Below are 554,181 nucleotides of genomic sequence, written 5' to 3'. Positions count from 1 at the left end.
AAAAAAAATTTTTTTTTTTAGTTGAAGACTCTTTTAAACTTCAGTTTACCAACTCAGATATTCATGCATTAAGAGTCTCTGTGCATTTTGACAATGCAATTTCTAAATGTGGTCTATTCTTTACTGAAATGCATGGTTCGCACATGCCTCTTTAAATTTTTTTCTAGGATCCATTATTTTTTTCTGTGTATTTTAGGAGACTTCCCTTATCTGATGTCTCACTGACATGAGAATTAAATTATCCTGACATGTGCGGTAGTCTACACACACAGCACGTGTAACACACGAGGACTAAAATATCCTTACACGTACGCGTGGTCTACACACACAGCCTATGTGTAACTCATGCTACACAAACACATCCACAGGGGATGTGAAGTAGTCTTCATATATTTAGCCATTCAGGTAAACTGAGGAGAACTACAAGAATGCTAAATGCTATAGATTAATGACAATTCCATTTTCATAAGTAATGTTTCGCTTGCTTGAAATGCCATCTCTTTCAAAATATGCTGAGGTTCCTGCCTGGTGTCTGAAGGCTGATAGGATAGAAGCTTCTGCCTTGGCTGCTCACTCTCCTCAGGAAGGACTTTATCTGGGCTTTCCCCTGCCCTGTCTGGGCATTCGCACGTCCAGCCATGGTGTGGAGGCCCTCACCCAGCAGGCTGATGTGGATGGCCTAGGCCTGGGCATTGGCAGCCTTGGCCAGCAGAGTTCGCGGCAATGAGCTCATTAGATGCTGAGGTCTTGAGTCCTAGCAGATCTCTGATAGAGGGAATCTAGGGGTGTGGCTGGCCTTGGAGACCCCTGATGCATCAGACAAACCTTAAAAATGACAAACCCGAAGAGATCCATACCTGGACAGATCACAACCAGTCTGCTGCACAGGGGAGACAAAACATCTTGAAAGTTGCCAGAGGAAAGCAATGCATGATCTACAAAGGAACAAAGATGCACATGGCAGGATTTCTCATCTGGAATCATGGAGACCAATGGAAGCAACGTATTTTTCTTTTCTTTTCTTTTCAGGATAGCACAGGCAGGGGGAGTGGGAGAAAGAGAAGCAGGCCCCCCACTGAGCAGGGAGCCCGATGAGAGAATCGATCCCAGGACTCTGGGATCATGACCTGAGTCAAAGGTAGACGCTTAACTGGCCAAGCCCCTCAGATGCCCCAAAGCAGTATATTTTTCAAGTACTAAAAGAATGGAACTTCAACCCAAGAATTCTATCACTCTAAATAGAATGACAAAGGGGCGCCTGGGTGGCTCAGTTGGTTAAGCCTCTGCCTTCAGCTCAGGTCATGATCTCAGGGTCCTGGGATTGAGCCCCACGTTGAGTTATCTGCTCAGCAGGGAGCCTGCTTCCTCTCTCTCTGCCTGCCCCTCTGCCTACTGTGATCTCTCTGTCAAATAAATAAATAAATAAAATCTTTTAAAATATATATATAGGGACGCCTGGGTGGCTCAGTTGGTTAAGCAGCTGCCTTCGGCTCAGGTCATGATCCCAGCGTCCTGGGATCGAGTCTCACATTGGGCTCCTTGCTCAGCAGGGAGTCTGCTTCTCCCTCTGTCTCTGCCTGCCATTCTGTCTGCCTGTGTTCGCTCTCACTCCCTCTCTCTCTCTCTGACAAATAAATAAAAAAAATCTTTAAAAAAAAAATAAAATATATATATAAATATAAATTAAAAAATAAATAAATAGAATGACAAAGTTAGGTATGCATATTACAATCCCTATGGCAACTACTAAAAAAACCTATACAAACAGGTGAGTTCAAAACAGATAAATTAAAACGTAATACTAAAGCAGTTTCAATTGCCCAAAAGAAAGTAGGAAAGAGAAACAGAGGAATGAAAATCATGTATAATAAATAAAAAGCAAATAATAGGGGCGCCTGGGTGGCTCAGTGGGTTGAGTCTCTGCCTTTGGCTCAGGTCATGATCTCAGGGTCCTGGGATCAAGCCCGCATCGGGCTCTCTGCTCAGCGGGGAGCCTGCTTCCTCCTCTCCCTCTGCCTGCCTCTCTGCCTACTTGTGATCTGTCAAATAAATAAATAAAATCTTTATTAAAAAAAAAGCAAATAATATAAGAGATGCCCACATAAAAACTTACCAATAAGTACATAAAATGTAAGTGGTATAAATGTACTAAATGAAGGGCAGAGATTGTCATAAAGGATTTTTTTTAATGACCCCACTGTACATTGTCTATAAGAAGTTCACTTTAAATATATGATGGAGGAAAAAAGAAAAGTAAAATTATGAAAAAAAATATATCGTGTTAACAGAAATAGAGTGGCTATAGTGATACAGATAAAATAGACTTCAGGGGCACCTGGGTGGCTCAGTGGGTTAAAGCCTCTGCCTTCGGCTCAGGTCATGATCTCAGAGTCCTGGGATCGAGCCCCACATTGGGCTCTCTGCTCAGCAGGGAGCCTGCTTGTCCTCTCTCTCTGCCTGCCTCTTTGCCTGCTTGTGATCTCTCTCTGTCAAATAAATAAATAAAATCTTTTAAAAAATTAAAAAATAGACTTCAGAGCAAACAGAACTACCAGGATAAAGACAGAAGGTTAAAAAAAAAAATCCACTTCAATATGTAGCAATCCTAAATGCACATAGACTTAACACGAGGGTTTCAAAATATAGAACCAAAATATGATGGAACTGAAAGGAGAACTAGACAAATCCAGGATTATAGTTGGAGAATTCAGCATTCTTCACTCAGTAATAGATACAACTAGGATCAGAAGATCAGCAAAGATATGGAGGAAACAACCAATACCATCAACCAACTGGAACCAGTCAACATCTATGGGACAGTCCTCCCCAGAACAGATACACACATCTTTTCAAGTGCACACGGAACATTCACAAAGATAAACCTTACCCTCAGTCACAAAACAAGCCTTTAGACCTTTTTTTAAGATTTGAAATAACACAAAAGATGATCTCAGACCACAATGAAAATAAACTAGAAATCAGTAACAGAAAGATAAATGGAAAGTCTCCAACACTTTCAAACAAAACAACCCAACCTCTAAATAATCCATGGGTCAAAGAAAAAAATCTCAAGGGAAATGAGAAAACATCTTGAAATGAAAGAAAATGAAAATGCACCTCAAAATGTTGGATGCTGGTAAAGCAGCGTTCGTGTGTGAATTTATAACATTGATTGCTTATGTCTGAAACGAAGAAATGTTGGAATCAGTGATCTAAACTTCCACCTCGAGAAACTAGATAACAAAGAACAAACCCGCATAAACTCTTTGTCACTAAGTTGCTTCGTCATTTCTCAATAAATAGGCTTTGACTCATGTACGATATTATTCTGATTGAACACCAGAGTTTGCTGAACAGATACTTATCAAAACTAGAGGCATTTGTACATGGAGTTTGCAAAATTAATCAAGTAGATGATTTGCTTCAAATTCTGTTTTAATTTTTTAAAGGCGTACTCTGAAAAAACTCTCCTTGGTCTTTTCACTTCTAATTTTCTCATAACTTACTGACAAATAAGTTTGTCGACTAGCAGATTTATTTTTCAACCTCCATTTACAAATAACTTGAGTCTTCATATCTCCCTATTCACCAGGCTTCCATCCCCTCCATCAGGAAACACCAGCTATTACTTTATTTTTCCAGAGATTATCTTAGCCTATACACAAATTGATATGATTTTTCATTTCCCCTTTACCTTTTTCACACAGATAATCAGCAGGTATCCTGGGGAACTTTCAGTGTCAGTAACCATGGAGCTTCTTCACTCTTTTTTTGTTGCAGACAAACCCATTTATGGATGTGTCATAATTAATTAATCCAGTCACTTCTTGGTGGACATTGAAGTTTTCGATCTACTGCTTGTAGAAAGAAACAAAAAATGCTGCATGAATTCTCATAATGTGTTCTCACAGGTGCGTTCGTCAGCTACGGCTGCGGTATCGCTGATTAACAGGCCTCCCCAGGTCCTGGGTCTTCCTTGCTCGCGTATAGGTTTGAAGATCACCTGTGGTTTAGTGGACATCGTCTGTGCTAAGCAGACAGATGCAAATCAGCTATGATTGACACGAGGCTGCGGAATGGTGTCAAGTTGGCCTCAAAACTCTCTCTCACCCTCCTTGGACGACGGGTTGCATGAAGCATGGCAAATGCAAGCAAAGCAAACCACTCAGGCACTGAAAACATCCATGTCCTTTGCCCAGTTTTCTGTTGGGTATTAGTCTTCATTGATTTATAGGAACTCTTTATATATTGAAGATATAGCCCCTTAATTATAAAATAAGTTGCACATTTTCCAAGTTTGTCATTTGTCTTTTGAGTTTGTTTATGGGATGTTTACCAAAGTAGTTTTCCACTTTAATGGAGCCACTTTAATGGTAGTGAGCATTTCTGTTCAGAGATTCTGGGCTTTATATCATCGTTTGAAAAGTTGTATCCACTCCAAGTCATAGCCCAGTAAGGTTTATGATTTTTTTTTTCATTGAAATGTTAGATTCATTTATAATGTAGCCTCTATGTGTGATATATGGATTCACTCTTTTTTTCCTAAAAATGGATCATTTTCCCAGCAGCATATGGATTTGAAATGCAACCGTCATCACATTGTAAATTCTGTATGTATCTGAGACTATTTTCTGACTTTTTATTCTGTGCCATGTGGCTGTCTATTCATAGATCATTTCCACACTGTTTTCAGTACTAAGCGTTACACTGCGTTTTAATACCTGAGGTCCCCATTTGCTGGGTGTTTTTTTTTTTTTTTTTTTCCAAAATATCCTGGCTACTCTCTCTTCCCCTCTCCAGCCCCCAATTTAGATTTTTTTTTAAAAGATTTTGTTTATTTATTTGACAGGCAGAGATTACAAGTAGGCAGAGAAGCAGGCAGAGAGAGAGAGGGAAGCAGGCTCCCCGCTGAGCAGAGAGCCCGATGCGGGGCTCGATCCCAGGACTCTGGGACCATGACCCGAGCCGAAGGCAGAGGCTTTAACCCACTGAGCCACCCAGGCGCCCCCCCAATTTAGATTTTACGATCATCTTTGCTGGTTTAAAATGATAATAACAACAACAATGATTCCTAACGGCACGTTTACTAGAGCGGAGTTACCCTAGGAAATAACTAAGAGGAGCTTGGAATTTTTATTCTTTTGAGTCTTCCTGTCCAAGAACTTGGTAGTTTCCCATTTGTTCATGTGTTGTTCTGTCATGTCCCCGTGACCACATTCAAGTTCAAGGATTCAGGAGGAAACACTGTTATGCACCTGGGTAGTGTGTATTACAGCAAGAGGCTACTGATTAGCATCAGCAAAGGGACACAAAGTAAGTCTTAGTAATTTTTTTTGTTTTTTTTAAGTCTTAGTAATTTTTTTTTTAAAGATTTTATTTATTTATTTGACAGAGAGAAATCACAAGTAGATGGAGAGGCAGGCAGAGAGAGAGAGAGGGAAGCAGGCTCTCCGCTGAGCAGAGAGCCCGATGCGGGACTCGATCCCAGGACTCTGAGATCATGACCTGAGCCGAAGGCAGCGGCTTAACCCACTGAGCCACCCAGGCGCCCCAAGTCTTAGTAATTTTTAAAAAAGATTTTATGTATTGAGGCGCCTGGGTAGGTCAGTGGGTTAAAGCCTCTGCCTTCAGCTCAGATCATGATCTCAGGGTCCTGGGATCGAACCCTGCATCGGGCTCTCTGCTCAGCGGGGAGCCTGCTTCCCCTTCTCTCTCTGCCTGCCTCTCTGCCTACTTGTGATCTCTGCCTATCAAATAAATAAAAACAAAATCTTTTGAAAAAATTTAAAAATTTTGAAAAAAAGATTTTATGTATTTATCGACACCCACCATGCTGACCACCATCCCTGGCAGGATGGTTATGTCCCACAGGTATGTCTTAACCACCTCAGGCTTCTCCTTGAGGGGAGTCACCTTCTCAGCCTTGGACAGGTGCTTTAGCGTGAGTGCTGGTTCCTCTGTAAGCCCCAGCTCAGCCCCTGCCACCACTGGGGGTGCACGACAGTTGGATCCCCTGCGTGGGTTCACGTCCAGCAGCTGGCCGAGGTCCAGGCCGTGGTAGGTGAACTTGTAAAAGATGCAGGTTCTTCTTCGGCTCCACTTTTGCCATCTTGTCAGGCCTTCAGAAAGGACCGCCCACTCTCCATGCCGACAACCACCGAAGAGTTTGTGTATTTAGCTTATTTCTTGGTGTTCTGGATTCCCTTACATATCGAGGGAGGCAGCTTCTCAGGAGCTGGGACTATCAGGTGGTAACGTTTACGTCTAGTAGTTGATCACAGCACAGCTACTGTTTCACAGCTTGGGTGATTCGGTAGCTACCCGAATACCAGAGAGGAAACTCGCACTTCCATTTCCCACTTCCTTTTCTTCCCATTTCCGTAAGTCAGGATCAATGCAGCAAACCCCACTTAGGACACCAACTGTGTCACAGGGCCCCAAGAGCACCCTTGGTTCTGATGATTTGCTAAAAGGACTTACAGGACCCAGCGAAACTGTTATATCACAGTTACAAATTATTACAGCCAATGAGTACAGATTAAAATCAGCGAAGAAAAAAAAATACACAGGGGGAGTCCAGGAAAAAACAGATGGCAGTTTCCAGTTGTTCTGTTTCAGAGAAGTCCCAGAGACAGCACTTAATCCTCCCTGTAATGACAAGTGACAGCGCAGGCAAAACTCACTCGAGCCTTGTGCCCAGGAAATTGATTGCAGGTCTGTCGTCTGCCAAAAGCCAGTCAAGGGCCATTGTTTTCTTTGAAATGGGCTGGGTTTGAACACCCCACGCCTACTGATCTTCGTCCTTTACTACTACACAGTCTTGTACATTTTTGCTAAGTTTCCTATTAGATACTATATTTTTAGTCACTCTTGTAAATGGAATGTTTCACGTATTAAATGTTATTTATATTATGAAAGCTACAGTGCCTGCATGTTAATGTTGTACATGATGACCTTCCTGGATTCCCCAGATTATTAAGCGTGGTTCTCACGGGTTTTCCAGATATACCTTCCCAGCACCTATAGATCATAGGTCCAGTTTTCAGATTGCTGCTGTAACAGTCTAACTAAACCATCCAGCAGGTACAGTTCCTGATTTTTACCAGAATATTATTTTATAATCATTACTATTATATCAGTTTTTAGAATACCAGGTAGTACTTGTTAGAGTTTCATTCTAAAACACATCTGATTGGGGCGCCTGGGTGGCTCAGTGGGTTAAAGCCTCTGCCTTCGGCTCAGGTCATGATCCCAGGGTCCTGGGATCGAGCCCCACATCGGGCTCTCTGCTCAGCGGGGAGCCTGCTTCCTCCTCTCTCTCTGCCTGCCTCTCTGCCTACTTGTGATCTCTGTCTGTCAAATAAATAAATAAAATTTTAAAAAAAATTAAAAAAAAATAAAACACATCTGATTGTACTTCAAGGGTTTGAATTTCCTACATGAAGTTTAAATCTTAGCACAGTGTCGAACACTTACAACCTGACACTGGTTTTGTTCTCACTTCATTCTACTCTGTACCTATTCTCACCCTACAGACCTACTCACTGTTCCCCAAACATTTCCTTCATGTTGCTATGGACTGGATCGTGCCCTTGAATTCATATAGTGATGCCCTAACTCCCAGCGTGATGGTATTTGGAGAGGAGGCATTTGGGAGATTACTGGGCTTAGATGAGGTCTTGAGTATGACTCATGATGGAATGAGCTTCTGTGAGAAGATACACCAGAGACCTCTGTCTGTCTCTCTCTTCCCGCCACGTGAGGATACAGTGAAACACGGTCACCTACAAGGGAAGAGGGTTCTCACCAGATACCAGCCATGCTGGCACCTGGATCTTGGAACTCCTAGCCGTCAGAACTCTGAGGAAATAAACTTCTGTTGCTGAAGCCACCTGGTCTATGGGATTTTGTTAAATGTTTGGTTACGGCAGCTAATAATCTTGTACCAATTCCAAAGCCGCGTTGTGGGGGAAGTTTTCCAACTGCACCAATGGGCTATCCTACAATTAAATTCAATTCTGACACCGTCTACCCAGAGACACCCCCAGGCTCCACAGGTCAAGGGCTCAGTCCCCTAAAACTGGCCCCTCTTCAGTGTCCATCACATGTCCAGGCTCTCGCCTGCACTCCAGACCAAAGGGCTATAAATCAGAGCTTCCCACACCCCCCTCCTTGGGGTGGATTATTTTGCTAAAGCAGCTCACAGAAACTTGGCAAACCCATTTACTCACTAGATTACTAGTTTGTTACAAAGGATCTTACAGGATAGAAAGCAGCAGCCAGATGAAGACACAGGCAGTAAGAAGTAAGGAGCTTCTGTCCTCGTGGAGTCTGTGGCTGGGCACAGGGACACACAGATGCGTTGTGGCTCACCAACACAGAAGCTCTCCAAGTCCCCTCCTCTGGGGGCTTTTATGGAGGCTTCCTCACCTAAGCATAATTGATCAGTGCATTGGCTATTGGTGACTGATTCAACCTCCAGCCCCATCCTCCTCCCCAGAAATTAAGGGCGGGACAGAAACTTCCAACCCTCTAATCACATGGTCCGTTCCCGGGGCATCAGCCCATCCTTATGTGCCTCCCGAAAGTCATCTCGTCAACAGAACCCATTCGGGGTGGAAAGGGGCTCATTAGACAACAATTTCATCTTTATGAATTTATGAACAATTTCAGAACTTTATGGCTTTGAAGTGACCCTAGGAACTGAGGACAGGGGACCAAACATTATAACAAAGACACTCCCAATGCTCTTATCGGCCAGGAGACCCCAAGATTTGGGAGCTGTGGGCCAGGAACTGTGGATGAAGACAAAGCACACGTTTCTTACGAATTCCAGGATCGCGCAGTGGGCAGGCAAAGACACGTGTCTATACGCCCAGGTAGGAGCTTTGCTTTTCCTTCTGCTCTTTTCAGATGGCCTGCTCTGCCTGGAGACTCCTATACATTTCAAGACCCAGGTCAAGTGTTGCCTCCAGCAGCCGCTTTCCAGACTTCAATCCTCCTGCCCCAGGGACGGGGCTTCCTACGTCGTCGTGGTCCCACTGTCAGCAAGCAGCAACGAAAATGTGGAGGCGCTGACAGGATTTTCCTTCTTCCCTGCTCCCCTTTGTGTTCATTTGCTCTTTAATGTCACTGTAAGCAGAGAAGATTTAAAATTACAGTAGGAGTGGGGCGCCTGGGTGGCTCAGTGGGTTAAGCCGCTGCCTTCGGCTCAGGTCATGATCTCAGGGTCCTGGGATCGAGTCCCGCGTCGGGCTCTCTGCTCAGCAGGGAGCCTGCTTCCTCCTCTCTCTCTGCCTGCCTCTCTGCCTATTTGTGTTCTCTCTCTGTCAAATAAATAAATAAAATCTTTTAAAAAAAATAAAATTACAGTAGGAGTGCTACCGTTCATCTTTAACCATGTGGTGCCAGTTTGAAATGCAAAAACAAGAACACTGGGTGTGTACGTGCCATTCCTGAGCTCGCAGAGCCTGCCAGTCCTCGCGGGTCTGCCGGGTGCTGTGCCCCTTCCCCAGGACTGCTGTGCCGCCCGGCCGGGGCTTTCCCTTCACACATCAGGCCTTGCACTGGGTGCGAGCAGGCAGCCGTCAGCAGGACAACCCTGGCCACCTTGTACTCCCCAGGGGCTCGCTGGAGTCGCTGGCAGACAGAAGAAAACAGATAAACCAGAAAGCAGGCCTGTGTGATGCCGTTTCTCTGCAGAGCGTGCAGGGGGAGGGAGGCATTTGGGGGAGGGAGGCATGCAGGGGGAGGGTTCCCTGCCCCTGGGACAGGAGGGCGCCCCCTGAGCAAGGGGCAAGGGAGGTGGGTCTCTGCAGACCCGGAGCCCCTTCTCCGACGGGGGGACGGGGGGGGGGGCCTCTGAGGGCTGTGAGGCACAGCAGGGAGGAGTCCAGAGAAGGTGGGGAGGGAAGCCTGATCCCACACACTTGGCTCCATAAATACTCTGAAAGCTGGCAATAAGGTCGCAGCTGTTGATTATTTCTCTCTGGGGACACCTTCTTTCACAGGCGGACAGTTCGTATACAGGTGTCCCTGCTTTTATGAAAGTTTGCAGTAGGGGGCGCCCAGAGGCTCAGTCAGGAAGCGGTCTGCTAAGCGTCGGCCTTTGGCTCAGGTCCTGATCCTGATGGGGTTTTGGAATACAGTTGAGGTTCAGTGGGATGAGATCCAGAGCCAACGACCAAGAAGAAATTCTCGAGATGGCTTTGGTGCAAAATGGTGATTTTACTAAAACACAGGGATGGACCTGTGGGCAGAAAGAGGGGCTGTGAGCCGTAGCTGATTATATTCTTGGGAGTTGGGAGAGGAAAAGGGAGGTTTCGAAAGGATTTTTGTTTGTTAAAGAAGACTCGGGATACTGGAGGCCTTGCCATTGTCCGGTTCAGGTTGTTTTCCCTCTAGCAAGGCATTAACAGTGAAATAGTTGGGAGCTTCTTGCATGAATCACACAGATCCCACCCAGGAGTGGGGTGGGGGGCAGCTGACAGGGTGTCAGCTTGTGTTTTGTTTTTTTTTTTTAAGATTTTATTTATTTACTTGACAGACAGAAATCACAAGCAGGAAGAGAGGCAGGCAGAGAGAGGGGAGGAAGCAGACTCCCCGCTGAGCAGAGAGCCCGATGCAGGGCTCGATCCCAGGACCCTGAGATCACGACCCGAGCGGAAGGCAGAGGCTGTAACCCGCTGAGCCACCCAGGCGCCCCTCAGCTTGTGTTTTGTCCTCAGCCAGCCTTCTGCTCCCTCATCATGTCCCCCTTAAACAGTTTTGGCCCTTAAATCTTTAAGGCTGTGAAGGTGGAAGGTCTTATCTTCTGTAACCTCTCCCTGCTGACTAGGGGTATAGAGATGCCCCTACCTATGGGTCAGCACTGCTCAGCAGGGGAATGCACCGGGGCGTTAGGAAAGGGGGAGAGAGCTGAAGCCAAGGTTCTCTGCGGGCGGTTAAGTGTCATGTGTCATGAAGTCACTGTAGGGATAGGGTCTCGCACCCAGTGGAGAGATATCAAAGAAGACAATACGTTAAGATTAATACGGCCATAAGAATGAGAAGTCCAAGAAAGACACACTTAATAGTTGACCATAATCATCCTCCAAGTCCGGAGGCGCCCCTAATAGGGGCATCTTTTAGATCTAGTTGACTAAAACAAGCAGGATCAACACCTCCGAAGAGTGATGCTCTGCAGAAGTTACGATGATCAGGTCCGGGCATAAGGCAGCTGGGTTTAAAGTTTGACAGGTTTCAAGTACTGATTCAGGCGTATCTATAGTGTAGACTGGCATTTAATAAGTCAGCCTCCCTGGGTGCCTGGGTGGCTCTCAGCTTGGGTCATGATCCCAGGGTGCTGGGATCGAGCCCCACGTTGGGCTCTCTGCTCCACAGAGAGCCTGCTTCCTCCTCTCTCTCCCTGCCTGCCTCTCTGACTACTTGTGATCTCTGTCAAATAAATAAATAAAATCTTAAAAAAAAAAAAAGTCAGCCTCCTATCATCCATTGGTGGTCTCCTTTTACTAGGAGGGTTGTGGTATGGTTGGCTAAAACCTTCATTTGCAATTGCACATCAATAGAGATGGCTTCAGGGAGCACCTGGTTGGCTCAGTGGGTCAAGCCTCTGCCTTAGGGTCAGGTCACGATCTTAGGGTCCTTGGATCGAGCCCCACATCGGGCTCTCTCCTTCTCTCTCTGCCGGCTTCCCTACCTACTTGTGATCTCTCTTTCTCTGTCAAATAAATAAATAAAATCTTAAAAAAAAATAGAGGTGGCTTCTAGGATAAATATGAGAGATAAAGGGGCGCCTGGGTGGCTCAGTGGGTTAAAGCCTCTGCCTTCTGCTCAGGTCATGATCTCAGGGTCCTGGGACTGAGCCCCACATCGGGCTCTCTGCTCAGCAGGGAGCCTGCTTCCCTCTCTCTCTGCCTGCCTCTCCGTCTACTTGTGATCTCTCTCTGTCAAATAAATAAATAAAATCTTTAAAATATATATATATATATATATATATATATATATATATATATATATATGAGAAAAAACCATCAAGCAGCCCTCTTTGTTTGAGGTCTAGCCTTGACAATATCCTAATTACAAGGAATCACAGGCAAGTGGGAGAAGACTTGTTTCAAGAGATAAGGGCACCCCCAAGTGTACCATCTAATCCAGTCACAAAGAAAGTGGGGTCATCCATTATCTCAAGTCCATAGTTAACCCCATAGAGTGGGGTATGCTCTGGCTTTTAAGGAAAATTTTTGTCATCCCAACCACACAGAATGGGTCAAGGTACTAGTTGAAGTATACAATTGTTGGGAAATCAAATCCACTTTTTTAATCTGTTTAAATAATCCTATGCCCAGTAGGGTCCTGTTATTATCCCCACAGAATAACAAGTAAGAAGGTTGTCCATACATGAGCTATTGTGGTAATTTCTCTGAAGTTTACCTCAAGTTGTCTAGCTTTTACATTTAAGGACAATCAGAAATAGGATATAACATCCACAAAAGTGGGTTACTGAAACATGATTTTTCTCTTTAAAATAACCCTCATTTCCAGAGATAGCCAAATAAAGACAAATTAGTTTTACTAAACAAGTCCACCTTTAGGGGCACCTGGGTGGCTCAGCTGCTGGGTGTCTGCCTTCGGCTCAGGTCATGATCCCAGGGCTCTGGGATCGAGCCCCACATCGGGCTCTCTGCTCAGCAGGGAGACTGTTTCTCTCTCTCTGCCTGCCGCTCTGCCTACAAATGATCTCTGTCTGTCAAATAAATAAATAAATAAATCTCTAAAAAAAAAAAAGACCAAACCCACAAAACTATAATCATTTTTCCCAATTCACATAGTCCCATGTTACTATTTCTTGTTTAGTTTGAATGCAGCTTTGGTTCATTCTGGAAGCTCTTACCCATTTCAGTTTTAGAATCTTAACTATTTTAAGAAAATGCATTTGTCAAAAGTCCTTTTTAAGAATTTCCTTGGGGCACCTGGGTTGCTCCATCCTTAGGCGTCTGCCTTCAGCTTGGATCATGATCTCAGGGTCCTGGGATGGAGCCTCATGTCGGGCTCCCTGCTCAGTGGGGAGCCTGCTTCTCCCTCTCCCACTCCCTCTGCTTGTCTTCCGTCTCTTTCTCTCTCTGTGTGTCAAGTAAATAAATAAAATCTTTTAAAAAATTTCCTTGAAGATGGAACAATAACTGTGAATGGCAAAAGACTCAAAAATGGACATGGTTTAGGATCTGATGAGGTAACAACATGACTGACAAAGAAATCCGGGCATTTCTGTGACACATAGCCCTTTAATAATCAGAATATTAATGGTCTTATACCGAACATATTAAAACTTTAGGAACTGCCTATCATCTCTAGAACAGGGCACAAATGTAACTTAAGGCTTATCATCTGTTAAACAATCCTTCCAGATTAATCGAACATTACAAATACAGAGGCCTAATGAGTTCAAAGACTTCATTTATAATTTAAATCTTGGAAAGTTAGTTAAAACCTTGGAAAGTTATAGCACATGCCTACATAGGATTACAGATCCTAACAAAACTCAAAATTTATTTTTTATTCAACCAAGGTGGCAAGAAGAGATTCCAAGGACAAATACATAGGGTTATAGTTGTTAACACTGAGACGTTTTAACTGAGTAATTGAAGACCTGATAAAGACAAAACATAGAAACTGGTTTTCCCAGCAGATGAAAGAGGAAAAAAACCCTTTGTTTACATTTTATCAAGAGCAGCCCAACAGATTCTAGAAAATTCCCACGTCTTTTGAACTGAGAGAGAATTTTAATCTTATGCTTCCGTAATTTTAAAATCCCTTTATTCTAATCTTAGTCGGTTCTGCCACACCTAAAATTCCTTTCCAAAGATTGCCCTGCACAAACCTTCTACAACTCCCTTTTGCATTCAGATTTTGTCCCAAGCCGTTTCTCTCCAAACAACCGTCTTATTTAGGAAACAATTATTTCCTTTTACCTTCAACACAAATGCATTCCCATTCCTTATTTCTTACATATTTCCTTTTCTACAGACTTGTTTCCCTTATTTCCATCGGTCTTAATAACACTTAGCAGAATTTTGCAGTCTTAGAAGCCTGTCTCCAATGAAAACTAAGTAGTAACGAATTGTCAATGGTCACACCAGGATTCTTAGAAGTCAACTTGGTGAGTCAGTTAAGCACAAAGCATGTTTATCAACAGACTCAAACATCCTGAGGTTTGTTTTTTTTTTTTATCCTGAGTTTATTGCAATAAGCTGTCAAGAGCACAAACGTACGTCCAGTACTCAAAGCTTTAACACTTTATCCTATTTGGAGAAGACCTAAATGTCCCACAAATTCAATCACTCGTATTATCCTGGCAAAACTTGAACGTTTCAGGTTACCAAAGACTTTGAAAGCTATCTCAACAATCACCCCTGAAAACTTTGAGTCAGACAAGATTAGGCATCACTCCAAGTCCTCTTTTCACTGACAAACTGCAGTGAATAAAACAGGAGCCGGTTCGACCCACTAGTAAATGCCAACAGAATGAACGCTTCACCTTTGATGCTGGTAACTTTGAAGACAGGTCTATCTTAAACCAACAAACTTAAATTAATTTAAATGCTGAAACAGCTCCCTCTGGGCCCACCTAAAAGCCAATCAATTAGTTCCCCATTGGTGTTGTTTTGTTTTGTTTTGTTTCACCTGAGACTCTGGCGGGGAAATGTGAGGAGCGGGTGACCTTCTGTCTCAGGCGGTCCTTCTAGTTCCCTGACGGTGAGGGGAGGAGGATGAGTCAATGGTGCAGGGGGCAAGCAGGACTGTCTAGAAGCCAGTTATGCAGGCCACACCCAAGGTGGGGCAGAATCAGGAGATGGGGGAGGGGGAGGCAGAAGAGGCAAAGTTCTGGGTTTTAGAGCTCATCTGCTCCAACAGAGGAGTGGACGCCATGTTTTCCCACCAGTTGAGTGGGGAACAGGCATCACGTCCGCCGGAGAAGACAGGAAATTTCCCCCAACACAAAGGGAGATTCCACAGCTGCTTGGGAATATTCCTTGAAGTCCCTGTCCAAGGAAGACTAACCACAGTTGGCTCCAGTTGTGGCCTTTAACCTGGGAAATTAATGAGGGAGAAGTCCCCCCATCTGTTGGGAGGAACAGCGAGAGAGTCAGAGTCCCCGTTGCTAGGAATGGCCTGTGTTTCCTCCAGCAACTGGGGTTCACTCGGAAGAGGCCTGTTTAGATAACTATCACCCAACACCTCAGGAGAGTTGACTCGCCCACACCTTGACTGACACCTTCAGGCAAGCACATTGTGCAAGAGGCCCTTAAGTGGGGTTCCTGGTATAGAGTGATGTAGGCAAAGGGTTAGGGTTTGAAGTGGATGGCCAAGAAAAATTCTCAAGGCATCTTTGGTGCAAGAAGATGGTTTTATTAAAAACACAGGGACAGGACCTGTAGGCAGAAAGGGCTGCACGGGGTCATACACTTTCAAGTTGGGAGGGGATTAGGTAGAGCGTAAGTCTCTAAGGAATTTTGGAAGTGAGGTTTCCAGGACCTTGAGGGGGTTCGCTATTGCTGGGAAAAGGTCATTTATTACCGTCTAATGAAACCTCAGTCATGAGACCCTTCAGATGTATATCCATAGGCCATATGCCTGGGGGGTGATTGCCAAATTGTATCTTGGAGAATTTAGAGATAAAGGACATTTCTAAGGCAATTTTTATGTTAAAGTAAACTTACAAGATCCTGGGGGTGGGAGGCAGTCTCGGCCTAGGATTGTCTCTTGCTTTTAGCAGAGTATTAGGAGTTGAGTCCCTAGAGTAGGGTCACTCTGCCTCTTTCAAGGACTTGTCAATGGGCTGTAGGTGGTAAAGAAATTCAATAATTTTTCTTCTCCCTTTCTTTCCCACATCTTAGAGTAATGAAGGCCTAGGTATGAGCAATGAAGTAACCCTGGGCCCATTTATCCTCTTTCCCACAGGAGTGCTAACTACAGATCCCACTGAGGCCATGCAGTGTTACAGGGGATCATTCCTTTCCTAAATTTTTCAATCTGAATTGTTCACAGTGGGTTAAAAGGCATCTTAAGGGAGATTCCTTGGGCACCGAAGGCTAAAGGAAGTCCATTACCTAGAAAATACCCCCTGACTCCCAGGTGGCGTCCCATACACAGGATATATCAGAGGTTCCTGGTATCAAAGTGATCCAAGGCGTCCCCCTGAACAAAATCGCTATGATCACTGCAGCCATTAAAGGCCCCTGTAGGACGGAGGCCTGCTCTACCCCCACTTACCCATCGCATCCTAGATGATGATGGGTTCTGCCATATGGACGGAACTACCAGGCCTTGAAGGTCATGCCGTGAAGGTCACGCCTTATTTTACCTTGCCTTAAAGAACCTGCTATTTTTAATGGAGAATACTAGAAAAGTTTTACAAGGGGAAATTACCCAATTTTGTAATTGAAGTAGTTGGCAGAGGACACTGATGAAAACCAGTGAAGATAAAAATCCATTATGGTCTAAGCAACATTCCAACACACGTAGTCCTTGTAGCCAACTTCCCTAGGGAACAGCCCCTGGCTGGGTTTTAGTTCCATCAGCTACTGGTTTCAGCGGCTGTCCGTGGAGGTCCCGCGGCCAGAAGCAGCTAGACCAGGAATGTGGAGGGCATCAGATTAGATCAATCAGGAGGAAACCTCACACGAGAGTCTTAAGATGGGCAGCCGTCCTGATGACTTTGGTGGCTGTCCCGTGCCCAAGACAGACAATTTTGTATACTGACAGGAGTAAAGAGAGGGCATCAAGTTTCTGGGTCTTATTACCATCCTGGCCAGGGTACTGACTTCCAGCCAAATGGCAAGGCTTTCTTCTTCCCGTAGAGTAGCCAAGGACTAGAGGATTACGGTCTGAGCAATCGACACGAAAGCGTAGCAGTAGGACTGTCCTCCTTGAAGGGCCCCCGGAATGAGAGCAGAGGAAGAGGAGAGAAAGTTCTCGCCAAGTCCCCACCGAGGCTCAGAGTCTAGATGCGAAGACTGATAGCCGGATGTTCGGGACCAAAGGGTGGGGTTTTCGAATATATGTGAGGTTTGGTGGGGTGAGGTCTGGAGCCGACGACCAAGAAGAAGTTCTGAGGCGTCTTTGGTGGGAAAAGATGGTTTTATCAAGGATCCAGGACAGACCAGCGGGCGGGAAGAGCTGATGGGCCGGGGTTGTAAACTGTGGCTGATTCTATACTTGGGAATCGGGAGGTGAAGAAAAGGGAGGTTTCAAAAGGATTTATGTATGTTAAAGAAGACTGCAGTATACTGGAGGCCGTGCCATTGTCAAGTTCAGGTTCTTTTCCCTCTAGCAAGACATTGATAGCAAGGCATTCCAGGAGGAATATCACACTGATGCCACCCAGGAGTGTGGGAGGGGGATGGGTGGGGACAGGGTGTCAGCTTGTGATTTGTCCTCAGCCCGCCTTCTGCTCCCTCAACAATCCCAGGGTCCTGGGATCGAGCCCCTGCGTTGGGCTCCCTGCTCAGCGGAGAGCCAGCCACTTGCCTTGCCTGTGCTCTCTCTGTCAAGTAAATAAACATATCTTCAAAATAAATAAATAAATAAAAGTTGTCAATAGGCCACTTTGCTTTTACCAAAGACCTGCCTTAGTACCCATTTTAATTAACCAAAAGAAATCTGAAGAGAATTGTCACTTTTATGGAAAAAGGCAAAAAGCCAAACTAGCGTTGGACGTTTGCTTTGCCTCGCTGTGGCGGTGGCAGTCCCTGCGAGGGGCCCCACCGGCTCCTTCTGGGGGAACCACACTCGGCCCCTCAGCGTCCAGCCACCAGAGGCCGGAACTGTGTCTCCATTTATTTTGTGCATCTGTTAGCAAGATGGGTCTTAAAGCATCAGAAGAAGACTAAGACGGGTAATTTTGGGGGTCTGGGACATTTTAAGAAGTTTCATGGGCACCTTCTAGTCTAGTGGCTGGACGCCCGCACTCCTGTCCTGTGCCCTCACTCCACTGCGCCTTCCTCCAGCCCTGGGGCTGACAAAGCACACCCCCGCTGGAGCCCTCCTGCCCCCATCCGGACGTGCTGAAGTCGTTCTCACGTTGAGAGATGGTTGAAAAGACCAAAAGAAGAAGAATATTCTAGGCACATGGAATTTCTATGCAATCCAGACTTCAGTATCTGTAGACACTCTTGTTGGAACACGGCCACAGGTATCCGTGAGCCATCTACAGTGCTCTGCACACGAGGACAGCCTGAGTCGTTGCGACCGAGGCCGTGGTGTCATTGAAGCCTGGTATCTGCTACTTGGTCTTTTCGTGGAGGGTTTGACGCTGCTCCAGTACCCAGAAGGCAGAGCTTTCCTTCTCACCCAGTGGCCGCCACAGGCAAACACGAGGTAAGGACAGACTGGTGCAGAGGACAGTGTGAGCGAAGGTCCTGTCACAGGAAAACCGCAGGCCCCAGGGGGCATCCCTTGGGCTGCCCTCGTCACCAAGCCAGGGCTTCATCTCCACCCTAACTGCAGGGCCAACCTTCCCAGGGATGCAGTCAGTCTGGAACCCCCGGTCAGCCCGGTGGTTGACCTACCTAATAAGACCCTTTCGTCCCGCAGAGGGCAGTGACCTTGCCTGAAACGATCTCATTTACTCCCTTGCTTATGACGTCCCCTCCTGCCTTCGAAAACCTTTCCTTTTCTGTAGCCCCCGGGAGCTTCCCAGTTCGCAGCTTGTCGAATGAAGCAATAAGGGTTCCTCAGTTGAATTTTGTGTTTGTAACAGGATGAAGACAGGAGTCAGGTCGGGCTTACTCTGGGCGAGAGGCCCCCGTAGGCAAGTGGCTGGTGTCCACGTCTGGGGCCATCTGCAGGGGGGTGGGGTCCGGGGCTTTGGAGGCTTCCAAGGTGGCCGTGTCCCGCCAGCGAGATGTGAGGTCCTGAAGGGACAGAGGAGAGCTGTGTCCCAAAGTGGAAGCCGTCAGCGCTGGCAGCCGACCAGACTGTTTCCCACGGGCTTCCGCTCGGGACGAGGATGGCAGAAGGACGCCGGACACACGGTGGCGAGATGGCAGCGGGGCGCACGGCCACAACCCATGAGAGGGAGATGCAAGGAAGAGTCAGGACTGGAGCCCACCGAGGACGGCAGGCGCGTCCGCTCAGAACGGATCGCACCGCCCGGAGGGCAGGAGCGCAGGGCATGGAGCACGGTTCTGTCAGGAGGTTGGAGAGAAGAAGCCGCCGAAGGTAGGAGGAGTGGGGCCCAGAGGACACGGATAGTGTCACACCACAGAGAAAGAGAGAAGAGGGGCACACACGGGAACACATGGGGCGGGACCCCATGGCGCAGGCCCAGTCACCAGCATGAGAGCACAGAAGGTCTATTTACTAACATGAGATTAGAGACAAACAAAGCAGATGCTAGGGTTTTGGGGTTTTGTTACTAAAAAAAATAATAATAATAAAAATAAAAATAAAAAAGCAAAGTCACACTATAACAAATTTCAGACTTTCATAAGAAAATATTGGACAGGGGCGCCTGGGTGTCTCAACGGGTTAAAGCCTCTGCCTTCGGCTCAGGTCATGATCCCAGAGTCCTGGGATCGAGCCCCACATCGGGCTCTCTGCTCAGCAGGGAGCCTGCTTCCTCCTCTCTCTCTGCCTACTTGTGATCTCTGTCTGTTAAATAAATAAATAAATAATCTTTAAAAAAAAAAAAAAAGAAAATATTGGACAGATACGAAGCTCGGATTGAATATTACGTAATTAAAAATCCAATTTCGCTAGAACCTGAAATGACTAAACAAGACAGATGCCAAATGTACTACCTCTTCCTTCTAAGTTTTCAAACCGAACAGGGTAATCTTGTATCATAGTCCACGCTGAGCTGAAGAATTTAGGCTCAAAAGTTGGAGAAGAAAGCAGGTGATGGGGATCAGACCAGGGTCAAAGGGCGAGCTCGAATGCCGGAGTGAAGAGAAGGGTCTCCTCGCGGGACAGGGAGGCTTTGCTTGGAGCCTGTGTGGCTGGCGATGGACGTCTCTGCATCTGGACTGCATGTGACGTAGGAAGTGAATGAGCTTCCGTCACTGGGTTTACTGTCTAACCCGCGGTATTTATAATACAGGGATCTGTTTTCTCAGTGGCTGAGAAAGAACTTAATATGCAGGTTTAATTTATAAACCTACCTTTTGATGATTCCATAAGACCAAATTTCACCAGTTGGAGCTAAGGGGAAAAATAAACCAGGTCCAGTATAAAACTTGAATTGCCAGTGACTCTGTTAGCAGAGTACGAGAAAAACCCTACTTCGTTGCTAGTTAGGGGCAACCCGAACTCTCCAGGTTCTCGCGTCTGGATCTGGGGAGATGGCAGCCCTGCTGGGGAGGGTCCTCCACGGCTCACCTACAACACCCCACTGTTCAGATGGTGCCAGCAGGACTAGTCTAACCAACATAGAGATGGTTTTTCCAGTAAGTTCTGTCAACAGTTCTTCTTCTTCTTCTTCTTTTTTTTTTAAGATTTTTATTTATTTATTTGACAGACAGAGATCACAAGTAGGCAGAGAGGCAGGCAGAGAGAGAGGGGGAAGCAGGCTTCCCACTGAGCATAGAGCCCGATGCAGGGCTCCATCCTAGGACTCTGAGATCACGACCTAAGCCGAAGGCAGAGGCTTTAACCCACTGAGCCACCCAAGCGCCCCTGTCAACAGTTCTTCTTGAACAAAATATCCAGCATCTGAACAGAATTTTGTTTGGGCCCCTGGGATTTGTTATGATTGCTATTGACATTCTTGAGAGTTCCTTCCAAATTAAAAGTTTCCTACTTCTCTCTGCTTCCCAAAATCTAGACAGAAGATAACTGGGAAAATGTACAAAGTAGATAATCAGGGGACAGAGAGAGCGAGCTTGCGCACCACCCGCCCCTCTAAGACGGCCTGGCAGGGACTGATTTATTTTTGCTTCCTGATGATGTCTGTGGTCTTCAGAAATGACTCATGTCCCAGCTGCACTTATTAAAACCCTCACAAAAAAATACTTTTTATTTTGGCTTAAAAGGAAATGTGTAGTTTGGAGTTTTAAAATAATACAGAATATTTCACTTAAAACCAATTAAAATAATACAGAACTGGGGCGCCTGGGTGGCTCAGTGGGTTAAGCCGCTGCCTTCAGCTCAGGTCATGATCTCAGGGTCCTGGGATCAAGCCCCGCATCGGGCTCTCTGCTCAGCAGGGAGCCTGCTTCCTCCTCTCTCTCTGCCTGCCTCTCTGCCTACTTGTGATCTCTCTCTGTCAAATAAATAAATAAAATATTTAAAAAATAAAATAAAATAAAATAAAATAATACAGAACAGAGCCTTGCTTCGTGCTGCTCTTCAGGCCGGGCGCAGCTCTCCTGCACCGGCTTGAGGCCAGTCGTTAGCGCGTAATGTGGAACCAGTTTGGTTACAGGCACATCAGGAAGGCAGGCAGCCGGCAGTGTACATCTCAGAGAGAAGACGAGCAATACTGCAGAATTCATCTAGAATTCTCCTGTGGAGGCTGGACATTGAAAATGGGATATAGTAATCTGGAGAAAGATGATTGTTCAACCTACAAATACTCACAAATTATTTCCTATACTGCGGTCTACCAAAACCTAACTGGACACTCTCCTCGCTGATTTTAGGCATTTAAGCAAAAATACAAACGCTTTCAGATTTTAAAAGCCATGCCTAATTTTAAAAGTGTGCTTAGAAGCTACATCTCTCTATGTAAATATATTTTTTTTAAAGATTTTATTTATTTATTTGAGAAGGAGAGTGAGTGAGAAAGAGAGAAAGCACAAGCAGGGAGAGGGGCAGAGGGAGAAGCTAAGCAGGGAGCCCGACTCGGGGCTTGATCCTAGGACCCCGGGATCATGACCTGCACTGAAGGCAGACACATAACCAACTGAGCCACCCAGGTCAGCGTTGAAGTCCACTTTTCCATTTCCGGTTTTGGTAATTTGTGTCTTATCTTTTATTTTCTCAATTACTATAGCTAAGGGTTCGATAATTTTGTTGGTCTTTTCCTAAAATCAACTTTAGGTTTCATTGATTATATTGATGTTTTATTGATTTCTGCTTTTAATCTTTATTATTTCTTTCCTTCTATTATCTCCATTATTTATTTCCTCTTATTTGCTTTACAGTTAATTTGTTCTTCTTTTTCTAGTTTCTTATGTTGGATGCTTGAGTTGTTTGGTTCAGATCCCTTTTTGCTTTTTTGACAGGCACTTAAGACAATGAATTCTCTGTACAATGCTTTTCCTTAATCCCTTATATTTTAATTTGTTGTGTTTTGTTTTAATTGACTAAAATCTTTTTAAAATATTTTATTTATTTATTTGAGAGCGTGAGAGAGAGAGCATGAGAGAGAGAAGATCAGAAGGAGAAGCAGACCTCCCGTAGAGCCGGGAGCCCAATGCGGGACTCGATTCCGGGACTCTGGGATCCTGACCTGAGCCGAAGGCAGTCACTTAACCAACTGAGCCACCCAACAGCCCCAAATAAAATATTTTAAATTTTAATCTTCTTATATCTTCTTTGGCTCATGGATTATTTAGAAGTTTGTAGCTTAATTTCTCAATACTTGAGGTTCTTCCAGACTTCAGTTATTGGCTTCTATTTTAATTCCATTGTAATCAGAGAACACACTTTGCATAATTTCTATCTCTTTAAACTTTGACTTGTTTTGTGTCTAACATTTGACCTATGCTGGAGAATGTTCCAAGAGTTCTTGAAAATAATGTGTAATCTGTAGTCACTAGTGTACGTTCTGTAAATGTTACTTAGGTCAAGTTGGTTGATAGCATTGTTCAAATGTTTTTCCTTTCTGCTTTGCTGCTTGCTTGTTCTCTCAATTACTGAGAGTAGTATACTAACACTTCCCACTGTCAGTTTTGAATTGTGAATTTCTCCTTTCAATTCTATTAGGTTTTGCTTCATATAATTTGGGGTTCTGTTGTTAGGTGTGTATTTTCTTTGTGTATTGATTTTTTTTAAAGGATTTTTATTTACTTATTTGACAGAGCACAAGCAAGCAGAATACCAGGCAGAGAGAGTGGGGGAGGGGAAAGGAGGATCCTCTCTGAACAGGGAGCCCAATGTGGGGCTCGATCCCACGACCCTGGGATCACGACCTGCACTGAAGGCAGACACTTAATGACTGAACCACCAGACACCCCATGTATTTGGGTACTTTCCAAATTTCCTCTTGTGACTGAGTTCAAGTTTCAAAGCATTGTGGTCTGACCATATGCAGGGAATGATCCTGATCTTCTAGTATCAGTTGAGACCTGATTTGTGACTCAATATGTGATCTACTTGGAGAATGTTCCATGTGCACTCGAGAAGAACGTGTATTCTGTTGCTTTGGGATGGAACATTCAGAATGTATCTGTGATGTCCATCTGGTCCGGGGTGTCATTCAAAGCCCTTGTTTCCTGGCTGATCTTCTGCTTAGGTGATGCACTTCAGTGAGTGGGATGTTAATGTTCCCTACTGTTATTGTATTATTATCAATGTGCTTCTCTAATTTTGTTATTAGTTGACTTATGTAATTAATTGGCTGCTCTCATGTTCAGGGCATAAATATTTACAATTGTCAGATCTTCTTGTTGGATAGAGCCTTTAATTATGATATAGTGTCTTTCCTCATCTCTTATTACAGTCTTTGGTTTAAAATCTAGTTTCTCTGATATAAGGATTGCCACCCCAGCTCTCTTTTGATGTCCATTAGCATGGTAAATTGTTTTCCACCCCCTCACTTTCAAACTGGAGATATCTTTGCATCTAAAACGAGTATTTTGCAAACAAAATATCAGTGGGTCTTGCTTTTTTTTTTTTTTTTAGAGATTTTTTTTTTATTTATTTGACAGGCAGAGATTACAAGTAGGCAGAGAGGCAGGCAGAGAGAGAGAGGAGGAAGCAGGCTCTCCACTGAGCAGAGAGCCCGATGCGGGGCTCGATCCCAGGAACCTGGGATCATGACCTGAGCCGAAGGCAGAGGCTTTAACCCACTGAGCCACCCAGGCGCCCCCAGTGGGTCTTGCTTTTATATCCTTTCTGATACCCTGTGTCTTTTGACTGGGGGCATTTAGCCCATTTACATTCAGAGCAACTATTGAAAGATATGAATTAATGCCATTATATTACCTGTAAAGTGACCGTTACTGTAGATTTTCTCTGTTCCTTTCTTGTCTGAGTTACTTTTGGGCTCTCTCTTTGCTTAAAGGATCCCTTTTATTTTATTTATTTATTTTTTAAAGATTTTATTTATTTGACAGACAGAGATCACAAGTAGGCAGAGAGACAGGCAGAGAGAGGAGGAAGCAGGTTCTCCACTGAGCAGAGAGCCCAATGCAGGGCTCGATCCCTGGACCCAGGGATCATGACCTGAGCCAAAGGCAGAGGTTTTAACCCACTGAGCCACCCAGGTGCCCTCAAAGGATTCCTTTTAATATTTCTTGTAGGGCTATTTGGTGATCACAAATTCTTTTAATTTCTGTTTGTCCTGAAAGCTTTTTATCTCTCCTACTACTCTGAATGATCTCTCCTAGCTAGTTATAGTATTCTTGGCTGCATGTTTTTCTTGTTTAGTTCTCTGAATATATCATGGCAGTTTTTTCTGGCGTGCCAGGTCATTGTGGATAGGTCTTCTGCCAGTCTAATGTTTCTGCCTGTGTAGATTACAGACCTCCTGTCTGAGGTGTTTTCAGAATTTTTTCTTTGTCTCTGAGATTTGCAAATTTCACTATTATATGTTGGATGTTGGCCTATTTCTATCGATTTTGAAGGGGTTTCTTTGTGCCTTCTGCACTTGGATGCCTGTTTCTTTCCCCGGATTAGGGAAGGTACCTGCTGTAATTTGCTCCAAATTCCTGCTGCCTCCCTCTTTCCTCTTCTTCTGGGATGCCAATTATTCTAATATTGTTTCATCTTATGGTGTCACATGTCTCAAATTCTTCCATTGTCATCCGGTAGTTGCTCATCTCTCTTTACTCAACTTCTCTATTCTCCATCATTTTGTTCTCTATTTCACTAATTCTCTTTTCTGCCTCATTTATTCTACCAGTTAGAACCTCCATTTTTTTAATTGCATCTCATTAATAGCCTTTTTTATTTTGACTTGATTAGATGTTACTTCTTTTATTTCTTCAGAAGGGGATTCTCTAGTGTCTTCTGTGCCTTTTCCAAGCCCAGCTAATATCTTTATATCATTATTTTGAACTCTAGTTCTGATGTCTTACTTATATCCCTACTGATTAGGTCCCTGGCAGTCAGTACTGCCTCTAGTTCTTCTTCTTCTTTTTTTTTTTTTTTTTAAAGATTTTATTTATTTGACAGAGATCACAAGTAGGCAGAGAGGCAGGCAGAGAGAGAGGAAGGAAGCAGGCTCCCTGCTGAGCAGAAAGCCGGATGCGGGGCTCCATCCCACGATCCTGGGATCATGACCCGAGCCGAAGGCGGAGCTTAACCCACTGAGCGACCCAGGCACCCCTCTAGTTCTCTTTCTTGAGGTGAGTTTTTCCATCTTGTCATTCAGTCCAGAGAAGAGATGAACAAGAGGGAAAAAATATACTCAAATGGCAACAAAAACCTCAGAGAAATATATACTAAAGAAATCAGATGATATCTGACACTGAAAAAAATTTTTTTTAATTAAAAAAAAAGAGAGAGAGAGAGAATATGATCAGACAGGTGAATAGAACAGAGCAATGCAGTGCATCCTGGGTAATTTGGCCTGTTTGTTAGAAAACTAGATCCCAAAACTGTAAAGAAAGAAAAAATTATATGTGTACAAAAATAAAATTAAATACAATGAAAAGATAGAATGTAACTATAAAAATGAAAGTTAAAAAAGACTTTAAAATAGTTGATAAAATAAGAAATTCATTGAAAAAGGAAAGTGAAAAGAAATTAAAATTGAAAGACTAAGGTGTCATGAGGGAGCAAGAACATGAATTCTATATACTATTTTCCCCTAGTGCTAGAGTTTTGGAGTTTTGTGTGATCGGTGAACTTGGTCTTGGCTGGATGTTCCTGATAATCTTTGGGGGAGGGGCCTATTGTGCTGATTCTCAGGTGTCTTTGCCCGAGGCAGAATTGCACTGCCCTTGCCAGGGGCCAGGCAAAGTAAGTAGCTCCAGATTGCTTGAGGTGGCTTTTGTTCCCTGAAGGCTTTCCACCCGCTTTAGTGCATGAGAATGACATTGGTGGCCCCCCAATCTCCAGTCCCAGAGCTGAAAGACTGCCCCCTCCATGTGTCCTTAGGAAAAAGCAGCCAACCACTCCTGTCTCCCTGGTCTCTGTCCGCACTCTGTGCTCAACCCAGCCTGTGACCAAACATTCCTATCTCAGGCTCGGGTGACCCCATTTCAAGTCCCCAAACCCTGCAGACTCCTGTGGCACATACCCATGCTGCTCCTCCTGGGGGGGAGGGAGGGACTATCACTCCAGTTCTGCCACTTGCTGGGCCCCTGTTTGCAAAGCAGTCACCAGACTGTGTGGGGTTCAAGGTTTATGGCAACCCCGAGCTGAAGGCGCACACTTGGGCTCACTGATTGCAGCCAGCTGCCCCACTCCGGTACCGGGAATTTCACTGGACTCAGGCCCTTTCATTCTTTCTGAGACCCTGGATCCTGAGACCACACTGTCCCAGCTAGGGTTCCACCCCCTACTTCGCCACCTGAGTACCTTTCAGGCAGGGACGTCCCTTACCAGAGCAGACTTCTAAAAGTTCCGATTTTGTGGTCTGCTGCTCTGTCACTTTCCGGTATCTGGCTGATGGAGGCTCCTTCCTCGTGCTTTATCCTACCATATATCTCCTCGGATCTACGTCTCCTCACCTCCTACCTTGCAGAAAGTGGTCACTTTTCCGTGTGCTGAGTTGCAGGCTTTCTTTTCTTAGATCTCCTGTTGAGTTCACAGGCGTTCAGAATGATCTGACAGCTAGCTGGCCGAATTCCTGGGACCAGACCGAACTAAGGTCTCCTACTTCTCCGCCATCTTGCACTCCTATTATTCTTGTTGCCAAGAACTGAATTGTTTCCCCCCGCCAATGCACATGTCCGAACCCAAACCCTTGGTGCGCCGGTAGAGAAGAGCCTAGAGGAGTTGATAAAGGTTAAATGAGGTTAGTAGGGTGGGGCTCCAGTCCAAAGGGTTAGTGCCTTTAGAAGAAGAAAGAGGAGGAGGAGGAGGAGAGGGAGGGAGAGGGGAGGTGCCAGAGCTCACTCTCTGCCACAGGAGCACACAGGGAGAAGATTGCCATCTACAAGCCAGGAAGAGGCCTCACCAGAACCCAACCGTGCTGCCACCCTGATATGGAACAACCTCTTGGACTGTGAGAAATAAATGTCTGTTTTGTAAGCTGTCCAGTCTGTGGTGTGTTGCTTTGGTAGCCCAAGCTGGCATGGACATTGCCGGTGTTGGTGGCACCCTTATTAAAGTGCAGTGTTCTTGCAGGAAGATTTCCCCTTCCCCTGCTGCTCTCCCTCCTGACCCCTCCTCCCACCCTCCTCCTGCCCCCTGAAAATCCTTCCCCTTAGGCCTGCCCCTGGCAGGGTCTGCAGGCGCAGAGCTAAATGCGGCCAGCAGAGGGCGCCAGCTGCCAGAGTTCCTAGGGTTGACTTCCAAGTCCACCTACCCTCAGGAGTTCCAGATGTCAGATCTTGTCGTTTGAAAGACTTTCTCCCTTCTGTTCTTAATTTTGTCCTCTGGAGCACAGATTTTAAATTTGAGGTGGGGTTCCAACTTCATTCTTTTGTCTGTGGATCTCCTGTTGTCCCCAAAGGATCTGCTGAAAATCAATGCACCATGAAAGTGAGGGTTAATTTCTGTACTCTTGATTTTATTCCATTGATCAATTTCTGCAAAAAAAAAAAAAAAAAAAAGAAAAAGGAAAGAAAAGAAAAGAAAGAAAGAAAGAAAAAAGAAAAAAAAGCCAGCTGGCATTTTGATAAGGATTGTTTGAAATCTGTAAATCAATTTGAGAAGTTTATCAGAACTTCAAAAGGCAAAAGGGGCCCTATGGAGGAGTGGAGGTCCTTGGAAACAATCCTCATTGTTGGGTGATAATTCCAATTGGATGCCGCCCATCAGAGCTGTCCTGACTCAAGCAAGAGGACCCCCACCACTGGTCACTGGAAAGCAGAGGTGAGGTCCTGGCAAGAAAGCCCAAGAGACAGAGGTGTCCCCTCATTAGTCAGAGGCCAGCCTGGGAAAGGTGCCCAAAGCAGCTCCCATCCCAGCAGCTGTATCAACTAAACCACTAAGGCGACCGTAACTCAGCAACTTTTACCAACTGTACTGTCTTCCTCCTATGAGCCCTAAAGGTGAGGATATTTATTGCTACAATGATGTATCTGTAAAAGATCAGAAACAACCTAAGTGTCCATCAGTGGAGTGGAAGTATGTCTTACCTGCACCACAGAGAAGTATGCAGCCATAAAAGGGATTGCTGAGAGGAACCAATGAGTATCATACACTCTTGCTTTGTTTAAAGGAGAAGTAATCTGTCTGTGTATCTCCTTGAAGGGGGCTTACTTTTCTCTGTGTATTTCTTTCACGTACAAATATATGTGATTTTGATATCATTAGTTTCTTTTGTCTCTGATGGAAATAAACACTTAAAGATTCCATTTATTTATTTGAGAGAGAGTGAGAGAGATCACAGAAGGGGAGGGAGAAGTGTGGGGCTGGATCCCAGGACCCTGGGATCTTGACCTGAGCTGAAGTCAGATGCTTAACGGACTGACACTCAGGTGCCCCCAGAAATGAGCACTTTGGATTAAGACCCTGTTCATCAGATTAAAGCCACATTGTATTTTCTTTTCTTTTTTTTTTTTTAAAGATTTTATTTATTTGACAGAGAGAAATCACAAGTAGACGGAGAGGCAGGCAGAGAGAGAGAGGGAAGCAGGCTCCCTGCTGAGCATAGAGCCCGATGCGGGACTCGATCCCAGGACCCTGAGATCATGACCTGAGCGGAAGGCAGCGGCTTAACCCACTGAGCCACCCAGGCGCCCCCACATTGTATTTTCTGTTTATATTTCTCAGTTATGTGTTTTGTAACTCTAGTACAATATCACAAAGAGGAGGCTGGCATGGCTACTAGCCACCCATTTAAGTCAGATCTTCCTGGGTTTACATATAGTCACTAAGTGTGTTCTGTGCAATTTTATCAAGTGTGTATTTTCATGTCACACATCAGAGCAAGACACAGAACATGTCTGTGACCACAAGAGTCCCTTACTTTGCTCTTTTATGTGCTCACATACCCTCCCCAACTCCAGCCCCTGGCAATCACTCATGTGTTCTCCATTTCCTTAATTTTGTCATTTCAAGAGTGTCATATAGATGGAATCCTACATTGCATAACCTTTTGGGATTGGCTTTTTTTACTTGGTGTAATTCTCTGGATATTCACCCAGATTGTTGTGGATTCCATAGCTCATTCCTTTTATTGCAGAGTAGTATCTCATGGTACAAGTGTACCCTGGTGGTTTTTTTTTTTTTTTTTAAACTATTAACCTGATGAAAGATATTTTGGGTTGTTTCTGGTTTGGGATTTTTACAAATAAGTCTGCTGTGAACATCTGTGTACACATTTTTAAAAAAATATTTATTTATTTATTTGACAGACAGAGATCACAAGTAGGCAGAAAGGCAGGCAGAGAGAGAGAGGGACGTGGGCTCCCCACCGAGCAGAGAGCCTGATGCGAGACTCGATCCTAGGACCCTGAGATCATGACCTGAGCCAAAGGCAGCGGTCCAACCCACTGAGCCACCCAGGCGCCCTGTGTACACATTTTTATGTGAAAACAAGTTCTCATTTCTTTACGATAAATGTCCAGGAGTGAAATTATTGAGTCTAGTGGCAAGAGCACGTTCTGTTTTATAGGAAAAAGACAAAGGCAGTGTATGAATGATTGTTTCTCTGCATCTTTGCCAGCATTTCTTGCTGCCATCATTTTTTTTCTATTTTAGCCATTATGATAGGTGTGTAGTTCATGTTCTTTTATTTTTTGTATATTTTTTGGATTAAAAAAAAATTAAGAAATCTCTACACCCAACATGGAACTCAAACACAACCCCTAGATCAAGAGTCATATACTCTACCAACTGAGCCAGGCACTACTGTAGTTGTATATTCTTTTAAATTGAAATTCTAAACATGTGGATATTACCTAAAAACCATACAGAGTTTTCAAAAGTAAATTCATGCAGGCAGACACATGAGAGCAACCGGTAAGTGGGATACCAATAGATCAACTCAAAATAAGATGTAGGTCGCAGACCTGTACCCCTGGGGTTAATAATACATTATATGTTTATTTAAAAAATTTAAAAATTAAAACAAAATAAGATGTAGGTCAAAGTATGAGGTCAGAATTCACGTCCACTGGTCATGTATCTATTCCCAGTACGGACAGCCACCCGGAAGTTAAGCGACACTCTAATGGCAGCCTGACACATCAGAGAAGAGACAGGGAAATGATTTGTTTTATGAAGATAATGTCATTCCAACAAGGAAACATGAAAATTTTCACTAAAAGAATTTCAAAATAGATGTAGAAGCCTAGAGCATATCGAGCAGTGTGTGCACCACTCCACTCCAACTGCCACCAACTGCTTCTTCCATTAACCTCATTGCCCCTTCTTCTGGAATAAAATAAACTCAATGCATCCTGTGTTCCACCTGTAAATACTTTGGGATGTATTCATATCCCAAAGGGCATTTTCTTATGTATTAAGCACACCTAATGCTCAAGGAAAAGTAATTGCCCACACTGCTGTCACCATTCAAATCGCAGTGATTCCACTTCTCTTCCAGTTCTGTGGGCAATGCGCAAGGCCCTTGCAAGGCCCGGTTCCAGAGCTAAGTGCACAGGAACCCTCTCTTCTGTTTCCTTCCCTACTTAACACACCGTATGTCATTCAGTTCCACTTAGCCCTATCTTTTTTTTTTTTTTTTAGATGTTATTTATTTATTTGACAGAGGTAGGCAGAGAGGCAGGAAGAGGCGGTGGGGGGGATGTGGGGTGGTGGGGGAGGAGATGGGGAAGCAGGCTCCCTGCTGAGCGTAAAGCCCTATGCGGGGCTTGATCCCACGATCCTGAGATCATGACCTGAGCTGAAGGCAGAGGCCTAACCCACTGAGACACCCAGGTGCCCCTTAGCCCTATCTTCTTAACCAGGAGTGTTTGAAAACTTTCATATGCCTTTAGGAATAACTTCTTTAAAAACCATTTCTTTCTTTCTTTCTTTCTTTTCTTTTTTTTTTTTTTTTAAAGATTTTACTTATTTGACACAGAGAGAGAAATCACAAGTAGGCAGAGAAGCAGGCAGAGAGAGATAGGGGAGGAAGCAGGCTCCCTGCGGAGCAGAGAGCCCGATCTCAGGACCCTGGGATCACGACCTGATCCGAAGGCAGAGGCTTTAACCCGATGAGCCACCCAGGCACCTAAAACCCATTTATTTCTTTTGAACATTAATGCAAAAATCCTCAACAAAATCCTCACCAACCAAATTCTGTCACATGTTAAAAGGATTATAAACCACGGTCAAAAGGGATTTATTCCCACAATGCAAGGATGGTTCAACATAGGAAAACCAACCAATATAAGGCATGCCTGGGTGGCTAGGTCAGTTAAGCGGCTGCCTTTGGCTCAGGTCATGATTCTAGGGTCCTGAGATTGAGTGTGGCATTGGGCTCCCTTTTCCCTCTCCCTCTGCCCTTCTCCTTGCTCAGGCTCTCTCTCTCCTTTTCAAATAAATAAATAAAACCTAAAAAAAGAAAGAAAGAAAGAAGGAAAATCAGCTACCATAAGACACTACATTGAAGAATAAAGGGGGAAAACCCCACATAATCATCTCAATTGATGCAGAAAACCATATAATAAAGTCCAATACCCCTTTATGATAAAAACACTCAACAGACTAGGAATAGAAAGGAACTTCCTTGAAATGATAAAGACTATATATGAAAAACCCGGTGAACATCATACTCAAGGGTGAGAGACTGAAAGCTTTCTTCCTAAGATCAGGAAGACAACAAGGATGCCCGCTGTACTCACTTCTGTTCCACAGAGCCCTGGAAGTCCTAGCCACAGCAATCAGACAAGAAAAAGGAACGAAAGGTATCCAGATTGGACCCGGATAAGTAAAACTGCAGATGACACTATATTCCATGGAGAAAGCCCTGGGTTCCACACCAAAACCCAGAGAAGCTATTAGAGCTAATAAACAGGTTCAGTGACATTACAGGACAACAGACCGACACACAGAAACTCCAGAGCACTTCTACACACTAACAATAAACAAGCTAATAAGGAAATCAAGAAAACAATGCCACTTACAAGAGCATAAAAAACCACGTAAGGGTTAAACCAAGGAGGTAAAGAGTGTAGTCTGAAAATGAAAAATCACGGCTGAAAGAAATGGAGGAAGACACCAAAGCGGGAGACCTTTTGTGTCCGCCTCCGCGGGGCAGTGGGATGCCAACCTCGTTGGGCATGACCGCCAGGCAGCAGGCACCCGTGGGGGCGAGGGCGGGACTACAGCCCCCACAATACCTCCGGGGGCTGCCGGTGGCCTAGGCCAGAGCCAATCACGGCTCGGCGGCGGCGCTGGGCACGACGGGTCTTGTAGTGGGACCGGGAGGCGGGACGAAGGCCCCCACAATACTCGCGGAGGCGGTGACGGAAGCAATGGCGTTAGAAGGGATCCGGCTCAGTGCGGCCGCAGGCCAATCACGGCCGAGCCCGGCCGCGCGGGGCACGACGGGCCTTGTAGTCGGTGCGGGAGGGACTACGGCCCCCACAGTGCCTCGCGCGGCACGGAGCTCACCGCGGCTGCGCGGCGGCGGCCGGGGCGCCGTCGGGCTGGGCGGCGGCGGCGGCGCTGGCGGTGGCGGCGACGACGGCGGCGGCGGACGGGAACCTGGCCTGAACCTCGCTGAGAGCAGCGGTAGCCGGCCGCGGGCCACCATGTCGGCGCCGTCGGAGGAGGAGGAGTACGCGCGGCTGGTGATGGAGGCGCAGCCCGAGTGGCTGCGCGCCGAGGTGAAGCGGCTGTCGCACGAGCTGGCCGAGACCACGCGCGAGAAGATCCAGGCGGCCGAGTACGGGCTGGCGGTGCTGGAGGAGAAGCACCAGCTCAAGCTGCAGTTCGAGGAGCTGGAGGTGGACTACGAGGCCATCCGCGGCGAGATGGAGCAGCTCAAGGAGGTGAGGAGCGGGGGCGGCGCCGCGCCCCGGCCGACCCCGGACCCCGGGCTGGCAGAGCCCTGGGCAGCTCTGCGGCCCGGCCGGGCCAGCACTGCGGCGCCCGGGGTCAGGGTGTCCGGTCCGCTAGGCAGTGCTGCCGTGGCCCGCACGTGTGGACGGCGCGCATGCGAGAGTTCGGGCCGCTGCGGGTGGGGCCGTGTAGCCAGCCTGTTTGCTTCTGGCTGCAGGCCTCGGCGCGGGTGGGACGGTGTCCTCTGCGGCGTTTGGCTTCCTGGGTTGGGGGATGGGGGCGTGGGACGGATGCAGGTAGCTGGCTGGGAGAGGCCAGGCCTGGGTCCCCGTCACCTCCAGGCAGACGGGTTCTCCTCTCCTCCGTGAGCGCCCTGAGGCCGGAAAAGGGCCGCAACAAGGGCTTGCCTTGAATGTGGTCATTTTAGGATACCTGGCATCCCCCTTGTCCTAGGCTCAGCTCCGCAACTGCCCCCCTCATCACTTCTCTGGGATGCAGTACTTCTCCCGCCTACTTCCTGTCTTGGCTGCCTTGGCCGCTGTCCCAGGGTCTGGTGACAGGTCTGTGGGTGTTTGTCCCCGAAAGAGCCTTGTGTCTCCTGTGATTCTTGCCCCCGGATGAGGTGGGACCCCCCAGGGTGCCTTCTGGCCCTCCGGAGAGCTGGGCAGGCCTTCCTTGAGGCAGTTCTGGGTGACTTAAACAGCGTTTCTCTTCCAGGGCTCGGTGACTGTTCGGTCCTGTTGTGGGGGTGGGCAGGAAGAAGTTGCTTTCTGGGGGGAACATCCAGGTTTGGATGCAGGCCCAGCTCTTTGCTGGAGTTGGGATTGTGGGATGGAGCCCTAGCTTTTCCTTCTGCAGCATTGCAGGAGGAATGCCACTCCACCCAGGAAAGAGTGGTCTGAGAGTTGTATATTTGAAAAGGCCGTGCATGGTCAGATGTGTGGCCTCTTGTTTTTTTCTAACAGTGTGCTGTTCCCCACCGGACACGTCCCCTTACTCAGTTGGGCTATTAGCCCTTGGTCTTGGGATCCACCATGCTTTCTGCCTTCCTGACTGCCTACCTCCCCGCATGTCTGCTCCCAGTGGCCTCAGGGAGGTGCCTGTAATGTTCAGAGCCTCCCTGCCTCACTGGGGACACTAGTAGGGTCCTCTTCTGATAGTGAGGAGGAGAAAATGTATTAGTCCTCACAGGCACTTAGATCTGTGCTAGGCAAAGCAGGTGTTTGGTTGGTATCGGTAAACTGACCCAACGGCGGTGGCCGGGGGGGCAGGTGGCAGCACATCAGACCCGTGGTCCTGTCATCTGCCAGCAGGTTGTGGCGCCTCCATGGAGCCAAGATTGGCTGGCATGTGGCCCCTCCCACAAAGGCCGCATGTTCATATGTGGGTTGAGGGGATGCACCAGTGGAGGGAGGCGGGGGGCGGTGAGAATACAGAGCGGGAGCGCCTTTGGCCCCCTTCTGGTCTCTGGTCCTCCCCCCTCCCCTTGCTTGCTGAGCACCTGCCCACCCCTCACCCCAGCAGCAGGCACAGTCCCTTTCTGTGTTGACAAGCTCACATTCATGTCCAGTTTAGGAACAGACCAGAACGGACTGTAGCAGAAAGAACCAGTCCCCACTTAGAGGCCATTCAGTTGTCAGCTCTTCACTGTCACAGACACAGATGTTTTGACCAGTGCAAGAATTTTGGCTCCGTTTTGTGGGGTGTGTCTGGAGGGTGGATCCCGAGGGAAATCAGGAGGACGGTGTGTCAGTCCCCACACGTGTTCTTTAAGTGCCTGCTTACTTAGTTTGATGTCACCTCCCAGCTCCTGCAGGAACCTGCCCCTTAGCCTTGGACACCGGGCTCTACGGTCGGGAACCCTGGCTCCTCCCACTGTAGGTGTGGCGAGAACAGTTGAGCTGAAGCCGGAGGAAGGAGCTTCAGAGCCTCAGACCCGCTGTGGGAAGTGGGAAGCGCTCTCCTCAGCCTCGTTCACTGTAGTCGGGGTCTTACTTGGATATGTTAACTCTAATATTTTAATAATCAAGATTTAAGGTGACCAGTTTTGTTGGGTCTTTTTTTTCTTCAGTAGAGACGTGAGCCATTTTTGTTCTTTTAAGACTTAGTTTCTCAAACTAGAGTTGGTTCGGTTGCTGACAAACTGTATTTCAGACAGGGTGTTCGTGCTGCTGTGCCCAGCCTTTGTAGACGGTCCTGTTTGTGAGGGAGGGAGGCCGGCTGGCCACAGGTGAGTGGCTGTGTGCCCAGGCCCAGGGCGAGTGGGCCGCTGTTCTTACGGGCCCGGTCCATCCCAAGTCCCAGTGTCCCCTCCCTGCTCTGGGCGGAAGAGAATCGCTGGCCTCTGGTCAGGCGTGTGGTGCTTCCTGTCCTGAGCGGCCAGGTGCTCATCTCTCTCTCTACCGTCTGCTGCGTCTTCAGGTTGGGGGGGGGGGTAGATGTGTTGGGTGGGAGCTCCTGCCTGCTGGGGTCCCGTAGGTGCCCTGAGTGGGTGGTCCTTGGCCTCGGGGAGTGGGGCCTGGAGGGCGTGTAGGGTCAGTGTAGTGTCAGTGCCCTTGCTGCCTTGGGCGCAGCCTCGAGCTCTTGTTGGCGCAGCATACCTAGGTCCTGGGAAGCAGCAGGCGGAATTGGCAGGCTGGGCACAGTGCCCGGCACCCAGTAAGTGCTTACTTCGTGTTTGCTAGCTAGTGTCGTCAGCTCCTTCCCTCAGGCCTGGCTCCCCTCCCCGCTGTCCCCACAGTCCCCACAGTGCCCTGGATTGGGTGGCAGAGCCTGCGGTCCGGGGCCCCGGCTGGGCCTGGCTCACCCTGCACTACCGCGCTGTGTCTGCTCTTGCCCCCCCGCCTCTCCCGTCTCCTGGAACGCCCACGGGCCTGCCCGGCTGCCCGCCTGCCCGCCTGCCCTTCCGGGCCTGGGTACCTCTCACCGCTGCGTCCCCTCTGGACTTACCTGAGTCCGTCTCAGCGCTGGTGTGTCCGGTCCTGCCGGGCCTCAAGGGCCTGGGCAGAGCTAGTGGGGCGCTGCTCTGTCTCCTGCACTCAGGCCTCCCTCCCTCTCCTAGCCTCCTCTCCCAGTGGATGGGGAAACTGAGGTATGGATGAGTGGGGGTGACCACTCTGAACAGACTCCTCAGGCACTGGGTCCCCTCAGGGTCTTTGCGTAGAAGTTAGAGCTCTGAGTCAGTTTAGTCCCACAGAGCAGGGTGCTGTGAAGGCCTCCCCGTGCCCCACTGACTCCTACAGGTCCCACACCCATCCTTGGGGTCATTTGTCCTTCTACGGCTGGAGAAGCTGAGGCACAGAGAAGCTGAGTTTTGCTCAAGGCACTGAGCCTGTGTGGCCTGCCCCTGTTCCTGCTGGGGGGGTGGGGTTGGAGGCCGCCTCAAGTGTTTGCTTGGGGTGGGAAGAGCCCTGACTTGGCTGAAGCCTGTGGGGATTCTCCTAGAAGATGGAGCAGAGTCTTTGGGGCTGAAGCCCCCCTGCACGTTCTGGGCTGCTGTGTGGTGGCCGTTCTGCCGTGGGTGGGAAGGGGCCTGACTTGGGGCAGAAGGTGGGGTGTGGTTTGCCCTGGGGGCATAGAGGTGGCCATGCACACAAGGTCCAGACAGTCGAGGGAGGCAGCTGCGGGGGAGCAGGGACGGTGACCAGCTGGCTCCTGTGGCTGCGCTTGCTGGCTGCCCCACACCCCGCCGCCTGGGGACTGTGTGTCAGGCGGGGCTCGCAAAGCCATCATGAGGGCTTTTCGTTAGAAATGCCAGACAGAGTCTCTGGTGTTGCCCCCCTGGCCCCTCCTCTCCTGTCCATGGTAACTGGCTGTGACTGAGCTGCTTCCTGGGATGGGTACAGCCCCGGCAGGGAAGGGGGCGCTGCACATGCCTTCCAGGGCCACGGTCTCCACGCTGGCCCTGAGGGAGAGGGTGGGCCCCGCCTGGCCCTGGACGAGCTGCTCTGGCTGTCGGGGTCGGGGCGGAGGACTGCGGCTCGGGGCTTGGGGGCGGCCAGAGCCTCTGGAGCACACGGACAGGCGGTGGTTCGAGTGAGCAGTGGCCAGGGCCACACGGACTCCTGCTGGACTTCCCTGTCGCCTCAGGGACCCTGGCCCGTCCTGGGGGGGAGGAGATGAGTTTCCCTGTCAGTGAGGGGCAGCCGCCCGCAGTCACAGTTGTCGCAGCGGCATGCTGGGTGACATGCCGCTGCACACGGGGGATATAGAGAGATTGGCTGCGTCCGAGCCAGTGAGGAGAGGCTGGCGGGTGGGCAGGGGCTGGACAGGGCCCTGCAGGCTGTGACGGGCAAGGCATTCCCGGGCCCGGAGCCCGCCCCCACAGCAGGAAGACCGAGAGCTGGGGTTGCAGGGTCACAGGGTCGCAGGGCCATCGGGCTCAGGCAGGAGGTCTGGGGCCTGGTTTCCTTTTTAGAGGTTAGTATTTTTTTTTTTTTTAAGATTTTATTTATTTATTTGACAGAGAGAAATCACAAGTAGATGGAGAGGCAGGCAGAGAGAGAGAGAGGGAAGCAGGCTCCCTGCTGAGCAGAGAGCCCGATGCGGGACTCGATCCCAGGACCCTGAGATCATGACCTGAGCCGAAGGCAGCGGCTTAACCCACTGAGCCACCCAGGCGCCCTAGAGGTTAGTATGTTTTAAAAACCGTATGTCGGGGCGCCTGGGTGGCTCAGTGGGTTAAAGCCTCTGCCTTTGGCTCAGGTCATGATCCCAGGGTTTTGGGATCGAGCCCCACGTCGGGCTCTCTACTCTGCGGGGAGCCTGCTTCCTCCCCTCTCTCTCTCTGCCTGCCTCTCTGCCTACTTGTGATTTCTCTCTCTGTCAAATAAATAAAATCTTTTAAAAAAAAATAAATAAAAATCGTATGTCTGTTTGAGAAGCGTCAGCAGGTAGCCGTAAGCAGTGTGTGTGCGGGGATTCAGGAGGTGATTGATGGCGAGCATGGGGAAAGGCGTGCTATTTCTATTTGCCAGATGTTTTCTTCCCATGGACATGGGGCAGCTGTACAAGCTACTCCGAAAAGCAGGAAGCGGCAGCTGTAACAGCTTCCAAAGACACACAGTTCAGTCTCACGGTCTGGGTTGCAGAAGAGCAGGTTTAATTCATGTGAACACAGATTGGGTTTCCGTGGGTTCAGAAGACGCCGTGTGCTTCTGGTCACTCGCTGCGCTGTGTGAAACTGTTGGGTTTTACGGGTTTGTCTGCATGGCACCCCTGCTAAGGGTTTCTACCTTTAGGGGAAGTTTCAAGCAGAACCCAAGCAGAGGGAATTGTGCGGTGGGCATGTGTGTTCTGCCTGGGTCTGTGGCTCCGGCTCTCTCCTTCCTGGGCTGGCTTCTCTGTAAGCGCGGCTGAGTCGGGCTGAGAAAAATAAGGGCTGTAAGGTAAACGTTTTGTAGCATTCACGGGTGAATTTGCGTATCTGACGAAGTTAACGATTCCTTGACATTGTCGTGATCTCTGGTCAGCATTGGGATTTCCCTGTTGGACTCAGAAATGTTGCTTTAGGGGTCCTTTGTTTGCATCTATAGCCGAGCAGGGTCGGCTGGGTGCCCCTGGCTGAGGGGCACCTTACCAACCACTGTCACTTTACCAACCAGCCTGCTGGCACCTGTCCTGAGGCTGCCCATCTTGCCTCCCACCACACCTGGGGCTGTTCTCTCCCACAGGCCCCACTCTTATGTTTGTGTTCCTTTTTCTTTTTTTCTTTAAAGATTTTATTTATTTGACAGAGATCACAAGTAGGCAGAGAGGCAGGTAGGCAGGGGAGCAGGTCCCCTGCTCAGCAGACATCCTGATGTGGGACTTGATCCCAGGACCCTGAGATCATGACTTGAACCAAAGGCTAGAGGCTTAACCCACTGAGCCACCCAGGCGCCCCTGTGTTCCTTTTTCTTAAAAAGTTGGTGGGATTGCTGCCTTCTGCTGGTTGGTGGCCTGGCTCCTGGGTCACCTGTCCAGCACGCCTTCTTGCACCTTCTCTGCCCACCAGGGCTCATGCTGACCGATCGGTGTGTCCTGGCCAATGCAGAGCAGTGCCAGCTCTCTGTGACCATGTTCCACATGTGGGGACCTGGCTCAGAGCAAGGGCTCATGGCCCATGCTGTATGCCAGCAAGGCTTGATGTGACCCCAGTGGCCCCCCTCCCTGGGCCTCAGTGTCCCGGCATCCCGGAAGCCCTGGCAGTGATGGTGTGAGGGTGGCCCCATGCTGTCCCGTGGGCCTCGGCCATTGGCTGCCTGCGGTCCCCTGGGCATGCTCCTCTGTCCTTCTCCACACCCCATCCTGTGTGCACTGCAGGGGTCCAGGCTTGTCCGCCAACCTGAGGGGCTCCCTGGATGCCCTAGAGCTCTAACCTGGGGTGCTCAGAGGGCATGTTGGCCCCAGGATGGGGCAGGGCCGGGCTCTCCGCTGTCACCCTGTCGTCACCTGGTGCAAAGGCAGAGACTGCAGGTGCTCAACCGGCTAGGGAGGGCAGATCCCATAGCGGCCTAGGAGCAAGCTGTGGCCAGCACTGATGTCCCCCGACTTTGTCATTGTGGCCAGCCTGGTGAAGCAGTCCCTTCTGCTACAGTATCTGTTCCGGAAATGGGTGAGGTTTGAGGAACAGAGGGAGCTGGTGGGAGCTCAGCCTTTGCTCATGTGGTCTTGTCCCCAGCACCCCATGTGGGATCCCACAAGACAGACCCACGTGTCCTCAGGCTCTTCCTGGTTGTGGCAGGTTCTCAGACTTTCTTTGTTTGTGGTGACCTTGACAGTCTTGAGGAGCACTGTCCCTCAGTTGGGATTTGTCTCCTGTGTTTCTCGGGCTTGGGGTGGGGTGATGATGTGTTTTTGGGAGGAGGGTCTCAGCCGTGAAGAGCTCTTCTCACCACATCGCTTCCTGGGTTTGCCGGGTCTCCTCCGCCAGGGCACCGCTTCCCCCTTTCAAACAGACGCCTCCTGGATGGGAGCGTCTGTGTACGTGGTTTGGGATTTTTCTGCATGGGAGACCTGGCTCTTCCCTGTTTATTGAGTTACTCATCCACGGGCTTATATTGGTCGTGGCTCACAGACACTTCGTGTACGTTTGTGTGAGGTTCCAGGACTCCTGATTTGGTCGCTCACTTGTTCCCGCTTGGGCCCTGGCGGCTCTCGCATTTGCTCCTGTGCCCCTGACACTCCTTGTCACCATTGTCCATCCTTCCGTGCCTTCCCTCCCCTCCTCCCCCTCCATTCCCCGCTTCCCTCCCTCCTTCGTCACTCCCTCCCTCCTTCCTTCCTTCCTTAGCAACCTTTTGGTGCCCCCGAGTACTCCAGGCTCATCCGTGCCCCAGTCCTGGAACCGGTCATTTCTTCCAGGAGCCTGGTTTCTTCTGTTGGAGAGGGTGTTAGAAGCCAAGATCTGAGGGCACCTGCGTGGCTGAGTCTGTTAAGCGTCTGCCCTCTGCTCGCGTCACGATCCCAGGGTCCTGGGACGGGGCTCCACACTGGGCTCCCAGCTCAGCGGGGAATCAGGTTCTCCCTCTCCCTATGCCCCTCCCCTGCTTGTGTGCTCGCTCTTTCTCTCTCTCTCAAAAAATAAAATAAAATCTTAAAAAAAGAAAAAAACAAGAAGCAGCAGCAGCAAGATCTGGGTGCTGGGTGTTTGCTGCGGCTGCAGAGTCACTGCCTCCACGCCCTCGCGGCCGACAGAGCCGGGCGACAGGTGTGGGTACAGCAGCCAGTGCACACGCGCATCTACAGACATTTCTAGATGGAGCCGCCTGGGTACTATTAAGCTGAACGTGGATTCATACCGATGTCTCCAGCTCTAGCCCCGCCGCGTGTGTCGTTCCGGCTGCCTCGCCTTGCTCGACCACAGCCTCCCTCCAGCAGCGAGACCCCGGGCTCCACCACCCGCCACGCAGACACGTAACCGCTCTGTCCCAGTGCAGGTGCGCAGGAGGGTCACAGCTGCTGACTTGTGCCCGTGTCACCTAGAGCCGAGGGCTTCTGTGCCTTTGATCTTCTGTACTCAACTTAGTTCCAAACAAGGTACTTGAGCAAGCTCCATGTTCCCCGACCCCTCCCGTGAGGTGGCTTCATCCACTCGAAATAGCTAGACTGGTCGGCGCTCGTGTTCCCTCCTAGGGTCCCCCAGCTTCTTCAGGGATTTTCCTGTGGCTTTACCACAGTCGTCCATTCACACCGGGCATCTTGGATGCTTCCAGCTTTGCACGATTATGAATAAATCTGTCACAAACATCTGCGTGCAAATTTTGCGTGGGGTAGGTTTTCAGCCCTTTTGGGGTCAGTACCCAGACGTGTGATTGCTGGATTGAGTACGTTTAGTTTTGCGGGAAACCCCCGGACGCTCCCACAGTGGCTGCGCAGTCTGCGTCTCTGCAACCCGACCCCACGTGCCCGCTGCTCCGCGTCCTCACCAGCGTTTGGTGTGGCCAGTGCTCTGGATGTTGGACACTCCGGAAGGTGGAGTGGCGTCTTGTTGGTGTCCCCAGATGGCACTCGATGCACAGCAGCTTGTCGCGTGCTTGTTTGCTGTCTGTGTCCTTGGTGAGGTATCGGCACTCATTTTTGGCTCATTTGAAAATTGAGTTGTTTCTTACTGTTTTAGGCGGTCTTTATCTATTTTGGACACAAGTCCTAGTTTTCGAGTAATTTCTCCCAGTCTGTGGCTGGTCTTTTCACTCTTGTAGCAGGGTCTTTCACAGAACGGTTTCAGTTTTGTGCCATCTTGCTTTTGTGGGTTGTGCTTTTTTTTTTTTTTTTTTTTAAAGATTTTTATTTATTTATTTAATAGACACAGAGAGAGAGGGAACACAAGCAGGGGGAGTGGGTGAGGGAGAAGCAGGCTACCCGCTGAGCAGGGAGCCTGACTCGGGCCTTGATTCCAGGACCCTGGGATCATGACCTGACCCGCAGACAGACGCCAATAACAGAGTCCCTCAGGCGCCCCCGGGTTGTGCTTTTGGTGCCGAGATCTGCATCACCAAACCCAGGATTATCCCAATTCTGTGTTTCTGTCTGGGAGTTCTTTTGGTTTGCATTTTGTTTTTTGGTGAGGGGTTTGGTTTTCAGTTAGTTTTTGTGAAGCGCATAAGATGTGTCCAGATGCACTTCTTCACGTGGGGGTGTCGGGTGTGGCAGCACCATCTGTTGCAGGGACAAGACTGTCTTCTGCTCTGGTGTGTCACCCCGCCCCCGCCCATGGTCATTTCGGTGTATACGGGAACTGCCCGCACTCTGTTTGTCCCATTGTTCTGTGCAGTTACTCTTTTGATCATATCCCACTCTCCTGACGGTGTGCTAGTGGGTTCACTGGGCTTCCGTCGCTTCATGTGTCCCCTCAGCCCTGCGGTTTTGTGGTATGACTCTGCGCACCTGACTGGGGCCTGTTCCCCAGGCCTCAGCCCTGTGCTGATGGAGTTGGTTATGGTCCCTGACAACTGTGACTGTGATTTTTTAAAAATCTTGACAAAAAATAACAATGCACGTGGTTAAAAAGGAAAGTCACTAGCACAGTCGGTAAGGTTCTTGATAAAAGACCAGTGTGCTAGTCTGTGTCCCCGTGAAGGCCGGCCGCAGGACAGTGTCTTCATGTAATTTTTCATTCCCTTGGGATTCAGCTCAGCGAGGGTTGACTTTCTTCCTGATAAACCAACCCAGTGATCTGCTTAACAGTCTGTGCATTTGATCCAGGCAGTAGTGGGGGGTGCGCATGTGGGGTCAGTCAGTGGGGTTGGACCCGAGACCCAGTACCCCTGGGTGTTCCACTGGCTGCCTGCACCAGGGGCTGCTCCGTCACTCCAGAAGTGTTTGGGTTTGGGTAACCCCACTGTCACCTCAGGTGCCCGGCACCCTCCAGGAGTCTCTTTCCAGCCTGCTGGGCCCCGGGTCCAGCCTCCCCCTGTGGCTGCTCCTTGTCGCCAGCTTTGGGACAGGTCTGCAGGCACCCACTGGACTTAACGGTCGGCCCAGGTGGGGCTCCCACGTGCTCTTGCTGCCAAGTACACCTCTCTCTGCGCTCTCTCAGTGCCCCCCTTCCACCGGGGGATGCCCTGGGCTCGCACCGGCTGAGGCCTGGAATGCCTCCGACCACTATGCGGCTGCGAAGCTTGGAGAGAGAGTGCGTCTAGGCTCGCGCTTCCGGGCGGCAGTCAGCTGCGGTTTACGGGGTCGCTGCTGCACATGACGCGGTGCTGGTGCTGTGGTCGTGGCCATGAGATGGCCCCGGGCAGTCTGCATGGAGGGCGTCGTGGAGCGTGGTGTGGATCATGTGCATGCATGTGTGTATGTCAGCACAGCACACGACGGCCCGAAAACTGCACCCCTACGGATAGCCGCGAGGCGGGGAGACCAGACAGCTGGCATCAGTACAGGGCCCTGGCTGTCACCCAGGGGGTTCTTCCCTCTCTTCCCGGGTGGAGCAGTGTCCTCTCTCCTCGGGGGGTGGGAGCCCCTCGCGGCAGGTGATCCCGCACCTGTTCCTTGGGGGCACCTGGGGCTAACCCTGCCAGGGTGAGCGTGACAGAATGCCAGATGTGGGGGACACTCCCCCCTCAGACTCACTGTCTCGCCTTGGCCACAGCCACGTCTGTCCCCAAAAGTTGCAGGCTCTGGGTCCTGAGGTAGAGTCTGGCCACTGGCTGACCATGTGGCTTGCTGGGTGTCCCTTCACCACAGGGCGAATAACGGAGAAGATGTGCTGAGATTGGAGACAGAGCAAGCCGGCCCAGCGCAGGCTGCTCTCCTGGTGTTTCCGGCCCAGGCCATCCTGGGGACACAGGGCAGATGGGAGCTGGACAGCTGCCCCTCCTGCCATGACTGCAGGCTGCTGAATGAGGTTTGTGGTGGGCGGCCAGCTGCGGTGGGAACATGGGGCCTTGTCCTCTGGCCCAGGACTGGCCTCCAGGTCCCTGGGTGGTAGAGCCCGGGTCCCTAGGGACCGCCGCCAGCTCTGGGGCTCAGCTGGCCAGAAGCCTGCCTGCTGACACTGAGGCAATTAGGGTGTAATCTTCTCTAAATGCACCCGATTCTGGCTAAATCCCTACCGCCCAGGAGTGGATTCCCAGTTTTCTAAAAGCAGCTTAATGTTTGGATGCTGCCCAGGACAGCTGGGGTGTGTGGTTGGCAGTGGGACAAGTGTGTGTGGATGGGGGGGGTGCGGGGGGGGTGGTGACAGCCATCCACAGGCAGCTGGATTCTGTTCCCATGTGGGCATCAGTCCTCGGGTCCGGTTCATCTGATCCCCACAGTCAGTGTACAGGTGCTTCCGGGGAAACTGAGGCCAAAAGCCACATAGTGGGGAGGGTGGGTTAATGGAGGACAGATGTCCCACAGGGATCCCCTGGGCCTGGGACAGGGATGGACCCTTGACATGCCGGTTTGATGGATAAGGGTTATCAGCCGGGGAGAGTTTGTGTGAGTATGCCCACAGCCTCCATCTGCCCCCCGTTCCCGGGAGGAGGCCCCCAGTCCCAAGAGGAAGTCCTTGTTCCTGGGAGGGGACTCCCAAGTCCACGAGGGGACTGCCCCCACTTCCAAGGGGAGGTTTCCAATCCAAAGAGGTCTGCTCTCTGGCTCCCGCAGAACCCTCCCCCTCCTAACCTTTAGCATCTCCAGCCCTCCCAGCAGACTGTTGTCCCCACCCACTTCTGATACGACCCCTTTACCCCCCACCCCCATCCCCACAGTGTCCCCATGTCCCCCTGGCCATCCATAGGCATTTACGGAGCATCTGTCACTTGCCAGGCATGGGCTCGCTTGATCCCACCAAGGAGGGGCACGCTTGGTGCAAGGCACGGGTGCCCTGGGCCCACTGGTGTTTGGATTCACTGTGAGGTGGGGCTGGACCCTTCTTCACACGGTGGGCCGCATCAGTCCAGGTGGGATGCATCTCAGGGGTTGGAAGACGATTCCGGAGCAACTCTGGCTACTGCCCTGATTACTTACTGTCTTGTAAGCAGCCCCCATGTTTTACATGGATGCGTAACTCACCTATGAGGAGACAGAGTTGCCTGTGCTCGCTGGCTGTCCCCCAGCAGTGTCCCCAGCAGCATCCCCAGCAGGTGCCTTCCACCCCACATGGCCCCAGGAGCCTTGCTGGCCTCTGTGGTAATTAGATTCTCTTGCAGGCCTTTGTGTTAATGGTTGGCTTCCTAGCTGGGCCGGGGGCCAAGTCGGTGCCTGAGTCAGCAACACCTCCCCCTTGGGGATGTTGGGGTCACCAGTGTGCAGGGCTCTGTGTGCACCTACACTCTCACCTTTCCTGGTGATTCCCATGAGTGCAACCCATCTGCCCTTGTCCAGGACAGACACGCACGGACAGCCACCCTGGTCCCCTGGCAAGAAGGCTGAGCCCTCCTCGGGCTCTGCTGCTTGAGTTACCCAGCGCCGGGGGTGCAGGGCCATGTGCCAGGAGGGAGATAATCTCCGTAAGTCGTGTGAAGTGGGACTAAGGACCAGCGTGACCAGCCTTAGCCAGATCTGGGGATTAACAGGCACTGCCCCAGTAAACCACAGCATTCCAGATTCCAGGCCTGACACCCCAAGACTGGGAAGCACTGCCTAGCAGGTGCACCTGCACCTGTGAACAGATGTTTCTGGCTCCCTGGGTGATTTTGAGGCAAGGCAGCTAAACAGAGCAGGTGCTGGATCTGCCTGCCAACCCCTGCCTCTTTCCTGCCTTCTCTGGCGGTCGCACCTGGGAGATGATACGGAGTCCCTTGCTCTCAGAGTCGGGTTTCTCTCGCCTGTGCAAGGAGATCCCCCATGAGAGAGAAGCTAGTGGGCTCCCGTTGGCGCACACTGTAAAGTGTTCCGGGCTCGGGTTTTGCCTGCCCTCTCCCCCGGGACTCTCCTATCTGTGGCATCTCCTCCCCGGACCCTGTCAGAGTCAGAAGGGTGCAGAGGCCCAGTGGGGGGCTGGGGGCTTGGGGACTGAGCCACCCTGCTGAGCATGGCTGTGGGCTGGGCCATGGAGCTGTTCTGGGTGCTGTGTGGGGACCACTTGTGCCTCAGGGCCGTCCTCAGGGACATCTGCCCTGGACGCATCCCTTGGCTGCTGGCTCCAGCCCTTCTCATGTGCCCCTGCCGCGCGTCTTTTGTTGACTAGCCGGTTGGAGACACTCCTTTGTGGAGAGCCTGTTTGGGACCATCACCAGTGTTTCTGGAAGGTGTCGGCCTATTTCTTACTGATGCGGGGGGCTCTTCGTAGTTTGGACGTGGAACCTTCTGTCATGGGGCAGTGATCTGTTCTGACGCTGGTGTGGGGGAGGAGTGGCGGAGGTGGGTGGCCCAGGGGCCCCGTGGTCCTCGGCCGGGGACAGCTGAGGCCTCCACCTCTTCCTTACCTTCGTCCTCCCAAAAACCTGAAGGCGAATCCTCCTGAGAACTTGGAGACTGGCGTTAAGGGAGACGATACAGTGAAGACACTGCTGGGAATGGTGGCGAGTCTTGTTACTCTTCTGGGTCTTTCAGCGGGACGGGACCTCCACCCACTGGGACGCTAATCAGGGACAGCAGCTGATGACGATGTGGAGAAATCAGAACCCACATTTGGCTGGTGGGAGGTAAGATGGGGCAGCTGCCTTGGCAAATGGTGTGGGGGTCCTCGCAGCGTTAAACACAGAGTTACCACATGACCTAGCGGTCTGCTCCTGCGGGACTGCCCCAGACAGCGGCCCCAGCGGGCACACAGCACCAGCATCCTGAGCAGCCCCGAAGCGCCGGTACGTGCCGCATGTGGGTGAACCTTAGGTGAATCTTGGACCGTGATGCTTGGCGAGAGGCCAGTCACGGCAGTCATGTCCTGGGAGGTGCCCCTTCTGGAAAGTGTCCCTGCCGACAGACCAGCAGACATGGATATACCCTGGTGGTTTTCAGTGTCTGGGGCAGGGGAGCTGGGGAGCGACGCTGGTAGGGGTGAGGTCTTCTTTTCTGGGTGATGAGAACATGGCAGTCATGATGATGGTCACGCCACCCTTTGAATATACTAAAGTCTGCTGAGTTGTATCCACGGAAAGGGTGCTCCCCCTCCTGCCGGACTTGTCCTTTCCTCTAAGTCTTGGGGTTCTAGTTAAGGTAGTGTCTAAGGGTTAATGTTCTTGATGGTGAGATGATAAATTGTTCCTTATTACGGACCCCTATCCTAACAGCTTGCTTTGACAGGATTGGAGAGCTCTCGAGCTTTCCGGAGGTGTTCCTCGGTGCGTTTCCTAGGTGAGATTGTCACCTCGCATCCTTCTGTGTCTTCTAACCTTTGTCCCCTGTGGGCGCAGGTTCTCTTCCCTTGTCCTTTCCAGGGGTGGGACCCCAGGGCTTGATTGATATTTATTCACGCACTCGCTCTTGGCTAGCGTCAGTGCTCATCTTTCTGGGTGCGTTTGTTTGCTGATGCCCAAATGTTCTCGTAAGGATGTCAGGAAGAAAGCTGGCCGGTCCATTTTTGTAGAGCTTTGGTGGGAAGGCGAGGCCAGTCATCGCCAGCGCATCTCGGTGTGGGTGGTGTTCTTGCTTCCTTCCACGCGTTACTCCGTCTGCGGCAGGAATGTGTGTAGTCCAGACTCTGACACCGCTGTATGACCCGCTCAGTATACCGGCTTGCTTACGCTGAGCCCTGGCGCCTGGTCAGTCTTTTTATAAAACTGAATTGTGATTAGTGCTGCTGGCTTGGTGCTCCCGGGGAAGCGTAGCTGCTGCTTGGGGCCTCCCAAGTCTCTCTGCGCACATTCCGTGTGGGTATCCTTGGGCCTCCTGTGCAGGGAGGATTGGGGGAGCTCCTGGATGAGCGTGTCCACTGAGTCCAGGGTCACCGCCCCTCTGCCCTGTCCTGTGTGGGGAGGGGACGTGGCAGTGAGCAGCAAGGCGCTGGGGTCCAGCCCGGCCCGGCCCTGCCCCAGCAAGCACATCACCTTGGGATGCGGGAGCACTGGCCTCTGGGTGCCTGACAGAGAGGCAGATACCCCACGCAGACCACCACCCTGGGTAAAACCATCGCCGGCTTCGTCGCTTTTGTTTTTTTATTTTGCTTTCGGGCTTTTGTTGTGACACTTCCTTTTTCTGAGACTTTTGTCTGTTTACTTTGTTGAGTCTCTGTGTTTCTTTTTATCACTAACGTGTATTTTTAGCACACCTCCCTCCCCCAGCACAATACTGTTTTGGCAGTGATCCCCCGAGTGCTGATAGGAGATGTTTCTGGGTTTTGTTCACTCGGTTTCCTGGTGTGTGTTCTGGATGGCCTCCTCTTTGCAGGGATTAGCGAAGGGATCGATTTTCCTGTGTTTGGGTGTGTGCTAATACATTTTTAAATAGCTTTTATTTTTTGAGAGCAGTTTTAGATTTTTGGAAAACTTGAGGCATCTATTTTGGTCTTGCTCTAGCGTGGCCCACAACATGCACATTGACTTCTGTTGATACTATGGTGAGGTCAGCCCATCCCGTTGCCCTGCCGTTTCCTTAGGGAAATGCTCTCATTGGAAAGAACCTTGTGCCTCCCGTGTGGGATCACTGTTGTGTCTTCTCTATGTTGAGGCTGTTTCTGATTGACTTGCGTGGTGCTGAACACCCCCAGACCTTGGATCTTTGTGAGTCGATACGTTCTGCAGTGTTCAGTATTTTGTGCCCGACTGTTCACGCCAGTGACTGCCGTGTGGCTAGGATTGACCCATCTGTGATGGAGAATTTACTCTCTTAGTGCTGTAAAATCTTTATCCCAAACCACCACTCCTGGGCTTGTATCTGTATCCAGTTCCCGGGCCTCAGCCCGGCCTGGTGTTGGATGAGGCTCCTGTGGGGCTGGGGGGCTCCTGCAGAAAGAGCTTGGCCATGCGGAAATGCATGAGTCACAGTGTTGCCCTGGAGTCACCCGATCCCCCTGTGACGGAGTGAGTGCGGCAGCCCGGGGGCCCCTGTACCAGTTTTGACTGGGAATCTGTCAGTTGATCAATATCTGTTGAGCACCGGCTGCAGGTGGCTGGCATTGGACTGGAGTTGCTGTTTCTTCTTCATTGTGGGTCCCTTGGCTGCTTGCCCTCCCGCAAGGCAGAAGCAGGTGAAGAAGGTGTGAGCCCTCCACTCCAGGTGGTGCTGGGCCTGTGTGACCCAGTGGAGGGCTCTTGATACACGTTTGCTCTGAGATTCGGGTACAGACACCATCTTGAACCAGAAGAGGCGAGGGACACCTTAGGGGCTCCTCACTCTTCTTGAGACCATTGGTGAATCGAGAGAGTGATTCTGACCATTTGAAGGTTCCCAGGGTGCCAGGCTTTGGGTCCCCAGCTGGGGCAGAGTTGACTCTGGGAGCCCAGCAGTGTCTGTTGTCTTCCCAGACACGCAGTAAGCACATCAGAGCTGTGTAGGGCTGGGGGGGGTGGGGACAGGCAGCTGATGGGACTTGGGGGTTCCTGGGACACCCCCATCTTGGTGCAGCCTAGTGGCCCTTCAGGGAAAGGGGGGCACCCTGTGGGTGGGTGAGTGTGGGTCAGCCCAGGACTTCCAATACCAGAGGAGCCGAGAGTCCTGGATCCCAGCCTCCCTGTGGAAAGGGCTTCCTGGACTATGCCTTCCCTCCTCTGGGTTTCTTTGGAGTGGCGTGCCTTGTGCTTGCTGGCTCTGACAGCCAGACTGACTGGTCTGGGAAGGGAACTTCTCCAGCACAGCCCCGCCTGGAGGACGGCTTCCAGCCGCCTCTGCCCTGTTGATGCAGGCCCTTCTCCGGGAAGCCAGGCCCCGCCTGGAGTCAGGAGCAGGCTCCTTCTGCCTCGCCGTGCCAACCTGTTTCTGGGTCCCATGGACGGGGGTCAGAAACGAAGGGTCGGCCTCTGTGACCAGGGCGGATGACCCCACTGATGATCAGTGTCTTTGGGGGGCAGATGGGGAGGCCACTGCAGAGGAGAGGAACTGCCTTCTGGGGGCCACAGGGACTGGCCAAGCACAGGGGTGGGTGCAGTCCCTTGTGGGGTTGCTCTTCCAGCTCGACGAGTCCTGTTTCTCCTGGGCTTGGTCCCTCCAGCTGCCTCAGCACGGGGCCAGGCATGGCACGCACAGCCCAGTGTGCAGTGGGCCCTGCCACGCCCCTCCCCATGCTGCTGCCGGCCGGGTGCCCGGCTCTTCCACCGCTGAGGAGGAAGAGCTTTCTGTCCAGGGCTCCTCCTGGCCCGCCCGGTCCTGCCTCTGGGCTTTTGCCGGAGGCGTCCCTGCACCTGGCGCACCCTCATCTCCCCGGGCCTGACCTGCCGTGGGCATGGGCCCTTCGACATACACTTGGAGTTCTTGTGTGACAAGCCGCAGGGAGTGGGCGCCAGGTGACGAGGAGGGGCTGGCTCAGACCAGGGGGCTGCAGACGGCTGCTCGAGGGCCACGCCTGGCCGTGGGCCCGGTCTCCTAAACAGAGTTTTACTCCTTTGTGTGGTCCTGGCTGCTTGCACCCTGCGGGATGGAGGTGGGAGCCGTGGCCGCAGACTCGATGCTGGTGTGCTGGTCGCTCCTCGGGTCAGTTTCTGGGCTGAAGGACACCGCGTTGTTGGGAACCATGACCTTTGGGTGTGTCTGTGAAGGGATTAGCATTTGATTCCGTGTGGGCGGGCCTCAGGCAGGCCCTCTGGCCCAGCAGAGCAGAAATGGGACGGTTGAATTCTCTGTCCCGAACCTGGGACAGTGTCTTCTGTCCTCAAGCCTTCACACCCCACCTCCCGCTCTCCTGGGTCTCCTGCGTGCAGACAGCGGACTGTGGGACTTCGCTTCTGTAACTGCCTGAGCCAGTGCCTGTAGTAAATCTCTTAGGTCTGCGTCGATGTGTGTTCTCTGGGGAACCCTGAATAGTGGAGATTTGGTCTTGAGTGTGCAGCTGCTTGGGGTCTCTTCCTGTTTGCCCCCCCCATCTTTGTCCCTGCGCTGGATGACCCACCTAGTGGGACTGCCTGGCTTCTCCCTCCAGGATGGGGCAGGGTCTGAGGCTGGGGCCCCTGTAGGGACCTTACCTCCTTCAGGGGCCTGTGCCCGGAGCTGGGCCCGTGAGGGACAGGCTGATGGAGTTTCTTGCCTGGAAGGTTCGCAGACTCCCTGCAGAGAGCAGGCTCCCTGTCCCCAGTGGCTTGCTGACTTGTGTGTGGGCCTGGGTCCCAGGGACCCTTGCTGAGCCCTGGCTCTTGTGTCCATGGCCTCAGGGCAGTGGCCTGGGCATCCTGCCTGCTGCCTCAACTTCCCCATTCGGGTGTGTTTTGGTACAGATTCAGCAGCAGAACCAGGCCTGGGCTGCTGTGGCTGGCCGGGCTGCGGTCTGCTGACCTCAGGCCAGTGGTGCTTCTCGGGGTCAGCGCAGCTCTTGTCTCTCATTCTCTCTGCTTCTCTGCTCTGCTTTTGTCTCTGGCTCTCAGCCTCCTTGGGGCAGTGGGGGCCTGGTGGGGGTTGGGTATCGGCCTCCGTGTGCCAGTGGGGACTGTTGGGGTCTCGGCCAGAAATGCTGGGTGTGCGTGTGTCAGACTGTGCTCAGAACTGCACATGCCACGTCGGCCTCACACCTGGCTTGGGAAGAGGAGGTGCTGCAGCCGCCTGGGACTGGTGTGATTGCACACAGCCAAGTGAGGAGGGTCTGACCAGGGACCTGCCCTGCTCTGTTCGCCCACCGGTCCCTGCCCCCGTCCCTGCCCTGGGCCAGATTTCCACCGCTGCAGCCCTCTGCTCCCAGCTGGGCCTTCCTGCCCAGACCTTTCCGTGGCTCCTAAGGCTTTGAGAAGAGCTTGGTTCCTCCCGCCCAGCCCTTGCTCACGCTGCTCCCTCTGCCTCTGCAGGTGCCCTCTGCCTGCCTCCCCAGCCCCAGGGAGCCCTCCGCACTGGGCAAACCCAGCCTCCCCCACCAAGTCTGCCCTGACTGCAGGTGTTTGAGGTGTCCACAAGGGCGGGGATGAACTTGAAGTAGGGCTGATTCTGACCTCATGCCTGGGCTTGCGGGACCGTGTTGGGGCTTGCCAGGTGGGGTGCGCACCGCGAAGCCGTGTCCGGAACACTGTCGCCCCACCCCTGGCCAGGCCAGCCCTTACGGGAACCTCATACCAGCATGGCTGCCGGTCCCTCCAGGGCCACTAGCTCAGAGCCCAGGTGTGCATCTTGGGGCCCATCCAGAAGGGCACCGCCTTTCTTCCTCAGCACCAGGGGCCTTGGGGACCCTCCGGAGGACACTGGCCTGGGAGGTGCGCGGCAAGGCAGGGGATGCTTTGAGGGGGTGGGTCCCCACAGCTGGACACTGCCGTCCGATGGACACTGCTGCTGTGCGCTTTCCTGGGGTGGGGAGGCCGGTCTCAAGGTGGTGCACGGACTGGGTGAGGGTCCTTTGGTCAGCAGAAATTCAGTTGGGCTGAGTGACTTCGCCTCTGAGACCCCCAACCTCCCAGCCTGTGAGCTGGGGCTCGAGCGCGGGAACAGGGTCCCCCAGCTGGGGCGGTGAGCACAGGGGATGGGGATCCCCCGCTGGGGTGGTGAGCGCAGGAGATGGGAGGGACGAGGTCCCCCAGCTGAGGCAGCAAGCGGGGATGCCTTGTGATAAACAGCTCCCTAGAGCTGTCATTGAGTGAGCCTTGGGGGAACGAAGCAAGGTGGGGAGACGGAGCTCCCCCTGCCGGCCTCCTGCTGCCATTTCAGCGTGGTTTCGCAGCTGTTAGAGATACCCTGCAGGACTGTCTGGACACAGGTTCTGTTGAGCACCTGGGAGTGGATGGCTGTGCCTTTTGTCAGGTGTCTGCTCGCACAGCGGCGTTGGCCAGGGCAGATGTTCTCGTCTACGCCCCTCCTACGGGTGTGGTGGCATCTCCCTAGTCCCTGATTCTTTCCTGGATGTGTGTCTTGGGGGAATTGTCTGTTCAGTTCTTCTGCTCATGTTTTAGGGGGCTGTTGCTCTTACTGAGTTTTGAGAGCTCTTGTATCTCAGATGGAAGTCCTTTATCGGATGCGTGATTTGCATAGACTTTTGTTCAGTCTGTGCCTTGTCCCTGCGTTGTTCTTTTTTTTTTGTTAATGAAAAGAGTTCTAGAGATGGATTGCACAACAGTGTGAATGTCATCAACGCTCCTAAACTGTCCCCTTAAAAATGGTGAAGATGGTTGGGGGAAATTGGAGGAGGAGACGAACCATGAGAGACTGTGGACTCTGAAAGACAATCTGAGGGTTTTGGAGGGGCGGGGACGGGGGTGGGAGGTTGGGTGAGCCTGGTCGTGGGTGTTATGGAGGGCACGTATTGCATGGAGCACTGGGTGTGATGCATAAACAAGGAATTCTGGAACACTGAAAAGAAATTTAAAAAATAAATAAAAATTAAATAAAAATAAAAATAAAGTAAAATACAAAAAAATGATGAAGATGGTGAATTTTATGTTCAACTAAAAATAGTTTCCTGATTTTAAACAAAAGGTGCTGGTGAATTACTTGCTGTATCATTATTTGACTCTCTTTCTGGCAGTGCCTTTTGTCTAGGAGTCTTACTTTGCCCTTAAAGTAACCATACCAGCTTTCTTAGTATTGCTTGGTGTGTCTTTTTGTTTGTTTACTGTCAGCTTTCTTTGTCCTTATTTTTGTTCTGTATGTGTATTGTTAGTAGCATATAGTTGGAATTTGTTTGGGTGTAGATTCTCGTATCCAGTTTGAGAATCTTTTTAAGATCTGTGTAGTTAGCAGAGGTGGAGAATCTCCACGCTGAGTGTGGAGCCTAACATGGGGCTAGAACTCACAACCCTGAGATCATGACCTGAGCTGAAACCAAGAGTCTTATGCTTACTCTGCTGTTCCACCCAGGTGCCCTGTTTGGTTTTTTAAACTGTAACATGGGTTCCCAGGGTCTTCAAAAGTAATGTGTATTTATGTTTCTCATTAAAGTATGTGAAAATAAAGAATTTAGATCGCCAAAACTACTATCTTAATCTTATAAACAAAGACCTTGAAAACTCAATAGAATTACCTTTTTAAAATTACCTTTCTTTTTAACCATTTCCAGCTCTTTGCCTCACCACTAATAACCACTGATCCGTTCTCTGTGTCTGTGACTGTGGCTTTTGGTTTTTCTTAGAGTCCACATATAAGAGAGATTGTGCGGTATTTCTGTCTGATTTTACTGCATTTTGCCTAATGCCCTCGAGAGTCTACCCTTCTCTTACCTTTCAAACAACAGAAGGTCTTATTTTTTTTTTTTTTAAGATTTTATTTATTTATTTATTTGACAGAGAGAGAGATCACAAATAGGCAGAGAGACAGACAGAGAGAGAGATGAGGAGAAGCAGCCTCCCTGCTGAGCAGAGAGCCCCATGCGGGACTCGATCTCAGGCCCCCGGGATCATGACCCAAGCCGAAGGTAGAGGCTTAACCCACTGAGCCACCCAGGTGCCCCTTATGACCCATTTTAAATTAATTTTCAAAATGCTGTAAGATAGGGATTGAAGTTGATTTTTTGCATATTGATATTCATTCATTCCAGCACTGTTTGTTACAAGGTTATCTGTTTGCCACCAAATGGCCTAACTATTGAAATCAGGTCCTTCTACTATGTTTTTCTTTTGAAGTCATTTTGGTTATTCTAGGTCATTTTAATATCCATGTGAATTTTAGAATCAGCTGATCAATTTCTACCAAAAATGCTGGGATTTTGATTGTCATTGTGATGAATTGAAAGATAAATTTGTGGAGAATGGACAATATTAAGAATATTGGTATATTCTTGGGAAGCCTGGGGAGCTCAGTCCATTAAGCATCTGCATTTGGCTCAGGTCGTGATCCCAGGGTCCTGGGATGGAGTCCCACATAGGGCTCCTTGCTCAGCAGGGAGCCTGCCTCTCCCTCTGCCTGCTCTTCCGGTTCTGCCTGCAGCTCTCTGTGCTTCTGCTCTCTGACAAATAAATAAAATCTTGAAAGAAAAAAAAAGAGAATGTTGTTATATTCTTTTGTTCTTGTTGTTGTTATATTCTTAACACTGGGTGGCTCAGTTGAATGTCCAGCTCTCGACTTTGGCTCAGGTCATGATCTCAGGGTTCTGAGATCGAGCCCCGCATGGGCTCTGCACCAGGTGTGGAGCCTGCTTGGGATTTTCTCCTCTCTGTCCCTGCTCCCAGAGCATGTGTGTGCTCTAAAAAAAATTTCTTTTTGAAGATTTTATTTATTTTTTTGACAGAGAGAGACACAGTGAGAAAGGGAACATAAGCAGAGGGAGTGGGAGAGGGAGAAGCAAGCTTCCCTCAGAGCAGGTAGGCCAATGTGGGACTCGATCTCAGGACCCTAGGATCATGACCCAAGCCGAAGGCAGGCATTTAACCAGTTGAGCCACCCAAGGTTCCCAGCATTGAATATTTTTGATGCTATTATATGTAGCTTTTTAAAAATTTTCACTTTCTGATTGTTCATTCCTCGTCATTCCTTGTATGTAGAAGTGTTTGATTTTTGCTACATTGATCTTGTATCTTGCAACCTGGCTAAACTCATTCTCACTAAAGAACTCTTCATGGGGGCGTGTGGGTGGCCCAGTCAGTTGAGCATCAGCCTTTAGCTCAGGTCATGGTCCCCAGGACCATGGTCTTGGCCTCAAGCTCCACGTTAGGCTCCCTGCTTGGTGGGGAGTCTGCTTCTCCTGCTCCCTCTGCCTGCCGCACCCCCTGCATGTGCTCTCCTGTCTCTCTGTCAGCTAAAAAAGTGTTCTTTTAAAAAGATATTTATGTGGGAGAAAGAGAGTGTGTGCAGGAGCAGGGGCAGAGGGGGAGAGAGAATCCTCAAGCAGACTGCACTGAGCACGGAGCCTGACCTTAGGGCTCAGTCCCACGACCCTGGGATCATGACCTGAGGCGAAGGTGGACACTTCACTGACTGAGCCACCCAGGTGCCCCCAGATAAATAAATCTTAGAAAAAAAATATTTTCTCCTATTGCATAGCTTGTCTTTTCACTTGATAGTGTCCTTTGATACACAAATGTTTTAATTTTGATGAAGTTCAGTTTATTTTTGTTGGTTTTGCTCATGCTTATGGTATCAATATTAGGAATGCCAGTGAGGTCACAAAGATTGATCCCTATTTTTTTTTCCTGAGTTTTAGTTGTAGTTCTTGTGTTGAGGTCTCTGATCCATTTTGAGTTAATTTGTGTATATGATGTGAGGTAGGGATTCGACTTTATTCTTTGCACAGGGCTATCCATTTGTTCCAGCACCATTTGTTGAAAACCTGTTCTTTCATCACTGAACTATCTTTACCCTTGTCAGAAATCAGTTGACCAGGGGCGCCTGGGTGGCTCAGTGGGTTAAGCCTCTGCCTTCTGCTCAGGTCATGATCTCAGGGTCCTGGGATTGAGCCTTACATCAGGCTCTCTGCTCAGCCAGGGAAACTGCTTCCCCTGCCCTCTCTGCCTGCCTCTCTGCCTACTTGTGATCTCTCTCTCTCTCTGTCAAGTAAATAAATGAAAAAAAAAATCAGTTGACCACATATGTAGGGGTTTATTTCTGGACTCTTCTGTTCCATTGGGCTATACTGTCTTAATGCCAGTATCACAATGTCATGGTCACTGTAGCATTAAGTTTTGAAATAGAGAATTTGAGTCTTCCTGTTCCGTTTTTAATATTGTTTTAGCTATTTTGGGCCCCTTGCAATCCTGTATGAATTTCCATTTCTGCAAAAAAGACCATTGGAATTTTGGTAGGGATTGCATCGAGTCTCTAATTCATTATCTTAAAGGGCCTTTAACAATAAAGCAAGTCTTATATTTATTCTGTGATTATCATTTCTGGTGCTTTTCGCTCCTCCTTCTAAATCTAGATTTCCGTCTGGTACTGTTTATCTTCTGCCTGAGCGATTTTATTTAATGTCTGGTGTGCAGGTGGTAAATTCTTTCAGCTCTTATCTGTCTGAACTCCCTTTCTGGGGTTTTCACTGGGTGTAGCCCCCTCGTTAATAGGTTTGCTTTGTTTTGCTTTCTTGAGGTGGTTTCTCCAGGTGGTTCCGCTGTCTTCTGGCCCATCAGAGAAATCTGCTGTCATCTTGTACTTGCTGCTTTTCTCTGGGTGAATTTAGCGTGTCCTTTCCCTCGCTGGTTTTAGGCAGTTTTGTGGTACCCTTGGTGTAGTTTCTCTCATCTTGTGCTCCGGGGTGGATGAGCTGCTACCGTCTGTAGGTCTGTAGTTTCCATCAAATTTGGAAATTCTTGAGCCATTATGATTTTTCAAGGACTTATTTATCCTCACCCTTTCTCTTCCCTGGGACTCTGGTTTCTCTGACCCACAGCTCACTCTGAGCTCTCTGGTTTTTCAGTCTTTTTTTCCGTGTGTTTTATTTTGGGTAGTCTTGGTGTTGCTGCTTCAAGCTTACTAGTCTTCCACATTGTGTAACTGGCTGCTAAGCCCACCTGTTGCCCCACTCACGTCAGTTTCTGTACTTCCATCTTGCAAGTCTTCTGGGTCGCTGTTGATGTGATCGGGGTCTGGTCTGTATCCTGAACCCGTGGAAATCAGTCTCCTGGCTCTCATCTTGGCAATGGTGAGCTCCTCTCCCAGTGACGGTGAGCTCTCCCTATTGTGGTGGACTGGTTTCCCTTTTACGGCATTGGGAACTGGTGCTGTTAATTCCTGTGTGGGTTCCCAGGCTTTGTTCTGGGACATACTTTGATGCCTTCAGGTTGTGCCCATCAGCTTTGTTGGTCAGGACCAGAGAGCACTTAACGGGCTCTGTGTCTTTGCCTCCAACCCCCACCTCCTCCTGTTGGCTGCCAGTGTGGCTCTCTCACGGGTTTGCACCAGTTGTGCCTTTTGCCTGCCATCTGCCACTTCTGCTGCTTTGTCCGCCACCTTGCAGCACCGCCCCTCCCCAAAGGTCTGCGGCATGCCCACCATTGTCTGTCTGTTGGTGCCTCACCCAGAGGTCCTTTTGTGGGGGGACGAGGGCTGTCACGGAGCTCACCTGAACCCTGCCCCTCACTCTCTGTGCTTAGTCACAGAAAGTTCCCTGTTAATGGTAACTTTTGCTCACGGGAGCCAGATCAGTGCCTGTGACTGTTTTATTAGCTCAGCAGGATGTTTAAATCTCCAGCTCTGTTGTCTCAGTGCTTGAGGGCTGGGCTGGGGCCTGGGCGGAGGTGCAGATTTGAGCTGAGCCTGGCAGGCCTGGACGTGAGTGTGCACACACCTGTGTGCGTCACAACATTTAGCTGTCTCACCTTAGGACAGCCTCTGGTGGTTGACCCACTGCCTGGTGAGACGTCTACACTCCAGCTTGGGGTTCAGGAGTGTGTTGTACTCTGGTCGCCCAGTCAGGCTGGCCTGGAGGCTTGGAGATACAGCTCTCATTCAGGGCACCTGCCTCACGGGTTGGGTCCTTCCTGTGCCTCCAGAAGCCTGGCGGGGTCTGGCACAGCCCAGGCTGGTGTGCAGCTGGCAGTCCGTACCGCCACCGGTTGGGCCGGGCCCTGTGTGGGCATGAATCTGGGCTCTGGTCTTTCATTTGGGCCGGGGACGGAGGAGGACACAGCATCGGGAATCAGAGCTGAGCCGACGTGGTTTGAAAGGAAACGGGTTTTCACAGAGTGGGCCATGCTGGCAGCTGGGGGCAGAAGAGCAGGAGCCGTCCTTGGGAAGGGGAAGACCCCACGTCATCTACCAGTCCACCACAGCTTTCTACGTTTTGATTTTTTTTTTTTCAATATTTTTTTATCTGGTTTTTTTTTTTTTTTAATTTTTTATTTTTTTAAGATTTTTTTTTTATTTATTTGACAGGCAGAGATCACAAGCAGGCAGAGAGGCAGGCAGAGAGAGAGGGAGAAGCAGGCTCCCTTGCGGAGCAGAGAGCCCGATGCGGGGCTCTATCCCAGGACCCTGAGATCATGACCCAGGCCGAAGGCAGAGGCTTAATCCACTGAGCCACCCAGGCGCCCCTGTTTATCTGTTTTTAAATCAGAGAGAGTGAGCACAAGCAGGGGGAGTGAGAGAAGGAGAAGCAGGCTCTCTGCTGAGCAAGGATTCCCCATGTGGGGCTCAATTGTGGGCCCCAGGATCACAACTCCAGCGGGAAGGCAGCCGCTCAGCTCACTAAGCCGCCCAGGCGTCCCTTGATTTTTTATATCAGAAAGGATCCTGCTCGGTAACACCCTTATCTTTATGCATATTTTCCCAATTGTTTTCTTAGAGTTCCTGGACTTCTTATCAAATAGCAAATACGTAAAAATGCCCTTGTTTCTCTGCAAGAAATAAACACATCAACTCCTTCTTTGGTAGCTCTCCCTGGATTTTGTTTTTCTTCTGTGAGCCGGGAGCCCTATAGAGAATCTGCATAGCGTGGCCACTGGGAAGGGGGCCGCTGCGGGGGACATACACAGGCCCCTGGGAGTTGTGTCCTGGGGACTGCGGCTGTGCGGAGTGGCTGGACGGAGGCACTGGGTGGGGGCCACAACCAGCTCAGGACCGAGGCTGTGGACTGGGTTGGCTATACCATGCCAGGTTGTGCTCCCCTTTGAGGGCTCCTCCCTGAGCCTGGGGGCAGGGCCCCCTTGCCTATTGCAGCCCAGAGCCCTCCCTGGATCTGACAGTTGGGGTGGCAGTGCCCTCTCCCCTCTGTCTGGTACTTTCTGCTCTTTGCCCAGGTCCTAGTCTGTTGACTGGTTCTGAGTATCCCGGTTCATGGTCCTGTGCCATCACTAGGCCCTGGCCTGGTCTCATACCCTCCCAAGCCTCCCTGGTCTCCGTGTCCTCTCAGGATGGGTGAATAGAGTGCTCAAGATCAGGCAGTGGAAGGGTGCCTCCCTGAGCCTCAGTTTCTCCATCTGGAGTGGGGCAGGAGGTGCTTTTGGCGTCTCAGACCTGCCCTGGTTCTAGGGTAGGAGTCCCCTGCCTGGGCCCTGGGTCAGCAGCCTGACTCCCAAAGGGGGCTGTTCTGCTGCGCACCCCATTTCCACCTCGTCTCTCTCGGCCCCCAGCCACTCCCTGTGCTGGGTCCGGGTCCTGCCCTGCCTGGCCCACCTCGGCCATCAGCCCCTCCCAGCTCCTCTTCGCCGTCACCCCCACCTGCAGCCTGTGTGGCCCTTAGGTGTCCAGTACCCCCCCAGTGGCCAGTGGCCCCCATCTAGCTCCCCCCATGTCCCATCACGTCCTCCCCCGATGTCCAGCTTGTGTGCACTTGAGTGAGCAGAGTGTCCTGCCACAGGGCCGGCCAGCGTCGGCCTCTCTCTTACGAGCGTGTGGTCTCTGCACAGGCGTTTGGACAGGCGCACACGAACCACAAGAAGGTGGCGGCGGACGGCGAGAGCCGGGAGGAGAGTCTGATCCAGGAGTCGGCCTCCAAGGAGCAGTACTACGTGCGCAAGGTGCTGGAGCTGCAGACCGAGCTGAAGCAGCTGCGGAACGTGCTCACCAACACGCAGTCGGAGAACGAGCGCCTGGCGTCCGTGGCACAGGAGCTGAAGGAGGTGACGGGCGCGCCTGGTGGGGTGGGGGCGAGTGGTGCCACCGCCCTCAAGATGGGGTGGGCGAGCGACAGGGCCGGCACATGTGGCCACGAGCCCGTGTGAGCGAGTCCTGGCCATGGCCTCGGGACCCCCGGGTTCTCATCCAGAAGGGCAGGGGGCCTTGTTCTGGGCCGCAGGGAGACCCACTGTCTGCCCTCTGTTTCCTTCAGGGGTGACACAGGTGACCAGAGGGAGGGATGGTTGTCCGTTTCACGCTTCGGACGGGAGGGTATGGAGCAGTCAGGGTCCCACGGATCCAGGAGGGGACTCCAGCGAGCTCTGGGACAGAGCCCAGGATCTGGCAGCAGGGGGAGCAGTCACTGCCCCTGGTTGGGGTCAGAGGTCACCAAGGCTTGTGGGCCTGGGAGGAGCTTGGCTTGGATCCTGTTGTGGAGCCAGAGTGCATGATCTCACTTCCTCCCACGGGATCACCCGCCTTGGGATGGGAGGAGGGTTTGACCTTACTGAGGCGGTCTCAGCCCCTCCACTGGCCAGGCTCATTCCACTCTCCTCCTCTTCCAGAAGGGCTTGTCTGGCTGTCTGGAACACCCTGGGGACCTGCTGACTCCTGGCTGTGTGCGTCAGGAAATTAGCTCAGCTGGTCCCTCGTGAGACCAGGTTTGGTGGGGCTGGGATTCCTGCTCTTCCTGTTGGTGCTTCAGGAGGAGGCCTGCCCACCCCACCCCATGCACCCTCAGCCGCCTCTTCCTCTCAAGGCCCTGCTTCTTGCCCCGTCAGCCCCACTACTCCCTGCTCAGACCAGGATCCGCTCCCTCGCCAGCCCTGTCTGTTTCCTGTTCTGAACTCTTCTGCTGATCCTGGGGGCATGTGGCGTCTCCTCCCTTCCCGGAGGCTGGCCCGGGAGGCTCAGGCCCACTTCAGAAGCCTGAACCGCAGGAACACAACACCAAGCGCTGTCCCCAAGAAGTGCGGCCCCGTACCTGCTTTTGTGGGATATGCACTGCAGGTCGTGCGGGGTCACCCCAGGGGACACCCCTTCCGTGACGATAGCTGTCCCTCCTGGTGCCTGGGCTTGCTGCCATCCGTGTGGCCTCTGACCAGACCACCCGTGACAGTCAGCTTGTGTCTAGCCCCCAATGTTAACTTTCCAGGGGCATCCAGTGGCCTCTGTCATGTGACTCGTATAACAGATGTGCTTAGCTCATGGGACAGCCTCAGCTGCCCCAGAACAACTCCTTTTGGCGAGCCCGTGGGCATCCACGTACTTCGCTCATCTCATGGATGGCGAAACCAAGGAGCAGCTCTGGGGTCCTGACCTCTGACTTCTGTGCTGTTGTGTGGGTGGGCCCAGCTAGCATCTGTCCTGGGACGTGGCCTTGAGCCTCATTTTTGCATATGAAGAAGCAGAGTCCCCGGGAGTTGGGCATGGCCACAGCTGGCTAGAGGCAGAGTCCAGTCTCAGGCACACACCGAGGCCTTCCAGAGAGGTGGGGGCTACTCTTGAGAGGTGGGACTGGGTTGGTGAGGGGTCAGCCTCATCTGCGCTGTGGCGCCCTGCCAGGTCATCTCTTTGTCGTGGCAGGCCCTGTCCTTGCTGCCCTGGTGGACCCCCTGTGTCTAGGGCCCCAGAATAAAGGACAGAGTTGTCGCAGCAGACATCTGTGCTCCCTGTCACCCAGGGCAGAAGCCAGGAAAGGCTTGATTGCCGCTGTGGTGGTGTTGGGCCACCCAGAGCCCGCTGGAAGGAAGCGAGGCGTCTGGTCACAAGGTGAGGCGTCCAGCACAGACGGGTGCTAGGGGCAGGAGCAGCCTTGTCAGGCGCCAGGTGGGTCTTCAGCGTGGGGTGGCCCCCAGCCCAGGGTCTGGGAGATGGGGGGACTGTCACATGGGCAGATAGCCTAGAAGCAAGAGGAGGGGACGTGGGTATGTTGAAGAGGCCACAGGGGTGGAGCCCCACACAGGAGGAGGACCGGGAGGCCTGTGTGGGTCTGGAGGGAATGGGTCCCATGAGGAAGTGCTCGTCCTCCTGGGGAGCAGGGTACGATGTGCAGCAGCCCACCAGGAGATGAGGTCAGTTGGGCAAGGCTTGTCTGTGGAGAGGCAGGTGTCTCCTGACAGCCTGCACAGGGCAAGCTCACCCGAGCCTTGGCCTCTGCCGTTACACGCGGAGAACACTTAACCTGCCCAGGCACTTCAGGAGGCCCTGCGCAGCCGGGAGAAGGTGGCTCCTGGTCGCAGGCAGGCCCACCTGCCACCCCAGCCTACCCCCTTTTAGAGCTGGCCCTTCTGGTGACGGCGGCTGTTGGCATGGGGCTTCCTAGGAACTCCAGTAAGGTGTCAGTCTCACAGGCGCCTCGGCTGCTGTGCGTATGACACAGCTGTGGACACTTGCTGTCGCAGCAGCAGCCGCAGGGCTGGGCCCATCACAGGACTCTGTTTGCCCGGAGACAGCAGGTCCAGCCTGGGTCATCGCTTACCACCTTCCTAGAACCCACTGGGAGAAAGGGAGAGGGAAGTACAGCTGAGCGCCTGCAGGAGAGAGTCACCACCTGTGAGACCCCTTTGTGTCCGTCTGATCGGCTTGTGTGGTTGTCACAGGCCAAGTGAGGCTTCTTCCTCGGTTCCCTCTCCTGATGCTCCTTCCTGCCTCTCGCTCCTGGCTCCTCCTCCCACCACCCGGAGCTCCTGCGGCTGTGGCCCAGGCTGCAGGACCCAGGACCTAGGGCGTTACCACTGCTCTGGAACCTTCCAGGCAGGGCATCTCCCAGCCATGACTCCCCTCCTCTCCCTCCAGCCTTCGCTCCCCCAGCATGCACACACACACCTGGGGTGCCTCCCTTCTTGGGGTAGACAGGGAGGGTGGGCACAGCCCTGGCTGGAAGGACAAAGGCCTGACCTACCAGTGCCTCCTGCCCTGAAGGTGCTGCTCTGGCTGTGTGAGGACAGCCGTTTGGTCCAGGGCAAGTTCCGCCTGCCATTCCCCATGGGCCTCCTCAGGGTTTCCTCAATGGAGGGGAGTATCTGCTCCCAAGTTCTCCTCAGAGTCCCTGGGGGCTGAGGTGGGAGCATGCTGACGGGCTGGGGGCACTGAGGGGCATGGAGAGGGTTTGCTGATGAGGAACCTGAGGAACCCACGCGTCCACCTTCTCCAGCCGGCCTGCATCGTCGGGGCAGAGGGTCACGTGTTTACTGCCTGTGCCCATCATAAGGCCGCCATCGACAGGCTGTCTGGGAAAAGATGCTTACTTTGGGGAAAACCAAAGCACGTGGTGGCCAGTTGGAGCTTGTCGGAGCCCTCAGAGTTGGGTGTGTGCTGGGCAGAGGTGCTGTGTCTGCTGCAGGCATCTGGATCCTGTAGCGTTCCCAGACGGCGCCCTCACCTGCCGCATGCGTCCTGGGCCAATCTGTTGAGCTTGGCGCCCCTGACCTCTCCGCCCATGGGGCCCCCTGCCCTTTGTCAGCCCAGGTGCTTGTGATGGGAGGCTGTGTTGTCATTTTTAGCAACAGAGCAAGATGGGATGCGGCTCCCTGTGGGCCCATCACCCTGAGTTGGGAAGGTTGTCCCGGCCGTGGGGGGAGCTACCCCTCGTGTCTCTTTCTGCAGTCTAGAGGGTAGGCAGCTGCGGGGTTCCGGCTCTGGCTTCCATCCCGAGTGGTGGCGGTGTCAGGTCGTATCACGTGTGTTTGGGCACCTCTTGCACCCCAGGTGAGAGAGGGCGGGGTAGGCAGGGCATTTCTGGAGACGCAGAGCAGGCATGTGCCTGGTGTTCATGGGAAGTGAGGAATTCTGGGCAGGGGTGACCGTGCTGCCTGGAGCAGACGGAACCAGCGGTGCGTGCACGTTCCACGGAGTTCTGTGTCAGTCAAGGACACGGGCTGTGTGTGCCTTTAGTGCACCAGGGCCCCCACGTGCAGTCTGGAGTTCAGGTTTTGGGGCTCGGAGGGTCTGGGAGCCCAGGCTGGCCTGTGCACCCCCTCCTCCCTGCCACCATCTACTGTTTCTGTCCACCTCAGGGCCCTTGGGTTTTGAAGGTGGTTATTGAGCTTTACGTAAAGCCTGTGTGGAAGAAGAGGAGCGGATCTTGCTCGGGACTGTGCTCCCCGTGCCACCTCCTGTGTCCTCCCCCACGGAGCAGACAGGTGGTCTGAGCAGGTGCGGCAGGCCGGGGTGGGCTGAGCCACTAGTGGGGAGCACCCGGCATGCTGTAGCCATGTGGACGTGGCAGGCCCACGGTCACGGTTCTTACGAGTCCGTGATTGTGGCGGTAGGGAGGCGCTCCAGCGCCGCACAGCAGGGGAGAGGGTTGGCTTCGTGTAAGGATTTAGCTCAGGTGAGTGAGGGTGGTGGGCCAGTGGCGGGACACCCAGGGAAGGGCTGAGATTACAACTGGAGTCTGAGGGGTCTGGAGGCAAAATTCCTCTTTCCAGAGCATTCTAATCTTTTCTTTGGGGCTTGGAACCGATGGGAGGAGGCCCGTCGTGGAGGGTGCTCTGCTTCTCTCAGAGTGTGCTGATCAGACGTCGCTCTGACCTGTATCTAGCGTGGTGGCGTCGCGTTTGCCCAAGTGCGTGGATGTGGGGGCCTCGCCATGTTGCCACAGACGTTAACCCTGACAGTTAACAAGGGCAGCAACCAAGGGCTGTGCGAGCGCTGAGCTTGTGTGGGGCTTTGTCAGGGATTTCCAGCTGCCTCTCCAGTGAGTGACAGTGTTTTCTCACGTTGCCACTTGGACCGTATCATTTTGCATATTTTTGCCTGTTCAACAGGAGTTTTGCTTTCTGGGTGAGTCTTGCTTTTCTTCAGCCTGTCCCGTGCTGTGTGTTCGTTCTGGTGTCGCTCTTGGCCACCGCCTCGGGTCACTTTGCCAGAGACTCCTGTAGTGAGTTGTCAGGTGCTTGACACTGGATTACCCCCCGTCTGTTGCTTTCCTTCTTGCCCTCTGGTCCTGTTTCATCTAACCCATCCAGCGTTGCTGGCACGCGTGTGCCTGCGTGGAGTCTTGGGGTCTTGTCTACAGAGCCCAGCACAGTGGAGAGGCCGGTTCGCGAGGAGCAAAGGCAAAGGGGAGGCCCGGGGGTGGCGCCGGCCTGAGGAACAAGATGCCACCTGGGGTGTGGACACGGGACAGGTGGGAGATAGTTTGTCTAGGGATCATTTCCGCCCCCAGGGATGTCAGCGACGTCTGGAGACCATTCTGTTTGTCACAGTGTGGGAGGGAACTACGAAATGTCCTGTCACATACAGGACAGCCCAGAATGTCACAGGGACGGAGGTCAAGGGACCCAGCCAGGTCCTGGCACAGCTTCGTGGCTGCCAGCGCCAGCGGGACCAGCCGTGGCCAGCTGCCCACACTCAGCTTCCTCTTGGCAGATCAACCAGAACGTGGAGACGCAGCGTGGCCGCCTGCGCGATGACATCAAGGAGTATAAGTTCCGAGAGGCCCGCCTGCTGCAGGACTACTCGGAGCTGGAGGAGGAGAACATCAGCCTGCAGAAGCAGGTGTCTGTGCTCAGGCAGAACCAGGCAAGTGTCGGGTTGCAGCCTCGGCCCCTCGCTTCGCGGCTCTGGTCTGCAGGCGGTGCCCTGCCTTCTTGCCCATCGCCAAGCCCAGGGCCACACAGCACATTGCTGTGGACTAAGGGGTGTGGGGTCAGGACCTGGCTTCTCCTGGACCATGAGAATGAGGTCTCTGCCTGTAGTATTGGCTGACTGCTGGCCTGGCCAAGGCGTCCCAGTCAGCAAAAGTGGGAAAAAAATACAGAAGGTGATGGAGAGCAGACACCCGAACCCCAGGAGGCGGGGTGTCCAGGCCCCTCTCTCCCACAGCAGTTTCCTGCTCCTCTGTCTGTGTGTGGTCCCGGGCCCTTGTAGCCCCCTGGGTAGAATGATGGGCACTGAGGAGCAGTAGGGAGAGGTCCGAACTCTTATCTCTGCACTCAGATAACCCCAACAACAGGTAGGGTCACCTCAGGCTGTGATGGGGTCAGGAGGGTCACCTCCACTGGTAACAGAACACCCACGTGAGATCCCTGAAGGCCTACACCTGCCGCCAACCTCTCCAGGCACTACAGCTCTGCAGGGTGGGGCTGGGGGACCTTTTCTCAGCAACCCCAAAGCTCAGCGCCCTGGATGTTTGAATCTTGCGTGGGAAGGCCTGGGTTCACGTGTGTATGTCAACAGCAGGCCTGCTGTGACACTGCACATCAGTGGTCATGCACAAGTGTCCTGAGACAAGGAAACTGAGGCAGATGGTGGAGTCCAGTTCCCTCCCCAGCCTCCCTGCCCCTGGGTTGTGTTCTTCATTTCTTGCACCAATATAACAGAATGGTAAATACTTGCAGAAATTCCCTGTAGCCTCTGGGGCGCCTGGGTGGCTCAGTGGGTTAAAGCCTCTGCCTTGGGCTCAGGTCACGATCCCAGGGTCCTGGGATCGAGCCCCACATCGCCTCTCTGCTCGGCAGGGAGCCTGCTTCCTCCTCTTTCTCTGCCTGCCTCTCTGCCTACTTGTGATCTCTATCTGTCTAATGAATAAATAAAACCTTAAAAAAAAAAATTCCCTGTAGCCTCCTCTGCAGGAACCTCCCTTGTCCGCCCGCAGACACGGCTTCAGTCCGTGTGACTCCGGATTGTCTGCTGCTCCCACTGGGGTGCCTCCAGGTCTGGGTGCCAGGCGTGCTGCGGCATGTCCCTCCTCTGTGGCAGTACTCGTGCTTTTGCTTGCAGAGAGGATTAGAAGTGATGGTCCTTGCATGGGCGTTGATAGTGTGTTTTAGGTTTCTTAGAATATTTAACCAACTATTCGTGTTCGTGAAGTAGCTCTGGAATTTCCAGCCAGTGTGTGTGTGCTGCTGTTTCAAGTGACCCAACCCGCGTGCAGCAGGGATGCATGTGTTCCGGGTCCGGTCGTGTCTCCGGCTCTGCCAGCAGCAGGTGCATGGGACCCAGAGCCCCCGAGCGTCCAGCAGCCCTTGCTGCGGTGGCCACACGCCGGTACGTCCCCCTCGTGGGCACAGGACAGCGTCCCTGTCTTTCCAGGTGGAGTTTGAAGGCCTCAAGCATGAGATCAAGCGTCTGGAGGAGGAGACCGAGTACCTCAACAGCCAGCTGGAGGATGCCATCAGGCTCAAGGAGATCTCGGAGCGGCAGCTGGAGGAGGCGCTGGAGACCCTGAAGACAGAGCGAGAGCAGAAGCTCAGCCTGCGCAAGGAGCTGTCCCACTACATGAGCATCAACGACTCCCTCTACACCAGCCACCTGCACGTCTCCCTGGACGGCCTCAAGCTCAGCGACGACACCGAGGCCCTGGCCAACGGCTTCGAGCATGGCGGCCTGGCCAAGCTGCCCCCAGACAACAGGACCTCCACGCCCTCCAAGGACGGGCTCGCCCCACCCTCCCCCAGCCTGGTGTCCGACCTCCTCAGCGAGCTCAACATCTCCGAGATCCAGAAGCTGAAGCAGCAGCTGATGCAGGTGCGGGCGGCCGGGGTCATCACAGCGCCGGGGCCTTGGGGGTGCGCGCGTCCCCTCTTACTGGTGTTTACTATAAAGGCCCCATCATTGCTGTAGTGACAGTGCAGAGTTGCAGGAGAGGTGCCCTGAGGAGGAGGGTCCTGGCGATGAGGTGGCAGTTTGGGCCCGGTCCAGGGTTCCCTGGGTTTCCTCATGCCCTTTCACTGGCCCACGTGCAGCCTCCCACGCTGCATCATGTCAGGTCTCCTGGCGTCTGCACCATGGCCCGCCCCTGGCTGGCACACATCTCCAAGGAGGGCCGTCACAGCTCCGCATGCTTCCAGGCTGGGAGGGCCCCTCAGGGCTCCACACATGGCAGCCGCATTGCCCACGTCACAGAGACCTGCAGGGTGATTGCTGTGGTACAGGCGGGGTCATCACTGGGTCTGTCCTGGGGGTCCTGCGGGCTGCTGACGGGCCTCCTGTGCTCTTGCAGATGGAGCGGGAGAAGGTGGGCCTGCTGACCGCACTGCAGGACACGCAGAAGCAGCTGGAGCAGGCGCGGGGAGCCCTGTCAGAGCGGCATGAGGAGGTGAGCCGCCTCACAGAGAACCTCACCGCCCTGCGGCGCCTGCAGGCCGGCAAGGAGCGGCGGACGGCCCTGGACAGCGAGAAGGAGCGTGACAGCCACGAGGACGGTGACTACTACGAGGTGGACATCAACGGGCCTGAGATCCTGGCTTGCAAGTACCGTGTGGCCCTGGCGGAGGCAGGTGAGCTCCGCGAGCAGCTGAAAGCCCTGCGCAGTGAGCATGAGGCCGGTGAGGCCCGGCACGCAGAGGAGAAGGGCCAGCACGAGGCCGAGAGCCAGGCGCTCACAGAGAAGGTCTCCCTGCTGGAGAAGGCCAGCCGCCAGGACCGCGAGCTGCTGGCCCGGCTGCAGGCGGAGCTGAAGAAGGTGAGTGATGTTGCGGGTGAGACGCAGGGCAGCCTGAGCGTGGCCCAGGACGAGCTGGTGACCTTCAGTGAGGAGCTGGCCAACCTCTACCACCACGTGTGCATGTGTAACAACGAGACGCCCACCCGCGTCGTGCTGGACTACTACCGAGAGGGCCCGGCCGGCGCCGGCCGCTGCAGCCCCGAGGCCCGCGGGCGCCGCTCACCCGTCCTGCCCAAAGGGCCTCCTGCCACAGAGGGTGGCGCGGGGGACAGCAGCCCCTCGCCCAGCCCCTCTCTGCCCTCGCCCCTGAGTGACCCGCGACGGGAGCCCATGAACATCTACAACCTGATCGCCATCATCCGCGACCAGATCAGGCACCTGCAAGCGGCCGTGGACCGCACCACAGAGCTGTCGCGGCAGCGCCTGGCCTCCCAGGAGCTGGGCCCCGCTGCAGATAAGGACCGGGAGGCGCTCATGGAGGAGATTCTCAAGTTGAAGTCCCTGCTGAGCACCAAGCGGGAGCAGATCACCACGCTGCGCACCGTGCTCAAGGCCAACAAGCAGGTGTGCGGCTGGGCGGGCGGGGCTCCTCCCTCCCTGGGCCTCCGGCAGGGACCCGTGTTTCTCAAGGCCCTACCCTTCGTGTTTCTGACCCCCAGACGGCTGAGGTGGCCCTGGCCAATCTGAAGAGCAAGTATGAGAACGAGAAGGCCATGGTGACCGAGACCATGATGAAGCTGCGCAACGAGCTGAAGGCCCTCAAGGAGGATGCGGCCACCTTCTCCTCCTTGCGCGCCATGTTCGCCACCAGGTACTTCCCACGGCTCCTGCCTGGGGGCCCGGGGTCAGGCCTGCGGGGGGCTCCACCCCTGCAGCTCCTGAAGGCCCACAGGGCTGTCACCTGCAGTGCCGTCTGCACTCCCCTCGCAAGAGGACGGGGCTGGCGGCAGAGGCTGAGAGACCAGGGCCCAGAGGCCGGGCTGGAGGCACAAGGTCAAAAGGGGGTGCGGGCTGAGGCTGATACCGAGTATAGTTAGCTCCCCAGAACTCCGCAGGAAGTTTGTAGATTCACAAGGAAGTGTCCCTGCCTGGCAGTGACGTCCTGGGGTGCCCCATCTGACCTGCTGGCCAGGGATTAAGCTGGGGAGGGCAGCCAGCTGTGGACATAGGCACCCATCCACCTCCCCCGGAAGTCAGAGCAGGAGGCTGCTCAGGGCCCTGCTTTTGGGTGTTTGCACCACCCACAGGGGCTGGTCTTAGGCAGGCACTGGGGATGGGACGGGCCCATGATGGTCCAGGCAGGTCCTCCTTAAGCTGGGGAGGCTAAGCTATGGTTAGAGGGGGTTGGAACCCAAATCAAGGCCTGGTGCCCTTCGTGCTATAGGAGGGTGCAGAGATGAGGAAAGAAAGTTCCAGGCTTCCCTGAAGGCTCCCTGTCCTCCTGGTCAAAGACCTTGGAAAGGACCCCACAGTCAGTCTCTCACCGTGTGGGTGACATGGTGACTCTCGGTTTTGTAATCAGTTTCATTTAACAACTTGGCATCTCAAATGCAGCTGAGATCACAGAATTTCAAGAGGGAGGGCCATGGCAGGGGGCGTGAGGGATGGGCCTGCCCACCACTGCCTCCCTCAGGGACAGACCTGGAGTGGGTGTTTCTCTCCCAGCTCCACGGAGAGAGGGGACATAGGTCCCAGGTAAGGAGATGGCAAGAAGGGTCACATTTATATGTGCGTTTCCCAGACTCTGGTGGGTCATCTGGTGACTTAACTCAGCACCTACTGTGCACAGTAATCGGAAACAAGGCAGGTCCTGCCTCTGGGTTTACCTATGAGGCTGGGTGCCCCTTAGCCTTCTGGAAGTTCACAGAGCAGCTGCCATCTCCCGTTACTGAAAACCAGCTGGGGAGCCCTTCCTAGAGGAAGCCGAACCTCTGAGAGGCAGGCGCGTCCTTGCAGCCCGCCGCTGAGTCCCCTTGCCCTCTGTGCGCTCTGGGTGGGTCCTCCACTGCGTGTGCCGTGCGGGGTGCTCTGCCAGCCGCTGCAGCCACGCCCTCTCCTCTGGCGCCCCCACAGGTGTGACGAGTACATCACACAGCTGGACGAGATGCAGCGGCAGCTGGCGGCCGCGGAGGACGAGAAGAAGACTCTCAACTCCCTGCTGCGCATGGCCATCCAGCAGAAGCTGGCGCTCACCCAGCGGCTGGAGCTGCTCGAGCTGGACCACGAGCAGACCCGGCGGGGCCGCGCCAAGGCCGCCTCCAAGGCCAAGCCGGGCACCCCGAGCGTAAGTCACACCTGTGCCTGTGCCAGCGACAGGGCCGAGGGCACCGGGCTCACCACCCAGGTGGTCTGTGGCGAGAAGTATAACATTTACTGCGATTAGGGCCACGGGGCCGCCGCTGCAGCTACCCTGCCGCACGTCACCTGTCCGCTTCACCTCCACTAACCCAGCAGCAGTGGGACCGCGGTGCTAGGCTGGTCTTAACCGTGACTAATGCACAGAGGGAAGGATGTGGCCGAGGCGGCGTGCTGTTCCACCTGGACCCTGTGAGCTTTGTGTCTGTTCTCACCCTTCACAGCAGCTGCTCTCCTGGTGGGGGAGGGGGTGCGGGGGGGTCCGAGTGATGTGTCCTAGCACACATGTGGCTTCCCAGGGTCTGTGTGCCGTTGGCCCCTGCCAGGGGTGGGGAGGGGGAGCAGAACCCGAATTGAAACTTGCATGTTCTCCGCACGTGTCTAATGCAGCGGCGTTAGCGGGTCCGGCCCGGTGCCAGGCGCAGCGTCAGGGGCCGCGCCAAGCTTGGCACAGTTCACAGAATTCCTTCGTGGTTTATGCGGCATCTCACTGCACAGCACATTCAGGACACAGTTCCCTCCCCAAGCCCAGAGAAACAGTAGCCCCGACTCCTACGTCCTCCGGTCTGGGCACGTGGCACGCACAGGGCACAGCTCATGCTCGCGAGGTCCAGAGCTCAGCCTCTCTTCTGAGATCTGCACACCCGTCTGGTGGCCTGTGAGGTGACATATTGGTAGGCCCAAGGCCTGGGGTTTTTCCTTGAGAAAAACTTTGTAAGTGCCTGGCCAAACCCTGTTCTCACAGGAAGCCCATCGTTTTGTACTTAGGGTGTGCCAGCCTTCGTGGCAGGTTTCTGCAGCCTCTGCTCATCATCACACACCCCCAGAGCAGGGCTCTAGAAACCTCCAGTGGATGGGCTGGGACAAGGGACTCCCACTCTGTAGCCAGAGCCCAGCCCAGTGTGGAGAAGGAGCCCCGCATGCCCGGGGCCTGTTCCGCACGCAGGTGGTGCGTCCCCCTCATCAGTGCAGTTGCAGATGTGGGGACAGGCAGCATAGGCAGCTGTAGGACTCTCCGTTCCCAGCGCTGGCGTCCACGGCCACCTGAGGTCCCACGTTCCTTTGCAGTATTTCTCTTCCTGTTTCCCTGGGGGCTGCAGGACCCGAGGCTTCTGTCTTTCCCTGAAGGGCTCCTTGCCTGATCTCTCCATGCCCAGGGGGGTTTGTGTTGCCCCGATACAGCTCTCGCCTCCTTTCCCAGGCGTGTCTCGGTCCCCAGCAGACTCCAGGCACTGCACAGACCGCGGTGGGCTTGGCAGACAACCAGAGTAGGGGTATGGCGGGCCCGGCCGTGCCAGTCCCGAGTACCAGGCTGCTTTGCTGATGAGCTGTTGGGTCTCGGATCCCTCTCCCAGCCGAAGAGGGGCCGGGCTGCTCCCTCTGCAGGCAGGTCTCCCAGGGCCCTGGCCGCCCGCCGGCCCGCCCGCCGCTGCCCGCCGCTGCTCTCCTGCTTGCAGGCGCTCCCTGAGGCAGTGGGGCTGGCGGCGCCTCCTAACACACGCAGGTCTTCTCTGCCGCCGACTAACGCACCACGTCCTGCCCCAGCCCGGGCGGCGGTCATCTGAGCGGTGCTGGTTCTAACGCTGTCTTGTTTTCTCCCGTTTCCAGCTGTAGAGTAGCTGCCGGGAGGACTCGGCCGCGGCCCTGTCACACTGCAGCCCCTCCCCCTCCCGCGGGCCCACGCCGAGGAAGGAAGGGCAGCCTAAAAGTCCACTTAGAAACGTGTTTGGATATGCCACTGCAGTTCTTTCCAAGTTAGCATTCCCTGAGTGTTTAATGGCAGAGAGAAAAAAGCTTTAATGTTGAGAATGCCGCCAGCTGCTGCCTGGAAGGCCTCTGTGCAGCGCTGAAGAACCCGCTCGGACAGCGGCCACCAGGCTTGCTTAGAAACCCGCTAGAAACACTCAACACCGGGGCTCCCTGCTACAGACTCCCTTTTTTTATCCGATCAACCTGTGCACTTTTGATATTTTGATATTATATTTGCTTCCTTAATCCCTCCCATAGAGACGGTCTCAGATGCCGTGGTCTGTCTCGTGGTCCTGTAGTGCTCCGTCTTAGCTCCCGCCGTGTTGATCTGACATCAGCACGTGGCATGGATGTGTTTTCCTAGCATGTAGCTGTAGACTGTTTAGATGGAGGCCTCGACCCGGCAAGGAGCTCAGCGATACGTGTCCGCGCTGTGGTTCAGCAGCCTTTTATGTTAACACGGCATTATGGTTCATGTTTGAAATTACAGATTTTAAATGCCATGTTCATTAAGAAATCCAGGGTATTCCAATTCTGGGGTTTTTCATATTGTATTATTATTATTCTTAGGAATAGTTCAATGTAACAAGAAGAAAACTTGACCTTTGCTCTGGTTAAACAGTAATAGGCACTTGAAAACAAAAAGATAAATTATTGAGTGAGTAGTATTACCTACAAATTCCAGAATCTTCTGGGTTTTGGGACATTGTGAAGCATGACTGATTAACAGAATTTTATACAACTGTTCCAGTGAAATTCCAAATTGGAATTGTTTTGTTACTCTGGTTGTTGTGCCAAATTGTGGTACACTTAGAAAATCCTACAGTCGTCGATTTTTAGGGTGTTCTATTTCAACACCTTTTTGTTAGTAATCATTGCCAGTAGTGCCTTCATCAGTAAAGGGAGGTGTCCCAGCGTAGTTTCGGCTCTGACATGGATAGCAAAGAGCTAGTTGGGAGTGTTGCAGGCCAGGGTGGACCAAGAGGTGTGAACGGGCGCACACCTTCGTGCCTGAGCCTGGGCATCTTCATCGAGGGAAAGAAAACAGCAATTGTGCGAAATTCTGTTAGTCAGTGATTCTTCACCGTGCAGATCCTTGCAAATTCAGGGGCTGAGAGAAGGAACGTGAACACACACGCATTGAGTGTGCTTTGGGAACCAAATGGACCTGGGGGACAAGCTAAGCAGGCGGTGCCAACAGCATGCCACGTTTGCGAAGAGCAGGAGGCAGGGGCGCCGGCGCCGTCGGCCCCGTGCGCTGGGGCGAGGGCTAGCCGTAGTACTCTCCGCAGCTGTGAGGAAGAGACGTTCTATGTTCTCTGGCTTGGTGTAACTAATCACTGTTCATTTCAGGAAACAGAACTCGGTATAGCTCCTCAGCAACCCAGGGCTGTGTCCTGTCGGGTTTGCTGAGTGAGGCTGCGCTTACGGTGAAATTGGTACTCACAGAGGAAGAAGGTGTCTTCCCTTCTCCAAAATAAAGGACAAATTATAATAATATTTAAGTAGCAAGAATAAAAGAATTCTGTTTCCTGGAATAAGCATTTCTTATTCCTAGTTATAGGGACCCCTATTTTTACCTTCTATTACAGTGTTGGTTCATAAGAAACAATGTTACATTTACGATGACTTCATCTGTATGGGGTATTTATTTGCAATGATGTCTGAGTACTGTATTTTTTTTCTGTGCATTACCTTAGTGTCAGAAATGTTGTCTTTATTTTAAGATCATATGCATGTTTTCCTGCCAAGGAACCTTTACACAGACCCTAACAAACAAACAAAAAATGCCTTCAGATTCTGAGGAAATAAGGCAGAGCCTGGAAAAGGACTAGGACGGAGCAGTCGCTCTCAACTCGGGACGCGGGTGAACGGCACGAGTGTCTGCAAAGCCAGTGCACATAGGAACAGTGGGCCTGGTAAGGGTCACGTTGGTAGGACCAATAAATAAAGAATAATACAAAAGCACAAGACTTGTTCTCTGTGGCTGCTCGGACCCTCGGCTCCAGGTGACTGTGGGGCCAGCAATGCATCGTAACTCCAGTGCCTAAAACAACAAAACCAGCCTATCTGTGACTGCTGGTGGTAGGAAGTGGGACACAGCCTGGGGCCCGTTTCCGGAGGTTCGGGCAGGAGGGGAGGTGTGGGTTGTCTCTGGCAATGGCCCTCAGGTGTCCCGAGCCCCAGCGGTGTGGCAGCGAGAGCACATCGCCTTCACACTGTCCTCTCTCAGGAAGCCGAGATTTGGATAATGTGGGGTCCTTTGCTGTCCAGACTCTTGGTCTGTGAACTCAGGGATGCGTAGCCATGTTCACCTGTAGGAATGCCTATGAGGAACGCTGAGCTTGTCCTGCTGTGAGCTTAGGGGCAGATTCTGGCTGAGGGGACAGGGCGTCCTGGGGACACTCCGGCAGCATTCGTCTGACAGCCTCAGTCAGGCCCAAGGGACTGCCCAGACCTCAGGTCGCTGTCTGAGGCCAGGGTCTCACTGCCCTGGCCTCGTCCCAGGACACCTCCCTCTACCCACAGTCTCCTCTTGGCCTTGTGGTCTGCAGGGCCCCTTCCTCTCATGGTTCCCATCTGGCTTGGTGTAGCAGCTGCTGGAACCCGTGTTCAGCTTGAAACCTCTTTTGAAAGAGACTCATTTTTCTAATTCAGCAGCTAAAAGGACTCTTCCTCCCCTGCTGGCCCATGCTGCCCCACCAGGACCCTTGAGGAGGGGATGCTGTCAGTGGGCCGGGCAGGGCAGGTGCCATCCAGCCCTTGGCTGCCACTTGTGTGGGGGGCATCGTGGCTCTGGCCCAGTCCTGTCATTTGGGGTGTTCGACTCCCAAGCACAGATGCTGAGGCCTTCTCTGCCTCACAGCATGCTCTGGGTTTGTGCACACATGGTTCTTCGTTTCAGGGATGGAGTGGCAGTCTCTTGATAGGGGGGCGTGGGGGGTCAGCTGGCCATGGAAGGCCGCGTGCTTGGCTTTCCTTACTAAGAGGGTGTATCTCTGTGCGTCTCCATTCCCACCACCTCCTCCATCTCCCTGCAGTGTTGTGTGTGTTTTTAAATTAATATACAGTGTATTGTTTTCAGGGGTACAGGTCTGTGGTTCATCATCAGTCTTACACAGTGCACAGCACTCACCACCACACACAGCCTCCCCAGTGTCCACCACCCAGCCGCCCTCTCTATCACCCCCTTCCACTCTAGCGACCCGCAGCTTGTTTCCTGAGATTGAGTCTCTGTGGTTTGTCTCCCTCTCTGGTTTCGTCTTGTTTCATTTTTCCTTGTTCCCCTATGATCCTCTGTCTTGTTTCTCAGATTCCTCCTGTCAGATCCTATGATAATTGTCTTTTTCTGATTGACTTATTTCACTTAGCATAATGCCCTCTACTTCCATCTACCTGCAGTGGTTTTCACCCCAGCTCCTGATAGGTTCCCAAAGTTGGAAACAACAGCGCCAGCTTGAAGATAGACCTTTGGTTGAATTGCCCTCTTTTCCATGGGGAAAAATGGAGAAAAATCAACAAAACCTGAAGTTGTTTCTTTGGAAAGATCAGCAAAATGACAGACCTTTACACTATGAAAAAAGACACTACTAAAAATCAGAAATGAAGATGGAGAATTACTTCTGACTTGACAGAAATACAGAGGATAACAATAAAGTCCTATGAACATTTATACACCAAGAAATGAGAGAATCCAAACCTGAACGCAGCAGACAGAAGGAAATAGTAAAGAGAACTGAGCCGAGTGAAATAGGACAATCAACAGAAAAAGATCAATGAAAACAAAAGTTAATTCCTAGAAAAGATCGACAGATTGACAAACCTGACATGAATAAAAAGGGTTGTAAGATACAACACTGCTAAAACACTAGGTAACCTTAATGAATTGGCAGTCCCACCAAGTACAAAAACTTCAGGGGAAATAATCCTAGAGACATAATGAGAAATGGTATCAGTCCTCAAAAGTCTTCCAGCAGAACCTCTAGTTTTCTGGTCCAGCTTGTAAGGAGTTTGGAAGTCATCGCTTTGTCCTAACAAGTTAGAAGCTGAACAAACTGGAAAACCAACCTACCTTCTTGGATCCGGCAGAGAAGTGAGGTCACAGGGAACGAGACACATACAGAGAATTAGAACTTACCAGAGCAGTTATAAGCTGGGCAGGAAAACCTGAACTGTCACTGGCAGATTGCTGAAAGCCCAGGGCAGTGGAAAATCCGGGAGGGCCCAGTTGTATGGGGACCCTCACACTTAGGTGAGTTTGCCTCCAGCAGCTCTACGGGAGTCTCGCTGTAGATAACGGCGAAAAGTCCCCTCAGGCTCCTGTCCAGTGCAGAAGGGGGAAAGGAGCCATTTTTAAATATTCCAGAGTATTCTGATTTTAACCAGCCCTCCTCTCAGGACGAACTATTTTGCCAAGGCCTAAGAGACCCGGGGGAAGGGAAATACCCAACTCCAGTCCCCTCTGGCCATACTTCACTACCTGCAGGGGCGAGAAGAAAACTGCGAAGCCCTTGAGTTCCGAGCCTAGAGGCACAGGTGCTCTAGTCCCAGACCTAGTTGTAGGTCTGTAGTACAGACCTAGTTGTAGATCTGTAGTATGCTTCCTAGCTCTGCACCTTACCAATATATTACTAATTCCCATTTACTGTGGTTCCCTTTCTCCAGTACATGATGGTCTGGCTTTCAACAAAAACTTAGAGCATAATAAAATCAAAGGGGAAAAAAACCCAAAAACCAAACACTGAAAAGACACGTAAGTATCAGATACAGCAGAAATGTTGGAAGTATCAGACCAGAAACTTAAAATAACTTTGACTACTCTTGAGGGCAGTAATGGAAAAAGTAGACACCATGTAGAGACAGATGGGTAATACAAGCAGAGAGGTGAAATGATTCTTAAAATTCCAGAAATAAACCATTGTGACAGTAATGAAGAAAGCCTTTGATGAGCTCCTTAATAGATGGGACACACCTGAAGAATTGCTGAGCCTCAGGTAATGTCAGTAGGAATGTCCGAACTGAACAGCAAAGAGGGAAAAAAGAATGGAAAAAAAAAAAAAAAAAAGATAACACTGCGACAACAACAAAAGGTGTAGCATAAGCCCAGGGGGACACCGGCAGGAAAAAAGAGAGGAAAAGAAGCCATACTTGAAATGACCGTGACAGAGTTTTCCCAAATTGTTGACCGTGGAATTGCAGATCCAAGCTCAGAGAACAGGAAGGAGGACAAATTCCAAAATAAAATTGCACCGCGGCGTGTGACACTCAAACTGCAGAGTCGTATGTAAAGAACCTTTAGGGGCGCCTGGGTGGCTCAGTGGGTTAAAGCCTCTGCCTTCGGCTCAGGTCATGATCCCAGGGTCCTGGAATCGAGTCTCGAATCAGGCTCCTTGCTCAGCAGGGAGCCTGCCCCCCCCCCCCCGCCTGCCTCTCTGCCTACTTGTGATCTCTGTCTGTCAAATAAAATCTTTAAAAAACCCAGAGAGTTTGGGGGTTGGGGGAGGGTTTTACATCTAGTGAGTGAAAGATAAGAATTACATCTGACTTAGAAAACACGCAGGGACAGAGTGGTAGGAAATATTTAAGCTGGTTAGAGAGGGAAAAAGACCAAGCTATAATTGTGTATCCTGTGAATTATCATCGGAAAATAAAGACTTGCTGAGAAAAATTGAGGGAGTTCGTTGCCGGTTTGCCTGCCTTGCAATAGATGCACACGTTTTCCAGAGAGAGGGAGAATCACACAGGTCGGAAACTCGGTTCTGCATAAAGAAAGGAAGATTGTTAGAGAGGGGAGAGAGTTAATCTAGTCAGTTTGCTCCAAATAAGAGTAATGTTTCTGAAGATGACAGCATATGTGTGAGGTGAAAGACAGCCATGATACAAGGGACAGGAGACAAGAATTAGGAATATTTTGTTACTATGAGGTCCTTGAACTAACTGAGAAGTGCCATGGTGTTATTTGAAAGTGGACTTGCATAAGGACGCCTGGGTGGCTCACTTGGTTAACCATGCAGCTCTGGATTCCGGCTCCGGTCACTATCTCAGGGTTGTGAGATAAGCCTGGCGTCAGGCTTCATGCTGGGTGTGGAACCTGTTGAAGATTCATTCTCCCGCTCCCCGCTCCCCGCTCCCCTCCTCAATAAATAAAAATGAAGTGCACTTGCAGTAATTGTAAATATATTTTGCAAACTGTTCGGCAGTGACCAAAAGTTTTAAAAAAGCATAACTGGGGCACCTGCGTGGCTCAGTGGGTTAAGCCTCTGCCTTCGGCTCAGGTCATGATCCCAGCGTCCTGGGATCGAGCCCCGCATCGTCTCTGCTCAGCGGAGAGCCTGCTTCCCCCGCTCTGCCTGCCTCTCTGCCTACCTGTGATCGCTCTTTCTGTCAAATAAATCTTTAAAAAAATAGATAAATAAAAATTAAAAAATAAAAAAGCATAACTGATAGGGTAAGAAAGAAGACAAAAATCAGAACAAGGAACAAGGGCAGTGATTACTTTAAAAGTGACCTAAATACACCAATTAAAAGATAGGCTGTTGGAGTGGGTCAATAAAGAACTCACTGTTGTCTGCAAGAAACCCATGTTATTTTATTTTACTTTATTAAGATTTTATTTATTAGTGAGTTGGGTAAGGAGCAGAGGGAGAAGCAGACTTCCTGCAGAGCAGGGAACCTGTTGTGGGGCTCGATCCCAGGACTTGGGGATCATGACCTGAGCAGAAGGTAGACACTGAGCCACCCAGGCACTTCAAGAAGCCCATTTTAATTATACAGACGCACATAAATCAACAGCAAAAGAATGGAGAAAGACAGCCATCCTAACACTAATCCAAAGAAAGTGGGCGTAGCTGTATTAATCTTTGGACAAACGTCAGAGCACAGAAAGTTAACAAGGATAAAGACAGATCTTACATAAGGACAAAGGGATCAGTTCTCCCAAGACTAGAACCATCCTCAACGTGTAGTCCCCTAACGATGGTGTCCGACCATGTGAGACAAAAGCTGGTGATTTGCAGGGAGAACTTGAGGAATCCACTGTCATAGTTGGAGATTTGAACACCCCGTTCCCAGAAATGGACAGATCCTACAGGCAGAAAATCAGTAAGGATGCAGTTGGACTCTACAGCTCTGTCAGTCAACTGCGTATAGTTGGCAATAGTAGACAGCTTCATCCTTCAATATCCAACCAACATCCTTCTGCAGCTTGCATGGAGCATCTAACAAGATCAACCACGCTGTGCTCCCCAGAACATATTAACACATTTAAAAGAATAGAAATCATGCAATGTGTGCGCTCAGAACACAACACAATTTAACTAGATTCAATAATAAAAGATAGCTGGAAAATCCCCAAATACATGAGGATTTTCAGTGTACTGAATGTGTATGTCCTCCAGAATTCATACGCTGAAACTTAATCCTGAACGTGACGTTATTGGAAGGTAGGGCCTTTGAGAGGTGAGAATGTCATGAGGGTAGAGTACTGATGGATCAGATTGGTGCTGTATAAAAGAGGGCCCACAGAGCTCCCTTTTTGCTGAGGACACAGCAAAAAGTGGGCTCTCAACAGACCCTGAATCTGCTATCCCTTCCCAACCTTGGACTTCACAGTCTTCAGAACTACCAGGTATAAGTTTCTATTGTTGTTCTTCCTTTTTTTTTTTTTTTTTAAATAAACTCTGTGAGTGCCCAGTTTAGCACTTAAAAAATATATATATTTATTTATTTATTTGACAGAGATCACAAATAGGCATAGAGGCAGGCAGAGAGAGGGGGGGAAGCAGGCTCTCCGCTGAGCAGAGAGCCTGATGCGGGGCTGGATCCCAGGACCCTGAGACTGACCCAAGCAGAAGGCAGAGGCTTAACCCACTGAGCCACCCAGGCGCCCCAGGAATAAGTTTCTATTGTTGTGAAGCACCCAGGTCTATGGTTTGTTTTTTTTTTTTTAAATAAGGAAATCTCTTTAAGGGTACTATACTCAAAAAATGTTTTTACTTGACCAGGTGAAATCCCCTCATTAAAACTTAATTTTAGTATAGCAGCATAAATGGACTAAAGCAAGATTTTAGAAAAAACTTCTAAACAATATGTAAACCAAGGAAGAAATCTCAAATTTTTAAATGTTTTGAATGAAATGCAAATGAAAATAAAACATCAAAATTTGTGAGATGCAGTGAAATCTGCTTAGCTGGACATTACTAGCATTGGATACATATAACTAGAAAAAATCTAAAGTCAAAAATCTTAAATTTAAAACCTAAAGCTATAAAATTTGTAGAAGAAAACATAAGGGGAAAGCTTCTTGACATTGGTCTTGGAAACACATTTTTGGACAGGACATCAAAAGCACAAAAAATTAAAAAAAAATGAAAAAGCAGTACTACATCAAACTAAAAGCTTCTGCACAGCAAAAGAAACAGCAAAATGAAAAGGCGACCTATGAAACGGGAAGAAATATTTATAAACCATGTATCTGATACGGGTTTAATATTCAAAATATGTAAGGAATTCTTACAGTGCATTAAAATAAAAACCCAGTAATAATCCAATTTAAATGATAGTTTAAAAACTTGAATAGACATTTTTTTTTCCCCGAAGAAGATACTAAAATGGCCACCAGGTTACATGAAAAAAATTCTCAACATCATTAATCATTAGAGAAATGCAAATTAAGACCACAGTGAAATTTCAACTACACATGTTGGAATGGCTATTGTCAAAAAAACCAAAAGAGAACAAGTGTTGGTGAGGATGTGGAGAAAAAGGAATCTCTGTCACTGTGTAGGAATGTAGACTTGCGGGGCGCCTGGGTGGCTCAGTGGGTTAAAGCCTCTGCCTTCGGCTCAGGCCCTGATCCCAGGGTCCTGGGATCGAGCCCCACATCAGCTCTCTGCTCTGCAGGGAGCCTGCTTCCTCCTCTCTGCCTACTTGTGATCTCTGTCTGTTAAATAAATAAAATCTTAAAAAAAAAAAAAAAGGAATGTAGACTTGTGCAGCCACTGTGGAAAACAGTGTGAAAGTTCCTTTAAAAATTAATCTAAAAATTTTTTTTAAAAAAGGGTGGCTCAGTCAGTTAAGCATCTGCCTTTGGCTCAGGTCATGATCCCAGAGTCCTGGGATCGAGTCCTGCGTTGGGCTTCTTGCTCAGCAGGGGGAAATGGGGGGCTGCCTCTCCCTCTCCCTCTGCCTGCTGCTCACACTGTTTGTGCTCTGTCTCTGTCAGATAAATAAAATATTTTAAAAGACAACTACAATATGATCCAGCAATTTCACTTCTCGGTGTATATCCAAAGATCATGAAATCAGTGTTTCAAAAAGAAACCTATATTCCCATGTTAGTTGAAACATCATTTGCAATAGCCACATGAAAACAGCCTGAGTGCCCATAGATTGATGAGTGGATAACAAAATCTGGTATATATACAATGGAATGTTTGTTCAGCCATAGGAAGAATGAAATCTTGGCCATTTGCAACAACACGGATAGATCTAGAAGGTGTAATGCTAAGTGAAGTAAGGTCAGGGAAAGACAAATACCATATGATTTCACTCATGTGGACTTTGAGAAACAAATGAACAAAGAAAAACAAAAAAATAGACTCTTAAATACAGAGAACAAGCGTGGTTGCAAGAGGGAAGGTGGGTGGGAGGAATGAGTGAAGTAGGCGGAGGAGAGTAAGAGCACAGTTAGAATGAGCACTGAGTAATACATGAAACTGTTGAACCACTATATTGTACACTTGAAATTAATGTGTGTTAATTATGGTGGAATTAAAATTTTTGAATATTTAAAATATGTAAATGCATACATATAATGGAATATTATTCCTCAATTAAAAAAAGGAAATCTGCCATTTGTGACCATATGGATGGACCCTGAGGGTGTTATGCCAAGTGAAATAAAGCAGGGCAAGACAAACACTGTATGATCTCACGCATTTGTGGAATCTTAAAAATCCAGACTCGTAAAGAGATTAGATGGTTGGCAAGGATGAGGGAGCAGGGGAAAATGGGTAAAAGTGATCAGCAAGTACAAACCTGTGGTTGTAAGATAAATACATCCTGGGGACATAATGTACAGCGTGATAACTATAGTTAACATATTATATACTTGAAATTTGCTAAGGGAGTAGACTTTAGAAATTCTCAAGAGTAAGTCCAAAGTAAGCAGAAGAAAAATAAAAACTAGAGCAGCAATCAAGGAAATTGGAAATAGGAATTGACAGAAAAATTAATGAAATCAAAATCTGGTAATTTGAAAAAATACTAAAATACATAAGTCTCTAATGAGACTAAGAAAAGAGAGAAAACACAACTTGAAATACTAGAAATTAGAAATGAAATGAAAGAAATTATTAGAAATTATTATTAGAAATGAAAGGGCATCACTACAGGTGGGTAAAAGGACAATAAAGGAATACTACAAACAACTTTATTTGATAAAGTAAGTGAGGTGGTTACGTCTATTTTTTTTTGACCCGTTGTCTATTTGATACTCTAGATTAAGAAGACCAATTCCTTGAAAGATGCAATCTGCCCAAACTCACACAAGAAGAAACTAACAATTTGAATTGGCTTGTATTTATTAAAGATACTGAGCCAATAATTAACAACTTTCCAAAACAGTCAAGACCAGGATGGTTTCACTGGTAAATTCTACCAAAAATTTAAGAAGAACTTGTATCAGTTCACTACAGTCTTTTCCAGAAAATAAAATAAGAGGGAATACCTGATTTCTGCACTTCCTAATAAAGCAACAGTAATTGAAATAGTGTGGTACTGGCAAACAGACAGATTAGATCAATGAAGCTACATAGCCCCAAAATAGACGCACATAAATATAATGAGCTGATCTTTGACAAAAGAAAAAAGGTAATTCAATGGAGAAAATACAGTCTTCTCAACATGCGGTGTTGGAAAACAGGACAACCACCTGAAAAAAAATGAATGTAGAGGCAGATGTTACACCATTTACAAAAATTAACTCAAAATGGGTCGTAGGCTTAAATGTAAAGCATGAAACCATAAAGCTCCTGCAAAGTAACATAAAAGGAGATCTATGACTCTGGATATGTCAATGACTTTTTAGATACAATATCAAAGGCATAGTCCATGTAAGAAATAATTGATAAGCTGAACTTCATTAAAATTAAAAACTTCTGCTTTGCTAAAGACATGGTTAAGAGAATTAGAAGATAAGCTCCAGCCTTGGAGAAAATACTGGTAAAGGGCTGTTATCCAAAGCATACAAGCAATTAAAACTCAACAACAGGAAAACATGATACTTAACAATCAGTGGGTCAATGAGGAAGTCAAAGAGGAAACAAAACATAACATGCAAACAAATGAAATTAGAACACAATGGTCCTGAATCATTGGGATACAGGTAAAGCAATTCTAAGAGTGAAATTTTTAGTTACACAGGTCCACCTCAAGAAAAAAGAAAAATCTCAAATGAACAATCTAATCTTACACTTAAAAGAACTAGAATAACAAAGCCCAAAGTCAGCAGAAAAGATGAAATAGAGACCAAAAAAATCCCAAACCAAAAAACAATAGAAAAAAATCAATGAAACCAAGAGCTGGTTCTTTGAAAAGGGAAACAATCTTGATAAACCTTTAGCAAGACCCATCAAGGAAAAAAGAGGACTCAAATAAACTGAAGTGAAGTGAAGTAACAACCTATATCACAGAAACACAATGGATTATATAAGACTACTGTGGAAAATTATGTGCCAACAAATTGGACAACCTAAAAGAAATGGATAAATTCTGGGAAACATAATCTTCGAAAACTGACTTAGGAAGAAATACAAAATATGAACAGACCAGTTGCTGCTAATGAAATTGAATCAGTTATCAAAAACTCCCAACAGGGATGCCTGGGTGACTCAGTGGGTTGGACCTCTGCCTTTGGCTCAGGTCATGATCCCAGGGTCCTGGGATCGAGTCTCGAATCAGGCTCCTTGCTCAGCAGGGAGCCTGCTTCCCCCACTGCCTCTGCCTGCCACTCTGCCTACTTGTGTGTACTCTCTCTCTGACAAATAAATAAAATCTTAAAAAAACAAACAAACAAACAAACTCCAAACAAAAGTGCAGGACAAGCTGGATTCATATGTGAATTCTACCAAATATTTAAAGCAGAGTTCTCAAACTATTCCAAAAAATGGAAGAGGAAGGAATGCCTCCAAATACATTCTACAAGACCAGCATTACCCTGATACCAAAACCAGTCAAAAACACTGCAAAAAAGAAAACTACAGGCTAATATCACATACATAGATGCAAAAATCCTCCACAAAGTGTTCACAAACTGCGTTCAACTCTACATTAAAAGTGGGATTTATTCTGGGGATGTAAGTGTGGTTTAATACTTGCAAATCAGTGCAATACATGGAGTTAAAAAATAAAAATCATGGCCATCTCAATAGTTGCAAAAAAATCATTTGACAAAATTCAACATCTGTTCATGATAAAAACTCAATAAAGTGGGTTTAGAACATACCTCAAGGTAATAGGTCATATATGAAAAACCCACTGCTGACATCATACTCAGTGGTGAAAAGATGAAAGCTTTTCTTCTAAGATTAAGAACAAGGCAAAGATACCCACTCTCACCACTTTTATTCAACATTGGTACTCTTAGTCCTAGCCACAACAATCAGACAAGAAAAAGAAAGAAATGGCATTAAGGAGGGCATGTACTGCATGGAGCAGTGGGTGTGGCACCAAATAATGAGTCTTGGAACACTGAAACTAAAAAAAATTTTAAAAAGCATCCAAATGGTAAGAAAAAAGTAAGACTCTTCCTATTTACATGATAGTATTATATGATAGTATATATAGAAAACTCTGGGGTCCCTGGCTGGCTCGGTAGGTAGAGCATGATCCCAGGGTGATGAGTTCAAGTCCCACGTTGGACATGCAGCATACTTAAAGGAAAAACAAAAAAACCCTAAAGATTCTACTAAAAAACTATTAGAAGTAATAGGTGAATCCATAAGGTTGCAGGGTACAAAATTACTGCACAGAAGTTGATTGCATTTTTATACACTAATGACAAAGTAGCAGAGAAATTGTGACAACAATTTTGTTTACAATTGCACCAACAAAACAAAACAAAACAAAAAAAACCTGGGAATAAACTTAACCAAGGAGATGAAAGACTTTTACTCTGAAAACTATAAAACACTGATGAGGAAAGAATTGAATGGGGGACCTGGGTAGCTCATTTGGTTAAGGCTCTGCTTTTGGCTCAGGTCATGATCTCTGGGTCCTGGGATTGAGCCCTGTGTCAGGCTCCCTGCTCAGTGGATTCTGCTTCTCCCTCTGCCCTTCCCCACTCCCCACCCCTGCTTATGCAGGAGCACACACACGCTCTCTCTCTTCTAAATAAATGAATAAAATATTTTTTAGAAAATTGAAGATGACACAAACAAATGGAGAGATGGTCCATGCCCGTGGATTGAAAGAATATTGTTAATGTGCCCATACTACCTAATAGTACCTACAGATTCTGTACAATCCCTATCAAAATACCAACAGCATTTTTCAGAGAACTAGAACAAATAATCCTAAATTTTGTATGGATCCACTGAAGACCCTGAATAGCCAAAGCAATCTTGAGAAAAAGAACAATGCTGGAGGTAGCACAATCCCAGACTTGAGATATACTGCAAAGCTATAGTAATCAAAGCAGTATCATACTGGCACAAAAATGACTGATGGATCAATGGAGCAGGATAGAGACTCATCAGGCTGCACAGTCACAGGTGAGGTCTTGCCTTGGAGCCATCCAAAGGCATGTGTGTGGATTGGCCTCATCACACTAAGATCTGGGTTGGAGGCAAGGGTTTACTTTATGCTGGATAGTCCCCCCAAACCAGCATGTGTTTGCACCACTGCCTGCTGAGTGAACTAAAGTCCCTTCTGCTTTCATAAAAGAGGGCCTGGCTCCCCACCGCAGTGCTCCTCCCTGATCAGGTGACACTGGGCTGCACAGAGTCAGAGATCATGTACTTCAGCATGGAATATCACCCCCCAAGTGCCACATGATAGCAAGGAAACTGTGCCTGGGTGTCTCCTCTCCAGGCCGGCCGAAGAATTCCAAATGCCTTCCCAGGCTTGGGGCCTTGACCTCTCTGTCCCAGGTGGGCCCACATGAAGCTCTGCATTCAGGGACTCCTCCCTCCACCCTGTGCTCGCCACCGAAGTAACAGGACTTTCGTCTCTGCACATGAACCCATCCTTTCTTCACCTTCATTGGAAGGTAACTTCCCATGACCTCACTGCCTCTATGGTGCCCCCCCCATGCCCAGCACCCAGTAGGTGCCTGTCCAATGAATGTATCAATGAGTGAATGAATGAAACCAAAATCTGGGTTTGGCCGTGAGCATGCATGTATACACCCATGCCTTGCCACCCCAAGTGTGCATGGTGTCTCACAGGGGTGATCCCAACACAGGCTGTCAGTTATGGGCAAGAATAATGAACATAGCCAACTCTCATACAATAAAGGAATAAGCAGGCAGGGTCTGTGCTGGGGACTCTGAGAGGCAGAGACAAAGGCTATGCTCAGGAGGACGGTAACCTGCAGGCTGGGGTGGGGGAGTTGGTGCATTTACCTGTCTCGGTGGGGGCAGAGGAGGAAAGGGCTGTGTGCATCCAGCTGGGCACCTGGCCTTTGTGTTCTACCAGTGCATGCAGCAGGTGGGTAACTCAGCAGCCCAAAGAAGGGTCAGGAAACATTGCAGCCTGCTGGGGTTCAAGTGCAGCGCAATTGGAACTGTCCTTCATCTGGGCCACAGGGACCCAAGCCAGAAAGATATTCCAAGCAAGTAGTAACCAAAAGAAAGGAAGGACTATAATAATCCCAGACAAAATAGACTTTAAGTGCAAAAAGCTTACAAGAGAAAAGGAAGGACATAATATATTAATAAAAGGTTCAGTATAGCAAGAAGTTATGACCATTATAAGCATTTATGCACTCAATGATAGATAATCAAAACATATAAAGCAGAAACAGACTTTTAAATACAAAGAACAAGCTGGTGGTTGCCAGAGGGGAGGTGGATGGGGGGTTGGGTAAAATAGATAAAGGGGATTAAGAATACACTTATCACGATGAGCACTGAAGGATGTATAGAATTTTTGAACTATTATATTGTATACCTGAAACTAATATGACACTGTGTTAATTATACGTCAATAAAAAATAAATCATCAAAAACAGAGAAGGTAAAAATGAGAGTCAGGATGTAAAATGGTACAGCCACTGTAAAAACATAATGATGATTTTTCAAAAAATTAAAAATAGAATTACAGTATGACCCAGCAATTCCACTTCTAGGTATCTACCCCAAAGACATGAAAGCAGGCTCTCAATATTCATATGCCCCTGTCCATAGCAGCATTATGCAAAATAGCTATAGCATAGGAAAATCCAGATGTCCACTATGGAATACCTTCTGGCCTCCAAAGCTTTTGATGAGAAATCTCTAGCATGTCACACACTGTATTTTGCTGGATATAGGATTCTTGGTTGATGGTTTTTTTTTTGTTGTTGTTGTTGTTTTAACACTTGGAATATATCAGCCCACTGCTTTCTGGCCTCCAAAAGTTCTGATGGGAAATCTGCTCATGGTCTCATTGAGGACCCCTTGTGATGAGTCACTTCTCTCTTGCTGCTTTCAAAATTCTCCCTTTGTCTTCCCACAGTTTGATTGTAATGTTTTGGTGTGGATCTCTAAGTTCATCATACTTGGAGTTTATATTCATGTTTTTAATTTGGGAAGTTTTTGATCACTATTTCTTCAAATATTTTCTCTGCCCCTTTCTCTCTTTCGTCCTTCTAGGACCCCCAACCCCAGCGGTCTCCTTAATGGTATGCCCCAGGCCCCTTGGGCTCTATTCAGTTTTCTTCAATCTTTTTTTCTGTTCCTCAGTTTCAGTCATTTCAGTTGTCCTGTTTTCAAGTTCACCAATACTTGCTTCTGCCTGCTCACAGTTGACTTTGAATCCCTCTGCCAAATTTCCCACTTCAGTTGTACTCTGCTCCAGAATTTCTTTTGGGTTTCTTCTTAGTTTTATTTTTATTTTTATTTTTTTTTTAAAGATTTTATTTATTTATTTGACAGACAGAGATCCCAAGGAGGCAGAGAGGTAGGCAGAGAGAGGAGGAAGCAGGCTTCCCGCTGAGCAGAGAGCCCGATGCGGGGCTCGATCCCAGGACCCTGGGACCATGACCCGAGCCGAAGGCAGAGGCTTTAACCCACTGAGCCACCCAGGCGCCCCTTAGTTTTATTTTTAGATGCCTGAAATTTGCATCTTTCTCACATCCAGAATACATTCACTCTCATCCTAACGTCTCCAAAGTCTTAACTCACTCCTGTATCAGTTCTGAGTCCCAAACCTCATCTAAATATCATCTAAATCTAGTGCGGATGAAACTCAAGGTATGATTCCACCTCAGGCAATATTCACCTCCCACTATGAACTTATGAAACCAGAAACTATGAGACCAAACTGCTTCCAAAATACAATGTGGGACAGGCATAGGTATGCATTCTCCCAAAAGGAGAGATCAGAAAGAGGAAAGGGGTTATGGGTCCCAAGTAAGTCCAATAAGTCCCAAGTAAGGAGAAAAAAAATCCCCTTAGTCCTTCAGGCCCACTCTGGTGGCAGCTTTGCATTCTGGGTCCACTGGGGTAGCATTTTGACCCCATGGTCTGTTGAAATCAACTAGGTGGCCTTGCTCTCCTAAACCAAGTTGCTGAGGTGTAACAGTTCTTCATATATTTTGGGTATTAAATTTTCCCAGATACGTTGTTTTCAGATATATCCTATTTTGTAGGCTGTCTGTTTGCATTAGTGACAGTGTCCTTTTGGGCACAAAGGCTATTTATTTGATAAAGTCCAGTTTATTTTATTATTTTTTCTTTTATTGCTTGTCTTCTGATGTCATACCTAAGAAACCATTGCCTTACCTGAGGTCATGAAGATTTAAATATTTCTAAGAGTTTTATGCTTTAGCTTTTATACTTAGGTGTTTCATCCATTTTTGATTTTTGTCTGTGGTGTGAGGTAGGGATTGAATCTCGTTCTTGCATGTGGATGTCCAGTTACTCCAGCACCATTGTGGAAGATGCTGTTCTTTGCCCATTGAATGGTCTTGGTACTCTAGTTGATGATCAGTTGACTGAATAGGTTTATTTGTGGATTCTCAATTATATTTTTTTCATTCAAATATTCATCTTTATGCCAGCATAAGAGCCTTGATTAGGTGTAGCTTTGTAGTAAATTTTGAAAATTAGAAGTGTGAGTTCTCCAACATTGTTCTTTTTCAAGGTGGTTTTGGCTTCCAATCCATGGACAGGTGATGCCTTTCCATTTCTTTAGGTGTTTGCTAATTTCTTCCAACAATGTTTTATAGTTTTTAGTTTACAAGTTTTGTACTTCCTTGGCTAAGTTTATTCCAAAGTAATTTTTTATAACATAAAATTTACCATTTAAGTCATTTCTAAGTGAGAAGTTCACTAGCATTCATTTAACATTTTTAATAGTTGTGCAACAACCATGATCATTTATCTCCAACTTGTTCAACATCCCAAACAAAAGACTCTCTGCCCATCAAATAGTAACTTCCCATTCTTTTTCCCTAGTTCCTGACAACCACTTTATTTTTTCTGTCTGTCAAGAAGTTGACTTTTATATGTATTTCACATAAATGGGATCATAAAATAAGTAGCCTCTTTTGCCTAGGTTCTTTCATTTAGCATAATGTAGTCAAGCTTTGGGGGCACCTGGGTGGCTCAGTGGGTTAAAGCCTCTGCCTTCATCTCGGGTCATGATCCCAGGGTCCTGGGATCGAGCCCCACATCGGGCTCTCTGCTCAGCAGGGAGCCTGCTTCCTCCTCTCTCTGCCTGCCTCTCTGCCTGCTTGTGATCTCTGTCTGTCAAATAAATAAATAAATAAATAATCTTAAAAAAAAAATGTAGTCAAGCTTTATCCATGTTGTAGCATATGTCATAATTTCATTCCTTTGAAAGACTATATAATATTTCATTGTATGTGTATACCACATTTTGTTCATCCATTCATCTGTTGGTAGACAACCGATAGTATCCATCATTTTGTTACTATGAATGGTGCTATTAATTAATATGCAAACGTCTGCTCTTGTCCCTGCTTTAGTTCTCTTAGGTACATAATCCAAAGTGGTATTGCTGATCATATGGTAATTTTTAATTCTTTTGAGGAAGGAACCACTATACTATTTTCAAAAGCAGCCGCACCATTTTGCATTTGTACTATCCTATGAGCAATGCACAGGTATTCCAATTTTTCCACATACTTCCCAACACTTGTTTTATGATTTTTAAAAAAAATTGGGGCACCTGGGTGGCTCAGTGCGTTAAAGCCTCTGCCTTCAGCCCAGGTAATGATCCCAGAGTCCTAGGATTGAGCCCCATATCGGGCTCTCTGCTCTGTGGGGAGTCTGCTTCCTCCTCTCTCTCTCTCTCTCTGCCTGCCTCTCTGCCTACTTGTGATCTCTGTCTGTCAAACTCTGAAATCCTCTGTGGTTTGCCTATGCATCATTCCCTCCCTGCTAACCCTGGAAAACCACTGATTTTTTTTTTTTTACTGTTTCCATAGTTTTGTTTTTGCAGAACGTAATATAATTGGAATTGTACAGTATTGAGCCTTTTCATATTGGCTTCTTTCACTTAGAAAAATGCATTTCAGTTTCCTGTGGATATTTAATGGTTTGATAGCTCATTTCTGCACTTGATCTTAGCCAAAAGGCCGAGAAGTGATGATATCTCATTTCTGTTTTAAGGCTGAATAATATTCAACTGTTTGGACATAACACAGTTTATTGACTCATCTACTGAAGGACATCCAGGTTACTTCCATGTAATTTTGAACAAAGCTGGAAGTTTTTGTGTGTATGTATAGATACAGATTTTCAACTCGCTTTGATAAATAACAGGGAGCACAATTGCTGGATTATATAGTAAGGTTTAGTTTTCCTTGAAACTGCTAAACTGTTTTCTGAAGTGGACGCACCATTTTGCATTCCCCTGCCATGATTGAACATTTTGTTGCTCACTCCACATCTTCACCAGCATTTGTTGTCAGTGTTTTCAATTTTTGCCCTTTTAACAGGTCTGGAACAGTCTCTTGTTGTAATTTTCATTTCTCTGATGACATATGTGGAGCATCTTTTCTTATGTTTGCCATCTGTATATCACCTCTGGTGAGGTGACTGCTCAGATCTTTTGCTAATTCTTTAAATAGGTTTTAGCTTTCTTATTGAGTTTTAAGAATTCTTTATATATTTGGGATAAGTCTTTTTACCAGACATATTTTTTTCAAATATTTTCTCCCAGTTTTGCTGTCTTCTCATTCTCTCGGCATTGTGTTTTGTAGAGTAGAAGTTTTTAATTGTGACGAAATCTAGCTTATCAGTTATTTCTCTTATGGACCATGCCTTTGGTGTTGTGTCTTAAAAGTCATTGCAAACTCAGGGTTGTCTAGGGTTTCTACATTATCTTCTAAGAGTTTTATAGTTTTGAGTCTTAAAAATAGGCCTGTAATCCATTTTGAGTTAATTTTTGTGAAGGGTGTAAGGTCAGTATCTAGATTCATTTTTTTTTTCATGTGGATGAGTTGTTCCAGCACTACTATTTACTACAATAAATCCTAAGGTCTGTATTTCCTCTGCTTCTATCTTCTGGAAGGGACTGTAGAGATTTGGTGTAATTTCTTCCTTAAATGTTTGGCAGGATTCAGCAAACCCATCAATTAACCCACAGGGACCCAGTGCTTTCTATTTTGGAAGACCACCGATTACTGATTCTAACTCTTTATTAGACATCATCCTATTCAGATGGTCTGTCTCTTCTTATGTGAATTTTGATAGATCATGTCTTTCAAGAAGTTGGTCTCTTTGACCTAAGTCATCAAATTTGTGAGCATATAAGTGTTCACAGTATTATTCTTTCATCATTTGATGTCCACAGTAGTGATACCCCTTCTTCCATTTCCTATATTTGTAGCTTCTTTTTTCCTAGTCTGATTAGAGGCTTATCAATTTTATTGATCTTTTCAAAGAACTAACTTTTGGTTTTGTTGATTTTCTCTATTGATTTGTTTCCAATTTCATTGGTTCTGCTTTATTTTGTATTACTTCCTTTTTTCTTATTTTGGATTTAATTTGCTCTTTTAAAAAAAAAAAGTTTTCGTAGAGTGGAATCTTGGGTTATTGGTTTCAGGCTTTCTTTCTTTTTTTTTTTTTCCTCCAATACACAGTCAGTGGTGTAAATTTCCCTCTAAGCACTGCTTTAGTGCATCCCACTAAGTTTGGTAATTTGTATTTTAGTTTTCATTTAGTTCAAATTTTTAAAATTTCTTTTGAAATTTCTTCTTTGACCCTTGTGCTATTTAGAAGCATGTTGTTTAATCTGTAAGTATTTTGGGATTTTCTGCCTTTTATTTTTTTTTAAGATTTTATTTATTTATTTGACAGACAGAGATCACAAGTGGGCAGAGAGGCAGGCAGAGAGAGAAAGGAGGAAGCAGGCTCCCTGCTGAGCAGAGAGACCGATGTGGGGCTTGATCCCAGGACTCTGGGATCATGACCTGAGCCGAAGGCAGAGGCTTTAACCCACTGAGCCACCCAGGCACCCCGATTTTCTGACTTTTATTCTGTTATTGACTGCTAGCTTAATTTCATTATGTTCTGAGAGCATACATTGAATGAGTCCTGTTCTTTTAAATGTGTTAATATGTTCTGGGGACCAGAATGTGGTTGATCTTGGTAAATGCTCCATGCGAGCTTCAGAAGGATGTTGGTGGATGAAGCTGTCTACTGTTGCCAACTATACGCAGTTGATTGATAGAGTTGTTGAGTCCAGCTGTGTCCTTACTGATTTTCTGCCTGTTGGATCTCTCCATTTCTGAGAGACAGGTGTTCAAGTCTCCACCTATGATAGTAGATTTCTTAATTTCTCCTTGCAGTTCTACCAGCTTTTGCCTCACATGGTCAGACACCCTGCTGTTAGGGTACGACACATTAAGGATTGTCATATTCTTGGAGAACTGATCCCTTTTTCCTTATATAAGACCCTTCTTTATCCTTATAAGTTTCTGTGCTCTGACGTTTGCCCTGAGATTAACACAGCTACTCCCACTTTCTTTGGATTAGTGTTAGGATGGCATATCTTTCTCCATTCCTTTGCTTTTAATTTATATGTGTCTGTATTTTTTAAATGGGCTTCTTGCATACAACATACAGTAAGGTCTTTCTTATTGATCCACTCAAACAGTCAAGTCTCTTAATTGGTATATTTAGACCACTGACTAAGTGATCATTGATGTAGTTGGATTAATATTTACCATGTTTGGTACAGTTTTCTATTTGTTGCTTTTTTTTTCTTTGTTTTTCATTTTATCTTCCGCATGTTTTCTGTGTCGTGTGGTTTTAATTGAACATGTTTTATTATCCCATTTTCTCTCCTTTCTCAACATACTAGTTATACTTTTTAAAAACCCTTTTTAGTTATCGCCCTAGTGTTTGCAAGGTATATTTACAACTAATGTAAGTCCACTTTCAAATAACACCATATTACTTCTAAGGGAGTGTGTGTACCTTATAACAAAAATTCCCAACTCTTACTTCCTGTTCTCATTGCAACTTCCATGTAGCATTGCTGTCTTTCATCTCACATGTGAGCTGTAATTGTTGAACACTGCTGCTGTTACCATTATGGAAGAAATGCCTGTTAGATCAGTTAAGAGTAAGAACAATAGAAGTTTTATTTTACCTCCTCTTATTCCATTTGTAATGCTTTTTTTTCTTTGTATAGATCTGTAGTTCCCTTTATAGAGATAGCTCTCATCTATCATTCCCTTCTCTTCAAAGAACTTCTATGAACATTTCAAGCAGAGTGAGTCTACCGGCAACAATTTCCTTCAATTTTTGTTCGTGTGAGAAAGTCTTCATTTCTCCTTCCCTTTGTTTTCACATTTTTATTGTGGCAAAGTATATAGTATATAAAAATTTACTATTTGAGCCATTGTTAAGTGTCTGGATCAGTGGGCTGAAATGCATACATGTTGTTCTCCGGCCCCTACAGACCTGGTCTCTGTCCCCACTGAGCAGGAACCTGCCCCTGCCTGCCCACCCTGGACAGTCTCTTTCTATTTTCTGTCTTTATTGTTTTGTCTACACCAACTGTCTCATATAAGTGACTTGTATCTTTCATTTTTTTGTTGTTTTAAAAATGAAAAGTTTTAGGGATGCCTGGGTGGCTCAGTCAGTTGATTTCAGTTCAGGTCATAATCTCAGGGTCATGGGATTGAGCCCCACATCAGGCTATATGCTTGGCATGAAGTCTGCTTGAAAGTCTCTCTCCCTCTCCCTCTGTTCTTCCCCCCTCTAAAGCATGCTCTTCCTATCTCTAAAACAAACAAATAAAATCCTTTCTAAAAAGTGAAGTTTTAATTCCCCCCTTTATTTTTTAAAAAGATTTTATTTATTTGACAGAGTGAGACATAGCAAGAGAGGGAACACAAGCAGGGGGAGTGGGAGAAGGAGAAGGAGATTTCCCGCTGAGCAGGGGGCCTGATGCGAGTCTCGATCCCAGGGCCCTGGGATCATGACCTGAGTTGAAGGCAGATGCTTAACGATGAGCCACCCAAGCACCCCTTCCCCCTCCTTTTATTTATTTATTTATTTATTTATTTATTTATTTATTGGTAAGGATTTTATTTATTTATTTGACAGAGAGAGAGCAATCACAAGTAGGCAGAGAGGCAGGCAGAGAGAGAGGAGGAAGCAGGCTCCCAGCTGAGCAGAGAGCCCGATGCGGGACTCGATCCCAGGACCCTGGGATCATGACCTGAGCAGAGGCTTTAACCCACTGAGCCACCCAGGCGCCCTCCCCGCCTTTTTTAAATGTACATTCTATTACTATTTTCTTTGCAGTTACTATGGGGATTATGTTTAACATCCTAAAATTATAACACTGGAATTTGATTTTATAATTACACAACTTCAAGTATACGAAAACTCTCCTCATTTACAGATGCAGCCCCACCTCTTTCGGTTGTTGATGTTATAAAATTACATCTTCATACATTGTGTGTAGAAAAAAAAACTAAGAATTATTTTAATGCATTATTTTCTTAAATCATAGAAAACAAAGTACAGTTATAAACAGTTGTTACATTGATACTAGAGTTTATAATTGTCCACATATTTACCTTTATTGAGAACTTTATTTCTCATTTGGCTTCATGTTCTCTTTCAAACTACCTTCAGTATTCCTTGGGGCAGGTTGTGTGGTCCCAAACTCCCTTTCTGTTTATCTGGAAATGTCTTGATAATTCCCTCACTTTTGGGAGGGGGAACAAGGGGCAGAGGGAGTGGGGGAGAGAGGGTCTCACGTAGACTCCCGGCTGAGCATGCAAGCCTACTCCGGGATTGATCTCACAACCCTGAGATCGCGACCTGAGCCTAAATCAAGACTCAGACACTTAAGTGACTGAGCCCCCTGGCACCCCACCCTCACTTTTGAAGGACAGTTTTGACAAGTACAGGATTCTGGTTGACAGTTTTTTCCTTTCATCACTTTAATGTATTGGCTTACTGTCTTCTAGCATCCCGAGTTTCTGAGGGAAATCTCTGAAGTCTTAGTGAGGACTTGATGTGACAAGTTTTCTCTTTGGCTGCCTTCCAGATTTGCTCCCTGTTTCTCTCTTGACATTTTGATTATGTTCTGATGTGAGTCTTGGAGTGTGTCATGTGTGCAGTGTGTTGAACATCTCGCATGCTTATATCCATGTCTTTCGCCATTTTTAGAACACTTTTAGCCATTATTTCTTCAAATAATATCTCCTTCCCTTCCTCTCCTGTCCTGGGATGCCCTCAGTGTGTGCACTGTCCTTGTTCATGGTGTCCCACAGGTCCCTTCAGCTCTGTTCACTTCTGTCCGTCCTCCTTATGTTCCTAAAATTTCCAATTTCAGCACTTCTGTTCTCAAGCACCAATTCTTCTGCCCCATCAGATCTGCTCTCAAATACCTCCAGTGACTTTTTCATTCAAATTACTGTAATTTTAATTTATTTTTTAATTTTTAAACAGATTTTATTTATTTATTTGAGAGAGAGAGAGAGAAAGCACAAGCGGGGATGGGCAGAGGGACAAGCTGACTCCCTGCTGGGCAGAGTCAGGATGTGGGGCCTGATCTCAGGATCCTGAGATCATGACCTGAGCCAAAGTCAGATACTTAATCAAGTGAGCCACACAGACACCCCTCAAATTTTTAGTTCTGGAATTTCTTTTACTTTGTTTTTAGTGTTTTTTAATCTCTTAATTGTTCTTCCCATTTTGTTCATATACCACATTCTTGACCTTAATCAATATCCTCCTTTAGTTCTTTGAGCATCTTTAACAATGCTGTTTTATTTAAGTCTTTGTCTAGTAAGTCTGACATCTGTTCTTTGTCCAGGACAGTTTCTGTTGGCTTTTTTGTTTTTTGGTTTTTTTTTTTTGCTTTTTTGTTTTTTTGTTTGCTTGTTTTTTTTTTTTTTTTACCTTTGAAAAGGGCATACTTCCTGTTTCTTTACATGTCTTCTGAATTTTTGATGAATGCTGGACATTGGATACTAATAATGTGGCAACTCAGGAAATCAGATTCTCCTCTCTACCTCTGGGTTTGCTTTGTAATTGTTGTTTTCTAGGCTGTCTTTTGCTGAGGGTCAGCCTGAGGTGTAAATTTAAGGTCTTCTCAGGTTTTGCCTTCCCTGGGTTAACCGATGACTTTCTCATTTTCCCCACATACGCAACTGCTTCTGCATGTCCTAGTTTTTTATGTCTGGTTCCTGGAAGGGGGAAAAGAGAAAAATGAGAGGGGGCACATATCAGCTTTTAACTCCCTAGTGGTTCCTTCAGCAGAAGAGGGAGGTGTGGCAACAGTGGCCATCCCCCTCTTCATCTGCATCTCTGTGATCAGAGGCAATGATAAGTGATCAGACCACAGATCCCCAATATTTGAAGGACAGACTCCTTTCTGCCAATGAGGTTCTTATAAGCTGTGTGCAAGCTGCACCTGGAACAAATGCATGACTGCCTGCTGTGAGTCAGGGCTGCGGATGGATAACTGCTACTGTGCTAAGAGCTGAAATTGCCAAGATTCCCAGCAATTCCCCATGTGACTCTCCAGTAGGCTTTGGAGTTCTGAAGCAGGTATGTCAGACAGATTCTTCTAATGTGGTTGTGCAGGGGTGATACAGACTCCTAGTGCTTCCTGTGTTCATCTTCATGGAATGCTCCTCCCTTTCCCCCACCTGGGAAGAACAGTTTTGCATGGTACAGAATTCTAGGTTGCTGGGGGCTTCTCCCAACACATTAAATGTTATGCATCACTCTCTTGTTTCTTGCATGGTTTCATTTGGTTTGCAAATGAAAAATGGTTTGCATTTTTTTTTTTAAAATCCCCACTCTGATTCTCCCAACATTCCTGCCAGATGTGAGTCTGACTCTGATACTTGCTCTGTCACTTCAGACTGTGTTTTGTCTTTGTGTTATCCCTCGTGGGTTTTATTGAAACCTGGGCATGATGGATTGGGTGAAAGGAACTCCAGTAAATAGCCCTTCAGTGATGTGGTGGTACGTGTGGGAGCAGGGCAAGTGTTCTACCCTGTAAGATTAGGTTTCGGTCTTTTTTTCCTTTTTTTTTTTTTTTTGGCTGTTCTTATGGTTCAGGTGTATTTATTTTATTTATTTTTTTACTGTGTTATGTTAGTCACCATATAGTACATCATTAGTTTTTGATGTTTGTTCCATAATTCATTGTTTGCATAGAACACCCTGTGTTTCATGCAATCTGGGCCCTCCTTAATACCCATCACCAGTTTCACCCATCCCCCACCCCCCTCCCTTCTAAAATTTTTGTGAGCCTGTTGCTCTAGGATCTGACCTTCACAAGTGCCTCTGGGGGTTTTCCCTGCTGCATGTGGGCCAGTATAGCCAGAGGACACTGGAACTGGGAGTTTCCCTCCGCACTCAGGAGGGAAAAGCGGATGGAAGTTGGGTATGCGCCTTCCCCCTGGTTGGTTGGACTCTGGTAAAAGCCCTGTAGGTCTGGTAAAATAGTTCCTTCCAAAGGCGGGTCTCTTTAGGAAAACAGGGTGCTCTGCATATCTCAAATGGTTATTTTCTCCCTCTCCCTGTCAGGAGCACAAGGGAATTCTTCTCTTCAGTGTCCACCGTGCGTCCCTGCTGGGCCTCTCAGAGGTACACTCACAAAAGCATGGGGCCCCCGATGACTGGGTCCCCAAGAGTTTTTGTCCTTCCGAGTTGTCCATACAGAGCGTCCAGCAGCCAGGCAGTTACAGTCGGTTTTCTTGTCTGGCCTTGGCTCCCACAGTGTCTGAGGGGTTCTGTACCCATAAGTTGTGGATCTCTGTGTCTGCTGGTCTAATTTTTACGACAGCAGCTTGCCCTGTGACCTCACTTCTCCAATAGAATTAGGGTAATATGCTTGGCATGAAGTCTGCTTGAAAGTCTCTCTCCCTCTCCCTCTGTTCTTCCCCCCTCTAAAGCATGCTCTTTCTTTCTCTAAAACAAACAAATAAAATACTTAATAAAAATAAAAATAAAATAAAAAAAAACAAAATAAAAAACAAATAAAATACTTGGCTTATTGGTTTTCAGTTTAGCTGTTTTGTTATTGTTGTTGTTGGAGGGACAAAGCAACAATTTCCCAGCATTCTACATGCAAGTTTGGAAGCCAGAATTCCTCTTTCTATTTTTGAAAAAGATTTTATTTATTTATTTATTTACTTATTTATTATCTCCGCCGAGCAGGGAGCTCTATGTGGGACTTGATTCCACGACCCTGGAAGCATGACCTGAGTGAGACAAAGGCAGACACTTAACCAACTGAGCCACCCAGGCGCCCCCTCCATATTTTTAATAGATAATGCGTGCGCACACACACACACACACACACACACACACAAACACACAATATCTGGGAAGAAGAAAAAGAATATGCAGAGTAGAGCCAAGATTTTATTTTCACCACCGCATTCTACTTATAATATGTAACTACTACCAGCTTCTTACGGATTATATTAGAGATAGTGTATACTCTATGGGACCATTTGGCTGATTATGTATGTGTTTATGCATAGATATATGTATGTTTAATAGACTCTGTTCCCAAAATGGGGCTCAAACTCACGATGCCAAGATCAAGAGTTGTGTGCTCTCCAACAAGCCAGCCGGGTGACCTTGCTGCATATTTTTTGTACCAATAGTGTCATAGCATACCCAGTATCTTTTTTTTTTTTTTTAAGATTTTATTTACTTATTTGTCAGAGAGAGAACGAGAGCGTGCGCGCACAAGCAGGGGGAGCAGCAGGCAGAGGGAGAAGCAGGCTGTCTGCTGAGTGGGGAGCCAGATGCGGGACTCAATCCTGGGACCCTGGGATCATGACCTGAGCTGAAGGCAGACGCTCAACTGACTGGGCCACCCAGTATCTTATAACTTACTATTTGTCACTCAACAATGTATCTTGGAGATTCTTCTTTCTAATTGCTGCATAGTATGTCTTTGATGGATAATTTAGATGTTTCCAATTCTATTTTTTGGTCAGTTACGTGCACTGCAGTTTTGTGAACTGTTGTGCAGAGATTTTATTTATTTTATTTTTTTTTTTTAATTTTTTTTTAAAGACTTTATTTATTTATTTGACAGAGAGAAATCACAAGTAGGCAGAGAGGCAGGCAGAGAGAGAGAGAGAGGGAAGCAGGCTCCCTGCCAAGCAGAGAGCCCGATGCGGGACTCGATCCCAGGACCCTGAGATCATGACCTGAGCCGAAGGCAGCGGCTTAACCCACTGAGCCACCCAGGCGCCCGAGATTTTAATTTCTTTTTATGGTGGTAAAATACCTGTAACCTAAAATTTACCATTTTAATAATTTTTAAATTCAGTGGCATTACGTACATTCACATTGTGCAACCATCACACCAGCCCCCTTCAGACCACTTGCATCTTTCCAAACTGAACCGTGTCCCCATTAAACACGAGCCGCCCGTCCTCCCTCGGCCCTGGCACCCACCATCTACTTTGTCTGTGAATTTGACTGCTGCTGGGTATCTCCAGGTTTTAATTTTTTTAAAGATTTTATTTGTTTACTTGAGAGAGAGAGAGAGAGATACCATGGGAGGGGAGAGGGTCAGAGGGAGAAGCAGATTCCTTGTGCCGGGAGCCTGAGGTGGGACTCGATCCTGGGACTCTGGGATCATGACCTGAGCTGAAGGCAGTTGCCTAACACCCTCAGCCACCCAGGTGCCTCTAGGTTTTAATTTTTTTATGTAGATAAAGTCACTGATCCTGTTCTTGTTGGCTGGTCCTTTACTGTGTTGTCTAGGTCAGAGATGGTAATAATGGCCTCATTCAGGAGGGTCATCCCTTTGCTTGGATTATCCTGGAGCACGAGAGCTGGAGAGGGAGGCGAGCAGAAGGCAGGTGGGGAGCAGCTGCGCTGGACACAGGCCCTGGGGACGTGAGCAGCGCAGGTGACAGCATGCTCAGCCTCACCCTCTCTTTGAATGGGAAGGGGCTGTGTGCCCTCAAAGGCCCCCCAACTCATTATGCAGTTAGGGCGTGTTGGAGTCGGTGGGATCGGCTCGGGAGAGCAGCACCTTGCCCCTGGTGGGTTCAGGGGACCCACGTAGCTAGGAGTTCGTTCCCAGTTGCCCAGTTTCTGTACCTGAGCACCCCAAGGCCACCCCAAGGCCACCTCATGCAGGACTCCCCCCCACCACTCCAATTACAAAGGTAACTCATGCCTTTCGTGCCAAATTCAAATGTTATAGAAAAATGCAGGACACCTCACCGTGGTCTGATCCCCAAAGAAAACCGCAGTGCACAATAAGGCACATATTTTTTTTATGTTCTTTCCTATTCGAACACATTTATTCCTGTATTTAACAGCATACACGGGCATCTTTCACTTGCATACACAGTGATCGTTCTACCTCGGTTAAAAAAATAAGTACTGAGAATGTATTCGTTAAAATTTTTATTGTAAATAATAAAAAAATAAAATCTTAAAAAGAAAAAAAGCAACAGGCACCTGGGTGGCTCAGTCAGTTAAGCGTGTCTTTGGCTCAGGTCCGGATTCCGGGGTCCTGGGATGGAGCCCCACGTCGGGCTCCCAGCTCCACGGGGAGTCTGCTTCTCTTTCTTTTCCTCTGCTTGTGCAAGCTCTCTCTGTCAAATAAATAATGAGAAAACAAAACCTTAAATTTTTATTGTAGAAGTGTTTCATGAATACATTCAATCAACAATATATGAAGAAAGTGACATTATTTCTCTTGTTTCTCCCTCTCTCCTCCTTCCAGACGGGATTACTTGGATCCCCTCTAGTTTGCATTTACACCCACACCCACACCCACACATTTGCTTCACAACCGCAGACTTTGAACAGTGCTCACGTCAGTACAAGTGTGACTCGTTTTCTGACCGACTGTGTGCTTTTTGAGTATGCCGTAATTCAGTGCCCGAGAGTCGCCCAGGAAACTTGTTAGAACACGGTTGCAGAGCGTCGCTCCCAGTGTCGTGCTGGGGCCGGTCAGTGCAGCCTGAGGCTGTCTCAAGGTGCCCATGTTGGGAACCAAGCCCTGTCCAACACCGCTGCTTGTACAAATACCCTGTGTGTATTGGGGGTTTTGTAGGGTAATTTGTGGGCATGGAAATGATGGGTCAAAGAGGACTAGCAGCAACTACTTCTACTGATGCGGCTCTATTTGGACCTCCAACAGTGCAGATCCTTCTCCCCCAGCAGTGTGTCCTGTCTGTCCCTCCCCGCCATCCACGCAAACGTTGTAAAGATTACTTTTATTTTGCCAGTTTGATATGACATATATTTTAAAATACATACTTAATGATGTATTTATGAAAGAAGCTGAAAAATGAATTCTTTTTTTGTAAGTAAACTCCTTATTTTGGGTTTATGCAAACATGTGACATAGTGCCATATGCCTTTCCCCCAGCTTCCCACCGTGTTAACATATGTGGTTTGTTTCCCAGGACGAAGAAATTAACATCGGTCCATGGTTACCAACTAAACTCCAGATTTTTGGGGGAGTTTACCACTTTCTCCACCAACATCCTTTTCAGATCCCACATTGCATTTAGGGGGCTTGTCTCCTTAAGCGACTCTGGTCTGTCCATCTCTCCCGTGTCCCAGACAGTCTGAGGAATCCTGGTCGAATGTCCCTCACTTTTTCTCATGATTGATGGGGGTTATAGGTTTTGGAGGGAAATGCCAGGGGTGAAGTGCCTTCATACCAGGTGATCACAGTAGGTGACACACATCGCTGCGCACGTCCTTCAGATGTAAGCTGTGCAGTGAGGAGCCCAGACACACATCGGAAGAGCAACGGGAAGTACTCATTGCTGGCCCTTACTTCCCAGTATCCGGCCACCTTGTTTCTGGATGGCTGCTCAGTGTGGCTGGAAGGTGAGTGTCCCACCTCACCTTTCTTCCTTCCGCTCTTCTCCGTTCGTCTTTTTTAAACACAAAAGGAGAAGGCCGTGATTAGTCGTGGTGGCAGTGTGGCTGGCACCCAGATGGCAGCTCCAAAAGCACCCAGGGACCCGGGCCGTGTGCAGGAGGCCCTGCTAACCTTCGCCTTTTGGTCTTGGCTTCACTTCCTCACTACCTGAGGTGACTGGTCCACCCCAGTGTACCTTGTTATCACATCGGACTCTTCAGGTTGTGAGTGAAAGGAACTCAGCTCAAATTATTTTAGCAAAAGATGGAATCTGCTGCATCAGAAACCTGAGAGCAGCTGAGTAAGACTTGATCCTTGGGCTCAGCAGGTGTTCCCGTCCTCACCACTTGCCAGCTGTTTGCTGCCGTCAGAGATGTCTGGACCCCTGCTGGCAGCACACCCTGATCTCCCGGCTTCTTAGTCACCCAGCTGAGGGTGACTCTCCCCATGATCACTTCAAGCAAGCCGGAGGAGCGAGCTTCACTGGATGAACCTGGATCATGTCTGCAGCCTGGCTTGATGTAATTCCTTGAGAATATAGTTCTCAGTTGCACCCAGGCTGAGATCACAAGCCAGCCTGGAGACTAGGCATGATGTTAATTTAAGTCAGACCACATGGGCTGAATAGAGGAAGAGGTACTTCTCCTAATGCTCGTGTCTTTTCTAGCCTTTCCTTTTTCCCTTCTGGCCTCCAGATGGTTCCATTCTCCTCCATGTTGTTAACATGATGCTTTCAAAGCACCTGGCTCTGCCTGCAGTCAGCGGTGTACCAAGCTGGGGATGGGGTGGGGGTGGGGTAGGGTGGGCACCATCCACCAGGTACATCTGTGGAGAATTTATTTTTTTATTCTTTTAAAGATTTACTTATATATTTGACAGAGAGAGAGAGAGAGAGAGATCACAAGTAGGCAGAGAGGAAGGGAAGCAGGCTCCCTGCTGAGCAGAGAGCCCGATGTGGGACTCAATCCCGGACCCTGAGATCATGACCTGAGCCGAAGTCAGCGCCTTAACCCACTGAGCCACCCAGGTGCCCCCATCTGTGGAGAATTTAAAAGCAACCACGAAACCAAGATGTAATCTTTTTATCATCACCATTTGCTAGTACTTCTGAACAGTGTGATAAAATGCTCCTTGAATAAAGAAACCCAGACAGAGAACATTTTTAGCACTGGAGGGTTCCTTAGGGAAATGTCTTTTTTTTTTTTTTTAAAGATTTTATTTATTTATTTGAGAGAGAGACAGTGAGAGAGAACATGAGCGAGGAGAAGGTCAGAGAGAGAAGCAGACTCCCCATGGAGCTGGGAGCCCGATGCGGGACTCGATCCTGGGACTCCGGGATCATGACCTGAGCCGAAGGCAGTCGTCCAACCAACTGAGCCACCCAGGCGTCCCAAGGGAAATGTCTTAATATGATACTAATTCTCTGTTCAGAGATGCTGAGAAACTCAATCTCAGACATGTTTAGGGTTCTCAGGCCTTGTGAGAGTGTGCGGAGGCTTTCTCCTGTGAGTGTGTGTCTCCCTCCCCCACTTCGGGACTATTTACCTCCTATGAGTGGGCTGTTCCTCGCCTGCTTTTCAACCATCCCTGGGGAGCGCTACCCACCCCAGGCCCCAGCTGCCTTCTATCTGGGCCAGTCCTCAACACTATGGGCTTGTTTTGCCGACTGACTGGCATTTCATTACTGTTCCCGAGGCCTTGCCAGGTGCCCAGTGGTGCTCTAAGCAGTTTTCAAAGTTCGGTCTGTAGCTCTTTCTATGTTGAACCATAGATCTGAAGCTGGGTTTTCCTGGTATACTTCAAAGCTATATATTCCAACAGATTGAACGCAGAAGGTGATGTGAGACTCCTACTACCTTCTATGAATCCAAACTTTAGGGAGATTTGCAAAAATGTATAACAGTTACCATTCTTCTCTATATTTTTGGGAAATATTTTTCCCAAACGTGTAATATTTATATATTTGTACAGACCTATCCATTTAGAGAGAGTGAGAGTTCGTGCGCCTGCGCGCAGGAGCCGGGGGTGAGGGAGAGAAGCAGGCTCCCTGCTGAGTGCAGAGCCCAGGGCGGAGCTCAATCCCATACGGACACCGTGAACTGAGCCGAAATCAAGAGCTAAGATGTTCAACCGACTGAGCCACCCTGGCACCCCAAAAGCATAATGTTGATTTTTAAATGTTAAAGTACTCTTAAATTTCACACTTACAATACCGTAAACAACGCTAGCAAAAGCTTTCTGAGGTCCTGGGACGGAGAGTTTGGGGGCCGCTCATCTAACTGAACTTGGCTGCAGCTCTAGAGGACGGCATCGCGGGTGCCGGGAGGAGGGGCTGGCCACTGACCCCCAGCCTCCCGCTAAAGGCTCCAGGAAACCCACTAGTCCGGGGCCACGCTTCCACACCTGTGAAGTGCGGAGGACAATGCTTCCACCTCGGACTGCTGGGGAGGTTCTGCGCCACGGAGCAAGCACGAGGTGATACTAAGAACCCCGTGCGAGATGAGGCACATCCTACTTCATACAGAAAAGGAAGCGGGGGCTCAGAGACGCCAATGCCTTGCGGGGCTTCCACGACTGAGGGGGCCGAGGCTCGCAGACCACCGTAACCCCCGGCCTGCCTGGCCACCCCTTCCCCGACTTGGGCGGCCGCCCGGCTACCCCCTTTCCTTCTCCCCGCCCGCCGGATCTCTATCTCCGCCAGGCCAGCACTGGGCGCCGACCAGCCGCCGGCTGCTCCCGCTTGCCTCACTTCCGGCGCCAGGACCGGAAACCTCGTTTCCGGTTCTCAAATCCGCGCTCCGGAAGTGAGTCACCGTGCCAGCACCCAAGATGGCCTCCTGACCATCCGCCGCAGTGATCAATGGAGGAGAAGCGGGCACAAACCCGGAAGTTGCCCGACTCAGCCATGGCAGCTACCGGGGGCGTGGCTTCCGGCGGCCGGATCCTGGCAGTCGGGGCGGCAGGGTCGAGCTGAGGCCGTGGCTGACAGGCGCTCCTCCCCCGACGGCTGCGGCTGGTGCCCAGGCGGACGGGCGGCCCTCACCTCGCGGCCGCGAGAGGCGCCAGGGCCGCACCGGGGGATGGACGAGGGAAAGATGGACGAGAATGAATGGAGGTATCACGGTGAGGGCAACAAGAGCCTGGTGGTGGCCCACGCGCAGGTGAGCGGCGGAAGGTCGGCGCAGTGCTGGGCCCTCACCCTGCCCCCGGGGAGTTCCGCGATCCCCCAGGAACACTCCCTCCAGGGTCTGTTCCACGACCCCCTGGTGCCCCCTGCCCTGTCCCGGCTGGTTCCGAGTACCCCCAGCAATACTCCCCCGCCCCAAGGGTCTGTTCCACGACCCGCTGGCACCCCTCTCCCGGCGGATCGGTTCTCCCGCACCCCCTCCCCCGCCCCGGGTAGTTCCGCATCCCGCGTATCCGCGTTCCCTCGGGTAAGTTCCTCGTCCCCCCAGTGTCACCTCTCCCCCCCCAGGTCGGTGCCACCCCTCGCCCAGTGTAACCCACGTCAGGGCTGCGTCCCCCCAGCACCCCCACCGCCACCGCGCCGCACGCGGTGCCATGTCCGATTGACCAGCCGCGATGGGGCGGAGGCTGAGCCGAGAGGCCGCCCTGGGGATACCCGGGGTCCGCATGGGGGTCCGGGGAGCTGGAGGAAGCAGCGAAGTGCGGGAGGTGCTGGTATCTCCCTGCGCCAAGGGAGTGTATCGTCCAAGACCGACGGAATTGCTGTGCTCCTGCAGCTGTTGCTAATAATGATTTGTCCAGGTGTTCTTGTTCAGAGTCTTTAAGAATTTAAAGGGTTTCTTTTTCTTAATTCAGTGAGGGGCTGGAGTTTCAGAAAGTGCAATAAGGACTCGCAGGGGAGCGAATCCAGGAAGAGAAGCATGTGGATTCCTGTAAAGCCCCAAACCTCTGATGTTTTGCTGATACAACTAGGCTGGAATGTGGTGGGCAGAGGAGGAGCCCTGGGTGTCACCAAGGGGTTAAGAGCTGGGGAGTTGGAGTCATACAGCTGGGTGCCATCCCAGTTCTACCACTGCGTGGCCCAGGCGCACTTTCTGGATTCATAAAGTGGAACTAGGAACAAAATGCCCATTGTGGACTTGCTAGAAGGTTAGGTGAGCAGGTGCTGGGCAAGTGAACACTCTCATTCCCTTTGACTTCAGTGCCGCAGCTCCTACCGGGTGGCCCCCTGCTCTGTGGTTTCTGCGCAGGCTGTGTGGGGTCAGTGGCAGGGGAAGCTGCAGTCACCCAGGTGGCCCCTGTGATGTGCCTTTGCACTTTGTTTCCCATTAGCGCAGTCAGGCAGCTGAAGAACTGCGCGCAGGCTTCAGTCAGGATCTCCAGATGAATAATGGGCAGCGTTAACCTAGAGCCCTTCTTTGCACCGTCTGCTGGGCGCTGTGGTGTTTGAGGGTGCGGCGGGGCACGGGATATTCCAGCACGGGTCCCTTGGGGTGTTGGGTTACTGTTGTGACCCCTGAACCCTTTCATAGAAGAAATGCTCGTGCTCAGTTCCGCAGTAGGCTGGGTAGCGGATCTTCATGTCACGTAAGGCTAAGGCTTCCTTTCGAGTGGGGGCTAATTGCCGAGTTGCAAGGGTGTCAGATGGAGGAGCAAGGCACAGACTCGAAGTAAGAGAACATGAGGCTGGAAGCTGGGAGGCCTCTGGGGTGGCCATGATCTCCGTCCCTCCCCCCCACTCCTCCCCCACAGCCCAGCCCCTCCCCCACAGCTCAGCCCTTTCTCTTAGGGCTTGTGTTTCCTTTCCCTTTTCCACTCAGTCATCAGGCTACCCAGGACCTGTGCTCTTCATGCTTATTTTAAGTCGAAATCTGTTCAGCTGTGCTCATTCCAGCCTGGTTGGTGTTAGCTCCTTGTCGCAAGTGGTCTTGTGAGGAAACGTCCCTACCCAGTGAAGTTTCTGACTTGCCTCTTGAACGTGGAGAGGCCTTCATGCTTTGCGTGGGCCTTTAGGTGTGGAAAGGAGGGTAGAGCCCCGGAGGCAGCGTGTCCGGGCCCTGCTGTGCTGGAGGAGAGGGTGCGTGTGCCTGGGGGAGAGAACAAGTGCTCCTGCCCCCCAGACCCACCTCATTCACTCCAAGGGGGAGGGCGGCTTCGCCAGTGTTCTTGCGGGTCAGGACACTGTCCCTTTTCAGCTCAACTTTCAGAACTGAGCGTCCTTAAAAAGTGCCACAGCCATCTTTCCTCCTCTCCAGCATCAGGACGTGGGGTGCCTTCAGGCAGCCGGTCCCGAGGCCCAGGGTCTGCACCGAAGGAACACGGCCTAGCAGGTTGGGAGGCTTTGAGAACTTGTGGACTGTGGAGCCTGTGTGGGCAATGTAAGACCCAAGGGTTGGTCAGTTCCTGACAGGCTGCCGTCTGCTGTCCGGTGGCTCCTCCATGCCACGGCGGAGGCCCTGCCTTTGCTGCCCTGGGCCTGGCACAGACCCTCTGTGCTGCTCCGAGGCTGTGGCCTGCCTGGCACAGTATGCAGGGGGACTCCAGGAACCCGCCCCATGGAGGGGTCCTGGGCAAAGGCATCCCCCCCGTGGGAGTGCACTGTCCTCCACTGCTGCGGCCCAAGGACCCTGTGGCTCTTCTTGTGGCCTGTCCCACTTGGGCTCACGCTGAGCTGTGGTCAAGCCCGCAGTAGCCCTCCTGTGTGCTGCCACGTGGGCTTTCTCTCTGCTTCTCCATCTGCACTCGCCCTCCTCACCTTCTCGTCAGGTGGCTTTGGCCCTGCCCTGTCCTGGGAAGGTCACGAGTCTGGCTTGTCACTCCATCTCTGAAGTGTCCCCAGTGGTGGGAGCAAGTGCCCCTCCCCCGGGGCTTGTCACACCAGCTCCAGGGATGCGTTCCTCCCTGTCGACAGGTGAACGCGAAATACCTGCCAACAAGAATCTTCTGCAAAAGCTCAGGAGAAGCAGCTCGTTTCTGCCTTTCAGGTTTACAGCCTTTCTAAGCTTCTGAGGGTGTGTGGGACCCTTTACCTCTGCGACTGTTCTGACGCCCTGGGTGTTTGTCTGGGTCCTGAAGATGCGAAGTTCAAGCAGTCAGGGTCTGTCGGACTCCTCTTGCCATCCTGGTTTCGGGATTCCTGGTTTGTGGATCATGTATGACGGAGATGCTGCAGACAGAGGAGGGTGGTTCTGTTCTGGGCTTTTTTTTTGTTGTTTTTTTTTGTTTTTGAATATGGCATATTCCCAAGTGGGCCACTCCCTTCTTTAATTTTCTGCTGAATCTAGCTCAGAGAGTCTTAACTTTTTGTTGTTTCTAGTGTTTTTGTTTTTTTTTAAACAAATAGTTCATTCTCTGTTTGGAATTTTTCGTGGTGCTCGTCTAGGTGGACACAGCTGATGTGACTTATTCTCGGGAGGCCTCACAAGAGAGTTCTGCACGTGACCCTGCCTGTAATCGTTCCCGGGATCACCTGTAGTCACATGCTAGGATTTGTGATTTCCAGCCCTAACCTTGGGGAGCTGAGCTCTGCCTTCCCGCTGTTTGAGCTCTGCCTGTCTGGGCCTGGTCTCCCGAGGTGGCTCGGTGGCATCCCTGCCCACTGTGCGCTTCCTCCTCAGTCCCGACGGCACTTGCCCTGTCGACCAGGAAGGTCCACAAGGCTTGTGTGTGTCCTGGGGAAGGACCAGACGGCACCATGGGCTCCCCTGCCTCGCTGTGTGTGTGTGTGTATGTCTGGGTGGGTCTGCGGGCCCGGAAGGCTCCCTGCAGACCTGTTCCTGCTTCTCTAGGACACCTGCGCTGTGCACTCCATGCGGTTGGGGTCTGTCTTACAGCTCCTTCTCTTCTGGCTGTCGGATTTTCCATCCTTTCAGGGACCACCCAAGTGCCCCTTCTGCCCCACCCCCCAGGTGTCTGGCCCCCAGATGTTGGCCGGGGTTACTCCTCCACTGCTGCCCCCACCCCCGCAACCCCCGGCCCCTGCTTGAATCCATGACCGCATTGGTCCTGTGGCCACTGTGGGTGCAGACCAGGCAGCCGGAGCTTGGGAAGGAGAGTGTCCTGCCCAGGAGAGTGGCCTGTAGGTCCCAGGCTGTCCCAGTGCGCCCCTCCTATCTGGCCTCCCTGCGGTGTCCTGCCTGCCCTCTGTGACATGGCTCGCCACCAGCTTCTCTATGGGACTGTCAACCCAGCGCCTGTCCCGGCCCTCGTCCCCTCTCCACACTGCCGGCGTGGGTTCCGTCACTGGCATTCTGATGGACTAGGCTGTGGCTTGGCCTCACGAGCAGCCAGCCCGGGCACCGGGACAGCACCCTGAGGGGTGAGCCTTTCTCTTGTGTTTCTCTCCCTTTCTCATGGAAGTTGCCTGGTCCCCAGTGCCCTGTGGTCTTCCTGGTGTGTCCTGGGCCTGAGATGGTGCACCTGCTGGTGCCCGTGGGCGCGGGGTGGCCTCCCCCTCCACCCCCTGTGTGTGCTGGAGGCCCTGGTGCCTTGATTCCACCTGCGGGTTCCCTCCTTCGGGCTTCTTGTGGGCAGCTGGCCCTCTTAGTGTGGTGTTCTCTGTGGCCTTTCATTCTCCTGTGATGCTAATTACTGCTTGCTGTCTCCATCCAGAAAATACAGAATATTGGAGGGAAGGTAGTGAAAAGCACCCAGTATTTTCCCACTGAGAAAATAATTTTTGTCACTGCTTTGGTGTACTTGCTTCCATTTTATGCTATTTTTTTAAAAAAGATTTTATTTATTTATTTGATAGAGAGCACAAGTAGGCAGAGAGGCAGGCAGAGAGAGAGGAGGAAGCAGGCTCTCCACTGAGCAGAGAGCCCGATGGGGGGCTCGATCCCAGGACCCTGGGATCATGACCTGAGCTGAAGGCAGAGGCTTAACCAACTGAGCCACCCAGGTGCCCCTCATTTTATGCCTTTATTGGGTGCTCAGGAATCCCGTTTTTGTTTTCCGATTTTTCACTCAACCTCAAAGCATCAGCGTGTAGAAAATCCTTTGCCTCCGTGTTCAAGGCTGCAGAGCCCTTGGGCGGCCAGAGTCCCCACTCCGCACGGTCAGACACTCACGTGGCTGCGCAGTTAGGGCCGTGGCTTCTCAGGGCTTCACAGGTGTGGCTGCCAGGCTGTTGGCACGCGATGCCCCCCTCCCCAGCCTGGGACTTCTGTTCCTTTCGTAAGTGACAAGTTGTGACCTTCACTGTGGGCTTTGAGGTAGTTTAATGTGTGTGTGTGTGTGTCATACTTCCACTCACTGACTTTTTCTGCCTGTGAAAATCCCCGCTTCTCTGTGTCCTCAAGGGCGTGAGCGCCTGCGGCGCTCTCCTGCGTCAGGCTGCAGGGCCTCCCCGAGCCTGTCCCCTTCTCTCCACTTCCCTGGCGTTCTGTGCTGGACAGATGTTAAGAAGTTGTCCCAGTTGTTGCTCCCTAGAGATGCTGTCACCGGTGTTGGATCCTTTCAGACTTTTCCATATAAACTGAGTATACACATACTTTAAAACTTTTTATTTTATGAACTTTTAAAAATGAAGTGTAGCAAACCTACAGAAGCGTGCCTGGATCGTAAGTGTATATGTAGCTCGATTATCACTGAGTGCAGGGACCGGTGATCCTGTGATGCGCAGTGCTGTGACCAACCCCTTCTAGAACATTCCTCCGGGACAGTCCCACCCACCTGTGGGATGGTCCCCGGGTCTTGCTCTTACCGGCTTTTGAACTTGACACGAATGGAGCTGTACCCATATGCACGTGTCCAGGTGTGTTTAAAGCCCCGTTTGTGCACTTCCTCACTCACCAGTGCGTGACGACTGCAGCTCAGTGTCTGTGAACGTCCATCTGTGTCCTGCGCTCCGAGGTGTGGCAGCATCCTGCTGTGTCCAGCCACCACACTGTTGGCCCCGGGGGTTGTTTCCATTTTACTGGGAATTACGAACCACACTCCGTCTGCGGTAGCTGCGGGCTCCTGGGTACCGTAGTTATTTCTGTGAGTTTGATTCCTGGGGACGAGCTGGCTGGGCCAGAGGCGTCTGGTTTTCCTGGTTGCCCTGGGACCCAGGCCTGCTCCCGCTCCCCACAGCCACTCCATGGTCCCCAGGCTTGGGGCGGGCACTGACTGGACTTTGCTTTACTTCCCAATAGCGTTGTGTGGTGTTGCGTTTCCTGAAGTTCCCTCCAAGCAGGAAGAAGGTAAGATTGGTGGGTTTGCCACCCTGTCATTAATTATATAAGAAAACTTTGTTTTTTTTTTCCATTACAGAAGTATTAGTGCTAATTATAGAAATTTAAATGTGACACAGCAGTGGGCACAGAAAGTGGGGTGTCCATAACCCTGTAGGGCCAGCGTTTTGATCTTCCTGGTCACTTTAGGTCCCTTGGGAGGGTCTGCGGTTCTGAGCGAGGAGCAGGCAGGGAGCCCCGCTTGTGGCCAGGACATCCAGGGCCAGGGCTCAGCTTTGCCACCCCGCTGGCTCGGTTTCCCCATCTGTGGGATCATAGCTGTGACAGTGAGTCGGTGCTACTGGCGGGTGGTGGCACAAGTCCCAGCGGGCGGTGCTGGTGGGGCCCGGGGTTTCTGTTCACTGAGGCACCGGGCAGAGAGCACCGTGGACGTGCTCAGCGAGCTGCCTCCCGCTGGAGTCTGCCTCCCTCCGGGTGGGAAGTGGCTGTGGTGTGTGTTTGGGGGTGATTAAAAAGAGAGGCAGGGGCTCTGGGTGCTGCCCCACAGTAGCTGGGGAGTGAGGGGTGGGTGGCAGTTGGGTCCCCAACGGGGTGCGGGAGAGATGAGTCCGCTGGGTTGGGGGGCCTCGCCTGGGGGGCAGGCGGGGTGAATGGCTTTGGAAATGAAGGGCCTCGCAGAAGGAGACTAGGGGACCGAGGGAGAAAGCCTAGGGACGGTGTGGGATGGAGGAAGGTGGCCCCAGGCTGGAGAGGACGTTTCCTGCCTTAGCGGCCTCTGGAGGCCTGTGGGTGTTGTGTTCCTGTGGGATCCGGTGGATCCGAGTGGAGGCTAGAACCTTCTCCAGGCAGCTCACACTGCCCCTTCCCCCGAGCAGTCTGCAGCGCCTGGAAAGGCCACGCTCTCTGGATGCCTCTGTCAGCGTTTCTGCTCAGATTTACTGAGGTGGCGTCTTCTGAGGCAATAGTTTGTCTGTATTTTACGAGTGGTACCATGTGCCACCGGCCGCGTGAGCGGTGGGGGGTCGCGTGGGGTCGTTCTGTCGACGGAAGAGCTTTCTGTTGGGAGCTCTGTGGCCAGGCCGTGGGCGCCCCGGGAGCGCCGCGGGTTTGCTGCGGGGCCTTGTTCCCACGCAGGCTGCGGTCTGTGCGCGCTTCAGGGCGTGGGTGGCAGCTCCATGCGCGACGTTCCGCGAGCCCACGGCCTGCTGTCCCCGCGGGTCCTGCCGTCCACCCTCAGCCTGCCGCCCTGGGCCAGAGGGAGGCACTCAGGGCTGATTTCCTTTCTCCCCAGATCTCATAGCCTGTGGGTTAAGAGCCTCCGACTGGGAAGCAAATATTCTACATTTGGTTGCTGGGGCTGCAAGTCAGAATGCCTGGTGATTTGGGGCCGGGAGAGATTTTCAGAGGGGCATTGGTTAGGGGCCGTGTCCTGATGGGAGGAGGGCGGGGGCCGCGGGACGGACATTCCCTCTGGCGGGCCTGGCGGTCTCCGTGGTGAGGCTCCCCTGCCCCCGAGGCCCGGGCATTGGTGCGTATGCGGCGGCGACATGCGGCCCCACACGGTGCCAGCTGCCCCCTGGTCACTGAGGCCTCCCTATGCTTCTCTTTTACAGACCTCAGAAGAAGTATTTCAGCACCTACAGAACATAGTGGACTTCAGCAAAAATGTCATGAAGGAGTTTTTGGGGGAGAACTCTGTCCACTGTGGGGTGAGTGACTGTGATTTACGGAGTCTGAATTCACAGGCATCTTCCGTGTCAGTCATGCCAGGTCTCGGTGATCATTTGGACCTTAGTGCTTCCTGACGACGCTTGTGTTCAAGTGCTGCTCTCCGGGGCCACACGGTGGCGCCGGGCGTGTAGTCTGACACCCGTCTTCCAGCCGAGAAACGTGAGGCTCAGAGACCACCTGAGCCCCGCAGCTGCTAGGACCCCTGGCCCCCGCCACCCTGCTGTCCTGAGGGGGGGCTCCTGCTTGGTGAGGTCTGGGGGTGGATCTGGATGGCGTCCCTGAGCCCTCTGCCACTGGGGGTCCATTGGGGCTGCGGACCCTCTTCCAGGGTGGGTCTGCCGTGGGGCTGGCAGGGCGGTGCCGGCTGCTGGCCGGGGACCTCAGCTGCTCCTGATGTGGGCTCACGAGGGGCTGCGAGTGTCCGTACGACCTGGCCCTGGCTGCCCCAGCTCATGGTCTGAGAGATGACCTGTCCTGGAGTTGTGTCTGTCCTTTCCGCAGCATCCTGCTGGTCTTGTGGGGCAGCCTGGGTGGTGTGGGGCTGCACAGGGGTGGGAGTGCCCAGGGCTGTCCTGGTGAGGTCCCCAGCTGTCCCGCTGGGAGCCCCACGTCTCCGACCAGCCTGAATGGTGCCTGAGCGAATGCAGCTATGCTGACTGCCAGCTTTCTCCTTGAGAGGGCATTTCTCTGCTTCACAGTATGTGGTGGATGCTCTAGACCTTTCTCCCAGGAGGGATCCAAAGGGCGGTGGGGAGCTCAGGTTCCCAGCCGGCGGGGGCCTGGCAGGAACAGCATCAGGATGTAGCCCCAGGGCCCATGGTGTGCTCTGACCCCAGGTGGGGTTCTGTTTGTCCGCAGTGGATGGGGCTCTGGCGAATGAGGAGAGCTCACAAGGTCACATCCTGGGAATATCCACCTCTTTGACACGTGTCCCCTGCAGGAAGACACTGCCCAAGTGAAACCCAACCTGCTTTTTCTTTCTTGTACGTGGGCTCTGGCACGGTTGAAGTGCAGGAGATCACATCTCTGGTCTGCATGAGGCCACGTTCCGGCAGAACCAGCCTGAGTGAACAGTGACTGCCGACGCCAGTCGGGGGCGGGGTGGGGTGGGGTGGAGTCCCGGCGAGAGACTTTCCCTATGCCCTGTCCCAGCACAAGACACAGACAGGCCCGTGCAGGAGTGTGAGGCTGGCCCGGGCCATAGGCACACCCACCGAGCCGGGTTTGGGACTGGCCTGGGCCTGTCCCTGGGGGTGCTGGAGGTTCAGAAACAAGGAAGAGGCTGTTTCCCTGGGGCCTTCAGGTCTTGCATCTTCAGTACCATGAGCGGTTGAGGCACTGATGGAATGTTAACGGTGTTGCCTTGCTTTTGTGGACCCAGTTCTCCCAAGGTGAACGCCACTGGGGCAGCCTCGACTTCACGTTTGACCTTGATGTGATGGTGAGGGGATGCTTTTCTCCTGGGGGAGCTTCTGGAAGACTGGACGTGCTAATCCCTTGCCAGACCCCTCCCCCCCACCCAAGCTGGCCCCTCTTTGTCCTTCTCTGCAGTTGCCCTGTCCCTTCGGGGGCAGCTGCCCCTCAGCAGAGACGCTGGTGTGGCTACACTGTCCGCGTTACACTGCCGGGGAGGACCTCTGTGGTCCTAACTAGTTCTTCCCGACCCGATACTCTGTGCAGGTGCTGGCTGCCTGCCCTGCTGGGAACCGCTGTCCATCCGTCTGTCAGGCAGGATGGCGTGGGTCACGCTGGTTCCGGAGTCGGAATCAAGGGTTGGTAAATGTAGCCGAGTGTTAAGGATGCCTAAAATAGAGCTCATCATAAAATTGGGAATTTTAGGTGGTTTAAAGAAATGGAGTTCTGCTTTTCCCCTGACCTGGGCCTGGCGGTCACTGCGCTGAGGGCAGCTGAGTCCCGGGTGGCTCTGCATGGCCCCGTCTGCTGCTCCGCGTGCTTCCGTCGTGGCGGGATTTCTTCCCGAGCCGGCCCTGTGGGTGTCAGATTGGGTGGGAGCCGGGGAGACCGACCCGGAGGCGCCCCTTTCCCAGCAGAGGCCTGCGCTCTGAGAGGGCCTGTTGCTCCACACACAGACACCTTTGCGTCTGTCTGATCTGGTCGCATCCTCAGGACAGCAGAGCAGCTTCTATTTGTAAATCCACATGCTGGGTAATTTAACGTGGTGAAATACGCAGACTGTGAAGCCTGCTGTTTCCCCTGAGTGTCGGTGCGGCGCTAAGCCGCCTCCCGCGGCGCTAAGCCGGCTCCCGCGGCGCGCTGAGTGTTCCGTCCTTGTTCTGACAGGAAGTGGTTCAGCTGCCTTTGGAGTTCGTGAAGCAGCTTTGTCTAAAGATACAGTCTGAAAGACCAGGTAAGAGCTCCAGCTTGCAGATTCTGTGGGTGATTTAAATATTCCATTTGGTAAATGTTTGATGCGTTACTCCGGTTAGGCTGATGGAGTTTTCAGCAGTTCTGCTGCCAGAAACCTTACTCTCAGCCAGAAGTGCTCGGAACGCATAAATACGATTCTGGGCGTCAGATGGCCACGTCCGAGCACAGAGCATCTGAGCCGTGAAACGCTTCTGGGACCGAAGGGGAGCATGGCCTTAGGGCGGGCAAGGTGGCTGCAGGAGTCCCGAGGGGTGGGGTGGGGGCGGCCCAGGCGCCCTGAGTACCGTCTCCCAGGGGTGGGACCCACCTGCCTGCTCGTCCTCCTGCAGGCAGTGGACAGACAGGAATGGCAGTGGGTGACAGCTTCTCCCCATCACCTCCGTGCTTTTCTGCACAGGCTTGGGGCAGCGTTGACACCGAGCACGTGAGAGCTTTTCGTTTTGGTCAGAGATCGGATGTGACGTCCGTGGCGTGGAGGGTGGCCATGTCGCCTCTCGAAGCCTGGCCAGGCAGCTGGGGGAGGCAGGTGGCCGGTATCCAGTCCTTCTGTGATTAGGAAATAGAAAGCAAGCAGGACAGCTGTGCCCCGGAGCCTTGGTTTGGGGCGTTGTGCAAAGCCAGGCTCTGGTGCCGGAAGGAGGCCACCGACGTGTCCCAGCCAGGACTGGGTCGCGGCTATTCCTTTCTGGACCAGGGGAGACTGATGCTTCCTCTAGCAACTCTGCCTCATCATTTTGTTTTACGGTTACCAGTTAAATGTATCCAATGTGACAGTCATAAGAGCTGTCCCTCGTTGTAATAATGCCTTGTAACTGGCCTCATTACGTGACTGGAGGAAGGCTGAATCCCCCTGTGGCCCGGAGACTGCATCCTGGGCGCTGTTGTGAGCCCAGTGACTGGCGGGTCGTTCCGAGAAGCCGCGGTGTTGGGGGGCTCTGGAGGAACCGGTTGTGGGGGGGCGGTGAGGCTGCTCCTTCCTCTCAGCTCCTGCACTAAGGGAGTCGCAGAGGCGGGGGTGGTCCCCAAGACCACCCCCCCTTCTGGCAACGCTTACACAGTTGGGGGCACCCACAGTGACCTCGGGTCTGATGATTTGCTAGAAGGACCTGAACTCCCCGTTATCCTCATGACTAAGGCTTCTCACACTGAGGGACGCGGATGACACCCAGACCAGGGGAGAGGCTCTGCGGCGTGTCTTCGAGACCCTGCACGCGCTCCCGGGTGGCTTCTCCACTGGGCTTGTGCACGCACTGCTTGCTTCTCCAAGCAGCAAGGTGTGAGCGCGCGGAGGCGGGGGTGCCAGCCGGGGTCGGGGCTGGGGCGCACGCACACAGCGGGCCGGCCCTCTGAAGGGGGAGCCGGTTCTGCCGGGCCCGGACCCCTGCTGTGAATCACAGTGTCACACTCGCCTGACTGGGAGCCCCCAGATAAACACGGAGGCTCCTTAGGTGGGGCCCCCAGGAGCCCGAGGCCATGGCCTCTCTTGGGCAGGGCTGAAGCTTCCCCCACAGGAGTCTGCCATGTCGCCGTTGGTCATGTCGTCTGTCCTCTGCTCGCCTCAGGTCTCTTCTTGGCTCTGTCTTTCAGAATCTCGCTGTGACAAGGACCTGGACACTCTCAGTGGCTATGCCCTGTGCCTTCCAAACTTAGCCAGACTTCAGACCTACTGTTTTGCAGAGCACCGGCCAATTCTGTGTGTGGAGATCAAGGTGAGCCTGTGTCAAGGGGAAGGTGGTGCGGGGCAAGGAACAAGGGGCCGGACCGTAAGGCCGCGAGTCTTCTGCCTGGAGTGAACTTTACAGCACGAGTTATTGGGATTCCCCACATTGGGCCTCACGGCCCCTTCCCAGCCCCCAGCTCCCACAGACTGGGCTTGCTTCCAGCTCCTTCTGTCACCTGCACCTTGGTGCTCTGCTTCCTCCCACTGGCCAGACCGTCAGATTTAGGCCCGTTCCTGGTGCTCTGATGTGGAGCTGGCCGGTGGCCACCGGCACAAGCAAGTGTGTCGGGTTGTGCCTCCCCCGTTTTCCCGGGAGGGTGCTGCTCCCCGGGCCTCCTCACCTCCGTCCAAGCTGTGCCCCTTGGCTGCTGGGTGACCCTACACCGCACTCCAGGAGCTCCGTTCCGCTGGGGCTTGTCTGATTGGTGGCTCTCCGCTCCTTTGCTTCTTACTCAGGAGAGTCCTCCCCAGAGGCCCAGAAGCTGGTGTCACTCTTGGTCTTCAGCTCTGCTGCCCACTGTGCCCATGTCCCCCTCGGGAAGCCTCCCAGAGGCCCCAGGCCATTGTTTGTCCCCTCCTCCAAACTTCTGTGGCAGTGATTCCTGGGTCATTCCTGTGGCCCTGAGCACTCACACCCTGGGGGCTCCATGTGGACTGATGTCCTGCTTGCCCGACCAGAGGGTGAGTGTCCCTTGTCTCAGATGACAGGCAGCATCGTCTTCAGAGCCCCAACACCGTGGTCTTAAAAGGCAGCAGATGGGGGCGCCTGGGTGGCTGAGTCGGTTAAGTGTCCAACTCTTGATTTCAGCTCAGGTCATGATTTTGGGGTCATGGGGTTGAGCCCTTTGTCGGGCACTGTGCTGGCTGTGGAGCCTGCTTAAGATTCTCCCTCTGCCCCTGTCCCTGTCCCCTGGCCACGTGTGCACAGGTGCACGCGCTCTCAAAAAAAAAAAAAATAATAAAAATAAATCAAAGACAGTAACAGAGCTGGGGGCCAGGGCAGACCCGCCGTGGAAGCTTTCCCTTTGCAGTCTGTCACAGAAAAAACACGAAGCTGCTCTGTGTTGTGCTTTGTCTAGTCCGTGATGGAGGCCAGGCAGGGCAGGGCAAGGACTGGGAGTGATGATGAGGGTGGGGTCCCTGCGACTCCCCACCCCGCCACCCCGCCTCCCTGCCACCCCCACCCCCCCACCCCCGGGCCTGCGGTTACAGCAACTCTGATTGTCCCGCGTCTCCTGTATCCGCTCCATCATCCCGTCTCCTGGAAGGTGTGGGATCGGTCCCTAAGTGTTCTTTCTGTCCTCGTGTCTTGCAGCCCAAATGTGGGTTTATTCCTCTCTGCGGCGCCGTGACGCACGAGCTGAAGCACCGCGTGTGCCGCTACTGCATGCACCAGCACCTCAAGGTAAGGCGCCTCGGTGCGCGCAGCCTGGGGGGCCCCGTGACCCCCAGAGCTGCGGCATCGGAGAGCAAGGAGGGGACACTTCTTACTGGTCTTCTCTTTTATGAGTCGTTCATGTCCACCTTTTTTTTTGTTTCAAATTGAGATAAGTTCACGTATCTTCAGTTCACCCCTTTAAAGTGTGTAATTCAGTGGATTTTAGTAAATTCGCATGATGGTGCTTCCGTCATCACTTAAATTCCAGAATCACTTCATCACCTCCCAGAGAACGCTGACTGCATCGCAGTCACTCCGCAGTCCCCGCTCTGGCTTGCCCCTGTGGCTCGGCCTCTTCTGGATGTTTCCTGGAAACGGAATCGTCCATCCCATGGCCCCTTTGTGACCGGCGTCTCCCCCGAGCAGCATGGTTTTGGGCTTTTAGCCCCATTGCAGCGGGCTTGAACACTCTTGCCTGAATGGGACCATCTTGTCGATGGCACGTGGGTCATCTCCTGTCCTGGCACGTGGGTCATTTCTGCCTTTGGGCTGCTGTGACCGTGCGTGCACATGCTTGCTTGAGTCGCAGCTTTCCGTTCTCGCGGGCTGAGTCCTAGGAGTGGAGTTGCTGGGTCTGAGAGAAATTGTGTTTAATTTTTTGAGCAAGTGTCGAGCTATTTCCCCAGCTCTCACACCATTTTGTGTTCCCACCAGCGGCATCTGATGGTCTGATCGCTCCACACCCTTGCCAGCCTTGCTGTTGTCCCTGTGTGTGATCGCCGGGGACCCTCGGCGTCACTGTGGTTTCCATCTGCGTTTCCCTAACGGTTCGTGATGCTGCAGATCTTCATGGGCTCATGGGCCATTTGTATGTTTTCTTTTGAGATATATTGTCTCAAGTCCTTTGCCCATTTTTGAATTGGGTTATTTTGTTGTTGTTGAGTTTTAAGGGTTCTGTGTATATTTTAGATATAATCCTTGATCAGTTCTGTCATGAGCAAGTATCTTCTCCCATCCTGTCAGTTATCTTTCACTCTGTTGATAGGGTCCTCTGATGCACAAATGTTTCCAGTTTTACTGAAGTTACATAGTTCGTTTCTTCTTCGGTTGCCTATGCTTTTGGTACCATAGCTAAGAAATCATTGCCTCATCCAAGGTCGTGAAGATTTTCTCCTCCGGTTTTGATCCATTTTTGTTAATTTTGAAGGGAGGTAGGGGTCCAGTTTCTTTTGTGTCTGATTCTAGTTTCCCAGCACCATTTGTTGAAAGGACCGTCCTCTCTCCGTTGAATGGTCTTCTTACCAGAGATCTTTTGGCTATAAGTGTGGTTCCATCCTGGGCTCCCTGTTCTGGTCCACTGGCCTGTGTGTCTGTCCTTATGCCGGCGCGGCCCTTTACTTGATTCTGTAGCTTTGCAGTCAGTCTTGAAATCAGGAAGTTTGAGTCCTCTAGCTTTGTTCTTCTTTTTTAAGATTGCTTTGGCTTTTTGGGACTCCTTATAGTTACATATGAATTTGAGGATTGGGTTTTTCATTTCTGCAAAAAGAAATTATTGGGATTTTGACAGAAATTGCAGGAACGTGTGGATCACTTCGGGTAGTACTGCCGTCCTAACAGTATTTGGACTTATAACCCATAAATACAGGCTGTCTGCCCACTTACTTAGGACTTTTATTTTATTTTTTAATTTTTTAAAAAGATTTTATTTGACAGAGATCCCAAGTAGGCAGACAGGCAGGCAGAGAGAGAGAGGGGAAAGCAGGCTCCCTGCTGAGCAGAGAGCCCGATGTGGGGCTCGATCCCAGGACCCCAAGATCATGACCTGAGATGAAGGCAGAGGCTTAACCCACTGAGCTACCCAGGCGCCTCACTTACTTAGGACTTTTAAATGTCTTCTGGCAGCATTTTATAGCTTTGAGGGCACAAGTTTTTCACCACTTCAGTAATTGTAGATAAACTTTTAGGATATTGTAAATATGATTATAAACAGAATTACTTCTTTAATTTTCTTCTTAGACTGTTTATTGCTGGTGTATATAAACACAACTAGGTTTTTTTTGAAGATTTTATGCATTTATTTGAGAGAGAGAACGAGAGATAGCGCACAAGCAAGGGGAGGGGCAGAGGGAGAAACTGACTCCCCGTTGAGCAGGGAGCCTAACCCCAGGCTTGATCCCAGGACCCCGGGACCATGACCTGAGCCGAAGGCAGATGATTCACTGACTGACCCAGCCAGAAACCCTGAAACATAATTTTTGTGGGCTGATCTTGTACCCTGCAGCTTTGCTGAGTGGCTTTTCTTATAGATTCTTCGGAATTTTCTACGTATACATCATGCCATCTCTGAACAGGCTTTTATTTCTCTTCCAGGTCAGATGTCTTTAGCCTCTCAGTTTCATCAGAGAAACCAGCTGGGGGTTTGGGGATCCCCTGAATTGCAGATCCCTTTGGGAGGCATCAGCACCTTGCCTGTATCCGTGTTCTGTGCACACAGGATGTTTTTCCATGTACTTAGGATTTTAATTTCATTCAGTGGTATTTTATAGTTTCCAGTGTGTTGGTCTTATACGTCTTTTGTTAAGTTTATCCTTAGGTGTTTTATTATTTTGGAGGCTGTTGTGAGTGGTATTTTTTTTTTTCATTTCATTTTTCAGGTTATTGCAGAGAAATATAATTGATTTTGAAAATACATAGTGTTAATTGTGGTGAAAGACACGTAACATAAAACTTACAACCATTAAGCCACATGGGCGTGCAGCCCTCGCCACCGTCCATCTCCAGGGCTTCTCATCATCCCACACTGTGACTCTGGCCCCGTTAAACAGCCCACGCTTCCTTTCCTCAGCCCCAGACTAGCCCCACGCCAGTTTCTGCCCCCGGGGATTTCTCTACTGTCGCTGCTTCCCGTAAATGGAATTATCCAGGATTCGTCCTTTTGTGACTGACTCGCTTTACTTGTTCTCAGGGTTCATCCACGTTGTGAAACATGTCGGAATTCCCTTCCTTTTTAAGACTGAGTAATAAATAGTCTGTTGGACATATACACATATACCACATTTTTAATCCATTTATCCAGTGGTAGACGCCGTATTGTTTCTATCTTTTGGCTTTTGTGAATAATGCTCCTGTGAACACGGGTGTGCAAACGCCTCTGAGTCTGCTTTCAGTTCTCGTGACTGTTTACCCAGAAGTAGGATTGCTGGTCACACGGGGACCTTGTTTTCTGCTGTTTTCCACAGCACCTGTGCCACTCACATTCCCTCCAGGGCATCTCAAAGTCCCACTGTCCCCACACTCTTACCAGCACTTGCTGGTTTGTTTCCCGATAGTAGCCGCTCTAATGGGGGTGAGGTGACAAATGTAGTTGTTGTACAGTGATACCCAGTCACCCCCATGAACCTGTTTATTTGCTCTTTTTTTTTTTTTTTGGTGGTGGTAGTTTTTTGGGATTTTCTGTATACATGATCAGATCACTTGCAAATAGCGATAATTTTACTTTGTTCTTTCCAATCTGGGTGTCCTTTGTTTTTCTTCCCTAATTCATCTGGGTAGCGTGCAGTACGGTGTCGGGGACAGGAAGCAAGAGCGGCCGTCCTTATCATGTTCCTGATCTCAGGCAGAAGCTCTCAGGTTTTCTTCACTGGGTGTAGTGTGACCATGAGCTGGTCATAGATGCTGCTTTTGAGTTTTTGTTTTTTCATTGTTTTTTCTTTTTAAATCCTGAAAGAATGTTAGATTTTGTTCTCCATCTATGGGATGATCAGGAGGTGCTTTCCTCTCCGTCAGTGTGGTCTGTTACATTGATTTTTGTATGTTGAACCACCCTTGTATTTCTGGGGTAAATCCCACTTTATTATAGCTGTATAATCCCTTAAATGTGCTGCTAAATGTGATTTGTTAGTTTTTACTGTTTTTATTGAAGGTTTTTTCTTAAGAGACATTGGCCTGCTGTATTTTCTAGTGATGTTTTATCTGGTTTTGGTACCAGGGTGATAACTGGCTTCATAGAATGACTTAGGGAGTGTTCCCTTCTACTCTAAGTTTTTGGAAGAGTTTGACTATCAGTGTTGATTCTTCTTCAATCATTTGGTAGAATTAATTAGTGAAGTCATCTTGTCCTGGGGTTTCCTTTGTTGGAAGACTTTTGGTTATTGATTCAGTCTTTTATTATTCTGTTCAGATTCTTTTATTTCTTCCTGACTCAGTTGTGGTAGTTGTGTGTTTCTTTTTTTTTTTTTTTTTTTTTTTTTTGTCAGAGAGAGAGAGAGCGTGAACACAGGCAGACAGAATGGCAGGCAGAGGCAGAGGGAGAAGCAGACTCCCTGCCGAGCAAGGAGCCCGATGTGGGACTCGATCCCAGGACGCTGGGATCATGACCTGAGCCGAAGGCAGCTGCTTAACCAACTGAGCCACCCAGGCGTCCCTAGTTGTGTGTTTCTAAGATTTTGTGCATTTCATCTAATTTGCTTGTTCATAATATTCCTCTAAAATTCTTTTTTATTTCTGCAAGGTTGGTAGTAACATCCTTTCTTTCTTTTTTTTTTTTTTAAAGATTTTATTTATTTATTTGACAGAGAGAGATCACAAGTAGGCAGAGAGGCAGGCAGAGAGAGAGAGGGAGGAGGAAGCAGGCTCCCCGCTGAGCAGAGAGCCCGATGCGGGGCTCAATCCCAGGACCCTGAGATCATGACCTGAGCCAAAGGCAGAGGCTTTAACCCACTGGGGCACCCAAGTGCCCCTCATTTCTTTTTTTAATCATTTTTCTTGATCTAGCCAAAGGATTATAATTGTTGATCTTTTCAAAGAAACACCTTATGGTTTTGTTCTTTTTCTTCATTTTTTCTCCCTGTTCAGCATTTCATCTGTCCCTGCACTACTCTTTTTTTTTTTTTTTTTTTTTTAAAGATTTTATTTATTCATTTGACACAGAGAGATCACAAGTAGGCAGAGAGGCAGGCAGAGAGAGAGAGAGGAGGAAGCAGGCTCCCTGCGGAGCAGAGAACCCGATGCGGGACTCGATCCCAGGACCCTGAGATCATGACCTGAGCCGAAGGCAGCGGCTTAACCCACTGAGCCACCCAGGCGCCCAATCCCTGCACTAATCTTTACAATTTCCTTCCCTCTCTCTGCATTGGGTTTAGGTTGGCCTAACTTTTCTAGTTTGTTAGTGTAGCAACGTGGATTATTGATTTGAGATTTTTTTCTTTTTTATATACATGTTTATAATTACAAATTTCCATGTAATTCCTGCTCTCTCTGCAGGAGAGAGCTTTGGTGTGTTGCATTTTCATTCTGTCTCAATTTTCTGATTTCCCTGTGGATTTCTTCTTTGACTCATTGATCATTAGGAATGTGTTTAGATTTCTCACATTTGTGAGTTTTTGTTTCTCTCTCTCTCTTTTTTGCTATTGATTTCTAATTTAGTTGCACTGAGTTTGGAGAATATTTGCATGTTTGTGTTCGCTTGATCAGAAGGGGTGCTCTGCTGTTGCTGGGTAGAGTGTCCTGTGGATGTTAGGTCTGGTTGGTTTAGAATGTGGTTCAAGTCATCTCTTGTTGTTGATTTTCTTTCTACTCAATCAGTAATTTAACATCTGAAGCTAAACTTAGTCTAGCTCAGTTAATACCAACTTAATTTCACTGTTGTACAAAAATTCTGCTTCTTGTAGCTTTGTTGCCTTCTCCCTCACAAATTAATCTTTATATGCAGTTATGCTTGTCAGTATGGATTCCTGGCGATTGCCGTGTGCCATACGAGAGATACTCTGTCTTTGAAGGGAATAGGATCAAAAACTTAGAAACAGAATATATTTATATTGTCTTTTATGTTTATCTAGCTGTGCAGTTCCTTTACTGCTGTGCTGTTTCTTCACACGGACTCAGGTTACTGTCTAGTGCCCTTTCGTTTCATCCTCAAGGTTTCCTGTACTATTTCCCGAAGGGCAGGTTAGCTAACAACAAATTTTTTTTAGTTGTTTATCTGACAGTGTCTTAATCACTCCTTCATCGTATTTGATTTTATTTATTTATTTTCAAAAGATTTTATTTATTTGACAGAGAGAGTGAGAGAGCACAAACAGGCAGCGCAGCAGAGGGAGAGAGAGAAGCAGACTCCCCACTGAGCAGGGAGCCTGATGCGGGGCTCGATCCCAGGACCCTGGGATTATGACCTGAGCCGAAGGCAGAGGCTTTAACCCACTGAGCCACTCAGGCGCCCCCACTCCTTCATTTTAAAGGATAATTTTATAGTTGAAGAACTCTTGGTTGACAGTTTTCAGCACTGAGATTTTCCTGAATTTCTGCGACTAGTAAGTCTTTGCTGAGGGGCTCTGTGTGCATACGGGGCCCACCATCAACACTCGGCATGGCGGGTGCAACTCTACTTAGCCTTCACTTCCTCAGAACCTCAGATCAGCAGAAGGTGAGGGTGTTTTAAGGTCTTTCCAGAGCCTGTGCATGGCCTTGTAGATGGCCAGGTTGTGCTGGAGGTTTCCAAAGCCTCTGTATATCTCATTCCTCAGCTTTTTCTTTTTTCAGCTTTAGGTTAGTCTAATTGTTTGCCGTAACTTTTTATTTTATCCCATTGTTATCCACTGTCTTAGGTAGCCAAGAAGTTAAACAATTGCCTCTGACTCTTTTCACAAATGCCTCTTGGGAAAATGCCCCTTTTGCACTTGGTAAACTGAATCAGTTAACAAAGATGGGAAATCAAGAGATAGTTGACATAATGACCATTCTTTGGGAATGCTGGTTTGGAGAAACTCGTGCCTGGTTCAGCCCCCTCTGGTGGCTGGCAGGCTTCTGTTTTCAGGGAGTGGGGTTGTTGATTTTTAAGGTTTCCTTGGAGCTAGAGAGAAGGGTGGAAAGAGAGCATTAAAAATGCCACACAGCTCCCTGTTCCTGGACTTGGCCCTTTGTCTTGAGTAAATGCTCCCAGATTGTTGCAAGCCTTTGGTTAATTTTCAGAATTCTGAAATTTTGATTCTGACAGTTTTTGCCAGTTTTCTCATTGCCCTCATGGAGGAAAGAATTTCCATAATTTTTCCTAACCCGCTCCTTCTTTGTGGTGATTTTTGTTTGTTTTTTGTTTTTTTAAAGCTTCTATTTATTTGACAGAGAGAGATCACAAGTAGGCAGAGAGGCAGGCAGAGAGAGAGAGAGGAAGCAGGCTCCCTGCTGAGCAGAGAGCCCAATGCGGGGCTCAATCCCAGGACCCTGAGATAATGACCTGAGCTGAACGCAGAGGCTTAACCCACTGAGCCACCCAGGCGCCCCCATCTTTGTGGTGTTAAATTTTCCAGGCTCTTCGGGAAAAGATGGTATGTCAGCCATTCCCTTTAGGAGATGGTCTTCATTGTCACCATTCAGTTGATGGCTATTTTAGGAGCTGGTTTTTACTGTGAAGCAATACGTGCGCATTTAACTGATAAAATACGGGATTTCCCAGGGGTAACCCGTCTTGTCAGTTGGTACATCTTCCAGACTTCTCTTGGTGCCAACACAAATAATACATGTCATCCAGGTGGAAATGAGATGATGCCTTTCCCACATGTGTTCTGGCGTGTGCTTACCTGTACACGTACACATGTACTTCTATAAAGCAAATATGGGACCTCGCCATATATAGTCTTTCTGTTAATTGCTCTTTTCACTTAACTAACCCTTGAGGATTGATTATTGTGTATCCTTCAAGGCTTTTTCAATGTGTATTTGTATATATGCACCTATGGAGGCCCACTTTTTTTTTTTTTAAGCAAAGTAACATCATTTCCATTTATGCAGATTGCCTTTTTCCTTGAATAAATGTTGGTGATTTTTCACTTTTGCCTCTTTTTGTAAGTAGCTGGATATCGTTCATTCATTCCATCATTAGCATGCAGACTTCTGCGTCCTGGCGCATGAGAGCAGATGCCTGCGAAGTTGTTTCCAGGCCTCACTAGCACAGTCGGACTGCAGTGAACATCCTTGATCTCATGACTCCTCGTAGGTTTGCCAAGTCAGAGGATGCCCACATTGAAATGTGACGGAGGGGTGCCTGGGTGGCTCAGTCGTTCAGCGTCTGCCTTTGGTTCAGGTCATGATCCTAGGGTCCTGGGGTCGAGCCCCACATCGGGCTCTCTGCTCGGCAGGGAGCCTGCTTCTCTCTCTCTTACTCCCCCTGTTTGTGTTCCCTCTTTCACTGTGTCTCCCTCTGTCATATAAAGAAATAAAAAGTCTTAAAGAAAAAGAAAAAGAAATTTTGATGGAAACTAGCAAGTTGAATTTTGGAAGGTTGTGCCGATTTATCTTCTCCCCCCAAACATGAAATTATGAGCCGCACCCTTCTCTTCCTGAATATTTCAGTTATAAAGATTTGTTCATCTGATGACCAGAATGCGGCTGTGTCGTTTTGTGAGACCATGTGCTGCCACTGCCACTGCCCCTGCTCATGGGGAGAGCTGGGCCAGCAGCCACCTGAGGCTCCGTGGGGGGACCGAGGGTCCCTGGGGCAGCAGTCAAGCCCCGGCCGCAGCTAGTGACGATGTGGCCCTGGAGGTGCCGCCTCCACGGGGACCTTCTGCGCCCTTGTCCTCTCAATGACGCGTGGGCCCCGTGCTGCCCCAGCCGGGCATTTATGGCGCTTGTGCTTTCTTAACAGGTGGCAACCGGGAAGTGGAAGCAGATAAGCAAATACTGTCCCCTCGACCTCTACTCAGGGTAAGAGAGCACTTCTCCTTTGTCCTCAGGGCCGCCTTTCGTGGGGGTGGAGGAGCGGAGGGGGGGGGGCACTAGCCGGCCGGCAGCCAGGGTCCTGGGCAGAGCGCAGTGTTCTTGCCTGGGGTCGGCTCAGCTGTGGGAGGCAGCAGCTGGGGAGCAGAGGGGCGTTGGGGCAGTGATGGGGGGGCCTCCCTGAGAAAGGCTGGGGGCATGTGGCTCCTTAGCCCCCAGAGCCTGAATGAAGCCTCCAAGCAACCCATATAGGCGTGTCCCCTGCGTCTGGTCCCCTGAGCCACAGGCAGGTGAAAGCAAAGGCTTCTTGTAATTCTATCCATAGTGTCTTTCTTTTTAGAAATAAGCAGAGAATGCACTTTGCCTTGAAGAGCCTGTTACAGGAAGCTCAGAACAACTTAAAGATATTTAAGGTGAGCGTGGCCTCTCTTCCGTGGCGTTTCAGCAGAAGGCAGTGGGTGTCCACACTGGGGTGGGCCAGCCGGTGGTGCTTTAGTCCTGGTAGATGCGGGCACCTGGGCTGGGGCTGCCTTGGTGCAAAGTGCTTTGGTCTTCTCCAAGCCTCGTCCTACAGGCGTGGCATCCTGTGACCCCTGGAGTGTGGGACGTTAGCTCCTGGACCACCAGGCGGCTTTGGCTCCCTGGATGCACACAGCCCAGCTCTGGTCCTGGGACAGGATGGCCCCGAGTCCATCAGGCTGTGTCCCAGGGGTCCCTCTGTGCGCCTCTGAGAGGGCAGCCACACCTAGGCCTTGGTTTGCGGGTGATTTAGGGAACGTGTAATTCCCTGATCTTGTCAGTGAGTGAAATCTCAGCGGCTCTGGCTCCTGGCCGCGTGCGGACAGGCTTTTACACAAGGAGTGGTTACCCTCCGGCTCCTTCTCTGCCATCTGTGGGCTCCCTGACCCGACTCCCTGCGACCCTGTGGTCGGCTGCAGGCAGGGGCAGGGTCTCCATGGAAGGGGGCAGGGGGCAGGGCAGGCGCAGAGCTGGAGGAGGGCTTGGTGCGGCCTGTGTCGGAAACGTGTCCGCTCAGGGCCTCCGGCCATTTCCTTTCTCCTCTGCGTGGACGCTGCCCCTTGCCCCGGCTGCGTCCCCAGTAAGCGGTTTGTGTGGCTCTGTGGCCCGGTCTGGGCTCACGAGCGCTGTGTCTGCGTGGAGAAGGGGGGCTTTTCTGTCCGGACGGCCTTGTGCCCTCTGTGTCCTGCTCCGGGTGGACGGCGCTGCTCTGCCCACGGAGGCCCCGCAGACCAAGCCGGGGACTGTGGGCAGGGAGGCTCTTCTTGACTTGGTTTCCCCAGTCTGGCTCAGAAGTTTGGTCAGAGTGAATGGGCTTGAGCCCGTCTGCCTCCTGCTTCCCAGAGCTAGAGGAAGGGCCTTTTTCACGGCAGTTCTTATTTTTAATCGTTCCAAAGACAGAAGAGATCTTCCACTTCCATCCCGAAGACGATTCTCTCTCCTCTGGGGATTGATGTGGAAACTTTAGTAGGGTGGGTGGTTTTCCCGGCGGATCCTTTGCTGACCGGGCGTGCCCTGGGGCCGGGATTGAGAGAAGTGACATGGGATGGCTTTTCAGAACACTCGCCGGAGTGACGCTGCGCGTTCTGGACGTGCTGTCGTCGCTCTGGAGCCAGGCTTTGGTTTTCAGGGTCAGGTGTGAGCTGTTTCCTGGCCTCGGCCGGTACCACCACTGCCCGCTCTGGGAGCTCCTTCCCTGTGTGCCTGAGGGCTCTGCACGGACCCCAAAGCTGTGGCCCTGTCAATCCAACCTGGACACTTGTGAGACGTGGGGGACATGGCGCCTTGTCATGGAGCCGGGGATGCTGGCACTCCACTGATGTCACAGTCATCTGTCCTTGCGTGGAATTTGGACCCTGGGGAGAAGAGGATTCTGCTCACTCAGCAGCTCCCAGGCCTGGAGGGGGAGCCTTCATGGGCCATGGCAGCTCCTGCACCGGACCACGGTCCCAGCCCCGGCCCCTCTCTTGGTGGCAGCCCCCAGTGCCCAGTTTCGCTCAGCACTTCGCCTTGGTTTCCTTCCCTACCAGGAGCTCCCGCGGGCCCTTTGCCTGGCATACCTTCCTGCTGTTAGACCCATCTCGGGGTCACTTTTCTCGGGATGGCTTCCCTGGCTCCCGTGGTCAGCAGTGACCTCAGTTGTGTGCCTCCTGCTCCGACATGTGACAGGAGACCCCCCAGGAGGCATCATGCGCACTCCTGCATCCCAGGGCCCGGATGAGGGATGAATGCCCAGTCCACACGTCATGGACTGAATTGATGCCCAGGTGCCACCTGGGGACGGCAGTGACTGTCCTCCTCTGTGCGCCGCCGGCCCTCACGGTTTCTGTGGTCTGGAATTGAGAAGCTTAGTTGGCGCTGGCTCTGGGTGCCCCTGAGGCTGTGTCCTCTCTGACAGTTTGGCTAGGGCGTGAGTCTCGGCTCCCGGATGGTGTCCTTAATGGTGTGGGCAGGACACCTTGGTTCCTGGCTTGGGCAGGAGGTAGCGGTGGGTGCCCCGGGGGCTGCTCAGCGAGGCATTGTGGCTTGAGAAGAGCGGCTTGAGAGGGAGGTTGTAGCATCTTTTATAACATGGTCTTGCCAGGACTGGGCTGTTGGTTCCCACTCCGCCATGGGGAGAGGCTACACGGTGTGAGTGTGGGGACCACTGGGGACTGGCTGGAGGCTGCTAACCACACCATTTCTCAGATGAGGGAGTCAGGGGACAAGGAGTTGGTCACTTTGCCATGGTTGGCTGCTGCTCAGGCGTGTGGGGAGCGGGGTCCCTCAGGGGTCACAGGGTCAGCGCACTGGGCAGCCCTGCTTGCAGCTCTGGGAATGCTGGTGGCATGGAAGTGTCTTTGCCAGACTTGGGGTTTCGAAAGGCAGGATGGCCTTGGGGACGATATGGTCCGTGCTGGTGATGTGGGCAGCCTCGCCTGCCCTGGCAGGAAGTATGGCCCGGCCCATTGGGGAGGACAGAAGTCCTCGAGGTGCGGGTGTCCAACGGACATCCACACTGACCAAGAAGTTTGTCTGCTTGGGGTCAGACTGACACTGTGTCCTCAGGAGCACAGGTGTCCCATGGCTTCTCCGGTTACAGGCTGGGAGGGTCTTTGGGGCTCTGGGCTGTGTTTGCCTGAGGCTCAGTGTGGTGCGTGTTCTCCTGAGGCTTCGTATTTTAGGCCGGGACCAGTCTTTGGTTTCTGAGAACATTCGTTCTGTTCCACGTTTTAGTGGGATTTGCGTCTTGGCCAGCGACACAGTGCGTGACGGGTTCCCCCGGAGGGGCCATGGTGTGCAGGGCCCAGACGGCACGAATGTAGGCTGTCGGGTCCCTTTGCGTGCCCTGCGGGCAGAGACGAAGGTGTCCTGCCCACCGCCCCCGTGGAGTTGACGTCTCCCCGTGTGTCCCCCGCCCGCAGAACGGGGAGCTGATCTACGGCTGCGCGGACGCCCGCAGCCCCGCGGCGGACTGGACCGAGCTCGCGCACCACCTGAAGCCCTTCTTCTTCCCTTCCAACGGCCTGGCCGGCGGGCCCCACTGCACCAGGGCCGTGATCCGGGAGCTGGTGCGGGTCATCACGCGGGTGCTGCTGAGCGGCTCGGACAAGGGCCGGGCGGGTGCCCTGAGGCGGGGGCCTGCGCCACGGGGCCCTCGTGTCTGCGAAGCCAGCCCCTTCGGCAGGAGCCTGCGCCGCCAAGGTAGGCCGCGCCGGGCGCGGGGGCGGGCGGAGCGGGGCGGGAGTGCCCGGGGCCTGCCTGGCCTCACGGAGCTCTTGCGGGAGCAGCCTGGGGCTCGCCCTGCCTCCCAGCCCTGCCGGCGAGACTCCCGGCCTCATCCTTCAGCCGGGCCTAAGGTTTTCCCTAAACCGCCGGCTCTGTGCGTCCTCTGTAGCTGCCTGGAGTTTCCCTGCGACCGCGGCTCGTCGGCACGGCCGCCCTGTGCGGCAGGCTTTCCCCGGCGGGTGGAGAGCCGGGGCTCGGAGGGCCGGAGTCCCACAGCTCTGGGCCCTCTGCGGCCCTGCACCTCCCACTTGCCAGTGGGCTGCTGTGACTCCGTGGGCGTCCCGGCCTCGAGGCAGCCCAGCGGCGGTGGCTTTGGGTTTTGCCCTGCACGTTCCCAGCCTCCTCGTTTGTCCCTTGGCCATCTGCTGGCGGGCTCCACGCCACGCACAGGCCTGTGCCGTGTGGCGCTGTCGCCGGGAGCTTCCTTCAGGGGCTGACAAGGAAGACTCAGATCGTTTGCGCTTCAGGCTGAAGGCCTTGTGGTCCCTCGTGGCTGCTGCAGGGGTGGTGCCGGGGACCCCGGCCCTGCGGCTTCTCACGCTGCCGTGTGTGCCGGGCAGCTCCCCGGGCACGGCCCGTCCCGTGGACTGCCCCTCGTGCCAGATTTTTCTTAACACAAATGAATTTTGTGGCTTGCTTTTTCTTCTTCTTCTTTTTTTTTTTTTTTTAAGATTTTATTTATTTATTTGACACAGACAGGGATCACAAGTAGGCAGAGAGGCAGGCAGAGAGAGGGGGAAGCATGCTCCCTGCTGAGCTGAGAGCCCGATGCAGGGCTTGATCCCAGGACCCCGAGTCCATGACCTGAGCCGAAGGCAGAGGCTTAACTCACTGAGCCACCCAGATGCCCCAAGATTTTATTTATTTATTTGAGAGAAAGAGTGTGCACATGAGCAGGGGGAGGAGCAGAGGCGGAAGGAGAGGGAGAAGCAGGCTCCCCGAGCAGAGAGCCCGATGTGGGACTCAATCCCAGAACCCGGGGATCATGACCTGAGCCGAAGGCAGACGCTTAACTGAATGAGCCACCCAGGTGCCCCTGTGACTTTCTTAAAAAAGCGACACTCGATCATTTAATTGTGGTCGAATTATGCCCGTTATTGGGGCTCCAAAGTAGATGGCAGGCTGGGTCTGGGAGGGCACCGATCGATGCTGAGGCGCCCCTGGCTCCTGGGACTTTTCTTCAGGGCTTCCCTGGACACAGAGGCTGACACAGGCATGACCCACGGGACGTGCAGTCTAGAATGACAAATCGCGCTCTAGACGCTACTTTGTAATCTTGTATTTTGGCCTAATGACCAATTGTGTGTCTGCGGTTGTATTTTTTGAATTTTTATTGACCAGGAGGTAGGTATCGCACTGTCTGTGTGGCCTGTAATTTCAGCAAATGGCCCCAGCTGGTTTCTGTGTTTTCACCGTGTGTCCTGTGGCTGAGCGTGTCCAGCTTGCAGTGGGGGGTCAGAGGTCAGAGTGTCTGTACCGTACACGGCTGCCCCCTTCACGGGGGAGACATGGGCCGGGACCCTGTCTCCCCAGCCCACGTGGCACCTGGTGCACATCCGGGACCTGTGTGTGACGCTTGCAGCTGAAACGGACTTGGTGCCATGCTGACCCTGTGGTGACGGCTCCGTGCTGTGGGTTTATCAGCGGCGGCTGTGACTGCCGTCCTGTGTGGCCACCCACCCGTCAGCATGGGCTGTGACTCTGGGCTCTGCAGACCCGGTCTCACAGATCTGGGGACGTCAGTGTGGGCATTTTCAGTTTTGTGTCTGGCTAATCCAGACCAAGAGCCGTGTCTGCACTGAAGCCCGGGCTGCTGTGACGAGCTGAAAGCCTTCAAGAGGGAGCAGCACAGAGCGACACACAGGTCCCCTGCCTGTCTCTCTGGTGCCTGGCCCTGTGCCCCAGCAGCTCCGTGAGGCAGGGTGTGGCCCGTGCCCAGGCTCTCTTCAGTCCTTGACAGTAAACCTCTTGTTTTCCCGATGTTCTTGGTAGGAAAAAACAGCCCGGAGTGCTCGGGGTTACCGAAGGGCTGTCTTCTGTACAAAACCCTCCAGGTGCAGATGTTGGACCTGCTGGACATCGAAGGCCTCTACCCTTTGTACCGGCGGGTCGAACGGTACCTGGAGGAGTTTCCTGAGGAGAGGTGAGGCCCAGGCCCTCGGCTCCCCTGCTCTTGCTAGGCTGAGTGGGCCCTGAGCGTTCCTGAGGGCAAGACGGGGATGGGGAAGGGGCCGCCCCACCAGGAGGACTACCCGTCCAGCCGCCGCGGGCCTGCGGTCCCCTGTCCTGTGTCAGCTGAGCCTGCAGGGGGCAGTGCTGCTCCACCGCCGGCCAGACTTGTGACCAGGTTGACTGGGATCCGTCCCCCAACCCCCCAACCCCCCACCCCCACCCCCACCCCCGGTCTAAAATTGCTGCTTCAGAAAGAAGCTTGGTATTAGGAAGAGGTGGACCTTTGAGATGTTTAAGGCAGATGTGTGAGTGTTAAATTGTTACTCGAGAAACTGTTTCCAGGCAGCTTTGCCATCCATTTTTGTGCTTTTTCTTTCAGAAAAACATTGCAAATAGACGGGCCTTATGATGAAGCGTTTTATCAGAAGCTGCTTGATCTTTCCACTGAGGACGATGGGACGGTGGCCTTTGCACTGACGAAGGTGGGCAGACCTTTCTGGAAACACTTTGCGCTCTCTAGGCTCTTAACAGTAACTTGGGGCTTTCCTAAGGCATGTTGTTTCTCATTACCTGCCCCGGGGGCTTAAAGCAGAAAAACTGAGGAGTAAAAAAAAAAAAACATGGCTGTTTCCTCAGGTGACCCACACAGGGAGTGACCCAGAGCCTTAGATCTCCCTTCCTCCCGAGGCTGCGGCTCATCCGGACCCAGCCCTCTCCCACCCTTGTGTGGGCGCGGGGACCCAGGGCCGCCGCTCTGCACTTCCCTCTCCGCAGCCTTCCCTCGCGGGAGGGGCCCGAAGCCACCCGTGGCCATGCGTGGGAGGCTCCCCCAGGCCTGGTCCTGCTCTGTGGGGAGTCAGGGACTCACTGGACGTGGATAGCAAGAAAACAGCATCTTTATTTTCAGTAATCTCTGAAATGCAGCATTTCCTCCATTTGTGAATGTGGCGACAACCACCGTTGGGTCAGCAGGACCCCAGCTTGGCCGCTGAGGGAAGCAGACTATTCATTTCTCACAGTAGCGGCTACGCACATCTTGCACTACCTTTAGTCATCACTCCTGGGGTTTTGTGGTGTGGGACTGTGTCCCGTATTGTTTAAAGAAAACATTCTGGTATTTGATAGAGTCATTTTGCTGTTTATCTTCTGCATTTAAAAATCTCATTCTGAGAGACATTCAGAGGCTTCACTGGGCTGTCAGTTTTGCTGAACACCAGTGCGGTGAGGGAGCCTCTAGCGGGAGTGAGGGGCAGAGGGATGCCCAGCCGAGTGGCCATCTCTCCGTGCAGGCGGGCAGCGGCCACCCGTGCTGGTCCCCACCTTGTGTCTGGTCCCCACTTGGCTTGGGCCGCTCCCTCTCGTACAGCTGTCACAGCGTCGAGGAAGAGGACGGGGGAGGTCATGGGGAATGCTCTGAGGTGCTCGGGGTGGGGAGAGATCCAGACGTGGAGTCTTTGCACCAGAGTCTCCCGTGTTGCCTACGACTTGAGTGCGCTGATTTAGGACTAGGGACAGGCACTCCTGCTTTTTCAAGAGAAGCAGAATTTTTTTCATACGTTTCTCTTATTTTTCATAATTGCCACCAGATAAACATGGATTACTTCTCAACTTCAGTTTTTAACCTCATACATAAACATAATCTTGTGGTAAGAGACTTGGGCCATCACTATCCCTACCGGAATGGCTGTGCTGCGCACCACACTGGCCCAGGGCCGGGGTGCTGCTGGGACGGGGCCGGGTGCCAGTGTGGAGAAAGGGGTCCCACACCTGTGCTGGGGGAAGGCTGGAAACCAGGAAACCACTGGGGAAGCAGTGGCAGCTTCTCACAGAACTAAGCCTGCACGTCTCCTACACGCCGGCCTCTCACCCCCGGGCAGGTGTCACAGAGAAGGGATTGCTCGAGCTCACACGCCCTGAGCGCTGGACACAACCCAGTGTCCACCAGCAGGTGGCCTGGTGGCTTGCACACGGGGGCAGGGCTGGGCCACAGATGACCTGGCTGAGTCTCCAGGGCGCTGCGTGGAGTGACATAGGCAGCCCAGGTCACACACTAGGACTGTTTGTGTGATGTTGGAGTGAGCGTGCTGACGGCGGCCGCGGTTTGGGGAGGCGGTGGAAGGAAGGTGGCTGTGGCCGCAAAAGGGCAACACAAGGCATCCTTGTGGTCGTGGGCGTGCTCTGTCCCTCACTGTAGGCGATGTGCGGACTGACACGTGTGACCACACTCGTGCACGTGCACACACACACAGATTGGAATCCGATTGTGGCGTGGTCTGGGTCACTGTGTAGTTTTTTTGCAAAATGTCACCGAGGGAGGCCCGGTCAAGGGTCCTCAGGATCTCTGCAGTATCTCTGACACCTGCACGTGAACCTGCCGTTACCTCAGCCAGCCCCAAGGAAGATGTGACAGCGAGCCCGTCGCGCTCCTGCCCGAGCAGCCACACCCGCACCCAGCCGTGCGTCTTTCCAGACCTTCCGTCTCCGTCACCGCGTGGGGGGCCGGCGCCCGTGTGGCGGAGCGCGGCGGGGCTCCGGGCGGAGCGTGGGCTCTGCCTCCCCGCGTCAGGGTCTCGGGCTCCGGCGGCTGGAATTTGGGGAGCGCGGCCGCGAAGGGGGAGGTGGGGCGCGGGAGAACGTTCTGAGGCTGCGGACAGTCCTTGCGAGAACTTGTAGAGACCCTCGCTCTCTGTTGTGCAGAATTCGCAGCCGGAGCCCGTGCTCGTTTGGGAAAGGGCCTGACGGTAGCCGCCGGGGGCTTCGCAGGCCAGCGGGCCTGTTAACCTGCTCCGCGCCCTGGGGGCATCGCGCAGCCACGGACAAACCAAAGGAGTGCAGCCGCGCGGTGGTGACACGGCGTTTACAAAACCAGGTGCCGCCTGGACTTGGCCTGTAGTTTCCTACTTTGGCTTGTCAGCGTTTTTTTTAAGCTTTGCTTGCGAGAGCGCGAGCCGAGGTGGGTCGGAGGAGCGATGCAGCAGAACAGGGGACGAGCCGCCTCCGCTGAGCGGGGCCTGCCGCGGGGCTCGGTCAGGAGCCGGGATCGCCGGGGCCAAGGGCAGACGCTCAGCCCAGAGCCTCCCGGCGCCCCGGCGCGTCCGCTCTGTTGGTTTGGAAGTCGCGCGTTCTCGGGCCCTGTACTGGTTCCTCGTCCACATTCGAGTCTCTGCTAATCGGGGACTCCGCCGCCGCACGGACGCTCGCGGAGGGAACCGGCTCTGCCGCGGTCCTCCCGCCGCCGCACCCCGCTCCCGCCGCGGGCGCCTGGCCCTGCCTCGCCTGTTCTCTCGGAGCCGCTGCGCGTCGCTCCCCTGTAGCCTGGCCCGGGGTTCTGGCCTCTCCGGTCCTTCCGGTTTCCTTACTGCGGTAGCGGGTTTCTGGGGCTGTAACTTACAGACCATACAAATGCCCTGTGCAGAGTGTATAACTCGGGGTCTTTTCACCAATTTCAGAACATTTTCATCCCCTCAGAGAAACCCCACCCCTCGCTGTCCTCCCCCTTCTCCGCACCCTCCGGCCCGAAGCAGCCCCAGCTCCTGGTGGCTCGGGATGCGGCTCCTGCGGACGCTGCGTGCAGCCGGCCTCATCCTGCCCCTGGTCCGATGCGACTGGCTTCCTGCGCGTAGCACGTTCTCAGGGTCCATCCGCATCGTAGCAGTGTGAACACCTCGTTCCTTTTAGAGCTGAAGACTACCCCATTCTATAGATACGTGACATTTTGTCCATTTATTAAAGGTGGGCATTTTGGCTATTACGAATAATGCTGCTGTAAATATTTGTGTACTAATTGACTGCACATGTTTTTACTTTTCTTGAGCGTATACCTAGGAGGGGAGCTGCTGGGTCAAATGGTAACTTATGTTTAATTTTATCAGAATCTGCCAGACGGTTCCAGAGCGGCTGTTCCATTTTCCATTCCCACCAGCAGTGTGTGAGGGTTCCAACTTCTCTGTTTTTTTTTTTGTTTTTTTTTTTTTAAGATTTTACTCATTTATTTGACAGAGATCACAGGTAGGCAGAGAGGCAGGCAGAGAGAGAGGGGGAAGCAGGCTCCCCACCGAGCAGAGAGCCTGATGTGGGGCTCGATCCCAGGACCCTGAGACCATGACCTGAGCTGAAAGCAGAGGCTTTAACCCACTGAGCCACCCAGGCACCCCCTTCTCTGTATTTTCACTGATACTCACTATCATTTTGATTTTAGTCATCCTGGTGGGTATAAAGTGGTATCTTGTTGTGACAAACACAGCACTTTTTCGTGTGCTTGTTGCCCATTTGTATACCATTGGAGAAATGTCTGCTCAGACCCTTTGCCCACTTTAAATGATATAATTTGTCTTGCTGAGTTGTAAGAATTCTGTATATTATGGGAAGTGGGGACTTACCAGATATGGTATGCAAGTAGTTTTCTTCAATTCTGTTGTCTTTTTACTTTCTGGAAATGCCCTTTGATGTAGAAATGTTATTGATTTTTTTTTTAAAGATTTAATTAATTTATTTGACAGAGTGAGATAGCACAGGTAGGCAGAGCGGCAGGCGAGTGGCAGGCAGAAGGAGAGGGAGAAGCGGGCTCTCCGTGGAGCAGGGAGCCTGACGCAGGGCTTGATCGCAGGACCCTGGGATCATGACCTGAGCTGAAGGCAGACGCTTAACCGACTGAGCCACCCAGGTGCCCCTGAAAATGTTCTTTTATTTTGCTGAGGTTAATTTATCCATTTTTTTCTAGTATATGTGCTTTTGGTGTCATATCTAAGAACCCATTGCTAAATCCAAACTCATGAATATTTTCTTGTTTTCTTCTAAGAGTTTTAGGGCTCTTACACTTAGTTCTTTGATCCACTCTGAGTTAATTTTTGTATATGATTTGAGGGTAGGGTTGCAGCTTCATTCTTTGCTGTGGACGTCAGTTGTCCCAGCACTATTTGTTGAAAAGACTGCTTTTTAAACTCCACTGAATGGTCTTGGCACCGCTGTTCAGATCAGGTGACAGTAGACGTATGGGTTTATTTCTGAATGCTCAGTGGTGTTTCTTTGGTGTATATGTTTATACTTACACCAGTACCCTGTCTTGATTACTGTTGGTTTTTAGTAAGTTTTGAAATTGGGAAGTGTAATTTTCTAACTTTGCTATTCTTTTTAAAGATTGTTTTTGCTATTTGGAGCCCCTTGTGATTCCATATAAATCTTAGAATCAGTTTGCCAGTTTCTACAAAGAACCAGCTGGGCTTGAGATAGGGATTGTGGTGAATCTGTAGATTACTTTAGTTAGAACAGCCATCTTTACAATAGTAAGTCTTTTCAATTTATTAACATGGGATGCGTTCCAATTTATTTATTTATTTATAAAAATTTATTATTTATTTGACAGAGATCACAAGTAGGCAGAGAGGCAGGCAGAGAGAGATGAAGGGAAGCTGGCTTGCTGCGGAGCAGAGAGCCCGATGCGGGGCTCGATCCCAGGACCCTGGGATCATGACCTGAGCTGAAGGCAGAGGTTTCATGAGGCTTCACTGAGCCACCCAGGCGCCCCTCCAATCTATTTAGATCTTCAGTTTTCTTTCAACAGTCATTCGTAGTTTTCAATGTGTGCATTTTGTACCTCTTAAGTTTATTCCTGAATGTTTTATTGTTTTTGATGGTCTTTTTTTTTTTAATTGAAAAAAGTTTTTAGTATGTTGTGAATCATCTTACTATGGTAGTCTTTAAGGGAAGTGGTATGATTTTTTTTTTCATTTTTAAAAATTTCTTCTCAGTGTTCCAGAATTCATTGTTTATGCACCACACCCAGTGCTCCATACAATGCGTGCCTCCATAAGGCTCACCCAATTTCCCACTTCCCGCCCCTTCAAAACCCTCAAATTGTTTTTCAGAGTCCACAGTCTCTCATGGTTCGTCTCCCCCCTCCAATTTTCCCCACCTCCCTTCTCCTCTCCATCTCCCCATGTCCTCTGTGTGTTATTTCTTATGCTCCACAAATAAGCGAAACCATATGATAATTGACTCTCTCTCCTTGACTTATTTCACTCAGCATAATCTCCTCCAGTCCTGTCCATGTTGCTACAAAAGTTGGGTATTCATCCTTTCGGATGGAGGCATCATACTCCATAGTGTATAAGGACCACATCTTCCTTATCCATTCGTCCGTTGAAGGGCATCTTGGTTCTTTCCACAGTTTGGTGACCATGGCCATTGCTGCTATGAACCTTGGGGTAGAGATGGCCCTTCTTTAAACTACATCTGTATCTTTGGGGTAAATAGCCAGTAGTGCAATTGCAGGGTCATAAGGAAGCTCTATTTTTAATTTCTTGAGGAAGCTCCACACTGTTTTCCAAAGTGGCTGCACCAACTTGGATTCCCACCAACATTGTAATAGGGTTCCTCTTTCTCCACATCCTCTCCAACACATGTTGTTTATTGTCTCGTTAATTTTGGCTATTCTAACTGGTATAAGGTGGTATCTTAATGTGGTTTTGATTTGAATCTCCCTGATGACTAGTGATGGTGAACATTTTTTCATGTGTCTGTTAGCCATTTGTATGTCTTCTTTGCAGAAGTGTCTGTTCAGGTCTTCTGCCCATTTTTTGACATGATTATCTGTTCTGTGTGTGTTGAGTTTGAGAAGTTCTTTATAGTTTTTGATGTTCTAAATGTATTTTTAATTCTGTTTTCCAATTGATTGTCACAAGTATATAGAAATTTGTTTTTGTATATTGGTGTTGTAACTTGCACCCTTGCTTAATTCCTTTATTCTAACAGATTTTTAGTAGATTTCTTAGAATTCTCCCTATGCAAGATCATCTGTGATTAGAGATAGCTTTCTTCCTTTCCAATTCGGTTGCCTTTTCTTTTTCTTGAATAGCTGCCCTCACTAGAATTTTCAGTATAGTGTGGAATAGATGTTGCAAGAACAGAGAATCCTGATTTGTTCCTGGTCTTGTTGGGACAGTGTTCAGTCTTTCATCATTATGTATGATGTTAGCTCTGGGTTTTTCATAGATACCCTTTACCAGGTTGAAGAAGGTTGCTTCTTTCCCTAATTTGTTGAGTGTTTTTATCAAGAAGGGATGTTGGAGTTTATCAGATGTTTTCTGCTGCAATTGAGATGCTCATGTTTGGGGTTTTTAAAATTTTATTTTGTAGATATGGAATATCACATTCATTTGTTTTTGGATGTTAAAACCAGCCTCAGATTCCAGGTATAAATTGTACTTGGTCATGGCATATGATCCTTTGTACATGTTGCTAGATTCAGTTTGCTGTGATATTGTTGAGGATTATTGTGTTCATATTCAAAAGAGATACTGGGGGCGCCTGGGTGGCTCAGTGGGTTAAGCCGCTGCCTTCGGCTCAGGTCATGATCTCAGGGTCCTGGGATCGAGTCCCGCATCAGGCTCTCTGCTCAGCAGGGAGCCTGCTTCCTCCTCTCTCTCTCTGCCTGCCTGTAATCTCTCTCTGTCAAATAAATAAATAAAATCTTAAAAAAAAAAGAGAGAGATACTGGTTTCTAGTTTTGCATTTTTTATGATGTCTTTTCTGATTTTGGTATCAGATAATACTGGCATTATCAAGTGGCTGGGAATGGTCCAGCCTTGTATTTCTTGGAGGGTTTTGAGAAGGATTGATACTATTTTTTAAATATTTGATACATTTCAGTAGTGAAGGTATCTTAGCCTTTTCTTTGTAGGTGGTTAGTGTTTTGATGCTCAGTTCAGTTTCTTTATTTGTTACAGGTCCCATGATCCTGTTTCTTCTTGAGTCAGTTTGATAGTTTGTGTCTTTTTAAGAGTTTGTCTATTTCATCTAAGTTGTCTAATTTATGGGCCTGCAGTTGTTTATAGTTTTCCTCTTCTTCAAGTAAACTCACATATTTTCTTTCCATTATCCTGTTCTCTTCTTCTGAGACTCTAATTAGATATAGATCAAACCTCTTTTTATCTTCCTTATGTCATAACTGTACTTCCCTATTTTTTATCTCTTTATACTACATTCTGGGTGTTTCTTCACTTCTCCTTTCAATTCATAGATTCTTTCTTTACCTGTGTCTAATCTGCTAATTTATTTGTTCATTGAGTTTTCTGTTTCAGTAGTCATATATTTTTTTTATTTATCAAAGTTCTGTTTGGTTCATTTCCACATCTGCTTGGTACTTTTTTTTTTTTTTTTTAAGATTTTATTTATTTATTTGACAGAGAGAGATCACAAGTAGACAGAGAGGCAGGTAGAGAGATGTAGAGGGAAGCAGGCTCCCCGCTGAGCAAAGAACCTGATGCGGGACTCGATCCCAGGACCCTGAGATCATGACCTGAGCCGAAGGCAGCGGCTTAACCCACTGAGCCACCCAGGCGCCCACTGCTTGGTACTTTTGATAGTTCCTTGTTGTTGGCCCAATTTTAAATGTCATCTTTTATTCTTTAAGCAATTAGTGAAGTTATTTTATATTCTTTATCTGATATCAGATACATAGCACCTTAGAGGTAAAAAAATTCCTTGTTAATTTGGGTGATTCATCAGTGCTGTATTGTCTGCTTACGTTTTTAACAGTTGATTTTGAGCTCGTATTGTTTGCTCTTTAGTTTGTGGGACCCCTGGGGACCTAAATGGGGGATGCCTTCCTCCAGAGAAGATTCTTGGCTTAAGGGAGAAATCTCAGTTTGGACCCGTGTACTCTGTGGCTTTTTTCTGGAAACAGTGCTTCCACTGATAGCTGCCTGTAGAACAGCTCAGCCTTCTCATTTGCTTCTTGCTGGAAACCCTAGTTTGGCTCTTTCAGGGCGACTGCTAAGAAGAAGGGATTGAGTGAGTGTTTCTCTTACCTCCTACAAGCCCCACAGTGCACTGAAAGATATGTTAACAGGGATTTAGTTGTTTTATAGTAGGGCCCTTGGAAGTCCTCCATACCCCCTGAAAGTGTCATTCTCTTTAGTATGGGCATATCATGGTCATGTCTTTGGGTGTTGTTTTTAATTTGTTACTGTTAAAAATAATGTTGACAATTTTGTACTCCCAATTCTAGTGCACCTAGGCATATCTGAAGGTAGATTACTGGAAATGAAATTGATGAATTGACTGATAGATTCTGTCAGTTTTACCCTTTCAAAAAGATTTTGCCAATTTTATGTTCCTTCTTGCAAAGTTGAGGGCCCTTTTCCCCCATGCCCCCCAAAACACTATATTAATCAGTATTTGGAATTTTATTTTAATTTTCTAAGATTCTAATTTCAACCACTTTTTTTTTGTTTTTGTTTTTGTTTTTTATTTATTTGAAAGAGACACAGTGAGAGAGGGAACACAAGCAGGGAGAGTGGGAGAGGGAGAAGCAGGCTTCCCGCTGAGCAGAGACCCCGATGCGGGGCTCAATCCAGGACCCTGGGATCATGACCTGAGCCGAAGGCAGACACTTAATGACTGAGCCACCCAGGCACCCCTATTCTCAACCATTTGTATTGTGAGATATAGCACATACAGAAAAGTGCACAGAAAAAAATGTACAGCCCAATTTGTCACAAAGCAGACTTTTGATGGAATTACCAGTTAGGTCTGGATGTGGAACCCTGGCAGCCAGACACAATCCCTGTTGTTTCCCTGTCACTTACTCCTCTTTCTTTCTCCCCCCACATTAACTATTTTGTTGGTTTATATTCTTTTTTTTTAAAGATTTTATTTATTGATTGACAGAGAAAGAGAGATCCCAAATAGGCAGAGCAGCAGGCAGAGATGGAGAGGGAAGCAGGCTCCCTGCCGAGCAGACAGCCCGACGTAGGGCTTGATCCCAGGACCCTGAGATCATGACCTGAGCCAAAGGCAGAGGCTTAATCCACTGACCCACCCAGGCGCCCCTGTTGGTTTATATTCTTATAGTTTGGTTTGTTTTGGTTTTGAACTATATATATGGAATCCATTTTTTTTTTTTAAGGTTTTATTATTTGGCATACAGAGATCACAAGTAGGCAGAGAGGCAGGCAGAGAGAGAGAGGGAAGCAGGCTCTCCGCTGAGCAGAGAGCCGGATGCGGGGCTCCATTCCTGGACCCTGAGATCATGACCTGAGCTGAAGGCAGAGGCTTAACCCACTGAGCCACCCAAGTGCCCCAGAATCTGTTCTTTTTTTTTTTTTTTTAAAGATTTTATTTATTTATTTGACAGAGAGAGATCACAAGTAGGCAGAGAGGCAGGCAGAGAGAGGAGGAAGCAGGCTCCCTGCTGAGCAGAGAGCCCGATGTGGGACTCGATCCCAGGACCCTGAGATCATGACCTGAGCCGAAGGCAGCGGCTTAACCCACTGAGCCACCCAGGCGCCCTGTTGTTTTTTTTAAGAAGAAAAAACTCTATACTGTTTATGAGATTGTCACGTTATTGCATGCATTTCCATACATGCATTGCTTTACAGCAGTCCATTGAACGGATGTACCACAATTTATCCATTCACTGTTGATGGACATTTGGGTTGTTCCCTGTTTCGGGCTGTTACGAATAAAGCTGCTGTAAACATTCTTACGCAGATACCTTGCTGAACATGTCACACATTTCTCTTGGAAATATTCCCAGGAGTGGAATTTTTGGGCCAGAGATATTGACTTGAGGAGACATTGCGAAACAGTTGCCTACTTCTATTCCCTGCGACTGGCTAGAGTTGCTCCCATTGCTCCTCATCCTCTCTACCACTTGCTTGTGGGTCTTGTAAATTTTAAGTCATTCTGGTGACTATAGTGTTGGCTTTATTTTATTTATTTGTCAGAGACGGACTGTGAGAGCACAAGCAGGGAAGGGGCAGACAGGGAGAAGCAGGCGCCTTGCTGAGCAAGGAGACCAATGTGGGACTCAGTCCCAGAACCCCGGGATCATGACCTGAGCCGAAGACAGACACTTAACTGCCTGAGCCACCCACGTGTCCCTGCAATTGATTTTTTATCTGACTTTATATGTGTCAACCTGCTAAACTCAGTGATTTTGTTTTCTTAAAAGATTTTTATTTATTTGAGAGAGAAAGCATTGGCGGGGCACAGCGGGAGAGGAAGTGTACTCGCCATTGAGTGGGGAGCCCGATGCAGGACCTGAGCCAAAGTCCGCCTCTTAACCGACAGAGCCACGCAGGTGCCCTAAACTCACTGATTCTGACTAGTCACTTACAGCTTTTGGATTTTCATCGTATGGAATCATACTGTCTACAAATTTGGTTTTTTGCTTTCTGATCCTTAGGCCTTTTACTTATTTTGTTGTGCTTAACTGCATCTAGTTTGTTTGTGACGGTGGGAATTCCCCCACTGTACCACTAAGTACATTGTGTGTACTAAGTACATTGTGTGTTCTAGGTTTTTTGGGGGGGGGTATTTATTTTTTAAATAAATAAGTTAAAAACTAAGGATGTTCCATTCTATTCCTAATTCGTTAAAAGTTTTTCTCAGCAGCAGATTGTTGAATTTTATCAATGCTTTTTCTATTTTTATTAGATGATTATAGGACTTGTCTATTTTCTGTTAATGTGGTTAATGGTACAATTTTTACAGTAATTTATTACTTTTATATATTTGGTTTGCTAGTATTTTGTTTAGGGTTTCTTCTGCATATATGTTTATGAGTGATGTGAGTTTTTTGTAATGTCTTTGTTAGGCCTTGGTATCAAGGGTATGCCTGCCTCATAAAACATTTGAAGAATATTTGCTCATTTTCTGGTTCTCTGTTAGAGGTGAAGTAAGAATTACATTATTTTTTCCTTACATGTTTTGTAGAACCACAGGTAAAACCATCTGGGCCGATCATTGTCTTTGAAGAAAAATTTTAAATTGGGATCTCAGTTTCAGATTTTCTTCTTCTTTTGTCAATTTTAGTAGCATTTCTTTCTAGAAATTTGTCTCATCTAAAATTTTCAAAATTTTTGCATATAGTTTTTTGATTATATTCTTTTAATGTTCTATAAGATCTGAAAATGCTCTTTTATTCCTGATGTCTTCTGTTTTCTTTTTTTAATCCATACTACAAAGAGTTTATCATTTTTGTTCTATAAAGATTAACATAGGATCCTTTACTATACTGAGTGATTCTTTCCTATTTTGGTAATTTCTGCATTGTTTTCCTTTCTTCTTTGGATTATTTGTTCTTATAACTTCTGATGTGCTTATCTAATTAAGTTTTAGACTTTTTTCTAAAATGTGTATTTAACACTATTTTTTTTTTGTAAACCTTTTTTTAGCTTCATTCCACAAGCTCTGTTTTCAACACCATTCATGTAAAATATATGCTCTGATTACTATTAAGATTTCTCCTTTGACCACGTAAGTATTTAGAAGGAATTAATTACCAAACACATGGAGATTCTCATTATCTTTTTTGTATGGATTACTAGCAACATTGCATTATGGTGAGAGAACACACAGTCCATATGGTCCTTTGGAAATTCGTTAAGATTGGCTTTTGATCCTTTGAAATGTATTATGATTTGGTTTTATAGATCAATTTATTTGAAAAATGCTTCTGTGCATACTTTAAAAAAAGAAGGTGTCTTCTTAAATTGTTGGGTGTAGTGTTTTATAACTTCCCATGAGGTCAGGTTAATTGTGTTCAGATCTTCTATCACCGTATTTTACTGTCTGCTTCGTTCAAAAGAAGGATGTTTTGAAGTTTTTTTACATAATAATTGTGGAATTTTTGTTATTTGTTTTGAGGCTATATTGTAAGGTGCCTTAAAATTGTTACACTTTTCCTGGTAAATCAAAATTTTCATTTTCAAGTGTCATTTATAATTTTTACTGTGTTTATGTCTGGTATTACCTTAAGTTTCCTTTGTGTGATACTAGTGTAACGTCTGTAGGTTCTTTTGGTTAGCAGTTGCCCTGCGTATCTTTTCTATTCTTTTGTTTTTAGTCTTTGTCTTTGCATTTATGGTTTGGTTTTCTATCCTTTCTGCTGTTTTGTGAACGTATACTTGGGTGTAATCCTTTACCACCTGTTGTGGTAGGTTTCTCGTCCTCTCCTCTTTTAGAATCTTTTGGGTAATTTTTTTAATCATTCCATTTCCTCACTCTGTTGGAATCTACAGTCTTTTGCTTTTTTCTTAGTAGTTATCCTAACCTTTGCAGCAAGTAGTAGACTTACAAAAGTCTAATGTCTAGTACCTTCACTCTCTTTTTGGATGGTGCAAAATTCTCAGAGTATGTTTTACTCTCATCTTGACTTAAATCCTGTTGCTGTGTATTCTGTTGTTTTAAACTCAAGGAGATGTTATTACATAGGGTCAGTGTTCTTTGACCCACAGTTGCTTCTCTTGGGTTGCTTTTCATCCTGCCCTGCGTCCTGGAGCTTGTATCTGGAATGATCTTGTTGTCTGAAGGTAACCTTTAACGTTTCCTTTGTGCTGTTCTGCTGGTGACTCATTCTTAAGTGTTTGGTGATGTGTATAACTGATTGTGTTTCTTTGGAGTCATTCTTCAGTCTGTGGCTTGATGTCTTTCCTCAGTTTTGGAATATATTTGGCCTTCACATCTTCAGATGTGATTTCTGCCCATTTCCTTGGTATTTTCCAGCTGTCTTACTTTCCATGCCTCATTCTGGATATTTTTTACTTGGACCTGTCTTCCGTTGTAGCAAGTCTCTTGAGTTTTGTCTAATCTGTTAAAACTATCTCTTGCATTCTTAATAATTGGTTTTTGTATTTTTTCAGCTCTAAAATTTACATATGGTTCATTTTTATATCTTCTAGCTTTCCTCTCAAGTTCTTTTTTTTTTAAAGATTTTATTTATTTTATTTGACAGACAGAGATTACAAGTAAACATAGAGGCAGGCAGAGAGAGAGAGATAGGAGGAAGCAGGTTCCCTGCTGAGCAGAGAGCCCGATGCGGGGCTCGATCCCAGGACCCTGGGACCATGACCCGAGCCGAAGGCAGAGGCTTTAACCCACTGAGCCACCCAGGCACCCCTGCTTTCCTCTCAAGTTCTTGATTTTGTCTTTCATCCTTTGGACAGAGCAGCAGGTCTGTCTGGCACCTCTAGTGGCTGCATCCGTGTATGCCTCTGCTGGCCTGGGCCTGGGGTTTCCTGGAGGTGTTCACCTGGATAATTTAACTTGTTTGTCAATCACTACATTTTATAATTATTTTAGAAATAATGCAAGGCTTAGGATAATGTCTTCTTTCAGAGAGGTTCTTGGGTTTGTTTCCGCTGGGGGCCAGGGAAACCCTGGCAAGTTAGGGTCCTCTGACCCCAGGTTTCGTGAGCGATCTCTTTGAAGCAGGGCTGCAGGTCCCAGAAGGCTGCCATCCTGTGGCTCCCACCTCCGAATGGATCTAGCCCTTGACGCCTTGGTGCCGGTCGTCTGTGATTGCTGCCGGTCCCGAGCTTCCACGCTGGTATTAGGACAGTGTTCCGCAGGCACTTCCTCTTTGGGAATTCGGATCTGTTCGTCTTTTCTGGCTTGCCTTATTTTCTACTTTTTAAAAACGCTTATCTCTTTAATTCGTTTGGACTGAATTTTTTGTATGTTTTGTGAAATAACCTGATTTCGTAGCCAAATGAACCAAGTATAGAAGAGGTTTTGTAGGCCCCAAAAAAGCCATCATCCGGCCTGCGGTGCCCCGCATGGTTGTGCGCAGGGAACTGGATGTTTTCGCGCGGTGGGACTCAGACAGAAGGCGAGACTGATCATTCAGCACATGACGTTGAGGCCAGTGACAGCCTGTAAGGCCCATTTCCTTTTTTATGATTATTTTTGTGAAAGTGAGAGCTATTCAGTCTAAAAAACTCAGATAATAATGTGAGACATCAAAGGGTGGCGGGGTAAATGCCCCAGACTATGCGGAGGTGATGCTTTCCGGAACCTACGTGTCTGCCATGTAGGTGGGCACACACGGCCTCACGAGTTGGGTCCCCAAAGCACGCTGTGTGTGGTTTGCGCCAGCGGCCCTGGCAGACATGGTTGTAGGCTGGTGCGAGTTTGTGGTCCAGCCCAGTGTTGAGAGCCACAGTGCCTGGGTTTGAACCCAGCCTTGCTGTCACAGGTCTTGCTGAGCGGGCCAGTTGTGGGTCACTCTGGGGGTGAAGGGCGTTCACGCCGAGCCTGGCAGCCCTCCGCCCGCAGCATCGTTCATGCTGGTGGTGTGACCTTTGCAGGCCGCGCTGTGCGTGTGTGGAACAGACCTGGCTCAGCACCGTCAGGCTGTCTAGCACCCCAGCGGCCCAGGTAGCAGACTTCCAAGCTGGCAAACCGGCTGCCTTGCTGAAGACAAGCCTGCGTCCTGGTGTTCGGAGTCGGGCTCCGCATGCTACCTGCAGTGAGGGCGGGGCGGGCTGGCCTGGGGCTTCCTCACTTAACCCCAGACCTGCAGCCGATTTCTGGACCGTGCCAGGGTCTGGGTGCTGGGTGCGTGTGGTGGGGGTACGGGCCCGGTGCTGACCTCCCCATCCCGCCGCAGGTTCAGCAGTACCGGGTGGCCATGACCGCGAAGGACTGCTCCATCATGATCGCGCTCTCCCCCTGCCTGCAGGACACAAGGTGAGCTGCCTGCTGCGTCCCGCGCTCGTGTCCCTGCGGTTACAGCACCCTGGCAGGCCACTTGTGCTGCCAGGCTGATGTCTGTGGGCTCTGTGACACCTCGTAACCCACCATGGCTTGCTAACTCCTGCTGCTCTCTTGAAGCTTGTGATTTGGTTGGAAAGACATTTCCCGAGAATATCTTAAGATTGTCCTGTTAGAGATTACTATCGTTTTCTAAGAAAATACCAAAGACTTAGAAGCAGCTTGGATCCTGTGGCACAAATTACTTTTTCTCAAGGTGCCGTGTGCTGATTGATGCTTGGAGGCCTGAGAAGCTGCATATCCCCCACGAGGTCCTGATACACCGGCCTTCGCGGCCCTTCCAGGCCTGTGGGACCGCACGTTCCCTGTCGAGCTTCCTGTTGGCAGCAGTGCTCCCGGGACGTTGTTCTCTTTGTCCAGTCCCCTCCTCTGCCTTTTTTTAGGAAGTCAGGATGAGCATGATAATCTTCTCTTGCTAATTAGACAGCATCTTCAGCACTGATGCGCAGAGTGCCAAACCCAGTGTTTGTGGAATGTTCCACATTCTTCTGACTTGTGTTCCCGGGTCAAGATGACCTTATCGTTGGCTGCCGGCCACCCATTTCTCAGATGCTTTTGAACTAAACATTCCCAGGACTGCTACTCCCTGGCGGGCATGGAGCGGACAGGAAACGAGGAGGGATGTTCCTAGGGTGTAGCTGAAATCCGAAAAGGTGGTTCTGTTTAGACGAGGACCCCTGGGATCCCGGGAGGATGTGGCTGCAGTGCGCGTTCACTGGACTGAGCCACCTTGTCTGATGACAGAAGCATGCGGCTGTCACCCGCTGCCCTTCCTCAAATAGGCACGCACTCAGGAATGTGCGGGAATGTGCAGGGCGGGCTGGCTGGTTGGCAGACGCGGGCGGGCGGGGACGCCGGTCCCAGGAGTCCCGGGGCGCAGCGCAGGAGCGTTTTGGCACTGGAGCTGCGCCCTGGGCTCCCCGGAACTTGTGCTGGACACACAGACAGAGGCAGCCCTTGTACCAGGCGATGCCTGTCTGTGTGCGTGTCACCTTGTCAGGTGCCGGCTTGGTCGTGGGAAACCTGCTGGGGGCCCGAGAGGTGCTGTCCGGGCCCCGCTGCCTGGAGCTCAGGCCTTGGAAGCGGGACCTTCTGCCGTTTGGGAGGGAGTAGCTTCGGCCCAGCAGCTGAGCCACGGCTCCCTTTTCCCGACAGAGGGTATTTCGGGACAGGAGTTAAGCGAGAGTCTCGGCCTTGCTGAGCTGTCAGAGCGGGAGTGTGCTCATTGGTCTTCCCTCCCAGGCAGGAGCTTTGAAATTCGTGTTGTTTTGGGATGTTTTCTAAAGCTTCGAGAGTAGTAAGTGTGGGAAACTAGAATTTCTCTTGGGCTAAACTGAGCTCTTATATATTTAGCCATTGCTGGATGCAGAATATTACCGAGCACTCGGAGAGCTGAGTGGGGTGGATGGCACCACGATTTGAGTACAAAATTCAGAATTAGCCTCAGAGTGGTTGGTTTTAATATAAATAATTGTTCATTTTCTGTTATAAGCACGACTACTTCTGATGTTTAGAAAAACCCACAAAACTAAGCCTTAGAAACAAAACATGAGCCCTGCAGATGAGATTTGAGACTAGAGCATGAAATCAGAGCGCGCTCTCCTAACATGAAGCGCCCCAGGGAACATGGGCTTCGCAGCAGATGTGGGAAGAGGCGGGGGAGGGAAGTCTGCTCCATTGGCTTGAGGAAAGGCCGGGCTGACCACCTCCTTTCTCTCGGGGTAGTGACTGCTGAGTCCCGGTCAGGGGCCCCTGGGACCGGGGGTTCACCTGCTAGCCCTCCTGTCTGTGCGGTGGGGGGGGGGGGGGGGTCACGGCGGGCATTGGCGGGGTGCGTTTCCCGAAAGGGGTGAGGATTTGGGGTTCATGTGTCCTGAAGCTGCTCTTCCGCTTCCAGCTCCGAGCAGAGGCCTGTTGTCCCTTCGTCGAGATCCAGGTTTGCTTTCTCCGTGTCCGTGCTGGACCTCGACCTCAAGCCCTACGAGAGCATTCCTCACCAGTACAAACTGGACGGCAAGATAGTCAACTTCTACTCCAAGACTGTACTCGCCAAAGACGCAGCCGTGACGCCGGCCAGGTACAAGGAGAGGGAGGACTGCACGCTGGTCCTCCGGAAGGTCTAGGCGCTTCCTGCGGGGTCTTCAAAACTTGAACACAGAATGTGCAGGCCGAGGGAGAGAGCTGTTTTCTGTTGTGTTGGGTGACCTTAGGCTGTGAGTGTTTTTGCTTTTTAACCACCTGGCCAGGTAGGGCTGTGTCTGGGTGACCCCGCATGGAAGGGCCGCAGAAACACCTTCAAGGACGAGTGTCAGACCTGAGCGCTGCTGCGTGTGGTGTCCCCACACCTTCTGCTCTGGGCCACTCCTCCTCCCCACCCAGGGCTGATGTCTAATCGCTGATGTAAAAGCCTTAAGACCCTAGGTTTGGATCTCCTGCCACCAGACTCTAACATAGAAAACTTGAATTGTCGCGTACATCTTACAGTTGGTCTTGAAAGAAAACATGGATACTACTGGAACTTTCCCAGCTGAGTTATGTAGTAGCTTTGTCTGTGCGAGCCCCCAGTCAGCACAGGCCTCGTGGGCTCTGCCGCACAGAGGGATGCGGGGCTGGTGCGGACGAGGGTCCTGAGCTGCGTGGACTTGACGTCTCTTTGGAGGTGCCACGGCCACTGCTCTGCACAGGGTCTTCAGGGAGCATGGGACTCAGGTCAGGGGTGGACACCACTCACGAGCGCTTTCTCTGACGTGAGGGGAGCCGAGGCGTTCCGTGCCGTGTGGCTGCCGCTGCGGCGCGGGAGCTGGGGGGCTGCGCGCCTCGCATCCGGTGCTTGGGGGGAGCCGCCAGCTCTGCTCCTGCAGCGATGAGCGACTCCTGGCTGGCACCAAGAGGGTTCTTGTTGGGGTCACCGTAGTGTGCCCGGCTGCTAAGAAAACTGGGGGGAATCTTGGCTTTGGTTTTTTACTCTATGGTGGGTTGTACAGATTATTTATATCATCGTTTTGAGGGACTAATGAAGGTTTATTGTAACATAAGATTATAATAGCAAAACCACGGTATTGTATGAAAATGCTACGTGAAAAATAAGAATATTTTGCTGATTGTAAATTTCTGTGGGGAATTTTGTGATAACTTGAGAATTATACTTGTTTGAATCAAGCCAGCTCTCCTAGAATTTATTCAGCTTTGTCAACGTTTACTTCTTCCCTCAGAGGTTCAGAAAGATACTCAAATGACACCTGTCTCACCTGTGGGCGTTGGGGGGCTGTGGAGACACCCCTTGCAGGGACATGTGTGGACGGAAGCATCTCTGTGGTTTGGGCCTGAGGTAGCTCCTTGTTGCTGGCCTGAGTGAGGACGGGTGTGCACAGCACCCCGGCCTTGCAAGGAGGTGGGTTGGGCCCCCCCTGAGGCCCGTCCTGGCTGAAACCACCAGCATCCACATGGCGACCGACGAGGTCCTGCCCTGTGTGGTCTCCGCCTCACACTCCAGTGCGGCCCCTACCGATTCTAACCTTTTAAATGGGACGGCTGAGGCCAGTGCTTCCTGGGGGACGGGGTGTGGGGGTTGTCAAGTCTATGACACTGCGTTTTTAAAGCTGACTGCTGCACTTTGATGTCAAGACCAAGAAGAGTGAGTTCTACTCTGTAGGGCAGGGTGGCAAGGTGGGTGCGTCACCCTGGGCATCAGGAATGTCAAGGAATGGGGGCCCTTGGGTGGCAAGGGGGGGCTGATCTCCAGGGTGCTTCCATCCTCAGACTTGGTGAGAGGTAGGACCAGCTGCTCCCCTAAATCCAAGGATGGACATTCCTATTATTATTTTTAAAATAATAATAGGGAAATATAGGAAAAATAATAATAAGCTTAACTTTTGAGAAAGTTTATTATTATTATTATTCTTTAGTATTCTGTACCCCCAGTGTGGAGCTTGAACTCACAACCCTGAGGTCAAGAGTTGCATGCTCCCCCAGCCGAGCCCGCCAGGTGCCCCAGGCACTGTACGTGCTGCTGGTCTGGCGTTTTGTACTGCAGTAGCTGTTGTCTATTTCCCCACATTCTGACGGATGATCTAGAATGTGCTAAAACTGCACAGACAACGTGTCCTAAAGGTGTCGTTTCTCTGTGGAAGACGGTCACGCACCTGCGTGTTTGCCAGGAACTAGCTGGAGTCCGCCGTGCAGAGTGACTTGATCAGGCTCTCGAGAGCGGCTTCGATGCCCAGCACACCCAGCAGGGCTCGGAAGCTGCGAGGCGCGGTTTCCAGGACTCGGTTCCTGTCCAGCTCCAGGGCTGCAGGGAGAGCAGACTGGCTGAGCCGCCGCGCTGAGACCCTCCCTCCCCAGCCGACGACTGCTGTGACCATGGGGATGGACCCACACACCAGACGTGGGGAGGGAACAGTCTCTCCTCGCCTCTGCTTTCTGGTCACTGATAAACCAATATAAACAATACACTGAGATGCTCGCCTTTTGATTCTTGCCCTGAAGACCAGAAGACAGCAGCAGGCGCCTGTTGGACACCGTAAGTCCTTACACACACCCCCTTGCCAGGCCCCTACCTTGCTGTGGTGCTTTGGGGAGAAGGTCCAGCTTTGGCAAAACCTTCCCTTCTTCATCTATCTGCACCCTCCAAACGATGACCAGCTCGAACCTGAAAGATGTAAGATGCCTTCCTAAGTGCTGAATGAAGCCAGGTGGGAAGTGTGACCTGTGTGGCACCTGTCACCCTCCCTGAGGATGTGCTCCCGAAGACGTCTGGCATGGATGGATACGCACCACGTCTGCTCAGCGAAGCATGTGTGACATGAATGAGGAGGGAAATGGACCCCAAGACCCAGCAAGATGCTGTTCTGGACCCACAACGTGGCGGTGTGGCCATACGGGTGACGTACAGGTTGCGGAAAACCAACTGGTGTGGAGCCTGAACGGACAGCGTAGACCGAAAAGCATCGGCAGTGATGGGAGCCAGGAATTTCACTTCCAGCCACAGAACCCTGGGTCCTCGAGTGTCCAGTGACATGGACAGGAGTGTGAGAAATAGTGGAAAACGATGGATGACCCAAGTGCCCAGGACCCAAAGAAAGCAGAAATAGAGCTGACAGAGTTGAACCACTGAGAATGAATGAGCCGTACGGCTCCACACACTGCCAGAAGCTCATTTTGGAAATAATGTGGAGTAACAAAGGCAAGGCTGAGAAGTCCACATAGTTACGGCTCCATGTGGAGGTGTGAAAACAAAGCCCCTCAGGCACTCTGACCTAGACCGTGAAGGCGCCTCAAGTGGGGTGTGGGGGACTCCCACGTGTGTGCATGGGGCCCCAGAGAGGTCCTCCCTTCACCCAGAACTTCCTGCCCGCCGGCCTCTCCCCAGGTCAGCCCGTCAAGACAGAGCCCCAGCTCCTCCCGGCCTCCCCCACTGGCTCGCTCCATCCCTGCAGTGAGCCCAGCACCACTGGCCGGTGCCCCGTGTCCCCTCCCTCCCTGCTCTTTTCCCCAGGGCTGCACAGACACATCAAGGTGTCTGGAAGGGAGTTGACATTTTCTAGCACTTGTAATGCTCGTTTGCAAGAGCAAGCAGCCGCCTGGTGTGGGGGAGGCTGGGCCTGCTGGAGGCAGGGCATCCGCACTCACCCAGGCTGGCGCGTGCTGCGGACCACCATGCAGCTGGAGGCGGCCCCCTCTGGGAGGTGCACGGCTTCTGGGTACTTCTCCTGTGGGAGAGGAAGTGAGTATAGAAAAATCAGGGACGGGACAGGAGCCGTCGTGAAGTCGTCAGGTTGCAGTGCACTGGTGGTTCGGCATCATGGTCCCCCGAGACAGGGAAGCTGAAGGCCTGCCCCCCAACTGGCTCTTGGCTCTTTTTCCTGCTAGGACCTGCACCCCCATTTCACACAGGCCGCAATGTAGATGGTGTCCGCCCTCCTTGTAAGGGGCCAGGACTCCGACCACATCTAAGGCAGGACCAGGTGAGAAGGCCTGGAAGCCATCAGACGCCTATTCCAGACGTCCAGTGCTAGACACTTCGACGCCAAGGCCCCTTGGCTCCCAGGAATAGCACCTGGGTCCTCGTCTTTGTTCTCACGGTTCCTGGAGGCCCGAGGGGTCATGTGCACCAGACCACCATCCTCAGTAGAAAGCCCCAAGACCCTGAACAAAGACAAGACTCCCTCCTTTCCTTTCCACGTCTCCCAGATGCTCTGTCTGTATCTTTCTGTAAGTTCAGTAAACGCTGTTCTCACCTCCCGCTGGCTCAGCGTTTGATTTCCATCCTGCGTGCAGCCAGGACCCCTCTCAGCTGGTCCTGCAGGAGCCCCTCTGTGGTCTAAGACCCAGTATGCGGCATCCTGGCCACCCCACTCCTGCCGCTTGTGCTCAGTGGTGCTGCCTGTTCTAGATCTTTCCACTGTGCCACAGCCCCCGTGTGCCCACACCCTCTACCTCCCAGTGAAGAGCTTCATCCCGGTTGCACCTGTTTGTCCCCCAGGGCTCCCTCGCCTTTGGCCACACTGCCTCCCTAGACCCTTCTCTGCCCTGGGGTGGCCCTTTCCGTCTGCCCTGTTCTCGAGGCATACGTGGCCTGAGACCAGTTGCACATGCTCTGCAGAGTTCCTTGCAGCTCACCAGGGTGATGCTCGACCAGTAAGACAGTAAGTGCTGTCTTACTGCTGTTGTCTGCAGCTTTAGTATTTGGCCTTAAAAGCCCTTTAAACGGCAGCCCCAGCAGGCCCTGGCCGCAGCAGACGCTCCCACCCTGTCCATCCTCACACTTGCCCAATGGCCCCCGCCCATCTGCACTTCGGGAACAGAGCCACTGGGGGCCCCTGGTGACCTCTGCATCGGTCTCCCCCCGAAGTGTGCCTGGCTGCCTGGGCTAACGGGGTCTCGGGGAGCATGCTCCACCAAGCCAGCTTCACGAGATCACATGCCACTCGAGAGTCGAAGGTCCTCTTTCTAAGAGGGAAATGAAATGGAATTTCACAGATTTCTAGGCTTGTAACTCTAAGGTAGGGCTGGTTTTCCCCTCCACCTAATATTCTAGAAAAATCTGATCTTATTCCTCGCAGCAGAACTGACACATGAACATACACCTGGCTTCGAGGTCTGCTCTCTGGGGAGCGGACTGCAGGGCTGGGGGGAGGGCAGCCGAGGCTGCGGTGGGCTCCGGGGCCAGTGTCAGAGACACGTCTTCTCGCCCTCCTCCCACTGCGCGTGGTAAAGAAACGGATATCCGGGCTGACGCGGAGGGCAGATGCGAGCCCTGCCGTGTCCCACACGGAGCCTCACGGGACAGCTGTGGGAATCAGAACCCAGGGCTTCGGAGGACAGGACCTTCCTGAGGACACAAGTGCTCGGTGGACACAGCCCAATCAGCCCCAAGAAGGAGGTCTTGTAGGGACAGCTTCTAAAGGGCCGGCCCGAAGATCGGCCTCTGCTGCCAGGGTGTGAGGCCAGGGCTCCAGACCCACGTGTGAAAGATGCCGACGGGGCACGATCACGTCCAAACACCAAGCTGTTCTGACCAAAGGCTGGGCTCGGCCTGGTTTAAGCTTACAGCCAGTTTCTAATTTCAGCAAAACAGTGTGTATGAGAAAATGTATACTTAAGTGTTCTAAATGGAAAGCGCTGCTTGCTTTTTAAACCTCAAGCTCCTCTAAATTAATAACAGCTGTAGCAGGGCCCCACAGAGGGACACGTGAGCGCGGCGGGGCAGCTCCCAGGCTGGGGGGCGGCGGCACCAGGCGGGTGCTGGCTCCGGCGTGGAGCCCGTGGGACAGACACGCCGCGGGCTCAGCCCCCGGGGCGGACCTCACAGCCTGGCCGGGCCTCCTCACTAGCAAAAGGAGGGCTTAGATAAGTGTTCACAAAAAGATACACTCCCTCTAGTTGAAAAACAAACAGAAACAAGTACAAACGCGGACACCAGGAAGAGGCCGGGCACCCAGAATGTTTCTGGAGAGCCCCTGGGGGTGCTGAGTTGCCTCTTACACAAGGCAGCACGGCGGCCCGCGCCCCGGCCTCCCGCACCCGCGCACACGCAGCAGAGCGCAGAGCGGAGCCGCGGGCAGCGGCGGCATCAAGACCCACAGAGCGCGGGGAGACCGCGGTGCGCAGGGGGCGCTGCGGAGAACAGAGACGTGACATGGGACGCAGCTCCTAAGGCAGATGAGCACACGTCAGCGGTGGTCAGAAGTTTCACGTAGGACTGTGTGTGACGGGAGGCGGCGTTGGGAAGCTGGGAACAAGCTGTGCGAGGGGGGAACTCTGCACACGCGGGGCGTCAGCCTCCCCCCCCTGGAAGCCTGGCCTCAGTGTGATTCAGCATGGGGTTTACTCAGCGCTTGCCACTCGCCTGGCAGTGTGCCTTCAAGAGCTCCCCTGGTGTCTGGCAGCAGTGGTGGCCATGGGGACGCTGGCTCCGGGTCACACCCTTTCACACCGGAGACTTGCTTTGCCGTTGACGGCTGCTGGTCCAAAGGGAACAGACTTCTAGGAGCACTGGAGAAAACCAGCCTTGCGTTTACGTGCCAGGGCTACCAGCCCAGTGCCCGGGGGGAAGGGCCCGGGGCGCCCTGCCTGCCTCCTGCTCGCACGAACGGGCAACCTTGTATCCTGAGCTCAAATGCACCTGAGTGTCCACTGATAGATTAATTCATCTTGACTTTATGTCTGCCTAATTCAACGATTTCTTTTTAAAAATTGAGATATAATTCACATACCATTCACTCCTTCAAAGCGTACAAAATTCAGGAGATTTTAGTGTATTGAAAGGCCGTACAACATCTCCGCACCCCAACTGTAGAAGCCCTGCTGCTTTCTCTCCTGACCCTTCACCTCTCTGTGCCCCCCAGGCAGCAGGCAGCGAGCGTGGACCGACTGTCCACAGATGCCACCGTTCTGGGCATTTCAGACAAATGGAATCATTCAAGATGTGTCCTCTGGGGCTGGCCTCTCTGACGTGCACGTTCTCAGAGTGTGACCACACGGCAGCCAGCGTCCGTGGTCACTCCTTTACACACTGAGGAACACCCTCTGTTCATCCCCTCATCAGCTGGCGGGCACATGGGGGTTCTTTGCTTTTTGGCTACTGGAAACAAAGCTGCGGCGCATGCAGGTGGGCACCTGCGTTCTCCTTTCTCTTGGTGATGTGCCTGGGAGCGGCACGGCTGAGTCCTGGGGGACTCCGTGTAGCCACAGAGGAACTGCCCAACTGCTGCCCGCGGCGGCCGCCCACTTTCACGATTCCATCAGCAGCGTCTGACGGTCCTGCTTTCTCCGTCTCCTTGCTGACGGTGTTTGTCATCGCCCCCTCTCTTAGAAACCCTTCCTGTCCTCCTGGTGGGTGGGAGGTGGGCGGTCACTGTGGATTGCGTTTCCTTGCTTTTCCTGATGGCCACGGACGCGGAGCCTCTTCCCAGGCGTCCAGTCATCTGCTCGCCTCTGGAGCAGTGTGTGTTCAGATCCTTTGCCTAATTCTTAAACTGGGCTATTTTTCATTAGTGAATTATAATAGCTCTTTGTATTGTTTGGATACAAATCATTTGTCAGATAAAAGGATTTATCCCATTCTGTGGATTGTCTTTTTCCTTCCTTACTGGTGTCACCTGCATGAAGTTTTACTTTTGATGAAATCCAATTTCTCTGTTTTTGTTCTTCTTTTTTTGCTTCCGCTTTTGGTGTCAGAACTAAGAAACCAGTGCTGAACCGATGGTCACAGAGATTCACACCTGTGTTTTTTTTCCTAAGAGTTTTATATTTTTAGATTTTAAAATTAGGTCTTTGATCCATTTTGGGTTAACTTATGTAGATGACGTAAGGCAGGAGTCCACCTGCATTCTTTGGTCACTGATATTCCGCCGTCTCTGTGTCAGTCACTGGAATGACTGTTCTTCCCCATTTAACTGGATCTGGTCATATACTAACAACATCTTGTATTTGAAGACAGCCTGGTCCAGAGTACGTGTGAGGTTCCACTGGGGCACAAAACGCATCCCAGGCTTCCCAACAGATGTATATATGTAGGAAAGTGAGCCTCCCTGTGTATCCCATGCACAGAAATGGATCTAAATGTAGGAGCTAAAATTATGACTTAATTTTTCATAAGAAAAAATCTTCCTAGTTCTAGGTTAGCTGAAGATTTCTCAGATACAGAATAAAAACTAGGAGCCACAGAAGAAAACTAAATGGGGTAACCTCATCAGAATTAGAAATGACCGCTCTTAAAGGAGCCCACCTCAGACTACATGTAAAGAACACTTATAACTCATTAAAAGAAGACGACAAACAACCTAATTTATGTAACGGTCAAAGGATTTAAAGATACCTAACGGAAGAAGAGATTTGGAAAGGAAAAGGTACTATCACTAGTCATGAGGGAAAAGCAGTGAGATACCACCCTGTACCTACTAGAACAACTAATACAAACAGGACTAAAAATACTGAGTTTTGGTGGAGACGTGGATCTGTTCCTGTAGAAACTGGGAGTCTGGTGGCTTCTTAAGGAGTTAGATACGCAAGCAATCCTATTCCTAAGTATTTACCTGAGAGAAACAAAAACATGTCCAGAGAACTGCGTGAAACTGCCCCCATCAGAGCCGTGTGCGGAACCAGTGAGCGATCCGAGGCCCATGTCCCCGACAGCAGGTGTGCGAACAGCGTGACAGCTGCACGACAGAGGGGTGTTCCGCCCCAGCGTCACCCGCCTAAGAGCATGGACAAACCTCGGAAGACAGACAAGAAGGGCCACACGGATGAGAATCCAGAGGAGACAACAGGGCAGAAGTCACAGGGTGAGGTGGGGCAATGGGGCGGACCACAAGGGTGTCCGTCCAAACTCAGCAAATTACGGCTAAAACAGGTGCGTGTTATTAGACAAAAATGAGACCTTGTTTCTACAAGAAACATCCCTCCACTCCTGGGGCCGGGGCAGCTCTGCTCCCCTCAGGTGAAGGGTGTCCTCTGAGGAGCCCTACTTGGCGCCGCACCCTGTTCCGGACTCCGGGATCCAGGGACGAGCCCGCGAGATGCACGTCGGGATGAGTGACTGGATGTTGGTCCGGGGCCTCCTGGCACAGGTGCCACTTGGGTTCAGACCTGAATGATGGCAAGATGGGGCTCCCCCAGAGCCAGCCTGTGTGGGACTGAGCGTGCTCACTGCGGGAAAGTAGAGGAAGGTCCCGACATAGCAGGGAGGCGGGCAGGGCCAGGACACAGACGCTCAGCTCCAGAGCCCGGTGCGTGGTCTAGCTGCCGTCCTGACACGGTCGTGCTGGCGGCCGGGGTGTGGGGAGCAGGCATGGCTGGGGCGGTGGTGGGCCCCGTGCCAGGCTCTGGTGGGTGACGAAGAGCCCAAGGCCCGGAAGTGAGACAAAGGCGCACGCAGGTCCACAAGAGGCCGTGGTGCCAAGAGAAGCAGGGAATGGCTGGGAGTGGCAGTGAGGGGGTGCGGTGAGCCAGCCAGCCCTCCGGTCGTCCCTGCTTGGGGACAGGCCTGGATGGATGGTGGCAGGCACCTCTGATCAAGCTACCTGTCATCTCGAGACTCACAAATCTAAACCTCCACAAGCCCACACGCATGGAACACCTGACCCGTGGGAACACCAGCCTCCAGCTGCGCTCCTGGGAGCTCACCCGACCCCAGAGAACAGCACCTGACCCCCATGCGGTCTGAACAGCCTCAGGGTCAGAGCTCCCTGCGCGTGAGGCCCCGGACCTCCCCAGTGCACGGGCGGCGCCCTTCAGCAGGCCCACTTCTGGCCACCGGACACGGCGCACACTCCAAGGACTGGGATGAGAGCCCCCCACTGCGGCTGTGGGGGGGGGGGGCAGGGGCAGGGGTCCCTGTGACGGCTGCTAATGATTTTCTGGGTCCGGGGAGGGGCTTGTACAGCTCAGAGGGTCGGTGGCTGGTCAGAGCCGTGGGGGCATCTGTGCTACAGCTCACACCCAAACACTCGGAGACAAATGTTCTCATCATGCCCAGCAACAGAAGGCCCAGACGTGCACGCGGGGAAGAAGGACGACCGGCTCTCACGGGGAAAGACTAACAGCTCTTACGTGGCCTCTCAGTGCCAGGCAGGGGAGCAGGATCCTTACAGGTATTTTATGTCTGTGATCACAGATGTCACATCATAATCATGCTGCTCTTATGGGCTCAACAAGGGCTTGGTTCCAGGGGCTCTGGGACCCTCTGTCACCTCTGCAGGCTCAGCTGCACAACCTGACACCCCCCATCGCTCCTCTGTCTCTCCAGCGAGCAGCAGACACGATGCTCCTACACTCGGCATTTCCCCACGTGTGAGGCCATCCTGCTTTAGCAAACAGACCACCCCAACTAGCAAGTGCCCCTCTCAGTGTCTTGATCCCGCCTGTGCCCCAGGCTGCTCCCCTTCGTCCGGGCAGTTTAGAGGGCACAGGCCTCCTGGGCTTTGGACAGACTTTGACCAGGTCTGACATGTCCTCCGGATGCCATGTTGGGAGCAGTGTGGACACACTGCAGGGCTGGTGGCCAGAGGTCACCCTTTTCCCCTGTAACTGCTGTCTTCCTGGGGACAGCCAGAGACCAGGCCACTTCATGTGGGATGTCCATTCACCAGCCTGGGCCCTGATGCCTAGGGGCTGAGTTAGCCACACGGGGACCACCAAAGAGTGACTGTCTCCATCTCCTTCCCCATCCATTAGTGGCTTTCCACCAGAGGAACAAGGTTTTCCTCTTCCCTTATTTCTGCACCAGTACTGACTCTCAGTGTGAGTCCACGTTTCTCCAAGCCCCGCCAACAAGGCCCTTTTCTGGAGAAAGAGCCCAAGAGGACAGGCCGGAGGAATGCGCACACGGTACGGCCCCTCCAAACGCCCCTGCGCACACATACCAGACGCGAGCAGAAGATCCCCTCGGGCTTCCTTCCAGGGGCCTCCCCACTTCCCTCCTGGGTTCACTCTGCCCTCTTCACCCTCAGTGGGTTCCCTGCATCTACAGTCTCCCCCTCCTGATGGCACAAGGTACCTCTTTGGGAGGAGAAGGTACAGCCAAGAAAGCACATTCTCTTTCCATTACCTAACGGTGCTGAGCATTTTCTGGGCCACGTGCGGCTAAGGGCTCTGTCCTCTTGATCAGAGGAGGATCTCAGACCGTGACGGCTCGCTCGGAGGAGAGAGGTTATCGTACGGCAACCCTGGAGGAGAAATCCATCAGAGCATCGCCGTCTGCAGTAACAGAACGAGCCCCTGAGGCACTGTGAGCACGTGGAGGATTCTCGCTGCAATAGTGCACACTCGTGACACACGCTGGGCTGACAGCTGACGAAGTCCTGAGCTACAAAGCCGAAGAGCAGGGGTCCTACGTTCACAGTGTACTCTAAGGTTGACAGGGCCCCTGACCTCCTTCATTACGGACGGGATGGAGAGACCAGCTCTTTTAGATTCTGCACGTCATGGAAGTAAACACCCATGACGTGAGACCAAGCGCTGCTGAATCACCTCTTAGAAACCAAGCTGCTCCAGCTTTCCTAGGTGTGGTCCTGCAAATGGGCCACAGACGCAGCTCCCTGCATGTCCACACCCAGGGCTCCGGGGGTGAGAGGTGGGGAGCAGACCCCAGACCCCATGGGTGGGTTGACATGGGGCCCCTGACCTCCTTCAAGATGCAGGCTTCCGGGGGCTCCACAAAAAGGAACCGCGGGAGAAAATAACTGGGAAATGCTGAGGAGCTCGGTCTGGAGAGTGGTAAAAAACATGTCCTAATGTTGCTCAGTCAAACAACCATCAAACTTGCTCTCAGCCCACAGAGGCTTGTAAGCCAGAAAAAGCCAGACCATCATGGTATTAGGGACTGCGGCCGCAGGCAAGCCTCAGGGCCTGGTGTGCCTCTAGGTGTCTGGGCTCCAGCCCGGGGCCCCTGGGGCCTGTCCGGATGCTCCCCACTCCTCGTTTCCCTCCCGCCCTTCCCCCTTCTGTCTGGTTCTGTGAGCCTTGGGCAGAATCAGGGCAGCTCAGGGACGCACCTTGTTAGAAATGAAGACTTGGGTCTTTCCCAACAGAAAGTGCCACACGAAGGGTGGCTGTCAGGAAGTGGGGGGCACCCGGAGCGGGGGTGGCAAACAGCAGCAGCTGCCGAGTCCACACCCCCGTGTCTGCACAGCAGCTGATTAAAATGGTTTTTACATTTGTAAATGGTCAGAAAAAAAACCAAAAGAATTTATGCCATGTGAAAATTATATGAAGTTCAAACTCGAGTACTCATGCTGAGATCTCGCGGAACGTGTGCATTCCTGCCCACCTGGCAGTCTGGCCGATGTGTCTGTCCCCCTGAGGGGCCCCTGACACAAGCAGAAACCTGAGGGGAGGCCAGGGCAGGGCCCGGGGGACAGCACGTGCCAGAGAAGTCAGGAGGGGACCACACCACATTTTTCATGGTGTCTCTTCTTGGGAAGTGACCCCAGGAGACAGGAGAGCAGACTGGCCCACGACTGTTTGGCCTGGGGGCCCGGGACGCATTGTGTCCTGCGTGGCCCTCGGAACAGAAGCAGGACAAGCAGCGGGGCCTCTCCGCTCCGTACGACGTGCCCCTCACCCATTCTCATTCCACCGGGGACACGTCCTCCCGGGCCCCAGGACTGAACGTGCCCTGTCTGCTTCCTTTTACCCTGTCTTCCTCCTCATCCCAAGGCCTCCTGGCCGAAGAACGTGTCATTTCCGTGCTGCTGCGCAAGTCACAGGATGGTTCTGAAGCCTGTATGGGAAAACCATCCAGCTGAAATTCCCGAATCCCCATAACCATGTTTCTTGCTACTTCCTTATAGTTTCTGCTACATTTTTCGTCTTCCATTTTAATTGTATTAAGCTACAAAAACTTCACAAAAAAAACCTCAGTTCATATTTTATAATTCCATATTTCAGTTTTATCTATCCTCTGTCTGAGCTCAGGTACTCACAGTGATTCTGTCCCAAGAGACACCGTGTACTCTGAGGTGGCCCATCCCACGGGCACCCTTCCTGCGCTGTCTTTTGACTTCTCCCAATAGAACCTGTTCACTTGGTGAAGGGGTGAGAGCGACCATGCTGTTCCCCTGGAAACAGCCCACCTTCCTGACAGAAAATGCAGATGCCCTGTGTCCCCCTCCACTTTCTTGTCCGGGTTTCCTCCGCACAACCACCTGCGCCGATGGCCCACAGGGCGCTGCTGGGTGGGGACAAACCAGCCACCCCACCCACCCCTTCTCATCCAGGGACTCAGGGGGCAGGTGGAGCTGCACTGTCTTGGCCTGTCCAGACCGCACAGGGCCCCCCAAACTGCCCTCACCCCCTCTCCACAGCAAGCAGCATTTTCAGGAAACCAAGCACATGATGACACACGGGGTGATGGTGTGAAATGTGGCGACAAACGCCGTAGCTAGGAAATGGAATTGAAAGAAGCAGAAGGATATGGGACTCAGGAGAGAGAACTTGTTCACAAACACAATCTCCTACGCTCCCCACCCCACCCCACCCCGTTTGAGAATGGAAACAGGGAAACCGGGCCAACAAAATCAGTCATGAACGCAGCCGTGACACACACCGGCAGTCCGCGTGAGGGCAACCCCGTTAGGGTGAGGAGACCGCGGTGTCACTGCTAGCGGGAGCGGGCTGAGCAGCTGGCCTGTCTGTGTCCTGAGCTGAAACAGCTCTGGCCCCATCTCAACTAATAATTTCAAAGGTGAGCCAAGTTGGTTTCTCTGAAAGCCATCAGAAGTGGTCCTTAAGAAGATGAATACACATGTATAAATGGAAAATGCTAGAAACTCTTTAGAGGTAATTTCTCAACTTCCTCTTCATGTACATATGAATAAGTAATCATGTGCACAAAATAACAAAAAGCAAGCAGATAAAGAAAGTAACGTTCCTTATAGTCACTGGCAATTTTATCATTACTATGATTTAAACTCTTTATTTCATAAGTGTTGAAGTAGTGTTGTCCAAAACACTGAAACTAGCTTTGAAGTTATTGCAGTCTCGTTTAATTTTTTTTTCATACTTTGAGTTTTTAGGGTCTTTTTAAAAAATATTTTATTTATTTTTTTGACAGAGAGAGATCACAAGCAGGCAGAGAGGCAGGCAGAGAGAGAGGAGGAAGCAGGCTCCCTGCTGAGCAGAGAGCCCGATGTGGGCCTCCATCCCAGAACCCTGAGGTCATGACCTGAGCCGAAGGCAGAGGCCTCAACCCACTGAGCCACCCAGGCGCCCCTGAGTTTTTAGGGTCTTGAGTTTAGGGACACCTGGGTGGCTCAGTTGGTTAAGCAGCTGCCTTCGGCTCAGGTCATGATCCCAGTGTCCAGGATCGAGTCCTGCATCGGGTTCCCAGCTCCATGAGGAGTCTGCTTCTCCCTCTGACCTTCTCGCCTCTCATGCTCTCTCTCAAATAAATAAAATCTTTTTAAAAAAAGATTATATATAGGGTCTTGAGTGTGTCTTCCAAAAAACAAATCTCGTGCACGCACACACAAACACACACAATTTACCCGTAACCTCCACAGGCCCTAGGCGCTCGAGACGTATGCGCTCGCATTGCCCTCGCCAGCTGCACGGTGTCACCGGCAGAATGCCCATTTAACCGAAACTGAAACGGGCATCTATCAGGAAATCATGATAGCAGCCACTCAAGATGACACAAGGGTAAACGGATTCAAACTTCAGGCGGTGAGATTCCGGGACCTTGAGCTTGTGAACCTTTCCACCATAGAACTGTTTATGAATTCAAATGTAGCTGTAATACACAGGACAATGCTATTACGGTCAGCCTGTAACACGATTCATTCTGGCAACATGACTTCAATGGTGGCAACAAGAACATCTGCTGGGAAACACACGTGTCCCTAAAGTCTGTTCATATATTCCACATCACATGCCAGACGTGAATGAGGCCGGAGTTCCCAACCATAAGGGCTCCCGATCGAATACAGGAAACTTGCTGTGCCTATTTCTTACTGGAAGTGCTTAGTTTTCTCTCCAGAGTGCAGGCCATTCCTGGTGGTTCCTGTCTTCCTCAGACAGGCCCCTACCAGCGTGGGGACAGCCCTCCCAGCCGCAGAGGTTCCTCAGGACAAAGGCTCAGCCACATTTGCCTTGGTGGCTCGGGCCTCTGCTTCCTCTGTCCTCCTTGGACACCACGATCCCGCCTGCTTCCCAGCGCTTGTGCTGCCTGCCCTGTACACTCCTCGCCCCTGTGCGTCCTCTCTGCCATTCCCAAGGGGCCGCGCTCGTGTCCAGGAAAGGCTGTGTTTCAACTGTCCATGTTTGAGGCCTTTCATGTTTAATGGTATTTTATTCTCTCCTTAAACTTGATGAATAGTTTGGATATAGAATTTTAAGGGTGACTTACTTATTAAGATTTTATTTATTTTAGAGAGAAAGTGTGTGCATGCGCGGGGGGCAGGGCAGAGGAAGAAGGATAAACAGACTCAATCTCAGGAGTCTGAGATCATGACCTGAGCCGAAATCAAGACCTGGGTGCCCAACTGACTGAGCCGCCCAGATGAGCCGGGGGTGCTATATTTAATTTATATTTTACATATAGAGTAATGAATACTGCGCAAGACAACCCACGATGGTGAAACAGTCCACCCTGTTTGCAGGACGGACCGAGTTTCGTCTCATCTTTACAGTTGAAGCGCTGAAGGCACTAACGAGGCAGGGTTTAAAATGATGCCCCTTTGAAGAATAAGAAAAACAAGTCTCAGAGACATGCAAGTCTGCTCTAATGACTGAGAACCCCAAGTAAAGCAGCCAAGCCGACCCTCCTGACCGTCATGCCCTTTTCTAGGCTGACTGCAGGTGACCCGGAGTGCAGCTCGGTGCACCACGGGACGGGAGGAGGGCCGCGCAGACGCCCGCTGAAACCAGGACAGTTACGCTGCGGGAACCCTGCATACATGGGCTCCTCCGAGGCCCTCTAGCAAATTAAAAAAAAATAGACCTTATTTTTCAGAACAGTTTTAGACAGAAAAACTGGCGAGATGGTACAGAGTTCCCACGTTAATATCTAACACTGATGTGGTATGTTTGTCCCAATTAATGAACGAGTATCAGTGTATCCCTTTTATCACCAATGTCTATATTTTTTCCTTAGTTGTTCCTTATGGTCCTTTTCCAGGCTCAGGATTCCCACCTTTGGAAATTCTCCCTGGGCTGCCTTTATGCCCTGCTACAGGTTTAAGTATTACGCTATTTTAATTAGGGGCTCCCACTTTTCACTTAAGGAATCTGAGGAAAAATGTGTAGTTGTTCTTTGGGTCCTAGAGCAACACAGGCCTTCTGGTCTGGCCACAGACCACATGGCCGACCCACTGGCGCCGCCCCCCGCCGCCCCGCCCGTTGGCCTGGGCAGGAGGAAGGCCCATCTGTCCCTGAGCAGGACCTGAGACTCAGGACAAGCAGGTAAAAATACCAAAAACACTCTTAGACATGTTCACTTCTCAGACCGTCTGTGAACTCGTCATGATTCATACGTTCATCGGGGAGTATCTCTTGAATCAGGAAATGAGGGCAGAGGATTCCCCTGCTGTCCTGAACTGCGTTCTGCTCCCAAGGAGCTCCCAGTAAACGTATTTTGGGTTCACGCTCTCTCACCTGATGAACCCGGTCTGACCCACTCGGGGCGCGGCTGTGGCCGTCACGCCTGCCGACCTGCCCGTTCGCGAGAGTCGCTCAGGTCATCATCACAGACCACCTGCTTCTCACAAATGGCCAAAGGCCCGCGCTGGGCCAACCCACAGGTGGACAGAGCCTTTGCGTGCAGGGGACACTTGGCAGGGAAGAGCCCTCGGGGTTGCAGGCAACCTCCTCCCGAGGCTTATGGGGGGGAGTCCTCCCTCCCGGTGCAGTCCCAAGCGCAGGGAACCCTTCTCAGACTTGGAGCCACTCCAGCCCTCTAACAACACGGGAGCCGCTCGCTTTCCTTTTCTGCAAAGCCAGTGTGAGCTGGTTTCTGTCCCATCCTCTGTCACCCGTGTTAAGAGAGCTCTAATAAAAACCCTGGCTACTCTGTTAAACGCTGGGTATATCCTGACGAGCAGAGTAAGACCGCGCATCAGCGAAATGCACACAGAAACCGCGACGGACCGTGACAGCATCCACACCTGCGCGGCTGCAGACAAGTGACGAACCGGGCTTGAACGCCCGGTGTGACCACAGCCCTCCTACGCTGTGGCTGCGTGGGAGTGGGTAGAGTTGCTTTGGAAAACGCACCGGCAAGGCCCCTGAAGCCGAACATACGTCTGCCCCACAACCCCGCAGTCCTGCCCAAGATAAATACGTACTCGGGTCACCAACAGACAAGCGTGAAGCAGCGCTATTTCCAAACGCCGGAACCTGGAGAGGCCCAACAACAGAGTCCTGGGGGAGTACCTTTTGGCTCATCCACATAACAGAAGGCCACAGGCCACATGCAGGGATGTCCGGACACAACTGTCACACACTGTGGCCCTGTGGGAAGCAGCTACACACAGCTCGAGGGGTTGGGGGCTGCGTGTTCTGCTTCTGCATCCGCCCAGTGGGCGAGTTCATTCTGTGAAAAATGATCCCACTGTATATTTGCAGCATGTGCCCTTGTCTGCATGCATACATTTCAACCAAAATAAAAACATGGAAGAGAGCATCCCTGAGCCCACGAGGCATACGACCTCACGGCGAAGACAGACAGACAGACCAGTCTCTTCTCTGCGGCTGCCAACCAGGGCAGAGAATGCTTTGTTCCTTTTTCACCTGGAAGCCCTGTAGCCACTCTGACTACCCAGTCATTGCCCTGGGTCTTCTCCAGCTGTCACATCGGTCCTGAAGAGCAGTGCCCACAAAGGCCTGGGATACCTGCGCAGATGCTCTAGGACTTGGTACCAAGAACTTAAAATCTACTTTGTCCCTTATTATCTTCCTGGAGTAAGAGTAGCACCTGGGGGCCTATCTTGATGCAGAGGTCCCTGAGTCACTGTTTTGGGGAGCTATCAAAAAGCCTTTCCTTGGCTCATGATCGATAGACAAGGGCACGTCTTCCAAGCGGGGTTTTTTGGTTTTTTTCCCCTGAAAGTTTTATGCACAGTAGTTTTCATTGCTTTTTGGTGTGGTCTGAATAGTTTTTAATACATTTCCTCCCTCCTGGTATTTCAATGTGTGAAAATCTTAACGTCTGAAAACATGGAGATTTTACTGTTGACTCCCCCTGGGCCCATTTACACAAAAGCACAATTGCGTCACACTCTTGATTCTGAAAATACTATGCACATGACTTTGTTCAAGTAGAATTAGTTGGATTACATTTGAGATGTAAGGGCCAAAAGCTGCAGCTTAGAAATCTTTGCTACATGAAAATTCAATTGTAAAGACATTTTGTTTGCGTGTATGTAAGCTTTCTGCTTCTTTTCTGTTTTTTAAAGATTTTTAAAATTTATTTATTTGACAGACAAAGATCACAAATAGGCAGAGAGGCAGGCAGAGAAAGGGGGGATCGGAAGCAGGCTCCCCGCTGAGCAGAGAGCCCAATGCGGGACTGAATCCCAGGACCCTGAGATCATGACCTGAGCCAAAGGCAGAAGCTTAACCTACTGAGCCAACCGGGCGCCCCTCTGCTTCTTTCTTAAGAATTCAGCTAATCTGTAAGTTTAAATAATATTTGAAGAAGCACACTAATTTCCAGAGGCTGAGGCTGAACTGGGAAGAACCTGCACAATTGCTAGCTTTGTCTGGGAACAGAGAGATGCCGTGCAGAAGGGCTGGAGGGGAACTCGGGCCCCAGGGCCCCAGAGGCCTGCACAACCATCCAACGTGGCCAGTGAAGCCCAGCAAGAGGAGGACGTGGAACCAGAGGCTGGCTCGCAGAGTCAGGCTCTCCAGTTTTTGTTTTTTTTTTCTTTTAAGACAAAACAGCCAAAGGACAGATTAGTTTCCTAAAAGTGATACTTCAGCCTTGGACAAATAAAAATTCCATGCTGATTTTTAAAATCAAGTAGCTGTAAGCACAGCATTTACACATTTGGAGCAAAGGGGGGGTTCTTCCCACACACACTGAATGCCCGACAGATGGGTTCTACTGCCCTTATAAAGCAAGAAAATGCACAGAGAAGATACCAAAGTTTGGTTTTGAAAAGCAACTTAGAACAAGTGGTGAACAATGTGTATTATTAGCAGAGCCAGAGGAGCGGAGAGCCATGTGCTGGCGTGTGCCCCCACGGACACACAGCAGGACACACAGGACACACACACAGGCTCAACCAGGGCCTCCATCCTTCTGAGAACACCTGCACATGTCCGGGCCCTTTCTGACCACACCTCTCTCCGTGGAGGTGGTGAGGCTATTCTCGTAAGGCGCTGGTGAGTGTCTGGCCTGAAAACCCTGTCCTCTGCGAACATGGTTAGGGACGAAGGAAATCCTCTAACTAATCACAGGAGGTAGAGGATTACCTCAAATGTGCTTCTACTGAATAACTAAACTTTCAGTTCTTGGGGAAAAATATGATCAGCTTTTTTGAGGGTGGGGGTGGACAGTGATGATGCCAAGGGTGGCAGTTAGTATTTGTCAGACAAATACACTATTAGAAACACATTAAAAACGTCATAATCAAAGACTGAATCAAAGCTGGTGGCATCAGGATATATGACCATATGGTTATTCTCCGTTTCAGTCACAACTAGACTTTTTAAGACAAGGTAGTTTAGAAAGATATTCAACAACAATTTTAAATATCATAAATAGCTCGAGACAAGATAGTTCCACAAAAACACTAGATCTACAGGGTGCTTAGGATGAAATCTGCCTTGAGGCGTACAGAATCACTTCACCCCACTAGGACGCTATAATAAAGAAGAGATGGGGCGCCTGGCTGGCTCGTTCGGAAAAGTGTGCGGCTCTTGAATTTGGGGTTGTGAGTGAGAGCCCCACGTCGGGCGGAGAGATTACATAAATAAATAAGGAGAGACAGCTGTTAGCGCCCGTATGGCAGGGCAGGGCCCTCGCACGGTGCTGGGGGAGGTAACATGGAGCAGCACCGGGTGAAAACAGCTCTCGGACTCCTCTAACATCCTGAAACGATGCATCCGTGCCGGCAAGTGGCGCTAGCTGTTCCTAGTCATGGGGGGGTTGTGTCTGGTCACCAGCCAGGAAGGACACAGACACTCCCAGGGCTGCGCATGTGAACCCCCGGAGGGAGGGAGCCTGACAGGGAATGCCCCCTCCCTGCCAGGACCTCGGAGCAGGTTCTGCTGATCTGCCTCGCTTCACGCTTCTTAACCCAACTCACATTTTCCATCCAACTATCCTTCTGTTCTTTCGGATGATGTCTTTAGATAAACCTAATTTTCTCTGTAGCAACATTTAACCTGTTCTTTGATTTATCCACTGGCTTTAAAACTGTTTAAATCCTAATGACATTTTTAAAAAGCATACATGTCAAATTTGTTTCTTTTCTGAATAGGTTTTTGTAAAGAGCTATCCTCTATTCTGAATTAGGTTTCTATTTGTTATTATGTTGATGACCTTAAGCTTTTACCTTGCAATTTTCATCTAGAGTTTTCTAGAATTCTCACTTAATGCAGGCTTATCTTTTTTCCAATTAATGTACAGTTTTTAATGAGCACTAGCTTCAGCGGGGTCATTTTCTTCTGTGTCAGTTCTGTAAGAAAGGCTCTGAAAATATCTCCTGGCCACGGTTACCTCCCCTGAGGCCCGGGCCCTGTGCAGGCTGGGTGTCTATGCCAGGAGTGTGGTGATACAGGTTCACCTCCTACATCATTCCCTGTGGCACCCCCCAGGGGGGGCATTGAGGGGAGAAGTCTCAGAAGCTCTGAGGGACCTGCTCCTAGCCACTATCTTCCCCTTTGTGGGTGAGAACAAGCCAACCCCAGCCCCAGGACTCCCCTGGCTTTAATTTCTCTCCTCATTTCCTGCTCTCGGGACATCTCTACTTCTTTCGAGCTTGACAATGCACTTAAAACATGTTAAACTTAATCCAGAATTTTTGTACATTTCAAATGGTGGGGGAAGACAGGTGTATTATCTCACCCTGCATATTTCTAGAAGCTTCCCAGTCTTTTTGGTAAGAAATACTCCATTTCCCTTTCTCTTACATCATACTGGTAATTACCCACCGCATTCTCACTCCAGCAGTTAAGCGGTTAAACATACAGACCCCCACCTCCCTGTGATGTATCAATTCCGGGCACCACCCTGCTCCCTGGGCCAGTGTCTGGCGGATCCTCCTCCCACCTGCAGACTTGCCTGGACCCACAGCGAGTAGGTGGAATCGTGGAGCCCATGTACGCTGCGGGGACGCACAAGGGCGCAGTTTCTTGTAAAGGCAAACACACCACGTGCGGCCAGCAGACTTAGAACTATTCATACAAGTACAGTAAAGCTTATGTTCAGAAGGGGTCAAAAGGTACAAACTTCCAGTTATAAAAGAAGTCCCGGGGATAGAATGCACAGCACAGTGACTGTACTTAACATACTCTATTACGTATTTGAAAGTTGCTAGGATGGGGTGCCTGGGTGGCTCAGTGGGTTAAAGCCTCTGCCTTCGGCTCAGGTCATGATCCCAGGGTCCTGGGATCAAGCCCCACATTGGGCTCTCTGCTCAGCAGGGAACCTGCTTCCTCTTCTCTCTCTGCCTGCTTCTCTGCCTACTTGTGATCTCTGTCTGTCAAATAAATAAATAAAATCTTAAAAAAAAAAAAAAAAAGAAAGTTGCTAGGAACCTTAAAAGTTCTCATCACAAGAAAAAACAATCTGTAATTCCATGTTAGTGGATATTAATCAGACTCACCACGGTGATGATTCTGCAGTGTAGACAAATATCAAATCATTGTGTTGTAACCTGGAACTAATATATAATGTTATAGGTTGATTACACCTCAGTGAAGAAACACAATGTTCACACAAAACTACTGAAATGTTTACAGCAGCTTTACTATGAACCCCCCAAATGTCCTTCAACTGGTGAGCTCCATCCACAGCCGTGGCCCAGCCACTGACAGACATGCACTGTGGGGACTCAAAGGTGTTCTGCCCAGGGAAGGACCCGGAGGGCAGAGGCTGCATACCATACGACAGTCTGGAAATGAAAAAATTACAGGCTCAGAAAAGAGATGCGTGATTGACAGGGACCATGGGCAAGGGCAGAGGTTGACCAGGGAATTTGTTAGGATGGTGGGAGCTCTTGTGTTGGTTGTGGGTGGTTACCTGACAGTGTGCATTTGTCAAGCTACTGAAAATTCACAGGGGTATGAAAATTATCCCTCAGCTAAAGATACCTTGATATAAAAAATTTTAACCAATGAAATCCTACTATACCCATACCGTTTTCTCTTGTTGCTCTTCGTTCTACGACGCGTACCGCAGTACCGCAGAGCTCTTCCTGCGAAGACAGAGCTGCGGTGCTCACAGCTGCAGACTGGCCCGCCGTGAGCACTGGTCAAGGGTGTGTCCACCCGCAAGGGAGAAGCTCCTCAGAGGAGGGCAGTCTGGGGCACGGAACAACAGGCGTCCACCCACGGCCCCCACGTGTCACTGGGTGCTTCCCTGCAGGGGTAAGGCCACTCCACAGAGCACAAGAACGCCCACATAAAACTCAGCCTGAATGTCAAGACTGGCGGTGCCACACATCACAGGAGGGTGTGACCGAGCTGTTACTCATACCCTGACGATCCCGGGGAGGGAAGGTTGCTCTCAAGAGGCTCGACAGCGTGGGGGTGACCGGCTCTGGCTTTCACTGTGGTTGGGGTGAACGCGCTGGCACCGAGTCGGGAGCACCCAGGCTTTCTTATCAGATCACCTAGATGCGGAGGGGAAGGTTGGGGAGCTGTAAGCAGCCCAGCACCAAAAATGAGGTCTAGCTCTTTGTTACACAATATCACTAATTTCTTGATTCTTCAAAATGATCCTCCTCAGACATGAATGTTTTTGTGTCACTACAGAATGTAAAGTGGTTTTGTAGAGCGGAGAACAGAGACCGAATCTCTAAAATCCATATTCATGGGGCGCCGGGGTAGCGCAGTCTGTTGAGTGTCTGACTCTTCACTCTGGCTCGGGTCATGATCTCAGGGTTGTGAGATCGAGCCCCGACTTCTGTTCGGTTCTCCCTCTGCCCCTTCCCCACGCTCTCTCTCTCAAATAACTTTTAAAAATCTTTTTAAAAATGTGTATTCAAGGCCCTCTGTGAAATCTCCCCAGCCGGCTTTCTAGTTTTTGCTAATGCTTTGCCCAATTCATGAATGTACACAACCTGCAAATGAAAAAGCTAAAGGACATAAAAGGGATTAAGCGAACCTGGGAAGTCTGGAGAATGATGGAGAATCAAAGTTACAGACAAGAAAGGAAAAACAGGGACGTTTTTACATAGACGCTTTAACATAAAACCTCTGGGATGCCAGGAAAAGATATTTGGCGCAAGAGAATAGCAAGTACTACACTTCCTGGCACACACTTTTTAGAGAAAAAAGTCGCTGGAATCAGCAGACTCACAGCAGGAAACGCTGCCCGTCGTGGACACAGCCAGCAGTGGGCTGGGGCGGGGCCAGAGGGACCTCGAGAACAGTCCCAGAGAAAACACGGGCAGGTGGCAGGCAGAGTGGTTTCATTTGCCTTCGGTTCCTACTTGACACAGAGCACAAGGCTTGCAGAGGGCGCCGGGTGGTTCCAGACGCGGAGCCAAGGAGAGCCTGTGACCTGTGCCCAGAGCTGCACGGCGGCCTCTCCTCCCCTCCACTGACACAGAGAAGACATTTTCACCACGAAAATGGTCACAATGTACTTTGGCTGCTCTGAATTACAGACACCAAATGGTAGACTCTCATAAACAGATGATGGCATGGCTACTGCCACTAACGTGCTGGTGACTTCAGAATGAAAATATTGTTTGTTTCACCAAAGCCTGCTTGAAATTAGTCCTTTTAAAAGCAAAACAACCCTCACCCATTGAGTAGTTTGGTCTTTATATGTTATAACTAATGGTTTTTAACCACCCTCCAAAAGAGGGGAAAAAAAACCCTCTCAGTAATTTAAATCTATATCCAGAAAAATGTCAGGAAATGAAATAAAGCATCTATAGTCTTCGAGTCCTGAATATAATGCAAGGACAGTTCTCCGGAGAATGAGGCGTAAGTATACAAGATTTCAGTAATCACTTCTAGTGTTGTAAATGAACCAGACTAAAACGAGGTGATCAGATCAATAAATACTGACAGCTCAACAGTTGCAAAGTTTGTGGTAGGCTACACAGCAGAGCACCGACAATATATAGATGTTCCTATATTCACCAAGTGAAGATAAACACATATTGATTGAAAGAGTAACATTAAGTCAGACGACACAGCAACTTTTCTTTTTGTTATAAAAGCTTTACCTGGGACAGTCTATGTAAAAGTTCTCTTGTGGAATGAACACACACACACACACACAACCTCATAGCACCACCACCTAGTCTGAGCTTGTCAGACTGCACTCAACCTTGACACCAGAGACCGTAGTTGACAGGACCAGGGTGAACGTGGGACCCAATCAGGTTCTCTGGAGAAGGGCGACATTCAGAGCCACACCATCCATCTGGGAAGGGTATATGGGCTAGGGCTCTCTGAGGTGGGCTGCTGGCCACATGCCTGTCCACACAGTGGGAGCTGGTCTGCAGAAGACAAGACCGACAGAGAAAGCAAGGTAAGTGTCCTAAGACCTGCCTGGAGCACGAGGGTGCCCCATGTCTAGTCTCAGGCCTCCGACATAAGGGTATCGTTCTGGGACATGGCCTTGATAATTGGGCTTACGTGAAGAGGGTTTCCAGGATTTGCAACCAAAGTGTCTTCACCAATACGGTTGTCCTTTTAGTTCCTTTAGTGACAATGGGGGGGGGAGGGGGCTGGGATGAATACAGGAGATGACCAAATCAAGCTCCAAATCATTCATTTGCTACCTCTGGTCAATCTCCAGAGCCCTGAAACATTTTTTTTTTTAAACTAATTTTTCAGCTTTATACTTATTTTCTTGTGAAGACTCGTGACCTCTTTGTTCTGCTGTAGTTGAAATTCTCACCACAATAGACTTTTATAAGTTTTTTCCTCTTTGCCTTCTTTTTGATTAGTTTTTCAAACATTTACCCCGCCCCCCAATAGCTGGGAAGTTACACACTGTATTTCCACTTGTCCAACAGCTTGGACACTTGGTCATGCACTATTCATTGGAGGCTACATCAGTGTCTGTCCTTCCCATGAACAAACGACTGCACAACTCTTTACTCTCACTCACTCCTGTACTGCCGTGGAGTTTTAAATTCTAGCTTTAAAAAGGAGACCTCAGGGTGCCTGGATGGCTCAGTGGGTTGAGTCTCTGCCTTCAGCTCGGATCATGATCTCGGGGTCCTGGGATCGGACCTCGCATCGGGCTCTCTGCTCAGCAGGGAGCCTGCTTCCTCCTCTCTCTCTCTGCCTGCCTCTCTGCCTACTTGTGATCTCTGTCAAATAAATAAATAAAATCTTTAAAAAAAAAAAAAAGGAGACCTCACTTGACATTCTTAGGATTTTATTACATAGTCATTGTTTGATGTATTTACTGTATTCTTTGCTCTTTATTGCTTCTTGCCTCTCAAACCCTCCTTCTGGGACTATTTTCCTTCTGCCTGAGGAATATCCTTTCATTCTGACACAAGTGTCTACATGGTCTTGAACTTTTCCCAGTTTCATGAAGATGGAATTGAATTACAACATGGTAGTAGTTCCAGGCATGCAAGCAGTGCTCTGAGTCTGCATGTATTGTGAATGATGACAGTAAGTCTAGTTAACATCCTGTGATGAGAATTTTACGGTTATCTTAGCAAGTATCAAGTAACAACAGTGCCAACCACAGTCGCCTTGCTGTGCAGCACTGTACTCCGGGATGGCCCTACCTCACTATCCACACCTTCCCGACCCCTCCATCCACCCCCCCCCCCTTTCTGGCAACACCAATCCGCTCTCTGTATTGATGAGTTTGATTTTTTGTCTATTTAGATTTCCCATGAGATTATACGGTATTTGTCTTTCTGACTTATTTCACGTAGCATAATGCCCTCAAGGTCCATCCATGTTGTCAAAAATGGCAGGATTTCATTCCCTTTAGGGCTCAGTGATACCCCATTGTGTGTGTGAATGTGTGTGTACTACATTTTCTTTATCCATTCATCTGTCAAAAGACACCTTTGGTGGTTTCCGTCTTGACTATTGTGGATAAAGTTACAATGGACATGAGGGTGTAGATAGGACTTCACTCTTATTTATTTATTTATTTTTTATTTTCTTTGGGTTTCCTTGTTTTAAAAATTTTAAATTCAATTAATTAACATGTATCACTTTTATTTTTGAAGGAGTTTCTTTGCTGAGTGTAGCAAGTTTGACCACATTTTCTCAGCACATTGAAGTTATCAGCTGACTGGTTTCTGGTTTTCACTGCTGCTGTTGAAAAGTCACGTCACTGCTTTGAAGGTTCTCCAATTCATTTACCCTCTGGCTGCTCTAAAGATTTTCTTCTTGTCTTAGGTATCTGCAGTTTCACTATAATGTATTCAGGTGTGAATTCCGTTTTTTTTTTTTAAAGATTTTCTTTATTTATTTGACACAGAGAGATCACAAGTAGGCAGAGAGGCAGGCAGAGAGAGAGAGAGAGAGAGAGAGAGAGAGAGAGAAGCAGGCTTCCTGCTGAGCAGAGAGCCCGATGCGGGACTCGATCCCAGGACCCTGAGATCATGACCTGAGCCGAAGGCAGTGGCTTAAACCACTGAGCCACCCAGGCGCCCAATTTCGTTATTTTTTTGTTGTTGTTCCTGTTTGGATGTGATCGAGTTTCTTGAGACCAAATCTTAAAAAGAGCATGGAACATGTATTAAGAATGTACGAGAATATATGAGAGTAATGCACATGTAGCAGAGTCTAGCTGGCACCCCAGGAGCCGCTGGCACACGTCAGCCCAATCACACACCCTCGCCTTGCTCTGAAGGCAATGACTACATTGACTTTTATCCAAATAAAAGTACTTCCTTGTACTTCTTTACAGTTTTCCACTTAGGTGTGCAACCCTAAACTCTACTTTAGCTTTGCCCAGTTTTAAACCTCGTGTAGACAGATTCATAAGACCTATTGCTTCTAGTGTGACTTCTCTCACCCAAGATTTTATTTGTGAGATTCCTCCATCATATTGTATACAAGTCCACATTGTTTGTCCTTTTCAATTCTTAATGGTACTTATGACATGAATATATCAATTTATCATTTTTTCCATTCTACTGTTAAAGAACATTTGGGGTATTATGAATAATGCTGCTGTTATTCTAGCGCATGTTTCTTTCTTTTTAAAAAATATTTACTTATTAGAAAGAGACAGAGAGAGAGCACATGCACGCATGCACACTAGAGTGGCAGAGGGAGAAGCAGGTTCCCTGTTGAGTGCAGAGCTCGACCACAAGGGGCTCAATCCCAGGACCCCGAGATCATGGCCCAAGCCAAACGCAGATGCTTCACCAACTGAGCCACCCAGGTGCCCAAGTGCGTTTCTTGATATACATATGTACACATTTCTTTTGGATATTTACCTAGGGGTGACTGAGTCTTCAACTTTTATGGACAATGTCAAAATGTCTGTACCAATTGATGGTCAAAGAGCACTGCATGAGGAACCTGCTGCCCCATATCCTACAGTGGACACTGTCAGTATTTTTACTATTTATCATTCTGGTAGGTACGCAGTGATATCTCATGGTGATTTAAAATACATTTTTCCCAGGGCACCTAGGTGGCTCAGTTGATCAAGTGTCCGACTTTTGGTTCCCCCAGGACATGATATCGCCATCAGAAATTGAGCTGTGTGGGGGCTTCGCACTCAGTGGGGAGTCTGCTCCCCTCTCCCTGACCATCTCCCCTTGCCCTTCCTTCAACTCACAGTTGCACTCTCTGAAATACATAAATCTTAAAAAAAAAAAAAAAAAAAAAAAACCTCCCCTAACTTTACCATCAAAGCTGAACACGTAGATGTGTTTAATTGGCCATTTAAAATTTTGATTTCTGTGAACAGTCTGTTCAGATTGCTTGCCTATTACCTATTATTTTACTGAGTGTCTTTCCCTATTGATTTCTGAAGTTCTTTACATATATTTCCTGGGATATACCAAATGCTCAATAAAACGTATCTGCCATACACACTGTATATGATTGCTTTTAGCATTCAAGTATTCATACCAACAAATACAAATCCACTTTGTTATTTTAAGGCAGAAGGTAGCCATTGCAAAGATGTATAATAAGTTGTAACGTAACCATCTTCTACTGATAATCTTTTGGGTTATGTGTAGTTTTTCACTATTTTACACACTACAATGAATATTCTTCTAAGATATTTTTGTACATTTGTGCAAAATTTTTTGTTAGATTGGGGCACCTGGGTGGCTCAGTGGGTTAAGCCTCTGCTTTTGGCTCAGGTCATGATCTCAGGGTCCTGGGATCAAGCCCCGCATCAGGCTCTCTGCTCAGCGGGGAGCCTGCTTCTCCCTCTCTCTCTGTCTGCCTGTCTACTTGTGATCTCTCTCTGTCAAATAAATAAAATCTTAAAAAAAATTTATTTTGTTAGATAGAATCTTAACAGAATGGCTTAAGGTTTAGGAAAGATGGATGAAATGACCTATAGAAAGAATTTATTTATTTTTTAAAAAGATTTTATTTATTTATTTGAGAGACAGAGATCACAAGTAGGCAGAGAGGCAGGCAGAGAGAGAGAGGAAGAATCAGGCTCCCTGCAAAGCAGAGAGCCCGATGTGGGGCTCAATCCCAGGACCCTGGGATCATGACCGGAGCCAAAGGCAGAGGCTTTAACCCACTGAGCCACCCAGGTGCCCCTAGAAAGAATTTATTAATTTAAATTTCTATCAACAATGTGTGAAGTGATTATTTTGGAGAGTTTTAAAATTCTCTTCTTCTGGGGGCTTCTGGCTGATTCAGTCAGAAAACATGCAACTCTAGGGGGCGCCTGGGTGGCTCAGTAGGTCAAAGCCTCTGCCTTCAGCTCAGGTCATGGGATCAAGCCCCACCTCGGGCTCTCTGCTCAGCAGGGAGCCTGCTTCCTCCTCTCTCTCTGCCTGCCTCTCTGCCTGCTTGTGATCTCTGTCAAATAAATAAATAAAGTCTTAAAAAAAAAAAAAGAAAAAGAAAACATGCAACTCTTAATCTCGGGGCTGCAGGTTTGAACTCCATGTTGGGTGTAGAGATTACATAAAAAATAAAATCTTACAAAAAAAATTATCTTCTGGTTCCTGTACCTTGCCCAAAGGAAGGCTTGGTTGTCTATCATGGCCTATGACCTCCTTCAGTCTTGTGGCTTCAGTGCCATCCATTCACAAACAAAAGTCACCTTGGATATCGAGCCTGTCTCTCTTCTCTGTCAAACGGATCATATCATCTTTCTCCGCAACCTGCGTTTATTGCAGGAAATGGCCATCCCATCATGCAGCTGTTCACATCAGAAACCTGGGCTCTGGGGTGCCTGGGTGGCTCAGTGGGTTCAGCCTCTGCCTTCAGCTCAGGTCATGATCTCAGGGTCCTGGGATCGAGCCCCGCATTGGGAAAAAATCTCTGCTCAGCAGGGAGCCTGCTTCCCCCTCCCCCTCTGCCTGCCTCTCTGCCTACCTGTGATCTCTCTGTGTCAAATAAATAAATAAAATCTTAAAAAACAAAAAGAAGAAGAAACCTGGGCTTCATATATTTGATTCCTCCCCCTTCCCTTTCCCTACACCCAGGTAAATCTCCAGTCTTGTTGATTTTACCCAATCAGCTAATTATCTCTTGAGCTCCCACTCCTCTCTCTTGAATCACTGCAGTGGTCTTTTCAACAGTACTCTGCCTCTAGATGTGGCCCTTACTTTCCTTCAGAAGGCATACTATGCAGTTCCCTTTCTGAAATGCAGCGCTGGCTATACTTCTGCACTGTAGCCTTTAGGGAAAGCCCCAAACCTTCAACGTCAGGTCCGAAGTCTTTGGCGCTCTAGCTGCTTCTCTCCCGTACTCAAGCCCGCAGATCTTTCGATCGCCTTCATTTCCCACAACCTGCGGGTTTCGCTGTAGGCCCTTCTCCCTCATCTGTACTGCTCTGTATCCAAACACTTGAGTAACCTTTGAGTTTCAGTTTCCAGGTGACCGCAGTTGTACTTCATAGATACTTGCTTCTATTAGGCTTGGGATGACCCCAGACACTCAAACAGACACGTCAAGAAAGCAGCTGGCACATGAGTGATCACACTCTCCTGGAGGGAAATTAGAGCTAAAGATGAGGTTCCAGACCTGAATTCAGGTGCAGGAGGAGGGCTGGAAAGACCAAGAGGACTGAGAGTTGGAAGGAGGGAAAGCCATGTGTTGCCTGCTGCTGACCCGGCCCTTACAGCTCCACACAGTTATGTCCTGCCTATTTCCAAGACACACCACACTCCTGCCAACACAGAGGGTCCCACCCCTTAGCAGAGAGGACTCTCATCAGCTCTAAGAAAGAACTATGTCATAGGCCTTTATTGTTGGGAGATTTCAACAACAAGCTCCAGACACACTCAGTAAAAACTTGAATGACTTTAATCGCCCATATACATATGTGTAAGTCTTCAAGGAATTCACATACCACTTGGGGAAGATGGATGGAAACTACTCTTTATAATATGAGGCAGGGTAACCAGGTGCCAGGGGGACAAGTGTACCCCTGGGGAGAGCTGCTTGGAAAAGGGGGTGTCTCCAGGAGGGCACAGGGAAGGTAGAGGCTCAAGCTCATGAAACAGGGCTCCTTGCTTGCTTTTAGTGTTATTGACCCCACTGTGGCAGGACAGAGGTGACACCTGGACTATTTACCATACCATGTGGGGACGATGGTGACACCCTTCACTGGTAGAAAGACACAAGACAAAGATGAGCACTGTGTTTAAGATACTGTTATGTATGCATTACTTGCCTCAATAATTGGTATGCTTACAGATGATTTTAGACTTTATATTTTCTAGCAATATCTAAATTTTCTATTCTGCTATAATTTGGTATGGTTAGTCTTGTTCTTTTTAAAAACAGAATTTCATTGGGCAAAATGAGAAAAGAACTTAATTCAAAAGCAATATCCTTGCACATATACAAAGTCAGTAATTTCCAGAACACTAGTCTTCTAAAAATCCCATAAATCTTAACAAAAGTTTGAAGGCTGTATTCATGTATCTGGCAGAATTAAAACTAAGCTTTCTTCTTAAGAATGGAAATACAGCATAATAAATGAGGTGAACATGAATTTTTTCCTACTCCTGGACACTAAAAGATTCAAATGGAAATGAAAACATGACATCACCTACCAGTAATGAGGAAAAAATGAGGCCGTGGACAAACACACTATGTTCTGATTTATTAAACCTCAAGCGAGCTTCACTTTATCCCCTATGAGTGATGGGCTACACTGGTTGCCAAAGCCTTCGTTTTTACTAAATATCTTTGTAAATACTGTGGTTGCTCTGGTCTGCAGCCACCTCCCTCAGACAGTGTATCAGTGGAAAAGAATCTCCGTTCCCGGGAAATGTTAAAATTGCCATATGTGTAATCTTCTCACAAACCTCACGCTAAGCATGGGTTTCAGGGTCTGTAGGAGAAAATTATAGGAAAAGGCCAGTTCTGGAGGCTGTGGCTGCAGCGGCTCTTCCCAAAGCAGGAATGCCACGTCCAGAACACCAGAGGGAAGCATGTGAGAAGTGGACGAGAACCTGCCCCTGCGGAGGGTGTGACCCACCGACCCTCGCCGGGGGCAGCTCCCCACACTGACCCTGAACGCTGGCAGCGACTGTCCCTCCCTCTGCTCTCCAGGCATGGGCACTCTGGTTTGCACTGCCAGGCAGCTGCCTCCTGTGGCCCGATGGGGCTGGGGAGTCCTAACAGGGACGAGGGCTGTTCCTGCCCAGGTGGGGCACAGTGTGGTGCTGGCCCAGGTCTGCAGGGCGGGAGCACACGGGGTCCAGGGGGCCAGGGCACCAGGGTGGAAAAAGAGACCAGACCAGCTCAGAGCCACAGGTCCCACATTTCTCAGCGAGTCAGGCAAACTATTTCTCTCCATGAAGCTTTGGTTTCCTCAGTTGGCCTCAGCCTTCCTCCTTCATGGAATGGAGGGCAGCACATGTGTCACTGGGTACGTGGGTCCACTGAGACGGCACATGCAGTGAGCCCAGAGAGAGCCTGGCACAGCACAGAGCCCTCAGTGCCCATTCCTGCGTGGCAGGACCCCGTTCTGCCAGGGGACAGACTGGACATGTCTGACCTAGGTTACTTTAAAACCAACAAAACGATTGAAATGCCAAATGAGATGCATTACATCTTTAGCACTGAAAATACACTTTTACGGCAAAAATGACTGTAGTTTTTAAGAATGGAAATTAAACTATATATGCCAGATATATATATATATATACACACACATGTATGTACATGTATATATATATCTCTGTTGGTTTTTTAAACAAATTTCTTCTGAGACCATTGTCTTGAACTCCTGTCAGAATATCACAAGTGTTAAAGCAGGCTGGTTTGGACAAGCAAAACAATATCCTGGCTTTAGGGACATGATATAAACGCACATCTCCAACCAAGCCTAAGCTTAAATAATTGCTATAAAAAGCAGAAATTGAACTAAATTTTAAAACCCCTCCACCAGTAGAACCAGTCATTAGGTCAGTCTTGCATCTCTGCGTTTCTGTGACTTCTCTACAGTAAAGAATATGGGACGAATAACAAGTTTGGAGTCCTTCTGAACATGCTTATGCACGTGAGCCATCCGGGCCAAGCTGGCCTGAGCGCCCGAGCAAAGTACAATTAGAAACATACGGCGTCACAGAGGAGGTCATTTTGGGGAAGTGGCTGCATCACAAGGAAACCACCACACCAGGTCCTTACATGTTCCTGCAGGTTTCTCTACCCAGAATGCCTTCATCCTTGAACTATGCTTTTTGATCTTAGTCCCACCCTAAGAGGGGGGAGTCTCTGAAGCAAGGGCTCTCCTTCTCGAGATCACGCGTGGGGCACGGACACCCAGAGCTCCTGCCCAACTGGCTTAGTTTCCAGGGTCCACGCAAGCCCTTTCCCTGGCTCGGTTCCCCAAGGACACATTGCAATGTTGTGTGAGTGACCCTGGTCCAAAGGGTCTGCTATATGGGCTGGGTGTTCACACGAGGGGGCCACAGCTTGGGCAGCACACAACACAGGGCAAAAGGGAAGTGTGGTGGACCAGTCCCCGCTGCTTCCTGCCGCCACGCTATCATTTTCTCGTGGACACAGATTCCAAGTTCAGGATTCTGTGATCCCAACTTTCTGGGTCATCACAGAGGACGCCTGAGAGGGGAGGAGAATGAAACCCAGCGTAATTTATTTTACTGCTTGCAAGCCTGATGTGTAACACGCCAGCCTTCGTCTGAAGCCATCTCAATCCCTTCATGATCCTTTCATCCTTTCCAGTCTCCAGACCGAATGTTCCTGTGGCAAAATAGGGAATTTCACTCCTGATACTTCACTCAGTTCTCAAAACAAGGAACTGGACTTCTTCGTCAGATTAAGGGAATTTCACTCCTGATACTTCACTCAGTTCTCAAAACAAGGAACTGGACTTCTTCGTCAGATTACTTCCTCCCACCAAGAGGTCAGCACCTGGCAGCCTCGGGGGAACCATTCACTGGGTGTCTGCACACCCAGATGTCACGCAGAAGAACACATCTCTGCCTTCTCACCCGACACGGTCAGCACAGAGATTCAGGGTCTGGGCCCAGAGATCCCAACCTAGAACCTCTCTGGCAGTCCACATGTGCCATTCTACTAAGCCCACCCCTGATCACTCGCTCAGGGAGTGAGGGGAGTCCCCAAGAAGGTCGGACCTCCAAGGTCCCATGGCCTGACACACCACCTCCTAGAGACAGAATCACGGGAACGAAATGGTCAAGTTCGTGTCGCAGACGCCCCTCTTCAGCATTCCCAACAGAACGTCTTTCCAATCCTGTGGAGTTGTAACCTCATGAGGCAGCTCAGGCAAAGGTGTGGTTATGAGAAAAGGTTTTTGTTTGTTCGTTTACTCCATGAAGCCCAAATTAGCCTGTCTGTACCTTTGTCTACGGGTCCTGGCTCTGGTCTCTAGCATGCAGTCTCTCGGCCTCCATTTCCCAGTCCCTGCAAACAACCAGCTGAAGGAAGGTGACCCCATGCCCGGCAGGACCACTTCTCTCTATGACAAGGAGCTGAATGTGATGAGCTACACTGAGAGTCATGAGCAAACCGTCCGATCTACTGCGGCTCCTGATCGTTAAGAGCTGAAATGCAAGATGAAGTCCTCTGCCTAGTTCTGCATCAAGAATGGCTTGACTTGGGGCACCTGGGTGTCTCAGTGAGTTAAGGCCTCTGCCTTTGGCTTGGGTCATGATCCCAGGGTCCTGAGATGGAGCCCCGCATAGGGCTCTCTGCTTGGCGGGGAGCCTGCTTCCTCTCCTCTCTCTCTGCCTGCCTCTCTGCCTAAATGTGATCTCTGTCTGTCAAATAAATAATCTTTTTTTTTTGCATGCCTGGGTGGTTCAGTCGTTAAGCATCTGCCTTCAGCTCAGGTCATGATCCCAGCGTCCTGGGAATGAGCCCTGCATTGGGTTCCCCGCTCAGCAGGAAGCCTACTTCCCCCTCTCCAGCTCCCCTGTGCTTGTGTTCCCTCTCTCGCTCTCTGTCATGGATGAATGAAATCTTAAAAAAAAAAAAAAAAAAAAAAAAATTGGCTTGGCTATTCTTCTGTCCTTGTATTTCCATATACATTTTATAATTTGTCAAGTTCCATCCAAAAAAAGGGGAGGGGCACGGGTGGCTCAGTTGTTGGGCGTCTGCCTTTGGCTCAGGTCATGATCCCAGGATCATAGGACCGAGCCCTGCATTGGGTTTCCTGCTCAGTGGGAAGCCAGGTTCTCCCTCTCCCACTCCCCCTGCTGTGTTCCCTTCTCTCCCGGTGTCTCCGACAAATAAGTAAAATATTTTTTTTAAAAAGGGAGGGGGGATAAACTATGAGGATTCTGGTTGAAACTGTATCAACTCTGATCAGTTTAAGTAGAAATGGGATCTTGCAATCCGGAATGTTCCATTCCCCAAGGCTGGAACCGGCCCTCTCTGTACTGCTGTTTTAATTTCCTTCAACATTTTCTCTGAAGAGAGCTTGCTCATCATTGCATAGATTCATTCCAAAATCCTTGTTATATTTTTAATATATTTGATATTTAAAGCACATCTTACCTTCCATTCTTTAACTGTAGAAGAAACAACTGATTTTTATATATTGTGTATCTGGAAAACACATTATATGATTTAATGGTTTTTCTAAGTTATTTTTGATTTTTGACATATATACCATATCATCTGGGACTAATAAGAATTTTTTCCTTCCATTACTTAGTTTGCTGTATTTTTTCCCCTTCTTTTCTTGCTTTCTTCCACTGGCTGGGACCATCAAGAGCTCCTTGTCTTGTTCCAGAAAGGGGAAAATTTCAGTATTTCACCACTGAGTATTTTTTAAATAACAACTTTACTGAGATATAATTTACATACCATAAAAGTCACCCTTTTAAAATACATAATTCAGTGGTTTTCAGTACATTCATAGTGGGGAGCCATCCCCATGGCCTATTTCTCACACATGTGGTCACCCCATAAAGAATCTCTCTCCCCTGGGCGCCTGGGTGGCTCAGTGGGTTAAGCCTCTGCCTTCGGCTCAGATCATGATGCCAGGGTCTTGGGATTGAGCCTCGCATTAGGATCTCTGCTCAGTGGGAAGCCTGCTTCCCTCTCTCTCTCTGCCTGCTTCTCTGCCTACTTGTGATCTCTCTCTCTGTGTTAAATAAGTAAAATCAAAATTATAAAAAAAATAGTATTTTCTAGGAATTATCTTATCATCTAACTTTGCTGGCATAAAGTTGTTGATAATATACTCTTACTGTTCTTTTACCTGCTCTCAGAATCTACAGGGTCGCTGTTTTTAAGTCCTCACACTGGTGACCTGCACTCTCCTTCTTTGTTCCTTCATCAACCTTGCTGCTGATTTTATTAGGTCTGTTTTTAAAAAAAACCCAAAGCGGCGCTTGGGTGGCTCAGTTGGTTGAGCAACTGTCTTTGGCTTGGGTCGTGATCCTGGAGCCCCAGGACAGGGTCCTGCATTGGACTCCCTGCTGAGCGGGGAGTCTACTTCTCCCTCTGACCTCTCCCCTCTCATGGTCTCTCTCACTCTCTTACTCAACTGATTAAATAAAATCTTAAATAAATACATAGCCAACCAACCCACCCCTAGGATGCCTAGGTGGCTCAGTCCATAAAGCATCTGCCTTCAGCTCAGGTCATGATCCCACAGTCCTGGGATCAAGTCCTCCATCAGGCTGCCTGTTTAGTGGAGAGCCTGCTTCTCCCCCTGCTTGTGCTCTCTCTCACTCTCTCTCTGACAAATATATAAAATCTTTTTTAAAAATTTAACCTCCCCCAAACACAGCTGTGGCACTGTGGATGTTGTCTGCTATGTAACTGTTTTCTATTTCGTTGACAGTTTTGCTCCTTGACATTTCTGGCAGACTCCCCCAGGGCAGGAAGCTATCCAGGGGCTCCAAATTTTTTTTTTTTTTTAAGATTTTATTTTATTTATTTGACAGAAAGAGACAGTGAGAGAGGGAACATAAGCAGCAGGAGAGGGAGGGGGAGAAGCAGACTCCGGCAGAGCAGGGAGCCTGATGTGGGGCTTGATCCCAGGACCCTGGGATCATGACCGGGGAGCCAAAGGCAGACGCTTAGCTGAGCCACCCAGGCACCCTACAAAATTTTTTTTTTTAAACCACACTGGTGACTTAAAATTTTTATAATTATCAGGCTTTTTCAGTCTTTGGTGGTAAGGTTGGTAGAACCCAAACTGCCAGTATTTAATACAGAAAACTGATTCTTAAGTATGTACTTTTAAAGTTTATGCTATTTGTATGCATTTGCATTACTGATTCCAGAATATAAAAATAATTTAAACAATAAAGTGGCAGTGAACTGGGCATCCTGTCGATTTATGGCAGTAGTACATATCATAGAATCATTTTAGAGACACGCACAACTCACAAGTGGGGCGACAGTCTGTATTACGGCACATTCACACACTAGCACTCCACTCACATGTGAATATTCCTTAGAGAGGGTATGTCAGGAACAGCAAATGAAGCCTATCACACTTTGGTATGAATTAGTTGGAGACATTTGTGGCACAAAAAGGCAAACAAGAGACCCCAGGATGTAAAACCCATTTCTGAAAGGGACCTCTATAAAATTTCCAAAATTTAGCTTTATTGAGATGCTAGCTACCAAGTTGTCATATGGAAAACAACCACACCCTTCCAAGAAAAACTAACTCACTGGTACTCTACAGCACAGGAGCAAAAATACTGAAAAGGAGTCGTCACTTTGACATGTGTTCTGGAGGCTGAATCCGTGCTGGCTGCCCCTGTGCCTGGGCGCACAGGGACCCGCTCACATCCTGCGCTGGACCCACACCACACTGCAAAGCCACTGTCAGAGCCAAGTCTCAGGACACAGTTATGGCTGCAATAACAAAGGGGTGGAGACTCCAACACCAGCATTTTCCATGTACTATGTGGTTAAAATAGTTTCTGCAGAAGGATTCATGTAACAGTCCATTAAGCCACAAAATGTTAGAGCAGGAACCTCAGAAGCCAGAGTCCTGGTCTCTGTAGCACAGTTAGTTTCGGTGTCACGGGAAAGCTGCTTCTCTCTATAATGCTGTTTTAAGTCACCTCTTTTTCTGATTGCTTACATCCTTTTAGAAAGTTATTCTTTTCTGACCTGGTTATAAGCTCAAAATGTTATCAAAACACAGATTAAACAGTAAAGTCCCTGCATAATTCCATCACTCAGAAATAAACATTATTAAGAATCTGATATTTATTCCTTATTAATTCCTTCCTGTTTGTCCTCAAGAAGGTGCTACGCCTTACACATTAGAAGAAAGTAAGTTAACATAGCACATGTACTGTTCTGACTTCCTCTTGGGATATTGGGGACAATTTGCAAGCCCGAATAATAACTACAACTGTCTTTCTACAGAGTTTTATGGCAGCCCTGTTCCTGCTCTTTGATGTTACAGTGCTGCCGAGTGCCTTCCTCTAGGCACAGATGTGCACAGATGTCTACCCTGGATCCCTGGAAGTCAAATGCTGGCGCAGCAAACAGCTATTGTTAAGCTGTGCTCAAAGAATTAAAGGGTTTTGTTTGTCCCAAACACACTGTGTCCAACACTACACTCATCAATATTTTTTCCTTCCCCAAACAGTGTATGTATTTCAAACGAGGCCACTTTTTAAAAGAGAAATTCCAGATTCACAGCAAAATAGAGAGGGAAGCACAGAGGTTTTCCGTATATTCCCCAGCCACCCTTACATGCATAAGCTCTTCTTTTACCAACATCTGGCATTGGAGTGGTGTGTTTGTTACTATGGATAAACTATACTGACACATAATAATCACCCAAACCCTTCGGTTACATTAGAGTTTATACTTGGTAGTATATATCCTATGGTTTAGGACAAATGTGCACTGACACGGATCCACTATTAGGGTATCACGCAGGGTAGTTGCCCTGCCTTAACCATCCTCTGTGCTCTGCCGATTCACCCCTCCTCTGCTCTGATCTCTGGCAACCACTGATCTTTCACTCTTCTCCACAGCTGTGCCTTCACCAGAATGTAATATAGCCAGAATCATAAAGCGTGCACCTTTTCAAAGTGACTTCTTTCACTAGTAATATGCGTTTAAGTTTCCTTTCCTCTATGTCTTTTCATGGCTTGATAGCGTATTTCCTTGAAGGATTGAGTAGTACTCCCTTCTGTGGGTGGGCTGCAGTTTATTTACCCATCACCTGCTTGAAGAGCATCTCAGTTGCTTCCAAGTTTTGGCAGGTGTGAATAAAGCTGCTGTAAATATTCGTGTGCAGGAATTCGTGTGGACTTAAGTTTTCAACTTATTTGGGCAAATATCAAGGAGCACGGCCCGCTGGATCACATGGTAAGAGTATGCTTAGTTTTTGAAGAAACCATCACCCTGTCTTCCAAAGTGGCTGCACCATTTTACATTCCCACCAGCAAAGAATGAGAGGTCCTGTTGCTCCACACCCTTGCTTGCATGTGGTGGTGATGTCCGTGTTTTGGATTGTTGCCATTCTACTAAGTGTGTAGTGGTAATACACTGTTGTTTAATCTCCAAAGCCCTTTTCTTTCCTTACAGTCTAAGTATTTTTGGAGGGGGAGGTAAGGGTCCTATCTCTAATGTCAGAGTTGTCCCAAATGTTTGGTAATCCTGAGCTATCTGCTTAGTACTATAGAGTATAGGATTAAAATACTGACCAAAGGCTTTGAATATGTGGTGGGGATGGTCAACCTTATTCTTATACCTGGTTGTATTAGTAGTGAGTTTGGATTCTGAACATGTGGGGAAGTTCCTTGTTCCACCAGCCACCCAGACCAACTGGATGAGAATCCAAGTTCAATTCAGGGGCAGATGCCTGTACTTAGAACAAATGCTGGAGACCCCAGGAAGGCTGGGGTCATCTGACCTGCTAGTCTTTTTCTTTTTTCTTAAGATTTTATTTATTTGAGAGAGAGAGAACGAATGGGTGAGGGGCAGAGAGAGGAAGAAGCACACACCCCTTGAGTATGGAGTCCAAGGTGGGACTCGATCCCAGGACCCTACAATCATGACCCGAGAGGAAGGCAGATGCTTAATCAACTGAGCCACCCAGGCACCCCCCTGACCTGCTACTCCTAAGTGCAGTCTCTAACAAACCTCACTGTTACCAGCATTTATAATTTCTAAACCTGGAACACCCACAAGCTAACCTCTCCCACATGTTTTTGGACTGCGGTGTTGTCTGTCAGAGTCTACATGCCTTTAATCATTAAAGAATTTCTCAAAATTTCTTTCTTCTAATAGTACTAATTATTTTTCAGTAAAGTGTTACCAAAAAACCAAAACAATAGCCCCCAACAAATATAGTTTCTGTCATTTTAGGACTTTGGGTGGCCCATGTGCTTAGTCGATCATCTTGATTTGGTCTACCAGGTCATGTTAAGATTCTGGAACAACAAAAATGTGTCTCCTGTCAGAAAATTTGGACACCTGAAGTAGAATAATAAGAATTTTTAAAATAGTCATTATATAATTACCTACTCTATGACAGGCATTTTACATACGTTATTCATTTGCACAAAAATTTGAAAGGAAAGTATTGTCATCCAAGTTGTACAGAAGAATAAACTTTAATCAGAAACAACAGTAACTCATGCAAGGTCCCCATAAGCAGAGGTAACTCTGCTCTCTGACTTGCTCATTTGTAGAACAAAACAAAACAAAAAAAATAACAAAAAACTGAGGCCAAAGTAGACAAAAAATTCGCCAGAGTAATCATCATCAGGAGGCTCTAAGTTCCTACACACATTTTCTTGTTATTGCTTCAAGGTTCGAAGTTACATAATTTCAGTGACATTAACATGTAACAGCTCTTTGCTTTGTTAACACTGCCGCAGACTGCGGGGAGCAGGGGGGGGAATAAGCCAGTTAACCCCACGAAAGGCATCCCAGGAATGCACAGTCCTCAACATGGCAACAAGGGCGTCTCTGTAATCTGGTAGAGCTCAAGGGTGACCATGTCGAGTGGTGTGAACTTTAAGATCTTTTTTAATGCAAACAGTCTATGGAAACGACACATTTCTTAATCAGCCTCTTCTTCTGAGCTTCCAGCTCCCGCCTTCCTAATGCCTTCGCCTGCCTTTGCTTTCTGCTTCTCCTGTGATTTAGAAAAAATATTTCCCTTGGTAACCATCTTCCCTGGTTACTCTCTTGGCTGTTCTGCACAAAGATCTGAAAGGCATTTATCCCCAAGGGAAGCAGTTATTTCAGATTTTACTAAGAAGTCAGTTAACATTTCTCAACAATCCTCTTTGTTTTAAAGAAAGCTCTGGTTTTGTTTCATTTTCAGCTGGAGACTTAAATGACACCAAGCAAAACCTACTTAGTTTAGAATTTCAGGTAAAAAAGTTTTAAATTTTAAGTTTCTACTAAAGCATGTGGAATGGTTTTAATATTTGGGTGTTTTATGTTGCAAATGTGTTTAACACTTGAGGAAATTACCTCTTACTAATAGATTTTAAAAGTGTAAATTGTGCATTATGCTGTTTACTTGTTTTTTTCAGGATGAATACTTCCCAAGTATTTTGAACTTTTACGGAATTAGGATTAAATATATTCTTAATATGTTTAAATAGAATTACATGCTCAATAGAAGTATAAGTTGGTTTGAAAATTACATTCTCTATTTTTAAAACCTAAAAGAACATGAAGTATTAATTAAAATTGTTTTTCATTTTTAAGCCTGTTAAGTTAAAAAAGACAATAGACGTTTCGTGGCTTTGTGCAGAATTTTAAAATTCTCAATTTAATGTTTTAAAAACTTACTTAAGACAGTTGATGAAAAACTTTAAAGGGAGAAAAACAGTAAGTTAACCAAGACTTACAGATGGTATTTAATGTTGGGACAAAACAGGAAGTGCTAGAAAGAAAAATTTACTTGATCAAAATAATATCTACTGGGATTAGAGTACCATAAATTTTACCTCTAGAAACACATTTACTCAATTGCAGAGTTGCTTATTAAAGTAAATATTAAATGTAATGCAAAGTTCTATATATCACTGAAAATAGCAAAGGCCTAGGCATCAAATTATAAAGTTAGTATTGAGAGGCCATTTCGTTAAAAATTATTTAGACATTTAGATTCTGACTTTGTTAAAATTAAGATAGCTCTGTAATTTTATTTTTGACATGTATATTTAGGTTTCTGCTTAAGTAAAGGCGAACCAATTTTGGCGGGGGTGGGGTGGGGTGCGGGGGTATAGGGAAAGCCTAAGGGACTTAGGCTGACACCCTCCAGGGTGTCACTGGGGGAGGGCGAGCCCAGACAAGGCCCTGGGACCATGGCCGTCTGAGACCTCATCCAGGGCCAGGCCCCCATCCAGGGCTGGGCTCCTCATAACTCTCACCCATTTCAGGATGGGGAGTCTGCAAAGATGGCCGTCAACGCAAGACAATTTCCGTGAACTCGCTGCACGCCAAGTGCAGCTGCGACGCTCTCCATCAGAGCCCACGTCCCCGCCACTTGGCACATGCTGCTCCCCTCCGGCTGGCAGCCCAGCTTCTCACACTGCTTCCCCTGCTGCCATTGCGGCTCCTTGCCAACCCATCTGCTGGCTCTCTGAATCGACTTTTATAATGTCAACTGCCTGTCGGCTGAGGGATTTGCTCCTCTCACACCCTTTGCCTGTTAGTTCTACTAAAACTGAAGTAGATGACGTAAATTTATAGTTTCATCTCAATGACCCCCAGCAGGGGTTTTGAAGAGACAGTAATTAATGGGCATCTATACTGAACAAAAGCTTGCCCTAAGGGGTTCGCAGGCACGGACAATGCCTCAGAGGCTGCGGTCCCTGGAGCTGAAGTGAGCAGGTGCTGCGTCAGAGCTTGGTCCAAGTGTAACCACCCAGGGAGGGGGACGCTGGCGGCAAAGTTAAGAAGATCTAGTGACATTCAAGAGAACACACCAAGCTGAAGGCCCGCCCTCTCCTCTCACCACACCCTGGAAGGAACCGAAGATCTCTTAAAACAAGGGGAATGCACAGCTGCACTAGGAGATAAGGAGGGGAGGGGTTCCTGGCCATCTACACCCCGGGACCAGCACCTCCGAGACCAGGAGGCGACTGAAAAAGACATTAAGTGAGGGAGCACTCGTGTGGAAAATCAAGTCCTCGTTAGGTTAAAAGACCCCAAGGATAAATTTTAAAAAAATGAAAACCAAACAAAATGAAAACAAGCCTGTGCTTTATAGTAAAACTTCTGACTATTAGAGAGGAGTTGAAAATACGAAAACAACTTCCACACAAAAAGGGAAAAAAGACTTCTTACAAAGAGATGAGAATCACATTTAAGACTTCTCATCAGTAACACCAGTAAATGGACAACAGCTAAGGTTTTGGAGGAAAACAATTTTGAGATCATTATTCTATCTCCAACTAAACAAAATTCTAAACAATTTTGAAATCATTATTCTATTTCCAAAAGTTATATTTTCTGATGTAAGATTTCAAAAATTTTAAAACCCAAAACATTCCTTTGGAGAGAGAGGATATATTTCAGCAGGAAATAAAAGTAATCCGAGGGAACTCCTGGTTCTTATAATGCAAACAAAGCACTCCAGAGCAGCAGATGCTGAGAATAGATTAGAGGAAAAGAGCAAGACTAATATTTGGGATAGAACTGAAACCAAATAGGTTTGAACAGCTTTTTTCTGAAGGCATCTGGAAGGAGTGTCCAGAAGAGGCAGCGGAGAATTTCTTTGTAGTTTTAAAACAGCCTCAGGAGGCAAGAGAGAAATAAAACTCTAGGCACTGGGATGTCTGGATAGCTCAGTGGGTTGAGCATCCAACTCTTGATTTCAGCTTAGGTCCTGATCTCAGGGCTGTGGATCGAGCCCCACGTCAGGCTCTGCGCTCAGCTGGGAGTCTGTCTGAGATTCTCTCCTTCTACTCTTCTCCACCCCCCTCCCCTGCAGGCTCTCTCTCTGTCAAATAAATAAATGAAATCTTTTTAAAACAAACAAAACGAAACAAAACAAAACAAAAAACCATCTAGGAACAGGGCCATGCCAGCAGCAGCATGAAGGGAAGGTGATGTGGCAAAGTCCTCAGGATCTGGTTTGGGGCTCAGTGTAATTAGTAATTAGGGACAGTGAGGCTCAGCTTCAGATCACTGTCTATAACTGGTAGCGCCTAACCTCATGACTGAAGCAGATGTAAATCCTTCTGGGATAAAGAATATATCACCCAAGGCTTCAAAGTATTTTCCTAATTTTCATTATACAACATCTGGTGCTCAACCAAAAGCCATGAAGCATTTGAAGAAACAGAACAACATGGCTACCACCCCAGGGAAATAACAGAAAATAGAAATAGGGTCCAGAAAATGGCAGTCTTCAGATATAGAGTTAAAGAGAAATGGGATTAAGTGTTCAAAAAGTACAAGACTGAAACTTTCAGTAGAGAATTAGAAACAATGAGAGGAACTCACTGAAAACTCAAAAACTAAAACCCACAATAACACAATCAAGAAAGTCAATGGACAGATTTGTTGTTGAAGAGATAATGAACTGGGATAGAGGCTGAAAAAATGACCAGCATAATTCATGGAGTGACAGGAGTGAAGATGACGAGAGAGTGCAGACACAGTAAAAAGGCCATCACCCCTGCAGGTGTGGCTTTGGACAGAAACAGGACAGAAGTGGGAAAGTATTAGGTGGAAATATGGGCCCAGCATGCTTCCGCTGCACAACTCTGCTTAGGTGGAAATATAAGAGCTGACAAATCTCCAAATTTAATGAGGCCATAGATTGAAGAAATGCTTAAGTCCCAAAGAGGATAGAAACAAGAAAATCCTACCTCTGTATAATAGAGCAAAACATCTGGAAACCAAAGACAAAGAAAATATCTCCAAAGCAGCCAGAAAAAAAGTTACTTTTAAAGGAGAAATAATCAGGTTGGCAGGTGCCTATTCAATCAAAACTAAGGAAACAAGAAGATATTGGAATGAAATCTTCAAAATGGTGAAACAAAAAACTTGTCAACCTACAATTCCATGTCTAGCAAATACATTCTTTCAGAAAGACACAATACATAAATCTTTTCAGATGCATACGAAAAAAGAACTGGCCACCAGTAGTCCTGCATTAAAGCAAATACTAAAAAGTATTCTTCAATCAGAAAGAACATAACCCTGACAGGAGACTGACACTGCGGCAGAATGAGCAGACATGAAAGGATAAATGGTTAGGTGATTTGAAAGCACTGGTTCTCAGCTGGGGCAGGATGATTCTCTTCATCCCCCATCTGGTAATGTGTGAAGGCATTTTTGCTTGTCATTATCAAAGGGAAGGTGCTGATTCCGTCTAAGGAGTAGAGGCCAGGGATCCTACTAAATAGACGAAGACCAGCCCTCCACAAAAAAAGAACTATTTAACGCAAATGTTAATAGTGCTAAGGTTGAGAGAGCCTGACCTAAATGAAAATCAACATCATTGTCTTCTGAAGACTTAACATATACAAAGAATTAATATGATGGACAAAGCACTTGTGCTGGGATCAGGCGACTGGAGGTGAAGCTGTCCCTTGCATTGTCCAGGAAGAGGGGAAGGTACTAATTTATATTAAGACTTGATAAGTTGAGATGTAATAAGTAATAAATAGTGTAAATTATAATAGTAAAAAGTGTAAATTAGTAACAGAACAATGAAAACTCACTAATCAATTTTAAAAAACAAGTAAGAATTTAAAATAAAGGAAAAACAAACCACAGAACAGGCAGGACAAATAGAAAGCAAATTGTCAGAAAATAGATTTAAACCTAAACATGCCAAGTATTACATTAAATATAAATAGACTAAATGTTTCGGTTAAAAGATAAAGATTGTCAGATTGCATTAAAAAACCTCCATATGCTAATGTAAAGTATATTAAAATAGAAGATTATAGTAAGATGACAGTAAAATGATGCAAAAATTATATCAAGCAGATGTATACCAAAAGAAAGCATCCCTATTACCAAAGTAGATCTTATGACAAAAGCACGACTAGAGATATAAAAGTACTTAATGATAACAGCACTAGAAAGAGATTACAATTCTAGATTTGAATATACCTATAAGGTAGCCTTGAAATATATTAATAAACATTACCAAATGACTTATAAATATTAAACAACATCCCAAAATAAACCCAAGGGATAATATAGTTCAAAAACAAAGGAGACTCTATTATTATATTATTTTTAAACTGAAAATTAAGGGACACCTGGATGGCTCAGTGGGTTAAGGCCTCTGCCTTCAGCTCAGGTCCATGACCTCAAGGTCCTGGAATGGAGCCCCGCATCAGGCTCTCTGCTCAGTGGGGAGCCTGCTTCCCCTCTCTCTCTCTCTGCCTACTTGTGATCTCTATCAAAAAACAAAACAACAAAAAACAAAACAAAACAAAACAAAAACCCTGAAAATTAAAATGAAGACCACAAAAATATATGCATAAGAGTACTTAGAGAAGAACTAGCAAAGAATTTAAATATTCATTACCAAATTGTTAAATAACTTATGGAATGAAAACAGAGTGGACAAATGGGATGGATTAATTTATATTGACATATATGTCCACAATTTGTTAATGAGTGAAAGGAAAATAGGTAGTAGTATAAGATATAGTGAACAATTCTATTTGTTTCAATATATATGTTCACATATGTATAGAGGGGTCACGAAATTTAACTAGAGGGTGGAAAACTAGGGCCTGTAGGCCATATTCTGTTTTTTCAAACAAAGTACCACTGGAACATAGTTATGTGCATCTGTTTACTTACTACCACTGGGAGCTACTTTGGGATGTAACAGCAAAGTGAGTAGTTTCAACAGAGACTATTAGACCTCAAAGCCTAAAATATTTACCTTTTGAACCTTGAAGAAAAAGTGTGCCTATCCGTGCACCAAACTATGAGTTATGGTTAAGGCAACTTACCTTTTCTGCCTTATAAACCTATGCATCATTTTGAGTTTTTAAAACATATATACTACTTTTACAAATTTAAACACCTTAAGAACCACTGATAAAAAAGATTAGAAAACTCTGGAGAGAGAAGGCATGTATGAACATGGCTTCTACCTTTATTTTTAATTTATTTTTTTTTTTAAGTTTATTTATTTAAGTAATCTCTGCCCCAACATGGAGTTTGAACTCATGACCCTGAGATCAAGAGTCGTATATTTTTCTGAATGAACTTAGCCAGGTGCTCCCACTACCTGTAACTTTAAATCTCTTCTGGGCTTTCTTCTGGACAATGAACTAGAGCCCACCCTAAGGAAGACCTTGCTGATGGACCTTCCTGAGCATCAAAGATAAAGTCTACCAGTATCGGGAAGGAGGAGACTTGAAGGGCTCACTCCAAGTCTGAGCGGTTCACAGTGAAGCACCATTATAAATGACCAAGGTTGCTAAGAAACAAAGCTTCATTTGAGCACAACAGAATACAATCTGGAAGCAGGATCATCCATCAAGGAACACTCAGTTCTGGCCACAGGAGCATATGAGACTTGGAAACAGAGCAAAAGAAAACAGCATCTAAGAGTTAAGAGAAAACCTTGGGAAAGAGACCAGTGTATAGAAATGGTTTGTTCAAAAGTTATCACTAAAAGACCCCACCTAGCTATAATTCATTAGATTTTGCCATAAGCAGTATGTGACTTTGTTATTAAAAACCTCTGTACCTGTTCCTCTAAACCAGGGATTCTCTTGGAGTGCCTGGGTGGCTCAGTCAGTTGAGCAGCCGATCCTTGATTTCAGCTCAGGTCATGATCTCAGGGTTGTGAGATCGAGGCCCACATAGGCTCTGCACTCAGTGTGGAAATTGCTTCTCCTTCTCCCGCTGCTCCTCCCCACAGCTCTCTGTCTTGGTCTGTATTCGCTCTCTCGCTCTCAATTAAAATCTTTTTTTAAAATTAATTAATTAATTTATTTGACAGGCAGAGATCACAAGGAGGCAGAGAGGCAGGCAGAGAGAAAGAGGGAAGCAGGCTCCCTGCTGAGCAGAGAACCCGATGTGGGACTCGATCCCAGGACCCCGAGATCATGACCCAAGCCAAAGGCAGCAGCTTAACCCACTGAGCCACCCAGGCGCCCTCAAATAAAATCTTTAAAAATAAATAAATAAATAAACCAGGGCTTTTCTATCTAGACAGTTCTGACACGGTGGGCCTGCCAGTCCCTTGTCTCGGTGGGCGGTCCTGCGCTCTTTAAGATATCCAGCAGCACCCAGGACCCCACACACATGGGGAGTCGGGAGCACCCCTCCCAATGGTGACTGGTGAGAAGTCCAGAAACCACTAAGTCCCTGGGGGGAAAAACTGTCCCTGGCTGAGAAGCATGGCTTTCAGTGGTGGGCTGGCAAACTTGGCCTGCAAAGTATTTAGCTTTTGCAGGCTGTATGTTAACATCTGTTGAAACCACCCAACCACGCCTTTTAGGGGAAAAGTCACCAAAAGTAGTACACAGACAAATGAGAGTGGCTGCTCCACGAAAACGTTATGTATGAGTACTGAAGTTTTAAGTTCATATGATCTGTCATGAATTCTTCTTTTAAATCTTAAAACCATTTAAAAGCATAAAAGCCCTTTAGCTTATAGGCTGTATTTCAAAATAAGCAGCAAGTGACTCCATTTGGCCTCCAGCCTCCAATTTCCTGACCACTGATCTAAGCTGTCAACCCCAGAGCCTGCTCCCTGAGGTCCCCCATGAGAGGACTCTACCTCTGAGGAAGGTGTGAGACCATACAACACTGCTCAGAGTTTCACACCAGTGAGGTTCTGTTCATGATGTGACTTAGATGTGTGGTTCTAAACAGCCACCGTCTTACCCTGACCCAACCCAAATATAGTGGTGAGGACAGTTGAAAATTAACGAGTTCTTATTTAGTGTACCTGTAAAACCATAACCATAACTCAGAAAAATGAATACACCCATCATCCCCCAAAGCTCCCCCATGACCCTTGATAATCTACACATGCCAGACTTCCCAAACCCCGTCCCTGCCTTGAGGCAACCACGGATACTTCTGACAAAAGACATACAAGATTGTGTCCCTGAAAACTATGAAGTATTGCTGAGGAATGAAAAAAGAACTACGTAGGAGATATGTGGGTATAGGTCAGATGACTCAGGTTTAAATTCTCAGCTCTGTGAAGTTAATCTATAGATTTGTCACGAAGCTGGTCAAAATTCCAGCAGGCTTTTTTTAAAAATGGTGATTCTAAAATTTCTATGGAAATGTAAAGAGCCTGGAATAGCCAAAGCAACTTTGGAAGAGAGAGGAACAAGTCTGGAGGACAAGCACTACCGATGTCAACACTTACTAAAAAGGTGAGGGAGTAAGGACAGTGTGGTGCTGGTGTTGAGACGGACGAGTTATCAGTGGGACAGAATAGAGGCTTCAGAAGGAGACCAAACCCGCATGGGCAGCTGGTTTTCAGCAGTGGTACCAGAGCGATCTAATGTAGGAAGGGTGATCTTTTTAGCACACGGAACTGGAGTAAGTGTGTAGTCATGTACAACACAGAAAATCGATCGTAGATAACTATAAGAGCAGAAAATGTAAAACTTGTAGAAGAAAACAAAGGGAAAAAATTCTGGTGACCTTGGAATGAACAAAGACTACTTAAGTATAGCAATAGAAATAATTTTTCTTTCAACTGGACTTCATCAAAATTGAAAGCTTTTTCTCTTCAGAAGACACTGTTAACAAGAGAAAAATGCCACGTACTGGGAAAAATGTCTGCGAAGTAATATAGTCAAGAAAGGACTTGTATCAAGAATAAAGAGGTCTTAAATTCAATCATGAAAAGAAAACACAGTTTTTAGCAGCCCAAAGTTTTGAACACACATCACCTAAGATGATACAGAAATGGCAAATAAGCAGTGAGATGAGTTCAAAATCATGAGTCATTAGGGAAATGCAGATGAAAACCTCCGTGAGCTAGCAGTACACATCAACTGGTGTGGCTGAAATTAGAAAGATGGGCCATGGCAAGTGCTGACAAGTGTGGGAGTGACTAGAGTTCTCGGACAATGTTGTTGGTAGTGCAAAACCACACAAACACTTCTGGAAAGTGGTCTGGCAGTTTCTGCAGAAGCTCAGTGTCCACCTACCATTTACCCAGCCATTCTGTTGCTGGTCGCCCAAGAGAAATGAAAACGCATGTCCGCACACAGACACGTGTGTGTGTTCACGGCAGCTTGCTTTGTGCTAGACAAAAAACGGGAGCCGTCCAAATGTCTAGCAGCATGTTAGTGGATAAACCGATTGTGATATATCCAGACAGTGGAACACCACATAGCAATAGCAGTGGGTAAATCTCAAAATAATTATGTTGAATAAAGAAGTCTTATGTGAAAGGATATAGACATGATTCCATTTGTAGAAAATGCAAACTCCTGCTGGAATTTTGACCAGCTTTGTGACAAATCTATAGGTTAACTTTACAAAACTGAGAATTTAAACCTGAGTCATCTGACCTATACCCACTGTACATATCCCCTCTGTAGTTCTTTTTCCATTCACCTCAGCAATACTTCATAGTTTTCAGGGACATAATCTTGTGCCTCTTTAGTCAGAAGTATCTTTAAATATTCCACTATTTTTATGCCTTTATAAGCAGTGTCGCATTTTTAACTCAACTTTCTTATTGCTGTTAGTATATAGAAATCTTGATTTTTGTATATGGATTTTATATACATCAATTTCTATTCCAGTCTGGATGCATTTTGTTTCTTGGTCTTACATTACCATACTGACTAGAACATCCAATAAAATGTTGACTAGAAGTGGTGAGACCAGACATCCTTTCATTGTTCCCAAACTTAAGGGGAAAACATTGTATTTCAAAATTAAGCACAGTGTTAGTGGTAAGTTATACATGACAATTATCAGGTTTAGGTTCACAGCAAGTTACAACTGACAAAACTACATTGACACGTCACTATAACCAAGTCCGTAATTCACACTACGGTTCACTCTTGCTGGTATATACTCTATGGATTTGGGCATGTGAAATGATAGGGATCCATCCTTACAGGATTAAGCACAGAATTGTCACTGCCCTAAAAATCCCCTGAGCCCTATCTACTCACTACACCCACCCCACCCCCACCACCCAGGACCAATCCCTGGCAGCAACTGATCTTTTTACTGTCTCCACAGTGTTGCCTTTTCCAGAATGTGACAGAGTTGGAATATTAGAGTATTAGCCTTTTCAGGCTGGCTTCTTTCATTTAGTGATGAGCATTTATTTCTTCCATGTCTTTTCATGGCCTAGTAGCCCATTTCTTTTTAGTGCTGAGTAGTATTCCTTTCCGTGGACAGACCACTGCTTATCCATCCACCTACTGAACATCTTGGTTGCTTCCAAGTTTGCTGTAAACATCAGTGTGCAGGACTTTGTGTGTTTTCAACTCCCTTGGGTAAATATTAAGGAGCATGATCACTGGGTTACATGGTAACAGTGTGTTTGGTTTCTAAGAAACTGCCATGCTATCTTCCAAAGCGGCTGTGGGCCAGTCTGCATTCCCTCCAGCCATGAATGTGAGCTCCTGCCGCTCCACATCCTTCTTGGCATTTGGTGTTTGTTGTCAGTGTTTTTGATTTTGGCCATTCTAAGAGATGTGTAGTGGTATCTCATTATTCCTGTTTTTGGCTTTTTTAGAGAGAGACAGAGAGAGTGCAAGCAGGAGGGACAGGCAGATGGAGAGAGAGAGAGAATCTCAAGCAGACTCTATCTCAGCATGGAGCATGACATGGGGCTTGATCTCACAACCCTGAGATCATGACCTCAGTTGAAATCACAAGTCGGCTGCCCAACCGACTGAGCCACTCAGGCATCCCATCTCAGTGTTTTAAGCTACAATCTATTTCTAAAATCAGTACCTGAGACGGGAGAGCAGAAATTGGAGATGATGACTGTAGGTTTATTCTTGCAGTTCCATTTGTTCCTTTATGCTGTTTGGAAGCTGTATTAGTCAGTGTGTAAAGGTTTGAGATTATTTTGTCTTCGTGAAGAGCAGACCCCTGCACCATTACACAGCGGCTCTCTTCATGCTTGGCGATACGCTTCTCTATATTATCTATTTCATCTTATGTTAATATAGACACTCTGCTTTTCTTTCGTTTAGTGTTACCATGATACAAAATTTCCCATCCTTTTAATTTTAACCCATTTGCATCTTTATATTTACCATGAGTTTCTCACAGGCAGCAAATAGTTGGGTTGTGCTTTTTAAAATATCTAATCTGGGGGTGCCTGGGTGGCTCAGTTGGCTAAGCACCTGCCTTCAGCTCAGGTCATGATCCCTGCTCGCTGGGAAGCCTGCTTCTCCCTCATCCTGTGTGCCACTCCCCCTGCTTGTGCTCTCTGTCAAATAAGTAAATAAATTTAAAAAATCTAACCTGGCAATCTCTGCTTTTTCACTGTGGCATTTAACCAATTTACACTTAATGAGATTTATATACATATGTTTTGGGTTATTTTTATTATTCCATTTGATCTCTTTTATTGCCTTATTTGCTGTTAACTTTTTTTTGCTTAGTGGTTATCTGAGGGCTTCAGGCATGCATCTTCAACTGACTACATCTGGTCTTCGAGTGACGCTATTCCACTTCATAGCAAAGAACCTTACAACAGTATGCGCACACATTTTCTCCTTCCTCCCTTATGCTTCTCTTCTCATACATTTTGATTCTACACCCCAAAGTACACTGTTAGTATATGAACACAATCTTTATGGACTCCTTCTGCACTTCTGTGTGCCTGCTATGTTTTCACCAGACTCCCAACCGCCTGCTGGGTGCTCTGGAACATGGTCACACGATGGCACACGGTTTGCTCCTTCAGAGATGCTTGCTGTTCAGTTTTGTTAAAAAGGACCAGAGCAGCCATTAGTCTGGGGAAGGGAGGGCTGTTTCCCTTGCTGTGCCAGGGCCCTTTTGAACACTCTGCCTGATGCCCTGCGAAGTGCAGGTTTCCCCATCTGATTGGCAGGCACCCGGACTCTGGCCAGCCTTTTATAGGCTCAGGGACTTTCCCTTTTGTCCTTTACAGTAGTTCTTCCAGTAGTTCTTTCTGCAGTGTCAAGAAGTTCACTCACACAGACATGCTAATAATCAGGACTCAGCCGAAGACCTGAGGTTTCTGGAAGGCTTCTCCAGGGCAGCTCTCCTTCTCTATGCTCTGCAAACTCTCACCTCCCTGGAATCCCAAGGGATTTTCAACTCAGGGAACCAGGGCTCTGGCAGGATCCCCTCCCTGAGTTGCAGCATGGAAAAGAACTGCCTCAGGCTGTGTGTGAGACCAGTCTTAGGGCTCACCTTGGACCCACGCCCAAACCCCTGCTCAGGGAATCAATGTCCTGTGCTACTTCACACCTAAGGTTTGAAAAATGCAGCTTCATGTTTTTGTCCTAATTTTAAGTTAGATCAGGTGGGGTCTCCTGTTACTCCATTTTGGCTAGGAGCAGAAGTCAGATTTGAGTTTTGTCACAAAACTGCTATGATGGCTGACAGGTTCTCTATGAAGTGACCATAAACTAACTTCCAGCTTCTCCAGGTGGCGCTGCTTCTCGGAGCCACGCTGGTCACTAACTGTGTAACTGGAAGGAATGTCAGGCACACAGGGACGGCAACCCCACAAAGAGTGCTCACCTCTGGTGATGCACATACGGAAGAATGTAAAACACAGGTCTGTGACATCTATACTTAGGCAAAGACCTATGGTGGCAACCCTGTGCTTGCTACAGCCATGGTATGTTTGTGCTGACAGAAGTCACAGTATTTGGCTAGACTGGCACCGATCACCTCCAGTGCCTACACACTGAGGCGGTAGGCACTGTGGCACCAGGAGGGCCTCGTCTCAGATGCCCTTTGGGGCTCCTACCAGCCCACAGATTTTGAAGCAGACTTGTAATATATCAGCGTCTGAGGTCAGTAGAGTACTTTATTTGATGCAGAAAGAAAGGCTGAACCCAAAGCTTACAGGGTCTCTTGTCTATTTCCCAAGATCCCAGCAAGATTGCCAGGTTCAGGGTCTATGGCCATGTTTTTGGCCCTTTGACCTTTCAAAATCCCTCCTTTTGTAGCTTGGAATTTTAATCTCTGTACATAGCATCACCTTAAACCTTTACCATTCCTGCTAGGGTGATGCTTTCTAAAATGTATCAGTTTTGTTCTGACTGACAGAGGTGACCAAGGCAGGTAGGAGGAGTGGGGTAAATCTCCTCACCAAGCAAGCTGCCACTTTTGCCCATGATCCTGGGTCCTTGGCCTCCCTGAGGTTTCAGATTCTCCTCCACACACCCTGGCTCCATCTTGGGTACTGACAGCAAGGGAACCTGGGTGAAGAACAGAGGAGAGATGCCCAGCAGGGGCGAAGGGGGAGACACAGGTTCTCAGCTTAGGGGGCAATGAATGCCACACAGACCTTCCTCACAGAACTAACCACTGGCCAAAGTGTGTGGCTAGGTAAATCCTTCAGCCAAGTCCTACAATCAATCACCCGGTGGAGGGTTTTTCTTTACTTTCTGTGCTACCTGACTTTGTAGCGCCTGGACCAACATGTCTGACCACAATGCCACAACCACATGTAGTCTATCACCAGGAATATGAGTATTCATTCCTACAATACCTTTTTCACTTTTACAACATGCAGGGTCCTGCACTCTTAGGGTGAGCTAGTTAAGAGTTACTTTTGGGCGCCTGGGTGGCTCAGTGGGTTAAGCCGCTGCCTTCGGCTCAGGTCATGATCTCAGGGTCCTGGGATCGAGTCCCGCATCGGGCTCTCTGCTCAGCAGGGAGCCTGCTTCCTCCTCTCTCTCTGCCTGCCTCTCTGCCTACTTGTGTTCTCTGTCAAATAAATAAATAAAATCTTTAAAAAAAAAAAAAAAGTTACTCTTACGTCTTTGCAACCGATGTGAGTTTGCTATTATTTTTATCAGTGCAGCTTTGCCCCCTCCTCCCAACAAGGACAGTTATAAAGCCAGAGGATAGAAGAACCAAATAACAGAGCAGAGGACAGGGCTGTGGGCGGCCCAAGTCAGAGGATGACCTGGCACAAAGGTAGAGCGACCCCGGGTAACCTGAGGACACAGCACAGCGGTCTAAAGAGGGCTCAGCAAACGACGGCTCGGAGGCCGAGTCCAGCGAACTGTCTCGGCACACCCGTTTGTGCACATGGTCTACCTCATGCTATAGGGGTCAAGTGGAGTAGCCATGACAGTGTGTGAGCTGTAAAGCCTAGAACAGAATATTTAGTGTCCATTTTTTCATAGAAAAAGTTAGCTCGTGCCTGTTCCAGAGGTAAAGATATTCAAAGTTCTTTGATCCTGATAGAAGAATTCTACATTCTGACTTGATAGGAACACAACAGCATGTGGCCCACAGATTATGTGCGTCATTTCCCCACGATGCTGCTGAGGCATAGCAGCAACAACACGCTGATTTTCACAAAGGTAAAAATTAGGCACCACTAAATCCAAAATCCTGTTTCCCTCTCATTCTAGAAACTGGATGGTGAAAAAGCAAGTATGAAATTTGCAGGTTTGCTTTGTTTCCTTCTGCTTATCATTTTTCAAACTGATTGTGGACGAAATGAAGAAACCCCCAGGAAGCAGCGGAGGAAGGCGTATTACAGGAGACTGAGGAAAAGCTCCTCGCCCGCCCACAGGTCTGGTGGGCAGCTGGGGATCCAGCAGGCCATGGTCACACCAGCAGCAACAGTGCCTGTGCTGACCTTGGATTACAGCACAGAGGAGAAGTCTGACTCTGACTCCTTTCCAAGTTTTCTTGGAGTAGAATCAAGTTATAATGTGTTGCCAGGTAAGAAACCAGTGAGAGAGGGGGAGAGAAAAAGAACCTCCAGGAAGAGAATTTTCCAAAAACATTTTTTCAAGTTATCATATATATTAATATATCATATTTAAAGTTATATTTTCAAGTTTATATATATTAAGTATATTTTTTCAAGTTACTATAATATCCAATATTCTATTATATCTCTTGGTTTAGTCCACAAGTTTTGAAATAATTTAAAATTTCCTTTACAGAATGTAATTATAATACAAAACTACTGGAAAACAAAAAAATAATTAGCTATCCCACAACTATATTTAAAAAAACATAGTTGTTATTTTGGTTTATTAATTTCTAGTCTGTTTCCTATGCCATGTATTTCAAATAACTGGATTCATAATATAGAAAATTTACATATAAGGTTATAATCTTTTTTATTTATAATGACGGATCATCTGGGATATAGAAAAATTATTCAGATGATTCCTTGAACACATGGCTATTAACTATTTTCAACCAAATTCTTTTCAACCAAAAGTGGCAGTAAGCCACTGAATTTAGTTTACGTAGAGAAACTACTGGGTAGGGCTGGGTGGTGAGGGGAGGGAGGTACGGGAGGGAGCGAATGTGAGAGCCCATCTCAGGGTGGAACGTGGGGGCAGTGGCTCATCAAACAAAGGACAGGCATCACAAATGACACTAGGTCAGATGGAGAGCTTGTCCTCTGACATTCCAATCCAAGTAGGCTGTGTGATGGCCGCCGTGGTGGACACACTGACCCATATGTCTGTGACCCTGCACGTAGAGAAATGGAAATACTTCAGAAACACTTCACAAGTATGGCACTGATGACGTGTGAGCTAGTGTTCAGTAACACAGGAACTCTAAAGAAAGGGTCAGCTGCAATGTCTGGCACTTCCCCATCTGCACACAGGTAAGGGTGAGACATGGGCTCATCACTGCTGCCCTTCCTGCTCTCTGTCCTCTGGCATCCGATGGACCCACACTGCTGTGTCTCTTCTGAATTTAGATATGGCCTATCATCTGCTTTGCTCAATGTAATGAGACACTTCTAGGGCTTGTGGGGGATTAGCAACCTCTGTCCCTCTGGTTTGGTCTTCAGGGTAGCCTGCCTGGAGATGCAGAAGCCCGCTGATTGTCTCTGAGACTGTCAGGAGCACAGCCCCTGTGTGCCCATGTTGGACATGTGGCACAGAGAAGCCATCACTGAGACTTGGGGTTCATTGTTATACAACGACAGATAGAGTACTGGAGGTGCAGCTCAGAGTCAAGTTACCAGGAGGTCAGTCTCAGAGGCTGAGCGCAGAGCATGTGGAAGCTGCTCTGGGGTCACATCTCTAGGGTCTATCTACCCCGCGTGTGAATGCACACAGAATGCCACTCTAGTGTGACTCTGTCAGTTCGGCTTCACGCTGTGCTCACCATCCTTCACAGGTGCTGGTGACCACACAAGGAATTGACGGTGCTCCTGCTTCTCTTCTAGGAAAGCAGGGTCACTGTCTGGTCAATGGGATGACCATGTACAACCGAGCTGTGTGGTCTCCTGAGCCGTGCACTACCTGCCTCTGCTTGAATGGAAGAGTGCTTTGTGACGAAACTATGTGCCGCCCTCCGACGTGCCCCCAAACAGTTACCCCCGAAGGAGAGTGCTGCCCAGTCTGCTCTGACGCTGGTATAAGTATCTCGCCAAAACGCAGTATATCACATGTGACTTAGTCTTCAACTTCCACTGCTTATTTTGTTACTAACTTAAGTTTTAAATTATGGTAAACTAGTTATCAAGGTACTTAAAATACTTGCACAGTGATGATAAACATAGAAGTTATTCGGGAAAATGGATGGTAGGAGGCAGAAAAAAAAGATCTTGGCTTCATAGAAGCAGCTCTACCAGAATGAGTAAACTTGGACCAGACTACATTGTGCACTGACGCTCGCTTTAGAGAACGAGTGGCAGGATCTGCAGAGCCAACAGTCCCCAAGTGTCATGCGAGGGAAGAGCTCTGCTTAGCTCCTTAGGCGGAGTAGCTCCCTTAAGGCAACTTAGTGTGGGCACAGTTAAGACCAGGAAGACAGACAAGGAACTTCTGATGAACAAAGGCAGAGGGAGTCTGCATCCAGAGAAGAAAGCCCAATGCCCCAGCCTACCTGCACTCATTACCACTCTGGGAATCTGGGGGAATGCAGGCGTGTGGCCCTGGAGCAGTGCCTGTGTCTTGGGAGCACTGCTTCCTGCGGGAAGGTCATGCCACGGGGCCTGCTGAATGGTCACCGTCCCAGCTCTCACGGGGCTCATACCTGAGGGACAGCTGACTCTCGAGAGGGAGGCCTAGCCAGTGCCTTCTGAAAGGATGCACATGTGGCAAATAATGTGATGGGAAGGAACAGAGACACTTTCTCTTGTCTACAATCAAGGAAGACTGTTTTCCACGCACACAGGATAGTTTCAGGGTGGGTGTCCGGAACAGCCTCCTACCAGGAAGAACTTTAGAATATTTAGGAATGTAAGCATTTTGGCTTAAACTACCCATTATTTTACTAAGGTACTATGTCTTTAAAAAATGTTAGCAAATACACAGGCAAGATTCAGAAATTATCAGACATTTTTCAAAGGACTTGGAATAAAATGTTGTGGTTTTTTTGGAAAAATAAACTTGGATATACAGGAAGGACTAAATGTTTCAATATGATAGCTTTAGCTTCCCTTCCCTAATTTTTTCCTATTTTCCTTTTGCATGTTCTGCCAGGGATGTGAAAAAATAACTCACTGACTTTATAATATATACTGGATTGAGATCTCAAGTAATTCCTTCAAATAGTACATTTTCTGAGTTCCTTTTCTGGGTGATTTAGGTATAGTATTAAATAAAAGCAGGGCAACGATTCAGGAAATCTGCCATCACTAGAGCTCACTTCTTCCAGAACTCTGGTCACTGTCGGGCCCTCCCTTCTTTCTGCTAAATACCCACACGGGTGAAGGCCCGCTGCTGGCCGTTCTGCTCCTATCCCCATGGGATGACGGGAAGCACTGCCATGCACGCCTCTGATTTAAAACCGCATCATTGGAATCCAGGAAGCCCCCCGTAAGTGTCAAGTAGTAAAAATTTAAGTAGAGAGTCTAGGAGGGAGAAAGGAGAACTTTCTATAATCCTGAATTTCAGAAGATGTTTTCGGGCCTATGGGGCTGACAGAAAATCAGACAAAAATAATTATAAATCTGCAAACAAAAGCCAGTTTCACTACCACAAGCAAAATACGTTTCACTTTTTGATGTTTGATGGTGCAGATTCTTACATTATCAATAGCCCCAAGTAACTGAACAGTATCTATTATAAAGGTCACACCTCATCATACTGCAACCTCACATAGGACTGCTTACCATCCTGCGTCATGTGGCAATATTATTCCCTCTTTATTACCGGGTAGCAAGATATTTTAGTAAAAACAAATATTAAGGCCACGGGAAAAAACAAAAATTGCTTAAAATAAATCTTATAAGATAGAAATAAAAACTACTTTAAAAACTACTCGAGCAAAAATTCCAAAATGCATTCCACATTCAAATTGCACTCAAATACCTGGAGGGAATAATATTTACTAAGCTCACCTCTACTGTGATTTTTCCTTTTACTAACGTGACACCTCGCCCCTGCTGTGTCCTCCCTGCACGGCCAGCAACCTCCCGTGGTACAGCATTAAGTGATAGAAGTGAATTTTCTGGTGATTCTTCAGAACAAAGAGAACCTACCAACTTACCTCACAAGCAACTGCCACCTCGTCGGGTGGAAATGGACCAAGTGTTGCGAAAAGAGGACCTTCAGTTTGAGGAGGATGAAGAAGGAAGTAAAGAAGATGAAGATGGGGAGCAAAAGAAACAGATCCCTGGACCTGGAGAGCAGGGGAGACCTCTCAGTGAGGGGCGGAGCGGAGGAGAGGCAGAGGCGAGACCCCGAGCAGAGGGGAGGCGGGCCCATGCACAAAGACATCCAGCGAGGGAGGAGGAGGAGGAGGAAGAGGAGGACGAGGAAGATGAGGAGGGGGGCGAGGGGGACGAGGAGGAGGCAGAGGAGGAGGAGGGAGAGGAGGAGGAGCTTGACGGCACCCTTAGAGGAGACGTGTTCAGGGGGCCCTCCAGACCCCTGGTCCCCCCTCCTCCCAGAGGCAGGCCGCCTCTGCCCAGCGGGTGCTCCCTGTCCTACAGGACCATCAGCTGCATCAGCGCCGGCCTCACACAGATACCACCGCTCACAGCGCCAGAGATAACAAGCCTGGAGCTCTTTGGTAAGAGAAGTGGACGTCTGTTCTGTTTTGTGAAAGTAACTCTCCTTGCCCTGTGAAGGTCATACTTTAATTTCATAATATAAGTTGATCCCAAACAGACTAACTTCACAAGCTACAATCGTATACATAAACTTTGTAGAAGAAATAGCATGGTTCGGCATAAAGCAAATTTCTCCAAACCAAGTCATGATTTCCCACTAACTTTTTCCCTAAAGTCAGCTTTACTGAGGTATAACTGACATGCAGTAAAACTTATTTTTAGTGTGTTCTCTGAGCTCTGACAGATGCGCACAGTTGCATAAGCAGCCCACAGTCAGGATACAGAACCCTTCCGTCCCCTCGCCATGTTCCCTCGTGCCCCTCCTACCAGCCCTGGTCTCTGCTGAGGTGATGGGCCTTCAGGGTTTGGCTGTTCACGGTACGTTACCGAAGTGGGGTCCCACAGCATAGTCTTTTAGTTGGGCTTCTTTTGCTTACCACGATGCTGTGGAGGGCCATCCAGGGTGCTGTGGTCATCAGGAGCTGGCCCTCTCCTCACCACCGAGTGGGGTGTGCTCACGTGGATGGACCACAGGTGTCTGGTGAGCCCATCTGGGTCACTTCCACTTTGGGGTCACTATACATACAGTTCTAAAAATATCCATACACAGAGGTTTGTGTGGACCTAGTTTTCTGTTTTTTAAGGTGCACAGCCAGGAGTGGAAATGCTGAATGTCAGAGTAAACATGCGTTTAGCTCCATTGGAAAGTACCCCCCAGTTCCCAAAGGTGGCTGCGGCTTTTCTGCTGGACATGGTTCTGCATCCTGTTACTTGTCTTTCCCTCATTTTAGCCATTCTGGGGGTATGGAATGGTCCAGTCCTCCTCCTTGTGTTTTTATGGGGCTGCTGAAGGGGTTCTGAGTGGAGGAATGGCAGGACCAGGTGTGTGTGTGAGGCTGGCTCGTGGGGACCCTGGGTGTACATCCATCTGGAAGACAAGACCCACACCCCGGGACGCCCAGAAGACACAGGGATGGGAGAATCTGAATGGGGTTTCAGATGGGTCTCAGGGGCAATCACAGAAGTAAACTACCAGAGAAATAATAAATGAAAGACCTTATAAATACACACTTGATAGACCAAGTCTGATGTCTTGGTTAAGGATGGCCAGTCTGTGCTAGGACACCACACTCAGATAACCCCCTAGGGAAATCGCTCATGCCCAGCAGCTCACAACCCAGCAATGTCCCCTCCGCCATAGCTGGTATGTCAGCGGTGCTCTGCCGTAAGAAAACCCATGAACAACGAATGACCCGTGCTCAGTCACACCATCGTGGTGCACTCAGTCACACCACATGGTTTCTCTAGTACTCACTGCTTCTGGTGAGCTTACGTTCTGGGTTTAAAATCATCAGCTACTACACTTAACCCAATGTGAAAACAAAATCCCATAAATTGAAAGCATATAAGAACTTGTACAGATTGAAGCATACAATCATAACACCAGATCTGGAGGCCACCTGTGCTCCTGGTTTAGAGAAGGAAATTTCAGAAAGGTAAGGGATAGGACAGGATTTCTGGCTCAGGATCTAGGACATGTCCATGGGAACATCAGTTTCTATTTAAGGTTCCAGACATAAAGCTCTGTTATAAAATGCATAATGCTAACAGAATTGTCCAGAGAACCCCACTCAAGCTGTTTTCACAGCAGATTCACCTAAAACAGGATGGCCACGAGCACAGCGAGCCCTTTGAGTGGAGGTTCTGGCCCCAGGCTGAGGTTCTCTGCACTTGCAGCTGCTTATCCAGATGCTGTCAGCGTACGAGCACTGCTTTCTCCTCCGGCGAGAGCTCCCTTGCTATCTATGTCCGTTCATGAACACATGTATGTGCCCACGTATGCATGGGGGTCTAAACCGCAGCTGCTGTGTTTTCTAGGCAATGCCATCACCAGCGTTCCCGACGGAGCCTTCAACGGACTGCCGAATTTGGAAAGGCTCGATCTGAGCAAAAACAACATCACCTCCCCAGGCATCGGCGCAAAAGCATTCAAGGTAAATACACAGTGTGGGTGAGGAGGCTTTGGACCAGTCTGTGCTGGCGGCAGGGCAGGGAGCGAAAGGAACACGGCTTCACTGTAGTAGCTTCCTCCTAAGTCAAGAAAGTTTCCTTTCTGACATTCCTAAACTCTTCAGGTCCTACCTTGATTCCAGTCTGTTGTTTATGTGATTCTAGCTGGTTTTTCAAGGCTTTACCCTTAGAGCACCTACAACAGCGAAATGACGAAACCAATGTTTTGGACTTATGGAGCAGTTTCTCCCCAAGCAGCTGAAAACATGTTGAAATGTGGTCTCTTAGTACATGAGGTATTTCCAGGAATAAAGGAGAGCTTATCTGGAAACTCTATTAACATTTTCAGGCCAGAAAGTGCTTCGTTATTTTGTGCCAAGGGCAAGACCTGATGAACATGTGAGCAGGAGGGGTTCTGGAAACACAAGCAGACGCAGATGAAAATTAGCACAGGGAATGGTGGGGGAAAGGTGAGGGCGAGAGAGGCGACAAACAGCATGGACTAAGCCTCTGCAAGACTTGGGTGTGACTAAAATATTTTCTAAAAAGCAGAAAAGAAGAGAGGATCAAGGAGTTTCAGAGAAGCCAACATACAAGCAAAAAAGGAGGGTGTCTACAGACACTCGTGTGCCCTTTTAAGAAGCCTGGTGAAACCTACTACATCCCACTAGGCCAAACGTCATCCCCTTTATGAGTCTTCCTACAAATCCCTGCGCTCGTGTCCCGTTCAAGTCGCAGACATGTTCTTGTCATACAACAGCTGGGAATCACACATTTCCTGTATTTGATCAGAAAGACACACAGGAGAGTGTCTCTTTTTCTTGTTTTGAGATCCTCTGTCCCATTCCCAAACTGCTCAAGTCTGACGGAGTGCCCTGAGGCGAGTCACCCGTGCGGCCCCCCACTGCGGGGACTAGGGCGGACGAGCACACAGCTGCAAACACGGGCGCGCACCCTCCGACAGGCTGTGTGGCTGCCGCAAAGGGACAGCTGCTGGTCTTTGCAGCACGCCATTCTGAAGCACTTACCCCATGATCAGTGCCCTTTTATGGCTGTTCCTACTAGTCTAACTACACACTGAGCTGTACAAGTCCATGGTGGCTGATTTCATTGCCAGTATCCCCCAACAGATTCCACTTACTGCACAATCTAACGTTGTGTCTACTGCTGAGAAGGTGGAAACCCAAGATCTAGCAAAATCAGAGCGGTCCAGCAGTGACAGGGGTTTTCTCTTGCTCACGAAAGCCGTGGGTCAGAAACGGGGGAGTGGCAGCTTCCATGGGCCCGAGGCAGAGCAGGCAGGTTCGAAAGGCGAGTTGAGACTGCACTCTGCCCTCTGAAGGACTGTGTCTGTGACCGTGTGAAAAGGTAATCCTGACATTTGCTTTTCAAGCTTCTGAAGAAGTTAATGCGCCTGAATATGGATGGAAACAATCTGGCAGAGATTCCTTCAGAATTACCATCTGCATTAGAAGAACTTAAAATCAATGAGAACAACCTGCAGGCTATCGATGAAGAAAGCTTATCAGGTACTTAACTTCCAGCTCCTGGGTGTCCTATTCTAGCCTGTCCTCTGCGGCCGTGCGGGGACTTTATGGGCACTACGGCCGTAGGGAAAGATGGTGAGTTTCTTAGGCCACCTTACCATTTAAGTTCATGACATTTATTTTCTCCTTTTGTGGTTGACTCTGGACCAAAATGAACAACTGAAGTTGTCATACTGTGAACTCGGCACAAAACACACAGCACATTAGCTTTTTCCAAACGCTAGCCAGGGTCTGTGGTGGGATCACGTGCAAAGACAGCTAGTGTTGCCTTCCACCTTCCCAGCAGTCTAGCAGCGCCTGAGGTACGGGTTCCAACACCTTCGACTTACTGGAAAGATTTTAACGTTAACGTTGATAACCCAAGCCTAAGAAGGAATAAAACCATTTCACTATTTCTTTTCACTCCCAAAAAAACTTCATAAAACAAAACACTTCTGGTGATGGGAAAAAACACAATAATACCAAGAATTGCCAAGTCTGAAAATTACAGTTACGGAAATACTCTATTTCCAGATGGACTGCAGGGTACACATGAAAAACATCAGTAAACACAAATGGTGATGGGCTTTGTCATATGGAAAAGACATTAGAAAGTACAATTTTTAACTGCCAGGTGAAGCAGGGCCGAAGGAACATGTAGATCGGCGCCCTGATGGGCTGAGTGTGAACCACACGTGAGGTCACCTCTGGCCGCATTCTCAAGAGGACATGTTACAAAACAGAAGCCCCTCCTTGGAAGGTGTGCACACACGATCCTGGCAGCTGCTTCTCCACACACTCCCTCCCCTCCTGTCCCCAAAGTCCAAGCACCATGGAGGCCTCAGCCCCAAGGAGGGGCTCAAGTCACTGTGCCCAGAGAGCCTCCACCCTCTGTGCTAAGCCCACCGCCTGGACTGGCGAGCGGCTGGCAGCAGGCAGGGTGTGCCCGTGCACAGCTGCCACCACTGCTGGGAATCTGCCCTTTCAGGACTGGAACCCCCGGCTTGACCGTCAGGGGCCTGCTGCTCTCCCATGTGCTGCTGTGGCAGGTCTCGCACGGCCCTTCACGTTACAGACAGTTCCGGGTACGAGGGGAGAAGGGACGCTCCAGGGAGAGAAACAGCATGGGCAAAGGTGTGCGGAAACAGGAGCATCCAGATGCCACGGGTGTGCTTGTAGCAGGCCCCCACTCTGGACACTTTGGGACCGTGCCCCCCCATGTCCGCGACCTGCCATGTTGCTCCCATGTTCCCCACCATGGGAACGATTTCCTACCAGCTTCCTGCGTATAAACTCGTCCTACTGCATCTAACCCCCTGCAATCTTCTCTAGCTCCGCCCTGTCCCCCGTCACAGGAGCACACATCCTGTGTTTCCTACACAGATGATGTATACAGAAACCAGAGAGTACCTGTGTGCGCCATGTCTCTCTCTCATGGGGTCAACGCGGGCCTTTAGTCTACCTTTATTATCAGTTTCTGACGAGAAAACTTCCATTACATTCTAAAACCTCAACTATATACAGATAAATATGCTGGATTCTTAGTATCTTTGGTTTTGGAAATCAAAGAAGATATGAGAAAATGTGACCACTTCTCTGCTTATTGCCTGGGCTCCCTACTTCCTTTCAGCCCTTCAACTAACGCTAAAACAGCTGCCAGGTTCGTGTTTTGTCATGCTGTCCCTGCCCAGGGTGCCTCGTCACCTGGAGAGGAATGCCAGACCTTACTATCTGGTATATGAAGGGCTCGCACCGCTCCAGCAGATGGTCCACCCAAGGCAGGCCTTGCTCCTACCACTGAGCACAACCATATGGGTTTTTACCTGTTCGTGTTCACCTGGCTGCCTCGCCCTCCCATTTCTACCCATGTCTTCCTGTCCTTGGGAGCCCAGCCCCACCCACACGTCCACACCACCCCTGTGGTCCTCTGCACCTGTGATCTGCATCCCTCATGGTCCTGTCTCTTGCTCATGCTTGGACTATGTCTTATTTCTCTAATGTGCCGTACAGAGCATTCAGAGCAATGCCCGTGACTTGAGTTGAAGATGAAAACATTCCTATTCTAGAAAATTGGCCACGGAACAAACTCCAAAGTTACACCCTGCCTGTCTGACTCAGATGCCTCTGGGTATCGTCACTGCTGCGCTGTCCATGCTCCTGTAGGATTCCAAATGATCTGGGTCATACCACTCCTGAGGCCAGCAGAAACGATGCAGGAAAGCTTGTTTGCATAAAGGCCTTTCTTGGTAGCTCAGTCTCAGTGTGTGGAGAATTCTTGATCATTCTCCTTTCCAAACATCCATTTGGCTGCACTATCTGCCAGGAAGTAAACAAGTGTGATGGGAATTCATTGCTGTAACTCCCTTGTTCAGAGGCTGACATTTGCCAGGCACAGTGCTCTCACACTCCCCCAGCACCCCCAATTACGCTGCCATGCCATAAGCACATCCACATCTTCACAAAGGCTTTAAGTGACCTCCACAATCCTCTACTTCTACTGTGTCCTGAGTCCCTGCTTGGCCGCCACTACCCCTGTGGGGGGCCCCACTCAGCTTCTGTTCCTTAGACCCCCTACAGCTCGGTGACTTCTCTGCAGGCACACCTTCCCCCGGACCATGCGCCCAGCTTCCAGTCCTGGTTGAGCTTAGCATCTAGGGGGTGCAGAGCACTTACAGGAAGGCTCTGCATGGGGAATACCAAGAAAGCAGCAACATTCACCCTTCAAACAAACTGAACATTTCACAAGATGTTTTGAAAGATAAAGAAACTCCATGGTTCTTTGGTTTTCCTAATATTCTGAAAATTGTATTTTATTTTTTATAGACCTAAATCAACTGGTCACCTTAGAGCTGGAAGGAAACAATCTCAGTGAAACCAGTGTGAGTCCCCTGGCTTTCAAATCTTTGAAGAGCCTATCCTACCTGCGTCTTGGAAGAAATAAATTCAGAATTATACCACAGGGCCTTCCTGCTTCTATCGAGGTACCTGTATCTTTCTAACAATGTTTTACATTTTTAATAAGACAAACACTTCAATAAGACAAACAGTATTATTCGAAAAGATTGTTGTGATGTAGAGTCCATTTTGGTGCCATACACTCTGCTATAATTTGAGCACAGCTGTTTCTTCAAACAATACAAAATTATGAGTCAAAATTGTAATTACTAGTGGAGACCTTTAATAAAGTGGCAGTTGGTTTTACTGACAGCTCTTGGGGAGAGAATGGGGAAGATGAGCTGAGAATTTAAACAGAAACTACAACCTGCAAGATAGCTTCCCAGTTCTGCCCAGACCCCACCGAGGCCAAGCACTGCCCTTCCTGCCCAGGACCCAGGAGTGTGGCCTTTCTCGCTGCAGCAAGGAACATACGTCACACAATCTGGGGCCCTCACTGCCCAGCGCATGCCTGACTTCCAGCCCTGAGAGCAGAGGTCTGGCAGACCCAGCTGGGCCCGGGCTGACTGCTCCGAACTGTTCCCCCGCACGCAGGATTACTCAGCAGGAAGGCAGGAAGGAGCTTCCCACAGCTGTGGACCCGCTGTGCCAGCAGAGCTGGCGGCCTGGGTCTGACTCAGAGCCACAGCACCTCTTCTCCTCATCCTCCTATCTGCTGATTAACGTATCAGTTTAGAATTTACCAAATTGTAAAAAATACTGGGCTTTATGTCCAAATCTCTTGGATTCTAAAGAATTATGGATTCCATACCCTACCCCAGACATCCTCAACTAGGTTCTTTGGAGGGTGGGGTCAGTAATTTGTAATTTTTAAAATTTTAAAAATACCTAATGTACGCACATAGTAAAACACACACAAGCTGAACAGTATGGAAGAGCAGCATGTCTCCATCTGGGTTTTCTCTGTAGACGGCCCCTCTCACTGCTATGGGGGGCAGTGTCCATGCAGATGCATGTGCTCTGACCCCTTCCAGGGCCCTGCTTCCCAGACGCAGAGTCTACGGTATAGATGACTGTGTTTTAACTGTAGTAACTTTAAAAAGCTCACAAGTGATTTTAATATGCAACCACGTTTGGGAACCACTGATTTGGTTCACCTCTAAATATGTATGAAGTTAAAAGCAAAAAGCTAAAAATTGCTTTACTCCTATCTAATAAACACCAAAATTAAGTGAAAAGAAGGGAAAATTACTAGGAATAGAAAGTTACATTGAAGACACATACCAATGTCTACTTCCGAGCTTCTTAAGTGAAAAACTTCTACTAATGTCAAATGAATTAACTTAAAGGCAGCTCACTGTTGAAAACAATAGCTCTAGCAAACTTTACCCCGATGTTAAATGAGGTTTCTTAATTAACTATAATACAAGCAAGTCTAAAACCCTGACAGGCAGCACAGAGTGGTGAGAAGTAGCATGCCCTAGAGCTGGGAGGAGGGTCGGGGAGAGACACGTGTCTCCTAGGCAACCTCTCTCCAGGCCCGAGTGTCTCCACTACTGAACAGGGATGATAATTTCTACCAATTTTCTAGGGTTTTGAAACCCAAATGAGGTGATTTACATGAATAAGTTTTGTAAATTAGAGAACTTTATGCAGTTATTATCATATGCTGTATTATGCAACATTTTACAATTAAAAATTTGACTGAATTCCATGACCATGAAAGAAGGTATATTTTATTTCACTAATTAGACAGGACCACTTACAACAATGAATTCACTTGGAAGAGCAGCAGAAGACTCTCCAGATAATACTAATGAGAATAGTCCACAGTACCATTTCCATCTCTGTGAAGCTGAATATATGTACCAACCAACAAAGAAAAATAGCTTTTTCTCTTACTTATAGGAATTATACCTAGAAAATAACCAAATTGAAGAAATAACTGAGATCTGTTTCAACCACACCAGAAAGATCAATGTCATTGTGCTAAGTTATAATAAAATTGAGGAAAGCAGGATTGCTCCTCTAGCCTGGATAAATCAAGAGTGAGTAGACACTGCTCTTTGCCTTTCTGAGACAGTTTCTTCCTTCGGCCACTACTGCCCAAGGTCCGAATGTGGGGAAATGAGCTTAGTGATGGCACTGCTCCTTCACGAGCCGGCCCCGCCCCAGAACCCGGCTATTTGCTTGGAGCTCGTATCGTGGATGGTGTTGGGATGACCAAGGTCACTGCTGCTGTGCACACCCTGCCGTGAACCCAAGCGGTGAGGGACCTGAGGTCTGTCCACCTCACAGGTGGCTGTGCAGTAGAAGGAAGGTCATCCCTGCCCCTCCAACCCCACCCTGCCATGGGACCAGCAGGCTCCCCTGTCCTACGCCACACTGTCCTCATTCCTCCAAACCATTTCTCTATCTCAGGTCTTATAGAACAGACCTAACGGTGCTTGGCCTGACCGGGAAGGTTGGAGGTGGGGCCCATCCTCCTGGCAAGGATGCAGGGTGGGAGTCTTGCCTGTCAGAAGGGGCAGGGTGGGCTATGTGGTGAGGGCACGAGGGATCTGGGTGAGAGAGAAGGAAGAGGCATCTTTCCGGCACAGGAGAGAGGGATGAAAGGGTGTGGAGGGCCAGCCAGGCCCAGCAGGATGTGGTGGTGGGAGGGCGACTCGGAAGCCACAAGGGACGCTCAGAACACAAGCCCCCGCACGCCAGGCCATCCGGGCCAGTGTGGAGCAAGAATACAGACTCCACACCACCACCACGTCCTTGCTGGCACCAGGGGCGACTTCAGGGAGAGGCAGCTTGATAACAGCTAGGACTTCGTTTCCAATGCACGTTTGACCTTAGAGACAGTGGTTCTTTCTGAACCCGGCCCTCCTTGTAGTCGAGTGGGAGCCGTGGGGCAGTGCCCAGGAAAGAGCAGGAGCCTCGCGGCTGGATGGGGCAGGCCACCGCACAGCCACCCGCAGTGGCAGTGGCAGGACCACGGCCGAGCGTCCCGACCGGCCCTGTCAGTCCGGAGCTGACGGTCCCTGCCTCACACTGCGCCCTGCTCCTTCTCCTTCGCTGCAGAAATCTGGAGTCCATCGACCTGTCCCACAACAAGCTCTACCACGTTCCCTCCTACCTGCCCAAGTCCCTGCTGCACCTTGTGCTCCTCGGGAACCAGATCGAGCGCATCCCCGGCTACGTGTTTGGCCACATGGAGCCAGGCCTGGAGTACCTGTACCTGTCATTTAACAGACTCTCGGACGACGGTGTGGACCGCGTCTCCTTCTATGGGGCGTATCATTCTCTGAGAGAGCTGTTTCTGGATCACAATGACTTAAAATCTATACCACCTGGGATACAGGAAATGAAAGCACTACATTTTCTGAGGCTGAACAACAACAAGATACGGTAAATTTTGGCTTTTTCACATATCGATTTGAATTGTTGTGGCTGACAGAGCATATGATTAAACAACCATGACATGATGTCTGGGATTTACTTCTAAGGGGAAAAAGAACAAGAGGTCACATTAAACAGGACTGGCAGATGTCTGCAGGTACACGAGGATTCATCATAGCTTTTCTCTACGTGTATCTATGTTTGCAAACTCTCACAGTAAACCCCCTTTAGAATAGAACTTTACTGCGTACTACTGGGAACCCAGGAAGTGGACGATTATGCTGCTTCTACCTCCATGTATAATTTTAAAAACTCTAATCTGTAGAGAATAAAACCTAAATATACACTAGAATTGAAACTGATTCTATCTAGATTTTTTTTCTGAAGGTAAAATTCTGAATATAATTATTGAGACTCAGCTTCTCTCACTTCTGGGGACAGTTTCCTGTCTGCCTAGAGAGCATTAAGTTCTCAAGGATTAATCTGGAACATGTTGGTGGCAGTGCGGTCATAGGCCAATCCCCGAGGTGGGCTCCTGTCCCTGAGGAGTAAACCCCTTCCTCTTCTCTCTACAATCCAAACACAATTTCCTAAAAAACAAAGGGGAAGAATCACGGGTATATATGCAACTCATGAATCACTGAACACTGCATCAAAAACTAATGAAATACTACACAGTGGCTAACTGAACATAATAAGAGAAAGAGTCACGGGTGTCCAACAGTGCAGGGAGAGAGGCGGGAGTGGGGAAGGCTTTGTAACATTTGGTAAAAAGCTGCTTGGCGAAGTACATCATAGGCTGTGGCTGGGCTTCCTACTTACTGCACAGGGACGCACACGCATGTCCCACTTCTGCTGGGATTCAGGTGGTCACACTCTGGAATCTCCTTTAATCCCTTTCTCCTCCCCTCTGAACCAATGGCAGATTGAGTGCTGCTTGAAACTCTTATTTCCTGAGGGGCAGCAAAATAGTGCCTCACTATTTTTGTTACCCTTTACACATCTGTTAGCAGGAATTCCTTTGTAAAGGATATTTTTTTATCCTGTATCAGTTAGGGTCACTTTGTTATTACTCTGAAAGGTAAGGCAAATGCCTAGTTTCTTTCCTTTAAATGTCCAATCAGACCAAGAAGCTGGCTACAAATATCTAACCATGTGAACTGATGGATATTAACTAAACTTAATGTAATGATGATCATTTTGCAATATATACAAATATCAAATCATGTCATATACCTTAAACTAATACCATGTTGTATGTTAATGCAATCTCTATAAAACTGGAAAAAATGATACATGTGTATTAGGGCTGAAAGGAAAAGTACTATACAATATATTAAAATGTTAACAGAGGCTGTCTCAGGAAAAAAATTTGGTGCCTAACTGTTTCTGTTTTATTATTTTGTTTTTGGCTTTCTTTTTCTGGACAATCAATTTTAACTTAAGGGTTTTTGTATTTGGAATGTTTTAATCAAGTATAAATATTGTTCTTAAACCCCACTCCTTCATGGGTGGTAGCCCTCTGTGGGTCCTGGGCGGTGCACTTCTCCGCCCCTACTGTGCACCTGTGACAGCCTTCTTTCAGAGTCCCCACGGCTCCCTCATGGAAGCAGCATTCACATCACACGCCCCAGACTGGGGACCAGGCATGTTCCCTTCTAAAGTGGTGTTAGTTTCGTGGCCTTGCAGTGAATTGCCAGGAAATACGTATTTTTAAAGAAAAAAGAACAGGACTTCATACTGATGGTCCCAATTCTAATTTAACCATATAGAGTATTCTTTGTTTTAAATTTGTTTATCTCAGACTAGGAATCTAGGTTCCCAGTAACATTAACTAATTATCTTACAATATACAAATAATAGTTTCAAAGTAAGAATGCCATTATCACAACAACAAAAGTACTGAATGAAGTATATGGTGTTTTAGGGAACTCTCTATTTGTCTTTAAAATATGATCCTTGAGGACATGTGGCAGAAGTATAGTGGTTTTCGAACTCTGTGATAACATGTCAATGACCTGACACTCTGATAAGGGTTTTAGCTGGTTTTTGGTTTGTAGGAAATGCTATTTCCTATTTAATATTATTTTGATTATGTTAAATGTTTATAAAATTCCAAAGTCAAAACTGTAACAAGGTATATGAAGTCTTTCTTCTTTGCAGGTCCCATATGCGATACTCCATCATTTCCCACAGGTTAATTCTTTTAAAATTAGTTGGTAGTATCCCCCGTATTTCTTTTTGCAAATATAAGCATACGTGCACACTTTCATATTCCCCACCCATCCCACAATTCCCACACGAATTACGACACAGAAAGATTTTTTTTCTCTCTCTCTCTCATTATTTTTTTTTTTACTCAGTATGTCCTATCACTCTTTACCAATATACAGAGAATTTCCTTAGTCTTTTTACAACTGATCAGTATTCCATTATGTGGATATTTTATTTAACCAGTTCCTTAGACACCTACTAGTTGCCCATCTTCTACTACTACAAACAATCCATAATGCATAACTTTGTTTGGATGGCATTTTATATTTTTCTGACCTAACTCTGGGTGAGGTTCCTAGCTGAGTGAAAGGAGATGCTGCCTGGTCCCTGGTTCTGGTCCCTCCCTCCAGGGATGGGGGTCCCGCACAGCCCCAGGACCAGACCACGTTAATGAGCTTATGAATGTTTCTGTGTGAGGCAACCCTTGTCAGTGGTGCTGGTGTGGCAGGATACTTGCAGTTTGCGTTTCTCTTGTCATTAATGAAACTAAGCCCCTCTTCATGTTCCCATGTCATTTCTTTTTTTCTTCAGTGAACTTGGTCAGCCAGGCAGTTCCCTCTCTTCTTTTTCTGCCTGGGTTTTTAAGAAGGCTTTGTACATTAGCCCCGTTATTGCAAAAAAAATTCTCCTAGTTTGTCATGTCTCTTAACTTTGCATTTTTAAAAGATCTATAGTCGATTTATTAATCTTTCCTTTTAGTGTTTCTCATTTTTGAGTCAAGGAAGATTTTTTTTTTCTGCTCCCAGGTTATACTTTATTCTACTCCTATGGCTTTATTTTTCACATCTTTGACATATTTGAAATATTTCCTAGTGTATAAGAAAAATACTCAATTTTATTTTAGGAACCAAAACATTTTAAAACAGAAGTTACAATTTAACTCCTGCTGACTTGTATCATCTATTTTTCCTCAGGAATATTCTTCCAGAACAAATTTGCAACGCTGAAGAAGATGGTGATTCAACCCTGGAGCATCTTCATCTTGAAAACAATTTTATTAAAACAAGAGAAATATCATCCTATGCATTTTCGTGCATAAGATCATACTCGAGTATAGTTCTTAAACCACAAAATATCAAGTAATTCCAGGTTTTTGTTCACCACTTCTAATCTGTCCTCTTACATTTGTGGCGCAGCATCTGTCATTGATAAGTGAGACCCCACCTGACTTGCCACCCCACAGAGAATCAACCAAAACATACCCCACGTTTCCTTCTCCAGCACTTTTAGTGAAAGTTTCAGCTTCACACTCCGGAAAAGAAGTCCTCTCCATGCAAGCTTCCTTATAGAACAGGATGTTATTCACTGTTCACTTAGACTGGGAAAATCTGGAGCAAAATAAGTAATGACCTTTACAACTGGCCTGAGTATTGCTATTAGCTGGAACCCTCAAAGTCCCTTTAAAAATCATTTGTGTTATGGTTCAAGAGCAAGAAGTGTATGACAGGAAAAAATAATAGCTGGAATTTATGAATTAGTGTTCTGTTAGTTATCCTACTGTTAAAACAATAATTATTCATTTTCTATAAGATCCTATGCTACAATTATTGTATAATATACTTAATAATTTGCTTTGCTCTAATCCTTCTAATAATCACACATGTGAAATTAAAACACTACTGTCACGTAATTTCCTGGTTTTGAGAATTGTAGTATGTTTACATACTGGTTTTTAACATTAGAGGAAGCTGGGAGGAAGGTATATTTAAATTCTACACTATTTTTGAAACTTTTCTGCAAGTCTAAAATTTGTGTCAGTCTAAAAAAATTTAAGAATATGCTCATTATTCTTTATTCAAGATCAAAAGATTTTATGGAAAGTAGTGGAGTTTGTTTAAAAGATACTAATTGTCCTTGCTACAACCTTATAAATATAAACTAAACACGAATTTTGAAAATTTTTGCTCCATTGGTCATTGTTAGCACCTACCTTCTTTGCCTTAACGTGCTCACAAGTATCCTTTTATTCAGTTCAATTTAACATAAAGCTCTTAGCATTTACTATGTATTAGAACCTACCAAAACCAGATGGTATTAAAATTTTCATTATGTAATGATCTTTTGTCATTATTTCTAGACTAATTTATAAAGGACAGATATAGAAACTGTGTTGACTTCTCTTGCTGCTCTCAGTTTTGTGTCTGCAAAACACGAGAGTAGGAGCTTATACTCAGGTCACTCTAACTTTTCAAACTTCAGTGACCCCATCTTGCAATAGTTGTTTCCCCACCCGAGGGAGCTCCCAGCCTGACTTCACAGAGAACCAGAGAGCCATGAGAAACATCTGCAAAGTGTGGCAGGCAGGTGCATGCACTTATCACCGACCTTCCAGATCAAGGTACTAGCCACCAGCATAGTCACCGAAGCTAGTTCCTGAGCAACTTCCCAAGATGTGAGTTTGATTTTATACCACTTGAACTAATTCTGCTTATTTATTATTTTTTAAAGATTTATCTATTTATTCAAGAGCCTGAGAGTGAGTGCATGGGGTGGGGGGCAAAGGGAGAAAATCTCAAGCAAACTCCCTGCTAAGTGCAGAGCTCGATCTCACGACCCTGCCATCACGACCAAAGCTGAAACTGAGTCGGACACTCAACTGACTGGGCCACCCAGGCGGCCCTTATTTATTTATTTATTTTTTATTTTATTTTTAAGTAATTTCCACACTCAGTGTGGGGCTTGAACTCACAACCCTGAGATCAATAGTCACACACTCATGGACTGAGCCAGCCAGGCACGTCAAGCTAATTTTATTTCTAAGCCCTTCCTTCTAAGCATCCTCTTGTAATAGCTAGGGTTTTGATACTGTAACATGAACAATAACAATATGATGACAGCTGTTAGAATCAGGGCAGGTGGCTAAGAGCAGAAGCAGAATCTTATGGAACAAGAAGTTGATATTTATAACCAGTTAAGAAAAGTAGGAGCATAATTAATTTAAACTGGCTGACTTGAACATAAGAGACAATTAAAACAAGAAGATACAGTCACTCATCCCTTTAACAAGAACACTTCCATTATACTTCCTGCTGTGTGAATATAAATGCACTGACATAATCATTTAAGGAACTAGGCAGCAAAGTGTAAGGTGAGTCAACAGAGTTTGCATGCTGGGACAATGCTGATGGATACTGAGCCATTTCTTCATCTGACTTGAACCTGTGTTCCAGATGCTGTTGTAGAGAGAGACAGGGATGAACAGAACTGACGAAGTCTCTGCTCTCTGGGAACACACAGTGTGGTAGGGAAAAGAAGCAGGATATCAGAGAGACAGTCACATCGAGGCCAACCAAATGCAACGAAGTCAGCAGAACAGGGTGGTGATGTGGTGAAGCTGGGGTCCTTCACTCCCAGATCCTGGGTCTCGGGACTGTGCGAGCCCCATCACCCACACTGAGGTGCTGCCTCCAAAGCAGCTGTGGAGTGACCCCAGGTCCTGGTGTACATGAAGACCCCACTGTGCAACTGGGATACCCTGACAGGAACAGAATCTCTAGGAAGGCTGGAAATCAGAGTGACTGAAGGAAGAATTGCTCCTAAGTTGGAAGACACTTTTATTTCTGATTTTATAACTTAAAATATAAAATATGTCTAGCATTGAACTTGTTCAGCTTTGAAATTTCATCATGTCCTGTACAGGAAGTTTTAATTCCATTTAAAAAAAGTGATAAATGTCTTTATAGCAAATATTCTTCATGATATAATGTTAAAAACAAACAGATGTTCTGCTTGGCTTCAGAAATATGCTGTAATTATGAGCACACATGTACACTATGTGTAGCTATGACCAAAAATATTAATGGTGTGTTATCTTTGCACACACATACAAAGAATGCTAACTATATATAATGCTAACTATATACATACTAAATATAGTAAAAACTATATTTTTACTTTTCAGATATGGCTTAAGATTATTACAAAAAAGCACTAAAGATATGACATGGTCAAAGACACATAAAGCCTGGAATTATAAGGAAATAACTACACCAGGAATCAGGGCTGGCTGCCCACCTTGGTCTCCAATTATTTGTTTATAGCCATTTTCCTTGTCGGGGATCACTCCATTCAATTATAAAACAATGTATCTGGAACAGACCAGGGGTCTTCAAGGGGTCTGTAGTGCCCTGGGCTGGAAGTGTCCCTGAAGAAGTACGCACACTCCCCTTCAGACAGAGCAACTCTGCTACCTCCAGAAAGATGAGCTGCGCCTGCCCGCCCTCGCTTTTTCTTAGAACCAATGGACAGGTGCTATCTGAATCACATACCGAACTTAAAGATTTACAAAGAACATGCACCTAAGTCCCTGGTCCTTCCCTAACCCTCGGTCCAGCTCCCTTCACTCCTACAACACATGGCTGGAGAGCCTTGGTCTGAGCATGGACTACAGCCCGCCTGGACGTGGCCAGCCTCCCCGCGCGCTGGACAAGGAAGTCTAATTGGCGTGTCTGCTCCTTTGCAGCTCCACCGCAGCGGGGTGGGTCTGCTGCCCTCTGACTTGACCCCGGAAAGCAGGTGGCTGGGGGAGCACAGAATTAGATGCTGCAGCAAGGGTTGGTAGGAGCCACTTGGGAGCAACATGGGGCATGTGGCTGAGCCAGGACTTACTCTGAAGTCCAAAAAGCAGAAAGTCTAGACACCTGAGTGGGCGCTGGGCACCTGGTGCAGTGGGTGCTGCCAACAGAGATGAGCAAGATCCAACGGCCTGTCCGTGGGCCTGCACTTCCACTGACTCCACACATCACCCAGGGAGTCAGCCTCACCAAGTGAGTTACTTTTTAGAGATGACTGCTTTTATTAACATACAAAAAAACAAAAAAAAATCATTTTTTGTAGTGTCTTTGTCTGGCTTTGGTATCAGGGTAATGCTGGCCTCACAGAAATGAATTTGGAAGTTTTCCTTCCTCTTTTATTTTTGTGGAATAGTGTGAGAAGAACAGGTATTATCTTTCCTTAAATGTTGGGTAGAATTCACCTGTGAAGCCATCTGGTCCTGGGCTTTTGTTTGTTGTTGGGAGTTTTTTGATTAGTGATTCAGTGTCTTTGATGGTTATAGGTGTATTCAAATTTTCTGTTTCTTCCTGATTCAGCTTTGGGAGCTTATAGGTTTCTAGGAATTTATCCATTTCTTCAAGATTGTCCAATTTGTTGGCAAATAATTTTTCATAATATTCTCTTATAATCCTTTATATTTCTGTGGTGTCCATTATTATGTCTCCTCTCTCATTTCTGATTTGAGTCCTGTCTCTTTTTTTCTTGATGAGCCTGGTAAAAGGTTTATCAATTTTGTTTACTTTTTCAAAAAACCAAATGCTGGTTTCATTTATCTGTTCTATTGCTTTTTAAAATCTATTTCACTTGTTTCTGCTTTAATCTTTATTATTTCTTTCCTTCTACTGGTTTTGGGTTTTGTTCTTCTTTTTCTAGCTCCTTTTGGTGTAAGGTTAGGTTGTTTGAGATTTTTCTTGCTTCTTGCCTGTATTGCCCTAAATTTCCCTCTTAGAACAGCTTTTGCTGAATCCAGTGATTTCGGACCATTGTGTTTTCGTTTGTCTCCATGTACTTCATTTATTTATTTATTTTTTTAAGATTTTGTTTATTTATTTGACACGGAGAGAGAGAGCACAAGCAGTGAGAGTGGCAGGCAGAGGAAGAGAGAGAAGCAGGCTCTCTGACAAGCACGGAGCCTGATGTGGAACTCAGTCCCAGGATTCTGGGATCATGACCTGAGCCAAAGGCAGCTGCTTAATGGACTGAGACACCCGGGTGTTCCATGAGTTCCTCTTTCATTTCTTGGTTGACCCACTCGTACTTTAGCAGCATGTTATTTAGTCTCCATGTATTTGTCTTCTTTTTAGACTTTTTCTTACGATTGATTTCTCTTTTCATAGTGTTGTGATCAGAAAAGATACATGATATGATTTCGATCTTTTTGAATTTATTGAGACTTGTTCTGTGACCTAGCATGTGCCCTATTCTGGAGAATGCTCCATGTGCACTTGAAAAGAATATGTATTCTGCTGGTTTTGGATGGAATGTCCTGAATATATCTGTTCGGTCCATCTGCTCAAATGTATTGTTCACAGCCACTGTTTCTGTGTTGATTTTGGTCTGGATGATCTGTCCCATTAATGTAAGTGGGGTATTAAGGTCCCCTACTATTATTAGAAAATTCCATATTAAAATCTCTGATGGGGGTGCTTTGGTGGCGCAGTGGGTTAAGTCGCTGCCTTTGGCTCAGGTCATGATCTCAGGGTCCTGGGACTGAGCCCCGCGTTGGGCTCTCTGCTCACCGGGGAGCCTGCTTCCCCCTCTCTCTCTGCCTGCCTCTCTGCCTACTTACTTGTGATCTCTCTCTTGCTCTGTCAAATAAATAAATAAAAATCTTTAAAATCTCTGATGAACAGAGATGCAAAAATCCTCAAAGTAACATCTAAATCCAAAAATATATTAAAAAAATAATTCACCATGATCAAGTGGGATTTAATCCAGGGATGCAAGGGTGCTTCAATATTTGCAAATCAACCAATGTGATACATTGCATCAATTAGAGAAAGCAAAAAAAATCATATGATCACCTCAATAGATGCAGAAAATGCATCTGACAACACACAACAACAATTTATGATTTTTACAAAACCCTCAACAGGGGCACCTGGGTGGCTCAGTACATTAAGCTGTCTGCCTTCAGCTCAGGTCATGGTCCCAGGGTCCTGGGACTGAGCCCCACATTGGGCTCCCTGCTCTGTGTGGAGTCTGCTTCTTCCTCTCCCTCTGCCCTTCCCCCTGGTTGTGCTCTCCTCTCTCTCAAATAAATAAAATCTTTAAAAAAAAAAAAAAACCCTCAACAAAATAGTTTTAAAAGAAACATACCTCAACCTAATAAGACCTAATATATGAAAAACCCACAGCAAACACCATACTCAATGGGGAAAAACTAAGAGCTGTCCCTCTAAGATCAAGAATCAGACAAGGATGTTCAATCTTACTACTTTTATTCAACATAGTACTGGAAGTACTAGCCATGGCAATCTGACAAGAAAAAGGAATAGAAGGTATCCAAATTGGTGAGGAAGAAGTAAAACTTGCACTATTTGGAGATGACATGATACTACATATAGAAAACCCTAAAGATTCAAATGCAAAACTACTACAACTGATAAATGAATTCAGTAAAGTCACAGGGTATAAAATTAATATACGGTAATCTGTTGCATTCCTATACACTAATAATGAAGCAACAGAAAGAGAATTTAAGAAAACAATCCCATTTACAATTAATTGCACCCCAAATAAAATATCTAGCAATAAACTTAACCAAAGAAGTGAAAAACCTGTACTCCAAATCTATAAAACACTGATGAAAGAAACTGAAGACAACATAAACAAGTGGAAGGAGAGTCCATGTCCATGGCTTGGAAGAACAATATTGTTAAAATGTCGTACTACCTAAAGCGATCTACAGATTTAATACAACCCCTACCAAAATACCAACAGCATTATTCATAGAACTAGAATAATTCTAAAATTTGTCTGGAACCCCAGAAGACCCTGAACTGTTAAAGCCATCTTGGGAAGGAACAAAGCTGGAAGTATCACAATCCCAGATTTCAAGATACACTGCAAAGCTACAGGAATCAAAACAGAAAGAAACACATTGAGGGGCGCCTAGGTGGTTCGGTGTCTGACTCTTGGTTTCTGTTCAGGTCATGATCTCAGGGTTGTGAGATCGAGCCCTGTGTCAGACTCTGTGCTGGGCGTGGAGCCTGCTTGGGGTTCTCTTTCTCGCCCTCCCATGCACTTGCGTTCTCTCTCTCACTCAGAAAGGAAAAGAGAAGAGAAAGGAGGAAGGAAGGAAGGAAGGAACATGTTGATCAACAGAACAGAATACAGAGCCCATCTATAAATCCATCCTCATTATGGTCAATTAATCTACAAGGAGACAAGAATATACGAGGAAAAGAGACTCTCTTCAACAAATGGTGTTGAGAAAACTGGACGGTTACATAAAAAAGAATGAAACCAGACTACTTTCTTATCTCATACATAAAAATAAACACAAAATGGATTGAAAACCTAAATGTGAGACCTGAAACCATAAAACTCCTAGAAGAAAACACAGGCAGTAATTTCTCTAACATCCATCAAAACATTTTTCTGGCTAGGTCTCCTGAGGCAAGGGAAATGAAAGCAAAACTAAATTACTGGTACTACACCAAAATAAAAATCTTTTGCACAAGAAAGGTAACCATCAACGAAACAAAAAGACAACCTACTGAATAGGAGAAGATATTTGCAAGTGATTTATCTGATATCTAAAATATAAAAAGAACTTACACAACCTAATACCCCCAAAACAAGTAATGTGATTTTAATGGGCACCAGATCTTGAATAGACATTTTTCTAAAGAAGACATCCAGCTGGCCAACAGACATCTGAAAGGATGCTCAACATTACTAGTCATCAGTGAAATGCAAATCAAAATCACAATGAGATACCACCTCACACCTGGCAGAATGGCTAAAATCAAGAAAACCAGAAGTAACACGTGTTACTGAGGATGTGGAGAAAAAGGAACCCTTGTGCACTGTTGGTAGGAATGTGAATTGGTGCAGCCACTATGGAAAAGAGTATGGAGGTACCTAAAAAAATTAAAAATAGAACTACCATATGATCTGATAATTTTACTGTTGGGTATTTACGCTAAGAAAATGAAAACACTAATTTGAAGAGATATATGCACCCCTATCTTTATTGCAGCATTATTTATAATAGCCACGACATGGACGCAGGCCCCACGTCCAACAGATGAATGAATAAAGAAGGTGTGGTGTATATACACAGTGGTGTATTACTCAGCTGCAGAAAGAACGAAATCCTGGCATTTGCAACATAGACTTACAAGTGTAATGCTAGGTGAAATATGTCCAACTAAGACAAATACCAAATGATTTCACTCATATGTAGAATTTAAGAAACAAAGAGTGAAAGAAAACAGAGATGAAAAAACCCCAGCCTCTTAAACACAGAGAACAGACTGGTTGCCAGAGGGGAGGTGGGTGAGAGGGAGGGTGGAACAGGTGAAGGGGCTTAAGAGTACGTTTATCGTGATGAGCGGTGAGTAATGTGCAGAATGTTGAATCAGTATATTGTACACTTAAAGCTGATACTTCATGTTAATTATACTTGAATTAAAAAAAAAAAGACAAAAACTACCCACAGCGCTAGTTTAAATGTGCCTCTGCACAATGTCCTCTGGTACAAACACATGGACCCTTCTAGGAGCAGCGAGGTCAGTATCATTAGCCCATTCGCACATAATGTGATTATTCCAATAACCTTTCAATAGTATGTAATATAAACCTTTAAATTCATTGTTGGCAGCGGGCGGGTGGGGGGCACCTGGGTGGCTCAGTCGGTTAAGCATCCAACTCTTGATTTCAGCTCAGATCATGATCTTAGGGTCGTGAGATTGAGTCCGTGGCAGGCTCCGTGCTCCGAAGGGAGTCTGCTCGGACATTCTCTCCCTGACCCTGCTCCTCCCCCAAGCTTGTGCGCACACATGTGCTCTCTCAAATAAATAAACATTCTTAAAAAAAATAAATTCAGGGTCAGCTGGGTGACTCAATCATTAAGCGTCTGCCTTCGGTTCAGGTCATGATCCTAGGGTCCTGGGATCTAGTCCCGCATCCGGCTCCCTGCTCAATGGGAAGCCTGTTTCTTCCTCTCCCACTACCCCCACCCTCGCTTGTGTTCCCTCTCTCGTTGTCTCTGTCAAGCAAATAAATAAATATTTAATGAGTAAACAAATAAATTCATTAGGAAGTGCTAACAAATTTTAACACTTGTTTTAAAATAATTCTAGATTTAGTAAGTATGTGAAAATTTAAACCACAGATGATTAGCTAAACGATAAGCCCCCCACCCCATTTTTACTTGTGGCTCACATGGTATCAAGTGTAGTATTAATGTGCTGTAGGCAAAAATGGTTTCCCTGAATTGACAAATTTAGGTCTGGGGTAACAAAGAAAGACCAAGGTATAATACAGGAAGTAATTGGCACTGAATTTAGAGGAAGGAAAAGCATCTGGCTTGAGGGGCCTTGACATAGGATCTGAGTCAGCAGAGTGGAGGGAATGAGCGGAGGTGAGGAGGGCTCAGGAGACCAGACTTAGCACGAGGAGAAGCGAGGGCACTGTGAGCTCTGAGGGAGGAAGGTCAAGAGAACAGTGGTGTCAGGAGGGGACGTGAGCCAGCACTGTGGGGCTGATCCGATCAGCACAGGTGACAGCAGGAAGAGCAGAAACAGGAATGGGTGTAACAGAGACTTGTACAGAAATATGCTGGGACAACTGGCTGCCAGCCAAGAGACACGAGAGAAGGGAGCCAGAGAGAACTGTTCACGCCTCAGGGACACTGCGGAGAGGCTGACAGGAAGGGACAGTTTGGGCAAGAACATGCTGAATTTGGAGGTTGCCATAGAGTTCCGGCAGGATGATAGGAGGAGCGAGAAAGTTGGGGATCTACAGGCAAGGACAGCTCAGGAGATGGCAGGGGAGCTGAACCCTAATGGGCAATGGCTCCCAATGTCAATGGAGTGAAGGAGCCAAGCTCACTGCCAGTTTCCTTCTGAGCACATGGAACTTCTGCGGTACAGACAAGATATGCCTAGAAGCCTGGCCTCCTCTCATCTGGAGCTTGGGACAGGTGCCACCACCATGCTGATAGATCTGGCGTCATGAGTTAGGTGCACACTGATTATTTATTGCATATGTGGTGCCGCATGGTAGACGGATGAGGGTATATCATGTTTTTCCAAAAAGGTTGTAAAACTAGAAGAACAGAGACAAGCTGTTTCTGGCTCCCTCCATTCTGAGCACAGACTGGTACTAAACGGACTGCTGACCCCAGGTCTGGACGGCTCAGCTCATGAGCCCTCCAGCACTGCTACAGCAACACAGCTCCCAAGCAACACAGAAAGGAATCTGTAAACTCTGAGGACTTTTAAAGGAGAAGTAAGACATTGAACTGAAAAAGATTTATACAGGGTCTTAAAATAAATAAAGAATAATTTACCTATCAATATTTCCTGACATGAACATCAGAAAACACAGAGTATTTTATAAACAACTAAGCTGTGCTTTGACAACTGGTAATACCCAGTAACCAAGTGATTGTTCTGCATAATAACAACATCGACTATGTTCTCGAAAGCCATCATTTAAACATACCATGAATTACTAGGTTCATGGATGCTGACATAAAAAAATGAACTACTCAAATTCTGCTGTTTCAGTGAAATCTCAAAGGGCGGTTAAAACCCTGACATCTATTCCGCCTCCTTCCCTTATTTAGAAAACAGAAAGTTTCCTCGTAGGAGATGTATTCACAGACTGAAGATGACTGAATTATTTCTCTGTTCATAGTTGAATGTAAATTCAAATCCTCAACTTAAAGTTCAAAAATATTAAAAGTATGCATGAGGGGCACCTGGGTGGCACAGTGGGTTAAGTGTCCAACTCCTGATTTCGGCTCAGGTCATGATCTCAGGGTCCCGAGATAGAACCGTGCAGGGGGCTCCATGCTGGGCACGCAGCCTGCTTGGGATTCTCTCTCCTCTCTCTCTGCCCCTCCTCCCACTCCCTCTCTAAAATGAAACGAAACAAACAAACAAACACACACACACACACACACAGAAATTGTCGAAAGTTTCTGGCTAGCTCTAACCTATATAAGAGGACTCCAGGGTCTGCAAATACAGAAGTCTATTGAAACATGAGGTCTGCCTCTTAGAGTTAAAAATCAAGAACAAGTATCATGGTTCTGACCTGGAGTCCCCATTAGCTGTGGACGTGGTCATGCTACTTAGACCCTGATTCCCAGTGTCCCAAAACATGACATTGGGGGACACACCATCTACCTTCCCAGGCTGCTGGGAAGGTCAAATGAGAGACCATCCATTACTGTGCTGAGCACAGGGCGGACATGGGATCAGGTGAGCGTCCATCCCTTCACTGACAGGTGTCAGAAACAGGCAGGCACGGAGGTCTGGTGATTTGCTCAAGGCTGCCTGGACTCTAGCTATGGTAGACACTAATTATTCCAGGTAATTAATTTCTTAGATTATGAAATATAGCGGGGAAAGGAGTGGGCGTACTGCAAGGGCTGGGGTCGGCGGGATGCTGTGGCACGTCCGAGGCTCTCCCAAGCCTGGAGCCTTTCTCACAACCCTCCGCACAGAGAAGAGCAAAAGCAGCGTGGAGCACAAGCAGCCGGGGTCTCCAGAAACACACAGTGAGTGTGGGATGCAACAGAGTCCAAACTACTCTTCATCACAGACAGGAATAATTTAGAAAATCTTGATTATTGTAAGAAAGAAAAGTAAGTCTGACTTATAAACATGATTCACTGTGATTATTTGTAACACTAAGATGGGGGGAAATTATTTAAAACAGCCAGCCAAACTAGAAGAGTACGTGAACAAGAAAGGTGTCCTGCAGATAAGATCCCACTTAAAAGATACCTCACCAAGGGTCTGCAGGGATAGAGTCCGTCTGCGAGCAAGCCTTGGCCTCCCTGTCCAGCAGCCGGGCGCAGCACGCTGCATGGTCCTGCAGAGGAGCTCACCCATTTCGTGGCGCTCCCTACAGTCTGCTGTCAACAGGCCAGTCGTGTTAGCACACGTGGGAGCCTAGCCGCCTGAATGCTTCAGCACACTCTAACATGTTCCTCACATGTCTCTGCCCTGATGTGCCAAACAGGAACAGTGTTAAGACCATGAGCCCTACTGGAATTTGGTCTGTCACAAACTGGTATGTGCAAAGAAGTGAATGCTTTTAACTCTGTAAGTGGGCCTCAGTGATCACACAACTGAAAATTAAAGGCATGACTATTTCTTCTTTGAAGTTACATTTCTCTCTACATGAAAATGGATACAATCAAAACTTAGAGTCCAGCACATTTTTTCCTTTACACAAAATGTGAAGAATGTGAATCCACACAAGGGAAAGCAGATTGCATTAAAAATAACATGTGATTGCACTAAACACGTCTTAGTTTGGAACAGAAAAGGAATGCATCATGCTATTGAAATGTCATGGTGTGTTTCTAAGTAACAGAGTCTCGGTGGTCAAATAAACTTATATTAAACTATCAACTGATAGAAGCAAATCTTTTTATAAGAATCTGCAAAAGGCTGATTTGTTTTATATAAGTTGAAAATTACATTCACAATTAGCAAATTTATACTGTCTGAAATACTGATTCTAGGGCAGTGGTTCTTAACTATTAGAAGGACGGACCCCTGTGAGGGTCTGATGGGAGCTATCACAAGCCCTCCACGCAGAAAGACGCATGTCTACTAATACTTAACATGTATCAAGGAATTCATAAAGCCTTTCTCAACCCTCTAGGGATTCACACACCCTGGTTAGGAAACCCTATGCAGGGGAACCGCTTACTCAACCTAAAATTTTACATGTAAGTATTTCACTAGAGGTAAGGATAAATCAGCTAAAATTAAAGCTACCTGCCTTTCCCCCCACAGGTATTTAGCAATATTTTTAAGGTCAAAGACAAGTTGAAAGAACAATACAATGACCATCTCTATACTCTTCACCTCTATTCACCCATTAACACTATTTTGTCTATTCATCTTATCTCTTTCTCTCTCCCACGTCCATGTCTGCACACACATAAGAATTTACAAGAGCCAGGCTTGACCATTCGAATGCAAGCTGTGGATGTCATAAGACTGTCACCTAGGACCAGAGGACTCCTGAGAGCAAGGAGAGCTCCTGACATGACTGAGGACAGTCACAGCCATCAGCAAACCCAGGTCTGTCTCACCACAGCCCATACTCAGAGTCCCCCGTGTCCAACCAGGCCTCAGGGCTGTGTGTGTGAACCGTTTTATATGTGGACCTTCCAGTTCCCCGTGAGCGACCTACAACGGCAACCCCTGCTCAGGGCAGAGTCTCACCCCTTTGCTGTTCTGAAGGGTACTGGCCAGCTCTCTTGTAAAATGTCCCCTGCTTACACTTGTCTGACTGGACGTAGATAAAACCTGTCTGGCAGGAATCCCACACAGTGATGTTGGGTGGGCGCATTACTGGTGATTCTGAGACATTTCATTGAGGTGGTACCATCTTCCCCTGGTAATTACAATCAGTCTGTAAGGTAAGACTTTGGGTCTGTGTGACCATCTTGCCATCCAGTGAGCTTCCATTCACTCTTTTTGCCGGAATCAGTTAGCACATCGCAGGGGTCCCAGCAGGTGGACTGTCCAGCTCTGGCTCCTTCTGTCCTGATCAGCTGGCATTCTTCTATAGGAAAAGTGCTATCCCTTTTACTCTCCTTACTGTGTTACTACAAGTATTCTGCATTCGACATGCTCTAATCCACGGCCACCCTTGTGCTGTGAGGTGCTCACACTGTTCACGTTGGCTTCCAGACTCTGTCCACGTGCCTGTGGTAAACTCTGCAGACTCCAGTGCTGGCTGGCATGAGATGTTTCAAGCACATCTTATGCTTTCCCTGGCCCCAACATGGTACCTGTCATTTCTCCTAGGACCCTTGTTTGTCCTTCTAGTGGGAAAGAGTCCCTAGAAACACAGATATGGAAGTCAGATGCATGAGCTTTCAGGTCTTGTTGGAAAGAGCGAGAAAGTTGATTTAAAACAAAACTATTGGGGCACCTGGGTGGCTCAGTGGGCTAAGCCTCTGCCTTCAGCTCAGGTCATGATCTCAGGGTCCTGGGATCGAGCCCCACATCGGGCTCTCTGCTCAGCAGGGAGCCTGCTTCCCCCCACTCTCTCGCTGCCTGTCTCTTTGTCTACTTATGATATCTCTCTCTCTCTCTCTGTGTCAAAAAAATAAATAAAATCTTTAAAACAAAACTATTACTTGTGCCCTTTCCTCAAAGCGAACTGACACTTGAGGCATTATTTAAAAGTATCTGGCATCCATACAATATTATAAACTTATTGCAGTAAGTCCTTTGATATTCAAAAATTCAACTCAATTCATTAAAAATTTTTTTATTAACATATAATGTATTATTTGTTTTGGGGGTATCAACTGAATTCACTTTAAATAACAACTTATGTCATTAACTCATTTTCAGAGCAAACCCTCCAACTGAGGGCACAGTAGGTAGAGGAAGGAGAGCAGCCCGGAACCAGAATCCAGAAGCCTGTAGGAAGGAGGTTGCTGCCACCAGCTCGGTCAATTGCTGGAATTGCACAGGATGTCATGGCCAGCTTTGTCACACTGTTTTTTAAAGATATGCTATAAAATTGGACTTTGACATAAAATTTCCTGTTTTTTAAAAATACCATATGCTCCAAACAAAACACATCTGCAGGCTGAATACTGTGCACGGGTCGTGACCTGCAGTGTAAATAATTAATCCTAAAGCACAGAGCCTAGTCTACACTGAGCATTTCCCCTACACAACCTCCCGGTTATGCAGGAAGAGCAGATACTGTTTACATCCTCAGGTTTGATGGCCCAGAACATTCCTAAAATCGTACTCACAAGGCCAGCCTCCTCCCACCCCTTAGGGCTTCCACCACAGCTCTTTACTACTTTTCCTCACGGCACTTACACCGTTTTGTGGAATGAGCGATCGACCGCATGATTCCTTGTAGTGAGAGATACTACACAATCTACTCCAAGGTGCTCAGAAGGCCAAAAATGCCAGAAGCCACTTGACAGACATCACACAACTCAGCCTCCTGGTGATTCTTGAGCTTAAGAACGTACCTCTTGGGGCCACAGACAACTATTTTATTCCTAATTTGTAGGAGAGGATTCCCAAGGGCCTTTCTAGTTCTCCTTTGTTTGGATCAAGACCACTGCTCCCCATTTCCACACTAGGAGAAGGTCCGGAAGGGGGTCTGAGGAATTATATGCAAGGGTGCCTGGTGGTACAGTCGGTTGGGGGTCCAACTCTGGATTTCAGCTCAGGTCATGATCTCACAGGTGTGGGATCAAGGCCGGCATCGGGCTCTACGGTCAGCAGAGAGTCTGCTTGAGACTCCCTCTCCCTCTCCAAGATAAATTTATGCATGAACTTGGATACAATTAAGCAGTTTATTTTTATTTTTGCCATGGTTGGAATATATCAGGCTATGCAAGAAATCTGTGCTGAGGTTCCTTCTGTGGCAAAGAGTGTTTCTGTTCATGTCAGCATAGAGAACATTACTTGTTCAGTTTTGTAATATTGTTTATAACATAATGTGCAGATGGTTCGTGATTCCTAAGGATATTGTTTTGATAGAATGAAATTAATTCTCCAGTTTTTAGAGGAAAGCCTAATGAGGGAAAAACAAAACAATAAAGTGTAGGAAACAAACGTGTAGGAAAAAATTGGGTCCCATCCACAGGACGCCTACAGGAACCTACACTGGAAGCTTCTCTCCTCCTGATGCTTTAAGAAGACAGGGCACATGGCTGGGTCTGGAACAATAGCATGCATGTGGGGAAAATCTGTGCTGTCTTTCCACAAGGCGTGTATGCATGAGGGTCTTCTCCGTAGGGCTGTGGGAGGGGTCCGGGCGGAGTCTGCAGAGCAGGTAAACAAGCCAAATACACAGCCATCCCCTGGCACTACTTCTGGGCCTACTTCCTTCCCCACGCCTCTGATCAAAGATCAAAGCAAGGACTGGAGAAAGACAGGGTAGGGGACTCGCAGTGGGGAGAGGTGGAACAGGCTATCCTACACCCTTGCAGAGCAATCTCGCCGGAAGTGCCTCACGCTCTCTAGACCAGGAGGCAGAGGCAAAGGCGGGGAGCGCGTGTCCCACTGCCAGGAGGAGCTGCCACTCAGCCCCAGCCCAGGGCTGCCATGTAGAACCAGGAGCACACGCTGGCAAAGCTTAGCTTGTCGAGAGGACCGGAAACATCCTAATTCGAAGAACTGCAATTCCAAACAAAAACACATATACAGGAGCCTCACCCGACAGATGAAAGTGTGTCTGAACACTCACAGCTGCGCCCCACACGGGAATGTATATGTGAACTCGGACTGGGGGCACATTCACACAACCCTGAGACCGAGTCGCAACACCCTGGACGCATGTCAAACAGCAAAGGCAGGGTGAGGAAAGCCAGACCCCAGAGCCAGCTGCCATGTGCTACATTTACAGAGCACAGGGAATGCTCAGCGTTTGACGCCAGGCAGCAGCCTCCTCTGAGGAAGCTGGAGCGGGGGCGGGGTTTCCCAACCAGCGCCTGGTTTATGAAAATTAACCGAGCTCCACCATTATGATGTGTTGTTACTTATTTCTGTAATATACACGCATTAAAGTTGAAAAACAAAACATGGTGCAGGACAAACAGAACTCTGCCTGGAAGAAACCCAGGTCGGTGAGGGCAGTTCAGCCCTCAGGAGGCCCTGTTCATCAAGGTGGCGGACATGTCCCCGACCCCGACATAACGGCGCCAGTGGGAGCGCAGCACCGGACCCACTGGGACTCCCACTGGATCGAGCTGCAGTGCCGAGGGGGCTGGCCCGCAGGGCCAGCACACTCCAGGTCCTTTTTACGGGGGGCCTGGCCGCCCGTCGCTCGGAAGGGCCACATGCTCTCGGTGGCCGTGGCTGCCTCACTACTGCACGGCAAGGTGGGAAACGACAGACTCTCTATGGTGGGAGAGCGCCGGCCCTGCTAACCCACAGGAAACCCACTCTGAAAACCGGCTGGGCCCCAGCCCTGGGCAGCAGGAGAGCCCCCGCAGCTTCCTGTCCCGGGGAGTCGCTCCCCGCAGAAAGAAGCCCACTCTGGAAGGCTGCGGTCCCTGCTGCGGCGGGAACCGGCCATTCCAGCAGGGGTGCAGAGTACAGGGTTGCGAACTCCGCCGTCCTTCTCAGACGACGGCCACCTCCCGCGGCCGGCTCTCCCTGCACGCTCCCCTGCAAAGGCACAGCCCAAGCTGGCGACCCTGGAGCTAGGTGTCCCTGTTGGGGTCTCGGCGTGGAGGCCGGGGCCGGGGCCCTCCATAGGCCTCGAGGGCAGAGGCCTGGCGGGCCCGCGGTGGGGCCCAGCGCTTGGGCGGAAAGCCTGGGCGAGTGCGCTCGGCGCCGTCAGCCTCGAGAACGAGGCAGGGCGCCGCCCCGACCTCAGGTAGAGGGGGACCTGGGTTTACACACCAGGGATGTCGGTATTTTACCGAGACTGATACATTTTCTATCAGTAGATTTTTAAAATTTGTAATCTACCAGTATTTGTTCATTTAAGGATTTCATAAAGTATTTTTTCAAATCAGGTATTTCTTGAATGACTCTGACTGCACTTTTGATGGCCAGTTGCCATGCATTATTAAACTCCGTTTTTTTTCTTCAGAATCTTCCAGTAGACGTCTAGAGTTTAGCTAGAAGTCTTGGCTACGATACAAACAGTGATGGAAAACACATGAGCAGTAACAAGTTTTAATCTGGCCCCTCAGCACTACCATGGGCTAATCTGTGGAGGCTTATTCCAGTGTCAGCCAGGGTGCAGCCACACGGCACTCGGCAGCGGCGTGCTCCTCGGCCGCGACACTGGCTCACCTCTCCGTCAGCTGCACCTGGAGCAGCGGGACACGACGCAGAAGGAGTACATGCTGGGACCCGCGACCCTCGGGACTGACTCTCCTCTGAGGTATGTTTTCAGGCTCTTCTTCATGTACAGGGAGCAATTATTTCATAGTTGATACTAAGGGGGCATTAACATTATTAACATCAGTGCTTGTGAAATACGTGATCAAGTTTATGTGCAGAATTCCTTAAAAATCAGGACTTAAATACATAACATAAAATTACTCTAGCCTTTAAGTTTTATGTAGAATGGATTTATTTTCATGTAACTTTTACAGTTAAATGAAAATCTGTTATTATGCTTCACCATAAATGTTAACATGATTGATTTTAGAAATCATTTAAACAAAAATCCTTTGAGTATGCTCTTTTAGGAAAATAACATGACCTTAAAATAATTAATGATAATGAAATTGGTGGATATCACAAAAACATTATGTGAAACAGTAAATATTTCTTTCCAAATGTAAAACTACGATGTTTTCTAATGTGTTTTCAAAATATGAGTTATCCAAATGTCAGTTTAACTTACACATTTGGATATTAACACTGTTTTTGAAAAATGCCTTCCTTATTCTTATGTAATAAGATAGCACTGGACAGTTAACATGGAGATGCATGTAATTCCAAGAAAGAACAGTTATCAGCAATACTTCAACTAGCTCCATATCTAAAGATCAGAAACTTCTTTTCACAAAACTCCAGAGTCAGAATTTAAAATAAAGATTTCCCTTATCTTCTCCCAAAGTAAATTTTTTAATTAAATCTTAGATGAAAAGAAATTAAACAATGTAGTTGATATTCTACTCCCTCAGAATCTAAACAGAGCACAGCATTCCTTCTTGCTAGTGTGTTCAGAGATGTGGTAGCCACAAGCCGTGGCCACATGCTGAGGGTGAAACCTGATGATCTACCCCTCTCTAAGAATACAGTGTTGTTCTTTTCAATCCCACCAAGAACCACTGTGTTGTTTAAAAAGAAAAAAAAAAAAAAGGAAATACAAAGAAATCGTAAGCCCACACACATGGGAAAGTATCTGGATGTTTTTAATTTGTTTTCAGTATTTTGCAACACAGCGTGGTGGAAAGAAGTCTTCTGTTTCCACCAGCTGCTCCACTACAAAAGAGTATTTGGGTACCTGATCTGAGGTTTGAGACAAAACACATTAACTTTACAAGCAAAAGTCTTAATGCACCGTAGCAGACAGTGGAGAATGAAGAGGTAGGAGTGTTTTGTTTTTTAAGATGTACTGAAAAACGAATGAAGGACAAAAACTTGTGTAAGAGGAAAGGCAGCCACAACTTCTTTATCAGATGCGATTTACAATTCTAGGGTAAAGGGAATTATTTCTCTAAGGACAGTGCAGTCTTAAAAGCATCAGTTTCCTTCCAAAAGGCACTGTAAGTGTCCAAGTGCATGTTTGGACGTTGAACTTTTCCTTACTTGCTCAAGTACAGAGCTGAGCCTCGACTGTGCCTGGATCCAGCTCAGATGTTCTGTGAATACACGAGCACCTTCTGTCACATTTACGACTGACAACTACTACTAGCATTTGGGAACAGATAGGGACAAGTCAGCCAAGGGGAAGGGTCACCAGGCAGACCTTTAAGCATGGGATTTAAAAGCACAGTGACTTATTTTCCTAATAATAGTGTCTGAGAGGAAATACCATTTCACTTAGACAAATTTTCCATTCTAAGTTTGTGGAACATTTAAGTGGAAAATAAGAGTTTATGCAGATTCAGAGAGACACTTCTTAGCTCCATTTCCAGTCCAGAGGACCTGGCCAAACCGCGTGCCCCGTCCTCTCTGAGGAGAGTCTGCTTACTGTCTGGAAGTCACTGTGGGATTGGGGCTGGCCCAGGGGGGCTGTGTGTGGGGGGGGGGTTGGCGATGCAGGAGTGAGGAGGCTGGCCTTGGCCCCTCCGCTGTCAAAGACAGCAGTAGCAGTGGGAGCAACGTCTCAGAGGCCCTTCCTGGCTCCAACGTGCCACAGTTTATTAATAACAGCAGTAGCACTGAAATAATATTCCAGATATTATTCTGATTAAAGTAAACTTGAAACCAAAAAGTCCAAAGCTTTCCATGAGTAATAAACTCTGGCAAAACTGGTCTAAACTGGGGAAATACTGAGTCTTCCTGAGAACAAAACAAACTTTTTTTAAAAGTTTCAAAAATAGCACATTCTACCACCCAGACTTATCAAATAAGAGCTTAAGCCTAAATATTAATAAAACTAAAAAATTTAAAAATAAGAAAACTGAAAGTCATATCACTTTCAGTGAGAAGTAATACTCTAAATTCTTTCTGAATAACAGGACACTGCTATATAGCAGTTCCTCCTGGACACCCCAATATTTTTCTACTGATAAAAAACTGGTCAGCCAGGTTAGGGCACGGTTGGGGCTTACTATCACTTGTACTTTCTCACGTCAGATGAAGGCTGTAAAGGGTGAATCCCTCATGGAATCAAGGCTTGCCTGACTTCAGTTTTTAAAGAGCCAGGATATAAAAGAATGCAGAGAGATTACATTAATCTTCTATAGCTAACAGAAGTCAGAAGTAGCACGGAAAGAACATGCCAGAAGGCACTTTGGATCTCCATATAAAGAATTTCCTATCCAGCACAGATGGACAACAGGGGAACCAGATGCTCCTCAAGGAGCACTTGCTGGAGTCATGCAAGCAGAGAATAGACATACTAACTGACCCAGTATGTTCCGGGGAGGCTCCAACACCCGGACAGAGTTTCACCTACATGCCATTTCCTGTCTCCGCAGGTCTCCTCCCTCACTTGCAGAGGAAGGGCCCAAGGAGGCACGAACAAGGGGTACTGCCCCATCAGCCAGCAACCAGAAAGTGTCCCAGGTACCACGGGCTTGCCCCAGCCCCAGAGCCCCCACCTCCTCCAGGGCAGGGGGCGGGGCACACTGGCTGATGGGTCTCTTGACCCTGGTCTGCAGGGCTGGTCTGCAGCCCTGATGCCTGGCTTGCCCCTCCCCTTCAGCCTCCTGTGGTCCCCTCATTCAGCTGTCCCTCTCGGCTAGTCACACCTGATCCTCGTCTTCACTTGGCTCCCGGGCTCTCCTGTATCTTGGGGCAGGAGGAGTGAAGGCGAGTTCCCAGCCCCACTGCCAGGCCAGAGAAAGCCCAGAAGTGCTTGGAGCTCTACCATGTTCCTCTTTTTATGTGGATTTGTTAAGGTTCTATGGTTTTCTTATGTCTATCACTTCAGATATAGTACTTGTTACATAAATTTCTCTGGTCTAGACAGGGAACCTACAAGCCCTGTATAGCTCTAAGTTTCTACAAGAAAATACTGAAACTCAACCAATTCAGTAATAACTCCTCATTAAACTCATCTCCCACGGACTAGGGCAACTGGGGGCAGGCCTCAGGAAACCACAGCCCCCAAAGATTCCTCAGGTGGGCACTGAGTCTGACTCTTGAGGGAAGGGTGGATGAGAAACCTTTGATGGTACCAACTGTCTGATGCTACAGAAGCGGTGGGAAAAGGCAGAAGTATACAGAGCACCAGAGCAAATTGTGTCAGCAGACTGATACCTAAAATATTTAAAAACCAACCTAGTAATTTAAAAAACAGGCCCCTAAAAAGAAGAAAATAGTCCTTCACTCAGTAGCCTATTCTCTATTAGGTTTGCGTATTCTATTTCAACCTTTTCTTGTGTATGTATATTTTACAGATAGCTTTACATCTGTTGGTCTCCAACAGTAAACTGAGAGTGTGAGGAATAAACCGATCTCTGGTGAAGAATTCTGCCCTGCGAGTCTAGAGACCACACACCTGGAGATCCCTCCAAGGTGCCGGCCACAGTGCACGCAGTCAGCCCGCCCTCCTTGTGGTTCAGCTCTGTTTATTAACTTAGGCATGTGTTCATTTTTTCCATAAATGCACCTGACATTCCAGCATTGGCTTTTACAAGCAGCCCCTACTTGGCTGAGAGTAGCGGATCAGGAGCTGTGGTTTTATTTTTTTGAGGAGGGAAATGAGGGAGGGAAGAGGATGGGGAGAGAGGGGCCTCTGCGTCACAGAGTCTGCAACCTAACTCTACGCCTGGTACACAGCAGGGCTCTGACACACGCCCACTGGAAGACTGCAGCAACGTCCAGCAAAGGCAGAGACAGGGGCAGCTGTGGCCACAGAAGGCAGAGCTGCAGAGCAACAGTAAAGAATAAACTGGTACCAGGGACAAGCCTTGGTGCGACTAAGGACCATTCAGGGCTGAATTAGCCAGGGAATGGGAGTTCTGGAAGGTCAGTGCAAAGCTGGGAACCAAGTACTAGGAAGCCAGGAACCACACAGATGCCTTAGGTCAAGAAACATAGTGGATCCAAGTTGGGCAGGCTGCTGGGAAGCAGAAGTAACATGCCAGAGACAAAGCGATAGTGGAAACGGAGCCCAGCTGAACTTAACAGGTGCCCGTGCCAGGGTTCCTGGGCGCTGGGGGACTAGACACAGAAAGGGAACCTGCCCATCCCTGAGCCGGCCGACAGACACTGCTGGGCCTCACGCGCCCAGCACAGGGTCTCTGCACCATAGGAATCTGACCACTCCTGCCCTCCCAGCCCAGGCTGGGCATGCACCCCTCCTTGTGTAGACGGGCGCCAACAGCAGTGTGTGGACTGGCTGGAGAAGAAAAAATGACCGACTGTGCGGCTAAGGCCACTGGATTTCAGGAGGCAAGAGCGTGTTCCACATAGGTAGCAGCAGAAAATGCAGACAACAGGTTGGGAGTGTGAGCTCCACCTTGGGGTCTAACTCTTCTGGTTATGTGGCTTTGGGGAAGCCACTGAAGCTCTCTGCGCCCCCCATTCCTCCCGGTTAACGCGGGGGACATGTCTGGAATCAACTGAATTGACGTTTCCATAAGGCGAGGAAGAGGTGAGAGGCCAGGCTGGTTCTGAAGTCAATTATTAAAATAAAAAAGTGTTTGCCATTCTCAGCTATGTCCTGATCTCGGCATAATTGAGCATGGGTTATCACAGAGAAATCTCATGTATCTAGCTGGGGACGTCCAGCCACCCACTGGACAAAGTGCTCGCATTGCCATTTGGATTTCAGAGTTAAATAATGCAAATTACCAGGTGGATAACTGATCATAGAATTCCCGCCCCCCAACTACCCCTGGGGATTAAAAGGCATAACACATATAATTGAGTACTTTAATTCACTTCTGATGCCAAGTCCAGAAAGACCAATGCCATGGAGAGAGGTTCAAGCTGATTTCTGGGTTCTGGGAACCTGTAAGGAGCTGGCACGGCTCAAGGATTTGGGGAGCCAGGTCTTCCTGAGGCTGGACTGACTGTGATAGCCTCTGGATGGCCTGTGTGGCTAAGGCGCTGTCGTGCTCAGGTCCAGCAAGGGAGTCCAGCTGGACTGCTGGGGATCTGGCTGAGGGACATCTGGGGAGAGTGTGCGTGCCCTCTGGCCAGAGCACAGCATTACTAGTGGGCATCTGTTTGCCACCAACTGCACACCCCAAGGGGAAAACTGGCATAAATCTGCTGTAGGTGATTTCAAAATGCTTTTAATTTTTGAAAATTACAAAGACTGTAGTTCGCTTCACAAGTGAAAGTTAAGACACACCTGCAGAAAAATCTGCCATCGGACAACAATAAATTTATGCCCAGAAGGTTCTGGATCATTCGTTCCAGTTTTGTATGGGCTTTAAAAATACAACTGAAAACAACTCCACCCCTCAAAGAAAGCAAACAAACAGAACTCAGCGGAAAGATGAACATGAAAAGAATAAGAAGTCTGGCCCTCAGATGCTCTGGATCAGGTATTAGACAATGGAACAGATTAAAAGGAGGAAATCCAAGTACACTGCGGAAAAAGTGACCAAGTCTGAAAGTGAGGCTGGTGTTGGGGAGAGGGGTTATTACAACCTCCAGATGCGAGGCCAAGGGGACATGTGGGTTTTACTTCGAAAGGATCATAGGTATTAAGGCAATGGAAGGATATGGGGAAGAGGGAGTCTGGTATGATAATGTGTTTTATTTTTTATTTTTTTATTTTTATTTTTTAAAGATTTTATTTATTTATTGACAAAGAGAGATCACAGGTAGGCAGAGAGGCAGGCAGAGAGAGAGGAGGAAGCAGGCTCCCCGCTGAGCAGAGAGCCCAATGTGGGGCTTGATCCAGGACCCTGGGATCATGACCTGAGCTGAAGGCAGAGGCTTTAACCCACTGAGCCACCCAGGCGTCCCCTGTTTTGTTTTGTTTTTTTGTTTGTTTTGTTTTTTTATAAGATTTTATTTATTTATTTGACAGAGGGAAAGAGATCACAAGCAGGCAGAGAGGCAGGCAGAGAGAGAGGGGGAAGCAGGCTCCCTGCTGAGCAGAGAGCCCAATGCGGGGCTCGATCCCAGGACCCTGGTATCATGACCTGAGCTGAAGGCCGAGGCTTAACCCACTGAGCCACCCAGGGCACCCTGTTTTGGTTTTTAAAAGCACTCATTATGCGGTGCCTGGGTGGCTCAGTCATTAAGCATCTGCCTTCAACTCAGGTCATAGTCCCAGGGTCCTGGGATCCAGCCCTGCATCAGGCTCCCTGCTCAGCACAAAGCCTGCTTCCCCCTCTTCCATTCCTCCCGCTTGTATTTCCTCTCTCACAAATAAATAAAATCTTAAAAAAAAAAAAAAGCATCATTAGTTTCCTAAGTAGAACAGTAGTACTGACTGGCCATTATAAAAGTTTAAAAAAAAAAAAAAAAAAAGACAATACATGTCATTCATGGTTCTACTACTCAGGATTACGAATTAGCTATATATTTGCCAAATTTTTGAGTGTTTGTAAGTTTATTTTACATATAGATTTTTAATATTTGCTTTCTGTAATTCCAAAAATACAATGTTCTATGTTTAATTTTTTTTAATTTTTGAAAGATTTTATTTATTTATTTGAGAGAGAGAAAGAAAGAGTGAGAAAGTGCAAGCAGGGGAGCAGAGGAAGAGGGAAAAGCAGACTCCCCACAGAGCAGCGAGCCTCATGCAGGACTTGATCCCAGAACCCTGTAATCGTGACTTGAGCCAAAATGCTTAACAGAATGAGCCACACAGGGATCCCAATATTTGTAAACTCTGTAAATATTTTTTAAGTTCAAAAGTATTTTATAGAATACATACACCCTATTTTATTTTACTATTTCACTTAAACCATTAGTTATCTTTAACTTTTTGCTATTTTGCGGATTTTGTCGTGGACATCTTTATGCACATTAGAATCATTTCCTGGGACTAGGTTACAAAAAGAGTTAGTGGATGAAAAAGATATTTTTCAAACTTCCAATACATATTGCCAAACTGCTTTCCAAAAACTTTTTACAAAAATATTTTTTTAGGGGCGCCTGGGTGGCTCAGTGGGTTAAAGCTTCTGCCTTCGGCTCAGGTCATGATCCTAGGGTCCTGGATCGAGCCCCGCATCGGGCTCTCTGCTCAGCAGGGAGCCTGCTTCCTCCTCTCTCTCTCTCTGCCTACTTGTGATCTCTGTCTGTCAAATAGGTAAATAAAATCTTTAAAAAAAAATTTTTTTTTTTAACAAATCACCCCAGCAATGGGTCAGAATAGCTCTGATTGTTGTTGTGCTCTTATTAGCTCTGATTTTGTTTAACTCAATCTTAGTGTCTCCTTAGTTCTAGGTTGGTCCCCTACACGAGACAACATGAAGGAGTGTGTGCTCCTAGCACTCTTGGCTTTATGCTCTGCTAAGCCCTTATCTCGCCCGTCATACATGACGCTGAAGAACATGATGCTGAAGGACATGGAAGATGAAGTGGGTGGCGACCCTGATGATGACAACTCTCTTTTTCCAACAAGAGAGCCAATTAACCCCTTTTTCCCTTTTGATCTGTTCCCAACATGTCCATTTGGATGCCAGTGCTACTCGAGAGTTGTACACTGTTCCGATCTAGGTAAGAACAAATGTCAACTTATTTTTTTATCATTCTGATAAAACTGAAAGGATAGTTAGAGTCCTCACTGAAAATCAGCTAATTGTAAAGCAATTTTTCATTTAACTTCTTTGAAAATGTAACAAAACCAAAGTACATTGAAACTTATCTTAAAAACCCAGACAACCAAAGGAAAGCAATGGGAATTTCATATATAGAACATTTCCTTCTCTTCTCAAATTTGAATGAAAATGGTTCATTTTAATTTCCTTCAGAGAGAATGGACAGCACTATGGTTCATTTCAGGATGTCAGCAGTCTGGCAGTGTGCCTTCTAGTAACATTCTATAAGGATAAGATAAATTGCCCATCTGCAGCAATAAATAGGTTATATAGTTTGTGAAACTATAGACATTTTAAAGTCAGTGCTCTTCGTTTTGAATGATGTAGGTTTAGAATGTCTAGAAAAGAACTGACTGCACTAAATCACTTTCTAAAGTCTTAAAATGCATGATTCCCTGCTGAGTATTTTTTCAAATATTTCTAATGAAGATGCTCTTGAATAGAGGGGTACACTCATATCCTGCTCAGGGAGAGGGTAAGATGGGAAATGCACATGAGAGTTCACTGTACCTGCCCATCTCCAGGAGAGGGAAGTGCCCCACTGTGGGAAGCCAAGGTGTGGCACACACGTGTCATGCTGTACATACCTCACCTCTCCCACGTGACCAAGACAATGAAAAGGGTCTGTAGCTCTGTCACTCTTCCTCCCTCAGAAAATTAATTTCTTTCCAGAGCTTCCAATTTCATCAGGGGCGGGATGAGTAAGGTCAGTCCCAGTCTAAGCTACCCAGTGCTTTCTGCAGAGCCGCCCATTTCCTCCAAGACCTTCCACTTCATTTCCTAAGACCAAAATCATCTCCTGTCAAAATGGATACCTTGCTAACCTGCCAAGCGACTCCCTTTCCCTTTTACTATCTATGGTCAAACTTCTAAAAAGAGTGAGTCATTGCTGTAAACTATGGAGGAGAAAGTACTCAGGCCTACGGGGTGAAGTGCTGATATTCCCAGTATTTTGATACTGAGCCCTCCAGTGGGGCTGTTAAATATACTTCTGCTCCCTAGGAGGATGGATGGCCCCCCAAAGCATACTAACATCTGAAACTCCCTGTAAAATGCATTAAAAAAGATGAGTTGATGGATGAATTGTACATATAGTAAAATACTGATGGTAGAAAGCGACTATGGGTTTTCACTGTAAAATTTTCAACTTTTCTGCATGCTTGAACATTTCAATAACAAATGTTGGAGAAAAACAAGAAGGCCCCATGTTCGTCAAGCATAACTACTGTACAGCCTGTCTGACGGCAGGCATGGTGGGTATGTACGGCCATCTAGGGAAAGCAAGAAAATTAAGGAAGAGATGCACCTCGTACAGCTCTTGGTAATTTCCGCTCTTCTTTGTTTTTTTTAATTTAAGAGGGGAAAATACCATTAAGTCTTTAAGTAATTTAACATGAGCTGAGTACCTACATACACTGAGAGCGCGATGCAGCTGTCCCTTAACCTCACACGACAGACAGACAGCTACCAGTGAGGAGGAGTGCGAACTGACGGGGGGTGGGGGAGCCGTGGTGTGGGTCAAAGCAATGGCTGGAAGAGACCCAGTGCTGAGGAGGGGAGGGTGTTAGCAAAGGTCTCCTGCACACCCAGACATCAACAGGGAGCGAAGGATGAGTGTTTTTGTAACTCAAATTTAACGGACAACTGAGTAGAGGAATTCATTATTAAAGGAAATATGTAGTAACATTTTAAAGAATGTACATGAAAATAATATAATTTATTTTCTAAGCACAATTTTCTACAGTTGAGGCTTCTTAAAATGATCAAAACCTATAGGTTCCAATTCAGCCCTACAAGAGCCTGAGAAATGGCAGAGAATGTCACTGCTCCTCAGCACGAGGGCTTCAGGAGCAGCTCAGCTGCAGTCACCTCCCAGCAGTCATACTGGTACACCCGCATTTACCTCCTTATCTGTCACCTTGTGCAGATGAGCAGTGACAGCTAGACCCAGCTAGGCACCCTGCAAAAATACCTAAGTTACTTGAAAAGGTCTGCAGGTCTTTCCAAAGAGCATTGTTTTTGCTGTTTCTCAATGGTAACCACAGATTTTAAAAGATGTACATTTCCATCAAATTAGAAAACTCTTCTTTAAAAAAGAAAACTCTTCTTTAACTTATCATGTATGTGTAACATGTTCGTTTATTTCTCAGGTTTGTCCTCCGTTCCAAGCAACATTCCATTTGATACTCAAATGATTGACCTTCAAAACAATAAAATTAAGGAAATCAAAGAAAATGATTTTAAAGGACTCACTTCACTTTACGTAAGAATATATTTGTTCATATTTAAGTGAAAATCTCCATCATTGCTAAAAGGATTACTCGTATTTTGTGTAAACAAGTCTTACTTTTCTTCTTTTCCCTTAAAGATTTTATTTGTTTGACAGAGAGAGAGATCACAAGTAGGCTGAGCAGCAGGCACAGCTGGGTTGGGGGGGATGGAGGGATGGGGGAAGCAGGCTCCCCGCTGAGCAGGGAGCCCGATGCGGGGCTCCATCCCAGGACCCTGGGATCATGACCTGAGCCAAAGGCAGAGGCTTAACCTACTGAGCTACCCAGGTGCCCCAGCAAGTCTTACTTTTCTGTGTGTAAAGAATGACAAAAATCTCTGATACTGAGTAGTGTTATAGTAATGAGAAATTAGATTTGATTAATTTAAGTGATGTTAACTGAAATGAAAGCCAGGTAAAAGGCAATGGGCTAAGAGTTTAAGTAAAAAAGGTCCTAAAATGAGCGTATGATATATTTAGGTAATCACAGACAGTCACTATACTGTGATGATGATTATTAATAAGAACTCATTAGCAGACAATTTAAGAAAATCTGTATCCAAACCTGTTGACTTATCTGAAGACCCCACAAATCTCTGAAAGCCGGTCATGCATCATATCTACTTAATATGTACTTGTATGGCATTTTCCCCTAGACCTTTTTCCCCCCAAGATTTTATTTACTTATTTGACACAGAGAGAGAGAGCAAGCGAGCACAAGCAGGGGAGCAGCAGGCAGGGGAGAAGCGGACTCCTAGCTGAGCAGAGAGTCTGATGTGGGGCTTGATCCCAGGACCCTGGGATCATGACCTGAGCTGAAGGCAGCTGCTTCATTGACTGAGCCACCCAGTAGTTCCTCCCCTAGAACTTTAAAAATGAAAAATAATTTTTCCTTACAATACTTATTAATATTTTCATTTTCCAAGATTTAAAAGACTCTTAGTTTTCTACGTAACACTTAGAGCCTCTAGATTTTAGCAAGTAAAATCTTCAATTTATTTTGTAATTGGGTTTTAGAAGAGCCTGATTCCACACGTGCCAGCCACAGGGGAGTCCACTCTTTCCTTCAGCGTGGAGTTAGGGTGGCAGTAGGGAGGGCAGCCAACACTCCCCTTCAAGGCTATGTTTACACATTCTCATGCTGGGCTGGAGGGCAGAAATGTAAGGCCTGTCATGTCCAGGGCAGTTAGGGCACTGAGAAGAGAAGGTAGCGATCCCATGGCCACATCATTCTCTTTCAGCCACCCATGTAGGCCTGTTCTCCTCCTGCCCTCTTTCATGACACTCTGCCTTCCCATCACCCTTGGGTCAGTGTGTGGACACTAAGGACCCAACCTAGCAGGCAGGGGGACAGGGGACTATTCGGTCCCATCATGCAGGCGGTTCATGTCTGCTGGATGAGCAAGGACACTGAGGCTGGCCATGTTCTAGGCACCACAAGGAATGCTCTTTCCTTAGGCTTTCTACCTATCTTCTTGGCAGAGACACGCCGCCCTGTGCTGCCAGGTGTGGGCTCCCAGGGCCGTGACTGGACAGCTTAGATTTGGTAAGGCTCAATACATAATAAAGTTTCCATATTTAAAAAAGAGAGATTAGAAGAGCATATATTTATCTAATAATGAGGCGTCACTTAAATATTAGGATAATGCCATGAAGAATCTGTCCAGTCCGTCCCACCATCAGACCACAGAAACTTCTGGAGAATGGCAAGGCCATTATTGACTCTTAGAAGTTGGAATACAGCCCACAATGCTTCTGCCACTTCTTCAGCTTTATAACCACAGGGATGATTAATGTTGTATTCAATACCAGCATCATAAACAGTTCCTAATTTGTCATATAATTTTATCACATTTTAGGAGTGTCCAGGGACTTAGCCCACTTGTACTCCCATTATTCACTGGGAAGTGAGTCTGAAAGGTGTCAGGAGCTGTGTTAGGCCTGTTTCTGTCCAGTCGGCTTTATGTGGCACTTGTTGGAGGAGTAATGAATTCTGGAGTTAGGTGGGCCTACGCTCAAACCTTGGCCCTACTAGAAGAAAGTGCTGGGCCATTGGCCTGCCTTGCCAAGCCTGCCTTCGTCCCCTGTAACAGAGCTGTACCAACGCTGTGAGACTCACGCAGAGGAATGAATGCATGTAAGACGCCAGCACCCAGTGGCTCAGTGCTGCCAACAGCCCTCGTGCTTTCCGACTGCCTCAATGGGAAAGCACTTCTCACTGCACACTTTCTACCTGAATTGTGGGCATGCAGTCTATTTTAAGACATTTAATTATAATGTCATCTTGTATGATACCTGTCCTTAAAGACAATCAAAACATTTTTAAAATATTTTATAAATTCTCTGTTTTGGCTGGCTGTTTGGCCTTCTGGTTCTTACACAAAGGACAAGCCGTCTTTAGGGAATGAGTGGGATCATTACCCACACGCCCAATTCCTGGTCAGCTGGCCACAGCCTCACTCATCAGGACGGCTTCTTGTCTGACCTCTGAAAGGCTACCCTTCTCTCATCCTCTGTCCTTATCTATAACCACACTGCCTGGGGCTCTGTGACCGTCACTTCTGGAACGGCAGATGCTCCGCTCACCCAGTCGGGGGGGTCAGCCGCAGGGGGCCCTCCATACAAACTCACTCCATCCTACACTCCTCACTCTTCCTTCTAGGCAGCTCTGGCAACTGCACGTCCTAACGGGAGGATGAAACAATTCCCAGGCACATGCTCCCTCTGGGACCCCCAACCATGGAGGCCTACAGCAAGCGCTCACCATGGCCGAACAAAGTGCGGAGGGCAGAGGAACTAGGCCAGACAGGACCCAGGTCACTCTGTCACCAGGCCCATTTCCTCAGTGTGAAAGGGAGAGAGATCATTTCTGCTAAGTTTGTATCACAGGGTTGAGTGAGGGCTCACCAAGCTGTTACCCCACTCTTCCCCAAAGGAGAAGAGAACACACTTAGCTGGTGGCATAACAGGGAAAAGGACATGGTAGCAGGTCTCCTTCAGGTGAAACAGTACACCTGATGGAAAGATAAGAAAAAGGCCTACAGGGTGCCCAGCTGGCTCAGTCGGTGGACTGTCTGACTCCTGATCTCGGCTCAGGTCTCGATCTCAAGTTGTGAGTACAGTTCCCAAGATGGGCTCCTCACTGGGTGTGGAGCCTACTTTATTTAAAAAAAAAAAAAAAAAAAAAAAGGCCTACAGGAAAGAGAATAATCAAGGGAGTGTAGGAGCCAAAGTGTCTGTATTTCTTCTGGGGAAGAACCGTGACCATATTAAGTCTACCTGGAAACATCGAGAAGGTTGGTGTAGAATGGGATTGGTGACAACATTCATAAATGGAATGACTCTAGAGCTGCTCTCTGAAAGAAGGCCCCAAGAAATGAAGCCCCAGCCACTGCCCTTGTGAAACATGGAGTAGCTCCCGCTGCCCAGCACACCGGGGAGCTCTCCACATGCCTCACAGGCTTGACTCCCGACAGTGCAGAGCTGGGCTGCTGTCTGGGCTTAGAGCTCCTCTGAGGCCTCGACCACAGGGCCCTGACAAGGGTCTGAGGTATTTCTCAGGATGCACTGCTGTCTTCCCAGTGTCTGAGATAGCCCTTGGTAGTTTACTCCTACATGTCTCCAGTCCAAGAAAAATGCTTCACATTAGGAAACATGAAAGAAGTAAGGTTTTCAAAGTAGAGAAAATCATACAAAAATGTATTTCATGTGACTGAATAGATTTTCACTTTATTTTATTTGAGAGAGAAAGTGAGCAAGAGAGGGGAGGGGCAGAGAGAGAGAGAGAGAGAGAATCCTTAACCAGATTTCCTACTGAGTGTAGAGCCTGACCTGGCCTGGAACACATGACCCTGAGATCATGACCTGATCCCAAACCAAGCCAACTGAGCCACCCAGGCGCTCCCTGAAGAGATTTTTAGATATAATACCATCGATTACTTCCATAAAAGGAAATGGGGTGCCGGGGGTAGGGCTTAACTGCACAAATACGTCACCTACTAAAAGATAAACCAAAGTTTCAAAATCACTCTGTTCCAGGGCACCTGGGTGGCTCAGTGGGTTAAGCCGCTGCCTTCGGCTCAGGTCATGATCTCAGGGTCCTGGGATCGAGTCCCGTGTTGGGCTCTCTGCTCAGCAGGGAGCCTGCTTCCATCTCTCTCTCTCTCTCTCTCTGCCTGCCTCTCCATCTACTTGTGATCTCTATCAAATAAATAAATAAAATCTTTAAAAAAAAATCACTCCGTTCCAACTCAGTAGTAAATATTTGTTTTAGCTTAGACTGTACTGGGGAATCATTTACACAGTTAATAAAGTATGTGAATGTCATAATTCCCATTGTTTTCCATAAGTAACTCATCACTGCAGAATACTGGTAAATCAAATCCGACTCATAATATTGTGTATCTCTTTATGCTTTAATCTAGGCTTTGATTCTGAACAACAACAAGCTAACAAAGATTCACCCAAAAGCTTTTCTAACCACAAAGAAGTTGAGAAGGCTCTATCTGTCGCACAATCAACTAACTGAAATACCATTGAACCTTCCCAAGACACTAGCAGAACTCAGGATTCATGATAACAAAGTTAAAAAAATACAAAAGGAGACATTCAAAGGAATGAATACTTTACATGTTCTAGGTAAGTTTATGCAAATGGATGAAACGTTTTGGAATTATATGCAATATACAAAGATAGAGGTCTTCATCATCAGCAAGAATGATTAAGACTGGTTATTTCCAAAATTAACTTTTTTAATCTAACAATCTCTATCTAAGCCATTTATAAATCAAAGTATCAAACAAAATTTATAGCACTTAAAGAAATACACCGTTTCTAACACATACTCTCAAGAATCCCCTTTGAAACACCTACAGTGGTTTCAATTTTCTGACTGCACCTAATCAGTAAAATCTGTTATTCATATTTAATATAAAGGTAGTATTTAAAAAAAAAATTAGGGTATGATTACACCAAAGAAGGTAGTATTTTTAATGTGCTGTATAAATCATTCAAATACAATGTACAAAATTAATTCAGAGATTATTTGAAATGTACATCTAATTTACATTATCTGCTTTAAGATTGCTGAGCTAAGGAAATTTCTGTTGTACTTTATAAACTCCATCAGATTTTACTTCTGCCATCTCCCTCTCTAATATTCATTCAGAATTTGTGATCAATATTCTCATTCACTTCCTCACTTACTTAGTCAGCCAAATGCCTGGCACTTACCAAACAGCCTCACTTACTGGAATCTCCCTAAGATTATACTTCCGTTAATCAAATAATTTCTAATTGACTTATAATTTTAAAAGCTTAGATGACAAATAAATGTATACTGGAAAACACGAGTGTTTTAAATTTTATGAAGGAGATTCTTTTTTTAGATGTAGAATTAATACAACAAAATATGCTCATGGTCAGAACAGAATGATAACAAGTCATTGATTTAGAAATTCAAAGCAAAATCTATTACCTATATTTTCTTTTTTTTTTTTTAAAGATTTTATTTATTTATTTGACAGAGATCACAAGTAGGCAGAGAGGCAGGCAGAGAGACGGGGGGAAGCAGGCTCCCTGCTGAACAGAGAGCCCAATATGGGGCTCGATCCCAGGACCCTGGGATCATGACCCGAGCCGAAGGCAGAGGCTTTAACCCACTGAGCCACCCAGGTGCCCCTATTACCTATATTTTCTGTAATAAATCTATTCTAGTATTAATCTACCATAATAAAAGCATATTGTTACTTCGGCCTACATAACATGAAGCAGTCTTTTTCTGAGAGCAACAGAAAGGGACACAGAGGGACGCCTGGGTGGCTCAGTTGGTTAAGCAGCTGCCTTCGGCTCAGGTCATGATCCCAGCGTCCTGGGATCGAGTCCCACATCGGGCTCCTTGCTCAGCGGGGAGCCTGCTTCTCCCTCTGCCTCTGCCTGCCATTCTGTCTGCCTGTGCTCGCTCTCTCCCCCTCTCTCTCTCTGATAAATAAATAAAATCTTAAAAAAAAAAAAAAAAGAAAAGAAAAAAAGAAAGGGGCACAGATAGACACAGAAATAACACAGTGAGTGAAAAAGAGTACAGGATAAAGCTTGAACTTCTCCGAATGTTCTTGGGATGTCAGTGCCCACACCGAGTCTTCTTCATACACAATAGATACATGCTAAACTATATCATTTGCCTCCGCAGAAATGAGTGCAAACCCTCTCGATAATAATGGGATTGAACCAGGGGCATTTGAAGGAGTGACAGTGTTCCATATCAGAATTGCAGAAGCAAAACTGACCTCAATTCCTAAAGGTTTGTATTTATTTAAGATAAAACACTTCTAAAAAATTGTCACCTTTAAACGACCACTGCTGTAAACTGTATACATTGTCAAAACCCAAGGCTGTCAGAACACTTTTTATCAGTAGGCCTGGTCAGGGTGGTGTGAACTTTGCTGTCTCCTCACACACATAAGAGCCATATACAGTGCTTTTTCTTTTTCCCAGTATGAAACCAGAATCTTTGTGTTTCCCCAGTGAGAACAAACATTAAGAAACAATGAACTTTCTATTCCTTCTTCTTAACATTTACTATTCTACACCTGTCACTCTGGGGATCACCTGCTAGAGGAGAAGGCTGGGGAAGGTGCACGGGGCCAGAGGCTCTGGCAGGGGTGGGCGTGCACCCTGTACCCATTTCTTCACTCGGGTGCTGTGCAGAGTCAAGGGCCAGTGCGCAGAAAGGTCTGCGGATGGTGTCAGGCAGCTGGTGAATGCCATCTCCTGGCATCATGGAGACTTGTTCTTTATGATGGGACCTGAGGCTGGTGTCTCGAAGGAAAGTGCTCCTTAAGTTTGCTCCTGGACAGTCTTCTAGCATTCTGCCCCAAGCTCCCAGTACGGCAGTGAGCTCCACCGACTCTCCTTTTTTGGGAACCATGCTCAGAGGCCGTTTCTCATCTCTGACAGGGATGCTCTCTCTCTGCTATGAGGATGACCTGAGTCAGAAATAATCCCTGTGATTAATCATGTAGTTTCCTTTCGAACAGCTCTGTCCTTCAGGGTCCACGGGAAAAGCAAAGACTTTATGGAAACCTTTTTCTACTATTCACCTGATCCAGAAGATTAACAAAACAAATATCAACTCTTAAGTTAAAGGACACAGCAGAGCTGGTCTTAGAAATCGAGTGGTGATCTTTCACTTAGGAGAAAAATCACATAAAGTAAAAGCTGGAAAGACAATTTTTTTATACAGGAAAAATCAGTTTAATTCAGAACAACACAATTAAAAAGCCACCTTATTCAGCTTTCAATAAGGTAGCTGTTTTTCAGTAAGAAACCTAAAATGATTTACTTCTCATCTTTCACACACCACCAACAAAAATAAATGCCACCTAACAAGTTCCATACAAAAAATGCCTCTGACATGCTGAGAGCAGATGACAGTGAAGGGCAGGCAGAGGGCAGGAGAGAAGGGTCAGGAGGAGAAAGGCTGGGGCTCGCTGCGCCAGGGCTATGTCCACCAGCAGTCTCTCCTACACTGCAACACATCCCGAGAGCAAGTCTCTTCAGGTTTCAGTGTATCTGAAAAATGAAGGCTTAACTTCTCATGATGTTTTCCAGATTTTACCAAAGGCTTAAGGAACATATTACATTTTTAGAAATTAATTTATTGTTAATTAATTAATTTATTTAAGGATTTTATTTATTTTTCAGAGAGAGCAAGAGAGAATGCATAAGCAAGGATGGGGGCAGAGGCAGAAAGATGAGCAGGCTCCCCACTGAGCAGGGAGCCTAGATCCCAGAACCCTGGGAACATGATCTGAGCTGAAGGCAGACCCTTAACTGACTGAGCCACTCAGGCACCATTAACTTCAGAAATTTAAATTGGAATTAAATCTCTCAGTTGATGTAACTGCTCTTTCAAGATCCCCATGACGTTCAAACGCCAGTGAAATTTTTTTGTTTCTCTCATTTATTTGCTAAAATGAGAAGGCTGATGGCTGAAATCCAATCATCACTACCCCGTGCAGCAGGATGAAATTCCGCAGAGGTCCAAAGGGTCCTGACCAGACCTGATACGTTAACACGAGGAGAGGTGAAACGTGCCTTCCTCTCAGGTCATTTGGAAAATTCTGCTACAGAGCAGCATGGCAGTGGAGGGGAGAAGACACCTGTTTGAACACAAGAGTAGGAATAGAAGGATCTGTGCAAAAGCAGGCACGTGTTTGCTGACCGCCGCTGAGCTCCCACCCAGACTCTGGCCGTGCTCATCACCCTGCAGAGCTTCTACTTTTCTCTTGGGTCGTCCACTTTCTCCATGCCCAGCAAAGGGGACGATCCCCTCAAGCTCTACAAACCCTCTTCTATAAAGTTTCCCTGACTGCTCAACATATTCTACTACAGGCTAGAATATCTATGATACTTTCTTAGTGATTTTTATATGTGTGGTGGATTTGCTCAACTGGTATGCCAGGCCTCTGAAGAGAGAACCTCCTCTCTGTTCTTTTCCATATTAGAAAAGATGAGAGCTACTTCATTAGTATAATTCAACTCAACTAATCAGAACTCAAAAAATTAGAACCCTCTGAGTTTAGAATTGTTTTCCTGTTCTCTAGTTTTGTTTTTGTTTTTCCTTCTAAAATCCAAAGTAGACTCTGGAATCAACATAAATCCAGCCAGTAAAAGTAATGATATTTATAAGGATGCTTCAAATATCTTTAACAGACTTAACCACTAATAAAGGAAGGAAATGTTTCTGTAAGAGTTGCAAAAAAGAACACTTTTCCCAGCTAGCTAGAACCTATGGTTGACAAACTATACATTTTACACACACACACACACACACCCCCCTAATAAAATGAGGTGTGATTTAATTTTCAGGTTAATCTAGGAGGGTAGGGAGGGCTGGGGTCAGAACACACAGGGGTGAGAAGAGAAGATGCCCCTGTTCAAAGTGTACCTGGCATGTGGAAGGTTACACTGTAGATGCTTCTCTTTATGCAGAAACTACTACTAATTGAAGAGAATAAATACTTCAATAGATCCAATATATCAAACCGAGTAAAAACCCATGTGTTCATAAAAATACTAAAAAAATTTCACTGGTTACCTCTTAATTAAAAGAAGCAAGCATTTATGCTGCCTTTTCTGTAAAAATTGTATTACACAGTGACTAAATAATTGACGAAGGAAAATTCCTTAGATATCAATCCTACTGATAAATGTACTAAGCATGACAAAATCAGAAAATCACCATTTTCACATTCTTAATGAAATAATAAATCCTATAGCACTCATCAATGAATGCTAAGACCATAAGGTGAAAGACTGATCTACTGAGTTTAATCCAGTCTCTACATCTAAGCACTAGCTTTTAAGCAATGACTAAGACAAACAATATGTGGAAGCCTTGGTCCAATCCACAAGTGAGTTATCTCAAATCAATATCTGAAAGAAATCAGTGCAAGACAGAGGAAAAAAAAGATGTATTTAATAGTAAAAGAAATTTTAAGAGATGGGAGAACACAATGCATTCTGTAAACTTCTATTTGGACTCCTACCGGAACAAATCAACCCTAAAACGTACTGGAGATCACTGGGGAAAGGAATATCCCGCGATCATGAAGAATTCCTGTGACTTCCGTTAGCTGTGACACTGGACAAGATGGTTATGCAGAAACAAAGAGGACCTGATGAGTTAAGGACATCTGGTGAGGCCTTTACCGGTGAAGTGATATTATGTATGGAATTCAATTTTTAATAATCCAGCAAAAACAAGTGAATGAAGAAAAATCAATGAACAAGCCAGTCACAGACAACTAATGTGGTGGATGAAAGACACATGGGAAACTGGACTCTGCAGTGTGGTGGCTCATGTGTGGAATTTTTCATAATCAGAAGATGAAAAAAAAGCAGATCCCTAAAGGCCTGCTTGAGTCTATAGAGTGAAACTTAACAAGTACATGAAAAATCAATGGGGCTTGGCTTTACTCCATCTAACATGCCTATTTCTTTTCTTACCCCTAGATCTGCCATCAACTTTACTGGAGCTTCATTTAGACTATAATAAAATTTCAACTGTGGAACTCGAGGATTTTAAACGATACAAAGACCTGCAAAGGTAAAAACCCTCCAAACCCCAACTCAGAAGTGGTAGGATATGATGGAAATACTAATGAGACACCTGGAGAAACAGAGGGACCTAATCAAAACTGTCACTGTCGTGAAAATAAAACGAACAGGGACATCTATATCTTACTCTGTTTTGGGGGGGGGAGTAGAGGGACACCAAGTAAAATGAGGAAAAGAACTTTTCAGATGCCCTTTGGTTGGTGTAGGTTAGCTACAGAGTTTTGTTGACAGGGAAGAGACAGCCGTCACACCCTGAAATGGGTTATGGTGTGCAACCAGGAAGAACCTTTCTCTGAAGAGAGACGCAAATGGCTTGGGCTTCTGTTTCCCACTCAGCTGTGGTGTTTTCAGCTAACCATCACAATGTCTGCCTAAGAATTGATCCATTTTGTGCCATTTTTAGGCTGGGCCTAGGAAACAACAGAATCACAGACATTGAAAATGGAAGTCTTGCTAACATACCACGAGTAAGAGAAATACACTTGGAAAACAATAAACTAAAAAAAATCCCTCCGGGATTGCAGGAATTGAAATACCTCCAGGTAAATCATTCTTCCACTTGTGTTTTGTACATACTAGTACTTTTCTTTGTTTTTGTGAGATGTGTGAGTATGTGAAGCAAAGACCATGCAAGCTCTGATTTGTAACGACTCTGCAGGTTGCCCGAGGTGTTAAGGTAGGGCTTCTAAGCAGACGTTAGCTAATGTGCTCAGGTATCCTTTCCATCCTCCAGTTTCTCCTATTACTGAAGCTGGTAGCAGAGTTACTGACCAGGCTAATTTCAAGTTTCGGGGGTGGCAGGGGCTATGTAAAGGTAGGATAGTCAGGAGGAATCCGAGGAGGATCGTACATCCTTTCATTCTGGAAACATTTCACAAAGAGCATGCGGACAGGTCCCAGGTATTTTCATTATCAGTGCAGTGCTAGATAAGAAGTGGGTATGATTTTAAAAAACTGATGTCAGAATACATAATCAGAAGTCAGTTATTTGGGGCATCATGGGTTCCCCTTTCTTCTTCTTGTTTTTGTTTGAATCTGTCAAACCTTGACCAGGTCTAAAGGGCCCCAGAATTCTTGGAGCATCTGATAAAGTCTTAGATTTTCCTAAGAACAAAAAATGAACACTATACTTTGTGCACAGATTTAGGAGTTTCACAAATCTCCCTAATTTTCATCTGTGTTCCTCAAGTTAAGAATTCCTACTTAATCCCAATTCACCTTAGTCCACTTTTCTCCTGTGCTTTTCTTGATTTACAACATCCTGATCTTCCAAGAACCAAAAACACATTGAGAATAAAACTGGGCTTTGTTACTTCCTGATTTATCTTTAAATAAGTTTTGTCCACTACACAGATTTGAGATAAAGCCATCAAAATGGATGTGGTATATGCAGATGGCTATGAGTTTTACTTTTTTCCCAAGTGCTGCATTTAAGTATCTAATCACTGAGCATAATAACCTGAGTATTTCCTTCTCAAGCCATTCCCAATTTGCATTCTTTAACAAGTAAAGAATTTACTCTGCCTCCAACTACTGGCTGCTTTTAAATCTACCCATACGCTTACTAGCATTCATTTTTTTAATGAATAGAATCAGAACACACACAAAAAGCCAGAAATATAAAGGAGAACAAAAGTCATAAGGGTACAATTCAGCAGATGTCCACAAAGCGAGTACGCCGACATCCAGCACTGTTTCCCAGTGAGGTCAATGCTGTGGAAAACTACAACTTGCACAGACCACGAACTGCCAGGAAATGTGCATGAACCAAACCACCTGTCACAAAATCCCCAAGTCTGATAGACAGCACATGGGGCCCCAACACCAGACTTAAAGGTTTTAGCAATGCCCAGATTTCTCATGACTGGCTCAGATCAATCTCACCAAAATTTAAAGGCACAATTTAGAGGTAATGACAGCCAGAACTGATACCTTAGCCTCATCTTAGCCTCTTTCATCTGCCAAAATGCTGTCAGTAGACTGCTTTTACTTCTCAGAAGTCTCAATTGCCAGAAAGACCAAAGAAGAATCAAAGCGAAAGGAGGGAAGTCCCTACACTATTCCTTCTTTCTGAATAATAATGCAAAAGACATTTAGAGTTTATAAAACCGTATTTTGTCCATTGGTGCAAATAAAGATTTGACTGTTGATCCTGTATTACACATATGTATGCAAGCTGTTAACAGACATATTTTTCTATAAAGCAGCTCTACTTTTCCTCACCTTGATCACAAAAAATGCTAGCTAACAATTCATATTCACAAGCCTAATCTTGGGAGCATTCAATTTCATTCTTCTGCTCATTTCTAGTACTTTTAAAACACAGTATTATCAACATGCAATGCAGTAAGCACACGCACACACACTGCTACATAGGTAAGAGAAGAGGAGGAGGGAGGCATGTGCTGACCGGGCAGTGTGCTCGGGGCCATGGCAGGAGCTACACTGCACACACAGAACACTTTTGTGTATCACACAAGATCCCGAAGGGATGTAATCAATATTTAACAGGCATAAACAAGTATATATATTTTAAATGAAATACATTCAAATAAATGTGAAATAAATGGGCAAATAAGCCCATGAAAAAATGTGGACTACAAAAAGAGCATCTTCATTTTACACTGATTGTGTACTTTCTTTCTCTTACTGCCACAGGTAATCTTCCTCCACTCTAATTCAATCACAAAAGTGGGAGTGAATGACTTCTGCCCAACGGTACCGAAGATGAAGAAATCTTTATACAGTGCGATAAGTTTATCCAACAACCCGGTGAGGTACTGGGAAATGCAGCCTGCGGCTTTCCGTTGTGTTGTGAGCAGAATGAGTGTTCAGCTCGGGAACTTCAGAAAGTAGTTAATAACTACTTATCCATTTAATATAAAACTTAAAAAATCGTTACATTTGGAATACTTGAACTCTATTAAAAATGGTGGTATTATGCAAACAATCAAAAGCTATTCCTAAATGGTAAGTCTACTGACTTACTTTCTGACAAAAAATTTCAACACAATTTTGCAAAACTATTGCTACATCAGGATTAAGAGAAACACGCATCTACTGCAGTTTCCTTTTGTATACAAATGGATTCTGCGCTCTACTGCAGTTTCCTTTTGTATACAAATGGATTCTGCACAAATCTTATGCTTGAACATTCTTTTCTTAGTAACAAAAAAACCACATTCAGTATTTAACACTTTGTTATCCAGTGGATTTAAAAAGAACTGTACTGTAATTGGAATGCTTGACTTAGCAAAATTTGTGTTCTTTCATTTGCTGTTAGCAAACCAAAATTGACAAGAATGGTTACATGAAGAGCACATTATATTATTCTTAATCTTTAATAACTCGGATAGTACTGTAATGTTTCTGTTAATGTTGAAGTTTGATTTCATATAATCTTATTCAAATCTCATATCTTAAACTTTACTATCCTTATGTTTAACTCCTGATAATAAGGTCTTCCGTGTTTATTAGCAACTTGACCGATGCTATTCATAGCATCTGCTTTCAGACTATAGCATATGCCTTTTAATTTAATTATTACCTGAGTATAAAACCTCTATAAAAATACATAGTGTTTATATAAAATCTGTAATTTACATTCTTTATTATCTCAGTTATTATAACTTTCAACAGTACATCAATTGTTAGGTCATAGGACAATGTCACCTCAAAGCTAAGGAGTACTCTCAAGGTGTCGCTTGTAAGACCTAGGCTGGGAGAGCCGGACTCTGTCCATTCTACACAAACTGTTTACTCAAATATGACAAACTAAACAACTCTGAAAATATAGCTGGTATAACTGAACAGGCAGAGTCCTAAACAAAACACAAAGAAACTAAAGGTCTGTGCAAAAGCTAAGCATACCCTATGTATTTTTTATTTACATTCAACATAGGCAAAGCTAGAAAAAAAAAAATTAAAATATTGGCTTGAAGTAAAATATTCGTGCTTTGGCTTAATTTTTATTCTCCCATCCAGGAACATAAACATTTTTCAGAAACTTATTTATAACACTTTTAGCACAGTATTAATGCTTTCTCATAGGAACATTACAGAAATATTCCAAATTATGCTTGTGCTATGAAACATAATCACCTTTATCTTAAACTACCACAAAAACTAAATTTTTAATCATTTTGAGGGTCGTAGAAAAATATTCCATATATGATGTAAGGTGGAGTGAAGGGTTTGGACATCCAGATCAGCAATGGGTAAATAGGAATAGGTCTTGTTCTTCCTAGAGACGGCCTCCAACTCTGGTACTGAGGGGTGGATTGTTTTGAGGCTGGGGTGAGCATAGACTGTCCTTTCTTTTGCAGAAGGTCTCTGCCCACAAAATGCCAGGAGCACCTGTACCCCCACTCTCACAGGGCATCACCCAACAATGTCTGCAGACATTGCCAATGTTGGGGGTGCAAGTGGTGAGGGCAGAGTTACATGGAGCTGGGTGAGAACAATGCTCTACAGGACATTTACTTAATTTCTAATTCTGACCTAAGTTTGGAAACTTGGAGCAAAAAAATTACTTTTGTCTTGTAAAACTATAGAGAGCAACATCAAAGTGTGATTAATATACTAGAAGGTGGATTGCCTGAGTGACTCAGTTGGTTGAAGATCCCAACTCCTGCTCTCAGGAGTGTAAATTCAAGTCCGGCATTCAGCCCCATGCTGGGCATGGAGCCTAATTTAAAAAACAAAACAGATAAAATAAAATAAAGAATAAAAGCTAACCACCAGTAGTGATATGACAGAATGAGCCCAGGGATGCCAAGCTTTGAGTTGCAAGAACAAGACCAGAAATCCTGTTCCCTTTACCGTCCTGGTAAGTCACAATCTTTTTGAGTCTGTCTCATCTACAAAGGGTAGTGGTGACAATCCTCATCAGTTAGTTTGCCATGAGGACTGAATGACAAATTATATGTGAATTTTCACAGAATGAGAATAAATAATACTAAAACTTGCCTGGTACCACAGAAGATTCGGAATAGCCAAAGCTATCTTGAGAAAGAACAAAGCTGGAGGTATCACAATCCTGTATTTCAAGGTATCCTACAAAGCTATAATCAAAAGTATGGTACCAGCACAAAAACAGACTCATAGATCCATGGAATAAAACACGAGCCCAGAAATAAAAGAAAGCTCGGGGCGCCTGGGTGGCTCAGTGGGTTAATAAGCCTCTGTCTTCAGCTCAGGTCATGGTCTCAGGGTCCTGGGATCGAGCCCCTGCATGGGGCTCTCGGCTCAGTGGGGAGCCTGCTTCCCCCTCTCTCTCTGCCTGCCTCTCAGTTTACTTGTAATCTCTCTCTCTGTAATCTCTTGTAATCTTCCCCTCTTACTCTGTCAAATAAATAAAATCTTTAAAAAAAAAAATAAAGCAATGCTTGTATGATCAATTAACCTACAACAAAAGAGACACAAATATACAACAGGGAAAAGGCAGTCTCTTCAATAAACAGTGCTGGAAAAACTGGATGGCTACATGCAAAAGATGAAATTGGCCCACTTTCTTACAGCACATACAAAAATAAAGTAAAAATGGATTAAAAGTCTAAACGTGAGACCGGAAACCATAAAATTCCTGAAAGAAAATACAGACTGTAGTATTTTGAACATTGGCCATATTTATAGATAGCAACATATTTATAGATATGTCTCCTGAGGCAAGGGAAACAAAGGCAAAAATAAAGTCTTGGGACTACATCAAAATAAAAAACTCTGCATACCGAAGGAAGCCATAAAAAAAATTTAGAAAAAGGCAATCTACAGAATGGGAGGAGATATTTGCAAATGACATATCTGATAAAGGGTTAGTATCCAAAATACATAAAGATTTTATCCATTAATTCCTCTACTGAGTATTTACCCAAAGGAAATGAAAACACTAATTTGTAAAGATCTATGCACCCCCATGTTTACTGAAGCATTATTTACAATAGCCAGGATATGGAAGCCACCCACGTGTCCAACAGATGAGAGGATAAAGAAGATGTGTAGATATACAATGGAGTATCAGCCATGAAAAAGAATTAAATTGTACAATTAGTGACAACATGGAGAGACAACATGGGAGTATTCCACTAAGTAGAATAAGTCAGAGAAGGACAAATACCATATGAATTCACTCGTATGTGGAATTTATGAAACAAATAAATAGATTTAAATACAGAAAATGAGCTGGTGGTTGCCCGAGGGGAGGTCAGTGGATCAGTGGGTAAAGGAGAAGTTGATTAAGAGGCACAGAGTTCCAAATATAATATAAGTCAGTCACGGGGATGAAAAGTACAGCACAGGCAATATAGTTGGTGATAATGCAATAATGTGTGCAGACAGATGCTGACTGAGCTTACGGACATGAGCACTGAGTAATGTACAGACTTGTCAATTCACTCTGTTGTACATCTGAAACTAACAGAACACCATGTGTCCACTATATTTCATTAAAAAAAAAAAGTTTGTGAAACTGCTTTGGTAAACCATAAAGGTTCATAAAATATGAGTAACTATTATACTGGAAAATTACTGACTAATGAGACAAATTAAAGATTATGAAGCCATTAACATGAAGAGAATATATTATAATGATAATCATTTTAAAATCAAAATATTCTAAAGTTCCAATAGTTTCAGTAATTCATTTTACTGAAAATAAAATTGTGATGTCCCACCACTTATAAGTAAATGTCAAATGTTCACTAAAATTTTAAGAATCCAGGTCTTAAAATTAATAATTCAATTCATAAGGTTAACAAACAGATCAGTCTGTTATCTCAGTAGTAGACCTTAACATAGCTAAGTTTATCTTTTTCTAAAAAGACAGAACAAAAAATTTTTAAATCCTGGAAAAGATTCCTGAAATCACTGCAGTTAATTTCCTGTTGTTAATGTTGTTTTTCATCCCACAGCTGTTAATCATTTTTGTTGTTTACAAAACACAAATCACTAGTAAAAATCATTAAGAACCAAACTGAATTAAAAGTTTTCGGCCACAAACCCATTCTATGGTAAATATAAAATATTACTCACTTGAAGCCCATTAAAGTTTGGAAATAAATCACTACACCTTACTGGGCTTATTAAGGACTTCAAGACAAAAAAATATCAAACACCATCCATCCATATTTTCTCCCAAATACTATAATAAAAATGATCATTGAATTAATGGGAAAAAAATAACACTTTTTGAAAATCACTTGAAGTCACTACAACTAAAGTTATTTTAATTTTTTAAAGATTTATTTGAGAGAGAGAGAGAGAGTACGAGTGGGAGAGGCAGAAGAGAGAGGGAGAGAGAATCTCAAGCCGACTCCGTGCCAAGCCTGGAGCCCAGTGTGGGTGTCGACCTCATGACCCTGTAATCTGGACCTCAGCTGAAACCAAGAATCAGACGCTTAAGACTGTGTCACCCAGAGGTCCCTGAGGTTTATTTGTTTTTTTAAATCAACTGTGTTCCTCCTTAACCTATTCATTACTTTTCTTCACTTCATAACTCCACCTTCTTTTTTTTTTTTTAAAGAACTGCCTTCCTTCTGTCCTCATCACCTCTATGCTCACACAGTCAACCTATTACGTCTGACTTACCAATTCTCCGTTTTCCCCAAATCATACTGTGTGAATAAGCGTGGACAATACTTTCACCTGCACTTACTAATGTAACCCTCACAGTACTGTCCTACGAGGCAGGCACATGACCTGTTTTTCAGGCGTGGAAACTGCAAAACAAGGTTAAATAACCATAGCGGATCTAGGACTCGATGATCACCTTTCCCCATGACGACACACTTGCTTGCTCAGTGCTCACCCTATGGTGCTTACTCCAGGGACTCTTTGCTACTTGGCTTCCAGAGACACCATCTTTCAGGCTGCTCTTCCATGGCTAGTATCCCCCAGTATTCCTCCTTTAGCGCCTTTTCTCTGGCCCCGACAGTCCTGTCCATTTTTACACATTCAGCCATTACCATTGAGGGAAGCCCTCTGAAGCCCACTTCTCAATGTGGGCCTCACCTGGGAAGAACTAACTCTTAAAAGCAGACCCAAACACCTAGTTTTAACACTCCATCAAAATCAATCCTAAACAGTTTCTTCAGACTGTCCCTGTCCCTCTTGGCCTTTCCTTTCCCAGTTGTTCAGGTGTGTTCTGCCTCTCGTACCTCTGCAGCAAGTCTTGCTGTCCTTGTCATTCTCACTCACTATGTCACAACTTCTTTATTTTCTAGTTGGAATATCAAAATCAGTTCCTGGCCTCATTCTGCCAGTCCAACTCTTATGTGATCAACCAAGCAGACCCGCATGCTGGCTGGGTTAATTACAGTCAGTCCCCACATGGAAAGCCTATGATAGTTCTCATTGATCACTGAATTACAAAAACTTCTTAACCTATACTTTTCAAGACTGTCCATGATTTCCATTTGTAAATAATGATTTAAAATTTTTTAATTCCCACAGTTAACATATAGGGTTCTATTAGGTTCAGGTATCTAATATAGTGATTCAACAATTCTATAGATTATCAGTGTTCATCACAATAAATATATTCTTAACCCCTGTTCACCTACTCAAATAATGATTTTTGAGCTTATTTCATGCTCATATCTTTTTATGCTCCAGCCCCAGGATAACAGTTTCTCACATACACTCTGTACTTCCTGGCCTCCCTATACTTGTGATACCTTCTTTTGCATCCACCAAAATCAAACACCACCTCAAACATCAGTGTCAAAAGTCACGCCCTCAGCAACTCTTCCTGGATTCTACCAGAGCAGATGTGGCTTCTCGTACCCCACCCAAATCTTCCCAGTACTTTGTGCCTCTCTTTTGCACCGATCACAGTCTAACTTAGCTCAGCTGGTTACTCCTTGGTCTCTTTGGACATTCTCCAGAGGGCTTTAGGAATCTTGGATGCAAGCACTGCTTCCTTGTCTGTGTCCAACCCTCACCAAAGGCTAGCATACCTCCTTGGCTCAATACACATTTCTGAATTAAATCACTGAAAGGAAAGGAAAAACTTGGATCCTCCCCATAAGGAAACGATGCATTTTTATCCTGCACATCTTCTTTCTCCCCGATGGTTGACCCATCCCTCCAGCTCCGCTACAGACTGGTGTGCTCTATGATAGTCAGAGGGCAGTTCCCCCAGTGCACTCAAGTGTTATAGTAGGGATTTAGGACAGTTCCTATCACAGGATCTGGGGAGGTTTGAAACAGAGTCTCTTTCTCAATCAGCTCTGATGAGTGCTGAAGCAAGGTGGCATTCCCAGCAGTGAACATGGAAATAAAGAGAACTGCTTTAAAATGAACCCTTCCATAGAGGGAGGAAGAGCTTAAAGAGGGGCCAAAAAGGCAGAAACACAGGGACAAATCAGGGCAAGTGGCAAAAGCAATATGTCATTCCCAGTTTTCCATACAGGGCATAATCAGTCATGTGAAGTCCTGATACTAAGACTTGCATTTTGAGTCCTTTTGTTAAGGAAAATACAATAGAAGTAAAAGACAAAACAATATAATAAATTTGATATACTTCTTAGTTTCAAAACTTACCAAATCACAGCCAATCTTACTCATTTATAGTCCCATGTTATTTTAATAACAGCTTTATTGAAAAATTTAAACACATTTCATTGATTATCTTTTTTTTTTATTTATTTTTTTTTATTTTTTTTTTTTAAAGATTTTATTTATTTATTTGACAGAGAGAGATCACAAGTAAGCAGAGAGGCAGGCAGAGAGAGGAGGAAGCAGGCTCCTGGCTGAGCAGAGAGCCCGATGCGGGGCTCGATCCCAGGACCCTGGGATCATGACCTGAGCCGAAGGCAGAGGCATTAACCCACTGAGCCACCCAGGCGCCCCAATCTTTTTTTTTTTTTAAAGATTTATTTATTTAGGGGCGCCTGGGTGGCTCAGTTGGTTAAGCAACTGCCTTCGGCTCAGGTCACGGTCCCGGAGTCCCGGGATCGAGTCCTGCATCAGGCTCCCAACTCCATGGGGAGTCTGCTTCTCTCTCTGACCTTCTTGCCTCTCATGCTCTCTCTCACTGTCTCTCTCTCAAATAAATAAATAAAATCTTTAAAAAAAAAAAAAGATTTATTTATTTAGAGGGAAGACCACGTGCGTGCCTGTGAGCCAGGGGTGAGGCAGAGGGAGAAGAGAATCTCTAGCAGACTCCCCACTGAGCGTGGAGCCCCATGCTGGGCTGGATCCCACGACCCTGAGATCAGGACCTGAGCCCTGATCAAGAGTCGGATATTTATCAGACTGAGCCACCCAGGCACCCCAGTTGGGTGGTTTTTAGTGTATTCAGGGTTAGTATCATCACCACAATCAATTTCAGAGTATTTCATCACTCCAAAAAGAAACCCTTTACCCACTGAATGTAACTCTCCACCTTAGGTAACTATAAACCCACGTTCTGTCTCTATGGGTTTCCCTATTCTAAATGCTTAATATGAATGGGATCATTCATAGGGTTTCTTCCACTCAGCGTGTGTCCAAGGTCCACCCATGCTGCAGCTGTGTTGAGGCTGCATTCCTGTTTTTCACTAACATTCCACTCTCTGGATGGCCTACATTCACTGATCAGGTGGTGGACATCCAACCTGTTTCCCTTCCTTGGCTCTTATGAATAATACTGCTATAAATACTTGTGTAATACGAGGTTTCTGTAGATACCAGTCTTCACTTTTCTTGGGTACATACTTAGAAGCATAATTGTCAGGTCAAATGGCAACTTTGTATTGAACTTTTTGAGGCACTGTAGACTCCTTTCCATAGTGGCTGCACCATTTTACATGCCCATCAGCAACACACACAGGTTGTAACTTCTACATACCTTCACCAATACTGGATACTGTCCTTTCATTTATTTTTGTTATAATCCGTCTTTTCAACTGCAGCCATGCTAGAGACTGATAGGGTAATTCACTGTGGTTTTGATTTGTAGTTTCCTGATGACTGTTGATACCAAGCATTTCTTCTGGTGTTTAATGACCATTTGTTGCCTTCTTTGGAGAAATGTCTATTCAGATCCTTGACCCATTTTTAAATTGGTTGTTGCTGTTACTCTTCTTACCACTGTGTTGTCTGTTTTGCCGTCTATTCCAGACACAAGTCCTTTATCAGATATAGAACCTGTAAAATTTTTCTCCTATGTTGTAGGTTGTTTTTCCATCTTCTTTATGGTATCATTTGGCACAGGAAGAAAATTTGGTTTTGATTAAATTTCTTTTGTTTCTTGTGCTTTTGGTGTCACAGCTGAGAAACTGTTGTCTAATCCAAGGTCATAAAAAATGACATCCATGTTTTCTCCTAATATTCAGGAGTCTTTGCTCCACTTTGAGTTAATTTTTACATGTGGCATGATGCGGATCAGGATACAAACCACATTCTTCACTCCAGAGGCACTTCCACACCTTTCCTAGTCCACACTACCACCTCTCCCAGCAAACATCATTCATTAACTCGCTCCTCCAAGCAGAACTTTGCCACCAACAGTACAACCCTCTCCTTAAAATTTTTTAATAAATTTTCTTAATAACTGTTAACCTTAAAAACTGTTACAAGAGTAATGGCAGTTGTGCTTCTTGGGTCCATAAGTACCTCTCTTATTCATATGTCTAATCACTTCAATACTTTGAAGAAACCGAAGTACTCCTCTCACCTAAAGGGTATTTGCAGCACTATTATATAATTTCACGGAAAACACAGAGGATGTCAGACTACTAAGTCTCAAAAGTGACTCCAAGAATTCTCATATGGGATTAAAGGAAGGGGTTGGCTATGAAGTGGTAACCCCCAAATAACAGAAAGACAAAGTGGCATACAGAACAAAGGGAACGACAGAACTTTGGGTCTAGAAGCAGCCCTATTTAAAGTTCTAGGATGAGTAAGCTGCTTCCCAGAGGGAATAGGTGACTTCATACTTGTGACTCATGACAAGTCTCTGGGGTTGGTTAGTGGCTGTGACCCTACAGCAATGGGGATTCTACTATCTCTGTCCATTCTGAGTCCATAGAATAGCTTACCTCTAATTCCCCATGTATCTTTAGAAAGATACATATTTCTAAATATTTTCCCCCCAAAATGAACTCATTAAATTTATTAGACAGATTTCCTAATTTCACCATGGGAGGGCAGTCTTATTCTAATATGCCGTAGAAGTCTAAAAATAAAGACAAGAAAGCTAGACCTGTTTTTTTTTTTAAGATTTACTTATTTATTAGAGCGAGAGAGGGACAGAGCGCAAGTTGCGGGGTATGGCAGACAGAGGGAGAAGCAGGCTCCCCACTGAGCAGGGAGCCCGATGTGGGGCTGGATCCCAGGACGGAGATCGTGACCTGAGCTGAAGGCAGATGCTTCTCCAACTGAGCCCCCAGGAGTCCCAGCTAGACATATTTTTAAATAATCTTAAACACTACTTTCACATTTTAAAAAGGTAAACAATAACACTTATCTATATGCAGAAATTGTCATACATGATCTGATTAATAAAAAATATACTTAGGAAAACAAAGGAATGGCATATTTGAAAAATGGGACAAGCAGCATTATGCTTTGTATACTTATAAAATATCTAAGTATTCTCACAAGACTATGAAATCTTAAAAGAAAAAATATAGGAGCCTCTAGCACTTACCAAGTCCATACTACATGGCAACAACAAAGTATGCATTTTAAATGCAATGTTCCAATACCCAGCACTCAATCATCCTGTTAACTTATAACGGTACACACGCACACACCAATCCCCCAAATCATAGAGAAATGCAAAGGGCTTGCAACAATGAAAATGATTTTGGAAAAGAGCAAAGTTGGAGGATGAATACGACCTAATGGCACAATGTAACGTAAAGCTGCTATTAACCAGGAAGGCGGCAATGGGATATAACTGAGAATCTAGAAACAGACCCGTACAGTCATGGTTAACTGGTTTTTTACAGATATCCAGGTAACTCAGTGGGGAAATAATCTTCTTTTCAACATATTGTCCTGAGAGAGTCGAATGTTCACATGTAGAAAACTGAACTCAGACCCTAACCTCAAAACACATACAAAACCTAACTCAAAATAGATCATGGACCTAAAAATAAGAGCTGAAACTACAAACTTCTGTGAGAACACAAAAAATCTTTAACTGCTTAGTCAGCTAATTAATTCTTTGGCTTGACACCAAAAGCCATAAAACAACCATAAAAGAAAAAGATAATTTGAGCTTTACAAAATTAGTGACACTATTGAGAAAATGAAAATTTGTGGGGCGCCTAGGTGGCTCAGTTGGTCGAGCCTCTGCCTTTGGCTTGGGTCATGATCAGCAGGGAGTCTGCTTCCCCCTTTGATTGGGCGCTCTCTCTCTCTCTCTCTCTCAAATAAACCAATCAAGTCTTTGAAAAGATGTTTAAAAAAAAAAAAAGGAAACTTGTGTCATGGATAGGAAGAAAAAAGATTACAAGCCATATATATATCTATATATCTGATAAAAGGATTTGTATTCAGAATGTATAAAGAACCCTTACACTCATAATGAGACAAACAACCTAATTAAAAACAGGCAAGGGGCGCTGGACTGGCTCAGTTGGTAGGGCGTATAACCCTTGATCTCCGGGTTGTTAGTCCCACATTTGATGTAGAGAGAACTTAAAAATAAAATCATTTTAAAAAGGCAAAATTTGATATACAGGTTTAATTTAATTGTGATCAAAATTCCAGCAAGGCTTTTTATAGATATAGACAAGATTACTCCAAAACTTATGTGGAAAGGCAGAGGCACCAGAATAGCCAAAACAAACAAAAAAAGAATAGCCAAAACAATTCTGAGAAAAGGGGGGGAATCCTCCTACCTGATTTCAAGGTAGCACCAAATGCTGAGGAGGATGTATAGAAAGCGATCTCTCATTCATCGTGAGTGGGAATTCAAAATGGAAGAGTCCCTTTGAAAAATAGTTCAGATTTTTTTCAAGCTAAACATATGCTTACCATACGACTTAGCAATTACACTCCTAGGCATTTACCCCAGGAGATGAAGACTGATGTTCACGTAAAAACCTGTGGATGACTGTTTACAGCAACTTTATTAGGAACAGCCCCAACCCAGATGGACTTCAGCAGGTGAGTGGTTACACCGCCTGTGGTCAGCCTTATTGCTCAATAATAAAAAGGAATGAACCATTGATATACAACCTGATCAACAACCTGGATGGATCTCCAGAGAGTTATGCTGAGTGGAAAAAAAAAGTCAGTTCCAAAGGGTTACACATTCTATTATTCCTGTTATATAGTATTCTTTAAATGACAAAATTATAGAAAGTGATGAGCAGCTGCCAGGAGCTAGTGATGGGAGGTTTCTGTGGCTATAAAAAAGTGACATGTGGACTCCCTGCAGGGATGTAAATGTTCTCTTTTCACCTGTATCACCCTCAATATCCTGGGTGTGATAACATACCACCGTTTTGCAAGATGTTATCATAGGAAACCAGGCATAGCATACCTAAGATCTCCTTGTACCATTTCTTGCAAATGTATTTTCTGTAAGTATCTCAAAGTAACACTTAATAAAAAAAAAAAATCAATTAAGAAGTACTAATTGTAGAATGCAAGGTATTGGATAAATCATCATCAGGGACCACGTTAAGGACGGTTTTATAAACTAACCAGAGAATTCACAGACAGCTTAAGGGGCAAGAACAGAATGTCTAGAAACAACTCCATGAGCAGTGGGTATGGCAGCCTTTCACACTGGACGAGGAAGGTGGTAGTTCAATGAATACCACTGGGACATGGACAGAGCTGCCCGAAAAACAGAAGGGAACACTATACAAGAACTATAAATTCTAACAAATTAGAGATTTATTTTTATTTATTTTTAGGATTTTATTTATTTGACAGCTAGAGATCACAAGTAGGCAGAGAGGCAGGCAGAGAGAAGGGGGAGCAGGCTCCCTGCAGAGCAGAGAACCCAATGTGGGGCTCGATCTCAGGACCTTGGGATCATGACCTGAGCCGAAGGCAGAGGCTTTAACCCACTGAGCCACCCAGGCACCCCACAAATTAGAGATTTAAATGCAAACACTAAAAACAGAAAAGAAACCATCGTGGTCCTAGATGAAACTGTGGAAACCAATGGGAGAGTTTTCTGACAATGTGTTAAGTGGGGAAGATGGTTCTAACTCTGACACAAAAAGCTGGAGGGCCTTAAATAGAACTATGATAAGCCCAACAACAGAAAGTCTTCGTGGCAAAACTGTCAAGAGCAAAGACAAATGACAAACTGGAAAATAACAGCTTTGAGTCATAGCGCATAGGCCTAATTTCCCTTACAAAGAAATCCTAAAACTTAGAGAAGGGAAAAAAAAAAAAAAAAAAAAAAAGCCCTCAGCGAAGATCTACAACACAATAGAAAATAAAGTAAAAGATACCAATAGCTCCAGGAAAAGAAGCAAACATAGCTGTGAAATATAAGAGATACTCAAACAGACTCAAAGTAAGAGTCATTTAACCTACTCGACAACCAAAGATAAAACCTTATTACACTACACTGAGGAGGATTTTACACAGGCCCTTGGCACTCTGAGAGCAATTAATTACACACATGCAAGCCCAGCCTGCAGATTTATCACTCAAATATATTTGCACACATGTGCAGTGACACATGAAAGGTTATTAACTGCATCAATAATAGGAAAAGATTGTATTAGGAAAAGATTAGAAAAACTGAAAATTTCATGCAAGAATTCTTTATAAAAATAATTTTAAAATATACATATTTGCTAAATATACATATAGGTGCACAAAATATCTCGGGAAAGAATCACAACACTGTATTCTACTTTGCAAAGGTCTCAAAAGCAGTGACTATGTCGCCTGGAGTCAGACAATGTGGTGGCCCCTAGCAGTGGCCGCTGGGATAGGAACCAGCAGGTTGGAGACAAGCAGCAGGAAGAATTTTTGTGGTGTACTTTTGTGAAATAAGAAATATACATTTGGTGTCTGCCCCAGTTCCTGACAGAGAGCTCTGAAATCACTTGGAATTTCCTGGATGATAGGAGTATCTTTTGTTCTAAGGAGGTGACTCTGCGTGGGCTCCCTGATGGTTTGTCGATGAGGGCTGGTCATGAGAAAGACCTGCTATGGTCAGAAGCTTGGAACTTCCAGCCCCACGCCCGCATCTTCTGAGGAGGGAGAGGGGTTAGAGATTGGGTTCGTCATCCATCATGCCTGCGTGAGGAAGCCTGAACAAAAGTCCCTAAGGTACAGGCCGCAGAGAGATCCCAGCTTGGTGGGCACATGCATGACTGGGACCCAAATGCACCGCAGTTCCAAGGAGACAGAAGCTCCTGGGCTCAGGGCCCCTCCAGACCTCACAGGTATTCCTCCACCTGGCTTTATACCCATATCCTTTGTCGTGAGCTTTATTAAATAATAAACCAATAAACATAAGCGTTTGAGTTCTGTGAACCATTATAAAAAATTAACTAACCTGAAGGCAAGGCAGCAGGAGCCTACAGCCATGTTGTACAGAGGTGGGGGGTAAGCTGGAGACCTCCTACTCCGACTGGCATCCAAAGTGGGGGCAGTCTTGTGGGACCAAGCCCTTGACCTGTGAGAAGTGATGCTAACTCTGGGTAGACAGTGTCAGAATTGAGTTGAACTGTAGGACTTTCAGCTGGTGTCTGAAGAAACAGGAAGGAGCAGGGCAGCTCGAGGCCAGAAAGCAGCCCAGAAACACAAATTGGTGGTCCAAGAACAGGTAAGAGGTAGGCCATCAGAGTTTCCCCAAAGGAATTAATTTTTATTTCTCTGAACTAATTAAGTGCTACATTTATTCATTTATCTATTTTTTAAGATCTACGTTCAACACGGGGCTTGAAATCATGATCTGGAGACCAAGGATCACATGCTCTACTGACTGAGCCAGGCAGATGCCCCTATGTTTGGAATTTATATATATTTTTTTAGACTTATTTATTTATTTTAGGGAGAGAGCATGGACGGGAGGGGGAAGAGGGAAAAGGAGAGAAAGAGAGAGAGAATTCTCAGGCCAACTCCCCACTGAGTGCAGGGCCCCACATGATGCCCAATCCCAGGACCTGAGATTATGACCTGATCACCATCTGGAAACCAAGAGTTGAACACCTAACCGGCCGAGCCACCTAGGTGCCCCTGTCTGGCATTTATTTGAAAATATGAGGCAACACTGGAGGATTTTAGGCAGAGGCACTGTGAGACACTATACAACTAGGTTTATTTTAATACAGATAAGATGAAAACTGGATTGGGAAAGGAGATGTGTGAACACAGACAGAGGAGTCAAGACACCTCGGCAGCATTTGAGGGAGAGATGTCAGTCACCGGAGAGATGGTGACAGGGTAGGCCAAGAGACACAGACACACCAAAAAGACACTACAGTGCCAGATTACAAAGGACTCAGGAACAGATCTAGTTTGAAAGGGAGGGACAGAAGATGATTTTGATCAATGGTTCTCAAGTTTTCACAGTACCTGAGACACTGTTAAAAATGTAAGTCACTGGGCTTGTGCGCAGAGCTTCTGGTTCTGCAGGTCTAAAGTACAGAGATGCCGCCACCTGAACTTCAGATTAGCAGCCCTAGCAATTCACACACTGATGGTTCTCCTGCCACATTTTGGGATGCACTCATTTAGACAACTCCCAACCTTCTGGCTTATGTCAGTGAGTGAATTTGGGATGGGGACACCATTTAAGGGAAAAGAAAACAGTATGGGGCAATGGAAGGCACGAGGGGCAAAGGCACAAGGATGGCCTCTGCGGGCACGTGTGATATCTAGAGTGTGGACGGCTTCCGTGGGGCTGCTTGAATGATCTTTCTGATGGAAGCAGTTGACCAGCTAAGTGTCAAGTGTGCCTCCTAAACGTGATTTGATACAGAATGCTTAGAGGCTTCCGAGCACATCAGAGGACATGTGACCGTGACGCTGGCCCTGGCCACCTCTCTGAGGTATCCTCCCCGCCCATATCACTCAGCCCCAGCCATACTGTCTTTTTCCTCTTGATACCAATGTGGCTTGGTCCCTCACTGTATCAGGTCTCTGCTAAACTATCTAAAATAGCAATTTCCTTTCTTAAAAATTTATTAAATAGACTATCTTTTAGAGCAGTTTTTAGGTTCACAGCAAAACTGAGAAGATACGTCAATTTACCATGTCCCTTTCTTCCTAAGCAACTCCTTACTTTCTGGTGCTGGAAGGTACCCCAAGCTCATATTGTATGCTCCGTGCCTCAGTCCTAGAATAAACCATTTCTTCAAAGAGCTTGGTTTCCCTTATGGCAGAAGGTAACAGAAGCCAAGATCTGGGGATGACTGGGTGGCTCAGTCAGTTAAGCATCTCTTGATTTGGGCTCAGATCATGCTCACGGTTGTGGGACTGAGTGAGCCCTGTGAAGGGCTCTGTGCTCAGCTCTGAGTCCGCTTGAGATTCTTTCCTTCTCTGCCTGCCCCTGCCCCCTCACACACACTCTCTCTCTCAATAAATAAATATATAAAGTCTTAAAAAAGCAGCAGCAGCAGATGCCACCGCCACCAAGATCTGGGTGCTGGGTGTTTGCTGCGGCTGCAGAGTCACTGCCTCCACGCCCTCCCGGCCGACAGAGCCAGGTGACAGGTGTGGGCACACCAGCCTGTGCACACACACATCTACAGACATTTCTAGATGGAGCCGCCTGGGTACTATTAAGCTGAACGTGGATTCATACCGATGTCTCCAGCTCTAGCCCCGCCGCGTGTGTCGTTCCGGCTGCCTCGCCTTGCTCCGCCGCAGCCTCCCTCCAGCAGCGAGACCCCGGGCTCCACCACCCGCCACGCAGACATGTAACCGATCTGTCCCAGTGCAGGTGCACAGGAGGGTGACAGCTGCTGACCTGTGCCTGTGCTCATTCACTGTGACCCCCCTACCTTGCTCCACTGCCCTCCTCACCCCTTCATATGTTTATTTTCTGTTTTCCTGTTCCGTGACAATAGAAACTTGTGCTGCTGAGTCGCGAGCACCTTAAAACTGCCTTAAACGAATCAGGTGCTAAAAATATTAGCTGAATGAGTATAATGAAAAAAATCCCTGATTACCACAATCAAGCAGATCTCAGTCTGGCCTTTCTCGACCAGCACTATTCAGCTATGAAGGTACTTATCTACCTCAATCAAATTATCATCATAGAATATAATTGAGATTTTTCATCAATTCAATGGACTTCTCTCTTCAACTGCTGCAATTGTACCCATCGAACTGGAAGCATGAACTATCACAATCACTTACAGCTTTTACTTTTCCTCTAAGGTCTGACGTGAACCAATACTCTTCTTACTCCCCTGCCTCCCAACCTAAACCTCCTGGACACCACCTACCTCTTTCAAATTTCCTAGACATGAATGATTCTAGGTGCCCTAGCTATCTATTGATAAATATTCTTTCCGCATGTGTTAGGAACAAGAACAACATAATCATGATCACAAGTTCAAATCACAGGGTTAAATGTGGAATTATATGAAAATTAAGCATTTGACTTTAAGTTTCTCTTCCAAAAGAACTGTGAGGACACATAAAATTAAATCCTTGGGAAAAAATTACACAGATTTGCTCTCTCTTCCTTGGTATGGAAGCCTGAGGTTTAAGAACAAAGACTAATAGGAAACATATGGAAAAGATCAGTAACAAGATGAAATCCTGGCCCAAATACAGTTTGCCATGTTTCACATACCAGTGCCTCAAATAATAGATGAGATTTTTATAGCACTGCCAAGCATCACTTGAAACACAGCATACTTTTAAAAAACCTGAAGTATAACAAAATAAGCTCTGTGATTTCTTTGTAAAAATCTAATGGTAAACACTGAGGACACAAGAACAAATTCTGGGATTCACTTTACCTTATTAGTTTGTACAAACTTTGAAGAGTCTTCCAAAGCATGAACTCAAGGTTCACTGCCAAGAAATACAAGTTAATTCTCTGTTTAAAATTTTTTTTAAAAACCACACTAGTAAAAAAATGTAGCATTTAAGCAGTTAACCACTACTCCTCAGGAAAACAATTCAGTGAAAAGAGATTTTTTACATCTACAAAATAAAGGCAAGTTCCTAATGGCATCTTAATTAATACTACAAAATTATTTTTTGTACTAACATAAAGAGGCAAATCAGAGATCTACCTTCTGAGTGCAAGACACTAAATTCCATCACCAGATTAATTTTTTTTAAAGATTTTATTTATTTATTTGACAGATCACAAGTAGGCAGAGAGGCAGGCAGAGAGAGAGAAGGGAGGAAGCAGGCTCCTCACTGAGCAGAGAGCCCGACTCGGGGCTTGATCCCAGGATCTTGAGATTATGACCCGAGCCGAAGGCAGAGGCTTTAACCCACTGAGCCACCCAGGCGCCCCGTCACCAGATTAATTTTTATTTCAAAGGTTTTAGCAGGCATTCTAGTGCACAGATTTGGGAGGAAAAAGAGGACAGTGATAGGGAACAGAAAAGAAGGTATAATTCTCTGTGTGGAAAAGTTATATATTTAATCTGTGTCACTAATGACAAATCCCTTTGTTTAAAAAGTAAACTAGAGGGGTGCCAGGGTGGCTCAGTTGGTAAGGAACTGACTTTGGGTTGGCTCAGGTCATGATCTCAGGGTCCTGGGATCGAGGTTGTAGGGCTCCTTGCTTCCTTGTTCAGAGCGAAGCCTCCTTCTCCCTCTCCTTCTGCTTGTGCTCTCTCTCAAATAAATAAAATCTTAAAAAAAAAAAAAAAAAGTAAAGTAGACATGCAATGCTGTATGTTTCTAATCTTGGTTGCTTGTCTACATAAAGGAAAGCCCTGGTGTGATGTGAGGTTTCAGACAAGGGACATTTCAGACCACTCTTGAGTTCCACCTTAAATTGTTGAGACACTGAGCTCCAAGTTACAGGGGACCTTAATTTGGAGAATTCTTTGGCATGAAAATGAAAATAAAAACAGTAATCAGTACATGCTGTTTCATTTAGTTCTGTTTGCCTTTCATATTAGAGGAAATTCTTGCCACACCTCAAACCAAAATTAAGGGGAAAAGAAAGGGAAGTAAGCCACATAAATCTGACCAACAGCACAAGCATCTCAATTTGAATCCACAAAGTTTTGGATAATGAAAAGAAATACATAATCTTAATTCAACCCAAGTGTTTTCCAAGCAGATTATATTTGCTTAAATTGCTACAGTAATTCAAGGACAGCCCTGTCTGGACACACAGTTACTGTGGATTTTTAAGAGACTCAGTTAAAGAATTTAGGAATATCTGATTCAATTTACAGGATTTGCAAATTCATCAACCCCTGAAAACTAAAGCAAACTTAACAGGTATGATGATAAACTAATTTTCAATTTTTTTTAAAGAAACTGTTCCTACTATTAAAACTTTTTAAGTATAATTTGATTTGTTTAACATTAAAATAGATCATAAAAGCACAAAATTTGGAGGTAATATTTGATAAATCTTCATTAAAATTTGATTAGCAAAAATATTCAGAGAAAGCAGTAATACAGTGATTTAAATTTTCTAACTTAAGATTTGCCCAATAAATAATCCTTGTTTAGATTTATTTTTAATTAAGAATGAAAGATTTTTACGTTAATGGCATCACTGTCTCCTCTCTCACTCTCAACTTTAAATGACAAAACTGGCAAATGTCTGTGAGCCATACATCTGGGCAGGTTGACAGATTCTGCTTGTAGGGAAGAAGGATCTTTGTATTGATTTCAATAGAAATTTTCTTAAGCTTTCTCTGGTGACCAAATCCTTGACAGTAACATATTTTTGCTTTCATTTGACTCTTTCTGGAAGGGAAGATGTGACTGCTCTATCTGGTACTAAATGAAACAGTTCCTTGGGTTCCAGTTAAGATTTAAATGTAGTATGGCTAAAAATAATTTTGAAACTTTCTTATTTTTAGTAGTAAAAGTCTTACTTCCTTAGGCCTTGGGTGTAAAACAGGATGTAAACTACTTTATTTACAGAGTTAAATTTAAAACCGCTTCGGAAAGAAATTTGAGTCTATTCTAATACTCTGGTTTCTTATATCCTAGTTTCTGTGGTAAATCAATAAAATAACTGAGTCTTTAACAAAATGCAATAAGGCTTTCCAATTACTTTAAACTTTCCAGAACAAAGTTCAATCTCATTTTAATTAGAAATTCCTTATGAAAGCACAAGTGCTTTTTCCCAACTAAGAGAGATGTTATAACATAGAAGCATTTATAGCTATGATATGAAAAATTCACATTAATGGATAGTTTTAAAAATCGGTAATATATATTTTCCATTGCTTTAAAGATTCTGTTCACATCTGTTACTTTTCTATTACTCTGTAATGGGAATAGCATGCTGTGACCGGAGACACCACTGGAGAGAATAGCCATGTTCTCTGTGACTGTGTCCATTTAAAGAAAACGATTGCGGCAAAATAATACCTAGAAATAACCAGCATTAGTAGTGACAAGCATCGCTAACAGGATGCAATCTGTAATTTATTAATCCAGTCATCCATTCAACAAATGTTTGAGCACTTACATACTGTGCATTGTACTATATTCTGCCAGAAATTAGGTCAGGAAGTGGGAGACTGACAGTGAGTGTACTGTTTTGCTATGAGCAATTCTATAGGGAATGAGGCATAAATTGTAGAACATGAAAGGCAAAAGTAATAAAAATGTGCTTTGTAAATGGCTAGGAAGAGATCAGTTGAATGGAAAATTTGGATAAAAAGAAATAAGAAGTCATTATAACAGGGAAACTCACCAGAGATGAAGTTGATGACTAAGATGAATAGGAAATAATGGGCCTCTGGATGGAGACAGGGTTGATTTCAAACCAGAAAACGGGACTTGGTCAAAAGGAAGAGGGATCAGGCTGGGCTGCAGAGCCAAGGTCCTTAGAGGACGATTCAGAAGAGAAACTGTCCTTAGGGAAAGCCTATCTTCATAGGTGGCCAAGAGGACTAAAAGCAGCCAACACTCAAGAATCCCTTTATTCTCAGGGAGACACCATAATGAGGTCTTGATCCCAAGTCAAAGGGATGCATTTAAGTGCCGGATCTAAAGTATCACCCAGCTCCCCTTTTTCCCAATATGTTTCTCATAATTGTTAAATAAAGTCAAGACTTTCATTCTCAAATGTAAGGTTACTGATTGATTATTGCTATTGTTCTTAATACAAGGATGAAATTCAGAGCTCTGATGAGCAATGCTCATTTCAAAGTTTGTGTAACAGTCAGCTTCCAAGACCCGCTCCATGCCTGACCTCCCCCCGCCCCCGCAGCAGCATGCCTCTGCCCTGCTTCTACGTATACCTTTGTGAGACACAGCAAACTTACAGTAGAACCCTGTGGTTCAATGAGACTGAAGTGAAGTATGACATGTACTTCAAAAAGTTAATATGCTCCACTATAATAAGTATCATAAAACACACAAATTTAACACATAAAGTATTATCAACTAGTGAGTAAAATGTATAGGATGTTCTACACCCATTCCTGCTAATCTCCCAAGATCTGGAGCAAATGATACTACAAAGACTTCCCCATCTGCCTGAGGCAGGGTTAAGCCACTGTACCCATGGCACTGGGGTCTAGACGGTAAACATTATTTCCCTTTGTCTGAGAATATGGTTTGCCATGTTGGGTCTCTCCCATAAACCGTATGCTCTTTACGGAGAGGACCACATCTTCATATCTTCATCTCTGTGTTCCTCACCAAAGACAGTGCCTCACACCCAGAAGTAACTGCAGTCTAAACTCCACCAAAGTTTAACTACTAATATCTGTGAGGTGGTTGACTAGCCAGGTTCACACACAACCTCTAGCACAGGTCACTAAGGCAGCAGACCCAATTGGAGCTTTCCAACACCCTGAGTTAGCCAGAACTGAACACTGCCCTTCGGGGTGAGATGATCTCCCTGCAGGACTTTCTCCTACTTCACCCACCAACAATTTAGTGTGAAGGTCGGGGCTCAGCTACTGTAATGAATTAAATCAGGTGTTCACTCCCTGAGTGCAACTCCACAGGTCAGAATTCAGGCCCTCTAGATCCTGGTCCGGATTAGCTATGACAGTCGTATTTTACTCCTTCAATAGCTAACCACTATTTCCCAAGCACCCTACTCTTCATTGCTTACATGTTTTGGTCATCTCTTCTGTCTGGAAATCTTCCTGGTCTTCCTCTTTGAGAACCCTAACATTCTTCAAAATCTAGGTCAAATGTCACATCCTCTATGAATCCCACGGATATGAAGGAACAGTGCAGCAGTCTACTGAGATTTGTAAAACAATTGCTTTAAAAGATCAAACCATTGCTATTTTGACATATTCTGTAGATAGGGATGAGATTAAATATAACAAAACACATATGAGTAAATCATTGTTTTGTTTGATCCTATCCTCTTGGTTTAAAAAAAAATGGCGGCAGCAAGGTGGTCATTCCAAACTGGTGGGAAATGAGACTTTTTAGAGGCGTCTAGGAGCAAGGGAAAAGGAATGCAGTAAGGACATGTCCCTGAGCAGCAATGAGTGGTCATGAATTTCGAGTGACATCAGCTGGTGTGGTCAGTTTTCTCTCCACTTGCTCTGCTGCCTGAGTCAGGCTGCATGTAGATGGACAATTGGAGGAACAGGGATGGAGGTTACCAGAAGAACAAGAGGATGAAAGGGGCCAGAGGATCAGGGACCTGAGCAAACAAGTGACAATGGTGATGGGGTGTGGGGTCCAGGCCACAGAGAGGAACTGAGTACATTGGGAGGTATGAATAAAGGGCAGTGAAAACACAGTGGGTTCCCCATATTTACTTCCTACTGAAATTGAGGAATTACTACAGCTGGAGCTACTCCATGGAGTAAGTTATAAAGGCAAGTCGCAGTGTGAAGGAGCTGCACCCTGGTAATGACAAGACCCACGCTCTGGGTGCACAGGAGGGAAGAAAGATCAAGGGTCCCTGACTCTACTTAAATATCAACTCCAAATCCCACATTAACACATAATTACATTCCATACATTTATAGTTCTTGATAAGAAAATAAAAAAGAATCTAAGATGTTAGGGTCTAAGGCAGACTTTGTCAAATGGGGTCTGTTATAGACAATTATTTAGATAACTATTTTTTCAATTATCCCAATGATGAAAAATAGCTTGTACCACTCTAACGACTAATGGGATAGAGAAAAGTCAGTTCATGACACACAGGGACATGTTACATTAATTCTCAGGAAACCCTGAATGAGAGAGGTAGAGAAAAATACCTGCAGAATCAAAGAGGTAAGATTCTTTTTTTTTTTTTTCCCTTCCTTTTAACCTTTATCTAAATAACAAACTTATCCATCTGGATCACTTTCTAACCTGCAAAGCACTTTTACATGCATATCTCACGTGACTGTCACAACCACCAGTTGAGATAAGCTAGGAAACAATTACATTTCTCATTTTCGTGAGGAGGCAAGAGGCAGGCATCTTAAGTGGCTTGACTGTCCTAATTGACAGGTGGGAAATGAAGGTCTTCAGGCTCCTCATCCAGTAAACCAGAACTACAACTTCAAGTTAATGGTCTTTCTCAAGCTGAGTACTCCTCCCATGAAATGCACCCCTTACACACCTTCCTCCTCCCTGTACTGTGTGCATCTTTCTGATTCTCCACCAGACTTCAACTCCTGGGAGACAGGACAGTGTGCTTTCAGTATCGGTTTGTCTAGGACTTAACTCAAAAAATTAGTGGAAAGAAAGAAAATGTATAGAATAACCTACTAAAAGCTCAAAGTTTGTAGACAGTAAATATTGCATGTATTTGGTATTTGAGTCAAGTGGAGTCAGAGACAAAATAATTGGATTCTGGAAACGGTTTCATGGGGGAAAACTGGAAGTCATGGTTAGACTTGGCCAGAAACACTAAGAGGAAAGATGAGAGCTATTTTGAATATCTCAACCTCTTACGTAAAAAGGAATGTTTCATGTTCTTTCAAGGGCAGAAAAGAGCATCGAAAAAAAGAAGCTGCAGTGGGAAAATACTGGTTAATATTAACTAAAACCAAGAGCGTCTCCTCTCATAGGTAAGGACCATCACTGAAGGGACCATATAGTTAGTGGAACACTCAGATTTTTAGTGAAGGGAGTAACCAGCTTTGGGGTTGAGAGTTCATGTTATCATTGTAAATCTATAGGAAGCAAGACAAACTTGGATTCCCTTCAAAGATGGGTATGTAATCTGGTTCAGTGCAAAATGTGACTTTAAAAAAAAAATACCACCTTATTGGTACTTAAACATTAATTTTGGTTTGAGCATTGCCCATTTATTCTGGACTGTTTTATATATTTCAATACAGATACAGATATTATGCACTTTATGTAACTGTTAATTTACACAAAAATTCTTCTAGGATTTACTGACTTTTCCCACAATATATTTGCTTTCTCCTTATAACAGGACAAAAAAGGAACATGGGCTTTTTAAGTCTAGCACATGTCCTTTTCTTCTTTTTTGGAGTCAAAGTATATTGCCAATATGAAAATTATCAATGGGATGAAGATTATGATCAAGACCCAGATGATGTCTACCAACCGGAATTCCAATTTCATCAAAATGAGGACTTTCAAGTTCCTTTTCATCAGTATATGTTAGGCTGTGCCTCTGAATGCTTCTGTCCACCCAATTTTCCATCATCAATGTATTGTGACAATCGCAAACTCAAGACTATCCCACGTGTCCCAGCACACATACAGCAGGTCTACCTTCAATTCAATGAAATTGAGGCTGTGACTGCGGATTCATTCATCAATGCAACTCATCTCAAAGAAATCAACCTCAGCCACAACAAAATTACATCTCAAAAGATTGATCATGGTGTGTTTGCTAAGTTGTCAAATCTACTACAACTTCACCTACAGCATAACAAGTTAGAAGAATTTCCATTTCCTCTCCCTAAGTCTTTGGAGAGACTTCTTCTTGGCTATAATGAGATCTCCAGATTGCAGACAAATGCCATGGATGGGCTAGTAAACTTGACAATGCTTGATCTCTGTTACAATCATCTCGAGGATTCCATGTTACAAGAAAACGTACTTGCCAAAATGGAAAAATTAATGCAGCTAAACCTATGTAATAACAGATTAGAGTCAATGCCTCCTGGTCTGCCTTCTTCACTTATGTACCTCTCTTTGGAAAATAATTCAATTTCTGCTATACCAGAAAATTACTTCAAAAAACTTCCCAAACTCCAGGCTCTACGAGTGTCACACAACAAACTACAAGATATCCCACATAATATTTTTAATCTTCCCAACCTTATAGAGCTCAATGTTGGACACAACAAACTGAAGCAAGCATTCTATATTCCAAGAAATTTACAACACCTATACCTAGAAAATAATGAAATTGAAAGTATGTAAAATTTCATTATCTTTTTTAAATACAAAAGAATAGTATGCTGATCTTTTCATTATTTTTTTTGAAGATTTTTATTTACTTATTTGAGAGAGAGAGGTAGCAGAGAAGCAGGGACATCGAGAGAGGGAACACAAGTACGGGGAGTGGAAGAGGGGGAAGCAGGCTTCCTGCTGAGCAAGGAGCCCAACACGGGGTTTGATCCCAGGACTCTAATACCGTGACCTGAGCTGAAAGCAGATTCTTAACTGACTGAACCGCCCAGGCACTCCTAAAGAATAAATCTTTTTTAAAAAACATCTATGCTTTACACATTGCTGAAAATAGTTGACTTGAAGTAGCTAGGAAAATGGCCAAAGCTAGCCTCAGAAAGGTGTGCTATAAAAGTTTACAGCCTTGGGGCGCCTGGGTGGCTCAGTGGGTTAAGCTTCTGCCTTGGGCTCAGCTCATGGTCTCACGGTGGGATCAAGCCCCGCATTGCGCTCTCTGCTCAGCAGGAAGCCTGCTTCCCCCCCTCTCTCTGCCTGCCTCTCTGCCTACATGTGATCTCTCTCTCTCAAATAAATAAATTAAATTTTTAAAAAATAATAAAAGTTTATATTCTTTTCTTTTAATGATTTTATTTATCTATTTGAGAGAGAGAGAGAGAGAGAACGCACAAATCGGGAGCAGGAGAGCTTAACCGACTGAGCCACCCAGGCACCCAAGTTTATAGTCTTTTCTATGAAGTGTTATCACTTTGAACACTGACAAGTAGTACTGTAGAGTATCTGAAAAAATAGGAGCTTCCTGAGTAGTTGGGACTAAAGGTGTTTTTTACTTTGTTATTTTTGAGATTACTTATACTATGAATTTATTACATAACAAATAATTAAATAGCCAAAAGAGCCACCATTTTTTCAGATTTTAATTCCACTACAGTTAGCACACAGCGCTGCGTTAGTTCCAGATGTACAATACGGTGATTCAGCTTTTCCATCCATCATCCAGTGCTCATCAGGACAGATGCGCTCTGAAAGCCATCATTTACTTTGAGAACATATAATTCACCTGTAGTTTCATTTTATTCATTTTATTATTTGATTACTGTAAAAACTAATTAAACCTAATTCTACCTATAAGAATTTTAATAAGACTGTATCTCATATTTTAATAAATTCCAATGTAGGATTCTAGATGTAATGCAGCAGGATTAATCTTTAATTTGTATTTTTCAGATATCAATGTTACAGTGATGTGTCCGTCTGTTGACCCACTGTATTACCACCACTTAACGTACATCCGTATGGACCAAAATAAGCTGAAAGAGCCAATAAGCTCATACGTTTCCTTCTGTTTTCCTAATTTACACACTATTTATTATGGTGAGCAAAGAAGCGCTAATGGGCAAACAATACAACTGAAGACTCAAGTTTTCAGGAGATTTCCGGATGATCCTGATAGTGAAGAACAGGAAGATCACCAAGAAGGTCCAGAACAAGAAGAAACAGAAGAAAACATTGACCCTCACTATTACGGAAGTTAAGAATGGCAAGAAACTATATAGGTCTACATTTATGATTGTATACAATGGTATTATTCAGTATTGATTGAACTCACAGTAATATATCTAGAATCATGCATTAGTAGAAGATCAGACTGAATTTAAGTTGTTGGTAACACTTGCATCATTACACAGTATTCAAACTTACTTAAAATTACACAAGTCTTTAGAAATATAAATTAGAATGACATGGGAATATAAAACTAAACTTTAAAAATAACAGTATTATCAGGCTGAGGAGAAAAGAAAGTATGCCATCTCTAGTGATATTAACTGTTCTAAGAGTGACGAAAACAGCAGCACTAGAAGCCAAGAACTGGAAGAGGCCAGGGCTGAGATGCCCGGGCTTATGTTCATGTAACGGGCAGCCATTCACTCAGGAGTCCGTTATTTTCTTTGACCTGGATCTCCAGAAAAGCTTTTACATTTGTATGTGAAATCTTATCACCATAACATCCACCTCCCTGGCCCTACCACTGAGAGCAAGAGAGGATGCTTCTGATTTTCGAAAGAGGCCATTCTGCTACGGATCGAAGACTTGTAGTTTCACAAAATCAACTGGTCTTTGCTTTTCTCTCAGAGCACCAGAGCCACACAATTCTAAAACATGTATTTGGATAACTAAACAAACAAACAAAAAAAACACTAAATTGTCTCATCACAATCATATTTTAGCAGATTTCAGCAACTGTCCAAAACAATCTGTCTTCCATTTTAGCGGGGATCAATGTTTCTATAGTAAACTCACTAGGGAAAGTTTTTGTTGTTATTGTAGCTACACAGAGATTCACCAATAAATAACTGCTTTGCTCACATGGTTAGTTTAGCACACAACAGTATACCAGCATTATTAAAACACTTCCATTTTCCTAGCACGATAGAGTAGAAACACATATGAGCATCAGCTCGTATTTATTTAATTAGTGTTAAAGCTGAACAGAGTTCCTTTACAATTCAGACAAGCTTTGCTACCTTCTTTAAAACCTTAGACACACCTATTATTTAACCTGTCATTTTGAAGTATTTTAAGTACGCCTTGTAAAGAAGATGATGGAAGTGCTATGATGAGCTCTTCTGACTTATCAGCTGACATTTCAGAGTTCCTCAGGAGAGGAAGAAACAGAGATAGGGAGACCTACACGGGGAACCCGAACCATAAATGTTCATAATGTGGACAACAGGCCAGGACCACTTTTTGGCTGTTAAAACTTTAGGAGTTTTCAAGTGGTGAGTCTTTATTTTGCTGGAGATAAAGTGGAAAATGAAGCTCCTAATGATCTTTATTTCTTTCATTAAATTATTAGCATTTAGCAGAAACAGAACACCCACCTGTCCCAAAGGAATGGCTCAATTCAGAATGAACACAAATAACACTCCATTCATTCATTTAATTAACATTCATCAAGGCATTTGGTGTGTAGGGCTTAGCAATAAGGGCAAGAAACAGAATGTATGTGCACTTGTGATACCTCAAGATACAACGGTGAGGGTAGCAGAGCAAAATTCTAGTAATGTGGACAAAGCACACTTCCAAAAGAGGTTAAAAAAAAAAAATTAAGGCCCACTTCATATTGGAAAATACTATGCGTGTTTCAGGAGATAAAAGAGATACAACTATTTCTAAACTAAAACAATTTAGAAACTAAAGAGAGGCCATCAGGGAAATGCCCATGAACATCCTAAGAGACACTTCCACAGTCACTGAGAGGGCTCGAACCAAGAAGACAAGACCCAGAACAGATGTTATTAGCAGGAGGCAGAGAGAGTAGGGCTCTCACACACTACTGGTGGGATATCCAGTGGTGCAGCTGTTTTGTAAAGCAGTCTGGCAGTTCAGAATTTAGTCACTTAGGATGCAGCCATTCCACTGCTAGATATATACTCAAGAGAACTAAACACAGATGTTCACACAGAAATATGTCAGCAAATGTTCAGAGCAGCACTATCTACTAACAGCCGAAAAGTGGAAAGCACCCAAATGCCCATCAGCTGGTGAATGGATAAATAAAATGAGGTATAAACACACAACAGAGTATTACTTAGCTGAGAGAAGAAATGAAGTACTGAAATGTTATGCTACCACGCAGATGAGCCAGGAAAACATCTCGCAAGGTGAAAACTCCATCACAGAAGACTGCACAACAGTATGACTTCATTTAAATGAAATGCTCAGAACATGCAAATCTATAAAGACAGAAAGATTCCTGGTTGCCTGGGGCTGCGGGAGGGGAAAAGGGTAAGTGGGGAGTGACTGTCAATGAGCAGAGGCTCTGTTTTTGGAGGGAATGAAAATGTTCTAAAACTGATTGTGGTAATGGCTGTGTAAATCTAAAAATACCAAAAATTATTGAATCGTAGATTTTAAAAGGGTGAACTATAGGAGGTGTGAATTGTCTCAATAAAGTTGTTAATGAAAAGCTTAAAATAATATCAACTCATTCTTTTTTTTTTAAATTAATTTATTTATTTATATGTCAGATCATAAGTAGGCAGAGAGGCAGGCAGAGAGAGGGAGGAAGCAGTCTCCCCGTTCAGCAGAAAGCCCAATGCAGAGCTTGATTCCAGGACCCTGGGATCATGACCTGAGCCGAAGGCAAATGCTTAACCCACCAAACAACCCAGACGCCCCTAAAATCAACTCATTCTAATACAAGAAATACAATGCTAACGTGGCGGTACTATAAATGACAACAGGAGCACAGATAAATATCCAGACTTTATTTCAGGTCAGGACGCAGTGAAGTAGCTCAAGGTTTCCAGAAGAGGTGGTACCCTGACGTGTCGGGAGCAACTGATGCCAGGGGTGGAGAAACAAGCTCCCGAGCTGAGATGAATACACAGATATGTCATTACTTTCTTCACCTCTTGCACAGTTTAAAAAAAAAACAAAACTTCCAATATTCAGAATTCTGGAGCTTCTATTTTTTATCCTCTTAAATTGATTTTTAAAAATCCTCAGAGAACAGGCTTCGTGAGGAATAAAACTGCACAATTCAGCAACTGAAAACAAGTTATGTGGAATGTGATAAAACCTGCAGAAGTCGGACTTGAGACTCCTAAGCCAGATGCCAGAGTAAGGTGCAGAACTCTGAAGCCCCTCTTCCCACATTCCTTCAAAGAAGCTGGTTCTCCTAGAGCTACTGAAAGGATAAAGAGAATTCATATGTGTGACAGAGCGCTGAACAGTGTGCATGCCAGTCCCCGGTACCCAGTGAGCAGTAAGTAGACCTTGAGGATCGCCAACCTAGCAGCCTGCAGGATCTGTGTGCCCCCAGATGTCAGACCTGGGTGTGTTCTCAGGGACACTAGGAAAGAGCCAGCATCTCCGTGGGTTCCTTCCAAGATTCTTTTTGTATAAAAGACAAGTGAACAAGTTTCTACCAATGGTTTTCTTAGGGAGAGAGTAGAGGGTACTTAAGTCCTATACCCCAAACACACATATTCCAGGTCACCATTTGCCAGTTCAGCTTTCCAGAGCACCCTTTGACAGCCTGCCAGGGCAGAGAACACAGCTCCCCCCCGCCACCCCTCCCTGGGCACCGCACCCTGCCTGGCTCCTCCAGCCTAATTGGAAGGGGTCAACTCCACTCTACTCCTCCCTCCAAAGGGGTGTGTGTGTAAATGGCTCATCATGCTGCAGGCCTCAATGAGGCGGCAGGTTAACAACCGTCTTTTGCTACTTGAAAATGGTCCTGAGGAACTCATACCCACCCCAAGTATTTTTCATTAAAGAACAAAAATGAAACCCAGTGCTTTCCTTAAGAAAAAACTGAAGAATAAAGTACTTCTTTAAGTAGCACATCAAGATTGCACAATTATAGGGGTGCCTGGGTGGCTCAGTGGGTTAATGCCTCTGCCTTCCGCTCAGGTCGTGGTCCCGGAGTCCTGGGATCGGGCCCCGCATCGGGATCCCTGCTCAGCGGGGAGCCTGCTTCCCTTCCTCTCTCTCTGCCTGCCTCTCTGCCTACTTGTGATCTGTCAAGTGGATAAATAGAATCTTTAAAAAAAAAAAAAGATTGCACAATTATCTACCACATCTACAGACAAAACCTGTTGATCTGATATTTACAACAGAGGAAAAAATGAAAATTCATCTATTTTCTCATTACACTTAAAAGCATTAGTTAGCTACTAGGCTGAACTGTATTTGTGATCACTGACAAACCCAAATCACTCCATGAACCACGTTTAGTTAACAAACAAAAGTATAATATACGATCAGCTTTTAGAAAAGACATAAAAATAAAGGATATCTCATAAATTTGCTCACAATAAAACTGGTTGAGAATGTTAGGCTTGTGGTTACATATTACCTGAAACACTCCACATTTTCTCTTTATTCTTCTGGTTGGGACCACTAAACTGAAGTGCAGATGTGTGCATATCATGTAACACATTTAACCAACTCCAAGGGGGTAAAAACAGAAGAAAATAAACCTTGTCTCTCCTTCATACTTTTACTGTTGCAAAGAATTCATAGGACCCAAAGGACGGCTAGAACTGAAATCCTGGTTTCCTGATTCCAAATCCATTTTTTCTCCCTAATTCTTGGAAATAAAGTATAACAGCAGTTGGAAACAAAATTAAATGATAACAGCGAAAAAATCCCTAAACTTTCTTATATGTCCCAAATTCCTAGATAAATATAACTATGTATAGCAAGTAAATACCCCAGTCTCATGGAAATTACATGGAACTTGCATTACTTTACAGGCTTAGTTAGGCTGCCAATTCACTATATGGGGATTTATGTACTATTTGGAAAAACTTACAAGTACAGTAAGTTTTTAACATGAATCCTTCTTCTCATCAGGTCAAAACTCCTCCCACATTAAATTTCATCCTTCAGTCTGGGAGATCAAATCTTTGATCTATGAAATCAAATACTCTGACCTCATCTTTACCTCACCTGACCACACGACTAGGCTTCAGCCGTAAGAAGATTTGAGATGAAGATCAACTCTCAGACTTTCCATAAAATCCTAGAATGTTGCCTAAAAGGGACTATAAATATCTAGTAACTCAATGATTCTCAGTGGTGGCAGTTTTACCCTCCAGGGTGTGATACTATGATTTATAAGAAAGATATTTTGGGTCTTCACATTTATGGTTCCTGGCTCACAATTCCCAAAACCCCTAAACTTACAAGAGCACTTAAGGTGTCTTTTGTCATATTAATGCAGATGATGTTGGGGCCCCACTAAAGGGGGGGTGGCTGGCTGCCAGGAGGACCAAGCAAGGCCACCTGAAATCTTGGCAGAGGGGAAGGAAGGGGCTGGAGGTTGAATCGGCCAATGGCCAATGACTTAGGACTACATAGGAAGCCTCATAAACACCCAGAAGGACAGGTTTAGGGGGGCTTCCAGCTGAACAGGAGGAGATGCCAGAATTGGGGTATACCTGAAGCTCTGTGCCTTCCCTAGACCCTGCCCTATGCATCCTTTCAACTCGCTGTGGATTCAGATCCTTTGTCACAACCTTTAATAAACTGGTAAACATAAATGTTTGGCACTTCCAAAGCTGGAGTGCTGGTAAGGACAATTCTCTGTGCAATGGTTCTTTGTGGAGCCTAAAATGGGGCGTATGGCAAGAACCTGCGAGCGCCTCCCAGTGCTGACTGTAGGAACTCTGGACCAGAGAATTAACATTTGAGGGGCTTTACTAACCTGCTGTTGGACATATTAATTGAAGCCATCCCTAGGACTGAAGGACATAAAAGGGTCTTGGAACCTGAAATAACATGTCTAGGATGATGCTGGACAAATTTGCTAATGGGGGTGGCAGTGCCTGCGGAATGCAAGGAGGAGATTCTTACAAGCAGGGAACCTCTCTCCCCAGCCCCGCAGGGCTGATTCTGCAGCTGCACAAGGAGCTGCTGGACTCTACTGTCCACACTGTCATGTGGACAGTGCCCTACGGACAGCTCTCTACTAACAACAAAGAGTTGGCTTATGGATAGCAGATCCAAGGTGAAGGGACAACATCCTGTCTGGAAGGCCACCAATGTGAATGAAGATTACAAAAACAGATGCCCGTGGTATGCTGAACCGCACGCTGTTTTCCTAGCAGTGACGGAGGAATGGAAGAACGTTAAGAGCCCCTCTGTGTGGGTTTTTACTGACTCACAGGCAGTGGCCAACAGCCCGGCCATATGGTCAGGCAAGAGGATAATGGGATCTTGGCCTATTAAAGGAATGTCCTTATGGGGCACAGTCCTATGGAAATAATTGTGGGTATTAATGTCGGACAGGTCAATACCCACCAGAAAACCTGCCTTCCAGTTTGGGAGGATGAGTGGATCCAACATGCATCTATCCCCACATGCTCCCTAGAAAAGGCCACTTGGGCCCGTGAACGTGTGTGTTGGTGGTGGTGAGGGAGTGCTGCAGCCATGTTGAGATGGGCTGAAGCTAGAATCTCCTGCACCTTCTGAGATACAAAATGCCAACACGATCTGTTCTGGCAACGAGAGAGACAGAGACTACAGGCGTCTGTGTGGCAGAGACCCTGGGGGGAAGGTCCTGAATGTGGCTGGCAACTCAGACTCATGTCAGGGGGTTATACAGTGGTCCTGACGGGAAGAGCTACTAACTCTGGAGTGGGCTTTGCAGACCTGGTAACAGATGCAAACGCTCAGAGAGAGATACAGAAAATGAGAGCAGAAGATATTCCACAGCCAACTGTCATCTCCTCAGACCAAGGAACTCACGTAATGTCCAACAGCCAACGCGAGGAATGACTGAGAGAAAGAGTTTCATAGAGAACTGGAATGAGCAATTAAAACACTGGTTTTCTAAAACAGGGGGAGATAAAAAAGGAAGGGCTGGCTTATACCTTCACAAGTGTGTTCACACTCAACATGAGTGGGGCTGAAGAAGCGTCCCCACTGGATACAGTCCCGTGTCTTCTGGCGGGTCTGGGAGCCCGGGGGAGAAAGGGCCTGTGTTCTCTCTTCCCCACATCACCTCAGCTTTTTCTTTCTCCCCTCGCAGACGCAGCCGTCACCGGACCAGGACTGCAACTACACAGGCTGGAAGCAGGGATGATTCCATGTTTTCAGGCTTTCTGTCAAAATTCCCAGGGCAACTTGGCAAAAGTGAGGCTAACAGTGAGTATAGCCACACTGCCTGGTGACAAGAATGCACCCCCAGTTCTGCATCTGTGTCATTCACCTAAACAGAAGCGGACTGAGGGGGGACGGACTCGCTACAAGAGCACTGCTGCCTGCAACCCAGACCAGCCCAGCGGCCGGGCCTAACAGCCCTTCCCGAGATGGGAAAGTCTGGGTACAAATGCAGGGAACAAAACGTAGTAGGTAAAAGTAACGGAATGAATGAGTAGGTTATGTAATGAGGGAAATCCAGTATTACACGGACACCTGCAGAGAGGCTCAGAGCAGCTCAATCATATCAGATGCCTGAAAGGGTGAAGCCTGATGTTACCAAGACCACTCCTGCTTTTAGAACCTGACCAGAAAGCACAGATGCCTGCAAACCTGAGTGATCTCACCCTGGGAGCTGTTTTCATAAGTACGATAGTGGACTGAAGAGTTATTACTGACTGAATGGCATTCTGGTTGTGCATCAGTAACTTTAGACTTTTAGCATTGTTTGGCTATAAGGAATCTGTGTTCAAGAACCAGGGGATGGACTGCTGTACTGTGATTTATAAGAAGTATGTGTTTGGTCATTCAAAGGGACAATGTCCAGAAAATACTGGTTGTCATAGCTGATGCGGGTTAGTGCTGGAGGAATGCTACTGGCATCTAGTGGGCAGAGAGTGGGGATGCTACAAAATGTCCTAAGTTGCACAGGACAGCCCCCACCACAAAGGATTATCTACACCAAGATCTCAGTGGTGCTGAGGCTGAAAAGCTCTGTAGTGACTAGATTCTAGCCCAGCAGATAAAGACACTGAGGTCCGCAGAAGTTAACTTGTTCAAGGTCACTGCCAACCACGGAAGTGCTCCAGGGGAGGAATGGAGTCTGAGTGCATTTGCCTGCACTCCTGGCAGAAAACTGGTGTCGAGTAAACTTACTTCATGGATGAACGCCAATAAAACTGTACTCGCCGGTCATGAATTCCCAAGGAAAGACGTTATACTTCACAGTATAATTTTCCGTGAAAATTACAAAGGATCACACTGTGTGTGTCATTAGTAAAACACTGAATCTCTAGGATTCTCTACATCTGACATTTAACATCTATCCTGTTCACTTCTCAACACACCTGCCACACTGTGTGAAGTAGATCAGTATTTGCTGTTTCATTATTAGACGTGCAAAAACTCTATAAAGTTTTTATCATATCCTTAAAGCCATAAAATTGACAATTTATATCAGCCCAAACCAGAAAATACCACAAGTAAATGTAAAATAATTCACATTCAAATAAAATCATGAGCATTCACATCTTAGTTTTTCCAATCTTCAATTTGAAAGACCCTAAAGATAATTGAGTAGAAAAGAGAATAAATTGGTATTCTTTTCTGTTTTGTAATAAAATATTTATCCATACCCATATTTGTTGGATTTTTAGTACAGAGGAGGAAGAAATGTTACCTTGAGTGCTGAGAGCACCAAAGAGTGAAAAAACGAAAGTGAATCTTTACAATGATCATATAGTTATCTAAAATACCATTTAAACTTTTAAAAATCAAATTTACAAATTTTTTTATAGTTTCCTTAATTTAGTAAACGAAAGTATCTTTTACTATCAAACTCCGAATTACAAGTCAAACATATTTTTAAAATGTGATTTTAAAATCCAATTCTGATTTTAAAATCTAAATCTGATTTCTCAGACTTGGATTTTTATTATATGTACTTAAAATAAAGGAGGGGACCCCAACTGATTAAACTGCAAGATAATTTATGTTAAAACTAATTCTTACATTGGAAATTTCTTGGCTATATGCTAATTATGGTACTGGAGCAATATTTTTACCCCTCATAAAATTAAGAGCACTGACTAGGCTTTGGTTTGGTATTTTATTTCACTGAAAAGCACAAGTTTTATCTCCTGGGAACGCATTAAAATAAAAAGCATGACTTTAAAGCTACATCACCTTCACAAATAATATTCAAGAAACCTTAGTGCTCAGTACACAAGGTAAAAATAATACGATCTTACGGTCCTCAGCAGAAGCAGACCAAGCACAGCAGCTGCAAATGTTTTAAGCACGGCTCTCCAGTAAAACACACGACACTTCACCCCAGAGCAAGAATGTTGGCAAATATCTCTACCACATGCAAACTGCGTTGAAAGCTGCCGGGCCCTGAAACTCCATGCAGCACTTCGAAACTGCTCCACAGCCTTCCTCCTTCACCTACCGCTTGGGGCTAATACACAGGCATGAACTTCTATTGAGGAAAGCCACAAAAAGCTTCAAAAAAGTTCTAACGGTAGGCTCTTCTTTCACATTTTATTTTAAATATCGTTTGTTAAGATGTGATTCATCGAACAGTCTTGATAAATGCAAAGGCCATCTCTAATTTTTTAAGTTTCAGTTACCTTGAACAACTGTAACAAGCACTTATATATGTCATTGCATAACTCTAACATCCCCACAGGCAAGAACCTTGCTGCAAAAGTCACAAAAACCAGACTTTTAGCTACTGATTTTTGACAAGCTGACATCTACAATGCAGCACCAGCAACTCTGAGTGATTCTGTCTGAAATTCTTAAGAAAAAGTCTAAAATGTGCATCACTGATAAAGAGACTCTTCCTCCTCTCCTTCCCCCAAATCCTTGATTCAATTCTGTATTTTTTCTAGTCTGCAATACTGTGTTTTTTTGTAGTTCAGATTTAAAAAACAATGCTATCATCTAAGAAAAATGGTATCAATGAAAATGACAAAACTAAGAAAATTAAAATTATGGCTTTTCCTATATGCTTTCTCACCTAAAAGTAAATGTTAATGAGTACTCTTCATGTTAAATTTAAAGTTTAAGTTTTAAAACTCTTGGAACTTATTTCTATTCATACCATTACAAATCAAGAGTTCTTATAAAATAGCAAAGTTGAAATATGATATTTTTAACTCACATGAGACAGGATCATGAGTCTTCATTTTAACTATTTATACTACAGGTATCCTAAGATTTCAGTTGCATTCAAGTACCTTTGTTTAAGGCACCTAATTATTAGCAAACTTGAAATTATCAACATTGCTTGGGTTTTGACAGAAAAATAAATAAAAACCACTTTCTGAAACTATTTTTAAGACTGTCACTGATACTTGAAATCTTTTAGCATCTAATTAAAGATCACTAAGGGTTAAATACTTGTTCTCTGGCCCCTACTGAGTATACCCTGCCAAAAGTCCTCTAAGCTTTTAAATATTGCTTCCATGGTCTGCATTTTTACTTCCAGGGAAAAAGAGAGCATTGTCCCACAGTCAGCAGGCCACTAACTTATTAACTTCCAGTCACCTTGATTTTTGCTGAAATGAAGACTCTGCAGTCTACATTTCTCCTGCTCCTGCTTGTGCCTCTGGTAAAGCCAGCACCACCAACTCAGCACGACTCCCGCATGACCTATGATTATGGAACAGATAGTTTTGAAGAAACCCTGTTTAGTCAAGATTTTGAGGATAAATATCTGGATGGAAAAAATATTAAGGTATTTATATTTCTACTCTAAACTTAACTTCTTAAAATAGTCACACATTTTAATGCATGTTTTTGTTTTTTAAATGTGTCTGATAAGGTAAGGGGAAAGAAAAAGCAATTTGAATGACTGAAAGTAGTTCAAAATAACTGTCCCCAAGATTATATTTTTAAAGTATGTATGTCTTCCAAATTAGCGACCAACACAAAATTTAAGGAAAACTAAACTTTAAGATGATCTCTTACTGGTTAAAGATTTATAAGTAATGTTATACAGTGGCCTATGCTTGTGTATTACATTGTCTCAAAATAAAATAGGAGAAATGTGTATTAGGAGAAATGATCTTTGATTACCAACTTAAGGTTCATTATTTTAGGAAGAAATGGTTCATGGAAATAAATACTGCTTATTTTGTTGTCTATAGCATTTCACAATAATTTACATATGCCAACTATACATGGTGCCAAAAAATGAAAAACTCCTCAATGTGGGGCTTAATTTTTAATCAGTCTCAACCACTTAGAGTCTATCAATTTGTACCAAGTAACTGTAACTGTCCTTTAGCTCATACTCTGCAGGGATGACTTCATATCACATCTTTCATACCCCACTTGCATGGGCTGAGTAATTACTTGTGGTTTTCTTGGCACAGAGAACTGAACGCTGGGTAAGGAAAAAGTTAATGCAGCACATAAGTATCTGCTTCTGTCTAATCTGTGTGTGTGCACACAGAACGGAAAATGAGAAACGCAGCCAAATATATAACAACATTGATTGCTTTTCTTTCTTTCTTGCCTTCTTTCGTATACAGGACCAAATGTTAACACTATAATTTCTCTCAATGGAGTTGGTTAATATGTTAGCATTATTTTTGTCTAATATTAAGAGCAAAATGATAGGTATCACTAGCAGAGCTTCAAGATTTTGAAAGAAGGTCTATCATAACAACAAGCTATTGGCTTACATGGATGACTGGAATCTCTCAGTTAAAAAAACAATTTCAAATTTCTGTGGTCCCTAATAAATAGTTAAGTTCCTTGCTTTTTCTCTTCACATTGCTTTAGAAGTTTCTGCTCTTCATATAAATGTAGGGACTAAGATATTTGTGGAGTAGAGAAGCATTAACAGCACTTATTACACAAACTCAGAGTGGAGGGGCTGCTCACTCAGAACCCTTGTGGGAGAGTAAAAGAGTCAAGATGGAGATGAAAGGGGAACTGTTTTCAGAGGGCAGAGACTGGGGCCCCACGCAATCTACATTAGATCTAATGGCAGAAAATGCTCCCTCCCAGGACAGCAAAGACTGATACAGACCCCAGGGCTAACAGTCTGGACTGGGGGTCCCAGTGGGGTGGGCAGGGAAGGGCAGGGAAGGGCATCCCTTGCTCTTGGATGACTCAGTATCATAAAGGCATGTAGGTAATGATGGGTCACTTGGAGAAGAGGCCAAAAGCTTGCTCAGTGCCCTGCATGGGCGATGTGACCACTGCTTCAATCCTGCTGAACATGGTAGAATCTGGCATCATGAACTCAATTAAGACAAGGCCACAAAGAATAATTAGAAGGCCTTCCCTGGATAAAGATGATCTCATTTCAGGTTTCACTTCAGAGAAACTTTCATTCTGAGTCACAGAGTTCCCTGCAGCTCCCATTTGGAATTTCAACATATTTAACATTTAGGAGGCACTGAGTTTGGCTTTTGGAGATAAAAAAATAAAACAGACCTGGTTCTTTTACTCAAGGAATTGACAGTCTGGAGTGAGAGTGCCGAATCCTAACCACTAGACCACCAGAGAAGGTGACAGTCTGGAGTGAAAACAAGCTACACAAATATTTACCTTACACGTTAATGAATGATGAAATGGAATTATGTATAAAATCCTACTGCAGCACAAAGGAAATGCCACTAACTCTGACCATGAGAAGACAAGTGCTGTCTGTAACCCTAAGGTTTTCTTTTTTTTTTTTTTTAAGATTTATTTATTTATTTGGCAGGGGTTGTGGGAGAGGGAGAGGAAGAGAGAATCCCAGGCAGACTCCCTGCTGAGTGCGGAGGACCCTGAGATCAGAACCTGAGCTGAAACCAAGAGTTGGATGCTCAACCCACTGAGGCACCCAGGCGCCCCGTGACCCTAATTTGTATAGTAAAAATTAGACTTTTTCATACCTGATAACAATTTTTTTTAATTTTTCTAATAGGAAAAAGAAACTATGGTAATACCCAAAGAGAAAAGTCTTCAATTACAGAGAGATGAGCATGCAACGCCACCGCCCTTCAAGAAGGAAAATGATGGTAAGTGCGCATACCCTCTCAGCTCATCTCATTATCTCAAAAAGAGCTTTCGTAGCTAGATTATGGAACTTTATTCCTTATCTCCACTGAGAAAGTCAGCTGGTACATTGGGGGTACACATCTGCCGCGACCCCACATTACGAGTGAGAAACATGGACAGGAACATTCGAGAACAGTCAAGTAAAAGGTGTGTGCTTCTGTCTATATCAAGTCAATTCCACAAACAGTGATTTAAAATCAATGATGGGGGGGTGCCTGGGTGGCTCAGTCAGTTAAGTGGCTGCCTTTGGCTCAGATCATGACCCCAGGGCCTGGGATTGAGCCCCACACCAGGTTCTCTGCTCAGTGGAGAGCCTGCTTCTCCTTCTCCCTCTGCCTGCTGCTCTGCCCACTTGTGCTCTCTATTTCTCTAGTAAATCAATCAATAAATAAAATCTTTTTAAAAATAAAAAAATTTTAAAAATTAAATCAGTGATCTGCAAATACTATGTAAAGCCTGAGGATAAGGGAAATAAAATGAATTCTTGACTTCAAGAAACACAGAGATGCCTAAATACATAAATATTTGTAATACACATTTCTATGAAAACAATAGAAAATAACAAAGTCCTCCTTAATAGTTCCTGTCTATTTGGTTTATTTTTGCTCTATGAAAGAACAGTATTTCACATAACAACATGAAAAAAAAGTCACACACTAATTGGAAAGACATTCCTTGCTCTTGGATGACTCAGTATCATAAAGATGTCAGCTCTGCCTAAGTTGATAACAACAAGCTTCTTTACAAAGTTGGTAAGGTTGATTCTCAAGTTCGTGTGGAGAAGTCAAACCTGCACGAAGCCAGGGAGTCACTGAGAACTGACAGGGATGCACGGGCACCAGACATACCATGCAAGAGAGCTTACTTTACAGTCTCTATGCTAAAACACATGTGATACTGGCGCACAAACAGAAGAGAAGTTCAGAAAGAGAAATACCTGTAGAAACTCAGTATATAATAAAGAAGGCACTGTAAATCACTGAAGCAAAGATGGTACTTTTAAAGATTTTAAGAAGTCTCTACACCCAATGTGGTACTCAAACTCACAGCTCCGAGATCAAGAGTCCAATGCTCCACCAACTGAGCCCACCAGGCACCTTAAAGACAGTATTTTTGAAAAAGAATGCTGGATCCTGAAACTAATACTACACTGTACGTTAACAAACTGGAATTTAAATAAAAACTTTAGGGGCGTCTGGGTGGCTTAGTCAGTTAAGAGTCTCCCTTCAGCTCGGTTCATATTCCCAGGGTCCTAAAAATCAAGCCCCTTGTGGGGCTCCCTGCTTAGTGGGGAATCTGCTTCTCCCTCTCCCTCTGCCGCTAGCACTGCTTGTACTGTCAAATAAATTAAAAAATAAATAAACAAAAACTTTAAAAAATTTTAAATGGTATTGAACAACTGAGTACTCTACTGAAAAGGGATAAAACTAGAACCACACTTTACACAGATAAACAAATCCCTCATTATATACATTAGGGTCTAAAAGTAAAAAGTGAAATCATGCAAATACGAAACGATTATCTGGGAGTGGGATGCCTCAAAATTCAGAGAAAATAATAGAAATAATAATAATAGAAAACATCAATAAATTTGAGTAGATGAAATCAAATTTTCTCATGGGAAAAAGCATCGTAAATGAAGTCAAACACAACAAAAACTGAGAGAAATAAAGTTAATGTCTCTAATTTATAACACATAAAAATCCAGGAAAAAGAAACTGACTAAAAACCCACTGGAAACACCATCAAAAGATATGACGATTTAAAAAGTGATACAAAAATGACCCTTAACCATACGGAAAGATGTTCAATCTTACACATACAGAAATATGTTTAAATTACACTAAGATACAAATTTTGAACCTACCTGATGGACAAAAAATTAAACCTGTTACACCAAAATATTCCACTGACAAGGCCACAGTGGTATCAGATCTTTATATACCGCTGGGAGGAATACAAGTTAGTATAATGTTTTTGCTTAAGCAGGATCTAACAAAAACAAACATGCAATTTACTTTGTGATGTAGCAATCAACTTCTAGGAATTAACTTAAAGATATACCTCCAAAAGGAAGAAAATGCATATGCAGTATTACTGAAGCACTGCTTGTGAATGCAAAATTCTGGAAATGCTCTAATTGTCCATACCCTGAAGGGAGGTGAAATGAAGTATGATAAATCCACACAAGGGAATACAATGCAGTTGTAAAAAGGAATGAGGAAGATCTTTACAACTAACAAGAAGTGATTTCCAGAATATATTATATGGGAAAAAAAGGTACAGAAGAGCATCTACAGTCTACAGCCTTTCATCCAAGAAAGGGAGACACATAAGAAAATATAAATGCATCAGCTTACTTGTGTGAAAAGAAACTCAAGGGAAGGTAATTTAAAAATGGAGACTAGTTACCAGCCAGTCTCAGAAGGGACCAGAAGTGGGAAGGAGGGAGAGATGGTCACTGGGAAGCTAGGGACAAGGGGCTGTGGGATTTCTCGGAGTATACACTTTCTGTGTAGATTTGATTTTAGAACAAGGTTATATTTCACGCAGGTAAACAAACAAACACATTTATAAATAAAAGCAGCAAGGGAAGATAAAACCAAAGTTGGCCTACAATTAGAAACTTAATTTCATTTCAAATGAATAACATAACATACTAAAGGGAAACCAATTTAATCCAAGTAACCCTGAAACACAGTATTTTTACTACATACCTTCAGGCTAAAGACAAAACAGAATGAGGAACACTGAAATCCCAGTGAGAAGGTTTGTTTTCCACTGTGTTACAGGTCAGCAGTAACGAAACTATTTAGTATGTGGCCTAGCACTGAGTGAAATACTACACTGGATAAAGAGAGCCAGGTTTCTCAGAACAACTGTGGTGAGGGGGGAGGCCAGAGTGAGCGCAGGGGAGCTGCACTGGCGCCAGCTCACAGTTTGTACACAGAAGTACAGACATGGGTACGGGTCTGCCTTGTTTTCTGACCCCACAGACACTGCATTGCTAACAAACGCAAGGTCTGTAGCAATCCTGCCTGGACCCAGTCTGCTGGCGCCATTTTACCAACAGCATTTGCTCACGTCATGTCTCTGTGTCATCTTTTGGGAACTCTCACAATATTTTAAACGTGATTCTTATTATCACATTTGTTACGGTCATCTGTGATCAGTGATCTTCCATGTCACCGCTGTAATCTGGGGCCACCGCAGCTGTGCCATATAAGACTGGGAACTCAACTGATGTCGTGTGTGCTCTGACCGCTCCACGGACGGGCCCTTCCCCCATCTCTCTCCTTCTCCTCGGGCCTCCCTATTCCCAGCTGATAACCCTACCAGGGCCTCTCAGTGTTCACGTGAAAGGAAGAGTCGCATATGTCTCACTTTCCATCGAAACTAGAAATGATTCAGCTGCATGAGGAAGGTCTGTTGACATCCAAGACAGGCCAAAAGCTGGGCCTCTTGTGCCAAAAAGTAAGCCCCGTTATGAATGCAAAGGAAACGTTCTCGAAGGACATCACCAGTGCTACCCCAGTGAACACATAAGAGAATGAAACAGCCTCCCTGCTGACATGCTGTGAGTCTGACCAGTCTGGAGGGAAACTCAAACCAGCCACGACATTCCCTTCACCCAAAGCCTCCCCCAGAGCAAGGCCCCGACTCTTCAGTTCTGTGCAGGCTGAGGAGCTGAGGAAGCTGTGGAAGTCAAGTTGGGAGCTGGCGGAAGTCACCGGGGAGAGGCAAGAAGTGTCTCTGTAACGTACAAGTGCAAGGTGAAGCGGCGAGCGCCGATGGAGAAGCCGTAGCAAGGGATCCCGAGCATCCGGCTGAGACAATTCACGAAGGTGCTCACACAAAGCAACAGGTTTTCAATACGGACACAACAGTCTTCCATTGGAAGATGCCACCTAGGACTTTCATAGTGAGAAAGACATCAACGCCTAGCTTCAAAAGTTCCAAGGACAGGCTGACTTTCTCAAGAGAGGCTGACGCAGCTGGTGACTTGAAGCGGAAGCCAGTGCCCATTGCCCATTCTGAAAAGCAGCCCTTAGCAACCATGCTAATCTCCTCCGCCTATGCTCTTTCAACGGAACAACAGAGCCTGGCGGACAGCACAGCTATTTACCATACGGTTGATGGAATATTTTAAGTCCACTCTTGAGACTTACTGCTCAGGAAAAAAAAGATTGCTTGCAAAATATTACTGCTACATGGCATTGCACCTGGTCACCCAAGGTTCTAATGGAGAGGAACAAGATTAATGTTGCTTTAGGGGCACCTGGGTGGCTCAGTGGGTTAAGCCTCTGCCTTCGGCTCAGGTCATGGTCTCAGGTCCTGGGATAGAGCCCTGCGTCAGGCTCTCTGCTCAGCGGGGAGCCTGCTTGCCCCTCTCTCTCTGCCTGCCTTTCTGCCTACTTGTGATCTCTGTCTGTCAAATAAATAAATAAAATCTTAAAAAAAAAAAAAAGATTGATGCTGCTTTCATGCCTGCTAACACAACATCCATCCTGCAGCCCATGAAATCAACGGGTAATGTGGACTTGCAAGTCTTGTTCTTTAAGAAATACCTTTAGTAAGACTCTAGCTACCGTAGATACTGAATTCTCAGATGGATCTGGGCGGACTCAATCTAAAACATCCAGGAAAGGATTCACTTTCACTTTCATGACTCATGGGAAGAGCTCAAACTATCAAACTCAACAGGAATTTGGAATAAGTTGATTCCAGCCCTCATTGGTGGCTTTGAGGGGTTCAACACTGCAGTGGAGGAAGTCACTGCAGATGTGGGGGAACAGCAGGAGAAGCGGGATCAGAAGTGTGGCCTGAAGACGGGACTGAACTGTTAGAATCCCGTGATCAGATTTGAACAGACAAGGACCTGCTTGTTATGGATGAGAAAAGAAAGTGGTTTCTTGAGATGGAATCTACACCTGGTGAAGATGCCATGAAGACTGTGGAAATGACAGCAAAGGATTTAGAATATCACACAAACGTAGCTGTAACGCAGCAGAAAGGTTGGAGAGGATGGACTCCAGTTTTGAAAGAAGTTCTACTGGGTGCCTGGGTGGCTCAGTCAGTTGGTTAAGCATCTGCTTTCAGCTCAGGTCATGATCCCAGAGTCCTGGGATCGAGCCCCGCATCCGTCTCCCTGCTCGGTGGGGAGTCTACTTCTCCCTCTGCCCCTCCCCACTCTCTTTGTCAAATAAAAAAAAATAAAATCTTCAAAAAAAAAAACAAAACTGTTCTACTGTGGGTAAAACAGTACCAAATGGCTTCACAGGCTACAGAGAAATCATTCATGAAAGAAGAGTCAATCCATGCGGCAAACTTCAGGGTTGTCTTATTTTCAGAAATGGCCACAGCCAGTACCACCCTGATGGGTCAGCAGATCAACATCAGGCAAGAAGATCATGGCTTCACAAGCAAAAAAATCATGGCTCCCTGAAAGCTCAGATGATGGTTAGTAGCTTTCAACACGAGAGTGTTTCTAATTTAAGTATGAACATTATTTCTTTTCTTTTCTTTTTTGAACAATGTTTTAGACACACTGACTGCACACTTCACAGGCTACATGCACTATAAACATAACTTTCATGTGTACTGGGAAACCAAAAGCTCATTTGACTTGCTTTATTGCAGTGGAACCAAACGTGTAATTTCTCTTAAGTTTGCCTGTATAGACATGTTTGTCTCTGTGTGAGTGTATTATGTGTGTATATATGTATATGATGTGTTTATGTGTATGTATACACACATATATTTAGATGGTATATACATACACCTATAAGTGTGTAAGAATGTATGTAAATGTCTAAAACACCTATATGTGTGTGTATATATGTGTATTAAATATGGAGAGACAAATAGACATACATGTATTTCCCAGCTTTCTCTACAGAAAGAGCATAGAAGCAATGAGATGCTGGTAGCAATGAGCATATCCACATTCAAATCCTGGTTTCTAAATACTGCTCTCTACTAAAAAGAGTCAATACTTAAAGGAATAACTGATTTCAGGCTTGGGGCAGAGAGATAGCAAGAGTGGTCTGGGACATCTTACCAAACCAGAAAATAAAAAAGTTCCTAAAGAGTAATGGAGACATTTTTAATCAAAATATTTTAAAAATGTAGTATAAATTTATAAAAGATATATTAAGACCTGCATACTGAACTCTAGACAACTATAGTGAGAGAGATTAAAGACCTAAATATATGGCTGTACTATGTTCAAGAATCAGAAAACTCAGTATCATTAAGATGTCATTTTTTCACAAATTTATTTATAGCTTTAACTCAATACCAGTTAAATTTTTAGCCTTTTTGAAATTAAGAAGCTGACTCAAATTTACGCGGAAATGCAAAGAGCTTAGAATAGCGTTAACAATGTTGAAGAATACAGTTGGAGAATTTACACTACCTGAAACACTACAGGAAGCAAGACATTGTGGTATTAACATAAAAATAAGTAGATCAGCGAAAGAGAATAGAGTCCAGGAATACACTTACACAATCGGGTCAACTAGCTTTTTACAGTGGTGTCAATGCAACATAATGAGGAAAGGGTAATTTTTTCAAAAAATGGTGCAAAAAAACTGGATAGCTCTAGTATTAAAAAATGAGCTTTGACTCTTTTTGAGTCTTTGACTCTTTCTGAGACCATATATAAAAGTAACTCAAAATGGACCCCAAACCTAAATATCAAGAGCTATAAAACTCTTAAAAGAAAATAGGATAATAACATAGGTTGGCAAAGATTTCTTAAGTACAACACAAAAAGCGCAACTATAAAGGAATCAACCGTTCTTCATTTAAATAAAAATGTATAGAAGGAACATGCTCAACATCATAAAAGCCATATATAAAAGACCCAGAACTAGTATCATCCTCAATGGGGAAAAACTGAGAGCTCTTTCCCATACAGTTAGGAACACAACAAGGATGTCTGTCCACTCTCACTATTACTAGTCATCACAGCACTGGAAGTTGTAGCTACAGCAATCATATGAAAAAAAGAAAGAAAAGGCATCCAAATCAGCAAGGAAGAAGTCAAACTTTCACTATTTGCAGATGACATGATACTCTTTATTGAAAACCTGAAATATCCCACCAAAAAACTGCTAAAACTGATACAAGAATTCAGCAGTTGTAGGATATAAAATCAATGTACAGAAATCTGTTGCATTTCTATACAACAAAAATGAAGTAGCTGTACAAGAAATCAAGGAATCAATCTCATTTACATCTACACCAAAAACAGTAAGATATCTAGGAATAAACCTAACCAAAGAGGTAAAAGATCTATACTCTGAAAACTACAGAATACTCATGAAAGAAACTGAGGAAGACACAAAGAGATGGAAAGACATTCCATGCTCATGGACTGGAAGAACAAATATTAAAATGTCTATGCTGACCAGAGCAATCTGCACATTTAATGCAATCCTTATCAAAATACCAACAGCATTTTTCACAGAGCTAGAACAAAAAATCCAAAAATTTGTATGGAACTACAAAAGACCCCAATAGCCAAAACAATCCTGAAAAAGAAAACCAAAGCTGGGGGCATCACAATGCCTGACTTCAAAGTCTGTCACAGAGCTGTAATCATCAAGATAGTATGGTACTGGCAAAAAACAGACACACAGGTCAGTGAAACAGAATAGAAAACTCCCAAATGGACCTATAACTATATGGTCAACTAATCTTTGACAAAGCAGGAAAGAATATCCAATGGATAAAAGACAGGCTCTTCAACAAATAGTACTGGGAAAAGGGACAGCAACATACAAGAATGAAATCGGACCGCTTTCTTAAACCATACACAAAAATAAATACAAAATGGGTGAAAGACCTGGGGTGCCTGGGTGGCTTACTTGGTTGAGTGTCCGTCCAATTCCTGGTTTCTGCTCTTGTGGTGATCGTGCCATTGTGGGTTCAAGCCCCATATCAGGTTCTGGCTTGGTGTGGACTCTACTTAGGATTCTCTCTCCTTCTTCTGCCCCTCCCCCACCCACACGTACACACTCTCTCTAAAAGTAAATAAATAAAGTCTTTTTAAAAAGTGGATGTAAGGCGAAAATGTGAGACAGGAATCCATCACAATCCTAGAGAACAGAGGCAGCAACCTCTTTGACCTTGGCCTCAGCAACTTCTTGGACATGGTGCCAAAAGCAAAGGAAACAAAAGCAAAAATGAACTACTGGGATTTCATTAAGATAAAAAGCTTCTACACAGAGAAGGAAACAATCAACAAAACTAAAAGGCAGCCTAGGGAACAGGAGAAGATATTTGCAAGTGACATATCTGATAAAGGGTTAGCATCCAAAATCTTTAAATAACTTACCAACTCAACACCCAAAAAACAATCCAGTTAAGAAATGGGGAGAAGACATGACTAGACACTTTTCCAAAGAAGACATCAGATGGCCCTCAGATACATGAAAAAGTACTCAACATCCCTCACCATCAGGGCAATACAAACCAAAGCCACAACGAGAGGGGCATCTGGGTGGCTCAGTCTGCCTTCAGCTCAGGTCATGGGTCCTGTGGTCAAGCCCCCATGTCTGGGTCCCTGCTTCTCCTTCTCTCTGTCAAATACATAATTTTTTTAAAAAGCAATAATAACAACAAAACCACAATGATAAGTCACCTCACACCTGGCAGAATAGCTAAAATTAACAACACAGGAAAAAAATAGGTGTAGGTGAGGATATGGAAAAAGGGGAACTGAACCCTCTTAAACTGTTGGTGGGAATGCAAACTGGTGCAGCCACTCTAGAAGACGGCATGCAGGTTCCTCACAAAGTTAAAAGTAGAACTACCCTCTGATCCAGCAATTGCACCATTGGGTATTTACCCAAAAGACACAAAAATACAGATTCAAAGGGGCTCATGCACCCCAATGGCTATAGCAGCATCATCAACAGTAGCCAAACTATGCAAAAAGCCCAAGTGTCCATGACTGATGAATAGATAAAGAAGTTGTGGTGTACATATACAATAAATATTACTCATCCTTCAAAAAGAATGAAATCTTGCCACTTGCAATGACATGGATTGAGCTGGAGTGTATTATGCTAAGCAAACTAGGATAGAGAAAAGCAAATACCATATGATTTCACTCATACATGGAATTTAGGAAACGGATGAACATATGGGAAGGTGAAAAAAAGGAGAGGGAAGAAAACCATAAGACTCTTAACCACAGAGAACAAACTGAGGGTTGATGGAGGGAGGTGGGGGGGGAGGGGCTAGAGGGCCACAGAGATTAAGAAGGGCACTTGTGATGAGTGCTGGGTGTTGTAAGTGATGAATCACTAAATTCTACTCCTAAAACCAATATTATGCTATCTATTAACTAGCTAGAATTTAAATAAAAATTTGGAAGAAAAAATGTTTCCTGTTCAGAAGATAACGGTAAGAAAATAAAAAGACAAGCCACACAGAGGAATAAATCTGACAAAAAACTTATATCTATAATAGATAGTCTTGTAATTCAGTAATAATAATGCAAAAAAAATTTTTTTTTAAATAGGCAAAAGATATGAACACTTTACCACTACAATATGTGGATGGCAAATAAATTTATAAAAAAAAATTGTTCAGCACATTAGTCATTAGGAAAATATAAATTAGAACACAAGATACCACAACACACCTTCCCAGAATGACTAAAATTAGAAAGTCTGATCGAACCAAATGACGAGGATGTGAAGTAGCTGCAACACTCGTGGCACTGCTGAAGGGACTACAGAATGGCACGACCTCTATGGAACACAGTTTGGGGCTTTCCTGCTTTCCTCAAAAGGTATACACCTACAAGGTGGCCCCGCCATTCTGCTCTTAGGTATTTACCCTAAAGAAATGAAAGCATCACATCCATACAAACTTCTACATAAGGCTCACGGCTGCTTTCTGTGAAACAGCTAAAAACTAAAGACCCAAATGCCGACAAGGAAGGACTGTATAAACTGTGTACATTAATAAAATGAAATACTACTCAGTAATAAAAAGGAATGCACTGCTAATACATGTAATAGAAGACGAATCTCGAAATAATTGTGCACAGTGGAAGAAGTTGGATCAAAGTATATATACTACATGGTTCTTTTGATAGAAAACTCTCAGAAATGCAAGCTGCCATGAATGGACAGAAAGCAGGTCAGTGGTGGCGAAGAGGGAGGGACTATGAAGAGTAAGAATACTCTGGGGGTGATGATTACGTCAATTATTTTAATTGCAGCAGTGGCTCCATGGGTATATACATATGTCAAAAACGTATAAATTAGGGGCGCCTGGGTGGCTCAGTGGGTTGGGCCACTGCCTTCGGCTCGGGTCATGGTCTCGGGGTCCTGGGATCGAGCCCCACATTGGGCTCTCTGCTCAGCAGGGAGCCTGCTTCTTCCTCTCTCTCTGCCTGCCTCTCTGCCTGCTTGTGATCTCTCTCTGTCAAAAAATAAATAAAATCTTTAAAAAAAAACGTATAAATTATACAAGTTAAATATGTGTCAATTATTAAATATCATTTAAGCACAAAAAAAGCGGTGACAGAATGAAAAAGAGCATGGAAGAGTTCACACTCAGGACACCTGGGTGGTTCAGTCTGTTAAGCATCTGCCTTCCTCTCAGGTCATGATCTCAGGTCCTGGGATCGAGCCCACATTGGGCTTTTTCCTCAGCAGGGAGGCTGCTTGTCCTTCTGCCTCTGCCCCTCCACCCTTCTCATGCCCCCTCCTCAAATATTTAAAAAATAAAAAAAGGGTTCACACTGCCTAATCTGAGACAATTTAATTATCAAAATAAATATGATGGTAAATTCTGATCCATGGGATAAGGAATTCATAAGCTCATAGTGAACTGATATAACTAAGTAAGAAGAGACTGTTTTACCGTACACCAGATATCAACTAACAAATGTAGAAGAAATGATGGAGTTAGAAAATTATAATTTGCAACTATCCTAGTAACAAATGATTCCGGTAAGAACTATCAATAGGTCACAAAACTAGTGAGTGTCAGGTGAATGATGAACCGGATGTTAAGAATCTCAAAGTACTTCTTCAGCAGATACTTATTAACGGCAGACACCAAGTGAGTCAAGTGACCACTGACAGCATCATCAGGAACGGGACAAATAGATACCAGGTGCTTCCTGATACACAGCCCTGAGGACCCAAAGTCATTTCCATGGTGTTCCTGTCAAAAATGAGGAACCTCAGACAATCTCTAATTAAAAGACATTCTGAAAAACAAATGCCCTGGGGTGCCTGGGTGGCTCAGTGGGTTAAGCCCCTGCCTTCGGCTCGGGTCATGATCTCAGGGTCCTGGGGTCGAGTCCCGCATCGGGCTCTCTGCTCAGCAGGGAGCCTGCTTCCTTCTCTCTCTGCCTGTCTCTCCGACTACTTGTGATTTCTCTCTGTCAAATAAATAAATAAATAAATCTTTAAAAAAAAAAAATGCCCTGAAAAATAAAATGTTTTTAAAATTCAAAAGTTTTCAAAAATTTTAAAAGTTATGTACAGCGAAGACTAAGATATATTCCAGGCTGAAGGAGATGAAGGAGGCACGACAAGCAGGCAACACATGATGTAGCACGTAATGGCGTCCTTGCCATTTCCGGGACAGCTCTAACATGGAGGTTAATAGTTTGCTTACTTAACTGCTGGTTTCTAAGCTCGTTAGCTATGGTCACCGATCTGAAATATGTGTGTGTCAAACCAAGTGATAAAGCAAGCTTGCATTTACCTTAAGCTCTGCTTTATGAATCCTTCTTGGTATTCAAACCAGGAAATGTAAATCAATTTAGTAATTAAATGATCACTGCTAAAATGGATAGAGAATAAAAGAGATTTTAGATTACGGAACTGCAAGTAAGATTCTGGTGAGTTATCAGGTCACTAGCTAACATGACAATATCCTTCCCTCTATCACCTATAATTCTGCAAAATATATTTTCAGGGGTACCTGGGTGGCTCAGTCGTTAAGCATCTGCCTTCGGCTCAGGTCATGATCCCGGGGTCCTGGGATGAGCCCTGCGTCAGGCTCCCTGCTCAGCAGGAAGCCTGCTTCTCCCTCTCCCACTCCCCCTGCTTGTGTTCCCTCTCTCACAGTCTCTCTGTCAAATAAATAAATAAAATCTTTAAAAAAAAAAACCTTTTCAAATTAGTGATAACTCTCATGATAGCAATAATTTTGCCATTAGAGGCTAAACACTTTAATTTTTTTAAGTAGACTCCAAGCCCAGCATGGAGCCCAACAGGGGGCTCAAACTCACAACCCTGATATAAAGACCTGAGCTGACACTGAGAGTCAGACTTTCAAACAACTGAGCCACCCAGGTGCCCTGAGGCCAAATATTTCTAAACTATGGTTTATATTTTTATGATTTTGTTTCCCAACTTAGAAATGCCCACATGCCTGTTGTGTGTTTGCTTAAGTGGCTCTGTATACTGTGAAGAAGTGGACATTGATGCTGTACCACCCTTGCCAAAGGAATCAGCCTACCTTTATGCACGATTCAACAAAATTAAAAAGCTGACTGCGAAAGATTTTGCAGAAATACGTAAGTTAATTTTAAATAAAATAATTTATATTAACTCATGTTAGTATTAACCTCAAATATACACAAGTTTCTAGGCACTTGTGGCCTCTCACATCTAGGGTAGTCTCCACTGGAATATTTACGTATCCACACCCTTCACCAAAATCCACTTGTTTGTTGGTGAGCCTCTTTTCTATTCAATGTCCCATGTCACCTTTCTTTATTGGTGACTTCATGTTGACGGCCCATCTAACATATGAAAAGGCACCAATGCCTTCTCAGCCTCAGACCTTTGAGAGCTGTTTGCCTCAGCCACTCAGAGCACCAGCATAATCGAGGTGCTTCTCTAACCTCGACGCTTTCTTCACAATGCTGCCTTCACTAGAAGGGTGACTCTGCTTTAAGTCAAGGTTACTTTAACTCAAGGTTCTTAAACCTGGCTGTGTACTAAAAATACTGGTACCAGATCCTCATCACCAGAGATTTCAATTTAGGTCTGGGCAGAGGTCCACGTGTCATCATGAAACACCACCAAACTCCTCACATGATTCTCGCGTAGGGCTAGCGCATTCCCCTCTTTCTGGGATGCGGGCCACAAGGGCCCTGCTCTAGCACACTACACATCCCGTCTTCTGCATCACCATGTCTCAGGTCTGGATCACAAAACCTCGTGAGTTCTCTAGACTGCTATGTTGTCAAGTGCTTCCGCAGAAAATCACACCAGAAATGCACACGGGCCCCACTACATATTTATGAGCTTCACCATGAGACTATCATGCTGCACCTGGTAGCTCCCAACTGGTTGAAGTACAGTAGATCCACACTTTCAAACTCACCTACTGGGTGAAATTTATTTGTGACCCAAAGTCACTGTGTGCAGCCCTCATGGTCACTTGCCGACATGCACTGTGGGAACACCCTAGGGTTCCCTACCTGAGGTCGAACGAGGTGACCTCTGCCATTCTGTGTCAGCTCTCACACTACAGAGCCCTGCTCCATCTCAGCGCCACATCTTCCACACCCGGTGCTTCCCGAGCGCAGTACTCCAGGGCCTCCTGCTGTGAGGCGATCTTCATTCCAATGAGAGCTGCAGTGCTCGTGGTCTTGAGTTCCATGTTAGTGTACCCACAATATAAACTCACCACAGTGCTTTGAAACAGAAACGCTCATAGAACTTTGTACTAATTGGCTGATGTAAATGTGTGACCAGAGGCTCACAGGAACCTAACCCTGTATCTTCCCCCAAGAGCAATGGTCCATTTCACCAACTCCAGTGTTTGCAGGGACTACCTCAAATAATGAATGAAAAGCGACTCCTTTTCCTCATCATCTCAGACATAAAAAAGTGAAACAAACAAATTGAATGTCTCTCTCCAACCACATCACCTTAACAAATTAGGGAACATTCCTGTTTGTAACAACATTCCTGTTTGTAAGCAATAAGACAGAGATAAAGATAACATTTTCTACAATCACAATGCAACATGCAAAATGTACCTACATAATTCTATTCAATCAAATATAATCCTTATTTCCCATGATTTGCAAACAGAATTTGTTTCAAACTGCCTCAGTATCCTGAGAATTCAAGCACAGAAGGCTCTGTGAACTTCAAGTTCCCTCGCAACCCTGAAATTCCAGGACTCGAGTGAGACAGGCCGTCAGTGTCAGGCACGGGGTAGATGCTCACCATGCATTCAACAGAACTTACTGACCTACTAAATACAGACACTCTGTTAGATACTAAAACTAAAAGGTGTTTGAGTGACCCATGAAACCAATGCTTTTTTTCAATCCACATGAATGAGATTTTAACTTTTTATTTTTTGTATTATATTTTCTGTATATTTTTCTTTCAAGCTAACTTAAGAAGACTTGATTTTACGGGAAATCTGATTGAAGATATAGAAGACGGTACTTTTTCAAAACTTTCTCTATTAGAAGAACTTACACTAGCTGAAAATCAACTACTGAAGCTTCCAGTTCTTCCTCCCAAGCTTACTTTATTTAATGCAAAATATAACAAAATCAAGAGTAGAGGAATCAAAGCAAATACATTCAAAGTAAGTATTTTATACTATGACCAAATACAACACCAATTTTATACAACCAATAGTAACATGGTAAAAGAGAAACTCTGTTCTAAAAGTTTGTTTTATATTTTCAAACTATTTTAATTTTATAAATGAAGACATTATTTCCATAATAAATAGTCCTGTTATTGGACTCATTCAGTCTAACTTATACCTGCACCTCCCTTAAAGTATGTAACTTTACCTTGCTTCATGGGACTATATCATATCCCAGGTTTTTCACTTGCTCACACAGCAAATATTTATTTATAATAATATAAAATATTTATAAAAATAAAATAAAATAAATATCTATTTGTACCCTCATAAACCAGGATGCTATAAAACCTCAAAAAGGAGTTTTCCTGTGTTTCTTTTCCTTACAATACTAGTAATTTACACATGCCAGAAAATTATTTTTCCAAAAGTAAAATTCAGCTTTAAAGTATTAATACTTTTAAGTATACTTTTTTTAAGTAGTAATACTTAAAAGTATTAACCCATAAAATTCTGTAGGTTGACTTTCTTTTGAATTCGAGCTTTCTTTTGAATTCCATACAAAGTTCTGTATGTACTAAACATTGAATACATTTCTTATTTAATAACTCAAGATATAGGTACAGGAAAGAGGGATCTACTCTGACTTAGGTAGCCAGGTTGTGTCCAAATGCATAGCCTATGGAGAAATTACTGCCTTGCCCAGTCCTGCACAGGTGGTAACTCGTTCCCAGTCCTCGAAGGAGCCCCACACAAAAAGATGATTGTGCTACTATTGGCAGCAAACCTCAATCAAAAGGGAAGTCTGGGGCTTCTTATGATAACATTTAATAGAAACACTATCAAATAGTATCATAAAGTTTATGATAATCACACAAAGGTACGATTTGTCCACAAACGAGCAACCTGTCAGAAAATGTAAAAATATTTCATTTTTCTTTTCTTTTTGTTAACACTTAAGGGTTGTTTTTCAACTATAAGAGAAATTATTGTAAAGGCACATCAGAGTTCCTCAGAAATTAAGAGATTATTAGAGGACTTTTCAAAACAGGACTCACTTTCAAAACAAACAAAAAACCCTTATAATTTGAAGCTATATAATTCCAGCTGATAAGCTGTTGACTAATTGGCATAGTAAAGATCTACAGGAGCCGATCCACACTTCACAAAAGGAGTGTTTGAATATTCAGAATTTTAGACTTGCGTTAATCTTGAAGTCCTGTGATAAAATGATACACAGCAACGGACTGCTGACCATGAAGACCAATTCAACACAGACCCTTATGGGTAAAAGTCATACCTCGCTAAATAGTTAATAAATTGCTCTGGGAAACATTTTACTAACAAGCACCTTGCTTAGGAGTACAGGCACAGAGCACATCCCTGTGCTTCGCAGACACCGCGTTTCTACAAACTGAAGGTCTGCGCCAACCCTGCTTGGAGCGAGTCTATCGGCACCTTTTTCCAACAGCGTTTGCTCACTGTGTCTCTGCCACGTTTTGCTAATTCTTGCAATAACTGAAACTTTTTCATTATTATTACATTTGTTGGTCTGTCATTAGGGATTATAACTCATTGAAAGCTCAGATGTTGTTAGCTTTTAGCAATAAAGTATTTTTTAATTAGGGTATGTACATTGTTTTTTAGACTTAACACTGTTGCAAACTTTACTGCAGTAGAGTGTAAACGTATCTTCTATATTCACTGGGAAACAAAGAAATTCACTGGACTCACTTTATTGTAATATTCATTTTATTGTGGTGGCCTGGAACTGAACTCACAGTATCTCCAAGATGTGCCTGTATTCATTTTGCTAGAAACTGATGGAAATGAAATGAGAAGTTCTGAAGGTTCAAGAGAGGTTATGTCAGCACCAGGATCCAAATTCAGTCCTGTGTAGGGACTGACCTTATTAGCTGTTCACAAGACAAATCAAAAGGCTTCAGAAGCTGATGTGGATTGAGGCCAGGCATGGCTGGGTATTCAGTGGTCAGATGAGTGGAGAGAAATGTGGAGATGCAGTAGGGCTCTATCACCTTTCATAAAGGACCAAGATACACTACTTGTAAAACCCAAAACCCTCAAAACCAAATAACTACCAAACCAGCAATTAATAGTACTGATAGGTGTGTATGCCAACACCTATGTACACACATATATTCCCACACACGTCTATGCACATATATACATGCATATACATGTGTGTACATAGCTGGAATCCTGTGAAAGAAATGTACTGACCTCAATAACGCTCAAGCCAAGTAACTTTTCCTTACAGAAACTGAACCACCTCTCCTTCCTCTACTTGGACCACAATGCCCTGGAATCTGTGCCTCTTAATCTACCAGAAAGTCTACGTATAATTCATCTTCAGGTAGGATTGCTCCCTTCACAATATCCAGCTTTAATTTAACTTAAAATTGGTCAGTCTTGGAACTCATTAGGAAACTCAATTATTCATATATATAAATGGGATTATTCATATGTAAATTTTCCTATCAAAAGTATGACTATTTAGTCCAAGGCATCACCTGCCTGAAAGCCCCACCTGCCCAGAGAACCAGAGAACGAGAAAGGATCAGCGACATAGGTGTGCGGTCTGCTCTTAGAGTGGGGCTTGTCATCAGGTGTGTACTTAGCATCTACTAGTTAATCTGACACATGGATTCAAAGGCAGGGCACACTATAACCTCTGGTTTGTCCCTCTTTCTAAAGATTCTTTTTTTAAAATTCGACAGAGATCACAAGTAGGCAGAGAGACAGGCAGAGTGAGAGCGGGAAGCAGGCTCCCCGCTGAGCAGAGCACCCAATGTGGAGCTTGATTCCAGGATCTTGAGACCATGACCTGAGCCAAAGGCAGAGGCTTTAACCCACTGAGCCACCCAGGCGCCCCTGGTTTGTCCCTTTTTCTCCAACAGCAGTAAACATTTGGAGACTTTCCAGCTGACTTTATTGTCCAATATCATTTCAAGGTAATACAAGAGAGAAAACAAATTAAATTAAAATTGGTCTTTCAGCATCATAAGAATCCCCATTTGTCCTTTTTACTTCTTTAAAGGATTATTTAAGGACACAGTACCTATTTTTGAGTGACACTCTAGAACAGGACACTTTCTCCAGGTAGTATAATCTGATTTATGCTTAGAACTTTCTGCCACATGGATATCACTCTGAGTAATAAGCTGTGTGTTTTTCCAAAGTAATACTGTAGATGTAAAAAGGCAGGGGCTGGGGGGAAACTCAGGTCACACTGAGACGGTTTTATTATTGAAAGGATACACAGGATATACAGTAATTTCAAAATCATTTTTTAGATAGAATACTCAGTGAAATCCCATTACATAGCATACAGAAGGTTGATTTCAAACTCCTGAACAATTTTCCCCTTCTATTTTCCAGTTTAACAACATAACTTCAATCACAGATGATACATTTTGCAAGGCTAATGACACCCGTTATATTCGGGACCGCATTGAAGAGATACGCTTGGAGGGCAACCCCATCGTCCTGGGAAAGCATCCCAACAGTTTTATCTGCTTGAAAAGATTGCCTGTAGGGTCATACTTTTAACTACTACCAATGCAGCATATAAACTAAAGTACACACATGCATATTGTCTGTCTCAACAATGTCTAAAGGAGCATAAATATTTAATATTCACTTTGTGTCCCACTATGAAGGAATTTCATGTTTTAAACAAGGATGTTCAAAAATCTTATACAGAACAAGTAAAAAGCAAAATTGAATCCAAAGTTCAAAACAAAGTAATATGAAAATATTTAAACAGCATTACAAAATCCTTGTAGTTTACACCATAGTGCCATTTAAAAGGTATGTTTTTATATAAATACCCAAATTTAAGAAGCATTATTTCCATTACTAATTAAGTGGAAGGATAAGTCCAAAAAACTTTCAACTGTTTGTCTTTCTTGGCTTTTACTGGATCCCTAAAGCATTTAAGGAAGACGTTCCAAAAACTTTGAAAAGCTAAGTATTTCCAGTGATCTCCCATTTTTCTTTCATGATTCATACGTTATTCATTATGAAGTAGGAACTTTGTTTTCCCTCTATTAAGGCAGCTATTATATTTTTACTTAGCCCGAGAAGTAGGTATTGTCTCATATCTAGGCAAAACTTTCCAAATAAAGCATAATCTTACTCTCTCATAAAGATCTAGTAATCAAAGTTCTTTTGCTTTATAGTCACACAGTTGAAGGCTTTAGTAAAATAGTACAAAATCTTCCTTTTTCTAAATACTGACATTCCAAGTCTACCATAAAACATTTTAAGGAGCCAAGCAGAACAAAATCAGTGTGCTCATTCAAAAAAAAAAAAAAACAAAAAACAAAAACAAAAAATCTTGAATGTACATCCCATCTCTCAAAAAATAGCTATAAAGTTCAGCTTTCAAATATGACAGATACTACAAAATATTTTCTTTTTACCACCACAGCAGTGAGAATCTCATCAATAAATCTGTTCAAATATAAGACATGAAAGCAGTGAATTTTGTGGTGTTACTGCACACCACCCCCCCCCCCCCAACCTATACACATCACACTCATGCAAACTGACTATACCTTCACAAGAAAGCTTCGGAGCAACATTTTCTAAAGACCCAGGATTAACTGATCATTTTGCAGTGTGAATTCATCTACATTCTAATGGTGATGACTCATCATCGAACAACTCTGCCAGATTAAAGTTCCTAAAATAACCTTCCTCTTGACCAAAACCCACTCAAAGTCTTATTCCCCCACATTGTATTGAGATTACATCCAAAATTATCAGTGCTTTAGATGCACAAGTCTGAACTGTGTACATAAAAATTTCTAATACTGTTTCCAACATAAATCGTACATTAGAATCAAGTTGGTCTCCATATACAATTCCCACAACAAAGAGTCACTCATATTTTTAAGCATTTGCTTCTGTTTTTCCCTATGCTGAATGAGCTCCTATCTGTTTTTCAATTTTCTCCCCATTTGTCAAGGTTGACCCAAAGATGAGACTTTGTTCATTAAAACATCTGTGATGTCTTACGGCCACAATTATTACCCCTATGCTAGTTATTAACTCACCTGCTTCTTTTATTTTGGCAATTGATAGTCACTAACTATATACTACTTTCTCATTATTTTGTGTGCATGCCTCATTTCTCTGTGACTGAAAGCTCACTGAACACAACCAGTATTCCCTTTATATTTTCAATGTGCCTAGCATAATAGTAGTGAGCACATCTGAATTGAATATGCAATGAAAAGTACAAAATAAAATTCATTTAAACCAAGGGCTCTGTTTTATTTGGGAAAAAAGAATCTTCATCACAATCTTGAATGAATCAATGGAAATGAATTATAACTTTATCTGGAAAAATAAGTTTGGTAAAAAAGAGAGCAAAGTGCTTGGACTGACACCAGGAAAAGCAGTCAGAAGATACATTTGTTACGTTTCCAGGTGCATCCCTATATTCTTTACCTAACTGAACTTAAAGAGGAAAAAAACACCTTAAAATAACATAACTTTTAGAGAATTCAAAAGCCTGTGGTTTACATAAAATAATAATTAGGAAAGAGCACTGGTAAAAGGTCTGAATTACAGAATTATCTTTGAAAGACAATTTCAGATTTCCAGATAAGAAGATATGAGCAGGGGTAACTGACAACCTTATATATACCCTTAGGTCACAAATAAAAGAATGACAGTAAAATTCCACTGACCCAATTATCTTAAAGAAATAGTAGTATTCATCCTTGACACTGATAAGTAAAGAAATTAAGGTTTAAAATAAAAAATGTTTTACCCTTACAAACACTCTGAAACTAAAGAAGCCATGCACCAGTACAGAGACATCCTGTGTTCCTGGGCTGGAAGACCAAACAGTTACTAGGTCAGCACCACCCAAAGCAATCCACACACTCAATGTAGTCCCTGTCCAAGTCCCAATTACATTTGTTGAAGAAAGAGAAAAACCCATTCTTAAATTCGTATGGAATCTCAAAGGACTCCAAATAGGCAAAAGAAATTAGAAAAGAAGAATAAAAGTGGAGAACTCACACTTTTCTCATTTCAAAAGTGAATTACAGAGCTACAGTAATCGAAAGTACGGTACCGGCGTGCAGGAACATATGTAACAACAGAAGAGTACACGGAACCTAGAAACAAACCTTTGCATAGACAGTCAAATTATTTTCAACAAAGGTGCCCAAGACCTTGGAAAACTGGATATCCACATGCAAAAGAATATAGATGGACCCTTCACTTACAGTGTATGCAAAAGTTAACTCAAGTTGGATCAGACACCTAAATTTAACTATGAAACTCTTAGTGGGAAAAAAAGAGGAAAATCTTTATGACATTGGATTTGACAATGATTTCTTGGATATGACATCAAAAGCACAGACAACAACAAAATAGATAAAATGGATGTTGCTGAAGGTAAAAACTTCTGCGCATCAAAGGACACTATCAAACAAATGAAAAGACAAGCCAAAAAATGGGGGGAAATATTTGCCAATTATATATTTGATAAAAGATTAATATCTAGGGGTGCCTGGGTGGCTCAGTGGGTTAAAGCCTCTGCCTTCGGCTCAGGTCATGATCCCAGGGTCCTGGGATTGAGCCCCTCGTCGGGCTCTCTGCTCAGCAGGGAGCCTGCTTCCCTTCCTTTCTCTGGCTGCCTCTCTGCCTACTTGTGATCTGTGAACTAAATAAATAGAATCTTTAAAAAAAAAAAAAAAAGATTAAAAACAAACAACCCAATTCAAAAATGGGCAAAGGATTTAAATAGACATCTCTGCAAAGAAGATACATGAATGGCCAATATGCACACGAAAAGATGTTCAACATCACTAATCATTAGGTAAATGCAAATCAAAACCACAATGAAAATACTACTTCACACCCATTAGATTGGCTATGATCCAAGATCCAAAAAAATCAAAACAAAAAAAGACCCCAGAAGTTGGCAATTATGTGGAGAAATTGGGAGATGTGGCATTGCTGTTGGGAATGTAAAACGGTATACCCACTGCGGAAGAGATATGGGGTGCTTCACAAAAAATGGACAGAAATACTGTATGACCCAATGACTCCATTTACAAGTATATATGTACTAGAACTGAAAGCAGGGGCTTGAACAGGTATTTGTACACCAATGTCCATAGAAGCATTGTTCACAACCGTCAAAAGATGGAAACAAAGCAAGTATCCATCAACAGATGAATGGATAAACAAAATGAAGGCAACCCATTCAATGGAATATCATCCATCCTTAAAAAGGAAGACAATCTTCACTGTGCAACACCTTGAGAATATTATGCTAAGTGAAATAAACCAAACAAAAAACTTTGGTTTTATGATTCTGCTTTAATGAGATACCTAGAAATTCATAGAAACCGAAAATAGAATGGTGATCCCCACCCAAGAGCTGGGGAAGGAGGTTATGAGAAGTTAATATTTAATGGGAACAGTTGCAGTTTGAGATGTAACCAAGTTCTGGAGATGAGTATCAGTGATGGCTGCATAACAGCATGACCAGCTCACGGAAGTACTCCATCCTCTACAGGATAAACACACCAATTATACTTCTACGCCCGCCTTGAAAGCACCTAGGGGCAAATCAACTTCGGAAATAGGACTAGAACTCGGAATTCCCACAACCTACCCAAATGTATCAGTAAACCTCCATGTTCGATGGAGTTTTGCCACAACTGCCCGCATACTCCCGATCATGACTGTATTTTACCAGTTGTGACGCAAAGCCCTTTCACTGTTCTGGTGCAAGAGCACATGTCAGTGAGCAACAGTAAGAGAACTCCTCCAGGAGCCACAGGGCAGGTACAGGCATGTTTCATTGTAAGGAAAGTTCTACGTCTGACAAATTTTATTAACTCAGCCAAACAGAATGCAAATAATAACGGCAGTAGTGATAGCAGTAATAATAACAATAATATTAAGTCCAAACAAACAAGAGTTAGTATCAGTCAGAAAAACAACAGTCAGGACGTGGGGTTAGCCTTTTGAGATACTATATCAACTCTTTCAAAACTGGATTTTTTTGTGGACCACTGCTGTCAAAACTGCTACCATCCAACTAAAAAGAATATGAGTGATTGTAACGTAGCCCAATGTAATTCTAGTTATGCCAGAAAACAGAATAATAAGAAGTCTTTGAATGTTTCTGTTATTAGACTTAAGAGACATTATTATACCAGAATCAGGCTTTAATACTTAAAACTGAAATAGATGATAATTAAGAAATTCAAAATACAGAGTATGACTAGGAATTAAAGATTATAGTGCTAGGTGGTAAGCCCACTATGATAACACTCATTTTAGCATTTGTATTTTACTTCAAGTAACCCTAACAGATTAATTTTTCAAAATGTGAATAAAATAAATAAGAATATAACTATATCTCTTTCAAGATATCCCCTAATACAAACGACTCACTGGTTTGTACAAAAGCATTCCTCCTCATTTATTCCAAATAACTGCAAATTCCAGAAGCCAATGAAAATATTTTCTATTGTTTCAAAACTTTGAGGAAAAAAAGTTATATTAAACCCCCAAATTAATACCAGCTTCACTTTTCAGATATGTTTAAATTTAAACCAGCCTGACTTTTTGAATACGTTTAAATTTTAAAACTTCAGACCCTACCTTGAAGTGTTCAAATGTCCGCTTACGATATTCACACCACTCCACAAAAAAGTGTAGGCTTCGGAAAAACATTAGCAGATCTCTTCTTTCTTCTGCTCTGTAGGAATAGAAGATTTTATGATTCATAAATGTCATAAATGAGAGCCCCATCCTGGCATTTTTAATCGTACTGTTTTTTATATACCCTAAAGCTAAAAAAAGTACTTGATACACTTCTGTATTCTGAACTCCGAGTACGTGCCCCTGTGTGATTGCTAATGCTAATTTGCCCTTTGCCCCATCTTAAAATGTTTAAATCCTAAACAACGTACCTCTCAAATACCAATCTGTCCTTGAATTTTTATTTGATGACCATGGCATATAATAAAAACTATTTCTGGCACAGAGCTTCAAAAACCCTTGGAATTCCTAAGTGACCTGTGTGTGTCTCTTATGCTAATGAAGTGACACATGGTGGCCCCTATATAGCCTAAGGATAGGGGCTGGTCACCACAAAGACTAACCACATGCTTAACAGGTTGGAACTTTGGGCCAACCAGACCTCCAGCGAGGACAGGGGGACTGGAGGAGTTTCATCACATGGCACCTGAAGTGGGTCACCTTGTTCAGAACTTTGCCCTTAACCTGCAGGTCTGCACTAAATCTGAGCAGTGTCAGGACTGAACTAATTACAGGACATTCTGGGGGGTGTCAGAGATTATTCTCTGAAAGTGACCTCACCACCACACCACACGACCTATTCCAAAGTGGCTAGAAATAATTTTTGTCCTATTGCCTATGAGCTCTCATGGAATTGATCTTAATGCTCCTAATGCTATACCTATTGTTATATTGATACCCATAAAATAAGCAACTTGTAGGCAAGATGAGTGTATTCACTTAACCAGGCTTTCATTAAAAGATCGTGGGAGTTGAGTTCCCATACTGCTCATCATGGAGTAATCACACTCCACCTTAACATTCCAAGTGAGAACATGGACATAATACACAAAGCAAATCCTGGAAGACTCTGAAACGTGGACAAGAGAAGGCAGGAATGGGTACAAAACTTCAGGAATTAAGGGAGGATTGGATGATGAGTTCCTCGGGGTTTATTTTTGCCTCCTGTAGATAGATCCCAGTCTGGATGGTACAGCACACTGCGACTCAGAACTCCCAAAGGTTGGAGTAAAAAAGAAAACAGACAAAAAAGGTCCCAAGCAAAGATCATTCCCTCCAACCAGCAGGGGTTGTATAAAACGAAAGAGGAAGTACACTGCTCTTGGTAATGAATTTTCAGATTTAACACCAAAAGCTAAGGCAGCAAAACCAAAAACAAACAAGGGATCACATCAAACTAAAAGGCATCTGCACACCAAAGGAAACCATCCACAAAATGAAAATGACTGGGAAAAAAATATTGCAAATCATTTATCTGATTAGGGGTAGATAACCAAAATATATAAAGAACTCATAAAACTCGAATTGCTTCTCACAATCCCAGTGCAGCTTTCCACCCATGGGTCCTATCTCCATGTTTTAAATCACCTTTTTACACACACACACACACACACCCTCATAAAACTCAATAGCAAGAAACTATGATCACATTAAAAAACGGACAGAGGACCTGAATAGACATTTTTCCAGAGAAGACACACCAAAAGAGGCTCAACATCACATCTGGAGAAATGGAAGTCAAAACCACAACAAGAGATCGCCTTACACCTATCAGAACAGCTCGTATAAGACAAGAACCAACCGGTGTTGGCAAGGATGTGGAGAAAAAGAAACCTGCACGCACTGTTGGTGCGCATGCAAACTGGTGCAATTAATAGGAATGTAAATTGGTGTACTGTGTAAAAGAATATAGAGGTTCCTCAAAAAATTAAAACTAGAACTACCACGTGACCCAGCAATTCTACTTCTGGGCATCTATCCAATAGAACTGAAAACACTAACTCAAAAAGTTAGCTGCACTTCCATGTTCACTGCAGCATTATTTACAATAGCCAAGACACAGAAACAATGTAACTGCCCACCAATGAAAGGAGAGATAAAGAAATTCTGGTATCTAAACACGATGGAATATTATTCAGCCATAAATAAGAAGGTAACCCTGTCATTTGCAACAGCATGATCAATCCTTAAGGACATTATGCCAAGGGAAATAAATCACACAGAAAAAGACAAATACTATATGATTTCACTTACATGTGAGATCTGAAAGAAACAAATTCACAGATTCATGGAATAGATTGGTGGTTGCCAGAGGGGAGGTGTGGGGAGTGGACAAATGAGTGAAGGTGGTCAAAAGGTAAAAACTTTCAGTTATAAAATAAATGAGGGGCACCTGAGTGGCTCAGGGGCTTAAGCCTCTGCCTTCAGTTCAGGTCATGGTCTCAGGGTCCTGGGATCGAGCCCAGCATCATCGGGCTCTCTGCTCAGCGGGGAGCCTGCTTCCTCCTCTCTCTCTGCCTGCCTCTCTGCCTAATTGTGATCTCTCTCTCTGTGTCAAATAAATACATTAAAAAAAAAAAAAAGAGCCTTGATGATCCAATATACAGCATGGTGACTACAGTTAATATTGCCATTATTATATATTTGGAAGTTGCTAAGAGTATAAACGTTAAAAGTTCTCTTCAGGGGGCGCCTGGGTGGCTCAGTGGGTTAAGCCACTGCCTTCGGCTCAGGTCATGATCTCAGGTCCTGGGATCGAGCCCCGCAGCCGGCTCTCTGCTCTGCGGGGAGCCTGCTTCCTCCTCTCTGCCTGCCTCTCTGCCTACTTGTGATCTCTGTCTGTCAAATAAATAAATAAAATCTTAAAAAAAAAAAAAAGTTCTCTTCAGAAAAAAAACTGTAAATACATATGGTGATAGATGTTAATCACTTTTTGCAATGATCATTTTACAATATATACATATACCAAATCATTATGCTGTACACCTGAAATGAAGATAGTGTTTTATGTCAACTAAATATCAGTTTAAAAAAAAAATACAATGTTTGAAATCATGCAATTTAATCCAATGAACATAATGTTTGTAAGTTTGCTCTGTGATTTATTACTTAGCAGCATAAGCTTTCAAACATTAGGGAATAAAATTTTTGAAGCGGCTGAAGAGGAAGGCATGCAGAACAGAACCCTAATGCCCAAGAGGAGCTGTGCCCTCTTCCTCCCAACCAGGCAACCGGCTGTGCTGACAGGAAGCAAAGGCAGCAAAGAAGCAGGAATCATGCTGCTGTTGGGAGACTACGGGAAGACCTTTGTCAACTAGCCCCACCCAACACCAGCAAAATGAGACATGAGGCGGCGCCATTCCCACTCTTCACCAGAATGGCTCCTGCAAATACAGGAAGCTGCTTTGTCAACTTTCTCCTTCCTACACGAAGTGACCCCAAGCACAGAGTGGGGAGAATCAGGGAGAAGGAATTTGGGAAAGGGATCCCTTTATATTTATGTATGAAGTCCTGAACAAAGTGGCCCTCACACAAAGCTGAACAGAAACAATAAAGCAAAAATATCAAGAACTGAATTCTGGTGTAGAATACTGTCCAGAATTCAGAGTGGCCTCAGTGCAGTGGATGAGAAAGGCAAATCAAAATGCAGCCCATAAACCATAACACCCCCTAAACTATAGCCCATAAAAGTGAGCCAGAATGTGCTTTTGAATAAAAGCATGTTGACAAGGACAACTGCAAAAATGGCAAAGTAGGGGTTATGGGGACAGTCTTTCCTCAGAAACAACAAAAACTACCACATGCCTGTCAGAATCACACTTAATAGGAAATTGGGAAGCCAGTAAAATGTTTACAGCAACCCAGCCAACACATAACCAGGAGAAAGGCCACTGAGCAGAGAAGGAAAATGTTGTAGTTTTTTAGCTTCTGTAGCCATGTCCACCACCTGAGCACAGTGGGTCTTTAAGATCACATTCTGCTTTCTCAGTGGAACCCCATCCTGACCACAGTAGACTGGATCTTGTTCCCGAAGAACTGTGTTTCTCTTGTGTTCCCAACTGAGCTCCATTTGTTTTGATCTGTCTGTAAGATCCCTGAGGACTAATGGAAGGGGCCTGTTTTCTACGTAACTCATAACTTTCTTGAACACATGACTATGCAGAGGTTATTTCTCAAAGATACTGAGAGTCAAATGAATAAGCCAGTGCCAACTGGCACAAAATAACAATTCTGAGAAAAAACAGACATGTTGAAAGCCAAGAGAGGAAAAGGTATAGAGTGAGAATCTTTAGAAAATATTTGAAAGGAGTCCATATAAGAAGGAACTGGAAAACGATGTGAACGTATAGGGCAGGAAGTATGCTCAGAGAAGACCTGAGAAGACCACACACTTTCACCTCTGGCTGATGTTTAGGCTAAAGGCAAGCAGGGCAGGGAGGCAAAGGCAGTGCGGAAAGGCCTTGCTAAGTGCAAAAGGAATGTCCAATACGCAGCCAAAACACAGAGACAAGAGATAAAATATTTTTGCTTTTGTTGTTTTTTCTTTTTGTGCATAATATTCCAAATGTCCACACTCAACAGCCATCGCAAGAAATTAAGCATGCAAAGAAAAAATATAAAATGACCCAGATACAAGAAGGAAAAAGGTTAACAGTAACTGTCCTCATGGAAACAGACAATGGAACTACTACTGCAGACTTGAAGTCAGTGTGTCTGAAATATGTTCAAAGAACTCAAGGATACCAAGAAAATAATATGTATGATAAGGAATACTAATAAAGACACATTAGAAAAAGGAAACACAGAAACTTTGGAACCAAAAATTATAAAACTTGAAATGAAAAAGTCACTGAAGTGTTCGACAGATGTGAGCAGGCAGAACAATCCGCAAAAATGAACATATAGGCTGAGTGAAATTATCCACTCTAAAAAACAGGAAGAAAAAGAATGAAGAAAAATACATGGAGTCTAAAAAACTATAGGATACCATCAAGTGTACCAACACCTACACAGCTGGAGTCAGAGGAGAGCTGCAGGAGAAAGAAGCTGAAAGTGTTTCTCAAGAAATAATGGTCCAATCCTCTTCAAATTGGATGAAAACTTTAGCATATCTGAGAAGCTCACAAACTATAAGGATAAACTCAAAGAGATGTACATGTGGCACGTTGTACTCAAGCTGTCAACACCAAAGACAGAATGACAAGAAAGCAACTCATTAGATAAGGAATCATGAGTAAAATTATTCACTGATTTATCATCAACAACCATGGAAGCGAGAAGGCACCGAAAAGACATTAACATGCTAAAAGAGAACGAGTTAACCAAAAATTCTATGTCAAAACTATCCTTTAAGAATAAGGATAAATCAAGACATTCTGATACTAAAAAGCCAAGGGAGTTCATGATTAATATACCTGACCTACAAGAAATGTTAAGAGAGGGACACCTGGGTGGCTCGGTTGGTTAAGCCACTGACTTCGGCTCAGGTCATGATCCTGGGATCCTGGGATCGAGTCCCTCATAGGGCTCCTTGCTTGGAAAGGAGCCTACTTCTCTCTCTGCCTCTGCCTGCTTGTGCACATGCTCTCTCTTTCTCTCCCTGACAAATAAATAAATAAATAAAATCTTAAAAAAAAAAAAAAAAAAAAGAAATGTTAAGGGAATCCTTTAGGCTACAGTGAGAGAATACTGTAGAGTAACTCAAAGTCTTATGGAGAAATAATGAGCACTGGTTACACAGGTAAATAACAAAGGCAATACTACTATACTTTTGATTTATAACGCCTCTTTTCTTCCTATATGATTTAAAAACAAATGCATAGAGCAATAATGTAAAATCTGTTAATGAGTATGCTATGTATAAAAATGTAACCTATGATAATAACAATATAAAAGAGAAGGGAAAGAGATATAAGGGAACAGAGTTTTTGTACACCTTTGAAAGTAAGTTGATAGTATTTCATACTAGGTTGTTATAAGCCTAAGATGTTAATTGTAATCCTCAAGGGAGCCACGAAGACAACTAAAAACTACAAAGATAAGAAAGGAAAAGGGAATCAAAATGGAGCACTATGTTGGTTCAACATCCGCAAATCAGTCAATGTGATACAACACATCAATAAAAGAAAGAACAAGAACCATATGATACTCTCAATAGATGCTGAAAAAGCATTTGACAAAGTGCAGCATCCCTTCCTGATCAAAACTCTTCAAAGTTTAGGGATAGAGGGCACATACCTCAATATCATCAAAGCCATCTATGAAAAACCCACCGCAAATATCATTCTCAATGGAGAACAACTGAAAGCTTTTCTGCTAAGGTCAGGAACACGGCAGGGATGTCCATTATCACCACTGCTATTCAACATAGTACTAGAGGTCCTAGCCTCAGCAATCAGACAACAAAAGGAAATTAAAGGCATCCAAATCGGCAAAGAAGAAGTCAAATTATCACTCTTCACAGATGATATGATACTATATGTGGAAAACCCAAAAGACTCCACTCCAAAACTGCTAGAACTTGTACAGGAATTCAGTAAAGTGTCAGGATATAAAATCAATGCACAGAAATCAGTTGCATTTCTCTACACCAACAACAAGACAGAAGAAAGAGAAATTAAGGAGTCATTCCCATTTACAATTGCACCCCAAACCATAAGATACCTAGGAATAAACCTAACCAAAGAGGCACAGAATCTATACTCAGAAAACTATAAAGTACTCATGAAAGAAATAGAGGAAGACACAAAGAAACGGAAAAATGTTCCATGCTCCTGGATTGGAAGAATAAATATTGTGAAAATGTCTATGCTACCTAAAGCAATCTACACATTTAATGCAATTCCTATCAAAGTACCATCCATCTTTTTCAAAGAAATGGAACAAATAATTCTAAAATTTATATGGAACCAGAAAAGACCTCGAATAGCCAAAGGGATATTGAAAAAGAAAGCCAAAGTTGGTGGCATCACAATTCCAGACTTCAAGCTCTATTACAAAGCTGTCATCATCAAGACAGCATGGTACTGGCAGAAAAATAGACACATAGATCAATGGAACAGAATAGAGAGCCCAGAAATAGACCCTCAACTCTATGGTCAACTCATCTTCGACAAAGCAGGAAAGAATGTCCAATGGAAAAAAGACAGCCTCTTCAATAAATGGTGCTGGGAAAATTGGACAGCCACATGCAGAAAAATGAAATTGGACCATTTCCTTACACCACACACGAAAATAGACTCAAAATGGATGAAGGACCTCAACGTGCGAAAGGAATCCATCAAAATCCTTGAGGAGAACACAGGCAGCAACCTCTTCGACCTCAGCCGCAGCAACATCTTCCTAGGAACATCGCCAAAGGCAAGGGAAGCCAGGGCAAAAATGAACTATTGGGATTTCATCAAGATCAAAAGCTTTTGCACAGCAAAGGAAACAGTTAATAAAATCAAAATACAACTGACAGAATGGGAGAAGATATTTGCAAACGACATATCAGATAAAGGACTAGTGTCCAAAATCTATAAAGAACTTAGCAGGGGCACCTGGGTGGCTCAGTGGGTTAAGCCTCTACCTTCGGCTCAGGTCATGATCCCAGGGGCCTGGGATCGAGTCCCGCATAGGGCTCTCTGCTCAGCAGGGAGCCTGCTTCTCCTCATCTCTCTCTCTGTCTCTCTGCCTATTTGTGATCTCTCTCTCTGTCAAATAAATAAATAAAATCTTTAAAAAAAAAAAAAAGAACTTAGCAAACTCAACACCCAAAGAACAAATAATCCAATCAAGAAATGGGCAGAGGACATGAACAGACATTTCTGCAAAGAAGACATCCAGATGGCCAACAGACACATGAAAAAGTGCTCCATATCACTCGGCATCAGGGAAATACAAATCAAAACCACAATGAGGTATCACCTCACACCAGTCAGAATGGCTAAAATCAACAAGTCAGGAAATGACAGATGCTGGCGAGGATGCGGAGAAAGGGGAACCCTCCTACACTGTTGGTGGGAATGCAAGCTGGTGCAGCCACTCTGGAAAACAGCATGGAGGTTCCTCAAAGTGTTGAAAATAGAACTGCCCTATGACCCAGCAATTGCACTACTGGGTATTTACCCTAAAGATACAAACGTAGTGATCCAAAGGGGCATGTGCACACGAATGTTTATTTTTTATTTTTATTTTTTTAAAGATTTTATTTATTTATTTGTCAGAGAGAGAGAGAGAGAGCACAGGCAGACAGAATGGAAGGCAGAGGCAGAGGGAGAAGCAGGCTCCCTGCGGAGCAAGGAGCCCGATGTGGGACTCGATCCCAGGACGCTGGGATCATGACCAGAGCCGAAGGCAGCTGCTTTTAACCAACTGAGCCACCCAGGCGTCCCCACCCGAATGTTTATAACAGCAATGTCCACAATAGCCAAACTATGGAAAGAACCTAGATGTCCATCAACAGATGAATGGATCAAGAAGATGTGGTATATATACACAATGGAATACTATGCAGCCATCAAAAGAAATGAAATCTTGCCATTTGCGACAACATGGATGGAACTAGAGCGTATCATGCTTAGCGAAATAAGTCAAGCGGAGAAAGACAACTATATGATCTCCCTGATATGAGGAAGAGGTGATGCAACATGGGGGCTTAAGTGGGTAGAAGAAGAATCAATGAAACAAGATGGAATTGGGAGGGAGACAAACCATAAGTGACTCTTAATCTCACAAAACAAACTGAGGGTTGCTGGGGGGAGGGAGGTTGGGAGAAGGGGGTGGGATTATGGACACTGGGGAGGGTATGTGCTTTGGTGAGTGCTGTGAAGTGCGTAAACCTGGTGATTCACAGACCTGTACCCCTGGGGATAAAAATATATGTTTATGAAAAATAAACAATTAAAAATTAATTGTACACTGTCAAAAAAATAAGTAAAAAAATAAAAATAAATTAAAAAATTTTAAAAAATGGAGCACTATGAGAATCAATTCAACATAAAAGGACTTAATAATGGAGGAATAAAAATGACATGGTAAACAGACAACAAAAAGCAAATGAAAGAAGCACGTACTTCCTTGTTAGCAGTTACTTTTAAATGTAAATGGATTAAACTCCCCAACCAAAAGTCCAATTGTCAGAATGAATTTTTTAAAATTTGATGCATCTCTGTGCTGTCCGTAAGAAACTTACTTTAGAGACATATACACACACATAGAGGTTAACAAATAAAAGACTGGAAAAAGATACTCCATGCAAATTACAACCAAAAGAGAGCTGGGGTGGCTACACTATCATCAGATGAAACAAAATTTATTATTTTTTAAGATTTTATTTATTTATTTGAGAGAGAGAGAGAGAATGAGAGAGAGAGAGAGAGCATGACAGGGGAGAGGTCAGTGGGAGAGGCAGACTCTCTGCCGAGCAGGGAGCCCGATGCGGGACTCGATCCTGGGACCCCAGGATCATGACCCAAGCTGAAGGCAGTCGCCCAACCAACTGAGCCACACAAGAGCCCCAGATGAAACAGAATTTAAATCAAAAATTGTTACAAGATGCAAAGGATTACATTATATACTGATACAGGGGTCAACTCACCAAAAAGATACAACATATCTTATAAACATATATGCACCTAACAAAGGATCCCAAAATATATGAAGCATCATTTGATAGAATTCAAGGGAGAAATAAATTCAGTAACAGTTGGACATTTCAGTGCTCTATTTATAATAACAGATACAACTACACAGAAGATCAGTAAGAAAACAGAGGATCTAAACAACAGTATAAACCATTAGACTCAATAGACATAAAAAACATGCCACCCAACAACAGCATAATACATACTGTTCTCAAGTGCACATGAAACATTTTCCAGGACAGACCCTATGTTTGGTCACAGAACAAGCCTAGATATACTTTTAGAAGACAAAATTATACAAAATATCTTTCCAACCATAATAGCATAAAATTAGGAGTTGATAGGGAAAAATGAAAAATTCACTAGTATGTGGAAATACTCTTAATCAATGGGTCAAAGAATAACAAAGGAAATTAGAATATAATTTGACACAAATGAAATGAAAACACAATCTAGCAAAACTCATAAAAAGCAAAAGCTGTGCAAAGAAAAAAATAAACACCCAGTGTGAAATAATATCAACTGATTTTCAAAGGTATGCAAAAACTCTTTTTTTAAAAAAAAGAAGAGGGGGGGTGCCTGGGTGGCTCAGTGGGTTGAGCCTCTGCCTTCGGCTCGGGTCATGGTCCCAGGGGCCTGGGATGGAGTCCCGCATGGGGCTCTCTGCTCAGCGGGGAGCCTGCTTCTCCTCATCTCTCTCTCTGTCTGTCTCTCTGCCTATTTGTGATCTCTCTCTCTGCCAAATAAATAAATAAAATCTTTGAAAAAATAAAAAATAAAAAAATATAAATAAATAAATAAATAAAAGAAGAGGGAAACCTGGGTGGCTCAGTGGGTTAAGCGTCTGCCTTCAGCTCAGGTCATGATCTCAGGGTCCTGGGATCAAGACCCACTTCGGGCTCTCTGCTCAGCAAGGAGCCTGCTTCCCCACTCTCTCTGCCTACTTGTGATCTCTCTGTCAAATAAATAGAATCTTAAAAAAAAGAAGAAGAAGAAAAATCTCATCAATAACCTCACTTTATACTTAGGGAACTAGAAAAGAAGAGCAAACTGAACACAAAGCTGGCAGAAGGAAAGAAATCGTAAAGATTAAAATATATATAATGCAATCAAGAACAGAAAAATAAACAAAACCAAAATTTGGGTTTTGTTTCTTTTAAATTAACAAAACAGATAACCTTTTTAGCTAAGTGGACTAAGAAAAAAAGACAATTCAAAATTACTAAAACCAGAAATGAATGTGAGGGCTATGATCGATGACCTTACAGAAATAAAGAGGATTATAGGAGAATGCCTAAACAATGTATGGCAACAAATTCAATAATCTGGATGGAATGTGCAAATTCTTAACAGTATACAAACTACAAAAATCGACTCAAGAAGAAATAGAAAATCTGAATATACTTATAACAAGTAAAGAAACTGAATCAATAATTAAAGTTCACTAGCAAAGAAAGTCTAGGACCAGATGGTTTCACTACTGAACTCTCTCAAACACTCAAGAAGAGGGCCGCCTGGGTGGCTCAGTGGGTTGGGGCCTCTGCCTTCAGCTCAGGTTGTGGTCCTGGGATCGAGCCCCACACCTTATTTGCTCCCCAGAGGGCCTCAACCAAAGGCAGACAACTTAACCGCTGAGCCACCCAGGTGCCCCAAATAAATAAAATCTTTAAAAAAAAATTATGATGAGGGAGTATCACATGGATTCAGGAGCCAACATGAAGAAGTTCCCACTGGGCAGTCTAAAATAATTTAAGCGGGCACCTGGGTGGCTCAGTGTGTTAAGCCACTGCCTTCGGCTCAGGTCATGATCTCAGGGTCCTGGGATCGAGTCCCGCATCGGGCTCTCTGCTCAGCAGGGAGTCTGCTTCCCTTCCTCTCTCTCTGCCTACTTGTGATCTCTCTCTGTCAAATATATAAATAAAATCTTTAAAAAAAAATAAAATAATTTTAAAAAAATAAAATAAAATAATTTAAGCACCAAAATAAATAAAGAGTGAGAAATTATTAATATTTAAATAAGAATGAATGAAACAATAAACAGATATGTACACATAAACATATATACAGGGGCAAAAGGAAATCAATTTCTTTTTTTTTTTTTTTTTTTTTTTTTTAAAGATTTTATTTATTTATTTGACAGAGAGAGAGATTACAAGTAGGCAGAGAGGCAGGCAGAGAGAGAGAGGAGGAAGCAGGCTCCCTGCCGAGCAGAGAGCCCGATGCGGGACTCGATCCCAGGACCCTGAGATCATGACCCGAGCCGAAGGCAGCGGCTTAACCCACTGAGCCACCCAGGCGCCCAGGAAATCAATTTCTTAAGCACAAGACATAGCATCTATTGAGATAAGTGGAGGAAGAGCTAGACTTGAAATACCATTTTGCAACCATCACAACAAAGAGTGATCACACAAGATCACCAGGAGATGATGCTAAATCTAGGCAGAAATTTTAATGAAGAGTAGTATCGGCATGGTCAAAAAATATTTCCCCACGGACTGCCTATTCTTGCAAGAGAGGGCAAAAACCCAAAACAAAACCAATGGCAATCCAGTGGAGAGTGAGGCAATAGTATGACTGAATCAATCTACGGCCACCTATATGGAAAAAGAGCTGAGAAGCACAGAAAATCAGCAGGGCAGTATTTGGCTTGAGAATACATAACAGCAACTAATCATGACAAAAAGTCAAAGCAACATTCTATTGGGGGGTAGGAAAGACAGAAGAACTGTATTTTGTAAAGACGGCAAAGTAATAAAAGGCAAAGAAAAGCTCTGGAACTGTTCCAAATTAAAGGAATCTAGAAAGTCAATTAAATGCAATACTTGGAACCACACTGGATCATGGAACACAGGGGAAAAGAAAATGTAAAAAAGGACATCATTAGATCAACTAACAAGTGGGATACAGATGGCAAATTAGATAAAAGTATTATATCAACGTCAATTTATGGAGTCAGTTGCTGCGCTATGAATATACAAGGTACTACCACTATTCTCAGAAATATATGCCAAGTATTTAGGAGAACAGAGCCATGATACATACAATGTGTTCTAAAAGGTTCCATCAGTAGTAGCAACAGAAATGGTAAAAATCTGGGTGAATATGACAAAACTAGTATTCTTCTCTAGGGGAACCAGTGGCGCCCTAGTATTCTTCTCTTAAGTTCTTTAAATCATGTATGATAACCAAAAGTAAAAAAAAAAACCTTAACACTAGTGATGGAGTTTTCAATGCATACATATGAATATAATTCCTATGAAAATCACAACATGTAGCACAGAGAGAAAGGAATGAATATGGCTACAAGGCTTCCAGATTGTACCAAATCTAACCAGACTGTTGAAAGTTAGGTTATACATGCTGCAATCCCATGGCAGCCAATAAAACAGACAAGAACCCAGATATGGCCAAAAAGTCATTAGATAAAATTAAAATGGAATATGGGACGCCTGGGTGGCTCAGTTGGTTAAGCGGCTGCCTTCGGCTCAGGTCATGATCCCAGCGTTCTGGGATCGAGTCCCACATCGGGCTCCTTGCTCGGCAGGGAGCCTGCTTCTCCCTCTGCCTCTAGCCTGCCACTCTATCTGCCTGTGCTTGCGCTCTGTATCTCTCTCTCTAACAAATAAATAAAATCTTTAAAAAAAAAAAAAAAAAAAAAAAAAAAAAAAAAATTAAAATGGAATAGTAAGAAATATTTAAATGATCCAAAAGAAATCAGGAAATGAGAACTGAGGAACAAGCAAGCAAACAAAAAAAACAGACACAGAAAATGAAGACGCTAACAGAACAGGTGCATTAATGCATAGCTACGTAAGTATCTATTTGACAGAAAACACTGGAGATTAACTGTTCAATCCTACTCTGGTATCTATTACTAATATCTTTTTACCATCTGAAAGAAGAAATTACTTTCCGAAGAATATTGGCCTATAAAAAGCAGCAGTTGCTTCATTACAGCATACAGGCCAAAGTGACATATTTTAATCTCCATCAAATAAAGGAGCAAAAATAAGCTCTTAATCATGTGACGAGGAAAGAAGCCAAGAAAAAAAATCTTAAAAATTCAACAGCCTAAGTTTAAACACACAGAGACTACAAGCACTAGACACTCAGAGAGAGGGACAGAAGACAGTCTGACCTGATACATTAATTAAACACAGAATTTGATTTAAAAGTAGAGTGTCACAATCCCTCACCCCCATTCACATCTCCACGAAGGACACGCCATTACAGCACACAGAGTTTTCCACTATAGAAAGATATTGTGTATGTGTTGGCTCTTACAATCCTAAGAGTGATTGTAATTTATCTATTTTTCCCAAGCATAGTCCAAACTTCACTAAATGTTAAACAGATGTTACGGATTTCTTTCACAAAATGTTGGCAGTGACACATTTCAATTTGAAGTCAGAAAAGTAAAATAATTCCAAATGTCTTTTTCTTAAGGATAAAGCAAAACATAAAGAGAAATGTAGAATAAAAATTCTAAAGTTTTACTAGGTCTAAAATCAAATGAATATCAGAGGTTAATTATTCACTAAAATATTATTAGTCACTCTCATATATTGCTGGTGGGAATGCAACTTGGTATGATCACTTTGGTAAACACTATGCTAGTTTATAATAAATCTAAACATACTGTAGTCATATGACCCACTATCCCACTTCTGATTATCTACCCTAGAGAAAAAACTTACCATCACAAAAAAACCTCTACTGAATGTTCACAGCAGCTCTATTCAAAATCATCAAAAACTGGAAATAACCCAAATGTCCTCCAGTGGATGAACTAAACATGCTAGTATCAGCACAGGAAATATTACTCAGAAATGAAAAGATGGATGGATCTCAATTCACTTAGTTTATGCTAAGTCAGGAAGCCAATCTCTATGTAATTTCATTTATTTGACATTTTGTAAGAGGCACAAAACCCTAGTGATGATCATAGCAGGTTTTGTGGCGGAGTGGGGAATGGGTTGTGACCATATAGGGATAATACGCAGGATTTCTGTGCTGTTGGAGCTGTTCAGTAACCTCGTTGTTGTGGTAAGCACACAGAAACCATCCAATCTGAACAACACAGAAGGAAAAGATTGGGGGAAAAAAAAAGAAGACCAGAGCCTCAGAGACACATGGGACAATGCCAGAAAGTTTTATATTCATGTAATCAGAGACCCAGAAGCAAAGAAGAAATTTATATATTCATGTAATATGTAAAAAAAAATAGCAAAAATAATCCAATTACAAAAAATTATTTAAAAATATTCAGGGTCGCCTGGGTGGTTCAGTGAGTTAAGGGTCTGCCTTCAGCTCAGGTCATGATCCCAGGGTCCTGGGACTGAGCCTTGTGTGGGGCTCACTGCTCAGCAGGGAGTCTCCTTTTCCCTCTGCCCCTGCCCCTTCCCCTTGCTCGCTCGCTCGCTCCCTCCTTCTTTCTCTCTCAAATAAATGAATAAAAAAAACCTTAAAAAAAGAAAGGGTAAAACAGACGCAGGAGATGAAGAGACAATGTGTCCTAAATTCTGGAATGAGAATTAGAAAAAAAAAAAAAATCAGGAAAGAGCTTGGCTTCTACTTGGGATGTAAAGAACTGCAGAGAAGACCTCTTTACCTAACACCAAGCAAATTTAAATAATCTGTAAGTCATAACCTTCCTCAAGTCCCTTAGAGACCCCAAATCACAAGGCAACCAAATAAGATTTTTTTCCCTCAAAGGAAAGACATGACACAAAACTGTTTACTCTTGGGTAAACTTAGGGGAAGAAAGCAGCCCCCATACAAGTAGCTAACAAGAAATCAGCTAAAATTTCAACAAATTCTTAGGGACAAATGTGGGATAGAGTGTGCTTTTGGAACAGATCGGAACCCGAGACACAAAAGGACACCACCAGAAAAACCAGGGTCCTGTCAGTGGCACAGGCATGAGGAGGTGGTCAGCACTGCTGGGGAAGAAAATGAAGCCAGAACGCTTTTCTGATGGGAACCCAAACCCCCGAGCCACTGAAAAAAGAGGCAACAAAGCAATGGAAGAAAAAAATCCCTTGCTTCTAAGGGAGAAGCAGAAGTTGACTTTGGTAGAGGGACAGAAAACACTCCTGTTATCAAGACAAAGGTCCACTGCTTCAGGAAGAGGGGCAGTGGCAAAACTGCCTGTTCCATGGGAGGGGCAGGAAACCCACTGGGCCCAGGGTCCTACACCATTACCAAGTGTTCGCCTGTTACCCCTGCTGGGAGGAACAAGACCAACCTCAGATCCAGGCTAGCTTTGGCTGTACTGGGGAGGAGGAACAGGAACCCTGGGGAGCCCACACCATGAGGTGCAGGATTGCCGAATACTGAGCACGGACCATGAAGATACAGAACTCCCATTACTCCCACCACAAGCAGGGCACAAGTAACAAGCATCCACAACTGCTACCAGGGGAGTGTCAAGAGGGTGCAAAAAGCTGAGTGGATCAGGGACACTGCGGAGAACCCTCCGGTTCCCAAAACCCCATTCTAAGCATAAGAAACAACTGAACTTGAATTTGAATCCACAACTGCAAGAATTTGAAACCTGTGGTGATGTGAAGCCTGAAGATAAGGAAAACAATAAAAATCTCAAACACAGCTCAGTGGCTGATGACCTTGAATTAACCTCATCCTAACAAGATGATAAAAGAAAGGTGCTCACTTCAGCATAAACACTTTGCTTAAGTCTCTACCGATTTTCCATAGATAAAATCCATCATTCAATTTAAAAAAAAAGATGACACACAAAAATTCAGGAAAGACTCCAGAATCAGCATAATCAGGTTCAAAGATGACTTAGATGTTGGCACTATCAGACAGGAACATTAAAATAACCATGATTAAAAGTCACAGACAGGGATGCCTGGGTAGCTCAGGTTAAGTGTCTGCCTTCAGCTCAGGTCATGATCCCAGGGTCCTGGAATCAAGCCCCATGTCTGGCTCCCTGCTCAGAAGGGAGTCTGCTTCTCCCTCTCCCCTGCTCATGCTCTCTCTTTAATAAATAGAATCTTGGGGCGCCTGTGTGACTCAGTGGGTTAGGCCTCTGCCTTCGGCTCAAGTCATGATCTCTCAGGGTCCTGGGATCGAGCCCCGCACTGGGCTCTCTGCTCAATCGGGAGCCTGCTTCCCCCTCTCTTTCTGCCTGCTTCTCTGCCTACTTGTGATCCCTCTCTAACAAATAAATAAATAAAATCTTTTAAAAAATAAATAAATATAAATAAACAGAATATATTTTTAAAATAAATAAAAATAAGTCACAGAAACAGAAATAAGAATGGAGGGTACCAGGGGCTGAGTGGAGGGGAAGATGGGAAGTGACTGTTTGATGCATACTGATTCTCAATTTTACAAGATGAAAGGGTTATGAAGATAGATCTTGGTGTACACAGTTAAATACATTCTGACATATTTAATAGTACTGAACTGTACTCTTAAAAATGGTAAGTTTTGGGTGGCTCAGTCGGTTAAGCCGCTGCCTTCGGCTCAGATCATGATCCCAGGGTCTTGGGATTGAGTTCCACACTGGGCTCCTTGCTCAGCAGGGAGCCTGCTTCTCTCTTCACCTCTGCCTGCTATTCTGCCTACTTGTGTGCACTTTCTCTCTGACAAACAAATAAATAAATAAAATCTTTTTTAAAAAATGGTTAAGTCGGGGCACCTGGGTGGCTCAGTGGGTTAAGCCACTGCCTTCGGCTCAGGTCATGATCCCAGGGTCCTGGGATCGAGCCCCGCATTGGGCTCTCTGCTCAGCGGGGAGCCTGCTTCCCTTCCTCTCTCTCTCTGCCTGCCTCTCTGCCTACCTGTGATCTCTGTCTGTCAAATAAATAAATAAAACCTTAAAAAAAAATTTTTTAAACAATAAAAAAAATAAAAAATAAAAAATGGTTAAGTCTTACATTATACATATATTTTACCACAATTTTTAAAATGAGGGGAAAAAAGATATAGGACAGTCTTGTATCCTGAATGTAGTGGTGGTTTCACGACACTACAGAGGTGATAAAAATGCACAGAATACAAGCACACAAGTGCTTATAAAACTGGAAAATCTGAAAAAGGTCTGGATTTTACTTATATCAATTTTCTGGATATGAGAGTATATTTTACTGATATAAGATGTTATCACTGTCAGAGGCTGGATGAGGGTATATAGAATCTCCTTGTATACTGGTTTATTTACAACTCCCTGTGAATCCATAATTCTTTCAAAATTAAAACTTTAAAAATATGTGTTAACAAGAGATGAAAAAACATTGATAACAGTAATTATCAAAGGTGTACAGCTGGTTAATTACACTATTATTTGTACATATATATGTGTGTGTGTGTGTGTGTGTGTGTATATATATGTGAACCTCCAAAATGAAACACTAAAGAAAAAAGTAGCTATGATTAACATATTAAAAGATCTAGTGGAAAAGTTATACAAATACATAAATGGGGAATGTCAGTAGAGAGAGAAAGAAATTAAGAATCCAATGAAAGTGGTATAAATGAAAACATGACATTAGAGGTGAAGAATTCCTTCAGTGGGCTCACTGTCGGGCTGGACTTCAGCTAAGGAAAGAATCTGTAAATAAGGTAATAGAAATCATCCAAACTGAAATGCAAAAAATAAAGAAAATAAAGAAAGAAAAGGATAAAAGAAAGAGAACAAAGCATCCAAACCCTGAGAGAACATACCAAATGCCCCAATATATGTGCAATTAGCACTGCAGAAGAAGAATAGGAAACAGGGCAGAAGTATTTGAAAAGATGTGTTAGGGAATATTCACACTAAAATACCGTAGAAATGAGACAAACTGTAGAAAAACAACATTAAGAGAAAGGTTTGAAGGCAGCCCAAAAAACAAAATGAAAAATTACAGCAGACTTCTTGTCATGACTTATGCAATCCAGAAGCGACTGGAAGAATATCTTCAAAGATGTGGAAGAAAAGCTGTCACTCCAGCTGACAGTGGTCAACACCACATTCCTAGTTTTCCTCCCCCCTCACATAGTTGTTCCCCATCCAGTTCCTCTGCAGGACCCTCTCTCGACTCCGCAGTACAGCTGAATTCCACACGGTCCACTGCTAGTTCCTCCCCTATTTCTCTTTATTCTCTCCATAAGCAATCTCATTCCTCCAGCCCAAGGCTTTAACTTCTACTCACTGGCAGAAAACTTGGGGGCTCCCCCTCCTGCCTACACCTCTTCTGAGCTGCCTACTTATTTTTACTTCAGTGTTTCACAGGCACTCATCATCTCCAGCCTGAAGTCACAAGCTCACTTGCCATGATTCTCTCCACTTTCCCTATCTCAACAAATGCAATCACCATCATCAAGGAGTGATCTCCTGTCAGTGGCTCCTGACCTCCCATTCAGCCAACAACTGTGCTTTCTAAATATCCCCCAAATCCAAATCCAACCAACTCTCTATCTCAGCTAATTATTCTAGCTCAACCTAGAAATTTCTGTTGTGTGAACTATTTTTACAGGCTAATCACTGACCTTGTTTTATCTACTATTGCCCCCCCTTCAGGCTCTTCTCCCTGAAACATCCAGGATATCACACTTCTGCTTTCCTTAGGCTTTAAGTAGCTTTACACTGGTCTCAGGCCTATGACCAAACTCCCATGTGGCGAGGACCACATGGACCTCACGTACTTGGCAGGCCTCATGCCAAAGCACAAGCCCCAGCTTGCACCCTGCTCCAGTCACACTCGCCCCCATTAGCTGCTCACAGACAGCATCTCCCTCCTTGCATGGTGCCTACACGTAACTGCTCTGTCGAGGACCTCTTTGTTAGTTTACACCTACACATTTTTCAGATGTTGGCTCAATTTTCAGGAAATGACTCCATGCTCTCCATGAAAGTATGTATGCTTCAATAACACTATGTAACTCTGTTCTGCAGCACTGAGCACAGCCACAATTTTAGATTTATTTCTACAATTATTTAACTTATGACTTCAATAGGCTAGAAACTCCTTGAGTATCAAAGATTTTATCTGTTCTTTGTGACATTAGAATGTCTAGCACATTAACATAGTTAATGTGTAATACATTTTCATTGGATGAAAAAATTATACAGAGCATATGGACTTAATACATAAGCCATATATATGATTATGAATATAAACCATATAATGTTAATGTTACACTTTCAGAGATATTTTGATATTTACTTACAAAAAAAAGGGTAAACTTTAAAATGTAGAATGAAAACAATAAAAATTTATAATATCTTACCTAGACACAAATTCTCTTAATTCTGAATATTCGGTGGGCTCCATTATTATGTTGAGGTCAGTAATAACAGAAGATAAACTGTCCTTATCCTAAAATTTAAAAAAGTGTATCAGATCACAGTAAACATTTAATTAAAATATAAAGATAAAAATTGCTTAAAATATGCAAAATGAAATACCACTAGCAATAGGAAAAGGTAATCAAGAGAAAGCCCTGAGGTGGGGGGGGGGGGTGGAGAGAAAGCCCTGAAAGTACTGGCTATTTGTTAAAAGAATAAAATCAGATCTTTACTCCATACCAAAAGCCAAAATAAACTCCAAATGAATTACTAATACTTAAATGTAAACACTAAGACCATAAAATATTAGCAGGAAATATAGGTATTTAATAGATTACTGAGTGAAGAACTTTCTAAGCAGATAGAAAAAAATAAGCAAATATAATCACATAAAAAACTGAATATTTATACAAAAAATGACTTTATAAGAGAGAAAAAATAAACTAAGGTATTTTTTTTTAAAAGATTTTGTTTATTTGACAGATAGAGATCACAAGTAGGCAGAGAGGCAGGCAGAAGGAGAGGGGGAAGCAGCCTCCCTGCTAAGCAGAAAGCCCAATGCAGGGCTTGATCCCAGGACCCTGAGACCATGACCTAAGCCAAAGGCAGAGGCCCAACCCACTGAGCCACCCAGGTGCCCCCGATGAAGATTTTTTTTTTTACCATGAACATGACAAGGGGAAATGAAAACCGAAAAGAGAAAAGTAAAAGACATAAATTAAAAACTCAAATGTAAATAAATAATAATCTCACTAGGAGAAAGACAAATATAAATTAAACCAATGGGATAACATTTTTACCTATAAAATCACTTTGACAAAGCATATTTTAAAATATGCTTATTCCCTATACCAGCAGTCTGACTTCAAGAGTTGATCCCGAAATAGCAAGAAATGACGACAAAGCCCAGCTGCCTACTAAAAAACACAGAAATAACTCCATATTCAAAAGTGGGAATTGTGAAATAAACAAACATTTTGATCTGTAAATTCAGATTTTCTACTTTACCCTCTATTCTATAGTTGCCTATCATTTCTTCTTCACTTGTTTTTGTTCTTATTTTTGCAAAAATCATATATTGACTCTTTATGGTCTTCCAGATTATTCTTTTTACTTGTTCTTGTAGGTGATTTTTCTCAAGACTGTCCTCCATTCACCTCCTGTTTACTTCCAGTATAGTTCTCAGCACAAGAATCAGTTTCTTTCTCTCAGCTCTCTTTTCTCCCATTCAATTTTCTTCCAAGTTTTCATCTGGTAGCCAGAGCAGGTTTTATAGAGTGTGTTCCTGTACTTCCCAAATTAATTCTTATTAAGAAAACTGCTCTCCACTTTCTTACTAATTCGTTTCATGACAGTATGTTTGGGTAAATCCTAAATGAAGATGAAAACACTCAATACTATATCTGTGTTCTCATTTGGAGCCACTATGTTCACAGGAGTAGATCTAGCAATTTTCAGTATTTCCTAAGAACAAAGTGAGTGGTTACTACCTGACATTTCCCATTTGGGCACTGACTTGCCTCTGTATTTTGAGTGGCTAGAGAAATGGATATTAAGGGTTTATAATCTTTGTTTACTTCTTCAGCTGCCGGATGATACAGTGGGAATTATTAGGAGCAGCTATACTTTAGGCAGGCTGTCTGCAGGCATCTACCACCACATCTAATCAAAAACAAATTCCAAAGGCACTTAAAAACTGGGCAAAAGACCTCAATGTACTTTTCTTCAAGGATGTTCAAATGGGCAAAATGCATCTGAAATAAAGCCTAACACATTGGTCATCATCTGGTCATTCCATTTGACCCAGTAATTCTGTTCTTAGATATACACCTAAGAAAAATGAAAACAGGGCGCCTGGGTGGCACAGTGGGTTAAGCTTCTGCCTTTGGCTCAGGATATGATCTTAGCGTCCTGGGATCATGCCCCGCATCAGGCTCTCTGAGCCTGCTTCTCCCTCTCTCTCTGCCTACGTGTGATCTCTAGCTCTCAAATAAATAAGATCTTTCTTAAAAAAAGGTTCCTAAAAAAAAGAAAAATGAAAACATATGCCTACTGAAAAACTTACACATGAATATTTATATCAACATTAATAACAGTCAAAAGGTGAAAACAGCCAAAATGCCCATCAACTGATAAATGAATAACAAAATGTGATACATCCACACAATGGAATGTCAATCAAAAAAGTAAAAGAATGAAGTAATAATACCTACTACATGAAAGAACCCTGAAAACATGACCTAAGCGAAAGAAGCCAGTCAAAAAGATCACGTATTAGAAGATTCCATTTAAACAAACTGTCCAAAATATAAAAACCCATAGAGAAAAAACATAGCTGTTGCATAGATCTGGGCAGAAAGAGAGGGACTAAAGGGTAATAAAAATTAAGGGGTTTCCTGGGTACCTGGCTGGCTTAGTTGATTAAGCGTCTGTCTTAGGCTCAGGTCTCAGGGTCCTGGGATGGAGCTCTGTGTCAGGTCCCTGCTCAGTGGGGAGTCTGCTCCCTCTCACTCTGCCCCTCCCCCTGGCATACACGCTCTCTCTCAAATAAATAATAACTTTAAAAAGTGGGGGGGGGTTCCTTTTGAGTTGGTAAAAATGCTGTAAAATTGAAGTGGTGATGGTTGTACAACTCTGAATATACTTAATTTACTCAATATATACTTCAAATGGAAGAATTATTTGATATGTGAATTTATCAATTGACCCATTACCAAAAAATAATAATAATAATAATCTCAGAGGCACATCTTGTCTTTTGCTTGAGTATGTGTGGGTATGTTGGATTTTGGCCTTTTGACTGTTAGGAAAGGCAATTAATCCTATCACCATGAAGCCTATGATTTATCACCATAAAGCCTATGATTTTTTGGCAGTTTGAGGATTCTGTTCAGCCACTGGAAAGCTACTTCAGCAAATCTTCCCATCTCTCAGCCTCCTGTGATAGGGCTAAGTTGGTCTTTCCTTCCCAGTTGGTAATGAGAGGTGGAATCTTGCAGCCTGACTTCAAGGCCCCTCCCTAAGTCTCAGCACACCATTGATACTTTCTATCAAGGTCCAGTTAACTTAAGCCCATAGTTCTCATTCTTCTCTAAAATTTAATAATTATGGGTCCAGGGGTGTCAGGGTGACTCAGTCGGCTGAGAATCTGCCTTCAGCTCAGGTCCTGATCTCAGAGTCCGGGACGGACACCCATGTCTCCCTCTCCCCTTCCCCCCTGCTCCTTCTCTCCCTCTCTCCTCTCTCTCTCACACACACCCTCACTCTCTCAAATAAATGAATAAAATCTTCAAAAAAAAATTATGGGTACAGACATTCAAGAAAAGGTACTATTAACTTTACAAAATTTACATACTGTTAATAAAGTAAACATCGTCACACTTCAGTGTTTTCTTTCACTTGGGTTTGAATGTCATCATATCAGGTACATTTTCTTTGGAGCCTATGATATGGGATTTTTTAATTTTTTACTGATGTATAATTGATACAGAATGTATTACTTTCAGGTGTAAAATATAATGACTCATTATTTGTATATATTGCGAAACGTTCACCACAATTAAATCTAGTTAACATTCATTACAGTACATACTTACAAATTTTTTTAAAGATTTTATTTTTAAGTAATCTCAACACCCAACATGGGGCTTAAACTTACAACCCCAAGATTAAGAATCTCATGCTCCATTGACTGAGCAAGCCAGGCACCCCACAGATTTTTTGTTAAATAAAAACTTTAAAGATTCAACCACTTAGCAACTTTGAAGTAAGCAATGAAGTACTAACTATACTCGCTGTGCTCTACATTAGATTCCTGTGACGAATTGAAAAATGAAATTTTGTACCTTTTCACTCCCTGCACCTATTTTTGACATATCCCCAGCACCCTGCCTCTGGCAACCACGAATGTGATCTCTATCCTTGAGCTTCGTCATTTTTTAGTTTTGGCTTTTTTAGATTCTACATATAGGATGAGATCATACAGTATTTGTCTTTTTCTAACTTATTTCACTTAGCATAATAATCTTAAAGCCCCTCAATGTTCTCACAAATGGCAAACTTTTATTCTTTTTTTAAAGATTTATTTATTTGAGAGAGAGAGAGAGAGAGATGGAGAGAGAGCAAGCACAAGCTAGGGAGAGGAGTAGAGGAAGAGAGAAAAAAAGAAGGAACTCCCCACTGAGCAGGGAGCCTGCCTTGGGGCGTGATCCCAGGACCCTGGGGTAATGACCTGAGCCCAAGGCAGACGCTTAACCAACTGAGCCACCCAGGCACTCCTCAATCTTTTTTATTAGATGAATAATATTCCAGTACATATATCACATTTTCTTATCCATTTATCTATGTATGGATACGTGGGTTGTTTCCATATCTTGGCTATTATAAGTGATGCAATGAACATGAGGGTACAGATTTTTTTTTAGTGTTTTTGTTTCCTTCAGATGAATACCAAAAATGGAAATGCTGAATCACATGGCAGTTCTATTTTTAATTTCTGAAGGAACCTCCGTATTCTTTTCTATACTGACTGCATGAATTTACATTCCCACCAATAGTACACAAGAATTTCCTTTCCATCCTGGTCAATACTTGTTATCACTTGTCTTTTTGATAATTGCCATCCTAATAGGTGTGAGGTGATTATTTCATCCGATGGATTTCCTCCATTCCCCAATTTTTTCGTACCTATTTGGTACGAAATAGGTACCACGTACCTATTTGGCCATCTGTATGTCTTCTTTGGAAAAAAGTCTATTCAGGGACACCTGGGGGGCTCCGTAGGTTAAGCCTCTGCCTTCAGCTCAGGTCATGATCCAAGGGTTCTGGGATTGAGCCCCATGTCGGGCTCTCTGCTCAGCGGGGAGACTGCTTCCCCTCTTTCTCTCTCTGCCTGCTTCTCTGCCTACTTGTGATCTCTCTCTGTCAAATAAATAAATAAAATCTTAAAAAAAAAAAAAAAAGAAAGAAAGAAAGAAAAAGAAAAAATGTCTATTCAGATCCTCTACCCATTTTTAAATCAAACTGTTTGGTTACTCTGCAATTGACTTATAGGAGTTCTTTTTCGATGCAATTTCTCTTCTTTATAGTTCATTATTAGTGAATAGAAACAATAGATTTTTTTTTTTTTTTTTGGACAGACAGAGATCACAAGTAGGCAGAGAGGCAGGCAGAGAGAGAGAGGAGGAAGCAGGCTCTCCGCGGAGCAGACAGCCCGATGCGGGGCTCGATCCCAGAACCCTGGGATCATGACCTGAGCCAAAGGCAGAGGCTTTAACCCACTGCGCCACCCAGGCGCCCCAAAACAACAGATTTTTGTATATTGATTTTAATATCTTACAACGTTATTGAACTCACTTATTAGTTCTAATAATTTCTTGGTAGATTCTTTTTTTTTTTTTTTAAGATTTATTTATTTATTTGACAGACAGAGATTACAAGTAGGCAGAGAGGCAGGCAGAGAGAGAGGGGAGGAAGCAGGCTCCCTGCTGAGCAGAGAGCCCGATGCGGGGCTCGATCCCAGGACCCTGGGATCATGACCTGAGCCGAAGGCAGAGGCTTTAACCCACTGAGCCACCCAGGCACCCCTCTTGGTAGATTCTTTAGGGATTTCTATATAGAATATGATATCATCTCCAAATAGTGACAGCTTTACTTCTTCCTTTCCAATGTGAATTCCTTTTATTTCTGTTTCTTCCCCAATTGCTCTGGCTAGGAATTCCAATACTATATTGAATAAAAGCAGCAAGGGTGTTAAGGAAAAGCTTTCATCTCTTCACCATTGAATATGATCTGGGTTTCTCATCTCTGCCTTTATTGGGTTGAGATATGCTCCCTCTATACCTACTTTCTTGGGAGTTTGTATAAAAAAGGGATTTCAATTTTATCAAATGCCTTTTCTGCATCTATTGAGATAATCATATGATTTTTATCCCTCATTTTGTTAATGTGGTAGATCACAATGCTTGTTGTAATTGTTAAACCATCTTTGCACCTGTGGAATCAATCCCACTTAATTAAGATGTATGATCCTCTGAATGTATTGTTGAATTCAGTTTGCTAATATTTTGTCGAGGGTTTCTGCATCTATGTTCATTGCAGATATTGGCATGTAGTTTTCTTTTCTTGTGGTCTTTGTTTGGTTTTGGTATCAGGGTAGTACAGTCCTCCTAAAATGAATTTATGAGCCTTCCCTCTTCTTCTATTTTTTTTGTAAGTATTAAAGAAAGATCGATATTAATTCTTCTTTGAATGTTTAGTAGAATTCACCACTAAAGCTGTCTGGTCCTGGACTTTTGTTTGTTGTAAGGTTTAATCTTCTTACTAGTTACCAGTTTCTTTAGGTTATTTCTTCCTGGCTAAGTCTTAGAAGGTTGTAGGTTTATAGGACTTGATCTATTTCTTTTAGGTTGTCTATTTTGTTGGGATAGAATTGTATTATTCTCTTATTATCCTTTCTACTTTTGTGATATCAGCTGTAACAGCTCTTCTTTCACTTCTGATTTGGAGTTCCCTCTCTTTGTTTCTTGGTGAGTCTAGATAAGGGTTTGCTTATTTTTCTTTATCTTTCAAAAGAACCTGTTTTTTGTTTCATTTGTCTTTTCTACTGCCTTTTTAGACTTTATTTCAATTATTTCTGCTCTGAGCTTTGTTATTCCCTGCCAACTTCAGGTTCCATTTGTTCTTATTTTCTAGTTCATTAAGATGTTAGGTTGTTTGAAATTTTTCTCATTTCTTTAAGTACAAATTTACAGCTATAACTTCTCTCTTAAGATGCTCTTGCTGGAGGCGCCTGGGTGGCTCAGTGGGTTAAGCCTCTGCCTTCGGCTCAGGTCATGATCTCAGGGTACTGGGATGAAGTCCCACATCGGGCTCTCTGCTCAGCGGGGAGCCTGCTTCCTCCCCCTCTCTACCTGCCTCTGCCTACTTGTGATCTCTCTCTCTCTCTCTGTCAAATAAATAAATAAAATCTTAAAAAAAAAAGATGCTCTTGCTATATCTCATAACTTTGGCATGTCATATTTTTATTTTTCCTTGTCTCAAGGTATTTTATTTCTCATTTAATTTCTTCATTAGCCTGTTAATTTTTTAGTAGCATGTTTTTTAATCTCCACACAGTCTTGTTCTTGCAATTGTGGTCAGAAAAGATGCTTGTGGGGCGCCTGGGTGGCTCAGTGGGTTAAAGCCTCTGCCTTCGGCTCAGGTCATGATCCTGGGGTCCTGGGTTCAAGCCCTCCATCAGGCTCTCTGCTCGTCGGGGAGCCTGCTTCCTCCTCTCTCTCTGCCTGCTTCTCTGCCTACTTGCAATCTCTCTCTCTCAAATAAAATAAATAAATCTTTAAAAAAATAATAAGAAAGAAAGAAAAAAAGATGCTTTCTATTAGTCTTCTTAAACTCTCAATATTTCTTTTATGATAGAACATATAATCTATCCTAGAGAATGTTCCCTGTGCATTTGAGAAGAATGTTTTGTTTTTTGTGAATGGAATGTTCTGTATGTATATGTTAAGTCCATCTGGTCTAACTTGTTGTTAAAGCCCCAGATTTTCTGTCTGGATGATATATCCATTGATGTAAGTGGGGTACTAAGTTCCACTACTATTACTATACTGCTGTCCATTTCTCACATTAGGTCTGTTAATATTTGCTATATATTTCAGTGTTATTTTGGGTACAAACTTTTTTTTAAGATTTGATTTATTTAAGAGAGAGAGAGAAAGACCACAAGAAGAGGGAGCAGCAGGAAGAGGGAGAAGCAGGCTCCCCATTGAGCAGGAAGCCCAATGCGGGACTTGTTCCCAGGACTCTGGGAGTGAACCTGAGCTGAAGGTAGACGCTTAACTGACTAAGCCACCTGGGTACACAAATATTTACAAATGTTAAATTCTCATGTTTATTAATCCCTTTGTTGTCCTTGTCTATTATGCATCCGTAAAAGTCCATTTTGCCTTGTGTAAGTACAGCTATTCCAGCTTTCTTTTGGGTCCATTTACATGGAATGCCTTTTTCCATCCATCCTTTTAGTGTATATTTGCCATTATGTCTAAAGTGACTCTCTGTAGGCACGTATAGATGGCTCTTGTTTTTTAATCCATTCAGCCACTCTCCATCTATTGATTTGACAATTTACTCACTTTACATTTAAAGTAGTTAATGGATATGTACATATTGTCATATTGTTGTTTTCTGGCTGCTTCTGTAGTTTCTATGTTCCTTTCTTCTCTTACTCTTTTCCTTTGTGGCTTGACTTTCTTTAGTGGTACACTTAGATCCCTTTCCCATTATCTTCTGTGTATCTACTACACGTTTTTGGTTTGTGGTTACTTACATGTAACTTGTATTTATAACAAGTTACATTATATTATATTAAGTTGATAGCAACTTCAAACTTAAGTTTGAAGACATAACAAAGCTCTACATTTTTACTCTCCTTCCATGTAATCTTATGTCTTTTTATCCTGAGTAAACTTTAACTAAGCATGTATTTTTACGACTTTTCTTTTTTAACTTTCACTCTAGCTTTATAAATGATTATTCTACTACTTTTACTATATATTTACATTTACCATGGGATTTATACTTTCATGTTTCCATGCAGTTAATAAGGGCCCTTTCTTTTCAGCTTAACGAAGTCCCTTTAACATTTCTCACTGGGGCCAGTTTAGTGGCGGTCAAGTCTAGGTTTCATTTGTCAGAAAAATGTCTATCTCTCCTTCAATTCTGAATAACTTTTTCAGGGAGAGTATTCTTGGTTGGAAATTGTTCTCTTTCAGCACTTTGTGCTACTCCCCTCTTGCCTGAAACATTTCTGTGGCAAAATCTGCTAAAAGTCTAATGAGGGGTTCCCTTGTATTTAACCAATTGCTTTTCTCTTGTTGCTTTTAAGATTTCCTCCTTGTTTTTTAACTTCTGACATTTTAATTATGATGTGTCTTGGTCTCCGGTTCATCTTCTTCGGAACTCTCTGGGATTCCTGGATCTGGATGTTGGTTTCTCTCCCAAGGCTAGGTAATTTTCCACCCATATTCCTTCATATAAATTTTGTCCCTTTTTCTTACTTTCTTCTGAGATTCCTATAATGCCAAGGGTCAGTTGACTTGATTTTGTCCCTTAAGTCCCTTAAGTCATCTTTCCTTTCTTCAATCTTATTTCTTTTTACTTCTCTGATTAGGTCTGTTCCTCTGCCCTGTATTCAAATTCACTCATCCTTTCCTCTATTTAGTCTGCTGTTGAAACCCTCTACTGTATTTTTCAGTGAAGTTATTGTATTATTCAACTGTCACTGTTTCAAATGCTCTTTTCCCCCATTTCTTTTTTGAAGTACATTTTTCTCCCAAGTTCAATGAGCATCGTTATGGCCATTACTTTGATCTCCTTTCAAGTAAATTATTATCTCCTTTCATCAAAGTTTTTTCTAAAGTTTTATCTTTTTCTTTAGTTTCGAATATAATTCTTCTGTTTCTTCAATTTTGCTGACTTTCTATGCATTACATGAAACAGCTTCCTCTCCCAATCTTGTATGGTTGGCCTTATGATGAAGATGAAATTTATCATTCAACACTGCCCTAGCTATTGATTGTCTCTCAAACTGCTGTGACATTCAAAGAGTCTATTTTATTTAGGTTTTTAAAAGATTTTATTTATTTAAGAGAGTGAGCGAGAAAGCAAGCACTAGCAGGGGAGAACCGGAGTGAGAGGGAGAAGCAGACTCCCTGGTGGGCGGGGAGCTGGATGCAGGGCTTGATCCTGGGTGTCTAGGATCATGACCTGAGCCAAAGGCAGATTCTTAACCAACTGAGCCACCCAGGTGCCCCATTTTTAAGATTTTTTTTTTGTTTATTTTAGAGAGAGAGAGAGAACAAGAGCACACCCGGGAGGAATAGCAGAAAGAGACGGTCAAGCAGACTCTACACTGAGCATGGAAGCTGACACGAGGCCCAGTCCATGACCCTGATATCATGACCTGAGCCAAAATGAAGAGTTGATGCGCAACCGACTAAGTGACCCAGGCACCCCTATTTTTAATAGCTCTCAGTAGTTGAGGATGTGCCAAGACCAGATATTAATTAAAAATTTCCTTACTCTGGAATCACTTTGTTTTACTGGGTTTCAGGAAGAGTAGTTACGAAAACATTCTTAGCCATTTTCCCTACAAACTGACACTGATCTGATTTATTATACTGTATGGAGTACGAATACTGATACATGTTAATTCCGACGTTCTTACAACAACAGACAGTAAATCTGGAGAACAGAACTGTATATTCCAACCACCTCTGAGTAACAGCTATGATAACATGGGTAATCATTCAAACCCCCTTGAAGTATTTCTCTTTAAAATAAAGGGAATGAGCTTAATAGTCTATATGGTCACTTACGGTTCTCACATTGTATTACCATGATTTTATTACAACAATATTCTTTAAACAAGATAGTTTTATTATTTAGGTTACTTTTCAATTTTCTAGTGGTTAAACATCTCCCTCTAGTGGAAATTCCATTTAAAAAAATCTTTAAGAACACAGAAGATTTGTTGTGTCTTCACCTTTTTTTCCTATTAGTCTCAACTATAAGCTATTACTATTTTACATGCTCAACATTTATATATGTAAAATATATGTATTACTAAAATATATAGCTCAACATGTAACACGGTAAAACCACTTTAGAAGGCAATGTGGTACTATCAGAACTTACATGTACATCTCCTAAGATTCTAGTTTTTTTTTTTTTTCCCTAAGATTCTAGTTTAAAGGCATATTTACACAAATAAAGCCTAGAATGTGAGGATTTACCATTAAATAATAACTTTTTAAAAATTCTCAACAGCTCATTGTATTTGAATTCCAAACAACAAAGAAATATAGATAGTCCCTTGTTTCCTACTTCTCCACGAAACCCCATGAATCCCACATATGACTTATTCCTAAAATCTTCCTTATTTGAGAGTTGTTTGTTTGCAACATCTTATTTAGTCTGGTCCTCAAGAAAAATCAGAAATTTGGAAAGGCACAGAGAAAAACCAAATGTTTGTTAACATAGCCAGGGAAAGTCTGTAGCAAATTAAGTAAAACTGAGCAGTTCAAAGATTCCTATTATATTGAATGTGAACAATAACAACTTACATGTCTTTAGAGATTCAACAGCTACTGTGTTCTTCATCTATCAAAGAATATCAACTGTTCTTCTCAGATTTTTTTCCCTGCATCCCCCAAAGCATGAGACAGGAACTACTGGTTGTTCCCAGCACTTGTACTTCTTTCTTGTACCAATTATTCACTGGTGTCATGGCCATGCATAATGAAGACTGAATTTCCAGCCTCTTTTGCAGGACGTTATTGGCCAATAGAATGTAGGTGAATGATGGATGTTACAACTTCCAGAAAGCTAGAAAAGCTAAGCCCTTGATTGCCCATCCCCCTGCCCAACACCTGAAGTGCTCAACTGATCATCACACCATGATTTGGAAGTCACATGGGTAATGGCAGAGCCTGATATTCATGAGGTCACCATACTAGCTCTAGAAAATTTACCTTACAATTTGGTTTAAAGAAAAAGAAAAGAAAAACCAAAAAATTTAAAAAAAAATTTGTTTAAGCAATAGAGAAACTTCTAGTACTTTGATCTGCCTTTAAGTTTTCTGTCATAAGTAGCTCAACTAATTCTAATTTATTCAGCATGTGAGATAATAGTACACTTTAAGCCATTACGAAATGGTTACAAAATTTACAATCATGCTTTGGTGGTATGGGATCATAATGTTAAGCTCAATATATTATTAATAACAACATTAGCTATGGACTGGTGCCACCACTGCCCAGTGGAAGGCAGGGAACATGGTCACTGCAGCAAGGCCCACAAGGCTCCAGTCTTGTCTGTACTGCCTCACACAGCCACATAGGACCAGCAAGTCCTATGGGAGTTTCCCAGTGTCAGTTCAAGCACAGAATGCTTTCGGTGAGGCTGTAGCCATTCTTCAGAGGCATATCATGTTATAAAATATATCCCCAAACTGTGATGTTATCCTTGATCTGATTCATAATGGGATCAAACAACCGTTTCCTTCAGAGGCTTAAGTGACCAAAATACACAACTTAAAATGAAGTTACAAAACTGCAGTCTAGGGCGCTTGGGTGGCTCAGTTGGTTAAGCGACTGCCTTCAGCTCAGGTCATGATCCTGGAGCCCCAGGATCAAATCCCACATCAGGCTCCCAGCTCCATAGGGTGTCTGCTTCTCCTCACTCATGTTCTCTCTCACTGTCTCTCTCTCGAATAAATAAATAAAATATTTTTTAAAAAATACAATTGCAGTCTATTTTATTTCTTAGGCCATAGTCCCCCTAATGAACAGGCTAATCAATCTTTGGGGACAACCCATTCTGGAATGTACAGCTCCAATGAGCAGTTGGTTCAGGTCAACTTCAGAGGACTAGCCTCTTTTCAGTTGGACTTATGGTTAAGCCTCCCAAGGATGAACCTAGCTTTGCCAATCGTCTAGTACTCTCCAGATAACTGCTGGAATGACTGTGTAAAAGACAAACACTAATAGCAGAAATAGCCTATACAACCCCAAGGCTACTAGGATGCGCCTCAGCAGTTTCTGGGGCAATGTATACACTGCCAGTACAAATGTCCTCACACACATAGATGGACTTTGGGCCTATGACTCCATCAACCTGATATGGACTATAGGCCTGGCCTATTAATGGAGGCCAAGACGCAGGTAAGTATGTGGTGTTCACCACTCTGAATTTAAGATCATATTAGCTGCAAAGAGTAAAAATTCAGTTGGTATGCCTATGCAACCTTTTGCGATGGGACAACATCCAGGAGCTCCTGGGCTATCCAAAAGAGAAGCACGGGTCCTGACACAGACTATCCCAAATGAGACCAATCCATTTGTATCCACATTCTTTTTCAGTCTTCAGCAGATGATCTTTGAGGTCATGCAGAACAATAATTTCACCTTGGTGACCCTGCACAGACCCTGCTCAGGCCTGGTGACAACCTGGAAATGTTTACTTCCCCTAAGGACACTCATCATCCATGCCCCGTGACACTTCCTGCTCAACTAGCCTTGGCAAGGATACACTCTGAATGCTCTTAGTCACCTCGGTAGTGTTGAAGGGAGAATGCTCTGAGGTGGGAGCAAGCTGGGAGCTCCGTCATCAGATGAGGGGCCCAGACACCCCAAAGCCCTTTCCCAGTCTGCCAGGGCCAGTGGCAGCAACCATGGATATGGACTGCAAAGAGTTCCTGAGAAGCAAAACCTCTAGCCCAGATACTTGGAAGCAGGCACTCTTGACTAGTTGGGGTGGCTATCTAACACCTTAAGGAGGCAGGGTCCTGACTATCTGACATCAATCCTTGTTCCATACAAAACGGGAGAACTTACGGCTGTTTTTGTGGCTGAGGACTGGAACCAGGAATTCTGGTACATGACTATGAATATAAGCAAGCTTGTTGTCCAGAGGACTTGGGTTATGACAACTGATCACATCTGCTTTGGTTATCTGATAAGTTGAAGCCAAGATAGTCTGCCCTCCCTTCCCTGTGAGTTTCCTTTACACATACTCCTCGTAGGCCAAGTTCACAAACAAACTGGTTGAACTGTTTTCTGCTATCAAAGTTTGTGCCTAGGCCAAGTCAATTCTTGAAATTATGCCTGGATCTCACTCTTCTTGAAGGTTTCTGACCTTGTTCTGCCCAACCCTGGCCATATGCTGCACATTATCATTCTGCTTCCTGATTTTATGCAAAGTCTTAGCCAGAAGTGTCTTGCTCCTGCATTGTGTCTTAGCTGTCCAGTGTAACCTGCTGGAGTAACCACAAACCACTTTGGAGTCTAAGCTGCCACCCCTGAACAGTCTTCAGGTGGCTGCGATTCCAAATGACCAGAACTTCATGAAAGGCCCTGAGCAAGAACATGCAACTCAGCTGCTCTCAAATCTCTGATCCACAGAAAATGGGTGAGATAAACATTTTCTTGTTCGAAGGCATTAAATTTTGGGAAAATTTGTTAAGCATCAGCAGATAATTAATAAATAATACATGGCTGGCATATGAGGGTATCCAGGACTGTTTCCATGACCTTGGGGCCTGCTCTGAGAAACAAGGAGGAACTTGCTATCTGCCTTCCAATAGAGCACCTAGACCTTCAGCAATGATCCTCTCATATGCAGTTGCCAGGGTGGTTATACTATGTAAATGGTATCACTTTGTACAAGTGTACGTACTACAAGAGGGCTCTGGTTCACGAATCCCTCCTCAGCTCAGTCATTACTGAAGGCTGGGGTGTGGGAAACGCTTAATCACAGCAGAATCTCTATTACTACAACAGACTCCATTTACCTGGATTTCCAGAATCTGAAATTCAAGTTGAAATGTAATCATTTGGCAATTTCCTGATAATCTGTGTCTCTGTAGAACTTTCGTTATACCTATAAATCAGAAAAAAATGTTTTATTGCAAATAGTTTCCTTCAAATGCCTATTAATTTTTTGTGAATATTTCTAATACATGTGAGTACACGGCAGAGAGTTTATGTTAGTGTTTACATTGCAAATATCTCAAAGAATGTGCACCAAGTTGATTTATCTTGGCAAAGTTGGATTAAAGGTAACTTGTACTTTCTAATTCTCAATTACACTAAAGATTATAGTAAGACATGCTAGTATAGGAGCACCCATGTGGCTCAGTTGGTTAAACACCCAACTCTTGATTTCAGATCAGGTCATGATCTAAGGGTCGTAGATCAAGTCCTAAATTGGGCTCTGCCCTGAGCATGGAATCTGCTTAAGATTCTCTCTCCCTCTCGCTTTGCACCTTTCCCCATTTCAGTTCTCGCTCCAAAAAAAGAAAAAAAAAAAAAAAAAAGAAACATGCTACCCTGCACAAGTTTGAATTATAACTGTTAGATGGAGGTTTTTTTCAACATTATCTGATTCTACTTAAAAACACTAAATGGAATCCACCTATTTACTTGTTATCTTTCAAAATTTTATACTTCAGTGCAACTCAGTATTTTTTAACATGTGTTTTCCATGTAACTACAACTGAGATAAAGATAAAGAAATTTTTAAATAAACCATAAAGCTCTCTCATGCCCTTCTGGAGTCTATATACTACCCACCCAAGAGATAACCACTATTTTGACTTTGCTAACAAAGGTATTTTTAGAAGAGCACAACTCTACAAGAATAAAGAAGAAAAAGGAGAGTAACAAGTTTGGAAACTGAAAATCAGATGGATGAGCTAGACACTACGAGAAAGGAACTAATCTGGCAGACCCAGAAAAATTAAAACCTAAGCCAGCAATGGGGGAAGCTCAGTATTAAACCTACTCAAAAGCATTCTGAGGGGCACTTGGGTGGCTCAATTGGTTAAGCATCTGCCCATGGCTGAGGTCATGATCTCAGAGTCATGAGATCAAGGCCTATCCACAAGGGGCTCCCTGCTCATCAGGGAATCTGCTTCTCTCTCTCCCTCTGCTCATGCTCTCTCTCAAATAAATAAAATCTTCAAGAAAAAAAAAAAAAAAAAGCACATCCTGAATAGGCAGCACAAGTACCTCTGCAGAGGAGGTCAACTTAGGAAGACTCAAAGCGGGAAGATGAAGATTTCTGCACTAGCAAGACTGGCCCCTGGCCTAAACTCACTCTCCCGTCCTCTCTGTGTTCCACCTCTTCAAGTATCTGAAATGTCTAAATTCCTGTAACCCATTTCTCTTTATATTTCAGACTTTCACTGAGGCGAGCTACCAAAGACCCTCTGAGGATCAACTCACTATCTTCCCTTCATGAGGGTTAGTTATGTCAGTGGAAAAGTCAGGAAGCAATTCTAAAAGTGTCCTTTTTTTTTCTTTAAGATTTTATTTATTTATTTGAGAAAGAGTGAGTACAAGTCAGGGAGGGGGCAGAAGGAGAAGGTGACTCCATGCTGAGCAGGGAGCCCGACACAGAGCTCAATCCCAGAACCCTGGGATCATGACCTGAGCCAAAGCAGGTGCCTAACCAGCTGAACCACCCAGGTCCAAAGTTCCCAAATTCCAATGCACAGCTGAATTGGCTTCCCTTTATAAGTTACCGCATGCCCTGAACCGCATACCGTGAACAACTCACGATTTACAAATTAGGGGCGCCTAGGTCACTCAAATAGATTAAGTATCTGCCTTCGGCTCAGGTCATGATTTCCAGGGCCTGGGTTTGAGCCCCACATTGGGCTCCCAGCTCAGCAGACACCCTTCCTCCTCTCCCTCTGCTTGTGCTCTCTCTCTCTCTTTCTCGCAAATGAATATTTGAAAAAAAAAAAAAAAAAGATTTACAAATTAATGGTACTGTTGTTCTTTCACTTACTTATTACTTGTATTAAGATACTTAATGATAAAGCCTGTGTCTTCCTTAATATCTACCTCAGACAGCTTTTAAAGAGTATTATGCACACTGTGATGTTCAAGATACGTGACAAAACAAGTTTACCACAACCACACAGTCATATAGAAGGTCATACAGTTATCTTACACAATTTTTTTTAAACATTTATTTATTTTTAGAGAGAGGGAGAAAACCCATGGGAGAGCAGGGAGAGGTCAGAGGGAGAGAGAGAATCCAGTGAGTGTGGAGCCCAACACAGGGTTCGATCCCACGAGCCTGAGATTATGAACTGAGGCAAAATCAAGAGTCGAACCCTTAACCGAATGAGCAGCCCAGGTGCCCCTACCCTATAGAACTTTAATTCAATGCCATTACAGCCAATTTCTTATGCATAATAAGATAAGCTTCAACATCACTTCAAAATTAAAATTAATACTTACTCTTCTCTGTCTTCTCAGTGTTTGTTAGGACCTCTGTCTTCATGGAGTAATTTCTTATACTGATGCCAGTAAGTGTGCTTAGAAAAAGAAGTTCTGATTCTAAATTTCCAAGATGACTTCTCAGATCTTTTGAAGAGGCCCATCCCTCAGAATCTGATTGATACATTTCTCGAAGTGATTTTCTAAAAAGCAAATATAACCAATAATTACTCCAATGAAGAAATCACTAACAAGTGTTTTATCTAATAACTAAATTTCTGAAACTATTCCTATTTTGTCTTCTTTTTTATTTTTATTTTTATCTTTTGGTAAAGATTTTATTTATTTATTTGACAGAGAGACATATCGAGGGAGGGAACACAAGCAGAAAGAGTGGGAGAGGGAGAAGCAGGGGCTTCCCGCCAAGCAGGAAGCCTGATGCAGGGCTCGATCCCAGGACACTGAGATCCTGACTGAAGCCAAAGGCAGATGCTTAACAACTGAGGCACCCAGGCGCCCTTACTTTTTTCTTTTTTCTTTCTTACTTTTTTCTCTTGAAAACTGCCTGATTTTTCTCAAAACCAATATGCCTACTAACACTGTAATTTTTAATCTCAAATACTATATTTCTACCTATTACAAACAATTGTACAATAAATTATAACAAGAATACTTTGCAACATTAAAATGTCTTTTCAAGCTGGAATGTTTAAAATATTCCGAACTGAATGTCTCATATCCCAAGACATCTCAAATTATTTTTCTAAGTAGGCTCCATGCGCAGTGTGGATCTTAACATGGGATTTGAACTCACAACTCTGAGATCAAGACCTGGGCCAAAATCAAAAATCAGACACTTAATCAACTGAGCCATCCAACAACCCTTAACTCTAACTTCTACAACAGGTAAGGGGCTCTCTGCTCTGAGGGAAGATTGCTTCCCTTCCTCTCTCTCTGCCTGCCTCCCTGCCTTCTTGTGATCTCTGTCAAATAAATAAATAAAATCTTTAAAAAAAAAAAAAAGTACAATACCTAGGAATAAATTTAAGCAAGGAGGTAAAAATCTGTACCCTGAAAACTATGAGACATTGGTGAAAGAAACTAAAGGCACATGTTCATGGATTGGAAAAATTAATATTGTTAAAACGTTCATACTACCCAAAGCAATCTACAAATTCAACGTATTCCCCATCAAAATTCCAATGGCATTTTCATAGAAATAGAAAAGACAATCCTAACATGTGTATGGAAGCACAAAGACCCCAAATAACTAAAACCATTCTGAGAAAGAACAATGTTGGAGGCGTCACACTTCCTGATTTCACACTAATTACAGCCTATAGTAATCAAAATATTATGGTATTGACATAAAAACAGACAAACAGATCAATAGAACAAAGAACCTAGAAATAAACACATGCACATATGGTCAATTAATTTATGACCAGCCAAGGATATATAATGGCAAAGAATGGTCTCTTCAACAAAAGTGGGAAAACTGGGTAGTCAATGCAAAAGAATGAAACTGGACCACGACCTTACACAATACACAAAAATTACCTCACAATGGGCTAAAGACTTGAAGATAAGACCTGAAACTATGAAACTCCTAGAAGAAAGCAGAGGCAGTAAACTCCCCAGTCTTGGTGCTGACTTTTTTTTTTTTTAAGATTTTATTTATTTATTTGACAGAGAGAGATCACAAGTAGGCATAAATAAAATAAAATAAATTTTATTTATTTATTTGACAGAGAGAAAGGAAGGGAAGCAGGCTCCCTGCTGAGCAGAGAGCCCAATGCGGGACTCGATCCCAGGACCCTGAGATCATGACCTGAGCCGAAGGCAGCGGCTTAACACACTGAGCCACCCAGGCGCCCCGGTGCTGACTTTTTTAATTTGCTATCAAAAGCAACTGCAACAAAAGCAAAAATCAACAAGTGGGACCACATCAAACTAAACAATTTCTCTACAGCCAATTAAATCATCAGTAAAATGAAAAGGCTTACTATGAAATGGGAGAAAATATTTGCAAAACAGGTTATCTGCCAAGGGGTTAACAGCCAAAATATATAAAGAATTCATATAACTCAGTAGCAAAAGAAAAAAAATCTGTTTAAAAAAATGGGCAGATATGGGATGACTCGGGGCTCAGTCATTTAAGTAGCTGCCTTCAGCTCAGGTCATGATTCCAGGGTCCTGGGATCGAATCCTGAATCGGGCTCCTTGTTCAGCGGGTAGCCTGCTTCTCCCTCTGCCTCTGCCTGTCACTCTGCCTGCTTGTGCTCTCTCTCTCTCTCTTTCTCTCATAAATAAATAAATAAAATCTTAAAAAAAAAAAAAAAAGATTATCTCCTCCCCTTTTCCAGCTGCCTCTCCCCCCGCCCCCCACATGTACTCTCTCTCTCCACCCCCCCAAAAAAAGGGAAGGGAGAAGAAAATCTGAACAGAAATTTTTCCAAAGAAAATATACAGCTGGCCAACAGATACATACAAAAGATTCTCAACGTCACTAGCCATCATAGAAATGCAAGTCAAAACCATGAGGTGGATTACCTCATACCTGTCAGAATGGCTATTACCATAAACACAAGAAATACACAGTTGGCAAGAATGTGTAGAAAAAGGAATCCTTCTGCAGTGTTGGTAGTAATATAAATTGGCATACTACTATAGAAAACAGTATGAAGTTTCCTCAAAAAATTAAAAATAGAAATACCATAAGAACCAGCAATTCCACTTCTGGGTATTTATCTGAATGAAACAAAAACATTAACTCAGTAGGATATATTCATCCTTATGTTCACTGCAGAATTATTTACAATAGCCAAGACATGGAAACAACTTAACTATCAACAGATAAATGAACAAAGAAGATGTGGTGTATATTATAAAAGTGAATGACAGTCCCATAAAAAGAAGAAAATCCTGCCATTTGTGACCACATGGATGGTTCTTGAGGGCATTACGTTTAATGAATTAGGTCAGATTAGACAGACAAATACTATATGATCTCACTTATATGTAGAATCTTAAAAATCCTAAGCTCATAGAAATACAGAGTAGATTGATGGTTGCCAAGGACAAGGGTGAAGGGGTTTGGGAAAATGGGTGAAGGTAGTCAAAGGGCACAAACTTCCAGTAATAAACTTAAAAAGGCCTGGGGATATAATGTACAGCATGATAACTATAATTAATAATGTATTATACATTTGAAGGTTGATAGGCTACTAAATCTCAAAAGTTCCTAACCCAGGAAGACCTTGTAATTCTGTGTATGGATGTTAATTTAACTTAGTGTCATAATCCTGTTGTAATATGTACAAATATCAAATTATGTTGTACACCTGAAACTAATATAATTTTCTATGTCGACTACACCTCAATAAAAAACAAAATAATAATTGGAGACTTCAATACCCCCCACTCACAATAATGTACAGGACTAGACAGGGGATAAATAAGGAAAGAGTAGTAGTAGAAATAACACAATAAACCAATTAGAGCTAACAGACGTATACAGAACATTCTACACAAGACACAGATCTGGGGCGCCTGGGTGGCTCAGTGAGTTAAAGCCTCTGCCTTCGGCTCAGGTCATGATCTCAGGGTCCTGGGACTGAGCCCCACATCAGGCTCTCTGCTCAGCAGGGTGCCTGCTTCCTCCTCTCTCTCTCTCTGCCTACTTGTGATCTCTGTCTGTCAAGTAAAATAAATAAAATCTTTAAAAAAAAAAAAACACAGATTTAACAGATATATATAAATTCTTCATAAGTGCACATGGGACATTTTCCAGGACATATCAGATACTGGGCAACAAATTAAGTCTCTATGTATTTTCACTATACTCATCCATATAAAGCATCTTCTCCAACCACAGTGGAATGAGGTTAGATATCAATAACAGAGGGGAAAACTGAAAAATTCACAAAACTGTGGAAATTAACACATTTTTAAAGAAAAGACTCAAAAAGAAACTGCAGGGGAAATGAGCAAATACTTAAAAGACAAAAATGAAAATACAATATGCCAGAATTCAAGGGATGCAGCAGAAGATGTACAAAGGGGAGCATTCATAACTATACACACTTCAAATTTAAGATCCCAAACCAACAACCTAGTATCACAACTAGAAAAAGAATGAACTGGGGCACCTGGGTGGCTCAGTGGGTTAAGCCGCTGCCTGCGGCTCAGGTCATGATCTCAGGGTCCTGGGATCGAGTCCCGCATCGGGCTCTCTGCTCAGCGGGGAGCCTGCTTCCTCCTCTCTCTCTCTCTGCCTGCCTCTCTGCCTACTTGTGATCTCTCTCTGTCAAATAAATAAATAAAATCTTAAAAAAGAAAAAAGAAAAAGAAAATGAACTAAACCAAAGCTAGCCAAAAGAAAAAGATAATAAAGATTAGAATAGAGAGAAATGAAATAGGCAATAGAATGAAACCAAAAGTTGACTCTTTGAAAGGATCAATAAAATTGACAAAAACTTTAGCTAGATGGACTAAAAAAGACAGATAAGGGGCACCTAGCTGGCTTAGGCAATAGAGCGTGGGACTCCTGATCTTGATCTTGGTTATGAATTCGAACCCCATGTTGGGTGTAGAGTTTACTTAAAAACAAAACAGGACACAAATTACTACAGTCAGAAATGAAGGTAGGGCCGTGAGCAATTCTACAAAAATAAAAAGGGCTATGCGAGTATTACAAATAGCAGTATGCCAATACATTGGATAACCTATCTGGAATGGCTCAATTCCTAGGAACAAAAAACCTATGAAGATTAAATCACAAAGAAATAAGAAATTTGAATAGACTTATAACTAGTATGATTGAATCCATAATAAAAGCATCTCTAACAAAGAAAATGCCCTGAACCTGATAACTACGAGTGAATTCCATCAAACATTTAAATAAAAACTAACTGATCCTTTCCAAACTTCTCCAAAAAGTTTAAAAGAGAACACCTTGTAATTCATTTATCAGGCCAGCACAACTTCCTACAGACCAATACTATTTCTCAGTATTAATGTAAAAACTCTCAGCAAATTAGTAGTAAATAAAAATAAGCATATTAAAGGGATTACACATCATGACCAAGTGGGATTTATTTCTGGAATATAAGGATGGTTCAAAATAGGACAATGGATCAATGTAATATACCACATTAACGGAAAGAAGGGAAAATGCAGAAAAAGCATTTGACAAAATTTAACACACTTTAATGATAACATATTTTAAAAAACTAGAAATAGAAGAAAATTATCCCAACATAATAAAAGCCATGTATGAAAAAAGATAAGGATGTCCACTTTCACCAATGAAACATGGTTCTAGAAATTCTCGGTAGAGCAATTAGGCAAGAAATAGAAATAAAAGACATCCAAATTGGAAAGGAAGTAAAATTATCTGTGTTTACAGATGGTATAATCTTACGTGTACACAACCCCAAAGATTCCACAAAAACAAGTGTTAAATGAATTCAGCAAGGTATCAGGATACGAAATCACCGCACAAAACTCAGATGAATCGCTATAAATCAACAATGAACAATCTGAAAGGCAGATTACAAAAACAATTCCATTTACAACAGCATCAAAAACTATTAATACTTAGGAATTAACCTTAGGAAGGAATTTACCTTAGGAAGGTGAAAGAGTTGTACAATAAAAACTATAAAACATCGCTGAAAAAAAATTAAATTTGATATAAACAGAAACACAGCTCATGTTAATGGATTAGAAAATAATATTATTAAAATGTCGATATTATTCCCATGCAATCTGCAGATTCAATGCAATCTCCACCAAAATTCCAATGAGGTTTTTTGCAGGAATAGAAAAACCCATCCTAAGATTCATGCGGAATCTCAAGGGATCTGAAATAGCCAAAATAGGGGCACCTGGGTGGCTCAGTGGGTTAAAGCCTCTGCCTTCGGCTCAGGTCATGATCCCAGGGTCCTGGGATGGAGCCCCGCATGAGGCTCTCTGCTCAGCAGGGAGCCTGCTTCCTCCTCTCTCTCTGCCTGCCTCTCTACCTACTTGTGATCTCTGTCTGTCAAATAAATAAACAAATAATCTTTGAAATAGCCAAAATAATCTTGATAAAGAACAAAGTTGGAGGACTCACACCTCCTGATTTCAAAATTGAAAGGTATAGTAATCAAAACAGTGTAGTATCTGCATAAAGACAACAGAGAGATGAATGAAATGGAATAAGAGAACCTAGAAATGAACACTCACGTGTGTGATCACATGATTTTTGACAAGTTTGCCAATATGATTCAAATGGTGCTGGAAAAACTGACTATCTACATGCAAAAGAATGAAGTTGGAACCTTCCCTAACATCACATACAAAAATTACTCATATTGGATCAAACATCTAAACGTAAGACCTAAAACAAAACTCTTAAGAAAACATTGCATAAAAGCTTTATAACACTGGCCAGGGCAATGATTTCTTGGACATAGCAGCAAAGGCACAGATAACAAAAGAAAAAAATAGACAAACTGGATTTCATGAATATTTTAAAGAATTATGGGGCGCCTGGGTGGCTAAGTGGATTAAAGCCTCTGCCTTGGCTCGGGTCATGATCCTGGGGTCCTGGGATCGAGCCCCACGTCGGGCTTTCTGATTGGCGGGGGGGCCTGCTCCCTCTTTTCCTCTCCCTGCCTCTGTCCCTCTGCCTGCCTCTCTGCCTACTTGTGATCTCTGTCAGGTAAATGGATAGAATCTTTAAAAAATAAAAAAATAAAGAACTGTACAACGTAAGACACTAACAAGAGAATAAAAAGGCAACCCATAGAATGAGAAAAGATATTTGCTAATCATGTATGATAAAAGTTTAATTTCCACATCTGTAAGTATCCCTAAAGCAACAGAAGCCAAACAACCTGTTCAAAAATGGCCAAAGGACTTAAACAGACATTTCTCCGAAGAGGATAGAAGACTGACTACAACATAAGACCTAACAGTTGGCTTTTCTTATCCTAAAGCAAGTGCCTGACTTAAGCTTTGAATGCAGAGGCATCTGCTTCATCCCCTTAGAAGAAAACTATTTCTAATAAACACACTGCCAGCCACAGGACTAAAGAGCTAGGCTGCGTTCCCACACTGAGAATCCTTTTGTTTTAGAAATCTTAGTTAATTTCACTAACTGACCATTTGGGCCACTTGTTTTTTTCTCTTCCTGTGTTTATATTCTTATTCTTACATTTTAAGTTTACCACTGAAGACCGAACCCTGGAAACTCTAGACCCTCACCCTCAACACCAATAAAAGCAGAACCTAGTCCTGTTCTCTCATTCCGTCTCCCTCTCTGCACTAATGACCTGGTAGTGTGGACCCCAGGGGATGTCTTGTACTCCAGGGCTCGTAAATAATAAACTACTTTTTTCTTCAAAGCTTTCTAAAGGTTCTTGTTGAAGGACGTCTTGCAATCATAAGAACCACAAGGTTCAGTCCAATCATAACATAGGTTTGGAAAAGTGAAAGGTCCCTGGGAAGCTCACTGGTTCCAAGCAATTCTATTCAATAGCATTACCACACACAGGCTGAGACTGGCCCAAAAAGATGGCGAATAAATACATAAAAAGATGATCAACATCACTAATCATTAGGGAACTGACCTCACACCTATCAGAATGGCTACTATCAAAAAAAAAAAAGGAAAAAAAAACCATTATCACTGAGGATGTAGAAAAATTGGAACCCTCCTGCAGTTAGCGTGAATGTAAAATGGTACAGCCACTGTGGAAAACAGTATAGAGGTGGGAGTTCCTCAACAAATCAAAAACAGATTCCAGCAATTCCACTTCTTGGTATACATCTGCAGGGGTCAAAACAGACCTCTCCCAAACTGTGCCACTTTGGCATATCGATTATTTTGTGCTAAAGGCACTTGAGACCCTCCAGGATCAAGAGAAAATTTTGTGCTCCTTTAACCACAGAGAACAACTTAAAATGAGGGTCTTCTCCAGAATAAGAGTTATTAACAGATAAATTTTATCTGAGCCACCCATCTGTATGGTACGGCAAACATCTAATCACTAAACATCTGCTCTTTTTACTGCCCTGTGAAATGCATTCCTTTCCTCTGAAGTCCCAGACCCCAAGCCCATTTTCCTTCATCCAGAATGACATACGTAACTCATTTTGCTAGTCTTTTCATACCTATGTGGATTCCTTAAATGTATGCCTATTAAATTTTAATTTCTCCTGTTTTTCTGTCTTCTATTTGATTCTTAGTCCAGCTAGAAGACCTTTGAAGAGACAGGAATTCGTGCCACTCCCCCCCCCATATCCAATAGAACGGAAAGCTGGGTCTCAAAAGAGAGATTTACACACATATGTTGATACAAGCATCATTGACAATAGCGAAAATATGGAAGTAACCCAAACAGCCACTGACAGATGAAAGGATAAATAAAATGTGGTATATTCATACAAAGGAATATTATCTGGCCTGAAGAAAAAAGGAAATTCTGCATTATGCTACCATATGGACAAACCTTGAGGGTATTATGGTAAGTGAAATAAACCAGTCACAAAAAACCAAATATGTATGAGTCCATTTATATGCAGTACCTAGAGACCGCAAACTCAGAGACAGGAAGCAGAACAGTGATTGCCAAGGACTAAGGGAGTGGGGAATCACAAGTTCTAAAGTTTCAGTCTTACAAGATGAAAAGAGTAAGGGAGATGGGTGGTGGTGACAGTCTCTCAACATTATCGGTGTATGTAATACTACTCATCTGTAGGTTAAAAAAAAAGTTAAAAGACAAATTTTGTTACATTTTAACACACACACACACACACACACACACACACAGCTTGGTACACAGGTCCCAGTCTTCCTTCTCCACCCCAGTAAAAAGTAATTGGATGTTAAACCCAAATACCCTGGACCAACATGTAATGCCTTCCACAATCTGGATTCTTCAACTTTCCCAACTGATCATTGAGACACGATTACAGGAATGGTCGACACACTATCGGGCTATCCTGGGCTAACAACGACATCTTGTGGCCAGTGAAGAAATCACTACTCTGCACAGTATTACTAGGCGCTTCTCAAACTTTCAAATATGCTGAAGTGTGGGGCGGGGGGGAATGTCTCGTTAAAATGCATATTCTGACTCAGGAGGTGGGATGGATCCAGGATCTGTATTTCCATGTAACTCCCAAGGAATGCTAATGCTGCTGACCTGGGGAGCAGCCTGGAGCAGCTCGCGTTTCAGTTCACTGACGTCACTTGTGGAGGAACACAGGTGTTCCCTGGTCACCCACTTCTCTCCCCTTCTCACCAGTTACCGCTTCTCACACTGCCACGATCCCACCCCCCGTGCCCGTGAGCATTTCCTTCCGAACTCCGCCCCCCTCTTCTACCGACTCGGGTCCAGCCAGCGCAGGAGGCTCTCTTTCTCTCTGCACCTGTGTCCAATCAGTCTCGACCGAGAAAACGAAGATCGTTTCTTCTTTTAAGCAGCTTGACTGACCGACACAGATCCTTCCTCTCCTCCATCTTCAGTTAAGCAAAGGGGCCTGGGCTTCCCAGTTAGGATCTTGGGCTGCAAACCCGCTGGTATCTAACTAACCACCCCCACCCCCGAGATGGTGGGCAAGCAATATCCCTTCCGCGAGCCTCAGTTTTCTTAACTCTAAAACAGGGCGAACAAGGACACCTTCCTCAGGGCTGTCCTAGGCAGTAAGAGTGCTCATAAAGGGGGCTGTATCTCCTAGGCTGGGGTGCAGCGGCAGCCCGCCCCTGCTCCTCTGCACCGCCGGCGTCCGCCCACCCCTCAGGGGGCCCCCCACACACGTGCGGGCATCCGGCACCCGCGGGCGTCCTCACACACCTCTGGGTCCCCCGCACCCGCGGACGCCCGCCCCCCACACCCACCCGCGGGCGTCCTCACACACCTCTGGGTCCCCCACACCCACCCGCCGGCGTCCTCACACACCTCTGGGTCCCCCACACCCGCGGACGCCCGCCCCCCACACCCACCCGCCGGCGCCTCACACACCTCTGGGTCCCCCGCACCCGCGGACGCCCGCCCCCCACACCCACCCGCCGGCGTCCTCACACACCTCTGGGTCCCCCACACCCGCGGACGCCCGCCCCCCACACCCACCCGCCGGCGTCCTCACACACCTCTGGGTCCCCCGCACCCGCGGACGCCCGCCCCCCACACCCACCCGCCGGCGCCTCACACACCTCTGGGTCCCCGGCACCCGCGGACGCCCGCCCCCCACACCCACCCGCCGGCGTCCTCACACACCTCTGGGTCCCCCGCACCCGCGGACGCCCGCCCCCCACACCCACCCGCCGGCGCCTCACACACCTCTGGGTCCCCCGCACCCGCGGACGCCCGCCCCCCACACCCACCCGCGGGCGTCCTCACACACCTCTGGGTCCCCCACACCCACCCGCCGGCGTCCTCACACACCTCTGGGTCCCCCACACCCACCCGCCGGCGTCCTCACACACCTCTGGGTCCCCCGCACCCGCGGACGCCCGCCCCCCACACCCACCCGCCGGCGTCCTCACACACCTCTGGGTCCCCCGCACCCGCGGACGCCCGCCCCCCACACCCACCCGCCGGCGTCCTCACACACCTCTGGGTCCCCCGCACCCGCGGACGCCCGCCCCCCACACCCACCCGCGGGCGTCCTCACACACCTCTGGGTCCCCCACACCCGCGGACGCCCGCCCCCCACACCCACCCGCCGGCGTCCTCACACACCTCTGGGTCCCCCACACCCGCGGACGCCCGCCCCCCACACCCACCCGCCGGCGTCCTCACACACCTCTGGGTCCCCCGCACCCGCGGACGCCCGCCCCCCACACCCACCCGCCGGCGCCTCACACACCTCTGGGTCCCCGGCACCCGCGGACGCCCGCCCCCCACACCCACCCGCCGGCGTCCTCACACACCTCTGGGTCCCCCGCACCCGCGGACGCCCGCCCCCCACACCCACCCGCCGGCGCCTCACACACCTCTGGGTCCCCCGCACCCGCGGACGCCCGCCCCCCACACCCACCCGCGGGCGTCCTCACACACCTCTGGGTCCCCCACACCCACCCGCCGGCGTCCTCACACACCTCTGGGTCCCCCACACCCACCCGCCGGCGTCCTCACACACCTCTGGGTCCCCCGCACCCGCGGACGCCCGCCCCCCACACCCACCCGCCGGCGTCCTCACACACCTCTGGGTCCCCCGCACCCGCGGACGCCCGCCCCCCACACCCACCCGCCGGCGTCCTCACACACCTCTGGGTCCCCCGCACCCGCGGACGCCCGCCCCCCACACCCACCCGCGGGCGTCCTCACACACCTCTGGGTCCCCCACACCCGCGGACGCCCGCCCCCCACACCCACCCGCCGGCGTCCTCACACACCTCTGGGTCCCCCACACCCGCGGACGCCCGCCCCCCCCACCCACCCGCCGGCGTCCTCACACACCTCTGGGTCCCCCGCACCCGCGGACGCCCGCCCCCCACACCCACCCGCCGGCGTCCTCACACACCTCTGGGTCCCCCGCACCCGCGGACGCCCGCCCCCCACACCCACCCGCCGGCGCCTCACACACCTCTGGGTCCCCCACACACCCGCGGACGCCCCACCACGCCCGCGCAGCGCTCCCAGCGTCTCCCGCACGCTTCCGTCCTCAGTTATTTCTCAAAGGGAGCCCCACTCTCAGGGCCAGCTGCCCCCTCAGGTGCCCGCAGTGACGCACGTCAGGAAGCCGCACCGCCGCCCGCCCGGGAGCCTGCGAAGGAGACGGGCCCGAGACCTCCGTTCTCCTCCACCAGCCCGACGCTCGGCTGAGGCGGAGTCGGGCGTGGACAGCGGAGCCCTCGGCGTCCGGGAGACTGCGCGGGGTGCGCGGCCGGCGGAGCCCTTCCCCCGTCCCCAGGGCCTGCGGGCACGTACGGAGCTCGCCCGTTGTCTTCCCCCGCCGTCCGCGGCTCCTCGCACGCCCGCCGCAGGGCCGCGATCTCAGCCTCCAAGGCGCGGACCTCGGCCTGCAGGGCGTCCATGGCCCGGCGCTGACAAGCGGCAGTAACAGCTGCGCGCGCCACGCCCCGCACTTCAAGCCTCCCGCGCTGCCGGCGCAGACCATCCGGAAGCTCAAAGGGGGAGACGGGCGAGCGGGACCCGCGCCCGCGCGCAGTATCCGGGCTCGTGGAAGTCGCTGCATTCTTTACTTTAGCTGGGCCCTAGGGGTCCCTGCACTCCGAGAGAGTTGGCTGGCTCCAACTCGAAGCCCAAGGGCGCGGCAGCCCACCCCCCTCCAGTGAACCTTGGAGCCACCCGACCGAATACGTCACTGGAGAGGCGGTTCCTGGACCACGTGACTGGGGTCCTGGGACCACGTGACCAGGAGCCTCTGTATTTTCCGTCCGCTCTGTCACTTCCGCCACCCTAGTCCAGGAATCAAAAAACCCGAGACTCTGATCGTCTTTAGTATGAATTAGGGAGTTTTGGCTTGGAATCCTTTGCAGACACTGAGGGAAGGAGGACCGAGGCATCGCGGTACTCCAGACGACCGCAAACGAAATGAAGAGAACTCGGGAACTGAGCGTGGTCCCGGAACCTTAGCAGGCTGGATTGGCAATCCAGTAGGAAGGAAGACAGACTGCCCCTTTTGGGCCACGTGACTAGAAATTAGGGACCTGGGCCCCGCTGGGTGCGGAAGACGGCGTGGTGAGGCGTGGGTTCGGGGCGTGGGAAGGGACGGGGTCGTTTGACACGAGCGAAGTGTCAGGAGTTACAGCTGAGACTAGATCTGGTTTAGAGTTGTGGTTTCACCATTAGTTCTCCGAATGGCGTTGGGAGATGACCACGCCTCTGCTTGTCTGAAAAACGAGAGGCTCGCAACCTGCCTCGTACAGCGCTGGCACGTGTGTAAACAAACAAAAAAGCCTGTATTAGCTGTGGTATCCGTTGTGCTCGTTGTGACTGAAGAAGAGCATTTTGCAGGGGCTTGTGTTGTGAAATAGCACTGTGATTGTAGCATCTGTGTACATGTCAGAGGACTGTGAGGAGCCCCGGGGTGGAGAGCTGCCTTTTGCATGTTAACCGGCCACATCCCATTTCTGTCAGCGGTTGTTAAGGTGAATAAATGACTGTGTGAATGAATAAAGGAAGAACACCTAAAATACGCATAAATAAGTGAGAGGGGGTAGAGCCTAATACTGTGGTCACGTAGAGGGAAAGAGTTTGCCCGTACCTGGGTCGTCAGTATGTGTGCAGAGGTGCTGTTCCAAAGTGTGTTTGTAGAAAACAGGGATTTAGGGCTGGAGCAGAGTCTCAGGGATAAAATTTGGAAGTAATGCAATAGGAAGTGAAACTCGGGTGCAGGCCACCAATTTGACATTAGAAGGTGCAGGAAGAGGAGTGGGGAGGGGGCTTTTTTCAGATGAGAAGAACCAAGGGAAAGAACTCTTCTAAGTAGAGAGAAAATTGTTTTTCTCACTAGAACACACGGAGTGTTTGCAGAGCCTTCATGAAAGCCCACAAAGAAGTGAAGCGCCTGTTTGTGGGTGGCCTTGGCCAGAACATTTCCAAGGCTGACCTGCAAAATCAGTTCAGCAGATTTGGAGACGTTTCTGACGTGGAGATCATCACACGGAAAGATGACCAAGGTACGTGTGTAGTCCTTCGTGGGTTGTTAAAGGCAGATAAAATTTATATCTAGTATCACAAAATAATGGATCCCCAGAGTGAATGTTAGCCCTCACGCTGAAAGTTATATGTGTTTCATTATAAGATACCTTTCTGTGTGTGCCAACCTCCTGCCCTGTGCCTTGAAGGTGTTCTATAAAATGTGGAACCTGCCCAGAATACATTTCTGAAATCAAAAGACTTTCTAAATTCCAAAAATCTGCTTTCTGAAATATGCAACCTTCAATTTCCAAAGCTAGAATTCTAATACTTGCTACGTGTTGGTGTCCTGCTGTATAGAATATCACTAACATACAACAATTGAAACATTTCTTTAACTGATGGCTTAATTTCTTTTGAAATAATTTGACAAATATGCTTACAAAAATGCAGTCTTTGTATCCAATGAGAACTAAACAAGATTTTTCTTTGAAAGAATAAGATTCTAAGTGTCATAAGTTTAGAAACTTGATCATTTTACATTGTACTCTGGGTAAGAGTTTAAATAAGTTATTCTTATTTATTATTAATATTTTTTTTTTTTTAGGAAACCCACAGAAAGTCTTTGCATATATTAACATTGAAGTAGCAGAAGCAGATCTGAACAAATGTAAGATTGTTATATGCTTTTTATTCTATTTGCCAGTCCATGTAACTGTGTAACTTAAAATAACTTTGGTTCTAAATCTAAACCTTAACAGACATTTGTTAAACATCCAGAGAAATAGCCATGGTTGAAAGAATTCCAACATCCTCCAATTCAGCAAGTTTAGGTCCATCCCATCTGGTGTCAGCAGACATAGGGCAGCGCATTGCTCAAAAATGGTATTCTCGAGGGGCGCCTGGGTGGCTCAGTGGGTTGGGCTTCTGCCTTTGGCTCAGGTCATGATCTCAGGGTCCTGGGATCGAGCCGCACATCCGGCTCTCTGCTTAGCGGGGAGCCTGCATCCCCCCCCCCCGCCCCTGCCTCTCTGCCTCCTTGTGATCTCTGTCTGTCAAATAAATAAATAAAATCTTTTTTAAAAAAATGGTATTCTCGAGTATTTTGAACAAGAGAACACATGTTCATAGAAACTGCCTGATAACACATAGGCCACTGGATATCATACCATACTCCCCCTCCCTGGTGTGTTCGTTTCTCAGGCAGCTAATTCTTGTCATTAAGCACCATTAGGAGAGAACTTCACCATATGCTCTCATAAGACGATATCCCTAAAATTATGAAATCCCTATTGGTAAGTTTAGTAGAGCTGATGAGGGCACACTGGCCTTCAACAAAGAAGGAGGGGGAGATAATTGATACAGGAATGTGTGAGTTATTAGAGGCTGGAAAGTCAAGACACTGAAAAGAGAACATGCTAATGGAGAAAGAGGGCCATGAGCCTTCTTTGTTCTCCTTGGGGTGAAAAAAATTGATCTGTCCTGTCATTCAGTGAGAAATAAGTAGTGGTTAAGAACACATCAGCTTTACTGTGTGACCTGTGACAAGTTGTTTAAACTAGAAGCCCCAATTTTCTTATCTGGCATATGACAGATATTGCTGACCTCATGGTATCACCACAAAAATTATATTGAGTAATATGTTAGTACTTAGAGTAGTACTGACCATGTAGAAATTCTGCTCATGGTTATTACTGACAAAGGTGATAGCAGGTATTGAGAAAAATCAGCTACTAGGGCATAGGAGTTGAAACACAGTTTAGTCATCTGCACCTAATTTATTTGCAAGTCACACAGTGATAATTACTGTGGGGTGATAAATAAAAGTTCTATAGGATTTCATTGTCCTCCAGTTCGCTCTCTGAAATTACATTCATGTTTTATAGTTTTAGTGTGGGAGATAACCATAAAATGTTAAATGAATGTCAGGTGTTTCACCAGAGGTTCCTGGTATCACTTTGTGGAGGAATGATAAATTTCACTTTACATTTTACACATTGCTTCATTCAGTCCTTCCAGGAACACTGGACAATAGAGAGCTTAAGGACTCCTGGCGTGGATGGCTCAGCTGAGACCAGGACCTAGGTCTTTTCTCTCCAGGTCGCAGTATCTTTATTCTGTGTCTCTTTTTCTTGGTACTTTTTCTTGGTGTTAATTAGAAAAAGCATATGCTGCCATGTGTTTTTGCATTGTCGTGTACTTGAGTAACAGTTCTTTTCTTTATAGGTATGTCTGTTTTAAATAAAACAAAATGGAAAGGTGGAACACTACAAATTCAGCTAGCAAAAGAAAGTTTTTTGCACAGGTAAGATGTGTTCTGCATGGATTTAAACTCTATTTTGTTATATTGTAAATGGTTTTATACATTCACTTAGTTGATTTGAAACTATCAAGTAACAATGTTATTATATACTTGGCAAATTCACACATTACATATAGAGCTAAAATCCTTTCAACTGTATCTCCGCATGACCCCAGGCCCACTGAAAAAGATGATGCAATGCATTTACACGGGGTTTTTTTAAGACTTTATTTACTTGACAGAGAGCATAAGCAAGGGGAGTAGCAGCAGGCAGAGGGAGAGGGAGAAGCAGGCTTGGTGGGGAGAAGGGGCTCTGTCCCTGGGTCTCGGATCATGACTTGAGCCGAAGGTAGACCCTTAACCGACTGAGCCACCCAGGGGCCCCCAACATGTGTTTTAACTTCAACTATATATACCTATTTCACCTTTGTAAACTCAACCTTCTGTGGGGATGTAGAGCTTCCCCCTTTTTTTGAAATGATTGTTTTTACTCTTTCTGAAAATAGTCATACCATAGGGTACTTGGTTATCCCTGTGATGATGGACATTTAGACTATTTCTCCTTCTCATAATGGATGACCCTTGAGAATGGCTCCTGCTTAGTGCATGGGTTCCTTGGGTTTATATCCACAGGGTAGTTGTTTTATCATAGGGTTATGGACATTTAACATTTTAATAGATAGTACCAAATTGCTTACGTTGACTTTGGCTGTTAATGCTAGAGTCATATAAAGACACAAAGGTGATAGGAAGTCCCTGAATGAGAGGCATAAGATTAATTATGTAAGTGATTTAAGAACAAGACAGTGTAATAACCATTAGAGTGTTTTAAGATTCTGCAAGGTATTATTGTCAGGGAGAAAGGACTACATGAGTTTGGGAGCTTTCTAAATAGGAAATAGTTTAGGGATATATAGCTAGAGTTGATGAGATTATTCTAGGCCCAAGAAATGGCAAGGTCTGAAACAAGTGGCGAGCAGCCTACTGAAGGCTTATTTTGAAGGACTGGTCTGGTGAGAAAAGTGAGACTGTTCTTCAGCTCAAGGCCTCTATGAATGGGGTAGTGGTGGGACTTTATCCAGTAGCAGTTCGGTGCCTGCTCTGTGTTGGAACTGAGCAGGGTGAGCATGCTGTGCTGCTGCTCAGGAGTGTCTGGGCAGGCGCACCTGAGGAACCTGAGTCCGACCACATTCTGGGAAGTGGAATGGAAAAGAGATCGGAGGCAAAGAGGCCCGTGAGGACTGGGCAGTGCAGCTGTCCGGGCCTGAATAAGGCGGGGGAGTTTGAATTGGAAGGTTCAGGTGGCATCCTGCATTCTCTTCAGTAAGAGGGTAGAAGTAATCAGGACTTGGCACATTGGGCTCTGAAAAACACCTCTTCCTCATGAAGAGTGAAGGGATTAAGGATGGAGAAAATGCTAAAAGTAAATAAGCAAGGGAGAAAATTGAGAGGCCCTAAATGATCACTATAAAGTCAGACAGCTCTTTTTTTTTAATTTTTTTTTATTGTGTTATGTTAGTCACCATAAAATACATCATTAGTTTTTGAGGCGGTGTTCCAAGATTCATTGTTGATGTACAACACCCAGTCAGACAGTTCTACAGTATTAAAAATAAAAACCAAAACAAAGCACTTAATTGTTTGGTTGGTTATTTTTAACTCTCTCATTTATATATATGTATTTTTTTATTCAGATTGGCCCAAGAGAGAGAAGAAGCAAAGGCAAAGAAAGAAAAATCAACAATAGGCAACACCAGCTTTTTAGACAAGATGGGAGTGGTGGATTTCCACGTGAAAGCTGTACCAGGGACGGAAGTGCCAGGGCACAAAGTGAGTCTCGCTGGCAGCCCGAGTAGCCCGGGAACAGAGTCCTGACACTGGGAGACCATGGGTGCCATGTCTAGAGCAGTCGCTTTTCCCCTCGCTTTGAAGCACTTAACATAGGCAGTCCTTAGCGCTTTCGCAGTGCATTTACAAGTCTCGGGTAAGCACAGTGCTCCCTCGTTTTATGGGAAGAAATCAAAACCCGAGTGGAGGTAGGTCTCCCCAGGGACATCAGTGGTGAAGCATACAGGCTGGTCCCAGCTTTGCCTTTTTTTTTTCCAGCTTTGCCTTTTAATGATTGTTTTTGTTAGTGTCCTACATGGTTTATGAAGGACTGATAGCTGCCCCATTTGTCCTTCTTTTTTCTTTCCTCTTACACTTTTTTTGAGAACTCCCGTTTTCTCATCAAAAACAGAACCCAGCAGTAATCATGGCCCACTGTGAGTTTGATTTTTTTAAAAGTTGTGTTTATGCAGTATGGTTATTGTTTTCCATTTGTAACATATATAGTAAATGTATTCTTTCTTTTTTTTTCTTTTAGAATTGGGTCGTGAGTAAATTTGGAAGAGTCTTACCTATCCTTCACCTAAAGAATCAACATAAACGTAAAATATCCTTTGCAGTTGGCCTTTCAAAGTAACTTCTTATTTACCACAGCGATGGATACTTGCAGAAATTCACTTTATCCCACTAGAATTTCCCTGTCTCTGTCAGTTAATCTTCGATGCTTAAATATTTATGTTCATTTTTAGGCAGGGTAAGACCTAACTGCTTCCGTGTGTGAAGCAATGAGAGGTTCATGTGGGGAGGCTTGATACTAGTGAGTGACAGCAATGAAGCACCTGTACTGATTAACTCTTATGTCCCCTGTCTTGGCTGACATGGATTCAAAGCCATTGATCAAAGTGCTAAAGAAGGGCGAAGGGGCTTGGCTGTGGTTGAAGAAGGTGCTGGGGGGAGGTGAGGCATGGTTTCCATTAGTAGAAAGTGATGGGAAGAGGACCAGGCAGGAGGAAACAGTAGGTAGGAATATGCAGACAGGCAGGAGAATGATGGGCGGAGGAGTAGTGTGCATGCTGGACGAGGAAACGCGGAGGTCTGTTCCCTTGAGAGAATGAAGTCAGATTGTCTGGGAATTCCCAGCGTGGTGGACTTGTGGACAAGCTGTAACCCTGCCTGCCAGTCGGGAAGCAGAAGCAGCACAGGTGTTCCCGAGGGGATGCAGTACAGACAGCGAGTGTGGGGGAGCACGCAGCTGATGGGCAGGTTGCCGGAGATGCATAGCTGTGGCAGACCCTACTGCCCTGGGGCTAGAGAAGCAGAGAGGGGTGTCCTCATTGGTCACAGCTCCTGTGCCCCAGGGCCCCTGGAGAACTGGCCACATCTGTTTCTGCTCTCCCACCAGTAGGACTAATGTCGGGGAAAGCTGACTTCCTCTCAGCCTTCCCTCTCTGGCAGCCACTGACAGCAGAGAGGAGGACATTGAAGGACAGTGTGAAGCTGACAACAGACACTGCCCGGCGCATCGCACGTATTTGGCACGCATTCACTAGTTACCAGATGCTATTTTAGTACTTACTGAATTCCTAAAAGGATTTTTCAGGAGTGATCACCGAAAGCAACTTACACTTGCCTATTCATATGTGTTAGGAAACCAGCAAATGCTAGCTGTCATCACAGCACTTTGACATTAACTAGAATTTTTCTGGACAATGTCAGCAACAAAACAGGCCTAGGAAAGAATTATTAGCTTCCTAATAAAGACAAGATGTGGAGAGCGTGTAGAATGTGGAATAGATGTTACTGAAATGGGAGAATCAGAACTATGATATGCCAGGACTGAGGAGGCAGGAATGGCCAAGGTGGTTGGAGTAAAGGACATGCAGTGCCCAGCTGTGCTCAGCTGTGTGCCCCTCTGTGCTCTGCTTGGCGGTATCAGCTCAGATTTACAGAAAATCTGCATGGGTTTGCTGTTCTGCCAATTAACTGTGATGGTGCTCAGTTTTAACTCGGCGTGGCCAGTGCCACAGACCATAAGGTCACCTAGTGAAGTCTCATAGTGTTCGATGGAAAAGGGAGGGCAAGGTGAGTAAGTGATCAGCTCTAGGTCAAACAGTACTTCCTGTGGCTCACCACATTGATAGGTGTTCCTAAAACCTAGTGCCTGTGTTTTGTTCCTTGACTCTGGTAACATCATGAAGTATGATCCATCAAAATACTGCCACAACTTAAAGAAGATCTCAGAGGATGTCACACATGCCACCCCTGTGTCCAGCCTCACCTGGGAACTGGAAGGAGGAGATGACCCGATGAGTAAGAAGCGGCGAGGGGACTTCTGTGCTGTTCACGGCCCCCCCCCAGAAGAGGCTCAAAGGACAGAAGAACCAGGCGTCTGCTGCTTCCCCAGCTGTGAGAGCAAGACCCCACATGGTCCTGGGGAGTCTGCATCCCACACAACAAGAGGTGGCACGGGAAGCACCCTGTGAGCGCATTACTGCTCAGTTACCCCGTGTCTCTGCTTCTCACAGCCAGAAGCTTAACAATGTGTTTGTTCAGACTTCTGGCATGGGAACTACCAGGCACAGAAATCACAGGTCTGATGATGATACCGATTCTGAAGAAGAGATACAACTACTGATCGCGAGAGAGGAAAGCCTGGGGAAAACTACAGGGTCGTCAGTGGGTGACTCTGCAAATGAGCCCTTTGAAGTCGTAGGGGGAGACTTCAGGTCAGGTGTTCCCAAGCTGTGTTCTGTAACAGCGGCAGGTATGGGAAACGATTGTGACTATGATTCAGGAGATACAGATGAGATCATCGCAGCAAAGAAAAAGACTGCTAAGGTCAAAAACAGTGCAGAGTTTTCACAAATGGAAAAGCCTGCACACAAGAAAACATCTTCAAAAAACAGAAAAAACTGTGAGCTTTCCGGTAATTGTGTTAAAGCACAAAAAAGAAAGACCAACCCAGAGCGAGCCATCAGTGCGCGGGTTACAGCCCACTGCAGCAGCAGGGAGGATGCGGGTTCTGCATCAGAATCTGCCGAGTCTGCAGGAGATGAGGAGTACGACGCCATGATGAGAAACTGCCTCCGTGTGCAGCTCACCTTAGCTGATCTAGAACAGCTAGCTGGCAGCAACCTGCAGGTTCCAGAAGAAGATCCTGAGAGTGGGGGTGATGGCCAGGAGACCACCACCAAGTGTGACAGGACTCCAGGTGGCCTGCACAGAGCCCGGCCGTGTATCTGTCCTGAGGACATTGTGGCTGCCCTCTTAGAAGGAGAAGAGAACACCTGTGGAAAGCAGAAACCAAAGGAAGACAACGTAAAGCCAAAATTCCAGGCTTTCAAGGGAGTAGGCTCTCTCTATGGAAAGGAATCGATAAAAAAACCCTTGAAAGAGAGTGTTACCTCTGACAATATAAATGAAGATCAGGATTCCTTGAAACTTGGTCCCGGCAGCATGTCCATGGAGAAGGGGTCCCCACCCGCTAATGGCTCATCAAGCAAACCAACTCCTCTCCAGCGTGCAAAGAAGACAAACAACCCAAACCCAAACCAAACTCAGCCTCAAAAAAGGCGTTCTACTTTCCAGAGCCAGGATCATAAGATGGTGTCCCCTAGCAGTTCAGAAGACGGAGGTAGAAATCCTGTTTCTAGTCTGTTGCCATTAAAAGATAAATCTTTAAGTCTTGGTGCGAAGACCCCCAAGGTAGGCTTTGATGAAGACTGCCACCACAGGACAGGGGAGACCGGAGAAGGCTCTGGACAGAGCATCCCCCCGATGCCTGGGAAAGCACTGGAGGGCTCCTCCAGGAGAGATACTCGGGGAAGCAACACCAGCTTCCCCCTTTCTGTGAACAGTTGGTCAGATGTTCGCACTAAGGAGAAGCATGCTGAAGACAATCAGAAGCGTTTGGCAGCCTTGGAGGCAAAGCAGAAAGCAAAGGAAGTGCGGAAGAAGCTGGTTCATAACGCCCTGGCAGACTTGGTGAGTGCACTCCCAGTCTGGCCTTCCCGTGAAGGTTGGCGTGCCCCTCCAAGCTCCTTGTCCCAGCACCCACTTGTTTTCATGTCATGTCCCTTGAGTGAGAAGATTTTGTCACCTTTTGTCTTTAGTATATACCAGAGAAATTGAGTTTGAACTTTGTTTACTGAAAACATTCTTACTTGTTTTAATATAAAGTTTTCCTTACGCTTTCTTTTCGTTTGGAAACTATAACTGGCATAATTTAGTGATGTGTCCTAATGTGTCTGAATTTGCAAATAAGTCACTTGCCAGTGATACACATCTCACTAAGATTCAAGATACTGACTTTATTCATTCTTCCAACAACCGTAAGTGTCTGCGAAGTCCCAGGACTTCACAGTTAGTGCTAGACTTCGAAATGAGGATTGTGGTCCCTGCCTCTGGTGGTTGTTGTCTCACAGTGTGGTAGGCACAGGGCCCAGAGAGAAGAGTGCCCATACACCCCAGCAAGTCAGCCAGGAGGAGGGGCGGGGGCCTTCCTCAGCCTGAATCACGTCTAAGGTAGAAGGATCGGTGCAAACTGGTTGGGTAGTGGCAGGTGGGCAGGAAGGGAGTGGAAAGACATTTGTGGGAAGGGAGCAGTTTGTAGTCAGCGTAACGGAGATCTGCAGAGCTGAGGAGGCCCGAGAGAGGAGCAGGGCAAGTGGCGGGACAGCTGTGGAGGTTGGACTTTACTCTGTGAACATGGAAAGGAAAGGGTGAAGATTTGCTTCATGTATGTCATGGAACAGGAATCTGCACACTCTGGCTCACTGGCCATCCAGCCTGTGGCCCGTTTTGGTACAACCTTCAAGCCAAGAACGGTTTTTACATTTATAAGGGTTTTTAAAGAGAAGAACCAAGATTATATGTGGCCTACAAAATATTTACTCTCTGGTCCTTTACAGAAAACATTTACTAGCCGCAATCTGGGCAAGATTTTTTTAGGCCATGACAAACAAGTCAAATTGGGAAATCTGGAACCAGGGAGTCTTGGGGAGGTCATGAGCCAGAACGAAGGCAGTGACAATGGGAATAGATCTAAAAGATACCAGCTAGGTCCATACTTGAAACCTGGGGACCAACTGGACATGGAGAGGAAGAAGTCTTAATGTTTCCGTCTTGGGAAACACTGTGGTTGGTAGTGTTCACTCTAAGGAAGGAGAAGGGGCCTTGGCGAGGGAAGGAGACAAGGGGCTTTCTTACGGTGTAATGCCTTGGTCGACTGCTCTAGGATGGTCATCCAGAGGACAAGCCAACACACATCATCTTTGGCTCTGACAGTGAAACAGAGGAGCAAAGCCACCCGGGAGAGGAGCCCATGAAGGTAAGGAGCCCATGTGGGCATTCTACCACTCTCACAAGTCCATTTCTGCCTGCTGCACACCAGGACCTCCCCAGAACTGCCACGTTCAACATCAAGCCCTCCTGAGCTGCAGTGATCCCCAGCACCCCTGACCACCACACACGAACACCAGGGACCTTAGAGTTTCTCCCCAATGTGAATCTGTCCTCCACACCATCTGCCAGGTAGCATAAGTAGTAGCGGAGCCCTGCAGGAAGTGTAGTAACTGCACCCATCCTCCAGCTGCACGGGAGCCTCCCGATGAGTGACCCAGGTCCTGGGAGATGCATCTGGGCTCCTGGTTCTTCAGTGTGAGAGGAAGACTGCCTGAGGAAAGAATTGCAGATGGCCTCCACTGTTAACAAAGCACTTCCGTGTGCATCTGTGTTCCAGGAGTCCGTGAACAGAGCCTCTGGGAGGCTATTTGACAGCAGCGAGGATGAAGAATCTGGCTCTGAAGACGACAGTCACAGGTTCAGAATTAAACCTCAGTTTGAGGGCAGAGCCGGGCAGAAGGTTAGTGAAGACTAAAAATAATCCTACCTGTGGGCCCTTGGTGACTGGGTTTTTCCCTCCGGGTAAGTGCAGGCTGCCCTGGAGCTTCCGGTATTTATTTGCATGGTTCGTGGGGCCGTGAGGGTATGCCAACCCTAATGTAGTGAATTCGGGTGAGGGAGGTGCACTTGGAGGGGCTCCTGTGGGAGGGCGGCCTTGGGAACGTGGCTCCCAGCTACCCGCGTGTCTGTGTAGCTCCTGGACTTGCAGTCTCATTTCGGCACTGACGACAGATTCCGCATGGACTCCCGATTTCTGGAAAGTGACAGTGAAGAGGAACAGGAAGGTAAATACGTCCCTGCCCAAACAGTCCTGATGTCAGAGCTGGGGGACCCTGTGAAGTCATCTGGTGTAGGAGAAACTGCGCCTCAAGACTTGGAACTGTGAGGCCTGTGACCCACGGGTGCTTACGCAGTCCTGCTTGAGCTTGTGGGTAGAGTTACTCAGAAAATTTCAATAGCTTGAAGCTGCCTGAAAGGGTAGGAGACAACAGCTTCCACCAAAGACCGTCTTCCTCTATCCTGTCCCTGTTCTAGGGGAGGCCGGAGGGGCCCTGGCGAGGTTGGGGGAGATAGTTGAGCAGCTGCCCTCCCTCCAGGGTGCATGCCAGGGGCGGGTGTTGGAGCAGCAGAGCACCACGGAGTCGTCCCGACGCGGCTGCGCCTCGCGGCTGTGATGCTCCCGAGGACTTCCTCCTTTGCAGCGGCTCCGGACTGTCTCTACACGACCTTGCACTTACCCTTCAAAAAAGCCTTCACCTCCCATCTGGCCAGGAGGGCGGCCCTTCCAGTGAGGTCCCTGCTTGCCTCTCCCATCTCTGGACTTCTCTGTCCTCATACCTTTTTCTTTCCTCCCTGAGTTAATCTTTCCTGAGCCTTAGGCCTCACGGTTCGCACTTCCTGTCACCCTGCTCACGCGCGGGCTCATCCTGCCCTTCTTTCTGTGGACACAGTGAGACCTCGGGTCCCCCAAAAAGCCATTCCTTCCACCCTGCCAGGTTTCTCGTTGCCACTCCCATCTTTTGCCTTCTAAACTTGAAATTAAAAAATAAATTGCAGCTAATTCAGAAGCAGTGGCTTCTTGTTGGAAATGCATTCTCTGATCTCGTTGAGGTGATTTTTCTGTGTAGTGGATGTTTCTGGAAACCAGGGTTCAGAGAGCAAGTTCTCCGGGGTCCACGCCAGCTTGCGCATCAGAGCAGCTTGCTCAGGTTCTCGAGAAGGCAGCAGCAGACAGAACCGTGGAGCCGGCGCTGAGTACTGTGTCGTTGCGTTCGGACCTGCGGGCTCTTTGCTCACTTCGTCCAGCTCCAGCCTCTTCAGCCTGGCTGTGGCTTTTGTCCCTGTTCACTTTCACATGTTCTCTTCGCTCTGCTCCCCTCACACCGTAACTCTTGTTTCTTCCTAATTCTCGGTTCCTGGTTTTCCCTTTGCCTTTAGGGATATATTCTGCCCAGGGTTCATAGGTTTCCTGTGGCCTCAGCCTTCCCTTACACATCAGAGTGAAAGTTGTTACATATTAGCACATCCATCCGGTCCAACCTAAAGTAAACTCTTCACACTCTTCAGTGCGTGTGTTCCTTTTGTTTCTGTTCCTATTATTTCTGGTCCCAAATTGTTGCTGTTCCCGGTACCTGGCAGGCCCTCCCATCAGGGGACCTGCTTGGTCTCGCCTGCCTTAGACTCTGCCTAAAGCTTTTCTTGATGGAGTTGAACCTACTCTCTACCTCCTTTGAACCCTTAAGACACTTGGGGGCATTTCTGTAGAGAACTTACTCAAACTAGTGCTTTATTCTGGTATCTGTTACTTGGTTGCTTGTCTTCTGCAGTGAATTCAGGAGTCTGCCAGGCTTAGAGCTCTGTATGTTGGCCTGCAGTCCAGACTCATTACTTTGTTGTCTAATGTTTGTTTCCTGTAGTTGAAGAGAACAGCATTTGGGGCCACGATGTCTTGTGTGGTAGGACCCATGGGTCTCTTCCTGCAGCACTTAATTACCGAACCAGAGACCAAGTGACTGTCTTGTAACATGTTTTGAGTAAAAGGAATCGCCATTCTTACCACCTGTCATCTTTAGGTTGTTATGTAATTTAAGTTAATTTTTAGAGTGGTTAAAAAACGAGAGTCTGGGGACGCCTGGGTGGCCCAGTTGATTGAGCGGCTGCCTTCGGCTCAGGTCATGATCCCAGCATCCTGGGATCGAGTCCCACATCGGGCTCCTTGTATGACAAATAAATAAATAAAATCTTAAAAAAAAAAAACGAGAGTCTGTAATCACTGTGGTTTTGTGATTAGCATCTTGCTCTGTTGCATTTGGCGCTCTTTACCTTAAGAACTTCGATTTGCCACTGAACGCCATCAAATGCAGATTTCATTTTCATAATTACAGGTGGAAATGGGGCTTTTCGTTCATTGGCCATGCGAATTCTGGATTCCCTGTGGCATTGAGGGCCATGGGGTCGAGGAGGTTGGGAAAACAGGGCTGGACTTTTCTTTGTCCTGTCTCAGTGAGCTTTGCCCATGTTTAAGTGCTTGATGATTATTTTATGATTGAGACTGCTCAAGTTACGTTTGCCAAAAGAATACTAATTCTGCCTTTCTCTCTAAGAGGTAAATGACGAGAAAACTGCGGAGGAAGAAGAACTTGCTGCAGAGAAGCTCAAAGCCCTGGACGTCATGCAGAGTGTTTTACACACCACTGTGGGCAATTCTGCGCACAAAGGATCGTTACCTGCCAAGAAATTTAGGTGTGATTTATGTTCCATCCTGCTCCACCCTGTTTCCCTTTGACATATGTACCTTTTGAACTCAGTTTAAAACTAGGCCATTTTAGACATCCTGGGGAGGGCAGTTGGCAAAATATAGTAGACCCTAAAAACATACTTACTGTGGACCCAGTGGCTCACTTCAGGAAACTAACTTTGAATTTTTTCTCTATTTTTGTTGTTAGATGTCATAGCAACATTGCTTTCAGTAGTGAAGCAGCTGGACAGTGGTTTAAATATTAACTGTAGAACTATATAAATGTATTTTTTTATTATAGAAAATTTTAAACACATTATTTATAGAGACTGGTGTATTGAAAGACCTGTACACCAGCTTCTACAGTCAACAACGTGATCAATTTTCCTTTCTTTTGTTTTTTCAGGATTTTTCTTTAAAATAAGCTCTACACCCAACAGGGGTCTTGATCTCATGACCCCAACAGCAGGAGTCACGTGCTCTACAGACTGAGCCAGCCAGGAGACCCCAGTTTTCCTTTCTATACTTTTAATCACTTTCCCCACTAAAATACTTTATGCAGATCCAATTTTATTTGTATTTATTTCAGTATCTGTAAATTAATTTTTAATTAAAAGATTCAGGGAAACTCAAAACTGGGTAACTTAAAATACCACTTTATAACAAGATCCTGATATTTCATGTGATTTTTGTCTTGCTCAAAAATTGGAATTGTCCCAATGTTGAATTATAATTTGCTATTAATTTTTTGCATTAGGTTCTGATTTCTCTCTGCCAGCTTACTCCTGTCTGTTGTTTACACAGGGATGTCATACATTACGATCCAACGAGGCATGACCACGCCACTTATGAAAGGAAGAGCGCTGATAAACCAAAGGAAAGGTAAATCAGCTGCTTCTCTCTGTAGCAGGATCATAGGAATTAATCTCATTTGAGACCCTGAGAGAAATAGATAGTAACCCATACCCATCCATTGGTCTGCATGGTATTTAATGGAAGACCAGGGAGGGAAGAGTTAGAGTGGATTTATTGCTGTGGTAGAGAAAAGTCGTACTTTGAAACAAAGGAATCTCCCGCATGTGCTTGACATGTGCTCCTGGGCTAGTGTGGTGCCCCCTCCTTGAATTAGTTTCTCATGGCTGTTGTAACAAGTCACCACAGACATACTGGCTGAAAACCACAAAAGTTATTTTCTGGCATTTCTGAAGGCTAGGAGCCTGAAGTCAAGGTTACTGAAAGAACTGTGTTCTCTCCGGAGGTTCGGAGGCAAACATCTGTGTCGCGTCTCTCTCCTGGCCTCACTCAGGTGATCACAGTAGTTCATGGCTGCGTTTCTCCATCTTCACATGGCCACCTTTTCTCTGTATCTCTCATCTTTGTGTCTATTATAAGGACATTTTGATTTAGGGACTGCCTGGATAATCCTGGATAATCTCTTGTTTACATGGTACTTCACAACTCTGCAAGGACCCTTTTTCCGAATAAGGTCATATTCACAGGTTTTAGAAATCAGGGCCTGGACGTATCTTTTGGGGGGCAGTGATTGAGTCCACGACATGCTCCAGTGTGGTAGAGCTTCTGTTTCCCGTGCCTGCGCTATCGCACTGTCAGTTTCATGAATACGGCAAGTCCGTGGAGCAGCCAGTAACCCTGCCTGGCTTAATGCATTCGTTTCCCCATGGGTAGAGTCAGTAAAGGCAGTGTGCTATCCTGAATTAGGTCCGGGAGCAAACAAGACACTCGGTGGAGAAGCAGGAGATGAGGAGGAGGCTTGGGTTTAGTTAATAGTAGTGGATTGAGGGGAACCTTTTCGTTTTGATGACTGTGTCATAGTTACAGAAGATGCTGCCAGGAAACTAGGTGAAGGCTATTTGGGAATGGTGTCTTTCCCTAGAGCAGGTGACCCCAAAGAGGAGGAGGCCACAGTGTATTTTATGACCTAGTCTTAGGTCACACACTGATAATCTGCCTTATTCTTGAAACAAGTCACCAAGTCCAACTCAAATACTTCGATGAGGGTCGGGGGCTTGGAAACAACACCTCTTACAGGGAGAAGTAATGGGGAATGTGTGAGCATATTTTAAAGTGGCATAAACCACCCACTGGCCAGATTGTTTACATTCCTGCCACATGCAGAATATGCTCACCCCTCCCTTGATGGCCCAGAAAGCCTCACTGTTACAATATCTATTCAGAAGCTGGGGCGCTGTCACCCACATAAGACCTAGAGGCAAATGAGGCCTAATGAGTACAGCACCGTGAGTGCAGTCCCTCTGACCAGAGACGAGAACTGTGAACTAGAGGACAGGTCACCTGTCCCTCTGTGAGCACACAGTGGTAAGGCAAGCACAGGGTGGCCGCCAGAAGGCCTGCTGTTCACCTGAGGGAAGCAGAAGGCACGGAGTTAACTTCTGGTCCATAGCAGCTCTGAAGTCCACACCAGGAAACGTGGGGACTACTTTTTTTTTTTTTTTTTAAGATTTTTTATTTATTTATTTGACAGAGAAAGATCACAAGTAGGCAGAGAGGCAGGCAGAGAGAGGAGAGGAGGAAACAGGCTCCCTGCTGAGCAGAGAGCCCGATGCGGGACTCGATCCCAGGACCCTGAGATCATGACCTGAGCCGAAGGCAGCGGCTTAACCCACTGAGACATCCAGGCGCCCAACGTGGGGACTTCTTTGATGAGAACCGCAGGCCTAGTAATGATTCTGTGTGGTTCTTGACTCTGCCTTTTGGATCATCCTTCCTTTTTCTTGAGTAGTGGCGTGCATTTGTGTCTGAGTAATATTCTTGGCCTGCTTTTTGTTTGTAGAAATGTGGGCATCCAAAAGCCTTGTTGTTGTAGAACGTACCTGTCTATCCAAGCTGGTGTTTCTGCTCATATATTTCTCTTGAATATTTGTGGGTCTCCTGCGATCATCTTGAGATTCACTCCCATGAGTCAGGAACCACAGCCACGGGTCATTCTAATGTGGGCTTCTGCTGAGACACCACTGGTAGGGGCCTTAGGAGCCTCACTGGCCAGACGGCAGAGGTTTCTAAGCTGTGGCTAAGGTCTTAACAAAGCAATTTGCTTTGTATTTAGACTGAGGTCTATAGATTTCTTTGTTAAAGATCAGAGAGTATATTGGGGTGCCTGGGTGGCTCGTGGGTTAAAGCCTCTCAGGTCATGATCCCAAGGTCCTGGGATAGAGCCCCACATCGGTCTCTCTGCTCAGCAGGGGGCCTGCTTCTCTCTCTCTTGGCCTGCCTCTCTGCCTACTTGTGGTCTGTCAAATAAATAAAATCTTTAAAAAAAAAAAAAAAAAAAAGATCAAGACAGTATATTGTCTGTTGTAGTGATTCCACTCTGTCTTTGTTGACAGGAAAGCGGCTACAGGCAATACGTAGTGAGGGAGGGAGGCTGTGTTCTAATAAAATCATTAGCCAGACACTCAGGTTTGCATTTCGTATAATCTGTTCATGTCACAAAACCATCTTTTTATTTTTCCATCCATCTCAAACCATAAAAGATACTTTTTTTTTTTTTTAAGATTTTATTTATTTATTTGACAGATAGAGATCACAAGTAGGCAGAGAGGCAGGCAGAGAGAGAGAAGGAAGCAGGCTCCCCGCGGAGCAGAGAGCCCGATACGGGGCTCGATCCCAGGACCCTGGGATCATGACCTGAGCCAAAGGCAGAGGCTTTAACCCACTGAGCCACCCAGGTGCCCCCATAAAAGATACTCTTAACCAGCAGTCCACGCATAAATGGGCAGCAGCCTGGATTTGGTCCTTGGGGCCCAGCTTGCCAACACCTGCTTTACACTGTGTTTTCCTGTGTCTTAGATTGGATCTTTGCTTAGAAGCCACTTCTTAAAATATTATGTTATTTGCCTTCTAGAAATTAGGGGTCTTCAAAACCATGAGCTCCCGGTTCCTTATAAGAAATGTCTTTAGGTTCACTGTTTGGTCACATTGTACTACAAGTGGCAAATACCTTCAGACCCTCCCTGACACCTTCCTAGCTCGCTCCCTGTTCATAGGCACTTCCTAAGTTCTGCTTTAACGGAGGCGACACAGTGCTGCTCAGCATTGTGCCGTGGCAGAGCTAGGCCAAGCGATCCCTTTCCTCTGGGTTCCAGCAGCATTTCCCTCACTGTCCTGCCACCAGCCTGCAGCTTCCTCAGTGGCTCTGTGATTCCTCCTGACAGTTTCTTCAGGCCCTTGGTAACACCATCCTTGCTGCCTTCTGAGACCTGCCTATTACTGGGCTCTGCAGCCCCTCCTATGGTTTGGGTTTTTGTTAGAGCATCACCCCATGTCTAGATACCAAATTCTGCAACACTCTTGAAACACTGTGTAGAAAAACTTCCCCCAAATTCAATAGCTTAAAGCCTTAAAGATATATTAGATTCTAGTTTCTCTGGGTCAGGAATTTGGGAGTGCTTCTCTGGGTAGTTGTGGCTCAGCGGCTTTCAGGAGATTGCCTGCAGGTTGGCCCATGCACATGTCTGTTGGCTGGAGGCCTTAGTTCCTTACCTCTTCATTGGCTGTTTGTGTGCCCTCCCAGCAGGGCAGCTGGCTTCCCCCAAAGCTGCTGATCTGTACAGGGGAGTGCAAGGAGAGCACTGCGGTACCTTCTGTGACCTTCAGTAGTCACACACCATCTCTTCTGCCTTAGTGCATGAGTCCAGCCCACACCAGGGAATGGGGGGATTAACTTCCACATCTTAAAAAAGGATCAAAGGATCTTTGGACCACTTTTAAAACCACCACATGGTGCCTCAAGGATAATCACATGGAATTGCCTAAAGTACACCATTTTTCATAGAGCTCAGTTCCATAGGCATCTTGGTCTTAAATCCTAGCCAGGTTGGTGTTTTAAATGAAGTATTACAAGTTTCTTTCCAGGGCACCTGGGTGGCTCAGTCGGTTAAGTGTCTGCCTTCAGCTCAGGTCATGATCTCAAGGTCCTGGGAACGGGCACCATGTTGGGCTCCCTGCTCAGCCAGGGAATCTGCTCCTCCCTCTCCCTCTGCCTGCCACTCCCCCTGCTTGTGCTCTCTCTCTCTCTGTCAAATAAATAAATAAAAATAAAAATCTTAAAAAAAGATTCTTTCCATGATATAGTCTACCCCAATAAGAACCAGTTAGGTTAACTTACTATCTTATTAACTAACTTTCTTGTTATAATAGTTATAGTAGTTATAATAGTTAACTATCTTGTTAACTTACTATTTTAGGTAATACAGTTAGAATTTTGGCCCACTATAACTCATGATATGTGGAGTGGAGTCTAATAGGAAAAAGGATTTTAATCATTAAATACCTAAAACTCAATATTGGCAAACAGCATGTAACTTTTTGTCTGAGGTCAAAGAGAAAATAAATGCAGAGCAGGTTTATAGTAACATCAACATTTCATATCAAGACAAAGTAGACGTAGCATGTTTATAATTCACTCCTAAAACTTAATTATGACCAAAATTTTCACACCAATTTTGTAAAACTCACAGAATTTTAGGACTTAGAAGTTACCTGGTTTAGCGTGTTTGTTTTGCAGGTGAGGTTACAGGCTTAATGCTGTTAAGTGATTTTCTTAACGCTAGTATCTTAGGTGTGATTTCTGGAATGTAGTTCAGAGGATGGAGGAGGGTATAATTCATGTGTAATACTTGGAGCTGTTTGACGTAGTTTTGTGTATTAAAAGCTTACTGGTCAAGGTTCTGCTTTTATGAGTAGAGTTTTATATGTGGATCCTCTTGGTTGTTGAAAGAATGGGGTTCGTTTTCCAGGGTGTTCTCCTAATCTCTGGCAGCTGATGGTCTCTTTGTGATGCACTTGTCTGTAAATGTCACTGCAGTAAAGCAAAACGGAAGAAGAAAAGGGAGGAGGCCGAGAAGCTGCCCGAGGTGTCTAAAGAGATGTATTATAGCGTTGCTGCGGACTTAAAAGAAATATTTCAAACTACAAAAGTTACCAGCGAAACAACAGACACACCCTCCAGTGAGAATCATGATGGCGAGAAAGTTGACATCCACCACCCCGCCGCTCCAACGACAGGGGCCGAGGAGCCTGGCGGGTTCACATTCTCCTTTTTTGATTCAGACGCTAAAGATGAAAAGGAAGGTACTTTAAAAAAAAATTTGTAACATTTTCACTTCAGGCAGCTTGCACATAATGGATTGAGTCTACGTTAAGTGTATGACATAACATTAGCTGAAGAAAGAATTATTTTCTTCTACCTAAATGAACAACATGAGATTCGGTATCATATGGTCAAAACAACATGCCAGGAGCTGTGTCTAACAGCAGGAGATTGTTTTTGCACTTAAAGGAGCAAACGTCTAGTTAGATACCACGCGAAGGGAAGCCCAGGAGTAATGTGCAGCGTTCCTTCTTCCGAGTGGAAATAATCACGAGGAAGTACATAGTAAGCTCTCCTATTAAACAGCTTCATGCCTTACATGCAGTTAGAAAATCCAAGACTTGTAGAAAGCCAGTGCCGTCTGGAAGGGAAAGGAAAAAATAGGCCACCTTGCCTTTATACAGGTCCACTATGTCATCGATACATCAGTCCTTTCAGACTTTGTCTTTGGAAACATGCCAGAAACCTGGAGAAAAACAAAAACAGCAGTATGCACAAGTTCACATTCCCTTTCAGGAGGTTTACCTATAAAGGCAACATGAGCCGAAAGTTAAATGCCTGTTAACTTAGAGATAGTCTCCCCTGGTAAGGGAGACTGCTTCTCCTCACTTGGTGCTCACGATGGAATGCAGCTTTCCTGGAAGTTCACTGTAAAAAGCAGGTGTCCACATCCCGGAGAGTATGTGCGCACCTAACCACTATGTGAGCTGCATTAAAGATGAGCAGTTAACGGTAGCGCCCTCTGTTAGCAGCTAAGTCTTTAGTGTCAGTTCTGTGGTCCTCCAGCATGAGGTGCAGAGACCCGTAGAATTTGGGCAAGTTAGATACAGTGACGCATCATGTGCTCTGCTCTTTTGTCCCCTGGAGCACCAGGATCAGTCGCATGCTGCTGAGCAGAGCTGGTGTAACACTGACTGTAATTCCTACAGCCAAGAGCCATGTGTGAGAACCCTGAGCACTGAGACCCCTCAGTGACCTGAGAGGTGTGAGTTTGGTGCTTCGGGAGCCTGGGGCACTGTCCACAGCTTTTTCAGCAGTTCTGGAAAGAGGGTTTAGGAATTGAAAGTGTACACATAAGTTCTTTTCCTCATTGATGAATAAACGGGGGACAGGGACACCTGGTCTCACTTCATCATGCTTTATTTTAGGCATCTCTTGCTAGCACAGGTGCCACCCTTTTGGCTTCTTTTAAATTATGTTGCCTGTTTTTAAACCTTTGGTTCTTAAGTCTTTTTATACTGTTAGTATATTCCTAATCAGATCACCCTGGCAATGCCAAAAAATAAGACATCTTCTCAATTAATATTTGAAAATTTAAAAAGATACTATTTTAAATTAGTGGTTAAGATCCTGGACACTTAGAGATACGTGTGCATGGTGAAAGTGACCAAACGAGTGTGTTCAGCTACAGTCCTGCCCCCTTCCATTGTCATAACAATACAGATGCCTACAGAGCTGAGCCGGTGAAAACAGGGAAGGTTGTCTGGCAGGGAGCCCCTCGTTTCCAAGACAGCAGCTCTGAAGAGGAAGATGTTGCTGAAGAAGAAACGGAAGGCAGGAAGCCCAGCCCCAGGTAAGCAGTTTCTCACAGCGTAACACCTGAGTTAGACATGCTGATACAAGTATCCATGATAGCTTCATTTTCTTCTCAACTCCTTCAGAGTTCTTGAGCCTTTTTGTGCCAGAGCCTGTTTCCTCTTCTTCAACCTGGGTAGCACCGGATGGGGGTATGAAGATCTGGGTCTGGAAGGAGGACCCTGGAGCTGTGCCACGGGAAACACGGGCAGATGGGGTAGTAATCGTGGGATGAGACCGTGAGCAAGCAGCATGGCACTTAAACAGCTCTTGTTACCAACCCGTTAGACACAAGAGAAGAATGTTGATTAGAGAGAGGGTGGAGTCACTTTAAATCAGGGCAAAAGGAGCAAAACATGAAGCAGGAATAGTTCATTTATATTTTCAGTGTGACCATTTCATCTGAAAGACTGAAATTAACCCAGGTCTGTCTGTCTGTCTCTTTTTTGCTTCAGAGAAGCATCATTACCTGAGAAAGAGACCACTAGATTTTTCTTTTTTTCTAAGAATGATGAAAGACTTCATGGTAAGTACATTTCTCCTTTAAATGGTAGAGGACAGGAATTGGCACAGTTCTCACACTGCACATTCCAGGAGAGTCACATGCATCCAGGAAAAGAAGTATTTGGCAAAAATTGTGATCCTTTGAACTATCGTGTGGTTTAGCCATCCCTATTAGACTGATGCCATTGGCTTATTAAGCCCTAGAAGGCTGAAGGCTCCAACTCACCCTCCCTTCCTCATTCGGTATCACAAGAACTTCTTTGTTATGGGGACCTGCTTAGATGCTAGACGTGCAAAATACCTGTTTCTAGGACCCTGAAAGTTCAGGCTCTTGGTGAACTCCTAAAACCCTAGCACAAACAAAAACCAAGATACATAATGGTAAATAATACATAAACAGTAAGTTTATGCTGTGTAAGCAGTGCTACATTTTCATTTTGTAAAAGACAAAATATTCTTAAAATTAGTATAAATTGGGGAAAAAAATGGTGTGAACTAGAATTGAAGCCCTTGATGATGCCAGTACTAGCATACCATCCATTTTAAAGGCATTAATCTCCCACCTTGTCTTTTTATTTTCCCGTAGTAGGTTCTGATTTATTCTGGAGAGGAGTGGGAAATAACATTAGCAGGAATTCTTGGGAGGCCAGAACAAACAGCTTGCGGATGGTGAGTACCTCCATATTGATTGTCTCCTAGATATGGTGCTATCTTTGTTTTAATATTTTTCTGGTGTAAGAGAGTAGGGGTAAGGTGTGAACCTGAGACCATGATTTAAATGCTCATCTTGCGGGGCGGGGCATGGTTTAGGTTGGGCCACACCTGGTACAGGTTAGCAATCTGCAGAGCAGCCAACTTAGGGGCCTGAGTTCCAACCATCCTTATTAAGTAAGAGTAAATCATGAGATTTGGGGGAGATTAAAATATACTTTCAATTGCAGGCATTTAAAAAGTTTGGATATTCCCTGTTCCTTCAGAGTGAGCACTCCCATAATGTTTTCCATAATCCTCACATTGAATAATTCAAATTTTACTTGATAGTTACTGAACACCTTGAAAATGATTTAGAGTTATTTTTAACAAAGGTGTCATGTTTTTATAGGACTGCCGAAAGAAACATAAAGATGCCAAAAGGAGAGTGAAACCAAAATAATAACGGTCAGCATTGGTTTTGATACGAATGTGAAGAAGGCTCACCTATGGAATTTGGATGATACAGAAAATAATCTTCAATAAGAAGAATCCACAGTGAAGGAGTATTCAAAATCTGCCTGGTCGATATAACTCTTTTAATGTGGATTTCCTGTATATCTCTACCTAAGGAATTCTTCAGAAAATTTAACCTGATCTTTTTTTTAAATAAAGCACAGGATAATCCCCCCCAATACTTTTTATACAGAATTTTTATGCTATCCTCAGTTATGCTAGGTATTTCTGATGCAAGGTTTATGTAACATCTTTTTAAATGTGTGGGTAAGAGCACTTGTGTTTTCCAAATTTGGCTTTGTGTGATTTATCTGCTACTTGAAATATTTATTTTTGATTGTGTAGAATATACTTTACCTCCATTTTGTCCTTTAAGAAAAAAAAAAGAAGAAGAAGTTGAATACAAATCAGTCTGAGTTCTGTACTTGTGTCCTGATGAACAACTAACTGAAATGCAAGACATTTCAGCCAAGCATCATAGAAGAGTTCTGTGAGGACCAGGGAAGGATGCTAAGTTTTCCTGTTCTTGGCCTCCAGGAATCATTAAGCCCCAAATTCCAGTTTGACCAGAGGCTTATGAAGAATCCAAGTTAGTTGTCAGGACTCTTGAGTCCAAAGAGGGAAGCAGATTTAACATCTCCTTAAATCAACCTGGTTAGGATTCAAGACAGGTACGCCAGTCAAACCACTCTCTTCAGAGTTGTGTTACAGAGACAGCCCCCAGGGATGGTCCTTGAGCCCCAGTGTGTGTATCTGGAATTAAAGTATTTATTAATTTATATCTTAACCGATTATAAACTTTAGAGGGCCGTGATGTCATCTTGTCTATTGACTGTTGTGTCCCAACTGCCTAGAACTGTGTCTAGCACATAGTGGTTGCCCGATACATTTTTTTTTTCTTTCAAGATTTAAACTGTAGTTCACGTGTAGTGTAGTATTACTGTCAGGGGTAGACTTGAGTGACTCATCAGGTCTCTCTAACACCCAGCGCCCATTATACCGAGTGCCCGTCCTCTCTCACCTCCCTTCCAGCAACTAAGACAGAAAGGGAGGCCAACCATAACAGACTCTTAAATCCAGGGAACAAACTGAGGGCTGGTGGTACGTATATTTTTGAATAAACAAGTCCAAAGAACTATACAGCTGAAGAGTCTTTGGGGATTCCTGTGTTTCCAAGACTTGACAGAAAATAGAAGAACCACCACTCAGCAGGACAAATAATCCAAATGTTCCACCTTCTATTCATGTAGATTACATTTATACATTCCTCCTGCTGCATAACAAGTCATCTCAATAAAAATAATTTTGCTCACAAATAAAGCAATTTGCTCTGGACTCATTTGGCACCCCTCACGCCTCCTCCCCATGGTGTCAGTGGAATGGCTCAGCCAGGGCTGGAGAATCCACTTCTAAGATGATTCACTCAGTGCCTGTCCCTGCATTTCCTCCCAGGTGGCAACTAGGTTTCAGAAGCAAAAGGTGCCAGTCTCCCTCCACTATATTCTGCAGGTCACAACATACAGCCCAGCCAGAACCAAAGAGAGGGAACACACTGTCACCTCTCAGTGGGAGAAGTATCAAGGAATTTGGCCATATTTAAATCTGTCACACCCTCCATCTTCAAAGCAGACAAGTGATGTCAAATATTCCCTATTCCTGCTCCCCAGATACAACAATCTTCAACAATTTTTATCTGTGACCTCTGCTATTTCTCTCCATATCTCTACCTAACATGCTTATGCTCTGATTTCTGGTTTTTCCTTTTTTTAAGATTTGATAGTGAAAAAAAAAAAGATTTGATAGTGAGTGTGTTCCCACGTGCAGGCACAAGTGAGACGGCAGGAGAGAGAGAGAGAATCTGAAGATTGTACACTGAGCACAGAGCTGGGTGCAGGGCTCTATCTCACCAGCCAAGATCAGGGCCAGAGCTGAAATCAAGAGTTGGGCAATTAATTGACTGTGCCACCCAGGAGCCCCTTCCTGGTTTTCATTTCAGACATTGTGTTTTGACTCCTACTCTAACAAGTGAGGGGTCAACTCTGAACCAAGTTGTGGATTTTGACATTTAACTTTTTTCCCACTTGCTCAACTTCTTTCTGGATTTAGGCTTATACCTTTCAACAGTAACAAAATGTTTCTCAATCCAACTTTGAGATGATCAGACATGTCATCCCCACCTTTTTTCTTGGACACGTCTATCTGTGAGTCTTCTATCCTGCTCTAATCTGGAGTGTCTGGACAGATGGTAAAAATGAACTGCACAAAGCAGAGTACTAGTAAAATGAAGAAATACCACTAGTAAATGTTCCTGCCTAGAGGGTTTCCCATTTCAGCGATGCAGTGAGACCCTGACTCCGCCTGGAATGTGACTGTTGAATGAATGCTTGCACAAAATTTTTCAAAGTGTTCTTATAGGTGCTATGCTTTCTACATAGTCTCAGGTGATTGTTTTCTGTCCCTCTAACGGATGCAGTAAGCTGCTACAGAATTATTCTGCACTTTGAAGGCCTAAACTTCCCTTCACAGTCTCTGGTGCCAAAGCCTGAGGTCCGCTGCTCTTTGCGTGGCTCCTGCTTCCCTTTGGTTTTTAACTAGCGGATCCAGAAGGTGCCGGGCAGACCCACAGCAGTGATAATAAACTGTAAACGAGTAGATCGATAAAAAAGCAAATACACTTTGTTTTCATCACAGGAAATGTTAAAACAGCAATAACTAAATCTGGTCAGCAGGAATTTCCTTCCCTTCGTTCTGTTAACGTGTGTGCATGGGACCCTTTACCATAGCTTGTGCGGGAGGATGCAGGGGACTCCGGAGGGGCTGCGGGGCCCAGCGATTGCCAGCGCCGCCGCCCTTCCCTGAGGACAAGCCCCGCGGGCGGCTCGGGGCCCCTGGCGCGTACCTCCCGGCCAGTGCGCACAACTGTCTCAGCCCCAGGGCCCTGCGCCTTCCCCGACCCCGCGGTGCCGGAGACGGTGTCCCGCTGCAGGTCTTTCCCGCGGTGACGGTGCCCGCCGCAGATCTCCGCGACCCTAAACCTTGCAATGGTCACTCAGGTCGGGGCCGCACCACCCGCGTAAAACGCGCAGTTAGCGGGCACAACAGCGGCTACCCCCGCGCCCCACAGTCCGCAGCCCCGAGCAAACTTCGCGCCCGACAACGCCCGCAGGAAGCCGTTCAGCTGCGGAGCGCAGCCGCCTTCCCAGCGCACACCGCTGCGCTCGTCAGGTGGGCGGGCCGGAGCCCTCGCGACCAATCGGGGCCCGGGTTGTTGATGGGTGCCGGAGAGTGCACGCTGATTGGCCGGAGTGGACCGGCCTTCTCCTCTCGGCCCAGCGCTGTCAGAGCGTTGCATCACCTCTGGACGCCCGGCGGCGGCGTGGACGCGGCTCTTTCCTCGTGCGCCTGCACGGGGCCCTTTCAGGTACACCCCCGACCTGCTCGCAAGGTCGCCCCAGGTAGTCCTCGCCCTGCCTGCGGGCCTCTGTTGTACCCTCGCCTTACCTATGAGGCTCTCCGGTACCCCCAGATTACCCCGCCCTGTCCGCAGGGTCGTCCCTGGTCACCCCGCCTTGCCCGCAGGGTCTCCTCTGGTAACGCTCCCCCTCCCCCGCCCTGCCCGCAGGGTCTCCCTAACAAAGCCCCCCTCCCTGCCGGCAGTGACGCCCCAGGTCACCCCGCCCGCCGTCCTGCCCACGGGGTCGCCCCAGGTACCCCCGCTCTGCCCGCTGGCGTGATTGGGTGACGGCGAGAATTTGTTGTGGCATTTCAGAATGTGGGGAAAATGATTTGACGATCGGGGCATTCCTTTGAAAAAATCTGGTCTTAGCCCGCGGGAAGGAGGGTTTATTGCCAAGGACCTGAGGTTGGTGGTGAGTAAGCACAGCATCCCGGCGGAATATGCAGTGTGCCTGGTGCGTGCGCCCGCAGCCGGGAGCAGAAGGACAGTTTTCCTATGGGGTTTGTAGCGGGGAGAAAGAAGTCTTCTCAGGAGCTGCCCCGAGCTTGGGGCCTGGAAGCTGAGTCGGACTTGGAGGAGAGGTTGCGTCTGAAGGACCCTAGTAAGTACGGCAGGATTTGGAAGTGTGTGTGTTGCTTCAGAAGAGGGGAACTTGCGGTCACTGCAACTTTAGGGTGTGCAGGAAGCAAGTGGGAGATGGCAGCCTCCAGCCTTATGAGTTTTTGGTGTTGAATGAAATGGTGTTGGGAAGGAGTCCAGAAGAGAAGAGGGGTTTTATTGTTTTGTTTTGTTTTGTTTTGTTTTTTAATACAAAGGTGAGGCTTAGTTTTAGCATCAGGTTTTGCATAAAGATCAGGAGGGATGAAACTAGAGGTAAAGTAATTGATTTAGGAGATTCCTAGTAGTATCATTAACTTTTTTTCTTTAAAGATTTTATTTATTTGACAGAGAGAGAGATCACAAGTAAGCAGAGAGGCAGGCAGATAGAGGGGGAAAGCAGGCTCCCGCTGAGCAGAAGGACCGGATGGGAATGGATGCAGACCCAGTCCCAGGACTCTAGGGTCATGACCTGAGCTGAAGGCAAAGGCTTTAACCCACTGAGCCACCCAGGCGCCCCTTATCATGAACTTTTAAAACCAAGTATCAGTAGAGGCACCTGGGTGGCTCAGTCCATTGAGCATCAGGCTCTTGATTTCAGTCCAGGTCATGATCTCAGGGTCGTGCACCTGCACTGCAGGTCCATCTCTGGGCTTAAGTACAGGCTACTTGAGACTCTCTCCATCTCTCTTTCTCCTTCCGACCTTCACCCCACTCGCACTTTCTGTCTCTCTCAAATAAATAGATAAATCTTAAAAAAAAAAAAAAAAAAAAAGGTGGGGAGGAATTCCAAAACCAATCCTCTTAATCATTGTCTTGTGCCAGGAGGAACCGCGGAGTGGGATAGGTTGAAAAGGCAGGTGGGAGGAGTATTGCTGATGGAAACTAAGGACGCTGGCCAAGAGATTCCTTCAGACCACGGGTGTCAGCACACACTGGAGGATAGGCAGTAAGAATGCTTCTGCAGGCAGCGGATTTACCGTTCAACTGGAGAGTGTGTGAAGAAAAACCACACGGTTTAGGAGAGGAACAGACTCGGGAGGGGAATATTAGTTCTGAAAAAGGGGATTGATAAAAGCCTTAGAGAGGAGGGTGCATTAGTTAAGCTAGGTAGTGCTAAGAGTATGTGGGGTGAGTTCCAGAAGCATGAAAGTAGTAGATCAGGAACGTGGTTTTTGTTTCTCAGTGTGATGTTCCTGGTGCTTGAGTTTTGTAAGAGAAAGGTCAGGAGGAAAAGTAGTAATTTGGGATAAGATCATGGTGGCCTTGAGTGCCCTATTGAAAAGTCTGTACAGAATATAGTTGGGAGAGAGGAGTTACTGAATTTTTTTTAATACAAAAATGGTACTTTCAGAGCTGCTTCTTAGGAAGTGGTATGTCGGATATACAGTATTTATTTTTCTCTTTATTTTAAAAGTTTTTGTGATAAAGTTAAAACATACCAAGAAAAGTGGTGTGAAGTAACAAAGATTTGTTCTTTCATGCTCCCCAGCCCCCGCCATGGTAGGCATAGTGAAGTTTGATGCATAGCCTTCTAAATTCAAATACAAAATTACTTAAACATAGATTTTATTTACATACGTATGTTTTAAGTCTCTTAAAAATGATAATACGCATAGTATAAATAGTTAGAACTATGACCTCCTTTTTTTCCTTTCTTAATATATAGGCAGTATGTATATTTGACATATTAGGATTATTTTTAATGCCTACATGGGACTGATGTGCCATAATTTATTTTAGTCACTTATTCGTGGATGTTCAAGTTGTTTTCAAATATTTCTCTATATGCTTCAATTAATATCTTTGTCCATATTTTATACATTTGTGTAAGTATATCTGTGGGGTATATGTTAATAGGATATGACTCAGTTGAGAAAAAGCTGGAGATAGACCCACCTCTGGGGTGAGATGTGACTTACTATGACATAATATGAAGACCTGGGGAGGCAGAAGAGGGAACAGAAATAGACTTAGAGATCAGATGCACATGACTTTGGTGATCAGTTAGATGTGGAGATTATCTGGTACTATTAAGGGGACTCAGATTTCAGATAATGGGAAGGAATAGTGAAACTACTAGTACAGTGGAATTAAAGACAAGCAGATGTTGTAAGGAAGTGCATGGATTTTTTTTTTTTTTTATTTTTAGAAGAGGAGAGGGAGAGAGAGAATCTTAAGTAGGCTCCACACCCAGGACAGAGTTCGCTGGGGGGCTCAGTCTCACAACCCTGAGATCATGACCCAAGCCAAAATCAAGAGTCAGATGCTTCACTGACTGTGCCATCCAGTGCCCCATGGGTATTTATTTGTAAAGTATTTTTGTATGCATTTCTAAGATCTATTGAAGTAAACACAAGTAAAAGTCAAGGAGATTATCTAGAAATTTCTGAACAGGTCTGGAAGAGTCTAGAATACGGAGAGTTGGAGGGCAAGGGTTATGGTAAGAAAGAAGAAGAGATTTTTTTCTCTTAGCATGACCTGGTGATTAATCTTTCTCCTCTTTCTGCTCCCCACACTCCATGCCCTGTGGTTACTGGATGCTGTTTGCAAGTACAGCTCTCCAGTGGATGTGAAGGGCCAGAGCAATCCTGTGATGTATGCGTGGGGGCTGTTTCTCTCAGCAGCCGCCACAGCCCGGTCACTGATACATAGCTCCTCCCTGTGCTGTTATGTTGAGTCTTTGTGTTTGGCATAATAATGCACTGATTCTTAATTTGGGGGGGGAATAGAAACTCCCTAGAAAGTTTTATAAAACTTATGACCCTTTTCACCAAAAACATAAATCTCACTTTCTAAAAAAAAAAATTTTTTTTTTCAGATAGATATTCCTGAATAATGATTAGAACAGTTCAAGAGTAGTGACTTAAAAACTGAACTGTGTGTGCTGATCCCCTAGGATCTTGTTAAAACGCAGGTTCTGAATCCTCAGTCCAAGGTGGGCCTGGTAGGTCTACTATAGTCAGCTCCCATAGGTGCTGGCAATTCTAGAACTGGCCTTGAGGAGGATTAGAAGTGACAGAAAGAAATGTATTGATATCCAAAGATCTGTTAATCTTCAGATGTAGCCTTTTCAGTTTCAGCAGGCCTCTAACAAGGTGGTCACTGAACCAGCAGAACCCCTAATAAATCATTTAGGGCACAGACACACCCTTACCATCTGTGAAAGGCCAGGCATTGTAACAAGATCCAAAGATCCAAAATGCCATTCAATTTCTGCTTAACACCATTTAATGACACCTAGACAGAAATGGATGCTTCGATGTTCTTGTCGTATTTTTTTCCATATATAAAATCCAAAGACAGCCTCACATCTCAAAAATAAATGAAAGAAAAGGAGAGACACTGATGGTGAAAAAACAACAACAACAACAAAAAACCCAAAACTTTAAAAAAAAAAATTTTAATGTGTATAAATTTTTTAAAATTTTGTTTTTTGGATGGCATGGGTCAATTACTCTGCTTGAGGTTTTGGTACTTTCAGAATTGACTGAGGTATTTAGGTCTCTTTGCTCTCCCTTGGCCTGCCTCTCCCTCTGCCTGCCAGTTGCCCTGCTGTGCTCTCTCTGTCAAATAAATAAAATCCTTTTTTTTTTAGATTTTATTTATTTCTTTGACAGAGAGAGACACCAAAAGAGCGGAAACACAAGCAGGGGGAGTGGAAGAGGAAGAAGCAGGCTTCAGGCTAAGCAGGGAGCCCGATGTGGGGCTGGATCCCAGAACCCTGGGATCACGACCTGAGCTGAAGGCAGACACTTAACAACTGAGCCACCCAGGTGTCTCAATAAAAATCTTCTTTAAAAAAAGTTAAAAAAAAAAAAAAAAAGATTTTATTTATTTGAGAGAGAGAGAGCGCGTGCACAAACAGGGGATCTGCAGAGGGAGAAGGAGAAGCAGACTCCCTGCTGAGCAACGAGCCTGACATGGAGCTCAATCCCAGGACTCTGGGATCATGGCCCGAGCTAAAGGCAGATGCTTAACTGACTGAGCCACCCAGGTGCCCCAAGTTCTTGAGTTCTTAAGATTCTCTATCTTCTCTGTTGTTTTCTTACTATTAGCAGTCTTGTCCCCTTTTAATCTGATGTTGGTTTGGAAACCTGGTCACCAACTTTATTGAAATTATTAAGTAAGAATACATAGGCTTTGAGGAGGAATGGGTTGGATGATGCTCCCTAGGTAAAGCCCCAGACTGATCAGGTGTTTCTGCAGGGATTTTTAGCAGAACTCTTAAAAACGCCACTTTAAGACTTCTCTTATTAAGGACTAAATCCAGGATGTATACAGTTTGTCCAACCCAAAAATCACAAATAAGCAATAAAAGGAATAAAATAGAAAATCGGAATGAGCTAGAAATTATTTGAATGTCAGAGTCCTATCTTTTTAGCGCTTTTTTTTTTTTTAAGGTTTTACCTGTTTTCCTCAAAGAAATGAGGTTATCTCAACAAAAGTGCTATCTGTCCTGTGAGTGTAGGTAAAAACTCTTACCTACTTTGATATTCACTTTTTTCAGGTTAATGCATTTTTAGTATCTTTACATAAATTTCCAAGATTTCCTTGTTTCTTCTTAAAATATGTTGTCTACAATTACTAAATGTTATATTAGAGTTAAGAAATAAGTGAAGAATGTTATTTAGAAACAAATTTTACAATAATCAAAAAGTACTGGGGTACTTGGGTGGCAGTTAAGCATATGCCTTCTGCTCAGGTTGTGATCTGAGTCCTGGGATCAAGTCCTGCATCAGACTCCTCGATCAGCAGGGTGTCTGCTTCTGTCTCTCTCGCTCTCTCTCTTGCTCTCTCTCAAATAAAATCTTTTTTTAAAAGTATTGTGTATTCCTACATCACACAACATGCAAAAATAACTTAAAATAGATCAACAACCTAAATATAAGAGCTCAACCTTCACAATTTTGTTTTAGGTAGTGGTTTCTTAAATATGACACCAAAAGCTCAAGAACAAAACAAAAAGTAGATAAACTGACTTCACTAAAAATTAAAAGTGGTGCTTTAGCAATAAGGTGAAAAAGATAAAGACAACCCACAGGGGGAACTCAGTTAGGGAAGAGCCTGCCTTCAGCTTGGGTCATGATCTCAGGGTTTGGGGATAAGCCCTTCGTTGGGCTCACTCAGCAGGGAGTCTGCTTCTCCCTCTGCCCCTCTCCCTGCTTGCACTCTTTCTCTCTGTCTCTCTCTCAAATAAATAAAATCTTTAAAAAAAACAAAAAAACAAAAAAAAACCACAACCCACAGAATGGGAGAAAATTTTTGCAAATTCTGTAGTCCCGATAAGGGACTTCTGTCTGGAATATATGAAGAACTCTTATAACTCAACAGTTAAAAGACAACCTAGTTTTTTTTTTTTTTTTTTAAAGATTTTGTTTATTTATTTGACAGAGAGAAATCACAAGTAGACGGAGAGGCAGGCAGAGAGAGAGAGAGGGAAGCAGGCTCCCTGCTGAGCAGAGAGCCCGATGCGGGACTCGATCCCAGGACCCTGAGATCATGACCTGAGCCGAAGGCAGCGGCTTAACCCACTGAGCCACCCAGGCACCCCAAAAGACAACCTAGTTTAAACATTGTATAAAAGATGAATGGTAATTTCTCCAAATAAGATATAAATATTGCCAATAAGCACATGAATATGTGATCAACATCACTAATCACTAGAAAATGCAAATTAAAGTCATGATAAGATATCACTTCATACCCACAGGATTTCCTATAATTCAGAAATGGACAATCAGGAGTGAGAATGTAGAAAAACAAATACTCACTGTGGGAAAATATAAAATGAGGCGGCAGCTTTAGAAAACATTTTCGGGTAGTTTCTCAAGAGTTAAACACAGTTTCCATGTGATCCAGCAATTGTACTCCTGGATGTAGACCCAAAAGAACTGAAAACATATGTCCATGCAAAATCTTATACATGGGGGTACCTGGGTGGCTCAGTGGGTTAAGCCTCTGCCTTCAGCTCAGGTCATGATCTCAGGGTCCTGGGATCGAGCCCCGCTTCAGGCTCTTTGCTCGGCAGGGAGCCTGCCCTCACCCCACCGCTGCCTGCCTCTCTGTCTACTTGTGATCTCTCTCCCTGCGTTAAATAAAATTAAAAAAAAAAAAAAGTTATACATGAATATTCATAGGAGGACTGTTCCTAATAGCCAAAAAGTGGAAACATTCCTAATGTCCATGAACTAATGAATGGATAAAATATGGCATAGCTATACAATGAAATATTCAGCCATAAAAAATAATGAAGTATAAAGACATGTTATAACGTAGAAGAACTTTGAAAACATAATTTAACAAGACAGACACATGATTCCATCTGTATGAACTGTTCTGAATAAGAAAACTCAGTATTGCAGAAAGCAGATTAATTGTTCCCCGGGGGCTGGGGAAGAAGGCAGTGGAGAATGACTGCTACTGTAGACAGGTTTTTGGAGCGGGCAGGGCAGAGCGGTAGTGAAGATGTGGAATTAGAGCATGCTCCTGGTTGCCCAACCTCGTGAATATACTAAAAACCACTGAATTGTACATAAGTATGGACTTTATGGTATGTGAACTATAATTCAAAATGTGATTTTTTTTAAAGTATAGTGTAGTGTTATGGATAGTAATACATACACTCATTTTAAAGTATGCCACTCTGTTATTCCTAGACTTTGCTGTTAAGAATAATAAATTTGCTTTTCTCTTGCAGAAACAAAATGGTTCAGCAAGTTCCAGAAAACATCAATTTTCCTGCTGAAGAAGAGAAAATCTTAGAGTTCTGGTCTGAATTTAACTGTTTTCAGGAATGCTTAAAGCAATCAAAACATAAGCCGAAGTATGTGAATTTCTTTGGTAATGGTAGAGTCTTTGAGAATAGTCATTTCTTAAAAAAAAAAGAATAGTCATTTCTTAGACCGAGTTCCATGAAGGCAGAAGCTTCACTGATTTTTGTGCTTCCAGCATCTCCTAGCTCTCTACATAGTGGGTACTTTGTGCAATGGGTACATATTGAATGGATGAGTTTTTAAATATTGAGGTAGATTCTGTTTCTTTAAGTCTGAATAGAGTTTATGTATCACCTTCTTCCGTTCTACTTTTCTCATACTTACCACCCTCATTTAAACACTAGACTAGTCCTAGCTTCCTGTTGGAGTATTTCCTGCTTCTAGTCTCCATTCACTTAAAGACCAGTCCTTTCTTTACTGTTTTTATCATGTGTCTCCTGTGTTCAGAAACATCATGAGATGTTTGTTCCTGTTTTACTGATGAGGTAACTCAGGATTGGTATGAATAACTTGCCTTATGTCATGGAACTAATAAACCGAGTGTGGATAGTCTGATGGTCATTCCAGCGCCGCAGTAACAAGGTTTTTTGAAGACAGGACCTCCAGTAAATATTTAACCATTTATGTCTGTGAATTTTCTGATTTGCTGCTTTTCTACATTCTATCTGCTTTTTATCACTCTACTATGATAGGAGCTATATGTAGAAAAATGTTATCCTAAGTTTTTGCTATTTTAAAGTCCCTTAACCTTTTTATTGTCTCTGTTAGATTTACGTTCTATGATGGGCCTCCTTTTGCAACTGGACTACCTCACTATGGACATATACTTGCAGGGACAATTAAAGATATAGTTACCAGATATGCTCACCAGAATGGGTTTCATGTTGAGAGAAGATTTGGATGGGATTGTCATGGCTTACCTGTGGTATGTTTGAGTCACCAGTCAAAATGTTCTGATTTTTTTTAATGAGCGTTGGATTTTATCATGAATTTTTTCTATAATGTACTTTGTTAATATGAATTTTTCCTATAATGTACTTTGTTTCTACAATATTATTTATAGTTCATTTTCTCTCTAGATTTTTGAGATCCAGTTTTTTAAAATCTGTGTTATTTGCTAGAGTTGCTGAATTGCATTTATTTCAGAGGGCAGGGATATTAACAATCTTACTGCAAATTTTCAGGAATATGAAATTGATAAGACACTGGGAATCAGAGGACCAGAGGATGTAGCCAAAATGGGGATTGTAGAATATAACAATCAGTGCCGAGCAATTGTGATGAGATATTCTACTGAGTGGAAGGTATGTTGGGTTATTTTCAGTGGAATGAATGAAAACTTTAATTTTTAAATGGAGTTGAAAAGGTTTATATCCCTTTTGTGCTTTTTATGAGAAACATCCAAAAGTATGGCTATCTGTGTGAGATTTTGACATAGGAGGGTTGACCGCCCTCTTTAAAGAAGTATTTAGTTTCTACCTACAACACTGTTAAGCTGTGAGCTTAAACTGTGCCCTGTCATATCTATGTACTTGACTGTCTTCAGTACTTAATCTCCTACCTACTCACTGTGTATGACAGGAATCGGGCTGTCCTAGCAAAGAGATTAACTTGAATGTTGCTGTTAAAAACAGTTCAGCTTTGGCCTCAGTGTTCTATTAATTTGACTGCCATCCTGCCTACTGCTTCTGTCCGTAAGTCCTGTGAAAGGCTGGCAGAGCTCCTGTCTCTCTCGTTCTGATGGGTGGAGGAGCAGAGGTCCTCCCATCTTCCCTGGTTCTCCAGCTAGTGTGTCTGTGTACCTTAAAAACATGTCTGACTTCTGTTTTTCCATCTCTCTCACCACTTTGACGTCTCAAACCTACTGTTGGAAAACTCAGAGTCTCCTGTTCTGCGGATAGTATCCATCTTCCAGGCCTCACACACCATCCTCACGATCAAATCAAATGCCAAATCCTATCAAGTCTTTTTCTTCAGTGTCTCTTGTCAAGTCATTGCATTCCTACAATCTCCCGGGCCCCCAGCCCCCTCCCTGAGTCTCTGTAACCATCTCCTGATGGGCCTTGTGCTCCCATTCTTTGCACTCGTCCTGCCAGGTTATCGCTCCCACAAGACTCATCGTTGTCTTCCCTGCTCAGAATTCTGAGTGGCTTCTCTTTGCTGGTAAATAAAATCTGATTTCATCAACCTGAAAATCAAGCTCCTCAATTCTCTCCTAACTTTCTATTTTTCAATTTTTAAATTTTTTATTAAAAATAATTTTGTTTTCCTAACTTGATGCAGTCAGACTTTCTTGCCTGGCTGCCAGAAGGAAAAAAAGCTAACGAATGTAATATGCATGTGGCTTTTTTTTTTTCCCTTAAAAATTTTTTTTTAATTTTTTAACTTTTCATTTTGAAATAATCCAGACTTAGCAAAAAATTTCAAAAATAGTTACGAAAAATTCCCCTATACTCTCCTTTCCCAAATTCTGACACCTTTAATAATCATAACATAATTATCAAAAGCAAGAAATTAACAGATACAGTATAATAGACTTTCAAATTATACCAGTTGTTCCACTAATTATTTCTTTTTTTTTTTTTTAAGATTTTATTTATTTAATTGACAGAGATCACAAGTAGGCAGAGAGGCAGCAGAGAGAAAGAGAAAGCAGGCTCCCTGCTGAGTAGAGAGCCCAATGTGGGGCTCGATCCCAGGACCCTGGGATCATGACCTGAGCCGAAGGCAGAGGCTTAACCCACTGAGCTACCGAGGCGCCCCATCCACTAATTATTTCTGACCCAGGGTCCAGTCTAGGAACACACATTGCATATAGTTGTCATACTCCTTATTCTACTTCAACCTGGAGGATTCCCTCAACCTTTCTTTGTCTTTTATGACCTTATCACTTTTTCTTTTTAAGTTTATTTACTTATTTAATTTCTACACTCAACATGGGACTCAATCTTACAACCCCAAAATCAAGAGTCAGATGCTCTTCCAACTGAGCCAGCCAGGCACCTGACCTTGTCACTTTTAAAGAGTACAGACTGGTTGTTTTATAGAAAGTGCTCCAAAGTCTGGCGTTTTCTCATGATTAAGTTTTCGTTATGTACGCATTTTTTACAAGAATATGCAGAAGTAACATCATGCCCTTCTCATTCTGTCATTATCAGGAGGCCTGTGATGCTAATATATCTCATTCTTGACATTAATTCTGTTCACTAAGGTAGTATATGTCAGGTTTTCCCATTGTTAATTTGCAGTTTTTCCTTTGTAATTAAGTATGCTGTGGGGAAGTCTTTGCAAATACCCTATTTCTTATACTTTTGTTTATGAATTTTAGCATCCATTGATGATTCTTGCCAGCAAGTTATACCTGTGGTGTATGCCAAATGCTATTTGGGTAAACTTTTATAAAGGAATCCGAATATTTTTAACTGACATCATCTGCATATAGGATGAATGCCAAGAAAATTGGTTCTTAACCTTACGTAGTGTGTTGTTTACTGCATAGGTTTACCTGAAACATTAGTTGTTTTGTTTTCCCAAAATCATTGTATATGTGATGACGATAGAAATGAGACACATTGATGTGCAATAACAAATATCATTGTTTAATAACTCTAACATTCATATTTTTAAAGTCCACTGTTACGAGACTTGGCCGATGGATTGACTTTGACAATGACTACAAAACTCTGTATCCACAATTCATGGAATCTGTCTGGTAGGTTTACTTGAAATTTAAATATAATGAATATTCTGTTTATTGCTTAGTGGAGAGATCCTCTAGCGTGAATCGGTTTTTCAGATTCACAATTACTTATCAGAAGTCTTCGGGATGGATTTGTTTTTTGTTTTTAAAGCTTTATTTATTTTGAGCACTTTTCAGTTCATAGCAAAATTGAGAGGAAGATACAGAGATTTCCCCTGCACCCTGCCCCCACGCATGCATGGCCTCCTCCACTACCAACAGCTCCCCTCTGAGTGACACATTTGTTACCATTGATGACATACACGGACACATCATAATCACCCGAAGTCTATAGTTTACATTTAGGGTCACTCTTGGTGTTGTATGTTATGTAGTTTTAGACAAATAACATGTAGTCATCATGGTAGCATCATATAGAGTATTTTTATTGTCCTGAAAATCTTTTGTGTACTAGCTGTTTATCTCTATCAACCTCTAGATTTGTTTTATAATTCAGTAAATTTTGGATTCTGCTAAGGTAATAGGATATGCATGTACTCTGTAGTATATAATGGCTCCAGCAGGTTTAGCAGCAACCTGTAATCAAATTCGTCAGTATTTTTGCATCAGAACACACAATTGTTCATGCTAAGTAGACAAAACAAAGAATATAAATGGCCTGATGTCAGTTGAAGAGTACTGAGGGGGTTTTTTGGTGGGTTTTTTGTTGTTTGTTTGTTTGTTTGTTTGTTTGCTTGCTTTTGGCCAAATTGGTACCAAATTTAGGGAAATGAAGTTTCAGAAGTGTTTTTGTTTTGTTTATTAAGCCTAAGAGATTGTGTACGTGTATTTTATACTGAGACAAGTTGTATAGTGTAGTCGCTTGCATAGCAAGTTACTTCTTTTTACTAGCATTGCTTCTTTTTACTATTACAAAACAAGTGTTACAATGCCAAAGTCTTAATTGGTGAACCTCTATATGAGAATCATTACATCTCCTTACTGGGCAAACAAATACCGTTATTATGACTGCCAAGTGCCCTAAGGACAGACCTTGGGCCTGGAGGAAGGCCTCTTTTATTAAATTACGCATAGTGACAGGTGAATTGCAAAGCTCTTTGGTATGATGCACTTCCTTTGTGCGCTTTGTAGGCACTTGTGGCTCTTACTGCCTTCCTGTCCACCTGCTTGCATTGCTGTTGGTCGAGATCTGTGGTACATGCTTGGCACAAGTCCTTGGCCCCTGAGGAGCTAGATGCCTTGGGGGGGGCAGTTCTCAGACCCTCTGACTTGACAGGCCCCTGTGATCACATCTCCAGACCCATCTCCAGACTGCAAGGTTGGAAGCTGATAAGAGTCTCAAGAGGGGGCTTTCCATTCACTGAACAGCTAGACTCTTAAGATCAGAGAAGCTCTAAAAACCACAATTTGGGTTACACACCTCCCGAGCACTTAAATGTGGCTAGTATGGTCAAGAAAATGAATTTCTCATTTTAATTTAAATTTAAATTAGCACATGTCAGGTGCCTGACTGGCTCAGTTAGTGGAGCACGTGACTCTTGATCTCAGGGTTAGAAGTTCATCCCGCATGTTGGGTACAGAGATTACTTAAAAATAATGTTTTGTTCTGTTTCGTTTTTAGAAAGAGCACATGTGGCTAGTGTCTACCATGTTGGACAATATAACTCTACACAATACTTCTTACTTTATGTAAAACCATACTTGAATCAGAGAAAACAGTTTTCAGAGCTGCTCAGCATTAGGGCTCCTGGGTGGCTTGGTCGGTTAAGCATCTGCCTTAGGCCCAGGTCAGGGGGATCTAGTCCCTGCTCAGCAGGGAGCCTGCTTCTCCCTCCTCGCCCTGCCTGTGCTCTGTCTTGCTGTCTCTGTCTCTCTCTTTCAAATAAATAAAATAAATAACTCATTTTTTAGAAAGGTTCTAAGTATTAGAATATTACTGGGGAACATGTTGGCAGATATATAAGGCATATAGGTTTAGAGGGAATATAAAAAGATAGTAGGAGATACCTTTAATAATGATGACATTAATAATGGCAGATAATTTAGATGGGATTGGTGCTTTTGACTACATAAAGTACTTCCCTATCAGTTTTCCCACGTGATTCATAGAGTCCTGGGTATTGTGTTTGGACCCTGTTTCAAGGTGAAGACAGGTGACTGACTTGCGTGAGATCACAGTTTATTTTATGACTCCTAGGTTTCAAACTGGGTCTTAGGATAATAATCCTTCTCTAGTCTTCTGTGAATATCCTTGAACCAAAGCATATAATTTAAGACTGAGTTTAAACTTGGGCAATTTGAGGGGTACCTGGGTGGCTCAGTTGGTTAAGATCTGACTTCAGCTTAGGTCATGATCTTAGAGTCCTGAGACTGAGCCCCACATCAGGCTCTGTGCTCAGCGGGGAGCCTGCTTCTCCCTCTGCCTCTCCCACTGCTTGTTTTCTCCCCCTCCCCCAAGTAGATAAATAAAACCTTGAAAAAAAAAAAAACCTTGAGAAATTTGTGCTAAGGTGACGGCATAAGAAGATCCTAAAGTCACACACAAATGGAGGGGGTGCTGGGTGGCTCAGTTGGTGAAAGGTCTGCCTTCGGCTCAGGTCATGATCCCAGGATCCTGGGATGAAGCCCCGTGTAAGGCTCCCTGCTCAGTGGAGAGTCTGCTCACATAGATCTACAATTTCCTGGGCAAAAGACCTGGAAACTAGCTGAACAACTCCTCCACCACAAAAGGCCCACATCAAGATGGACACTGGGAGGCAGAGATAGATTGATTGATTTACTTGTCGTAGAACTTCAGCCTGAGGGCCTGCCTTTAGGTTTACTACTATATCTATAGGCTACAAAGGTGTCCTTGGGAATGTGCCCCAGGGGACACCATATTTGTGCTGTCTCTCAGCCTCATTGCTGCTCACTGATCCCTCCCAGAAAGCAGTTTATATATATACCCAGTTTTTGCAGCTATTAGCCAGGGGACCAAATTGCCTGATGTGGAAGTCCATAAGCTTTATAGTGCGGTCCCACAGGGCTGTACACATTTGTGTACTTTATTTTTTTAGGATTTTATTTTTTTATTTGAGAGAACATGGGGAGAGTGAGAGGGAGAAGCAGACTCTCCACTGAGCAGGGATCCTTACACGGGGCTTGATCCCAGGATCCCGGGATCATGACCTGAGCCGAAGGCAGACCTTTCACCGACTGAGCTACCCCGGCGCCCCCTCTATTTGTGTGCTGCTGCTTGAGTGTCTGGGTTCACATTCAGCCTGAAACTAGGTTCTGACAGAGAGACCTCACCCTGGTACACTCACAGGTCTTGGAACACTTTCACCAACAGCGAACTATTGAGAGTAAGTCAGGTCTACGGCCATACCACCCTGAATGCGCCCGATCTCGTCTGATCTCGGAAGCTAAGCAGGGTCAGGCCTGGTTAGTACTTGGATGGGAGAATAAGTCAGGCTGCTTAGGCAGTCACAAAGTTTGAGAGATAACCGAGAGCTCTAGGGCAAGGCTGAACAAGAAAGTTCATCTCCCACATGAGACTGCTCCTTCAAGACTGGGAGAGGTAGCGGTTTTACGTGGTACAAAGAAACAAACCCGGAGCATCAAGCAAAAGGAGGAGACAGAGGAATAAGTTCTAAACAAAACAACAAGAAAAAACCTCAATGAAATGGAGGCACGTGGGGCTCCACAGTAAAGAGGACCTTGAAATACTAAAAATAGAAATACCATATGATGCAGTAATTCTGCTTCTGGGTATTTATCCAAAAAATCCCCCAAAACACTACTTCAAAAAAGATGTCTGTACCCTTATGTTCATCACAATATTATTTACAGTAGCCAAGGTGTGATACCAACCTGAGAGTGCACTGGCTGACTAACAGATTAAAAAAAAAAGAAGAAAGAAAGCAGGGGTGCGTGTCTGGGTGACTCAGTCAGTTGAGCGTCAGACTGTTTGATTTTGACTCCGGTGACAATGTCAGGGTCAGTGGGATGGAGCCCCGCATCAGGCTCGGTGCTCAGGGTGGAGTCTGCTTGAGAGTCTCTCTCCTCCTACCTCCTCACTCCCTTGCTTACCCATTCCCCTCTCTTTCTTCAAAATAAAATCTTAAAAAAAAAAAAAAAAAAAAGATGTGGGGTGGGGGCCCTGGTGGCTCAGTGAGCTAAGCATCCAACTTCTGATTTCGGCTCAGTTCACAGTCTCAGGGTTGTGAGATGGAGCCCCACATCAAGCTCCATACTGGGTGTGCAGCCTGTTGAAGATTCTCCCCCTCTCTCCCCTCCCCCCCACTTCCTCCCTCTCCTCCTCTTAAGAGAAAAAGGATGCAGGGGGAGGGAGGGAGCGTAAAATAGAGTATCACTCAGTCCTAAGACAGAGTAATTCTTGCCATTTGACAACATGGTGGACCTTGAGGTATTATGCTAAGTGACCTAAGTCAGAAAGCAATACCTTTTGATTTCACTTAGATGTGGAATCTAAAATAACAAAACTTGGGGCACCTGGGTGGCTCAGTCAGTTGAGTGTCTGCCTTCTGCTCAGGTCGTGATCCCAGGATCCTAGAATCAAGCCCTGCGTTGGGCTCCCTGCTCACTGGGAAGCCTGCTTCTCCCTCTCCCTCTGCCTGCTGTTCCCCTCCTCTCTCTCTCTCTCAAGTAAATAAATAAAATCTTCAAAAAGATAAAATAACAAGACTTACAGACACAGAGAACAGAATGGTATTTGCCAGGGGAAAGAAGAATTTGGAGGTGGGCAGTGGGTAAAGGGAGGTCAAGAGGTACAAACTTGCAGTTGTAAGTAAATCACGGAGACGTAGCACACAGCATGGGGACTATAGTCAATAACATTGTGCGTATTTTAAGTTGCCCAGATGATAAATCTTAAAAGTTCTCATAAGAAAAATATTGTTGTAACCTTTGTGGTGGAGGGTGAGTAGACTTACTATGGTGATGATTGTGCAGTGTGTATAAATACCAAATCCTCGTGTTGCACATCTGAATCTAATACAGTGCTACATGTCAGTTATGCCTCAGTAAAAATATAATAAACTTGGGCAATTTTACGTAGAACTTCACTTTTTAATCTTTGTTTAAAGCCAAGCAATACTATGAAAAAATGTGCACAGTTTTCCATAAAAATGTATTTTTAACAAGTGGGAAAGAGTTTATTTATTGTACCAAGCACATAGGAATTGGACTATAAAAATTATACATAAAGACAGAATTAAGGGTTCCCACCAATGCATCCTGACATCCAGCCGGGACAGGTCTGGAGACCCCAGGATGTCTGTTACATTGACATGTCAGCATCTTGGTACATTTAGCTTAAAGCAACATGGTTGAATGTTTAATAAAAGTTTTTGACTGGGGCGCCTGGGTGGCTCAGTGGGGTAGGCCTCTGCCTTCGGCTCAGGTCATGATCTCAGAGTCCTGGGATTGAGTCCCGCATCGGGCTCTCTGCTTGGCAGGGAGCCTGCTTCCTCCTCTCTCTCTCTCTCGCCTGCCTCTCTGCCTGGTTGGTCTCTCTCTGTCCAATAAATAAATAAAATCTTTAAAAAAAAAAAATTTTTTTTGACTAACTGTAGGAGAGATATCCTAATCCCAACTATTTATTCTTTCTAAATTGCCTTTGTAAAACTGCCCACAATATAGTAAAATTTAAGCAATATACCAGAAAACTGTTAAGAAAAGCGAAAACTGAAATCCCAACAATATTGTTAACATATTGGTTAACACATTGGTAAAAATTTGCTTTTTCAGCATCTCTAAAAAATCTAAGTATATGGATATGTACAGTTTTTCCAGTTAGTACGTCAGTGGATGGTATGGTGTGGATTGCTTTTCTTACACAACATCAAGTCATGAACATCTTTCCATGGACAGATACTACCACTTTTAATTTCTATACAATGTCTCCTACGAATCTGTTTTAATTTGCCAGCCAGTCCACAGTTGAGAGACATGATTTTTCCATTTGATTGGCTGATAGAAACTCTACTGTAGACAAACACATAAATATCTGAGGTTGGGGAGACAGAATTTTGGTTGTGTCATTGTTGTAAAACTGTGTCTTTACTTGCCAGGTGGGTCTTCAAGCAGCTCTATGATAAAGGCCTTGTGTATAGAGGTGTGAAAGTCATGCCTTTCTCCACCGCATGCAACACTCCACTGTCCAACTTCGAATCTCACCAGAACTACAAGGTGCGTGTGATGTCATCGGGCTTTAACTTGTACCATGGAAGTTAAAGGATTGTGATCACAGTAGCCAGTCCCGGTGTGGAATGTTAGCCGGGGGAGTCCGTCAGATTGACCGTTTCTTACGGAGTGCTGCTAATGTTGCCAGTCACTGAACTGAGGCTCTATAAAGGGCAAAAGAGGGATTTTTTATCCCCTTGAGATTTGTGAAGGGTGTATCTTTACCTGACAGTGTCTGCTCGTTTTGACCTTATCTTTGTGCCTCTCTCGGGTTATCTAGTCCAGCTCTGCCCTGTTTCCCTCCAGTCACTGCTTTTGGAAGAGGTCTTGGTTTGAATGAGGATGCCTCATCTGGGACCCTGTCGTGTTAGTCATTTGTTACAAGTAGTTGGAAGCAAATCTGATTTGTCCTTGGTCGGCAATATTATGATCTTTTTGTCTGATGGGTGGAGTAACTGCTGTGGCTGCTGTGAAAGGAGAGTTGAGACGGGTCTCGTGTTCACCGAAGTACACTCACTGCTTTACCTTATCTAGAAGGCGAAAAAGGTGGTGGGTTTGAAACGTGGAACTTCTCTTCTCGTGTGTGTACCCAGGAGGTGTTTTCATTTCGGAGACCTCATCTAGCCTCATTGTTTTTAAAGGACCTAGTTTGTTTGAGAATTGTATTAATACATTAAATATCTTTAAAACACAAGAGATCTTTATTTTTTCCACATTACCATAGAACAGTTATTACACCTAAGACAGTCCTCAGTCATCAGGAGTGTGAATTATCTATTATAATGGTCTAATGCCTAGATATTACCAGTGTTCACATTTTCTTTTTTAAGATTTTATTTATTTTTTTGACAGAGAAAGACACAGCAAGAGAGGGAACACAAGCAGGGGAGTGGGAGAGAGAAAAGCAGGCTTCCTGCTAAGCAGGAATCTTGATTCGGGGCTGAATGCCAGGACCCTGGGATCATGACCTGAGCCGAAGGCAGACGCTTAACAGCTGAGCCACCCAGGTGCCCCATTGTTCACATTTCTGTATGTCTCTCAAATACCAGGCCTTTTTCCCTCTGTTGTTTGTTGTTTTTTTTTAATCAAGATCTAAGAAAGACTCATGTGTGGCTGCAGTTGTCTTTCAGGTCTGTTTTCATCTGTGGTCTCCATTTTGCTGTCTTCCCCTTTTTTGCCCTTGAAAATCATTGTTTAGGAGACAGGTTTTATCTTACAGAGTTTCCTGTAATGAATTTTGCTGGTTACGTCTCCACGGTCCTCTGAATTGGAATGTCTCATATTTGTCGATGTCCTTCCTTCGGCATGTGTGTCATGAACAGAGGTCACTGTTTAAAATGGCTTTCATTTGTAAATGGCTTTTCTCAGCATGATGTTTGTGACAGTCATCTGTGTTCTGTGGAGTTAGGGATCTTTTGTTCTAGCTCCTGTGCAAGTGAATAGTCCACAGTTGATGTATTTACAGCACATTTCTCTCCACTTTCTTACAGCCTGGTAGGTGACAGCTGTGTCGAATCCAGTGTTTCTTTCCATGCGCGATTTTATACTTTTACTATCTGCCTAAGTATTCACAAACAGTATGTCACCTTCTTAGGCTTGTCTTTAACCGCATACATTGCACTTACTCCGTACCTTGCCGTTCATAGGAAGCATTAAGTTTTAAAGATTCTTCACCTTGACACATGTAGTTTTGAGTTAATTTTTATCTGCTGTACAGTGTTCGATATGACAGATTGCCGCGTATTCATTCTTTTGATAGACATTTTCAGGTGTTTTGAATGGTAGCAAACAGTGTTGCTGAGAACATTTTTGAACGTAAATCCTGTGTACTTATGCTGCAGTTTTCTTTGGCTTCTAGATTTCTACATGTTAGATCCCCAGACTAGCTGTGAGCTCCTAGAGCTTTTAGAGGGTATCGTCTTCTGTAAGTACACAAGTGAATTCTCTTGGGATGAGCAGGCTGTGCAGAAGTAAACTGAGTTTCTGTTCTAAAAGGTAAACCAGTTGTGGTATATAAAAGTATTTATCTTTTTTATGGCATCTGAATTTTCAGACATTGTATTATACATACATGAATTGTGCCCTACATTCTTTATTGTGCCTGGCCTCTCTTGCTCAAGGTTATGTTTGTGACAAGTCATCCATGTTGTATGTAGTTGTAGAGCATCGTTCTAATTACTGTCTGGCACTTACTTTACCCACTGTACCATTGATGAGTATCTAGGTGATTCCCAGTTCAGGGCTCTGATCAGTAGTGCTACTCTGAACTTTGTAGAAGTGGGGAGCATGCATACACACATCTTCTATGGGTTACATACCCAGAAGTGGAATTACTGAGTCATAGGGTGTACTTAACACTTAGCTCTAGTACCAGGGTTGGCAAACTGTGAAGTGCCAGATAGTATTTTAGGCCTTGTGGGCTGGATGTTCTCTGTTGCAAGTACTCAACTCTGTCAAAATCATTCTTTGTTCTTGTGGTATAAGAACACGGGTGAGGCCAGAGTTGGCCCATGCATCATGGTTTGCTGCCTCCTACTCTGGATGTCCCAGTCTGTACTCCCTCCAGCCAGTGAGTACTCTGCTTTCTTGCCAGCACTTAGCATTTTCTGTCTTTTCTCTAGCCAATCTGTAGTTATGTTGGTTGCAACTAAGGTTTGTTTTTATTTCTAACTTTTGACATAATTTTAGACTTACTGAAAAGTTCATAATTGATGGCCACCCTCTTTGACCACATCCGCATTGTCCGCTCTCCCTCTAGGAAATGGCGGTAGACCAGGGCCCTTTGAGAGTAGGTTGTAGACATGATGTCCCTTTTCCTCTAAAAAGTTTAAGTACAGGGGCACCTGGGTGGCTCAGTGGGTTAAGCCGCTGCCTTCGGCTCAGGTCATGATCTCAGGGTCCTGGGATCGAATCCCGCATCGGGCTCTCTGCTCAGCAGGGAGCCTGCTTCCTCCTCTCTCTCTCTGCCCGCCTCTCTGCCTACTTGTGATCTCTGTCTGTCAAATAAATAAATAAAATCTTAAAAAAAAAAAAAAAGTTTAAGTACATATTTCTTAAAATCCATACTCTTAAGTAATTGAAGTTAGGGAATCAACATTGTGAAGTGTTACCATCTAATCTGTAGTTTGATTCTGTTAGTGGTCCCACTGATGTCATTTTCAGCAAAAGAGAATTGTAGGGTATGTCTTTTGTTCGGGTGTTCCATGCCCAGGCTTCTTGGAGCAGCACCTCTGTGTCTGGGATTCCTGTTGCTGGCATTCGAGGCACACAGGCCAGCACTCCTTCAGGTGGGCCTGACGGTTCCTGTGTGGATGAGGTGAAGTTTCCAGAGCTCCTCCTTCTCAGGGCACTTTATTCAGAGCTCAGTGAGTTGGCCTGGGTCAGGGGATGAGTTTTTCTACTTTGGAGCTATCTATTTATTTATTTATTTATTTATTTATTTATTTATTTATTTTTAAGATTTTTTATTTATTTATTTGTCATAGAGAGAGAAGCGAGAGCAAGCACAGGCAGAGGCAGAGGGAGAAGCAGGCTCCCTGCCAAGCAAGGAGCCCGATGTGGGACTCGATCCCAGGACGCTGGGATCATGACCTGAGCCGAAGGCAGCCACTTAACCAACTGAGCCACCCAGGCGTCCCTTTGGAGCTATTTATTAAATATTTTTAAATCCTTGATATTTTCATGTTGCCATAGAGTTGGAACCAACTTTTTATTTAATGAACTGAATTAATATTGGCATATTGCAGTTTTAAGTACATGGTGTTTAAAAATGATTCATTCTTTTATTTTGGAATAAAGAATCATTCTACCTTTCGGAAGCATTATTTTGTTGAGCTGACTTTTCATGGATTTACTATAAAAGTAGGTCATTATAATGGTGAAACCTCTAATGCATATTCATCTTGATACATTTAAAATGTTTTACTTATGACTACCAAATTGTTAAAACATTTTTCAAGAATATAGAGAAATAAAATTGGAATTTCTTGCTTTGTATTTTCTTTTTATAAATATGGCAGCTGGTTTTTATTTTGGAAATCTGTTTTTTAGGATCAGTTCCCTTTTCTTCTGTACCTATTATTATGGATTTTATAAAAAGGTGTTTTATCTCATTTTATCTCAGGATGTTCAAGACCCTTCAGTGTTTGTAACTTTCCCTTTGGAGGAAGATGAAAATGTGTCTTTGGTGGCTTGGACAACCACTCCCTGGACTCTACCTAGTAACCTTGCCCTGTGTGTTAATCCAGACATGCAGTACGTGAAGATTAAAGGTAAGTATCGGCCTGGTTATTTACGACTGATACAGAGAAGCTCACTTTACCTTATTTTGGGATAGAATGAAAGCTTACATTTCTTTTGGTGTAAAACTAAAAGTTTTACTTTTTTTTGTCATTTTTTTTGTTTTCTTAAGATTTTTGTCATTTTTTTGTTTTCTTAAGATTTTATTTATTTGAAAGAGAGAGAGAGAACATGAGCAGTGGGGAGGGGCAGAGTGAGAGGGAGAAACAAGCTCTGCGCTAAGCAGGGAGCCTGACTCGGGGCTTGATCCCAGGACTCTGGGACCGTGACCCATCACCTGACTGAGCCACCCACGCACCCCTAAAAAATAGAAGTTTTTGAAAAAATGTTAGGCTTAAATAGAAAATAATCTCTACAAGAGGTGGGTTTTTTTCATTTTTGGTTGAAAAGTAATGCACATAAAAATTTTAGAAGTAGAGAGATATAAAAAAAGGATACCTTACAATTTTCAGATTGTAATACACTTTTACACGTGATGCCCCAGTTACAGGTGAGGAGCTGGAGGTTCAGAGAGGTGGCCTCTCATTGTTGCCAGGAACCCACCAACCAGTGAACTCATTCAGACACTAGCATCAGATTGCTCAGGTTAAGGGCCCAGTCCTGCAAGCGGTCCCCCCACCCCGCTACAGCCTCACTGCAGATGGCAGTTGCAAGTCTTGTGCTTCTGACAGACCTGTGACCTCCTCGAGTTGAATTCATTTGCTAGAGCAGCTCATAGCTCAGAGACACTGAACCAGTTCACTGTGAAAGGACGTAAAGGTACACGTGAGCGGTGGAGTGCGGTGCAGGGGTGAGGCCGGGTGGTCCGGAGCACAGGACCTCTGTCCCCCAGGGAGCTGGTGTGGGCGGCCCTCAGCGTGTAGATGCATTCACTAACCTGGAGGCACTTCACACCCCATCCTTGGGGGTAAGGGAGGCTTAACTACTTAGGCAGGATTTATTAAATCATTGGCTTTTGATGATTGAAAACCATCCTTAGGTGACCTGGGGGCTTTCCAGAAGTCCCCTCATTAGCATAACAAAGGACCCCTTTATGGCTGTTACCAGTTAGGAAATGACAAAGGTTTTAGGAGCTCAGCCAGGAATGGGGACTAAGACTGAAATATGTGTCTATTCTAAGTCCTTGTGTCAGAGAGTCAGTACCAAAACTTCAGAGTTCTGTGCCTTTCAGATAGTCCCTGGTAGAGAGTTAGCCAAAGTCCTCATGAAGCTCTTTCCATAGAGATTTATGTGGAAAAAGAAGATTCTTACCTTCAGGTTTGGGTAGTTTATGGAAGGAAGGGAAACCCCGGAAAGAAAGCCGTAGTCAGAAAAGAGATGACCGTACAAGATAGGCGACTTGATTCACAGCGGCTTGTGAAGCAGGCACAGGACTCGAAGGAAGGAATGGGGGAAGGGCAGTGTGCAGAAAACGGGTTTTTATTACTACTTAGAAGTGCCTTGGGAGGGATTCCTGCCTGGGTGGCTCAGTTGGTTGGGTGACTGCATTCAGCTTGGGTCATGATCCTGGAATGCCAGGATCAAGTCCTGCATCGGGCTCCTTGCTCAGCCCCCGCTGCCTCTTTCTCTGACCCTCCCCTCTCTCCTGCTCTTTCTAGCTCTCAAATTTAAAAAAAGAAAAAAAAAGTGCCTTAGGAGCAGATAGGGTCAGCAGCTGGTTTCCTCTGTTCCCAGCCATGGGCATATAGCCTCTCCAGGCAGGGACAGGCCCATGGCGAGAGTTCCCTGTGTCTCCCTGGGGATGTGGCCGTTCATTCTCTAGTGAGCCTGATAATCTGAGGGGCCATCAGGTGGAAGGACTTCAGTCCTGTCCCTCCACTGCCTGCATGCGACACAGGTACCTGGTGAGCCATTTGTCCTGAGTTTTATCCAGAAAACGTAGACTCTGGTGACAGTGAAGGTCTGATGCAGCTAGAGCTGGTAGGTGGCAGTGTTGTTTCTAGTAGCTTTTCAGTGAATTGCAAAGGCCTTCTCAATGATCTGTTGATTCTCATGTTTCTTACAGTGAACTGAATCTACATCATAGACTCTAGCAAATCCTTGGGTATATCAGGGGTGGCTGGCTGGCTCAGTTGGAAGAGCATGCAGCTGTTGATCTCAGGCACATGAGTTCAAGCCCCATGTTGGGTGTAGACATTACTTAAATAAAAACTTTTTTTTTTAAGATTGATTGATTGATTTGACAGAGATCACAAGTAGGCAGAGAGGCAGGCAGAGAGAGGAGGAAGCAGGCTCCCTGCTGAGCAGAGAGCCTAATGTGGGGCTCAATCCCAGGACCCTGAGATCATGACCTGAGCCGAAGGCAGAGGCTTTTTTTTTTTTTTTTTTTTTTTTTAAAGATTTTATTTATTTATTTGACAGAGAGAGATCACAAGTAGGCAGAGAGGCAGGCAGAGAGAGAGAGGAGGAAGCAGGCTCCCCGCTGAGCAGAGAGCCCGATGCGGGACTCGATCCCAGGACCCTGAGATCATGACCTGAGCCGAAGGCAGCGGCTTAACCCACTGAGCCACCCAGGCGCCCCTAAATAAAAACTTTTAAAAAATCCTTCGGTATGTCATACTTTACAGGTGGGAGTTTAGTCTTTTTTATGAGGCGATTTGTCATTTGTTATTAAATTGTAAATGTTTATACATTTATTCTAGCTTTCTATTCCTAGAATACTATCCTCCAGAAACACTCTAATAAGGGTACAGAGATAAATACAATGGTATTCATTACCCCCATGTTCACAGTAGTAACAATCTGAAAACAACTTCAATGTCTAGTATTATTTGATAGGTTAAAAATGACTTGTGCTTCTTTAGAATGGGGTACAGTACAGCTGTTTAGAATGAGAAAGGACAGTCTGTGTTGAAACATGGAAAGATGTTCACAATATAGTATGTAAAGACAGACTGAAAACGATATTGACTGATATCCCATAATTACTTTATTTAAAGTAGCTATTTACATAAGACTTGTGTTAGTATAAACATAAAAAAATACCTGGAGGGCAACACTCAAATGATAGTGTCAAGATGAGCAGGGACTTTTACTCAGGGAGTTTCTTGATTTGTTAATGTTACAGTTTTTAAGCATTCACATATATTACCTCTGGTTGGAGAAAATAAAGATTACTTTATGTAAAATGGAGAGAAGTTCAGTTAAGTGCATGTGCTGTTTTTGTCTTCTTTGGGTCTGGAAAACAGTGTGCATTGGTGCCCTGGTGCATTTTTCTGTGACTGCTGCGCATATGCGGCGATACGGGACCCCGCAAGGGAGGATGTGCTGGTGTGTTTCTAGACTCTGCCGAAGTCTGAATGTCACTGAAGTCCACTTTTTCCCTTGCTCTCCTAGATGTTGTCAGAGGAAAATTACTCATTTTAATGGAAGCCAGATTATCAGCCCTCTATAAGTTGGAGAGTGACTATGAGATCCTTGAAAGGTGAATATAAAATTATTGATTCATGCATGTGTGTGTTAACTTTGAAAGGTGAAACACTTTATTACCCCAAAGCTCAGTTTTTCAAGTTCAGCTAATACTACTGAGTACATTCACATTACACATTCCAGCATTAACGACTAAGAAACAAGTAGTAAACCAGGAGGGAGTTGTGACTTAATTGTCTGTAGTTTCATTTCTTTGAGGATTTTAGTCTAATTATGGGTTTGCCTTTCTTTTTTTTCTAGATTTCCTGGTACCTGTCTCAAAGGCAAGAAGTATAGGCCCCTGTTTGACTATTTTGTGCAGGTGAGCTTAGGGACCTCTACCACGTGGGTACTCCGTACCTAAGTACTGGGTCACCAGAGTGCTGTGATGATGCCTGTAGTGGGAGTCGCTGTACTGCTGTCCCCTGGCTTGTATGGTGTGCCTGGCTTAGATGGTTGTCTGTGGCTTATTAGGTGTCTGTGTCTTGTGTGGGTTTCCTGTGGCTTGTGTGGATGTCCTGATCCAAAGTCTGTCTTAGTAGTAACAAAGTTAAATTGTGTTTGTTTCGCTTTCTTGGTTTAATAATTAAAATCTATGGGAATGTTTTTAATACTTTTCTCAAGTTAGAAAAGGAAGCACATAAGTTTGTATATTTTTGTTGTTTATAGTCGACATATCATCCAGGAAATTTATTGGGTTTTTTGTTTCTTTGTTAGTTCTGTTTTGTTCGGGGGGGGGGGTTGTTTTTTGTTTTTTGTTTTGTTTTGTTTTGTTTTTTAAACAAATTTAAGATAGTGCTCAGAATAAAACCTGTGTGTAACACTAAACAGAGTTCATTTCAAGGAAACTGATGAGGCAGGTGTTCTAAAACCTGGCCACCGAGGCAAAGTTCATACATGTGGTAACTTAGTTTTCTTCAGAGTCACAGAGCTGTTTTGTGCAGTTTTCATTTTCTGGCAGCAGAGGTTCCGTACTTGAAAGCCCACCACCATCACCAAAAGAATAGAGTCCGCAGGAATTTCCCATTGATCCCCGTCTCTTCAGGGATAGTTTGGTTAGTGCAGGTGACATCTGCCATTTGGGCTCTGTCCACAATATCGCTCACATCTGTCTCTTCATTTTTGTGCTCCTTGAGTGTTTTCCCATGTTTCTTATCGTCCAAGTACTGTGGCACCGCCTGGCACAGTGACTCTTGACTTCCCCACACATAGCTGCTATAGCCTACTGTTGCCCAGAAGCCTTACCAATAACACAGTCGGCTAACAGATAGCTTGTATTTTATGTGTGTTATATACTATATTCTTCTCTTTTTTTAAGATTTTATTTATTTAGGGGCGCCTGGGTGGCTCAGTGGGTTAGGGCCTCTGCCTTCGGCTCGGGTCATGATCCCAGGTCGAGGGATCGAGCCCTGCGTCAGGCTCTCTGCTTGGCGGGGAGCCTGCTTCCTCCTCTCTCTCTCTCTCTGCCTGCCTCTCTGCCTGCTTGTGATCGCTGTCTGTCAAATAAATAAATAAAATCTTTAAAAAAAAAAAAAAAGATTTTATTTATTTATTTGACAGATAGCGATCACAAGTAGGCAGAGAGGCAGGCAGAGAGAGAGGGGGAAGCAGGCTCCCCACCAAGCAGAGAGCCCGATGCGGGGCTCAATCCCAGAACCCTGGGATCATGTCCCCACCCAAAGGCAGAGGCTTTAGCCCACTGAGCCACCCAGGCACTCCTGTTACATACTATATTCTTAAATTAAGATAGAGGGAAAAAATTTATTAAGAAAATCGTAAGGAAGAGAAAATATGTAATAGTATTTTCAGTAGTATACATACATTTATTGAAAAAAACTTCTTGGTGTTTTAAGCAGTTCTGAACACTTTGTTTTCCTAACCATTAAGTATATATGAAAAGGTTTTCTCTATAAAAAGACACAAAGTACAAAGTCCTAGCATATCTTATACTGTCCTAAAATAGAAAAAGTCAACTTTCCATATTATGAGATTAGCAGAACCATGATACATAAACTTGGAAAAGTTAACATGTGTGCATAAATACCAATTAATTTATAGTCTGAGTATAGATGTAGCACTTGCAAGAATAATTGCCAGGTTGAATGTGGCATATACAAAAACTGCAGCATAGTGTAGAGAAGTAGGAATTTTTACAGAATCACACTCAGTGATCTGTAATGTAGTATGAACTACATTTTAATAGGCTAAAGAAGAAAAGCAGCACCTCAGCAAGTACTGAAAAGCCTTTAATAAAACTCAGCTTCCCTGTGTTTAAGTCTCTTAGAAAACAAGGAATAAAGAAAACTTCCTCACTAAAAAAGAAAAAAAAAAAAAAAAACCACCACATATTGGTGGGCCAGGCAGGAGTGGATACCCACCAGGAAGGCAATGTCCTGCGTCCTGGTGGCTTTGGATCTGCTCTAATGGCTCCCCAGCAGGCCTGGAGACATAGGGCAGCTGCCCCATGGCCTTCAGCACCTGTGGCCACATGTGGGCTGGGGTGCCTTTAAGGATGGAGTGTATGCCCAACCAGAGCAGGCTTCACCTGTCCTGATGCAGCCCCGGAGCCCGGTTCCCAGAGGGTTGGGAGTGCCAGCGCTGTCCCTGCTCTTTGGGCCCGTTCTGTGGCCCAGCCTCCTGTCTGCCAGCTCTGGGTGCTGGACCCCACCACCCTGTCACTATAGGACCTGCAGCACTTCCTGGCCTCAGGTCCCCAGAGGGCTGACAACAGCCTCGGCAGGCTCCCTGGGTACTCAGAGCAGTAGGTGTCACCTCTGCACCAGTCACCTTTAATTCAGTCTCCTGGAGACTGGGGTGGGCAGTAGAAAATAAACACCTTATGGCTTTTGCTGTCCACTCCTAGGGAGAAAAATGTTTAAGTAGACCCTCAATCTGTGTTGTTCAAGGATTAGCTGTAAAGACCTTCCTCCTCGCTGTGAGCCTGCAGCCGCTTGCCCCCATACTCCGCTCGAGTGTACTCCGCTTGGCCTGACTGCTTCCGAACCACATCCTCTAATGTTGCTTTAAACATCTCCTTCACTGCTTTTCCTCCTTCCCTGCCTTTGTTTCACTCTGTTTTCCTCCTGTCTAAAAAATCCCTCACCTTTCTTTAAAGTCAGATGTGCTCAAGTACAACCTATTCTTCAAAGCTGAATTCAGATACCATCTGAAAAAAACATTTTTTTGAAATGCCTCTGGTTTCTCCTGAAAAATCTCATTGCTCCGCTCTTCTCTTGTGTATCTTAACATATTTTACTTCGGATTTTTTTGTCTTAAAACTCTCACTAGGGGCGCCTGGGTGGCTCAGTCGGTTAAAGCATCTGCCTTCGGCTCAGGTTGTGATCCCAAGGTCCTGGGATTGAGCTCCTGTCGGACTCCCTGTTCAGCGGGGCGCCTGCTTCTCCCTCTCCCTCTACCCCTGCGCCAGCCCCCACGCCGTTCTTTCTCTTTCCCTCTCCCTCTCCCTCTCCCTTTCTTTCAAATAAATAAAATCTTTGGGGAATAAAAGAAACATAGGAATACTATGTGCCTTTTTCATAAGATCATTGATTAAATGTGATTGAGTATGAAAATCATTTCTGGAAAATCATTTCTGAAAGTACATTTTGCAGAAGCAGAAAGACAGGAAAGCAAAGGGTCAGTTTAGCTGAACCGGTGTGTGCAAAGCAATTTGCACATTTTATGTAGTAACCTGACTTCAACAATGTTTCTCTACAGTGTGTGGAGCGCCTTTAACTAGAACTTCTCACTCTGGGCGCCCATTCCAGATTTTTTGTGGTTTGCCTTTGTAGCAGGGCTGACAGGAAGGTGACTGGGAGCCGCACTCCAGAGGTGTGGTGGGTGAGGGGGCATATGCTGAGGCAGCATGAGAAGCTGCACGCGCGGAGTAAGGGCAGGGCTGGGGCGTTGGAAGAACTGATTAAGCCCAGTTTTATGACTAAGGAGGTTAGAACATTTTCAAGTCTTCAGGTAATTATTTCATTTCTAAGGGAGAGATTATTCATAGAAAAGAGCATATTTCTTCCCAATCTGAATTTTTCTGTCCTCTTTCTGAAAAGAATTGTGCATGGGAAGAGTTTTTTCAGGGGCGTTTGACTGGCTCAGTGGTTAGAGTGTGTGACTCTTGGGGTCTGGAATTCGAGCCCCACATTAGGTACAGAGATTACTTAAATTTTTTTTTTTTTTTAAGATTTTATTTATTTATTTGACAGACAGAGATTACAAGTAGGCAGAGAGAGGAAAGCAGGCTCCCCGCAGAGCAGAGAGCCCTATGCGGGTCTTGATCCCGGGACCCCAGGATCCTGACCTGAGCTGAAGGCAGGGGCTTTAACCCACTGAGCCACCCAGGCGCCCCGAGACTATTTAAAAAAAAAAAAAAAGCTTTTTTCGTGTTCTTATCATATGCTGTTACAAAAGTGATGAACGGCGTGGCAGTGTCTCATCCACTGCGCCTGCTGACCTTCTGTTCCAGTGCAAGGGGAGTGGCGCCTTCACGGTACTTGCTGACAGCTACGTGCGGGAGGAGGAGGGCACAGGAGTGGTGCACCAGGCTCCTTACTTCGGTGCTGTGAGTACTAGAAGTCTTGCAATCGTGTCTATGGGAAGGGAGCGTTGTGGCCACTGATGGGGGGGGGTGTGTGTGTGTATGTGTGTGTGTGATGCACCTCGTTCTTGGGCACACTGGCCCTGCTCTTCAGGCTCACTGCCCCCCAAAGATGGTTTATCAAACTTAAATCTGCAATTTCCTTTCATTCTGAGCTGATCTCTGAAAATGATGAGCTGAACCCTGGGTGTTGCTGGGCATTTTGTTTCCGTTCATAACTTACTGTCTGTGCACTCTGCTCTTTTCGGTGTGCAGTTCTGTGAGTTCTGAAAAGGGCATCGATTTACATAGGCCCTGTGATCATCAGAGTGTGGAGAGGTGCCACACCTCCAAGGGTGCTCTTGAGCAAGTGCCATGGTGAGAGCAGAACTTGACCTCCTCAAAGCTATATGGTGTGGCTAATTTTAAATTTTTCCCAGAGTAGTTTTTCTAAAAATGCAAACATTTCTAAAAATTTTCTAAAAATGCTGTTCATGTCATTTGTGTATGAACAAAACGCCCACTGGGGACAGAGGCTTGATCGTTCTGTCAGTGGGAGTGAAGTTAGGTAGTCTGTCTCCATTCTTTTTGCTTTCGTGCCTAACCTCTGCAGAGATTTTTATTATAGGACTCTTCAAATATACACAGATGTAAAGAGGTATTAAAATAAATCCTGATGTTCACAACATCCAGCTGCATTAATTATCAGCATTTGGGACGTCTGCTTCTATCTTCTACCTTGTCCTTTTCCTCCACACCTTCTCCGCTTTGGCTTGAGGATTTTGAAACAAATCCTCAACATCCTTTTCTTCATCTGCAGATATTTTGCTACACAACTGTGACTGATATGGCCCTTTATTTTTAATATTGCCACCATCCCACTGTTGTACCCAATAAAGTTAATGCTTCCTTAGTGTCACCTAATACCTGGTCATTACTCAGTATGATGGAAGCAGTCTTCATAATACTGTTTACTGGGTTTCAAGAACTAGTCCAGTTTTAGTTATTCATAATAATTTTAGGGTCAACTGGTATGATTCCTACACTGATAATAAATAATAAAAAGAAAACTTCTTGGTTTTGAATTGTGGTTTAGGTTTTCCCATTAAAATGTATTTGTCATAAACTAGGTATGTTTGGGTTTTTTGTTTGTTTTTTTAGGTGCCACATAAGAATGAAATCATATGTTATTTGTCTTTGTCTGATTTATTTCACTTAGCATAATACCCTCTGGTTCCATCTGTGTTGTCAGGAATGGTAAGATCTCATTCTTTTTTTTTTTTTTTTTTTAAAGATTTTATTTATTTGCCAGAGATAGAGAGAGAGTACACACAAGCAGGCAGAGAGGCAGGCAGAGGCAGCGAGAGAAGCAGGCTCCCTGCCGAGCAAGAAGCCCGATGCGGGACTTGATCCCAGGATCCTGGGATCATGACCCGAGCCGAAGGCAGTGGCTTAACCAACTGAGCCACCCAGGCGTCCCAAGATCTCATTCTTTAATGGCTGAGTGAGACTCCGTGGTAGGCATCACGTCTTCTCTGTCCTCTCGCCTCCTGGACACGTGAGTGGCTTCCATATCTTGGCTCTTGTAAATAATGCTGCAGTAAACACAGGGATACATATATATTTTTGAATTAGTGTTTTCATTTTCTTCAGGTGACTGGATTTGCTGGACCCTGTGATGCTTCTGTTTCTAATTTTTGAGGAATCTCCATGCTATTTTCTAAAGAGATTGCACCAATTTACATTCCCACTGACGGTGCACAATGGTCCCTTTTTCTCCACATCTTCGCCAGCACTTTTTGTTTCTTGTGTTTTTTATTCTAGCCTACCTGACAGGTGTGAGGTGATACCTCATTGTGATTTAGATCTGTGTTTCCCTGATGAGTGATGTTGGGTATATTTTCACATCTCAGTTAGCATCACTATCTTCTTTGGAAAAATGTCTCTGCGGGTCCTCTGCCCATTTTTTAATAGGACTGTTTGCTTTTTGGTGTTGAGTTGTGTAAGTTCTTTATATATTTTGGATATTTACCCTTTATCAGATAGGACATTTGTGATATCTCCCTGCATTCAGTAGGTCGCCTTCTATTTTGTTGATGGTTTCCTTTGCTGTTCAGAGGCTTTTTATTGTGGTGTAGTCCCTGTAGTTTATTTTTAGTGTTGAATCCCCTCCCTGGAGAGACATAGCCATATATATGTTGCTGTGGCTGCTGTTCATGAGATTACACTCTCTGTTTTCTTTTAGGAGTTTTATGGTTTCACATCTCCCATTTAGGTCTTTTATCCATTCTGACTTTATTTTTGTGTGTGGTGTAAGGTAGAGGTCCAGTTTCATTCTTTTGCATGTAGCTGTCCAGTTTTCCAACATTGTTTATTAAAGAGACTGTCTTTTCCCCATTGTATATTCTTTCCCGCTTTGTAGTAGATGAACTGACCAGATAAGCATGGGTTTATTTCTGGGCTCTCTATTCTGTTCCATTGGTCTGTGTCTTTTTGCGGCAGTACCATGCTGTCTTGACTGCTATAACTTTGTAGGATACCTCAAAATCTAGGATTGTGATACCTCTAGCTTTGTTCTTAAGATTGCTTCGGGCATTCAGAATCTTTGTGGTTCAAGCAAATTTTAGTATTATTTGTTCTAGTTCTATGAAAAGTGCTGTTGGCTTTTTGGTAGGGATTGCATGAACTCTGTCCGTTGTTTTGGGTAGTAGGGACATTTTAAGAATTTCGTTCTTTCAGTCCATGAGCATGGAATGTCTTTCCATTTCTTGTCATCTTTAATTTCTTTTATCAATATTTTATAGTTTTCAGAGTACAGGTCTTTACCTCCTTGATTAAGTTTATTCCCGGGGCCCCTGGTTGGCTCAGTGGGTTAAAGCCTCTGCCTTCAGCTCAGGTCATGATCCCAGGGTTCTGGGATCGAGCCCCACATCGGGCTCTCTGCTTGGCGGGGAGCCTGCTTTCTCCTCTTTCTCTGCCTGTCTCTCTGCCTACTTGTGATCTCAGTCTGTCAAATAAATAAATAAATAAAATCTTTAAAAAAAAAAAAGTTTATTCTCAGGTATTTTGTTACTTTTGGTGCAATTGTAAATGGGATTGTTTGCTTAATTTCTCTTTCTGCTACTCCGTTATTAGTGTATAGAAACACATCAGATTTCTGTATGTTGATTTTGCATCCTGTAAAATCTGATTTTGCTGATTTTATTTGTTCTAATAGTTTCTTGGTAGAGTATTTAGAATTTCTATATATAGTCATCATGTCATCGGCCAAGTGGCAGCCCAACTTTTTCCTTACCAGTATGCATGTCTCATTTGTTTTTGTTGTCTGACTACTTTGGCTAGAACTTCTGGTACCATGTTGACTAAAAGTGGTGAGAATGGACATCCTTGTCTTGTTCCTGACTATGAGGAAAACTGTCAGTTTTTTCCACCATTTAGTGTGGTGTTAGCTATGGGTTTTTCATATATGGCTTCTATTATGTTGAGGTATGTTCCCTCTGAACCCACTTTGTTGAGTTTTTTTCACAAGTGGGTGTTGAATTTTATCCAGTGCTTTTTCTGCATCTATTGAAAGGATCATAGAGTTTTTACCCTTCATTTTGTTAATGTGATGTAGCACGTTGATTGATTTGTGGACACTGAACATCCTTGTATCCCCAGAGTGAATCCTACTTAATCGTGGTGAATGATTTCTTTTACTGTAGTGTCAAGTGGAGTTTGTTGGGTACTTTTGTGTCTGTGTTCACAAGGGATACGTGTGTGTCATCTTCTTCCGTCTTTAGTGGATACTGTGCTGTATACAGGGGTGTGTGCAGTAACGGCTGGGAAGATGATGTAATCCCTGTCCAGCTACAAGGCTCTGGGATTCTCTAAATGGTCCTGAATTAACTTCAGCTGAGAAGATAAAGTCCGTTGCACTCAGGTGTCAGAATACTGAAGCGTTCTCTTGTAAATCTGTCACCTCCCACACTCCTATCTGGTACACACTCAACCTGTTTCGTTCCCCTTGTCCCCAGGACGACTATCGGGTCTGTATGGACTTCAACATCATTCAGAAAGACTCTCCTCCCGTTTGCCCTGTGGATGCTTCAGGCTGTTTCACGGCAGAAGTGACAGATTTCACGGGACAGTATGTGAAGGTCTGTGTCTCTGTGACAGAGAAAGGTGTGGGTTTCATCACACTTCTTTCTTTAAGCAGCTTTTTATTAAATAGCTTCGTATCTGGATTTTTTTCCCAGGAAGTTGGTTTGGTTTAGTTTCAGCACATAAAACCAGAAAAAGATAGATATTAGCAGCCACATTCTAAGGGTCTAGTATCTTCAGAGGAAGCATGCTAGTTTCCTAGGCAGGAGTCCTTGGAACTGGGCACTGACTGGTAACTCCTGAAGCAGCACTGAGGCTTCAGGGCCTTCGTCGCTGGTGGAAGACTTCACTACCTCACATGGTCTGGAAGTGCTCAGGAAGATACCTAAAGTTAGACTGTGCCTCAGTTGTGGACAGAGTATATTTTACAATGCATGTGTTGTTGGGTTTTTTTATGTTATTTGATAGAGAGAGAGAGAGACAGTGAGAGAGGGAATACAAGCAGGGGGAGTGGGCAGAGGGAGAAGCAGGCTTCCCACCAAACAGGGAGCCTCATGTGGGGCTTGATATCAGGACCCTGGGATCATGACCCTAGCTGAAGGTGGCCGCTTAATGACTGAGCCACCCAGGCACCCTTACATGAGTTATTTTTGCCTGTTAGATATTAAAATACCAGATTGCAGTGATATACATAATTCTTGGGTGTTACCAAGTATTGCAGGATATTTTAGTGGCTAGATTTTTATTTTTTAAACAGGATGCTGACAAAAACATCATCAGGACTCTGAAGGAGAAAGGCCGACTTCTTGTTTCCAGCACCTTCACTCACAGTTACCCCTTCTGCTGGAGGTGAGAAAAAGTGCAGACTTCCAGCTCGAGCTTCTAGCCTGTGGGGGCCATGTAGCGTGTGTGCCCGTTCCGCAGTCTGCGGTCCCCTCTCATTTGTAAGCTTTACAGTTAGTGTGGGGAAACTGCCCTCTTGAATTCCATTCCTCTTGTATAGTTCCTCTTTTCCTCTGCACTCGTCTGGGAAATATCAACATGTACAGCTGCTTTGTGTCAGGGCCACATTTCTTTAAAATGAGACATATCTCTAAAATTTCCCAGTGGAACTTGGGGAGACATAGAAGATGACACAAGTTAGAATACAAGATCGTGCTGTGAAGATGTGCGTGGAATTGGAATGTTCAGTGCCATCAAGTCTGTTCCCACATTGCCTCTTTGCTGAAGCTGCTGTCATTTCTTAGACAGCTGTCACACACCAGCAGAACCATATTCTTTTTCTTGTTCTTTAAAGCTTTTATCTTCTTGGTGTTGTGGAGGGAGAGGACCAGGACCAAGGACAAGGCATTAATGTTTGTTTTAAAAAAAAAAGAAAAAAAGAAAAGAAGTTTCAGCAGAAGGCCACGTAGATGGGGGTGATGTCAGTAAGAGACCAAAAGTTGCTCTCACCGTGGGTGCCTGGATACCTCGGTCTGACCAGCCATGTGTTGCATTTTTGCTTCCCCAGGTCAGACACTCCCCTGATTTACAAAGCCGTGCCCAGCTGGTTCGTGCGGGTGGAGCACATGGTGGACCAGCTCCTGCGGAACAATGACCTGTGTTACTGGTGAGCAGGGGCCGAGTGTCCTCACAGGGTCCTGTGTCACAGGCTCACACTTCTCCCAGATTATAATAATTCTGATAGCTCTTTTAGTCTGTGTTTTCAGGACCACAGATTAATTTAAATAATATTAAAAGCAGTAGCATCCTTCGTAAGATAAGGCAAACGGAGGGAGCATTTTGCCTTTCTGTTAGCCTTAAGTAATAGTCATTTTCAGGATAAATGGTTATTTTTGAATCTACCTGCAGAAGCTATATGTGCTTCCTGCTTTTGATGCGTGCTGAGTTCGTAGACCGTGCCGATGAGCACTGGTGGGACAGAAGCCTTGCTCTCAGCTAGTATGTGACCTGCAAGGAGGTGTTACTGCAGCCTGTAAGGCTGAATAAAGTCGGGCTGGATCTGCGTATTATGGAACACTGTTTTTCACCGAGAGTTCTGAGGGCGATCACTATTTCTTACTTCCACAAGAACCCAACGTGACTTAAAAATTTACTGCATTTCATTTTGGAAGAATGGGGAGAATCTCAGGACAGTAAAAAGAAAGGATTATGAGCTACTGTGAACTATAGCTTTGAGAGAGAGAGAGAGCGTGTGCACACACAAGCAGGGGGTGGGAAGTGAAAAAGGGAGGAGAGAAAGAATCTTAAGGCGACTCCACACGGAGCATGGCTTAATGTCACAACCTGAGATCGTGACTTAGCTGACACTCAACCAGCTGAGCCGCACAGGTGCCCCATGAACAAGCTTTTCTGCTTTCTAGCAAATTGACCCTGATTTCTCCAAAAGAAAGCAGTTTTTCATTTTTATTCCTAGGAAGCTCTTCAGTTGCCCTACTGTGTGAAGTGCTGGGTACAGGCTGTTAGACTGTGGCCTCATGCAGGCCTGTAAACCGACCTTTGTAATACCGGGCACAGCTGGGGTGCTTGGGAACAGGATGTGTGGGACCGGGAGTGCCTTAACCAGCCTACTGCTTAGGAAGGTTTCCTGCCGAGCTGGACTTCAGGGTATAAGGAGCCGTGGGATTGACTCCGCTTGGTGGGGAGAGGAGAGGAGGGGCGGCTGCAGGGTGAAGGTCATGGTGGAGGGACGGCGTAGGCTGAGGCGGTTAGGTGAGAAGCTGCATTCTAAGGAATTCCCGCATTGCCAGAGCTTAGAGTGTGATGGCAGGAGACCCCGCCATGAGCCTCAGGAAGCAGCTCCGGATCAGCCTTCCATAGCCTAGCCTGTTGTGTGGGTGCTGGGAGCCCATGCTAATGAGTGTCGGTAACAGCAGTATTGTGTGGACGCCCTGAAGACTAGGTCGGAGCGAGCCCAGGGTGGTTGGCATCACGGTGACTGGTCGAGGGCTGCTGCCATCCCCTAGCTGGGGGCAGTGCAGGGAAGCACGTGCGCTGTGGGGTTCCTGTTACAGAGTATCTCCGGGGTGAATTCACGACAGGTGCAGCACCGTGAGTGTCCTGTGCTGTCCACACAGAGCACGTCCTCCTAGGAGTGAGCGGAGCATCTCTAGGGCAGCAGGTCCACAGAGCATATGCAAAGATTTGTGCAGATCTGATTTACAGATTTGCTTACTGATGTTCTCAGGCGTTGACCATCTGACCTGTTTATTGCAGGGTCCCAGAGTTTGTGCGAGAAAAGCGATTTGGAAATTGGCTGAAAGATGCACGTGACTGGGCGATTTCCAGAAATAGATACTGGGGTACCCCCATCCCCCTGTGGGTCAGCGATGACTTTGAGGAGGTGAGACGGGGCCTTGTGTTCTCATGTTGATTTTTGCTGAAGCACTTCATTTGTACATCTGGACATAGTTTCTTTTTTCTTTGCCCCTTTCTTATTTCATCCGTTTTTCTTTATTCCTTCCTAGAACAATATAAATAGAATTTGGGAGGTTTTTTAAAATTTGTTTTTACTTTACTTCTATTAAATACAATTTTTTAAATCTCCCTCTGTGTAAAAGTAAAGAAGGCAATTTGTATTTTTCTTAGGGAATCCACGTGTGTGTAAATACGTATATAGGTCTATGGATATACCCCCAACGTGCTGGACAGAAGCCGTCATATACGTATTTACACACACAGTCACCTGGTTTTATAAATTCAAGGTTGCAATGCTTTGGTAATGTTTTTAAGCTTTCCCTTTTAACCGCTCTGAGGGGGGATTTCATATGCCATGACTTGGTGTAGGTCTGGACTTTCAGGCCTGATCATCAGTTACTCACAAGGAGAGAAAAGGAGTGAGCAACAGAAGAAAGACAATTCAGCAGGCCTCCCAGGACTGAACTAGAAGGGTGGAGGATGTGGTGTTCCCTAGGTAGCAGACACCTGGGCGAGAACACACAGCAGCTCCTGCTGGGGCCACCCCACCGCGTGGGACCCTTTCAGGGCCTCAGCTGAGCTGAGGGCAGCCTCTTAGCCTTGACGAAACCCTACATGATGTCTTGTGATCTCGTTGGTTTGATCTGGTCCACACACAGTAATTTAGTTCTAACTTCAACTTAGAAAGATTCCTGATCAAGGAGTCAAATTCAAATGTCAGGAGGAAACTGGGATGCCTCAGAGTCACAGTATAGGCATTTCACTTAAACTGATTACACTGGGCAGAGATCTGGACCTAGTAAGCCGTCAGCAGGGGCATGTTGAGATGATGCTGTTAGGTCCTCTCCACGTAGGGACTCCTGAGACAGTGGTAGGTGGCAGAGTAATGGAGCCCACTCACCTCTTCAGTGACCTGCAGCCTTCCGTGAGTGTAAGCCACGTTAGTGACAACTGTCCTGAAGAACAGAGGTTTCTAAAACTAAGTGTGAATGCTGCATAAATTAAAGCTGTGTGATTTTTGCTCTGAGGTTCTCTTGCTTTTTAACTTTGCTTTGACAGGTAGTATGCATTGGATCGATGGCAGAACTTGAAGAGCTGTCGGGGGCAAAGATCTCTGATCTTCACAGAGAGAGGTAGTTTCTCAATGTTGATTCGGTTTCATTGTGTCATTCAGAGAGCATCGACATGGCCTCTGAAGCAGATTACGGAGCTGCGTGTAGAAATCAAATACTGGTTTACGGAATTACATTATTGATGACTCGTGTCATGTTGAGGAAGGGTGGCCTCTATCTTTGATTTGGATGTGGGCAACTTTGGTATAAAGCCCCGTATTGAGCCCCCACCCCATGCCTCTAAAGGCTGTGATAACTGCCAGTATTTCTGCTTGCAAATGAGTATGAAATCTCATCAGGGTGTTGTGTTTCCTTTTGACAATTAAACTGCAAGTCCTTTTGTGGTTGAAGTTAATAGACGTGGCTTGGCTTGTTTCTTAGCATTGATCATCTGACCATCCCTTCCCGCTGTGGGAAGGGAGTATTGCGTCGCATCTCTGAAGTGTTTGACTGTTGGTTCGAGAGCGGCAGCATGCCCTATGCTCAAGTTCATTATCCGTTTGAAAACAAGAGGGAGTTTGATGATGCATTTCCTGCAGACTTCATTGCTGAAGGCATTGACCAGACCAGAGGATGGTATGTTCTTGTTTCGGTCATTTTACTGATCTGATTTGATTTCACAGATACTTTACTGAGTACCTAGCGTTTATCAGCTTGGTGCTGGAGAGGCTGTGTCAAATGAGACAGGCCCTGCTCCTGCCCTCTGCCCCCTCACCACCAAGTATACTAGTAAAGTATCTTTTGAGTTGGGATCTTTTACTACAGTAAAGCTATGATTTTAGAGTTTATTTCATAGACATTTTGGAGTAGATAGATTTGTTATACTTAAAGATTAAGTGACACAAAATAATATGTGTTCTCAGCTTGTTCATTTTTTTTTTTTAAGATTTTATTTATTTATTTGACAGACAGAGATCACAAGTAGGCAGAGAGGCAGGCAGAGAGAGGGGGGGGAAGCAGGCGCCCTGCTGAGCAGAGAGCCCAATGCAGGGCTCGATCTCAGGACCCTGAGATCATGACCTGAGCCAAAGGCAGAGGCTTTAACCCGCTGAGACACCCCGGCGCCTCTCAGCTTGTTCATTTTAAATCATTTACTCAAATGTTTAATGAGTACTTTAATGAGTACATACAAAATAATGGCTTGGGTGCTACAAATTTAAGGGTTGATTGGAAATGTGCTCAGATGTTAAGGCTACTCTTACACAATAAACATTCTAAAAATCCAGACTGGGGGAAAAAGACAAACCATGGTGGAGCGGATTTTGGCATTGGTTTTATCTGGTACCTGTTAAAAGCAGTGCCGTCATCTTCTGAAGTAGAGGAAGGTACAGTACCTTCTTCTTGATTCTCCTTTCATTAGTGGTGATGTTGCGGAAGTGTTTAAGGAAGATAGGTGTCATTGTCTGCTGTGACACTTTCGCAGTAGATACGACAAGTTGATTGAGTTCCATCCTTAATGTTCCAGAAGGTGCTCTTTTCAGCATCCAATCCGTTTCTCTTTAGGCAGAGGTCCAATACCTTTCTTAGGGAAGACGCCTTGCCAGTAAGTCATTTGAGGCCCGGTGATGTCTGTCAGCATCTCACAGCCCTCACGTGGGTCCGTAGGCACTCGCTGCCTCCCTTCCCTTCCCTCAGACTTGGGCTGCCTGTCCTAGCAATCAAGTCCTCCTGACCTGCCTTCAGAGGAAGGGATATCAGTCCATGTTCCGTCATGTTCTGGGAGTGTAGAGTCAGCCTGGAGATGACACCAGAGCGTCAGTTACTGGGGTGGCTGCAGGGAGGTGGTAGAGTTTAGGAACAAGCCACACAGCAGCCTGGTGACAGCTGGCAGAGCAAAGACATCGTCTGTGCTCCTACGGTCTCTGCCTTCTGACTTCTGGGTGAGAATGTCTGCGTCTTTTGTCATCAGACTGTCCCATGTGACCTTGCGCTAAGGCCACACACGTCTCTGGATTTCCAGCCTGACATGTCTGGAGGTCCTGATAGGAAGGCCAGCACTGTCACCCAGCTGTCTCCTTCGAGGAAGTCAACAGTACTGTCCTCAGCGGCTGGGGGTCAGTACTCAGTTCCGGCCTTTATTAGCCATAAGTCACATTTTATGTTTTCTAAACTGATTGGTTTTGCGGTCGGTCCTATGTGATTTTTTTTTTAGCACACCCCAAATGATTCTAATGTTACTGGATTAAGAACCTTTGCTGTAAGTGATCTTTAATAGGTATAACTGACCTACAGTAGAAATTCAGTCCAGTAAATAAGCACAGATTTTTTCCCCTATGCTTAGACTCCTTTTCTGTTGTTGCTGAGCTGTCTTCTTTTTGGGTTTTTTTCCAGGTTTTACACCCTGCTGGTGCTGGCCACTGCTCTTTTTGGACAGCCGCCTTTCAGGAACGTGATTGTGAACGGGCTCGTCCTGGCAAGGCAGGTGCACATACTGGTGTTGTGACTAGTCCCGGTCCCTGGCCCCCTTGGCTCTGGCCGCCATAGTCCGGATGGACGTAGCCATTCTTTGTGAATCCAGGAACTTAGGGTCAGCCCAGCTTTGTTCCCGCTCTCCTCCTCCCCTGCTGTCAGCACCGCCTCTGCTCTTCCTTTCCGACCCACCCATCCCACTCACCTCTCGTCTCCAGGGCGCGCCTGCACGTACCCTCTACCCCAGGGAGAAGGGCAAAGTGGGGAGCTGGGGGCAGGGGAGGCGTGTGTCCTGCGATGCTGCTGGCGGGAGAACATCTGTCGTGGGGGATTGGATCAGGTGCGTGGGCCTGTAGCCCTGGTTTCATGTGCGCCCGGCCCTTTAATGAAGATTATTGTTAACCACTATTTAATATGAGGAAGCTGAGGGTTCTAGAGTTTCCAGGATCATAGGGAATCGGGTTTTTTTTTCTGTTGCCTATAGTTATAACAGAAAAAACACAAATCAATAAAACTAAGAAAAAACATGTATGCAGATACCCTGCCTCATGTCCTGTCTGAGGGAGGGCGGCCCCTGATAACCGCGTTGTGATTATACGTCTTCTCTCATCCAAGCCCCAGAACTGTTTCAGATGGGTACTTTCCTTTTGTCTTTTTTTAAGATTTTAAGATTTTAATTTGAGAGAGAGAACATGAGCAGGGGGAGCAGCAGGCAGAGGGAGAGGGAGAAGCAGGCTCCCCGCTGAGTAGGGACCCAGATACGGGGCTCGATCCCAGGACCCTGGGATCGTGACCTGAACTAAAGGTACACACTTAACTCACTGAGCCACCAGGCACCCCAAGGTGAGTCCTTTCCTTATCTCAGTTTGACATTTGAGCAATTTGAGATATAAAAAAATTAAGCAACTTGCTCAAAGTCATACAGCAAATGATGGTAACTTCATGTTTTATACCCAAGGAAGCCAGCTCGACAGTCTGCTTTTTTGCTTTTTTAAGATTTTATTTATTTATTTCGCAGACAGAGATCACAAGTAGGCAGAGAGGCAGGCAGAGACAGAGGAGGAAGCAGGCTCCCCACAGAGCAGAGAGCCTGATGCGGGGCTTGATCCCAGGACCCTGGGATCATGACCTGAGCCGAAGGCAGAGGCTTTAACCCACTGAGCCACCCAGGCGCCCCATTGTTTCTTTTGTTTTTTTTTTTTTTAATTGAAAATTTTGTTGAATTGTAGATTTGCGTGCAGTTGTGAAATAGTAGCAGAGAGCCCTTATGTGCAGTTTCCCCTGAACACCACCACAGTCAGCTGCTGTTAGGGCCCCAGTTCTCCTCAGACTCTGCACGTTATGCATACTTGTGTGCTGCTGTGTGCAGCTGCACACACAAACCACACGTGTAAGTCCCTGTCCACCAGCTTGGCTCTTTCAACAGCGCAGGACCCCTCCGTTCTTCTGTAACCCCCCACGCTCCCGTGCTCAGCCGCAGCCCCTGACAACCACTCATCTCTCCGCAGCTCTGTGAACTCTGTCATTTCAAGTACGTAACGTGAATGCAATCACACCACTTGTGACCTTAGAGACTGGCTTTTCCCCTCAGTGGGATCCTGGAGATCTCCCAGGACGGGTGTGTCCTCAGTCCCTTCCTCCCGATGGCTGAGCAGTGCCCTGTGGTGCGGGTGACCATCGCTGAGCCCCTCACCTGGGGAAGGACATGGAGTTATTTCCAGTGGCCGCTGACTGTGAATAGAGCTGGGAGCTTCCGTTACAGGTTTTTGCATCAATACAAGTTTCCAGTTCTCTGGAATAAATGCTGAGCCTATGTTCTTAGCTTCCCACCGACTTCACTGTGGAATTCAGAAGGAAGCTCGCAGGTGTTAATAGCCACTTGTGCCCTTATCCCACTTGCATTTCTGTCTTCCATTTTGCAGGTAACCTGTCACTGTTGTAAAGATAAGCTGTGATGGTGACTTACTTAATTGGCGTCTCCCTTTTGTTTTTCTAGTGATGGTCAAAAAATGAGCAAACGAAAAAAGAATTATCCGGATCCACTTTCCATCATCCATAAATATGGTGCCGACGCCCTCAGGTACAAGCCAGTGCTCTGCCCTGTGCATAATGTCCTTTTTGCGTAAGCTTCGCCTGTTCTGTTAATCATGTTCCTTTGATTTAGTTCATAATTAGCTATTTCAGACTTTATCTCTGTTACGGGGACAGTTAAATCAGTGTGGTGTTGGCTTCAAACCCTCAAGGCAGCTTCTCAGGAATAAGAATATTTCTCAGGAACAAGAGGTTTTAGGAACCAGAACCTGTGTTGCCCCCCGGCTGGCCACTGGGGTTTCAGCCTCACTCCCTTGCCTGGCTCTTCATCTCGTTGGCCATTTATTTTGTTTCTGTGCTTACAGCTCGGAAGAGCCATCTGAGGATTATTTATGCTAGGGCAAATGAAAATGCGTACCGAAGAGCTTTGAGAGAAGTGTGAGCCACTGCTTGAAATGTTAGTCCTTGTCATGCCCATTAGGTGTCGGGGTGGAAAGGAGCCACAGTGGTCACATCCTGCATCCTCCTGCTACAGCCACGGAGACCGCATCCAGGGGCTGAACCGAGGAACATTTAATGGGGAGTCCTACCCCCCCAGTTAGTGGTTAGCCTGCCCCTCGGCACTGCTGACAACCAAGCCAGATCATTCTCTGCTATGGGGGCTGTCCTGAGCATGTTTAGGGATGTCCCTGGCCTCTTCCCTCTGGAAACCCCTGTGTGCTGGCAGAGCACTTGCGGCGGATCCTTTTGTGAACTCCAGTGCTTGTGCAGGGTGTCGGGGGAGGAGGCCCCGCTGCCCGAGGCCCACACCAACACTGGCACGGGGCGTGCTTCTAGGTTGGTCAAGTGCCGTATTTTGGTCTGGGGTTATGTCTCCCCTTTGTTATTTGCTAGGTCTCTTGCACAAACAGCTTTGTCAGTTTTAAATTAACCTAAGAACAGTATTCTTAGGTCTTTTGTATATCTTTTAATTCTTGCCTTTTGTATAAAAAATGCTGTTTGCAGTGTCAACATGTCTAGTAAGAATACTTGTATTAATTTGTATATTCCTTTTCCATTAACATTCTTTCTCACCCAGACTGTATCTGATCAACTCCCCTGTGGTGAGAGCAGAAAACCTTCGATTTAAGGAGGAGGGTGTGCGTGATGTCTTGAAGGATGTGCTGCTCCCTTGGTACAACGCCTACCGCTTCTTCATCCAGAACATCCTGAGGCTGCAGAAGGTGTGGGGTGGGGGCCCGGCAGGCTGGGTTGAGCTGGGTCTGCTCCAGAGCGTGGGTGGCGCTGCCAGCAGTCCCTGTGGGTGGGACTCAGGGCCACCTTGGGGGCACTTCATGAAGGTGCTGGGCGGGCTCCGCTGGCCTCAGGAGGCACTGGGGCCTCCCCTGTAGAAGAGCTGCCTGGGAGGTGCATCCACTGCCCCGCTGCCCTCCCCTCATGGAACCAAGGCTGGTGGCGGTGGGGGTGAAAAGCCCACCACTCCCTGGGAGGGGACACCTGGTAAAGGCTGCTGCAGGCAGTGCTCAGTGAGACATCGAGGTCCAGACTCTGGAAGTGAGAGACTCCAGTGGCCATTAGAGGGGGAATGGCACATGTGGAAGTGCCTGATGGCCAGGGAGGCACCATCTGAAAACCTATGTGCCTGGCTGTGCTCTCAGGGCTCCATTTGGGGTCAGACTCCAGTACCCCTCATCTTTTATGTCCAACAGCTTACAGTAGAATCAGTGTGTACATTACTATTGACTAATTATACAACGTTGATGCTTTCTGGAAATGGGCTGGAGGCGTGAGCTGTGAGTGTCCCCCTCGGGCAGGCTGGCTATTCCCATGCTGCCACCTCTGGCTTGTCTCCCATGTGGGCTTCTCCCTGTGGGCTAAGGAGGGCAGGCGCTCTCCCAAGGTCTCTGCTGCTGTGGGACACCAGAGCACCACGGGGCCCGCATGGGCTTGGCCATCAGACGCTGGCTCTACCATCAGGCTCTCAGATCAGGGCCGGAGTCAACACAGCCATTGCCCTGCCAGCCTGGTGTTGCTGCTGCATGAGGGCGGACAGGTGGACTGGACCTTCAGCACAAGGACAGTTTTGCAAAGCGGGGGGGCGGGGAGGTACACAGCATTCTAGTTAAAATGGACAATTGAAGCAGAGATGTTAGTTCCTAATGCTCATGTTCGGTCTGTAGACAATCGTCCAGCCCTAGCCAGCTCTACTAGCTTTCCTTCATTGGATCTGAAGTAACTAAATCCTACACTTACAAGATTTTGGAATATTTCTCAACTCATACTCATTTTTGGTACAAAGGAATAATTTTTTCCTAAATTCTATTCAGAGTAGTCAAAAATACAATTCATTAACTGAGTACTTTATGTCCCAAGTTTGGAGCTTATTTGGAAAATACTGCTAAGAATCAGTAATTTAAATTGCCACTTGATCTGGAGTTTTGTGGATGGCTGTTGTGGGCCACTTCAGTTTAAGTGGGTTTTTTGTTGGTTTGTTTTTAGATTTTATTTCTTTATTTGACAGAGAGAGATACAGTGAGAGAGGAAACACAAGCAGGGTGAATGGGAAAGGAAGAAGTAGGCTCTTTGCTGAGCAGGGAGCCCAGTGTGGGGCTCGATCCCAGGACCCTGGGATCATGACTTGAGCTGAAGGCAGGTGCTTAACGACTGAGCCACTTAAACCACAGTTTAAGTGGTTTAAAGAGTTTATTTCTGTACAGTAATTTTCCCTAAGCATGCTGAATGTTTTAGTACTTGTCCCTTCGCAGGAGGAAGGAACGGAATTCCTCTACAACGAGAACACAGTTAAAGAAAGTGCCAACATCACAGACCGGTGGGTCCTGTCCTTCATGCAGTCACTGGTTGGGTTCTTCGAGACTGAAATGGCAGGTAAATGGAAATGGAAATAAGAGTTCTTTTTCTGATTACCCTTTCGATACTTAACTGTGTTTTTTTAGAAACATAGAGGGCGTTTTATAAACATTTTGAGAGATACGGAACACTAGATAAATCCTTGTTTCTTTTAACCCCTCAAATATGATTCTGTTAAGACTTGTAGTCATGCTGCTCAGAGGCCTGGGGGTCAGCTCTGTCTCACCCCACCAGCCACAGACACCACACGGCCTTCCTCGGTTTCTTTCTCTGAAAAGTTCCTGGTGGTGGTGTTACAAGGCTCAGACAGAGATTGTGTGCAAAGAGTAGCTGGCAGACAGGAGATGCTCAAGGAGTGCTTATTAGCATGTGTTTTTTAGTCTATTAAATAAGCAGTCCGTGTTTAGAAAAATAGTAATAAGGTGGATGTTTTCCCCATATTTGTTACCTATAACAATGAGTTGTGTCTTGGACACAGGTTGGAGACATAGGTTATGTTGGTTTCCTCAAGGTTGGAGACAGAACAAACTAAGTCTGGGGGAAATTCCAGAAACTACTGAAGTAGGATACCTGACATGGGTCCGACAAAGTTGGTGGGCAGATGTCCCCTGTCAAGGTTAACCATCCTGGCCCAGGCGGTGCAGTCGTGCAGGCACATGGCCTTCCTGGAATCTTGGTGCCTCAGCCCTTGACACAAGAGGATGTTGAGTCCAGGAATTCCCACAGGCTGCCAGGCATCCTCAAGCCTGCCCCCACCCGTCGAACTCGCATCAGAAGGATCATGTGACTGCTGGACGAATTGATGTAGGTGCAGAGGGACATGAGCATGCGAGCAGAGCTCACCACGCAGCCCAGGACACCTGCTCACAGCCTTGTCCCCATCCGTCCTGAGTGACATGAACTGTTGAAAATGGGCCTGGGGACAGCAGAGCCAAGCTACGTCCTGAGTGCATGCATGCCAGCTGGGGTATGTCTTTTTGGAAATGAAAGGTCTGGCAGTGGTTGTTTCCATGGCCGACTGCTCTGGTGCCCCAGTGCCACAGCCTGCTGGCTTCGTACCCTTGGCCCCTCCTGGATAAGGTTCTGAGGTCTGGAGAATCTGCAGTTCCATTAGGGAGCCCGGCAGCCACAGTGTTGCTGCTACGCACGGCACACTCAAGCTGTGAGGGTTCTGTGTGCCCTCCAGGGATAACACCTGAGCACAGGGAACCCCGGCCTCCTAGAAGGTCGGGGGTGTGGCGAGCCATAGAAATGACCTCCTTCCTTCAGGCTAGGGCTCTGATCGCCACGTCACCTCTCAGAGCGAGTGGCCACTGGCACCTCAGTTCTGGTCCTTGTGAGCCGCCCTCTGCCAGTGGCAGCTTCTCACCCTGGCAGTTTGGACCAGAGGCCTCTTAACGGTCACTGAACTCTTTCATTAATATAAGTTGTGTTTCTTATACTTGTTGGTCTTATTCTTGGTTTTGGTATTTGTTTTTGTGCAACCGAGAATATCAGTTACAGGGAGGTGAATGGGAAAATCCAAAAAATAGGCCCTTACCTTAAACAAGATGGACTGAGCACCGTCACCCTCCTGCTTGCCCTCAGAATTCTTGGGGGCCCTCATGTCTTTGTCCTTTCCTGGGGTGCCCATTCTGCTGGCTGTTTGGGCCGCACATTCTCGGGGTCGGGGGGCTGTCGGCCTCTGCATTGTTGAGCAGCTCCCCTGGGGTCCAGCTGGATGGCTGGAATGGGTCTCCAAACACAGGCAGAGTCGCTCTAGTTGGAAAGCTCTGGCCTCAGCCTCTGGTTAAAGCTGTCTGTGTGTCTAGGGTGTCTTAGTGGAGGGTCAGGGTAGTGCAGCGGACGGAAGTCAGACATGCAGCTGTGGCCTCTCCAGCATGGGTCTTGAGTTTCTTTCTTTTCTTTTCTTTTCTCTTTCTTTCTTTTCTCTTTCTTTCTTTCTTTCTTTCTTTCTTTCTTTATTTCTTTCTTTCTTTTTTTCTTTTTTTCTTTCCTTTCTTTTTTTCTTTCCTCATGACCTGAGCTGAAGGCAGATGCTTAACCAGCTGAGCCACCCAGGTGTCCCATGGGTCTGGGGCTTCTCTTTTTCTCACTGACCACGGGGGCTCGTACGCACTCACAGGGTGGGTCATGTATGCTCTCGATACACCAACAGCCACGTAGTTCATCCTTGGGGAATGCCACCAGGGTTTTGTCACTTTGGTTCTTCCTGTCTCCTGAGCAAGCGTGGCAGCCCTGGGATGACAAGGCCGCTTGCTGTTTGCGTCTGGCCCTCCCCGTAGCCTAGACGCTCACCTGTTCTTGCTGCCTGATCATCTGCTTTCAGCTTACAGGCTCTACACGGTGGTGCCTCGCCTGGTCAAGTTTGTGGATGTCCTAACCAACTGGTACGTCAGGATGAACCGCAGGAGGCTGAAGGTGAGCGCACACACGCAGGCTGCTGCCAGGAGCAGCGGAGTGTGGGGGGGTGACCTCCGAGAAACAGGAGTGAGGCCGGAAGAGAGAGGAATGTTTTCAAGTGCTCTCAGCTTCTGAAGCTCTTTCTCTTTTGTCCTTTCTACATTGTAAGTCAGCCACGTTTATCGCCATTTGATAGATAGGAACCTGTAAGTTCTAGAAGTCCACTTGCATATTTTCAAGACAACTAAGGAGTGTCCTGTCAGAGGGCAAGTCTCGGGGCCATACAAAACTGAGCTGAGCAGATTCTCTTAAAACACAAAAGGAAGTAATGCAGATACATACGATGTCACGGGGGTGGCTCTGGTCTCAAGTCGGGTTTCTCCTCACCTCTTCCTCTCGTCAGTTATGTCCGGGCAGCCTACTGGGCATGTGGGCTGAGTCCTGTCGCAGGCCCGGAGGCCACGCGTAGACTGTGGGGGTGCCCGTGCCACGGCCCGCCAGCCTGCCTCCAGATGTGGGAATGACAAAAGCCCTTCGCAAAACAGTAATTTTATTTTTGTTAAAATAGATCAAACACAACACGCCCACGTGCAGAGGGGTTCTCTCTACACTGTTGACCGCACCTATCTCTATCATTTCGTTATGGTTTTCTTTTTTTTATAATCTTTGTGTTTTTCCTACAGTGAATTAGTGTCATTATTTCCTAAATAAACATTATATACATTTTTTTAAATAAGAAATCTTATCTTAAAGTAATTGCTATTTTCTGTTTGTAACCATTGCCGTGTGTTGCATGAGAGGCAGACGCAGCCTCCAGGCCTCAGACGCCTGGGCTCAGAGGTGGGGAGAGCAGGGCCCACGGCGGCCTCCTGCCTGACCCTGGACGCTGTGCTGTGGCCGCCTGCCCCGGCTCCCCTGTCCTGTCTGAGCGCTGTGTGCTCTGTGGGGTCGCCATTCTTCATTCACCCGACTGGATTCGAACAGTCTAATCAATGCGAGCTTCTTCGCTAGGGTGAAAACGGGGTGGAGGACTGCGTTACGGCCCTGGAGACCTTGTTCAGCGTCCTGCTGTCCCTGTGCAGACTGATGGTAAGGTGCTGGCCGCAGCCCTGGCGTTGCAGCTGGTCTCTGCTGGTCTCCCCAGAAAAAGACATAGAGTTTTACAACAGCTGAATTCCCTAGTTCCCTTTCAAAAATCTCATAGCTCGTCTATGTCAGGAAGGCCTAAGAAACATTTGCTTCTAGAGCTGGGTTCTTCCTGTCTGCCCTTTGCGGCACACGTCGGGTCAGGGTGCTGGCCTCGGGACGGCCGAGCCACAGCTGCCTGTGAGCACACACCTCATCTTCACGCGGGTTCCTGTCACCATAACAGGGAAGTACTTGAATGCACGTCTAATACACAAGTACGTCACAGACGGCGTTTTACTGAACATGTGTCCTGTCGCTACTACTCCAGCCTGAGGTCATGAGCCATGTTCACTCCTGAACACACACGAGCAAGACCTGTCTTGTGCCTGGTGCCTCTCATCTGACCTCACTCACCTTCACCCTAGGAAGCATTTCCCCAGCTCACTGATGCGGTTTCTTTTTTTTTTTTTTTTTTTTTTTAAAAGATTTTATTTATTTATCAGAGAGAGAGGGGGAGAGAGCGAGCACAGGCAGACAGAATGGCAGGCAGAGGCAGAGGGAGAAGCAGGCTCCCTGCTGAGCAAGGAGCCCGACATGGGACTCGATCCCAGAACGCTGGGATCATGACCTGAGCCGAAGGCAGCTGCTTAACCAACTGAGCCACCCAGGCGTCCCACTGATGCGGTTTCTGAGGTGTGGGGACATGGGGTCATGGTTGCAGCTCCTGTTGTTACTGCAGACTTCTTCTGGGTGCTTCAGGACTCTGGCTCTACCCGCTGCCGCTACAGTGCAGGGGTGCATCCTGCCAGGGTCAGAAAGTAGGGTCCTGTCCACTTGCGTGGAGCTGCTCTTTTTATCCATCCGAGGTCAGTTGATGTCCTGTGTCTTCATGCAGGCCCCCTATACGCCTTTTCTCACCGAATTGATGTACCAGAATCTAAAGCTGCTGATCGACCCTGTTTCTGTCCAGGACAAGGACACACACAGCATCCACTACCTCATGCTGCCCCATGTTCGGTAAGAATCGGGTATCACTGAAGCCCCGCCTGGGCCCGGGAAGGCTCACGTGGCGGCTGCGCCTCAGGCTGCAGAGGGATCACCCCTTCCTCCCTCCGAGCTCGTGTCGTTTGGGGTGGTCTGCCCTTCATGGAGTCCCTCTCACGCCCACTTCTGCCGTCAGGGAGGAGCTGATTGACAAGAACACGGAGAGAGCCGTTTCTCGGATGCAGTCTGTGATTGAACTTGGGCGAGTGATTCGAGACCGCAAAACCATTCCGATAAAGGTTTGATGCTTCATTTGTATTTTACGTGCACAGGCCCAAATAATTACACCTTTGGAGGATTTTCTTAAAAGAGACCACTTCCAGCACAGGCATAATTTTTTTTCTTTTCTGCAGTAAGGGTGTGAAAGACTTAGTGCTGGTTAAACCTGCTCAGTCTGGAGCTTGCGATTCGGATAAGACATTTAACATTTTACTTTCCTGCTGTTTGAAGGGCTGGCTGTTTGGTAAACTGTCCCTTCCCTTTCCTCCTAGTATCCTTTGAAAGAAATTGTGGTTATCCATCGGGATCTAGAAGCTCTTCGTGAGATCAAGTCTTTGGAGAAGTATATCATTGAGGTAAGAGTACGGGTTTGACTTTTTGGGTCCAAATAGATTTCTTTCTTTGAGAAGATTGTTAGGACTAGTACTGTTAGTGTAGTTCATTTTGATGTATACTTTGAAATGTATCCTTTTCCTTTTGTGTGTCAGCACATACAGATACTTAACTGTCCACAGAATCTTGCACTTTGCTTAGAATCAGCGTGTGCTTTTGCCTTTTTAAAATGTCATTATAGGGGCGCCTGGGTGGCTCAGTGGGTTAAAGCCTCAGGTCATGATTCCAGGGTCCTGGGATGGAGCCCCGCATCGGGCTCTCTGCTCAGCGGGGGGCCTGCTTCCTCCTCTCTCTCTGCCTGCCTCTCTGCCTACTTCTGATCTCTGTCTGCCAAATAAATAAATAAAATCTTTAAAAAAAAATAATAAAATAAAATGTCATCGTAATTCTTTAAAAGCGATTCCTTTAAAAAAAAAAAAATTTTTTTTTTTTTAAAGCAATTCTAAGATCGGTGGATTTCTTTACCTTGATTGGATCACTCACTACCTTTATCTACTTCTCCAAATATTCTTTGAGGACTAACCAAAAAACTCTTCCTTCAAATCATCAAGTAACAAGTGGGCATGCATTGGGCGTGAGCAGCTCCAACTCTAGCACAGGTGCTGGCTGAGCACCTTCCCGCCCATCCAGTGCTGCCTGGGGGTGTTCACTGGGGCATCCCCACTGGGCTGTGGGAGGGCCGTGTGCACCCAGACACACGCATGTACACATGCACACGCCATTGGCTTTGTGCTAGAGAGGACCATGTTTATAGTCTTCAACTTGTGTTTTTTCAGCACACAGTGTTTCTTCTTCTTCTTTTTTTTTTGTTGAACATTTTATTTAGAGGGTGGGAGAGAGTCTTAAGAAGACTCCACACTGAGTGTGGATCCCGCAACCCTGCAATCATGACCTGAGCCTAAACTAAGAGTCAGAAGCTTACCCAGCTGTACCACACAGGTCCCCCTCTAAGTCTAGAATCTTCTTTAGTTGATGTAGTTTGCTCAGCTGTCTTGAATGATCTGGACAAGAAAGATTCTTAAGTTATGTATAGAATTGTACACCCATTAAAATTTTGTAACATTTTGATCACCCCAAAAAGAAACCCAGTGTTTAGCATTCACATGAGTGTTCACACACATTCACACATACTCATTCACATGAGCATTCACATGCCTTTTTTGCCCTCAAGATCCCTTCACCCCCTGGTAACCATGGGTGTAAGTTTTCTGTCCCTGGGTGTGGCTGTTCTGGATGGTTCATGTAAATGGAACCCGACAGCAAGTGGTCTTTTGAGGCTGACTTCCTTCACTTGGCACCAGAGGTCCAATTCGTGGTACAGCCTGTGTCCATACATCAGTCCTTCATTGCGCTAAGTAGTAGTCTGCTGGGTGATGGATCACATGTTGTTTATCCTTTCACAGCTGATGGGCATTGGGGTGCTTTCACTTTTTGGCTGTTGTGACCAATGTTGTTTGAACGTTTGTGTGCAAGTTTTTGGAGTCACATGTTTTCATTTCCGTCTTTCTTTTTCATCATGGCTGCCAACTATATAGGAATTGAACGTCCGAAAGGTCACGCTGTCTACGGATAAAAACAAGTATGGCATTCGTCTAAGGGCAGAGCCTGATCACATGGTCCTGGGGAAGCGTCTGAAGGGAGCCTTCCGGGCAGTGATGACGTCCATCAAGCAGCTGAGCAGTGAGGAGCTGGAGCGCTTCCAGGAGAGCGGTGGGTGTCTGCCCCTTCCAGGCGCCACCCTCCACCTGGGCTCCTTCACTTGCACTGTCACTGAGCTGCGAAACAAGTAATTCTGATAAGGGACGGAGATGATCCCCGAACCATCACCTGTCCGTTGACTGCAAGACGGATTGCCTGCTCCGTGCTGGTCCATGTGGCACGGAAGTCCCAGCACAGACATCCCGACACAGACGGGCCCAGAAGCACAGGCTCCCAGCGTGGAGATCACACTGTCGTTACAAATGTCGTGTTTTTCACACCTACATTTTTATATTTTATGTTTATTTTATTCACCTTTTTATTCTGCATTTTTACTTTACAAGTCATTAGTCTGTAAAGTGCTACTTCCAGACCATTCTGTGGTTTTCCTTTAAGGGGTGCCCGTCCTGTTGCTGGCTCTTCAGACTGTTTCCGTTCTTCTGCTGGTGCCCGTAGTTCTGCAGTGAGAATTTTCACATGTACATGTTCTGTGCAGTCGATTCCTTCGGGCTAGATTTCTAGGTAGAATGATTGATAGCGCTAAGTTCTGCACATGCTAATAGGAGCCTAGAAACTACCCCAGTGAGAGAGCGTGCCGACCCCCAGTATCAGGTTCACTGTTATTGGATGTTGCTTGTGAGAAAAAGCCCGATGGTGTTTGGAGGTCTCTGAATGAAGACTAGAGTATAGTTTGACAGAAAAGATTAAAGCAGGTTTTGAAACAGGGACTTAGCAATGAGGTCTGGACCTGGTTCAAGGGAGAATTGGATCAGAACTTACCATAGTCTCTCTAAGACATCAAGAATTCGTAGTTTGGTTCCTTAGGGCAAGACTGGATTTTGGACTAATTCAGCAAATACTTTTAAAGCTCTTGTGTTTGACTGGCCCTGGGAACCCAGAAAAGAGTGAGACAGATGTCTTTACCCTCATTGTGCTGGCCAACAGTGAAGAGATGTTGGAACAGTTGTAGTTTCGATAAGTGCTCTGAAGGAAAAGCCTAGGACAATAGGAGGAAGTTAGGAAAGGGGACTTAGCCCCTCCTTCCTCTCCTTCAGGGGACTTTCCAGGTGCCCGGGAATTCTCAGCTCTGTCATGAGTAGAATCCTCTCGGGTCTTGGTATCACTGCTTAACCTTGGGTATAAAGTGTTTGGTTGTTAGGATTCCCTGTGAAGGTGAAAATCATAAGCACAGAGGAGTCACAAGGAGAGATAAAAGAACTCAGAAATCAGATGACTGCTTATAGGGAATTGAGAGAAATGTCCCTCAAAGTCCTCACATTTTTAGATGAAATGTAAGAAACCTGGCAACTAAAAGTTGAGTCATTCCTAACTTAACTTGATTTGTTAGATTAACAAAATCTTTGATGCAACTTCAGATCACAAATCTAAGCGTTTCAACAGATAGCCCAAATACTTAAAAATTCTTGAAATAATCCTGGTTTGAAACCAAGGCCTGTAGCTTCAAACCTACTTTCTGAGTGGATTTCTGCACTATTGGAAAGCAAAACAGTTTTTGGAACAGAGTGACATAGTCAGTATGACAGCCCAGTGCTCAGATACCCAGAAAATCACTGTGGGCGACCGCAGCAGGCTTCCCTGAAAGCAGGCACCGCCATCTTGCGCTCTGCCTGCTGTGGGAGGATGGCACCCAGACCTTGACCACCCTGTTCACCTCATTCCCACCCACCCTACTCAGCAGATAGTGGAGCACTGGGGTCCTGCTTTCAGTAAGTGCTGGGCCTGGGTCCCCCTGGACTCTGCAGCCTGCTCTCTTTAGTATATCATGCGCTCTGTGTTTAGGGGTACGTCGCCTCCTGGCACATGCCTTTGGACCTGGGGACTTCCTTACACGGGTGGACGTTGGCAGCAATTTAACTGTCCCCAAGGCAGCATGGGGCAGTATAAGGGATATGAGTTGGGAGAACATGATCTCTTGACGTCTCCACAGCTGGTGCTGTGAAGTTTTTATTAAAAACCGGCATAATGTGCTGTAGCTGGGCGGTATGTGGAGGAGGATGCTGGGGGGCTGACTCACAGTGGCAGTTGCTTCTACGACAGGGACCATTGTCGTAGAAGGCCATGAGCTACATGAAGAGGACATCCGCCTCATGTACACATTTGATCAGACAACAGGAGGGACAATGCAGTATGAAGCACACTCAGATGCCCAGGTATGTTGCTCTTCCCTGGAACGTTTCTTTACCAAAAGATAACATAAGAAGAAAAAGTGTTTGTTTCTGCCTTTCCTGAGTGTTGGGCTCAGCTGGTCTCCTGACCAGCTGGTTTCCTGAGCCGGTCTCAGAGTACAGTAAAACAGGTATCCATTTTAGATTGGCTTTATTAAATTGCTCCATTGTATGCTCTTAACATGTGCACTTCTTTTTTTTTCTTTTTTAATCTTTATTAGAGAGAAAACATGAGTGGGGGTGGGGCGGGGAGGGGTAGAAGGAGAAGTAGACTTCACACTGAGTGGGGAGCCTGATGCCGGACTCGATCCCAGGACCCTGGGATCATGACTGAGCCAAAGGCAGGCTCTTAACCTACTGAGTCACCCAGGTGCTCCGCCATGCGCATTTCTTCAGCATATATGAAATTGACATTTTATGACCTCTGCTTGCAATTGTCTTGAGTGTTGGGTCCTACCAAAATGATTAAGATATAACCCTACCCTTCAAGGAATGACCCAGTCATAGAGACAGAAAAGTAAGCTACTTCTTACTCCTCTGCCTGATAAGTTATCTGGTAGGAAAGAACACAGAGAGAGGTTCCTCTCCAAAGCCTGGTGTGGAGGCAGGCACGGGACGGACATCCTGGAGGGGGATGTGCAGCAGTTTGGGATTCTGAGGTCAGTGCTTTTTGTCGCGATGGATCAGAGCATCTCTCTTTGCTCTTGACCAGACTTTTCTGGGCAGACAGATCATGAGATCTCTAGGGTGGGAGTGAGGGACTTGTGGAAGTTCCATGTGAGGAAGACAGCCCCCTCAAATTCCTCAAGCCTTTTGCAGTGCCTTGAAGGAGACATAGGCCAAGCTCCATGTGGCCAGACGGCATGAGGAGCCACCTGTGAAGAAGCTGGGAAAGGAGGGCGAGAGAGTGTGTAAACTCCCTGATGGCGGCCAGCCTGAGGACGGCACTGAAGGAAGTGTCCTCATTTTCTGAGATTAATGACACGGTTCATATACTATGGGCTGCGGTGGCCCTGCCCAGCCATCCACCTCCAGTTCTGCTCTCATGAAGTAGAGTAAACTGTTCATCTTTCTCATAAAGTTTCATCAGAAACGTCCATGCTGCTGGGGCACTTGGGTGGCTCAGTGGGTTAAGCCTCAGCCTTCAGCCTTCAGCCCAGGTCATGCTCTCAGGGTCCTGGAATCGAGCCCCGCATCCAACTCTCTGCTCAGCAGGGAGCCTGCTTCCCCCCCCCCCCCCAACCCCCTGCCTCTCTGCCTGCTGCTCGGCCTACTTGTGATCTCTCTCTGTCAAATAAATAAATAAAATCTAAAAAAAAAAAAGAAAGAAACGTCCATGCTGGGACACCTGGGTGGCTCAGTCAGTGAAGAGTCTGCCTCTGGCTCAGGTCATGATCTCAGGGTTCTGACATCCAGCCCCACATTGGGCTCCCTGCTCAATGGGGAGCCTGCTTCTCCCTCTCCCTCAGACCCTCCCCTACTTGTGCATTCTCTCTCTCTCTCTCTCTTTCTCTCTCTTTCTGACAAATAAATAAAATCTTTAAAAAGAGAGAAAAAAGGAAACAAACGTCCATGCAGCTAGTGCTTGAATTACAAGCGTATCTCCCTCTGTGTTAGCAGTGACACCACTGTGCCGGTGGTGACACTCTTTTCTTTAAGTCATCATTGACAACCTTCACTACAGATGGCACAGGAAGTAGATGAAGTCAGCACAAAGATGACCGTGTAAATCATAATTAATGTGTTGTGGTTTCCTGAGAAACCGCGTGTTGAATCAGACTGACAGACCAAAGGCCGGAAAGTCTCTCCTGACTGAAGAAAACAACAGGGGCTCTTCTGGGGCCTTCGTGAGCTCATTGGCAGTGCGAAGGGCCCTGCAGCCCTGACTCCACTTCCTGCAAGGGCAGTGACTGCTTGTCACACAGACGAGGAACAATTACACGGGAGACACCGGTCCTCCATCTGTGAGCGGCACCCGCGGAAGGGAAGGAGTCACTGGACCCGTCCCCACGGAAGGAATAGCTCCTTGCAAGCACCTGAACTGTAGCGAAACTAGTTCAATTTTATCTCCTTTGCTCATTTAGATGAATAAATAGCACTACATGACAGACTTCTCAGAATTTAACTTAAAAACAGTGTGCTGAGTTTGAGAGAATCATTCCTTTGGTTGTCACGTGGTGCACTGTTCTCTCCTGTAGGTTTTGGTTCTCTTAGATGTCACTCCCGACCAGTCAATGGTGGATGAAGGAGTGGCTCGGGAGGTCATCAATCGCATCCAGAAACTTCGCAAAAAGGTCAGTTTGTCACATCAAGAACAAGCTTGTCTGGGTTTTTTGTTGTTTGGTTTTTTGGTTGTTGGGTAGGACAGGAAAGGCAGGTAATATAAATCATTGTAACTGAGTAATGATAATTAGTCACTCATTTATGGTCTGTTCAGTTGTGCTTGTGGGAAAAGTAGCCCCTCCACTCCCTGTTCTTTCACCCTAAGCTGGACATGGCTGTTGTGTTTCTCTGAGCAGGAGCTTTCAGCAAAGCTGTGCCCCTTGTCCACCTTTTTCAGTTCCCCATGGTTTCCACAGGATCATCTGGATGGTTAGTCCTCCTTACTGGCGCAGGTCATCAGAGAGGACAGTGGGTGTCTGAGGAAGGGCATCTAGCTCAGGGAGACATTATTGGATCTGGACAGAGGGGTGGCTCTTCCTTACTGGGGAGCTGGGAGCCAGGAGCTCCCACCCCTCAACCCTGAGGAGGGACTACCCCATCCAAGGAGGGTCTCCCGCCCCTGACCCTGAGAGGCTCCCTCGCCCGGACCAGAATGGGGGCTCCCACCTCCCCTCCTCAGGCCAGGTGTCTGAGACCTGTAGTTCTGGGTCTCAGGAGTCCACGTCAGCAGGTTAATGGGATACTTGGGAGCTCTGCCTCAGTTCAAAGTTTTGTGAGTGGGTTTCTACACAGTCAGTCCTTTGTTTCAGAGGATTGGGCAGGAACCTGTATGCTCCCGTAATGATTCAGCACAGGACTGTCCGCTCTGTTCAACAACACCATATGTTTTGACTAACAAATGTGCTTCCCTTTTAAATTTTCTCTGTGTGCTTTCAGTGCAATCTGGTCCCAACTGATGAAATAACAGTTTATTATAAAGCAAAGTCTGAAGGGAATTATCTGAATAATGTTATCGAAAGCCACACAGAGTTCATATTTGCCACCATAAAGGCTCCCTTGAAACCGTATCCAGTTCCAACGTCAGATAAAGTCCTTATTCAAGAAGAAACACAGGTGAGTTCTGGGTTTGTTGAACTACGAAGAGATGTAAGGTTAGATTTTATGTTGTTTGTGGAGTAATCTCTTGATATTCTATCCCCAGTAGCAACTGGCATAATTCTCAGTCCTAAAATACAGGGTGGGTTCAGTGTCCAGAGAGGACAGAGAGGGAAGGTGGGGAAGGTGGCCAGGAGGTGCATGAGGGTTGCCAGGAAAACAGGGGCTATATGGGCTTGCTTTTCCTCAAACTAGGGAAGTTAATATTGTGGATTCTGTGACTGTTCAAGGCAAATAACAGTTGATTTGAAGAACAGTTGACTTTTATGGTAGTAGGTTTTATATAAAATTACAGTTTCATTTCCTATTGGCACATTTTAGATAGAACTATGAAAATCTGATTCCAAGATATGGAAGATACTGGCCATAAGTCAGAAATAGGTCATTTATAATAGGGGAAGGAGTTGATTCAGTCGCTGACTCTGCCATGTCTTCCTTGTCTCATTCCTCCTTTCTGTAGAAGGAGCCAGATGGTATAGACAGGCAGGGGCTGGATGTCACTGTTTGTCTTTTCAGTGGGGCACATTACAAGATGGTTTCATTTTCTGTTCTGCATTTAGGAGAACAAGGTGAAACGTCATAACTTTTGACTGTTTTAGTGATGAGATTGCATATGCGCTCAGAATTGTACAGAGCTCTCAGTGTGGGAAGTAGCTGCAGGGTTAGATGGTGACGTGGTCACTGCTGCAGTTACTGAGTTGCATACTCTCATGTGCTCAGTTAAAGGGTTCTGACCTGGAAATTACAATCACCAGAGGATCATCCCTGCCTGGTCCTGCTTGTGCATATGTCAATCTTAACATTTGTACAAATGGCAGCGAGCAAGGTAAGAGTAAATGAGTCCCGTGGGTTGAACTTTACTTTTTAGTTAAACCTATGAACGTCTTTAAGGCTATTGTAGGAAAATTAGTGAAATCGTATGACTTCCTCTTTCTAATTGCCATCAAAATGAATCCACAAAAGTAAAGGGTTGGACTTGCACTTCCAGGAAGATGGAATAGACATGCTTTTCCCTGCTCTTCCCACAAAGAACCACCAAACACTCTGGGTGTGATATATAAAAGCAAATGTCAGGTGCCTGGGTGGCTCAGTGGGTTAAGCCGCTGCCTTCGGCTCAGGTCATGATCCCAGGGTCCTGGGATCGAGCCCCACATCGGGTCTCTCCTTGGCGGGGAGCCTGCTTCTCCCTCTCTCTCTCTCTCTGCCTGCCTCTCTGCCTACTTGTGATCTCTGTCTGTCAAATAAATAAATAAAACCTTTTTAAAATTAATTAATTAATTAATTCGGATAAATAAATAAATAAATAGACGCAAATGTCAGAAGACTCCTAAAGTGGGAGGGAAGAGGGCTGGCTTTTCTTTTTGCCTCATACATCCGAGTCTTGGAGCTGAAGAAGCCGGCAACCTGGAAATGCCTAGCGCAAACAAAAATGCTCCAATAAAATCCTGCTCTCTCTAGCTAGAAAATGAGGAGCGGTGCAGCTTAGCGAGACAGAGAACTTCTAGACAGTATCTGCTCTACTCTAGCCACATACAACACAAGAAACTGGCCCCACTACCACTCCCACCAGCAAAGACCAAGTGGGGAGCCTAGAAGCCTCAGGCCTCTTCCACTTCGTGGTGTTCAAGAAGCTCACAGTGAGCTGGGACTTTCATCCTACCTCGGCAGGTCAGGTCTTGATCTCATGATTGTGAATTCAAGCCCCGCATTTGGCTTCCCAGCATGGAGCATACTTAAAAAAATAAAATAATCTGACAGAACATAAAGCAGCCGTAATAAAAATGTTCCACGGAGCAATTACAAACACAAAGGAAACAAGTAAAAATAGGAAGCATCGGCTAAGAAGATGCTTTTCATAAGCATCTTATGAAAACTTTAAGACTAGGATACAAAAACCAGTGGATGGGCACAACGACAGAACAGAAGGGACAGGAAAGAATCTGTGAACTGGAAGATAGAACAATAGAATTTACCCATTCTAAACAAAAGAGTTTTTATAAATCAGAAAAAAAATGAATAGTCTTAAGGATCTGTGGGATGTTAACAGAAGTTGAATATTCTGTTACTGAATTCTGACAGAATAAGAAGGAACGACAGGACCAAAAGTATTGAGAGAAATAGTGACCAAGAACTTCTAAACTTGGCAATACATATACACCTACAGATTCAAGAAGCTGAGAGAAACCAATGAAAAATTCACATGGAGACGTCACGTAGTCAAACTTGTGACAGCTGAAGGCAAAGAAGACACCCTGAAAGCAGCGAAAGAATATGCTCCCCTAACTTACAGGGGAAAACGATTGGAGCAGCATTGGATTTCTCATCAGAAACCTCGGGGGCCAGATGGCAGGCAGAATGTTAGGAGTACTGTCTACCCAAAATTCTCTATCAAGCAAAGTATCTTTTGTGGTGGAGGGAAAATCAAGACATCGCCAAGTGAAGGGAGACCAAGAGAGTTCGTTGCTCGCATGACTTAAGCTAAAAAAAAGTAGGTAGAGGAAACTCCTAAAACAAAGAAAATGACAGAAGAAGAAATGGAGGGACATCGGGACAGAAGAAACAACAGTAGAAAGGGTCAAAGTACAGGTAAATTCAGTGGACTTTCTTACTTGAATTTTCTAAATTATTTGATGTTTGTAAAAAAAGCTATATAACATTTCAGTGTATATATAAGAAATATTTAAGAAAATTAAAAGCAGGGGCACCTGGGTGGCTCAGTGGGTTAAAGCCTCTGCCTTCGGCTCAGGTCATAATCTCAGCGTCCTGGGATAGAGCCCCACGTCAGGCTCTCTGCTCAGCAGGGAGCCTGCTTCCCCTTCTCTCTCTGCCTGCCTCTCTGCCTACCTGTGATCTCTGTCTGTCAAATAAATAAACAAAATCTTTAAAAAAATTGGGCGCCTGGGTGGCTCAGTGGGTTAAGCCGCTGCCTTTGGCTCAGGTCATGATCTCAGGGTCCTGGGATCCAGTCCCGCATCGGGCTCTCTGCTCAGCAGGGAGCCTGCTTCCTCCTCTCTCTCTCTGCCTGCCTCTCTGCCTACTTGTAATCTCTCTCTGTCAAATAAATAAATAAAATCTTTAAAAAAAAAAAAAAAAAAAGAAGATTAAAAACAGGGAAGAGCAAAGTGATGGAAGGGAGGTTGGGTTTCTGTGCTTCCCTCAAACTGGTCAAATGCCAACATCAGTAGGCTGGGTCTTAGTGTGCAAATGTGGTACCACCAGCTACAACCACTAAACCAGCCTGTTCTGGAGAGTCACACAAAAGCACTATAGAAATAAAAATAGAGTTGTAAAAGATATTCCTATAACCCACAGGAAGCCTAGAAAAAGAAAACAGAACAAGTGGAAGCAGCAAATAAGACGGAAAGCTTAAGCTTACCATCAGTAATTACACCAAATGGGGGAGGGGTCTGGCCAGCCCAGTTAGGGGAGCATGCGACTTTTTTTTTTTTTTTTTAAGATTTTTATTTATTTATTTGACAGAGACACAGTAAGAAAGGGAACACAGGAGGGGGAGTAGGAGAGGGAGAAGCAGGCTTCCCACTGAGCAGGGAGCCTTGATGCGGGGCTCGATCCCAGGACCCTGGGACCATGACCTGAGCCGAAGGTAGATGCTTAACAACTGAGACACCGAGGCACCCCAAGAGGGAGTGTGCAACTCTTGTTCTCCGGGTCATGAGTTCAAGTTCCACCTTGGGCTTAAAGAGTACTTTTAAAAAATAGTAATCATAGGGGCTCCTGGGTCACTCAGTCGGTTAAGCATCTGCCAGGGTCCCAGGTGTCCTAGGATCAAGCCCCGCATCGATCTCCTTGCTTAGTCAGAGGAATGAATATGAATAAAATGAATTAATAAAATCTTTTTTTTAAATTACACAAAGCAAGAATGTTTATGTTCATTTCTGTAAAGCAAGGCAAGTCACTAGTGATGTTAAATAATCTACAAATGTCAATCCACATTTGGGATTCCAAATGTGGGATCATTATGCTTTCAGCAGAGCTGCAAACCACAAAAGAGAGCTGGCAGCCTTAAGGGAGAATGAGAAAATTCAGTTTCAGTTTGAAAATTGAATATGTATCTCTTTCAACAATCGGTAGAAGAGCTAGACAGAAAACCAGAGTCGAATCAACATTAATGGAACAGCTCACCCAGCAGCAGCAGAACGCCCGTTCTGTTCAAGTTCCCACAGGACATTCACCAAGCTGGATTGTAGGCTAGGCCATGAAACTCATCAACATATTTAGGGATTGAAATCATAGAGAAAATGTCTGACGAATTATTTATTTCTGCTTTGTGAAAGATCCTGTGGAAAGGATGAACGCCTGAGCCACAAGGCAGGCAGTGGTCCTTGCAAACAGTTTCGCCCCCCAGGTCTGTCCAGAGATCACGAAGAACTCTCCCCACTTATAATTTTAAAAGATCCAGGTAGACAGTGGGGAAAAGACATGAGAAGTTGTTGACCAGGGGAACATACAAGTGGTGTGTTTCCCTGCATTTTTCTTAAATTTAACATCTTTTTCCTTTAGTTTTACTTACATTTGTGGTTTTTTAGGTGGAGTATTACTTCTGGAAAATCCAAAAGGTGATAACAGGTTGGACCTTTTAAAGCTGAAGAATGTTATCACTAGTATTTTTGGCGTGAAAGATACCGACCTGGCTGTCCTCCGTGGTGCCGCAGGTATGTAGAAAGTCGGGAGCTGGCCTCTGACTCGAGGGGGTCATTTGGTAATAGTTCTGCTCCACAGCTGTGCCTTCCTTACGAGGCTGGGTTGGCCAGGCCCTTGGCAGCCCTGGCCCTGCGTCTCTGGGCCCCTGCTAGGATGGTGACAGCATCTGACATTGTGAACCTGCCCTCATTCCTGCCCAGATGGACATCTCTGTGCCCCCCAGGAGATGGAGCCTTGCACCCTGTCCACTCGGTGTTAGCCTCAGGCTGGGGTCCAGGCCTCAGAGACTCCATGCTGTGCTTTGACTTTAGTAAGCATAGTGCCTGTGTCTTGCTAGACAAGATTCTCAGTAAGACAAGCCTAAGTTAAGAGAGAGACATGTTTAAGTCCTTCCCCTGCATACTACCAAATGTGACCTTTGGAGACAGGGTCGTTGCCAGTGTGATTAGGTAATAAGGGTATCCCCAGGAGCACACAGGGATATGGCCATGTGATGACAAAGGCTGGGCTAGAAGGGGGGAACTGCAAGCAGATGGCTGGGAGCCTCCAGGAGCCAGGAGGACAGGGACAGCTACCTGCAGGCTTCTGAGGGGGCAGGGCCCACGGAGGACCTGGATTTTGACTCCTCACCTCCCAAATTGGAGCCGGTAGATTTCTGTTTGCTGTAAGCCCCATGCTTATGATTCTTTTTTTTTTTTTTTTTTTTTTTTTTAAGATTTTATTTACTTATTTGACAGAGAGAGGGAACACAAGCAAGGGGAGTGGGAGAGGGAGAAACAGGCTCCCCGCCAAGCAGGGAGCCCGATGCAGGGCTCGATCCCAGGACCCTGGGATCATGACCCAAGCCGAAGGCAAACACTTAACTCACTGAGCCACCCAGGTGCCCCGATGTTTATGATTCTTAATGGCAGCCCCGTGAGACAAGTACACCCTCTTTGATAAGAATCTGGATGCTCATTTTCAGGAAATTCTAAATAGCCTAAAAGAGGAGATGTAATTGGCCAACAAATGCAGGCGAGCTGCTGGGCCACGACAGATGGGCAGAGACTAGGGCAGGCTCATGGTGTCAGATGCCAGCACCCTCTGTGACGCAGCCCAGAGGAATTCCGGGAAGCCACAAGTGTGGAGGTCCTACAGCCCCTATTCCTCCGGGACCTACCCCAGCCATGTTTGCCGCTCTCAGCAGATCAGTTGTAGATCAGTGAGATCTGCATGTGTCCCCTGTGTCTTGCTGTTTTTCACATGTGTTCGTGAGTCAAATGATCTGTTTTCTTCTGACTATAATTATCATGTTTTAATATAAGGCTTCCTTTCACAGTGAAGTTTAGTATTCTGACATAGGAGATTTTACAAGGATCTGCAAAAATACTAAGTCCTAAAAGGAGAAAAACCAGTTTGCTGTATGTTTTTGTTATTACTATTATGTGGTTTGCTTTGCAGTGTTCACATCTGCTATTTGCATGTCATTTAAGCCTCATTTTATAGAGAAGGCCATGTCTTTTGGTAAAGAGAAATTAAGTGGAAACATCACTGCAAAGATAAAGGATAGTTTAATAATTAAGTAGGATCAAGTGAATGACTTCGGCTCTGCACTGTGTATCCTGAACGAGTGATTTGTTACTGCTGTTTTTGTTGTTAATTCTAGAAATACGAAACCAGACTGACTTACTGAGTCTCAGTGGGAAAACCCTTCGCGTGGCAGCGGGGTCTGCCCCCGCTGTGGTGGACGGCCCCGGCACTGCACTCTGCCGCTACATCAACCTGCAGCTCCTGAACGCAGGCCCACAAGGTGCGCGTCCCCCAGCCGCCAACCTTGCGCCTGCGGGGGTGAGGGGCTGGTGGCCGGGTTTCCGTTCAGGCCTGCCTTGCACGTGGTGCATTAAGGTGTGCTCTGATCTGCCTGGGCAGCACACCGGCTGGCTTCTCTTGGTGTGTTTGTGTGGAAACACCCTCCATCTGGCAGTCAGGAGGTGGGGTAACCTGACACGTAAACATTACCGCCAGATGAAGTGGAATTAAGTGCCATCGCGTAAATGTTTTTGCCTTTTTTTTTTTTTTTCCTGGAAGGTGTTCTGAAATCTGTGTACACATCCATGCCTCGGTCAGCAGACTAGCTGGCTATTTATTTTTCCTGGATATCTTGGGCCCTCACCGTGCACAGCATGTGTTTATGGAATACCACTTCCCTAGCTGTGGGGGTTTATACCCTTTGGGATTTCCATTGTCCCTGCCCCTTCCCCCCTGCAGTCTGGACACCAGGCCCCCAGGCCCTGCTGGTCCTTGGAGCCTCTCCTCTGCAAAGGGGCCGGCAGAGGGACGGGGTTAGTGGGAGAGCTGCGCTCTCAGGACCTGACCCAGTGGTGGTTTCTTCCACAGAGTGTGTAAAGGGAACAGTGGGCACACTCCTTCTGGAAAACCCCCCCGGGCAGAACGGACTCACCCACCAGGGCCTTCTGTATGAGACAGCCAAGGTGTTTGGTCTTCGCAGCAGGAAGCTCAAGCTGTTTCTGAATGAGGCTCAGACACACGGTGAGATGACACCACATACTACAGCTGCACTTCCTTGCTGATTGTATTTTTGCTCTTTTCTAGAAATTTGCCATATAGATTGTTAAAATAATAATTAAAGGATGATTGCTTTTTGCATTGAAAATAATGTTAAAATATATTGGTAAGTTATTAAAAACACATGCTTTAGATAAATTAGCATCTATTTGCCAATTCTAGATCACTCTCTTCCCCAAGGATCGGAACAGTGACAGTATTATAAAACAGCAGCTTGTGGGACGCCTGGGTGGCTCAGTTGGTTAAGCAGCTGCCTTCGGCTCAGGTCATGATCTCAGCGTCCTGGGATCGAGTCCCACATCGGGCTCCTTGCTCGGCAGGGAGCCTGCTTCTCCCTCTGCCTCTGCCTTCCACTCTGTCTGCCTGTGCTCGCTCTCGCTCGCTCTCTCTCTCTCTCTGACAAATAAATAAATAAATAATCTTTAAAAAAAAAAAAAAAAAAAAACACAGCAGCTTGTGATGGTGCAGTGCCCCCTCCTCTAGCGTGGACAGAGCTTACTTGCAGGCACTTCCTCAGTGAGCCCTGAAGATTGGAGAGCCCAGGCCTGTCACTCGGGAAGGAGATGGCGGTGGCCCCGGCAAGGCCGGTGGCATCTCGCCCCAAATGCACTCTGGTCTCAGGGTCCCATCACTGGCCCCATTCTCTTCCTTCATCCTTGTCACCTGTCACCTGGCTGCTGCTGGAGCCCTTTCCCCAAACGGCTTCTGTTTGTGTGGCCATCCCTCCTGTTACTGTAACTCAAACCCATTTATTCATTTAGCCTCGCAGCCTGGGTCGGCTGGACGCTCTGGCGGGCTCTCCGTGCAGGGGGACAAGTGCCCAGAGTTGTCTTGTCCTTGGTTCTCTGCAGTTTGAATGTACTCTGCCCCGATGTACATGTTTTGGTAAAAGGGCTTCTTCAGTCTTTCTCAGAGCGCCCACCTCCGTGCCATGCCACCGGTCGGTCCCCAGTGCATCTCCTTCACCTGCTAGAGCCTTGGCGTATGAACTCGAGTGTAGATTAATCCCCACCGCTGTGCTGCATCTGTGTCTGGTCTGAGGATCTCCGTGTCTCTCCTGCAGTGCTTCTGATGCCTTTCAGAATGCCTTGTGGCTTTTTGTTGACAGCCTGATATGAGGGTTGGGTCACGTGACCTGAGGTGAAAAGTTGGGGTGAGGCTGGCTGGTTGTCTGGCATCAGAAGTGTCCGTACTTCTGTCTCATCCGGCTCTAACCCGTTGTCCTGCAGAAGCCCACAGGGGATGGGACTCGTTCTGTCGTTACGTGATTAGTGCTCAGCCTCTGGGGACCCTGTGTCCCTGGGCCATGACCCCAAATTCTCGGTTTCTTCCTCCAGTAAGAAAGGGCCTAGCAGGGCTGGACCAGGTTATGCCCCTTCCTCCAGTCCAGTTAGGCCCTGTTTTTTGGGGGGGTTATTTTGGTTTTTTGGTTTTTTGGTTTTTTAAAAAGTACTTACTAATCAGGAAGGACTTGTGCCATTTTGCTGGGATTCTTGTTCTAGAAGTCTTACATTTGTTTTCTCCCTCGTGTCCTCCAAAATTTCCTCCTTGGGGGGTCCAGTTGATTTTATTTTTTTTTTAAGCACACTGTCTTCAGTTCACTCCACACTTCCTTTTGTGTATTTTTCTTTTGCTATTTTTTTTTTAAGATTTTTATTTATTTATTTGACAGATCACAAGTAGGCAGAGAGGCAGGCAGAGAGAGAGGAGGAAGCAGGCTCCCTGCTGAGCAGAGAGCCCGATGCGGGGGGCTCGATCGATCCCAGGACCCTGAGATCATGACCTGAGCCGAAGGCAGCGGCTTAACCCACTGAGCCACCCAGGCGCCCCCATAACATAAATTTTTAATTGTGTCTTATGTGTTTGTCTTTTAAGTCATCTAGAAAGCAGGAAGTAGAGGTATAAAGCAGGCATGGGGCAGCCCGCGGCAGTCACCATCGGCGTCCTTGCGTCCCAGCCTGATGCCCTCCTGTGCTGCCGGGTGCCCTGTGCTTTTGTTGATTGGCGGTGTCTTCACTGCTCCTCAGCTCGGCCTTCACTCCCTCATCAGATGGATTTGGCCAGAAAAGTTCTTATTTTTTTCAGAGTTGAAAGCCTGGACTTTTCTGCGTGTGCACTCTGCTCTGGACACACACGCGGCTTTCTGAATCACACCATCTTCGACTTTGCCCCCAGACTGTAAGCCTCCGTCACATGCTGCATCTGCAGCCTTGTGCCCCCCGGCAGCTGTGGGCTTTTTGTTTGCCTGACTGTATTTCCCAGCGATGCCCGTACTTTCCTACCTAGGCAGGTCCCAGGTTCAGGTGAATGGAGATAAGCGCCCTTTGTGATCCCCCTGAGGGGGCCACAGTCGCGTTAGGACACACACGGTGCCTTTGCTCTGTCCTCCTGCGACCATGGGGTCCTCAGGCTGGGAGGGTCGGGCAGCCAAGCACAGGTGGGACAACCATAGGTCTTTCTACCCCCTACAAGGTGCCTTCTCGAATGTGGCATTTATGTGGTTACTGTGAACCTTTGATTGTTTCTAGAATCCTGACGACAGTAGTTAGTGGAGTTGCTGTTGAAGCTCCATGTAAAGGAGCATTTCATTGTTTGGGGACACTGTCAGCCCAGGCCCACTTCACCTCAGTTACTTGGGGCCACAGGGAGTGTTCGGACAGCACGAGGGCCAGAGCCTCATAAGGCTGTGTCCAGTCTGTCCCTAGCCCGCAGCAAGGCTGAGTGAGGCCAGTTCTCCAGGCTGGCCAGACAGATGGGTGTAAGCCGGGGCCGTGAGACATACAAGAGTCTTCTCGGTTCTGGAGGCCAGAGGCCAGGTGTCAGCAGGGCCGCTGGAGGCTCCAGGGCAGAATCTGGCCTTACCACTTCTGGTGGTTCCAGGCGTCCTGGACTTGTGACTCTATCACCCCAGCCTTGGCCTCTGTGGTCATGGCCAGTTTCTGGGAAGTAGAATAGGGCATGTCTTCTGGAAGGCCATGATTTAAACCCACCCACTGCATTCTCTTGACTGTCTTCTCGGTGGTGAGGGATTTGTTTGAAATGTACTCTGTCTATGGGTTCCTTATTCAGGGCCCCAGCATTTGTGGCGAGGACGGTTCACTGGATTTCCCAGTCTGTAGACCCCGGGCTTTTTCTTGTCTCACTTTGATAACCTTTAGTGCCAAAGCTTTAAGCCACCAGGACTGCCAGAAAACCAAAATGTTCAGGTATCTCTTGGGATTCATGATTTTTGGCTTAGAGGTTTCTTTCTTTCTTCTCTTGTGTCGTTCCTTTTCTTTTCTTTTCTTTTCTTTTTTTTTTTTAATGTTTTCTATTACACTTTAAAATTTTCTGCCCTGTTATTTAAGACTCAAGCCTCCATTGCACCTGGGTTCCTCTCTGTAACCAAGCACACCTCTGTGCCTCCACGTGGCTTTCAGGGGCTCCCGGTGTCCGCAGCCGTCGCTGGCTTAGGGCTCCATCCTCTGTTGAAGCGGCCTGTCTGCAGCCTGTCCACCCCCAGAGTTGTCTCCTGTGCATTCCTCCCTTGATGGTGTCCCTGCTCAGAGTCCCCACGGCTTCCTTATTCCCCACATGCACTGGTCCCCAGGGGCAGCTGAGCCATGGACGTGAAGAGGCACCATCGTCTATGGTTCTGTGCGTGTGCTGGCACCTGGCTGACACTGACCAGGGCAGAACCACGTTTGTGAGATTCTGCCTGTGACTGACAAAGCAGACCTTGCCTGTGCTCCCATTGTGACCTCACTGTGCCCTGAGACCTCAAAGACTCAGTGATCGGATCCCCCAGAAGCCTGGGGCTCTTTCCAGCCCACTGTCTCTGCCCTCTTCCTCTCAAAGTTGTCTTTTGTAAAACAGTACTAATTCGGTAAATTAGGAGGATCACTGAATGACTTCCTGCTTGTTCACAAGATGCTCAGTGTCATCTCAGGCCTGTAGTACCTGCAGTGGAGGCAGCTTCAGAAGTGATGTCCAGCTTCCCTGCTGGGACGAGAGCTCATGGAAGGTCCTAACCTTTGTTTTTGTTGTTGTTTTGTTTTGTTTTTTATTATGTTCAGTTAGCCGGCATATTGTACATCATAGGTTTGTGTTGTAGTATTTAACAATTCCTTAGTTGTGTATAACATCCAGTTCTCATATTGGGATGAGCGCTGGTCCTTCCCTTTTTTTTTTTTTAAGATTTTTTATTTATCCATTTGACAGAGAGAAATCACAAGTAGACAGAGAGGCAGGCAGAGAGAGAGAGGAGGAAGCAGGCTCCCTCCGAGCAGAGAGCCCGATGCGGGACTTGATCCTAGGACCCTGAGATCATGACCTGAGCCGAAGGCAGCGGCTTAACCCACTGAGCCACCCAGGCGCCCCTGGTCCTTCCCTTTGAATTCAGATCTGCCAGAAGAAAAACCGAGGGGGCAAAGAGCATTTTATGGTTTTCCTTTCTTTCTCTCTCTCTCTCTCTCTCTCTCTCTCTCTTTCTTTTTGGGATTTTATCTATTCAGTGTGTTTCGAAGACTTTTTTTTTTATTTGAGAGAGAGGGAGAGCGTGAGCATGAGGGTCAGAGGAAGAGGGAGAAGTAGGCTTAGGCTCTCCGGTGAGCAGGGAGCCTGACTGGGGTCTCTGTCCCAGGACCCTGGGATCAGAACCTGAACCGAAGGCAGACAGTTTACCAACTGAGCCACCCAGGCGTCTGTCTGTTCAGTATATTTTATTTTATTTTATTTATTTATTTTTTTAAAGATTTTATTTATTTATTTGACAGAGAACACAAGTAGGCAGAGAGGCAGGCAGAGAGAGAGGAGGAAGCAGGCTCCCTGCTGAGCAGAGAGCCCGATGCGGGACTCGATCCCAGGACCCTGAGATCATGACCTGAGCCGAAGGCAGCGGCTTAACCCACTGAGCCACCCAGGCGCCCTGTTCAGTATATTTTAATCAGTTACATTTGGTTTATACTTTTAGATGCTCAGAGTTCTTGTCATTGTATCAGCTCCCATATTCTGTGACACGAGCCCTCAGTCTTCAGTAACTGTGCTCTGGCCTCATAAGATGTTATAGGCTTATCATGTCCTTATTCCCCCACACCCTACACAGTGATTCCTCCTGCTGTATGGGAGTTAATATTTGGAGACCACGAAGGTTCTCTGTGGGCCTAGGAAACACCTGTTTGGGGCAGGGTGTATGGACATCTGGGTCAGTGCACAGGGCTAGTTAGTTTGGAGGGCTTTCCTCCAGAAGGTCTGCCCAACACTTCACCCAAACTGTAGGGAGTTAGGTGCCTTTGACAAACTCAGAGAAGAGGCCACACAAGACCACTGTCACTTCTGCCAACTGTAAGTTCACCCTCAGTTTTGATAGTTTACCAGCAGGATTTATGAAACTTGCTGGAAACTATTGAACTTGGGTTTTTTATAGGGAAAGGTACAGAGGGCCAAATCTAGGGGTCCAGACATGGGGCTTTTAGGGGCCCTCTCCCAAGGAGTCCTGGGCAGTGTTCCTCCTCCCGGCCCCTCACCGTGACAGTGGTGCACACAGTGTATCACCAAACGGGAAGGCTGCCCGAGCCTGGAGGGGGTCCATAGTCTGCAGTGAGGCTTCATTACATGGGCACAGTTGGTTCATTGCCCACCCAGCTGCACTGTGTTGAGGGATAGCACGTGACTGAAAGCTTCCACCCTAAATCCCGTGGCTGGTCTTTCTGGTGTGGCTGGCTCCATGCAGAGCCCCTCATTAGCAGAAGCTAGGAGGAGTATTCAGGGCCCACCATAAACAAAACACTCCCATCACTCGGGAAGTCCCAAGGGTCTAGAGGGTCCCCCAGGAGCTGGGACAAAGCCCAGACCCATTGGGGTGAGGCCAGATCCTATACAGAAGCAGTCAACACCCCCCCACACAAAAAAAGCAGTCAACAATGTTTTAATATTCATACGGAATAGGTAGAACATTTACTTTTTTTAATCTTCTATCCATTCTAGAAATTACAGAAGAAATCCCCATGAAGACTTTGAACATGAAGACTGTGTATGTTTCTGTATTACCCATGACGGCGGAATTCTAACATCAGATTCCACGTGACGGAGTCCTTCCCGCACCGCACGCCTGTCCCCTACACACACGGAAGGGGTTTCCTTCAGGGGCACATAGGATTTGCTGCTTTGGGTTCACAGTTGGAATGGGGGTGATTCCTCAGGGCACTTGATGCCTCACAGTAATACTTACACGTAACCCGGAGCTCCCGCACAGCCACAGGGAGGGCAGGCTGCACCTCTGCTCACTTCTACACTTGCACAACGTGGAAGTGATTTCAGTGGCAGATTTATATATCATTCTGTGGCCTTTTCAGACTTGTTTGAGATGTCTTGAAGGTATGTGTTAAATATTTCTGCTACCTGGATTTTCCTGGGTAATTTAATGGAATATTTGAAGTTTAAGTAAATTAGAACAATAAATAAATTTTCTCTCAGATAATAAATGTATTAGAAGTCATTTATTCTCCCATAGTCAAATGAAACCTGAAATGTGTAATCTCTAAAGAACACAAAAGCTTCATAGTGACCTCATTATTAAGACATAGCTAACCATCTAATTTCACTTCTTCCCAAAATCCTGTGTCAAAGAGGCAGATGCCAGGACAAAATCAGCTGCAGAAGTTTATTGGGGGAAACAAATGAGGGATAAAGGGAGGGGGCAGGGCCCTGCGGACAGAGAAGAGGAAGAAGGGAGGGTTGATGAGAAAAAGCCCAGCCTGCAGGGCAACCTGGGGACGTCTGGGTCAGGCCGGGCTTACCCATGGAAAGAGGCCAGAAGTGGGCAGACATGACCAACTTCACCCGCCCACCTTGGTCGGTCCGTGGCCAGGCACTGCCAGGGGGCAGCAGCATAGATGCCTCAGAGGATCTGAAGAAGTGCCCTGGCAGGAGGCCGTCCACCAGCTGTGTTCCTGTGTCAGGGTCTCCTAGAGGGGAACAGAATGGTGTGTCTCTGGCTGCTACAATTAATGCATTTCAACTCCACAAAGTTGGAGGGGAGAAAAAAGGACAAGTGTGGGTCAGGATCATTGGAAGGCCTGTGCACTGCTGTTGAGAATGTGAGATGTGGCCACTCTGGAAAACGGGATGGACGTTTCTCAGAAATGGAAAAGTGTTCTGGCAACCTGGATGTGTGCCCCGAAGAACTGAAGCCCGGGTCTTGAAGAGATTCAGCGCCCCAGCTAAACTGCAGGGCTACTCCATATCCAGCATATATGCACAGTGGACCAGCATTCAGTGTCTACGGAGAAGGATGCGCCTTGGGGCCATTGTGCCTGGTGAAGCAAGCACAGAGAGACGAGTGTTCCGAGATCCCATGTCTGTGGGGTCCCTGGAGGAATCCAGCAACTGAAGCTGCCCCAGGGAGGGGAAGGGGGACTTGTTCGATGGGAACGGCTTCGGTTTTGCAAGATGGAGTTCTAGAGGTCTTTCCGCCACTGTGAATATAGTTAACACTACTGCACGGTTCCCATAAAAGTGGTGAAGTTGGTAAATGTTAGGTATCTGTTACCACAATTTTGAGGTATTTTTAATGTCAAAGGGACAGAAGCTGCCCGGAAAGAGCTCCCACTGGCCAAAGCTGGAGCAATTTGAGCAAAAAAATAATTTAGTATTGGATTAAATCCGAAAAAATATTCATGAGTCCATACTGATAGCAGGGACTAAGAGAGAAGTGATAAACAACTTTGTAGCTACTCCCCCTCAGGGTGCTGCACCCTATGTCCCCTTGGTTAGAAGCGGGGGGCTAATATAAGTGATCAAGGCAAATATTTCTCAAATCCGTCCCAGAAAGCGCAAACTGAGGCGCCTAGGCTACTAAGTCGGTTAAGCGTCCAGCTCTTGATTTCGGCTCAGGTCATGATCTCAGGGTCCTGGGACCGAGCCCCGCATTGGGCTCCCTGCTGAGCAAGGAGTCTGCTTGAGATTCTCTGTCTCCCTCTGCCTCCCCCTCCCCTGCTTGCTCCCTTTCCCTCTCTCAAATAAAATCTTTAAAACACACACAACACACAGAGTAAAATAAAATAAAATTGGGCTTGAAATTTTTTTTTTTAAAGATTTTATTTATTTATTTGACAGAGAGAGATCACAAGTAGGCAGAGAGGCAGGCAGAGAGAGAGAGAGGAGGAAGCAGGCTCCCTGCTGAGCAGAGAGCCCGATGCGGGACTCGATCCCAGGACCCTGAGATCATGACCTGAGCCGAAAGCAGCAGCTTAACCCACTGAGCCACCCAGGTGCCCCTGGGCTTGAAAATTAAAGACTTAAAAAGACTTGTTCTTCAAAAGGTTTGTGTATATAAAATGCAATTCACAGACTTATGAGATATTTGCAAAACATCTAGATGCGTATTATCTCGAACATATCAGGAGCTCTTAGAACTCAATAATAAGACAAACAACCCAAGTTTTTTTTAATTCGGCAAAAGATCTGAACAGACATTTCACCAGAGAAGGGGCGCACATGGCCTCAGACATACAAGTGACACTTGGCACCATTAGCTGTCAGGGAAATGGGAAACTAAAGCCACAGTGAGAATCGTCACGTGCCCACTCAACTGCTAGAAGCCAGAAGTCTGAAGCTATGGTGTGAGGGGTAAGGACGTGCTGCTTTGGGGCACGTGAAATGGAACTGTTGGTTTGGAAACAGTCTAGCAGATGTTTTTAAGCTGAACAGAACTTGGGTCCATAGTAGATGGCCCAGACCTTGCCAGACTTGTCTAGACTTGCACTTTTGGGTCAGAACCACTGTCAACCATGGACATAACTGACAACCAGAGGAGAAATCTGGGAAGTGGAAAGAGGAAGGCAAACTGGTTTGGAGCGCATGGCTGGAAAAACACAGGGGTGGGTGTCGCAAACTTCTCCAACCAACAGCAGAAGGTGGGCGGACCTAGCAGAGAGGAGGGCCCAAGCGCGTTTGTTCCTGCCCCAATGGAACAAGAATCCTTCTAGCAAGAGGAGGCCCCGCTAACAGTAAGCAGGAAGGGGAAATGCTCCTTCTTCCACCCGGACCCGGCGTTCTGGAGGGTGCGGGCACAACTAGCACCCCGCCAAGGAGGCCTCTGTCCTCACTGGCCTGAGGTCCTTGGTGGCCAGGGTAACCGGTGCAGCTGGGGGTTCTGGTCATAACAGGCACATGCCCTCTGTCTCCACAGGTAGGAGAGCTCCCAGCACAAGCCCCAGGCCGGGGAAGCCTCGTTCTCCCCCAGGAAACCCCTTCTCCCAGGGACCCAGCACCCCAGCCTGTGGGTGGACCTCGGGAGACACAGGGTAAGTAATGTTTTCCCTTCATAGGGGCGTTTCAAGCCCGTTGAAACGAGGGTCAAACATTCCAAGTGCCTGACAATTGTTACTGCAGTGACGTGAACTGTTAACATGAATTAGAAATGCCGCCCCAGTCTGTCCCTAACCAGTGTGTGACTGGGCCAGCCTTCATGCTTCCTGCGACGGCACGACCCTCTCAGCTGTAACCGTCAGGAACAGTGAACAAAAGGGTTATGACTCACAGGTCCTGGAGAGCACCTGGCATGCCTGAGGCCCCCCGTGGGGTCTCAGAGACAGAAAGTGTAGGCCTGGAGTTCTGCTTTTATTGGGGTCAAGGATGGGGGCCCAGAGTTTCAAGGGCTCACTCTTTATTGATGAACTGAAAACATCGGAGCCGGAATTTAAAAGCTGCGAAAGAGAACACACAAGTGGGCCGAATGGTCACTGACCAAAGTGACGTCCCTCAGGTATGCTCTAGTAGTTCTCTGCGAATGAGGTTCTTCTAAGTCTGGCCTCCTCCACCGATTCAAGTCGACGGAGATCTCTACATGCAGAGAAGCCTGCGGGACAGGCGGCCGGGCCTGGTCTTTCTCTAGCCGAGGGGCTGGCAAGGTGGGGTTCACGAGGGCTGTGTCTGAAGTAGGTGTGCCCGCAGCCAGAGACTAACGCAGGCGCTGGCATCACGGCAAAAGAAAAACAACAGTCAGGGCCTGTAAACCGTCAAGGCCTGTTGCTCTTTTGGGAGCCTTGTTCTCTGGCTCTGCTTGGATTGTGAGGAGCGAGGGAGCTGACCAGGAGGGGTCCGTGCTTGGCCCGACCGAGGCCCCAAGGGAGCCCTTGGCGAGTGGAAGGGGCCCCGGTGCCCAGGTGCCCTCCTGCTCCCGCTGGGTCTTCCGACCCATCGTGGTCCCAGTTCCTGGCATGTGGCAGCTGGGAGCACCACGGGTGGGTGCTCCACAGGACAAGAATCAGAATTCTCTGGAGTCGCATCTGAATCCCTAAGGAGGTTAACGAGTGGCCTCAAATGGATACAGTGTCTCTTCAAGTTGAATAAAGTGCATTTACACAACCAAGCCGAGACTGCTATCATAATGGTTCCTACTTGACAGGAGACTTCCGTTGCCCTGTTGTAGCAAGAACCCAAGATAAATCACTTTTTCTTTGAAAATTTGAGCCTCTTGTGGTGCTACCTTATAACCACAGTGAGACAAATGATTCAAAACTGTAATGATATTTTCTAGACACTTTTTTTAAAGATTTTATTTGTTTGTTTATTTGACAGAGATCACAAGTAGGCAGAGAGGCAGGTGGGGGGGGAGGTGGGTGCTGAGCAGAGAGCCCAACGCAGGGCTCGATACCAGGACCCTGAGATCATGACCTGAGCTAAGGCAGACACTTAACTGCCTGAGCCACCCAGGTGCTCCAATTTTTAATAGTTTTTTTTTTTATTAATAATTTTTTAGAGCAGTTCTAGGATTATGGAAAAACCGAGGAGAAGGTGCAGAGATTTCCCATAAACCCCATCCCCCCAACTCACAGCTACCCCAGCTTTCGCATCTCCCACCAGATGGTACATTTGTTACAGCTGATGAACCTACATGGACACGTCATCATCAACCAGAGTCCGCAGGTTCGGGCCGAGGGGTGGGCGTTCTGTGGGTCTGGACAAATGTACAAGGACAGGTCAGCATCATTACGGTATCACACAAGGTATCTTCTTGGCCCTAAAAATCTTCTGTTCATCCCTTCCTTCCTCCAAACCACTGGCAGACTCTGATCTTTTCCCGGGCTCCATAGTTTTGTCTTTCCTAGAACGTCGTACAGTTGGAATCATGCAGCCTTTTCAGACTGGCTTCTTTCACTTGGTGATGTGCAGTTAAGTTTCCTCCGTGTCTTCTCAGGGCTTGACAGCTTGTCTATTTTTAATCACTGAATAATATTCCGTTGTATGGATATATCCCAGTTTCTGTATCTATCACCCACTGAAGGATGTCTTGGTTGCTTCCAAGTTTTGGCAGTGGTGAATAAAACTTCTATAGACAACCATGTGCAGGGTTTTCTTGTGAGCATAACTTTTCACATCCTTTGGGTAAATATCAGAGAGTGTGAGCGCTGGATCATATGGTAACAATAGGTTTTGTTTTGTAAGAAACTGCCAAAGCATTTTCTAAAGTGGCCGCCGCAGTCTGCATTCCCACCAGCCATGAATAAGAATGGCTGTTGCTGGGGCGCCTGGGTGGCTCAGTGGGTTAAGCCGCTGCCTGCGGCTCAGGTCATGATCTCAGGGTCCTGGGATCGAGTCCCGCATTGGGCTCTCTGCTCAGCAGGGAGCCTGCTTCCTCCTCTCTCTCTCTCTCTGCCTGCCTCTCTGCCTACTTGTGATCTCTCTCTGTCAAATAAATAAATAAAATCTTTAAAAAAAAAAAAAAAGAATGGCTTTTGCTCCACATTCTTGCTAGCATGTGGTGTTGTCAGGGTTACAGATTTTGGCCATTTTATTTGTGTGTAGTGGCATCTTATTGGTGTTTTAAGTTTGTGGGGTTTTTAAAAAGATTTATTTATTTTAGAGAGAGAGTGCGTATGTGTGCCGGTGCAAGTGGGGTGAGGGGCAGAAGGAAAGTAAGAAGGAGAGAAGCAGATCCCCGCTGAGTGCAGAGCCCAATGTGGGGCTCGATCTCATAAGCCTGAGATCATGACCTGAGCTGAAATCGAGAGTTGGACATAGGGGCACAGGTGCCCAGTATTTTTTTGTTCCCATTTTTTTTTTTAGTGTTTGCACCTAAAACCAAGTATGCAAAGCCCAGAGTGTCTATCCTGTGAGGACCCATTTGTAGCTCCCGAGGAAACTAGTCCATTAGTCTGTCAGCCGTGAGTGAGGCCGTCCCCCTGGGCATCAGCCTGACAGTCATCTGCAATCGCTCTCTCCTGCTGGCAGTTTGTGTCTCAGAGGGTGCAAGAGTTTAATGATTTCTCTGAAGTTCTCCAGCACAATAGAGAACACCTAAGGAGTGACCAGGTGGGGTCAGCACATCAAGACCACTGACTCAGCAAGACCCCTGGCTCCAGGGCACAGGTGACTTATGGAGGACACCTAAACACACTCGTCTTTGCTGCTGGATGCAAGAGGACACATGCACCAGACCACAAACCTCAATAAAAACCCCAGATGCCAAGCAAAGATGAGACTCACTCTTCTTTCCTTTCCACGTCTCCCGGACTGGCTGTATCTGCTCTTTCTGGGTCTTCCATAAACTCTGCTCTCACCTCCTCTCAACTCCCATTTGATTTCTATCCTGCATAAAGCCTAGCACCCTCTTGGCGGGTTCTGTGGGACCCCCTCTGGTCCTTAGGCCCAGCCAGCCTTTGTCAGCCTGACCTTTGCTGCCTCACCAACCCCCACAAAGCTGGGCACCTTGTTACACCTCATAAGTGCTCCATGTTCAAACGAGAATCACTATATCCCAGTTGACTTTAGCGTCAGCCTTCCTCCAAGGCAGAAACACAAGAAAACCCTCTCTCTACAGTCTCAGCTCCTTTAGCAAGGAATAGTCCCCATTTGTCTCCAGGAGTCCTTCTCTGCTCTTTTAGTGGGTGGATGTTCTCATCCTGAAACAGTGGGAACATTTGCTAGGGTTTTGCTTCTGGACATGTCTGTATCTTTGGTGGGAGAATCAGAGGAACCGGAAGGCAGCTTTGTTCAGGGACCTGATGCTCTATGTGGACATTTGAATTGTTGCTTCCTACTGCTCGGTGAGGCATTAATCAACTACGATTTAATCTTCCTTTGTGGCTGCAAAGGTCATCTCTTCATACTGACTGTAGCCCAAACAGCAAGTTTCTTTGAAGGTTTGTCTCCATTCTGTTCCTGTCCTCCTTCCTTTCATTTGACCTAACAGAGCTATGGATTTCTATATGACTCGATCCATTATTCTAGTGATTTTTCCTTTTTTAAAAATTAAAACAATTTTTAAAAAGATTTTATTTGAGGGAGAGAGAGAGAGAGCGCGCGCATGCACATGGGCAGAGCGAGGGGGAGGGGAAGAGTGAGAGGTAGACTTAGACTCCCACTGAGCAGGGAGCCCAACACAGGATTATATTCCAGAACCCTCAGATCATGACCTTAGCCAAAGTCAGATGCTTAACTGACTGAGCCTCCCAGGTGCCACAAGATTTTTTTTTTCTGTAACCCTTTCTACTTTGTAAATTTTATTGGTGTGCCTGTGTATTTGTGCATTTTACCATGCATATATCATTCAAAAAGGTAAATTAATTTAAAATGTTTGGCCAACCTAATGGGCTGCTCTAATGGTAGCCCTAACTGCATTTTTTCCCAACAATATCCTATTATTCTTTCACACTGACTATTTTACACATAAGCCATAATAAAATCCGCAGGACACTCTCCCCAAAGCCACCGCTGCCATCTAGAGTGTTTTTTAAAAGTGAAACAGAACTATTCACTCCCTGGCTTTAAAACCCTCCAGTGGCTTCCCACAGTCACACTCAACCCTGTCACCAGCTTGCTCACCGCACTCATTACGAAAAATCACCTTGCTCATCTGTTTGTATTTATACATACTGTGGGTCATCCTTACCACAACACGGTATCTTTACCTGGGTCACTGGATGTCAGTGCACACAGGTGTACAATAATTCCAAAATAAAGAAGTCTGAGTAAAGGAATGCAAGGAAGGCGTATTTCTGTTTTGTGACCTAACTGAAGCTACCACATAGCCTCTGACTCAGACACAGCTCATAGCTCATTCCGCCATCCACAGGGGAATCAATGTGATCAAATCATCAGAAATTAATTAACATAAAAGTTGACACCTCAAATTCAGTAAAAAGTGATTGACGTTACAATCGCCCCGTGTGAAGAAAATAAAATTACTAGTTGAAAATAACTTAACAGGGATGCCTGGGTGGCTCAGTTGGTTAAGCGGTTGCCTTCGGCTCAGGTCATGATCCCAGCGTCCTTGGATCGAGTCCCGCATCGGGCTCCTTGCTCAGCAGGGAGCCTGCTTCTCCCTCTGCCTCTGCCTGCCTCTCTGCCTGTGCTCGCTTTCTCCCTCTCTCTCTGATAAATAAATAAATAAATCTTAAAAAAAAAGGAAAGAAAGAAAGAAAAAATAACTTAACAGCTAACATCTATTGAGCAATTAGTCTGTGCCGTACTCGCGTGTTAACTCACTGAATTCTCTCAGCGGAGACGCGGAGAGCTCTTAGGAAACTTGCCCAGGGTCACCAGGGTACTCAATGGTGGAGCCAAGAGCTAAAAATTCAGGAGGCATCTTAAATGTGGTGATGGTTACCCAAAATGTTTAAATTCTACACCAAAAAGACATTATTTTATTGGGTGTAAATTAAAAGTAACTTTCTAAAAATTCATAGGGCAATGATTATGAGACTACAGACTATTTAAAAGGAAACATAACTCAGCACCAAGCACAGGAGTGTCCTATGCTACCGGTTGTTAAGATTTCCACCTGTGGTCAGGGCACCACGAGGTCTCTGAGCCCCGAGAGTGACCGCCCCCCATCAGTCCGCCACTGACCTCACCAGATCCTCATCACTAAACTTCAGACCCCAGTTACTCAGCCCCGGACCAACGTTATGACCCCGCCAAGCCCGCGTCCCTGGCCCGACGGCCACGCCGCCAGCGAGCTCACAGCCCCGCGTCAAGGTCCCCATCGCATCACCAGCCGGGGCACCGCCCCACGCACCGGCCATCGCTGACCCACCACTAAACACTGGCCGCGGGGTTCTGGGCTCGCGGAAACAGCGGCCACGCGTTCTAGAGCGTTCTTCCGTTCTGGAGCGTCCGCCGTTCTAGAGCGACTTCCGCCCGCGGAACCGCCCCCGCCGCCCGAACTACGGAGGCCGCGAGGCGGCGCCGCGCATGCCCGCCCGCCGGGATCCCCGGTCCGCCGTCGCCGGCTGCCGCGCGCTTCGCGGGCACCCAGGGGCCTCGCGGGCCGACTGGGTCGGCCGGCGGGCAGGAGGCCGACTGCTGTGGAGATTGTGCAGATGAGGGGGAAATCCTGGCCTGGAAGAGTCGAGGCCGCTGCGGGGCAGGGACTCGTGGCAAGCCCAGCGGGAAGCCCGGGTCGCAGGGCTGGAGTTCGGCGCCTTCTGTGCGTGGGTCGTTCCCCACCCGAGCGCAGCCGGTGGTCGCAGCGGCTCCCGAGCGCGGCATTTAACCCATCTGGTCGGGTCCCCAGTGCTGGGTTCATCTCCATGGCATGCCAGGACCGTCGAGAGGGTCACAAAGACTCCACCAAACCAGAGACAGGCTCTTCTGAGCCTTCATCTTCAGGGCGCGGCGCTGGGCTCGTCTTGGACTGCTTAGTCCAGTTTTAGCGAGAATCCCGAGTCAGTTAAGGAAAAATCCTTGGTGCCTGATGACCTTTGCTGTCCGACCAAATTCCTCATCCTCACCCGCCATTTCTTATCCTCCTGGCCTGCTTTCAGCAAGAATCCTGGTGAGCCTGTCGGAGAATTCCCCCTAGCCTTGTTCACTCAGTAATTTTTCATCCGCTGGCCCTCACTCTGCTCGTTGTCAGTCAACAACCCCTCTTACCCTTGTATTCAGAGTTGACTCCAGTATCTCTCCCCTCCAGCAAAACCTCCTTGCGATAGTCTCGACACGTATCATTATAGTCCTGAATGAAGCATGCCTTACTGTTTTAATTACTGTCAGAATGATTTTTATAAAAAGTCTTTTTTTAGGGGCGTCTGGGTGACTCAGTGGGTTGAGCCTCTGCTTTCTGGCTGGGTCATGGCCTCAGGCTCCTGGGATTGGGAGGACTCTGGCTCTCTGCTCCGCAGGGAGCCTGCTTCCCTCTCTCTCTCTGCCTACTTGTGATCTCTGTCAAATAAATAAATAAATAAAATCTTTTTTTTTTTTAAGATTTTATTTATTTATTTGACAGAAATCACAAGTAGACGGAGAGGCAGGCTGAGAGAGAGAGAGGGAAGCAGGCTCCCCGCTGAGCAGAGAGCCCGATGCGGGACTCGATCCCTGGAACCTGAGATCATGACCTGAGCCGAAGGCAGCGGCTTAACCCACTGAGCCACCCAGGCGCCCCAATAAATAAAATCTTTAAAAAAAATTTTTTTAAACCATAAGGAAATGAAAACAGTAGCTGAGATATGTATGTACCAGAAATATAGCTTTATTTGAAAAATACAGCTTCCAGAAAATTGAGGTAAAAAGATAAACTGGAGAGGGGAGGGGGGTTGGGAGAAGGGGGGTAGGGTTATGGAAATTGGGAAGGGTATATGCTATGGTGAGTGCTGTGAAGTGTGTAAACCTGGCGATTCACAGACCTGTACCCCTGGGGATAAAAATATATTATATGTTTATAAAAAATAAAAAATTTTAAAAAAAAGATAAACTGGATAAGTAGGGTCTTAAGGCAAAGAAAGAGCTTGGTCTCTGGTGGGAAGTCAGGCTTTGTCCCACCTCTGAACTTTCAAAGAGCAGGTGATGGCTTCTGACCTCCTAGGAACTCCACTGTTTGGCCTCTTTTGTCCTATGTCCTTCTCCTTGACTCCCCCAGATCTTAGAGCAGCCACTTCTTTGATGGCCATTGAGCCTGTGCGAATGGCAAGTGTTTATTCAGTCTGAGGTTACTAGGTATAAAATTCGTAGGCTTTATTCTCTTAATCATCTCATATTTGATCTGTATTTCAAGTTCATGCATACAAAGGTATGACCTCCTTATCGTGTATGACTGAGGTGGGGCTTGATCTAGTGCCTAGGGACCTCTTCAACCAGGGACTCTCCAAAAACTTCAGTTAAAGACCACCAGGAACACACCTGTGGCTAAACAATTAAGTTGCAGTAAGGAAGAACAACATCATGGGGAACCATGAAACGTCTTTTTTTTTTGTCTCTGCTTAGCATTATGAAGAATACTTGTCTTTGTTGCAATCTATTGTGGTCTGAGAGTATTATCACTCTCTTTTTAAAAGATCTATTTATTAGAGAGAGTGTAAATGGAGGGAGGGGCAGGAGAAGAGGGAGAGAGAATCTCAAGCCGACTCCCCAATAAGTGCAGAGCCCAACATGGGTCTCAGTCTCACAACTCATGTCAGTCTCACATGATCTCATGTGAGATCATGACCCGAGTGAGCCAAAACCGAGTCTGATGCTCCGTCAGTTGAGCCACCCAGGCACCCAATTTAAAAAAAAAAAAAAAAAAAATTTTTAAGACTATTTATTTATTTATTTATTTGAGAGGGAGACAGTGAGAGAGAGCATGAGCGAGGAGAAGGTCAGAGAGAGAAGCAGACTCCCCGTGGAGCTGGGAGCCCGATGCGGGACTCGATCCCGGTCCCAGGATCATGACCTGAGCCGAAGGCAGTCGTCCAACCAACTGAGCCACCCAGGCGTCCCTAAAAAAAAATTTTTTTTTTAAGATTTTATTTATTTATTTGACAGAGAGAGATTACAAGTAGGCAGAGAGGCAGGCAGAGAGAGAGAGAGGGAAGCAGGCTCCCTGCTGAGCAGAGAGACCGATGCGGGACTCGATCCCAGGACCCTGAGATCATGACCTGAGCCGAAGGCAGCGGCTTAACCCACTGAGCCACCCAGGCGCCCTAAAAAAAATTTTTTTTAAAGATTATTTATTTACTTATTAGAGAGAGAGAAGACAAAGACTGTGAAAGAGAGCAGGAGCAGGTAGGAGAGGGAGAACAGGCTTCTCCCTGAGCAGAGAGCCAGATGCAGGGCTTGATCCAAGAACCTGGGATCATGACCTGAGCCGAAGGCAGACGTTTAACTGACTGAGCCACCCAGGTACCCCCCACCTTTTTTTTTTAAGATTTAGGTCTCAGAATAATCTTGTCTGATGTTAGTATTTTGTGAGATTGTTATGTCTTATAGGAGAACAAAATGGCTTAGCTGTGACTGTCAGACCAATTTGTAATAACGTTGAAGCCTAACTGTGAAGCAACTGTTGGCAGAGTTGAAGGGAGAAATACAGTCCTACAATAATAGTTGAAGACTTCAACACTCCACTTACAATAAGCCTTAAGACTGGGGGCGGGGGGAAGCTGGCAAGTCCAGCTTGACAAAGAAGTGGTTTATTAAGGGGACTGTGGACAAAAACATGTCTTGGGCAGCTGCAAGATGAGTAGATCTCTGCAACTCCACAAATAGATCCACATCAATGTAGTCAGCTGATTTTTCACAAAGGAGCAATGGGTCAAAGACAGTCTTTTCAACAAATGGTGCTGGAACAACTAGCCATCCACACACCAGGAAAAAAAAAAAAGAACTTAGACAAAGACCTTACTCCTTTCACAAAAGTAAGCCAAAATAAAAAACTAAATATAAAATGCAAACCATAAAACTCTCAAAAGATAACATAGGATAAAGCCTGGATGACCTTGGGTATGACAATGACTTTAACAATACCAAAAGCTTATCCATTAAAGAAATAATTGGTAAGCTGGATTTTTATTAAAATTAAAACTTACGCTTTGCAAAAGACAGTGTTAAGAGAATGAAAAGACAAGCCACACACTGGGAGAAAGTATATGCAAGACACATCTGATAAAGGATTATTATACAAAAGACAACTCTTGGGATTCCTGGGGGGCTCAGTGGGTTAAAGCCTCTGCCTTCAGCTCAGGTCGTGATCTCAGGGTCCTGGGATCAAGCCCCATGTTGGGCTCTCTGCTCAGGAGGGAGCCTGCTTCCCCCCCCCCCCCCGCCCCTTCTGCCTCTTTGCCTACTTGTGATCTCTGTCTGTCAAATAAATAAATAAAATCTTAAAAAAAAGATAACTCTTGAAACCCAATAAGAAAACGACCTGATTTTAAAGAATGGGCTAAAGACCTTAACGGACATCTCACCAAAGAAGATAGGCAGATGGCAAATAAACTCATGAAAAGATGCTTCACATTATATGTCAACATCGAAATGCAAATTAAAACAGAATGAGATACTACAACACATGTATTAGAATGACTGAAATCCAGAACTCTGACAAAAAGCAAATGCTGATAAGGATGTGGAGCAAAGGAACTCTCACTGCTGATAGGAATGCAAAATGGTGTAGCCACTTTGGTATACAGTTTTACAGTTTCTCGCAAAACTAAATATACTCAATATATGATTCAGCATTTGCACTCTTTAGTACTTACCCAAAGGTGGTGAAAACTTAAACCCACACAAAAATCTGCACAGGGATATTTATGACAGCTTTATTCGTAATTGTCAAAACTTGTTAGCAATCAAGATGTCCTTTGGTGGTGAATGGATAAATAAACTGTGGTACGTCTAGGCACTGGAGTATTCTTTAGTGCTAAAAAGAAATGAGCCTTCAAGACATGAGAAATTTGGAAGAAACTTAAGTGCATTTTACTAAGTGAAAGAAGCCAAAATCTACATGCTATAGGATTCCAACTAAATGACATTCTGGAAAAAGCAAAACCATGAAGGCAAAAAAAAGAGAAAAGGTTCCAAGGGTTGAGGTATGGGAAAGGAAAGGTTGAATAGAGAACAGAGGATTTTCACAGAGGGTACAATAATGATGGGTACTTCTCATTATATATTTGTCTAAACTCCTAGACTGTATAACACAAAGAGTGAACTGTAGTGTAAACTATGGACTTTGGCGGGGGGTATGACATGTCAATGTAGGTTTATCACCAAGTTTCAGTGAGGTCTCCTAAGTTCTGCTCTCTTAGCAACTTTCAAATATGCAGTACTGTATTATTAATTATAGTCACCATGCTGTGCATTATATCCTCAGGACTTATTTATTTTAGAAGTGGAAGTTTTTGAAGACCTTCAGTCAGCATTCTCCTATCCCCTACCTTTGGCAACTACCAATCTATTCTCTGTATCTGTGAATTCAGTACTTTTTTTTCATTTTTTAGTTTCCAAATATAAGTGAGAACATAAAATACTTGTCTTTTTCTGTCTTTTTTCGCTTAGTATAATACCCTCAAGGTCCAACCATGTTGTTGTAAATGGCAGAATTTCCTTCTTTTTGTGGCTAAATATTCTCATTATATGTATGCACCTCATTTTTTTTTTAAAGATTTTATTTATTTATTTGACAGAGAGAAATCACAAGTAGGCAGAGAGGCAGGCAGAGAGAGAGAGAGAGGAGGAAGCAGGCTCCCTGCCGAGCAGAGAGCCCGATGCGGGACTCGATCCCAGGACCCTGAGATCATGACCTGAGCCGAAGGCAGCGGCCTAACCACTGAGCCACCCAGGTGCCCTGCACCTCATTTTTTTAATCCATTCATGCATTGAGGAACCCTTAGGTTGTTTACATTTTGGCTGTTGTGAATAATGTTACAATGAACACAGGGGACCGGATATCTCTTCCAGATACTCATTTCAGCTTATTGTTTTGTTTTCTTTGTTGTTTTTCAGTTTCATTGTTTCTGTTCTTTATTATTTCCTTCCTTTTTTAGTTTATTGAGTTGGGAGTGTAGGTAATTGAGAATTTTCTTCTTTTGTAATGTAAACCTTTATTATTTTCTCTGGTACAGAATTTCCTCTAACCACTGTCTTAGCTACAACCTACTAATCTTGATATGTTGTGTTTTCATTTTCATTCATCTTAATGTATTTTAAAAATCTCTTTGAGGGCACCTGGGTTGCTCAGTGGGTTAAGGGGCTGCCTTCAGCTCAGGTCATGATCCCAGGGTCATAGGATGGAGCCCCACATCAGGCTCTCTGCTGAGCAGGGAGCCTGCTCCCCCCCCCCCCCCGCCTGCCTCTCTGCTTGCTTGTGATCTCTCTCTCTCTCTCTGTCAAATAAATAAAATCTTTTTTAAAAATCTCCTTGAGACTTCCTCTTTGGCTCATTGATTACGTAGAATTGTGTTAATTTACAAGTGTCTTTCTGTTCCTGATTTCCACTTTGATTCTTCTGTGTTCAGAGAACATAGCCTGTATAATTTCAGTTCTTAAATCTGATAAGATACGTTCTATGACCCAGGTTATATTCTATCTTGGTAAATGCTCCATGGGTGCTAGAATAGAATGTGTATCTTGCTGTTTGGGGACAGTGTGTTCTATAATTGTTGACTGGCTTCAGTGGTGGTGTTGAGTACACAAGAGAACGCAGAAAGGTCTTGGGGGGCTTGGGGTGAAAGGCTTGGGGCTTGTAGCTGTTCCCTGGCTTACTCCCAGAGTAGTACCTCTGTTTGCCTTCTTTCCACCCACAACTCTGAGCTACACCGTCTTTACGTCACTCCAACATGGCGGCCCGCAGAGCTGAGTGGCTAATGGGCGCCGCCATGTTGGCGCCCAGTCGGCCATTTGAAGGGGGCCGATTTTAGCCGACAGCCATGTTGAGTCCGGGGGACCTCCCAGCGAGTAGCCGCTAATGAGCGTGCGCACACCTAGGCGGCGGCGTAGGGAGTCCCGCCGGCACTGGGAGGGAGGGAGAAAAGAAGACCGGTTTTAGTCACCACCTGAGGTATACGGCCACTGTCTTGAGAGACTGTGGGTGAGGGGCAGGTGAGTGCAGCGATAGGAACATGGGGAGCTGAGCCGTGAAAAGTCTCTGATGTCTGTGATTAGCACCGGGTCAGTGATGGGGGCGGTCACTGGATGGAGTAATGGGAGTCGGTGGGGTCTCTGACGGTGGATCGTCCGCGGAGGGTCGGGGTCTGTGGGATCTCTGACGGTGGATCGGAGAGGGAGGGTCGCGGTCTGTGGGGTCTCAGACGGTGGCTCCGCGGGGGAGGGGCGGGGTCTGTGGGGTCTCTGAGCGCGGATCGGGTCTGTGGGGTCAGTGTGGGTGGATAACTGCAGAGCCTGGATAATGAGGGATCTGAGGGGTGAGCGATGTTAGATATTAATTGATATCCTCTTTTTTTAGGCTTTTGGTTTGTTCCTCTTTATGAGTATTCATGTTACATATTGCTAGAGATTTAAAAAATATGCGATGAGGCTGCCTATACGTTTTCATATACCTTATTTTGATCGTTTACTTATCCAGATTAGTAGCTACTTTGCTATTTGTCATACATATTTTCTTTCTCTTTTTTATTGTCAGACGTCTCAGATTTTATTTTATGGACCATTTTAAGGTACTGGTTTTGTTTATCATCTATACTTTTGTTTTCTTTTTTAAAAAATTCACTCGCTTGTCTTATTTATTTTATTTTATTTATTTGACAGAGCGACACAGCGAGAGAGGGAACACAAGCAGGGGGAGTGAGAGAGGGAGAAGCGAGCAGGGAGCTGGATGTGGGGCTGGATCCCGGGACCCTGGGATCATGCCCTGAGTCGAAGGCAGACGCTTATCGGCTGAGCCACCCAGGCGCCCCCAGTCACTTGTTTGAGAGAGAGAGAGAGAGAGAGAGAGAGAGAGAAGGTGCCCACGTGACAGGTGGGAGGGGCAGAGGGAAAGGCAAAGGCTGTCAAGCTGACCCATAGAGACGCTGGGATAGGGACGCTCCATCCCAGGAACCTGAGATTACGACCCTGGCAAAAATCAGGGCTTCCACGTTCAACTGACTGAGCCATTGAGGTGCCCCATCTCTGTTCTTTTTTCTTTTTTCTTTTTTTTTTTTAAGATTTTATTTATTTATTTGACCGATCACAAGTAGGCAGAAAAGCGGGCAGAGAGAGAGAGGAGGAAGCAGGCTCCCTTCTGAGCAGGGCGCCTAATGCAGGGCTGGATCCCAGGAGCCTGGGATCAGGACCTGAGCCGAAGGCAGAGGCTTTAACCCACTGAGCCACCCAGGCGCCCCATCTCTGTTCTTTTTATGTTAATTTTATCTCTCTTTCTTTTTAAAAGTTTTTTTTTAAGGTAAATTGTCGTTCTTTCCCTTATTTTCTCAGTTTTATACTGGATATCTATAGGGGTATAAAATTTTCCTTAAATACATTTTTATATATTAAGTGTATTAATAAATGTATATATTAATAAGTGTATGTATTAAGTGTATATATTTTTAAATATTCTTTTCTAAAGATTTTTTTATTTTGTTTATTTTAGAGGAAGTGTGAGCAGGGAGTGGGCAGAGGAAGAGGGAGAGAGAGCTGAGCATGGGGCTCCATCCCACAGCCCTGAGATCATGACCAGAGCCAAAATTAAGAGTCACCTGAGCCACCTAGAGGGCTGGAACTTGAAACTCACCCCCTGACTTGAAGTTGAGTCAATCACTAATGGCCAGTTATTTCATTAATCATCTGTATGTAATGAAGCTTCCATAAAATTACAGAAAGATGGAGTTTGGAGATGTTTTGGATTGAACACATGAAGGTGCTGGGAAAGTGCAGTACCCCTTTCCATGTACCTTGCCCTAGCATCTCTTCCATCTGGTTGTTCCTGAGGTATATTCTTCTATAATAAATTTTTAGTCCGGTAAGTCAAATGTTATCTTGAGGTTTGTGAGCTGCTCTAGCAAATTAATGGAACCCAAGCTGGGGTTCCTGGGAGCTTCTGACTCACAGTCGATTGATAAGGCACAAGTAACAACCTGGACTTATGATTGGCATCTGAAGCTGGGGTGGGGGCAGTCTCATGGGACTGAGCCCTCAACCTGTGTGATCTGATGCTGACTCCAAGTTCATGATGTCAGAATTGAGTTAAATTGTAGGACACTCGGCTAGTGTTGCAGAATTGCTTAGTGTGAATCCCTTTCCCGCCTTGCTTCAAACACATGCACACACATTTGGTGATCAGAAGTATTGAGAATAGAGGAAAAACACATAGAAGGAGTTTTTCCTTTACAGGGCATGGGATTGATTGGTGGAGAGCCAGGACCATTGAGGTAGAGCTGTTGAAGGGTGTGATCAGGGCCTGTAGAATGAGTGATTTGAGGTCTATGGGCAGCAGGATGTGGGAACCAGTGATTCTGAGGTGTGGCTCAGGGGGAAGTCAGGGGGAACCAGTGATTCTGAGGTGTGGCTCCAGGGGGAGGTCAGTGTGTAGCGGCGGGCACTGGGAGTGAGGAACTAGGTGATGACATAAGTGAGCTGTGAAGTCAGATGACCCTGGTATAGTAATTGCATTCTACATGGGTTGTTGGTACTGCAGTAATATTTAAGGAGCATTTATATGCCATACATTGGCCGGAGTGCTTTTTGAGTATTATAAATTTATCTAAAAAGTATGAAGATGGGGAAACTAAGGCTGAAGTGAGTTCTCCAAATTGTCACAGCTAGAAGATAGAAGAGCTGGGATTCAAAATGCATTGATTTGGCTCCGTATTTCTTATTGTCTCCCTGAGCTACCTGTTCCACACTGTAGGAGGCTCTTGGGAGGACAGCTGAGTGGCTGTCACCATGTGGCACTCTCTCTGCAGAGAGTCTCCACAGAGCCATGATGTCAGAATACTTCGTGAGCCTTCAGAAACTCTTTTTCAGACTCCAGCCCACCTTGGCCTAATATTGCTGGTATTCTGCAGATGTTCACCCATCCTTGGGCTCCTAGGAAGATTGGAGTTCTAAGATACGGAGTGGTGAGGCCCAGTGTGAACATGACAGCCAAGGAGAATTTGCCCACAGGATCCAGCTCACATCCTGCCTCTGTGCTAGTGGGACAGCTCCTGTGAAGTGGGAGGGGAGTGTCAGAAGCAGGATTGTTTTTAGAACTGGGCTAGCTAAAACAAAACATGATCCTTTTGCAGTGTGAACTACGTGTGGGTGATGTCATATATTCGAAATCTATTTGCTGAGATTTTTTAGAAGTCTTTATTCATTTGCTTATTTATTTATTTTAATTATTTTTTGAGAAAGAGCGTGTGCATGTGGGTATCAGGGGCAGCGGGAGAGGTGGGGAGAGGGAGAGAATCTTACCCAGGCACCATGCTCGGCATGGAGTCTGACATTGGGCTTGATCTCATGACCTCAGCCAAAATCAAGAGTGGGACGCTTAACCAACTGAGCCATGCAGGCACCCTGAAATTTTTTTTAAGTTTTATTATAGAAAATTTTAGATGTACAGTAGAGAAAATAAAATAATGAACACAAAATGTCCGTATCACCAAGTCTCAGTAATTATCAACTATCTGCCAGTGTTGTTTCACCTGTTTCTTCCCACTTACTTTGTTTTGACCAGAATTTTTTTTTTCAGAGATTTTATTTATTTATTTGACAGAGAGATAGAGAGCACAAGTAAGCAGAGAGACAGGCAGAGGGAGAGAGAGAGAAGCAGGCTCTCTGCTGAACAGGAAGCCCGATGTGGGGCTCGATCCCAGGACCCTGGAACCATGGCCTGAGCCGAAGGCAGCTGCTTAACCAACTGAGCCACGCAGGCGCCCCTGACCAGAATATTTTTTTAAAGAGTTTATTTATTTATCGAGAGAGAGAAAATGAGCAGTGGGGAGGGGCAGAGGGAGAGAGAGAAGCAGAATTCCTGCTGCGCAGGTGTCTCTATGCGGGGCTTGATCCCAGGACCCTGAGATCATGACCTGAGCTGAAGGCAGACACTTAACCAATTCAGCCACCCAGGACCCCCTTGACCACAATATTTTAAGATAAATCTCGGATACCATGTCATTTCACCCACAGATACTTCAGCATACAGGTCCTGATGTGGACTTTTTTTCTCAAAGCCAACGAGCCATTACCAATCTAACAGAAGCTCCACAAGAGTAAGTAGCTCCTGCATCTGACACTCTGTAGTCAAGTTTTTCTGATTATCTAAAACATGACTTTGTTAACTTTTTACAATAAAAATTTTAGAAGGAGGAAAGCTAAGCAAGTAATATAATGAACCCCCAAATGCCCATTGGTCAGTGGATATCAGTGTGATAATTTTACAGTTACCAAGTCACTCCCAGTCCTTTGTCATCTACACCTTACTTTTCCCATATCTTTTCTCTTTTGCTGGATTATTTTGAAGCAAATCTCAAACACTGCATCATTTTACCCATAAATTTTTCAATATATAAACCTGAAGATAAGGGCTCCTGGGTGGCTTAGTGGGTTAAAGCCTCTGCCTTCAGCTCAGGTCATGATCCCAGGGTCCTGGGATCGAGCCCCGCATAGGGCTGTCTGCTCAGCGGGGAGCCTGCTTCCCCCCTCTCTCTCTGCCTGCCTCTCTGCCTACTTGTGATCTCTCTGTCAAATAAATAAAATCTTAAAAAATAAAAACAAATCACCTGCTTCCAAACACAGCAGTGAGAAAAGGTATTTCTGAAATAATTGGGGCATTTTGAATATAAGCTGAATATTAAAATGATACAGAAGTACTAGTAATTTTCTCAGGCATAATAATCTTCTAGGAGATTTATGTGAAGTATTTAGGCATGAAGTATCATGACATCTGCAACTTCCAAATGATTCAGCAAAAAATGTGTACATACACATATGAATCTACTTGTGACTGTGTGTGTATAGAAAGATTAAGCAAATATGGCAAAATACTAACTGTTGAAACTAGGTGGAGGGTATATATGTGTTTCTAGTACTAATCATTCAACTCTTTTTTCTGTTAGAAAACTGTGATTAAAAGTTTTGGAATGTGGGGCGCCTGGGTGGCTCAGTGGGTTAAACCGCTGCCTTCGGCTCAGGTCATGATCTCAGGGTCCTGGGATTGAGTCCCGCGTCGGGCTCTCTGCTCAGCAGGGAGCCTGCTTCCTTCTCTCTCTCTCTCTGCCTGCCTCTCAGTGTACTTGTAATTTCTCTCTGTCAAATAAATAAATAAAATCTTTAAAAAAAAAAAAAAAAGTTTTGGAATGTGGTGCCTAACTGGCTCAGTCAGTAGAGCATGAGACTCTTGATCTTGGGGTCCTGAGTTTGAGGCCCACGTTGGGCATAGAAATTACTTTTTAAAATATTTTAGGGGTGCCTGGGTGACTCAGTCAGTTAACATCCAGCACTTGATCTCAGCTCAGGTCTTGATCTCAGAGTCGTGGGTTCAAGCACTGCATTGGGTCCTATGCTGGGTGTGGAGCCAATGCAAAAGAAAAAAAAAAAAGGGAAGAAAGAGAAGGGGGCGGGGGGAAAGAAAGAAAGGTAGATTTTAAAAATGAAAAAATAAAAATACTGGAAAATAAGTCACTCAGATCAGTTGTTTTATTTTTTTTTTAAGATTTTTAAAATTTATTTATTTCACAGACAGAGATCGTAAGTAGGTGGAGAGGCCAGGCAGAGAGAGGGGAGGCAGCAAGGCTGAGCAGAGAGCCCGATGTAGGGCTCTATCCTACGACCCTGGGATCATGATCTGAGCTGAAGATAGAGGCTTTAACCCACTGAGCCACCCAGGGGCCACTCAGCTTTTAAGGTATGTTATTAACTAGAACCAAATCCACTTAATACATTGTAACCAAGACAAATTTTCCATTTAAGTTTCCCTTTAAAGAACTGTAAGTTAAGGAAAAATGTGAAAAAGCTTCAGAATGTCTCTGGTCTTTCCTGTCAATGTTCTCACAGTTGGGATGGGCTAGAGCAAACTTGTTATATTCTTTAAAAACAATTACTTTATTTTTTACTAGCAAATTTAGCAAAATTACTACTGTAATTTTACCATCACCCAAATAATATATCTGTAAACATGGTAGTATATTTCATTCCAGATAATTTTCTTTTTGTGCATGAGAGCATTTGTGGATGTGTATATGCATGTATGTGTGCATATGTATGTATACCCACGTTGTTCAGTGAAAATGGAATCATATTGTTTAGTACATGTTTTGATTTTTACTTGTCAGTTTAACATATTTTCTACTGTAATTTAATTTCACATAACTTTATGTTCTCAGGATGGCCTATAAATTATTTAAGCAGTCTGTAATTATTGGTTATCAAGATGTTCTAGCCTTTTTATTTTGTTATTAGTCATGCTGTGGTAAAACTGCATTTAAATTTTTGTGCAATACAGGATGATTTTTTATGATACAGTTCTAGAAATAAGTTTTTGGGTCAGCTGCATGGATGCTAAATGATGTATGTGTCCATGTGTGGGACCCTGGCACGGTTTCTTCTCTCATCTGTCCCTCTGTTCATCTCATTTTTCAGATCTCTACCTCTTTCCCAGAAAAGCCAGAAATGACCAAGTCCCTGGTGAGTTCTTTTTGTTCATATATTTGTTGCTTTATTTTCTAGTGGGTTTTAGGAAGCATTTAATAATCCAGATAGTAAAATGGATAAGCACAAATAAATAAAAACTAAGATTGGGTGGGGAAAAGAGGTGACTTATTAACTCTAGGTCAAGCTTGCAGTATAGATATGTAAGACTTGTGTGATTTTATATAGCTATGAACTTTGAACTGTGAGATTATCTCTGATCTTCCTGAAAGACCTAGCAATAATGGAAATGAGATACTGATTTATATTGTTGATAGGTAATTTATTTCACCTGTACTAAAGATACCGTGGTTCCTGATGTTTGAAAAAGAGAAAAAAAAAAAAAGGAAAGTCCTTTTGATGTTTGAGAAAAATTTTAATGTTTGAAAAAGAAAAAAAAAAAGGAAAGTCCTTTTGATGTTTGAGAAAAATTTTAATGGCTCTTTAGATGGTTGGAGACAGAACAGTGTCTTCAACAACACTGTTAGTGGAGGTGCGCTGATAGGTTTTCTGTTATAAAGCAGTGCTTCTCACACTGGAGCATCACTGCAGATTCTGATTTAATAGTGTTGGGATTCCCACAGGATGTCATTGCTGCTTGTCCAGGGACTACCTGCTGAAGCAGAGTTTTGAGGTTTTATGATGAACAGGTATTTTGTCAGATGGTTTTTCTGCATCAGTTGGTACGGTAATGGGATTTTACTTCTTAAGTCTGTTGCTATGGTGGATCACAATTGATTGATTTCCTTTTTTTTTTTTTCAAAGAATAAAATTTATTGTCTTCTCATGCAGCAGGAGGCTCTGCTGTGCCCTCAGACGCCCCCTTCCCCCCTACAATTGATTGATTTTCACATCCTGAGCCAGTTTTGCAACCTTTGAATAAACCCCATTTGATTATGGCATATACTTCTTTCTATTTATTTGTATTTGTTGATACTTTGTTAAGGATTTTTGTATCATATTTATGAGGGATGCTGAACTATTTATTTTATTACTACTATGTATGGATTAAAGTTCCGACTCCCCATCTGGCTTTTTCTCACACCACACCTTTGGAGCATGAAGGGGGCATCATTCTTTAGCTAGTCAGAGTGCAAGTCTAGGCTACTCACTGGGTCTTTGCTGATGGGTTTGGGGTCGAGCTTTGTTTTTTCATTTTGTTGTGTCTGCCTTGAGTGTGTTTTGCCAACAAGTTTTCTGCCTTTCTGCATCTTTGCTGGTCTTTTAGCTAGAGAGAGCAGACTTTTCTTTGCGCTCTCTTTGTGTGCTCTTGTTGGTGATACTGGGTTGTAGGCTTTTCTAGCACCGGTAAGGACTGTATCAAGCAGTCTTTGGGAACTCGTGTTATGTAGTTTTGGGTTTCTGAGGTTCCTAGGCAGTTCGACTTTTCTTTAGCCTTACAGAGTCTTCTCATATTTGTTTTATGGATGATGTCTATGGTTTCTAGATGTACTTAGTGGGATCAGAAGGAACAAGTGCATCTATTTCCATCTTTCCGGGAATGGGAGTTAGTTCACTGATTTTTTTTTTTTTTTTTTTTTTAAGGAGGACTTGTTTTATATTAAGCATATTCCTTTTCTTTGGCATTTTACTGTTAATTTAATTATGGAAAGTGCTAATTGTATCACTCTAAGACTTGAAAATTTGTTAAGCATATTCTTTTTTTTTTTTTTAAAGATTTTATTTATTTATTTGACAGAGAGAAATCACAAGTAGACGGAGAGGCAGGCAGAAAGAGAGAGAGAGAGGGAAGCAGGCTCCCTGCCAAGCAGAGAGCCCGATGCGGGACTCGATCCCAGGACCCTGAGATCATGACCTGAGCCGAAGGCAGCGGCTTAACCCACTGAGCCACCCAGGCGCCCCTGTTAAGCATATTCTTACATACTTTTTTTTTTTTTAAGATTTTATTTATTTATTTGTCAGAGACAGAGGGAGAGAGACCGAGTGAGCACAGGCAGACAGAGAGGCAGGCAGAGGCAGAGGGAGAAGCAGGCTCCCTGCCGAGCAAGGAGCCCGATGTGGGACTCGATCCCAGGACCCTGAGATCATGACCTGAGCCGAAGGCAGCGGCTTAACCAACTGAGCCACCCAGCTGTCCCTTTTACATACTTTTTTCAATTATATTTACCTCTTTGTTCTTTGCATTTTAACTTTTATTTATTTATTTATTTATTTATTTTTATTTCATTTATTTATTTGACAGAGAGAGAGAGCACAAGTAGGCAGAGCAGCAGACAGAAGGAGAGGGAAAGTCAGGCTCCCCTGAAAGGGTACCCTGTTGTGCAGTGGCAGAAAGCCTAGATGAAGTTTGTCCTGTAGTTAATGTGGAAAACAGATTTGTCAATCATGAACTTGGGTTTTTCTCTGAGAAGATTTCTAAGCAAAGGGTTGAAGATGTAGCAAGTTTATTCTTCCTGATTATAGTGAAATGTGACAGTTGAGCCGGATTGAGGGGACAACTGTTAAGCAAAAAGAAACCAGACTTGATGACTTGGGGAATTTTCAGGCTATTAGGATTCCAAAAGATGCCAAAATTAGTTTTACAGTCAAGAAACCTCTTGAGAGAAAGCCAAGGGTGTGGATAAGTGTTTTGTGTATTTTTCTAGGTTTTTAGGTAATTAGCAGGAGAAATAGGGTGAAGTGCACGAACTCTATTTTTTTAAGAACCAGAAGTCTCAGTCTTGCCTTTTATTTTTTTAAATCTTGTTTTTTTTTTTTATTGAAGTGTTGTTGACACACAATATTAATTGGTTTCAGCTGTGCAACACAGTGATTCGATGAGTCTGTACATTAGGCTATGCAGACCGCAGATGTAGCTGCCATCTGTTGCCTTACAACACTGTCACGATACCATTGACTCTGTTCGCTCTGCTGTACCTTTCACCCTCAACAACTCACTCATTCCATAACTGGCAGTCTGTACCTCCCATCTCGCTTCACCCATTCTCCTCCTACCCCCGGCAACCATCCGGCCGCGACAAGAGGGAACAGGGTTGAAGGACGGAGCATGAAGAAAGGGAGTGCGGGGAGCAGGAGGGACACGGGCGAACGCGTCTAGCAAGCGCCAAAGTTTGTTTTGCAGAGTTCTGATTGATCCCACACAGTAAGAGAATCGCCTTCTGTACTTCTAGTTTCTATTTTGGCCTGAGAGTAGCTGGCCATGCAGAGATATCAGACAGCCTTGACCTTCGTGGTTTGGACACTTAGGCCATAACTCAATATTCTCAAAACACAGGAGCCTTATTAACTTAGTCTTGAGACAGCAACTGCAATGGCAACAAGCCAAACCTTACAATGTTCTCATAACAATCCAGGGAAACACGGTGGCACTCTAGCTTGCCACCCGTGAAAGTCCTCAGTTGAAGAGGTTCCCAAGAACTGTTCCTCTATTGGGTTAACCCCCTTCTAGGCACGAGGCTCCCAACAGTTCTCTATATTTATGGGTTCGTTTCTACTTTGTTTGATTGCACATGTAAGTGAAAACATGCTATTTGCCTTTCTCTGACTAGTTTCACTTAGGACAGTACCGTGTAAATCCATCCATGATGTCATAAATGGCAAGATCTTATTCTTTTTTATGTCTGAGTGTCTTATTTAACAATTTTTTAAAGATTTATTCATTTATTTTCTGGAGAGAAAGAGTATGTGCGAGCAGGGGGTGTGGGCAAAAGTAGAGGGAGAGAGAGAATCCCATGCAGACTCCCTGCTGAGCATGTAGTGCAACATGGAGCTCCAGCTCATGACCCCGAGACCATGACCCCGAGACCATGACCCAGGCTGAAACCAAGATTTGGAAGCTCAACATCTTTATTCATTCATTTATTGATGTGAACAGTGGGGTTGCTTCTATAACTTGGCTATTGTAAATAATGCTGCAATAAACATAGGAGTACATATATCTTTCTGAATTAGTGTTTTTTTTTTCCTTTGGATAAATACTCAGTAGTGGGTGGCTGGATTATACTTTTTTTGCTTTGTTTTTGGAGATGCTCTCTGGTTAACTTTTTAGTCTTTTGCCCGTATACCCCTAGAATTTGGCAGGTGTGTGTTTGAGTCCTGGTCTCTCTGTCACCCAGCTGTAGCCTTCTACTGATTCAAAGCCGGATTCTACCTTTGCCAACACCTAGAATTGGTAAATACTTCCAGTGTAAAAGTAGCTGCATACATGAGCTTAAATCTTCAATGTTCTCTCCAGAATCTAAACTCCTAACAGCTTTCTTGTATATGGCATTTATAGTTAATCTTGGAAGAAACACCGAACTGCCACAGACTATTGTATCCCATCTGGAAATAGCAGTGCCTCAGAAGAGTCCTTTTTACCCCATATATTTCATCCATTTAAAGTATACATTCAGGGATGCCTGGGTGGCTCAGTTGGTTGGGCAGCTGCCTTCGGCTCAGGTCATGATCCCGGCGTCCTGGGATCGAGTCCCACATCGGGCTCCTTGCTCCGCAGGGAGCCTGCTTCTCCCTCTGACTCCGCCTTCCACTCTGTCTGCCTGTGCTCGCTCTCGCTCGCTCTCTCTCTGACAAATAAATAAATAAAATCTTTAAAAAAAAATAAAATACAGTATACATTCATTGGTTTTTAGTATATTCACAGAGTTGTATAACCAATATAAGTTTTAGAACATTTTCTCTAACCCTTCGTCTCCAAACTTATAACATACCTTTTTGCTGTTACCCCCAATCCTTCCATTCCTCCTAGCCCTAGGTAATCACTAATCTTTCTGTAACAATAAGTTCTCCTGTTCTGAACATTTTGTATTAAAGGAATCATTTAATATTTGGCCATTTGTGACTCACTTGTTTTACTTAGCATAATGTTTCCAAGATTTATCCACATTAAAGCACGTATCAGTACTTTATTCCTTTTTATGGCTGAATAACATTCTGTTGTATGGATATAGCACATTTTTAAACCATCATTAGTTCACAGACATTTGGGTTGTTTCTGGTTTTGTATATTATGAATAGTGCTACTATAAACATTCATGCGCAAATTTTATGTGGATAGATGTTTTCATTTTCTTTGGGGTATATACCTAGAAGTGGACCCCTTGGGTTATATTGTGACTCTGTTTAACTTTTTAATCACATTTTTTTTTTTTTAAGATTTTATTTATTTGTTTGAGAGAGAGACAGTGAGAGAGAGCATGAGTGAGGAGAAGGTCAGAGAGCGAAGCAGACTCCCCATGGAGCTGGGAGCCTGATGCGGGACTCGATCCCGGACTCCGGGATCATGACCTGAGCCGAAGGCAGTCATCCAACCAACTGAGCCACCCAGGCGTCCCGACTCTGTTTAACTTTTTGAGGAATTGCCATTGTTTCACAGAGTGGCTGTACCATTTTATATTTTCACCATCACCACTTGAGGATTCCAGTTTTTCCACTTCCTCACTAATGTTTATTATTATCTCTTTTTTATTGAAGCCATCCTAGTGGGTATATTTCCCTGATGACAAATAATATTGAGCATCTTTTTTATTAAAGTCATCTCAGTGAATTTGAAGAGGTATTTTCGATATGACCTTTTGACTAAAGATACTGAGGATCTTTTCATGTGCTTTTGGCCATTTGTTTATCTTTGAAGAAATGTATATTCAGATCCTTTACCCATTTTAATTGGATTATTATTTTTTATTGAGTTGTAAGAGTTATGTAGTCTAGATCCAAGTCCCTTATTAGACATATCATTTGCAAAAATTTTATCCCAGTTTTTAGATTGTCTTTTCACCTTTTTTTTTTTTTCTTTTTTAAGATTTATTTGTCAGAGAGTGAGAGCATGCCCAAGTGGGGGAGCAGGGAGCAGAGGGAGTAGCAGGCTCCCTGCTGAGCAAGGAGCCCAATGTGGGACTTGATCCCAGGACCCTGGGATCATGACCTGAGTAAAAGGCAGACGCTGAACCAACTGAGCCACCCAAACTTCCCATCTTTTCACTTTTTTGATGATCTCCTTTTAAGCACAATTAATTAAGTCCAGTTTATCTGTTCTTTTTTTTCTTTAGTTGCTTGTGCTTTTGATTTTATGTTTAAGGAATTGTTGCCAAATCCAGTGTCACAAAGATTTACCTTTTAATTAAGTGTAAATTTGGCTAAATATAAGAACATTAGGGCCTTTGATCCACTTCGAGCTAATTTTTTTATATAGTACAAAGTAGTGGTCCCACTTCATCCTTTTACCTGTGGATATCCACTTGTCCCAGCATGATTTGTTAAAAAACTTTTTTTCCATTTAAAAATTTTTTGACTCCTCTGTTGAATACCAATTGACTATAAATATGAGGGTCTATTTCTGGATTCTCAGTTACATTCCATTGACCTATAGTCTCTCTCTATGCTAGTACCACACTGTTGTGGGAAGGGGGAAGCCTTTTTAAAATAAACTTTTTTTTTTTTTTAAGATTTTTATTTATTTATTTGACAGAGAGAGAGAGATCACAAGTAGGCAGAGAGAAGGGGAAGCAGGCCTCCTGATGAGCAGAGAGCCCGATGTGGGGCCCAATCCCAGGACCCTGAGATCATGACCTGAGGTGAAGGCAGAGGCTTACCCCACTGAGCCACCCAGGCACCCCTTTAAAGTAATCTTTTTTTAAAAGAAATAATGGGGGCGCCTGGGTGGCTCAGCGGGTTAAAGCCTCTGCCTTCGGCTCAGGTCATGATCCCAGGGTCCTGGGATCGAGCCCCACATCGGGCTCTCTGCTCCGCGGAGAGCCTGCTTCCTCCTCTCTCTCTCTCTGCCTGCCTCTCTGCCTACTTGTGATCTCTGTCTGTCAAATAAATAAATAAAATCTTTAAAAAAAATTAAAAAAAAATAAAAGAAATAATGGACTTATTAACAGCAGACTGATAAGTGCAAAATGAATGGAAGAATATAGTTTATTTTTTATGTTAAGTGTTAATGACATGGCATAGAAAACAATGCACAAATCATATGTTTACAGTTTTATGAATTTTCACAGCTTATTTCTTTGAAACTAGTACACCAATAAAAACAAGACCAAAACTACCCAGAATATCATCAGTAGCACAGAAAGAATGACATGATGTTTTTAATAAGATTCATTTTTTTCTTCAAGATAATAACATAGGATATTGGTGTTTAGTGGGAACCTTGTATGTTGTAGCATATTAAACATTATTAAAAGTAACTTCCTAAGTATCTTGTTTCCATTCTTCAGTCCTCATCCTTCATATTGAATAGGAATGTGTTTTTCAGGGATCAGTGTCATTCAAGGATATAACAGTAGACTTCAGCAAGGAGGAGTGGCAGCAATTGAACCTTGCTCAGAAAAGCCTGTACAGGGACGTAATGCTGGAAAACTATTTCAACTTGATCTCAGTGGGTAAGCATAGCTCCACTGGCGAGAAGCCTATATCTGTTTGAATACATTTTCATTCTCAGTGGAATTTTTGAAATATGTGGGATTTCTGAGGTATGTGGGAGTTCTAAAAACTGCAGGACATCTGAAGTGTGTAATAGTTTTGTTCTTATTTTGTTCTATGTTATTAATTATACCTTTAGGGTATTATGAATATACTTCTCTTCTGCATGAACTTTTCTGAAAAGTAAATGGAATGCTTCATTGAATGGCCTCGGAAACCCAGTCTTCTATTATTTCCTGTTAATAGGGTGTCAAGTTCCCAAACAAGAAGTCATCTTTAGCTTGGAACAAGAAGAGCCACGTATGCTGGATGGTGAAATCTCCAGCCACAGCTCTCTCGGTGAGTAGAGAGCAAGAGCATGGGGGCCAGCGTGCGTGAACTGGAGTTGTACTGGCAGAGGCTGGCAACTGTGAAATGCTGTTAACAAGACACTTCTGTAATACTCCGCATTCTTGGAACTGCGTGGATGAAGTTGGTATAGTCCCCTTGGACATCTGAAAGCCATCCCCACTTAAGGCCTCTTCCTGTATCAGTACCTCTGTCTTGGCTTGACTTTCTAGGAGGGAATGTGCTCTAATTACTGGTACTTTGGGTCTAGGATCCTGCTCTATGGTTCTTCTCCCTTTCTCTTAGCATTTTTATTCTTTTTACCTCCAACACAACATTAAATCCTTTTCTTACACATTCAGAAACTCATTGATTTACCTTTTTAAAAAATCACTGTGGGACACATTCTTGAGGAGTTCTTTTCATTTTCTCTCTTTCCTCTTAGTGCTTCAGAATTGTCATTTAGACATGGCCTTCTTTTATTATCTCCTGTGTCTCTCTTTGAGTGTACCATTACTACATTCAGGAGACAGCTTTTTGCTGTATATGACAGTAGTAGTTATGTTTCCTGACATTTTCTTTTACTGCCCACAAGTAGGCAGAGAGGCAGAGAGGAAGAGAAGCAGGCTCCCTGCTGAGCAGAATGCCCGACGCGGGGCTCGATCCCAGGACCCTGGGATCATGACCTGAGCCGAAGGCAGAGGCTTTAACCCACTGAGCCACCCAGGTGCCCCCCTGTGACTCATCTTTTCAAATAATTCTTTCTGCCCTTTCTAGTAACTTTTGTCTTGTAGAAAATACCATTTAGATGCCCTCCTCTTATTACTTTCCTGTGTTACTACTCAAAACCCTGTCTATATTTTCTCATGCCTTTAGGTTATTCTAACCCTATTTGGATGTGCTAATCTCTACCCATGCCTTTTTTTTTTTTTTAAAGATTTTATTTATTTATTTGACAGAGAGAAATCACAAGTAGTCGGAGAGGCAGGCAGAGAGAGAGAGAGAGGGAAGCAGGCTCCCTGCTGAGCAGAGAGCCCAATGCCGGACTCGATCCCAGGACCCTGAGATCATGACCTGAGCCGAAGGCAGCGGCTTAACCCACTGAGCCACCCAGGCGCCCCCTTTTTTTTTTTTTTTGGGCTAGTATATCTTAGGTGCTAGTAATAGATTTCATTGCTTAAAACACCATGTTTACAGCGCCGTAGCTATATGGAGCCAAACTAAAGGTACTGCCTATTATGTAACACGTGACAAATTGTTCTCTCAGTGGGTTTGTAAACTAAAGAAAGAACATGCCTCATATTTGCAGGTTGCATTGTCTCTGTTTAGTGTCCATAATTATGTTTATTTACTTCATTTTAATGTTTTTTAGTGATCCCTGTACATCTGACCATTTAATTGTTTTGTGATCTGGGCCGATTCAGATACTTACTCTTTGTGCTTAGCCTTCACTTACCTCTTGAGTGGACCTGACCATTACATGCATAAGCACACACGGCTTTTTCCTTTTCTAATTCAACAGTCCGCAGAAACTCGGCAAAATTACATCAAATTATGTGATAACTGAGTCTTTTTTTGAAAATTTTTTTAATGTTTCTGTGGAGAGTATTTAACAAAACTAAATTCTTGAATTTATGCAATAGGCAGAGGAGGTTACTTTTCTGTCTCAGAGTGATTAAAAAAATTTTTTTTTCTGCTAGGAGCAACTCAGAGGGCCAATAATTGTAATTGGAAAGGGAAAAGAACTGCATGAAATGTTTAAAATGTCAGCCTTTGTGCAATAAGCATTGGTTATGGTATACATCTGTGCCAATTAAGTATGACTATGAGTGGCTCAGAATGTCTGTTTTTTGTTAATACTTTAAGAAAAGAGAGACCCCTAGATGATCTGTGAAAGAATAATGAATTTTGAAAGGAACAGAGGATCAGAAAAAAAAAGCTGAATGGGGAAAAGAATATAGTTGGCCCATGGACAATGTGGGGGTCAGGGGCGCCAGCTCCTCATGCAGTCATGAATCCATGTATAACTTAGACGGTCCCAGAACCTAACTACTAATAGCCTGCTGTTGACCGGTGCCTTATTGAGAACATAAACAGTTATTTAACACATGTTTTTTTATGTTAGGTATATTACATACAGTATTCTTATGACAAAGTAAGCTAGAGAAAAGAAAATGTCATTAAGAAAATCATAAGGAAAATAAATTTACGGTACTATACTGTTTATTGAAAAAAATCCACATCTAAGTGGCCCCATGCAGTGCAAACTTGTGTTGTTCAATGATCAACTGTATATGTTTGGATTTAGTAATAAAAAAGACTTGAGTGACTAGTGGAAAGATAGTGTACATATATACATTTTATTGGCCTGAAATTATGGCCCTGTATTTTACTGAATGAGCATTTGAGTGTGTAGTGACAGGAATTGCATATAATTAAACTTTTAAGCACAGGAACAGATTTTTACACTGCACATTGTTGGTGGTAATGTAAATGTTGTCGGATGTTTCAATGGCTTGTAAGCTAAAGAAACTGAAAGATTGTGAAAGATCTAGTATTAGATGCTCTCAGGAATAATAAAAGCTGTTAATGTGTGTGAGTAAAATTGTAACATAGCATCTAAAGAATATGTCTGGGAGCATGACAAGGCCCTGGAGGCAGAATGAAATGGATATGAGGTTAGACTACGTCTATATTCAAGAACTCTAGTCGAGTAAGTTAATAGTATCTATTTTTTTGGTAAATATTTACTGAGAATCTACTATGTCTTATATACTCTTCCAGAATTTGGACTATTAATTCTCTTATTCTGGGCAAGAATGGTGTATTGGAGAAAGCAAGCTCCTGTCACAAATAGACCCCAAGGCAGTGACTCAGAGAACATAAATATTGACCCGGCATCATGTAACAGTTCCCAAGTCATTGCACAGCCATCCCCTAGAGCTGCGGTTGGCAAACATATCCTGAAAAGGCCCAGAAGTCATTATTTTAGGCTTTGTGAACCATGTGATTGCTGTCATTACTACTCAGTTTCACTGTTTTAGCCCTAAAGCAGCTAGAGGCACTACATCAATGAATGAGTATCTCTCTGTTCCAATAAAAACTTCATGCACACAGAAATTTGAATTTCATTTATTTTTCATGTGTCATGTAATTACTCTTTTGATTTTTTTTTTTTGACCACTCAAAAACTTAAAATCCATTTCTAGCTTTTGAGTGGAGGCCTGGATTTAGTCTGAGGGTCATAGTTTTCCAGCCTGTGCCTAGGGCATTACCAGCCACAGAGCCAAGTGCCACCAGTCTGGAATATAGCCAGTGGGAAGAGAAGAGGGTTGTGGAGACATGCCTACATCCTTAGGATATGGGCTTTTTCACACAAAATAATTTTTACTCCCATTTGACTGATAAGCACTGAATTACTTAGCTTTACCTCACCATAAATGAGGCTGTTGTTCGGGGGCAGCCATGAACTTGGCTACAAGCTTCTTACTCCTGAAGGGAGAGGAGAGGTTCTGATGGAAGGCTGTTAGGCCCTGCTTCAGACAGCTGCTCCTTTCTCCTGTTACATGCCTCCTGTTGAGTACATCTATCTCTGCACCCCAAACCAGAATAAAGAATTGAATCATAGGTGTTTTTTGCCATTTGGCTAAGTCAGAATGAATGAAGCTACAGTAGTTTTACTCTAGGGGCACCTGGGTGGCTCAGTTGGTTAAGCGTCTGACTCTTGATTTCAGCTTAGGTCATGATCGGGGGTCATGAGATCGAGTCCCGCTTCGGGCTCTGCGCTCAACATGGAGTGTGCTTGACCCTTTCCCTCCCTTTCTGTTCCTCCCCTCACCCCTGCTCACATGCGTGCTTTCTTCCTCTTCCTGTCTGAAATAAATAAATAAATCTTTAAAAAAATAGTTTTACTCTACATAAATACATGGGTATTTAGGACAGAGTGATTAACAGGGAAGGAGAGTGTAGAGAGATTAGTGGATGGAGGTTTAAAAAGAATAATAAGGATAACAAGGATACAGACACAGATACTTCTTTTAAGCTACGCAGTTCGTCACTTTGTTCCTCTGACAGCTTACTGTGTAGTTCTGCTACATACATAGAGCTGATGTGGCTTCACTTTGAATCTCCTCCAATTACTGATCATTTGGTTTGGGCAAGCACCTGACTCTTCTATGGCTCAGTTTCCTCATCTGTAAAATAGAGACAATACTGATACCAAGAGCAGTGGGTTGTGATGCCTAACTAAGTTAGTTACAGAACTTAGGACAATGCCTGGCACATCTACATGCTACTGCTTATTATTTACTAAATACAAAACAAGTATTTGTATTATTGCCATATATTATATATAAATCTATTACTACTCATATATATTTTTACATATATTTGTTATATTTATATAACACTTTATCTCACACTTCTCTGTAATCACCCTAAGTCAACTGTATGTATTGTCCCTTCTATGTTCTCTTAACTGTTTTTTGTGTGTTTTGTTTTTTCCTTCTTTTTTAGGTGGGGATATTGGTTTTGAGACTTCACAGCAGGGAATGTCTAAAAAAGTTTCAGTCCAGTTTGAGAGAATTAATCTCTTCACAAGAGATGACCCATATTCCGTTTTAGAAGAATTGTGGCAAGATGGCAAACAGACAGGGAGATGTGAGGAAAACCGAAACACAAATGTAACACAAGTTCCCTTTATCAACAAGGGAACACTATTTAATGAGAGAGACTGTGAGTATAAGGATATTGGGAAAATTGGCCATGTAAATACAGCAAGAAAAAGACTCCAGAACTATGAATCGTTTGGAAGGAGTTTGAAGCCTATTATAAGCTTATGTGATTATAGAAACAATGCAACAGAAAATCTTGATAAGATTATTGGCTATGGCCATATTTTCACTCATATAAATTCTCATACAGAAATGAATGCTTGTGAATATAACCAGTGTAAGAAACTTCTGAGTCATAAGCAAGCTCTCATTCAACATCAAAAAATTCATACTGAAGAGAAGCTCAGTTTATTTTCTGATTATGTAAAAATTTTCATCCAGAAGCCACACCTCTTTGCAGATCAAAGTATTTATACTGAAGAGAAACAGCATGAATGCAGCAAATGTGAGACAGTCTTCACTCAGAAGCCCCAACTTGCTGTACCTCAGAAGGCTTCTATAGGAGGGAAACCCTGCACATGCACCGAGTATGAGAAGGACTTGTCCCTTAAGTCAAATCATGAGAAAACTCACACCGAGGAGAATAATTGTAAATGCAGTGAATATGGAAAAGCCTTTATCCAGAAGTCAGATCCACTCAGATGTCAGGGAATTCATACAGGAGAAAAACCCTGTGAATATCGTGAATGTGGGAAAAATGTCTCTCAGAATTCAAATCTCAATGCACATAAAAAAGTCCATAGTGGAGAGAAACACTTTGAATGTACTGAATGTGGAAAAGCCTTCACAAGGAAATCAACTCTAAGTATGCATCAGAAAATTCATACAGGAGAAAAACCCTATGTTTGTACCGAATGCGGGAAAGCCTTTATCCGGAAGTCACATTTTATTACCCATGAGAGAATTCATACTGGAGAGAAACCTTATGAATGTAGTGATTGTGGAAAGTCCTTTATAAAGAAGTCACAACTCCATGTACATCAGCGGATTCACACAGGAGAGAATCCCTTTATATGTACACAATGTGGGAAGGTCTTCACTCACAAGACAAATCTCATTATACACCAGAAAATTCATACTGGAGAGAGACCTTACATATGTACTGAATGTGCGAAGGCCTTTACTGACAGGTCAAATCTAATTAAACACCAAAAAATTCATACTGGAGAGAAACCCTATAAATGCAGTGATTGTGGAAAGTCATTCACCTGGAAGTCACGGCTCAGGATACATCAGAAATGCCATACCGGAGAGAGACATTATGAATGCAGTGAGTGTGGGAAAGCCTTCATCCAGAAGTCAACACTAAGTATGCATCAGAGAATTCACAGAGGAGAAAAACCCTATGTTTGCACTGAATGTGGGAAGGCCTTCTTCCACAAATCACATTTTATTACCCATGAGAGAATTCATACTGGAGAGAAACCTTATGAATGCAGCGATTGTGGGAAATCCTTCACGAAGAAGTCACAGCTCCATGTCCATCAGCAAATTCACACAGGAGAGAAACCCTACAGATGTGCTGAGTGTGGAAAGGCCTTCACTGACAGATCAAACCTCTTTACACACCAGAAAATTCATACTGGGGAGAAACCTTATAAATGTAGTGACTGTGGAAAAGCCTTCACTCGGAAGTCAGGCCTCCACATACATCAGCAGTCTCATACCGGAGAGAGACACTATGAATGTCATGAGTGTGGGAAAGCCTTTGCAAGAAAATCAACACTAATTATGCACCAGAGAATTCATACAGGAGAGAAACCTTATATTTGTTCAGAATGTGGGAAGTCCTTCATCCAGAAATCACATTTAAATCGGCATAGGAGAATTCATACTGGAGAGAAACCCTATGAATGCAGTGACTGTGGGAAGGCCTTCATTAAGAAATCACAGCTCCATGAACATCATCGAATTCACACAGGGGAGAAACCATTTATATGTGCTGAGTGTGGAAAAGCCTTCACCATCAGATCAAATCTTATTAAGCACCAGAAAATTCATGCTAAACAGAAACCTTATAAGGGCAGTGACTTTAGGAAGGCCTTAAACTGGAGGCCACAGCTAAGTGCACATCAGAAATCAGATTCTGGGGAAGTAGATTGCCCAGGGCCACAATCATGATGTGGGGATACAAAGCTGTGAGAGGCTACAGCTTGGCTAAGAAGCAGGAGGTAAAGCTGCCTTACCTCTGGTCAGAAGTATGAATGTCTGGATCACAGAGCTGATGTCCTGTTTCACGTATGGGGGAGACATTTGGAAGAAAGTGTTTAAACAGTGTGTGATGGTCATGCTTAATTCCTGGACAGATACTGGGATTGTCAAGCCCCTGAAATAATAGTAAATATGCAAGGAGAGGATTTGGCAGTCTTTCTTGTTTCATGTTATGGATAAGCAGCTTTATAAATTCAGGGCTGTGTTCAATATTAACCAAAGGAATTTCTTAATGAGTAGAGTGCTAAGAAAATTTCTCATTGTCTAAGGATGCTGAAATGAAAGCAAAAGTGTAGACCATTCAGAGCTGTAATGAAGAGAATCTAGAAGTTTTTGTGAATATTGACATTAGAGACAAAAGAAAGGATTCTTTCTTTCTTTTTCCTTTTAGGAAGTCAGTTATTTATTGTTTACAGTATCAGTATGTGGAAATTTGGATAAACATTTTTCTATTTGACTTTGATATTAGCAAATCAGAGCCACAGGCTTACTTGAATATTCACAGGCCTCTTTAGTTAACCAGTATGTTCCCTTATTTATTAATTCCCTGCCATGACCTGGGTAACTCACACCTAGGAGGCATAAAGTTTTCCCATCTTGTATCCATACCCAAAGTGACCAGTGAGGTAAGCAGCAGCCCTGCAGACTACTTACCATCACCTTAGAACTGGCCCTGAGACCACAGGACTTAGTCTGCACTTTGAACTCTTAACATCATCCACAGAAATCTGTATATTTTTTACTCATTTCTGTTTGGGAAAGAAAAATTAAGAAAATGGATTTCAAGACCTAGAATTCTTTTCTTCCAGTTTTGTTAATACATTCTCTACATAGTCATCACATGCTATTGTTTGCATTTGAATTTGTCTTTTTAAAAAACAGTTTCACATTTGGAAGAGTACCCTTCCTGTCCCGTCCCAATCTCTACAAATTAATCTTACTGTGTTTTCAAACCCTTTCTCTTCTTCCAGACTTATTCCATCAGATTCCAAAAGAAATGCTTTATCTTCCAGAATATTTGTGAATTTGTCTTTCCTTTAGATCAACCCATTTTTGTTTTATATATTTTGAGACTTTGTTTTTACATGCATTCAAATTTAGAATTGTTATATTCTTCTTGGTTAATTGAAACTTAATCATTATGAAATGTCCGTTTTTTAAAAAGATTTTATTTATTTATTTGACCAAGATCACAAGTAGGCAGAGAGAGAGGAAGGCAAGCAGGCTTCCTGCTGAGCAGAGAGCCCAAGGTGGGGCTTGATCCCAGGACCCTGAGATCATGACCTGAGCTGAAGGTAGAGACTTTAGTCCACTGAGCCACCCAGGTGACCCTGAAATGTCCATTTTTATTGCTACCGATGCTTTAAAATTTACTAGTAAGGATGTTAAAACCATATGTACACATCACTTACTGAAGGCTAATTTAAATTAGTATCCACACCACTCTGGATGAGGTGAGCAGCTACAAAAATGGCTCCTTTATTTACCTCTTGACTTACATAGTATTAATGTTCTGCATTTGGATTTTGTAAGTAGTTGATTTGGTCAGTCATTGTTTCACAGTCAGTATTCCTCTAGATTAATCCTCATACTTTTTTTATTCCTTCTTTCAAATTTCACTCTAGAATCATTTTCACTCTGATTGAAGAGGACCCTTTAGCATTTCTTTTAGAGTGTGCTTGTTTTTGTATCTTGGAAAATGTCTTTATTTTACCTTCATTTTTGAAAGATAATTTTACTGAATATAAGATTCTAAGTTGACAGTTATTTTCTGTATTAGTATTTTGAATGTATTTTGTTAAAGATTGTATTTCACTGTTTTGTTGGAAAATAAGCTTTCAGTGTAATTACCTTTGAAGGTAATGTGCTCCCCCCCGCCTTTTCTCTAGTTCCTTCAAAATTCATGTCTTGTCTTGGGTTGCCAGCAACTGCACAGTGATATACCTAGGTGTGATTTTCTATGTGTTTGGGATTTGTAGTTTTTTAAATCTGTAGTTTAGTGAGGGTTTTTCTTTTCTTCACATTTTTGGAAATTTCTTGCTATTATCTATGCAAAGTATGCTTCTGTTTCATTATCTTCCTCTGCTTTGTCTAGAAATAACCCCATTATTTACACCCTGTTAACCTTTTTCCATTGGTTCTTTCAGATTTTAGTGATGCTTGTCTTCTCCTATGCCTGGTGATTTTAAATCAACTACTAGACACTGTATATTAAAAATTGTAGAGATGCTGAGATGGTCTGGATGATACCTTCTTCCAGAGAAGATTTGCCTTTGACTCTAACACGTGACTAGGTGAGAGCATGAACACCCCTGTTTGTCTTCATCCAGTCACGTAATGAGAGTATGTAAAACTGGGCTCCATTCCCCGTGAAGGCTTGTTTGGTGGTTTTCACTCTTATTGCTAGTGGATACTGTGAAGACATAGACTTAGGGAGATTGCCAGGTGCCTCATCCTGAGAAGGAGCTTATTCCTAGTATTTGTACCAATAGGTCACATAAATTTGTCAAAAATTGTCTTAACCTTTCTTGGCCAGCATTTGCTTTAAAAATTAGCATACACCTGTTTTTAATAAATACCCCCAAATTCCAGAGGTTATGTCTTCTCTCTAATCTTACTCATGCAGTTTCTTACTTCTTGGTAGCTGTCCAGTGCCATCACAGAATTAAATATATTTAATATTTTCTTCCACCATTTTTAGTTCTCAAATTACTGGTCTGTATCACCTACTCTGTCAGCAGATTCAGTGCACTAAGAGCTGTTCCTTTCTAAGCAGTGTGGAGGTCAGAAATACATATATTTTTAATTACCAAAACTTCTCAAACTAAAAAAATGAAAAATTTTTCAAACTAACAACTGAAAATGCTTTGATTTGTGACACTGTGTCACTGAATTTGTGACATTCACTTTTTTGTTGCTAAAAGTGAAGGCATTTACTGTTTTCTTGAAGATTTTGTAAACTTTGATACATAAGAGAAAATTACCTTTGGTGGTGTCAGATTTTATTATGGTAGCTGCCAGACTTTAGCAAAAAGAAGATTGACTAAGAGACTCTCATGTTTCTTTTTTAATAGTGTGTTTTTAACCCCCCTTTGGATAATATAAACAGGAAGTGAAGTTAATGAAGACTAGTCTAAGAGGCCAGGGGTTTGAAAATAAGGATTTTGAAGATTAATTTAGAAGGATTACGGAGATAGTGATTCTCAACCTTTTTATTCCCAGGTACATTTTATTTACGTTTTATTTTTTTAAATATTTTATTTATTTATTTTGAGAGAGAGAGTGAGTGCACATGCAGGGGGAGGGGCCTCCACATATTTGAAGGGGCATTGGTTGGGGAATGGATGATGGACAGTTACGGGTGAAATGGGAGAGTTGAATCTTATTTAGAAGGAACTCCAAGGTCAGTATGATTGAAGGCATGTGCAGCAAAAACCTTACCGGGGGGAGTAGTATGAATTAGACGTATCTTTTTATGCCACAACTGTAATATAATTCATTTTATTTACAGCAAAACTTTCTAAAAAACAATTTTACTATCTTTTACAATCTAAATTTAATTAAAATGTACCTTAAATTAACTTTATTATTTTTTTTAAGATTTTATTTATTTATTTGACATACAGAGATCACAAGTAGGCAGAGAGGCAGGCTAGAGAGAGAGGAGGAAGCAGGCTCCCTGCTGAGCAGAGAGCCCGATGTGGGGCTCGATCCCAGAACCCTTGGATCATGACCTGAGCCAAAGGCAGAGGCTTTAACCCCCTGAGCCACCCAGGTGCCCCATAATTTTAACAATTTTAAAAAAATCTCATTCTGTGAATTCAGTAAATATAAGAAAACTTTCACTCAAACCAACATTTAATCATATATCAGATAATTCATAGGAGAGAGTAGTTTTCTGTTTTACTAAATGTGAGTAGGGCTTCATTTACAAATCATTATGTCATTACACAGCAGAGAATTCATGCTGGAAAGAAACCTTATGAATACAATGACTAGAAAATCATCTTGAAACTGGAAAGTTAACTTTCTGAACATCAGCAAATTCACATATGAGAGAAACAAAGGTTAGAAACTCATTTTTCCCCAGAAGCTCATTTTGAAGACAGAACCCTATAAAAGCAATGACTAGAGAACCCACATGGAAGTTAAAAAAAATTTCTGCTGCAAGTAGACAAAATAAATGCACTTCATGTGGAAATAGCTTCATTCAGAAATCAGTTTTCAGTGTTTGTACATGAGTGAAATTGTGTATTTCCTGAAAATGAGAAAGACATCTCTAAGTTCGAACCTGTTATAAATTACTCATACTACAGAGTTGTATGTCAAAAAGTTTTCATCCACAAGTTACATCTTACCAGACATCATAAACAGTGGAGGAGAATAAGTTTTATAAGAATACATCATTTTCTTAAAATGCCATAAAATTCATACTGGAGGGAAACTGGAAGAAGTATTCCCATAGAAGCAAATTTTACAAGAAATATATTTCATTTTGTTTATTGGTTAAAGTTCATGCCCATGTCTCAAACCAGTGAGGACAAATAGGCCAGCCCAGTGGCTGATTTTTTTTTTTCTTAACTTTTTAAACTTTTTGCTTAGGAATGGTTTCAAACATAGAGAACGGATAGAAGTCTTCAAGAATAGGAAGGGTACAAAAAATACATATAGTAACCGTTTAACCAACTTCAACCAAAATTAACATTTTGCCCAATATGTTTTATCATTGAAATTACCTTTTTTTTTTTTAAAGATTTTATTTATTTATTTGACAGAGAGAGATCACAAGTAGGCAGAGGCAGGCAGAGAGAGACAGGAGGAAGCAGGCTCCCCGCTGAGCAGAAAGCCAGATGTGGGGCTCGATCCCAGGACCCTGGGATCATGACCTGAGCCGAAGGCAGAGGCTTTAACCCACTGAGCCACCCAGGTGCCCTTGAAATTACCTTTTAATAGAGTTTTATTAGCAATGTTGGCAAGAAGCAACTGGATTGTATCAGTAAGACAGCTAATTTTCTATTATTAATCATCATAGAAAAATAAATATTAGAGTTCAAGGGAAATGAAATTTCTTCCTTTTCTTCTCCCACTTTCAAGGGCTTTATGATGTCCTTATTCCTCAAAGTGTAGACACCAGGGTTTAGCATGGGCGTGAGCACTGTACAGAATGGAGACCAGCCGGTCTTTCCCCAGTGAATGAGATGACATGGGCCATACATACGTGAACATGGCACTGCTCTAGTGGTAGAGAAGGACAGTCTCTGGATGCAAGGCACAGGTTGAAAAGGCTTTTTGCCTCTCCTCTGAGGACCAGATAGAGGTAGGAAAGGATATTACCCAGGAAAGGAGTTTCCATCCCGTGGAGAACAATGCCAACTCACTGACAGAAGTGTCCCCACAAGAAAACAGCCTTTTAATTAAAAAAAAAAAATACACTGAAACATACATATAACTGTATGAGTGTGACGTATTTTATCTCCTGAATTTTGCACTTTCTCCACTCATAGCAAATCCAGCCACACAGTCTGTGAGTAGATAAGCAATGGTAGTCAACTTCATAGTTTTCTTTTTACCCTATCATACAGACACATTAATATCTTTGCACACAGATCAGTGTGTTTTCATTGCCTAAGATGGGCTTATATTATTTACACAGTTTTGCATATTTTGCACTCAGTAACTTGTAACTACTGAAAAAGGTCCATGGTGTGGACAGGTCATAATTTGTTCAGCCAACTCTGACACATTTATTCTCATTTTTGTCATTAGGAAAAATGATCCATAACTGCCCTCAAGAGGTAGGATAGCATTATGGGCTAACAGACAGTCATAACCGTGTCCTTACCTCCTGGAGCTTTTTTTCTTTCTTTCTTTCTGTAACCTACTTCTAGCAGTGAGACTGATGGATTGAATTGTGTTTTCTTATTTTAATAGAAATTACCAGATATCAATGGGATAAGACTAACGTTTCATATTTCCAACATTAGTAAATAAAGCCACCCTTCTACTAAAAATGGTTACTTTTTAACTTTGAGAAGTTTTCTGATTTCAAAGTGATAACTTACTTTAATTTACATATTAATATACCTCTTTAAATGTTTCTTGGCCATTTAATTTGCTATTCTGTAAGTTGCCTTTATAAACCATTTATTCATCTTTCTTTTGGGATTATTTTTAATTTGTGGCAGTTTTTTGAATGTTAAAGGTAATAACTCCTTTAAGAAAACTATTGCTTGACTCTTGACTTTGTATATATTTTCCCATTCACATGATTTTATTTTTTTACATTTTTAAATGTGTCTTTGTCTTCATTCGGTTTCTGAACTTCTAGTCTCAGTTAACCTTCACATAGTACAAGATTTTTTGAGTGTATTTTTTTGGTGTGTATTGTATTTCTTTTGGGAAGGTGTTTTTTTTTTTTTTCTTGTGCATGGATAGCCACTTTCACAACTGTAGACAGTGTTAGTTTGCAGAGCAATTCCACTGCTTTTCCCTCACTACTTACTTGGTTAGCATCTTTTGAAGATGGTAGTGGCCGGGTAATTGACTTAGGTCAGGAAAAGCAAAACACTGGTCGATGTATTCTGGGAAAATCTTTGTTTTCCTAAGAGAAAGGATAGATTTAACTGTGCCATCAATTTACCCTTCTTCCCGCCTTGCACATGATGCCTGAGACAGTGGCAGCCTTCTCTCAACTGTAGGGGAAAGAATCAGAAACACTGGTCATGAGTGTATTTAGTCAACAGTAGTAGCAAGTTACCTCCAGACTTGCTAGGTGATAGAAATAAACAGGTTTTGCATAAACCATTCTATTCTAGGTTTCTCTTGTATCTGAAAGCATGCCTAAATTTATTCAGGCATCAAGATTTATAAAGTAATCATCTTTTTTTTCAAATTTTTATTTAAATTCTAGTTAGTTAACATGTAGTGTAATATTGGTTTCAGGAATAGAATTTAGTGATTAATCACGTATGTATTATATCCAGTGCTCAACAGAACAACTGTCCTCCTTAATACCTATCACCCATTTAGTCTGTCCCCTGCCCACCTCCCTCCATCTACCCTCAGTTTGTTCTCTATAGTTCAGAGTCTCTTATGGTTTGCTTTTCTCTCTCTCTCTCTCTCTCTCTCTCTGTTTTTCCCTTCTTCTATATTCATCCATTTTGTTTCTTAAATTCCACATATGCGTGAAATCATATGGTATTTGTCTTTCTCTGTAAAGTTATCCATTTTTTTTCTTTTAAAATAGAAAAATATTTTAAAACCCCAGTAGATAACCCTACATAAACTTAGGTAGAGAGAGAGAAAATTTACATAAGATCACAGACCTGTACCCCTGAAAAAAATAATATGTTACATATTAGTTTTTTGTTTTTTTTTTTTAAAGATTTTATTTATTTATTTGACAGAGAGAGATCACAGGTAGGTAGAGAGGCTGGCGCAGAGAGAGAGAGAGAGGGAAGCAGGCTCCCTGCTGAGCAGAGAGCCCGATGCGGGACTCGATCCCAGGACCCCGAGATCATGACCTGAGCCGAAGGCAGCGGCTTAACCCACTGAGCCACCCAGGCGCCCTACATATTAGTTTTTTAAAAAAGAAGATTTACGTAAGATTTGTAATGAGTAAGAAGAACTACAAATGATACTGGATCAATTAATAGAATTGAAAGAGAATACTACTTAGAGTGAATGATTACCTGGCAAGACATACTTTGAAAAGGAAATGGAGAAAGTTTATAACCATAAAATAAATTGTAAATATTATTGCAGAGCAAATGTTTAAAATGACCAGAACCACAGGAAGAAATTTCTTAAATAGGACATAAATAATGAAATATAAAGGAAAATAATGATAAATTTGGCTTTTCAAAATTAAAAATTTGTCCTTGGAAAGGTATTGCTAAGAAAATGAAAAGGCAAGATACAGAATGGGAGAGAATATTTGCAATAGATACCTGACAAAAGGTTTGTATTCTGAAAATATAAACAAATTCACAACCAAATTGTAAGAAGGCAAATAATCCAATAAAAAATGGCAACAAATTCAAACAAATTGTTTATGAAAGATGTGACATGGCCAAGAAGGACAAGAAAGGATTTTCAACATTAACCATCAAGGAAATACTAACTAAAATCTCAGTGATACATCTACACTCATTAAAATGACTAAAATTAAAATGATTGGCAATAAGTGTTAGAAAATATGGAGCAACTGGAACTCATTTGCAGCAAGAGGAGATTTGAAATGACACAAACACTTCGTATAATAGTTTTCAAATTCTTAAACAGTTAAAATACACAGGTACCATACAACCAAGCCATTCCACTCCTGTATTCAACCCAAAAGTGACAAAAAGATGTCTATACAGATTTGTAAATTATTGTTCATAGTTTTATTCATAATAGCTTCAAACTGAAAACAGCCCACATGTCCATCAAGTGAATAAATAATCCAAAATGTGGGCTATCCATAAATGACTACTGCAATGCTATTCAGCAATAAAGAGCAATGGCTTCTGACATGTGCAACAACACAGATGAATTTCAAAGTCATTTTGAGTAAAAGAAGCCAAACATAAGTATCACATACTGAATAATTGCATTAATATGAAATTTTGGAAATTCAAAATAATAGTTAATTGGCACAAATCCGATTGATGGTTGCCTGGGGCTGGGGGTAGAGGGAGGGATGGCCATCAAAGGGTACAAGGAATGTTTTGGGAATGATTAACATGTTCTGTATTTTTATTGTTTTGGTGGTTTCATAATGTACACAACTGTCAAATGCATTGAACACTAAATGGATGCAGTTTGTTGTATGTAAATTATGTCAATAAATTTGATTTTTAAAAGACAAAATGGAAATATGGATTCATATCTCATTTTAGTACATGTTTAGAGACCAGATAATTTTATTAATTCAAATTATTCTAAATCCTAGAGAGAGCATTTCCCAATATATTTTTTATAATTCCTAATATATTTAATGCTTCTCATTGCTTCATCGAAATTTAAAAATATGCCGTCACTAGGTGAGGGAGGCAAGATGGCGGAAGAGCAGGGGACGTTGTTTCATTGGGTCCCTCGAATTTAGCTGGATATCTATCTGTCAAACCATTTTGGACACCCACGCATTCAGCGTGAGATGTAAGAAAATATATCTGGAAATCTACAAACAGATGAATGACTGCTTTTTGCAAGATAGTAGGTTCAGAGTTGTGAATCTGCGGAAAAATACTGGAAGATAAATGGAGGGGGGAAGGAGCCTCCATAAGCTGGCTGCTAGGAATTGATATAACACCAGAGCACAAAATTGGAACCCTTAGAAATCTGCAGTGAGAGACATCCCTTTCTGAAAAGGACTCAGGACGAAAAAGGCAGAATTCCAGGTGGGTGACTGTGGTCTCAGGATCACAGGAGACACAAAGAATGGGGGTGCCTGAACCAATAGACTGCTCAAGCAGCGGAGCGGGGAAACGTTATGGTCAGTGAGCCCAGGAGGGACCCTCAGCTCTGGTTGCCATAAACCACGAGCCAGCCAGTAGGGAGACTGCTCTATGCCTGAACACCTGGAAAAGGACTGGAACATGCAGGCTGGTTACCGTCCCCTTGAAGGGGTGAAATGGCTGCACCCACGACTGGGCAATAGCTCTCAGGGTGTCAGTGACCCTGGAAAGGACAGTAGGGCGGCACCCACCCATGACCTGGGAACAGTGCAGCAGGGTGTGTGCATGAGCTCACAAATGCTCACAGTCCCAAAGACACAAAGTGCAGAGATGCTCTTGGGTCCCTGGGAATCCCCCTAGGAGAATTGCAGTGGGCACAACCCATGGGAGTCTGTGGAGCTTGGTGCACACAGAAAAGGAGATGGTTTGACCAGAGAGTTTATTGAAGAGGAGTGACTACAATCTTGTGGCTCTGGGCCGGAGATCCAGTCATGGCCATTTTTGCTCTGACCCTCTGAAGAGGCTGGGAAAGCGTCCAGGGAACAAAAGCTACACAGATCACCAGCTTACATGAAGCCCTTGATCTTGACAAGGGGTGTGGCAACTCTGCCCAGGCAAGGATATCTGAGAAGCAGTACAGTAGGCCCCTCCCCTAGAAGACAGATTGGAAGAACAGGTGAAGGACAAGCTATGGATCCCTGGAGATTATAGAGCTCCAGCACCAGAGAAAACAGTAGATTGAGCTCCAGGTTTTTTCCTCATGACTTGTTTATCCTTTGGTCTAAATTTTCCATTTCTTTTTTTTTTTTTCTTTACCTTTTCCCCTTTTGAACTAGGTTCATATTTTACTAACTTTTTAAAATTTTTTTTTTAATTTTTATTTATTTGACAGACAGAGATCACAAGTAGGCAGAGAGTCAGGCAGAGAGAAGAGGAAGCAGGTTCCCCACCAAGCAGAGAGCCTGATGTGGGGCTCAATCCCAGGACCCTGGGATCATGACCTGAGCCGAAGGCAGAGGCTTAACCCACTGAGCCACCCAGGTGCCCCAGTAACTTAGGTTTTTAAGTCACTTTTTAACTTTTGTTTTTTTCACATCTAGAGTTTAAAGATGTATGCTTCAGTCTATTTCTTTTCTCTCTATTCAATTTTATTTTTATATAAATATGTTTGCTTTCTTTGCAATTTTGGGATATAGTGTCATCTTACACAGAGACTAAAATTCAATCAGGAACAAGCAGATCACCCTGCTTTGTCCACCCTGTGAGATTATATTCTCTCTCCCCTCTATCCACTCCCACTACTTTTTAAAATATAGTTTTGTTGCATTTTGGCTTCAGGTGGTGGCTTCCGACCACTGTGGATTTTTTTCTAGGGTGTATTTTGCTTGGGTCATGTTTGATATTTTGGATTTGGTTCATTTCCTTACCCATTCTTTCCTGGGCAGAATGATTAGAAGGAGGAACTCACAACAAAGAAAAGAACTGGGGGCAATCTTCGCCACAGAGCTAATCAATATGGATATAAGTCAGATGTCAGAGTTGGAATTCAGGGTAGCAATGATAAAGTTAATAGCTAGGCTTGAAAAAAGTATAAATGACAATATAGAATCTCTAAAGGGAGAAATGAGATCTAATCAGGCTGAACTAAAAATACTATGAATGAGATGTAGTCTAAATTGGATGCTCTAACAGTTAATGAGGTCAATGAGGCAGAAGAGAGAATAAGTGATCTAGAGGACAGGCTGATGAAAAGGAAGCAAGTTGAGGAAAAGAGAAAGATGACTAATAGCCCATGAAGAAAGGCTTCGACAATTTAATGATGCCTTGAAATGTACCAATGTCTGTATTACCGGGATTTCAGAGGGCTGGAGAGAGCGAGCAAGCGAGAGCTAGAAGGTATAGGTATAGCTGAGCAAATCATGTCTGAGAACTTCTTTAATCTGGGAAAGAAAGCAAACATCCATGTCCCAGGAGGCAGAGAGGATCCTTCCCCAAATCAATAAAACATAGATCAACACCCTGATGCATAATAATGAAGCTTGCAAATCTTAGAGGCAAAGAAGCTACCCTGAAAGGAGCTAGGGAGAGGAGGTTTCTTACGTATGGAGGGAGGAACATCAGAATAACATCAGACCTATCCACAGAAGCCTGGCAAGCCAGAAAAGGCTGGCAAGATATATTCAGGGTACTAAATGAGAAGAACATGCAGTAAAAACTACTTATTCAGCAAGGCTGTCATTCAGAACGGAAGGAAAGATAAAGAGCTCCCAGGACAGATAGAAACTGAAAGAATATGTGACCGCCAAGCCAGCCCTGCAAGAAATATTAAGGGGGGATTCTGTAAGTGAAGAGAGACCCCAAGAGTAACATAGGCCAGAAAATAACAGAGACAATCTACAGAAAGAGGGACTTCACGGGCACTACAATGGCACTAAGTTAATATTTTTAAATAGTTACTCTGAGTGTAAATGGGCTGAATGCTCCAACCAAAAGACACAGGGTTTCAGACTGGATTTAAAAAAAAGCAAGTGCCATCTATATGCTGTCTACAGGAGACTCATTTTAGACCTGAAGAAACCTCCAGACTGAAAGTGAGGGGGTGGAGAACCATTTACCACACTGATGAACCTCAAAAGAAAGCTGGGGTAGTAATCGTCATATCAGACAAATTCGATTTGCTTTACCTGGTTTTGGTATCAAGGTAATGGTGGCCTCATAGAACAAATTTGGAAGTTTTTCTTCCTTTTCTATTTCCTGGAATAGTTTGAGAAGAACAGTAATTAATTTTTCATTAAATGTTTGGTAGAATTCACCTGTGAAGCCATCTGGTCCTGGACTTTTGTTTGCTGTGAATTTTCTAAATCACTGAATCAATTTCCTTGCTGGCTATCAGTCTTTCTTCCTGTCTCTAGGAATTTATCCAATTTTCTCTAGGTTGTCCCATTTTTTGGCAAGCAATTCACAATGTTCTCTTATAGCTGTTGTATTTCTGGGGTGTTCATTGTTATTTCTCCTCTCTCATTTGTGATTTTATTTGGGTCCTTACTCTTCTTGATAAGTCTGGCTAGAGATTTGTCCTTTTTTTTTTTGTTTAGTATTTAAAGATTTTAATTTATTTATTAGAGAGAGAATAAATGGTGGGGAAGAAGCAGAAAGGAAAAGAGAGAGAGAGAGAGAGAGAGAGAAGAATGCCTGCTGAGCAGATGTGGGGCTTGATCCCAGGACCCAGAGATCATGACCTGAGCCACCAACTGAGCCAGCCACCCAGCTGCCCCAAGGTTTGTCAATTTTATTAATTTTTTCAAAGAACTAGCTCCTGGGGGCACCTGGGTGGCTCAGTGGGTTAAAGCCTCTACCTTGGGCTCAGGTCATGATCTCAGGGTCCTGGGATTGAGCCCCACATCAGGCTCTCTGTTCAGTGGGGAGCCTGTTTCTCCCTCTGCTATTTCCCCTGCTTGTGTTTTCTTTCTCTTTCTCTCTGTCAAATAGATAAAATCTATTTTAAAAAATTATTTTAATTCTTATCAAGCAAATTTCAGATTTCCATGTCTTTTGGCTTACTTACTAGAAAATTGTGTTCCTTTGGTGGTGTCATGTTTCTTTGATTTTTCATGCTTCTTGAATTTTGTTTGTTTGTTTTGAAGTAAACTCTACTCCTTATGCGGGGCTCAAACTCACAATGCTGAGATCAAGAGTTGCATGGTTGCATGGTCTACGGACTGAGCCAGCCATGTGTCCCTCATATTCTTTGAAATCTTGCATTGTTGTTTTCACATTAAAGAAATATTCATATCTTCAGTCTTTACTGATTGGATTTAGGAGAGAAATGCTTTCCATTAGCCCTGTTAGGGATTCTGAGGCTTGTTGACACTTTTTGTGCTATGTCTGCTCTACATTTCTTGTTTCCTTTTACGGAGGAAGTCTTAAAAGTTTACATATTCCTGCAAGGCTAAGTTTGGTGCTGACAGCCTCTCTTTTGCTGTTCCTAGGTTGGTGATAAGTACCAAAGTCTGTATGAATTAAGCTTGCTTTCTATGCATGCTCACTAGCCCTCTTCACAGACTCTCTCACCACTTTTGGGTGTAACCCCAGGGAGCTGGCCACAGTGTGCTGGGGTGCGTAGGTGAGACACTTGGAGCACTGGGGATGCCCATGAACCACTGTTACTCTTACCATCTTCAGTGAGTCCAATCTTGGATTTTTTGTTGTTGTTCCAATGATGGGCTAGCTTTTCTGTTAAATTTCACAAATTGAATCCTGTCTTGTCCATTGGTAATTGTCTAAATTGTGTTCTTTGGGAGCAAGATAGAAAACACTTATCCAGCCATGTTGATGACATCACTCCCTCTAAATGACTTTTTTTATATATATATATGTCTCTCTCTCTTTTTTAAAAGATTTTATTTATTTATTTGACAGAGACAGAGCGTGAGAGGGGAGAAGGTCAGAGGGAGAAGCAGACTCCCTGCAGAGCTGGGAGCTCGATGCAGGACTTGATCCCAGGACTCCGGGATCATGACCTGAGCCAAAGGCAGTTGCTTAACCAACTGAGCCACCCAGGCACCCTATATTTCATATTTTAAGTAATCTCTACACCCAGTGTGGGGCTTGAACTGACAGCCTGAGATCAAGAATGCATAGGTAGGGACGCCTGGGTCGCTCAGTTGGTTAAGCAGCTGCCTTCGGCTCAGGTCATGATCCCAGCGTCCTGGGATCGAGTTCCACATCGGGCTCCTTGCTCAGCGAGGAGCTTGCTTCTCCCTCTGCCTCTGCCTGCCATTCTGTCTGCCTGTGCTCGCTCTCTCCCCCTCTCTCTCTCTGATAAATAAATAAAATTAAAAGAAAAAAAGAATGCATAGGTACAGGTGTGCAGTAGGCAGAGGTCGTTCTATAATCAGAATTGTGTTTAACCAAAGCGAGAGAGCAGCCAGCAAGTTACGGGTACACACCTGTACACACATGAGTATACAGACTGACCATGTAAGTTAAGAAGGGAGCAGAGGGACGGATAGGTATGGGGCAAAGATCAGTGCATGGGGTGGGTGGAAGGGACTTCCAAATCTGGGTAGGAATGTAGGAAACTACAAGAGGTCAGATATAAAATACACATGTGGAAAGTGAAGCCCGTGATTTTCAACAGGAGTTGACTTGAAATTAGTGAGATTATGTGTGGTGAATGAAGCTTATTTCCTTTAATTATTTTTTTAATATTATATTTATTTATTTGAGAGAGAGAGAACACAAGAAGGGGGAGCAGCAGGGAGGAGCACCAAGCAGGCTCTCCACTGAGCAGGGAGCCCAGCACCAAGTTCCCTTCCTCCACCCCTAGGAACATGACCTGAACCAAAGGCACACGCCCAACCCACTGGGCCACCCAAGTCTCCCTTATTTTATTTTAAATGTACTTTTAAACTTCTCAATTAGGAAATCAATCTCTTTTTTCTTTCTTTCTTTCTAAAGATTTTATTTATTTACTTGACAGAGACACAGCAAGAGAGGGAACACAAGTAGGGGGAGTGGGAGAGGGAGAAGCAAGCTCCACCCAGAGCAGGGAACCCCATACGGGCCTCCATCCGAGGACCCTGGGATCATGACCTGAGCCCAATGCAGACGCTTAAGGACTGAGCCACCCAGGTGCCCCAGGAAATTTTTCTTTAGGAAATAGACACATCCCTTCTTTGGGTAGATTTCTCTCTCAGGGACAAGGCAGGGCGCTGTGGTGGGCTGGAGGAGGGTCGGCTGTCTCAGCCGACACCGCCCCCCGCCCCCCCATGCTGCCTCAGTTTCCACGATGTCTCAGGGCCGAGGTTCTCTTCCGCAGGACTCAGGCCTCCCACCCCCTGGAGCTTCAAGAACCACCCCCCTGCCCGGGCTGGCCCATGGCTGTGCTGCCCCTAGTTAGGCGTCGGTCCCCTTGTCCGGCGGCCCCACGCACAGAGCAGCAGCCCTCGCCCACGCGCGGACCAGGGCTCAGCCCCGCGCAGGGCCGCACGCGCGTCTGACAGCGGGACTCGGCCTCCCGGCGGCCCCCGCACCGGAAGCGGCCTCCGCCCCCGCAGGCCTCGTTCCCCGGTGGGCTGGCGGCGGGGGCGCTCGGGGCCGGCGTCCGTGTGGGAGCGCGGCCGGAGACCTGGCGTGCCAGTGAGGGGTAAAGCGGGTGACGGTGCCTTGCGGTGAGTGCGCGGAGGCCCGGGAGCGGCTGTGACCGCGGAGGCCCGGGAGCGGCTGTGACCGCGGAGGCCCGGGAGCGGCTGTGACGGCGGAGGCCCGGGAGCGGCTGTGACCGCGGAGGCCCGGGAGCGGCTGTGACCGCGAGCGCTGCGGCGTGAGGGGGCGGGTAAGGAACGCGCTGGGCGCCGGGGCAGGCAGGGCCCCTCGGTGCCCCGGGGGAGCGGTGGGGCCGCGTCTGCGTCTTTAGTTCTTCCACTTTTCACCGCAGGAGCACGGAGTTAGTTAACTCCCCCGTTTCTGTTTGTTTTTCAAGTGGACGGAATTAAATATTTCAGTCCACGGATTGTCTGCCTAATATTCCCAGTAAATGCTGACAGTGTCGCTGTCACTAGTAGTAGTAGGAGGCGTCGAAAAGGAATGGAGGGTCCCCGGGAGGTGCGGTCGGTGAAGTGTCCGCTCAGGTCGTGATCTCAGGGTCGTTCGATCGAGCCCCGTGTTAGGGTCTGCACTCCGTATGGAGTCTGCTTAAGTTTCTCTCTCTCCTTCTCCCGTTGCCCCCCTCCCCTCTCTAAATAAATATATACTTTTAAAGATTTAATGTATTTGACAGAGAGAGAGCACAGGTAGGCAGAGCAGCAGGCAGAGGGAGAGGGAGAGGCAGGCTCTCCGCTGAGCAGCGGGCCTGATGGGGGGCTCCATCCCGATCCCAGCGCCCTGGGTCATGACCGGAGCCAGAGGCGGACACAACCAACTGAGCCACCCAGGCACCCCTGGGTGCCTTATTAAAATAAAATAAAATAAATAAGTACTTTTAAAATAAATGGGTAATTTAAAAAAAGAAAATGAATGTAGAATGCCTTCTATTTAATTATCATAGAAAAGCTTTTATCTTTTACTGCATAAAAAGAAAATTATCTCCAGAATGTAGTAAATATGAAGAGGCCATTATCTGGATCTTTTCTTTTCTTTTTCAAGATTTTATTTATTTATTTCACAGAGAGAGCGGGAGAGCACAAGCAGGGAGGACAGTGGGGAGAGAGGGAGAAGCAGACTCCCTGCCGAGCAGGGAGCCGGATGTGGGGCTGGATCCCAGGACCCTGGGATCATACCTGAGGTGAAGGCAGACACCTAACCATCTGAGCCACCCAGGCGCCCCGGATCTTTTTTTTTCTTTTCTTTTTTTTTTTTTTTTTAAAGATTTTATTTATTTATTTGTCAGAGAGAGAGCGAGTGAGAACGAGCACAGGCAAACAGAGTAGCAGGCAGAGTCAGAGGGAGAAGCAGGCTCCCTGCGGAGCAAGGAGCCCGATGTGGGACTTGATCCCATGACGCTGGGATGATGACCTGAGCTGAAGGCAGCTGCTTAACCAACTGAGCCACCCAGGCGTCCCCGGATCTTTTTTTTTCTATGTCTGCAAGTTCATAATGGGAAAATAGTAACCCCCTGAGAGAGTGAATGCAGAATTATTAAGAGCATAGGTCTTGGACAACATGCTCTGTGAAGCAACTTCACTATAACAAATCCTTAAAAGCAGAAGTTGTAACTATGGATGCTCAAAAATTCTAAGCTCTTAGGAACTTAGTAACATCTGTATGCTTAATTATTTTAAACATATAACAGAAAATAGACTCAAGGAAAGTGAGTATGAATTGATAGGTAAGGATAAATGATGTGGTCAGAGCTGTTTTCAGAAGTTAATACATGCTTTATATTTAAAAAGTTAGGGTTAGTTATTTAGTATTTTCAGACTGTACCTTAAACACTTTGGGTACTGAATAGTATTTGTTGAATAAATAATTATGCATTCAACTCAAGAAGTGGGAAAAAAACTCAAAACAGCCCTGAAATGAATAGATGGAAGGGTCTAATAAAATTAAAGGAGATTAATGAAAAAGCAGTAGACAAAATCTAGTTTATTTAAATTTGCTCAAGTAGACTTTATCATGTCCCATCAGAAAAAAATAATCTAGTCATAACTCAGTCCATTACTATGAATGAGAAAGGAGCTATAGCGGTAGATGTGATGAAGATATTTGTAATAATAATTTTATTATATTAAATTTGAAAATTAGAGGAAAGGCATACTTTCCTAGACACATATGTCACTGAAATTGATTCAAGAAGATAGAAATATCTGAAGACATCAATTAACAAACGACTAACATAGTTATAGATCTTTGTCTTTAGATGTAATTAGATAATTTACAGGTGACACCCGGAGGGAACAGATATCAGCTCATTATAGGAGACTCATATTATCCTGTGAAAAATGTTAGAGCAGTGCTTCTCAGACAGGCTACTCTTCCCCTCCCGTCTGTAACAATTTTGGTTGTTATAGATTTGAGGAAGGAGGTGTACAGGGCAGGTTGCTGTAAATCTACCAGGCCCAGGACAGCTCCCAGCCCACCACAAAGGATTACCTGGCTGGAAATTTCAACGGTCTTGTTGTTTAAAAAACCTGTGTTCAAGGTCAGCATACTAAGAACAAATACTAGATCAATATCAAATGGAGTTTTTTGTTCTTTAACATTTGCATAGCTTTCATTTAGGTTTTTCATTCTTATTTTGTATAAGCTTTTGGAATACTTTGAGTATTATCATTTATTGGAGGTTTTTTTTTCAGTCTTTGGTACCATTAGATGTATATATTTGTGAAAGAACATGCATGTGTACATGTATAAGTATATTCCATTTAATCATTTTTTTCTTTGTGGTTTCTTATTTTCATGTCTGTCGTAGAAGTATGTCCTACATCAAGATTAAACAAATGAATATCCTTCTAATAATTTGTTCTCTGTGTAGATTTTAAAAGATTTGGGGGGGGCAGTGAGAGAAAAGAGTGAGACCATCTCAAGGAGGCCACACGCCCAGGACAGGGCCCAGCACAGCGTTGAATATCATAACCCTGAGATCATGATCTGAGCTGAAATCAAGAGTCATACACTTAACCAACTGAGCCACCCAGGCACCCCAGACTTTGAAAGATTTTTAAGCTACTCCCTAGAATTAACATTTTAACAATTCTTCTTGATATCTTCTTCATTTTCACTTTTCTGATTCACTCTTCTACTCATGCCAGAAGGAGTCATTGCCATTAGTTTTGTATGTTTTCTACCCGCATCTGTGTATACATACCCATAAACACTGTGTAGCATTTTCCCTGGGGTTTATTGTTTATCTTTTTAGCATCTTGCTTTCACTGTGGCATTTTAAGATATTGTTTTGTTTTTATTTTCATAATAAAATTCAGTGTAATTGTTGAATCTATAGGGATTCATGTATTTCAATTCTTTAGAAACCTAAGTCACATAATGCTTTTTGCTCATTCTTTTATTTCCCTTTGGAATTCCAGTTAAACGTACATTGGGTTTTTGCAGTTTCTCCTCCACTGTTTCTTTCTTTCTTTTTTTTTTTTCATTTTTAATCTATTCCCCACCTTTGATGTACTCTATACTTTTTTAAAAAAGTGTTTTTGATTTATTTGAGAGAGACAGCGAGCATGAATGGGGGAGAGACAAGCAGACTCTCTGCTGAGCAGGGAGCCTGACTCAGGGCTTGATCCCAGGACCCCAAGACCATGACCCAAGCTGAAATCAAGAGTCGGCTCAACCAGCTGAGCCACCCAGGCACCTTTTACCTCTGCCATTTCTAAACTCAATGTTTTAAAATTTTTTTGCAGCTTTATCAAATTCTGTGGTATCTCATTTTTCCCCATTTATGATCCATCTTAACTTTTGAGTTGGTTTTCTTAGTTCGCCAAAAAAATGCCTCCATTTCTCCTAATTCTTTGACTCATGTTTTTCAAGCCTCTGTCCTGAACCACAGATACTGAAGAGTGGTCTTTTTGTTTTAGTCATCCACTACACACTCAACTTGGTTTCCTTTAAGTTCCTGAGAACAGATGAAAGAGGTCTTTACCAGACTCTGCTGCCTATTTGGAGTCTGATGATATTTTTTATTTCTCTGTATGTTTTCATCTGTTAAGTGGAAGGAGGTACAAATATCCTTCCATCTCACAGTGTTTTACATTTAGCAGCGATCTCTGTGGCACCCTCCATATACATGTTTCCCTTTGGGGATGAGAAGAGATTGGTTATAGACGTGAACATGGCCACGGCCACGAGTGTAAGTGAGTGCCATTTACTCTGTGTGCCTCTTTCCAAAATATTTAAAAACTGAACTTCTTTTCCCTCTTATTTTGAATGGGAGTACTGACCATTGTTGAATGAATTGTATCCTCCCAAATTAATACATTGAAGTCCTAAGCCAGTATGATTATAATTATAAATCCAGGTGTGCTTATAAGATGAACAGAACATAAATATGCACACACAGGAAAGAGGACATGTGAAGACACAGCAGGAAAGTGGCCATCTGGAAGCCAAGGAGAAAGGCTTCCAAACATGCAGACACCTTGATCCTGAATTTCCAGCCTCCACGACTGTGAGAAAATAAATTTCTGTTGTTGAAATGCCTGGTCTGTGCTATTTGTTATGGTAGCTCTGGCAGATTAGTACAGTGACTTTTCAGGTTATCTGAGAGAGGTAAGGGAAATAATGATCCTGATAGTTGTCAGTTCTTGAAAAGTTTTGTAAAGCTAGGCCATTTGTGATTAAATAGACCTAAAGGAGGTTAACACAAGAGAAAATGATTGGAGAAAGATTTCCAAGTTCCACATCCTTTCTCCTGGGGAAATTGGAAAATAAGGGTGGGTGATATGAAGTGAAAAACTTGAAGAATATGCAATTCTGGCTGAGAATATTTCTGTTTATTGGAGGACATCTTTCTTTAGGTCATGGCTTCTACACATCTGTTGTGTGATAGTGAACACACAGTTGCAGGACATGCACTCTGAAAGGTCTGATGTTTGGAACAAGAGTGCACAGTGCACGTTTCTGAAAGCTTTTCCCAGCACTGGGATCATTTGTTGAACTGCACGCAGTGACTTTTGTAGCATAGGAAGGAGAGCTATTGAGAATTTGCAGGACAAGTATTTTCAAGTTTCTTTTAATTATCTAGGTTACAACACATTCTCTTTGAAACTTCGTGTTGAGGCAATGCCCTGTACTCCATAAATAAGAGTTATTGATAGTTTCTTAGTTTGATTTTTTTAATCTTCTCTGTGTTCCAGGTCAAAAATTGATTGCTGGGGGCCCCTTTACTCCTTTATTATAGTATTATTCTGTTCCAAAACGAAGCAGTTAAAGGCTGATAAGATAGTAATGCAGGACATAATTTTAAAATTAATTACTCAAAATTAACTCAAAGTGGATTAAGGCCTGAAACTGTAAAATTGAGAAAACATGGGGTATAAGTTCCTTGACATCAGTATTAGCAATGATTTTTTAAAATTTGACAGCAAATCAAAGGCAACAAAGTAAAAATAAACAAATGGAACATCAAATTAAAAAGCTGCTCTTTCTATAATAATAACAAATAAATAAAATATTTTAAAAATGGGCAAATGGGGATGCTTGGGTGGCTCAGTTGGTTGGGGTTGGACAGCTGCCTTTGGCTCAGGTCATGATCCCAGCGTCCTGAGATCGAGTCCCACATCGGGCTCCTTGCTCAGCAGGAAGCCTGCTTCTCCCTCTGCCTCTGCCTGCCACTCTGTCTGCCTGTGCTCGCTCTCTCTGACCACCCCCCCAAAAATGAGAAAAAAAATGGGCAAATGATCTGAATAGACATAGTCCCAAAGTAGACACACAGATGACCAACAGTATATAAAATATGTGCTCAACATCTCTGATAAGTAGGGAAATGCAAATGAGATGTCATTTCATACTTTTAAGATGACCATTATCAAAAAATGAAGAGAGAAATGCTGGCATGGATGTGGAGGATGTGGAGAAAGGGGAACCCTCGTACACTGTCCGTGGGAATGTGAACTGGTACAGCCACCGTGGAAAACAGTATGGAGGCTCCTAAAAAATTTAAAATAGGGGCGCCTGCGTGGCTCATTGGGTTAAGCCTCAGCCTTTGTCCCAGGTCATGATCTCAAGGTCCTGGGATCAAGCCCCAGCTCGGGCTCTCTGCTCAGCAGGGAGCCTGCTTCCCGCTCTCTCTCTGCCTGCTGCTATGCCTACTTGTGATCTCTCTCTCTCTCTCTGTGTCAAATAAATAAAATCTTTAAGAATATTTTAAAATAGAACTACCACTTCTGGGTATATATTCTGAAGGTTACAAAATCATTATCTTGAATAGATATATGTAACCCCATGTTCATAGCAGCATTAGCCACAGTACCCAAGGTATAGAAACAATTTGTGTTCATCAATGGATAAAGAGAAATAAGAAAATGGAATATAGGGGCGCCTGGGTGGCTCAGTGGGTTAAGCCGCTGCCTTCGGCTCAGGTCATGATCTCAGGGTCCTGGGATCGAGTCCCACATCGGGCTCTCTGCTCAGAAGGGAGCCTGCTTCCTCCTCTCTCTCTCTGCCTACTTGTGATCTCTCTCTCTGTCGAATAAATAAATAAAATCTTAAAAAAAAAAAGAAAATGGAATATATATATTACACACACACACACACACACACACGCACACATAATGGAATATTATTCAGCCTTAAAAAAAGAAGGAAATCCTGTTATCTGGAACAGAATGGGTAAACCTCAAGCACATTGTACTAAGTGAAATAAGCCAGATATAGAGAGACAAATACTACATGGTATCACTTACTGTGGAATCTTTAGGGGAGAAAAAAGTCAAACTTGTAGAAGTAGAGTTGAAAAGATATTGTCAGGGAATGCAAGTAGGGGAAGAAGGAGGGAGTTGGTAAAAGGGTACAAACATTTTGTTATAAGATGAAAAATAAAATAACTCAAAGTGATTTATTTCTGTATGATTCCTGATGCCGTTGTGAGAAACTCTTCTTTTAGAGTTATCATTTATTCTTTTATTTATTTAAACTTGTATTTAGGCATGTCATTTTGACATTATGGATTTTTAAATTTTCACCAATAAAAGTTAGAAACCTACATAATCCATTTACAAATACATTATAATTCTATTACTTAATGTCTTCACAATTCTCTAATGTAAAACTTATTTTCCTCACTAACATTTGTTGTTTCCTGTTTTGTTAATTCTTTCCATTCTAACTGGTATAAGGTGATATTGTGGTTTTGATTTGTATTTCCCTGATGATTAGTGATGTTAAGCATTTTTTCATGTGTCTGTTAGCCATTTGTACATCTTCTTTGGAGATGTATATCTTCTTTGGAGAAGTGTCTGTTCATGTCTTCTGCCCATTTTTTGACTGGGTCATTTGTTTTTTGAGCATTGAGTTTGAAAAGTTCTTTATAGATCTTGGATATCAGCCCTTTATCATTAATGTAATTTTCAGATATCTTCTCCCATTCCCCGGGGTTGCCTCTTTGTTTTGTTGACTGTTCCCTATGCTATACAGAAGCTTTTTATCTTTATGAATGTCCAAAAATTCATTGTTGCTTTTTTTTCCCCTTGCTTTTGGAGACCTGTCTTGAAAAGAAGTTGCTGTGGCTGGTATGGAAGAGGTTACTGCCTATGTTCTCCTCTAGAATTTTGATGGATTCCTGTCTCACATTGAGGTATTTCATCTATTTTGAGTTTGTCTTTGTGTATGGTGTAAGAGAATGGTCCAGTTTCATTCTTCTGTATATAGCTGTCCAGTTTTCCCAGCACCACTTATTGATGAGACTGTCTTTTTTTCCATTGGATATTTTTTCCTGATTTGTCAAAGATTAGTTGACCATAGAGTTGAGGGTCCATTTCTGGAGCCTCTATTATGTTCCATTGGTCTATGGGTCGGTGCCAATACCATGCTGTCTTGGTGATCCCAGCTTTGTAATATAGCTTTAAGTCAGGCAACGTGGTGCCCCTAGCTTTGTTTTTCTTTTTTGACATTCCCTGGGTGATTTGGGGTCTTCTCTGGTTCCATACAAATTTTAGGATTGTTTGTTCCAGTTCCTTGAAAAATGCCAATGGTATTTTAATAGAGATGGCCTCTGGGCAGAATAGACATTTCAACAGTGTTTATTCTTCCAATCCATGGGCATGGAATGTTTTTCCATCTATTTGTGTCTTCCTTAGTTTCTTTCATAAGTGTTCTGTAGTTTCTAAACTATAGATCCTTTACAAATTTGGTTAGATTTATTGCAAGGTATCTTATGGCTTTTGTTGCTATTGTAAATGGAATCAATACCTTAATTTATTTTTCTACAATTCCATTGTTAGTGTATAGAAAAGCAACTAATTTCTGTGCATTGATTTTTAACCTGCCATATTACTGAACTGCTGTATGAGTTCTAGTAATTTGGGGGTGGAGTCTTTTGGGTTTTCCACATAAAGTACCATGTCATCTGTGAAGAGAGAGAGTTTGACTTCTTTGCCCATTTGGATGCCTTTTATTTCTTTTTATTGTCTAATTGCTGATGCTAGGACATTGTGGTCTGAGAATATGGAGGGAATAATCTCAGTCTTTTGGTATCAGTTGAGGCCTGATTTGTGACCTAGTATGTGGTCTATTCTGGAGAAAGTTCCATGTGCATTCAAGAAGAATGAGTACTCTGTTGTTTTAGGGTGGAATATTCTGTATATATCTATGAGGTCCATTTGGTCCAATATATCATTCAAAGCTCTTGTTTCTTTGTTGATTTTCTGCTTAGATGATCTGTCTATTACTGAGTATGGTGTGTTAAGATCCCCTACAATTAATGTATTCTTATCAATATGACTCTTTATTTTTTTTTTAAGATTTTATTTATTTATTTGACAGACAGAGATCACAAGTAGGCAGAGAGACAGGCAGAGAGAGAGGAAGGGAAGCAGGCTCCCTGCCAAGCAGAGAGCCCAATGCCAGGCTCAATCCCAGGACCCTGGGATCATGACCTGAGCCGAAGGCAGAGGCTTTAACTCACTGAGCCACCCAGGCACCCCATGACTCTTTATTTTGGTTAATAGTTGGCTTATGTAGTTGGCTTTTCCCATGTTAGCCATATAAATATTTACAACTGTTAGATCTTCTTGGCGAATACACCTTTTAAGAATGATGTAGTGTCCTTCTGTATCACTGACTACAGCCTTTAGCTTAAAATCTAATTATCTGATATGAGAATCACTGCCCCAGCTTTCTTTTGAGGCCCATTGGCAAGAAAGATGTTTCTTCATCCCTTCACTTTCGGTCTGGATGTATCTTTAGGTTCAGAAATGTGTCTCTTGTAGACAACATATGGACAGGTCCTGTCGTTTTATCCAGTCTGCACCCTGTGCTGTTTTATGGGAGCATTTAGGCTATTAACATTGAGAGTGGTTATTGAAAGATAAGTTTTTATTGACATCATGTTGCCTGTGAAGTCCTTGTTTCTATAGATTGTCTCTGTAAGTTTCTGTTCTATGTCATTCTTTTTTTGGTCCTTTCTTCTTTTTTAGAACCCCTCCCCCCTAATATTTCTTGTAGTGTCAGCTTGGTGATCACATAATCTTTTCAACCTTGCCAGTCTTGCAAGCTCTTTAGCTCTCCATCCATTCTGAATGTCAGCCTTGCCAGATTAAGTATTCTTGGCTGCATGTTCTTCTCATCTAGTACACTGCATATGTCTTGCCAGCCCTTTCTGGCTTTCCAGATTTCTGTGGATAGGTATGACATTATTCTGATGGTGCTTCCTCTGTACATAAGTACACTCTTCCCCCTAGCTGCCCTTAAGACATCTTCTCTGAATTTATGACTTATGAATTTCACAATAATGTTCCTGGGGTCTCTTTACCCTCGTTGATCTTGGGGGGTGTCCTCTCTGCCTCTATGACACGAATATTTGTTCCAGTTCCCAGATTAGGGAAATTTTCATTTAGGATTTGGTCAACTATATCTTCTAGCCCTCTTTCTCCCTCCACCCCCTCAGGGATCCCAACAATTCTGACATTGGAACATTTCATGGCATCATTTATCTCCCTAATTCTTTTTCATGGCTTCTAAGCTGTTTTTTCCAAGCCTCCTCCTGGTCCTTCTTCTCTATCAGTTTGTCTTCTAGATCACTAATTTGATCTTTTGCCTTATTTATCCTAGCTGTTAGAGTATTTAAATTGAATCTCATTGATAGCATTTTTAAATTCTGCCAGATCAGCTCTCATTTCCGCCTTTAGAAATTTTATGTTGCCACTAATGGTCTTCTCCAACCTAGCCATTGCCTAGATAATTATTTTTTATTTATTTTATTTTTTATTTTTTACAAACTATATAATATATTTTTATCCCCCGGGGTACAGGTATGTGAATCGCCAGGTTTACACACTTCACAGCACTCACCATAGCACATACCCTCCTCAATGTCCATAACCCCACCCCCCTCTCCCTACCCTCCCCCCAGCAACCCTCAGTTTGTTTTGTGAGATTAAGAGTCACTTATGGTTTGTCTCCCTCCCAATCCCATCTTGTTTCATTTATTCTTCTCCAACCCCCTTAACCCCCCATGTTGCATCTCCACTTCCTCATGTCAGGGAGATCATATGATAGTTGTCTTTCTCTGATTGACTTATTTCGCTAAGCATGATACCCTCTAGTTCCATCCACGTTGTCGCAAATGGCAAGATTTCATTTCTTTTGATTTGCCTAGATAATTATTAGCCTGAATTATATTTCTGACATATTGTTTAATTTCATATCCAATAGTTCTGTGGCAGAGGTTACAGTCTCTGAATTTTTCCTTTGTTCAGTGTTCTTTCTCTTAGTCATTTTGGTGAGGTTGAGGGGATGTATAGCTGAATATATCAACCACGATCCAGGCAAGGTACACCACACTAATGGGACCACTGGCTGGCTCAGCTGTTGGATTATGATGACTCCTGATCTCGGTAGTGAGTTCAAGTCCCACGTTGGATGTAGAGCTTACCAGCAACACCAAACACCACATGCATGCACAGTAGCACTTGAGAGGATTCTAAATACTCATATATTTGGCTGCTTGAAGTTATCTAATGGCTCACTCATGCTCTTTTATAGAATTTTTCTCTTTCTTTTTTTTTTTTTTTTAAAGATTTTATTTATTTATTTGACAGAGAATACAAGTAGGCAGAGAGGCAGGCAGAGAGAGAGGAGGAAGCAGGCTCCCTGCTGAGCAGAGAGCCCGATGCGGGACTCGATCCCAGGACCCTGAGATCATGACCTGAGCCGAAGGCAGCGGCTTAACCCACTGAGCCACCCAGGCGCCCAAGAATTTTTCTCTTTCATATTAGGTAAATCTCTATTGCTTTACTTTCAGGTTCACTAGTCATTTCTTCTACAATGTGTAATTCACCACTAAACCACCAATTGTATTTTTCAGTTCAAACATTTCAGTTTACAACTCTAGAAATTGAAGTTCAGTGCCTAAAAATGTATTATATGCCTGTCCCTACTTCAGTTTCAACGTTTGAAATATTGTTATCATTTGCTAAATGTTTTCTGCTAATAATAAATTTGTCATTTCTGGGTTAATTTTCATAAAAACATTCTCATCATTGTATTCTTCTCCCACTGCCTCTTTGAATGAACACTGCACATTGCATTTTACCTTGATCGCTGGATTTTTTATTCCTCTAAACATTCTTGAGCTTTGTTCTGGGGTCAAGTTAAGTTACTTGAAAATAATTTAATCCTTTTATGATTTTTTTAGGAGAATCCAGAGCATCACTACTCTTTTTACTGACCAGTCCCAACCCCACTATTAAGACATTGCTAAGTAGTCTAACCAATACATCATGAATTATGAACTCTGACTGGTGGGAGCAGATATTGTTCCTGGCTTTGTGTGAGTGCTGGGTATGGTTCCCTTAAAAACACTGAGTGGTTTTTGTTTTGTTTTGTTTTGCCAGGTTCTGGTAATTTCCCATATGCTGATTGTCAACACTCAAGATCACTGAAGATCTTAGAATTCTCTCACTCTAGTTCTGTCTCTCTTCTTTAGTACTCCTCTGGACAACCATTGCCTTGATCACTCCTCTCAGCTACCTCTCCTCAATTCAGAGAGTCTGCTGAGCTCTGTCTCACTTCTTTAGTGTGCCACATACTATAATCTCTCTTAAGGCAGTAAGATGAGGGAGTCATAGGGTTTTGTTTTCTGTTCCTCATGAATCACTGTTCTTCATTGCCTAATATGCAGAAATATTCCCCCCCAAAATCATTTTCCTCCCACCCTCCCTTCCTCCCCGCTTCCTTCTTTCATTTCTTTTTTGGTTGTTTCAGGAGGGAGTGTAAAAGAATTTCCTGTTATTCCATCTTGGCTGAATGAAGAACCTCAGAGCATTGGCACATTTAAGGCAATTTTTGGTGGATATAAAATTCTAGCCTGATCATTTTTTCTAGTACTTTAAAAATGTCTTCCAATTATCTTTCTGCTTTCATAGTTTCTGGTGAAAGGTCTAGGAATTCTTTGTTCCTTTTTTTTTTTTTTATGAGTCTTCTTCCTCTGGCTGCTTTATAAGCTTCCTCTTTATTGCTACTTTTGAAAAATTGATGAACCTAGTTAGATTTTCTTTATATTTGTACTGTTTGAGTTCCTTGAAGTAGTCAGTTCTGTGGATTTAGAGTTTTCATCTAATTTTGAAAATAGCCATTCTCCTTTCAAATATTTTTTTTCTGATCCCCTTTCCTTTTCTGAAATTCTAATTATATGCATTTTATATCACTTGATATTGTCTCATAGACTACTGTTTTTTTTCTCACACTCTGCCTCATTTTTGAATAATTTTTATTTCTTTGTTTACAAAATCAATTTCTTCTTTTCTGAACTGTGTAATCTGCTATAAAAATCATTCACTGTTTTTATGTTCCCCAAATTCCTCTTGGTTCTTTTACTGTGTCTTCAATTTCTCTCTCCATTATAGTCACACTTTCCTCTAATGTTATAAAATTATTAAATATATTTATAATAGTTGTCTTAACATTTTTGTCTGAAAACTTTATCATCTGTCATTTCTGTTGATCATTTCACTTGATTTAGTTCATATTTTCCCACTTCTACCATGTCTAGTAATTTTTGATAGGATGGTGGAAATCATGAATGTTTTTGTTGAATTCTGAATTTGTTAATCTCCCTTAAAGACTGTTGGATTTTGTTCCTGCATACAGTCAAGTATTTGAAGATAAGACTGATCCTTTCAAGGTGATTATTATCAAATTTTGTTAGGACGTATTTAGAATAGTATTTACTTTACAACTCATAGTACATCATTAGTTTTTTTTTTTAAAGATTTTATTTATTTATTTAACAGACAGAGATCACAAGTACGCAGAGAGGCAGGCAGAGAGAGAGAGGAAGAGAAGCAGGCTTCCCGCTGAGCAGAGAGCCCGACGCGATGCAGGGCTTGATCTCAGGACCTTGGGATCATGACCCGAGCTGAAGGCAGAGGCTTTAACCCACTGAGCCACCCAGGCGCCCCACATCATTAGTTTTTGATATAATGTTCAATGATTCATTAGTTGCATGTAACACCCAGTGGTCATCACATCATGTGCCCTTCTTAATGCCCATCACCCAGTATTGTGAGCTGCTTTAATTCTGTTACTATGGACTGACCATTTCGGGGTCTTTATTGGGCTGCAGATATTCATGAAGTCTCCACACTGGCTGGTCTGAACTCAAACATTTCTTTTTACCCTGTGAGCTTTGGAAGTGTTCATATTAAAGCTTTGGTGTCATTCTTTGCTCTGTCTTAATATACCTTCATCCTATGCATGTGTGGTTTAGTACATAGTTTCATGGGGATCACCACATAGGTTTCTAGAGCTCTTAGGATAGTTTTTCTCTGGTTCTTTTGGGTCCATTTTAGTGAGTTTAGCCCTTATCTATTTGTCTTAACACCTACCTGAGGTAAGAAGTTATTCAATAATAAGGGAAGCCATAGAATGAACATTCATTTATATGCCAGATACTCTGCATATGTTACTCCTGATCCTTACAGTCATTGAACAGCTTCATTTTTATCCCCCATTTTGGACAAAGGGAATTGAGCTGTAGTTTGGGAGATTCCCAGGACCTCAGGATCAGTGATTCACTAAAAGGACAAAACTCAGAAAAGCTAGTATATTCACAGCTTCAGCTTATTATAGTGAAAGAACACACATTAAAATCTGCAAAGAGAAGCACACACAGGGCAAGGCCTAGGAAAATTCCAGTCACAAGTTTCTTTTTTTTTTTTTTAAAGATTTTATTTATTTATTTGACAGAGAGATATCACAAGTAGGCAGAGAGGCAGGCAGAGGGAGAGAGAGGAGGAAGCAGGCTCCCTGCCGAGCAGAGAGCCCAATGCGGGACTTGATCCCAGGACCCTGAGATCATGACCTGGGCCGAAGGCAGAGGCTTAACCCCCTGAGCCACCCAGGTGCCCCAGTCACAAGTTTCCGTATTTGTTTTCTTCTAGTGGAGTTAGGTAGAGTGTTTACTTCTCCCAGTAACAATGTGTGGCTACACATATGGAGTACTGACATACAAGAAGCTCACTTAAATCTTGATGTTTGGGGGTTTTGTTTGGGGGTCAGTTCCATAGGCATGACTGAGAGGGCACATGGTTGCCCTGTCTCTAGCCTCTCCAGAGGTTAAGCTGATACCACATGGCTCATAGATCCTACCATCCATCACACTAAATTACACTATCTGTTATAGTTCAAGGCCCTCATCAAGTAAGCAAAGACATTTATCAGGCAGGATGCTCTAAGGCCTTAGAGGTTCCCTCCCGTGAACTAAGCAAAAATCTAATATTTCTTTGGGCAGGGTTAACACTTTACCGCACAGGCCAGGTCCTAATTCTTGGCCTAGTCTTCCATATAGCAAAATAATCATATTTAGTACAGCAATGGTAAAAGTATGAACCTGCCTAGCACTTAGAAGATCCAGTGTAGAGTAGAGAGTAGGGATAGAGTTAAAGAAAACACTAATCCGTCCTGTAAATCATTACCTGTATTTTCATATTTCTGTACTAATTTGATTGTTTCCCCCACTTTAACCCACTATTATTTGTACCTTATGATAATCTTGTACAGATTATTTAACATAGAAATTAGTTGATAGCCAAATCCATTTCTTCCTCAGGCCATTTTTCCATTAATATTACATCTTAAGGACGATTTAAGTCAATTTCTTAGTATTATATAAGTTATTTATATATGGTAGTTGACTCTTACAAACACTGTGTTACACCATATTGCAGTATGGTATGGTACAATTTGATTACAGGAAAAAAGAATTTCAGTGGTATTTGGTATGCCTTCTTAACCGAATCAGTCCATGACCATATACCGGATTTTATGGACAGGTGTCATTACGTTGGCCACAATTCAGTTATTTCCAGGTTCCAATTCAGTTGGGGATGAAGCTGAATACCCTGTTTCAGTTTACAGCCTTTTGGTGAAACTGTTTTCCACTGTGTGCTGTTCTATAGAAGGGCTCACTTTCTTTCTATAGGGACACAGGTGGTATCCATCATAGATCCTTTCCTTGTTAATTGTACTACAGGATATATTATTTTGAGGAGCATCAGTGCTGCAGTGTAAATTACAAGTGCTCCAGAGAATTTTCATATTTGGAAGTCCATAAGATCCTGTAGGCATGCTCCATTGAGCAGCGAGGATGGAGGGTCATTGTCCATGAGTACTTCAGCTTTCATCTGTATTAAGATAGTAAAAAGGTGCATGGGATGAAGAAACAAGGACTTCCCAACATGGGGCCCTGTCATTATCCAAGATTGTTTGAGTCTTCCTGATGCTATTAGTTTCGTATTAGTTTGCCATGACAAAGTGCCACAAAAAATCTTAACAACAGAAATTTATTGTCTCACAATTCTGGAGGCCAGAAATCTGAAAGCAACATGGTGGCAGGGTAATTCTCTCTCTGTGGTCTCTAGGAGGAGGATCCTTTCCTGCTTTGCTGTGTTTGGCAACAATCCTTGGTGTTCCTCACTTTGCAGATGCATCACTCCAACCTCTGCTTCCATCGTCACATGATGTTCAGTTCTCTGTCTCTTCTCCTCTTCTTATAGGGAAACCAGTCACATTGGATTAGGGCTCATCCAAATGACCTCATCTTAACTTGAGTACATTTGCCTAGACCCTACTTCCATATAGGTTTACACTGAGAGTTACCAAAGTTAGGAGTTCAACATATCTTTTTGGAAGACATAATTCAACCCATAACTGATCCTACAGTTTTGTCATATTTCCAGACTGACTTCCATCCTCTGCCTTCCTTCTGGAAGATAATTCCCTGTAATCTGCTTATTATGATTAATAAATCTTTTTTTCTTCTGAATGCTATACCTTAAGAAAAGTGAATTCAACTTGTCCCATGATGCCTAGACCGGCATCTGTCTACCCTAAAGCCTCTGTCTCTGGGCCAATTTTTTTTTTAATCCTACCATGCATATTGTTGCCATCATGTAATAATGGCTTGACTGTGGTTAGGGTATATGTTTGTATCTGAAGATGTTAGGTCCTGCATGCTAGGGTTAGATGAGTGGTAGTCACACCTATGTGTAATTTAATTTGTGTATCCCATAAGGCTTCCCATAGCCTTCCTCATCTTAGGAGGTGGAGCTTTCCTCAGGGAAATTCAGACCCAACATATAATGACTATGGTTTTAATTTTAAATTCAGAAACTCATTGTATTTTTCTATTTTATCTATTTTCATGCAGAAAAACAAAGGTGATACGTATTTGTGCAGCGCACACTGGGGCAAGACAGATGTGCCACTGCTGTACCTTGTCCATGATAACCAGGGACTCTTGCAAGCATTTGGTTATGGAAATTTATAGTTATACAAATGATCGGTCTGCCAGGAGTTGTACACCACATGGTTAACCCCAATTTTGCCAGGCACAGTCCACTCATTCAGGCCCTTAGGAATCCTAATGTAAAGGTTTAAAGGTGCCATTATAGTTCTTGCTTAAGGATCATCCCTGCTTCCAACGAAGAGTTGTAGAATTCGTCCCAGAATCATTACATCAGATAGGAACAAAGAAAGTTAAGGTTATTGGGGAAAGAAATGTAATCATAGACACCCAGAGCTGCAAGTACCAATCAGATTTCATATACTTCCCAGCTTTGTGTGGGGCCTTCCTCCAGGCATCTCTGCATTGCTTCTGCCCCCCAACCTCCACTAATTTCATGCACACAGGCAGCCACTTCAAGTAAGCTCATGAAGATATCCATTTGAGAGTGTCTGTCCACACCAGCATTCTGGCTTCTAACAGGGCATTACTTAATGTGGTAATCTCTTTTCTCACCAGTGATTTCAGTCTATCAAACTCATAGTCTGTGTGGGCTTGGGTAATCTTAGTTGGTCCTAGGGCAGGTTTATGTGTCTTCTGTTCTACAATCCTAGGTAGGTGAAATATTCCTCAGTCAGATATAATATCTACTTCCATAATATAGTCAGATAAATAAGATACAGACAATTCATATAAAATCTGTTGAAATATTCCAATTTTTACCCAAACTGTCACCTTAATACCATCAAACACAGCATTCCCACATCTTCCCAACCTAAATGTAGCTCCCCTTAGGACTTCACCAACAGGCTTTGGATCACAGTATATCAGGCTCATGCCAATGACGGTTCCCAGAAAAGTCTCTCCTTCACTCCCTGTCCATTTTCCCACTCCTGTGTATATGGTCTTTGGATCCCCAACTGGGGATTAGGCCAAAGGGCGCTGGCCCTTTTGTCAATCCTTATACTGATTAGATTGTAGGAGCATCACCCGAAGTTAGGTTTCTCATTTTCACTCTGCCTTCTAGCTTTGTGGTTGTTGTTGTTGTTACATAAATTAACCCATTTATTATAGGCTAGCAATATTTTGAATGGTGGAACTTCTGCTGGTCTTTCAACTCCTTCAGTCTTCTGATGGCAGACTTTACTGTGATGGCAAAAGTGGTGTTGTAGGTCCAGGCACCACCAGTGATGGTTTTCATGCAGGAGCCACAATGCCAGATCCCCACAGCTCATTTTCTCATCTTGGTGTTGCCATAGGAGCACGTGTCCCTGGCGTGCTGGCTTATTTCAATCTTCTTCACCATTTTCCTGAGGGAAGCGCCATAACAGGTCTCGTATTTACCCATGATTCCAACCTTCTTGGTGCGTTTAGCCAGGTTGCTGCAAACTATGCCTGAACCCAGAGACTTCTGCCTTCTAGTTTTTAAAATTATTCCAGACTATGGGCGCCTGGGTGGCTCAGTGGGTTAAGCCGCTGCCTTCGGCTCGGGTCATGATCTCAGGGTCCTGGGATCGAGTCCCGCATCGGGCTCTCTGCTCAGCAGGGAGCCTGCTTCCTCCTCTCTCTCTGCCTGCCTCTCTGCCTACTTGTGATCTCTCTCTGTCAAATAAATAAAGAAAATCTTTGAAAAAAAAATAAATAAAATTATTCCAAACTAGAGTAAATGAAGTAGGTTTGTACAGGACTTTCAAAGTTGGGGGCTACCCAGTGATTAGATCTATCATCATATCAACATCCTCCTCCCCTCCACCATGAGATTCTTCTCAAATGGCACATTACTTCTGTGGTACACTTGCCAAAATGCATAACCTTAACCTAAGACATGGGCCATTCTCTAAGTGACCAGTTTTCTTCAAAAGCGTCAGGTCATTAAAACCAAAACTGTCATAGATTTGAGGATACTGAGCAGAACAACTGAATGCAATGTGTGATTATGGATTAGATTGTGGACTAGCAAATTATATTGGCCAGAAAACTGGCAAAAGTGGAGTAGGGTCTGTGAATTGGTTTTTCATATTCTATCAATGTTATTTTCCTCATTGTGATAGCATGTGTCACATAACATGTGAACATTAATGGAGCTGGGTGAAGGGTATATGGGAATTCTCATACTAATTTTTTAATGCTAAGAGCCCGAGACCTGTAAGGGAGGTGAAAATCTTAATAAATGCCTTGTTGGAAGCTCCATATTGTGTATTTTGAAAATGAAATGTGTGGAGAGCCATGCAGCAGGAGCAAGGAGTCACGTACTAAGCAAGGCATGAGAGGCCAAGGCTGTAGATAGTTTGCCTAAGGAATGCGAGCAGATGCAGGGAGTCACGCACTAAGCAAGGCCAGAAGAGTGGGAGGAGTGAGAGATTAACCCAAGGACTGTGAGTGCATTCGCGGGTGACGTTTGATAGATACCAGGAGTCAAGGGAAAGGCGCATGATCTGTAGAACAAAGAAAACCTATGGAGTCACATACGTGCTCACGAGCACGATGCGTGCACATAGATAGTCCTTCTGATTGGTAGTTTTGTTAGTCGTGGTATACTCTGATTGGATATAGTTCGCACTTGGTGGAGATATACTTGGGGGTCTTAGACTGGGGGGGGTCCCCGGCTGAAGATTGTGAATAAAGAAGTTTGCCACTCACCTCGCCTACGGGTCGTTCTTGCGGGTCGAGAGCGACAACTGGTGCTGAAAACCCGGGGACCGAGACGCCGGACGTGGAGCGAGGATTGGGGTAAGAGCAACGATAAGGAAAGTGTGCACCCATTTCTGTCTTTGGACAGGGAAGGTTCTCTGGGGACGATCATAGACAAAGCTATTTAGGCTCCTCAGGGACTATAGTAACAAAAGATTTCCAGGATGGGAAACGAACTTGCTAGATATAGGATGGAAGGTCCTCTAAAGGACATTCTCAAAGCAAATGGCACTCCTTTAAAATCTAAGACGGCTCATGCCTTTTTAAAAGAAGTAGGGGAGATTGCCCCCTGGTTTATAGAAGAAGGGCTCCTAAATGTGCCACAATGGAAACACCTGGGCGAGGACTTAAAACTCTGCCCCTCTACATCCCCGGGGACTCTCGCCGTGTGGTCCCCGGTGAAAGTATGTTTGCAATCCCCCCGAGAGCCCCTGCAGCGAGCAGTACTACAGGGAGGGGAAGTTTTTTTGCAAGTGAAAGAAGAATCCCGTAAGGGCTCCTCCCGAGACTCTGACTCCGAAAGCGAAAGCTCAGAAGGGATGTCAGAAAGCGAGTTGCAGGAGCTAGGAAAGATAGAGGCAAACAACAAGAAGGAGGAATCTCCCGGTCTCCAGACAGACTTGGAAGCCATGAGGCAACGATTTGAGGATAAAGAGGCGGAATTGCAAAAAGCATTAGGAGAGTTAAGAGTGCAGGGAGAAGTAATGGCGCAGCTGAGAGCAGGGACGGAAGCCGCAGTTGTAGCGCAATCGAAATTAAAAACGAAAGTTACGCCGCTTCCACATTCTAGCTCCACGGCGCCACCCCATGAGTGGCCCCCGCCTTATAAGCCCAGCTGCACCAAGACGTGCTATTGTTCGGGCTGCGCCGCGGAGAATTGGAGAGAGGTCTTTGGCCCGGGAAAAGGTTTTTTTCCAGTGTTAGAAGATCAGAATCAGCAGAGGTACCACCAGCCACTAGATTTTAAGTTGGTAAAGCAGCTGAAGGAGGCAGTTACCGGCTATGGGCCCCAGGCAGCCTTTACGGTCTCCCTTGTGGAGTCGCTGGGAGCACTCTGCCTCGCTCCCGAGGATTGGGCCAACTTGACCAGGGCGATATTAAGTGGAGGACAATATCTAGAATGGAAAATCCAAAATCAGGACAATTGTCTGGACACAGCACGGAGAAATGCAGCCGCGGGTAACCCGCAATGGAATTTGGAAATGCTGACAGGCACGGGGCCATATCTCGGGGCCCAAGTGCAGAGTACATACCCCCCTGCGGTGTATTAACAGATAGCCACGGCGGCCCTCAGGGCTTAAAAGACTCTGAGAGGGGCAGGAGACTTGCAAGGCCAATTATCCAAACCCAACCCGGTGCTTGGGTGGCACCGAGGTTCCCTTTGTGTTTTCCCACAGGATGTGCCTGCTCCACTCTGGGTGCCAAAACGCCTCACCAGGCTGGTGGCCGTGGAACCTGTGGAGGATGCTGCTAATGATGATGATAGCAACGACGACCGTCCTGCAACCTGTCCCCGTGAAGGCGGAGTCAATTCAACTGTGGCCGAGACAAGAGACTGCCCAGCTTCAAGCCCTTCTTCAAATGGCTCAGCATAGAGTGCAATCTTCTCACCCTAACTCATGTTTGTTACTGACGCTTATTTTAATGCAAGCTTGCTAATAGCTTTATGAGCCCTCTTCCTGTCTCATTTCCCCTCTCTGACACATGCATGGTATGTTATAGGATCTATTATAGGTGTGCCAGTAGTGGTTGTTATTTTTATGTGCCTTTTACCGTGTGCGTCTAAAATTATACTTGTAGAAGTTTACAAGTTGAGAGCCATCATGCGTAAACAACAGCAGGTCCATCGTGGGAAGCTCAAAGAGCGACCTTAATCGCCACATAGGTGCCCTCTGACCCTGGTATTATAGAAAGTGTTTGACATTATTCCTCCTCAGGCTAGAAAAACAAACAAGCCTAATGAGAGTGACTCTGATGCTCTTAAAGCTGTTGCTGCTAAAACACATGGCAGACTTGGCCATGGTGGCTCCAGAGACTAGCCATTCCCCCTCAAAATTATAGCTGGCAATGCTGGGTCGGTAGCCAAAGACGGGTAAGACTGATCCCTCACCATAGCAACCTAAGACAGGGGCTCCTCGGCTAGGGGGAGTACCCGATGACGGGTAAGCATGTGTGCAGAGGATTGGCGACCTAAGACAGGCACGATCCCTGCCATATAAAAATACAAAAAGGGGGAGCTGTGGAGAGCCATGCAGCAGGAGCAAGGAGTCACGTACTAAGCAAGGCATGAGAGGCCAAGGCTGTAGATAGTTTGCCTAAGGAATGCGAGCAGATGCAGGGAGTCACGCACTAAGCAAGGCCAGAAGAGTGGGAGGAGTGAGAGATTAACCCAAGGACTGTGAGTGCATTCGCGGGTGACGTTTGATAGATACCAGGAGTCAAGGGAAAGGCGCATGATCTGTAGAACAAAGAAAACCTATGGAGTCACATACGTGCTCACGAGCACGATGCGTGCACATAGATAGTCCTTCTGATTGGTAGTTTTGTTAGTCGTGGTATACTCTGATTGGATATAGTTCGCACTTGGTGGAGATATACTTGGGGGTCTTAGACTGGGGGGGGTCCCCGGCTGAAGATTGTGAATAAAGAAGTTTGCCACTCACCTCGCCTACGGGTCGTTCTTGCGGGTCGAGAGCGACAGAAATGAATGCCTTAGTCATTATAAATATGCAGAATTCTGAAGGCGGTAGGGAGTATCTTGGTGAGGCCTTGTCTTCTGGCTTTAGTATGTGCAGAGATATGTGTGACCTTCACTTATATTCGGGTATCTGTGAGGCAAGAGATTCCCAGATTTTGTTACCCCAAAGAGGACAGTTACGTACAAGGCATTGTTGCTGCCATTGATTGGACCAGATGGCCAAACCTTTGTCAGTGGCCAAAGAGTCCATAAAAATGTGCAGATGGGGCCAATTGTTAGCCAAGCCATTGAATCCTAAAATGACTGCCTGAGGTTTAGCTAACTGTGCTGACCCTTGTGTCCATCTTTGATCATGAACATCTGGGTTAAGGGATGAAAAGCATCCTTTCCTGCAAACTCCTCATGTGATGATGATGACATTCACAAAGTATACAAACTTACTTTGCTGTTTGCTCAGATTATCCTAAGCAGGTCCCCAGGTAGTCAAGGGGTCTAGGTAAGGAGTGGCCTCCTCCAGCACATGACGTCTGGGAAGAAACTGAGGATGAGGAAACCATTCTGCTACAGGTGGGATATGCCAGAGGTCCCAAGTCTGGCTCCATATTCTGGCAAGGAGGCCTTGATAGTGGTGCCAAAGTGCTGCTTCCATGATGCGATCCTATTTGGGTGTAAAGAATCAAAGACTCTTTGCGAGAGCCTCTATTTCCAAAAAAGCCCTGGATGTGACCAGCAGTTGTTGCCCTAATGGTATGTAGTGTGGGGCTAAGGAGGGCAGTGTCTTGCATCAGAAGCTAATAGGCAACTTATGGCCATCATGATGGTCCAGAGACTAAGAGGCATGAAAAAAGTTGGTTAAACCTCAGTAGTGAAGGACTCTCTTGGGGGTACTTAATGGGAGGGCCTGTATTGCAATTTTAAGATTTTAGAGCCTTTTGTTAGGTGGGACCCCATTCAGGTTGGACTGATCTGCAGCTAACAATGTAAATAGACTTAAGTAAAATTTGTAAATGAGGAATACATTACCTCCAAAACCCAAGAAGACACAAGATATTGGGCTTGTTTTAACACTGTAGGTGTTCGGAATCAATAGCTGTGTCTTGACAGTGTCAGGGATGGAGAAGCCAATGGCTAGCCAAATAATTTTAGGAACTTAATTGAGGTAGTTGGGCATACTGTTATGTCTAGACAATGGCCCATTTCCTTTCATTGACCTCCTTTGTGAGTGTCTGTACGTCCTGAATGTGTCAGATGAGTCTCCTCAGAGGAGGATGGCTTCACTGTAATGTACATACCTGTGTCCCTAAAGAGAGAGGGATGCAGTTGATCTTGCCTAGAAAGACTGATTGCACGTGATGTCAAGGCTACAGAGGTACTCCAAGTGTAGCCTGGTTAAGGTGTATCATGGCCCTAGGGATGAAGGCAAACTACAACTGAGAGGCTATTGAAACAGGCACTAAACACAACTTATTAGCCAAATCGGTAACAGTGAAATATTGATTAGCTGCTGCCTGGATGGTCAGTCATTTCAGTATTATTGGGTTTGTGAGCCTTATTGGATGGGACCTGGGCACTGAAGTTGAGGTAATTCACCAGGAGATGCCATGCATATTTTCCTAGTTTAAGAACAGGCCAAAGCTGGAAATGGAGTAGTGTTGGGGAGGGGGCATTGCCCTTCCTCTAAATAGGTCTTATAGAAACGGTTTCAGTCCTTGAAGGCCCTTTGTAATTTACAGTGGACCACTGTGACAGGCAGAATAATGGCCCCCTACAGATGTCTACATCCTAATCTCCAGAAGTGTGAATATGCTATTTAGGTGGCAAAAGGGAATTTTGTAGGTGTGATTAAATTAAGATTTGAGATGGAAAGATGAGTCTGGATTTTCTGGACGGGCCCAGTGTAATCTAATCACTAGGCATTTATAAGAGAAGGAGGTAAGAAGTCAGTCAGGAGAGATTTGAAGCCCTGGCTGCTGGTTTAGAAGGTGAGGGGAGGGGCCATGAGTAGAGCAATGTAGGCAGCCACCATCGGATAGGAAAGGTAAGGAAAACGATTCTCTCCTAGAGCCTCCAAAGACAATGCAGTCCTGTCTGGGCATTGATTTTAGCTCAGTGAAGAACACTTAGGACTTCTAATGTCCAGAAGAGATAGTAAATTTGTATCGTTTTAAGCCATTATGTTTGTAGTAATTTGTTACAACACTAATAGGAAACTAATATAGCAGTATTTTTTTTTAAAGATTTTATTTATTCATTTGACACAGAGATATCACAAGTAGGCAGAGAGGCAGGCAGAGAGAGAGGAGGAAGCAGGCTCCCCGCGGAGCAGAGAACCCGATGCGGGACTCGATCCTAGGACCCTGATCAGATCATGACCTGAGCCGAAGGCAGCGGCTTAACCCACTGAGCCACCCAGGCGCCCCTAATATAGCAGTATTAACTGTCTTAAAATTCTTTTTTTTTTTTTTAAAGATTTTATTTATTTATTTATTTGACAGACAGAGATTACAAGTAGACAGAGAAGCAGGCAGAGAGAGGAAGGGAAGCAGGCCCCCCGCTGAGCAGAGAGCCCGATGTGGGACTCGATCCCAGGACCCTGAGATCATGACCTGAGCTGAAGGCAGCGGCTTAACCCACTGAGCCACCCAGGCGCCCCAGTATTAACTGTCTTAACTGGAGGAGAAAATACATGTTTCTATTTTGCCAGGTCTTTACAAATGGCAATTTAAATTTACTACTTATTGGGTTGGAACATCTATGCCCGTTATGGGATATTTTAAGGCAGTGGATGCTATGACCATGAGGAATTAAAAAGATTATACTTTTGATGGCTAAGATGTGGCAAAGCTTTTGGTCTTCTATTTTATGTTCAATAACTCTCCTAAAATTATATAAAGCACTTTGTTTTAATTTAGAGGGGACCCCAGGTAGTATGAGCCCTAGCATTAAGACTGTGAAAATTTGCCAGTTGGTACACTCTGGCAGATGTAAAACTAATTCAGACCAATGTTGTAAAGGTGTAAAAGTCAGTCAAAACTCTTTTTTGTTGTATAAACTTTCAGTAGATTTAGATTTCTAGTTGGGTGAATACATGGACTTCTCTTTCAACTCTTTTGCTTCCTTCCCTCATAATTCTGTTTTACTCCCACCACCTTTTTTTTTTTTTTTTTTTTTTTTTTTTGGTGCTACTGCTCCTGTTTATAAGTTTCTTCCTTTTTGAGAGTCCCAGATAAGAACTGTCAATGTTAGGGTCCTCCCCCATATCAACAGTTGAACTAATGAGGGTTTTTTCCCCTATAAGCTGGATCAGGAGCATTTTTAATGACAGACATAGGCAGCAACAGCAAAACTGCTGTACAGTCACAGCTCTCCTTCTACAGAAGCAACAGCTGTTGGGCTCCTGTGTTGCACAGGCTATCAGTCTTTCCCCTGAGCACTCATATAAGAGAAGCCAGTGTCTGCTTAAGACACAACTGATGGTAACAGGGTAAGTCTTTCCTCTGAGCTTGGCATCAGTCATAGCTAATGCCATGAGACACATAATTCAATCTGAGACATACCAGTAAGTCCCGGCTGAAATATGTGACCAGGGTCACTTTAAGGAGGGCTTAGACAGGTTTGTCAATGTCAATTATAACTTGTAACTTTGGTTTGTTTCATATATGACAGAGGCTCACAAGACCTGGCCAATGTAGCAAAGGGTTGCACAAGTGCAACCATGCTAGAAGGTAGCACACCAAAGCAAGAGTATCTCATTGGTGGTTGTTACCCTCTACACATACTGGTCACAGTGCCAATTAATTATCATGGTCACTCTAGAGGCAGGACAGACCCCCACCCAAACTTTTATTTTTATGTCAAGACTGATGTTGCCACACACACATTAAGGGAGTGTGAAGAGATCTATTAGTCATTAGGCTTTCAGTGGTGGGGGACAGACAAGGTAGGCTCACCACCAGCTCCAAAGATTGCTTGGGAGTACAAGGATGAGTGACTGGCTCTGGCTTTTATTGTGGTTATGGATGGGGTCAGGGTGAAGGTTTTGTGTGTGGGCCAGGGTAGACTCTTTGTTATAAATACATTCTTTGTTACTCCATTTACACAAAATTCTAGGAAATGCAAAACAATACATAGCGAAAGAAAACAGATCAGTGACTGCCTGATGGGAGAGGGAAGGATGAAGAGTAAT

General features: G+C 45.2%; 10 protein-coding genes, 2 long non-coding RNA genes, 1 other non-coding gene and 1 pseudogene across 44 annotated transcripts; 11 read left to right on the top strand and 3 right to left on the bottom strand.

Moving 5' to 3' along the window:
* The first annotated feature begins 23,394 nt into the window (after positions 1-23,394).
* On the top strand, positions 23,395-26,860 carry LOC116570153. Its single transcript, XR_004277297.1, has 3 exons — positions 23,395-23,408; positions 23,820-23,822; positions 26,719-26,860. It is a non-coding gene; the product is annotated as an uncharacterized LOC116570153 (long non-coding RNA).
* A 5,985-nt stretch (positions 26,861-32,845) lies between these two features.
* Positions 32,846-75,091, top strand: BICD2 (BICD cargo adaptor 2). Of its 2 annotated transcripts, XM_032306834.1 has the most exons (8): positions 32,846-33,227; positions 60,417-60,629; positions 66,001-66,153; positions 67,666-68,100; positions 68,576-69,583; positions 69,679-69,830; positions 71,093-71,303; positions 72,983-75,091. In XM_032306834.1, the coding sequence occupies exons 1-8, from the start codon at positions 32,988-32,990 to the stop codon at positions 72,986-72,988; spliced, it is 2,418 nt and encodes an 805-aa protein (XP_032162725.1). In that variant the 5' UTR covers positions 32,846-32,987; the 3' UTR covers positions 72,989-75,091. The 2 variants fall into 2 exon arrangements, with proteins under 2 accessions (XP_032162725.1, XP_032162724.1); XM_032306833.1 differs by having other exon boundaries at positions 71,093-75,091.
* Positions 75,092-102,369: 27,278 nt separating this feature from the next.
* LOC116570279 lies at positions 102,370-106,460 on the bottom strand. The gene is made up of 3 exons (XR_004277363.1): positions 106,106-106,460; positions 103,497-103,715; positions 102,370-102,416 (listed from the first exon to the last, which is right to left on the bottom strand). It is a non-coding gene; the product is annotated as an uncharacterized LOC116570279 (long non-coding RNA).
* Positions 106,461-106,613: 153 nt separating this feature from the next.
* On the top strand, positions 106,614-153,446 carry IPPK (inositol-pentakisphosphate 2-kinase). 9 transcript variants are annotated; one of them, XR_004277362.1, is made up of 14 exons: positions 106,614-106,863; positions 112,807-112,854; positions 114,459-114,554; positions 116,878-116,944; positions 118,552-118,673; positions 120,000-120,089; positions 128,701-128,759; positions 129,112-129,184; positions 132,194-132,473; positions 134,550-134,700; positions 135,109-135,211; positions 150,124-150,203; positions 150,484-151,584; positions 152,185-152,274. XR_004277362.1 is itself a non-coding variant. In XM_032307084.1 (14 exons), the coding sequence occupies exons 4-14, from the start codon at positions 114,516-114,518 to the stop codon at positions 152,408-152,410; spliced, it is 1,290 nt and encodes a 429-aa protein (XP_032162975.1). In that variant the 5' UTR covers positions 106,828-106,863; positions 112,807-112,854; positions 114,137-114,221; positions 114,459-114,515; the 3' UTR covers positions 152,411-153,446. The 9 variants fall into 9 exon arrangements, 8 of the variants coding, with proteins under 8 accessions (XP_032162978.1, XP_032162981.1, XP_032162979.1 ...); XM_032307084.1 differs by lacking the exon at positions 150,484-151,584 and adding an exon at positions 114,137-114,221 and having other exon boundaries at positions 106,828-106,863; positions 152,185-153,446; XM_032307087.1 differs by lacking the exons at positions 150,124-150,203; positions 150,484-151,584; positions 152,185-152,274 and adding exons at positions 145,684-145,812; positions 146,329-146,409.
* A 766-nt stretch (positions 153,447-154,212) lies between these two features.
* Positions 154,213-377,392, bottom strand: CENPP (centromere protein P). 2 transcript variants are annotated; one of them, XM_032308420.1, is made up of 8 exons: positions 377,004-377,243; positions 365,098-365,279; positions 362,637-362,725; positions 348,229-348,317; positions 328,421-328,517; positions 155,919-155,998; positions 154,847-154,938; positions 154,213-154,578 (listed from the first exon to the last, which is right to left on the bottom strand). In XM_032308420.1, exons 1-8 carry the CDS (start codon positions 377,108-377,110, stop codon positions 154,448-154,450), a joined length of 867 nt encoding a protein of 288 aa, XP_032164311.1. In that variant the 5' UTR covers positions 377,111-377,243; the 3' UTR covers positions 154,213-154,447. The 2 variants fall into 2 exon arrangements, with proteins under 2 accessions (XP_032164311.1, XP_032164312.1); XM_032308421.1 differs by lacking the exons at positions 154,213-154,578; positions 154,847-154,938; positions 155,919-155,998 and adding an exon at positions 204,382-206,362 and having other exon boundaries at positions 377,004-377,392.
* ECM2 (extracellular matrix protein 2) lies at positions 193,194-225,936 on the top strand. Of its 2 annotated transcripts, none has more exons than XM_032308410.1 (10): positions 193,194-193,379; positions 207,530-207,845; positions 209,323-209,511; positions 211,569-212,117; positions 214,036-214,151; positions 215,561-215,696; positions 218,517-218,674; positions 220,497-220,636; positions 221,661-221,987; positions 225,167-225,936. In XM_032308410.1, the coding sequence occupies exons 2-10, from the start codon at positions 207,554-207,556 to the stop codon at positions 225,333-225,335; spliced, it is 2,076 nt and encodes a 691-aa protein (XP_032164301.1). In that variant the 5' UTR covers positions 193,194-193,379; positions 207,530-207,553; the 3' UTR covers positions 225,336-225,936. The 2 variants fall into 2 exon arrangements, with proteins under 2 accessions (XP_032164301.1, XP_032164300.1); XM_032308409.1 differs by having other exon boundaries at positions 211,512-212,117.
* ASPN (asporin) lies at positions 242,630-267,836 on the top strand. 5 transcript variants are annotated; one of them, XM_032308416.1, is made up of 10 exons: positions 242,630-242,894; positions 245,611-245,698; positions 246,535-246,717; positions 250,487-250,765; positions 253,017-253,129; positions 257,560-257,773; positions 259,323-259,433; positions 263,150-263,243; positions 263,658-263,796; positions 265,913-267,836. In XM_032308416.1, exons 4-10 carry the CDS (start codon positions 250,516-250,518, stop codon positions 266,108-266,110), a joined length of 1,119 nt encoding a protein of 372 aa, XP_032164307.1. In that variant the 5' UTR covers positions 242,630-242,894; positions 245,611-245,698; positions 246,535-246,717; positions 250,487-250,515; the 3' UTR covers positions 266,111-267,836. The 5 variants fall into 5 exon arrangements, with proteins under 5 accessions (XP_032164307.1, XP_032164306.1, XP_032164308.1 ...); XM_032308415.1 differs by lacking the exon at positions 245,611-245,698; XM_032308417.1 differs by lacking the exon at positions 246,535-246,717.
* OMD (osteomodulin) lies at positions 284,305-294,215 on the top strand. Of its 2 annotated transcripts, XM_032308413.1 has the most exons (4): positions 284,305-284,596; positions 289,241-289,326; positions 289,701-290,654; positions 291,875-294,215. In XM_032308413.1, the coding sequence occupies exons 3-4, from the start codon at positions 289,715-289,717 to the stop codon at positions 292,180-292,182; spliced, it is 1,248 nt and encodes a 415-aa protein (XP_032164304.1). In that variant the 5' UTR covers positions 284,305-284,596; positions 289,241-289,326; positions 289,701-289,714; the 3' UTR covers positions 292,183-294,215. The 2 variants fall into 2 exon arrangements, with proteins under 2 accessions (XP_032164304.1, XP_032164302.1); XM_032308411.1 differs by lacking the exon at positions 289,241-289,326 and having other exon boundaries at positions 284,306-284,596.
* OGN (osteoglycin) lies at positions 301,410-325,046 on the top strand. Its single transcript, XM_032308419.1, has 7 exons — positions 301,410-301,604; positions 302,577-302,825; positions 305,013-305,106; positions 317,550-317,708; positions 319,548-319,750; positions 322,035-322,130; positions 323,156-325,046. Exons 2-7 carry the CDS (start codon positions 302,652-302,654, stop codon positions 323,324-323,326), a joined length of 897 nt encoding a protein of 298 aa, XP_032164310.1. The 5' UTR covers positions 301,410-301,604; positions 302,577-302,651; the 3' UTR covers positions 323,327-325,046.
* A 391-nt stretch (positions 377,393-377,783) lies between the features above and the next one.
* On the top strand, positions 377,784-401,269 carry NOL8 (nucleolar protein 8). Its single transcript, XM_032308778.1, is given in 18 exon segments — positions 377,784-377,974; positions 378,553-378,718; positions 379,285-379,347; positions 380,904-380,982; positions 382,674-382,809; positions 383,345-383,413; positions 384,996-385,154; positions 385,156-386,790; positions 388,043-388,135; positions 388,547-388,669; positions 388,904-388,994; positions 391,314-391,452; positions 392,252-392,329; positions 397,293-397,558; positions 399,021-399,150; positions 399,608-399,678; positions 400,246-400,325; positions 400,759-401,269. Coding segments are annotated over 18 exon segments (3,507 nt in total). The 5' UTR covers positions 377,784-377,896; the 3' UTR covers positions 400,810-401,269.
* Positions 401,270-404,188: 2,919 nt separating this feature from the next.
* On the top strand, positions 404,189-475,860 carry IARS1 (isoleucyl-tRNA synthetase 1). Of its 7 annotated transcripts, none has more exons than XM_032308773.1 (36): positions 404,189-404,317; positions 411,617-411,742; positions 412,461-412,617; positions 412,877-412,996; positions 415,322-415,404; positions 421,467-421,584; positions 425,702-425,849; positions 429,214-429,301; positions 429,547-429,607; positions 433,757-433,852; positions 437,884-438,006; positions 438,708-438,799; positions 439,461-439,559; positions 441,167-441,293; positions 442,427-442,500; positions 442,861-443,055; positions 444,811-444,897; positions 446,885-446,968; positions 447,998-448,142; positions 449,685-449,805; positions 452,117-452,208; positions 453,202-453,279; positions 453,744-453,760; positions 453,993-454,128; positions 454,214-454,335; positions 454,499-454,601; positions 454,854-454,937; positions 456,510-456,684; positions 458,731-458,843; positions 461,057-461,152; positions 461,958-462,134; positions 462,897-463,002; positions 466,724-466,849; positions 468,484-468,627; positions 469,215-469,367; positions 475,368-475,860. In XM_032308773.1, exons 2-36 carry the CDS (start codon positions 411,624-411,626, stop codon positions 475,448-475,450), a joined length of 3,942 nt encoding a protein of 1,313 aa, XP_032164664.1. In that variant the 5' UTR covers positions 404,189-404,317; positions 411,617-411,623; the 3' UTR covers positions 475,451-475,860. The 7 variants fall into 7 exon arrangements, 6 of the variants coding, with proteins under 6 accessions (XP_032164664.1, XP_032164667.1, XP_032164662.1 ...); XM_032308771.1 differs by having other exon boundaries at positions 404,200-404,283; XM_032308776.1 differs by lacking the exons at positions 453,744-453,760; positions 453,993-454,128 and having other exon boundaries at positions 404,190-404,317.
* Positions 407,441-407,571, top strand: LOC116571267. The gene has a single exon (XR_004277825.1). It is a non-coding gene; the product is annotated as a small nucleolar RNA SNORA84 (small nucleolar RNA).
* Positions 475,861-480,067: 4,207 nt separating the features above from the next.
* ZNF484 (zinc finger protein 484) lies at positions 480,068-513,473 on the top strand. 10 transcript variants are annotated; one of them, XM_032308784.1, is made up of 6 exons: positions 480,068-480,098; positions 492,783-493,001; positions 497,634-497,678; positions 504,901-505,027; positions 505,314-505,406; positions 509,910-513,473. In XM_032308784.1, the coding sequence occupies exons 3-6, from the start codon at positions 497,664-497,666 to the stop codon at positions 512,186-512,188; spliced, it is 2,514 nt and encodes an 837-aa protein (XP_032164675.1). In that variant the 5' UTR covers positions 480,068-480,098; positions 492,783-493,001; positions 497,634-497,663; the 3' UTR covers positions 512,189-513,473. The 10 variants fall into 10 exon arrangements, with proteins under 10 accessions (XP_032164675.1, XP_032164672.1, XP_032164671.1 ...); XM_032308781.1 differs by lacking the exons at positions 480,068-480,098; positions 492,783-493,001 and adding exons at positions 490,960-491,133; positions 491,716-491,749; XM_032308780.1 differs by lacking the exons at positions 480,068-480,098; positions 492,783-493,001 and adding exons at positions 490,960-491,174; positions 491,716-491,749.
* A 31,417-nt stretch (positions 513,474-544,890) lies between these two features.
* On the bottom strand, positions 544,891-549,144 carry LOC116570026 (annotated as a pseudogene).
* Between the last annotated feature and the right edge of the window lie 5,037 nt (positions 549,145-554,181).

This window comes from Mustela erminea, chromosome 12 (genome assembly GCF_009829155.1).
Source record: "Mustela erminea isolate mMusErm1 chromosome 12, mMusErm1.Pri, whole genome shotgun sequence".
NCBI classification, from domain to species: Eukaryota; Metazoa; Chordata; class Mammalia; order Carnivora; family Mustelidae; genus Mustela; species Mustela erminea.
This window is presented reverse-complemented; position numbering and strand designations above follow the sequence as displayed.

What these genes read in the sequence shown, in the direction of transcription:
- IARS1 (XM_032308773.1), top strand. Translation starts at nt 411,624, where the DNA reads ATGGTTCAGCAAGTTCCAGAAAACATCAATTTTCCTGCTGAAGAAGAG. An exon ending in GCAGTACGTGAAGATTAAAG is followed by an intron (nt 425,850 to 429,213) that starts GTAAGTATCGGC and finishes TTGCTCTCCTAG; the next exon opens with ATGTTGTCAGAGGAAAATTA. An exon ending in AGTTACCCCTTCTGCTGGAG is followed by an intron (nt 438,800 to 439,460) that starts GTGAGAAAAAGT and finishes TTGCTTCCCCAG; the next exon opens with GTCAGACACTCCCCTGATTT.
- OGN (XM_032308419.1), top strand. Translation starts at nt 302,652, where the DNA reads ATGAAGACTCTGCAGTCTACATTTCTCCTGCTCCTGCTTGTGCCTCTG. An exon ending in TGGATGGAAAAAATATTAAG is followed by an intron (nt 302,826 to 305,012) that starts GTATTTATATTT and finishes TTTTTCTAATAG; the next exon opens with GAAAAAGAAACTATGGTAAT. An exon ending in GAAAGATTTTGCAGAAATAC is followed by an intron (nt 317,709 to 319,547) that starts GTAAGTTAATTT and finishes TTTTCTTTCAAG; the next exon opens with CTAACTTAAGAAGACTTGAT.
- BICD2 (XM_032306833.1), top strand. Translation starts at nt 32,988, where the DNA reads ATGTCGGCGCCGTCGGAGGAGGAGGAGTACGCGCGGCTGGTGATGGAG. An exon ending in AGATGGAGCAGCTCAAGGAG is followed by an intron (nt 33,228 to 60,416) that starts GTGAGGAGCGGG and finishes GTCTCTGCACAG; the next exon opens with GCGTTTGGACAGGCGCACAC. An exon ending in TGGCACAGGAGCTGAAGGAG is followed by an intron (nt 60,630 to 66,000) that starts GTGACGGGCGCG and finishes TCCTCTTGGCAG; the next exon opens with ATCAACCAGAACGTGGAGAC.
- ZNF484 (XM_032308779.1), top strand. Translation starts at nt 491,224, where the DNA reads ATGTCTGTGATTAGCACCGG. An exon ending in ATTTTATGGACCATTTTAAG is followed by an intron (nt 491,750 to 497,633) that starts GTACTGGTTTTG and finishes CTCATTTTTCAG; the next exon opens with ATCTCTACCTCTTTCCCAGA. An exon ending in TTTCAACTTGATCTCAGTGG is followed by an intron (nt 505,028 to 505,313) that starts GTAAGCATAGCT and finishes TCCTGTTAATAG; the next exon opens with GGTGTCAAGTTCCCAAACAA.
- ECM2 (XM_032308409.1), top strand. Translation starts at nt 207,554, where the DNA reads ATGAAATTTGCAGGTTTGCTTTGTTTCCTTCTGCTTATCATTTTTCAA. An exon ending in AAGTTATAATGTGTTGCCAG is followed by an intron (nt 207,846 to 209,322) that starts GTAAGAAACCAG and finishes CTTCTCTTCTAG; the next exon opens with GAAAGCAGGGTCACTGTCTG. An exon ending in TCGGCGCAAAAGCATTCAAG is followed by an intron (nt 214,152 to 215,560) that starts GTAAATACACAG and finishes TTGCTTTTCAAG; the next exon opens with CTTCTGAAGAAGTTAATGCG.
- OMD (XM_032308413.1), top strand. Translation starts at nt 289,715, where the DNA reads ATGGGCTTTTTAAGTCTAGCACATGTCCTTTTCTTCTTTTTTGGAGTC. An exon ending in AGAAAATAATGAAATTGAAA is followed by an intron (nt 290,655 to 291,874) that starts GTATGTAAAATT and finishes TGTATTTTTCAG; the next exon opens with ATATCAATGTTACAGTGATG.
- IPPK (XM_032307082.1), top strand. Translation starts at nt 106,783, where the DNA reads ATGGACGAGGGAAAGATGGACGAGAATGAATGGAGGTATCACGGTGAG. An exon ending in GCATGCACCAGCACCTCAAG is followed by an intron (nt 120,090 to 128,700) that starts GTAAGGCGCCTC and finishes CTTTCTTAACAG; the next exon opens with GTGGCAACCGGGAAGTGGAA. An exon ending in CAGGAGCCTGCGCCGCCAAG is followed by an intron (nt 132,474 to 134,549) that starts GTAGGCCGCGCC and finishes TGTTCTTGGTAG; the next exon opens with GAAAAAACAGCCCGGAGTGC.
- CENPP (XM_032308420.1), bottom strand. Translation starts at nt 377,110, where the DNA reads ATGGACGCCCTGCAGGCCGAGGTCCGCGCCTTGGAGGCTGAGATCGCG. An exon ending in GAAGACAACGGGCGAGCTCC is followed by an intron (nt 365,280 to 377,003) that starts GTACGTGCCCGC and finishes TTTGCTTTTTAG; the next exon opens with AAAATCACTTCGAGAAATGT. An exon ending in TTAAGAGAATTTGTGTCTAG is followed by an intron (nt 328,518 to 348,228) that starts GTAAGATATTAT and finishes CTATTCCTACAG; the next exon opens with AGCAGAAGAAAGAAGAGATC.
- ASPN (XM_032308415.1), top strand. Translation starts at nt 250,516, where the DNA reads ATGAAGGAGTGTGTGCTCCTAGCACTCTTGGCTTTATGCTCTGCTAAG. An exon ending in ACTGACCTCAATTCCTAAAG is followed by an intron (nt 259,434 to 263,149) that starts GTTTGTATTTAT and finishes TCTTACCCCTAG; the next exon opens with ATCTGCCATCAACTTTACTG. An exon ending in CGATACAAAGACCTGCAAAG is followed by an intron (nt 263,244 to 263,657) that starts GTAAAAACCCTC and finishes TGCCATTTTTAG; the next exon opens with GCTGGGCCTAGGAAACAACA.